This window comes from Scyliorhinus canicula, chromosome 28 (genome assembly GCF_902713615.1).
Source record: "Scyliorhinus canicula chromosome 28, sScyCan1.1, whole genome shotgun sequence".
NCBI lineage: Eukaryota > Metazoa > Chordata > Chondrichthyes > Carcharhiniformes > Scyliorhinidae > Scyliorhinus > Scyliorhinus canicula.
Window position 1 is genome coordinate 11,783,590 of NC_052173.1, and position 497,043 is coordinate 12,280,632.

General features: G+C 46.9%; 3 protein-coding genes across 5 annotated transcripts; 1 reads left to right on the forward strand and 2 right to left on the reverse strand.

Annotated features, from left to right (window-relative positions):
* The first annotated feature begins 17,422 nt into the window (after nucleotides 1-17,422).
* LOC119958117 (electroneutral sodium bicarbonate exchanger 1-like) lies at nucleotides 17,423-277,053 on the forward strand. 3 transcript variants are annotated; one of them, XM_038786362.1, is made up of 26 exons: nucleotides 17,423-17,565; nucleotides 112,636-112,720; nucleotides 160,728-160,871; nucleotides 171,047-171,182; nucleotides 175,090-175,250; nucleotides 184,430-184,618; nucleotides 187,350-187,438; nucleotides 197,620-197,777; nucleotides 202,587-202,674; nucleotides 208,913-209,059; nucleotides 209,416-209,516; nucleotides 212,519-212,693; nucleotides 216,193-216,326; nucleotides 217,032-217,277; nucleotides 223,255-223,360; nucleotides 227,412-227,573; nucleotides 228,388-228,501; nucleotides 241,354-241,515; nucleotides 241,828-242,079; nucleotides 246,910-246,978; nucleotides 247,714-247,887; nucleotides 259,592-259,726; nucleotides 264,747-264,844; nucleotides 267,745-267,858; nucleotides 269,911-269,954; nucleotides 273,484-277,053. In XM_038786362.1, the coding sequence occupies exons 1-25, from the start codon at nucleotides 17,521-17,523 to the stop codon at nucleotides 269,933-269,935; spliced, it is 3,309 nt and encodes a 1,102-aa protein (XP_038642290.1). In that variant the 5' UTR covers nucleotides 17,423-17,520; the 3' UTR covers nucleotides 269,936-269,954; nucleotides 273,484-277,053. The 3 variants fall into 3 exon arrangements, 2 of the variants coding, with proteins under 2 accessions (XP_038642290.1, XP_038642291.1); XM_038786363.1 differs by having other exon boundaries at nucleotides 17,426-17,565; nucleotides 112,639-112,720; XR_005458961.1 differs by lacking the exons at nucleotides 259,592-259,726; nucleotides 264,747-264,844; nucleotides 273,484-277,053 and having other exon boundaries at nucleotides 269,911-269,931.
* Nucleotides 277,054-292,937: 15,884 nt separating this feature from the next.
* LOC119958202 (protein S100-B-like) lies at nucleotides 292,938-308,082 on the reverse strand. Its single transcript, XM_038786585.1, has 3 exons — nucleotides 308,053-308,082; nucleotides 303,059-303,208; nucleotides 292,938-293,384 (listed from the first exon to the last, which is right to left on the reverse strand). The coding sequence occupies exons 2-3, from the start codon at nucleotides 303,188-303,190 to the stop codon at nucleotides 293,241-293,243; spliced, it is 276 nt and encodes a 91-aa protein (XP_038642513.1). The 5' UTR covers nucleotides 303,191-303,208; nucleotides 308,053-308,082; the 3' UTR covers nucleotides 292,938-293,240.
* A 22,092-nt stretch (nucleotides 308,083-330,174) lies between these two features.
* On the reverse strand, nucleotides 330,175-495,436 carry LOC119958180 (extended synaptotagmin-1-like). Its single transcript, XM_038786528.1, is given in 32 exon segments — nucleotides 330,175-330,509; nucleotides 331,134-331,183; nucleotides 331,523-331,619; nucleotides 332,356-332,487; nucleotides 334,933-335,022; nucleotides 335,410-335,660; nucleotides 336,075-336,218; nucleotides 336,715-336,801; nucleotides 337,873-337,944; nucleotides 338,365-338,460; nucleotides 339,566-339,655; nucleotides 340,856-340,904; nucleotides 343,312-343,394; nucleotides 343,690-343,709; nucleotides 343,712-343,865; nucleotides 360,384-360,581; nucleotides 368,373-368,522; nucleotides 368,833-368,919; nucleotides 369,200-369,271; nucleotides 371,550-371,645; nucleotides 373,490-373,579; nucleotides 374,930-374,978; nucleotides 377,006-377,088; nucleotides 378,830-379,006; nucleotides 380,068-380,188; nucleotides 380,722-380,777; nucleotides 386,149-386,238; nucleotides 390,529-390,601; nucleotides 402,691-402,764; nucleotides 410,850-410,984; nucleotides 425,379-425,420; nucleotides 495,023-495,436. Coding segments are annotated over 32 exon segments (3,348 nt in total). The 5' UTR covers nucleotides 495,341-495,436; the 3' UTR covers nucleotides 330,175-330,487.
* Nucleotides 495,437-497,043: the final 1,607 nt, after the last annotated feature.

Here is a 497,043-nt window from a genome sequence, read left to right on the forward strand (position 1 = left end):
TCTCTCTCACCCCCTCTACCCTCACACCCTCCAACCCCCCTCTACCCTCCAACCCCCCTCTACCCTCACACCCTCCAACCCCCCTCTACCCTCACACCCTCCAACCCCCCGTACTCTGTCTACCCCTCAAACCTTCTGCACCATACTCACTCTCTCACCCCCTCCCCCTTACATGCTTTCTCCCCCTCGCTCCACCTCACACCCTCTCGCTCCACCTCACAGTCCCCTTTGCAAACTCTCTCCCTCCACATGCTCTCTCTCTCACCATCATACTGTTGCCCCCATCTCACCCCCCACTCACACAGAGCCTCCAGTCACTCACCTACTTAGATGCCAGTAGACCCCCCTCCTGCAGCCACATGCTCCGCTCTGGACACCTGAGCCCCACTTCCTGGTTTCCCTGACCGTGGTCTGCCCGCTCCTGGGTTCCCTGCCTTGGGCTCCACATCTCTCAGCTCCCAGCTCCTTGGTTTTCGGGCCCTGAACTCACTGCGGATGGTGTTTGCTGCTCCTCCTCTCACAAATTGTTCCTCTCCCATATTTGTTGTTGACAGACTCATTAGAGCCTATCAGCAGTAAATGCAGGAGAACAATCGCCTGTGATTGGAGGAGCAACTTCATGCAGAATCTCCCATTCAAATTTAAGTGTTAACCCAGATTTTGAAAACTCACCAAGGTCCCAGGTGTAGTGATCTCTGTATGTGCATGTACATAAAGGGTTAATCTGTAATCAGTAGCACCACATGATCACTAAAGGGCTGGACCAACAGGGGTATAAAAGCAACCACATTGTGCCTCTCTCTCGCTCTTTCGGGTGCACTGTGACCAGGGCAGGAGTATTAGCTCAGATGGTTAGTGTAGTTAAGCATAGTTACTGTTGCCATGATGTGGAGATGCCAGCGTTGGACTGGGGTGAGCACAGTAAGAAGTCTTACAACACCAAGTTAAAGTCCAACAGGTTTATTTGGAATCACTAGCTTTCGGAGCACAGCTCCATTCACCTGAGGAAGGAGCTGCGCTCCGAAAGCTCGTGTTTGAAACAAACCTGTTGGACTTTAACCTGGTGTTGTAAGACTTCTTACTATAGTTACTGCAGTTAAGTAAAGAACTCATGCAATTATTGTTATAGTTACTCAATAAACCTTTTGTTACTACTGGACGAGTTTGAGTCTTCTTCATCGAGATTCAGAAAACTTCATCAGGAACCAAGGTTTGAGTAACACATATTACACTCCGTAGTATATCAAAACACACAGAGAAGTGTAATAAAAGATAATACAGGAGTGTAATAAAAAACCAGGTTCGATCCAGGCTCTGGGTCACTGTCCGTGTGGAGTTTGCACATTCTCCCCGTGCCTGCATGGGTTTCGCCCCCACAACCCAAAGATGTTGAGGGGAGGTAGACTGGCCATGCTAAATTGCCCCTTAACTGGAACAAAAGAATTGGGTACTCAATTAATAAAGTACAAGGGGTAGAGAATTAAATGCAAGATTTGGATCAAAAGGCTTCTCGCATAGATTGTGAGGTGGCATTTACTTTCAGGGTTAGTGCTTGCGGCAGACATTACATCAACATTCAAGATTAGATTGGATACACAGTTGAAGGAAAAGTAACAGTGACTGAGAGGAAAGTGCAGCTGTAAATCAGGTATTCTAACCTTGTCTGTTGTAGCAAATAGAAACGGGTGTGACTTACCAACTGTCAAGTGACAAGACAAATCATGACATCAGAAATATGTATGAGAACAGGAAGTGGATTCAATTGGAAGAATTTTTAAATTGTAGATTGTACAATCCGAGCTTGCATTTTCGTGAAAGCTGCATTTCAGATTGAGATTTAAATCCTTGATGCTGTATTCCAGACGTGATACTGGGTGATTTATTGTTTTTTTGGGACTAAATTGCCTTGAAGTTGGGCTGTATAAATTTTGACCCCACTCCACCCTTTTTATATATATTTTTCATCAGAGTTTTTCCGTTTTTACAAATAATGCAACAAACCCTCAAAACTGGTACACTGCAGCATAAATGCTTCTGCGTACGTGAAAAAGACAGGATTAAACCTGGAGCCGCTGTTTATACCGGGGAGAACGGTGAATAGATTAACCGGAGAATGAGAGAGAAGCGGTCAAGCCATGAAAACATGGTAAAAATGGTGCCCACCTTCACGTGTAGCGAAAGCTCATACAGCCAAAGAAAATATAGCGTGAGATTTTCACGCCCCGTTTGGGCGAGCGCCAAAACATACCACCCACAATTCCAATTATACCAGAGATGCAAGCGACACTTTATAACGTCTTTTTCACGGATCAGAGACCTGCCTGTACTTTTGCAGGATCCAATCAACAATTCTTTAACCCCGAAATAAAGAAAAGGAAATGCCGAAAGAATTTGTGAAGACTTGGTTCGAAGGGGATATCTTACATGCAGCCATCAGATGCAACAAATCACAAAATCTAATACAGGACAGACTGATCATTATTCCACATATATATACAGAGACCAGTAAATATTCATACGGAAAATGAAAGAATAAAAGGATCCCAAAAAGAGTAAGGATCTCAGGATACCAGGATAAAGCCATGAACACATGGCCCTATGGTCTACGCCCTCCTCCATAAAGCAACCAATAATTCTTACACCATGCCAAGACTCGTAACACAACAGACCTCCTCCATCCAAATCAGAGGCATACCATTTAGGCCCCGCCATTGGTGGCAAAACGTAACCCTTTTCCACCAAGGAAACCCCACCGACAAGGAGAAGAAGAAGCATCAAGGCACCCATCAACAAGCTATCTCTGGGAAAAATACAATTCTCCTCCTCCTGACAGGATAAGGGACACCCCCCAGGACCAAATATAACAAATCCGAACCTTTATCAGCATCTCATCCACCCAAATAAAGAGAGAAAACCCCAGAGACTGAGGGACAGGATTAACTAGTAGACATCCAATATGGTCTAGCAATTTACGCTTTCACAGAAAGGATACCAGGGCAGAACAGCACAGCCTCGTATGAACCATGATACTTCCCCACACTCAACAGAGCCCAAGCCTCAAGAAGGAGGACAGTCTGGAAGTCCCTGTATAAGACCACTTGAAGGAGGACGACCTACTCCTCCATCCAGCCTAATCTCCAACCAAAGAAAGATTCTAACAACGCTGAACCGGAGCTCTCGAGATTCACACTCAGGCGCCACAGCCAACAGGATTCTACACCCCCAGGGGAACCAAATATCAAGAAGGAGAGTCCAGAAACCCCCAAAAGGGGACACCTTGGGGGGCCCATTCCTCTTGGGGCCCAATGTGCCCTCCACCTGACCCGGATACATTTAGTTACTACTACGCTGACTTAATCAATCGATCTAAACTGGGATCAACAACATGCTAGAATAGGGGTCGACAGGCCTAGGATACTCACGTCACTCTTATAACTGACCATGTCCGGGTGTTTCCCCCATTCCTACAGCACCAGAGGGGCTAGCGACAGAAACAGAAAAAGGATACAGTCTTCACCAAGATACATTATGTGTCTGTACCTTCATAGGGGATAAGCAAGGATTTCCTGGTCCTAAAATAACAGAAGTACAAAAGAAAAACATGACACCAATAGATCTAATGGAGGTTTTCTTCACCCACAATGAGCACTTATAAAACCATACCAATCACCTCAATAGCAACCCGTCACCCTGCCGTGCCGCCACTCATCTTAACTATAAATAAAATGAAGGGTATCATAACAAATGTACTCCCTCAGAGTAAAACCATAGATTACAGCACATTTAAAAAAAAGGTAAATACTGCACAACCATCTCAGCATAATTTTCACAGTATAACAGGATAATAGGTGACAGATGCCTCTTTGCTCATATATCATACACCCTTATCAGGATAAATGATAATAACATGAAAACAGGAGGAACATCACAAAGGAACAAAGTTCAGGATTAATGATGAACTGCAGGATAACATAACCATCCACAGAGTTTGAGAAGGCCAAAGCCATGCCAGGATTGTTGAGCAACATCCAGAGTTTCAACGAAGCCCCTGCACCTCTGCTATATCGTCATCCTGGAGCCCTGGTAAAGGGACACCAATCCCCGGCGGGTGGCAAAAACCCATTTTGTCCGGCCGCCTCCATTCCTTCTCGCTGATCACCGAGGACAAGACAAAGGAAGACCAGTGGTCGGGGTCTCTGACCGACACCAGGCCTCAAAGACTGGATACCATGTGCTCGGTTGAACTTGAAACAGCCAACCTTCAAATCTAGACTGTGAAAGCAGGGCAGCCATTTCAAATTCAGCCAGGAGTTCATCCCCAGCTCCCCTCGGGAGACCAGACACATGAACACTCCTTCTCTGGCCCAAACCCTCTAATCAACCAGGATGTTCAAAATACCATGCAGCAGGATTTCTAAGGACTGACGGTGAGCCCCCACTGAGGAAAATCGACTGACAGGATTCTCTTCTCCGCTTTATCCATTCGCAGTAGGATATCTTGCAACTCATCAATGTGAGCACCAATAATTTGTGCCGGAGAACCGGGACCGTCATTCACAACTTCATTTACAACAGTGGCCATAACCTTGACGCCATTGGCATCGCTGAAGTGTAGGCCCATCCACCTGCGAAACCACCACTGCGAACTGGGCCCCACCCCAGCCATCTCCGACTGCCTCAATCAACCAAGGATTTTCTTGACTTAACTCGACTCCCCATCACCAAAATATAACCAGGAACCTCGAGGAACATAACACAGTTCACACACATCAGGATCAAATAGTTATGGGTTGTGCATCCGGGTCAAAAAAAGGATGAAAAGATGAGTGGTAGCAGATCTCATGCAAATGCAGCTGCTCCTGCGCTCACATCACGTGATGGCCCCTGCCCTTTTTAATAGAGGTGTTCACCAGTCATATTTGTACAGTGTAGGGCAGCACAGTGGTGCATTGGTTAGCACTGCTGCCTCATGGCGCTGAGGTCCCAGGTTCGATCCCGGCTCTGGGTCACTGTCCGTGTGGAGTTTGCACATTCTCCCCGTGTTTGTGTGGGTTTCGCCCCCACAACCCAAAGATATGCAGGGTAGGTGGATTGGCCATGCTAAATTGTCCCTTAATTGGAAAAAAAATGACTGAGTACTCTAAATTTAAAATGAAAAAAAAAAAAGAAAATATTTGTCCAGTGTAATTTCAAAGGCACAAAGATCGTGAAATCTTAAAATTTAGATTTCTTTGGGGGGGAAGGTCATTAACTTCATAGAGTCATTATTATGGTGCAAAAGAAGGCCATTCAGCCCATTAAATGCATTCTGGCTCTCTGTTAAGCAGTCCACTGAGTTGTATTTCCCCACCTTGTAAGTTTATTTCTCTCATGTGCCCATCCAATTTCCTTTGGAAACTGTTTGGCAAATTTGTACTTCCGGGAAGGGAAGGTGGGGAAGAAACAAAAGAGTCAGGAAAAGTCACATGTCGTTTCTTGTACCAAAATGTTGCACACAAGGAATGTAAAGTGATTGGATCTCGTCTATGCTGTTTGTGGTAGTCACCACTGATGTATTATATTGTATATATGGGTTTTACGGTAAGGCCCCTGTACTACAGCTGCTGTCGGAGGCCACACATCTCTGTGTAATAAAGCCTCGATTACATTCTACTCTTGTCTCGTCGTAATTGATCGTGCATCACCGTTGTTTGATCTTCCAAACCCTTTTAATGAAAACCGGGTCTGTTCAGGATCCATCCAAACACAAAAATGGTTATGTTATTGATTAAATCTTGACGTGATTCGTATTATCAAGTGAAATGTATAAACCTCCATTAGGAATTAAAAAGCAGATGTTGAAAAGGCCTTTGACAGAGAGACAGAGTTGAATGGAGCTACCTCCTCGAGGTACTGGAACGGTTTGGACTAGGAGCGGGATTCATTGCCTGGGTGAGGCTCCTGTACAACGCTCCCGAAGCGAGCGTCCGAACTAACACCACCAGCTCTGAATACTTCCAGCTACAGAGAGGAACAAGGCAGGGCTGCCCCCTGTCCCCACTCTTGTTCGCGCTAGCCATCGAACCCCTGGCGATAGCCCCGTGGGACGGGAAAAGCTGGAAGGGAATCCGGAGAGGAGACAGAGAGTACAGAGTCACACTCAATGCAGATGACCTGCTCCTCTATGTCTCAAAGCCACAGGAGGGACTGAAGGCAATACTGCAAATACTGAAAGTGTTTGGAACCTTCTCGGGCTACAAACTTAACCTGGGCAAAAGCGAGACATTCCCAGTGAACCCAAAAGGGGGAGGGACAGAGCTGAAGGGACTCCCGTTCAAAACAACCCAGAACAGATTCCGTTACCTGGGGATCCAGATAGCCAGAGACTGGACACAGATCCACAAGTGGAACCTGACCAGCCTGGTAGAGTAAGTAAGAAGAGACCTTCAACGGTGGGGCTCACTCCCACTCTCCCTGGCGGGAAGAGTGCAGACGATCAAGATGAACGTACTGCCAAGATTCCTCTTCCTGTTTAGATCCATCCCGATCTTCATCCCCAAGGCTTTTTTCCAAAACATAGACAGTCTAATCATGGGGTTTGTGGGGCAAGAACCTGAGAATTCCCAAATTTTTTGCCGAACCTACAATACTACCACTGGGCAGCAACGGCAGAAAAAGTGAGGGGATGGGTACAAGAACCCGACACAGATTGGGTACAAATGGAGGAGGCCTCCTGTAAAGGAACAACCCTCTGGGCCCTGACCACAGCAGCACTCCCATCCTCTTCAACAAGGTACACAACGAGCCCAGTGGTAGCGGCCACGCTGAGAACGTGGACCCAGTTGAGACAGCATTTCGGGATAAACAAAATGTCCCCCATGGCCCCCATCTGCAGCAATCACAGATTCCCCCCCAGCTATGCTAGATACCACCTTCAAATGATGGAGGCGGGGCGGGGGCACACTGACGGTCGGGGACTTCTACGTTGGGCACAGACTGGCGACACTGGACGAACTGACGAGGAAGTGGAAACTAGCAAGAGGACAGGAATTGAAACACCTCCAAATAAAGCACTTCCTCCACAAAGAGACAGTAGGGTCCCCCGGGGCCCCAGAAAGCACACTACTAGAGGACCTGATAGGCACAGGCAGTGAGAAGGGGGGGCTATGTGGGAAAATATACGGACAGCTACTGGACAGAGCCCGAACACCACTGGACAGGACCAGCCAAAAATGGGAGGACGAACTGGGGACAGAGGTGGGATGGGGATTCTGGAGTGAAGCACTGAGCAGGGTGAACTCCACCTCCTCCTGCGCAAAGCTAAGCCTAATGCAGCTCAAAGTGGTGCACAGAGCGCACCTGACCAGAACCCGAATGAGCAGGTTCTTCCTGGAGGGGGAGGATAAATGTGAACGGTGCCAGAGGGGCCCGGCCAACCACACCCACATGTTTTGGGCTTGCCCCAAGCTTGCTGGGTTCTGGACAGCCTTCTCCGAGGCAATGTCCAAGGTTGTGGGGGTGAGGGTGAAGCCATGCCCAATAGTGGCAATCTTCGGGGTATCGGAGCAGCCAGAGTTACACATGGGGAAGGGGGCCGACGCCCTCGCTTTCGCTTCCCTAATCGCACGCCGGAGAATCCTGCTCGGCTGGCGATCGGCAGCACCACCCAAAGCTGCAGAAGGGCGATATCATAGACCGATCCAGAGGGCAGAAAAATGTACGTACAGTCAGTCACATGAAGGACAAAACAAACCTCTCTGTAAAATAACGCAAATTAGCGCGGGCAAGAAAAATGTAATGTATATAAGTAGCAACTGTTTATAAATATGAGAAAAGCCAATAAAAAGATTTAAAAAAAAAAACAGATGTTAATTTAATTTAATCTGGCTCGGCATTTAAAGTAATGAATTTACCTCTGAACTTATGTTGAAATATATCGGATTTGTCTGTTAATTTAATAAATTTACATGTCCAGCTGCTGTTTCTGGTTTAATGGTGTAACAGTTGATACCTTTGTTCCTCACTGTCTCCTCCTGCTAGAAAATAGAATAAGGGCTTCTGGGCACATTGTGGACTCAGATTGGTGTGCAGAAAGACGGGGAGGTTAATAAAACGTAATTACTACTTCTGTGAGGCTGCAAGAATGCTTTTTCATCACAGGGACTTGCTGCTTCCAACTGTCCCACCTAGTGGCCCCGGTTCCATTATTTTTAGAATTAATGAACAAAAATGTGCAAAGAAAATTTAACATTTTAATTTTTTAATTCTCCACTGGACTTTTCCCTCCCTGTTTGCAGACAACAGTATCCAGAAGATTAATAATAATATTTTTTTGTCACAAGTATGAAGAGGGGCTGGTTTAGCTCACTTGGCTAAATTGCTGGATTTTAAAGCAGATCAAGCAGGCCGGTTCAATTCCTGTACCAGCCTCCCCGAACAGGCACCGGAATGTGGCGACTAGGGGCTTTTCACAGTAACTTCATTGAAGCCTACTTGTGACAATAAGCGATTTTCACTTCATTTTTTCATTTCAATTTACTGTGGAATGCCCCTACAGGAATTGAACCCACGCTGCAGACCGTAGTTTTTTAATCACAAGCCAGCTGCCTAGCCCACTGAGCTAAACTTGCCCACTTTACATGCTAAGAGATTCCGGGGCTATCTTGGTGGATTGGCAACCTTTGTTGTCTTTCAAGCTGATGGGAAGCCGGAGGGAGTGGGCTTCAGGTTATTTTATCTTCTAATTTAGCAGAAACGCCAGTAGCCCCAGCTGTGATGGACAGAACAGTGGCAGGGATTTGTTTCCTGCTAAATGTCTTTGGCACTAAGCATTAAGGCCATTAATACATTCTGACAACACAAGTGTTCACTGCAAAATGTAAATTATGTATAAACTAAAAACACCGTGTCAAAGAATGTATTAATTTGTACTGTATCTATTTGCTCGACTTTTACTGCATCCCTCAAGATAGTACAGGACAAGGACTCGTTGTAAACATGCGTTGAGATTCTGTCTGAACAGGTCTTTTGAACAGTAATTACAATACCGTCTCTGTAAATTTAGCTGATGTTCGAGAGGGTTGATCGGTGGAAAAGCTGTAATCTCTTGAATAAACCTGAGAGGTCGACTCGCGTATAATTATAGGTATTGTCCGCCCCCTGCTGGTTGATTCTTTTGAACAGCGTAGGCCGAGGAGGTGTTTGCAGTTATCATCATTCTGCTCGCTCTCACAGCTGGAGTTGACATGTTGGCAGGTGAAAAAGGCTGAGGTTCGAGGGAAAGGTAAAAATGATGGTTCAGGGGATGAAAGAAACAGCGAAAGTAGAATGTACCCAAATCCTTTTGGAAATTATCCTGTTTATTTGATTTGCTTTAATACACCCAACACTTGACCAATCCCCCTTCCCCATTATGTTACAGGACAGATATTGAAGCAATTGAAATGGTACAGTGCAAGTTCAATAGCATGTTACTAGGGGTTACAGTTACAAAAGAAAGCTAAAGAATTGGGCTTTTTTCATTGGAGCAGAGAAGATTGGGCTATGTCTGTAGTGATACTCAGTGGCCAGTTGCAAAGGTCAATATGGATAGAATAGGCTGTTTTTTTTCCAATTGGCTTATTCTTTCATAAACTCCCACTATAAAAGCCCAGGAGATCCGAGACGTAGATTCAAACGGAGATTTATTTATAACAAAAGTAAAGGCTGCAATTAGACGTACAGCACATAGGTCCCTACCGGGACTACCAATCATACCGGTCCCAATCCGGGTCGGCTTTTAAGGATTGATTCTATGAGACCCAGCCATCAGCGGGGGAGCTCGTCTTCCATGAGCCCCATGGGGAGATCAATCGGGTCATCCCAATGGGTCTCATTAGGGTTATTGCACCCACCGACACGAACATGGTATCTAATTGTTCCTTTGCTGTACTTTTTGCCCCACTACCTTATCAGGAAACTAATCTAGGTATTGATTACTCTGACTGAAGCAGATCTTCCAAATATTCTAGAGCCTGCATTTTACCAATTTACACCCACCTCCCCTTGTACTGCAATTAGAATAATGGGAATCAAAAGATGACTGTAGTCTGTCTTCCTTGCCCTGCTTCACATTTTCCTGTGGTTGTGAAAGCTTTCTAGACTTCCAATAAAATCGCTGCATTTCTCCAATGGTCAAATTCCAAACTTCAACAGTTAGGTTATTGTCTGCAGGAGAGGTCTGTTAATGCTCAAGCATATCGGGCGGGATACACCGTTCCCCAGCATAGAATCCCATCTGACGCCGAAATCGGGAGCGGTGCCTGTTTGACGTAGGTTTTGTATCCTCCACCCTGTCCGAAATGGCATCACTGAGTCGCATGCCGCATGCCGTTGGAACGGCATTGGCGCGTCACTTGAAGGCCCTCCCCCGATGCTCCGCCCCATGGGCCGAGTTCCCGACTGCGTGGGGGACGTGTGGTCTCAGCGGTCGGGAACCCGGCATGGCGGCAGTGGACTGTGTCCAGCGCCGCCACAGTCTGGCGGGAGCCATGCTGCTGGCTGGGGGGGGGGGGGTTTCCGCGAGGGCCGGGGGAACTGGTGGTGGGGGTGGCCAAGGGGTGGCCAGGGAGCACTATCTGGTAGGTCGAGTCCGCGCACGGCTGCATCATGTTTTACGGCAAAACCGCTGCAGATCGTCACCGTGCACGTGCAGGGCTATGGACCCGGCTATTCTCTGGCCATTTATATCGTGGGAGCCGGGAGTTTTACTCGCCGCAGCTGCTAGCCCCTCACTGGTTGCATGAAAACCCGTGAGGGGTCGGAGCCAATTTTACTGTCCTAAAACAGCACAGTTCCTCTGCACTTAGTCTCATAAAAGATGAACCCAGCCCATCATCTTTCCACATGTAATCAGCCCATGTCAAAACACCTCTCTGCCATTTTAAATAGTTACAAATTGAAGATTTGCTGTGTGATGTACTTGCTTTCCTAAAATCTTGTATTTTCTTACTTTTCTAAAGTACCTTGGAAAGTATTTTCCTCACTTCCTAATTTTAGCAAACAAATGTAAGACTTTGGTTAAAAGGTCAGGCACATTGCTTGATTTTTGTGTCATCACCTTTGTTAAAATTAGTGGAGAATATGAATGCGAAGCAGAGATGCATAGCTGAACTCTGCGCACATTGAAGATGGCTGTTGGGACGATAGCAGCAGTGAAATTAATACCTGCATTAATATATTGCCTTATTCCCTCGGAAATGGCTCAAGCCGCTTTACCCAATGAAAACATATTTTTCTTTAAGAGTGACTGTTTTTTGACAAATACATAAGCCATTCTTCAGCAACATCCCAAAAACTCAATCGAATAAATGACCAGTGGAACACCAGGTGGTGTTAGTTTTAGGAGAGATGTTGACAAAGCCATTAAGCCCTTGCTTTCAGATGTCGGAATGTGAAGGTGTCAAAATTATAACCTCTTTCTCAAAATAGTCTAAACAAATTGTCATAGTTCTGGCTGTGACTGGAAGGTTCTCTTTTAATTGATTATTTTATGTCTCTTCTTTAGTACAATGTGGTTGCTAAGGCCAGATGTATTATGGGACTTTTGTGACCCATAGAGATGGTTGCTAGAGTTTAAATGTCTAAAGTGATTTCTTGTATACACACAAGGAATCAACTCTGTGAAAATGGGATCTCAGAAGCAGGTAAATATAGGCATGGGGCACGATTCTCCCAAAAAAATGACAAATGGTGGGATTTTTTGGCTGCGCATGCTGCAAGATTGCCACGGACGGGACGGGGACTGCGTAAAGGTCCGTTGACCTTGAGTGGGAATTTCCTGCCCCCCCCCCCCCCCACGGGTCCCCCCCCCCCCCCCCCCCCCCCCCCCCCCCCACCGCCGCCGCCGCCGCCGCCAACCCGGCATGCCTGCCCACACACTCCTGGCCGCAGTGGGGGAGGGGGGGGGCCCTGCTCACCAGACCCCACACCCTGCACCCCAGACAACCCAATAGAACGTTGCCTTACCCCTGCCGCAGACATGTGCCCGGGGCTGGGGCCCATCTCCGGGGTGTTCTGAGGTTGGCTGCCGTGTCTGCATTGTTGCCTCCCGCAGTGTTCAGACACAATGTCCAGCCAGCACAGTCTGATTGGGATGCTAGACAATAAGCCCCATTTGCTACATGGCCCGCCCACCTATGGGAATCCACTTGGGATGTGTAAAGTGCTTACTTAACAACAATTGCCAATTCCCAGTTAGCAATCGCCTTCAGCCACACAAACTCAGGCCTCTGTGATCAGTGGGAGTTATGGGTGTTCAGTGGTGCAGACAGGTAGGGACTAGGGTGCACCCAAAACGAGTACTCGCGATCCAGGGTTGGCATGGAGGACCTGCGTATGGTTCCCCCCCCCCCACAGCGAAGCCCTCCCCCCAGCTTTGATACTCCCCCAGCCCTGATACCCCCAACACCCCCCCCCCATGGAGGCCCATCCCAACTGAGGGTGGACCCCCCCCCCACACTCTCCGCTATTTGGCAGTTCCAACCTGGCACCCTGGTACCCCTGCAGTGCCAAGTTGGCACTCGTTCGGTGGCAGGGGCATAGCCTGACCACTGCCCTGCCCTGTCCCCAACCACCGAGAGCTCCACTGGCCTCCGAGAGCACCCCCGCCCCCTTCGTGGCCATCACGAATGGTCTCAGTTTTTGGAAACCAGTACTAATTCAGGCCAACATGAGGCCTGGCCGGTATGATTACGATTAGATATGATTATCTGGACCCTCGCGCCGGGCATAGCAGGCCGGGTGTATCGCGCTCGGCTCAGCGCCAGGCGCAAAACCCATTTTTGGCCATTCACACATGCACCCGGCGAAACGGGAATGGCGCGGGGCGTGACGCGGTGAGAAAATCGTGCCCATGGTGTAATAGACTGGCAATGATTATATGGCAGTGCGCTTAATGAAGGTTTGACATCACGTAAAAATAAAACTGAAGACCTCGGTGATAAGATTGCTTTCTGATAAATTGCATGTAGCAATTTAATTTCTAGAAAAACATAGAATGTTACAGCACAGAAATAGGCCATCGAGCCCATCAAATGTGTGTTTGTGCTTTCTCCACATTTGCCACCAGGTTTAATGCTCATATCCTACCCCACTCTCTCACCATAACCTTTCTATTTAATTCCCTTTTAAATGACTCTGTGGACTCGCCTTCAACAAAAGTTTGTGGTAGAGAATTCCACGTGCTAAATGTCTTCTGTGTAAAGATTCTTTTTTTTTGTAATTACCTTCAAATTGTGCCCTGTTTACCATCTGACTGACAGTGGATACGATCAAGCTTTTCATAGCCTTGGACAGAGAGGAGTTTGTGGGGCTGGGATTACTCTTGAATTGAATTTTCTTTTCCAGCCCGGGGGGGGGGGGGGGGGGGGGGGGTCTGAATGCTGATGGTGAGGGGTCTGCATATGGTGTTTACACAACAACATCCACACTTTGAAGGGTTTAAGACTGCTATGTGCTCAAACGTTGGGAACCAAAAGTCTACCTGTAGTGCCATGTGTAATAGCCCACAGATGTTTTTACTGGCTGGATCCCAATATTAGCGATTACGTTGTCAACAATGCCAATTAAGGAATGTGGGGCCTGAAATTATGCTGTCTGATATTAAGGAATGAGTGCTGAATGAGTTTAACTGAAATTCTGATCTTGGTTATTTTTATGAAGTGAATTTGTTTTTACGGAAACCTTAACCATTTTAGTTTTAAACCAGCCAAAGTCTCTGTTAAAATGGGAAAAAATAATTTTAGACAAATTATGTTAAACATTTACATGATAATATGCTACACTGGCATTTTGGGCTTAACTTCCTTTTAAAATGTGAAAATTGAACCAAGTTTGAGAACCAACTAGCTAAGAGCTCAGTGTGTGTTTTAACAGTTGAGGAATCACATTGAATGTCAGCAAAATTCTGTTTCTGAAATCATTTGAGGTGGGCAAAACCAAATAATTTGATCCAAATCCGATTGTACCGTGAGGGACTTAATCTCACTGACCACTTCAGACAATAAATTATAAACTGTTAAAAGTCCTGATCACTGGAATTCCTTTTTAAAAATAAATTTAGAGTACCCAATTCTTTTTGTCCCTATTAAGGGGCAATTTAGCAAGGCCAATCCACCTACCCTGCACATCTTTGGGCTGTGTGGGTAAGACCCACGCAGACACGGGGAGAATGTGCAAACTCCACACGGACAGTGAGCCGGGGCCGGGATTCGAACCCAGGTCCTCAGCGCCGTGAGGCAGCAGTGCTAACCACTGCTCCACCGTGTCGCCCTGTCACTGGAACTCCTGATCTTTTTGAACTTTCCTATCTTTCTACACTGTACAGAATTTTAAAATTCAAGTTTGGTTCCACTTCATTGCTTATTTACCCCATCTTTCCTATTTCAAACTTTATGATCTCCTGCGCCATAGATGTTGGCCCTTTTTCAATTTGAAGTATGGAAAATCTAATGCTCTGTGCTCTGCTCCAGAATCTGGAGCTGCACTTTGTTCTAATGGATGCTGTCATCCATCTCTGCTTCCACTGTTGTATCCCTCCTCATTCCCACGAAAGTGTGTTTCACTCACTTTTACATCCACTTGGGGAATACATTGGAGGTAATAGACTGCTGAAGCTTCTGATCTTGAATTGATCCATTTAAAAGCAACAGATTGTTCCTTCTTTGCGAACAGTTTATACCAAGACAATGATGCAGGATGTAAAGAATCCAAACTTCAAAACAGTGTGATGGGATTTTGGAATAAAGGGTAATTTTAAAAATGGAATGTGTTCTGTGGTGAATCACAATCTAGTAATTCACACTGTGTTATATTGTATGTGTTGTGTTCTTGTAAGCTCGGTATACGAGCAGTTGCGTGGCTCTGCCCATAGGGGGGAGATGAGGAGTTTGTACTGGGCTCCACCCTTGGCTCTGCCCATGGTTCCGCCCATGGCTCCTCCCGCTGACCGGAAGTATAAAGCTTTGCAGTCGTGAGCCTGCCTGCCAGTTCATCTCATCGCAGGCAGGCTCTGTTGTAAGACTATTAAAACCACCGTTCACTTCCAACCACGTGTCTTGTGAATTGATGGTCACATCATATTCCATTTTTAAATCGGTGTTTGACAAACTATCTCTATTTTGAGGGAAGAATTGTTAGTTGAACATTGTCTTTGCAGCATTACATACAACTGTGTAACATGTATTTTTAATGATGTGGAGATGCCGGCGTTGGACTGGGGTGAGCACAGTAAGAAGTCTTACAACACCAGGTTAAAGTCCAACAGGTTTGTTTCGAATCACTAGCTTTCGGAGCAGAGCTCCTTCCTCGGAGCATTCCTCCTTCCTCTTCATTCACCTGAGGAAGGAGCTGCGCTCCGAAAGCTAGTGATTGGAAACAAACCTGTTGGACTTTAACCTGGTGTTGTAAGACTTCTTAAAGTATTTGTAAGTAAAGAGAATGGGTTGCTAGATACAGTTCATGGAGGTGGTTTCACCTTTAATTTGGAAATTATCATATTTGCATGTCTTGCACATTGTGCATTGCCCTATGTAATGTATTTCCTTTGCATTGACACATTTTGCATTGTGTGAAATTTTTTCAGTCTGTAATTTACCAACACATCACACAGTTGCATTTACCTACATATGTAAGAGGGAGAAACTGTTCCCATTGGCAAAAGGATTGAGAACCAGAGGACACCGATTTAACTGAATGGCAAAAGAATCAATAGTGAAATCAGAAGAATTTATTTTATGCAGTGAGTGGATCTGGAATCATAGAATTTACAGTGCAGAAGGAGGCCATTCAGCCCATCAAGCCTACACAGACACTTGGAAAGAGCACCCTACTTAAACCCACACCTCCACCCTATCCCCACAACCCAGTAACCCCACCTAACCTTTGGACATGAGGACAAGGGGCAATTTATCATGGCCAATCCACCTAACCTGCACATCTTTGGACTGTGGGAGGAAACCGGAGCACCCGGAGGAAATCCACGTAGACACAGGGAGAACGTGCAAACTCCACACAGTCAACTGAGGCTGGAATTGAACCCAGAGCTGTGAGGCAGCCTTGATAATCACTGTGCCACTGTGCCATTCTGAGAGTGAAATGGCGGCAGATTCAATTGTGGCTTTCAAAAGCGAATTGGATAATTATCTGAAGAGAAAAAATATTTGGTAATGGGAATGAGAGGTGAGTTGCCCTTGCAGCGAGTTGGCACAGACGATGGTCTAAATGGCCTTCTGTGCTATTGTATGATTCTATGGCCTGATTCTATTTGTGAAGGGATATTAAAAATACAAATGCTCAGGGTGAAATGTCTCAAATCAATAGGTTATCAAAATAATGTATCTGATGTCGCTGAAGGTAAGCATGCAGGTGCAGCAGGCGGTAAAGAAGGCTAATGGTATGTTGGCCTTCATTGCAAGAGGTTTCGAGTATAGAAGCAGGGATGTGTTGCTGCAATTGTACAGGGCCTTGGTGAGGCCACACTTGGAGTGTTGTGTGCAGTTTTGGTCTCCTTCTCTGAGGAAGGATGTTCTTACTTTCGAGAGAGTGCAGCGAAGGTTTACCAGACTGATTCCAGGGATGGCGGGACTGTCATATGAGGAGAGATTGACTAGGTTGGGATTGTTCTCACTGGAGTTCAGGAGAATGAGTGGGTATCTCATAGAGACTTATAAAATTCTAACAGGATTAGACAGGGTAGATGCAGGGAAGATGTTACCAATGATGGGTGTGTCCAGAACCAGGGGTCACAGTCTGAGAATTCAGGGTAAACCATTTCGGACAAATATAAGGAGACATTTCTTCACCAAAAGAGTGGTGAACCTGTGGAATTCATTGCCACAGGAAATAGTTGATGCTAAAACATTGAATATATACAAGAGGCGGCTGGATAGAGCACTTGGGGAGAATGGGATCAAAGGCTATGGGGAGAAAGCAGGATTAGGCTATTGAGTTGGATGATCAGCCTTGATCGTGAGGAATGGCGGAGCAGCTGGAAGGGCCAAAAGGCCTCCTCCTGCTCCTATCTTCTATGTATCTATATGTATCTATGATACTGAGATCTCATTTGGATATCTTAAAAAATCTAATACAATTGCTGCATTTTGTAAAAGAGATCTCCATTCATGCTGGGTCAATCATTGAGATCGTTCCTGTTCCAGGCAGCATCCCTCCCCTGTGCATATATTACAGGATCAACGATGCTGAGTGGTGGGCTCCACTGGCAGGTTAGCCACTCAGGGAAGACATAAGGATGGTGCTGATGCCACTCGCACGGCTGGTGCAGCTGGTGGAGCGCGGACCGCGCGCGCTGTGTGGGGCCGGACTGAGCACGCGCAATGTGGAGCGCGGACCGCGCGCGCACGGTGTGGGGCCGGATTGAGCACGCGCAGTGTGGAGCGCGGACCGCGCGCGCGCTTCCACTCACCCGGGCGCTCAATTGTCGAGCGGACGGTTCGCGGCTTCAGTCAGCGGCGAAGATCAGGAGCGTTCCTGTCAGCTTCAACCATGCCGGCTGGGAGCCAGGAATCTGAATGTGCCCTCAGTTACCAGGTACTGTGTCTGACCTCTGGAGTACGTCGTGTTTGTGTTTGAATCTCTTCATCGAACGCTCAGTATTTTGCTCCTTTGAAAAAATATATATGTACATATGGTAGAATTGGTGCTCGGATCGGAGGTGGTTAATTCATTTTATCCGAGGTATGATGAATGCTGTTTAATATTTGATCCGATGTCTTCACTCGTCTGTGCGATGTATGAAGGTATGTTTCATTCCTCAATGCGAAGGTAAAACTATTCCAGTCAATGCGGCAGTGACATTTAATATTTCTGTCATGTGTGCCGTGTGCATGTTCTGCCTTCCCGAGCATCGGCTGCTGCTGCTCAATGTGCTCCGGATAAACCGCTCACAACATTAAATCGAGCGAGGGAATGGGGGGATGAGGGAAAGACGATCACTGGAGCCTCTGCACATTAAAAGATTAACCTTGAAGGCGGTGAGGATGAATCCTGGGCCAAGAACATGTCAAAGATGTCAGTCCGCCTGAAGAATGTTGATGGCTTTATGAGTTTTATGATTTCGTTTTGCTGCAACATGAATATTTGAATAAAGTTTTATCAAACAGTGCCATTCAATATTGCAATCGTGTTTTCAGATACTTCTGTTTCACCGTTTTATTTCTATCTCGATTCAATTTAATTGGATACAAAGCTCTTCCTATCCGTCTGTCTGGGAACATTCTACATTGTCCTTTCAATTGTTATTGTGTGTGATGTGTATCTACATCTGAGTATATATCCTAATGTTTTGAGTGGTTGGTGTAGGTGACTGTAAAGTGTGCAAAGCATTGTGCAGGAGGGCTGTGTGGGCTGAGCATGACAGTGTGCTCTTAAAGATGCTGCTTCATCTGGGGGTTTGGGGTTTCGCCACACTACAATGCTGTAAATGCAAACTCCTGACAGCTGGAAAAGAGAGGTGGTGCTCTTTTAAAGGGAACGTGGTTTGCAAGCCTCTATCCCTGACCTGATGGATGACTCAATTCACATTGGAATATTGCAATGGAAATATTCTCTGTATAAAATGGTGTCTCTCAAGGCTGCAGTTCTCTTTTGCTACTGGTATCTAGTCAACATGCAGCCAGCGATATGCAGTTTGCTCTATTTTTGAGTTCAAGCAGACCAGAACAGTCCAGGATCCTTTCCTAATTGTCTTATTGGGTTCTGATCACGCTTGTTCTTTATTTTCACATGAGATTTTCAAGATTGTCTCTCCACCCCTCCCCCCCCCCCCCAAACCACTAGATTTTGTGAGTTTATAAACACTTTCAAACCTGATTCTTCAGACTTACTCGTGTACTCTTCCAGACCAGCCTGAAATTTGCACCAGTAGGTTTATCCAAATCTGATGTGAGAATGGTTCTTCCCATACTGTTATGTGGTATCTTGTGTGGATTCACAAATTAAATTTTTGTTTAGCCGAAAGCTTGTGATATCAACAATGACAATAAGTGAAAATAATCACGATGCAAAAACATCAAAATTTCCCAGTTCTACGAAAATTCACCATTGTTTACCTTCCACAGTTCATTTTATTCTTGGAATCCATCTTTTACTTTTAATTGGTGCCACCAAATAAGCAATGGTGCTAAATGCTGACTGCCTCCCTGTACCCTGCAAAGCTTCTCATTTTAAGCTTCCTCATGTATGGAGTAAAATGCCTTTGTCTCCTGGAGGCAAATATGTGGTTGTGCAACACACAATTATTTGGTTTTCAGCTTTCCAGTTATGTTTAGTTCTGACATCCATTTTTGAATTCTTGATTTCTTTCTTTCCCCTCAATCATGCTGTATTCATTAGCAGCAAAAATAGTTTGTTCATCTCCTAGCCTGGAATTTAATTATTCTAATTTATGGATTATTGGGATATTTTATTATGTCAAAGGCACTGTAGAGTTGTGTTTGTATCTGTATTTCTGTATATAGGTCAGCACGGTAGCACAGTGGTTAGCACTGTTGCTTTGTAGTGCCAGGGACCCGGGTTCGATTCCCGGCTTGGATCACTGTGCGTGCGGAGTCTGCACGTTCTCCCCGTGCCTGTGTAGGTTTCCTCCGGGTGCTCCGGTTTCGTCCACAGTCTAAAGATGTGCAGGTTAAGTCGATTGGTCATTCTAAATTGCCCTGTCGTGTCCAAAGGTTAGTTGGGGTGACTGGGTTATGGGGACAGGATGGAGGTGTGGGCTTAAATAGGGTGCTCTTTCAAAAGCCAATGTAGACTTGATAGGCTGAAGGGGCTCTTTCTGCTTTGTGAATTCTATGATTCTATAAAAAAAATACCTGAAAGACATCTTTGGAGACTTATAGCTTCCAATCCGTTTAGTTTATTTGACGCACCATCTGATTTACAGATGCCTCTTTCCCCATTTTCCAATAGGTGACCCAAACAAGATTCATTTAGAATCTTTTAACTCTCTTAAAAAAATTATTATTATTTATAAATAAATATCAAACACAACCACAACCAAGATCAAAAAGATTACAAACAGGAAATCACATCGTAACTCAATCAGTAACCAACAATTGCAGCCCGCCCTCCCTACCATACCCCACACCCCTCTCTGCAGCCACTTTTTCTTGTTAACCCTAAAACCACCCCCCTCCCTATCCCTGCTGACTTAACTGTCCTGGAAGAAGCCAATGAACAGTTTCCATCTCCGGGCGAACCCTTTCATCGACCCCCTTAAGGCAAATTTAATTTTCTCCAACCTGAGGAAATCTGCGAGGTCGCTCACCCATACCCCTGGTTTCGGAGACTCCGAGTCCCTCCACCCCAACAGGCTCCGTCTCCGGGATGCCAGAGAGGCAAAGGACAGAGCGTTGGCCTCTCTCAACCCCTGGACTCCTGGGTCTTCCGACACTCCAAACACTGCCATGAATCTTTGAACTCTAACCACGTTAATGACTGACTTTCTTCTTCTTACTTGGCCATTAATATAAGGAAATTTATCTTGTTCCATAAAGATAATTTTAAAGGAATAATCTTTTATCTTTTTTATTTTTGCACTGATGCCACATATGAGCCAAGGAAAAAGGGTTAATAATGTCAGAACTTAAGAAATCTTACTTAAATGCATTAAAATAGTAGATGCCTGAAATTAGCTGTAAGACAGAACTCAAGTGAAAGGGTTCAATTAAATTAGTCAATTTTGAACATTTAGAACTATCCCCTGAGATTAGATTACAAATCTTCTCTCTACCTCCCCATTGATTTTTTTTTAATGTGACCCTGCCCCTACACACCCATCACCAAAGGCATGAATTTATGAACTTAGAGTTGGGGTACAGTTTTACAGTGCTCCAGTGGTTTACTCAAATGACACCGTTCAAGCTCATGCACCAAGAATAATGAGTGCTGGCAGGCTATTTCACAAAACCACAAGACAAGGAAAGTCAATCAGCCTATCTTTCTTTGGCTATGCAAAAATACCCTGAAGTTTTTCTCATTGCAGTAGCTAGTTGGTTCTTAAATTATGCCAGGATTTGTGACTCCCCTTCTTTAGCCATTCCATGTATTGATATGGTCTGTGTGTCTGCTTTCTGATGCCAGTCCTAATTTGTCCTTGCACTAAATTGCTCTTGGATGTCTCCATTCTGGACTGAAGTTTACAATCTCAATCAGTTTTTACACCTCTGATGCTCGGGATCAATGGCATCAAAAATGTATTGATCTTGGTCTTGAAAGATCCAATTGTCCTAGCATTCATAGGGTGCGAATTTCAGATTTTTAGCCCCCCTTTTGTTACTCGCCATCTTTGAGGTTGCTTGAGAGTTGCTGACACCAACACACAGCTGATTGTACAGTACAAGCGTCTTTTATAATGAATCAGGTCACCACACGGTTTGTTTCAAGAAAGTGGCCAAGCAACTTGCTCCCAAATCTCTGCTCTCTCATCATTATGAATAGGAAAAAATTATTAATAACCACCTAAAGATAACTAATGCGAATATTTAAAAAGTCTTATTTTTGACTTTTGACTTTTTTTCATCGGCGTGTTAAATAACTTCAAATGTAAAATATTTAGTCATAATTTATAACTAGATCCGTGAGTGGGCTTGGACAGAATACTGATTATTGACTCTGACTTCTAGAAGGTAGAACATGCATCATAGACATCTGATTCTAAATACAGTTCAATCCGATCCAACAAAATTACATATCCAACAGTGCCTTGCTGCATCACTCTCGAGATCCCACACCATTTGACATTGAATGATGTACACTGTCAACTGTCATTATGCAGGCAAAGGTGGCAGCCATTTTACATCCAATTTCTCAAATAGCAGTGAAATGAATGACAAGTTCAGCTTTTTGGTAGGAGTTGGCAGAATTCTCTGTTCATCACTGAATAGTACCATGGTGTATTTCACTCCTAATCATGCAGACATTTTTGCTTTCAAAGAATAGCAGTTCTGACAGTACAAAAATCCATCAAAAGCTGAATTTCAAATGTCCAGACAAATTAACATTTCTGTCCACTAAAATCACTTAATTTTAGCACATGTTCCACTCTACTGTCAGCTCTGTGCTTTAGGTAGAACATGCTCATTTGAATCCAGAATGTCTGGAAGCTAGATACTTCCTTACAGGACAGGAGGGGAATTCGGCATGAGCTAACACTGATACACTTGCTCGTGACTAGGTGCAGATGGACACTACTCAAAGTATACAAGTGGGTTACATTCCATTAGTGAAATGATTAATGATGTGAGGAGGATAAAGCACTCTCAATTTTTAAAATAATAATTAAAGGATAGTATGTCACCTATGGAAGGAGGCAAACGTCTTTACTAAGTTCAGCAAGTCAACCTCGAGCGATGATGGCCGCCTGCTCGCACCACTCGTCAAGTGTGATTCAGATCAGATTAGATCCTGGTGTGCTCATCCTGGACCCCAGTGTGTTGATTGAGGCCCTGATCATTTTCTTATGATCACTTATTCTCGTATAAACAAAAGGATCTTGTGTGGTCTTCAGATACTTAATTTTATAAATTATATATGGCTGAATCATTGATGAAATGGGTGCCTCTACTGCCCTGAAATGAATGGTAGGAAATTCTGTCGGGTTCTGTTCAACCCTCCTCTTCCTTCTCCACCTCCCCATCAAACGTTCCCATTTACTTTGTCCAGATGATGCATGCTTAATGTGCAGGAGGAAAAGACAAAAAATGTAAGGTTTTTCTCTTGGTGCTAGGGTGTACCAAAACATTTCTGTATTTATTTTTGTCTTGAATCCATATAATTTCAGTTCCTGATTCAGAACTTTAAAGAGTCAGAAAAGTAAAATGTCTTAAAGATTGCAGGATTCCTGTGGTGAGATGACATTAAGCTGCTGCAGTATTTCTGCCACTTGTAATGGATATCAGTTGAACAGAGTACCACAGTGGCAGCCTGTTAATGGGCACCCCCATGGAGATCAATGCAATGCAAACAATGGTTAGCAATGTGTTTACAAAAAAGGAAACATGTAGGCTGAAGCAGGCAGCACGGTGGCACAGTGGTTAGCATTGCTGCCTACGGCGCTGAGGACCTGGGTTCGAATCCCGGTTCTGGGTCACTGTCCATGTGGAGTTTGCACATTCTCCCCGTGTCTGCGTGGGTTTCACCCCCACAACCCAAAAGATGTGCAGGGTAGGGGGGATTGGCCACACTAAATTGCCCCTTGAATTGGAAAAAATAATTGGGTACTCTAAATTTATTTAACAAAAAAAAATGTAGGCTGAAGCATATTTATAAGGCAGCAACATATTGAGGGGTTCAGATAATGCTTTAAAGCACAAGAGCTGAGCTCGAGCAGCATAACTATATTTCCTGACATGTTCTTTCCAAACCTCAGTCTATATTCTCCATGAGGTGCAGAGTTGGGGGAAAATTCTTTTCTGTTTGCTATTTGCAGCAACATTTTATATCTGTTCTTTATAATTCATGACAAATAGTAAACACAAGAAACACCCCCCTCCGAGTTAATGAGTTGTTTCCATTCTTGAAGAGTAGATCTGTGCTTTACTCCCGTCCTTCTATTTAGCCTTGTGTTGCCCTGTTGGGGATAGATGAACATCAAGGGAGGGTATTAACAGATCTAGCTTTATCTATTGAAAACATTCCAAAACAACAAAGTTGAGTGTCATATAGCACATATTTATATTGCTCCACTATTTTTGATTCTGTGAAGAATTCATGCACACCTGCTGTGCTCCTGATTTGTGTACAATACATCTGCATCTCTATCCAGATGTACTAAGAATCCAACTCCATATCTGCTCCATCAAAAAGACCACCTTCTTCCACCTCCGTAACATCATGTGCCTCTGCCTCAGTCCATTTGCTGAAACCTTTAAAAGTAAATTATAAATCCATGAGGAAGGAAAATTGTTCAGGTGAGGGATAGGACAGGGAAGTTGGTGGTGGCTCCGAATCTGATTAACAAGGTCTTTGAGTAATTTTATGACAGGTTGTACAGGTCAGAGCCACCTGGGGGAGACCGGGAGATGCAGGAATTTCTAGATGGGTTGGAGTAACCGAGATTAGGGTGACAGGGCTACATTAGAAGGAGCGATAGTGGAGCAGGAGATAAAAGATGCGATTGGGAGAATGCAGTCGGGGAAGGTGGCAGGGCCGGATGGGTTTCCGAAGGAATATTATAAAAAATTCAAGAATAAGCTGGCACCCCTGATGGTGGGGATGTTTGAAGAGGTGATAGGGAAGGGGGTGTTGCCACAAACGTTGGGGCAGGCATCGATTTCCTGTCGCTAAACAAAGATAAGGATCCGACGGAGTGTGGGTCGTATAGGCCCATATCACTTTTGAATGTGGACGCAAAAATATTGGCGAAGGTACTGGCGGGTAGGCTGGAGAAAGGCCTCCCGAAGGTGATAGGTGAAGATCAGATGGAGTTCGTGAGAGGAAAGCAGCTCTTTTCAAACGTTAGAAGGGTATTGAACGTCATTATGGCACCGGCAGAGGGGAAGGAAACAGGTGGTTGTGGCATTGGAAGCGGAGACAGCGCTTGACCGGGTATAATGGGGGTACTTGATGGCAGTTCTGGAGCGGTTTGGGATTGGACCAAGATTTGCGAACTGGGTAAAGCTACTATACAAGGAGCCAAGGGCGAGTGTCCGCACAAACAACATCAGATCGAGATACTTTTCTCTCCACCGTGGGACTAGGAAGGGCTATGTCCCCCCTGCTGTTTGCACTCACGATTGAGCTGTTGGCCATCGCATTAAGAAGTTCAGGGGTATGGAAAGGAATAGTGCGGGGGGGGGGGGGGGGGGGGGGGGGGGATAGAGCATAGGGTATCCTTATATGCCTGTTACATGTGTCGGAACCGAGTGTGTCGACAGGGGGCATATTGGAGCTGCTTCGAGTGTTTGGGTCTTTCTCGGGGTACAAACTAAATCTAGACGAGTGATTATTTTGTGGTGTCTCGGGCAGGGGTGGGGGGGCTGCCATTCCGTAGGGCAGAGACTCACTTTAGGTACCTGGGCTGCAGGTTTCCCCAGGGCGGGGCGGGGCGGGGGGGGGGGGGGGGGGGGGGGCTCCGCAGGTACAACATTTCTAGTTCGGTGGGGAGAGTGAAAGCTGATCTGGCAAGGTGGGGTGGTTTCCCTCTGTCACTGGCGGGTCGAGTACAGGCGGTTAAAATGAACGCGTTGCCGTGATTTCTGTTAATTTTTCAATGCCTGACGATTTTCCTGCCAAAGGCTTTTTTCAGAGAGATTGAGGGAAGGATTACTTTGTTCATATGGGGAGGGAAGGTGGCCAGAGTTAGAAAGGTGCTGCTACAGAGGGGAAGGCAGGCAGGGGGTTTGGGTCTTCCGAACTCCTGGGCAGCGAATGTGGAGAAGGTGCGGAGCTGGGTCAGAGGGGTTGATTCCCAGTGGGTCAGAGTTTGTGCAGGGGTTCGAGATTAAAAGCACCAGCAACAGTGCCGCTCCCGATGGCCCCGGAGAAATACTCAGGGAGTCTGGGAATAATAGCTTAATTGAGAATTTGGAGACAGTTTCGCCAACACTTTGGGTTGGGGGCAGGGTCAAGGGAAATGCCGATTCGAGGGAACCACAGATTTGAGCCAGGAAAGTGGGATGGAAGTTTTCGGAAATGGGAGGAGAAGGGAGAGTAGGCTATTCAATACTGTTTTACCATTTTATTAGATTATGGCTGAGCTGTATCTTAACTCCATATGCCTGCCTCTGATACATCTTGATCTATCAATCTCGGTCTTCAAAACTCCAATTGACCCCCCAGCCTTCAAAGCCGTTTGTGGGAGAGAGAGTTCCAGATTTCTGCTATCATTTGTGTATAAAATTGTTTCCTGATTTCACTCCTGAATGGTCTCACTTTAATTTTAAGATTGTGTTCTCCATTCTGGACTCAGAGGACTGGACTCCATTCTGGACTCCAGATAATAGGTTTTCTCTCTCTCCATCCTATCAGCTCCTTCTAATATCTTAAACACCTCTATTACACCACCCCTCAATCTTCTATACACCACAACACAAGTTTATACAACCTTTTCTCATGATTTAACACTTTAATCCTTGGTATCATTCTGATGAATCTGTGCTGCACCTCCACCAAGTCCGGTATATCTTTGCTGAGACGCAATGCCCAAAACTGAACCCAGCACTTAGGATGGAGTCTGACCTTGGCTATGATGGTTGAATATCCTGCCAACATTCATGATTTAAGTTGAAACATATGAAGAGTGGCTAGTTGAGTAAAGTACTGGAGGGCTGCTTGTGCCTATGAATCTATAACCCCCCCCCCCCCCTGTCAGGGGAGAAGGGGAAAAAAACTTTTTTTTTGCAATTAAAAATAAATGTCTTTGTACCTGATTCCAATACCTCCCCACCACAATTCCTTGAGACTGAAAAATAACATCTTAATAAATTGACTTGCCCACTGAATTGTTGTCCTGCTATTAAAATATATCTATTTTTATCATCTTTGCTTTGCCTCAACTCTTCTTTATAAATGTTTTTTATTGAGTTTTCATATTTCATATATGACAAATTACAAGTTATTAGAGAGAGAGAAAAAAAAAAGGAAAACACAAAATTTTTTTACATGAATATTTACAGGTAAGCATCTTCATAACAATAATTGTGGCTGCCCCCTTTAGCCAGCATACATATTTTACTGCCTCAACTCTTAATGTTATTTACGCAAAGGCCATCAGAAATGACTGAATGCATTTTGAAAATTCAAGCTTGTTCCCTTTCTTTCTATGGCAGTGAGTGTAAGTGTCATGGTACAGTTTATCTCCCTTTAAAACTTCACAGCTATGCTACCCTGATGATAATATCTTCCGAATAAAATTCCAGTTCCCAGGTGTTAAGTTTCTGTGTTGGACTAACAAATATGGCAGTTGGAAGATTTGGAGCATACCAGTGTTATTCTCACGTGAGTTGATGATTGCAATGTCATCTATGGAGTGGCAGAAACATGCTCTTTTATAGGGAGATAAAATTGAAAGTTGATGACTCCTGGGGCACCTAGAGAAAGCACAGTTGCCCCTCCCTCAGGATTTAGCAAGACTGCAGAACCTGGATTGGATTGGATTTGTTTATTGTCACGTGTACCGAGGTACAGTGAAAAGTATTTTTCTGCGAGCAGCTCAACAGATCATTAAGTACATGGGAAGAAAAGGGAATAAAAGAAAATACATAATAGGGCAACACAAAGTACACAATGTCACTACATAAGCACCGGCATCGGGTGAAGCATACAGGGTTTTGTGTTAATGAGGTCAGTCCATAAGAGGGCTGTTTAGGAGTCTAGTAACAGCGGGAAAGAAGCTGTTTTTGAGTCTGTTCGTGTGTGTTCTCAGACTTCTGTCTCTCCTGCCCGATGGAAGAAGTTGGAAGAGTGAGTAAGCCGGGTGGGAGGGGTCTTTGATTATGCTGCCCACTTTCCCCAGGCAGCGGGAGGTGTAAATGGAGTCAATGAATGGGACGCAAGTTTGTGTGATGGACTGGGCTGTGTTCATGACTCTCTGAAGTTTCTTGCGGTCCTGGGCTGAGCAGTTGCCATACCAGGCTGTGATGCAGCCCGATAGGATGCTTTGTATGGTGCACCTGTAAAAGTTGATAAGGGTTAATGTGGACATGCCGAATTTCCTTAGTTTCCTGAGGAAGTATAGGTGATGTTGTGCTTTCTTGGTGGTAGCGTCGACGTGGATGGACCAGGACAGAGTTTTGGAGATGTGCACCCCTAGGAATTTGAAACTGCTAACCATCTCCACCTTGGCCCCGTTGATGCTGACAGGGCTGTGTACAGTACTTTGCTTCCTGAAGTCAATGACCAGCTCTTTAGTTTTGCTGGCATTGAGGGAGAGATTGTTGTCGCTGCAGCACTCCACTAGGTTCTCTATCTCCCTCCTGTATTCTGACTCGTCGTTATTCGAGATCCGGCCCACTATGGTCGTATCGTCAGCAAACCTGTAGATGGAGTTGGAAACAAATTTTGCCACGCAGTCGTGTGTGTACAGGGAGTAGAGTAGGGGGCTAAGTATGTAGCCTTGTGGGGCTCCGGTATTGAGGACTATTGTGGAGGAGGTGTTGTTGTTCATTCTTACTGATTGTGGTCTGTGGGTCAGAAAGTCGAGGATCCAGTTGCAGAGTGGGGAGCCAAGTCCTAGGTTTTGGAGCTTTGATATGGGCTTGGCTGGGATTATGGTGTTGAAGGCGGAGCTGTAGTCAATAAATGGGAGTCTGATGTAGGAGTCCTTGTTGTCAAGATGCTCTAGGGATGAGATGCTCTAGGGATAAGTGTAAGGCCAGGGAAATGGCGTCTGCTGTGGACCGCTTGCGGCGGTATGCGAATTGCAGTGGATCAAGCCTTTTTGGGAGTATGGAGGTGATGCGCTTCATGATCAACCTCTCAAAGCACTTCATTACGACTGAAGTCAGGGCCACCGGGCGGTAGTCATTGAGGCATGTTGCCTGGTTCTTCTTTGGCACCGGTATGATGGTGGTCTTCTTGAAGCAGGTGGGGACCTCAGAGTGGAGTAAGGACAGGTTAAAGATGTCTGCGAATACCTCTGCCAGCTGGCCCGTGCAGGCTCTGAGTGCACGACCAAGGATCATGTCTGGGCCCGCCGCCTTCCGAGGGTTCACTTTCAGGAAGGCCGATCTGACTTCGGACGCTGTGATGGTGGGTATGGATGAGTTATGGGCTGCTGGGGCACTCGACAGCGGATTGTTGGTTACCTGCTCGAACCGAGCATAGAATGCATTGAGTTCATCGGGGAGGGGCGGGCTGCTGCCAGAGATACTGCTCGGCTTGGCTTTGCAGCCCGTTATGTTGTTTAGTCCTTGTCACAATCGCCAAGAGTCTGTCTCTGACTCTAGCTTGGTTTGATATTCTCTCTTGGCATCTCGGATGGCTTTACGGAGTTCATACCTGGATTTCTTGCATAGGTCAGGGTCATCTGAATTGAATGCCTCAGATCTGTCCTTCAGTAGGGAGTCAATCTCGTGATTGAGCCATGGTTTCCGGTTGGGGAACGTATGTACTACTTTCTTTGGCACGCAGTCATCCACACATTTGCTGATGAAGTCTTTGATGGTGGTGGCATACTCATTTAAGTTGGTCGCTGAATTCTTAAATATGGATCAGTCCACAGTCTCTAGGCAGTCAAGTAAGAGCTCTTCTGTTTCCTCGGACCAGCACTGCACAACCTTCTTAGCTGGATTCTCCCGCTTGAGTTTCTGCTTGTAAGCCGGGAGAAGGAGCACTGTCTTATGATCTGATTTCCCAAAGTGCGGTCGGGGGATGGAACAGTAGGCGCCCTTGATTTTTGAGTAACAGTGGTCAAGAGTGTTGTTGCCCCTGATGGGACAGGAGATGTGCTGGTGGAATTTTGGCAGCACACTCTTGAGTTGGCCTTGGTGAAGTCTCCGGCCACGATGAACAAGGCCTCCGGATGTTCTGTTTCGTAGTTGTTTATAACTGTGTACAGTTTGTCCAGGGTCCTGGGGTGGGATGCAGACCGCTGTTATAATGGCTGAAGTAAACTCACGTGGAATATAGTATGGGCGGCACTTCACAGTCAGATATTCCAGGTCCGGGGAGCAGTAGGTTGCCAGGGTCGCCACATCCAAGCACCAGGAGGAGTTGATGAGGAGGCAAACCCCTCCACCCTTCGCTTTGCCCGATGACACGGTGCGGTCCGCCCGGTGAATTGAGAAGCCTTCAGGTTGTATGGCACAGTCCGGTGAGGCGGGAGTGAGCCATGTCTCTGTGAAACATAGCACACAGCAGTCTCTTACTTCCCTCTGAGAGGTAAGTCTGCCGTTAAGTTCATCCAGCTTGTTTTCGATCGCTTGGACGTTTGCCAGGAGTATGCTGGGGAGAGGGGTCTTGAAACCGCATTGCTTCAGTGTAACCTGCAGACCACCACGTTTCCCTCGCTTCCTCGGTCGGCGGCTGTGGCTGGATGATCCTGGGATCCGATGGGAGAAGTCTGACCTTGTGGAAGGTAGGTGGTTGTGTCTGGTGGGGACCAGGGCGCTGGCAGGGACCAGGGCGCTGGTTACGATTCCGGGGTCGCGTCTGGCAGGGTCCAGGGCGCAGGTTGAGGTAGAGGGGTTGCTAGGGAGGAATGTTTGCGATCCGGATGGGTCCGGTATTCTGCGGGTACGTGAATATCTTGCAGTGCGTTCGGGTCCTTGTGCGGGGTCTCTGCCATTTCGGGGGTCCTGGGTCGTGGGCAGGGGCTTCCTGAGGCAGGTTGGGCTGAGTCCTGTGGTCTGTTCCCTACCTGAATTTTATATTCTGAGGTCGGGTGCCTACTCAAACTAAACAAATATAAAATAGCATTAAATGACGTTGGACGTGCATCCCGATGCTATTGCGCACCTGTGCAATTTTGAGGTTGGCTGGCGTGCATGAGTCAGATTCATGCCCTCCGACAATTAAAAGTCCAACTAAGGCCATTGACAATCCTATTTTACATGATTATATGTTGTCCAAGCGATTTTGCTTTGCTCACCGCACAAGCAAAATGAGTGGGTGTTTTTATTATAAAGTCCAGAAAGGAGCCCACACCGAGCCAAACAGCTTGAGTCAAAGGGAAAAGGTTTAATGCAACAGAACAAGAGTACGGAGCAGTTACTCTGCTACAGGGGCCAGCTCACAGTTTTATGCAGGATGCAGAAGGGACCCTCAGTGCTGGAGTATGTATTCCCCATAGGGGAATATCAATCCCCCAGTCTCATAGGTGTTCCATAACCCACTTAACCCCAGGTTATGACAGTTTTCATCAACCTCTCATTCAGGGGCAGGTTAAAAGACCCCTGGAGGACAAGCACATTCAGTCTCCTGGCAAGTTTGTTTCTGTCTCAGTTCAGAGTTGTGCCAGATGCCCTTTTCATTTCTGTAGCATATTAAGTCTACCTCGCTGTATTTGACGACCTCATCTTCCCTGGAAGGTTTGCTTGAGAAATGAAGCACAGTACACCCTTATTTGCAAGGTACAGGTCCATGTGCATATCATTTAATGGGGATAGTATACTCAATTAGTGGGACCTCCTCCTCTGAAGAAGAAAGGGGCAGCAGGAGAGAGAGGAGGCCAGGTGAGTCTGGGCAGCATCCCGGGGAGACCTTTTGAGAAGATTGGCACGGGCTCAGTTGGTGCAGGGCCAGCAGGCGGTAGGGTCTGCAGAAGGTGCCATTACCCTACAGGTAGCACTCCAACCACCTCCAAATGTCCACGGTTCAGTGCTGGAGGAGGCTCCACCTATCGAGGGACACAGTGACAGCAATATGGCAGATAATCGGACCAGAAATAGTCTCTAACTGCGTGGGTGGACACCCCATGCCAGTGGCTTTGAAGGCCACTGTGGTCCTCAACTTCTACTCTACTGCTTCTTTCTAGGAGTCAGTGGGGCATTTGTGTGGTGTGTCCCAGTCAGCTGCAGACAGTGTGTCAAGCTCGTCACTGATGCCAACTTCAGGCACATTATCCATTACGGGACAGACAAGGCCATCCAGGTGGAGAGAGTCAGAGACTTTGCTGCAATTTCTCAGTTTTCCTGCATCCAAGGTGTAATAGATTGCACTAATGTAGCCATCAAGGCGGCAGCAGGTGAGCCAGGAGCCTTCATGAACTGAATGTGCTGCCACTCAATGAACATGCAGATCATTGCGACCACACGACACAGATTCACGGTCTGTGCCTGCTACCCTGGCAGCTCACACAATGCTTAGATCTTGTGGCACTCCCAGGGACCAAAGTTGTTCATGGCTCCTGCACGATTGGATGGATGGCTCCTGGGTGACTAGACCTATCCCTTGAAAAGGTGGCTCATGACCCTGCTCCAGCATCCAAGAACGGAGGTGGAGGAGGGATACAACACAAGAGTGGTGGTGGAGAGGACAATTGGGCTACTCAAGATGTGCTTCAGATGCCTGGACCAATCAGAGGCAACATTTCAGTATCCTCGAGAGTGTGCCTCCCTTATTGTCGTAGCATTCTGCACCCTGCACAACCTGGCTCTGGCAAGGGGGATCTAGTAGAGACTAAGGAAAGCGAGGCAGCTCCTCAGGCCATGGAGGATGACTCCAGTTATGGATCCGATGAAGAGCCTGCGAAGGCATAAGATGAGGACGTGGAGGTAGACAGCAGGAACCTTCAGGGAAACAGGGACACCAGTCATCCAAGGCATTGATGCTTCCTCATGCCAATGGCACTGTCTCCTTTACAAACAATCGCGATGTACTGAGCAACCCAAAATTTGAGCAGCATACAATGCAATACAGTTACAAGTCTGTCCGAGCATGACCCTGTGACCTCTCTGCATCTGCTAACTCCTCACGTGAGTGTGATGTGCCTTCACCACTGTACAGTACCTGCGGAGCCAACAACCTAATACCCACCAATGTGTTAGTATCTATGCTGGTACTTAGTTCCGAGAGAGAGTGTGACGCTGGTACGGGTGTAATAGTATCGACCTTCAACCTTGCGGGGGGGGGGGGGGGGGTCCTCAGGATCATCCACGGCTCTTGTGGATGGCGCATCTGCAGAAGGAAGACAACATAGCAGTACATTCAATCATCAAATAGTCACTGTGCATGCTAGGTGGGTCATGAGACAACAGAGACCTGTAGCATGGTGCCACCTGCAGTGTAGCTTCAATGGGCACTCTTGGTTCGACAGTTCCACTTCAGATGAGAGGACCCCATAAGGTTTGAACTCCCCACCGCACAAGCATCTGCACTGCACTCTTACCTTCATCCAAGACCTCTGCCCAGCTATGGCCGGTGGAATGAGCTGTGCGGTGGCGCTCCAGCTCCAGTGCATCACCCTTGTTTCTGCTGACGACATGTAGATTGGGCACCTACCCCACCGCCCTTCTTTGGCAATTAAATACATGAATAGGATGGGAATAGAGGGATACGGACCCCGGAAGTGTAGAAGATTTTAGTTGAGACAGGCAGCATGGTTGGCGCAGGCTTGGAGGGCCGAAGGGCCTGTTCCTGTGCTGTACTTTTCTTTGTTCTTTGTTCTCTGCCGCATTTGACTTCCCTTCTGCTGAAAATAGAATTCATCATTAATGATCCCTCTCTCTGAAGGTGCACTCCAATTTGTCCCCCCACCACTCACAGCCATGTAGCACGGCATGCCACAGTGGTACACTTCACCCTTCAATTCACTGAGGCCAAGTGTGCTGACATCCAGCCTTGGCAGCGCAGGCTTCAGTGCCAGATGACACACACACTCTTCCACCACTGAGTGTCCCAAGGAATGGGCACCCAATTACACTTCTCCACACAGTTCCATGCCATCTCTACACTTAGCCTTGCTGACTACAGAAGATCATTGAACCGTTTGCAGCACTGAAGCCACATGTGGCACACCACGTTATGCCCACTAGCCTGGGCGGCAACGTTTGCTGCTTGATCAAATGAGAGGGGGCGGGGGGGCCCTTCTCTTTCTGCCCCTGGACATATGTATGTCCCACCTCGCACTAACCTCCTCCACCAATATTGCCTCCACCAATATTGCCCCCCCCCCCGGTCGGATGTCGGCTTTACATCCGACTCCGGCCCCTGACTGTGTGCACCCCAAACCCAAAAGTCAGGCCCAGGCCTCCAGAATGTGCTCAAACTGAGACTTTAACAGTATAATCTCAGTGAGAGAATGTGTGATTTTTAAATAATTTTTCTATTGAAGGAAAAATTAGAGAAAAATAATTATCAGCTACATGCCATTAAATTATTGACGACATTACATTGAGCAACCTTGCCATGGACAATGTTAGAAAATTGGGACATACGGTTAAAGGGTTGAAATTATGGGAACTATGAGCAAAACCTCAGTGGCTTCTCAAGCTAGCTGAACCTTGGGACTATTGGATGGATAGGAGTGATTGTGCCACGGATGTTGGATAACCTTGTTAAGTACCATTTAGGCTCTTGTGGATTTTAGCTGGATTATTAAAATAAAGTCACTCCAAGGCACCTTTTTTCCCCCTGTGCCGGGAGTTTTTACTCAGTTTGTGTTTTGAGTCCCTCTTCAACACACTGCTTGCTCTTTTTTCCCCCCTCCTCCTTTTGTCTGTTTCTCCTGCCCTATCCAAATGTTTTCTCTGTTCCACAACTTAAGGCAATGGGGTAGAAATTTATCTTGGGCACCAGCATAAATTAGGTAATAGCAAATTGGAAACCTGTTAGATATTTGAAGTCAATGGAGAACACAGTCAGATGGAGTGTCAAACAAACTGTCAGCTATTGATCCCCTCCTGGTGAAATTTCCATACTTCATGTTTGCATTAAGCCAAAATCACTCCAAGCGAGTGATGGCAGGCAATTCAAAAATGGGAGACCTGCACCTGACCCTGTCCTCTAGTAACATCCATATGCATGGGCTATCCAGCAAAGTGCTATTGAATAGCAACCTGGAACAGGCTTCCTGCTTGAGATTTTCCTTCCTTTTCTGCTTCTTCCCCAACAAAGCAGACACCAACCCCTGGATACTGAGGACAATTCCAACAAATAGTCATTTGGTAGTATAGAACTTGTATTGTCAAGCATTGTTCGAAATTTAAACCAGGCTGCTTGAGTTTCATTGGTTAAGGAATTGCCCTGTGGAATGAGCCAACGAATGGCTATCACTTATTTTGTTTAGCTGAAAAGGGTGAAATGTGTGTACATGTTCTTACTGTCTGCAAAGAATAGGAGCCTGTGTATTAATATATGTAGCTTCCAGTGCATGGAAATGTGCCACATTGCGAGCCTGACTGACGATCTTAAATTGGTTTTCAGCACAATTCTCAACACATTGAGGATTATTTAGCAAACGTTGTTCAATTGCAGAATCGCATCTAATGTTAGACACTGTTTTGACTTTTGCAAGCATAGACTGGTTGAGTAGGGTCTGTACCTTGCCCATTGTGAACAGCTGAAGGAACACACTGCTTTATACGATCCGCCAATCTTGGGACGTACGACCTACATACCGAGCATCACAGTGGAACTGAAATTCAGCACTGACATTCTTATACTACACTACTCATTTGTATGAGAGGCAGAATGTCATTTTGGCTTGATGGCAGCATCCTGTTAGTGGTGAATGCCAGTCATGTTTCTACTGCATTGTAGCAGTGTGAAACAACTGGCTTCACCTGTTGCTCAGCTCATAGAATCATAGAATTTACAGTGCAGAAGGAGGCCATTCGGCCCATCGAGTCTGCACCAGCCCTTAGAAAGAGCACCCTACCTAAGCCCACACCTCCACCCTATCCCCGCAACCCAGTAACCCCACCTAACCTTTTTTGTGGACATTGAGGGCAATTTAGCATCGCCAATCCACCTAACCTGCACATCTTTGGACTGTGGGAGGAAACCGGAGCGCCTGGAGGAATCCCACGCAGACACGGGGAGAAAGTGCAAACTCCGCACAGACAGTGACCAAAGCCAGGAATCGGACCTGGGACCCTGGAACTGTAAAGCAACTGTGCTAACCACTGTGCTACGATGCCCCCCCCCCCCAAATATTGAGATACCTTGTTCTTCCACAGTAATCTGAGATAAACGGGGCACTTTTCAGGTCCTAAAATGACAGTTTTAGGTCAGTTCATGAGTTTGTGTGATATACAGCATGAAATGATCTGATCGGTGCAGCTATGTTCTGCCCAAGTTGCCTTTGATGCCCTATTTCAGCATCAGGTCTGCATGGTGAGCAATTAGCTTATGCCCTAATTACAAGGTTGGTGGTAAGGTCAATCTTATAGGGTGTAGAACTGTAAGAATAACATGTGTATTGATTAGTGAAGGTAGGTTTATGGTTGACCATGGTAGAAAACTCCCTGCCTGGTTTAAATTTCAAACAGTGCTTGGCAGTTAACTGTCAGTCACCATCAACTGGTGCATTACTCATGGCAACGCCAATACCAATCAGAGTTCTCTTGCCAACCAATCAACACTCTCTTCTTATACAGTGTAAAGGTGTTGTTTCCCCTTACATTAGTATTCTTGTGACTGTCCTGATGAGTGCAAGACGACAAGCTTCGATAAAATGTGTTTTTTCAACAATACACAATTCTAACACACTGGGTTTCGTAATAAAAGTAAGAACCCCAGAAACACTCGTTGTGACCCGAGGACAGCACGTGCATCCATATGCAGATGTAAAAGATTCCATGGCACCATGTCATGTGAGAGTACCTTTAAGAAATGGGTGTTTAAGAAATGTACCTTCAAGAAATGGGTGTTTATCAGTGATGTCAGAGTGTTGGTGGAGCTGGGTTGTCTGTCAGCTTTTTACTTTTGTTTTAGGCTGTTTGCTGCAGGGTATGTTTTAGTTATGTTTTCAGAGCTGGATAGCTGCAGTTACAGCCAGAAGGGGTATCAGAGTCTCTGTAACCGAAAGACTGTAAATCGATCCTGGTGATTTAAAACTAATAACTGCTCTCAGTAGTGACTTTAACCAGATGTGCTTCTGTTGAAAGGTTTTGTTTTAAGTTTTATGGATGTTAAAAGGAAAGTAAGAATTACTTAGTGCTCTATTCTTTGGGGTTGTATTTGAATTAATGATTGCTAAGATGTTCACTGTATGTTTTAAAAAGGTTAACTTGAGTTCTTAGAATAAACATTGTTTTGCTTTAAAAAATACTTTTCTATTTCTGCTGTACCACATCTGTACAATGGGCCTTGTGCTCCCCATACCACAATCTAGTAAAAGTTGTGGGTCAGGTGAACTCCATGATACACTTTGTGGTTCTCTAAACCCTGGCCCATAACAAATTGGGGGCTCGTCCGGGATAAAAGTCTTATCTATTGAATTGACTTAGTGAACTTAAAGACAGTGAGGGGTGAGCATATTGTGGTTGCTTATCAGGTGTGGTATTCTGATGTTTTTGGGGGTGGAGACGGTCACACGCAGTACCTTACGGACAGAGACTAAAAGCAGACTGTTAGATTTGGCAAAAACATTGCAGTTAACATTACCTGACAAAATGTGAAAAGATGAGGTAATTATGGTCGTGGCTAAGTATTTAAAGTTGCCTGAGATACAGTTTGACACATTGGAAATGGCAAAAATTCAGTTACAAATTAAACAAATGGAACATGAGAAAGAATTAAAGCAGCTTCAATGCGAAAGAGAGGAAAAAGAAAGAGAGAGAGAGGAAAAAGAAAAGGAGAAGAAAGGAGAAAAGAAAGAATAGCCCGAGCAAAACAAAAAGAAAGAGAAAGGGAGATAATGAAATGAAATGAAAATCGCTTATTGTCACGAGTAGGCTTCAATGAAGTTACTGTGAAAAACCCCTAGTTGCCACATTCCGGGAGGCTGGTACGGGAATTGAACCGTGCTGCTGGCCTGCCTTGGTCTGTTTTAAAAGCCAGTGATTTAGCCCAGTGTGCTAAACCAGCCCCTGCAGCTTATATTACAGATACAGATCACGGAAAAAGATAAAGAGAGAGAGTTTGAACTTCAGAAAACGGCCATGAAACATGGCAGTCAGTTAAAATTGGCAGACGTAAAGGGAAACACACAGTTGGATGATAGTGATGAGGATAGTGAGAAAGAGCGTCAAAGTCGAAGGCTTGGTGGGAATCTATTTAAATATGTCCAAGCATTGCCAAGGTTTGACGAGAAGGAGGTGGAAGCCATTTTAATTTCATTTGAGAAGGTGGCTAAACAAATGAAATGGCCACAGGACATGTGGGTATTAATGATTCAAACAAAGCTGATAGGTAGGGCTAGTGAAGTGTTTGCATCACTACCGGAGGAGTTATCTGGAACGTATGAGGAGGTGAAAAAATCCATCTTAGGTGCATATGAACTAGTGCCTGAAGCCTACAGACAAAGGTTTAGAAATTTAAGGAAAGAATTTGGTCAAGCATACATGGAGTTTGAAAGGCTCAAACAGAGTAATTTTGATAGGTGGATAAGGGCTTTGAAAATAGACCAAACGTATGAAGCTCTCAGAGAAATTATGCTTTTGGAGGAGTTTAAAAGTTCAATTCCTGATGTAGTGAGAACTCGTGTGGAAGAGCAGAGGGTTAAAACTGCGAGGTTAGCAGCAGAAATGGCAGATGATTATGAATTAGTTCATAAACTAAAGCTTGGTTTCCGACATCAGTTTCAGCCTGTGAGGGACAGAAACTGGGGACATGAGAAATACTCAAGTGGTAAAGGGGTGATCTTATGGGAGATAATAAGGAGAGTGTACCTCAGATTAAAAAAGAAATCCAGGAGGGTGGGAGAGACATGAAAAGTTTCAAATGTTTTCACTGTAATAAACTAGGCCATGTAAAGTCACAGTGTTGGTGGTTGAAGAAAAGCACTGGGAAGGCTGATGTGGTAAAACAGGATAAGACAGCGAGGATTGTTAAATTGGTAAAGGAAAGCTCAAGTGAAGCGAAGGAGGTGCAAAAGATTGTACAGCCTGATCAAGAGGTGATTGATAGGAAGGTGCCAGATCTCTTTAAAGAATTTACTTGTATGGGTAAAGTTTACTCGTGTATCAGGAGGAGCAGGTAAATAAGTCACAGTTTTAAGAGATACGGGAGTTAGTCAATCTTTAATGGTAAGAGATGAGGAGTTATGTAGTTTGGGAAGAATGTTGCCAGGAAAGGTGGTAATATGTGGAATTCAGGGTGAGAGGAGTAGTGTTCCATTATATAATGTAAGGTTGGAAAGTCCAGTGACGAGTGGTGAAGTGGTAGTAGGAGTAATAGAGAAACTATCTTGTCCAGGAATACAGTTTATCTTGGGTAATGATATAGCTGGATCGCAGGTGGGAGTGATTCCTACCGTGGTGGAGAAAATGGGTGTTTATCAGTGATGTCAGAGTGTTGTCAGAGTGTTGGTGGAGCTGGGTTGTCTGTCAGCTGTTTACTTTTTTTTAAGGCTGTTTGTTGCAGGGTGTGTTTTAGTTTCGTTTTCAGAGCTGGATAGCTGCTGTCACAGCCAGAAGGTGTATTAGAGTCTCTGTAATCTAAAGACTGTAAATCGATCCTGGTGATTTAAAACTAATAACAGTAGTGACTTTAACCTGATGTGCTTCTGTTGAAAGGTTTTGTTTTAAGTCTTATGGATGTTAAAAGGAAAGTAAGAATTACTTAGTGTTGTCTTCTTTGGGGCTTGTATTTGAATTAATGGTTGCTAAGATGTTCACTATATGTTTTAAAAAGGTTAACTTGAGTTCTTAGAATAAACATTGTTTTGCTTTAAAAAATACTTTTCCATTTCTGCTGTACCATCCCTGTATAGTGGGCTGTGTGCTCCCCATACCACAATCTAGTAAAAAGTTGTGGGTCAGGTGAACTCCATGATACACTTTGGGGTTCTCTAAACCCTGGCCCATGACAACTATTTCAAAAAGGGACTTGGGATTCTTTCTAAGTTCTGACCAATATTTATCCCTCAACCAATGCCGCTAAAACAGATTACCTGATTATTATCATGTCGCTGTTTGTGGAACTTTATGCAGCAGCATAAATTAGCTGCTGCATTTCCTACATTATACCAGTGATTTTGTAAAGTACCTCATTGGCTGTAAAGCGTTTTGGACAACCTTTAAATTGTGAAAGGCAGTAAATAAACAAGTTTTCTCAAGGGTGAGCCTTGGGTTTGGTTTTAGTGCTTCCTGTGGCAGTGTTGGCTCAAATTGCCAATTAAACACTGTAGGGATGCTTCATGATTTGAAGATTAATGGTCATGTCGGCATCAATGCAGGCTGATCAAGGAATAACGTGACGTGGGGTGCTTGAGAATTTCTATGACCACTGCCTATTGCAAGTTTATTATCTCCGCGCTCAGCCAATGTTTATTGGTTTTCCATCATTTGAACATCTGTGATTTCTCCCCCATCTTCTGTTGATGAGACTGAAACCAGAGGCAAATTTGATAAATACAGTTTTTCATTGCGCATAGCAACAATATTTATTGCACAATAGACATTATACCAGAGGGTTAAAATCTTGAGTGGTCCGATGCTAAAATAAAGGTTGTTTGCTATACTCAAAACAATTCAAAGTCTAAAAATCCCACTTTGCTGGAAGAACTTCTTCAGATTAAAATGTACAATCTTCCAGTTGTTTTCGTAAAGATTGCTGTAGGATTTATGTTTCTCCATTGGTGTTAGAAAGGAAAGGAAAAGTTGAGATTTGTCTAGGAATATTTTTATTTAAAAATTTTTTTTCGAGTACCCAATTCATTTTTTCCAATTTAAGGGGCAATTTAGCATGTTCAATCCACCTACACTGCATATCTTTGTGCTGTGGGGGTGAAACCCATGCAAACATGGTGAGAATGTGCAAAATCCACACGGACAGTGACCCAGAGCCGGGATCGAACCTGGGACCTCAGTGCCGTGAGACTGCAGGGCTAACCAACTGCGCTACCGTGCTGCCCTCGTGTAGGAATATTGAATACAAGAGCATGGACAGTTTTGTATAAAGTATGGATGTCCCAATGCCACTGGAAGCAGGGCTGCACGGTTGTTTTTAGAAGGGAATATATAGAATTAGTTAATTTTTGAGAAGATATGCCAAAATAAGTGTTATTTTTTGATAATTACTTAGTTTTAAAATGAAACGTTTGTAGTTTATGTGGGTATGGACGATGTAGTTCACAATATGAGGAAGAAAGTCATTGCTGGAAGGGATCAAATTGTGACTTCAGCGTGGTTTTTCTTCAAAATCACTTGACTGCTATGTGCTATTATTTATCTTTTTAGAAAGGATTGCCCAGTCGGTCCTGTGCTCGAACAATAATATTAAATGTAAACTAGACACTTAAAAAATACAGGGCACGGCACGATTCAGCGGACTTGAATTGTGCCGGGCGCAACTGGTGAATCTGCAAGAGCCGCAAATCGAACTCTGTGCTGGGCGGCGGGCTGATCGTGAATCACCCGACTCACTCCGCCCACATGATCTGGATCTCGCCCTGCAACCACCAAGAAACACTGCGCCAAACATGTCCAAAAATGGACTTAGTTTCAAGTCTGCTGAATCACGCTCTACGTCCGCTTTTAGGCATGTTTCTTGGCGGCTGCAGCACCACGATTCACCCCCTATTCACCAGCCCTTTGCTGGTTATTTGGGCCTCAGGGCGTTTCTCCCTGCCGAGGCCACACTTTAGTTAATTTCATGCAGGAACGGCTCCTCACAGATAGGGGTACCATTTTAACCTGCTGCCCCAATCTCTACACACCCCCTTTCAGGCCCACCCTGCTTTCTGGCCCACCCCATAACCCTCCCAACCTTCTATTGGCCCTGGAAACACCCCCCCCCCCACCCCCTTTTAATGGGTAAGCCCCCGTCCAGGCCTGACCCCTGGCAGTGCCAACCTGATAACTGACACCTCAAATGTGAGGTAATGCATTTTGGAAGGTCTAATTCAGGTAGGGAATATACAGTGAATGGTAGAACCCTCAAGAGTATTGAAAGTCAGAGAGATCTAGGTGTACAGGTCCACAGGTCACTGAAAGGGGCAACACAGGTGGAGAAGGTAGTCAAGAAGGCATATGGCATGCTTGCCTTCATTGGCCGGGGCATTGAGTATAAAAATTGGCAAGTCATGTTGCAGTTGTATAGAACCTGAGTGAGGCCACACTTGGAGTATAGTGTTCAATTCTGGTCACTACACTACCAGAAGGACATGGAGGCTTTAGAGAGGGTGCAGAAGAGATTTACCAGGATGTTGCCTGGTATGGAGGGCATTAACTATGAGGGGCGGTTGAATAAACTCGGTTTGTTCTCACTGGAACGATGGAGGTTGAGGAGCGACCTGATAGAGGTTTACAAAATTATGAGGGGCATAGACAGAGTGGATACTCAGAAGCTTTTCCCCAGGGTAGAGGGGTCAATTACTCGGGGGCATAGGTTTAAGGTGCGAGGGGCAAGGTTTGGAGGAGATGTACGAGGCAAGTTTTTTTACACAGGGGGTAGTGTGTGCCTGGAACTCTCTGCCGGAGGAGGTGGTGGAAGCAGGGACGATAGTGACGTTTAAGGGGCATCTTGACAAATACATGAATAGGATGGGAATAGAGGGATGCGTACCCCGAAAGTGCAGAAGATTGTAGTTTAGTCGGGCAGGATGGTCGGCACGGGCTTGGAGGGCCGAAGGGCCTGTTCCTGTGCTGTACTTTTCTTTGTTCTTTGTTGTTCTTGGACACCTTGGCACTGCCAGCCTGGCACCCTGGCAATGCCAAGGTGCCTGAGTGCCAGGGGAAGTGCCAGGATACCACTCTGCCCTGTCCCCGACCACCCGGGGGACCCTAATGGCCTGTGAGATCTCCGACGTGCGGTCACACCTAGTCCACATTTGTGGAAATCAGTGCTTTCGCCGCCCGGTTGAGGTCTCGCAGCCACGGCCACAAACTCTCGGGCGCTTGGTGAATCCAGCGTCCGGGTATTTAAATAAACCTAATAGCTCATTTAAATACGCGGATCTGGATCACGCCCAGCAACGGCGAGATCCAGATCGCGGCGGTATTTATTCATCTATGGAATGAACTGTCTGGACTGTACATAGAACCAGACTTTTCACTGTACCTCGGTACACATGACAATAAATCAAATCAAATACAATCCAAAGCGAGTTGGGTGACTCTCGATCAGCCCGGTGCAGAGCCCGATTTGGGGCTCTCGCACGACTCATCTGCATTGTACCTGGCGCAGAGCCGAGCGCAACGCAGTGGCTGAATTTCACCCACAATAGTTTGCCAGAGCAAGTAATGAATGTGATTGTGTGATCCATTTTGGTGAATGAAATTGTTCTAGGTTCTAATTGAGAATTTCCGAGCTCAGCCCTGTTGACCTCCTCTCTTTCTCCCTTGTCCCCATCCCCTACCCGAGCCTCCCGCAAGATTATTTCCCTGTCAACAATCATTAAATCTCTCTATAAATCCAAACTCTGTTCTGCACTATACTGTCAGACTGTTTCAGTTGATAGTATTTCCATCTGAGTTAGAAGGTTGTGTAGTTCCAGCCCCATTCCAAAGCATAAGAACATTGGGCGGGATTCTCCAATAATGGGGCAGTGTCCCCTCTCAAGCGTCAAAATGCAGACGTTTCACTCTGGACTTTCCAGAAGAATGTCCAGAGTGATTCTCCTACCTGAAGGGGGCTAGCAGTGCCCTGGAGTGCTCTTTGCAGCTCAGGCTGCGGATACGGGGCCCTGCACTTCCAGTCGGGAGTCCGCACATGCGCATGGCAGCGGCCGCCCAGCGCGACATGGTGGACTCACACCGCGGAGCGGGCCCGAAAATACAGGCCCCCCTGAAATCGTGTGCGCCCGCGGATCGGTGGTCAGTGATCGATAGCCTGCCGTCCTTGAGGCCCCACCCCCGGTGAAGGATCCCCCCGCCCCCCACCAGGGCGGCCACGGACTGAGTCTGCAGCCGCTGCCGACCGTTACCGACAGGCAAAACATGGTCAGAACCATGCCGTCAGGAACTCGGCCAGATTTTGTTGGAGAATCGCGGGGGGAGGACCTCTGTCAATGGCCCCCCACCTGCGCCGCATAGACCGCATGCATGCGATTCGCGGCGATTCTCTGCAGACCGGAGAATCGCGGGAGCGGCGTCATGCCGGATTTGGGCATCAATGCTCATTCTCCGCCCCCGCGCCGATCGCGATTTCAGCGCGGAGGCTCGGAGAATCCCGCCCATTATCTCGGTTGACACATTGGTGCAATACAAGGAGAATGTTGTACTGGTGGTGGTGGAGGTGCTGTCTTTAGAATAGGATTTTAAACAACGTTCTCTGACCTGCTTGAATAGAGATTCTCCTTCTTGCAGGGATTTCTAAAATTCACCAATATTTGGGTATATTTTTTGTCCGTTATTTCCAATTGAGTGAAGAAAAATGGCAGACAAAAGCTGTGTGAACATTTAAGCTGTTTGGTTTTGTGGTATTTGCTGACATTTGAAGGTTGGCTTTTAAAACAATTAATGGATTTAGTTGCTTACTTTTCTGCTGATTACTTGCTCCTCCGAGGTACTTTTGCCACTTGATTGATTTCAGTCAGCCACATTCTTTTTGCCCTAAAGGATGGGTGCTGAGGGAAGTGATGTTATGAAATATGATGGACTTGCATTCATTGCAAGACTCATGTAGATGACGATTAAGGGCAAAATATGAAGTGCCTCTCAAAATTTAGTATCTAAACTCTCCTGTTGCAAAGTAAGAAATGTCCGAATGAGTCATCATTTCATAAAGTTATTTGTTGCTCATGCCAGGCATTGATTCTGTTTATTGGAGTATGAGGCTGAGGTTGTTCAATTTTGGCACGTAGAGGAATGTGTTGCCCCAAGTACCAGATAAATATAGATGCAAAGCAAACAATGAGCTCTCAAAAGGCTAGACGAGAAGATTATTGAGCCTGATTAGAAATGGCATGACAGAGATCATCTACCATGTGCACATGGATTTATAATGTGCCCGTTATTCTGGGCGTAGTGATTTTGCATCTCCGCTGTTATAATTATTAGAGGAATGTACTTGTATGCCTTTACTTGTGTATACGTAACACTTTCACAATTAAATTTTAAGAAATGGAATCCTTACATGCCATCCAGTTAACATTTTATGTAAAAGCTGACCTATTTCAATATGGTTTGAATGAGGCTAATGACAATGGACTTGTAGCAGGTCAGAGATATATACCCAAAGTGGACTGCTTATTGTTTGAATAAGGTCCTTCCAATAACACTAATGTTGGAATACTATATGCGGTTTAAGGGAACAAATAATTGTTGATAACTTCATGATTTTGTGGTATTATGGAAGACCAGAACTTGATGTTAAAAGGGACAGGGAGGACCAGATTATAACTTAAAGGTCCTCTGAAGTTCATCTTCCAGTATGTTTTGCTTATCAGTTCATTGTCCCACTGACATCCCACTTGTACTTTTTTATGAGTCACATTTCGCCAGTTTATGACTACTACCCTGTCCGATTGCTACAGGCTCTTTACGAGCAATACCCTTTTATAAACAATAATTATTATCCATAATTTATGTATATATATAAAATTACGATTCGTAACCACCTTAAAAAAGTAACTAGTTGTCGGTGCCTGCTTGGAAGTGGTGACTCTCACCTGGGTTGGATTTTTGTTGAGCCCAATATTCAGGAGTGCCCTTTAAGGGTGTGGGCTGGTTTGGGTCTCAAGTCTGCACTCAGCTGGCTCGGGCCACACTGCCACCTACACTAGCACAGGCCTCTATCTCGCTGATACCTAAGAAGGATAAAGACCCAACAGAATGTGGGTCATACAGACGCATCTCACTGCTCAACGCAGATGTCAAAATACTGGCCAAAATCCTAGCCAAAAGGCTAGAAGACTGCGTACCAGAGGTGGTCGCAGAGGACCAGACAGGCTTTGTCAAAGGTAGACAGCTAACCTCGAACATAAAGCGCCTGCTGAACTTGATAATGACCCCATCCGGGGAGAGAATACCAGAGGTGATCATCTCCCTTGACGCAGAAAAGGCCTTCGACAGGGTTGAATGGAAGTACCTCGTAGAGGTACAGGAACGGTTCAGGCTTGGAACAGGGTTCACCTCCTGGGTAAAGCTCCTCTACAACGTTCCCCTGGCGAGCGTTCAGACAGACAACACCAACTCCTGATACTTCCAGCTGCAGAGGGGCACCAGACAAGGATGCCCACTGTCCCCGCTGCTGTTCGCTCTAGAACATAGAACATTACGGCGCAGTACAGGCCCTTCGGCCCTCGATGTTGCGCCGACCTGTGAAACCACTCTAAAGCCCATCTACACTATTCCCTTATCATCCATATGTTTATCCAATGACCATTTAAATGCCCTTAATGTTGATGGGTCCACTACCGTTGCAGCAGGGCATTCCATGCCCTTACTACTCTCTGAGTAAAGAGCCTACCTCTGACATCTGTCCTATATCTATCTCCCTTCAATTTAAATGTCCCCTCGTGCTAGCCATCACCATCTGAGGAAAAAGGCTCTCACTGTCCACCCTATCTGATCATCCTGTATGCCTCAATTAAGTCACCTCTTAACCCTCTTCTCTATAACGAAAACAGCCTCAAGTCCCTCAGCCTTTCCTCATAAGATCTCCCCTCCATACCAGGCAACATCCTGGTAAATCTCCTCTGCACTCTTTCTAATGCTTCCACATCCTTCCTATAATGCGGCGACCAGAACTGCACGCAATACTCCAAATGCGGCCGCACCAGAGTTTTGTACAGCTGCAACGTGACCTCATGGCTCCAAAACTCAATCCCTCTACCAGTAAAAGCTAACATACCGTACGCCTTCTTAACAACCCTATCAACGTGGGTGGCAACTTTCAGGGATCTATGTACATGGACACCGAGATCTCTCTGCTCATCCACACTACCAAGAATCTTACCATTAGCCCAGTACTCTGTCTTCCTGTCACTCCTTCCAAAATGAATCACCTCACACTTTTCTGCATTAAACTCCATTTGCCACCTCTCAGCCCAGCGCTGCAGTTCATCTATGTCCCTCTGTAACCCGCAACATCCTTCCGCACTGTCCACAACTCCACCGACTTTAGTGTCATCTGCAAATTTACTCACCCATCCTTCTACGCCCTCCTCCAGGTCATTTATAAAAATGACAAACAACAGTGGCCCCAAAACAGATCCTTGTGGTACACCACTAGTAACTGAACTCCAGGCTGAACATTTCCCATCAACTACCACCCTCTGTCTTCTTACAGCGAGCCAATTTCTGATCCAAACTGCTAAATCACCCTGAATCCCCAGCCTCCTTAATTTCTGCAATAGCCTACCGTGGGGAACCTTATCAAACGCTTTACTGAAATCCATATACACCACATCAACTGCTTTACCCTCGTCCACCTGTTTGGTCACCTTCTCAAAGAACTCAGCGATCGAACCATGAACAATCGCTCTCAGTGCAGCAAAAAGCTGGAGGGGGATCCGAAGGGGAGGCAGAGAGCACAGAGTCTCTCTCGATGCAGATGACCTGCTCCTCTACATTTCGGACCCACAAAGCAGCATGGATGGAATCATCGCACTCCTGAAAGTTTGGTGCCTTTTCGGGCTACAAACTCAACATGAGCAAAAGTGAGATCTTCCCGGTACACCCACAAGTAGGGGGGTGGGCAGCACTCAGCAAACAAGCCCGACACAAATTGCACTGCCTGGGGATCCAAATACACCATGGCTGGAAAAGGATCCACAAATGGACCCTCATAACGAGGCCGGAGAATCACGCCTAGGCTATCGTGATAGTCTTCTCTTTATGAACAATGAATTGAAAATAAATTAATTCCAAATCAATGCACAGGCTTTGAATTAAATAGGCAGTTTTATTTATGTAGGATAAATGAATGAAAGAAACAGGGTTTAACACTGAGCATACATTTCTCGACACCATTTAATATATAAAACAACGACTTCCGGTGGCGGCAATGCAGAGGGTGGAGGATGTTGAATACTCCGCCATTGCCATTTCAGATCATGCCCCGCACTGGGTGGACCTCGGGCTGGGGGAGGAGAGGGACCAACGTCCGCTCTGGCGCTTGGAGGTGGGGCTGCTGGCAGATGAGGAGGTGGCCGAGAGGGTTTGGGGGTGTATTGAGAGGTACCTTGAGGCCAACGACAACGGGGAGGTCCGAGTGGGGACGGTCTGGGAGGCATTGAAGGCGGTGACTAGAGGGGAGTTGATTTCCATCTGAACCCATAGGGAGAGGGGGGAGCAGAGGGAGAGACTGATAGGGGAGATGGTGAGGGTGGATAGGAGATATGCAGAGGCTCCGGAGGAGGGATTGCTGGGGAGGTGTAGCCTTCAGGCCAGGTTCGATCTATTGACTACCAGAAAGGCGGAAGCTCAGTGGAGGAAAGCACAGGGGGCAGTGTATGAATATGGGGAGAAGGCGAGCAGGATGCTGGCACACCAGCTCCGAAAGCGGGACGCGGTCAGGGAGATTGGGGGAGTGACAGATAGAGCTGGGAAGGTGGTGCGGAGTGGGGTAGATGTTAATGGGGTCTTCAGGGACTTCTATGGGGAACTGTACCGGTCTGAACCCCCGGTGGAGGGGGGTGGAATGGGGCGCTTCTTGGACAAGCTACGATTTCCGAGGGTGGAGGAGGGGCAGGTGGAGGGACTGGGGGTGGCGATCGAGCTGGAGGAGTTGGTTAAAGGGATAGGGAGCATGCAGTCGGGGAAGGCGCCGGGGCCGGATGGGTTTCCGGCGGAATTTTATAAAAGGTATGCGGACCTGTTGGGCCCCCTGTTGGTCCGGACCTTTAACGAGGCAAGGGAGGGGGGGGGCTTTGCCCCCAACTATGTCACGGGCGCTGATTTCCTTGATCCTTAAGCGGGACAAGGACCTTCTGCAGTGTGGGTCATATAGGCCGATCTTGCTGCTAAATGTAGACGCCAAGCTGCTGGCAAAGATCCTAGCCACAAGAATAGAGGATTGTGTGCCGGGGGTCATTCATGAGGACCAGACGGGGTTGGTGAAGGGAAGGCAGTTGAATACAAACGTACGAAGGCTCCTCAACGTTATTATGATGCCGGCGGTGGAAGGGGAGGCGGAGATAGTGGTGGCATTAGATGCGGATAAGGCCTTTGATAGGGTTGAGTGGGAGTATCTGTGGGAGGTGTTGGAGAGGTTTGGGCTTGGGGAGGGGTTTGTCCGTTGGGTGAGGTTGCTCTATGAGGCCCCGATGGCGAATGTAGCCACGAATAGGAGGAGGTCAGAGTACTTTCGGCTGTACCGGGGGACGAGACAGGGGTGTCCCCTGCCCCCCTTGCTCTTTGCGTTGGCAATTGAGCCCCTGGCCATGGCGTTGAGGGAGTCAGGGAACTGGAGGGGCCTGGTGCGGGGTGGGGAGGAGCATCGAGTGTCGCTTTATGCGGACGACCTGTTGCTGTATGTGGCGGACCCGGTGGGGGGAATGCCGGAGGTGATGAGGATTCTCAGCGAATTTGGGGGCTTTTCTGGGTATAAGCTCAACCTGGGTAAGAGCGAGCTGTTCATTGTGCACCCGGGGGATCAGCAGGAGGGGATTGGTAGGCTCCCACTGAAGCAGGCAGGGAAGAGCTTCAGGTACCTAGGAGTCTAGGTGGCTGGGAGCTGGGGGGCCCTGCACAAGCTCAACCTCACAAGGTTGGTCGAGCAGATGGAGGAGGAGTTCAAAAGGTGGGATATGTTACCGCTGTCACTGGCGGGGAGGGTGCAGTCCGTTAAGATGACGGTGCTCCCGAGGTTTTTGTTCCTGTTCCAGTGCCTCCCCATCCTTCTCCCGAAGGCCTTTTTTAGGAGGGTCAACAGGAGTATTACGGGATTTGTGTGGGCGCATGGGACTCCGAGGGTGAGAAGAGTGTTCCTGGAACGGGGCAGGGATGGGGGGGGCTGGCATTGCCCAACCTCTGTGGGTACTATTGGGCTGCCAACGCAGCGATGGTGCGTAAGTGGGTAATGGACGGGGAAGGGGCAGCATGGAAGAGGATGGAGGTGGCGTCTTGTGTGGGCACGAGCCTGGAGGCGCTGGTAACGGCGCCGTTGCCGCTCCCTCCAACGAGGCATACCACGAGCCCGGTGGTGGCGGCTACCCTCAAAATTAGGGGGCGATGGAGACGGCATAGGGGAGAAGTGGGGGGCTCGTTGGAGGCCCCGATAGGGGGGAACCATCGGTTTGTCCCAGGGAGCATTGATGGTGGATTTCTGGGCTGGCACAGGGTAGGGGTTAGGAGGTTGAGGGACCTGTTTGTGGAGGGGAGGTTCGCAAGCTTGGGGGAGTTAGAGGGGAAGTTTGGGCTCCCCCGGGGAACATGTTTAGGTAAATGCAGGTTAGGGCGTTTGCCAGGCGGCAGGTGGAGGGCTTCCCCTTGCCACGTGGGGTACGGGACAGGGTGCTCTCGGGGGTGTGGGTTGGAGGAGGGAGGATTTCGGACACATACCATGGTAATGCAGGAGGTAGACGAGGCCTCGGTGGAGGAACTGAAGGGGAAATGGGAAGATGAGCTGGGTGAGGAGATTGAGGAGGGGACGTGGGCGGATGCCCTGGAGAGAGTGAATTCCTCCTCTTCCTGTGCGAGGCTTAGCCTCATACAGTTCAAGGTGCTGCATTGGGCCCACATGACTGGGACGAGGAAGAGTAGGTTTTTCGGGGGCGAAGACAGGTGTGCTAGGTGCTTGGGGAGCCCAGCGAATCACGCCCATATGTTTTGGGCGTGCCCACGCTGGGGGAGTTTTGGACGGGGGTAGCAAGGACGGTGTCAAGGGTGGTGGGATCCAGGGTCAAACCAGGCTGGGGACTCGCAATTTTTGGGGTTGCAGTGGAGCCGGGAGTGCAGGAGGCGAAAGAGGCCGGTGTTCTGGCCTTTGCGTCCCTAGTAGCCCGGCGGAGGATCTTGCTTCAATGGAAGGATGCGAGGCCCCCAAGCGTGGAGGCCTGGATCAATGATATGGCGGGGTTCATTAAATTGGAGAAGGTGAAATTTGCCCTGAGGGGATCAGTACAAGGGTTCTTTAGGCGGTGGCAGCCTTTCCTGGACTTCCTGGCGGAACGGTAGGGAAATAGGCCGGCAGCAGCAGCAACCCGGGGGAGGGGGTGGTTTGGTTCGGTGGGAGGGAGAACTATGTACATGGGTTTGTGGGATGTGGCGGGTGTTATCTCTTTCCCCTTGGTTTGTTTTTTCTTCTTCTTTTGTTTGCAGTTGCTTTTGAAGTTGGGTGGGTGTTCTTGGGTTTTTACCGTGGTTGTTTTGTTAATATTGTTGTGTTTATATTTTGTGAAAATCTTAATAAAAATTATTTTTTAAAAAACATATAAAACAACAAAGATGCCACGCATGTGTTCTCTCAACGTAATCCTTGAAAAGGAAAAGTTTACTTACTACAGTCTCTCTCACGGCTTAGCTGGCTCTAGCTGAAAGCACTCAACCTTACAGCCGGCAGTTGTGAATTTGAAAACACTGACTGCACTCTCACTCTAGACTTGATGTGGGCTCCAAACATAGGGCTGGATTCTCTGCCCCGCTGAGCCACATTTCTGCCCCGACCGGCCGGCGGGATTCTCCGTTATGCTGGCCAGTCAATGGGGTTTCCCATTGTGGAGCAGCCCCACGCCGTCGGGAAACCCCCGGGTGCCGGCATAACGGAGAATCCCACTGGCAGACAATCCTGGCCATAGTTTTGTAGATTAAGGGTGGGATTTTCTGGTCCCCCAGCTGTGTGTTTGTCAGCGGCACACCATTCGCTGGCGGCAGGATTCTATCTTCCCGCTGCTTGTCAATGGGATTTCCCATTGTAGCCACCCCCACTGGCGGGAAACGTGAATCACAATGATCAGGGAATTTCGGCCTCAGTCTCTCTTCATTGAGGTGTCTGTCACAAAGGGCTGCAGCCAATCAAGGGCCTTACTTTCTTTGGAATTATATCAAATACCATGAATTGAAGTCATTACCCCCAGGCAGCCATTTAAGAGTTTCTTATAGTCTCGCTGGCTTTATGCCAGATGTGGGAAATGAAATAAAACAACACCGGCATGGTGTTCAAAGCATTTCCAAAGAGCAATGGAGGCCATGGTTCCCACTGTATAAATTATTTTAGATTATGAATAAATGATTCAAGATTAGTAATTGAATACACTATCCTTCTGTGGACCAAAGCAAAACTACAGCTTGAGGAAAGTCTAGGGCAGCAAGCTGGTGACATTCCAATGAAAATAATGCTTTATGTTACCATGTGAGCTGATAGTATATATGCAGCAGTTTGCTCTATAAATTTACAAGCTTAAAAAAACTGAACACAGGCAGGATCCATTTTATTGCCTTTTTAAGGGGAAGTGAAAGAATGAGATATCGGCAACATTGTGAAATAGATGATTTACCATTTGCATGTTTTTCCATGACCGTTCTTTTATTGGAGAATGACCAATCTAATGAGGCTCATGCATATCCTAACTACTGGTTCAGGACAAGTGTTTTTATCATGTTATGAATTTCTATACTTAATTGTAGTACAGCTTTTATATATTTTTAAAAATAAATTTAGAGTACCCGATTCATTTTTGTCCAATTAAGGGGCAATTTAGTGCTGCCAATCCACCTACCCTGCACATTTGATTTGATTTATTGTCATGTGTACCGAAGTACAGTAAAAAGTATTTTTCTGCGGCCTAGGGAACGTACACAGTACGTACATAGTAGACAAAAGAAAAATCAACAGAGAACATTGACAAATGGTACATCGACAAACAGTGATTGGTTACAGTGAGGAACAAGGTGCCAAACAAAGCAAATACATGAGCAAGAGCAGCATAGGGCGTTGTGAATAATGTTCTTACAGGGAACAGATCAGTCCGAGGAGGAGTCGTTGAGGAGTCTTGTAGCTGTGGGGAAGAAGCTGTTCCTATGTCTGAATCTCCAGGTCCTCAGACGTCTGTACCTTCTGCCTGATGGAACGGTCTTGAAGAAGGCAAAGCCTGAGTGGGAGGGGTCTCTGATAATGCTGTCTGCCTTCCTGAGGCAGCGGGAGGTGTATACAGAATCAATGTGGGGGTGGCAAGCTTGTGTGATGCATTGGGCTGAGTTAACCACACCCTGCAGTTTCTTGCAATCTTGGACCGAGCATTTGCCATACCAGGCTGTGATGCAGCCGGATAGGATGCTTTCTATCGCACATCTGTAGAAGTTTGTTAGAATTGATGCAACAAGCACGGTGGCCTAGTGGTTAGCACAACCGCCTCACGGCGCTGAGGTCCCAGGTTCGATCCCGGCTCTGGGTCACTGTCCGTGTGGAGTTTGCACATCTCCCCGTGTCTGCGTGGGTTTCGCCCCCACAACCCAAAAAAAAATGTGCAGAGTAGGTGGATTGGCCACGCTAAATTGCCCCTTAATTGGAAAAAATTATTGGGTAATCTAAATTTATAAAAAAAAAAAGAATTGATGCAACATGCCAAATTTCTTTAGCTTCCGTAGGAAGTAGAGACGTTGTTGGGCTTTCTTGACTGTTGCATCAACGTGAGTGGACTAGGACAGACTGTTGGTGATGGTGACCCCAGGAACTTAAAGCTATTGACCATCTCCACTTCGGCGTCATTGATGCAGACGGGAGTGTGTGTCGTGCTAGGCTTCCCGAAGTCGATGGTCAGTTCCTTGGTCTTTCTAACATTTAGAGAGATGTCGTTTTCGGTACACCATGGAACCAAGTGATTCAGCTCTCTCCTGTAGTCTGATTCGTCGTTGTTTGAGATACGGAAAACCACAGTCGTATCATCCGCCAACTTATAGATTGAGTTGGAGTTAAATCTTGCCACACAGTCATGTGTGTATCGGGAGTACAGTAGAGAAAACTACAATAAACATCTTTGTGTTGTGGGGGCGAAACCCACGCAAACACGGGGAGAATGTGCAAACTCCACACGGACGGTGACCCAGAGCCGGGATCGAACCTGAGACCTCGGTGCCATGAGGCAGAAATGCTAACCACTGCGCCACCATGCTGCCCTCGCTTTTATATTTTTTATAGAAATAAGGAGGATCACAGATCCTGAGTGATACCAGGACTTAATTGAATTCAATTCTGATGATTGGTTGCATAAACTGGCTTGCATTTCCTTGAATTTAGATGATTGAGGGATAATTCAATTGGGATGTTGAAAATGATAAACGGATTCAATTGGGTAGATACAGAAAAACAGTTTCTTCTCGGGGACTCCTAAACAAGGGGCATAATCTTAAAATTAGAACTCGTCCCAGAGTGAAAGTCATGGAGCACTTTATCACACAGTAGTGCAAGTCTGGAACACCTTTCCTCAAAAAGCTGTGAATGTTTGGTCAATTGAAATTCCTCAGGAGGGAGATTTTTGTTAGGTAAGGGTACCAAGGTCGAATAGGTCAAAGTCAGATAAGGAGCTTGAATGATCTTATGCTGTTCCTAATAAGTGGTCATATACACTGCTAGAGCACAAGAGGAAACAACATTTAAAAAAACAAGAGGCAACAACTGAAAATGTGGTTATTGGGGAGAAAGGCTGTCATGAAGGGTATAGGATATGTGATTAATTATAGAAATTAATGTTTCTTGGTTAGAACTTTCTGGTCGTTGTGATTCACATTTACTGCTGGCAGTGTACCACTGCCTGTGGGTTCCCCGTATAGTGGTTACAGTGGGAAACCCCATTGACTAGCGACGGCAAGATAGAATCCCGCCGACAGCGAACGGCACGTGGCTGGGGGACCGTAGATTCTAGCCTATTATATTTCATATTTGTGGCAGTAATGTTATTAAAAAACCCTGGTTTAAAATACATACAGGCAGAATGTCTGCTGAAGGTGTATTTAAGGAGTCCTAAAAGGTGAAGTCATGATTGATTCCAACGACTTACTTGGTGACAGTTAAAGGGCAAGTGGAATTGTGTTTTGATTGCTGGAGATTTCCTGGAGTGTAGATGATTTATTGCGGGGGGAGGTAGTCCTATCTAAGCAGGTGAGGGAACTTGGTGGGATACACATGATGTAATAGGAGTAGCCAGGTCTGTCTATAGTTTTGCACTTTGATGTAGGATTTTAAGTTGAACATCAGTTTTTCCAAATGCTCTTAGATCGAGTACTGGATCTGCTTTTGAAAGGCACTCTCTCCAAAGGTCTCTGCACAGCTACGCAAGTAAACCTGTTTTGTTAATTTTATTTATAAGTGGCATTTGAACTGTATTGGTTGCTTAATTGGAGTTAGTAGCAGGTATAGATAGTAAATTTCAGTTTTTCCTTGTGTTTAAGAACTCTTTAACTGATAATTGTAAATCTATTTCTCTGATGTTAATATGGTTAATTCAGTTTAAATTAAAGTTTGTTTTAAGATAAAAGATTGGTCAGAGTCATCACTCCTGAGGTAAAGTATCCTTTCTACACAGTTTAAAATTTAAAAAAAATATTTGGGGTTCTCTTCTGGTATCCGAACAAATGTTGGAGTTTGGTCTGAGATCTTTTTTTTGTAAATATTTTTACTGAACATTTAAAAATGAGGGCAGCATGGTAGCATAGTGGTTAGCACAATTGCTTCACAGCTTCAGGGTCCCAGGTTCGATTCCGGCTTGGGTCACTGTCTGTGCAGAGTCTGCACATCCTCCCCGTGTGTGCGTGGGTTTCCTCCGGGTACTCCGGTTACCCCCCACAGCCAAAGATGTGCAGGTTAGGTGTATTGGTCATGTTAAATTGCCCTTAGTGTCTGAAATTGTCCTTAGTATTGGGTGGGGTTACTGGGTTACGGGGATAGGGTGGAGGTGTGGGTTTGGGTAGGGTGCTCTTTCCAAGATCCAGTGCAGACTTGATGGGCTGAATGGCCTCGTTCTGCACTGTAAATTCTATATTCTATGAAAAATGTACATACAAAAACATGACACAAAAACAAGAACAGCTCCCCTAACCCCCTATCCCCTCACCCTCCCCAATGGCTGACATTGACCTCCTCCACCTTTCTCCAAACACAAAAATTCCAAGGGGCTCCCTAGCCGCACCGAGGCACTGGGTGGCGAAGCTGACCTCCATTCCAGCAGAACCCGCCGACAAGCAATCAGCAAGGCGAAGGCTAAAAAGCCTGCCCCCACTCCTGCCTGCAATTCCGGCAGTTCTGAGACTCCAAATATGTGGCCTCTCGGAGACCCGGCTCCAGCTCCCTGCCTGAGATCATGCTACTGAAGAAAGAGCCCCAAAGCATGTCCAGAACATATGTACGTGATTCACTGGGCCCCTTCCACACCGCTCGTAATTATCTTATACTCTTCGAACAGGTCATCGGCATACAGAGACATCCTAGGCTTTTTGGCTAGGCTTCGGCTCTATCCCGAATCGATCCAGCACTGCGGACAGCGACCTCCACTCCACCCGATCAAAGGTATTCAGCACCACAATCACTTCCTGCTCATCCCCCTATGCCTGAGACAACACCACATTCAACAGGCGCCGCACATTGGAAGATAATCGCCTACCCTTCAAAAATCCCATCTGATTTTCCACAATGACCTGCAGGAGACACCCCTCCAACCTTAGCGCCAACATCTTTGCTAAAATCTTTGCATCCACATTCAACAACGAGATTGGTCAGTATGACCCACATTCTGCCGGGTCCCTATCCTTCCTCAAGAGAAGTGAAATGGAGGCCTAACTTATCGTTTCTGGGAACACTCCCCGAGTCACCACATCCTCAAACGCATCCACCAGCAGCGGGACCAACCTGTCTGTGAACATTTTATAAAACTCTACTGGGAACCCATCCAGCCCTGGTGCCTTCCCCGACTGCATATTCCCAATTGCCTTCCTGACTTCCTCTGTCCCCAGCAGCTCCTCCAATCCTTCCCGGTCCTCCTCCTCCACCCTTGGACACTCCACCCCTCCAAAAATTCAACCATGTCCAAATCGCTCTCTCGAGGTCCCGAGCTGTACAAGGTTTTGTAAAACTCCTCAAGCACTCTATTCACCTTCTCCGGGGCCGAAACCAGCTCTTCTGTATCCAAATGATTTCCCGGGATGCCGCCTACCACCTCAACTGGCACGCCAGCAGCCTGCTGGCCTTCTCCCCATACTCATAGACTGCCCCCTTCACCCATTTCAACTGCTGCACCGCCTTATCCATGGACATCAGGTCAAACTGTGCTTGCAACAACTTCCTGCTCGCCAAAAGCTCTGGGATAGGGTCCTCCAAATACTTTCATCCACCTCCAATATCTCATCCACCAACCGCCGGCGTTCCTCCCTCGTTTCCCTATATGCAATCGCCTCCCCTTTCACCACCGCCTTCAGCGCTTCTTACAACACCAAGGCAGCACAGTGGTTAGCACTGTTGTCTCACAGCGCCAGGGACCCAGGTTCAATTCCAGCCTTGGGTAACTGTCTGTGCGGAGTCTGCACGTTCTCACCGTGTCTGCGTGGGTTTCCTCCGGGTGCTCCGGTTTCCTCCCACAGTCCAAAGATGTGCAGTCAGGTGGATTCGCCATGCTAAATTGTCCCTTTGTGTCCAAAACGTTAGGTGGGGTTACTGGGTTATGTGGATAGGGTGGGGGCATATGCCTAGGTTGGGTGCTATTTCAGAGGGTTGGTGCAGACTTCATGGGCCAAATGGCCTCCTTCTGCACCGTAGGGACTCTATGATTCTAACGGCTAAACGTCCCCATTCCTGTTGAACTCTACATAATCATCCAACAGTTTACCATCTTTACACAAAACCCCAGGTCCGCTAACAGCTCCATATCCAATCTCCACGCTGGCTGTTGAGCCGGCGCCCCCTCAAAACCACATCCACCAGGTGCGGAACATGATCAGAAATTACAATCGCAGAGTAACCCCCCCCAGCCTCCCCAGCCTCGTTAAAGCCTGGCCAGAAAGACATCATCGCTGCAACAATTTATTTGGTGGGAAGGAGAGAGCAGGACGACCTTCCCGCACGTGATAGGTAGCTGATATGGCTCATTAAGAGCCTATTTAGGCTAATTTAAAGAAGCTGACTGGGATTTACAGTCAGCAGACCAGCCCGCTGGTGATCCTGGCATGTCTTAGAGGCCTCCTTGCCTGCTTGGGTGCAGGACCAACCACAGGTTGCCCTGTAGATGGGTTGCATTCACTTCCTTCGCTCATCTTCCCCACAGTGGTGGTCCGGCTGCAAGTTCCATTTTTAAATCTAAGATTTGGAGAGCGCACCTACATTTTGAAGCACTCTCTCACTTAGTTGTCCTCAATAACAGCCAGCTGCTCTTTTCAAACTGGGCGGCCTCTGGCCCTCCAGCTTCGAGACCTGACTCATGGTCCTTAATTGGACTGTGAGCTTGTCTCCAGGCCATTTAAGAAGGTGCTTTGTGAAAATCCCAATGGGTGACTGTTCCTCTCCCTTGACAGCTTGGTGACCTGGAAATGGTCTCAACCTCTGTTTCCCACCCCCTGAGGTAAAGTCCTGCAGCACGTGTGTGTGTAAGTGTTTGTGATGCTGAGCAGAGGTGGGCAAAGGAAATGAGAGAAAAAGATCTCTTGCCCTTTGTGAGGGATGTAGTTACTGGGTGTTCTTGGTTCAAAAAGGTCACTATTGAGGGCTGTAGTGTTCACTACACAGGAGCTTTTCACACAATATAATGCCATCAAATGTTAGACTCCATTTCTCCTTCAGCCTCATGTTATAGTTTGCAGCATTTTGCATGTTGGTTATCAACAAGCAGTCAGGGTTTGCTGTGTCCTATAATTTGTATGAGAGCCAAATACACACTTGCAAGGTCTTTGAAATCTGAACATTAAAAAAAATCTATTGTGTGATGGTGTGGGAAGGCAATGAATGTGTTTTTACTTTACAAAATCATGTATTTTCCAAACAGGTTTACATGTGCAATTGTAGTTTTATGAAGAAACAAAACAATGTGAAATTAACATTCTTTGTTTATGGTTGAACTTCAGAAAAATCTATTGATATTGCAAAATAAAAATAATGCAGAACACTGGATACTTGAGCAATAAGTTTCCTTGGGGTGCAAATTCCTTATCACTGAGAAGACTACAAACCATTCTCCAGTTCTCTGGTGTTCAAAGGGAGAAGGTTTGACAGTCCTATGGCAGGGCTGTGATGACCTTGCCAGTCAAGAAGCAAGGAATCGTTCATATCTTTCATTTGCTCTAGTTTGGCTTTGTCATGTTTGCAGAGCTCCATCTGGTGTAGATTGGCAGAAGTATGCAGCTGAACTGAGCCTGTTGCCTCTTGTTGATTTATACTATGTCAAATCCAAGCTATCTGTTCAGTTAGTTCTTTTGCTGTTATCATTATAATATCCCAAACGTCCTTCAGGCAAGGCTATGGGGAAGAGGAAGAGACATCCCATTATTCCAAAGATTTTTGTAGTTGCCTGTCCTATCAATCTGAGTGCAACCAGCTCATCTGTAAATCAATGTGGAATACCACTACTGGAAATGAGTGGAGAGCTAAATGAATCTTTTCTGAAGAATGAATTGCCTTTGAGTAGTTCATATGCTTCTGGATCATGAACTGCTTTGCTTCTTATTGGTCCTCCCTTTTTTCAATAGTAAAAAGATTATGCTGAGCATTCAGCATTACTTGATGTAGCAGTGTACCAGAAACCCTGTGAGATGAGTCAAAATGATAAAATTCAAAAATTAGTTGGGGGAAAAAAAAGGTACAAAATCTTTCACTGGCTCTGTGGTGCAGACGAATTAAAACCAAATCTGAATTTTTGGTCAGAATTGAATAGAAGGTGGACAAACTGAACAAGTTAACAAAACGTTGGGCAGGATCCTCCGTGAATCGACGCGATGGCTCGAACCCGGCGGCAAAAACGGCGCGAATGACTCCGGCGTCGGACCCCCCGGAACGTCGCGAATTCTCCGTCTGGGAATGGGCTAGCAGCGGCATGACGCCATTCGCGATGGCGTCACCCGTCACGGAGACGCGCCCACAGCAACCGGGAGCGTGTGAGGACCGGAGGGGGTCCACATGAACTGCGACCACTCACCATCCATGATGAGAGGGCCCTGGAACTTGCAGGCGGGCCCGAGGACCTGGAGGTTGCGGATGCAGAGGTCGGGGGGTGGACAACCAAGTGAGACCCCCCACTTCCTGCCCCCCTTTCCTCCTTCCCCCATATCCCCATTATCCCCCTCCCTCATATCCCCTTCCCCTCCATATCCCCCTTCCCCTCCATATCCCCCTTCCCCTCCATATCCCCCTTCCCCTCCATATTCCCCTTCCCCTCCATAATCCCCCTTCCCCTCCATATCCCCCCTGCCCCCTATCCCCGACTGCGTGTCTAACCATGCTGCTGTATTGTGTATTGCAGGACCAAACGTCGACCCACCCATCCCCGCAGATGGCGACCGCCCCAGGACGATCCAGTGCGGCCACGAGCCAGGGACAGACCCGGCCCATCAGGCATACGACGCCCCCAGGACGATCCAGGGTGGCCACGAGCCAGGGATAGACCAGGGAGATGACACCTCCATCGAGTGCGAGTGCGGCGACGCTGGCGGGCCAGACCCAGCGACGAGGGGGGCAGCCACAGGAACAGGCCCCCGTCGCAGCCAACCCAGGACACACCTACCCAGGACACACCTACCCAGGACACACCTACCCAGGACACACCTACCCAGGACACACCTACCCAGGACACTGACGCCCAGGACACCGACGCCCAGGACACCGACGCCCAGGACACTGACGCCCAGGACACTGACGCCCAGGACACTGACGCCCAGGACACCGACGCCCAGGACACTGACACCCAGGACACACTGACACCCAGGACACTGACGCCCAGGACACTGACACACAGGACACTGACGCCCAGGACACTGACACCCAGGACACCGACGCCCAGGACACTGACACACAGGACCCTGACACCCAGGACACTGACGCCCAGGACACTGACGCCCAGGACACTGACGCCCAGGACACTGACGCCCAGGACACTGACACCCAGGACACTGACACCCAGGACACTGACGCCCAGGACACTGACGCCCAGGGCACTGACACCCAGGACACTGACACCCAGGACACTGACGCCCAGGACACTGACGCCCAGGACACTGACACCCAGGACACTGACGCCCAGGGCACTGACACCCAGGACACTGACACCCAGGACACTGACACCCAGGACACTGACGCCCAGGATACTGACACACAGGACACTGACACCCAGGACACTGACGCCCAGGACACCGACACCCAGGACACCGACACCCAGGACACTGACGCCCAGGACACCGACGCCCAGGACACTGACGCCCAGGACACTGACGCCCAGGACACTGACGCCCAGGACACTGACGCCCAGGACACTGACGCCCAGGACACCGACGCCCAGGACACCGACGCCCAGGACACTGACGCCCAGGACACTGACGCCCAGGACACTGACGCCCAGGACACTGACGCCCAGGACACCGACGCCCAGGACACCGACGCCCAGGACACTGACGCCCAGGACACTGATGCACAGGGCACTGACGCCCAGGACACTGACGCCCAGGACACTGACGCCCAGGACACTGACACCCAGGACACTGACACCCAGGACACTGACACCCAGGACACTGACACCCAGGACACTGACACCCAGGACACTGACGCCCAGGGCACCGACGCCCAGGGCACCGACGCCCAGGACACCGACGCCCAGGACACCGACGCCCAGGACACTGACGCCTAGGACACTGACGCCTAGGACACTGACGCCCAGGACACTGACGCCCAGGACACTGACACCCAGGACACACCCACCCAGGACACTGACGCCCAGGGCACCGACGCCCAGGGCACCGACGCCCAGGACACCGACGCCCAGGACACTGACGCCTAGGACACTGACACCCAGGACACATCCACCCAGGACACTGACGCCCAGGACACTGACGCCCAGGACACTGACACCCAGGACACTGACGCCCAGGATACTGACGCCCAGGACACTGACGCCCAGGACACCGACACCCAGGGCACCGACGCCCAGGACACCGACACCCAGGACACTGACACCCAGGACACTGACGCCCAGGGCACTGACGCCCAGGGCACTGACGCCCAGGACACTGACGCCCAGGACACTGACGCCCAGGTCACTGACGCCCAGGACACTGACGCCCAGGACACCGACGCCCAGGGCACTGACGCCCAGGACACTGACACACAGGACACCGACGCCCAGGACACTGATGCACAGGGCACTGACGCCCAGGACACTGACGCCCAGGACACTGACGCCCAGGACACTGACGCCCAGGACACTGACACCCAGGACACTGACACCCAGGACACTGACACCCAGGACACTGACACCCAGGACACTGACACCCAGGACACTGACGCCCAGGGCACCGACGCCCAGGGCACCGACGCCCAGGACACCGACGCCCAGGACACCGACGCCTAGGACACTGACACCCAGGACACACCCACCCAGGACACTGACGCCTAGGACACTGACACCCAGGACACACCCACCCAGGACACTGACGCCCAGGACACCGACACCCAGGACACCGACACCCAGGACACTGACACCCAGGACACTGACACCCAGGACACTGACGCCCAGGACACTGACGCCCAGGACACTGACACCCAGGGCACCGACGCCCAGGACACCGACGCCCAGGACACCGACGCCCAGGACACCGACGCCCAGGACACCGACGCCCAGGACACCGACACCCAGGACACTGACACCCAGGACACTGACGCCCAGGACACTGACGCCCAGGACACTGACGCCCAGGACACCGACGCCCAGGACACTGACGCCCAGGACACTGACGCCCAGGACACTGACGCCCAGGACACTGACGCCCAGGACACTGACGCCCAGGACACTGACGCCCAGGATACTGACACCCAGGACACTGACGCCCAGGACACTGACACCCAGGACACCGACGCCCAGGACACCGACGCCCAGGACACCGACACCCAGGACACTGACACCCAGGATACTGACGCCCAGGACACTGACGCCCAGGACACTGACGCCCAGGACACTGACGCCCAGGACACTGACGCCCAGGGCACTGACACCCAGGACACTGACACCCAGGACACTGACGCCCAGGACACTGACGCCCAGGACACTGACGCCCAGGACACTGACGCCCAGGACACTGACGCCCAGGATACTGACGCCCAGGACACTGACGCCCAGGACACTGACGCCCAGGGCACTGACACCCAGGACACTGACACCCAGGACACTGACACCCAGGACACTGACGCCCAGGATACTGACACACAGGACACTGACACCCAGGACACTGACGCCCAGGACACCGACACCCAGGACACCGACACCCAGGACACTGACGCCCAGGACACCGACGCCCAGGACACTGACGCCCAGGACACTGACGCCCAGGACACTGACGCCCAGGACACTGACGCCCAGGACACTGACGCCCAGGACACCGACGCCCAGGACACCGACGCCCAGGACACCGACGCCCAGGACACTGACGCCCAGGACACTGACGCCCAGGACACTGACGCCCAGGACATTGACGCCCAGGACACTGACGCCCAGGACACTGACGCCCAGGCCATTGACGTCCAGGACACTGACACCCAGGACACTGACATCCAGGAAACTGACGCCCAGGACACTGACGCCCAGGACACTGACGCCCAGGACACCGACGCCCAGGACACTGACACCCAGGACACACTGACACCCAGGACACTGACGCCCAGGACACTGACACACAGGACACTGACGCCCAGGACACTGACACCCAGGGCACCGACGCCCAGGACACCGACGCCCAGGACACTGACGCACACAACACTGATGCAGGTGCAGCCAAGGGTCCGGGCGGTCGGAGGGCCGCCCCGGCGCAAGCAACCATCTGCTGCCCAGATGGGTCCCGGGTTCCTGGAGTTACCACACCCACCCATAGACCCGATGCAGTCACCGACCAAGGGACGATCGAAGGGGGTGACGGCTGGTTTGCGGCAGCTGCAGATGCAGGTGGAGGAGTCCACCTGCGTGCAGGAACAGGGAGTGGTGCCGGTTATGCGTGCCACCCAGGCCGAAACCGCACGGGTGGCGTCCGCGGTGGAGGCAATGGGTGCGACGGTGTCAGGCATGGGGTGCAATATGCAAGGCCTGGGGCTTTCCGTGCAGGCGGGGACCGTGGCCCAGGACATGGCTGCCCTCTCACAGGAAGCCATGAGCCAGAGCCAGCAGCAGATCGCAGAGGCGCCCAACGCCGTGGCCCAGTCTCAGCAGGCCATGGCCAAGTCTCAGCAGGCTCAGTCTCAGCAGGCCATGGCCCAGTCTCAGCAGGCCATGGCCCAGTCTCTGCAGGCCATGGCCCAGTCTCTGCAGGCCATGGCCCAGTCTCAGCAGGCCCAGTCTCAGCAGGCCATGGCCCAGTCTCAGCAGGCTCAGTCTCAGCAGGCCATGGCCCAGTCTCTGCAGGCCATGGCCCAGTCTCAGCAGGCCATGGCCCAGTCTCTGCAGGCCATGGCCCAGTCTCTGCAGGCCATGGCCCAGTCTCAGCAGGCCCAGTCTCAGCAGGCCATGGCCCAGTCTCAGCAGGCCATGGCCCAGTCTCTGCAGGCCGTGGCCCAGTCTCAGCAGGCCATGGCCCAGTCTCAGCAGGCCATGGCCCAGTCTCTGCAGGCCGTGGCCCAGTCTCAGCAGGCCGTGACCCAGTCTCTGCAGGCCGTGGCCCAGTCTCAGCAGGCCGTGGCCCAGTCTCTGCAGGCCGTGACCCAGTCTCAGCAGGCCATGGCCCAGTCTCAGCAGGCCGTGGCCCAGTCTCTGCAGGCCGTGACCCAGTCTCAGCAGGCAGTGGCCCAGTCTCAGCAGGCCATGGCCCAGTCTCAGCAGACCGTGGCCCAGTCTCAGCAGGCCGTGGCCCAGTCTCTGCAGGCCGTGGCCCAGTCTCTGCAGGCCGTGGCCCAGTCTCTGCAGGCCGTGGCCCAGTCTCTGCAGGCCGTGGCCCAGTCTCAGCAGGCCGTGACCCAGTCTCTGCAGGCCGTGGCCCAGTCTCTGCAGGCCGTGGCCCAGTCTCAGCAGGCCGTGGCCCAGTCTCTGCAGGCCGTGGCCCAGTCTCTGCAGGCCGTGACCCAGTCTCAGCAGGCAGTGGCCCAGTCTCAGCAGGCAGTGGCCCAGTCTCAGCAGGCAGTGGCCCAGTCTCTGCAGGCCGTGGCCCAGTCCCAGCAGGCCATGGACCAGTCCCAGCAGGCCATTGCCCAGTCTCAGCAGGCCGTGGCCCAGTCTCTGCAGGCCGTGGCCCGGTCTCAGCAGGCCGTGGCCCGGTCTCAGCAGGCCGTGGCCCGGTCTCAGCAGGCCGTGGCCCGGTCTCTGCAGGCCGTGGCCCGGTCTCTGCAGGCCGTGGCCCGGTCTCTGCAGGCCGTGGCCCGGTCTCTGCAGGCCGTGGCCCGGTCTCTGCAGGCCGTGGCCCGGTCTCTGCAGGCCGTGGCCCGGTCTCTGCAGGCCGTGGCCCGGTCTCAGCAGGCCGTGGCCCGGTCTCTGCAGGCCGTGGCCCGGTCTCAGCAGTCCGTGGCCCGGTCTCAGCAGTCCGTGGCCCGGTCTCTGCAGGCCGTGGCCCGGTCTCAGCAGGTCGTGGCCCGGTCTCAGCAGGTCGTGGCCCGGTCTCAGCAGGCCGTGGCTCAGTCTCAGCAGGCCATCGCTGAGGGCATCGGCGCTATTGCCCAGGTGCTGGCCGGCGTCGCCCAGACACAGACACGGATGGCCAACTCCCTGAGCTCCGTGGCTGCAAAGTTGCAGATCCTTGTTGATACCAGGGCGAGACTCCAGGACTGGCAGCGCCAGGTGTCAGGGGGGCGCCAGACGCTCGGTCTGTTCGCATCCCCGACCCATGGAGGGGCCTGGGGACCATCGGACGCCCTGAGGGAGGAGGAGGTGCTGGGGCCCGTTCCGGGTCTCCCTGTAGGGGAAGTCCCGGAACACCGTGACACCTTGGACTCTTTCTCCCCCCCCCCACCCCCCCTCCGTACCAGGTGCATCTGGTCGGCAACGGGCAGGACAGGCTGGCAGCTTGCCATCCCAGTCGCCCGGGCTGCAGCCTGGCCCAACTCCGCCCCATGAAAGGGCCGCCAAAGGTGTCCCTAGTCACAGGGCAGGAATCACAGGAGTCCACCTCCAGTTCTGCTGTACTGTCTGGGGAACTATCTAGAGGTAGTCAAAGGAGCCGTAAGGCCAAAAAATTAGACACTGAGTAAATTGGCACGGGTGCAGGGCACAGATTAGTAATGGGGCTAGGGCACGTCTATGAACTGTTAGTTATTAAAATCACTTTCACACCTGCAGAGGCTGCCTTTGTGCTCTGTCCAATGCATGCAGGGGTGTGGTGTGAGGTGAGCGCCAGTGTGTGTGTGAGGGATGATAGAATGTCGGCCTCAGGTGAGTGTGCCCCCCCTCCCCCCCGGTCGTCTTGAGATGGATAGAAAACTGGTTGGCAGACAGGAAACAAAGAGTAGGAATTAACGGTCCTTTTTCAAACTGGCAGGCAGTGCCTAGTGCCACAGGGATCGGTGCTAGGATCCCAGCTATTCACAATACATATTAATGATTAAGATGAGGGAACAAAATGTAATATCTCCAAATTTGCAGATGACACCAGGTTGGGTGGGAGGGTGAGCTGTGAGGAGGATGCAGAGATCCTTCAGTGTGATTTGGACAAGTTGAGTGAGTGGGAAAATGAATGGAAGATGAAGTGTAATTGGAGAAATGTGAGATTATCCACTTTGGTAGCAAAAAATTAGAAGGCAGACTATTATCTGAATGGCCATAAATTAGGAGAGGGGAATGTGCAACGAGACCTGGGTGTCCTTGTACACCAGTCAATGAAGGTAAGCATGCAGGTACAGCAGGTAGCAAAGAAACCAAATGGTATAGAAAGACAGAAGATAGGAGTAGAAGGAGGACATTCTTCCCTTCGAGCCTGCTCCGCCATTCATCACGATCATGGCTGATCGTCTAACTCGATAGCCTAATCCTGCTTTCTTCCCATAAACCTTGATCCCATTCGCTTCAAGTGCCATATCTAGCTGCCTCTTGAATGTATTCAATGTCTTTTTTTTAACAAACAATTTTATTGAGGTATTTTAGGCATATAGAAAAAGTGGCATCGTACAGTACAAAAAAAAGAAGTCAAGACACAAATTAAAAATTAAACATAGTGCAAACCACGGCTCTGTTCACGAACGGACCTGCCTCAATATCCCCCTTCTCTACTCTACTCTAACCTAGCCCCCCATCCCCCCTGCCGACGCCTACTCCTCTGTGAAGAAGTCAATAAATGGCTGCCACCTTCGGGCGAACCCTAGTAGCGAACCTCCCAAGGCGAACTTGACTTTCTCTAGGCCAAGAAAGCTCGCCATGTCCGATAGCCATACCTCAGCCTTCGGGGGCTTTGAGTCCCTCCATGCTAACAGTATTCGTCGCCGGGCTACCAGGGCAGCAAAGGCCAGAACGTCGGCCTCCCTCTCTTCCTGGACTCCCGGGTCCTCCGAAACCCCAAAGGGGCAGCACGGTAGCATGGTGGTTAGCATAAATGCTTCACAGCTCCAGGGTCCCAGGTTCGATTCCCGGCTGTGAAAGCAGACCAAGGCAGGCCAGCAGCACGGTTCAAGGGTGGAGTTTCAGACGTCTACAAGGAACTAATGGGAGCTGAGGATACGCAGACCGAGGACCTGAAGCTTAAGTGGGAGGAGGAGCTCGGGGGGAGCTGGAGGACGGTATATGGGCAGAAGCCCTGAGCAGAGTAAACACGACCGCAACATGCGCCAGGCTCAGTCTGATCCAGTTTAAGGTCATGCACCGGGCGCACATGACGGTGGCCCGGATGAGCAGATTCTTCGGGCTGGAGGACAAGTGCACTAGATGCGCTGGAGGGCCAGCTAACCATGTACACATGTTCTGGGCGTGCCCTAAACTCAGGGGATATTGGCAGGGATTCGCAAATGTCATGCGCCGGGTATTGAAAACTGGGGTGGTAATGAGCCAGAGGTGGCACTAGAACATAGAACAGTACAGCACAGAACAGGCCCTTCGGCCCTCGATGTTGTGCCGAGCAATGATCACCCTACTCAAACCCACGTATCCACCCTATACCCGTAACCCAACAACCACCCCCTTAACCTTACTTTTTTTAGGACACTACGGGCAATGTAGCATGGCCAATCCACCTAATCCGCACATCTTTGGACTGTGGGAGGAAACCGGAGCACCCGGAGGAAACCCACACACACACGGGGAGGACGTGCAGACTCCGCACAGACAGTGACCCAGCCGAGAATCGAACCTGGGACCCTGGAGCTGTGAAGCATTGATGCTAACCATCATGCTACCATGCTGCTCTCTTGTGGAGCCCCTCTGTTGTCCCCTTCAAGGTGAACTTTGACATCTCAAGATACAGAAACTCCATCAGGTCCCCCAGCCACACCGATGCACAGGGCGGAGAAGCTGGTCTGCACCCCAACAGAATCCACCTGCGAGCAATCAGCGAGATGAAGGCTAAAACATCCACCCCCTGCTCCTGTCTGCAGCTCCGGCAGGTCCGATACCCCAAATATGGTCCCCAGGGGACTGGGCTCCCAAGTCCAACTGCAAGATCGTCGACATGGTATTGAAGAAAGACCTCCAAAATGTCTCCAACTTCAGAACATATGTATATGGTTGGCTGGACCCTTCCCACACCGCTCGCAAATCATCCCTCACATTATGCCAGAAAAAAACAGAAACACCACTAAGAACTGCTGTTCCAAGTTACACTCTGCGTTTTGGCATACCCTCACATTTACCATCAGCGTGGTTTGTAACAATCGCCTAAACCCTACAAGTAATCAATTTTGTCAAAAGTAAAGCATTACCGGAGCGGCATGGTGGCGCAGTGGTTAGCACTGCTGCCTCACAGTGCCGAGGACCCGGGTTCGATCCCGGCCCTGGGTCACTGTCCGTGTGGAGCTTACACATTCTCCCCGTGTCTGCGTGGGTCTCACCCTCACAAACCAAAATTATGTGCAGGGTAGGTGGATTGGCCACGCTAAATTGCCCATTAATTGGAAAAAAGAATTGGGTACTCTAAATTTATAAAAAGTAAAATATTACCAATGCTCAAGATCTAAAATCATAACAGAAAATGTTGGAAATTATTAGCAGGTTGGGCAGCATCTGTGGAAAAAAAGCATTAACATGTTGGGATGATTGTCTTTCATCAGAATTTGAAGCTGTTCAGGGATTGGAAGACATTACAGCTTTAATGGTTTATAAAGAAGGAGAGCCAAAGGAAAAACATGGGGAAAGGGTCTGTGATGGAGGGTGGGAGTGATTAAGTGAGGAGGGATAATGATCAATAGCTCATTGTTTGTAGGTCCATGCTGTGTGTAAATTGGCTGCTGCTTTGTGTCTACAAAATATGGAAATTTCTGTGTAGCACTTTGAGATGTCCTGAAGTTGTGAAAGGTGTTATGTAAGTGCTGTTTCTTTTTTTTTAATCTCCTTTGGTTATTTCAAACTCATAAGTTTTTAATGTTTGTCACCTTAGTAAATTTTTTACATTTTCACTATAGAGGCCAGCCACGTGAGGAAAGACCCTCCCCCATCAAACAAACTGATAAACAGAACTGCAGCTTTTGTTTCTTTCAGCCTCTCTCCCCTCCCGCCTGCCAAATGTGATGCGACTTGCAATACAAAGCTTATGTAGTGGTATAGTTCAACCATCCACTATTCTTCATAAGCTGTGATTTGTAATAAACTTTAATGACATTCAATTCCATTCTCAGTGGTGTCCTGCAGTACAATCTTCTGCAGGGCTCTACTTGTCTGTCGAAAATGAAATATAAATAGTGGTAATCCATTCATAGTAATTACTTGGGCAAACTCTCTGCTCTTCACAAAGTAGTGAAGAACTTTTTACGTCCATCTGAACAGGCAGATGGAGCTACGGTTAATGAAAGATGGCACCTCTGACAATGCAGCAGATGGCATCTCTGACTGAATTGTCAGCTGACATTATGAGCTCAAATCCTGAAGTGGGACAATAAATATTACCTTATGGCCTGAATATTTTGTCCATTGGGTGCACACACTTGGCGGGCCTGGAAACAGGCGCAAAACACACTTCTGGCCGCGGTGGGCCCCAGAATGGGATTTTACACTAGCTGCCAATTATTGGACAGCCAGTGTGAAACGTGCACTGGGAAAGGCTAGGCGCTGCCGGAGAGGATAGGAAGAGGGAAGGTGCTGAGAACAGGGAAGGAGCAGGCTGGCACTGCTAATGGGCACCCTCAGGGGGGCAGCCGCTGTGGAGCTGTCTCAGGGATCTGCAGACTTGTAAAAAAAAATTGTGATGGAAAAATCATGCAAAAAGTGCCTAGGCAGCACATTCAAACATGAACCTCAGTCCCCAGACACCTTTTCAAAATGTTATTTCAGCCCAGAAAGTTCATCCTGCCCTGGATCAAGGTTGAAGCTCAAATGTAAAGACCAGTCAGCCCGCCTGCCAACTGTAAAAGCAGACAGACCACGTAAAATTGTGTTCAATTAACCCCTTAATGGGCTAAATTGCCTGCTTGATTGTTGGTAGACACGCTTCCGACTCTTGCGCACACCCACCGACTGAAATATTGGAAAAGTACACAATGACATCAGGATGCGTGCCTGACATCTTCTCCTACGATTTCACGTGATTCCAGGTTGGGCGTGCGCTCGGCCGAGCAACGTAAAAATTTGGCCTATGACTCGTGAGAGTGCTACCAACTGTGCCAAGTAGACACTTCTGATATCGGAATGCTGGCAGGGAAGAGCTCCAATGAAAAGTTACTTAATGATGTGTTATATATTGACTCCAGTGCAATTGTTGATCTATTAATTGAGAGAACCATAGAAGTTTATGTGTCTTGGCTTGCAGATTTCTAAACTTTCTTGGGCCCAGATGTTTCAATTTCCTCCACATTTAACGACAAGTTGAATTTTTTTTTTAATTTAGAGAAACCCAATTCATTTTTTCGAATTAAGGGGCAATTTAGTGTGGCCAATCCACCTCGCCTGCACATCTTTGGGTTGTGGGGGCGAAACCCACGCAAACATGGGGAGAATGTGCAAACTCCACAATGATAGTGACCCAGAGCCGGGATCGAACCTGGAACCTCGGCGCCGTGAAGCAACAGGGCTAACCCAAATGACAAGTTGAAATGAGCCACAGATTTATAACTCATAGGCAAAATACTGTGAATGCTGGAAATCTGAACTGAAAATATTGGAACTACTTAGCAGGTCTGGCACCATCTGTGGAGAGAAACAGTTCACATTTCAGGTTGATAACCTTCCATCAGAACTGGACAAAGTTAGAGATGTAACAGGTTTTAAAAATGTTGTTCATTGGATGTGCATATAACTGACAAGACCAGCATTTATTGTCCAACCCTAATTGTCTTTAAGAAGGTGGTAGTCTTCTTCATGAACCGATGAGTCCTTGCGCACTTTCTGTTAAGAATGGAGTTTCAGGATTTTGACCCAGAACTGCAAAGGAATGACAGTTCCAAGTCAGGATGTATGTGGCTTGGAGGGCAACATCTAGGTGGTGGTGTCCCCATGCATTTGTTGCCCTTGTTCTTCTAGGTGGTAGAGGTTGCAGGTTTTGAAATTGCTATCTAAGGAGCCTTGGTGAGTTTCTGCAGTGCATCATGTAGATGGTACATACTGCTGCTACCATGTGTCAGTGATGGAGGTAGAGAATGTTTGTGGAAGGTGTCAATCAGGCGGCTACTTTCTCATCTATGGTATCGAGCTTCCTGCACGTTATTAGAGCTGCACTCATCCAGGCAAGTGGAGAGTATTCCATTGCACACCTGCCTTGTACCTTGTGGGTGGTGGACGGGCTTTGATGAGTCAGGAGGTGAGTTACTCTCCACAGGTTTCCTAGCCTCTGACCAGCTCTTGTAGCCGCAGTATTTATATGACTCGTCCAATTCAGTTTCTGGTCAATGGTAAGCCCTAGAATATTGATGGTGGGGGATTCAGTGATGGTGATGGATGGATTCTTCCTTTGCTTCGACGGATGACTAATCAGCAAAAAAAGACCAGTTTATAGCCTAGTTTGATGTCATCTCATGTGTGATACTAAGCTAAGTACTTGCATAAAATGATTGCAAACGTTGCAAATAAAGTCAGTGTTGGAGGGAAGGATGGAGGCATTGGATTTGTGCCACACTCACTTGTTCTGAAGATACTTGATTTGGTCTCTTCAAATGTTGAAATCACCTGATAACAAAGACTTCTCCATTTGGACCTGTCCAAGGTTGTTTTCTTCCCATGTATTGGGATCCAGCTTGCAATCTCTGAAGTTGGCTTTCAGATTGTCTTTATATCTTAGGTTTGAGATGGTCTATGGTGCAGGTTCCCTTGGTCAGCTGGCTGTAGGGTGCTGCCTTTGGCATGCAGGAATCCACCATGTGAATCACATGACCCAACCAGCAAAGCTGAGCTCTCATGAGCATACTCTCCGTGCCAGGTATGCAGCATTTCGCAAAAACCTTGGTGTTGGGGATTTTGTCTTCCCACCTGGGTTGTAAATAAATCTCAGACAGTGTTAATAGAATGCTTCCAACTGTTTTATGTGATGTTGGTAGGTCATCTAAATCTCGCAGCCATAGGGAGTGATGTAAGAACCACTGCCTGGTAAACTTTGACCTTTGTTCTGAGACAAACTCCATGCCTTTTCCACAGTCTTTGAGTGAGCCTGCCAAACACTGAACTTGCTTTTGCAAGGTGATGATTGGTTCAGCATCCAGCATAGTGTTATTGGAGAGGATACTCCCAAATTGAAAAACTTCTGGACTGAACGGAGGGGTGTGTTGTTGATAGTGACTGTTGGGAGTACATGGCCAGGGGTGGGGTCTTCTTCAGACTTATTTTCAGGACAATGTGTTCTGAGGCTGGGGCAAAGTGATCAACAAGCAGCTGAATGTCCTCCAGAGTATGTGCAATGAGAACGCAGTTGTGCATGAACAAGAATTTACTCAGTAGCTGATCAGTATGCTCTGTGCAAGAATAGAATCCTGCATCACAGAGTTGCTCGGGATGGAGCTCGACAAAGTCTACTGCATCGCAGCTTCCCCTTGTTAGTGGCGAGCAGCTGAGACGCGAGTCGGTTAATCAGACAGTGAGGGAGCCAGGCATGTCGAGATTCAAATGGGGGCTGGACTAAGTGCAGTTGAATACGAGCCACAATCTCACCAATGTGGCCATTGCAAAACACCCCACCAAACGCGCTCAAAATGACACTTAGAAATGTTTCCGCTGAATCGTGCCCATGATGTTTTCATTTCATCACTTTTTTTCCCATTCTCTGCTTGGTGCCTATTGCCCTCCTGGTAAAGCACCTTGGGATGGAGTGGAGCTATATAGATATACGTTGTTGCCTAATTTTCAAAGTGTTGAAACCCCTTTAACAGAAATACTGTTGTACCAATAGTAATTGTCATGTAATACTTCAGATTATTTATGTTAAAGGAGGTGATGGAACTTGAGCTGTCTCGGGAGTAGCTGATTGAATTTTGCTTGATCCTTCGACATAAATGGTACCATTTTATGGATTTGTTGACTCATCCTCAATCATGTTGTCACTTTGGACAACAATTTCAAACATGAAGTGCTATATCATCCTGTTGGAAATTCACCCATGATAGCAGATGTAAACAGACACAGCAGCAGCATGTCAAATATATGCTAAAAATGTTACTGTGTGTAAAATCCATTCTTTTCATACAGTGAAATCTTCCACTAAGGTTCTTTTCTTTTTGTAAATTCTGGACTACACTATCTATTCCTCTGCAAAGCTGATGCAGTGGAATCTGTCATAATGGAGGCCACACCCCAGTGGATAATGAATCTAGTGGATATCTGAGAGTTGTTACGATCCCATTATGATTTTAATACCAAGAGTGAAACCTGGCTTGATAGACCTTAACTTCTATTATTTTTTTTTAAACTGTGAGGAACAATATTGAACAAATTCACAGGAATCTGCTGATAAACCTTTAATACAAAGAACAAAATATTTATTAAATAAGAAAAGTGAACTTTATTACACCAGACAAAAAAGTTGGAATGATCTCAATACGAACACAAGAATATGATTCAAATATTCACTATTCCTTCATCCCAGCAACATCTCTACAGACACTTACAAATACCTCATCTACTTATACTCTAATATTCAGGGTAAGTATGCGGTACATGTGAATTAATAGGTGAACTGTGGCCAGCTACATCACACTTCAAAATAAATGTTCAAGACCAACAAGACTGTGATTGCTACTGGCAGGGCATGGCGACCACTGCTGCGAGGTCTTTGGCGACAATGTCTATGGCAATCTGCATGGAGAGACACTGTTTCCTGCAACACTGGGTCTCAGTCATCTTCAGGTACCTCTGTCTTCAGTGGTAGATTCTTGCTAAGGGTACGATCTCTGAATCCTTCCTGCCCCTGACTTCTCACCCTTGCCCTCCTGATGCCTAGGGCTCTGTCCTTGCTGCGGATGGTGTTGTTGTTCATTGCCACTTGACTCAAGATCTGAGAGTCGTGCCCCCACTGCTACTGTAGTCACCCAGTTGTCCTTGACTGCTCTTCTGCCCCTAAATCCTGGAACGTTTAGCTGCCAATCCTGTCCTTCCCTCAACCAGGTCTCTGTAATGGCAACAACATCATAGTTCCAAGTACTAATCCAAACTCTAAGTTCATCTGCCTTACCCGTAATACTTCTTGCATTAAAACATATGCACTTCAGGCCACCAGACCCGCTGTTTTCAGCAACATCTCCCTGTCTGCTCTTCCTCAGAGCCATACTGGTCCTATTCCCTAGTTCTCCCTCAATGCTTTCACCTTCTGACCTATTGCTCCGGTACCCACCCCCCTGCCATACTAGTTTAAACCCTCCCGTGTGATACTAGCAAACCTCGCGGCCAGGATATTTATGCCTCTCCAGTTTAGATGCAACCCGCCCTTCTTATACAGGTCGCACCTGCCCCGGAAGAGCTCCCAGTGGTCCAGATAACAGAAACCCGCCCTCCTACACCGGCTGTTTAGCCACGTGTTTAGCTGCTCTATCTTCCTATTTATAGCCTCACTGGCACGTGGCACAGGGAGTAATTCTGAGATTACAACCCTAGAGGTCCTGTCTTTTAACTTTCTGCCTAGCTCCCTGAACTCCTGCTGCAAGACCTCATGCCCCTTCCTGCCTCTATCGTTAGTACCAATATGTACAATGACCTCTGCCTGTTAGCCCTCCCCCTTCAGGATGCCCGCTACCCGTTCTGAGACATCCTGGACCCTGGCACCAGGGAGGCAACATACCATCCTGGAGTCTCTTTCACATCCACACAAGCGCCTATCTGTGCCCCTGACTATAGAGTCCCCTATGACTATTGCTCTTCTGCGCTTTGACCCTCCCAGCTGAACATCAGAGCCAGCCGTGGTGCCACTGCTCTGGCTGCTGCTGTTTTCCCTGATAGGCTATCCCCCCTCCCCCTTCCCCCCCCCCCCTCCCCCCCCCGACAGTATCCAAAGGGGTATACCTGTTCGAGAGGGGGACAACTACAGGGGATTCCTGCACTGACTGCCTGCCCCTTCTGGTGGTCACCCATTTCTCTGCCTGCACCTTGGGTGTGACCACATTTATATAACTGCACTAAGTGCATCCAACTGCTGCTCCAACCGAACCATGCGGTCTGTGAGGAGCTCCAGTTGGGGGCACTTTCTGCAGATGAAGCCACCCGGGACGCTGGAAGCCACCCAGACCTGCCACATCTCACAGTAAGAGAACTGCACCCCTCTAATTGACATTGCGTTAATTAATTAGTAAATTAAATTTTAAAAAGGTGATGCTCGAAAGGAACAGAGGGGAAGGGGGGCTGGCGTTGCCGAACTTCAGCAACTATTACTGGGCGGCCAACATAGTGATGATAAGGAAATGGATGGTGGGTACGGGGTTGGTTTGGGAGCGGATTGAGGCTGCTTCGTGCAGGGGCACCAGTTTGGCAGCCCTGGTTATGGTGCCTCTGCCGCTACCGCCGGCGCGGTACTCCACCAGCCCGATAGTGATAGCGGCTCTTCGGATCTGGGGCCAGTGGAGGAGGCACATAGGGGAACTCAGAGCATCGGTGTGGACCCCAGTCTGCGGCAATCACCGAATTGCCCCGGGGAACATGGACGGCGGATATTGACTGTGGCAGAGGGCGGGGATTGCGAGGGTGGGTGATCTGTTCTTGGAAGGGAGCTTCCCGAGCATGAGGGCGTTGGAGGAGAAGTTTGGGTCTGGCAGGAGGGAATGACTTTAGATACTTACAGGTGAGGGATTTTGTAAGCAGACTGGTGCCGTCCTTCCCACGTCTCCTGCCAAAGGGGAGGCAGGACAGGGTAGTATCGAGGGGAGAGGTAGGTGAGGGTAGAGTCTCTACAAAGAACTAATGGGAGCAAAGGACACATAGACTGAGGACCTGAAGCTTAAGTGGGAGGAGGAGTTCGCGGGGGAGATGGAGGACGGTATTTGGGCAGAAGCTCTGAGCAAAGTAAACACGACCACAACATGCGCCAGGCTCAGCCTGATACAGTTTAAGGTTGTGCACCGGGCCCACATGACAGGGGCTGGTTTAGCACACTGGGCTAAACCGCTGGCTTTTAAAGCAGACCAAGGCAGGCAGGCAGCACGGTTCAATTCCCGTACCAGCCTCCCCGGACAGGCGCCGGAATGTGGCGACTAGGGGCTTTTCACAGTAACTTCATTGAAGCCTACTCGTGACAATAAGCGATTTTAATTTCATTTCATTTCAGTGGCCCGGATGAGCAGATTCTTCGGGCTGTAGGACAAGATGCGCCAGTGGGCCGGCTAACCATGTACACATGTTCTGGTCGTGCCCTAAACTCAGGGGGTACTGGCAGGGATTCGCGGACATCATGTCCCGGGTTTTGAAAACTGGGGTGGTAATGAGTCCTGAGGTGGCAATCTTTGGGGTTTCGGAGGACCCGGGAGTTCAGGAAGAGAGGGAGGCCGACGTCTTGGCCTTTGCTTCCCTGGTAGCCCAGTGACGAATACTGTTGGCATGGAGGGACTCCAGGCCCCCAAAGACCGAAGTATGACTATCGGACATGGAGAGGGTAGAGTAGAGTGGGGGTTGGTTTAGACAGGTCCTTGCGCGAATGGAGTCGTGGTTTGTACTATGCGTTATTTGCTTTTCTTTTTGTACAGTACTATACAATGTCATTGTTTTATATGCCAAAAATACCTCAATACAATTATTTATAAAAAAAAGTGTACAACGAACAATAAACATAGTGCAAACACCGACACCCATCCCTCCAAGACCCGCCTATTTAACCCTCTGTCCTACACTACCCTAGCCCCCCCTTCTCCCCCTTGCTGACGATTAATTCTCCGCAAAGAAGTCGATGAATGGTTGCCACTTCCGGGCGAACCCTAATACTGACCGTCTCAAGGTGAACTTAATCTTCTCCAGGCCGAGAAAGCTCGCCATGTCGTTTAACCAGGCCTCTGACTTTGGGGGCTTTGAGTCCCTACAAGCTAGCAGTATCCATCTCCGGGCTACCAGGGAGGCAAAGGCCAGAACATCTGCCTCTTACTCCTCCTGGACTCCCGGCTCTTTTGACACCCCAAAAATCGCCACCTCTGGACTCATTGCCACCCTTGTTTTCAATACGCTGGACATGATGTCCGCAAACCCCTGCCAATATCCCCTAAGTTTTGGACATGCCCAGAACATGTGGGCAAGGTTCGCTGGTCCGCCCGCACATTTTACACACCTGTCTTCCACCCCAAAGAATCTACTCATCCGGGCCACTGTCATCTGGGCCCGGTGTACCACCTTGAATTGGATCAAGCTGAGCCATGCGCATATAACGGTCACGTTGACTCTTTCTCAACGCGTCCGCCCATAAGCCGTCCTCCATCCCTCCCCCAATCTCCTCCTCCCACTTACGCTTCAGCTCCTCAGTCTGCGTCTCCTCCGCCCCCATTAGTTCTTAGTAGATGTCCGAGACACTCCCCTCCCCCACCCACCCCCTAGACACTACCCTATCCTGGATCTCCCTTAGTGGCAGGAGTGGGAAGGATGAAACCTGCCTGCGCAGAAAGTCCCGCACCTGTAAATATCTGAAGTCGTTCCTTCTTGCCAACCCAAACATCTCCTCCAGCGCCCTCAAGCTACGGAAGCTCCCTTCCAAGAACAGGTCCCCCATACTCTCAATTACCGCCCTTCCCCACGCTCAAAACCCCTCAGTCCCACGCTGGTGGCGTTATCGAAGTTTGCGTCCCGCGCCGGTGGGTCCATACAAAACCATAATTTGCATGGATTTCAATATAATTAATGGGTTGTACACTTCATGCTCCCTCCGTAATGCTCCTCCCCTCTTAGGCAGAGGTCTCGCAGGCGTGAATTGGTGCAAGTATTTACAAGCAGGATCTAGGCGCCATGGCTGTTGAGTGGCGGGGGGTGGGGGGAGGCTAAAACCTCTCAAAGATTATTGGACTTGCTAGCAGGTGGCTGCCCGGGCCAGGGGGAGTAGCAGGGAGCAACTTGGTGCTAAGTCCATTGACTCGGGGAGTCCCCCTCGGGATAGGGCTGACCTGGCTTAGACTGCCATTGCTGCAGTGTGTGGATTCAGATACACCCCTTTGGTGAAGTTTTTCTGAAGTTGTTCCTTCTTGCTAACCCAAACGTCTCCTCCAGCGCCCTCAAGCTACGGAAGTTCCCTTCCAAGAACAGGTCCCCCATACTCTCAATTACCGCCCTTCCCCACGCTCAAAACCCCCCATCCAAGCTCCTCGGGGCAAACCGGTGTTGGAGGCCAACCAGCGTTCTTTTTTGATTTGAATGTATCTCTGCTCTGTTGATGTCATGGATCGTGATGCATACACGACTGGTTTCTAATCGTCATGCTCGAATTGCAGAAGAACTGCTCCCAGACCATTTTTGGACACGTTGTTGACACTTTAATCTGCTTAGATGGGTCAAAAAATGTGAGCACTGGCATGGTGGTTAGTGAAGTCTTGAGCTTCTTCCACTATTGCTCATGTTGCTTAGTCCAAGTGAAATCCGTTGTCTTGTGCAGGAGATCACGTAGATGTGTTGTTTTTGCTGACAGGTTTGGAATTAATTTCCCTATAAAATTGATCATACCCATCACTCTTAAGATGGCTTTCTTGTCATGTGGTTTTGGCATGTTGAAAATTGCTTGGATTTTGTCCTGGAATTGCTTGGATTTAGTGTGGATTGGCCACACTAAATTGCCCCTTAATTGGAAAAAATGAAGTGGGTACTCTAAATTTATTTTTTTTAAATTGGGATGTGTGCCATGTCGGGTGTTTTGTACATGCGCATTTAGTGATGGTGACATTTTAAAAGGAGGCTTTTTTGTGTCAGTTAGCTTTTATGAATGCAGATTGTTCTTTGTATTTTCCATCAATGCCAGGATTTCTGTAATTACACTTCAGTATGTTGGAACATTATTCTTTGAAATCCAGTAATGCAAGTAATTGTGAAATGGATTAAATATGTGTAACCACAAATTCCTTTTATAACCCAGTGTTCTTTGAATAAATTTAGCAAAGTAACTTATGTGTAGTTTGATACAGAATGCACATTTCAATCATTGTCACATTGGTTATACACTGCCATGGTTGTTCATTCTTTTCTATAGCTTCATTTTTGTGCTGCCTGGTTTTCGTCCCCCACTCTTGTTATGTCCTTGGTTTAAATGCTTGTATGATTCCACAGGTGCTAACAATCCTGAATTTGAGCACATAGGGCTTCATCAGATCACCCTTTTAATGTAAGACCGTTGAAATAGGAAATAGAATATCAGAAGTGGCTTTTGAAATAGTAGCACTCTTTGCTTCTGAGCCAGTGTTAAGATTTCACGCCTCACATAATCGTACATAATCTAGACTCACACTTCAGTGAAATATTGCTCCATTGCCAGAGGTGCCAACCTTTGGGCGAGCCCTTAAACCAAACTCCACCCACCTATTCACTATTGGATGAAGAGCAGGGCATTTTCTCCTGTCTCCTGGTCACCATTTAACCCTCAGCCAACACCACCAAAAGTAGTTTAACCATCCATTCATTTGTAGGACCTTACTTTTTGCAAATTAGCTGTAATTTCAATAGTAATTCTCTCACTCTGATGCACTTTGGGACATCCTGGAGATATGAAAGGCACTTTATTAAAGCACATTGTTTCTTAATTGGGATACTGAGAAATTTGGGTAATGGGGGAAAGAGCAGAGAAATAGGATTAAGGAAGATAATTCCACACTGGAACTAACATTTGTACGGACACGATGGGCTGAAATGTTCATATGGGTATAAAATATATATGGTCTGGAGAGTTGGGTTGGGAGTATGAACGAATAAGGGGGAGAACGTGATGTCTACTTTTACTGGAGTGTAATAGAACCCAGATCCATAAAGGAAGTAGTAACAATAATTAAAAGACTACTGTAACTCCTACACTAGATGCCAATTTTACAACACATGCTACACTGCCTTTCTCTCTACGCAAATGCATTACCACCTCTAGCCGGTAATAAGAAAAGTTGATCACTATTTGTACTACAGTTGATAAATGTAATCAAGGAAGATGGAGTTATGCAATTGAGGATGACATCATATCTGTCATGAATAAATTATGTGGATCAATACCAGACAGCTGTATTGCAAACCAGATACTGTAATATTTATATGACTAGTGTAGATTGTTATCACCTTGCATTAAGCAACACAACGAAATTGTGATTAAGTGCAAAAAAGTTTTGTAAAGCATTGTTATATTGTTCCAATAGGTGAGAACAGCCAGATAGGTTTATTTGCATCTCTGGATTAATGTAGTTCATTGTACAATCTTGGCAAACAATACAAAGTGTAACTTAAAATCATAACTGGAAGATGACCAAACTCGACTTGTGGTGGATTCTCCATAACATTTAGATGTTCATAATATCTGGGGCTGAATTCTGTGCGACACCGACAGTGAGAATTGTTGTCGGGCGGAGAATAGCGTTCAAAGAAAAATTCGCGATTTGCACCCAGAGCCGATTCAGGCGGCATGCTCCAGTCCCACGCTGGTGGCGTTATCGAAGTTTGCGTCCCGCGCCGGTGGGTCCATACAAAACCATAATTTGCATGGATTTCAATATAATTAACGGGTTGTACACTTCATGCTCCCTCCGTAATGCTCCTCCCCTCTTAGGCAGAGGTCTCGCGGGCGTGAATTGGTGCAAGTATTTACAAGCAGGATCTAGGCGCCATGGCTGTTGAGTGGCGGGGGGTGGGGGGAGGCTAAAACCTCTCAAAGATTATTGGACTTGCTAGCAGGTGGCTGCCCGGGCCAGGGGAGTAGCAGGGAGCAACTTGGTGCTAAGTCCATTGACTCGGGGAGTCCCCCTCGGGATAGGGCTGGCCTGGCTTAGACTGCCATTGCTGCAGTGTGTGGATTCAGATACACCCCTTTGGTGCTACTCACCATGTCCTGTAATGTTCAGAGAACCTATGGTGATGTGGGAGCCCACTCAGGCTTCCCCTCTGGAAACCAGCGATATCAGGAAGGGGATGGGCATGGCCAAGCTCAATCAGGGGCTCACCAGGTGTTGGTACTTAGAAACGCTTCCCCATTGCAGAGGAAGCAGGGGATTAACAGAGTTCACCCCAAACGAAGGACACTTGCACCCTGGTCCTCTGTCCCTCTCAAAGCAGAGGCCTCACCAGTGACCCCCACCTCTCAGGATCACAAGATATCTCCTCCTGATGAGGCTGCCAGCCCTGACTGCCTCAGCCACCTCTCTCAGCTGCTGTTCAGGAGGGCGGGCTTGAGTCTGTAGCCCACCCTGGAGAAAGGGGTGTCCCTCCTCTCCTCACTGACATCGAGCAGTGGGTCCACCTCGGACTCCTGAAATTGGGGAGGTGGGGGGAGGGGGGTGGGGGGGGGGGGTGGGGGCGCAGGTCTTCTCTGAGCCATCTTCACAGCTGCAATGAGTGCGTGGTGAGTGGAGCGCTTAACATAGTTGCAGCTATAAGGCTCTTTAGCGCTAATTCCCTCCCCAGCGGTTAACTGCCTGCTGCACTGGGAATTGCTTTCAATTCACTCTGGACCTTCCATCCTTTCATCTTGGACCTTTCTTGGTTGGTCCGGCTGTTGCACTAGTCGCTGGTTGCTACTCTAACTAGTTTCTTGTGTAGTTGTCGAAAATTGTATTCATCTCTTTGTCATTTATTTTGCTTCTACTGACACCATGTGAGTCATGGCGATGCATATGGAAACTCACATTTCAATAATGGAACCTTCATTTCCACTTGTTTCACAATTTGGCCCAAGTTTTTGAGCGCTTTCTTCTTTTCCAGTTGTTCTTCAAGCTTATCAGTTTTTCATTCAGTTCACCAACTACTGTGGTAAGTTGAGTTGTTCAAGAGTTATCAGTGAAACTCTTCTACAAGTTTGACAACTTCACCTGGGCATTCAGTTCTGTTTAGAGCCTTTCTTCCATGATTATTGACTGATTGTTCCTTGGATTCTCACTTGTTAGGTAGTCAATCTGTTTTGTAGAATTTCTCTCATCTGCTTTTAAAATCTATTTTTAATCTTCCATATTGCATATCTCAACTTCCATGTTATTCAGATTGGACCAAAGTTCATCAGTTTTATTTGTTAATTCTGCTTTCAAACAAGTGTTTTGTTGCAGCAGCAATTCTTTCTCCTGTTCCAACCATTTTGCATGATGCCTACTATAGACTGATCTTTGAAGTTCATCAAGTTTTAATTAAAAATCTATCTTTGTTGAATTTGCTTCTACAAGTTTGTCATTTAAGCGTTTCAAGTCCTCTTCCAAGTGTCCTACTTCCTATGAGCAACATTCTAGTGTTCTCAGCAGTTCTCATTTTCCTTTACAAACTCATAGTTTTTATGTGAAAGTTGGTTCTCTATGCTGATCAGTTTTTCTTTGGCAGAGCGTAATTCCTCTGTGCTATCCTTCAGGGTCACATTCTGTAATTGGACTTCTGCCAATTGTTCTTGAGATTCTTCACACTCCTTTGTGATAAGTTCTACTTTCTCTGACCATTCCAGAGACAGGATTTTCCAGCCTTTCCCATCAGTGGGATCTTGTGGTCCTGCCGAAGGCGATCCCCCGCTACTCCCACCCTCCGGCCGGATTACCCAGTAGCATAGCTGGCGAACAACACAAATGGCCATTGGCTTTGGTGGAACCAGAATATCCCGCCAGCAGCCAATGGCGAGTTGCCTCCACGCTCCTTGTAGCGTGAGAAGGTCCTTTAGCAGATTTCCCTTTTCTTTGCAAAGCACAATCACTTTGTCTTGACATTTCCTGTAACTTAAGAATCTCATCAAATTTGCTCTTCTGCTCGTCCAATTTTCTGCTCAAGGTAGTCTTTGGCCGCGATTCAGCGGCTACATTGCACCCAGCGTGGATTGGAAGCGTCGGGTGAATAGCGGGAGAGGGCAAAATCGAGATTCGCGCCAGGCGCAATCCATTTTACGATTCACCCAGCCCGCTCCTGATGGCGAGTTCCGGATAGCGCCCCAAAATGGCGAGAGTATCATGCACCCTCATTTGCATTAATTTCCATCTCATTAACAAGACTGAAGTTGAATGCAGCGCCCTCCTGCGAATTACCCAACTCCCCAGCATGAAGTTGCGTGGGCATCGTTTAGAACTCCTTTTCAAAAATGGAAACCTGTCGCAATGGCTACTGAGGGGAACTGAGGTGTTGAGTAGCCATTTCCACATTTCCATTTACTGGCATGCAGCTCAAAACCACCAGAGCTGCTACCCTAGTGCTCCGGGGGGGGGGGAGTGCATTGGTCTGAGAGCTGAAGCATTCCATCTCGGGGTGACTCCTGGGCCAGGAGGGTGAGGGACTTTGCGTCCAAGAGGTCTTCAAGCTATCTTTAAATGTTGTGGAGACCCATAACAGGGGTAACCACAGCTGCAGCCTGCCTGTCCTACCAAACACTCCCAAGACAGAGCCCTGCTGCGGCTTCTATCCTGAAATTCAGTTTCACTCCCTTTCACTGTGAACAACCTCTAGCTTCACAGCTGAAGGCTGTTTCAAATGAGCCTTGTTAGTTGTGAGAGCACTTTACCCTCCTCAACTCTCAAGTGCCTCCTTGAGGGCACATGTGCCATGCCACAGAGGATGATTAGTGCACTGCATGTCCAGCAAACTTTGATGCCTGAACAATGCCCTTTAACTCTAGGAGCATCGGCACCATACAGGCAGCTGCCAACAATCAAACACTAAAGAGTACGGCTTCACCACTGAGGATCTACTCGTGACAAAAGGGCAAGTTTGTGGATGAGTGGAGGGCAGCTGAGCAGTCTCCCTAATGTTCCCGGCAGAGGCCTGGGTCCTGGGGTCCAGGGGCTCCTGATGTGGTCAGGGGTGAGTGTGCAGAGCAAGGTTTGCCAGGAGAAGTGGCTCGCTGCATGGCACACTGAGAGAAGGCGGGATAGTCATGCTAAGGGTCGGGGAGACATGGGCGATTTTAGGCTCCCGGGATGGATGCCCTAACTGATTGTCAGGCTCTCTCCATCTCCAATTCCTTCCAGATGTTTGCTATATTTCAGTGATCCCCACCAAATCATACCCTTTTGTCTCTATTTATGCCGTCAGTTCATTGACCTTTTTCCAAATACTGTGTGCATTTAGGTCCAAGATTTCTAAAATATGTCTGACTGATTTGTCTTTCCCTTGCGGGATTTTCTTGTGCACTACGCTTTTCACACATTCTGACCTTCTTCATTAATCTCTGATAACACTCATCCTCCTTCCCAACTTCCACTCCCCCAGTTACCTTACATTTTAATTTGTTACGTTTTCTTACCCCTCCGTCGTCAAGACTGGTCCTGTCTGTTCATTCCATTAACCTCTACCTTTTCCTCCCATGCTGACCTGCTGCTCTGGTTTCCAGTAACCATTATACTTCCTGTAGTTTTGCCCTTCCCTCCCCATTCCACTTTTAATTTTGTTCCTAGTTCCTGATAATCCCCAAACAGGTCCTCTTTCCTAGTCTTGCCCATGTTGTTCGTCCCAACATGGAGCACAACAACTGGATCCTCCCTCTCCAACTCCAATATCCTTTCAAGCTGATTAGAGATGTTCCTCACCCTGGCACCTGGCAGGCTAAATACCATGCGAGACTCCCGGTCCTGCTTACAAAGGATGCTATCTGTCCCCCTAATTATAGAATCCCCTAAAACTACCACTCGTCTTTTTGCTCACCCCGCTTGAATGGCCTCCCAGTCAAATAGCTCATCCTTCCTACAGTCCTTTTCCTTATCCACATAGGGAGCATGTACCTCGTACCTGTTGGACAAGGTCAAGAGCTGAGGCTCCTCATTTGCCTGAACTTAGGATCCCTCTCCCTGCCTCACTCACAGCCACACCCTCCTGCCCCTGACCACTGGCCGAATTCAAGGTAGTTAGCCTAAGGGGTGTGACTGCCTCCTGGAACCTAGGGTGGGATTCTGTGATCCTGAGGTTAAGTGTTGACGTCGAAAACGGCATCACATTTCTCGACAACGTCAACACGACCTCGGGATCAGCAATTCTGGCCCCTATAGGGGACCAGCACGACACTAGAGCGATCCACGCCACTCCAACTGCTGATCCTAGCATGAACTGGGCGCCACGGGATCTGCACATGCTCAGTGGCACCGCCCCCAATGCGCAAATGCGCAGTGGCACCGGTGCCAATGTGCACATGCGCAGTGGCTCCCTTCTCCGCTCCGGCCCCGACGCAACATGGCGCAGGGCTACAGGGGCCGGCGCGAAAGAAAGGAGGCCCCCAGCCAGAGAGGCCGGCCCGCTGATTGGTGGGCCCCGATCGCAGGCCAGGCCACATCGGAGGCCCCCACCGGGATCGGACCCCCCTCCGTCCCAGAGGCCGCCCCCGGACCCTTCCACGCCGAGGTCCCACCGGCTGAGAGCAGGTATGAACGGCGCCAGCAGGACACGTGTTTTTTTACGATGGCTGTTCGGCCCATCCCAGGCCAGGAATCAGTGGGGGAGGGCGGGTAGAGCGGCCCCCAACCGGTGGCGCGCCAATGGCGCCGATTCTCCAATTGCTTCCCGGCGTCGGGATTCGCGCCAGTCGTGGGGATTCTCCAGCCCGGCCCCGGGCTTAGAGAATCCCGCCCACCGTGTCCAGGTACCTCTTTCCCTCCCTGATGCGTTGTAGCGTCTGAAGCTCAGACTCCAACTCATCAATTCTGAGGCGGAGTTCCTCGGGCAACCAACATTTACTACAGATGTGGTCACTAGGAACTACAATGGGGCCCATCAGCTCCCACATCATGCAGGAGCAACACATTACATGACCTTCCATCTCTATTTTATTTAATTAGCTTTTTAATTTTTTTTCGCTTTTTAAAACATTTTTCTATATCCCTCCCTATTACCTCAGTCTGAACACTATTTCTAACCAGTAATTTGAAATGGATTTTAAAATTTGCACAGATTCCTTATTAGCCAATCAAATCATAGCCCTCCTGTGATGCCACTTTTAAGTTTCTTTCCCCCCAGTCGGAACACTCAGTCAGTGAATCAGTGATATATACTTTGGATAATTGAGATATCCCACCCGAGCGGGATGCTCGTACTCCTCAAGGAGCACGAGAAGGCAAGCATTCCCACCCTGTAGGTCCCATGTGGGATAGTACACGGCCCACAACAAGACCCGCAGCGGAGGGACCATAAATGTTACCCCTATATCTTTAAAAAATATCAGCTTTAAGGACCGTTACCCTCATTTCAGTAGGGTACAAAAGTCATGGTATATCATTCTGTAAAGAATGACTGAATAGAGGTCAAGGAGCTCTGTTTGAACAGCCGAGAAGAAGACCACTGAAGAGGAACTTCACTGAAGTATATTATATATTTTGGGTAGGTTAAATCCAGGATATTATTTTAAAGATGAATTAATAGGGCTAGAGATCATGAATGCAAATAATGGTGTCTGGAATGCCTGGAGGGGTAAAAGAAAAAGTGTTTAGGATTTCTTACAACAAAATTGAACATTTGGGCTGGAAGAGATGTTCACCGAAGAAATGAGCTTCAGTGAGCTTTTCTGATCTTTGACTTTATGTTGTACTCCTTCGACAAGCAAAAATTAGCCTCGATTTATCCCTGTTATAACCTGCCTGCTTACCACTGGCTGGGGACTAATGGCAATCTCACAATCCTCTGGGAGTATGAGCTTCCCCAATGAGGGGGCGGAGAAATCATTAGCAGATTCTCTGCATAAATAAAGCTGGCCAGTTCGGAACTAGCTAGAGAGGAGTGAGCAGCAAGGGAGTTGCTCCTGCTGTGTGTATATATGTTATTGTAAATAAATGTTATTTCTTTCTATCCTTCAACTCATGCTGGATTCTTCGTGGCCCTCACAAAACTGGCAACGAGGGTTAAAGTGGATCACTGAAGCCACCTCCCTGGATTTTTGTTGGATACAGGTTGGAAGGTTGGAGGTTCTCTGATATGCGGAGGTCTTTGCTATGGGGAAATCACTGTTCTGGGGGGGTCTCTGATATGGGAGGTTCCTTGTTGTGGGGGGGGGGTTCCCTGTTATGGGGGGTTCTCTGCCATGGGGCGTCTCTGCTATGGGTGGTTCCCTGTTATGGGGGGGTCTCTGGTTGCTTATCTATTACGATCCCGGACCAGAGCCTAACAGTTGCTAGCATACTGGACAGAAATCCCAATATTTCAATTTTGTTTTGTAAGACTGTGAGGAAAGGATACCCCACTCCAGGACAGGGTAGTTTCTAGGGGAGAGGTGGGAGAGGGTAGAGTTTCAGACGTCTACAAGGAGCTAATGAGAGCTGAGGATACGCTGACCGAGGACCTGAAGCTTAAGTGGGAGGAGGAGCTCGGGGGGGGGGGGGGGGGGGGGGGGGGGGGGGGGGGGGGGGGGGGGGGTAGATGGAGGACGGTATTTGGGCAGAAGTCCTGAGCAGAGGAAACATGACTGCAACATGCGCCAGGCTCAGCCTGATCCAGTTTAAGGTCATGCGCCAGGCTCACATGACGGTGGCCCAGATGAGTAAATTCTTCGGGCTGGAGGACAAGTGTGCTAGACGGGGGGCCGGCTAACCATTTACACATGTTCTGGTCATGCCCTAAACTCGGGGTACTGGCAGGGATTCGCAGATGTCGTGTCCCGAGTGTTGAAAACTGGGGTGGTAATGAGCCTGGGGTTGGCAATCTTTGAGGTTTCGGAGGACCCGGGAGTCCATGAAGAGATGAAGACGTTCTGGCCTTTGCTTCCTTGGTAGCCCGGCGACGAATACTGTTAGCATGGAGGGACTCCGAGCCCCCGAGGGCTGAGGTATGGGTATCGGACATGGCGAGCTTTCTTGGCCTAGAGAAAGCCAAGTTCGCCTTGAGAGGTTCGCCCGACGGTGGCAGCCATTTATTGACTTCTTCGCAGAGGAGTAAGCGTCAGCAGCGGGGGGGGGGGGAAGGGCTAGAGTAGAGTAGGGGGATATTGAGGCAGGTCCGTGCGTGAACAGAGCTGTGGTTTGCATTATGTTATTATGTTTAATGTGGAATTTGTGCCTTTTTTTGTTTGTACCGTACAATGTCACCTTTTCTATATGCCTAAAATACCTCAATAAAATTGTTTGTGAAAAAAAAAGAGTATTTGTTGGCTGCTAACACTAATGTCCAACATTGAATCTGAGCCGAGGTGATGGGGGAATCACTTTATCTTCATTGCAAAGGGCCACCAGGGGTTTATGGTCTGTTAACGATTGTGAAATGTCAGCCGTAGACATAAGGGTTGAATTTCTTCACCCCAAAATAGTAATTTACCAAGGAACAGCACAGTGTCACAGTGGTTAGCACTGCTGCCTCACAGCGCCAGGGACCCGGGTTCAATTCCAGCCTTGGGTGACTGTCTGTCTGGAGTTTGCACGTTCTCCTCGTGTCTGCGTGGGTTTCCTCCGGGTGCTCCGGTTTCCTGCCACATTCCAAAGATGTGCAAGTTAGGTGGATTGGCCATGCTAAATTGCCCCTTAGTGTCCAAAACGTTAGTTGGGGTTACGGAGATGGGGTGGGGGCATGGGCCTAGGTCGAGTGCTCTTCCCAAGGGTTGATGCAGATCAATGGATCGAATTGCCTCCTTCTGCACTATAGGGATTATGTGGAATACTGGTGCAGCCCACTCTGCGAATTGCACTGGGCGTATTATCCCAAGGCTCGCTAACCGCTTGAGTTCGGTCTCTACTTTGGTAAGTAAAGCCTATGGGATTGGTCGTGCCCTGAAATATTTGCGTGGGGTGTCAGTGCCCATATAAATCTTAACCCTTGAGCCTTTTATTCAACAAGACCGTTTTGGAATACCTTGGTATTTGTCAAATCACCTCGTACAGTCCACTGGTTCCTAGTTTAAAGATTTGTAGCAAGTCCAGACAGATTCCCTGGAACCAGTCTCTGCCCAAGCAGCTGGTTCCTGGTTCTCGTACAACTATGAGCAAGAGTCAGGCCGTCTGGGGTCACAGTGGTCCCCATAATCTTCAAAGATTCCCCTATATACTTGGCCCTGGTGTCTCGCTGGCCTAGGGCCAAAATCTCCATCCAGAAGGACTGTTCCCCGATGATGGAGATGGCAGCTCCCATATCCACCTCTATTTCTAGGGAATGGCCGTTGACCAAGAGTGTTATTTTTATCGGGCAACCACAGGGGTGATGATGCAGTTTAGTTGCATTGTTTCGTCCTCTATGGGCTGATAGAATTTGTTATGGGCCAGGGTTTAGAGAACCCCAAAGTGTATCATGGAGTTCACCTGACCCACAACTTTTACTAGATTGTGGTATGGGGAGCACACGGCCCACTCTACAGGTGTGGTACAGCAGAAATGGAAAAGTATTTTTTAAAGCAAAACAATGTTTATTCTATGAACTCAAGTTAACCTTTTCAAAACATACATTGAACATCTTAGCATCCATTAATTCGAATGCAACACTAAGTAATCCTTTAAGCTTTCCTTTTAACATCCAGAAGACTTAAAAACACCTTTTACCAGAAGCACATTAGGTTTACATTCACTACTGAGAACATTTATAATTCTGAATTCACCAAATGATCAAGAGATAGTCTTTTGATGGCAGAGAGAACAGCAGTATACCTGCTTGGTCTGGCTTCAACTCCAACACTGAAAACAAAACTAAAACACACCCTGCAGCCTGCTCAAAAACGAAAGTATAAAGCTGACAGACAGCCCAGCTCCACCCACACTCTGATATCACTGATAATACTCATTTCTTAAAGGTACATTTCTTAAACACCCATTTCTTAAAGGTACTCTCACTGCAGATATTTATATACATACCCATTTTAAAACACCCATTTCTTGAAGGTATTCCTACATGACAAATTACAAGGCCCGGGCCTGAGGTGGCTTTGACTTCTGGCCTGTGCGGCATGTGTACTTTAATCCTGCCAGCCTTGTCTGGGTCATGTCCTTTGGCCACACTTAAAGCAGCCTTGCAGCTGACACTTGTAATCCGCCGGGGAGGCTTCCCTGATACTTCTAGCGTTATCCTGTCGTCTTTTGGGATGCCAGAATGTCCTGGCTGGATGTTGAGTTGGTGGTGGGTGAGGCACAGGGGAGCCTTCACTGGGAATGCTGGCTTTTCTGTATGAGGATACCCCACACCTCCAGCCTGAGAATGCTGATGTTCATCCCTCGGAGTTCTTGGGACCCTTTCTTGGTGTATTCCAAGGATAGTGAGAATTCTAGAGCCCTTTTGAGGTCTAGAGTGGGTTGTGCCAAAATTCTTTTTGTATCACAACATTATTGATCCTACAAACTAGATGGTCACGTGGTATCTCGGTCAGGAACTCTGGCCAGGAATTCTGTCATGGGTTCCCCAGGGGTCCTCCGAGCCATGTTGAATTGGTGACGCTGGAGGCTTTGAGTTGTAATGGTTCTTCATTAGATCAACAAGCTCGTTGAATGTTTTTGGGGCTTCAGGATAAGTTAAACTCTTAATAATGCTGAACGTAGGTGCCCGCATGCTGTCAAAAGTGTTACTTTATGTCAGACATCCCCTTCTATGCTGTTGGCGTGGAAGAAGTAACGCATGCGTTTGGCATACTGTGGCCAGTCTTCCCCGTCCGCATCATAAGACTCGAGCTTCCTAAACAAGAGCATTTCTGGGTTTTTCTTTTTGCTTTGTTTCTTACCGGAGTTGTCATCAGGGAGTTTCGTAAAGGCTGCTCAGAATCCCGGGTTTGATTCTCATCGCCAGTGTAGTAATTCCAGGAGGTCCGGAGTGAAAGGCCAAACTGGTTTATTTTAAACAAAAATAAAGCTGCTACAGTAACTCACAAAACAAACACCCTAGCCCAGGACTTTCGGGAACTGCCGGTCCGGATCTGAGAGCTATATTTAAAGGTCCCGCTACTGAGCCTCAGCTGGGTGGGCCTCCGTCCACTCACCCTCGGGAACTTGTATTCTACAAAGCCCATGAGGAAGTCAATCAGCCATCCCCCCCCCCCCCCTCCAAACCAGGGTCCTCTTACCCCCATGGTCCTCATGAGGGTTATCACAGGTACTCACTCTTTGCTCCTCCATCGGAGTCTAGGGTGACTGGTCCCTGCTTTTAAGGACCAGTAGTGATTTGCGCCCATGTGACTTCTCGCTAAGGGGCGGGAGAATGCCGTGAGGCCGCTGCATTCAACTTTAATCTTGCTAATGAGATTAAAATGAATGCAAATTAACTGTGATCAGTTTCTCGCCCTTTCTGTGCCATCCAAAGACATAGGGCGGTATTCTCCGCTCCCGGGACTAAGTGCCCACGCCATCGTGAATGGCGTCGCGTTAAATGACGGCCCGAACAGGTCCCGGGTACGACCTTTTCTGGCCCCCACAGGGGGCCAGCACGGCGCTGTTGGGGCAGCTCAATCCTGCGCATGTGCAGTTGGGCCGCGCCATCCTGCGCATGCGCGGGGAACTTCTTACACGCGCCGGCCACTCACTAACGTGGCGCCGGTGTTCTGGGGCCGGCCGCAGAAGGAGGTAGGCCCGGGGGGGGGGGGGGGGGGGGGGGGAGGCCGGCCCGCCGATCGGTGGGCCCCGATCGCGAGCCAGACCCCATCGGAGGCCCCCCCAGTGTTCCCGCACAGTTCCCGCCGGCAGCGACCAGGGGTGGATGGCGCCGGCGGGAACCTGTCATGTCGGAGCAGCCGGCCGCTCGGCCCATTGGGGCCGGAGAATCGGCACTCGCCGTTTGCGGCGAATCTCCAAGCGGCCCGGCGCGATTCGTGCGCCGCTGGTTTCTGGGGATTGGGAGAATCGCGTGCATGGGTCGAGGCGGCGTGACGCGATTCGCACAGCACCCCGGCGATTCTCCCACCCGGCTTGGGGGGGGGGGGGGGGGGGGCGGGGAGGAGAATACCGACCGTACAGTGTGTATTCGAGTGTCAGCCTGACAGTCCTTGAAGGTGTCACAAATGCATCTTGCATACAGTCACTCAGAAGTGACAGTGCAGAAGTGTACTGTGCACATGGATCCCAGTGTAGATGAAGGTAAAGCAGTGGATGTAGTTTACATGGATTTTAGTGAGGCATTTGATAAGGTTCCCCATTGTAGGCTTGTGCAGAAAGTAAGGAGGCATGGGATAGTGGGAAATTTGGCCAGTTGGATAACAAACTGGCTAACCGATAGAAGACAGAGAGTGGTGGTGGATGGCAAATATTCAGCCTGGAGCCCAGTTACCAGTGGTGTACCGCAGGGATCAGTTCTGGGTCCTCTGCTGTTTGTGATTTTCATTAACGACTTGGATGAGGGAGTTGAAGGGTGGGTCAGTAAATTTGCAGATGATACGAAGATTGGTGGAGTTGTGGATAGTGAGGAGGGCTGTTGTCGGCTTCAAAGAGACATAGATAGGATGCAGAGCTGGGCTGAGAAGTGGCAGATGGAGTTTAACCCTGACAAGTGTGAGGTTGTCCATTTTTGAAGGACAAATAGGAATGCGGACTACAGGGTTAACGGTAGGGTTCTTGGCAATGTGGAGGAGCAGAGAGAGCTTGGGGTCTATGTTCATAGATCTTTGAAAGTTGCCACTCAGGTAGATAGAGCTGTGAAGAAGGCCTATGGTGGGCTAGCGTTCATTAGCAGAGGGATTGAATTTAAGAGCCGGGAGGTGATGATGCAGCTGTACAAAACCTTGGTAAGGCCACATTTGGAGTACTGTGTGCAGTTCTGGTCGGTCTTATGAGGAAAGGTTGAGGGTACTAGGCCTTTTCTCATTCGAACGGAGAAGGATGAGGGGCGACTTGATAGAGGTTTATAAGATGATCAGGGGAATAGATAGAGTAGACAGTCAGAGACCTTTTCCCCGGGTGGAACAAACCATTACAAGGGGACATAAATTTAAGGTAAATGGTGGAAGATATAGAGGGGACGTCAGAGGTAGGTTCTTTACCCAGAGAGTAGTGGGGGCATGGAATACACTGCCTGTGGAAGTAGTTGAGTCGGAAACGTTAGGGACCTTCAAGCGGCTATTGGATAGGTACATGGATTAGGGTAGAATAATGGAGTGTAGATTAATTTGTTCTTAAGGGCAGCATGGTAGCATTGTGGATAGCACAATTGCTTCACAGCTCCAGGGTCCCAGGTTCGATTTCGACTTGGGTCACTGTCTGTGTGGAGTCTGCACATCCTCCCCATGTGTGCATGGGTTTGCTCCGGGTACTCAATTTAACCAATGTCACATTCATGCCTAGTCACGAGTACAGAATCCTAGAATCACTTCAGTGCAGGAGGCCACCATTTGGCCCATCAAATCTGCATCAACCCTCTGAAAGAGTACCCCACCTAGGCCCACTTCCCCATCCTATCCCTGTAACTCAATAACCCCACCTAATCTTTTGGACACTAAGGGAACAATTTAGCATGGCCAATCCACCTAACCTGCACATCTTTGTATGGCTGTAACAATGTGTGCTGCACTCACCTTGGCAGACTACATTTCATTTGGGAGCTTGCAGCATTATAGTTAAGTTCAAGGGACAACCCCATTGCTAGTGACCTCCTTTGTGATCTCTGTCCAGGCTTCCTTGAACTGGCAGGCTGGTATCTTCCTCCCGAGATTGGAGAAGAAGAAGGATGAGGATCTCCCTCTTTATCTGAGCAATATAGGAGAACTTGCAAAAATGCATCAGTTAACAGCGGTCACCCTGGATCATCCTTCAAGAGATAGGAGCCGGGATTCTTCAAAACGGCAGCTAAGTGTTGACGCCGGCGTAAGCACCGGAGCGTTTCATGCCGGCGTCAACAGGCCTCTTGGCCCAGCGATTCCGTGGCCCACAGGGGGCTAGTACGGCACCGGAGTGCTCCACGCAGCTCCAGCTGCTGATACATGGACCTGCACTTCCGGCTGCGGGTCCACGCATGCGTGCAGCGGCCGCTTGTGCGCCGGCCCCACGCGCCATTGCAGACTCTCACAGTGGGCCAGTGCAGCAGAAGGTAGGCCCACCAGATGACGCGCGCACGCCGATCGGTGGCCCCCGATCGTGGGCCTTGCCGTCGAGGAGGCCCCCCCCCCCCCCCCCGGTAACTGATCCCCCGACCCCCACCAGGACAGCCAGCGCAGCCACGATGCCGAGCTCCCGCCGAGTGGAACCATATGTGAAACACGCCAGCGGAAACTCGGCCAGTCGACCGTGGCGAGTCGGCGTGGGGGCCTCTTTCAATGGCCCCCGACAGGCGCCGTTTAACCGCGCGTGTGACAGGCGCCGATTCTCTGGTCGGCGGAGGTTCGTGTCCCGCGCTGGACCCGATCGCGGGTCTGACGCCCCATTCTCTGCCCACACGCCGAGCACGATTGCGGTGCAGAAGCTCGGAGAATCCCGGCCAGGATAGGAGCAGATCATATAGTCCATTGGCCTGACTCCATCATTCAATACAATCATGTTTGATATCGGGCTTCAACTCCACCTTCCCACCTGCACCCCATAACCCCAAATTCCCTGAGAGGCCAAATATTTGTCTATCTCAGCCTTAAATAGAGTCACTGAAGGAGAATCCACAATCCTCCGCCGTAGAAAATTTCAAAGATTTGCTACCCTTCCGGTGAAGACATTTTTCCTCATCTCAGTCCAAATGATCAGCCCCTTATCCTGAGACTGTGCCTGCATGTTCTAGATTCCCCAGCCAGGGGAAAACGTCCTCTCAGGATCTTCCCTGTCCAACCTCTTCAGAATCTTGTATGTTTCAATTAGATCACCTCCCATTCTTCTAAACTCCAGAGAATATTGATTCAAGTTACTCAGCTTCTCATCATGGGACAACCCTCTCATCCCAGGGACCAATTTAGTGAGTCTTCGCTGTACTGCCTCCAATGCAACCACATATATATATTTAAATATAGAGCCCAAAACTGCACACAGTACTCCAGGTGTAGTCTCAGCAAAACTCTGGACAATTATGGCAAGACTTCTTTCTTCTTCACCCATTCAATGTATTACCTCATCCATCAGGGTTTCAATTAATGCTGCCTGTGTGGGTGGATTGTTTTGACAGATTACTGACAGCCCTTTAAATAAGGTGCCAGCACTTCAAGTGGCGCATTGTTACATCGCCTGTGTGGACTGTTCCTCTGTTTCCTGGCAGTTAATTGGCAGACTGCAATGGCGTTGCAGACTTTAGCACACCTCCCTCCTGTGCAGCAACAGCTCTCCCTTATGGCCCAATAGTGGGAACGTAGGCCTTTCCAGAAATTTCAGCCGAGTAAGAGATCAGCATGACCTGCAAATAGCAGCATCCAATGATCTTGAATACCACTGTTATTTGAGCAGGTAGCTTGATATTTGATATAATTCTATCAATTAGATGATCTGTATTTTGAGTTGCTTCATTGAAATAGATATGTGCAACAGGAGCATAGCTCGAAAGCAAAGGTATCAACTCACCCTGACAATGTAATGGCTAAACTATTAACCATGAAGATCTCATATTGGAGGGTTTCAATCTGCTGACCTGCTTTTGAATATTCTTCCACTTATTTAGTAGTGTGTAATGCTACGTGACCAAGGTTTATGAATTCCATTTATCAATTCACAATGAACTGACTGACTGGGCAGCTTTAGAAAGCTGCAAATACAAGTTAACTTGCCAGCTTTCAGGTAATATCGATATAATTCTTCACTATAGCTTCCTCTAGTTTTCTGTTGCTGACATTCTGCAACTATTTACTCTGCTCTTTTTTAAATATATGCGCTCATGGGATGTGAGCGTCGCTGACAAGGCCAGCATTTGTTGTCCATCCCTAATTGCCCTTGGGAAGATGGTGGTCAGCCACCTTCTTGAAGCGCTGCAGTCTGTGTGGTGTAGGTGCATCCACAGTACTGTTAGGGAAGAGAGTTCCAGGATTTTGATCCAGCGACAGTGAAGGAATAAATTTCCAAGTCAGGATGGTGTGTGACTTGGAGGAGAACTTCAGGTGGTGGCGTTGCCATATATCTACTGCCCTTATCCAACTAGGCGGTAGAGGTTGCGGGTTTGCAAGATGCTGTTGAAGAAACCTTGGTGAGTTGTTGCATTGCATCTTGTTGATGGTACTTAATGCTGCCACTGTGTGTCAGTGGTGGAGGGAGTGAATGTTGAAAGTGGATGGGGTGCAGATCAAACTGGCTGCTTTGACTTGTATGGTGTCAAACTTCTTGAGTGTTGTTAGAGCTGCACTCCAACAAGTGGAGAGTATTCCATCATATTCTTGACTTGTACCTTGTAGATAATTGACAGGCTTGGGGAGTTACTCACTGCAGAACTCCCAGCCTCTGACCTACTCTTGTAGCCACAATATTTATGCGGCTGCTCAAATTACATTTATGGTCAATGTAACACTCAGGATATTGCTCAGACCATAAGACATAGGAGCAGAATTAGGCCACTAGGCCCATTGAGTCTGCTCCACCATTCAATCATCGCTGATATTTTTCTCATCCCCATTCTCCTGCCTTCTCCCCATAACCCCTGATCCCGTTATTAATCAAGAAACTACCTATCTCTGCCTTAAAGACACTCAGTGATTTGGCCTCCACAGCCTTCTGCGGCAAAACGTTCCACAGATTCACCACCCTCTGGCTGAAGAAATCCCTCCTCATCTCTGTTTTAAAGGATCGTCCCTTTAGTCTGAAATTGTGTCCTTTGTTTCTAGTTTTTCCTGCAAGTGGAAACATCCTCTCCACATCCACTCTATTCAAGCCTCGCAGTATCCTGTACGTTTCAATAAGATCCTCCATCATCCTTCTGAACTCCAACGAGTACAGACCCAGAGTCCTCAACCGCTCCTCATATGACAAGCTCTTCATTCCAGGGATCAATCTTGTGAACGTTCTCCGGACCCTTTCCAAGGCCAACACATCCTTTCTTAGATACGGGGCCCAAAACTGCTCACGATACTCCAAATGGGGTCTGACCAGAGCCTTATACAGCCTCAGAAGTACATCCCTGGCCTTGTATTCTAGTCCTCTTGACATGAATGCTAACATTGCATTTGCCTTCTTAACTGCCGACTGAACCTGCACGTTAACCTTAAGAGAATAGTGAACCTTACGAGAATCGAGATTTCCTAAGCATTTTCCCATTTCGAAAATAGTCTGTGCCTCCACTCCTCCTTCCAAAATGCATAATCTCAAACTTTTCCACATTGTATTTCATCTGCCACTTCTTTGCCCACTCTCCTAGCCTGTCCAAGTCCTTCTGCAGGCCCCCTGCAACGCCCCTCAGTACTACCTGTCCCTCTACAGATCTTTGTATCATCTGCAAACCTAGCAACAGTGCTTTCAGTTCCTTCTTCCAGATCATTAATGTATGTTGTGACACAGGCAGTGATTGCGTTAATCCAGAAAAGGGGGAAGGACCCGGTGGACCCGAAAAAGGTGACGGCCCAAATCACTGTTGAACACTGATGTAAAGGTATTGGATAAGTTGTTGGTGGGAAGGATGGAGGATTCTTTCCCAGGGGTGGTTGCAGAGGATTAAACCGGTTTCGTGAAAGGCAGGCAGCTCTCGAGCAATATAAGAAGGTTGTTGAATGTAGTCATGAATCCGTCGGGAGCCCTGTTACCGGAGGAAGTGGTCTCCATGGACGCGGAGCAGGCATTCGACCAGTTGGAGTGGTGGTACTTAATAATAATAATAATAATAATAATCGCTTATTGTCACAAAGTAGGCTTCAATGAAGTTACTGTGAAAAGCCCCTAGTCACCACATTCCGGTGCATGTTCGGGGAGGCCGGTATGGGAATTGAACCCATGCTGCTGCCTTGTTCTGCATTACAAGCCAGCTATTTAGCCCAGTGTGCTAAACCAGCCGCTGGGAATGTTTGGGTTTGGGCTGAGGTTTGTGGCATGGGTGCGCTTGCTGTATGTGGCACCAAGGGCGAGTGTGCGGATGAATGATATGAGCTCACGGAGCTTCGAACAACACAGGGGAACAAGGCAGGAGTGCTCGCTGTCGCCATTGTTGTTTGCACTGGCCATAGAGCCTTTAGGGATGGCTCTCAGGGGTTGGCGGAGTGGCGGGGGATTATGAGGGGACAGAGGGAGCATCGGGTGTTGCTCTATGCCGATGACCTCTTGCTGTATGTTTCTGATCCATTGGAGAGTTTGGGAAGGATTATGGGCCTGCTCAGGAGGTTTGGAGGGTTCTTGGGGTACAAACTGAATGTAAGGAAAGCAAGGTATTCCCAGTGAATGAGCTGAGACAGCGGACGAATTTAGGGGGGTGCCATTTACAGTCGCGAGGGATAGGTTTAGGTATTTGGGGATTCAGATAAAAGAGAAATTGAAAGCACTTAACTCCTAAATGTTTATAAACATTGCAGTTAGTTTCACAACAGGCTGCTGGAGATCTATTCAAGCATGAAGGGAAATTAAATTAAACAATCCAGTCATCTGGCTGTCAAGCTATCAATTACAGACTACTAAAAGCTATTTCTTTGAAGTGAACAGAAGTCTTGCAGATCAAAGGATCTGAGGGGGTTTAAAGCTTTGTGTTTTGGATTTGGCTTTCTATTAAGTTACAGCTGCTGCTTTCTCGACATCTGTCTGACACAGCAGGTGTGAGACACATGTGAATGAAAAAGCAGTGATCCCCCCCCCCCCCCCCCCCCACTGTTTCTGCCTGGACTGCTCTTTAACTTCCAGGCACAGGTGACTGATGGGCGGTGGGGGGGGGGCAGGGGGGTGGGTCTCTGTAATGGCAGGGGTTCCCTGTTATGGAGGTTCTCTGATATGCGGAGGTCTTTGCTATGGGGAAATCACTGTTCTGGGGGGGCCTCTGATATGGGAGGTTCCTTGTTGTGGGGGGGGTTCTCTGTTACGGGGGGGAGTTCCCTGTTATGGGGGGTTCTCTGCTATGGGGCGTCTCTGCTATGGGTGGTTCCCTGTTATGGGGGGGTCTCTGGTTGCTTATCTATTACGATCCCGGACCAGAGCCTAACAGTTGCTAGCATACTGGACAGAAATCCCAATATTTCACTTTAGTTTTGTAAGACTGTGAGGAAAGGATACCCCACTCCAGGAGTGATTCCATGCACAACCAAGAATATGATATATTAAAACAAACTTTATTACCACCACAGAATTAAAATATCTTTAACATCACACAAGAAAATAGCTTACAATTACCCATTACACAATGCTAATCAATGACAATAAAATATAAATTCCTAACTGCTATCTTTAATACCACTTTGAGAAAGAGATCCTCCAGGAAACAGCTTGCAGAGTCTTGCCTTTTCAGAAACCTCTTCTGTTCGCAGCCAAAACTCCTTTTTTTTTAACTAAACTGCTGGTAGAGAAGAAGCAGTCTGTTCACACAGATCCAAAACTGAACTGAATCTCCAGAAACTGCTTCAGCCCTGGCTCCTCCCATTAGCGACACCATCTTACTAAGCTGAACACAATGGGCGGGATTCTCAGATTCCTGACGCTGATTTCGTAATCGGCGATCGGGCGGAGAATTCCTTTTTACGATGAAATTGGGAGCACCGCTGTTTGACGGAGGTTTTGCATGCTCCGTTCCCTGTGAAACAATGTCATCCCGACTCACGCTGCACGCCGTTGGAACGGCTTCAGGATGTCACCATTTCAGTCTTCACACATCTCAGTCGTGATAAAGCATAGGCTGTAGCAATAAACTCCATCTAAACAGTCTTGCATTTCGATCCTTAAACTTCTCCAAAAACTTTAATGGATTATGGTCTGTACATACAATTGCCTCTGATGAATTGTTCACAACATAAATATCAAAATGTTGTAACGCCAATACTAAACTCACCGTCACCTTCTCTGAAATTTCCTGTGCTTTTTCAGAAGTTCAGTCAGTGGAGCAACCACACAGCTAAAATTCGACACGAATTTCTGGTGGAAACCACTCATGCCCAGAAATCTTCTCCCCTCATTGATGGTATTGGAAGCTCTCCAATGGCTTTCATTTTCACATTCTGTGAGGCCATCCGACCATGCCCAATTGTATGGCCTAAGAATATGACCTGAGCTTTTGCAAATTCAGCCAGGTTTACCACCAATCCGTCCTCCTGTAGTCGATAAAATAATTCCTTTAAATGTTCCAAATGCTCATTCCATGTTTGACTGATCATCACCAAATCGTCAACGTATACTGCAAAATTGTTTAGTTCAGAAATGACCTTGTTGGTTAACCTTTGGAATGTTCTGGTGTATTCTTCATTCCGAATTGCATGGTTTTAAACTGAAATAGACCATTTGGCATCACAAAAGCTGAAAATTCCTTTGCCCTGTCTGATAAACGTACTTACCAATATCCTTTAAGTAAGACAAGTTTGGTAATAAAATTTGCTCGACCCACCTTTTTGACACAGTCTTCCAAATGAGGAATAGGATACAAATCTCACTTCATAACTGCATTGGCGTTTATATAGTCCACACACAATTGTTGTGTTCCATTTGGTTTTGGGATCACAATAGGTGAGCTCCAATCACTGCATCTCCCTTCAATTATATCATTTTTAAGCATGCTTTCAGAACATAGAACATACCGTGCAGAAGGAGGCCATTCGGCCCATCGAGTCTGCACCGATCCACTTAAGCCCTCACTTTCACCCTATTCCCATAACCCAATAACCCCTCCTCACCTTTTTGGTTACTAAGGGCAATTTATCATAGCCAATCCACCTACTCTGCAAGTCTTTGGACTGTATAGAGGAAACCGAAGCACCCGGAGGAAACGCATGCAGACACGGAGAGAACGTGCAGACTCCACACAGACAGTGACCCAGTGGGGAATCGAACCTGGGACCCTGGCGCTGTGAAGCCATAGTGCTAGCCACTTGTGCTACCGTGGGGGAAGGGAAGGTCTCGGAAATTTATAAAGAGCTTATGGAGGTGAAGCACAAGTGGGAAGAGGAGCTAGGAAAGGAGCTAGAGGCGGGTCTGTGGGAGGATGCTCTGAGCAGAGTCAACACGTCCTCATCATGTGCCAGGCTCAGCCTGATACAATTCAAGGTGGTTCACCAGGCACACATGACGGTGGCAAGGATGAGCAGGTTTTTTGGGGTAGAGGACAGGTGTGTGAGGTGTGTGGGAGGGCCCACAAATCATGCTCACGTGTTCTGGGCATGTCCGAAGCTTAGGGGGTTCTGGCAGGGATTTGCTGATGTCATGTCCACGGTTGGTTGGGGGGAGTTTATGTACTGAATTATGTTTACATTTGTATTTTTATCTTGTTGTTATAAACCCATAAATGCCTTAATAACATGTTTGTTAAAAAACAATGTTTGTTCTAATATATTAAAGAAGTGAAGCTGGGCTTAGCCAGGAGGCCTCCAAGTATTCATGTCTGTGCCATCCTAAAAGCTGGAGTTCTGGTAATTAAACTGCTTTATATTTGGATCAAAGTGGGAATTTAACTTTGAAATCTTTTTTAAGTTGAGTAGCCCAGTTAAGCAGGTAGCTGTCTGAGTGACAGTTAGCTGTCAATCACTTGAAAGTCCTTTCCTGAATCGGACCTCAATAATTGTTATTTGCTGTGGAAGGAAACACAGCTGGAGAATGATTCATCTCAGCTCTCCATTAGAAAGGGACTGTTTCAAGCGCACAATTAGTAAAAGCCGCACAAGCAGTGGGAGAGACCTCATCCTGACTGAGGCACAGTCCAAGTGAGTATATTTGTGTATTTGGCTCAACGTGGAAATTTGGTGCAGAGGGGAAAGAGGTGCAGCAGAATTCTCCGTCGACGGGATCCTCCGAACCACCGGCAGCGCACCCATGCCTGCAGGTTTCCCAACTGTGGGGACACTGTGGAGCATCCGTGAGTCTGAGAGCATCGTGGATAGCATGTTTCGAGAAGTGGTCACACCGCAGCTGAAGGGATTGAGGAAGGAAAGGAGTGGATGACCACCAGGCCGTCCATGTGAAACAGGAAGATAGTTCAGGAGTCCCGCTCACAAGTCGGTAGTCTTTTTTGGAGGCTGAAGAAGGTGCTGGTTCCCCCCAGGGAGTGCAGAGCCAAGCTTCTGGCACCAGAAACTGTGTGTGGGGAACCGGGGTGGGGGGTGGGGTGGCGGAGGCTGGAGAGCAATAGTAATAGGGGATTCTATACTTCTATAGTCATGGGAACAAATATATGCTACAGTGGCCATCAACGTGACTCCAGGATGTGTTGCCTCGCTGGTGCCGGGGTCCGGGATGTCACTGAACAGCTGCAAGGCATCCTGAGGGGGGAGGGTGATAAGGCAGAATTCATGGTACATGTTCGTACCAATGACATACGTAAAAAGAGGGATGAGTTTTTGAATCAAGAATTCAAGGAGCTAGGCAATAGACTAAAGAGCAGGACCTCTCAGGTTGTAATCTCTCGATTACTCCCAGTGCCACATGCGAGTGAGTACAGAAATAGGATAATAGCGCAGATGAATGCATGGCTTAAGAGTTGGCGCAGGAGGGAGGGTTTTGGATTCTTGGATCACTGCGACCGTTTCTGGGGAAGGTGGGACCTGTGCAAGTGAGACGGTCTACATCTGAACCAGAGCGGGACTAACGTCCTTGCCAGTGGGTTTTCTAGTGCTGTTGGGAGGAGTTTAAGCTAATTTGGGGAAGGATACACAGACTGTTAGCAGAATAGGGACACAGTATAATACAGTAAAGCTATCAAGTCAGAGGGAATACAGCTGTATTAAGTTTTAAGGGAGTTAGGCAAGCACTTTAGAGCCAGGAGTATTACAGGTAAAACAGATGAGTTAAGGGCGAGGATAGGATTGTGATACAGTAGCCATCACGGAGACCTGATTGAGGGAGGAGCAGGATTAGTAGCTCAACATCTTGAGATATAAAATCTTCAGGCGAGACAGAAGAGGGGGTGAAAGAGGAGGCGGCATTGCAATTTTAGTTGAGTCAGTTACTGCAGTAAGGAGAGATGATATCCTGGAGGGGGCATCAAATGAAGTTTTGCGGGTGGAGTTTAGGAATAAAAAAGGGACAGCCACATTGCTAGGTGTGTTAGAACATAGAACATAGAACAGTACAGCACAGAACAGGCCCTTCGGCCCTCGATGTTGTGCCGAGCAATGATCACCCTACTCAACCCCACGTATCCACCCTACACCCGTAACCCAACAACCCCTTAACCTTACTTTTAAGGACACTATGGGCAATTTAGCATGGCCAATCCACCTAACCCGCACATCTTTGGACTGTGGGAGGAAACCGGAGCACCCGGAGGAAACCCACGCACACACTGGGAGGACGTGCAGACTCCGCACAGACAGTGACCCAGCCGGGAACCGAACCTGGGACCCTGGAGCTGTGAAGCATTTATGCTAACCACCATGCTACCGTGTTGTTGAAAATACAGAAAAATGTGTAATTTGAAGCATGGAAGTCTGGCAATACCTGGTCTGAGAGAAACATGAGAGGATACAGGGAAAGATCCCATGAACGGTTAATAGCAGCTGCAAAGGACAGGATTATAAAATGCAGATTATTTCTCTCAAGCAGGTTTATCAAACACACAGGATTCTTGTATTAAGCTAAAAACAATGGTTCACACCTTCATTGAAAGTAGCTATCTTAGGAAGCATCTGGAAAAGCATGGATGAGAGTTTCAATTGAATTAAGTGACGAATGTTTAAAACAGGCAGGTCTTTCAAGTTATAACCAAGTGAAATTTTAGCATACAGCTAAAAGCAATGTTTCACACCTTCATTGAAATTAACTCTTAGTAAACAACTGGAAAGGATTAGGTTCAGTTGAATTTGGTGTCAATTTTAAGTGTGAAATTCTACTAACATCAAGTAAATTAAAGAAAATTGGAGACAACCTGTCTACGAGAAACATAATTTAAAGTCAAAATCAAAGGCAAAGTTATGAACTGGGGACAATTGAAAAATTAAGCTATTGAAATACAGGAATTAAAAGTAACACCTAAAACCAAAGCATTTTTTGAACATCACAAAGGACAATGTAATGAGATCTGAGAGGTGAGGCCATGCCCAAAATGAATACTTAGTTGTATTAGAATGTTTATATCAAAGATACTTTTTACAATCAAAGTGAAATAAGTTAATTTACAATAAGGTAATAAAAACTTGATAACTGTTAGAAAGAGAATATAAACCCAGAGACCAGAAGCAGATCCGGAACTCTGAGAACTCGGAGAGAGGAGAGAAGCAATTTGTTGTCAAAGGTGAAGACCTAGATCTAGATCACAACGTCTTCACCTTTGACAACAAATTCTTCATCCAGACGCATGGAACAGCCAGAGACGCAGAGAAACAATACGTGCAGATCGAGAAGGAGGGTTGGCTGTTGTGTTTGGAGTCAATAAATTTAATCAATATATCTACAGGCATCGCTTCACCGTTCTCACAGGTCACACTGCCCTCTCAGGCTCTTCAAGGAAGATTGGGCATTCCCCCATTGCTTCTGCCCACATCCAGCACTGGGCACTGTTGCTAGCGGCATATGGTTATGTTCCGGAACACCACTCCAACGTGTTAATCCATCTGCCCCTGCCAACCAGGCCAACAACACCAGCAGCAGCCAGCGAAGTCATTGCTGCCCTCCATTTTATGGACCTGTTAGCAATCACGGCATACCGCATTCGCGGGTGGATCCAAACTGACCCTCAGCTATCACGTACCTGCCACATGGTGCAGTATGGGGCTCAGCACCGGGCTTTACCACAGGACCTGAAGGCCTACACCACGGAGATGCCAGAGCTGAGCATGGAGGAAGGGGTACTCCTTTGGGGACCCGCGTGGTGGTCCCCGAATGTGGTGGCCCACTCCTGGTGCACCTCCACAATGGACACCCAGGGGTGTCCAAGATGAAAACGTTAGCTCGTAGCTATGTTTGGTGGCCCGGCATTGACGTGGACCTTGAGTGGATGGCCCAGCGCTGCACAATGTGGAGTGAAAGAGTTTTGTCACTGCCATTTTGGGTGTAACCTGAGGGAAACTAATGGTTTAATGGCCCAACTGTCTGCAGCCTGGTTCACATTTTCTGACTGGCTCGATGCAGTAGACCAAGCGTTGTTTGTTTTCTTTTAAAACTATATGCTTCTGACCCTGGGTTCTGTCATAATATCCACTCGTGTATATAATGAGATGCAGACAGGCAGTGATTGACACACAGGATAACCAATGGACACAGAACAACCAATCACCAGACAGGACACCACCACTATAAAGCCCACAGGGCGTTAAGACTCTCCCTCTCTCAGGACCCAGCTACTGAGACAGTCAGAGTGCACAAGTTAGTCAGCACCATGCGGTAGCTAGTAAGTCTGGTCAAGCCAGTAAGAGGTCATCAGTTGGATTAGTAGAGTGTCAACCCACAGCTGAACATGTACAGCAGTCCACTAGTTAAATAAAACCGTGTTGGATCATCTCCTGTGTCAGACGTTTGCTTCTAGCTTCACCGCATCCAGTTGCAGTCAACGTCGAACCAACCTGCCTAACACATCAGGTTCCTTTTTTGATCTTTCTACAAATCCCCTTTCCCTGTTCACTCTGTGATGGCACTGAACGAGTGACTCTGGTAGTTTGCCAGCTCTGCGAGTTGGATACAGTAGTCCCCCGTTATACCGCGCTCCGCAATACCGCGGTTCGCGATATACGGCGGGGGGGGGGGGGGGGGGGGGGGGGGCTTATGGACCCCAACTGTCAGCTTCCCTCTCCAGATCAAAGTGAGCCGGCCGCTGAAGTTGACACTGCCGGCTGATTGGAGGGAGATTCAGTGAGAGAGGAGCAGCTCACACAGCGTCCGGAAGTGGATAGTGCAGAGCTACAGCTGCCTCAACCCTGCACAGCAGACAGGTTCTTTAAACCGGTGGTGGTCAGAACATATTTTTGAAAGGCAATCCTTTCCTCCAGTTTGGTGAAACCCACCAGAGTTCCTGGTAAGTTTCTGTGGGTTTCCCTCTGGAATAACTCCTCATTCTGTGGCAATCAGAGAGCTTGTTTTAATTAGATCCACGATGGGGGTTTTAAATTTATTTAAAAATCTATGCATGCGCTTCCCATTGTGAGTCTACGGGGGTCTGACCTCTCCCCCCGCCCCCCGTAGACTCACAATGGGAAGCGCATGCATAGATTTTTAAATAAATTTAAAACCCCCATCGTGGATATCCGCGGCTCGGATGCAACGCGGGTGGCTGTCTTGGACCCCAACACCCGCGTTATAACGGGGGACTACTGTAGTGTAGTAATCCACGGGAGGCAGGAGTTCCGTCACCACACCAATATTTATTTATAATAACGATATTACAGGAGCAGCTACAAACAGTGCTGCTAGCAGTCCAGTCAACTTAAGACTGGCTTACACAGCCTACACAGGTGATTATATGGGCCCCCTCAGTGAGCTATTATTGAGGGATCTCATACTCCAATTGGCCAACCAATAAAGCCAATTGGAGTTCATTACAGATAGGTAGGGAAGTATTTCACGTGCCTGTGTTAGGCCATGGTGGGAATCAGAAAGTGGGGAAATTGGAGAAATGGCAAATACAATACATATTTAACAAGTGTCTGAAATTTGACTTTAAATTCAATGGGTTGTAGGTTACTTTAACCTTGGAATATTCCTAATTTGAAGTGAACATTCAACAGTTTAATGTCGATGCTGTACTTATGCATGTGGGCGAACACATTGTAATTTGCTCAGCAAGGTCAGAGTGATTCACCAGCACAGGCTGTATTGTTTGATTTGAGCCCTTTGGAGATGGGTGGACACATGGATTCTGCACTGAGCAGACGTGACTCTGCTGCTGCTAAGCTGATTAAATCATATAACTGATGCATTCCGCTTTGTTCTGAATGGTGCCTCTCACTAATGGACTGGTGAAATCATCCTTTTTATAGATGTTACACTGAGCATCAAAGTAATTGTATCTCACTTGTGTGTTGCATATGACGACAAAGACTTTTCATGATTAGTAAGCCAGAAATGGTCCACACATAGCAGTGATGTGTTGTGTGTATATATGCACTTTATTTACAATGTGCCTCTAATTTATCAAATATTTATATGGATCTAACTGTGCATTGTGCATTGAACAGGATGCAAGACATCTATTAAGCAGGAAGCCTTCTGCTTTGCTATATTTAAAAATAAACCTTTGTCATCACTTGGCAGTGGGTTCGACACAAATAAACTTCAGTGATTATGGAGGTTACATGGTTGTGAAGAAATCAAAATGCAGACTTTTCAGTTCAGAATCGGTTGTTACTAAAGGAGTTAATAGGTCTGAGGCAGCAGTCGGGCTGATAACTCTCCTGGAATTAACTATTAATCTCGAGGACAATGTCACATACAACCCAGGAGAAAAATCATAGGGCCATTAAAAATTGTGTTTTGCACCATGCCATACCCTGGATCCCAACCCTATTCCAGGGGTAACCCTTGTCCCTGCCCGTCTTCCCCACTGATCACCCATAACCCCCACCGACTGCTGAGGAATCTGGCTGCGTGGCTGAAGGCTATTGCTAATAGAGAAATGGCAATTGTGGGTAAGTGAGCACTTCACACAAGTAGATTTCCATGGGTGGGTGGGCCATGTAGCATGTGTGAGTCATTGCCTAGCATCCCAATCACACCTTGATGCCTGGACACTGTCAGCCAGCATTGCGGAAGAAAGTGACAGAGGCATCGTAATGTTTGTGCAAAAAGTTGTTTAATGCGCTGTATAATACCCCATTCCCAATGGTGCTGACCCCCTCCCCACCCCCCACCTACCTACATCCCACCCCCCTTACCCCGGTGCCCTCAGTGCTCCTCGGCGTGCCTGGCCCTCCTAGCTCTACCACTATGTCTTGGTGTTTCCTCAGGATGCACATCAGATGTGGAGGCAGCCAGCTGCTTACCTTATCCTGTGGCCTTCGATGCCCCGGCGGGCGTCTCTGCCGCTCTGTCCAGTGTGCTGACTCCGAGACGCGGTCTCAGCTGAGAGGTAGAACTCTGGAGCGCTGATGACCAATGTCACCACTCCGTGGGACAGGCCAGGGTTGGCACTCAGCAAACCCTCTTCCCAATCGGTGCCCATAAGGCCCTGGAGTTCACCTTGGGATGAAGGGTGTGGCAGTCGGTATTAGGGTTATTAAGGTACCTAGGTTGGAGGTACCTGATGCTGTAAGATCATTAGTGTTGGAGGTACCTGATACTGTAAGATCATTGGTGAAGCCTGCCTGCTGGTTCCGCCCAGTAAGGCGGAGTATAAGAGTCTGTGTTTCCCGAGGTGCTGCATTCTGTACCTGCACTGCTGGGGGAAACATCTAGTTCAATAAAGCCTTCAATTGTCCTACAATCTCGCTTCGGGAGTTATTAATCGTGCATCAGAGGGGCAGCTGGTTCGATCCCCGGTTGCCCCTGTATCATCTGGCTCTGCCAACCCTGGCGGCTTCCCGTGCTCTGCAAGATCATGTTGACACCCTCGGCAAATGCTCCTCAGTGACTGGGCAATGCTCTGCGGTGCCCCGCAATGCACACCTGCGACTGGGACAAGCTCTGCAGTGCCTCGGCCATGCCCATCTGAGAGCGGGACGTCCCACGTAACCTCATCAAGGTCAACCTGGTAATGGGTGACATCCCCCAGCGAGTTGGACATTCTGCCGAGAACCTCAGCCATGACCGTCACCGACTATGCGACGCCTTGGTCACCTTCACTCATGGTGTCGACATCGTGCAGTAGGCTCTCCACTGCGGTCGCAACCCCAGCAGTGTTGGCCTCGGTGCCACTCATTGCTGGCACCATCTCCTGCTCTCGTAGTCTTTGGGACTCCTCCAAGCGGCTATGGACCTGCTGGAGTGACGCTGACATCTTCCTCTGAATGTCCCGGCCTCTGCTTATCGTCTCCATCAGCTCCGGATAATTCTGTTCCAGAGGTTCAGCATCAGGCTGGGACCCAGATGGGTTATTGGGTCCAGCAGCCCTCCTATTGCTGTCTTACCTGGGGGTTCCTGCCTCCATCTGATGTACATCAGCAGCAGTGTGGTGCTCACCAGATTGTGCCGCAGAAGCCTGACCACTAACATGTCCCACCGAGGTGCGTGTCTCTGCGCTGGTGGAGGGTGGGGATGGCAGCTGTGCCGCGACTATAACAGTTTCATCCTTGGAGCTCTCCTCCGAGGTGTTCTCTTCGGGGTCAGGACAGGGTGCCACCCGGGATGGGCTGGCACAATTGGCTGCTGGACCTGAGGGAGAATGGACATGTGGGTCAGTTGGAGGGATGGGTCAGTCAGTAAGGCAATCTTTACTCACGTTTGACAGGTCACCCAGGTGGAGCTCGGTGGTCCCTCACCTCTGCGACGTCCGTCAGCCTCCGTATTGATGAACGCCCTTTTCTCGGCCACACCAGTCACCTCCAGGGCCTCCTACTTGAAGGAGGTGAGGATTCTCAAGTCCGGCACCCTACCGCCAGTCTGGGCCCTCACCCACCGATTAATGGAGAGCTTTTTCTGAGGAGACACTGTGAGGGCATTGTTACCCTCACGCGTGGTTCACAGTCGGGTGGGGGGGTGAAGGGAGGGTTGGGGTGGAGGGAGTGCTGAAGGGGGATGGAGGGAAGGTTGGGGGTCGCCGGGGGGGGGGCTGTTCCCTTGGGGGGTGGGGGGGGGGGGGGGGGGGGGCTGGCGGGGATGTTGGTGTCTACTCACTCATGCTGCCCGGTGTAGGTCTTGACCTTGTTGCAACACTGGAGTCCAATCCTCCTGGTCACGCTGCCCGAGCTGACTGTTGCAGCACCTCGCCCAGGCAGCACTGGCTGCCCTGTGGCTCACCCTCCGGGTCCCTCGGGAGAACAGGACACACCTCCTGGCCTCCACCGTGTGCAGGAGCCTCACCAGGCCAGGCCAGCATCCCCGAATTATGGGGCTGGTCTCCTCGGCGCCATCATTGCGAATGAGCTGTGTTGATGCCGAGGTAACGAAAGCTATCACCAGATATACGGAATGGCAGAGCATCTGGGTTTGGGGTTGACTGAGTAAGTGCAGCTGGCAAGCTGGCATTCAGGACAAGAAGCCTGTGAGGCCTCGTTAAGGGACCAATTACCGGTGAATTGAATTGCCGGTTTCGCTGGGCCGAGCGCCGGGAAACTCGTAGCAATTCCCGCTCACTAAAACATTTGGAAATGTTTCCGGAAGATCGCGCCTGTCTGTCCTTGTATACTGATGACCTTTTACAGATTACAAACCCCTTTCCCTGTGTCAGTGACGTACTGACTATTCTCAGTACCTTCGGCTCCTTTTCTGGCTATAAACTGAACATTAATAAAAGCAAGTGTTTCCCAGTTAACTTCAGTGCCTATCAAATATATCTGGTGATAGCTTTTGTTACCTCGGCATCAACACAGCTCATTCGCTCATGATCCTTCATAGAATAAATTACTCGAGCCTGGTTGTCAAAATATTTTTTAGAAATTTGGAGTACCCAATTCATTTTTTCCAATTAAGGGGCAATTTAGCGTGGCCAATCCACCTACCCTGCACATCTTTGGGTTGTGGGGGCGAAACCCACGCAGACAGGGGGAGAATGTGCAAACTCCACACGGACAGTGACCCAGGGTCGGGATTGAACTGGGACCTCGGCGCCGTGAGGCAGCAGTGCTAACCACTGCGCCACCGTGCTGCGCTGGTTGTCAAAGTTAAGTCAGATTTGCACCTGCTGGAATTGTCTACCTCTCTCTTTAGCTGGTAGAATTCATCCCATAAACATAAATATTCTCCCCAAATTCCTGTTTGTTTTCCAATGTCTCCACATCTTCCGACCAAAATCATTTTTTGCCATGATTAATAAGCTGAAATCCTTGTTCATCTGGCTGGGCAGATCCCCTAGTGCCTGCAGAGCGATACTTCAGAGGGAGACGAGTTGGTGGCCTATCTCTCCCTAACTTATTGTATTATTATTGGGCGACTAATATCCGAAGAATTCTGATGTGGTGTCATGACCCAAGCCCCAACTGGTGCCTTATGGAGGCATATTCCTGTTGCTCATCCTCTCTTCCTGCCTTGGTCTGTGCTTCACCCCCTTTCGAAATTCATGTCAAACCCCGTTATGATGTCAACTTTAAGAACATGGAAACAATTTCGCCAACACTTTAAGCTTTCCGCTCCCTCCCTATTGGACCCTATTTGCTATAACCACTCCTTTTGCCCTCCATGGTTGACTCAGCATTTGCCTTGTGGAAGAGGAAAGGATTCAAGTGTTTCGCTGACCTGTTTGTAGATGGAAACTCGCCAGTTTCAGCGAGCTCACAGACAAATTTGATTTACCTAAGTCTAGTCCCAATCACTATTTTCAAGTCTGTGGTTTCGTCCCTCGCGCTTTCCATCCTTCCCTCAACCGCCCCCAAGTACATTATTGGAGAGGGTTCTGTCTGTGCCCGAAACCAGTAGTGGGTCTATCTCAAGGCTGTAAGATCTCATGAAATCCTCCAGGCCCTTCCCTTTCCAGAAGCTGAGAGGGGACTGGGAGGATGAGCTTGGGCTCTGTCTCACTGATGACAGGTGGGAGGAGGTCCTATGTAGAGTCATCTCCACAGCCTCCTGCGCTTGGTTAAGCTTGATTCAATTTAAAGTTCTGCATAGAATTCACTTAACCAAAGCCAGAATTAGTAGGTTTTCCCCCAATACAGACAACAAATGCGACAGATGCTCGCTTGCTCCCGCTAACCACACCAACATGTTCTGGTCCTGTCCAAAGCTTTTTGGCTACTGGTCATCTTTATTCAACACTCTCTCCAATATTCTGGACATTGACCTGCAGCCCTGCCCTTGAACAGCCATATTCTGAATCTCATCTGCACCAACCAGTTTCAGTAATGAAGCAGACGTTATTGCATTTACTTCATTAATAGCTCGCAGGTGAATTTTATTAACCTGGAAACCTCCAAGCCACCCAGTGCTCCATCCTGGTTAGAATATTTGATGTCCTTTTTATATCTGGAGAAGAGTAAATATGTCATGAGGTGTTTATAAGAGAATTTGTTAATGTTCAGATGACAACCCATTTGTCTCTTTCTTCAAGGAATTGAGTGCTGTTGACTGTTCATTTCACTGTTTCCTTTTTGTATAATTTTGTGTTATATATTTGGGGAGGGGGGGGCGTGCAGGGCAGGGGAGATAAATGTATGACTCTGTATTGCTCTCTTCTGCTCAGCTTCCTTCAATGTTCAAAAATCAATAAAAATATATATTTTTAAAATCTGCACATCTTTGAACTTCCAGAATAGTTATTGCCCCATTAAACATACATTATTTTTTGTAAATTTTATGCATACTATTCCATGTTAAACCAGACCTATTGATGTTGTTTTCCTGACATCTGACATATTTTCTGATCTTAAGCTGCTTTTGCTCAACAATGCTCGCCACTCCATCTGAACTTGGCTGGGAAAAGAGAGAGTTTGGGTGCGTTTGAGTGATCCAGTCAGGGCCATATTGGAAAGCATGTTGGAGGTGGCTGTTATATGAAATAATACACATTGACATTTATTATAAGAAATGTTGTGATTTTAATACATCGTTTTCTGTATCCAGCAGAGGCATGATGAGGAGGCTGTGGTAGACCAAGGGGGAACCAGTTCAATACTCAACATACACTATGAAAAAGAGGAGCTGGAAGGTATGTGTGTGCATTTGTATTTTACAAATCACTGACACTCCTTTTTAAAAATTTTTTTTATAAATTTAGAGTACCCAATTCATTTTTCCAATTAAGGGGCAATTTAGCGTGGCCAATCCACCTAGCCTGCACATCTTTGGGTTGGCGAAACCCACGCAAACACGGGGAGAATGTGCAAACTCCACACAGACAGTGACCCAGAGCCGGGATCGAACCTGGGACCTCGGCGCCGTGAGGCTGCAGTGCTAACCCACTGCGCCACCGTGCTGCCCAATCACTGACACTCCTAACCACGTGGAAATGTTTTCTAACCCCACACATCACCTGCCAATGAGCAATGGACTATATGCTGTTGATCAAAGAGCATTCCATTCCCACAGTATTTCAGTGTAAACTGTTATTTCAGAAATGTTTGATGATGCACTTTGTCAATTACTTCTGTGCTTCATTGGCTGGGAAGCAGTTTGAGTCATTCTTGGGTTGTGAAAGACACTCTGTAAATGTTAAGTTCTTTGCCTACTACAGAGATATGGGGTGGGATTCTCCATCGGTTGACGCTGGAATCGGGAAATACGATTGAGCGAAGAATCGGTTCTGACTCCGAAATCGTGGCAGGCGATGGTTTCACACCAAATTGTAATTCTCTAGTGCCTAGACAGAGCCGTCAATGCGTTCCACTCCATACATACAGTAAACGCCGTTGGCATATCGTTAGCGGGCCTAACCCGGTATTCTCCATGACCTCTGCGATTCTCTGCATCCACTGGGGAGATTCCCAACGGTGAGGTTCACTCGGGAGACGGGCTCTATGGCTGCTGAGGGAGAAAGAGGAGGCAGGACCCGGAGAGGAGCAACCGTGGGCTGCCAGTCCTGACACTAGCAGGGCTGGTGGGGGTGGACCTGCCAGCACCGGGTTGGGGAGGGGGGGGGGGGGTGACCTCCCACGGGACTGGGGTGGTGTCCAGGCACGGACCGCCATTGCCACGGCCTGCAAGGCAGCCATCTTCCTGCGCACACCACTGACCACCCACCTTGGCACCTAGTTCTACAGAGTGACACCGGCTGTATGGGTGCACTCACCCCACCCCACCACCACAACACCCCAGCCCCCACCCTCCACCATTCCATACACCTCCAAACTGGCCATTGGGGCAATACGTGGCCCACCCAAGGGCAATGAACATAGACCATAGAACATACAGTGCAGAAAGAGGCCATTCGGCTCATCGAGTCTGCACCGACCCACTTAAGCCCTCACTTTCACCCTATCCCCGTAACCCAATAACCCCTCCTAACCTAACCTTTTTGGTCACTAAGGGCAATTTATCATGGCCAATCCACCTAACCTGCACGTCTTTGTACTGTGGGAGGAAACCGGAGCACCCGGAGGAAACCCACGCAGACACGGGGAGAACGTGCAGACTCTGCACAGACAGTGACCCAGCAGGGAATCAAACCTGGGACCCTGGCGCTGTGAAGCCACAGTGCTATCCACTTGTGCTACCGTGCTGCCCACAGTAGCTCTTACACGGGGCGTCAGACGGTGCCTTGGAGAGCACCACTGGCGTGGGCAGTGCTAGCCAACATACCCCTGGCAGCAGGGAAGGGTGCCAGGGCCGGAAACCCCCATGGTACCGGCTACCGATGGGGCTGGGGGGGGAAGGACATGCGGGGCCAGGGTCTACAGTGCCAACCGGGACCATTGTACAGCCTGGTGGACCTGGTTGGGTATGGGGGTAAGCACCATGCTAACATGTCAGCCTTTGCTGGTTTCGCACAGGGCTAAATCGCTGGCTTTGAAAGCAGACCAAGGCAGGCCAGTAGTACGGTTCAATTCCCATACCAGCCTCCCTGAACAGGTGCCAGAATGTGGCGACTAGGGGCTTTTCACAGTAACTTCATTTGAATCCTACTTGTGACAATAAGCGATTTTCATTCATTTTTTCATTTCATTTCACCCCCGGCAGACAATGGATATTGGAATTCAACCAGCAATGGTGGCCTTCCTGCTGGTCGCTGCAGCCCTGGGGGATGCGCCCAACAGGCCGAGAAGGAGCAGGAGGAGGAGGTGCAAAGGAGGCGACGCATGAGGTCTCGCGTGCACCGGCTCTGTATGTCATTCCAGGATCTGCCAGACCGGAAATGCTGTTGAAGACTCCGGCATATCTGCCAGATCCTGGCGCACCTTGCACCGAGGGGGAATGGGGGAGGACACCCGTCCCAGGTGATCGTCAACGTGACGTTCGCTCTGAGCTTTTATGCCACAGGCTCCTTCCAGGAGCCGAGTGGGGACCGGCCCGGGATCTCACAGAGCTCGGTGCACAGGTGCATCCACGCTGTCATGGAGGTCTTGTGCGCCCAGTCATCACAATATATTCATTTCAATGTGGACCGAGCCCACCAGGTTGCCCGGGCATCGCCGAGATGCCCTGGGTCCAGCGGGTGTTTGACGGGATGCATGTCGCCCTATGAGCACCTGCAGATGACAGGCCGCTCTTCACAAACCGAAAGGGGTTCCACTCGATGAACGTGCAGCTGGTGTGTGACCATCAGATGCGCATAATGCATGTCTGCGCCCGATACCCAGGCAGTGTGAACGATGACACCCCATTGGACAACGTTTGACGCCTGCCCACGAGAACATTTTCCACCCTCTTTCCATCCGCTTTCAGAACCTGGGGGAAGGGAGTATTCCTTCTTTTCACACGGCTATGAGGTGTATTCGAGGATTGATTACTTTGTAGTGAGTCAGGGGATTTTGGTTGGGGTGGAGGGGATAGCCTCGTCCTCCAGCCCCTGCTGTTCTGGCACCTCTGCATCATCCTTTATCGTTTTTTTTTATTTTGCTATTTTTAATTAACACATTACAAAGTACAAAATATACTGTCTTTTGTTTGAAACATGAATTAATTTTACTTACAGTACATAAAGTTTCAGCTTAAGACTAGCGAACAAAAGTGTGCGCACATTCTCTAACACACAGAAAGAAAACACTAGTTCCAATTGAGCTTTTCTGTTCCATCTTACCTTTGAAGGTTTTTGCTTATCATTTTTCGATGTTCATTATAATTAAGGAGACAAAATTCTAGTTTTAAATTATACTCTTGGACTAGATTGATGGCCATTTCAAAGCAAACCCTCATTAAAAAAAAACCTGACTATAGCTGTTGCCCGGCAGAAAATGTGGCATGTATTTTTGAACAGTAGTTTTCCTGCCAATTTTTGGTACAAGTTTACATTCCAGGCTGGCTTGTTAATGCTGCAAGTTAAGATGTTTTACTGTGCAACCCTGTGGTTGTGGTTTCAGGCCTTGTCAATGTTATGGCCTGTCCTGCTGTGACATGTTTAAGCGAGTACTTTGCTGGGCTGAATTCTGCCTTTCTGTCCATTCAGTAGGTGCTGGTGGCAAAGTGGTGAACATAGAACATAGAACAGTACAGCACAGAACAGGCCCTTCGGCCCTCAATGTTGTGCCGAGCCATGATCACCCTACTTAAACCCACGTAACCCGTATACCCGTAACCCAACAATCCCCCCATTAACCTTACACTACGGGCAATTTAGCATGGCCAATCCACCTAACCCGCACATCTTTGGACTGTGGGAGGAAACCGGAGCACCCGGAGGAAACCCACGCACACACGGGGAGGACGTGCAGACTCCACACAGACAGTGACCCAGCCGGGAATCGAACCTGGGACCCTGGAGCTGTGAAGCATTGATGCTAACCACCATGCTACCGTGAGGCCCTTCTCTGCATCATCCTTGTCCTCCTCGTCCTCATTCCCCCTCCTCCTCGGAGGTGGCCACACGTTCCTTGTCAGCAACCTCCAGCACGTCGCCCCGCTGCTGTTCCAGGTTGTGGAAGACACAGCAGACCACAACAAAGTGGGCGACCCTCTGGGAGGTGCACTGCAGGGCACCACTGGAGCTGTTGAGGCATTGGAACCGCATCTTTTTTTTTTTTTTTTTTATAAATTTAGAGTAGCCAATTATTTTTTTCCAATTAAGTGGCAATTTAGCGTGGCCAATCCACCTAACCTGCACATCTTTGGGTTGTGGGGGTGAAACCCACGCAGACATGGGGAGAATGTGCAAACTCCACACGGACAGTGACCCAGGGCCGGGATTCGAACCTGGGTCCTCAGCGCCGCAGTCCCAGTGCTAACTACTGCGCCACATGCTGCCCTCGGAACCGCATCTTGAGGAGTCTGATGCACCGCTCAATGGCAGCCCGGGTGGCTGCATGGGCTTCACCGTACCGGGTCTCCGCTGTGGTCTCTGGCCTCCGTACTGGCATCATTGGCCAGGTCCTCAGCGGATACCCCTTATCCTCCAACAGCCAGCCGCCCATACTGGAGGTGCTCCTCGAAGAAGGATGAACGACTGCCCCAGGATGTAGCTGTTGTGCACACTCCCCGGGAAGCGTGCCCACACGTTCATGATCTTCATCTGGTGGTCGCACACGATCTGTATGTTCAGGGAGTGTAACCCCTTTCTGTTAACACAGGGCACCCCCAGATGGCCCGGTGAGCGCAGGGCAACATGTGTGGCATCTATGACACCCTGGACCTGGGGCACCTGGTGATGGCGGAGAAACCTGCTACCCGGACATCATGCTGGGCTTGCTCCATGTCAAAGACGATGCAGCTTTCTGCCCGAGCATACAGGGCATCTGTGACCTGTCGGATGCACCTGTGGGCTGCGGCTTCTGAGATACTCCGCAGGTCCCCGCTTGAGCCCTGGAATGATCCTGTGGCGTAAAAGTTCAGGGCTGCAGTGACCTTGACGGCCACCGGGAGTGGGTATCCTCCACCTCCATGTGGTGCCAAGTCCGCGATCTGTGATTACATTGTTGAAGACCTCGTACTTCTCAGCACTGGTCACCATGTCCTTCAGTAACCATCAAATTCACTGTGCCCTTGAATATCTTGTCTTCTGGTTCCTTCCAAGGATCAGCTGTAGAATTTAATAGCATCTTGCAAATGGCAGAAACCACTTTGTAATGTTAGTAATTCTTATTTTTCCTTTTTGAGTCAGTGCCCTCTTTGGCTGAAAATTTTCAGTAAGGAATTATGGTTTTATGGTTCCACAGATAGGCATCTTGTAGGGATACAGATCTTCTTTAAAGACGTTTGGTTATAAGATGACATCCAAAAAACAGATTGTGATCAGTCCTGAGTTCCAGCTTTTAGTTGGTAGCCGTCAGTCTATACATAAATTATATATGGTGACAACTGAAGAATAATGGGCTGGATTCTTCGCTATTGGGACCAAGTCCCTACACCGGTGACAAAACTGGAGTTTCATGCCAGAAAAACTGCCATGAAAGGGCCACATATTCCTAGCCCTGCAGTTGTAGGGAGGGACCTGCGCAGATCTAGCAGCTTTTGCTGCAGATACGGACCCCCGCACTTCCGGGTCTGGGGCAGCGCATGCGCACGGCAGCGGCCTCAAGCATCCGCCATGCTTTGGAGAATGACGATTCTATCTAGTTTAAGAAGGATCCCCTCAACAACCGTCAGCTCGTCCTTAACGTTGAAGAACTGGGGGCACTGCCCCTTTTTCCAGCCATGGGCGAGGTGCTTCATCACGCGCTGAAGTAGGGGATCATTGGCAGTTTCTTCCCGTATTTGTATAACTTGTTCTTCAGTGGCTGGGAGGTTGCTGGCACACAGCTGCACCTGTGCTTCAGTGTAGCGAATGAAGTCGCCCTGTTCACACGGCGTGGTGACGGATCGGGATAGGGCATCCGCGACGATCAGCTCCTCACCTGGTGTGTAGACGAGTCGAAGTCATATCGGCGGAGACGAAGAAGAATTCGCTGCAGCCGAGGTGTCATGTCATTTAAATCCTTTTGGATTATGTGGACTAAAGGCCTGTGGTCTGTTTCCACCATGAACTTTGGCAGGCCGTATACATAGTCATGAAACTTGACTATTCCTGTCAGGAGACTCGAGCACTCCTTTTCGATCTGGACATACCGTTGTTCGGTTGGAGACATGGCCCTGGAGGCGTATGCCACTGGAGCCCAGGACGAGGGGTCGTCTCGCTGGAGTAGCACCGCCCCAAATACTGTCCTGGCTTGCCTCTGTGGATGTCTTGGTATCCTTGGTTGGGTCAAAGAATGCCAGTACTGGGGCTGTGGTGAGCTGCGCCTTCAGCTCAAGCCACTCCGCTTGATGTGCGGGAAGCCATTGGAACCCTGTCGACTTTTTCACGAGATGTCGGAGGGCTGTGGTGTGGGATGCCATGTTGGGAATGAATTTCCCGAGAAAATTCACCATCCCGAGGAAACGGAGCACCGTCTTTTTGTCCTCTGGGGTTTTCATGGCATTGATTGCCAGCACCTTGTCAGCGTCAGGTTACACACCCTGCTGTGAAATGTGGTCACCCAGAAACTTGATAGCGGACCCACCAAATGAGCATTTGGCCCTGTTGAGCTGGAGGCCGTTTTCATGTATCCTCCTGAAAACTTGTTTGAGGCGAGCGATGTGATCCTCTGGCGTCGTGGACCAGATGATCACGTCGTCCACATAGACTCTCACCCCCTCGATGCCCTCCATCATTTGCTCCATTATGTGATGAAATACTTTGGAAGCTGATATGATACCAAAAGGCATGCGGTTGTAGCAATACCTGCCAAACGGAGTGTTAAACGTACACAGCTTCCGACTGGACTCGTCCAGCTGTATCTACCAGAACCCACGGCCAGCTTGGTAAAGAATTTGGCATGAGCCATCTCACAGGTTAACTCTTCACGCTTTGGGATCGGGTAGTGCTCGCGCATGATGTTGCGATTCAGGTCTTTGGGATCAATGCAAATGCGGAGTTCACCAGAGGGCTTCTTGACGCAGACCATGGAGCTGACCCAGTCTGTTGGCTCCGTGACCTTTGAGATGATGCCCTGCTCTTGGAGCTCTCGTAGCTGCGATTTCAGACGATCCTTGAGAGGGGCCGGCCCCCGGCGCGGTGCAAGGATGTCTGGGATGGCATTCGGTTTGAGCAATATCTTGTAACGATATGGGAGCGCACCCATTCCATCAAACACGTTGTGGTATTGCGTGAGAATGCGGTCTATCTCAGCCTGGAGATTTACATTGGGCGAGGCAGTCGCTGGTGTCGAGGACATGGCATGGACGCGCTGACCAGATTTAGGAGTTTGCATGCGCGAGCACCGAGCAGGGATGCCTTGTCAGGCCGGACGATCTTGAATCGTAACGTCACGTTGATTGCCTTGAGAGGTACACCTAGCTGACACGATCCACTGGCAGCTATGGCATTGCCATTGTAGTCAAGGAGCTGGCAGGCTGGTGGAAGAATGCTAGGTTGGTCTCGGATGCTGTCGAGGTCGACTGTGATATGTGGTTTGCAGATGCGCCAGTGTCCAATTTAAATTGGATGCGAGACTGGTTAACCGTGACGACAGCATACCGCTCATCGTCAGGATCCACAGTGAGGATTGAAAGGCGGTTTGCAGGCATGGTGGAGGCCAGCTCGCGCGTGGTGATGATGCCTACCCAGTATGGAGACTCGAGGCAGTCAGCATCGGGGTCCTTTGGGCTGTCTGGATCCGAATCCTGCATGCCTTGTTGTACGCAGCTGACACGTCTGCGCTACAGCTGGGATCGCTGGGTGTTGGTCGGTGGAGCGGACCTGTATAAGGCCGCATAATGCCCAGGCTTTCCACACTGTAGACATCGCCTTCCTTTGGCTGGACATTGCCATTTTAAATGGGCGGAGCCACAATTTGGACACGTCATGACGCTGACGTCAGCGTGTTCCGTGCGCCATCGCGCATCGGGGTCTTCGGCCTCGTCGTCCACCCGGTTGTGGCGCGCATGCGGAGGGACCCAGGAAAAGCGCGCAAAACGGCCACTCTCCTCGATGCTCAGGCCTTGCATTTTTGCGATGACCTGCACCCTTTCTGCCTCGTGGGAGACTAGTTTTCCGCCGCCGTGATGCAAGAGTAACGATTCCTGGCATGCTCATGGACAACGCACGTTTCGATGGCGATGAAGAGGGTCAACTGTTTAATTTTGAGGAGCTGCTCCCGCAGGGAGTCAGACTGGACCCCGAAAATGATCTGATCCCGGATCATGGAATCAGCCGTCGAGTCATAATTACATGACTGCGCTAGGATGCGGAGATGGGTCAAGAAGGAGTGAAAAGGTTCATCCTTACCCTGAAGCCTCTGTTGGAAGATGTACCGTTCAAAGCTCTCATTCACATCAATGTCGCAGTGGTTGTCGAATTTCAGCAGAACCGTCTTGAACTTCGTCTTGTCTTCGCCATCGGCAAATGTGAACGAGTTATAGATGTGGACGGCGTGGTTCCCCGCAGTCGACAGGAACAGCGCGATCTTTCGGGCATCCGATGCTGCCTCGAGGTCGGAGGCCTCGATATACAGGAGGAACTTCTGTTTGAAGACTTTCCAGTTGGCGTCGAGGTTGCCGGAGATCCGGAGTTGCGGAGGAGGTTGGATCTTTTCCATGCCGCTGGATGGCTGCGTGCTGATCGTTGCAGATTCACTCGAGGTAGGTTTGTTAGAGTTAATAGCTCTCTGGTATCATGATGTGTTATCTGTGTTGGTCTAACATCGACTGCAACTGGATGCAGTAAAACGAGAAACAGGCTTCCGACACAGGAGATGGTCCAACACTGTTTTATTGAACCTGTTGATTGTTGTACATAATCTGCTGTGGGTTGACACTCTATTAACCTAACTGATAACCTCCTACTGGCTTGACCAGACTAGCTCTCTATCACATGGGGATGATGTTCATTGGCCTGTGCACTGCGACTATCTCCCTGGCCGTGTCCTGTGAGAGAGGGAGAGCCTTAATGCCCTGTGGGCTTTATAGTGGTGGTGTCCTGTCTGGTGATTGGTTGTTCTGTGTCGTATGTGTTCGTTGGTTATCCTGTGTGTCAATCACTGTCTGTCTGCATCTCATGATATAAATGAGTGGGTATTATGACACCTGGAATTAGCTTTAAAATGATGGCTACGTGCACATGCAAAGCATTTCCCTTCTCTGAATATTTTCAGAGCTTAGCTGCCAATTGAAAGCCACACTGGGCTGAAGTGTGATTTGTTTCTGGGAACGCGCCATAGTTTCACAGCTTGAGGATCGTATTCCGTTGCCAAAGTCAGTGGAGGACTGAAATTAGTAAACATAATTCTAACAGCAGAAAAGGACAAACCAACGAGTTTAATGTTAATAGTGGAAAAACTGCTAGAATCCCTTATCAAGGAAAGAATAAGTGAGCACTTGGGAAATTGTAATGTACTTCCCAGTAAGGCATAGATGCAGATGAGTTTTAATATTCACCAGCTCAAGGTGGTTAAGTCATTTGGCGTGTTTTACTTGCTTCACCATTTTGATAGCCATGACAAATCTTTAATCCCAATACCGTCTCCCTTCTTCATACTCAAACATATTCCTCATATTTGTATTTGTCTGACTTTTAAATGCCTCAAGTGTTGGCAAAGCTCAGCATTTGGAGGAGGCTGTAGATAGAGCTATGCAGTGCTCCAGAGGTGATGGTACTGAGGTGGGAAGAGATGGTCCAGCTACATTTTGGGAAGGTAGGTTTTGGGACCAAGTGAGTGAGTCCCATAGAGCTGGACAACGAAGAAGAAATGTTTTGAGTAGGATGTCGTAGTTGATCGGCCACAGAGAGATCAAAGTGAGATCTGTAACCTTGGTTACAGTCACAACGGGTGAACTTTGAGACTTTAGTTAAGGCTGAGAGAAAGAAAAGGGGTTCAAACAGAGAGTTGCAGTAAAGGTGGGTGTAGAGATAGGGTCGCACAGTGGTTAGCATTGCTGCCTCACAGCACCGAGGTCCCAGGTTCGATCCCGGCCCTGGGTCACTGTCCGTGTGGAGTTTGCACATTCTCCCCATGTTTGCGTGGGTTTCACCCCCACAACCCAAAGATGTGCAGAGTAGGTGGATTGGGCACATTAAATTGCCGCTTAATTGGAAAAAAATAATTGGGTACTCTAAATTTATTAAAAAAAACAAGGTTGGTGTAGAGATGGGAGATAATGTTATGTTCAAGGATTCTGGAGAAGAAAAGGAGGCCGGAGGTTGTGCTGATAGTTGGGAGCGCATAAGAATTAATGTGGGTTTTTGATGAAAGGATGACAATGGCGGTATTGATGGGGAGAGGAAAACATTGCTGGTAAACATGGAGGCTAGGAAGGAAAATTATAAGGTAATAGCAACCCATTGGAGCCTGGACCATTTCTCTACTCTTGAGATTTATGATTAAGTCTGAATTGCATGGACCTAGTTCTCTAGTATTCTGATAGCAATTTTTAAATAATTTGATGAAAACCGATGCAGAATCTTTTGATTTTGTTGTCATGTTAGGGGTAACTCCTCCCCAATCTTGCAGTATGAGTCAATGCCCTATCACCTCTGGCAGTATGGCTGGTTTGTGTTTGTCAAGCAACATTTCAATGCATGAGAGAAAGAGGGGGAGGTGATGGGAAAAGTGGGACTTACTAAATTGTGTAGTGGTGTGTGAAGATTACAAAGTGCACTGTATGTTACTTTTGCTCTATGTAATTACAGCTATTAGCAGACAAAACATAAGAGATGTACATGTTGTATAAGAACAGTTGATGCCCACATGTAAAATTGCCACTCTTTAATTAAGTAAGGCTTTCATGCATTACAGCCCAACCTGCATGTAGATCAATTCAATGAAGTGGATTTGTGACTCCCACTGCCAAAATTGCCCTTTAAATGTACTGAGAAGTCCTTCCTGACATATACGGTGACCCATCATGTACACAAGTTCGCTGTTCCCAAAATATATTGGGAACTGTCTCCCCATGGCTAGTAATAAAAATAATGTATTGCTTAGAATGGAAAGGAGAACTCATCCCTTCTTTCAAACTTCCTGTTCAGCCTGTTTCCACCTCTAATAATCTAACCAAATAATCTGGTGCTCAGCAAACAGTACACTGTGGTGATTGTATATCTGTGTAGATGCAATACAACTGAGCAAGCACTAGAGGGAGCACGGGAGAGATATAAATACAGACAAACAGGAAGTCAGGACACACTTCACAGAACGGGAACTGGTAGCAAGACATAGACAAGCAGCATCGATGTAACATTAAGTTAAGCACTGAAGAGAGAACGAATTTACAATAAAACATCTACTTCAACTTTAAGACTAAGAGCTTTGTTAAGACACAAGGAACAACACATACACTAAAAACTGTTCATTTCAATTATCATAGTGGTGGGAGCTTATTTTGCAGGCTGCTCCTCAAGTAACAGAACTAAGGTAGGGGCAATGGCTGGAGAACAAAGAGCAAAATCAGTGAAATTGATCAATGTGGAACAGTTTCTATGCAAGCACCTGATTGCATTTCTTGACCCTAACTTGATGAACCACTTCCTTGTCAAGACACTGTCCTGTTAAAAGGATGATCAAGATGTTACTCATTTTCCAATCACCATCCTGATTATCCATCTGAGTTTTTAAAACCATATGCAAAACATATGTTTTACTTGCCTTTATTCCCATTTATTACGTCCTGCGTCCCATATATGTAAGGTAAAAGTCCGTTTTTTGATTATCAAGGTTACCAAGAGTCTGAGGGATATGGGGATTAACTGCTTGTAATTCTGATCCTTGCAAGCATTTTATTTCAAATGACAGATGAGACAATGGATGATGTTGCAGTGAAGCCCAGAAGGGCTGTCATATACATTGAGCTGATGTTCCTGAAGGGAGAGGTCAGGAAGATTTGTGCAATGGTGCATGATAGAAAACAGATTGGGTGAAATAACCAAGAAGAGTTGCCCAGGGGAGGGACATGGCTGTAAAAAGGGTTTTGGTGAATATACAATTACAAAAAAAGGAACAAATACCAGTGAACAGGATAAAAGAAATGCACAGAAGTCATGACTTCATGAGGAATAGAACTTATTGAGGCAGAGAGGTGGCAGAGGATGAAACAGTGAAAAGAAAGAATAAATGTCCAAATGCGACGTAGGAGCAGAAGATGCTGGAAAAGCACAGCCACATCTGAAAGGAGAAGTTATAGGCAAAAAAATTGGATGGAGACCCTTTGTCAGAACTGCATGCCTGGAAAATAAGGGAGCCCCTTAGCAGGACTGAACAAACTAAAGGGTGGGGGCATGCAACAGGAGAAAGTGGACAGAGAATCAAGTAAAAAATAGCTGGATTGCTGAGCAGTGAATGAGTGAAATGGTAGAAAGGAGGCTTTTAGAAAAGTGGTACGAATTTTCTAACCCTGTTTTCAACGCCCATCATGGTGGGCGTGAGCGGAAAATCTCACAAGGTGGGTGATGCACGATCAATTGCACAAAGACTTGAGTTTGATACAACGGAGGCTTTATTGCTCTAAGATGTGTGCCCTCCCACAGCAGCTGGCGAAATGGCTGCAGCATGGAGGACACACATATTTATACTCTGGGACTACCAACGTACCTGTAGTACAGGTCCTACCATATATCCTCTAATAGAGGTGCAACAGTGGTTTACCACATTCACCCCCTGTTAAAATTGAGTCCGGCAGGGGTGGTGGAGAACTATATCCAACAAATGGTTTTTACATTTACAATATTCGATAGAGAGAAAAATGAAGTGTCTTTTGAAGTACAGTGGACCCGTTAGAGGTTTAACCAGCCCGGGGCCTTGATGTGCCGCTGGGAGCGACGTAGTGGTGGCAGCGATGCCGATGCTGGTCTGATGTTCAGTGACTCCGGGAGCGTGCCGGAATCCTCTTCATCTTCGGGCGTGGGCAGGGGGAGGACGGATGGTCCTGGGAGGGCTGCTGCTGGGAGCGCCGGGGGAGGGAAGGGTGGCACCGGGGGGGGGGGGTGTGTGTGTGTGTGTGGGACCTGCTGGTGCCAGGCCCCTGAAGGAGACGGTATCCTGGCGGCCATCAGGGTATGCCACGTCGGCATACTGGGGGTTTACATGGAGCAATTGCACCCTCTCCACCAACGGGTCCGCCTTGTGGAGTCGGACGTGCCTATGGAGAAGGAGCTGCGAGCCAAGTCGGGAGCGACACGCCGGATGTGGACTTCCTGTGAAAGGCAAAAAGACATTCATGGGGTTTATTGTTAGTGGCGGTGCACAGTAGTGACCGAATGGAGTGCAATACATCTGGGAGGACCTCCTGCCAGCGGGAGGCCGGGAGGTTCCTGGACCGTAGGGCCAGTTGGACGGCCCTCCATACCGTCCCGTTCTCCCTCTCTACCTGTCCGTTTCCCCGGGGGTTGTAGATTGTCGTTCTGCTGGAGGCGATACCCCTGCTGAGCAGGAACTGACGCAGCTCATCACTCCTGAAGGAGGATGCCCTGTCACTGTGGATGTAGGCGGGGAAACCGAACAGAGCGAAGATCGTGTTTAGGGCTTTGATGATGGTGGCAGACGTCATATCGGGGCATGGGATGGCGAAGGGGAACCTGGAGTACTCATCGACGACACTGAGAAAATACGTGTTACGGTCGGTGGAGGGGAGGGGAGGGGATTCCTTTGAAATCCATGCTGAGGTGCTCCAAGGGGCGGGAGGCCTTCACCAGGTGCGCACGGTCCAGCCGGTAGAAGTGCGGCTTGCACTCCGCACAGACCTGGCAGTCCCTGGTGATTGACCGTACTTCCTTGACGGAGGAGGGCAGATTGCGGGCCTTTATAAAATGGTACAATCGTATGACTCCCAGGTGACAAAGGCTGTCGTGCAGGGTCCGGAATCGGTCTACTTGTGCGCTGGCACATGTACCTCGGGATAGGGCTTCTGGGGGCTTGTTGAGCTTACCGGGGCGATACAAAATCCCGTAATTGTAGGTGGAGAGCTCGATCCTCCACCTCAAGATCTTATCATTCTTGATCTTGCCCCACTGTGTGTTATTGAACATGAAGACTACTGACCGTTGGTCAGTGAGGAGACTGAATCTCCTGCCGGCCAGGTAATGCCTCCAATGCCTCACAGATTCAACTATAGCTTGGGCCTCTTTTTCGATGGATGAGGGCCGAATTTCTGAAGCATGAAGGGTGCGGGAAAAGAATGCCACGGGTCTGCCTGCCTGATTGAACGTGGCAGCTAGGGCGACGTCTGATGCGTCACTCTCTACTTGAAAGGGCAGTGTCTCCTCTACGGCGTGCATCCCAGCCTTGGCGATATTGGCTCTGATATGGGCGAAGGCCTGTTGTGCCTCGGCTGTCAGGGGAAAATGGGTGGACTGTATGAGTGGGCGGGCTTTGTCCGCATAGTTTGGGACCCACTGAGCGTAGTACGAAAAGAACCCCAGACCAGGGGCGGGATTCTCCCCTACCCAGCGTGACGGGGGGTCCCGGCGTAGGGGAGTGGCGCCAACCACTCCGGGGTCGGGCCTCCCCAAAGGTGGGGAATTCTCCGCACCTTTGGGGGCTAGCCCCGCGCCGGAGCGGTTGGCACCAGAAGACTGGCGCAAAAAAACGGCGCCCCCGGGAGCGGGGCTGGCCGAAAGGCTTTCGCCGGTCGGCGCATGCGCCGGCGGTGACGTCAGCGGCCAGCTGCTGCTGACATCACCACTGGCGCATGCGCGATGTGGGTTTCTCTTCCATTTCCGCCATGGCGGAGGCCGTGGCAGCCGCGGAAGAGAAAGAGTGCACCCAGGGCACTGGCCCGGAGTCTGAGCGGGGGGGCCCCGATCGCGGGCCTGGCCACCGTGGGGGCACCCCCTGGGGTCTGATCGCCCCGCACCCCCCCCGGACTCCGGGGGCCCGCTCGCGCCGCTGATCCCGCCGCCACCAGAGGTGGTTCAAACCTCGGCGGCGGGAGAGGCCATCAGCGGCGGGACTTCGGCCCATTGCGGGCCGGAGAATCTCCGCAGGGGCCTCGCCGATCGGAGTGGTGTGATTCCCACCGGATTTGAGGTCTACCGTTTAGAAGACCCGGTACTATGCAATCTGATTGACCATATCAGATATGCGTGGGAGGAGGTACGCGTCGAGCTGCGTGTACCAATTGATGGTCTGGCTGTAGTCTATGACCATTCTGTGTTTCTCGCCAGTTTTAACTACTACTGTACCACTTGGGCTCTCCAGGGGCTGTTGCTGGCCTCGATGATGCCTTCCCGAAGCAGCCGCTGGACCTCGGACCTGATGAAGGTCCTGTCCTGGGTGCTGCACTGTCTGCTCCTGGTGGCGACGGGTTTGCAATCCGAGATTAGATTTGCGAAGAGGGAAGGCGGATCGACCTTTAGGGTTGTGAGGCCGCACACAGTGAGGGGTAGTAGGGGCCCGCCGAATTTCAGGGTTAGGCTCTGGAGGTTACACTGGAAGTCCAGGCAGAGTAGTAGGGCAGCGCAGAGGTTAAGGAGGACGTAGAGGCGGAAGCCGCTGAATTCTATGCCTTGGACCGTGAGTGTGACCGTACAGTACCCCTGATTGCCACGGAATGGGATCCGGAGGCCAGGGAGATTCTTTGGTTTGCGGGGTGTACCGCGAGGGAGCAGCCCCTTACCGTATCCGGGTGGATAAAGCTTTCGGTGCTCCCTGAGTCCAGCAGGCAAGAGGTCACGTGTCTGTTGATTTTAACGCTGGTCGATGCGGTGGCCAGGTTGAGCGGGCGAGACTGGTCGATAGTCACTGAGGCGAGTCATGGTCGGTCGTCGCTGGTGTCGGATGATGGGGAGCCCAGGGGGGCACAGGTCCTGGAACGCTGCCGGTGCCCATGTGCTGTGGGGAAGACAAGATGGCGGCGCCTGAAGGTCTTGGGGAGGACAAAATGGCGGTGCCCATGGGCCGCACGTGGCGGGGGTTGAACAAGATGGCGGCGCCCATGGGCCACACATGTTGCTCGGAGGGGAAGATGGCGGCGCCCACTGCCACGCTTGGTCTGAGGGGGAGAAGATGGTGGCGCCCACTTGCCGAGTGTGGTCTGAGGGGGAGAAGATGGCAACGCCCACTGGCCACGCGTGGTCCGGGGAGGTGAAATTGGCGGCGCCCATTGTCCGTAAATGAGGGGGGTGGGGGCGATAGCGACGATTGCACGGGCTTGGCACACCGCGGTGAAGTGCCCCTTCTCACCACAAGCCTTACAAAGGGCAGCGCGGGCCGGGCAGCGTTGGCAGGAGTGTTTCTGCTGGCCACAAAAGTAACATGGGGACCCCCGGGGTTCTCTGGCTGGCGCGTGGCGCAGGTGTATTGGCTGGGTAAAGACCCCGCTGGGGCGGCTGTCTGTGAGGTCCACGATGCGTAGGAGGGGTGGGCCGCGCGGCTGGGGGTGTCGGCCTGAATGTTGCGCGAGGCGACCGTCATAGAGAGCGCTAGCTTCTTCGTCTCTGCTAGGTCGAGTGTGGCCCCTTCTAATAGTCGCTGGTGTATGAGGTCCGACCCAATCACGTAACAAACACGTCCCGCAACGGAGGTTAGAATGTTCAGTGGCCATAACGGTCTGACAGTCACAGTCCCGGACGAGTAGGATTAGGGCCCACCAGAAGTCTTCTATGGACTCACCAGGGAGTTGAGAGCGAGTGGCGGGCACGTGCCTGGCGAAGAGCTTGTTCGTCTTCTGAGCATAATTCTCTTTGAGAAGGGTCATGGCTTCGGCATAGTTTGGCGCGTCCTGGATTAGCGGAAAGACGCTGGAGCTCAACCTTTGAGTACAGGATCTGTATTTTCTGAGCCTCCAGAACAGGGCTGGGCGCCGAGTTGATGTACTCCTCGAAACAAGCTAGCCAGTGCTGAAAGTACTTTTTGGCGTCGCTTGAATGCGGATCCAGCTGCAGGCAATCCGGTTTGATACGGAGGTCTATCTTTTGAAAATCTTAGAGCAATAAATTGATGCACGATCAATTGCACAAAGACTTGAGTTGGATACAACTGAGGCTTTATTGCTCTAAGATGTGTGGCCTCCCACAGCAGCTGGCGAAATGGCTGCAGCATGGAGGACACACATATTTATACTCAGGGACTACCAACGTACCTGTAGTACAGGTCCTACCATACATCCTCTAATAGAGGTGCAACAGTGGTTTACCACAGTGGAGAATGTCAAAGTCCCAGAAGTCCCAGAAGAAAGGTAGTGGAAAGAATGGGGTGAGCGAAAGTCCACTCTCGAGTGCTGCTGTGAGTCCTGCAGAGCGAAAGATGGTGGGAGCTGGATCATGGGTGGGTGAGGTGATTTCGGGGGTGTTTGGGAGTCTGTTTGCCAAGCATTTGGAGGTGCTTCGAAGGGAGATGACGGCCTCTCCTAAAGAGTGGGTGGAGGAGGCGATTGAGACAATGGATGATGTTGCAGTGAAGCCCAGAAGGGCTGTCATATACATTGAGCTGATGTTCCTGAAGGGAGAGGTCAGGAAGATTTGTGCAATGGTGCATGATAGAAAACAGATTGGGTGAAATAACCAAGAAGAGTTGCCCAGGGGAGGGACATAGCTGTAAAAAGGTGAAGGCGGCAATGATGAAGAAGTCAGTCGAGGTACGGGAGCAAGGAGAGAAGCTGAAGGAGGTGGAGGAAGCAATGTGGCAACATAGTGACCAGTTCACCTCGATGTTTGAGGAGCTGCAGAGGGTTGCGGAGGTCAACAAAGGGCTTAGAGCCAAGGTGGAGGAACTGGAGAACACGTTGAGGAGGCAGAATTTGAGAATCGTGGGCCTGCCCAAGGGGGTGGAGGGCCCGAGGCCAACTGAGTACTTTGCAAAGATGTTTGCTGAGTTGCTGGGGGAGGGGGAAGAGCAACCCCAGCTACGAGTTGGGCAGGGCACAGTGGTCGCTCAGGCCAAAGCCTAATGCGAATGAGCCATGAAGGACAGTCATAGTCTGCTTTCAGAACTACCATGTGAAGGAGAAGGTAATGAGTTGGGCGAAGCAGAGACGAGATGCGAAGTGGGAAGGCGTTGGTATACGTATATACCAAGATCTGACAGTGGAGTTGGCGAGAATGTGGGCGGTCTTTGGATGGGTGAAGATGGCAATGTATGGCAGCGGAGTGGAGGCGGCGGAGGCGTTGGTTAAGGCTCAAGGACTGGGACTGAGGTGAAAGTTGGTTGGTGGGGACGGTGATTGTTTTTCTTATTGAGGGTTTTCTATTTGGATTGGGGTTTTGTTTCTGTCTCTTAAATTGGATTTGATTTATTGTCACGTGTACGAAGGTACAGTGAAAAGTATTGTTCTGCGTACAGTCCAGACAGATCGTTCCATACATGAGAAACACACAGAACATAAGATAAATACACAATCTAAACATAGACACAGGCGTCGGCGGGGGGGGGGGTTATTTACACGTGTTTTGTTTTTTTCCTTATGGGTGCGGTTCTTTTGTTTGCTTCTTGGTTCTAGGGAAGTAGATTTTGGGCACGTGGAGATGGGTAACTGAGGAAGGAGTGGAGAAGAGGGGGCTCTGGCAGGGGTCACCGGAATAGCAAACGAAGGTTGGCTAGTGAATAGGAGTGTGATGGAAGGAGGAACCACGGTCGTTGGAGCTTGGTTGAGCAGGTTTCGGTGGATCTGGGAGGTGTGAATAGTGGGGGGAGGAGATCTATACTGGACGAGGTGTGATGGGGGGTTTCTAGGAGAGGGGGAGGGGGATGGGGCGGGTTCTGCTGGATGGGCGATGCCTGGGGTAATGGTGGATAGGAGGGTGGGGTGTGTGAGAGAACCCCTATCAGAAGGGTGACATGGAACGTGAGGGGGTCAGGGGGACCAGTGAAGAGAGCGAGAGGTTTTGCGCATTTGAAGAGTTCAAAAGCCGATGTGGTGGTGCTGCAGGAGACCCATCTGAAGGGTGAAGGATCAGGTGAGGCTGAGGAACGGTTGGGTGAGCCAGGTGTTTCATTCGGGGTTTGATAGTAGGGCTTGGGTGGTGCCGATCTTGGTGGGTAAGCGGGTGAGGTTGCAGGTGGAGAAGGTGGTGGCGGATCAGAGGGGCAGGTATGTGATAGTGACAGGTGTATTGGAAGGGAGGCTGGTGGCGCTGGTAAGCGTATATGCCCCCAATTGGGATGGTGCGGGGTTTGCAGAGAATGTTGGGTGCCATTCAGGATCTGGATACCCATGAATTGAGAGTGGGGGAGGGTATTGGAACACAGTACTGGAGTTGAGGGTGGACAGGTCCCATCCGCGCTCACTGACCCCGTCTGGGGTGGGGGGGTCGGATCACGCTCCATATTAGATGGATGTGGCATTGGAGAAGGGGGTGGCTCTGAAGCCAGGGTGGAGGATGGATGTGGGGGTATTAGTGGATCGGAGCTTCTGTGACAAAATAGGGAAGGTGGTTGAGGAGTATGTGGGATTCAATTTTGCACAGGGAAGGTTTCGCCATCTGTGGTTTGGGAGGCTCTGAAGGTGGTGGTAAGGAGGCAGGTGGAGGTAATGGTTGTTTAAGGCCAAGGTGGATAGGGAGGAACGGCAACGACTGATAGAAGAGATTTTGGAGGTCGATGGGAGGTACACGGCAGAACCCAGGGCTCCTAGCAAAGAGGAAGGAGTTGCAGGTGGGGTTTAACCTATTTTCCATGGGGAAAGTGGTGCGTCAGCTGATGAGAAGGGTGAGGGGGGCTGTCTATGAGTATGGGGAGAAGGCAGGGCTATGCTGGCAGGTCAGCTTTGTGGGGAGGGAGATAGTTCAAGTGCAGGACAAGATGGGGGAGTTGTGGTGGCGGCATTGAGGATCTAGGGGCAATGGAGGAGGTATAAGAAGGTGGAGGGTGCGTCAGTCTGGACCCCGATTTGCAATAACTACAGGTTTGCGCCGGGTAGGATAGATGGCAGGTTCCAAAGTTGGCAGAGAGCAGGAATTAGACGGATGGAAGATCTATTCATAGACGGGAGTTTTCCCAGTCTGAAGGCGCTGGGGGACAAGTTCAAGCTGCCGCCAGGGAATGGTTTCAGATATTTACAAGTCTTTCTGAGGAAACAGGTGTTGGTTTTCCCGCTGATCCCGCCACGGGGGACACAGGACAGAGTAGTGTCCGGTACCTGGGTGGGGGAGGGGAAAGTGTTGGATATCTATCAGGAGTTGTTGGAGGTGGAGGAGACCCCGGTGGAGGAACTGAAGGGCAAGTGGAAGGAGGAGCTAGGTGGGGAGTTAGAGGTGGGTCTGTGGGCGGACACCCTAAGCAGGGTTAATTCCTCATCATCATGTGCCAGGCTCAGTCTAATATAGTTTAAGGTGGTACACCGGGCACACATGATGGCGGCGAGGATGAGCAAATTTTTCGGGGTAGAAGATAGATGTGCGAGATGTGCGGGAAGCCCAGCAAACCATGTCCATATGTTTTGGGCATGCCCGAAGCTTGGAGGATTCTGGCAGGGGTTTTCCAAGGCAGTGTCCAAGGTGCTAGGTACGCGGGTGGTGCTGAGTCCAGAGATGGCGATCTTCGGAGTGTCGGAAGTCCCGGGAGTTCAGGGAGTGAAAGAGGCCTTTGCCTCCCTGGTAGCCCGGAGACGGATCCTGTTAATATGGAGAGACTCGAAGCCCCCGAGTGTGGAAACTTGGGTCAGTGACATGGCTGGGTTTCTCAAGCTGGAGAAAATAAAGTTTGCCTTGAGGGGATCAATGCTAGGGTTCTCCCGGAGGTGGCAGCCTTTCGTCGACTTTCTCGGGGAAAATTTAAATGTCAGCAGAAGCAGCATTCTGAAGGGTAGGGGAGGGGGCGGGTAGGTGCAATATGGTTAAGGGATGTACAGAAGGGGTTGGGTTGGAAATGTCTAGTTTACCATGTTGATGTTTATGTTATTGTTTTGTTTGTTATTGTTATAAAAATTTTGCAAAAGCTTCAATAAAAATATTTTTAAAAAAAGACAGAGGAGTTGGTGGTGGCTCCGGCACAGATTAAGAAGGTGTTTGAGGAGTTCTATAGGAACTTGTATAAGTCGGAGCCACCAGAGATGGGGCAGGAGATGAGGGAATTTCTGGGTGGGTTCGAGTGCCTGGGGTTAGGTGAAGTGAAGAGGGCAGGGCTGGAGGAACTGGTGGGGGTGGAGGAGGTGAAAGTGGCAATCGGGACGATGCAGGCAGGGAAGACGGCGGGGCCAGATGGGTTTTCGGTCAAATTTTATAAAATATTTAAGGATAGGCTGGCACCGTTGATGGTGGGAATGTTTGAGGATGCGATGGATAAGGGTGTCTTGCCACAAACGATGGGACAGGCTTCCATCTCGTCGTTGCTTAAGAAGGACAAGGATTCGGTGGAGTGTGGGTGGTACAGGCCCATATCTCTGCTGAATGTCAATGCCAAGATATTGGCAAAGGTGTTGGCATTAAGGTTGGAGGGGTACTTCCAAAGGTGATGGGGTGGACCAGACGGGGTTCATAAAGGGAAGATAATTGTCCTTGAATGTGAGGAGGCTGTTCAATGTGGTGCTTTCTTAGGCAGAGGGAAGGGAGACGGAGGCGGTGGTGGCGTTAGATGCTGAGAAGGCATTTGATCGGGTGGAGTGGAGTTATTTGATGGAGGTGTTGGAGAAATTTGGGATTGGGCCGCAGTTTGAATAATATGAATTCAGGGTACTTTGCATTACACCGGGGTAAGAGGCAGGGATGCCCCATGTCTCCCCTTCTGTTTGCATTTTCTATAGAGCCCTTGGCCATTGCGCTGAGGAGCTCAGGTTTGTGGAAGGAGATAGTGGGGGGGGGGGGGGGGGGGGCAGGTGGAGCATAGGGTGTCCTCACATGCTGATGTTGTTGTATATTTCGCAGCCAAGCTCTTTGGTGGGAAGCATAATGTGGTTGCTTCAGAGATTTGGGACGTTTTCAGAGTACAAATTGAATTTAGGGAAAAGTGAGTATTTTATGGTCTCCTCCCTAGTTGGGGGGTGGGGGGGGGGCCTGGGTTCGATTCCCGGCTTGGGTCACTGTCTGTGCGGAGTCTGCATGTTCTCCCTGTGTCTGCGTGGGTTTCCTCCGGGTGCTCCGGTTTCCTCCCACAGTCCAAAGATGTGCAGGTTAGGTGGATTGGCAATGATCAATTGCCCAAAGGTTAGGTGGGGCTATGGGGATAGGGGCAGGGATTGGGCCTAGGTAGGGTGCTCTATTGGAGCAAGGGCCGGTGCAGACTCTATGGGTCGAATGTCCTCCTGTTCTGTAGTTATTCTATGGAGGTGGGGCAATCTTCCTCGGTCATTGGCGGGCCGGGAACAGTCAGTAAAGATGAATATTTTGCCGCGATTCTTGGGCGGGATTCTCTGATCCCGCGGCAGAGTGTCCACGCCGTCGTAAATGCCATCGCGTTTTACGACAGCGTGAACGGGCCGCTCCCACGACTAATTCTGGCCCCTACAGGGGACCAACACAGCGCTGGAGCGGTTCGCGCCCCTCCAGCTGCAGATCCCGGAGAGAACTGTGCGCCGTGGGATCCGCGCATGCACTGTGGTGCCAGCGCCAACACGCGCATGCGCAGTGGCCTTCTTCAACACGCTGGCCCCGATGCAACATAGCGCAGGGTTACAGCGGCCAGCGCGTAGGAAAGGAGGCCCCCAGCCAGAGATGCTGGCCCGCCAATGGGTGGGCCCCGATCGCGGGCAGGCGACATCAGAGCCACCCCCACCCCCCCCCCCCTCCCTACAGGCCGCCACCCGACCCTTACACGCCGTGGTCCCGCAGGCCCAGAGAAGGTTAGAACGGCGCCGGCGGGACTCGGCTCTTTTCTTATGGCCGCTCGGCCCATCCGGGCCGGAGAATCGGCAGGCCGGCCGCGTAGAGCGGCCCGTGACCGGCGCCGCGCCAACCACGCCAGCGCCAATGGCGCTTCCGTGCCGGCGTCGGGGTAGCGTGGCCTGTTTGCGGGGATTCTCCGGGCCGGCCCAGGGCTGGGAGAATCCCGCGCCTTATTTCTGTTTCAGTGCCTGCCAGTCATTTTGCCCAAGGTCTTTTTTAGGGGAGTGGACAGGCTGATCTCCTCATTTGTTTGGGCGGGGAAGGTGGCTAGGATTAGGAAGGTGATATTGCAGAGGGGACAGCAGGTGGGGGTGAGTGGGGGACTAGGCCTCCCAAATTTAATGTATTACTATTGAGCGGCGAATGCAGAGAACATTCAGGGATGGAATAGGGAGAGGCGGGCTTTGTGGGTGAGGATGGAGGGAGGCTCTTGTCGGAGGTTGGAGTTGTGGGCATTGGCAACGGCGCCGCTCCCGATGGCTCCAGGGAAGTATTTAGTGAGTCCAGTGGTGGGGGCCACGTTGAAGGTCTGGAGGCAGTTTAGGCAGCATTCTAAGTTGGGAGATGTGTCGGGGGAATACCAATTAGGAGGAATCATGGCATTGAGCCAGGAAGGATGGATGCAAGGTTCCAGGGATGGGAAGAGAGGGAGATTTGTTCCTGGGAGGGCGATTCACGAGTTTGGAGGAGCTGATCGAGAGGTTTGGGCTGGCGCAGGGCGAACGTTTTTGGTGTATGCAGGCGCGGGACTTTGCGAGGAAGGTCTTCCCGACCTTCCCGACAGCTCCTGCCTCATCGTTGCTAGAGGTTGTGGGGTTGGAGAGGGATGTCGTCTCGGCGATCTATGGGAGGATTTTGGAGGAAGATTGGGTGTCCTTGGAGGGGGTTAAGGTGAAGTGGGAGGAAGAGTTGGGGGCGGCAGTGGAGGAGAGGCTGTGGTGTGAGATGCTGCGGAGGGTAAACGCCTCGACCTTGTGTGTGAGGCTGGGGCTGATACAGCTGAAGGTAGTGTACAGGGCGCACCTCACAAAGTCTAGGATGAGCCGGCTGTTAAAGGGGGTGTAAGATGTCTGTGAACGATGTGGGAGGGGCCCTGTGAACCGTGTGCATGTGTTTTGGGCCTGCCCGAAGCTGGTATGTTTTGGAGGATGGTGTTCAACCCCATTTCGAATGTTCTACAAGTGGAGGTGGAGCCCGGTCCCCGAGAAGCCATATTTGGGGTATCGGACTGGACAGAACTGCAGGTGGGTGTGGGGGCAGATGTTTTAGCCTTCGCCTCGTTGATTGCTTGCAGACGGGTCTTGTTTGGTGGCAGCCAGCGTTTCCACCCTGTGCTTTGGCGTGGTGGGGTGACCTGCTGGAATTTTTGGCCCTGGTAAAAGTGAATTTTGCTCTAAGTGATGGGTTCTACAATAGTTGGGGTTTGTTTGTTTTGCATTTTGGGGAGTTGGTTATCTTTGACTGTTGAGGGAGGGGAAGAGGGAGGTTGGGGGTTGAGGGGGGGGGGGGGCTTATAGATTGGGGGGGGGGTTGTGGGTCTGTTGTAAATTGTAAACATTTTGAAAATTTGTGGAATAAAAATACTTTAAAAACAACAACGGGGACAGCGGGCAACCCTGCCTTGTTGTATATAACCTTGTTGTATATACCCTCGCCGTGGGGGTTGCATATAGCAACCGCACCCATGAAACAAACGTAGGTCCAAACCCAAACCCCCTCAGGACCTCGAACTGGCACCACCATTCCACCTGGTCAAAGGCCTTCTTCGCATCCATTGATGTGATAACCTCCGGCACTCTACCCTATGACGGGGTCATTACCACATTCAATAGCCTCCTGATATTACTTGATAACTGGCGCCCCTTAACAAACCCTGGTTGGTCCTCTGAGGCCACCTCCGATACACACCCTTCCAATCGCCTCACTAACACCATAGCCAATACCTTCATTTTCGTATTCAGTAACGAGATGGGCCTATAAGACCCACATTCTGTCGGGTCTTTATCCTTTTTTGGGAGGAGCTTGCGCAAGTGTAGCCAGAAGCTTCCCCATCCCCAACGATTCCCCTCCAAGCTACAGTCTCGAGTTGCCTTTGCCCACCTCAGAAGCTTTTCCTTATCCGGGGCTTGTGCATATGCACAATCACTGCCTGCGGCAGATCCCCAACTCTCGGCCTCTGTCTTAGTGACCGATAGGCATGACCTCTGGGGCCTTCCCGAAGACCCCCCCCCCCCCGCCTCGACCAACTTCTAAAACATCGTCGAAACGTAGCCTGTGGCACTGGTTCCCTCCACAGCCTCCAGCAGAGGTACGATTTCCTAATTCTGCTGCCTGTACCAATTCTCCTGATCACCACCCTCGCCAGGAGCACCTTGCAGGCCTCCTCCAGCATCACCAATCTCTGCTTCCAATGACACGATCCTGTTACTATGATCCGACACCGCCCTTTCTACCTCTTGGATCGTCGCACCTTGCGACTCCAGATGCTTCCTCTGGATCCAAAGCTCCGTGAAGAGGGGCTACTGCTCCCTCAATCGCACTCCATCACCTTTCGCTGTTGACGAAACTTCCCCTTGATAAAGTCTATCAACTGCTCCAGAAGCAGTGTGGCAGACGACAACGTCTCTTCCTCCTCCGCCATTTTCTCCATTGGTGCTGTGTCACACGTATCCTCTAACTCCAGACCCGGAGCTCTCACCGACTTTTGCCAGGTGTGACACCCTGCCGACATTCCACTCTGGAATTTCACCACCCTCCACTCACTTTGCACTTTTCCCACAAAAATCACGCATTAATTGAGTAGAAGGTGCCAAAATAAACACCTTCAAGCAGGAGCCACCTTGTGTGCGACCAATCAGCTCATGGCCACCACCGGAAGCTGGTTGGATTCAATCATGACCTTTTTTTTCCAATTAAGGGGCAATTTAGCATGGCCAATCCACCTAACCTGCACATCTTTGGGTTGTGGGGGTGAGACCCACGCTCACACGGGGAGAATGTACAAACTCCACTCATGACCTCTCTTTTCACAACTCCTTATTACAGCTTTAGTAGACACACAATCTGGATACCTTAACCTCGGTTCTTTAATAATATTACTGCAACAAATATATACCTTAGCCCAGGCTTTTAAAAGCATTACTGCAATATCTGTAAAATATAGTATAACAATTTCTACATTCATCACAAAGACTCACAATCCTCTGAGTGAAAAGATTTCACCTCATTTTGGTCTTAAATGAGTGACCCCTTATTTTTAAACAGTGACCCCCTGGTTCTAGACTCTCCCACAAGAGGAAACATCCTCCACATCCACCCTGTCAATACCCTTCAGCATCTTACACGTTTCAATTAAGTCATCAATCAATCTCTGCCGTTGCTCCCCTGATCTGGGCTCTCTCACGCTTGTGTGCCAGTCTGCCCTTTATGAAGATGTGTGCTCAAAGGGGATGGAGCAGAGGTGGGGTGAAAGGCAGCTGTCCCAGAATAATGAGGACCAGAGGATGCAGTGTGAGCGAGATGATAGATGGGCTGGTGGTGATATGAAAGTGGCCGTGAGAGAATGAGTGTTGATGTCCCCTCTGCTCATGGATGTGTGAGATCCATGAAGAAAGTAGTGATTTGAGGACACAATGCCATGTTGAAAGTTTGATACTCCAGGGAGTTGAAGGATGACTTTCCCTGATGGAGCAGATAAAATCATTCATCTACGGCCTGCACTTTGGGTGCAGTTGCCAGCCGCGCTGACCTCCAGGGTGATGGCTTCCCAGGCTATCATGTCGCTCACACTGCATCCTCTGGTCCTCCTTATTATTCTGGGAGAGCTCACCACACACAGGGGACATGCATTTCACCCCACCTCTGCTCCATCCCCTTGAGCCATCCATTGGGCAGAGCACACTTCTATGTGCCCGGACTCCTCTGATCAAGATCTAAAGAGCCTGGTGGTATAATTGGGACGCAGCTTTCTCCTTGATGCTGCTAGCCTTTTGCTTCTACATACCTGTGACATTCTTCTGAAGACAGGTGTGCTGGAGAGAGTGAGATGTATGTGTTGGACTGTGGTTTAAATATGGCACCAGGACCTTACAATCCACCAGCAGCTGGTGGGCGGACAAATCAGGTGATTCAGCCCAATACTTGTCTGTGCATAATTACTGAGCTTCCAAGCGCGGAATCGAGTGTGGGTTCCTGTCATTCCAGTCAGCCTGAAGGAGCCGCCAGAACCACCCCCCACTGCACTTCACCTCCAAAATGGAAAATTTTGCCAAACAGTCTGGGTAAAACTAACAAGCACTTTGACAAATGTAGATTCAGGAAAGCCAACACAGTATTAAGGGCAAATAATGTTTAACTAACTTGATCAAGGTTTTTGTTGAGGTGTTGCTGGGGGGGTTAAAGGGTGGAGGATGCTCAGAGAGCATAGAGGGCCCCCACAGGAGGTTCCCAACCGCACCTTGCCCCACACCACTTCCCACATGATGTGGGCCTCTCACTGCCATGGGTAAAATAGGGGTGGGGTGGGAGGCCTATAAGGGCCATTGAAGGGCCCCAGCTGGCCCAAGGACAGACAGGTTGGGGGCAGGCTGATAAGGTGGCAGGCAAGAGACTTCCAGTGACATGATGTGAGGGGAAGACTTGCATGCGGTGGCTCCCTCTGGAAAACAGGGACTGGATTCTCAAATTTGGAGACTATGTCCCCACGCCGGCGTGGGAACGGCAGGAAAACTGGCGCAAAATGGCCACCGATTCCCCGTTTTGCTGGCCGCTAGCAGGGAGGCAGCGTAGAGCACCCGGCTATAGCTGCCTAGATGGCCTGGAAAATTGCCGGGTCCGTGGCTGCGCATGCACCCGGCAGCGGCCGCGCTGTGCTTCATGGCGGATGCTGCACGCGGACCCGGCCCACGAGATAGTGCCCCCCTTCGGCCATGTCGCATGCCCCAGACTGCCCCACCACAGTGCTCCCAGCCCCGAATAATGTCCCACCTACCCGCGGATCGGCCCTACCCCGACTGTGGCGGCGCTGGACTCAGTCCGCAGCCGCCACGCTGAGTGCCCGACGGATGAGACAATGAGAGACCTATGCGATCAGGAACTCGGCCGGTCGGGGGCAGAGCATCGGGGGACGGGCCTCGGGCAATGGCCTGAGGCTGTGGATACGTGGTGCAGTACCCCGCTTTGGAGAGGCCGGAGCATCGTGAAAACGGTGCCACTCCCGAATGTTGCTTGGTTGGAGGTCTCTCATTCCGTCCAGTGCCTCTGCCTGGTTGGGCGACTTAATGTCATTCCTACACCTCAAGAAAATCAAATTCACCATTAGGAGATCAGTGGAGAGTTTTTACCTGAGATGGCAACCATTTATTTCCTTTTTTAAGCATCTAGTCACTTGTCAGTTGTTCGGTTGGGGGGGGGGGGGGGGGGGGGGGGGGGGTTAATTATGGTGTTTTAGTTAACTTTGTGTTTTTGTTTTATATTTGCTTGGCAATTCTTGTTGGTAGTTTGTTATTTTGTTATTATGTAAAACTTCAAGAAACATAATTTTTATAAAAGGTGGCAGGCAGGTCACGCACTGGGTTCAAACTTGCTGGTGGGAGTGTAAAATTCAGCCCTTGTTCTCTGTGGTGTTATTGGTACTTCAGTCAAGACCTTGCAGTGACAGTCAATCTGTTCCCATGTAGCTCAGTCTGTTCTTCTTTTACTCCCTGTATTGTCAGTTTTCAATCATCGGTCTTCAGGACTTCCCCTATCAACATTTATAAGTTAAAAGGTGCAATTTAACAGAAAAAATAGGGAGTCCTGTTTTGGGCGGGTTACAGTGCAGAAGGAGGCCATTCGGCCCAGCGAGTCTGCACTGGCCCTTGGAAAGAGCACCCCACCCAAGCCCACGCCTCTACCCTATCCCCGCAATCCAGTAACCCCATCTAACCTTTTTGGACACTGAGGGCAATTTATCGCCAGTGCAGGAAGAGATCGGAACGCCATTTAAAAATGGCGCCCCCATCTCTCAAACCCCTGACGCAATTCCTGGACCCTTCCAGGTCCTCAAGTCCTCCCGGGTCCTCATATGGACAGTGCACCCCTGGGCCAACTCTCCAGCATGAGACAAATGCCACCTGATCATTCAGGTAGTGCCAGATGGCACTGCCAGGGTGCCAGTTTGGCAATGCCACTGTGCCTGGGTGTCATCAGCAGTGCCAGGGTGCCAACTTGCCCAGAGGCCAACCATCCAATGGCTTTTGATCACCTGGGAGTACCGTAAGTGCCGTTCCGCCTGATCCCTGTTTGTGGCGACCAGTGCTAAACGGCACCTGGATAGATCCTGGGGGCTGGTTAGTTCTGGGGTTGGCATAGTTAAGTGAGCAGTTAAGCTCATTTAACTATTCAAGTCAGGATCCCGGCCATTGTGTGCGGGATCCAGATCGCACCCTCCTGCAAGAACTCGCGGGGCATAATGACCGCCGGGAATCCTGGAAGGGGCCTCTCGTGCACTTACTGGCCACGTCCGTCCCAATTGCAGCTGATAAATCTTTTTTTAATAATAAATTTAGAGTACCCAATTAATTTTTTCCAATTAAGGGGCAATTTAGCGTGCCCAATCCAATTAACCTGTACAGCTTTGGGTTGTGGGGGTGAAACCCACGCAGACATGGGGAGAATGTGCAAACTCCACACGAACAGTAACCCAGAGCCGGGATCGAACCTGGGACCTCAGCGCAGTGAGGCAGCAGTGCTAACCACTGGGCCACCGTGCCTCCCACATGGCTGGTAAATCGCACCTGCTGTGTATCTGTGTGAATCATACGTTTCTTTGCAATTTCTGAAATATATTACAACCTTCAACAATAAACTGCTTAAGCTTTACTTCCACAATTTGACAACATCTAAATCCCATGCTTACTTTACATTCCTCTGATAATTACCTTTGTATCTGATAGACCTCTTCTATGTCATTGCTCACAGAAAATCATGGACAAGGCAAATTTCCTTCGGAACACATTAGTGATACTGAACGAATAGTTTTGGGGATCTGGAGTATATGAATCTGCATCTAGTAGTAAGTGTATGGAACAGCAGGTCGGACAAGATAGCTTTATAATGGGGAAAATCTCATTAAGCCTCCATTTAGAGGTAACAGAATTATGATACAATAACAACTTGCATTTATATATTACACTTAATGTAATATGACATCCCAAGGCACCCAAATAAGGATTGCACAACATACATAGATAATTTCAGATTCTAAAACCTGAGAATTCTTTGTACTGTTGAATAGCTCGCTGACTCACATATTTACATAGAACTAGTGTACTTAGATGCAGTGAAGGCATTGTCCTCCAGTTCTGGGGCTGTCATTGTTAATGAGAATCAATACTGTCTCAGGGGACCTTGTGTGCCTGTAGGCCAGCCTCAGACTTGTCCCTTTGATAATGGCTGCTGATTTGTATTTCATTTTGAGCTGAATAAAAGAACAAATGTGATGGGATATTTTTGTGAGGGTGCTGAAGGATTATTGCAAGATATTAAGGTGTTGTCATTGTTCAGAACATTTCAAAAGACATAACATTTCTAAAAGCACAGAGTGAAAAGAGCACAGCTTTCATTTCAAAATATGTACTAGTTGAAGCTTTTCATTTGTCGATAAACAGGACGTACACCATCAAAATACATCATTATGCAACATGCAAGGTGAAATTATTGGAGAGGAGGGCATGATGCACTTGCATCCCCCTGCCCCATCAAAAAATATAATTTACTAACCACTTTTTCATAAGGCTAGTGCATCCTAAAGGAGCTTTCCACAATGAATGGCCTTTTCAACATATTAGAAGTGCAACAACAACAATATGACCATTCATTCAATACGATTGTTCCTTTTGGTGGAGTTCTGTAAATGCTAATGAACTATAATGCTTTTGTTTTCGTAATCAGAAATTATGCAAAGTGTATTGGGCCATCTTGAAACTCCAGTCAACTTTATTTTGAACAAACCAGATTGCTTCCATAAAAGGAACAATCAGTTCTCCGCAAAGGAATCAATGGAACTGTCAAAACAAATTGAAGATGGTACCACTATAGCACTATAGCATTATTTCTGTTGGAGCATAAAATAACAATTATAGCATTTACTGGATACCTGCTAGAATAATAATAATAATAATCTTTATCACTGTCACACGTAGGCTTACATTAACGCTGCAATGAAGTTACTGTGAATGCGCGCGGAGGAGGCCTCCTGCGTGGGGACCTCCCTCCGGGCCCTCGTCACGGCAGCACTCCCATCCCCACCCAAAAAACACTCCAGCAGCCCGGTGGTGATAGCCACCCTCCAATCCTGGAACCAACTGCGGCAGCAATTTGGCCTGACCAAAATGTCGGACAAAGCTCCCATCTGCAACAACCATAGGTTCACACCAGCACTGACTGACGCCACCTTCTTCTCTTTGGTATGTTTGGGTGTGCCCTTCTCTTCTATATATGTGTGTATATATATAAATATGTTTCTTATCCTGTGTACATAACGGTAATTATACCTTGTTCAAAAACCCAATAAAAAAACAATTATAAATAATGAAGTTACTGTGAAAAGCCCCTCGTCGCCACATTCCGGCGCCTGTTCGGGTCACAGAGGGAGAATTCAGAATGTCCAATTCACCTAACAGCACGTCTTTCGGGGCTTGTGGGAGGAAACCGGAGCAGCCGGAGGAAACCCACGCAGACACGGGGAGAACGTGCAGACTCCGCACAGACGGTGACCCAAGCCGGGAATCGAACCTGGGACCCTGACGCTGTGGAGCAACAGTGCTAACGTGTCGCCCTAAAGTGTAAATGATAATCAACATTGTATCTGACCATAAATAGTCTAAACTGATTTTGTCTTTTGCCTTCTTGGAATGATTTGTTTTTTTCCATTGATGGATCTGGATAGGTTGCAGTGGAAATTCTTTTGTGATTCCTGTCAGTTCTCAGTGATTAAATGAGTAATGAGTTTAAAGAGGAGTGAACAAGTTGCCAGTTTTGACTTCCCTCCAATTTCTCACACTTTCCAGGTAGTGACCAGGGGCGGTATTCTCCCCTACCTGGCGGGGCGGGGGGTCCCGGCGTAGGAGAGTGGCGCCAACCAGTCAGGCGTCGGGCCTCCCCAAAGGTGCGGAATTCTCCACACCTTTAGGGGCTAGGCTCCCGCTCCGCCGAACGGCGCCAACGGCCTTTGGCGCCATGCCGACTGGCGTCGGGGCTGGCCGAAAGGCCTTAGCCGGTCGGCGTGAGTCCGCGCATGCGCCGGAGCGTCAGCGGCCGCTGACGTCACCACCGGTGCATGCGCGGTGGAGGGGTCTCTTCCGCCTCTGCCATGGTGGAGGCCGTGGCGGCGGAGGAAGAAAAAGAGTGCCCCCACGGCATAGGCCCGCCCGCTGATTGGTGGGCCCCGATCGCGGGCCAGGCCACCGTGGCGGCACCCCCCGCCTTGCATTTTTATCTTCCCTTACTAATGGACATTGTTCATACATGAGTTTCTGCAGTGAGTGTCATCATGTTTTTTGACCACAGCAGACATTGGCCAGAATTCTCTGACCATTGCAATTCACATTTGCCGCCGGCAGCAGACTCCCGCCCGCGGGTTTCCCAGCGGAGTGGGATGGCTACAATGGGAGATCCCATTGACAAGCAGCGGGAGTATAGAATCCCACCACCAGCGAATGGTGCGCCGCTAAGAAACGCGCAGATCGGGAACCTGAGAAATAGCCCATTTTTGCTGAACCTGATCTTGTCGTCACCGCATTATTAACATGCACAAGCTTAAATTCAGTGGGGTAGCTAGATTCTTGTTAGCAGCTAGATATCCGGCTGACAACTCCCTCCCAAATCCAGCATGCTCGTCAATCCAGTTAAATTAGCTAATTCAGCAGAGATCAGTGATTGCTCTGTATTGTACAGCTACAGCTGTGCTTCTGCTGAGGAACAATTCATGCTTCATAGCAACAGGTGAGAATAAATGGTTAATGGATCAGGACAGTTTTACGACACTGAATCAGGTAAGATTTAACCTAATTGGATGTGTGTGTGTTTAGTGTTAGAGATTAACATCTGGGATGTGATTTAACCACCGCATTGCGCCTGACGTGGATCTGGGCACACTGGTTACATAGCAGGAAATGCCAAAATTGAGATTCACGCCAGGCTTGAATCAGTTTGCTATCTAACCGATCCACTCCCAAGTGGCAAGTTCCAGATCATGTGGGTACCCATAACAGGAGCAACTAAAGTTGTTGCCCGTCTGTCCTACCAAACACTTGCAGGACTGAACCCTGTTCTTAGTTATAGGCTGACGGTCACTTTAACTCCCTTTGACTGTGAGCAGTCTCTAGCTTCACAGCTGAAGGTGATTGCTAATAAGGAATTGGCCTTGTTGGTTGTGAGTGCACTTCATATCTCTCAAGTGGATTCTCTTGGGTACATGTGCCATGTCTCAGACGATGATTATTGCATCGCATTTCACTCAAACCTTGAAGCCTGAACAGTTTGCCTGACCTCTAGAAGCATCAGCACCACAGAGGCAGCAGCCAACAATCAAACACTCAAGAGCTGGGCTTCAGCACTGGGGATATCCTCGCGACCAAAGGGTGAGTGTGTGGATCAGGGGAGGGCACCTGAGCACAGTCTCCCTAATGTCCCCGGCTAGGGTCTAGGGCTCCTGCTGTGGCCAGGGGTGAACAGCCGGCTCGGTGGATGGCACTGTGAGAAAAGGGCAGGACACGTAAGGGTGGGGGAAGTTTGGGGGATTTGAGGGTTTCATGGTGGAGATTTTCAGTCTCTATCTTTCTCCAATTCCTTACAGAGAGCAGAATGGCAGGTATTGTCAATCCTGCAGAGGATGCCCTCGCAGTGCTGGTGGCATCAATGCAGCCTGGCAAGGGTCCCTTCAGGCAGCAAAGGTCCAGCATGCCCGGAGGACCAGGAGACTCTCATCCTCGCCTCCTTCTCATACGACGAGGCTTTGTCTGTCATCCCCCCCACTTCCCCTCCTTTTCCCCTCCTTCCCCGACTACCCTGTTCGACCCTCCCAGGGTCTGTGTAACATCATCCCAGGGTTGGCCCTGTCAGCGGGTCACTATACAAGGCAGGAGAATACAGATAGTGTCCCGGTGCCCCCCCCACACTCAATGTTCCTCAATCTTCTAGATCCTACATGGTCTATTGCTAAGTGTGTCCCCAGGATGCACATCAGAGATGGAGGCAGCCTGCTGCTTCCCGTGCCCTGTGGCCTTTGATGCCCTTGGTGGATGTCCTCTGGAGGGCTTGGGGTTGGAGGGCCCCGGCCAATTTACTGGTGTCACTGGCATCGCCATGCCACCCTGTTCTGCCTGCTGCACTTGAGATGTGCCAGTGTCAGGGGGGGGGTTTCGGAAGAACTGGAGACTGCCGTTGTCTCCTTGGTGGCAGGCCCGGGTTGGCCTCCAGCGCTTCCTCCTTCCTGACAGTGCCCGTTGGGCCATGGGGGTTTCCACAGACAGAGGGGTGGCTGGTGTGAGCTACAGAGGCCTCTGTGTTATCCGGCTCCGCTGGTCCTGGTGCCTCCCCAGTGTCCCCACCATGGTGCCGATGCCCTCAGCATTACTCCTCTGTGACTCAGCCACATTCTATAGAATCATAGAATTTACTGTACAGAAGGAGGCCATTCAGCCCATCGAGTCTGCATCAGCCCTTGGAAAGAGCACCCTACTTAAGCCCAGGCTTCCACCCTATCCCCGTAACCCAGTAACCTGGCCGAACATTCTGGACACTACGGGACAATTTTGCATGGCCAATCCAATTGCACATCTTTGGACTGTGGGAGGAAATCAAGAGCACCCAGAGGAAACCCATGCAGACACGGGGAGAACGTGTCCAGAGACTTGGTGTCTGTCTCTGACCCAGCTGAGTCCTGAGATCCAGCAGACCTCTGACTGCTGACTCCCTTGGATATTCCTGCCTGTACCTAATGTGCATCAGTAACTGTGTGGTGCCCACCAGATTGTGCCACAGAAGCCTGGCCACTAATGTCGCCCATCGAAGTGTGTGTCTCTGTACTGGTGGAAGGTGGGGGTGATAACTGTGACACCTCACTGATGGTCTCGTCGGAGTTCTCCTCCGAGGTGGTTCTCTGGGTGTCGGGGTAGGGACGGCACTGAATGGCTAATGTGGAGAAAATAGCAGAAAATTGTCAGTCCGGCTCCTAAACAGAGCACTTCCTATTGGGGCACATTTCATACATTCGTGTTTTACAGAGGCAGCTGCCCATTTAAATCAGCTGCCTCCATTCATATACCTCTGCTTATCGCACAGAGCATGTTCAGCCAAAGTAAGCACAGCAAATGATCAGTATTACCTGCATGATGCATGACCTCTTGAGCCAATGTTTAGCGCCGCAATGCAGATGAATGTCTTGCTCCCAGCACTCATGCTTGAGATGCTGCCCAGAATCTGTTCATGGAGTCTGATCGTTAAGCCTCTCTTAAAGTCAAGCTTGGATGAATAATGAAAGATTTATTCAGCATCTCGGTGCTTGAACTTTGGAACACTGAATACAATGCAGCAGGGAAGGAAGAACTCCTCCAAAGCATTACAAATCATCCGACAACCTCTCGAGTGTACAAATACACACATAGAAACATAGAAATTAGGAGCAGGAGTAGGTTATTCGGCCCCTCGAGCCTGCTCCACCATTCAATATATCATGACTGATTCTCTATCTCTATCCATACTCCTGCACTCTCTCCCCATTCCCCTTGATGCCTTTAGAGCCTAGAAATCTATCTATTCACTTCTTAACTATATTCAGTGATTTGGCCTCCATGGCCTTCTGTGGTAGAGAATTCCACAGGTTCCCATCCTGTAAGTGAAGACATTGCTCTTTATCTCAGTCCTAAATGGCCTACCGCGTATCCTGAGACTGTGACCCCTTGTTCTAGACACCCCCAGCCAGAGGAAATATTCCTGCATCCAGTCTATCCAGCCCTGTCAGAATTATATACGTTGCAATGATATTGCCTCTCATTCTCCTAAACTCAGGTGAATACAGGCCTTGTTCACTCAATCTCTCCTTGTACGATAATCCTGTCATTCCAGGAATCGGTCTGATGAACCTTTTGCTGCACAGCACTCCTTTTATGACAAGTATATCCTTTCTTGGATAAGGAGACCAGATCTGCACAAACTACTCCAGGTGTCAGGGCCGGCTCAAGGTACCGGCAACTCGGGCAGTCGCCCGGGGCGCCATGTGCTAGGGGGCGCCATCAAGGAGTGCGGGTCCCGCGCATGCGCAGTTGGGCTGGTGCCAACCAGCGCATGCGCGGTGGCCGCCCTCCCTCAGGCCGCCCCGCACAAACATGGCGGATGGATCCAGGCTCGCCGGTGGTCACTCTGCCCCCCCCTCCGCCCCCCCCCCCTTCTACCAAAGTGGATAACTTCACACTTATCCACGTTATACTGCATATTTCATGTATTTGTCCACTCACTCAACATGTGTGAATCACCGTGAAACCGTTTAACATCCTCCTTTCAACTCACATTCCCACATTTCTCTTTCATAAATCCATGTTGACTTTGTCAAATCCCGTTGATATTTTCTAAATGCATTCTTTATAATAGACTCTAGCATTTTCCCTACTACTCACGTTAAGCTAAGCAGTCTGCAATTCCCTGACGTCCCTCTCCCTCCAATCTGCCGGAACTGTTCCAGAATCTACAGAATTTTGGAAAATGACAACCAATGCATCCACTATTTCCATGGCCACCCCCTTTAGTATCCTGGGATGTAGATTATCAGGCCCTGGGAATATATCGGCTTTCAGCCCCATCAATTTCTCCAGCACAATGTTTTTTTGTAATACTAATTTCCTTCAATTCCTCCTTCTCACCAGACCCTTGATTCCTTAGCGTTAATGGGAAGTTATTTATGCCCTCCTCCATGAAAACAGAACTAAAGTAGTTCTTTAATTGTTCTGACATTTCCTTGTTCCCTATTATAAATTCTCCTGTTTCAGACTGTAATTTGTCTTCACTAATCTTTTTCTTCACTAATATTTGTGCTCCTGTACAACAAGATTATTAATTAACCCCTTCTCATTGCATAATACCAAATCTAGGCTAACTGTTCCTGGGGTGGTTTCTCGACGTACTGGTCTAAAAACATTTCTCACACACTCAAGGAATTCAACCGCCACAATATTATTGCTAATTTGGTTTGCCCAGATTAAAGTTACCCATGATTACTGTAGCACCCTTGTTACATGCATCTGTGATTTCCTGTTTAATGCCTTACCACTAGAAAAAGCCAATTGACAACTCCCACTAATGTTTTCACTTCTTGTTGTTTCTGAGCTTCACCCAGACTGATTCTATATATTGATTTTCGGAGCCAATATCCTCTTTCACTATTGCACTGACTTAATCTGTAACTTACACCACCTCACCTCCTTTTCCTTTTTGCCTACCCTTCCTAGTCACACCAAATCAGGTGCAAGTGTAAGTAAATATGTTAAAGAATTACTCGAATGTGCTATATACAATGTGAAAAGTGTAACCATGAAGAGCTCATTCGTGCTCTCGGCATGGTGGCACCCTTTGCTCTCGCAAACTCCTACCAAGTGTCCCCTGTGTTGCCTAGGAGGAGGTGTAGGCAGGCTGCTCACTTATCTGTCCAAACAACAATGAGGAGCATGGTGGCCTGCCACGTCATAAAGGCACCAGCTGGGCGATCTCCTTCAGACTGAAGCTTCTGCATCTCTGCATGGGCACTAGCACCTGCGGCAGACAAGGCTCTGGCGGGAGTGGTTAGGAGGTGGAGGAAGATAAAGGTGCTGAGGAGCTCAGTGACCTGCACAGTCCTGAGTTGGCCTTCAAGCGGAGTTGCTGGGGTTGGCTGCTGGAGCATAGCAGTCGTCCATTCTAGCAACCACTGTGCCAACAGTGCGGCTGTCCTGTAAAGGGTATGCACCTCCTCATGTGTTGCATGGATGTCAATACTCTGAGAAAACTGATCCAGGCTACTGAAGGGGGCTTGAACTCTTTCCTGACCAAAGTGCTGCTTTTGCATCCACTCCAAATGTTGCTGCATGTATCTCTCCATGAGATTGGCCAATCTCTTATTGTCCAATTTCATGCAGTTGAGCCCCTGGAGCAATGTGAAGCTCATGGCGGAGATTGACACCTCCATTGGTTGGAGTTATATCTGGCACAAAGGAAGATGATTATGGTTATTGGAGGTCAATCATCTCAGCTCCAGGACATCACTGCCGGAGTTCCTCAGGGTAGTGTCCTCGGCCCAACCATCTTCAGCTGCTTCATCAATGACCTCTCTTCCATCATAAGGTCAGAAATGGGGATGTTTGCTGATGACTGCACAATGTTCAGCACCATCCTCAGATAATGAAGCAGTCCGTGTCCAAATGCAGCAAGACCTGGACAATATCCAGGCTTGGGCTGACAGGTGGCAAGTTACATTTGTGCCACACATGTGCCAGGCAATGACCATCTCCTATAGGAGAGGATCTAACCATCGCCCCTTGACATTCAATGGCATTACCACTGCTGAATCCCCAACATTCCGCATCCTGGGAGTTACCATTGATCAGAAACTGAACTGGACTAGCCATATTAATACTGTAGCTACCAGGGCAGGTCAAAGGCTAGGAGTCCTACGGCGAGTAACTCACCTCCTGACCCCCAAAGCCTGTCCACCATCTACAAGGCACAAGTCAGGAGTGTCATAAGACCATAAGACATAGGAGTGGAAGTAAGGCCATTTGGCCCATCGAGTCCACTCCGCCATTCAATCATGGCTGATGGAGTAATGGAATACTCTACACTTGCCTGGATGGGTGCAGCTCCAACAACACTGAAGAAGCTCAACACCATCCAGGACAAAGCAGCCCGCTTGATTGCTCCCCCTTCCACAAACATTCAAACCCTCCACCACGGATGAACGGTGGCAGCCATGTGTATCATCTACAAGATGCACTGTAGTAACTCACCAAAGTTCTTCAGACCTTCCAAACCCAAACCCACTACCACCGTGAAGGACAAGAGCAGCAGATACCTGGGAACCCCACCACCTGGAGGTTCCCCTCTGAGTCACACACCATCCTGACTGGGAAATATATCGGCCGTTCCTTCACTGTCCCTGGGTCAAAATCCTAGAACTCCCTCCCTAACAGCACAGTGGGTGTACCTACACCTCAAGGACTGCAGCAGTTCAAGAAGGCAACTCACCATCACCTTCTGAAGGGCAACTAGGGATGGGAAATAAATGCTGGCCTAACCAGTGATGCCCACATCCCGTAAATGAATTTTTAAAAACTTTGCAGTCCAAGAGTTTACACTGCCTCGGGGAACTCCATCATATGTCAACACATCTTTTGATGATTATCTAACTACTGTGCTGGAAAAGAATGACTGCTGAGGCTGCATGTTCGTGCCCACCAGTGCATCATCTTGACTTTCCTCTCTCTTCTGAAGGGGAATGTACACAGATGTCTCTGACTCTTAACACTTCCTCCTGCGGTGATTGCCACTGACTGTACACGTGGGATACATCCCTCCAAAGTGCTTGGGCGCGATTCTCCCAACGGGAGACAGTGCCGACGCCGGAGTGAAACCCGGAGTGTTTCACTCCGGTGTTGGAGGCCGCTCCTCGTTCCCGATTCCCCCCCCCCCCCGGGGGGCTAGGAGCGGCGGCATGTGAATCCCAAGCGCCAGGCCTTATTGCTTGCGTCAAAGCGGCGCGCCGGGAATGACGCGGCCGGCGGCGCCAAAATGACGTCAGCCGCACATGCGCAGGTTGGCCGGCTCCAACCCGCGCATGCGCGGTTGCCGTCTTCCCCTCCGCTGCCCTGCAAGACATGGCGGGGACTTGTGTGAGACACAAAATAAGTTATTTACGTATATAGCTCTTCTCATTGTCAGTGCAATTTCTGATGCGAGCTATTACCTTAACCATACTTGCGCTGCCTTTAAGATGCCTTTAGGATGCAATTCAATCCTTGTACTTCTTCTCATGCCAATGTCCTCTTGTGCCCAGCGACATTACAGCATGACCTGCACCATTAACAACTTGTGCCAAGGCGATTGCAACACTGCCTTTATCACCTGCGATTCACAATCGGCAACAGATAATTGTTCTAGTACCCTGGTAATTTCCATGGCCATCTATTCCATGGAACTGTGACATTCTTCACCCTTTAAAACATCAACAACAACATGAATTTAGGTTAGCCCGATGTATAGTGCATGGAATAATATTGCTCTTCACTGCGACTGTGCATTACAGACATTTACATGTGTTCTGTGTGTATCTACATGAACTGTGTACCCATGAGACTTGCATGTGTCATGTCTTGCACCTTAGGTGCAACACGCAGATGTGACCCTTCCCTCAGAGCTCTGTGTGGATGAGCCAAGCTACTTATCTTGTCAGCACACAGCAGGTCATTGAACCTTTTCCTGCACTAAATCCATGAGCGCTGATTGTCTCCTGCTGTGCTTACCGCAGCTGCAATTTAACTCCAGACCTCCTTGGTTGTGGCAGGGCATTCTGGCAGCCAGCTGGGCTCGTTTTCTGGACGTCTTCCAGCAAAACACAAAGGTCCTGGTCAGAACATCGTGTGGCAGCTGGACCTATCCCCTCCCCCACATCTCTTCTGTGTGACATTCTATCAATAAAAATGTATAACAAAAAGGGTTAAAGCCATTCAGATTACAATGCTCTCATTCATTGTGTCCTTACATGCACTAATCATTTTCATAATATCAATGATTACTGGTAACGTTTTGTCGAGAAAATGTTTCTGCACAGCTGCTTGATGCCATGTGTGCTACAGCTGTGACTGCAAGGTAGCATGCTGTGCTCCATGACCACTGGTTTCCTCCCTGTTACTCACACTGTTATGCTGTGACAGTGTGCAGCTGTTAAGGACCTGGTCACGGGTAAACAGCACATCCTGAGAGATGGGTGGACGGGATAATGAGCATGGCATTATTCATCATTCATCCACCCACTGTGTTTTAGCAGCTATCTGCATGACTGCATAATATCTGTACCAGGTAGCGATGGCAAAACAATGCCATATCCATGATTGTGGCTTGTGAATCCACTCCCATGTTTTCAGTAGTTCAGTAGAGCACATTTTGATTAGGCAGCAACAATTCTCCAAGTGACAATTCTCCAACATGAAAACCACATGAGGGACCATCCGCTCCAAAGTCAGCCAGCAATTGGACAACTTTTATAGCTTGGACAATCACCTAGTAAGGCAATTACATCGCCTGCAAGGCATAGGGACTTCAGCATTGATGGCTTACCTCTCAAATGGGGCTTTTTGAAGGCCTGCTTTTTGTCTGAGTCGCTCAAACCACGTTGGGCCCACTTCTGACCCTTACTAGTTCCAGGGTCACCCCCAGAAGTCCTATTCCAGTTGCCCCCTGTAGAAAATTGGAAGTTTGGGCTGTTGGAGGCCAGGTTTGCAAAGACGGGGGGCGGGATTCTCCATCTCTTTTGGTGAGGCGCGCCCCCGCCGACAGCAGGATTCTCTGTCCCGCCAGCCAGCCAGTGAAGTTTCCCATTGTGGGCACCCCCACGCCTTCGGGAAATCCCCGGGTGTGTGTTCGCTGCTTGCGTAACAGAGAATCCCGACAGTGGAGAATCCAGCCCAGGAATTCTCACGACCCAGGAATGAAAATCTGAGCTTCAGTGCTTAATATAGATTTATACATTTGTAAAAAATTGAGTACCATGTATAGGATGTAGGAGGATAGGTAGCTGATTGAAGTGGCACAGATGTAAAGATTTGTTCATTGTTTTTCAGTTTCATTTTCGTTTCTTATTATTATCATCTTGGAGATTTGCAAAGGGTGAAATAGACTAAGAACCTATTCCTAACTCTTACTTGAATCATCAAAATGGGCGGCACAGTGGTTAGCACTGTTGCTTCACAGTGCCAGGGACCCGAGTTCGATTCCCGGCTTGGGTCACTGTCTGTGCAAAGTCTGCACGTTCTCACTGTGTCTCTGTGGGTTTCCTCCGGGCGCTCCGGTTTCCTCCCACAAGTCCAAAAAGACGTGCTTGTGAGGTGAATTGGACATTCTGAATTCTCCCTCAGTGTACATGAACAGGCGCCGGAATGTGGCGACTAGGGGATTTTCACAGTAACTTCATTGCAGTGTTAATGTAAGCCTACTTGTGACACTAAAGATCATTATTAGTAAATGAATATACGTTTTTCGAATCTGTGAATATCTTTAGTGTTTCTACTTCATTTGTTTAGCTAGTAGTCCAGCACAGACACTTTGGCTGGGATTTTCCCGCCCACCTGCTGCAGATTTTGAGTGCGGACTCGAAATGTTCACTCTGTTTCTCTCTTCACAGATGCTTCCAGACCTCCTGAGTTTTCGAGCATTTTCTGTTTTTATTATGGCAATACGCTTGATACAGTGGTTTCTAAGGGGTCTCGGAACATAGGAGCAGGAGTAAGCCATTTGGCCCCTTGAGCCTTCTCTGCCATTTATGGCTGAGCTCCATGCCACCTTCCTGCACTATCTGCTTGTCTCTTAAAGTAATTGGACATTGGAGGTTTAGGAGAAAAATTTAAACATATGGTTTAAGAGGAAATGTAGCAGTACATATAGAAAGTTGGTTTATGGTTAGAAGAAACAGAATAAATGGATGTTGTTGAGCTTGGTGAAAGGTTTAGGTGGGTGCACCCCAGTGACTGAGCTGCAGCCACTTTTGTTCTGCGTATGAATGTGATTTGAACTTGTATCTCTTTCCTGCCAATGTAACAGCAGGTTTATCAAGCAGTGGCGGAGGCTGGGGAAGGATGGTGACTTCAGGGCACATAAACAGGTTAGTGCAATGGCTAAACAGGTATAGACATAATCATGAGGTATTGCACTTTGGAAGAAAGGAATACTGAAAAGCACTGAAGAGTGGACAAACAGAAAGACCTCGGAGTTCAAATATATATTCCCATGAAAGTTTGAATGCAGGTAGACAAGAAGGGAAAAACGGTCAAGCCACAAAGCATCAACAGTGTAAATTCACCAGGATGATGGCAAAAATGGAAAATTATCGGTCTGAGGACAGACTTGAGACTCTGGAACAGAGCAGTTGAAAAGGAGATTTAAGAGATGTTTGTACAGTTACGGATTTTGAATCGGCATAACTAGTTCCTCTGGTTGTGAAGTCAGGGCGAAAGGATCATTAATTTGAAATCCTCAAAGTAATGAGAACACACCGCTGCTCAAGTAGTTAAAGCTGAGGCGATTGTACTTCTTGAATGAACATTGGATAAATATTTGAAGCAGAATAATTAGTTTGGATTGCTTTAGCAAGTAGTCTTCTTATTTATTGTAAACTTGCATTGCTTTACAATTTCAGAAACATTAATACTAAAGCCAGTCATATAGAATTTACAGTGCTGAAGGAGGCCGTTCGGCCAATCGGGTCTGCACCGGCACTTGGAAAGAGCACCCTACTTAAGCCCACACTTCCACCCTATCCCCGTAACCCCACCTAACCTTTTTGGACACTAAGGGCAATTTATCATGGCCAATCCACCTAACCTGCACATCTTTCGACCGTGGGAGGAAACCGGAGCACCCGGAGGAAACCCACACAGACACGGGGAGAATGTGCAGACTCCGCACAGACAGTGACCCAGCGGGGAATCGAACCTGGGACCTGGAGCTGTGAAGCAACAGTGCTAACCAATATGCTACCGTGCCATGGGCAAGATTCTCCGAGCCTCCGCAGTCCCTGGAGAATCGCCTCAAATCGCGCGCGTGTTGTCTACGTGGCGCCGATCGGGGGCCATTAAAATAGGCCCCTGCGGCGATTCTCTGCCGACAACTGGCCGAGTTCCCACCGGCGTGGTTCTCTCATGGTCCCACCAGGCGCAAACATCGGCTGGCGGCTACGGACACAGTCCTCTCGGGGGAATCCTTCGCCGGGGGGGCCTCCAGGACAGCCAGGGTTCCGATCGGGGGCCACTGATCCGCGGGCACGCATGATCTGAGGGGGGTCTATGTTGTCGGTCCGCGGTGTGGGTCGGCCATGTCGTGCGCGTGGGCGACCGAGGCCACCGCCGTGCGCATGTGCAGACCTCCGACCGGAAGTGCAGGGCCCTCTATCGGCAGGCGGAGCTTCGAGGAGCACTGGGTTTCCTCCGGGTGCTCCGGTTTCCTCCCACGGTCGAAAGATGTGCAGGTTAGGTGGATTGGCCATGATAAATTGCCCTTAGTGTCCAAAAAGGTTAGGTGGGGTTACGGGGATAGGGTGGAAGTGTGGGCTTAAGTAGGGTGCTCTTTCCAAGTGCCGGTGCAGACCCGATTGGCCCTGCTAGCCCCCTGCAAATCGGAGGATCACCCTGGACTTTCTCCAGGTAAGTCCAGAGTGATTCGTGTGCATTTTCTCACGGGTGTGGGGACATAGCCCCATTATTATGGAAGAACATAGAACAGTACAGCACAGTACAGGCCCTTCGGCCCACGATGTTGTGCCGACCGTTCATCCTAATCTAAGATCAACCTAACCTACACCAGAGAATCCCGCCCCATATGTTAGTGTGTGGAAAGTTGTGAATGTGTAAACCCACATCTTAACATTCCAGGGCCTGCCGAGTCCAGAGGTAGCGATCTTTGAAGTGTCGGAAGATCCGGGAGTTCAGGCCGACGTCCTGGCCTTTGCCTCCCTGGTAGCCCGGAGACGGATCTTATTACTGTGGAGGGACTCGAAGCCCCCGATTGTAGAGACCTGGATTAGTGACATGGCTGGGTTTCTCAGTCTCGAGAAAATAAAGTTTGCCTTAAAAGGGTCAATGTTAGGGTGGCAGCCGTTCGTCGACTTTCTTGGGGAAAATTATAAATGTCAGCAGAAGCAGTATATTCCAAGGGATGGGGGGGGGGGGGGGGGGGCAGATTGTTGTTGTATGGTTGAGGGGTGTGAAGATTGGGCTGGGGTGGGGAATGTTTATTTTACCATGTTGATCATTGTTTTTGTTACTGTTATAAAAAATTTCAAATACCGTAATAAAATATTATATTAAAAAAACATTCCAGGGCCTAGTGCAACAGAACACCAACAAGATCTGTCATTCCTCCAGCACAGATTCTGTATTTCTATATAAAGCTCTTCCATGATGGAATAAGTTTACCTCCAATCATTCCCCACAATTGTACTAATTGTATTCCATTGTGTAATCTTCTTTAAGAGTGTAAAAACAAAAGCAGCTAATAGTGTGGACTTGTTTTAGCTGAGTCTTAATGATATGTTTTGCAGTCTGTGTTTAGTACTGAGTGATTTGATAGAAAGTCCTGCCTTGTGTAATGTTTTAAGAGCCTTCAGAGCGCATCAGCCTCATAAAAATAGCAGAGAATCTTTTGACTGTGGAACAAATCACAGGGTTTGTATGTTGAATAGGCAAATTAAGTTGACTGGGAATAAATATATGTTACCTTCATGTGTTTGTTCCCAAGTAGATTGCTACTGCACTTTCTTTCAGAGTCATGCATAAAAACTACAGGAAATATTTACCTTTTGTGCTATGTACCACTCAGTATCACATTTACATGGATGTGCTGATGTAATACTACATGTTTCCTTTAATTTAAGGAGTATCTTGATCCACAGCAGAATGCAGTTAACTGTTAATTTAACAAGAAATTTGGCAGACTCCCACCTTTATTGGATGAACTTGTTCACAACATAATTATGATGAGGAAGACAGTTTGGCCCATCTGATTCACCAATCCATAGAGAGCTTAAATCTGGTTCAACCCATTGGAACAACCAATTGTTTCTTAAAAGGTTCCAAGATCTTTTTGCCTCCGATACTATCTGGAAGATGTTTCGACGCTTTGATCACACTTTGAATGAAGAACTTTAGTCCGAAAGTTATATTTTACCAGTTTGAACTCTTGTTGTCTGGTTCTACTCACACGTCTGAATTTAAAACATTAATTTTGGGTTGCCATTTTAATTATTCCTTATCTTATACACCTCTGAAATGACCACTCAGTCACCTTCGTTATAGTCTGTAAAGCCCAAGTTTCTCCAATGTTTCCTTATAACTCAGATGCCTAACACTGGGGTACGTGTTGTGGCTCTTCGGAATATAAGAACAGGATTAAGCCATTCGGCCTGTTGAGCCTGCTCGGCAATTCAATGAGATCATGGCTGATCATCGAGCTCAACGTCACATTCCCACGCTACCTCCTTATCCCTTGATGTCGTTAGTATCCAAAAATCTCTTGATTTCTGTATTGAATGTACTCAATGATTGGGTTTACAGAATTATTCTGTAGGGTGTCTCTAATGTTTGAATGTTTCCCCTGTTTCTTGGTGATCAGAACTGGATGCAAACTCTGTACTAAAGCTTAATCATTAATCATTACCTCCTACATAAGAACATAAGAACTAGGAGCAGGAGTAGGCAAGTCAGCCCCTCGAGCACGCTCCGCCATTCAATACGATTATGATTAACCTCCTCTTGCCCTCAACTCCACTTTATTGCCTGTTCTCCATAACCCTTCAACTCATTACAAATTAAAAATTTGTCTATCTCCTTCTTAAATTTACTCAATGTCCCAGCATCCACTGCACTCTGGGGTAGCAAATTCCACAGATTCACGACCCTTTGAGAGAAGTAATTTCTCCTCCTCTCTGTTTTAATTCTGCTCCCCCTTATCCGAAAACTGTGACCTCTCATTCTAGATTGTCCCACAAGAGGGAGCATCTGCTCTACATCTACTTTGCCAATACCTTTTATCATCTTACATACCTCAATTAGATCTACTCTCATTCTTCTAAACTCAAGAGAGTACAGGCCTAAACTTCTCCATTTCTCTTCATAAGACAAACCCCTTGTCTCTGGAATCAATCTAATGAACCTCCTCGGAACTGCCTCAAATGCCACTACATCCCTCCTCAAATAAGGGGACTAAAACTCTGCACAATACTCCAGATGTGGTCTCACCAATGCCTTGTGCAGTTGCAGCAACACTTCTCTGCTTTTATACTCTATTCCTTTAGCTATAAAGGCCAAAATTCCATTTGTCTTGCTTATTAGTTACTATACCTGCATGCTAGTTTTCTGAGATTCATGCATGAGGACACCCAGATCCCTCCGCAACGAAGCACCTCTTACATGTATGCTATTGCTTTGGCTATAAATCAAATCTTTATTATTGTCACAAGTAGGCTTACATTAACATTGTAATGAAGTTACTGTGAAAAGCCCCTAGTCGCCATACTCCGGCACCTGTTCGGGTACACTGAGGGAGAATTCAGAATGCCCAATTCACCTAACAGCACGTCTTTCGGGACTTGTGGGAGGAAACCGGAGACCCCGGAGGAAACCCACACAGACACGGGGAGAACGTGCAGACTCCACACAGACAGTGACCCAAGCCGGGAATTGAACCTGGGACCCTGGCGCTGTGAAGCAAAAGTGCTAACCATTGTGCTTCCGTGCTGCCCTAGATAGTTTAGCTGCTCTATTTTGGTTGGACACTGAGACTGCTAAAACGTCAAAATCAATTTGAGCTTAATCATTTGTTATTTCAGCATAATTGATGCAGCACCTAGTTTTCTCCTTTCAAGTGTTCGATGAACGTTGCTTCTCTGTCTGCTGCTGTTGATTGGGTCCATTTTGTTGCTGAGCCCAATTGGGTCATTATGATGATTCTGGAAGGACTGCAGGAGGTTTCTGTGTGTATTTTTTCATCATGGCAATTGTCCTAAAACATCCTACAGATACTGGAAACTAAAAAATGGATAGCAGTTGCCATCGTTAGTTTTTTTTTGTTTTTTTTAAATAAATTTACAGCACCCAATTATTATTTTTTCCAATTAAATGGCATTCTTTGACTTGTGGGTTGGGAGACCCGTGCAGACACAGGGAGAATGTGCAAACTCTACGTGGACAGAGATCTGGGGTCGGGATTGAACCCGGGTCCTCGGCGCCATAAGGCAGTAATGCTAATCGCTGCGCCAACTGTGCCGCCCCCATTGCCATCATTAGCTGATGGTCATTTGTTAATACACATTAATGGATGGAAATGGGGTCAAACCTGTGCAGGAGTAGGAGAAATGTTGTTGGAGATAATCAAAAGTGCTGTCAAAGAGAAAGGTTTTGAGGAAATGGGGAGAGATGTGGTGAGATGAAGAGATTTGGGAAGAGAATTGCAGTTTGCAATGCAGTGTGAATGTGTGGAACACACATCAGAACCAATCAACAAAATTCAGTTGGAGCCTCATTCACATTGTGATGATTGTACTTGGAATTGAGAGTGCTTAATGTATAATGTTTATATTTTTCACCTCTTCCTGTAGGACATAGGACCTTGTATGTTGGTGTGCGTATGCCTCTGGGTAGACAAAGCCACCGACACCACAGGACCCATGGATCGAAGCATAAGAAGCGAGATAGAGTGAAGGATGCCGTCCAGGAAGAAGGAAAGGACAATCTCACTTACGGTGAGATACATTGCAGCTTTTCTTTCACTGTAAAAATTTGAGTAGAATACCTATGAACTTACATCAGAATTTCAAAGCTGCGAATCAATATTGTACACAAATACAAAAATACATCTAAAATGCCACTATTTTTCATAAAATTTGAACCACAATGTGGGAAAAGGAGGGTGCATTGTACATGGAGAGGAAGTATTTTTGAAGATTTGTTGATGATTTAGAAGTTACAGAAGAATCCAACATTTTCTCATTGGTTTCTACTTTCGTACAGTGAACCCTTTCTGAGCTGTTGTTTGATAATGTCTTGGCATTAAGTAGAAACTTGAAATGTAGGATATGTTTTGGCTAAGACTGCAGGCTGTTGTTTTACATTGCATGTCTGCAGCAACGCTGTACTTTTGACTATTCCTGTACTTTTGACTATTCCTGTTTGACACAGCTGACCTCCTTGAGCCCTACCTTGCTTGGACTGAACAGAGCTCCCAACTAATGGGCACGGTGCAGTGAAATAAAGTGAATTTGCTGGAGCATTGGTAATACAACAAACAGAGTTTGTTGTATAAGAGCAATAGCTCTCCTGTGCCAATGACATTAATTACATTAATTACATTAAGTGAAATATGCAGTCCACAAACACCAGGTTAGATAGGTACCCTCATTGGCAAAGATGTCTCCTCTAAGTGTTGAGCAAGTTTTACCGAAAACAAATGAAGTTGGCCATGTTTTGTGTTTCACAGGCAGCACTATTTCCCAAATAATTAACTATTAAATTAGTTACAACTGTTCCACTTTTACTATTGATACTGTGTGTCTCCGTCCTTTCCCAATCACACTGATTTTTGAAATCTTTAGCTGACATTTCGGTCGAACGTTTCTTCTTCTAGATTCAAATGCAGATGATATTCAGGTTCCAAGGAATTCCACATTATACATGATGTGGAGATGCCGGCGTTGGACTGGGATGGGCACAGTAAGAAGTCTTACAACACCAGGTTAAAGTTCTACATGTTTGTTTTGAATCAATAGCTTTCGGAGCGCAGCTCCTTCACCCGAGGGCTAGTGATTTGAAACAAATCTGTTGGACTTTAACCTGGTGTAGTAAGACTTCTTACTACTGTTATAGTCAGAGGCATAAGGGGTACCCCAATTTTCAATCATGTAAATTTGATGCATTGTCTATTATTTTAATAAACATTTTATTGAGGTATGTTTGGTATAGTAACAACAACAAAATAAACAATATACATGAAACCATAAGAATAGTGCAAAAGCCATTTACCTCTCGTACAGGTCCCTCCCTTATTGACCCCCTACTCTAATCTAAACTACTCCCCCCCCGGTCCCCGGTAGACCATCCTCTATCTCACCTCCCAGCTCCTCCTCCCACTTGCGCTTCAGCTCCTCAGTCTGCGTCTCCTCCGACCCCATAAGCGCCTTATAAATGTCCGAGACACTCCCTTCTCCTACCCACCCTCTGGAAACTACCCTGTTCTGAATCCCCCTCAGCAGTAGGAGCGGGAAGGTTGACACCTGTTTACGAAGGAAATCCCGCACCTGCAGATACCTGAATTTGTTTCCCCTCGCCAACCAAAACTTCTCCTCCAGCGCCCTTATACTCGGAAAGCCCACCTCTATCAACACATTCCCCATCCTCTCAATCTGCGCTCTCTGCCATAACCGAAACCCCCCCCTCCCCCCGTCCATACACCCCGGGGAAAACTAGTGATTATTAAAGATTGGGGCCCATACCGATGCTCCCACGGCTTCCACATGCCGCCTCCACTGGCCCCAAAATCTCAGGGCCACTACCATTACTACACTGGTGGAGTACCGTGCCGGCAGGAACGGCAGAGGTGCAGTTATCAACGCCCCCAGACTGGTGCCCTTACATGAAGCCGCCTCCATACACACCCATGCCGACCCCTCCCTCACCACCCACTTCCTGATCATGGCTATATTAGCCGCCCAGTAATAGTTGCTAAAATTTGGCAGCGCCAGCCCGCCCTCTCCCCGACTCTGCTCAAGCAATACCTTCCTTACTCGCGGGGTCTTGCCTGCCCAGGCGAAGCCCGTGATCACTCTGTTGACCCGCTTAAAAAAGGACCGCAGAATAAAGATGGGGAGACACTGAAATACAAATAGGAATCTCGGGAGGACCGTCATCTTCACCGTTTGCACCCTCCCAGCCAGACACAACGGAAGCGCGCCCCATCTCCAAAAATCGTCCTTCATTTGGTCCACCAGCTGGGCCAGATTCAATTTATGCAGCCGGTCCCATTCCCGCGCCACTTGGATGCCTTCGTAATGCTTCCATTGTCTTAACTTGCTGGCTGCCTCTGTGCTCACAACAAGGTTATGAGATTGAAATGCACGGTGATTGAAGCAAAGCCATGTCAACATCTCAGATAAGGCTGGATAGGTGGCTGGAGGAAAAGGGAATAAAGGAATGTGGCACCATGGGTTTAGGACTAAACAAAGACACATTCAATAATAAATAAAAACAGAAAATGCTGGATAAACTCAGCTGGTCTGGCAGTATCTGTGAAGAGAGAAACAGTTAGCGTTTTGAGTCTGTATGACCCTTCTACATGTTGTTTGTGGGGATTGGTGGCTTGATACTGGGCCGCAGATGGTACTGTCACAGTCATGGGAGGCACCTATATCCTGTAAATGGGAAACAGGTAATGTAGGGGGAGCACTCAAGATGGGAGCTGTTAGGTCTACATCGGGCACCATGACATCAACATCAAATGATTCAGGGGGAGGACAGGGATATCAATTACAATAATGATGGGATCAAGGATTAGAGGGAGAAGAAGGAGAGTGATTGGGGGGAAGGAACCCTAAACATGATGCTCCTCCAGCATGATGGGAGGGATTTAGGTCTCTGGTGGGGGGGGGGCTCGAGGTTAGTCTGGTAGCAGTACCACAGCGCCATCATTTTTCAAGCTGATCCAATGACGCGGTTGAAAAACAAGCTCTGAAAATAACTGCCACCTGGTAGTCCCAGGGTGGCACTGCCAAAGTGACAAGTTGGCAGTGCCAAGGTGCCAGGTGGCATGCCAGGGTGCTACCCTGCCCGGTCCCTGCCACCCGAGGATCTGCAATAGCCTGGGAAACTCCTAGATGCTGTTACGCCTGTTCCACGTTTATGTGGACCAGGACTAAACGCCATCCTGGCGAAGTCTCCCAGGTGCTGCTGTTGAGTCCGAGGTGCTGGTGAAACTGGCGATCGGATATTTAAATGAGTCCAATGGCTCATTTAAATATGCAGATCTAGATTTTAGCCAGAGAGAACAAAATCCAGATCATGATGTCTCACGAGATTCCGTTGAATCTCGAGACATTTCAAGCATCGCGAATCTCGCAAGAGGCCTCTCGCGAGATTCAACAGCCTCGTTCCGACACATGGTCGGGCACGTCGAGGCCACTGAATCGCGCCCATTAATTCATTGTATTTAATTTCTGATCTGAAGCATCTGAATTAATAAAACTGGTCAATAGCAGATTAGGCAAAAGATGAAACATTGATGTATGTAAGCCATTGACAGACTAGAAATAGATAGAGGCGGCAGAGGGCCCTTTAAGGATTTCCTTTAAAGTGCTGCAAACTAATTGATACTTGATAGAAATGGTTGACTCAAGGATAATACAATTTAAAATCTAGATTGCATATATAGAGGATAATGAAAGAGATGCAGTTCTGATCTTCATGGACCTTCTACTTCTTACTAAATTATTATGAGTGCTTCGAAAGAAAACTAAATAATTAGAACAAGATATTCACACATCTTGCTGATGAAGCACCAGAGGCTATTTGATAAAGGAAGGAACATTTTGAACTATAAATATCACTGTTCATTCTGTAATATACTGAAATGTGTCTTGCCTGTAGGCATTTCCAACTCGACAGTCAGAATCAAAGCCGTTCATAAAACTGAACAGTAACTTCTTGCTGTGTGTTAGTCGGAACATACCTGTTTGAATTTTTAGGATGGCAAGGGCTCAAAGAGTTGGTGGGGGAACACATCCCTGCAGGCTCCGATTGCCCTGCTGCCAATTTACAATTTAACAGGCATTGATTGGCATTAGGCAGGACTTCTGCCCATATCACGGGAGTAGATCCCACCTTGGAACGTTGCAGTGGTCGGAAGCGGAATGCACAGCGCTACCTGAGGCTATGTCCCGGGAACCAAATAGCCAGGTAAGTGTAACAGGTCTGCAGTCCTGTCACATTTAGCCATGAATGGTGGTGGACAATTAAACAACTCACTGAAGGAGGAGGTTCAACAAATACCCCCATCCTCAATAATGGAAGAGCCCAGCACATCAATGCAAAAGATTAGGCTGAAGCATTTGCTACAGTCTTCAGCGAGAAGTAACAAGTTGATGACCCATCTCGGCCTCCTCCAGACGTCCCCAGCATCATAGATACCAGTCTTCAGCCAATTCAATTCACTCCATCTGATATCAACAAATCAAAACAGCTGAAGACATCATAATAATAATCTTTATTGGACACAGCACTATACCACATGGACTGCAGCAGTTCAAGAAGGCAGATCACCACCACCTCCTCAAGGGCAATTAGGGATAGGCAACAAATGCTGACTTATCCAGCGAAGCCTGCATCCTTTGAATTAATTTTTTAAAAATCAACTGAAAATGCTGACAATATTCTGGCAATGGTACTGAAGACTTGTGTCCCAGACCTTGCCATGCCACTACCCAAGCTGTTCTAGTACAGCTACAACACAGGCATCTACCCAGCCATGTGGTACCGGTCCACAAAAAACAGAACAAATCCAACCAGTCTCATTACCAGCCCATCAGTCTATTTTTGATCATCAGTAAAGTGGTGGAAGAGGTCATCAATGGTGCTGTCAAGCAGTACTAAAATAGGGGCAGGAGGAGGCTATTCGGCCTTCCAAGCTTGCTCCGCCATTCATTATGATCATAGCTGATCATCCAATTCAATAGCCTAATCCCGCTTTGCCCCCATAACCTGCTCACGGACACTCAATTTAGGTTCCACCAGGACCATTTGACTCCTGACCTCATTACAACCTTGTTCAAACCTGAAGCTGAATGCAAGAAGTAACATCAAGGCCGCGTTTGACCGAGTAAGGCATCAAAGAGCCCTAGCAAAACTGGAGTCAATGAGAGTCAGTGGAAAAACTTGACTCTGGTTGGAGTCATAGCTAGCACAAAGGAAGATGGTTGTGGTTGTTGGTGGTCAGACATCTGAGGGTAGTGTCCTATGCCCAACCATCTTCAGCTGCTTCATCGATTACCTTTATTCCATCAGAAGGTCAGAAGTGGGCATGATCACTGATGATTCCACAATGTTCAGCAATATTCGCGACTCCTCAGATACTAAAGCAGTCAATGTCCAAATGTAGCATGACCTGGACAAGTGGCTAGTAACATCCATGCCACACAAGTGCCAGGCGATGACCACCTCCAACAAGAGAGAATCTAAAGCATCACCCCTTGGCATTCAATGGCATTACCATCACTGAATCCTCCACTATGGGGTTACCATTGATCAGAAACTGAACTGGACCAGCCATATAAATACTTTGGCTACAAGAGCAGGTCAGAGGTTAGGAATCGTGTTGCAGATAGCTCACCTCCTGACCCCCCAAAGCCTGTCCACAATCTGCAAGGCACAAGTCAGGAGTGTGATGGAATGCTCTCCACTTGCCTGGATGAGTGCAGCTCCAACAACACTCAAGATGCTCGACACTGTCCGGAACCCCGCTTGATTGCTCCCCCTTCCACAAACATTCACTCCCTCCACCACCGACGCATAATAGAAGTCATGTGTACCATCTACAAGATGCATTACAGGAACTCACCAAGGATCCTTCGACAGCACCTTCTAAACACATGACCACTGCTACCGAGAAGGACAAGGGCAGCAGATACATGGGAACATCACCAACTGTAAATTCACCGCCAAGCCACTCACCATTCTGACTCGGAACTATGTTGGCCATTCCTTCACTGTCACTGGGTTAAAATCCTGGAACTGCCTCCCTCACAGCACTATGGGTGTACCTATACCTCAGGGACTGCAGCGGTTCAAGAAGGCAGATCACCACCACCATTACGGATGGGTAAAAATGCTGGCCGAGACTGCGAAGCCTACATCATTTGAATGAATAAAAAAAATTCAACATGCACCTTCCCTGCTTCCTTTCACTCTCCGACAATCAATGCACCATACTTCACTCTATCGCCTTCCTCTCCTATTCGCATTCTACACTTCCCACTCAAACCACTTTTGCAACCCTCAATTTCCCACACCTTACATCTTACATACTACGTATAAACTACTTAATTATGACATTACTTACCTGTGGTCTGGTTGCTCCACGATCCTGGCAGTCCAGCTTTTGTCATTGTGGCAGCAGCCAGAGCCTCCCGAGTGGTAGTGCTGAGCACAAGAGCTCTGCCACTGATTGGCCAGCAGCTCTTGGTATGTGAGACTTCCACCTCCGGGGTCTTGATTCCAGGGAAGGCTTGTCACTGGCCTTCCCACTGCTTAGCCTGCAAGCGGTTTGATGGGCCTTCCCGAAAAATGGCAGTTGGGATCTCTTGCTGCAGTTGACAGGCAAGACTCCTAACACCTCACCAGGATTCCACCCATAGTGTTACTTGGTCTGACTTTCTCAAGTACCAGCTCAAAGGCTGGCACCATGTATACTTGGTACCTACCATGGTGAAGTCTATGCTGACAGCTCGGACAGACACCATAGACAGACATCTCATTGTTGGAATGTAAGTTCAGATGGCTTTCATATTGGCTCTGGACCTTTGAAAATGTAGCATCATTCTTTGACTTTGTCCTTGAGCAGAGCTGTTTGAGTGCCGGGGTGCAATCCCAGGAGAGTGGCCTGAGAGGGGTACCTGCAGTTTTTTTTTATTCGTTCATGGGACATGGGAGTCACAGGCTGTGCCAGTATTTACTGTCCGTCCCTAATTGCCCTTGGGGAGCAGTTAAGAGTCACCCACATTGCTGTGGGTCTGGAGTCACATATCGGGCAGACGAGGTAAGGATGGCAAATTTCCTTCTCTAAAGGACATTAGTGAACAAGATGGATTTTTACAACAATCGACATTGGTTTTGTGGTCACCATAGGAAGGATGTGGAAGCTTTGGAAGCTAAGGAGATTTACCAGGATGTTGTCTGGAATGGAGAGTAGGTCTTACGAGGAAAGGTTGAGGGTGCTAGGCCTTTTCTCATTAGAACGGAGAAGGATGAGGGGCGACTTCATAGAGCTTTACGAGATGATCAGGGGAATAGAGTAGACAGTCAGAGACTTTTTACCCGGGTGGAACAAACCATTACAAGGGGACATAAATTTAAGGTGAATGGTGGAAGATATAGTCAGAGGTAGGTTCTTTACCCAGAGAGTAGTGGGGGCATGCAATGCACTGCCTGTGGAAGTAGTTGAGTTGAAAACATTAGGGACCTTCAAGCGGCTATTGGATAGGTACATGGATTACAGTAGAATGCTGGGGTGTAGATTAATTTGTTCTTTTTTTTAAAATTTAGAGTACCCAATTATTTTTTCAAATTAAGGGGCAATTTTAGTGCGGTCAATCCACCTAAACACATCTTTTGGGTTGTGGGGGTGAAACCCACGCAGACACAGGGAGAATGTGCAAACTCCACACGGGATTAATTTGTTCTTAATCTAGGACAAAGGTTTGGCACAACATAATGGGCCGAAGGGCCTGTTCTGTGCTGTATTTTTCTATGTTCTATGTATATAGTAAACTTTAACTCATCTAGAACTAGACGTTCTTCAGTGCATTTATTCTGACCGGCCAAGCACCAGAATGTAATACCTATCATGCACAAAAACTGTGCTCGCAGATGTTCAGCAACAGAAGCATTGTTTGATCACATAGACTGTCTGCTCTAACATTTCTGACAGACGCATGGCTCTCATTGCAGGCCACTTGTGGCTGAGTTCCTGACAGGAGTTTTGAACCTTGTCTTAAGGGGATGTACATGCAGCTCAGTAGTCAACCTATGAATGTCTGGTTGGAATAAAGATGGCATAGTAGACTGCACAGTATAAACGAGTCACACCTGCTCCTGGGAAATGGCCACAGACCAGCATGATGGGCTGCCTTTGCTTGCAACCCAGCTGGAGATGGAGGAAGTAGAATGCTTTTCTATTCAGAAAGATGTGGAGATGCCGGCATTGGACTGGGGTGAGCACAGTAAGAAGTCTTACAACACCAGGTTAAAGTCCAACATGTTTGTTTCAAGCACTAGCTTTCGGAGCACTGCTCCTTCCTCAGGTGAATCACCTGAGGAAGGAGCAGTGCTCCGAAAGCTCGTGTTTGAAACAAACATGTTGGACTTTAGCCTGGTGTTGTAAGACTTCTTACTGTATTCAGAAAGATGCCAGGATGGTGATGGGGAAAAGCACAAGACAATATGTGTACAGCCTATGCCACCATCCACCTTGGGGTAGCCTGTTACGTGAACTTTCTTCTTGCTTTGCTCTGTCCATTGAGAAAGAGATGCAGCTGTTCCTCTGGGTGTAGAGAGTCGTTGTGACCTTCCTGATAAAACAGTGAATAGAAAGCTTTGAAATGTCACTTGTCACCTCCTGCAGCCTGGAAGGACCCTGTTGCATAAAACTTGAGGGCTCACTGATCTTGACAACCACAGGCAGTGCTGTCGATTCCACAGTTTGAGGCCCGAGTTGTGGCTGCAGCAGGTGACATAGCTCTTTGACAGCCTTCTTTTTTGGAACAGAGCTACCTGACACTTTGCTCCTTCCAAGAAGTTCATGAAGGAGAAATGGGTCCCGAAAATCTACTTTGGGTATAACTTCCTCTGCAGTGCCCTCCTTCTCCTCTTCTTGCAGTTGCTCCTGCTATCTCCTTTCTTCATGGCTGTTCCTCGTCATCTTCCAACTCCAAAAGCAGACCTACCAGAACACTGATACAGCAATGAAAGTTTATTGAGGTCATCCAACAGCAGCAGCAAAATCTACTTAAAAGTCAGAAATTCCTTATAGAAGTGAGAAAATGGGGCAAAAATGCCTATAAGCGCAAACCAGTAGTGAATGAGACCTTTAAATAGTGTTTCTGCAGGATTCTATTGCCTGTTCATGCCACAAGTTGCTGAGTGTTTCTCGCGTACGAAGCAGGTACTGGACAAACCACTTTCACAAAGTGGTCCTAAAAGCATAGGGCCTTTATTTAAATATTTTTATCAATGTTTAGATACTTCCAGCTCAAGTCTTAGATACCGATGATGGAACCTGCTCCAATATGGTAGGTAAAGCAATTTTGCGGTTGAATTTGCATGTGGCATAATGGACACTTGTGCACCTGTTTTATACCAACAAATTTCTGCACTGCTATTTCTGATTTTATTTTCGAGTGAGAAACTGATACAATGAGACAGGCCATCTGTTTTGCATGACGCCCAATATTGTTTTCTGTTCTCTTAAATGGAAAGTTAAATTGAGTTGGGTGTACAACAGGCAGCGATCGATCATGTCAGTTTCCCACCCAGTGTGTTACATTAAAGCTAACCCCTGTATTTTGAAACCAATGGAGAAATAATAACAGCCTAATACTATTGATGGTAGAAATTTGTCCCAGCAAAATGGTTATGGGGCTTACCTATACTCTGGCCCATGATGAGCTTTATCTATTCTCCATTGAATACCAAGGGAAGCACCTCATGGGCAGCAGTTTCCTCCCTGTAGGGCACTCATCTGCAATATTTCTTGGTGGAAAATTGAGGAAGGCAGTGCTGGCAGCTCGCATGAATCCACAGCCTGGACTTTTGTGGTGCCTCTGCTGCTGGAGCTTGTACAGCTAAATCATCTCAATCGGGAGGAAGAGAGGAATATCGGGAGACAAAAAATAACATTTGACAAAAAACTTAAATTTTGCATAAATTTTGTACAGGCTCAATATTAGACAAATTGTGCATTTCTGCAGAGCTGATAATGTAGAATACATAAAGGTTTGCATCCTCACCTGAAAACCCTCCATAAGAGCTTCAGAATGATTATGTATATGTGCATTTATATATCTCGGAGGTATAATATGTGTGTTTGTGTGTATATGTACAAATAACAAAGCAAGACCTGACCCCATTAATGACCTCCTGCTGTGTGTCTGCTTTTTAGACACCCCTTCCCAGCGAGTGCAGTTCATTCTGGGAACTGAGGATGATGAAGAGCATGTTCCACATGAACTTTTCACTGAGCTTGATGAAATCTGCGTGCGTGGGGGTGAAGATGCTGAGTGGAAGGAGACTGCCAGGTGTGTGAAACGTCTATAATATTTGTCAACCTGAGGAAATGCTGGAAATGTCAGTGAAGTTTCAGTGGCTTCTATTCCAGAAGCACTAACAAGCTTAACAAGAAGAAACTTCATTCACCTCTTTCATATCAGCAGCACAGAAAAAGTTTTACAAATTTCTGCAGTTCATTATTTAGTCAATTTCATTGTGCATATCCTCAAAATGAACTGTGGTTTTACATCACTTAATAAACATGCGATCACTTCAATGTAATCCTTCAATGTAAATCTGATCATTCATTGACCACATGGGGTGCACCAACTATGTCTTCTGCAAATCTAAGTACAGTACATCCACTGGTTACCCTTTATCCACAGCACATAATAGGTCCTCAAAGAACTCCAATAAGTTAGCTGAACATGATTTCCCTTTCACAAAACGATGTTGACTCTGCTCGATTACCTTCAACTTATTTGAGTGCTCTGCTATAACCTTTTTAATGTATATTTTTTGTCCTGCCTATGATGTTGATACCTACATTGTCCAGGACGACTGGATCCACTCCCTCCTCCAGCAAGTTCTTCTCCAGTCCTGAGCAGATGTGCCAAACCCTGGCACTGGCCAGCAACACAGCCATATGAACTCATACTCTTTGCTGCAGAGAACAAACCCTCTGACTATACTGTCTACTGCTACTACATTCCTTGTTACTCCTTCCACTTGAAAGGCTTCCTGTACCATGTTGCCATTTCCAGTCAGCCCATCCACCCTGCAGCCTCCACTCTCTTCCAAACAAGCTGAAAGAACCTCATACCTGTTGGACAATTGCAAGTACTGGGGCTCCTGCACTCCTGCTCTCTGGGTCCCCTTATCTGCCTCACTTGCAGTCACATCCTCCTGTCCCTGACCACTGACAACATCAGAAGGCTCTGCCTTAAGGGGTGTGACTGCCTCCTGGAATAAAGTGTCCAGGGAATGTTCCCCCTCTCTGATACGCCACAGTGTCTGCAGCTTGATCTCTAGCTCAAAAATGCGAAGCTGAAGTTCCTGAAACTGCAGGCACTTACTGCAGATGTGTTTGCCCTGGATCACTCTGGTATCCAGAAGCTCCCACATCCTGCAATCGCAGCACACACCCTGCCCTGCCATCTCCAATATGTGTTCATTAATAATTGCTAATTAATTTATTTATATTTAATAAACTGACATCTTCCAACAGGTTTTGGCACTGCCAGTAAACTTTACAGTAAGAAGTCTTACAACACCAGGTTAAAGTCCAACAGGTTTGTTTCAAACACTAGCTTTTGGAGCATTGCTCCTTCCTCAGGTGAATGAAAAGGTATGTTCCAGAAACATATATATGGACAAATTCAAAGATGCCAGACAATGCTTAGAATGCGAGCATTTATAGGTAATTAAATCTTTACAGATCCAGAGATAGGGGTAACCCCAGGTTAAAGAGGTGTGAATTGTCTCCAGCCAGGACAGTTGGTAGGATTTCGCACACCCCGGCCAGATGGTGGGGGATGAATGTAATGCGACATGAATCCCAGGTCCCTGTTGAGGCCGCACTCATTTGTGCAGAACTTGGCTATAAGTTTCTGCTCAGCGATTCTGCGTTGTTGCGCATCCTGAAGGCCGCCTTGGAGAACGCTTACCCGGAGATCAGAGGCTGAATGCCCTTGACTGCTGAAGTGTTCCCGACTGGAAGGGAACATTCCTGCCTGGTGATTGTCGCGCGATGTCCGTTCATTCGTTGTCGCAGCGTATGCATGGTCTCGCCAATGTACCACGCTTCGGGACATCCTTTCCTGCAGCGTATGAGGTAGACAACGTTGGCCGAGTCGCACAAGTATGTACCGCGTACCTGGTGGGTGGTGTTACCACGTGTAACGGTGGTATCCGAGTCGATGATCTGGCATGTCTTGCAGAGATTGCCCTGGCAGGGTTGTGTGGTGTCGTGGTCTCTGTTCTGAAGGCTGGGTAGTTTGCTGCAAACAATGGTTTGTTTGAGGTTGCGCGGTTGTTTGAAGGCAAGTAGTGGCGGTGACCTTGGCAAGATGTTCATCTTCATCGATGATGTGTTGAAGGTTGCGAAGAAGATGTCGTAGTTTCTCCGCCCCAGGAAAGTACTGGACGACGAAGGGTAATCTGTCAGTTGTGTCCCGTGTTTGTCTTCTGAGGAGGTCGGTGCAGTTTTTTGCTGTGGCGCGTTGGAGCTGTTGATCGATGAGTCGAGCGCCATATCCTGTTCATACGAGGGCATCTTTCAGCATCTGTAGATGTCTGTTACGCTCCTTCTCGTCTGAGCAGATCCTGTGTATATGGAGGGCTTGTCCATAGGGGATAGCTTCATTAATGTATGTTTAGGGTGGAAGCTGGAGCAGTGGAGCATCGTGAGGTTATCCGTGGGCTTGCGGTAAAGCGAAGTGCTGAGGTGACCGTCCTTGATGGAGATGAGTGTGTCCAAGAATGCAACTGATATTGGAGAGTAGTCCATGGTGAGTCTGATGGTGGGATAGAACTTATTGATGTCATCGTGCAGTCGTTTCAGTGATTCTTCGCTGTGGGTCCAAAGGAAAAAAATGTCATCGATGTATCTGGTGGATAACGGCGGTTGAAATCCTGTGCACTGAGGACGTCTTGTTCAGACTTGTGCATGAAGATGTTGGCATATTGAGGTGCGAATTTGGTCCCCATGGCTGTTCCGTGCGTTTGGATGAAGAACTTGAAGGTGAAGAGGTTGTGATCCAGAATGAAGCGGATGAGTTGCAGAATTGCGTCTGGAGATTGGCAGTTGTCGGTGTTGAGTACTGAGGCTGTTGCAGCAATGCCGTCGCCATGGGGGATGCTGGTGTAGAGTGCCGAGATGTCCATTGTGACGAGGAATGTTCCTGGTTCAACTGGTCCATGGGTGCTGAGTTTCTGTAGGAAGTCCATCGTGTCGTGACGAAGCTGGCGTACCTTGTGCGATGGGTTTCAAGATGCCCTCGATGTAGCCAGAGAGGTTCCCACACAGGGTCCCATTGCCTGAAACGATAGGATGGCCTGGTGTGTTGGCCTTGTGTATTTTTGGGAGGCAGTAGAGATCTCCAATGCGGGGACTACGTGAGATGAGAGCACGTAGGGTGTTCTGAAGGTCTGGATCCAAGGTCTTGATCAGTCTGTTGAGTTGGCGGATGTGTTCCTTGGTCAGATCTGCGGGTAACTGCCTGTAGTGTTCCTGGTTGTTGAGTTGTCGGTATACTTCTTTGCAGTAGTCTGTTCTGTTCAGTATGACAAAGGAGGGGCCACCCTCACTCCAGTCACTCTGTCTGGACCTGTAAAGACTTAATTAGCTGCAAAGATTCGCATTCTAAGCATTGTCTTGCATCTTTGAATTTGTCTATATATATGTTTCTGGAACATACCTCTTCATTCACCTGAGGAAGGAGCAGTGCTCCAAAAGCTAGTGTTTGAAACAAACCTGTTGGACTTTAATAACCTGGTGTTGTAAGACTTCTTACTGTGCTCACCCCAGTCCAACGCCGGCATCTCCACATCAGTAAACTTTACAATATTGATAAAACAATACAGTACTTACAATACTCATTTAAAAAAACTAACAGTTTCTAATAATGCGAGTTACTGATTTACCTGCTCCTCCTGCTGCACAAAAGTGGAAATCAAATACTGGAGACTGAAAAAGAGTAGAAGAAAAAAGCACCTCCTCCCCACCCTTCACCGAATGCCCCACTCAGCACACTTTACTTCTTGCAGTAACTTTACGCAAAGCACACCTTTAGCAAAGTATCCCTTTCCCCAATGCAACAAATTCATACTTTGAACCAAATTCCCAAATATACTCACTTGGTCTCTGTCTCACTCAGGCTGAAGTCCCCCTCACTGACCGTGTGCCCTTTTTGAATTGAAACAAATGTTTGGCAGGTGGTTGAAGTTTGAGGAAGACGTTGAGGATGGTGGAGACCGTTGGAGTAAACCATATGTTGCCACACTATCGTTACACAGCCTGTTTGAGCTACGGAGCTGTATCATTAACGGTACAGTTTTATTGGACATGAGAGCAAACAGCATTCAGGAGATCGCAGGTATGAATTATACATGGACATTGCCTTCACAAAACACATTTTGTTAAAATACTTTGCTATCTAGAAGTACACTGTAATAATGTAAATCATCAAAGTGCATTGCGTAATGCCATTATGATTTGACCTTCCTCTTCAAACAAAAAACAAGTTGCCAGTTGTTCGTGAAGACGCTACCGCTTTAATTTACCTTGTCTAAACTTTCTTATAGTCTGTTGTATTCTGTTTCCTGCCTTGAGTAACATTGGGGATGGCGATTTTCAGCCCCATGATCGCCATCAAAGAGAACGGTCACGCGGACGGAAAATCCGGAGAGAATCGGGAAATGCAATTCTCTCTGGAGAGAGCACGTTGCCCGATTTTCCCTGCCCCTCGCCGCCGATGTCACAAGATTCACACCCACGAAGGGTGGGAACCTCATTTAAATGGTTTGTAATAAATTATAATATTAACGGGCGCTCCGCCACATGATTCTCCCCTCATTAAATATTCAAACCTCGCTGATGTTTACGACAGCTTTTTAAAAACGAGCAATGGTTGTGGGGATCCTTCCGGGGGCGCAAAGTTACATATAGCCCCTGGGGGAAGAGGGTCATGCCCGAGCAGTGCCCTGGAACTGCCTCCTGGCACAAGTTGGCACTGCCAGGTTGGCACTGCCATGATTGCCGGGGGTGGGGGGAGCTCCCGATGATTATGGTGTGGGGAGGAGCCCCCAATATCTTCGTGGTGGGGTCTCGGAGCCGTTCAATTTCAGTTCTGATCAAGACACCATTTAAAGATGGCCTCCCGATCTCTGTGGGGCCAGCTCTATCAGACCCCGCCAGAGTGACGGCGTAAACTATGCCCACTCGTTTCTTTTCTTTAAAGAGGCTCAAGATCTGGAGAGAAAATTGGTCTGTGCAATGGGGGAGCCACATGGCAATTTTCAGTCTGAGCCTGACACGTTGAAAAAATACGGTAAGATTCCGCCCGGGATTTGTATGCATTATATAGCTCTCATTATATCACATGTTATTGAGTACTTTAGGCAATAGGGATTTATTCTTTCATCTCTGACTCACCTACTGTGCATCTGATGATCTGATTGACTGTGGGAACAGTAAAGGTGTATCACTGAACAGTTGACATGGTTAATAAATGCCAGGAATCATTTAGAGAAGTGAAATATGATGAGCCAGTGAAAGATCAATTTATGGGCAGGTTGTAGTCTGAATTCCTATCTTCTTGTGTAACTTTTCCTTTTGTTGCTATGGAAACTTTTCCAATAAGCTTCTCTTTGCAACACGAGTCACACGTTTCTGTAATTGGAATACAAAGACAAAGATGAGTCAGAAACCTAAACTGTGTTTATTTAATTTTGAAAATGTAATAAAATGAAAATATAGTAAAATTCACTTCTACAACTGCTTGAGGGGAAAAAAACAGCTTTATTTTTGTTCAATACTTAAGGTGAAGAAATTACCAAGGTTAGAAACAGTAGAAGAAACAAGACAAATCAGCAAGTAGTGATTAGATGACACCAAACTTAGAGTTTTAAAAACCTCAAAATTATGGGAAGAATGGAAAATCGTGAAGATGAGAAAGGGATAATTTAAAGTAGCAAACTGGTGAGGCTTGATCTTGAAGGGAGAGATGAAGAAGTTTTTCCAAATATCTATCTTTCAAATAAAATGTAATTGGATTAATTGTGGATAAGAAAAAAATCTTTGTGTAACATGACTTGTGAATGACAAAGTAGGAAATAACCAATTAGAAAGGAGAAAGATTGACTTAAACAGTTAAGGAGAAGAAAATTGATTAATTCAAATTTGACTCGATGCTGCTCACATCCCAAGAACAAATAGACAAATCTCAAATTTAGTCTTCGATGAGCAATCATACAAATTTCCTTCTTCTAATTGGTTAAATATTCAGGTATCTCTCTTTTCCTGTTTTCTAATTATTTGGCTATTTTCTAAAGTTTGTTATTGACAAATCATCAGCGGAATTCTCTGCTGGCGGGATCGGCCGGATTGCCGACAGCGCATCCACGCCTGCGGGTTTCCGAACGCCATGAGGTGGCCACAATGGGAAACCCCATTGGCCGCTGCGGGAACGGTGAATCATGCTGCCGGTGGGGACACGCTGCGCTGGAAAATGCGGCTGGTGGACCGGAGAATCCCGCCCCATATTTCACAAAACATTTTTCCCAAATTTCAATTTCTCTGACTATATTGTAAATGATCACATTCCAGCAAAACAATTTTTTTCTTTCATGGGATGCAGACGTCACTGGTGAAGTGTTGGCTAGTGTAGACTTGAGAGATGAACAGACACTTCCAACACTGATGAAGGTTCAACTCAATTTTATTAACTATTTCTAACTAACTAACACACGATGACTGTGGGTCTAAATGATGCTAACTTAAACTAGAGACCTAAGCCTTGTCCGAACCAGTTGATTCTCTCAGCACGTGTTGTGAGTCTGTGCTGGGCTGGATGAGTTCTTGTTACACTGAGAGGCAGCACCCAGAATGAGTAGGAACCGTGATGCCCTCTACCTTTATAGTGTGTGTATTCTAACTGGTGATTGGCTGCGGTGTTTGTACATGTTGATTGGTCCCTGTGTGTGTCTGCACCATGATATACTGGTGTATATTATGACAACTGGCATGACAGCATTTATTGCCCATCTATTATAACCCCAATGGAGATCCCAAGATCAGGACTGTATGATATCCCATGGCTTCCCCTTTAAGACAGGCAGGCCTTCCCCTTAAGGGGGTGGCATTTTCCCTTTACAAGGAGAGCTTCAGGTGTATAAAAACCTCGGTCTAGTTGCAGGTCGGGAAGGAGGCCCTGAGGTGAGTGGAGGAGTATTGGAATCATATCAAAATAAACCTTGTTCTGTAATTTCTACTTTCATCTATGCATTCTGCCTACCGCGAATTCAACACCATCCCGAATTGCCCTTGAACTGAGTGGCTTGCTCAGCTATTCCAGAGTGTAGTTAAGAAAGAGTCAGCCGAGACTTCCGGTTGCGGCGATGAGTGACTGAACCGCACATTCGGGGGCTCTCACTCCGGCGGGGCTTTAGGACCTGATTCCCCGCGATAGCAGGACTGTGGAGCGGCAAAAGGACGGCCACGGAGGTGCGGAGGAGCGGGCAGCGCTGAATGGAACCGCGGGACAGCAGGAAGCAACGAAAATGGGAGAGGAAGGGACAAAGGCAAGGTGCAGGGGAAGCTGACCCGGGACCCAAGATGGCGGACCTGCGGACTTCGGACCCAGCAATCCAGCAAGCGCTGGAAAATACGCTGCAGGTCATTAAAAGCAGCTTTGAGTTGTTGAAGCGGGATAACTTGGACCCACTTCAGAAGGCACTGGATCAGCTGAACCAGAGGCTGGATGCCCAGGACGAAAAAGGTAAGGAGCTGGGAGAGGCGGTGGAGGAGCAGGCGGATGAGCAGACGATTGCGGTGCTAGAAGTCGACGGGTTGAAGGAGACGCAGAGAAGACTGCTGGACAGAGTAGAGGAGTTGGAAAATAGAGCCCCCAGACAAAATTTGAGGATCATTGGCCTCCCGGAGGAGCGGCTGCCACAGCGTTTGTGGTGGACCTGTTGAAGCAGCTGATGGGGGCTGAAGCCTTTCCGCGACCGCCGGAGTTGGAGGGGGCATACAGAGTGCAGGCGAGACAGGTGCGTCCGGGGGTCCCCCCCCCCCCCCCCCCCGTCCGATGGTGATTAGGTTCCACAGGTTTGTGGAAAAGGAGCGGGTTCTACGGTGGGCAAAGAGCGCCAAGAGCAGCACGTGGAATAACAGTGTTCTTCGCATCTTCCAGGACCTAAGCCAGGAGGTGGCTAGGCGGCGAGCAGCCTTTAAACAAGTTAAGGAGGTGTTGTTCAAGAAGCATGTGAAGTTTGGTCTGCTGTTCCCGGCCCGTCTTTGGGTTACGCATCAGGGTCAACACCACTACTTCTCCGAGCCCGAAGAAGCGATGGACTTTGCGAGGGATCAGGGGCTGGTCCTGAAAAGAGGTCCCACGGACGCAAACTAGGGTCCGAGAACTACCGTTTGAAGGGACGCCGATTGTGCCTAGACTGTTGGTCAACTGTTTACTGTTTTAAACGTGCCATGTGGGGTATTTGGGTTTTTCTTCTTCTGTTTTTTGTGTGGGCAATTTTTGCCTGGGGGGGGGTGTGGGGGGAGGGGAGTTCTCCTCCTCCCCTCCCCACCCCCCCATCTCATCAGGTCTTTTTCCTGTTTTTGTTGCTTTTATTTTATTTTCCTGGGTCTTTCTGCACCAATGGGTACCTTTTGTTGGGCTCGCTGAGTGCACTGGAGCCGGTATTGCAACAAAGGGGTGGCCAGTCAGCAATGGGGATTAAAGACGTGGGTTGGGGGCTTTCGTTTTATTTATGTTTATGGTTTGTTAGGTTTGTTTCGGGTGGGGGTTGTAGGGGTAATGGGGTATTGCGGGGTTATCTTATTAATGCTCGGAAAGGACGTGGGTTAACATTTTTCTGTGTACACGGCGGGAACTGTATTGTACCTGGAGCAGCCTCGCGGGGCGATTTGATGTTTACATTTTGTTTGACCTTCCTGTGTTAGTGAGATTGCTCCAGTGGGTTGGAGGGGGGGATGGAATGCTGGGGAGTGGGGATGACTGAGACTGGGGCAGGTTGCACAAGTTGAATTTGACCAGGGTGGAACAAATGAAGAGGGAGTTTCGGAGATGGGATGCACTCCCGCTGTCACTGGCGGGGAGGGTGCAGACTGTAAATATGACAATCCTCCCTAGATTCCTGTTCATCTTCCAGTGCCTCCCGATTTTTATCCCACAGTCCTTCTTCAAAAGGACTGGCAAAATAATCATGAGCTTTGTCTGGGCGGGAAAATCCCCGCGGGTGAAGAAGGCGATGCTTGAGAGGAGCCGCAGCGAGGGAGGGCTGGCATTGCCGAGTCTGATCAACTACTACTGGGCGGCTAACATAGCCATGATAAGGAAGTGGATGGTGGGTACGGGGTCTATTTGGGAGCGGGTGCGGGCGGCTTCGTGCAGGGGCACCAGTTTGGCAGCCCTGGTCACGGCTCCCCTACCGCTATCACCGGCCAGGTACTCCACCAGCCCGGTAGTGGGGGCGGCCCTGCGGATATGGGGCCAGTGGAGGAGGCATGTAGGGGAGGTGGGTGCGTCTGTCTGGGCACCAATATGTGATAACCATCGATTTGCCCCTGGGAGCATGGATGGGGGTTTCGAACATGGCGGCGGGCGGGGGTGAGGAGGGTGGGCGATATGTTCCTGGAGGGGAGCTTTGCAAGTTTGAGGGGCTTGGAGGAGAAATTTGGTCTGGTAAGGGGAAATGATTTCGGGTACTTACAGATGCGGGACTTTGTCCGTAGACAGGTCCCATCCTTCCCACGCCTCCCGCCAATAGGGATCCAAGACAGAATAGTCTCCAGAGGAGAGGGTAGAGTCTCAGACATTTATAAGGTGCTCATGAAGGGGGAAGAGTCCCAGACGGAGGAACTGAAACTCAAATGGGAGGAGGGGCTTGGTGGGGAGATGGAGGACGGGCTGTGGGCAGACGCCCTGAGTAGGGTAAATTCAACCGCAACATGTGCCAGGCTCGGCCTGATTCAATTTAAGGTCGTTCACCGGGCCCACATGACGGTAGCTTGTATGAGCAAATTCTTTGGGGTAGAGGATAAGTGCGCTAGTTGCGGGGGAGGACCAGCAAACCACGTTGTGGGGAGAGTAGTGTAGAGTAGAAGGGATAAATAGGAGGGTAGTGTCGATGGGAGAGGGGCGGGCTTGTGCAGTATGGTTGATTGAAGTATTGATTTTACTTTGATGTTTGCACATTTTTGCCGCCTTTGCTTTTTTTTTGTGTTGTTATCTGTAACTGTTTACAATGCTGAAAAATACCTCAATAAAATTGTTTGATTAAAAAAAAAGAAAGAGTCAGCCACATGACTGTGGGCCTGGCATCGCATCTAGGCCAGACCAAGTAATGGTGGCAGATTTCCTTCCCTAAAGTGCACCAATGAACCTGATGGGTTTTGACAACAATTGGTGATCGTTTTTTGAGACCAGCTTTCAGTTACTGATTTAGTAATAAATTTAAATTCCACCAGCTACCATGGTGGGATTTAAACCCATGTCCCCAGAGCATTAGCTGGGGCCTCTGGATTACTAGTCCAGTAACATTGCCATTGCACCACTGTTGTGGACGGAGGCAGAGGCTCCACAAGAGGCCAGGCTGACAGGATACAACTCTCTTTATTCTCACACTAGATACAACTATCACTCCTCTCCACTCCCAGCAAGGTCACCTTCCCCGACCTGTTTCCAGATTGGGGTTCATATCCTGTGGGGAGTTCCTCCAATTGGGAGGAAGCTGTCCCCCTAGTCACCTGAGTAGCTCATACTCTGAGGTATAGGAGGGGAATCGGATGTTTTATAAGTTCTGTCCTATAGGAGGTCGTAACAACCCCCCCCCAAAAAAAAAACAAATGTCCGGTGAAATGTCCATGTCCTCAGGTGGAAGGTCCCGTGGCCACTTGGATTGTGGGCGGAGGTCCTGGGGTGGTACAGCCAGCCCGGGAGGTGTGTAGCATACCGGTGACCAGGGCATCCATAAGGATCATCTTAGCTGGCATGGCACAGCCAGCCAGGCTGTCAGTACAATCAGTGCCGGCGTATAGTGACCGGGCAGGCCAATATCCATATCGGACTCTGCATCGCTGTCTACGCCGTCGCTGGTTGAATCCATGGGAACCTCGGGTTCCCTGACGCCCTAATGTTCAACAGGAGGTTGAATGGACAAATAGGGTCATGGTTCCTCTCTGGCCTCGGGATCTTCCTTTGCCGTATTTGGGATGTAGTCTGGGCCTCACGCCGGTGGTTCTTGGTCATGTTGTTGTATGTAGTCCAGATGCTGGTGTGTCTCAGTGCCCTGTACCTGGATCGGGTAAGAGAACGGCCCCATCACGTGGATGACTACCCCAGGGATCCATGTGGCTCCAGTCCCGGATTTTCTCACGTAAACGTCATCACTGTCGTGAAGGTGCACACATGTGGGCGGCGGTGAGAATCCATCTCTGAGCAGTCCTGCTGCTGATGGAACCGCATCCCGATGTCAGGGAGGATGAGGCTGAGACGTGTCCAGAGTCGTCACCCCATGAGCAATTCAGCCAGCACAATGCCTGTTGTGGCGTGGGGCGTAGTACGGTAACTAAAGGGAAATTGTGACAACCGCATCTCCTAAGACTCCCGGGTTGCATCGGGGCTTCCCGTGGGGCCTTCTGGTGTTCCTGGCATAGGGCACAATTGTGGGCCACCCACTTGATCTCGCTATCCATTCCGGGCCACCAAACGTAGCTGCACGCCAACATTTTTATTTTGGACATCCTGGGTACCCATTATGGAGGTCTTTCAATAAGGATCGCGTTGCCGTTCGGGTACGACCATGTACATTTCCCACAGGAGGACGCCGTCTTCAACACTCCTTTTGGGTAGCTTGGAGACGGTAGGCCCTCTGCCCATCTGTTGTTTCCCTATGTCAGGCTTTGTATTGGAACATACGTCGGACCCTCGATAACTCAGGATCGATCTGGGTCCATTCTCGAATATGTGTTGCTGTTACTGGCAAAGTGTCCATGAAATGGAGGGCAGCTATCACCTCTGCGACTGCAATGGAAGCTGGTGGCTTGGTGGATAGGGTCAGTCGATTCAACACGATTGCATGCGGGATTCTTGTGCCCAAGAAATGCTCTGAGGTATACTCGTTAGTGGACAGAAGCAGCGCCCACTGCTGAACCCGAGCAGATGCTATCGGTGTAATCATCCGATCTTCCTTGACTAACCCCAACAGAGGATTGTGGTTGGTCTACACTGTGAACAGCCGCCCATAAACATACTGGTGGAATGGTTCACTATGAACACAACGGCCAAGTCTTCCATTTCTATCTGTGCATAGTTATGCTCGGCATCTCTGGCACATCTTTGACCCTAGCCAGCGAGGGAACATACCATCCTGGGGTGGCCTCAGAACTGTCTATCTGTTCCCCTTCTGATAAGAATCCTGTATCACTATTGCTCTCCCACTCTTTGTTTTCTCTCCCAAATGAGCCACTTGCGGTGCCACGGACTTCTCTCACTCTCATACTCTTCCACATTCTCTCTCACATGCTCTCTCACAGTCTTTCTCACTTTCTGTTTCCTGTTTTTCTGTCTCAATCATACTCACATTTTCTATCTTACGCACATTCTCTCAGTCTTGTCCACTCTCACATACACTCAGTCTCTCTTTCTCTCATTCTCTCAGTCTATCTCTATCACACCCTCACTCTCACACTCGCTCTCACACACATACTCTCTCTATCACTCTCTCTGTCTCTCTCACTCTCTCTCTGTCTTACTCACACTCTTTCTCTCTCTCTTTCATCCCCTCCTTCTCCAAGCTAAATACAGTACTGACTGCCTCCTGTGAGCAAACTCATACAAATGAATTAAGACATAAGGAACCTCCTTAAACCACACAGCCCATCTCCATGCAACGTGACATACTTGGGATACTCCAAACAAATGTAAACCAATTATCTTTTACTTTCAAAATAATTCCTTTGATTCTGGAACTCACATCAATAATTTGTATCTCAAATGGAGTCAATAGCCCTCTCTCCAGAATTTGTTTCCACTGAAGAAATCCCTTGTTTACAAAGGTTCTTTTATCTTCTTTGATCTGGGAACTACATAAATAATCTAATCACTTTCACTCAAAGATGGGTCATCCGTTGTTTAAGTTTTCCCACTTCTAATTCTGACTTTATTAAATAAACGCAGCTTGCCACAGGCCTGCTTGAATTGCATTTCTTTTTTAAAATCAGTTTCTCAACCAATTTATTTACTTTTAAATTCAATTCCTGAAACTAAAGTTAATATTTCTAAAACACATAAATTTACAATATATATATATATAAAGGAAAACATATGTATTACAACCACAATACTGTTTCACACTTTTACCAACAATGATTTAGAATTTTATTTTCTCCTATTGACTCAAGTACAATATCGTTCCTGGAGGGCTTAAAGGAACAGACAAGGTTAATGAGTGATTTCAACAGCCATGACTGGCAAAGGCTTTTCTCCTGTGATGACAGTTGATGTGATTTTCTTTCATTGCTGTGTTTTAGATATGATTCTTGACCATCAGGAGTCATCCATGGAACTGGATGAAAATATTCGCGTGAAAGTGCGTGAAGCTCTTCTGAAAAGACATCACCATCAGATTGAAAGAAAAAGGAACAATCTCATTCCAATTGTCAGGTCTTTTGCTGAGGTTGGGAAAAAGCAATCCGAACCTCATTCCATGGACAAGACTGGTAAGGATATGGACTGGAATCTAAATCAAAAACGAAAACACATTTTTGAGCTCTGCAATATCTTGGTATTATTTTGTTTGGAAATGACTAGATGGTTAAAAACGAAGGGTGTAGTTGTGTGCAAAGAATAAAGAAAATGGGACAACGTGTAGCAAAATGTAACTTATTTACCATCTTGGACCTCATCTTTGAAATAGAATATATTTTCTGATATAGCAACCTGCTTGATAGTTTATAGCCTGGTGCCTGATTTAGTCAGCTTATCCTCTGACCAATATCCCAATAAATACACCCTGATGTGCATCTTCTCTGCTTTTCCTTGTCCAGCATGATGGCCAAAATTCTCTGGCCATTGAGATCCTCTGTTCCCGCCGCCAGTGCTTCCCTGCCCGTGGGTTTCCCAGCAGCATGGGATGGCTTCAACGGGAAATCCCATTGACAAGTGGTGAAAGTCGAGAATCCCACTCCCAGCTAACTTTGCGCCACCGAGAAACATGCGGCTGGGGGACCGGTGAATCGAGCCCTTTATGTCCATTAACAAATATACCCTATTGATCACTTCCTTTGATACAAACCGTTCTTTGTCACTGTTTCTCCTACTTTTTTTCCATATTTGTCATCTGTATTAAACAAGAATAATAATAAGCACTGACATCTATTTCTATTCCACTTACAAGAAGTCCCTTCAGTAGATGTTTGTCTTTTTTGGTGTAAACTGAGCAATTGACTTGATCGACCTCATAGGTACCTAAACTTCCTGGCAACAATGAAAGTGCTTCAGTTCAGTTTAAAGTGCAGCATTGCTTTAGAACCCCTATGTGTGGTGTTTTATAAAGGGCCAGCATTTTCAAATGTATTTGCAGAGGTTGCAAAGGATGCTTGAAAATATTTATTGGTTCTGTATAGCAAACACTTAGCCTGCCTGGGCCAATATATTTATGGTGAGTTAAATTCTGCTGAGAATTGGGTTTGTGTGAAGGGAGGTGGGTGATTGAGAAAAGCATCCTGTTTATTGAGGATTACTTTTTGTATAGATGTCCTCTTCTGGGGATTAGTTGATAGCATGCTAATTTAAGGCATGGTCACCTATACTGATGGGGAATCTTTTTCAAAGTTGAAACTCTTTTAAGAGTGGATAAGAAGCACAAATATGTGGGTGATAAGTGCAAATCGCGTTCCCACTTTTAATCTGGGGCGGTTTCGCTAGTTTTGTCTTTTTCATATTTTACTGAAGTGTGAAGCTGTGGTTCAGACAACAAAATAAGCGTGGATTTCGCAGTTCCAGTAGCAGTGAATGTTAAGAAGCTTACTGCTATTGAGGGCTGCAGCAGAACTACAACACTCAGAGAGCCCACTTATGCTTGAATGCAGAAATTGCAGTGTGCCTGAATGGGATCTGGAGAGCCCACGCTGGGGGCTGTCAGCTTGAAAACTTGAGATGATTGCCCTGCATTTACTCCCCAGAATTCTGTTGATTTATTTAAGGCTGCTCTTCGCAGGGTTACAGTCTACTCAGGAGCATAGCCCATTAAATCAACAGGAGTGTGAAAACATTCCTGTACTCCTGGCTCCTCTCCACCCTGGCTTCTCAGTCCTGCTGATATCAGAAAAGAACTGGGTGCCGATGGGGCTGGGGGGGTGAGGGGAAACTCCATCAAAGATAGAAAATGTTTAAAAACTACTTAACAAAGGTCTGCAGATGGGCTACTAATTCTCAGACTGTCATTGAGCTAAAGCCAGACCTCAAAGGGCATGACTTCAGCTATTGATGTCAGAGGGGACATGACTTTGCTGGGAATGCATCATGACACTTGGCTTTCCCAGCTACCTCACCAATGGATCCAGAAGAGCAAGTTCCCATTGCAGCCTATAATCAAGGCAGATTGTAGTCAGACGTACACCTCCACACCTCCATTTTGCCACTGACTGCATGACCTGGGCTTGCTTACTGTGCTCATTGAATTCCAAATCACAGATAATGTTAGTCAAAATTAAAGCAAATGAAATTGTGTTATTAAAATAAACTGAGTACCTTAATGAAATCATTTCTGTCCGTGCTCATTCTAAATACTGAATGTTGAGAGCTGGGACTCGTGCTCTGAAATCTATTGGAAATTTGAATTCTGACTATATTAACTCCATTTCAAATCCCTCTGGATCAAATGAAGTATCAGATAAAAAAAATAACAGCTGTATTTTATTATGGGGTTGAAGAGTTTAAAGATTGATTTTGATCAGTGTCACTCTAATCTTAGATAACATTGCTTAGTTAGCAGCTTCTGACACTGCCTCCCCTACTGAAACTGCAGTGCCCAGTATGGGAATGTAGAAGAAATGTTACAGGAGATACTGATGGTAGGTCAGCAGCACACCGTATCAATATAACACATTATGCCAAAGGAATGCTAATATGTAAATTTTTTCTCATGATTCCCGAGGTAGGAACTTTATTCCGAACATGCTTCTTGAAGAATTGGCAAATGGGCCTGAAGAACTGTTATTTGTGATGATTTGTTATTTGCCTGGTTTGGCAAACCTGCTTGGGTAGGTTACGGAGAAGCTCTGGCAGAACCTGAGAGACCCCATAGGCCCTGGTACACACAATGAACCAACTTTGAAAAAAGAGAATAGATTTAATTTGGGTTTTTTGAAAAATAAAAATCCCATCCAATTCCAGATCTCCAAATATTATTTTCTCTTCAAGTTGCTTATTTCTGCTTTCCCTCCTCAGGTCAAATGTTGTCCCCACAGTCTCTTCCAACTCAACTTGAAGCTAAAAATGGAGTCAACCAAGACAATGTAAACATTGAGGCAGGGAAGGTAAGGCCATTGCTTTGGCTTATCAGGTTGTGATGCCTGTAGTTTGGATGTACCCCACTGGACGTCTGTGCATAACATTCAAGCTGCACAATGTTCTAACTGTAAAGCTATGAACTTTTCTTAAGGTAGTCCAGTGGTGTGCAAATGTGTGATGTGCAGAGTGGTCAAGTATGTGGTCCATACAGCAACAGCGGCGTGATGGCACAGTGGTTAGCACTGTTGCTTTACAGTGCCAGGGACCCAGGTTCGATTCCCGGCTTGGGTCTCTGTCTGTGCAGAGTCTGCACGTTCTCCCCGTGTCTGCATGGGTTTCCTCCGGGTGCTCCGGTTTCCTCCCACAAGTCCCGCAAGATGTACTTGTTAGGCGAATTGGGCTTTCTGAATTCTCCCTCTGTGACCCGAACAGGCGCCGGCATGGGGCGACTAGGGGCTTTTCACAGTAACGTCATTGCAGTGTTAATGTAAACCTACTTGTGACAATAATAAAGATTATTATTATTATAACTTTGTGATATTCGCTAGACTGTTGGCGAAGGCATTGAATTCCCTAGAATTTAGAATAGACTTTGCAGAGTGGAAGGTGGCAAACATAACCCCACTATTCAAGAAAGGGGAGGGAGAGAACGAGAAACCGACCAGTCAGACTGACATTGGAAGTAGGGACAATGCCAGAATATATTATTAGTGACATGGTATCAGGGCACCTAAATGAGTGTTGACTCTGTCCAATCATATTATGATTTATGATGGGAAATCATGGGCAAGATTCTCCGGTCCCTGACGCCGAAATTGCCTTCGGCGATCAGCCAGAGAATCCCCGTTGGCGGTGAAATCGGGGGTGGTGCCGCTTTTGTGATGCTCCGCCCCCTCCAAAACAGCGTACTATATGGACGGCCTCAGGATGCCACCTGAGGCTCTCCCCCGATGCTCCGCATCCGATGGGCCGAGTTCCCGACGGCGTGGGTCACTCATGCTATTTTTTTTTCGGGAACTCGGCATTGGCGGCTGCAGACTGAGTCCAGCGCTGCCACAGTGGGGGAGGAGTCGATCCGCGGGCAGGAGGGGCTTTGGCAGGGGCTGGGGGCACTGATGGGGGGTGGTCGGGGGTGGCGAGCCTGGCCAAAGGGGGGCACTATTTGGCAGGCTGGGTCCGCGCGCGGTTGGTGCCATGTTGGATTTGGATTTTGTTTATTGTCACGTGTTCCAAGGTACAGTGAAAAGTATTTTTCTGCGAGCAGCTCAACAGATCATTAAGTACATGGGAAGAAAAGGAAATAAAAGAAAATACATAATAGAGCAACACAAGGTACACAATATACACAAAAGGAAATGAAAGAAAAGACATAGTAGGGCAACACAAAGTATACAGTGTAACTACATAAGCACCGGCATCGGATGAAGCGTACAGGGTGTAGTTTTAATGAGGTCAGTACATAAGAGGGTCGTTTAGGAGTCTGGTAACAGTGGGTAAGAAGCTATTTTTTGAGTCTGATCGTGCGTGTTCTCAGACTTCTGTATCTCCTGCCCGATGGAAGAAGTTGGAAGAGTGAGTACGCCGGGTGGGAGGGGTCTTTGATTATGCTGCCCGCTTTCCCCAGGCAGCAGGAGGTGTAGATGGAGTCAATGGATGGGAGGCAGGTTCGTGTGATGGACTGGGCGGTATTCACGACTCTCTGTAGTTTCTTGCAGTCTTGGGCCGAGCAGTTGCCATACCAGGCTGTGATTCAGCCCGATAGGATGCTTTCTATGCTGCATCTGTAAAAGTTGGTAAGAGTTAATGTGGACATTCTGAATTTCCTCAGTTTCCTGAGGAAGTATAGGCGCTGTTGTGCTTTCTTGGTGGGTCACTCATGTTGCGCCGCTGAAGGCCTCTGCTGTGCACATGCACAACCACGGACCCGGCAATTCTCCGGCCGTATCCGCAGCTGGAGCCGGGGGCTTTATGTTGTGTGCCTGCTAGCCTTCCACCAGACGGAGTATCAGTGGAGGTTTTGCGCCATTTATTCGGGCGTAAAATGCCACTATTACCATGCCTGCGTCAGCACTTAGTCTCACAATCGGTGAATCCAGTCCAAGTTTCACAAATCTGTTAGAGTTTATTGATGTTAATGGTACGGTAGATGAGCGGCACCCAGTGAATGTAGTGCATTTGAATTTTCAAAAAGTGTTCAATAAGGTGCCGCACAAGAGGTTATTGCACAAAATTAGGACTGATGAGATTAGGGGTAATACATTTGCAGGGATTGATTAACAAACAGATGTGTCATTTTCTGACTGAAAAGCTCTAACTAATGGGGTGCAAGGTTCAGTGCTAAGGCTTCAGCTCTTTACAATCTATATCAATAATTTAGATGATAGTCTGAATGTAATATAAAGTTAAATAGGAAAGTAAACTCTGAGGAGGAGGCAACAAAGCTACAAAAGAGTATAGACAGGTTAAGTAAGTGAGCAACAGCACAGCAGATGGAATATAACTTGGAGAAAAGGTAAGAAAAATAAGAAAGCAAATTATTTTGTAAAAAATATGAGACTGGAAAATCTTGGGGCGGGATTCTCCATCCTGGGATACCCGGATCGCATTCACCAATAGGACGGAGAATTGAGCGTTGGAGAGAAATCGGGATCGGCGCTGTCCGATCCCCCGCTGGCGGCGTGAACTAGGTACACGATGCGCGCTAGCGGGGCAATGTAAATAAATGCAAAAGGTTCTTAATGATCCATTGGCGTCTATTTGGCGGGCTGGCACACTATGCTCCGGCCGTCTGTGATTCTTTGGTCCCTGCGGCCAGGAATCACATGGGCACAGATCACTTGTGGTCTCTACCGACGTGGCTCTGGCATGGTGGATATCGCTGTACCCCCTGGCCCATCGCGAGGTCCACCACACGAGGGCCACGTTGGTAGATACCATCTGAGACCATCCAAGCCCATCTGAGGGCCACCCCCCCCCCCCCAAAACACTGCACTGCCTGCCCTCACCTCCTCTACCAGACTCCCCCCCCCCCCCCAATGCCACCTTCCAGGGACCCCTGTAATAGGGGGATCCCCCAGGGGAAATTACGTGCTTGAGTGGTTGGAATGCACTTACCTGTTTCTGACGTGGTCTGGGGTTTTGCCACGTAGGCCATTGAACGTGAAGGGAGATGAATGAATCAAAGCTGCTGATGGGTTTGTAGAAGCTGTCAATCACAGACCACTACTAGTAAGCTATGAATGGCTTGCGGCTAATGGATCTGTGGGAACTAGACACAGGTCACAGCTGTTCTCCTTCCAGGAATGGACATATGGAGCTTAAAGGTAAAGTGTTACAACTGTAATTCATCTCACTGCCCCTGACTGGGCTGCTCTCTAGCTTCCAGATAGCGGTCTCTTTTCTGAGGGGGGGGGGGGGTCTGTGTGGGTGGATGGGGTGGGGGTGCATGTAGGGTGGTCCCTTTAGACAGGGGGTCCCTATGTAAGGTCCCCCTATTACAGGAACCCCTGTGGGGGGGTTTCCCTATTGCAGGGGTCCCTGTGGAGGGTCTCCATACTACTGCGGTCCTAGGGGAGGGGGGATGTGGGTCGGTTCACCCCTGTACTTGGTGGTAGGGAGGGCAGCATCCAGGTGGACTGCTGTGCGGGGGGGGGGGGGGGGGGGGGAGACTTTGGGGCTAATTTGCAGCACGGAGTGGGGGGGGGGGGGGTGGCCGGTCGCAGGGCTTCGCTATCGCGCTGCCTGCTCAAGATGGCGGCCCGATAGCGGAATTACCTTGGGAGTCCCTTGTATTCCAAAAATTTGCATGGCGTGGAACACTGAATTGCTTACCAGTTTGGGCTCCCAGGGCGATCGTAAGCTGCTTGCAATTCAGCTCTGGCAGGAGAACATTGGGCTGGATTCTCCGTTTCAGCGGGTAAGTGCCAACTGAAACGGAGAATTCACGGGTGTTTTACGACACCAAAATCAGCGCCGAACCCTCACCGACTCTGGAGAATTGGGCTGAATTCCCAGTTTGAAGACTAAGTGCTGACGCCGACTTGAAAACAATGGCGTTTTACGCTTGAAGAAACGGCGCAAAAGCTGCACCAATCCTCCGTCCGGTGGGGGGCTAGCAGGCATGCAGCCTAAAGCCCCCGGCTTTACCTGCGGATATGGCAGGAGAATTGCCGGGTCTGTGGCCTCGCATGCGCACAGTGAGTACGCTGCTTTTGAGGGGGCGGAGCATTGCAAAAGCGGCGCTGCCCCCCGATTTAGGAGGAAATGGGAATTCTCCGGCCGATCGCCGAACGCTATTTCGGCGTCAAAGGTCAGAGTATCCCACCCACAGTCTCCCAAACAGAGAATCCAGCCCTTGATATTAAGATGGATTGGGGCTGTTCTTGCACATGAATTACACAAAGTTAACATGCAGCTACAGCTAGCAGTTAGGAAGGCAAATGGAATGTCAGCCTTTATGACAAAGGAGAGTAGTCCTCCTGCAATTGCAGTGAAATCATGATGAGTCAAGCTTGGATGACACAAAATTCAGTCTATTGTTATGAGCCAGGATTTAGAGAACCCCAAAGTGTATCATGGAGTTCATCCGACCCACAACTTTTACTAGATTGTGGTATGGGGAGCACACGGCCCACTCTACAGGTGTGGTACAGCAGAAATGGAAAAGTATTTTTTTAAAGCAAAACAATGTTTATTATATGAACTCAAGTTCACCTTTTTAAAACAGTGTACATCTTAGCAACCATCAATTCAAATACAACCCCCAAAGAATACAACACTAAGTAATGCTTAAGCTGTCCTTTTAACATCCATAAGACTTTAAAAAAACCTTTAAAACAGAAAGTCATCAGGTTTAAACTCGCTACTGTGAACAGTTATTAGTTTTAAATCACCAAAGGATCGATTTACGGTCTTTAGATTACAAAGAGACTCATACACCTTCTGGCTGTGACTGCAGAGATCCAGCTCTGAAAACGAAACTAAAACACACGCTGCAGCAAACAGCCTAAAACAAAAGTAAAAAGCTGACAGACAACCCAGCTCCACCCACTCTCTGACTCACTGCAGTAGTAAACACCCATTTCTTAAAGGTACTCTCACTACCGATATTTATATACACACCCATTTATAAATACCCATTTCTTAAAGGTACTCTCACATAACACTATGTTGAAATTGTCAACCATATCGACCGGCAGAATAGCGAATCTCATGAATGATGCTTTTGATACGCTGACCTTCTGCCCTAGTAACTTTGAATTAGCCAAATGTGTTTTGGCTTGTCATGTGACTGCACCAATCAATCAGCGGAGTGAGACAACATAGGAGCATTAAATCACAGAGAGCTGGGCAAGCCATCATTTGACATTGAGATCTTCCTGTGAAAGGACGTTCAAAGTGGAGTATGGCTAAATCTGTGAGAAAGTTAAAAGCGTTGTTGATCGGAGGTCGCCTGCCTGTCTCCCTAGTCGATGTCAAAAAGGCAGTAGAGATGCTCTACTGTCGAAAAGGCAGTAGATTTTGCACTCCAGCACAAAAACACTGAAAACATGTTTGACTGCATTGACATTGTGAACTGTATCGTGCATGTCTGGAGGCAGTTTACTGAGCAGGAAAGGATTGCAGAGCTTTTCCAGAGCTAGCTCCTAACAATTTTCAATGCAGAGCTCTGCAGCCAGACTGTCCGTTCCTGAAACAAAAGTGTTGACGCCAGGGCAGGAGTAGTGGTGTTCTATGGCAGCAAAACTGGCACTGCACCTGAACCGATTCAGCAACCGTTCAGGGGCTAGCACCTGCGCCATGTGGAACACAATCGATTCCAATAAGAAATGGTGCTGGACTCCGGATTCGGGCTTGACACTCAGAAGGCTGACAAGCTGCAGCCACACTTCAATCCCCACACACACCATGCCAGCCAACGAGATGGCAGCAAGATGTGTGGCCCAACATTCACTGATGAGCAACTGGAGACCCTGCTGGATGCCATGGAGGAGAAGCAGGCGATCCTGTACCCGGGGTGGGAAGGAGACTCCCAGCTGCCTCCGTTCGCCGGGCCTGGGCGCAGATGACAGAGGTCGTCAGCGACGTGGGAAACACCGTCCGGACTGTCCAGTGGTGCTGGGAAAAACTGCACTCCCTCCTCAAGGACAGCAAGGTGAGTAGGCAGCACTGTGCCCCCAGCACACACACCCGTAACCCCACCCACTACTGCACCCAGAGGGTAGCCGTACCCCCACTTTGTACCACAGGCTGGCATCCATACCGGACGCCGTGGCCAGGTGACCTGGCCACTGAGGCCACCAGCCACCCACGCCCGGGCTGCATGCATTGGACTGTCTAATACTGTGCATTTTCTGTTCCCCTCCGTCTCAGGAGAAGGCCGCGCACACCGCTGTGAGCGGGAGAAGATTGGAGGGGGACCGCCGGACCGTGGAGTTCGGCATCGAGCTAGGTAGTGAGACCCCACTGAGTTGCGGTTCCCCATGGCACATGTGTCACCCGTCCAGCACTACCCCACCCTCATACCACCCTCTCCACCACCACCCCACCCCCTCTCTACCACCACCCTCACACCACCCCCACACCCCCTCTCCACACCCACACCACTCCCACTCTCTCCCCACCCCCAGATGCCCCCCTGTGCCAGGCACCAATGGGGCCAGGGGTGCGGTGCGGAGGGAAAAGTGTCAGGGGAATGTCTGGGGTGGGGGTAGGAATGGGAGGGGGGAGAACATGTGGGGGCAGCAGCTACAGTGCAGGCCAGGACCACCATGTAGCCCTTTGGACCTGTTTGGACACAGGAATAGTCACCATACTAGCATGTCTGCCCTTTACAAAATGGATTTCAGTATCGAACCAGGACTGGTTGACATCTGCCTAGCCGCCGCAGCCCTAGCGGACACAATGAGGCTGCACGAGCAGGAGCTGCTTGGGGAGGAACCTGCAGAACTGGAGCCTGCCCCAGAGGAGCGGGGGCCAGCCAGTGACGTTGGAGACACAGCCGCCCAACAGGCCGAGGAGGTGAAAGGTGACGACGCATCAGGCCTCGTGTACGCCGGCAATGCCTGTCGTATGATGACCTGCTGGCTTGAGCAGGTCGCTGAAGACTCTTGCTAACCAGGGAGACCATACGGCATATCTACTGCATCATGGCATATCTGGAGCCAGAGGGGTATGGGGGAGGACACCCGCTCTCAGTGGCCGTAAAGGCGATGGTCGCCCTGAACTTTTTTGCCACGGGTCCTTCCAGGTTACTCATCCTGGCCGCCCTAGGTGGTTGTGCAACTTGTTCCTGGACTGCTGCCCAGTCTTGGTGGTGGGCCCATGGCGCTCATGGCCTCTGCCACCCATTCCAAGGCCCGGTTGGCATCACACTCTGGGGAAGGGGATATCCTGCCTCTTCTCCACAACATCCAGCAGTGTCACCAACTTTGTATTGGTGAACCTCAATGCCGCACCTCGGAGTGGCATCTTCATGGTTGGAATAAGAGCGTGTGGGGAGTGGAGTGCTTATATGTGGCTGCAGCTTGTCAGGCTCTCGGGTGCCAATCCGAACCCCAGCAAATCACACGCCGGCTTGCGTTGGAATCGCACTAGTTCCATGTGGCACCGGTGCTGGCCCATTAGCATGTGGAGAATCCTGTACTAAGTATTTGCTTTTTTTGGTGCTTTTTTATTCCGTTTATTCATAGATTGATTGGATAAGACCTATATAGTGCAACATGTTTGAATGTCCCTGTAGGGGAGGGGGGTAGGCCGTGCTGCTAGATTGTGTTAAGATCACTGTCAAAAATGTAGATCTTGGGCTGGATTCTGCAGCCCCCCAGCCGTGTGTTTCTCAACCACATGCCAGTCGCTGGTGGTAGGATTCTATCCTCCCACAGATTGTCAATGGGATTTCCCATTGAAGACACCTCATGCAGCTGGGAAACCCGGCAGTGGGATAAGTGAATCACAACGATTGGAGAATTTTGGCACTTAAGTCACTAAAGTCTGGGCCCCATGGTTTAAAAGAATGGGAGATGATCTAATTGAAACATAAAAAATTCTAAAGAGGATGTTTCACTTGGCTGGAGGAGTGTACAACTAAGGTTGACAGCCGCACACAACCAACTCGGGTTCCACAGGCATAAACCTCACCACAAATAGAACATGTATGCAGATCTTGCTCAACTTGGTCTGAATGAGGTGGACCTTTCAGTGTTATGTATCAGTATTAAACAGCTGCAGCAACCTATTCTCAGCTTCTGGGTCTTGACTGTCTTTAGTCTTCTTCAGCTTGCCTATACTGCATTTGTGCACTCAACTATTAAGGCATGCTTAATAGCTACTGCAGCTTGGATTGACCTGTACCCTTTTATATTTTTCAACCAGGATCAGTTTCAATTTCCCAACCTCTGTTTGATTTTGGTTTCCTTAGAAATAGTTTACCTTTGTTTCCATTTCAGTTTCATTTTCAATTCAGTTTCTACTTTGAGGTAAAGTCTGCCTCAAAAACATATAAATTAAATGTTGAAATACAGATTCCCTCACAGTAACCTCGATGTGGAATACTTGCATTGAAGTTCTGTAATTTTGGAAATCTGGCTGATGTCCCCAGGATTTGGCACATGACATTCTGAGTCTGATATCATACAAGCTTGAGACAGAGTAAAGCTCCATCAGAATGTCTCTTGATACCAGAACAACACCCCTTATAACATGTTGCAGCGTTTAATGTCTCCTCAACAGTACTCTATAGAGTTTTGAGTAACATTTCTAATTTATACTAATTTGTGGCAATTTCTAGGCATTTCATTCTGCAAATCTACAAATAAGAACTAGATTAAGGCTCTTCAAAGTCAATACACAAGACTGTTTCTGCTGGTGAAAGGATAGAATGCTAACTAGTGATAACCCACTTTATGAATACAGAAAAACTTCTTATCATTCTTTGTGTTAGACCATGACAAAGGTGGGAAGACAAATGACCTGTTCTCAGGTCAGCATGTACAGGTCAGTTGACACAAATCGATGCACAAAGTTCTGCTTTATTGTCCAGTTTTCCGTTGCATTGTGAAAGGAAGTACCTCAATACTAATTGGCATCCTTAATAGCTCGGCGATGATCATCTCCAAGAAGAGAAAATTTAATCATCTCCCCTTGACATTCAATAGCATTACAATCACCAAATCCCCACAATCAGCATCCATTGTCCAGAAACTGAACTAGACCAACCATATAAATACTGTGATTCCAAGAGCAGGTCGGAGGCTGGGAATCCTGCGATGAGGGACTCATCTCCCAACTCTCCAAAGCCAGTCCACCATCTACAAGGCACAAATCAGGAGAGATGGAATACTCTTCGCTTACCTGGGTGAGTGCAGCTCCAACAACATTCAGGAAGCTCAACATCATTTCGGGCAAAGCAGCCCACTTGATTCGCACTCCAGCCACAAACATTCACTCCCTTCACCACCGACACATAGTGGGAGCAGTAGAAGTACCCACCAAACCACTCATCACCCTGATTTTGAAATATATTGCTTTTCCTTCATTGTCGCAGGGTCAAAATACTGGAACTCCCTAGTAGCACAGTAGGTGTACCTACACCACACAGACTGCAGTGGTTCAAGAAGGCAGCTCACCATCACATTCTCAAGGGCAATTGGGGATGGGCAATGACTGTTTGCCCAGCCAGAACAGCCACATTCCACAATTGATTTTAAGAAATCACTTTTTTCTTTGGTAATCAGGTTGGGAGTCCAACCTCTTTTTAAAAAATCCTTCTATTGAAGACAGAAAAATCCAGGCTGGTATTGACTTGTATACGAGCATACTTGTACCGCCTTGGCGGATTTGGTGGTGGGCGGGAGCGGTGAATCGAGTAGGAGCCAAAGTGTCGGAAGCCACTGGCTTAAAATCACTTTTCAATTCTTCCAATGGCGGATCGGTCTTCCCGCTGGTTGGTCGCGTGAATGCCATTGCATTCATTTGCATTTTCTCTCTGAAGCTGAAGGGCACTGAGGCCAATTGAAGCATGCCTCAGATACTCACTAAGCACTGAGTACATTTAGGGACGAGGTAAATCGAGCCACCCAACCCTGCAAAATGGTTTAGTTCAGGTTGGGACACTAACCTTTTACTTCTGCAGGTTAGGCTCAAATCTAGATGGTTTCTTTTCCAGTTGTTGGGAAATATTTCTGAATAACCAAATTGTTTTTGGCAGGTCGACCTCCACTTCATGAAGAAGATCCCTACTGGTGCGGAAGCCTCTAATGTTCTGGTTGGTGAGCTAGACTTCCTGAAAAGGCCAATTGTGGCATTTGTGCGTCTTTCTCCAGCTATTCTTCTCACAGGACTTACCGAGGTTCCAATTCCTACCAGGTCAGTTAATAATGCATGGTATGCAGTCATGGATGGCTTCTATTAAAATAGTACATATACATTTATATTACACCTTTCACATCTCAATTGTTTATATAATTAATAACTTTATGAAATCTAGGCTTGGAAATTGCGTTCCAGTTTGCATTGGGCATGAATGGCGAGACCCAAATCACATTATATATACATAGAATTTACAGTGCAGAAGGAGGCCATTCGGCCCATCGAGTCTGCACCGGCTCCCGGAAAGAGCACCCTACCCAAGGTTAACACCTCCACCTTATCCCCATAACCCAGCAACCCCACCCAACACTAAGGGTAATTTTGGACACTATAGGGAATTTATCATGGCCAATCCACCTAATCTGCACATCTTTGGACTATGTTGGCGGGAAGTCCCTTTGCATTTGTCCCTGCCCCCCCCCCCTGATAAATTATCTGGATTCCCAACATTCAACAGGAAGGTACAGTGGTTAGCACTGCTGCCTCACAACGCCAAGGAACCCGGGGTCAATTCCAACCTCGAGTCACTGTCTGTGTGGAGTTTGCTTATTCTCCCCATGTCTGTGTGGGTTTCCTCTGGGTGCTCTGGTTTCCTCTCACAGTCCAACGATATGCAGGTTAGATGAATTGACCATGATTAATTGCTCCATATCGTCCAAAGATGTATAGGTTAAGTGGGGTTAAGGCGGCAAACTAATGGGGCTAAAGGTAGACAAGTCTCCTAGCCCTAATGGGATGCATCCCAGGGTACTAAAAGAGAAGGCGGGGAAATTGCAGATGCATTTGTGATAATTTACCAAAATTCGCAGGACTCTGGGGTGGTTCCAGCAGATTGGAAAACAGCAAATGTGACGCCACTATTCAAAAAAGGAGGTGGACAAAAGGCGGGTAACTCTAGGCCGGTTAGCTTAACTTCTGCAGTAGGGAAAATGCTTAAATCTATCATCAAGGAAGAAATAGTGAGACATCTGGATGAAATTGCCTATTGGGCAGACATAGCATGAGTTCATGAAAGGCAAGTCATGCTTGACTAATTTAGGGCGGCATGTGGCGCAGTGGTTAGCACTGGGACTGCGGCGCTGAGGTCCCAAGTTCAATCCCGGCCCTGGGTCACTGTCCGTGTGGAGTTTGCACATTCTCCCCGTGTCTGCGTGGGTTTCACCCCCATAACCCAAAAATGTGCTGGTTAGGTGGATTGGCCACGCTAAATTGCCCCTTAATTGGAAAAGAAAAATAATTGACTACTCTAAATGTTTTTTAAAATGTTTAACTAATTTACTGGAATTCTTTGAGGACATAACGAGCACGATGGACAATGGGGAACCAGTGGATGTGGTGTATCTGGATTTCCAGAAGGCATTTGAAAAGGTGCTGCACAAAAGGCTGCTGCATAAGATAAAGGTGCACGGTGTTATGGGTCATGTATTAGCATGGATAGAGAATTGGTTAACTACCAGAAAGCAAAGAGTGGGGATAAATGAGTGTTTTTCTGGTTGGCGATCAGTGGCTAGTGGCGTATCTCAGGGATCAGTGTTGTTACCGCAATTGTTTACAATTTACATGGGTGATTTGAATTTGGGGACCAACTGTAATGTGTCAAGGTCAACAGACGACACTAAGATTAATGATAGAGCAAAGTATGCAGAGAACACTGAAAGTCTTCAGAGGGATATAGATAGTTTAAGTGAGTGGGCAACGGTCTGGCAGATGGAGTACAACGTTGATAAATGTGAGGTCATCTGTTTTGGCAGGAATAACAGCAAAATGGACTATTATTTAAATGGTCAACAAATTGCAGCATGCTGCTGTGCAGAGGGACCTGGATGTCCTTGTGCATGAATCGCAAAAAGTTGGTTTGCAGATGCAGCAGGTAATTAGGAAGGCAAATAGAATGTTGTCCTTCATTGCTAGAGGGATGGAGTCAAAAACAGGGAGGTTATGTTGCAGCTGTATAGGGTAGCACAGTGGTTAGCACTGTTGCTTCACAGCTCCAGGGTCCCAGGTTCAATTCCCGGCTTGATCACACTGTCTATGCGGAGTCTGCACATTCTTCCTGTGTCTGCGTGGGTTTCCTCCGGGTGCTCCGGTTTCCACCCACAGTCCAAAGATGTGTGGGTTAGGTGGATTGGCCATGCTAAATTGCCCTTAGTGTCCTAAAAGGTTAAGTGGGGTTAAAGGCATAGGGTGGAGGCATGGGCTTGAGTAGGTTTCTCGTTCCAAGGGCCGGTGCAGACTCAATGGGCTGAATGGCCTCCTTCAGCACTGTAAATTCTATAATTCTATGTATAGGGTGCTGGTGAGGCCACACTTGGAGTACTGTGTACAGTTTTGGTCTCCTTATCTGAAAAAGGATGTAGGCTCGAGGGGCCAGATGCCCTACTCCTGCTCCTAGTTCTCATGTTCTTGTGTTCTTATTCGGCAAGGTACAGACCATAATGGAAATTATTGCTGAAAAGCAAGACATGCTATTGAAGCTTTTCATCTTGCACTCATCAGGACAAATGCAAGAATGTCAAATTGCAAACAATCGCAATTTATACTGCAGGAGAAAAACGTGGAAGTCAGCACTGAATGACCAAGGCATTGCCATGGAGAAAGCAGGCAGAAGTTTCTGCTGTTCGTGGCATGTGCTGCACTGTTGGACCAGTCGTTCAATTGCTCGATCCAGATCTACCCACGCATAGCATCTTCACTTTTGACACCCACAGGTGTCTATTATGCAGATCCTGAAGGATGGCATCTCTTCCCTGGCGTGGGACCACAATGCGAGCCCCCCACTGAAGGATGCCGTCTTCAACACTGAGCTCCAGCATTTTGGTTTCAAAGGCCCGTAGTTGTTTGGGCAGCTTCCCATGCTGGCCTCCATCAAAGACAATGTGACGTACTTTCGCCAATACGGAGTCTTTTTACGTCCAGTCGCGTATCTGGGCAGCAACGACTGGCAGGATATCCATAAAGTTTAAACTACTTTGTCGGCTTTTGGTGGAGACAGGAGTGGCGGGGGGGTGCGGGGGGGGGGGGGGGGGGGGGGGGGTGCATCGCCTTGTCCTCTTTAAAGAGTCCCAGCAATGGCTTGTGGTCTGTCACAATAGTGAATTGATGCCCATACACGTACTGGTGGAATTTCAATTTCTTCATCGTGAATACGACGGCCAACCCTTCTTTTTCAATCTGAGCGTAATTTCGCTCTGCTACAGCCAATGTCCCTGATGCGAATGCTATTGGCCTTTTTCTTCCATCAGCCATGCGGTGGGATAATGCAGCTCCGATTCCATATGGCATCGCTCATTACTGAAAGAGGCTTGGAGGGGCCATAAAGCGTCAATAATTTGGACGGCGTTAGCTGCTGTTTCACCCTGGCAAAAGATTCCTCCTGAGGTGACAGCCACACCCATTCTTGGTGCTTTGTCAACAGTGCATGTAGAGGGACAAGGATGGTCGTTAGGCCAGGAACAAATTTTCCGTAATAGTTTATGAGACCGAAGAATGATCGTAATTCTGTTGCGTTTTCCAGAGTGGTGGCTTGCCTAATCACCGCACCTTCTCCTCTACCGGCTGTAGTATGTCCCAATCCACACGATACCCCAAGTAAGTAATGAGCGGCTGTTGGTTTTTGGCCAGTCCCGCCGGCGTGGATTGGACATGGTCCCACATGGCGGGACCTGGCAGGTAAGTCGGCTGGGGCGGTCCTCCGGGGGGGAGCGGTGGATCCGACCCCGGGAGGGCCCCCACGGTGGCCTGGCCCGCGATCGGGGCCCACCGATTTGTGGCGGGCCTGTGCCGTGAGGGCACTTCTTCCTTCCGCGCCGGCCCCTGTAGGGCTCCGCCATGGCTGGTGTGGAGAAGACACCTCCCTGCGCATGCGCAAGAATACGCTGCCGGTTCCACACATTCGCAGGATCACGCCGGCCCTTTGGCACGTGCAGACTCACACAGACCCTTCGGCGCCGGCTGGCGCAGCATGAACCCCTCCGGCGTCCACCTAGCCCCCGGAAGTGTGGAGGATTTCAATACTACGGTCGGCCGAACGTCGGAGTGGTTCGCGCCGTTTTTGACGCCGACGTCGGGCCATCGCGCCGATTCCGCTGATCGAGTCTGCCAAAGAGCGGCATTTTCAAAATGGTGCAAATCTTATTCCTTCATGAAGAAAAGTGGCCGTGCTCCAATGGTTAGCAGAGCTGAATTAGGTCCACTTTACCCTCATTGCCAATTTCGTAGTCACAGAGGAGTCTGCAAAGGAGAGGTTCATTACCAAAGTAAAGTATCTGCAAGTAACAGTCCCAGTCCCAACTGGGACAACTCTGCAGCTGGGCTCCTACCTGGGCCGGCTTTTAATGCTAGAGTTAACTATTACACTGACGGACCTCCACCCCTCAGCAGGGAAGCTCGCACTCTACAAGGCTCACGGGAGATTAATCGGGTCGATCCCATGGGTCTCATAGGGGTTATGACAATTTTAAAATGATGTTCTGTCTTTAATTCTCTTGCTATCACATATCAAGCACAATAGAGATAACGTAAGAAATAGGAGCAGGAATAGACCACATGGCTCCTTGAGCCCGCTGCCATTCAATATGATCAAAGCTAACCTCCTGCCTGAACTCCAATTTCTTACTTGTTCCCCATATCCCTTGATTCTCTGAGAGACCAAAAACATAACATAGGTGAACCAATGATGACATGAATCCTAATCCTGTGATCCTGTGTAATACTGATAGCAGTTTGTGATGACTTTATTTTCGTGGACAGCAGGTTACTAGAAAATGCTAAATAACACTAGTAATACTGAAATTTCTCATTTTGCAGATTCCTTTTCATTTTGTTGGGACCGGTTGGAAAGGCACAACAATACCATGAGATTGGCAGGTCTATGGCCACCATAATGACTGATGAAGTAAGTTTGTACTCAGATCGAAGGTGTCAATATCAATTGATGTGGAGATGCCGGCGTTGAACTGGGGTGGGCACAGTAAGAAGTCTTACTAACACCAGATTAAAGTCTGTTATGTGCCAGGGTTTAGAGAACCCCAAAGTGTATCATGGAGTTCACCTGACCCACAGCTTTTAATAGATTGTTGTATGGGGAGCACACGGCCCACTCTACAGGTGTGGTACAGCAGAAATGGAAAAGTATTTTTTAAGCAAAACAATGTTTATTCTATGAACTCAAGTTAACCTTTTTAAAACATACAGTGAACATCTGAGCAACCATTAATTCAAATACAACCCCCAAAGAATACACTAAGCAATCCTTAATAACTTCCCAAACAACATCCAGAAGACAAAAGAAACACCTTATAACAGAAGCGTATCAGGTTTACATTCACTACTGAGAACATTTATAATTCTGAATTCACCAAATGATCAAGAAATAGTCTTTTCATGGCAGAGAGAACAGCAGTATACCTACTTTGTCTGGCTTCAGCTTCAACACTGAAACAAAACCAAATAGAACACAAACACACCCAAGCTTTTCTCAAAGTGAAACTAAAATGCAGAGCCAGAGCTCAGCTCCACCCACACTCTGACATCACTGCAGTAACATGAGCAGCCAAACATTTCTTAAAGTGACATTCTCATGACAAGTTCAACAGGTTAGTTTGGAATCCCCCCCCCCTCCCCGGCTAAACCAGTTGTAAACCTCGCTGATGTGACATCATGTCGGCGAGGTATGAATATTTAGTGAGGGGGGATTATTTGGCTACTAGCATTTAAAAGTATAAAAATGCGGTTCAGGCCCTTTGTGGGGTGGGGGTGGCGGCGTGAATCCCGCCCCGACACTGGCTACTGGATTCTCCGGCGCCGGTTTTTCAGTGGAGGTGGGAATCGTGTTGCGCCGCACGGTGGCCTGGCCTGCGATCGGGGCCCACCGATCAGCAGGTGTGCCTGTGCCGTGGGGACACTCTTTCCCTCCACACCGGCCGGTGTAACAGTCCGCCATGGCCCGCGCGGAGTAGAGCCCCCCTGCACATGCACTGGGATGACGCCTGCGAATGCGCCAACTTGCGGCAGCCGGCGGAGGCCCTTCGGTGCCGGTTGGCGCGGCACCAACCCCGCCGGCGCCGGCCTAGCCCCTGAAGGTGCGGAGGATTCCGCACCCTCCGGGCTGTCTGACGCCGGAGTGGTTTACGCCACTCCTCGCCGCCGGTATGGCCTGCCCCTGTCGGATAGAGGAGAATCCCGCCCATTATCTCTCCGGTGAGAATCATGTTTCCTGATTCTTGCGAGATTTTACGCCCTTGCCGCCAATCCCGCGGGTGGACCTCAAGATTTAATCCACTCTCTTACTCTCTCCCTCACACTTTCTCTGTCTCATTTTCTGTCTCGCACTCTCTTGCTTGTACTATCTCTTACACTATCTCTTGCACTTTCTCTCGCACTCTCTCTTCCGCACTTTCTCTCTCTCTTGCATTCGCTCTCTTTCGACTACTCCCTCTCTCATTCTCTCTTTCGCATTCTCTCTCGCACACTTTTGAACACTGTCTTGCACTCTGTCTCTCGTACTCTCTTGCACATTCTGTCTCTCACACTTTCACGCTCTTGTGCTCTATCTCCCTTGCTCTCTCTTTCACTTTTTCTCCCATGCACTCATTAAATCTCTAATGCACTCACGCACTCTCTTGCACACTCCCTTGTGCACACTCTCTCAACAAATACATGTGCACACACTCACTCTCCCTAACACATACATGCACACACTCTCACACACAGGCACATACATTCACATACGTTTTCTCTCACATGCACACATACTTTGTCACACACGCTCTCTCACATACACTCACGCGCACACATACTCTCGCACAGACACACTCTCTCATGTACATTCTCTCTTATGCACACACACTCATGCGCACACACACACACTCACACACAGAGGGTGCGATTCTTCGGCTGTTTTACGCTCTCCCGTGAGCGTGGTGCGGCCGGTGAATGCCAGGAGAGCCCTTTCGTGGGCTTCCTGAGAGATTTAGCGCCTCGCAGGATTCACCCAAGTCCTGCGAAGTGTCCGAATCTGAAATAAGGCCACAAGGGGTGTGACCAAACGACGAACGCCGAAGCCGGTTTTAAACCGGCTTAGGCAAACTTACCCGTTATCCATTGGTAATGCGGGATCCACCAGCCTCCCCAGCGAGGCAACAGCCAGGTGCCATTCAGCTCTGGTTCACACAAACGTGGACCAGGCAGAACGGCACCCGGGGAGTTCTCCTGGGCCATTGGGAAGTGAGTGGGAATTGCCACAAGGTTCCCGGCGCTCGCCCCAGCAAAACCGGCAACGCAATTCAACGTTAATTGGTCCACTTAACAAAGCCTCATGGGCTTCTTGCCGCAAATAACGCCTCACCAGCTGATTCACCGGGACCGCGCTCACCAGCCCCCTGATAACAAGGTCGAGCAGCCAACTGCACTTGCACAGCCAACCTCAGCCAGTTCGCAATAATGGCGCCAAGGAGACCAGCCCCATGATTTGGAGATGCTGACCTGGGGAGGCTCCTGGATGCGGTGGAGGCCAGGAAGGATGTCCTGTTCCCCCGAGTGTGCCGGACGGTGAGCCACAAGGCAGCCAGTGCTGCCTGGGAAGAGGTGGCAGCAGCTGTCAGCTCGGGGAGTGTGACCAAGAGGACTGGCCAGCAGTGCTGGCAGTAGTGTCCTAAAAAAGTAAGGTTAGGAGGGGGGTTGTTGGGTTACGGGTATAGGGTGGATACGTGGGTTTGAGTAGGGTGATCATGGCTCGGCACAACATCGAGGGCTGAAGGGCCTGTTCTGTGCTGTACTGTTCTATGTTCTATGTTCGAAGGTCAATGACCTACACTGGGCAGAATGAGTGAGTAGATATCAACGTGCGCCCCACCCCCAGCTCTCCAAGTGACCCACAGTCCCCCCTCCCCCCTAATCCCCAACCCCACCTTCACACCCCCTCTCCCACCACTGTGAACCACGCGTGTGGCTAATAATGCCCTCTCGGTGTCTCCTGAGGAAAAGCTCTCCCACAATCGGCGGGAGAGGGCCTAGACTGGCGGCGGCGTGCCAGATATAAGAATCCTCACCTCCTTCGAGGAGTGGGCCCTGGAGGTGACTGGGGTGGCCGAGGACAGATCAGTCAGCCACGCGGAAGCTGGCGGATGTCACAGAGGTGAGGGACCACCAGGTTCCACCTGGGTGACCTGTCAAACGTGAGTAAAGATTGCCTTACTGACTGACCCATCCCTCCAACTGACCCACATGTCCATTCTCCCGCAGGTCCAGCAGCCAATTGTGCCAGCCCATCCCGGGTGGCACCCTGTCCTGACCCCGAAGAGAACACCTCGGAGGAGAGCTCCAAGGATGCAACTGTTATAGTCGCGACATAGCTGCAATCCCCACCCTCCACCAGCGCAGAGACACGCACCTCGGTGGGAAATGTTAGTGGTCAGGCTTCTGCGGCACAATCTGGTGAGCACCACACTGCTGCTGATGTACATCAGATGGAGACACAAACCCCCAAGTGAAACAGCAGTTGGAGGGCGGGTGGATCCCAGGACCCAGCTGGATCCCAGTCTGATGCTGAACCTCTGGAAGTGAGTGAGTTACCCAGAGCTGATGGATACAATAGGGAGTGGCTGGGACATTCGGAGGGATATATCAGCGTCACTCCAGCAGATCCGTAGCCACTTGGAGGAGTCCCAGAGACTAGGTGCGCAGGGGTGGCACCGGCAATGAGTGCCACCGAGGCCAACACTGCTGGAGTGTCGACCGCAGTGGAGAGCCTGGTGCACGATGTCGGCACCATGAGTAAAGGTGATGCACAGACAGCCAGGCTGAGGGTCTCGGCAGAATGTCCGACTGGGGGATGTCACCCAGTACCAGGCTGACCTTGATGAGGTTCTGCAGGACATGTCCCGCTCTCAGATGGGATGGGCGAGGCGCTGCGGGGCTTGTCGCAGGTGGGCATTGCCGAGGCATTGCACAGCACGGCCCAGTTACTGAGGAGCATTGACAAGGGCGTCGACACCATGGTGTGAACCATGGGGAACCGCAAGGGCTGGCAGAGCCAGGTGATGCAGGGGCAGCCAGGGCTCAAACCAGCTGCCTCTCCATCCCAACGTGAACCCCAGGGCCTTATGGGCACTGATTGGGAAGAGGGGGTACTGAGTGCCAAGCCAGACCCGTCCCATGGAGTGGCGACATTGGCCACTAGCTCTCCCGAGTTCCACCCCTCTGATGAGGCCGCGTCGCGCAGACAGCACATGGGACAGAGTGGCATGGCTGAGAAAGTGCTGCCTGGTGAGCCGGGGCCCTCTGGCCCTCTGGCCCCAGAGCCCCCAGGGGACGCCCGCCAGGGGCTTCGTGGGCCACAGGACGCGGTAAGCAGCAGGCTGCCTCCACCTCAGATGTGCATCCTCCGGAAACACCAAGACCTAGTGTTAAAGCTAGGAGAGCCAAGCATGTTGAGGATCACTGAGGTATGGGGAGGGGGGTGGGGTAGATGGGGGGGGGGGGGGGGGGGCAGCAGCATGGGAGTGGGGTATTATACAGCACATTAAACAACTGTTTGTACAACCATTATGATGCCTCTGTCACTTTCTTCCACAATGCTGGCTGACCCCCGGACCCTTTGCCCATCCTCTCTCTGTGGCACTCACTCACCCTCCAGCCGTGGACATGCCCCCGGTGCTGTGTGCCATCCCCTGAGTGTTCGGATGTTGGCTGTTGCATGTGCGGTGTTGCCTCCCACAGTGTTCCAGCACAGTATCCAGGCATCAAGGTGTGATTGGGATGCTAGGCAATGACTCCCACATGCTACATGGCCCGCTCACTCTTGGGAATCCACTTGGGTTTTGTGAAGTGCTCACTGAAACACGATTGCCTATTCCCTATTAGCGATAGCCTTCAGCCGCACAGCCAGAGGCCTCAGCAGTCGGTGGGGGTTATGGGTGGTCAGTGGGGCAGACGGGCAGGGACAAGGGTTGCCCCCGGAATGGGGTTGGGATCTCGGGGTTGATACGGCGCCGCGAGCGATAGCCCCCCTGGTTGGCCCCCCAGCACCTTCCTCCCAAACCCCCATGGCAGCTCACCCCTGTGGAGGGTCCCCCACCCACCAGCTGAGTACTGGGGTGGCAAGCCCAGAACCCCCGGGCTCTTAGCCTGTGAGCAAAGAAGGCTACTCACCTCCTCAGCTCCCCACAGAAGCCCTTCTGCCGGGTTCACGTTTTTCAAATGGAGTACTAATTGGCACCAGCGTGATCACTTGTTGGGGAGGCCGCTGAATCATGGGAGATCATTGGCTTTGGGGTCGCTCTCATTGATTATATGGAAATGGGGCTTAAGTGATGATAATTGGTTTCTCGCCACGGTCCAGCGAGATCCCAATTTTGCCTACGGGAGCGGGGCCGGTTGCATCGCAAACTGTTTGGCGCCTGGCACGGATCTCGCTTTTCACCTTTCCCACTATTCACCTGCCTCGTTATGCTTGAGCGAGAGCACAACGATGCTAGAGAGTCGCGCCCTTCAAAATTTTTGGGGAGAATCGTGCAGACTATCTAACTATCACACACACTCTCGCACACACACCCCCTCTCCCTCACACACACCCCCCTCTCCCTCACACACCCTCTCCCTCACACACTCTCTCACACACACACACACTCTCTCATATACTTTCCGTTTCACATGCCCATACTGTCTCACACAAATGCGCACTCTCTCACACACATTCTTACTCTCACACACTCTCTCTCACACGCACACACACACTCTCCCACACACATTCTCTTTCACGTGCACATACTCTCACACACACATACACACTCTCCCTCACACACACACTCACTCATACGCACACATACTCTCTCTCTCACACACATTCCCTGTCACCTGCACACACTCTATCACACACACACACTCTCTCACAGATTTAAGATAATTGAGAAAAGGAGCAATGGAGACATGAGGAAAAGTTTCAGCAGCGAGTAGTTAGCATTTGGAATGCACTGCCTGAGAGTGTGGTGGACGCACATTCAAACATTGCTTTCAAAAGAGAATTGGATCAAAAAGTGCAGGCTGCAGGGAAAAGGCAGGGGATTTTCACTCCATGTATTTCTCACTCAGAGAGCCAAACTAATTGGAAAATCATTGCTCTGCCTCCATTTCAGATCTTTCATGATGTTGCCTACAAAGCCAAGGATCGGAGTGACTTGCTTGCTGGGATTGATGAATTTCTTGATCAGGTGACTGTTCTGCCCCCTGGTGAATGGGACCCCTCCATCCGAATTGAGCCACCAAAGAACGTTCCATCTCAGGTATGCCTTTCCCCTTGTCCTCACTGAAATCTTTCAAGAGGATACTCATGCACTATACTGGTTCTGTTGGCAACGTATGGCACTGACACATTTTACTGCTAATCACATTGCTACAACACTGGGTGGGATATAGTGAGCAGTGTTGAACCATCAATGGGTGAGTTAGAAGACATTTACTCTTCAACTTATTTTAAAAATTGAAGAGTGCTATTCAGAGCTAGTGGCTCACTTTCAACCAATCACTTTGAAGCTGTGCAAGCTCTTACACAGATCATCTGCCGACATGCAATCACCAGTCACCAAGTAGAAATGTTCCATTGTACTATCAGTTTCATTCATACCCTTTTGTTCAATAGGAGAAACGGAAGCAGCCTGGAATCCCAAACGGTAATGCTTGCCATATTGATCCAGAGCCGCAAGTGGGCCACAGTGGTCCTGAACTGCAGCGCACGGGACGGTTTGTGTAGTTTATTGAACACTCTTAAATGGTCATATATTTTTGTAATGTAACCTGTCACGTCGTACTCGTACTCAACACTCACAAACTGTAACTCTTACTGTCTCCTCTCCCTGTTTTGCAAACACTAGACTTCAGCTCAATGATCATAGCTATAGTGAATGGTATAAGTGTGATATTTGCTGGAACCTGAATAGGTTTTCAGTTTTTGTACCCTTTCACGGGATGTATGTCGCTGGCTAGGCCAGCATTTATTGCCCATCCATAATTTCCCTTTGTGACGGAAGTAGGTTGATCTATTTTGGATCCAGAACTCTCATGTATACTAACACTAAGAATTCAGAAACCTTTTATTTCCCCTCCAAAAGAACATACATAAAACATACAGTATAGAAGGAGGCCATTCGGCCCATCGAGTCTGTACCATCCCACTTAAGCCCTCACTTCCATCCTATCCCCATAACCCAACAACCCCATCTAACTTTTTTTTGGACACTAAGGGCAATTTAGTATGGCCAGTCCACCTAACCTGCACATCTTTGGACTGTGGGAGGAAACCGGAGCACCTGGAGGAAACCCACGCAGACACGGGGAGAACGCGCAGACTCCGCACAGACAGTGAGCCAGCGGGGAATCGAACCTGGGACCTTGGCGCTATGAAGCCACAGTGCTAGCCACTTGTGCTACTGTGCTGCCCACAGAAGATGGCGTTGACAGGAAATTATAATAAGACTGCAGGACCTACATTTCTGGAACAGTTCCGACACCTGACAATGAGAAGTTCCATTGAAATATTTTTAACGGGCAATAATAATAAATTAGAAAATCTTCCATTTCATGCAATACCAGCATTTTGTGGCCACGCCGTCTGTGGCCACCTACTTTGATCCAGCTTTATAACACCCACAGCTTCAGTTATTACATTACATTGGACCTGTTAATTTGACATTTTAGTGTGGATTGCAATATTATAGAACATGCTAAATTGTTCCTCACTCTGTCTGGATCCATTGCAATTACTTATTTGTGTCATTTGTTTAAATCATAAGATAAATGATTGAGGACATTTTCTAGTTGTTTTTTACTTTGACATTGAAAGTCTGTTGTATTCTCCTAGTTTGGAGACTCAGCACAGATTTTTAAAGCTCTCCATTTCTTAACCCTAACCATAATCACAAGATTTCTAAAAACTATCTGAATCAAACCCTGAACACTTTAATGTTGAAATGAAAGGGTTTCCCTTCAGCGCCACCATCATATGCAACCTGCTGCCTGTATCTTATTCTGTACCAAATCCACTCTCCCGCTGACCTGCATTCCCTCCAATGTAACCCATTTAAGATACATAGAAGATAGGAGCAGGAGGAGGCCTTTTGGCCCTTCGAGTCTGCTCCGTCATTTGTCATGATCATGGCTGATCATCTAACTCAATAGCCTAATTCTGCTTTCTCTCCATAGCCTTTGATCCCATTCGCCCCAAGTGCTTTATCTAGCCACCTCGTAAATAGTCAATGTTTTAGCATCAACTATTTCCTGTGGTAATGAATTCCACAGGCTCACCACTTTTTGGGTGAAGAAATGTCTCCTCATTTCAGTCCGAAATGGCTTACGCTGAATCCTCAAACTGTGACCCCTGGTTCTGGACACCCCAACCGTCGAGAACATCTTCCCTGCATCTACCCTGTCTAGTCCCGTTAGAATTTTATAAGTCTCTATGAGATCCCCCCTCATTCTTCTGAACTCCAGCGAGAACAATCCCAACCTAGTCAATCTCTTCTCATATGACAGTCCCACTATCCCTGGAATCAGTCTGGTAAACCTTCGCTGCACTCCCTCGAGAGCAAGAACATCCTTCCTCAGATATGGAGGCCAAAACTGCACATAATATTCTAGGTGTGGCCTCACCAAGGCCCTGTATAATTGCAGCAACACATCCCTGCTTCTATACTCGAAACCTCTCGCAATGAAGGCCAACATACCATTAGCCTTCTTTACCGCCTGCTGCACCTGCATACTTACCTTCAGCGAATGGTACACAAGGACACCCAGGTCCCGCTGCACAGTCCCCTCTCCCAATTTACAACCATTCAGGTAGTAATCTGTCTTCCTGTTTTTGCTTCCAAAGTGAATAACCTCACACTTATCCAAATTATACTGCAGCTGCCATTGATTTGCCCACTCGCCCAACCTGTCATCCATGCCTTCAAATCTCTTGATGGCCTCGCTTTTCCCTAACCTCCTCCAGTCCTGCAACTACCCCACCCCACCCCCAAACTCTCAATTCTGCTGAATCGGGCCTGCACACCACTAGTTGCAGCCATGTTTTCAGCAATATAAGTGCACCACTTAGGAATTTCCTCCCTCAGACCCATCTGCCTCTCCACCTTCCTGTCCTCCTTAAAATAACCCCTTGACCAAACTTTTCATTGCCCCTCCTTTGGCTCAATGTTTATGTTTGACTTATTTTGCCTCTGTGAAGCACCTTGGTTTGATTTAGTGTGTTAAAGGTTGTACAACATGCAAGTTGTTGTTATGGTTGTTGAGTCCTTCAAATGTCTAAATAGACCAAGCACTCTACTTAAAAGCTACCATTAGAAAATTGAAAAAGAGATTTGGTTGGGGCTGTTCCATTATAACTCTGCTGACTGACTTGCTGTGGATTTTCAACATTATTTTTATCTTTACCATTCACATTAGCATCCTAATCCAATTTCAGATTTCTACAGATGTCTAATGCTTTGAGCTTTGTAGCCTTGAGAATCAGCAAAATTGGTAATACCAAGTTCTAATGTTGAGTATTATAAAGCTGAACATGTTAAACTGTATTTGGAATAAAAATTTTGTAAAACAATGAAGCCTTTTATCAAATCTGCTTAAGTTGTTATATACAACTTATTATAGTGCTAAATGGGCAATTGGTGACATTTTAAGAACCATGGTTGCGTACATGCATTACAATGGTGGAAAATTTAATTTAAAGTGATTCATTTCCATTCCTCCAGGCTGTTTGGGGGTTTGATCGTTGACATCAAACGGAAGATGCCCTGTTTCTGGAGTGACTTCAGGGATGCCTTCAGCTTACAGTGTGTGGCATCCTTCCTGTTCCTGTACTGCGCCTGCATGTCTCCTGTTATTACATTTGGTGGCCTCTTGGGTGAAGCAACAGAAGGACGCATAGTAAGAAAGTTGAGGATGTTGGTTCATTTAAGTTGCTGATGCCTGATATTTTGCATAAAAATAATAATGATTCTGGTAACACAAACAGAAAGGAGGATTTGTTTTCATAAAAAATCAATATGCAGCACCGTGGGATGGAAATTTCAACTTTTGAAAATTTGAGACATGTAAATAAGTGGAGAACTTACCACAATGATTACTTAAGAATGATTAGTATAAATGTTATAAGTGTGATTTTAAAAAAACACCCTGTTTATATGCACATCTTGAAGTTTAGTATTTCCATTAAATCATTAAATGTGTTATTTGTGGTAAGGTAGACTGTATCTTTTCTGCTCCCTGTTCCCAGTTGCCCCTGACACACTGCTCACGTTTGTTTGCCATTAACCTATTCTAATCTCTTTATGTGCCACTGACAATATTGAGTTCCTTACCCGTCAGTCTGGCCTCAATAAAACTCGAGAGGGATTTGTAGGTATAGTATTATTTATTTTAAACAATTGCAAAGCTGACCCGCTCTATAGAGATTCAGAACACGGGCAGTCTTCTGAAGCTCCAGACCGAGTGAAATTGGAGACAAAGAGAACTCTACACATATCATTCAAATGGCATCAAGTTTCACATACAAGATTCCCATAGGTCATCCTATACACCTCCTGACCTGGCCATATATCCTGATTGGCTCACTTCGTATTCCTCAGCCCTGGGCCTCTTGTTACCCAGCATCTTTTTCACCACCCTGCACGAGGCTCCCCTCCCCCCTTCCTGGCCATGCTTTCTGAATCCCTTTGTCCTTTGTCTGTGAGCTCACTACTATCAGACTGGCTCACATCTACATTATTCTAACTAATAATCCTATTTTATATCACATTTGTTTGTTCAATTCCTCACCACCATCAGAACCCTTCTTAGCCTTAATCACCTTCATTAATCACCCTGAAGGCCCACACATCCAGACATAGGAACAGCTTCTTCCCCACAGCTACAAGACTCCTCAACGACTCTCCCTCGGACTGATCTGTTCCCTGTAAGAACACTACTCACAACGCCCTATACTGCTCTTGAAATGAAATGAAATGAAAATCGCTTATTGTCACGAGTAGGCTTCAATGAAGTTACTGTGAAAAGCCCCTAGTCATCACATTCCGGCGCCTGTTCAGGGAGGCTGGTACGGGGATTGAACCGTGCTGCTGGCCTGCCTTGGTCTGCTTTAAAAGCCAGCCATTTAGCCCAGTGTGCTAAACCAGCCCCTCTTGCTCATGTATTTGCTTTGTTTGGTCCGTTGTTCCGCACTGTAACCAATCACTGTTTGTCGATGTACCATTTGTCAATGTACTCTGTCGATTATTCTTGTTTTGTCTACTATGTACATACTGTGTACGTTCCCTCAGCCGCAGAAAAATAAGTTTCACTGTACTTCGGTACATGTGACAATAAATCAAATCAAATTTACATTCCCTTTGTCTTTCTGTCCACGACATCTTTGTCAATCTCCACCTATCGCAGGGCCTCTATCCAACCCCACCGCTCCACGCCCCCCCCCCCCCCCCCCCCCCCCCCCCCCCCACAACAGGATAAATCTGACCCTGTTTCCAGTTCTCTCCCTTTGACAAAGAGTCATACAGACTGGAAACATTAGCTCCCTTCTCTCTCCACAGATGCTGTCAGACCTGCTGAGATTGTCCAGTGTTGTCTGTTTTTGTTTCAGATTCCAGCATCCGCAGTAATTTGCTTTTATGTTATATATATTATATCTATTGTCTGGGCAGAATGAATTGTCTGGACAGAATACAGAGAGGAAAATCATGCCGGGAGGATTGTACACTGACAATTTAGCCAGTTTGACTTTCTTTCTAGTCATTTAAATAGATAGAAAAAGGGCAGCACGGTGGCACAGTGGTTAGCACGACTGCCTTGAGGTCCAAGGTTCGATCCCAGCTCTGGGTCACTGTCCGTGTGGAGTTTGCACATTCTCCCCGTGTCTGCATGGGTTTCACCCCCACAACCCAAAGATGTGCTGGTTAGGTGGATTGGCCACGCTAAATTGCCCTTTAATTGGAAAAAAATAATTGGGTACTCTTAATTTTTTTTTTAAATAACAATTAAATAGATAGAAAAGTTGGCAGGGTCTGAGATGGAGATGCAATCCTTCTAGCCAGTAAAGATTAAAAACCTGCCGCGTGTATTTGTATGCTATACTGGGAGAGATGTAGCTGAATTGGTTTCTATTTTTAATCCCTGTCTTCGGTTCTATGCAGTATTTATAGATGTTCTTTATAAAACACTTCCTTGGCCTTAACTAGCACATTGTGTCCAGACCTGAATGTTGACAAGAATGTTGTTACGGGCCAGAGTTTAGAGAACTCCAAAGTGTATCATGGAGTTCACCTGACCCATAACTTTGAATAGATTTTGGCTATGGGTTGCACAAGGGCCCACTTTACAGGTGTGGTGCAACAGAGAGCTAAAAGTATTTTTAAACAAAAAAACAATGTTCATTCTATGAATCCCATTAATATTTTTAAACACACCATGTAAACATCTTAGTAACCATCAACTAAAATACTCCCCCCAAAGAATACAGTACTCTATAAGTAACCCTTATTCTTTCCTTACAACATCCATAAGACAAATACCCTCTTTAACACAGAGATCAGGGGCGGGATTCTCTCAGCCCAGGGCTGGGTCGGAGAATCCCAGCGACCGGGCCGCGCCTCCCCGATGCCGGCTCTGCGGAGAATCGGTGCCATTGGCGTGGGCCGCTCTACGCGGCTGGTCCGCCGATTCTAGGCCTGGGATGGGCCGAGCGGCCGCAGTTAAAACGCTGAGTCCCGCCGGCGTCGTCCACACCTGCTCGCAGCTGGCGGGAACTCTGCGTGCAAAGGTCGGGTGGCGGCCTGTAGGGGGGGGCCTCCAATCGGCGGGCTGGCCTCCCCGGCCTCTTTTCCTACACGCCAGCCCCTGTACTCCTCCGCCATGTTGCGTCGGGGCCGGCACGTTGAAGGAGGCTTGGCGCTGGCGCCACTGCGCATGTGCGGATCCCGCGGCACCCAGTTCGCGCCGGGATCGGCAACTGGAGCCGCGTGAGTTACTCCTGGCAGCGACCCGTTCATGCCGTCGTAAAACACGACGGTGTTTTCCCTTATTTGTTCTATCAAATCCCCTCAATTTTCTATATTCTCAGGAGAACAATCCCAGTTTCTTTAGTCTTTCCAAATAACTGACGTATCAAATATCTGGTACCATCTCCTTTGCACCCACTCCAAGCTTTTTCTTAAAGTGCTCAGAATTGTACACAATACTCCAACTGGGGCCTAATCAGTGGTGTATAAAGGTTTATAGCTTCCTTGCCTGTGTACTCTTTGCAACTATTTATAAAGCCAAGGATGCCAGTTTTTTCTTAAACAACTTTATTGACTTTTCCTACCTCTTTCAATAGAATAACTGGATTTATGTGAATTGCTTCAGTCACATTACAATTATTTTTGGTCTCTTTCAGAGCGCGATTGAGTCTCTGTTTGGGGCCTCCATGACAGGAATAGCATATTCCCTCTTTGCTGGACAACCTCTCACTATTCTGGGCAGTACAGGTCCAGTGCTGGTGTTCGAAAAGATTTTATTCAAATTCTGCAAGTAAGTTACCGTCGGGCCGAATGGCCTCCTTTCGCACTGTAGGGATTCTAAGAGAGGCTGCAAAGCACTGTAAGATGCCTGCTACTTCAAGCAGCAAGGGAAAGGAAAATAAGCTATTATTTTGAAGGTGGAAAAGAGACAAATTGAGTTGATAGAAGTTGAATTTTGGTAGAGCAACACTGGGAACAAGTGTTTACCTTGGGCAAGTTTGGTACCAATGGAGATGGGGGTGGATTTTACATTTACATTCTGAAAGGTGATCTCATTTGATAATAGATAATGAAGGGGAAATTCTGAGAAGTTTGGTCGAGATGAGGGAAGATCGAAAAAGAAAGACAGTGGGCTGAATTTTCCAGCCCTTCCCGCCGGCGGGATCTCTGGTCCCGTCAAAGGCAACCTCCTACTGCAGGCTCCCCAGTGGCTCTCCTCTTCTGCCAGAAAATGGCACAATTTTTTAAAACTACAGATCCAAACTTTGTAACTGCTCATACTATGTTGCACACCCAATTTTAATGAACCTTCTCTCATTCCTCTATTCTGGAAAGGCTACTGTCTGCTTTAAATGCACTCCCGTAGCAGGAAAGATTAGCACTGCTCAAGTTAGTCAGCCACTGTTGATCTCTAGATTAACATTAGAATTTAGGTGTGTTTCTCATACTCAACCTAATTTTAAATTTATTTAACTGGATTTTCTCCTTTTTATAGGGACTACAACTTATCCTACCTTTCCTTGAGAGCGAATATTGGACTTTGGACATCTTTCCTATGTATTTTGCTTGTTGCCACTGATGCAAGCTCTCTTGTTTGTTACATAACTCGTTTCACCGAGGAAGCATTCGCCTCTCTCATCTGCATAATTTTCATCTATGAAGCTCTGGAAAAGCTGATCCATTTGGGAGAAGTCTATTCTTTCAACATGCACACAAATCTGGACCAGCTCACTCAGTACTTGTAAGCATTTAACTTGTATTTCTTGACAACTTTCTTCCCTCCTACAGCATTAGCATTCTATGGGAATCAGTTAATATTCAATCCCTTAGTCATATGTTTCTTTTGAAGTGTGAGCCTATACAGTCAGTATTCGGAGATTATTTCACCGTGTGGTTGAGGCATCACGTCAAGCACAATCTTGGTGGCATGTTCCATTTCCCAGAAACGGGTCATTGGATGTTTACGAAAGAGAAAATGCTGGAAAATCTCAGCAGGTCTAGGGAGAGAAAAGAGCTAATGCTTTGACAAAGAGTCATCGGACTCGTAACGTTAGCTCTTTTCTCTCCCTACAGATGCTGCCAGACCTGCTGAGATTTTCCAGCATTTTCTCTTTCGTTTCAGATTCCAGCATCCGCAGTAATTTGCTTTTATTCATTGGATGTTTATGCCATTTGACTCCTCAAGCTTGCTCTGCCATTCAACTAGATAATGGCTGATCTTTTACCTCAGCACCGTTTTTCTGTAGGAACCTCATATCCCTTAATATCTTTAATGTCTAGAAATCTCTCAGTCTCTGTCTTGAAAATACTCAGTGACTGAGATTCCACAGCCCTTTGGGGTAGAGAATTCCAAAGCGTCACCACCCTCTAAGTTAAGATATTCCTTCCCATTTCAATCTTAAATGGCCTGTCTCTGATTCTGACACTGTGGGCGCGATTCTCCGACCCCACGCCTGGCGGGAGAATCGCGGGAGTGCCGGGCGAATCACGCCACGCCGCCCTTGCACCCGCACGCGATTCCCCTCCCCCCACCCCCAAAAACGGCGTGTCGCGTTATGCGACAGGTCGCTCGGAGAATCGCCGCTCAGATTCTCCGGCCCGGATGGGCCAAGCGGCCTGCCGAATCCGACCAGTTCACGCTGGCGCCAACCACACCTGGTCGCTGCTGGCGTGAACAGCACGCGACCGCTGCGTGTGGGGCCTGTGGGGGCGGAGGGAGAATCGAGCACCAGGGCGGTGCTCAGGCGGGGTCTGGCCCACGATCGGTGCCCACCGATCGTCGGGCCTTCATCTCTGAAAGACGCACTCTTTTCCCTCCGCCGCCCCGCAAGATCAATCCTCCATGTCTTGTGGGGCAGCGGAGGAGAAGACGGCAACCGCGCATGCGCGGGTTGGCGCCGGCCAACCTGCGCATGCGCGGGTGATGTCATTTAGGCGCCGCCGGCCACGTCATTCAGGCAGCGCCGCTTTGACGCAAGCGTCAAAGCGCACGAGATTGACGCGCCGCCGCTCCTAGCCCCCTGGGGGTGGGAGAATACGGGGCGAGGAGCAGCCTCCGACGCCGGAGTGAAACACTCCGGGTTTCACTCCGGCGTCGGCACTTTGTCTCCCTTTGGGAGAATCGCGGCCTGTGTCTCCCGTTCTGGACACTGCCACCCTCCTCCTCTCCCCGTCCACCACCACCACCATCGCCACCAAGCAGGAGAAACATCCTTCCTGCATCTACCTTTTGAACCCTGTAAGAACTTTGTACACCTCATGTAATAACCTGCATGGAGCACACAGGGCTGGCTTGATTGTTTTCCCCTGTGGTTCAAGGAGTAAGAGCTCGTCTGCTAACTAGGGGGTTATTACCATGTCTATATAAGGTCGACGAAATAGAAACCGGCCGACAGAGCGAGAGGACCCGGTAAAATCTGACCAGGCCCCTTCTACATATTATAAATAACCATCTTCTTAATCTTGCTCATCTGACTCCTTTTCGCCTTTATTGCGCTCTCTCTGTGGCACGTATATCTTTCCTCAGGTAAGGAGACAAAAACTGTACACAATACTCCAGTGTGGCCTCATCAAATCTGCACAATTGCAGCAAGACTTCTTTACTCCTGAACTTAATTCCTCTCGCTATTAAGTTTTGCCTTCCTAATTTCTTGCTACACCTGTGTGATAGCTTTCAGTAACATATGAATAAGGACTCCCAGGTCCCTTTGTAACACCAACACTTCCCAATCTCTCCCCATTTAAGAAATATTCTACATTTCTGTTTTTCCGACCAACAAGGATAACTTCACATATTGCCACATGATCTTCCATGTGCCATTTTCTTGCCCACCCACTTAGTCTGTCTAAATCTCCTCAAAACCCCTTTGCATCCTCCTCACATCTCACAGGCAGTGGTGTTGTGGTATTATCGCTGAACTAGTAATCCAGAGACCCAGGGGCATGCTCTTGGGGCCCGGGTTCAAATCCTGCCATGGCAGATGGTGAAAATTGAATTCAATAAAAAAGTCTGGAATTAAAAGTGACCATGAAACCAATGTCGATTGTCGTAAAAACCCATCTGGTTCACTAATGTCTTCAGGGAAGGAAATCTGCCGTCCTTACCTGGTCTGGCCTACATGTGACTCCGGATCCACAGCAATGTGGTTGACTCTTAAATACCCTCAGGGATAGGAAAAAAATGTTGACCCAGCCAACGGTGCCCACGTCCCATGAACAAAAATAAAACAGAGTTAACAATTCAAGCCAAATATGACTCTTCTTCATTTGGTACAAGTGTTGATGAAGGAAATGCTGTCTCAAAAGACCAATCTGTTAAATGTCAAAGGACAACCTGGTTGTATAATGGTGAACATGCTTACTTCACGTAGCTCTGATAGGGGTTCAGGTTTTATGGAATATTTAACTTGAACCTGACAGATAGACCTTTGCAGAATGGCATCAGTTGTCAGCTCACATTTTGTATTAGATGAACTGGACTAGTGCTGTTGGGAAGGGTTTAAACTAACTTGGCAGGGGGCTGAGATCTTGAGAGAAGGTTCAGCAAGGATAGATGCACAGTAAAAATTAGAAGAGACACCAAGTGGATCCAGAAGGCATAGAATGTCTAGACCAGTTAAGTCACAAGGGAGTTTGGCAAAATTGAATGGTATTTGTTTTAATGCAGGGAGTCTGACGAACAAGGCAGATGAAATTAAAACATGGGGGTATGATGTCATTGCTGTCACTGAGACATGGATGAGAGCTCAATATTCTAAGATATAGGATCTTCAGGTCTTCAGGTGAGATAGGGAAGGAGGTAAAAGAGGAGGGTGTGTTGCAATTTTAATCAGGGAATCAATTACAGCAGTAAGGAAGGACGACATCTTAGAAGGCTCTTCAAATGAAGCCATATGGGTATAACTTGAAAACCAAAAAGGAGCAATCACATTGCTGGGAGTGTTCTATAGGCCCCTGAAGGGTCCAAGAGGAATAGAAGAGCAGGTATGCAGGCAAATTTCAGAGACGTATAACAGTAACAGGGTACTGCTAGTTGGGAATTTCAACCTCCCCAACATTAACTGGGGTAGTCAGAGTGTGAAAGGTTTAGAGCGCACTGAATTCTTAAAATGCATCCAGGAGAACCTATTAAGCCAGTACGTAGTAAGAGAGGGAGCTGCCCTGGATTTAATTTTAGGTAATGAAGCTGGGCAGGTGGTGGAAGTATCAGTGGGGGAGCATTTTGCAGACAGTGATTATAACTCCATTAGATTCAAAATTTTTATGGAAAAGGACAAGGATGGGCCTGAGATCAAAGTTCTAAAATGGGGGAAGGCCGATTTTAATAAGATCAGATATGATTTGGCCAGAGTGGACTGGGAGTAGACACTTGTCGGTAAGTCTGTGACAGAACAGTGGGACGCATTCAAGAAGGGAATAGGGAGAGTACAGGGCCAACATCTTCCAATCAAGAAAAAGGGTGGGACTAACAAATCCAGTGAACCCTGGATATTGAGAGATACACAGCATCGGATAAGGGAAAAAAGGGAGGCTTATGGCAGATATTGAGGGCCCAAAACAAAAGAAGCTTATAGAATGTGCAAAAAAGGAACTTCAAAAGGAAATTAGGAGAGCAAAAAGGGGACGTGAAAGGATACTGGCAGGAAGGAAAATCCTAAACTGTTTGACAAGTACATTGAGGGTAAAAGGATAACTAGGGAAAGAGTCGGGCCCATTAAGGACCACAGGGTAATTTGTGTGTGGAGCCGGAGGATGTCGGTAGAGTTCTAAATGAATACTTTGTGTCAGTGTTCACTCGTGAGAGGGACGGTGTGGGTATAGAAATCAGTGAGACAGACTGTGATAAAATTAAAGAGATTAACATAGGCAGAGAGGAGGTTCTGAGTGGGCTGGCAAGCTCAAAAGTACACAACCTCCAGGGCCAGATGTAATGTATTGCAGGCTGTTGAGTGAGGCAAGGGAGGAAATAGCAGGGGTGCTGGCAATAATTTTCAATTCCTCTCTGGTCGCAGGAGAGGTGTTGGAGGAGTGGAGGATAGCCAATGTGGTACCATTATTCAAGGGAGGAAGGGATAAACAAGGAAACTACAGTCAATCAGTCTAACCTCAGTGGTGGGGAAACTATTGGAAGTAATTCTGACAGAATTAATCTGAATTTGGAGAGGCAGGGATTAATCAAGAACAGTCAGCATGGTTTTGTTGAGGGGAGGTCATGTCTGACCAACATGATTGAATTTTTCAAAGAGGTGACCAGGTGTGCAGATGAGGGAAATGCTTTTGATGTAGTCGACTTGGACTTCAGCAAGGATTTTGATAGGTTGCCACATGGGAGACTGATCACAAAGGTAAGAGAGCATGGGATCCAAGGAAATTTGGCAAATTGGATTCAGAATTGGCTGAGTGACAGGAAGCAGAGGGTGATGGTCGAAGGGTGTTTTCTGACTGGAAGCCTGTGTCCAGTGTGGTCCCCCAGGGATCAGTGTTGGGGCCCTTGCTGTTTGTGGTTTATACAAATGATTTAGACATGAATGTAGGAAGGTTGATCAGTAAGTTTGCGGATGATATGGAAATTGCTGGGTGGTAAATAGCCTTAGATTACAGGGGGGTATAGATGAGCTGGTCAGATAGGCTGATCAGTAGCAAATAGAATTCAATCCTGATAAGTGTGAGGTGATGCATTTGGGCAGCACAAGCAAGGCAAGGGAATACATGATAAATGGCAGGACCCTGGGAAGCACCGAGGATGTGCATGTACACCGGTCCCTTAAGGTAGCAGAGCAGGTGAACACAGTGCTTAAGAAGACATGGCATACTTGCATATGGCATCAGGCATAGAGTTTAAGAGCAGGAAGGTTATGCTGGAACTGTATAAAACATTGGTTAGGCCTCAGCTAGAGCATTATGTGCAGGTCTAGAATCCACATGATAGGAGGGATGCGATAGCACTGGAAAGGGTGCAGAGGAGATTTACCAGGATGTTGCCTGCACTGGAGAGTTTTAGTCATGCAGAGATATTGGATAAACTGGGATTGTTTTCCTTGGAGCAGAGGAGACTGAGGGGGGAAATTATTGAGATGTATAAAATTATGAGGGGCACAGATAGAGTAGACAGGAAGAAACATTTCCCCTTGGTGGAGGGGTCACTGACCAGGAGACATAGATTTAAGGTGAGGGGCAGGAGGTTTTGAGGGGATTTGAGGAAAAACGTTTTCACCCAGAGGGTGGTGGGAGTTTGGAACTCGCTGCCTGAGGAGGCAGAGACCCTCATAACATTTAAGAAGTATTTAGATGTACACTTGTGATGCCAGGGCAGACACGGCTATGGGCCAAGTGCTGAAAAATGGATTTAGAATAGTGAGATGGTTGTTTTTGACCGGCGCAGATGCGATGGGCCAAGGGGACTTTTCTGTGCCGTAGACTTCTATGACCATGACCCCGACGTAACATGGGATATTCTTGCTTTTTACCATTCTGACTGAGCAGTTTGCGCAAAATGAGGAGAGAAGCCACGGTGGAAAGGGATGCAAATACGTAACAATGATTTTAAATAAGTAGACCAGCTGTATTTCTTTAAGCTAACAAACCGCTTTCACCAAGTGAAGTGCATTTTAGTTTATTCCCTGTTAATACTTTAATAGAATTGGTTCAAACTGAAATTGCACATGCTCATCCAGTTACAACACATATTGAGCTTAATCTTCTGTTTCTGTTCACTTTAGCTGTATATGTACAGAACCTCACAATCCTAACAACAGTACTCTAGAGCACTGGGAGAAGCACAATATTACAAGATCGTCGGTTCCTTGGGCAAATCTGACTGTCAGTGTAAGTTACAAAACACAAATTTTTCAATTTGTTACTTGTTTTGGGAATGAGCCTGGCTCAAGATTATGGATAAGGATAAAGGAAGTTTGTGAACGGTCTCTTAATTTGGCCTACTGCTGCTGTGAAGAAAGCAATAAACAGCACCAAACAAAATCAAGGGTCTAGTGTCACATTCTAAATGTTCATGCTCTGTCTTATTGTAATATAGTTAGTAAGCTGCTAATTATAGAGAAGAATTGTATATCCTTGCTTTTCGTAAAAGATCATTTTCAGGTCCTTTAAGCTACTAAAAGGACAGTTAATTGTATTGGTATTAATGACTACAGAGGAGTTCAGTTAAATGCTGCATATTCTGATACCTGTGCAAAAAATATTAAGAAGGAAGAGAGTATATATTTTATATATTTATATTCTTTCAAACAAATTTGTGATATTCCTGTAGTAGCTATTTTGGATAATATTTGTATGAACTAAATGACAAAATAAAATAAGTAAACTGTAAGGGATACTACTATGAATAAATGTGCAAAAGGTTTTGTTGAGTTGATTTTGTAAATAAAGTCAGAAAATGTTACAGTAATTCTTAATTCAGCATCCTCCACACATTGCTGTAATAGTTTGGGGGAAATTGAGCTGAGGAAGCCCCAGGATCTGTCATTCAACCAGTTTGTTTTTCCTCAGCTGAAGATTCTTTTCCCTGTGCATAGGACCTGTTGTCGACTAAGTTTGGAACAACATCTATAGGAGAGGTTAGATTGGAAAGAAGGGTATTAAATGTTCTGTTAATTTGTCCAGCTTGACCAGGTTATTGTGCTTTCTTATCAGGTTTCCCAGGGGACTAAGGTGTTGATACACTGGATAAAAGCCTTCTGGCAAGCAACCTTCCCGTTGTGTGCCATTTTAACACAAGACCCTGCTCCCATGCCCACATGTCTGTCCTTGGCCTGCTGCAATGTTCCAGTGAAGCTCAACACAAACTGGAGGAACAACATCTCATCTTCCGGTTAGGCACGCTACAGCCTTCCGGCCTGAACATCGAATTCAACAACTTCAGATGATTAGCTCTACCCCACCTCAACCCATTTGTTTTCATCCCATTTCATTTAACTGTCTTTTACCATTCCTTTCTTTATTGTCTTTCTTTATATATATTTAAACCCCCCCCCCCCATCTTATCCACCTTCCCTTACCCTTTCTCCCCTTTGCATCCCTCCCCCCACATCTCCATCTGTCACAGTTTATCCCGTTGTTAGTTTCTCTGCTGTTTGGCCTTTCACATCTTTTGTTCTCTCTGGGGGCTGCCATTAGCACTCTTTCCCCGCGGCTTCTGTGTCTATTAGCACCCCGTTTCCCTGGGTTTCTGTGGCTATGAATCATCTTTCATTCTCACTCCACGGTATAAATATTTCCCACTTTCTTTGTCTTTAGCTTTGACAAAGGGTCATCTGGACTCGAAACGTTAGCTCTTTTCTCTCCCTACAGATGCTGCCAGACCTGCTGAGATTTTCCAGCATTTTCTCCAAGGTGTTGATACAGATTGGCACTGGAAAAGAATCCATCAGAAAATATACCAAACTGTCCTTTTCAGAGCAAGCGTACAAAAGAAAGGAAAATTAAAAGCTTTGTACTTTAGATTGTATGGTAATAAGCTGGGTTCCCTTGGACTTCCCTTTTTAAATGGGCATTAGGTTGGCCATCCTCAAATCTTCTGGCTCTCAACAGTATCCCCAATTAGATACTTTCAGGCCTCTGCAATTTCTTCCCTCTTTCCTACAGGATCCCATTAGGTCCTGGCACTGTTGTCCTTAGCTTAATTAATTAAACTTTTGGGGCGGGATTCTGCAGGAATCGACGGGGCGGGCAACTCCGGCGCCGAGGAGTAGCGTGAACCACTCCGGCGATGGGCCGCCCCAGAGGTGCGTAATCCTCTGCACCTTCAGGGGCTAGGCCGGTGCCGGTGTTATTTGCGGCGCGCCGGCCGGCGGAGAAGGGGCTTGGCGGCAGGCCAACCGGCACCAAAGGGCCTCCGCCGGCCGGCGCGAGTTGGCGCATGCGCTGGAGCACCAGCGTGTGCTGGCATCATCCCAGCGCATGCACAGGGGGCGTTCATCTCCACGTCTGCCATGGTGGAGGACCACCGACGCGGAAGAATAGAGTGCCCCCATGGCACAGGCCCGCCCGCGGATTGGTGGGCCCCCGATCGCGGGCCAGGCCACAGTGGGGGCACCTCCCAGGGCCAGATCCCCCCGCGTCCCCCCCAAGGACCCCGGAGGCCGCCCGCGCCGCCAGGTCCCGCCGGTAAGTATCTACTCTAATTTACGCCGGTGGGACCAGCTGAAAACGGGCGGCCACTCGGCCCAACGCGGGCCAGGGAATCGCCGGGGCGGCGTGATTCCCGCCCCCGCCAAATCACCGGCGCCGGAGAATTCAGCAGCCGGCGGGGGAAGGATTCATGCCGCCCCTTGTCGATTCTCCGACCAGGCGGGGGGTCGGAGAATCCTGCCCTTGATTTCCTTTTATATATTATCTCATCTCACTTTTAATCAATTCAGGATTTACCTCTTTTAAATATTGATACTTTTGTTAATATGAAAGCAAAATACGTTTGGTGTATCCCCCACCAATTCCAGCTTTTGCTCTACTAACCCTCAATATTCTCTTCACTTGGGGATTCCACCTGCCAGTGTCTCATTTCATATAAGCTATATGGAAATTGTACCCACTAGTAACTGGTTCCTAATGCAGTTTTTTTAATACTTAAGTTCACTTCCTGAATGAAAAACATTCCTGTTTAATGATTGTTTTGACTTATAGTTAGTAAATTAATATGTAAGTTAGTCATTTTTGATTTGCCATTCTGACAGGATTGCATGGAAATTTTACTTGAAATTGCTTCCCAGTTTAGTTTAAGATATTTCTATCCCAACATTTTACCTCCCAGCGCGCAAGTCAAACTGACAGCTATACAGCACAGATGCTCACCCAGCTCTGATGTCTCTTCAGCAGAACAATTTAGGCAGGCTCAACAATAATTTTGTTCCTCTGGTGCAAGAATCCAAAGCAAACTAGTGAATAAGTAGTAGACCAGACAAATGAATGGTTGAGAGTATCCTACTCTACTATCAGCTTATGGATCAAAAATGCAGGATAAAGATCATGGGCGGGATTTTCCGTCCCACCAGCCCCGTTTTCTGGCACACGCGAGCTCCAGCTGGCAGCAGGATCCTCCATTCCGGCAACCGGCCTGTGGGGTTTCCCATTATGGCCATCGGGAAACCCACGGGTGTGAGTGTGCTGCTGGCGGACTGGAGGATCCCGCTACGGAGAATTCCGCAGCATTTCCTTCATTATATGGCTGTCTCCAATGCATCACTGAATAATTGAAAACCTTTGTGAAGTTGCTTTATGAAGTAATCCAAATACATTTCTGAAATACCACTATTTGTATTTTTTTTATGAGTTGGATTCTCTATAGAGGCAAAATATAAACTAAGCATATTTTGAAAAATGAAATGAAATGAAAATTACTTATTGTCATAAGTAGGCTTCAAATGAAGTTACTGTGAAAAGCCCCTAGTCGCCACATTCCAGCGCCTGTTCGGGGAGGCTGGTACAGGAATCAAACCATGCTGCTGGCCTGCCTTGGTCTGCTTTCAAAGCCAGCAATTTAGCTGTGTGCTAAACAGCCCCTTGGGGTTTTTTTTATAGATGGCAAGAAAAAGTATACCTAAATGTGACAGCATGCAAGGCTGAATGGTTTAAATCCTAGTGTTAGGAGAAACAAATTGCTGGTCAAGGTCAGGTTAGGCCTTTTAATGTTTGAGATTATTAAGGATGCCTCTGACAGTGATGTCATCATGTGACAAAATGTCTTAAAGAACAATGGTTCCAATATAAACCTTTTTCCCATAGAGTGGTAACCTGGTACAGATTGCTCCAATGGTGTGTGGAGGATACTATCCACTGAAGAAACCTATTACCATAGCTTTCCAGGAAGTTAGTACAATGCAATATTTTTAATATGATCTGTTTGCTGCCTTTCTTCATCCAGGATTGTCGGACATTTCATGGTGAATTTTTTGGTCCTTCGTGTGGACACCATGGACCATACACCCCAGATGTCCTCTTCTGGTCTGTTATACTATTCTTTTCTACATTTGCCCTGTCAGGGTTCCTGAAACAGTTTAAAACAAGTCACTATTTTCCAACTAAGGTACATGCAATCTGTTTCTCCAGCTTAGTTTTAAAAACATTATGTTTCTAGAGTTTTGCGGGTTGTGCTTTTGTCGGACAACACTTTTAAAAAAATCTTTGTACTAGTTTTCCAGGTATAATGTTCAGCTACTCTTGAGTATGCGAGCAAGTAGCATTCTGCTCCCAGATCCTGCTAACATGCCATGTCAAGGTTTGGCTCACTATGGGTAACCACTGGATAGGGAGTTTTAATGAAAAATGTCTACAACTATTGTTATAAAAGATTTGATATAAAAACAGAAAATGTTGGAAAAAATCAGCAGTCTGGCAGCATCTCTGGAGAGCGAAACAGAGTTAACATTTTGAGTCCAATTTAACTTCTAAAGAAGGGTCCTATTGGACTCGGAACCCGCGGTGGAGCAGGTGAGCCATTGAAATCTCCGTTCACTTCGATGGGACCAAAAGGTCTCGCTGGTGAGAATAGGTGGAAATTCAGGCTGTTCACTCTGTTTCTTTCTCCACAGATGCTGCCAGACCTGCTGAATTGTTCCTGCACTTTCTGTTTTTATTTCAAATCACCAGCATCCACAGTATTTTGTTTTTTATTTTATTGTTATAAAAGATTTGTTCTTTGGACCTAATTTCATTTTGGTGAAACTATTTTGTGACCTAGATTTTTTTTCCCTCTGACTTTGTACACTATTTCACACAAAGCTGATTGTTGCCATTCTTGGTGAATGAATACAATGCATTTGTATGATACTTTCATGTTCATTGTTCTAACTAATCCTGTTATTAATCCTGTTTTGTTAATTTACAATATTTATTGGCAGGTGCGATCAATGATAAGTGACTTTGCTGTTTTCCTGACCATCTTATCTATGGTTCTTATTGACTATGCCCTGGGAATTCCATCACCAAAGCTTCAAGTTCCTAGTGTTTTTAAGGTAATAAAATAGACATAATTTGGAGGATACTTCAAAATACTCAGAGGAGCAAATAAATACTTTGCTTCCATCAAGATGAACAGAAAAACCTGAAGATTTCAGTAAAATTTTATATTTTGTTTTATTATATATAATACAAAAGTAATAGAGGAATCTTAATGAGATGTTCCAGATTTTTTACGATGTATGGATAAAAACTTTGAAACTAGCCAGGTGAACTAGAATGCTATCTTGAAGTCTGGAATATACCTCCCACTAGATCCTGCCCAATTGATTGTCATAAATATTTTGAATCCCTCCCACATCCTAAGATTGTCTGTTATTTGGTCTGATGTCCTTCACAAGCGAAACAAAGGTGAGAAACTGTCAGGCTTAGGGATAATGTCAAAAAGACAAAGTTGAGGGCACTCTACCTGAATACATGCTGCATTTGCAACAAGGTAGATGTTTTCAAGGCACAAATAGAGGTAAATGGTTATGATCTAATTGCCATTACAAAAACTGGCTACAGAGTAACCAAGATTGGGAATTGAATATTCAAGGATATTCAATATTAAGGAAGGACAGGCAAAAAGGAAAAGTAGATGGTGTTACACTGATAATAAGGGATGGGATCAGTACATTAGTAAGGGAGGAACTCAGATTGGAAGAGCAAAATGTGGAATTTGTTTGGGTGGAGTTAAGAAGCAGCAAGGGACAGCAAACATTGGTAGGAGCTGTTTATAGACCAGTGTGGGGTATGGTATTAATCAGGAGATTAGAGAAGCATGCACCATGGGTAATACAGTGACTTCAATCTGCATATAGACTGCTTAAACCTATTGAGTACTAAAGCTGTGGAGGATGTGTTTCTGGAGTGCTTTTGAGACTTTTTTAGAGCAGTATGTTGAGGAACCAACTAGAGAACAGGCTATTTTAAATATAGGGCGAGATTCTCTGGCCTCCTCGCGGCGTGTTTCTTGGTTAGCGGGATCTTCTGGTCCTCCTGCTGTCAATGGGATTTGCCATTGAATCCATTGCACGCCACCAGGAAATCCGCAGTGGGGGCGCGCCGTCGGCAGGACCAGAAGATCTTCCCCACATTAGAGAGAGGCTCTGTGACAAAATGTCCGCATACAGGGGCACCCTATGCTCCTACCTCCCCTCTCTGTAGGCTTCCACCCGGCCGACGAACTAAGTGCGATGGCTAACGGCTCATCACCAAAGCAAACAGTAACGGGAAAAGTAGATATCCCTGCCTTGTACCCCTATATAACCGAAAGTACCCCGAGTTCAGTGCATTGGTACGGACACGCGCAGTGGGGGCCCTGTACAAAAACCTAACCCATGAAATGAATTTAGGTCCACAGCCAAACTGCCCCAATACCTTAAGGTACCCCCACTCCACCCAGTTGAACACTTTTTCCGCATCCATGGAGATGATTACCTCTGGATCAGCATTAAGCAGAGAGATGGGCCTATATGACCCACACTCCATGGGATCTTTATCCTTTTTCAGCATTAAGGAGATTGAGCCTGTGTCAGTGTGGCCTGTAACAACCCTTGGGACAGAGAATCATTAAACATGTCCAACAGGTGTGGCCCCAATACCGTCACAAAGTGTTTATAAAATTCCAGACGGACTCCGTCCGGGCCCGGTACCTTCCCTAACTGCATGTGAATGAATACAGTTCATAATTTCCTCCAGTCCGAGCGGTGCCTCCAGTTCCTGCCCTCTTTCCCTTTCCACCACCGGGAAGACCAACCCATCCAGAAACTGTACCATAGTCGAGTCCTCCTCTGGAGGCTCAGACTTGTATAGCCCCCTGTAGTACTGGTCCAGAGTGCTTTCCTGCAAAAACTCTCCTGCAAAAGCAGGCAGAAAGACTTAAAAATCCCAGATCCTGGTCGGAGCTACCTAAGCAGCGACCTCTCCCTCACATGTCGCCACCTGAGGTGCTCATTGACTATCTTCAATATGGTATATGTCCAGATGCTGCGTTTCCTTAATGTTGTGACTCGTCTTCCCTTCTCACATTCCTGTGACCACTTACTGGGGAGAGTGCAGCCCTGCCTGTGCCCCTGTGGTGAATGTAACTCCGTAATTCACACTATTGTATATACATGAGACCATGCATTTGTAAGCGCAGTTGCGTTGCCCGACCACTAGGGGGGAGTAGCGCTGGGAATGCTTAGGAGTTTGTACAGGGCTCCATCCTTGGCTCCGCCCATGACTCCTCCCCCTGGACTGCTGTATAAATACCAATGCTCAGAGCCAGTCATTCAGTTCATCGAGAGTTCCAACGCGGAACAGGCTGGCTCTGTTGTAAGTAGATTAAAACCACTGTTCATATCTTAAAGCACGTGTCTAGTGAATTGATGGTTCCATCAATTTAATCTACTTAAGAAACAGTCAGGATCAATCATGGAATCAGCCCTCAAGCCTGAGCGACTGGAACTCGACCCGCAGGATGCAGAGGCAAATGACATTTTTTCTCATTGGCTGCGGTGTTTTAAAGCCTACCTGGCGGAAGCAAGCACAGCCGAAACAATGGAGGAGCAGAAAATGAGCCTACTGCACGCGAGGGTGAGCCACAGAATCTCAACTCAACTAAACTGTGCCGGTTTGTATACTGAAGCACTAGCGCTACCCGACAAAATGTATGTGAGGCCTATGCACGACATGTGTTTACTACTCGCTGCCAGCGGCCTACGGAATCACTCGCAGAATTCCTGAGAGAGCTTAAAACTTTATCTAGTGACTGTAATTACCAGGCGGTAACCGCGGCAGAACATAGAGAACTTGCTGTACGCGATGCCTTTGTTGCGGGCCTTAGGTCAAATTACGTGCGCCAGCGACTGCTGGAAAAGGGGGCCCTAAATCTTGAAGCGACTGTTGAACTTGCTACCACTATGGAGGTCTTCTTCCGCAGCCTCACCTCGTTCTCCGCGGACCCCGTCATGGGCCCCCGACCAGTGACTCCCCCAGGCCTGCGCCGTGCGGCCGTCCAGCCACAATGCTGCCCCAGCCTGCCACTTTTGCGGCCAGAATCAGCACTCGCGGCAGCACTGCCCGGCCCGCAATGCGACCTGCAGCAGCTGCGGGCGAAAAGGACACTATGCCAGAGTGTGTCTGGCGAAGAAAGCCCCAGCCTCTAACCCTCCCACGGCTCAAAGCACTCGTTCCCTGAATTCACAGGCCCGCAGGCCCCGAAATTCTGCAGCCTGTATGCCGACTCCGCCCCCACCCGACATGTGCGACTCATGGGGGCGGCCATCTTGGCAATCCTCCTCCATGCGGCCGGCCATGTGTGACTCATGGGGGCAGCCATCTTGGCAATCCTCCTCCATGCGGCCGGCCATGTGCGACTCATGGGGACGGCCATCTTGGGATCCATCCCCTTCAAACTCTGAAACTCACCACGACGACTACAAACTCAGAGGGCAGTCATCACGGGGCCACTGCAGCACAGCTGATCGAGCCGCCGACGACCCACAACTCAGCGCAGTCACTCTGGACCAATCACGCCCGAAGCATCTGCAAAACTCGATGACAGAGGTCCAAATCAACGGGTACAGCACGCCATGCCTTTTCGACTCCGGGAGTACTGAGAGCTTCATACACCCAGATCTGGTAAGACGCTGTTCGCTCCACGTTTTCCCCGTGCAGCAAACTATCTCTCTTGCTTCAGGCTCCCACTCTGTCCAGATCCAGGGGCGCACCGCCGCGACACTCACAATCCGAGGCACTAGCTATGCAAAATTTCAACTCTACGTCTTGCCCGAACTCTGCGCGCCACTCTTATTAGGCCTAGATTTTCAATGTAACCTTAAGAGCCTCACCCTCAGCTTCGGCGGGCCCCTGCCCCCACTCACTATCTGCAGCCTCGCTACGCTGCGAATCTCCCCCCCCCCCCCCCCCCCTCCCCTCTTTGCCAATCTCACACAGCACTGTAGACCCGTAGCCATTCGCAGCAGGCGGTACAGCCTGCAGGATAGGGTGTTCATCAGATCGGAGGTCCGAAGGCTTCTCAGTGAGGGGATCATAGAGGCCAGCAACAGTCCCTGGAGAGCTCAGGTGGTGGTCGTGAAGACCGGGGAAAAATTCCGTATGGTTGTCGACTATAGTCAGACCATAAATAGATTTACGCTCTGTGGTGAATGAGATTCACACGGTATTATAAGTTACCAATGCCACTCTGTTCCCTGTATATATTTATATATACCGATATTGTAAGTGCTGTTGCACTACCTGACCACCAGGGTGAGTAGCTCGGGGAGTACTCGAGAGTTTGTACTTGGCTCCGCCCAGAACTCCTCCCCCTGGAGCTGCTGTATAAAGATCCGTGCCACAGAGTCAGCCAGCCAGTTCACCGAAAGTTCAACGGCTAACAGGCTGGCTCTGTTGTAAGTATATTAAAACCGCTATTCTAATCCTACAAGCACGTGTCCGAAGAATTGATGGTTCCATCACGCTCCTTGACGCGTATCCCCTCCCCAGGATTGCAGACATGGTAAACCAGATCGCCCAGTATCGGCTCTTTTCCACGGTGGATCTGAAGTCTGCATACCACCAGCTCCCAATCCGCCCGGAGGACCGCCCCTACACGGCATTCGAGGCCGATGGCCGCCTCTTCCATTTCCTCCGGGTCCCCTTCGGCGTCACTAACGGGGTTTCGGTGTTCCAACGAGCAATGGACCGAATGGTGGACCAGTACGGGCTGCGGGCCACGTTTCCGTACTTGGACAATGTCACCATCTGCGGCTTTGACCAGCAGGACCACAACGCCAACCTCTACAGTTTTCTCCAGACGGCTCAGAAATTAAACCTCACTTATAACAAGGAGAAATGCGTTTTCCGCACAACCAGACTAGCCATCCTCGGCTATGTCGTGGAAACGGAGTCCTGGGCCCAGACCCGGACCGTATGCGCCCCCTCTTAGAACTCCCCCTCCCTCATTGTCCCAAAGCCCTCAAACGGTGCTTGGGTTTCTTTTCCTACTACGCCCAGTGGGTCCCTCAATATGCGGACAAAGCCCGCCCACTCTTTAGGGCCACACTATTTCCCCTGTCAGCTGAGTCGTGCCAGGCCCTCAACTGCATCAAGGAGGACATCGCCAAAGCAGCCATGCGGGCGGTGGATGAATCCACTCCATTTCAGGTTGAGAGCGACGCCTCAGAGGTAGCCACCTTAAATCAGGCAGGAAGGCCAGTTGCATTTTTCTCCCGTACCCTCTCCGCTTCGGAACTCCGACACTCGGCAGTCGAAAAAGAAGCACAAGCCATTGTGGAGGCTATTCGTCACTGGAGGCACTACCTCATAGGTAGGAGGTTCACCCTCATCACCGACCAACGATCGGTTGCCTTTATGTTTGACAACTCGCAAAGGGGCAAAATTAAAAACGATGAAATCCTGCAGTAGAGGATCGAACTCTCCACCTATAGCTACGATATTAAGTATCGACCGGGGAAGCTCAACGAGCCCCCAGATGCCCTATCCCACGGGACGTGCGCCAGCGCGCAGATCGACCGCTTGAAAGTCATCCACAATGACCTCTGCCACCCGGGGGTCACCCGGCTCGCCCACTACATCAAAGCCCGAAATCTGCCTTTCTCCACTGAGGAGGTAAAAGCCATCACCAGGGATTGCCCGATCTGTGCGGAGTGCAAACCGCACTTCTATAGACCAGACAGGACCCACCTGGTCAAGGCTTCTAGGCCCTTTGAACGCCTCGCGATCGATTTCAAAGGGCCACTCCCCTCAAATAACAGGAACGTTTACTTCCTAAACGTTATAGACGAGTTCTCCCGCTTCCCATTTGCTATCCCGTGCCCCGATATGACCTCCCACACAGTCATTAGAGCCCTGCACAGTATCTTCATCCTGTTTGGTTTCCCCAGCTACGTGCACAGCGACCGGGGTTCGTCCTTCATGAGCGACAAGCTGCATCAGTACCTGCTCGACAAGGGCATCGCCTCGAGCAGGACTACCAGCTACAACCCCAGGGGGAACGGGCAGGTGGAGAGGGAGAATGCGACGGTCTGGAAGACCGTCCTACTGACGCTCCGATCCAGGAATCTCCAAGTCTCCCATTGGCAGGAAGTCCTCCCAGACGCGCTCCATGCTATTAGGTCCCTCTTATGCACAGCGACCAATCAGACCCCTCACGAGAGGCTCTTCATTTTTTCCAGGGGCACTACCATGGGGGTCTCAGTGAGACCCCCATGGTAGTGCCCCTGGAAAAAAGACACCGGGCCCTGTACTCCTGAGGAAGCACATCAGGGCGCACAAAACCGACCCCCTTGTAGAGAAGGTGCGCCTGCTTCACTCCAACCCCCAGTACGCCTTTGTCGAGTTCCCCGACGGCCGTCAGGGCACCGTATCCCTCCGGGACCTTGCACCCACCGGGTCCAGCATCCCCTCTATCACTACAGATGCACCCCTCACCCTACACCCCATCCTGCCGCCCCCTCGGGCTCCCAAGCCCACTAGCTCGCTGCATCGGTTCCGCGCAACCCAGCCGCTCCCGAGCCCACTGAGCCCACTAGCTCGCTCTACCCGCACCGGCTAACCCCCAACGCCCTCAGTCCCCAGTCGAACCAGACGGGTATGGAGCTCGGACGAGATCTTCCCTGGAGTCCGCCATCGTACCCCAACCCACAACACCCGTCTAGCCACCGCAAGAGGCTGCAACCCCGGTGCTCCGCAGATCGCAGCGGACAGTCCGAACACCGGACAGACTCATTTTTATGAACCACCACCCCCGCCGGACTTGATTTTTTTTGTAGGGGGTGAATGTGGTGAATGTAACTCCGTAATTCACACTGTATTGTATATACATGAGACCATGCATTTGTAAGCGCAGTTGCGTTGCCCGACCACTAGGGGGAGTAGCGCTGGGAATGCTTAGGAGTTTGTACAGGGCTCCACCCTTGGCTCTACCCACGACTCCTCCCCCTGGACTGCTGTATAAATACCAATGCTCAGAGCCAGTCGTTCAGTTCATCGAGAGTTCAACGCGGAACAGGCTGGCTCTGTTGTAAGTAGATTAAAACCACTGTTCATATCTTAAAGCACGTGTCTAGTGAATTGATGGTTCCATCAGCCCCACAACAGTCTCTCCAGTTAGAGTGCAGCCCTGCCTGTGCCCCACAACAGTCTGTCCAGTTAGAATACACCCCTGCCTGTGCCCCACAACAGTCTGTCCAGTTAGAACACGCCCCTGCCTGTGCCCCACAACAGGCTGTCCAGTTAGAATACACCCCTGCCTGTGCCCCGCAACAGTCACTCCAGCCCTGCCTGTGCCCCACAACAGTCTCTCTGGTTAGAGTACAGCCCTGCCTGTGCCCCACAACAGTCTGTCCAGTTAGAATACGCCCCTGCCTGTGCCCCACAACAGGCTGTCCAGTTAGAATACGCCCCTGCCTGTGCCCCACAACAGGCTGTCCAGTTAGAATACGCCCCTGCCTGTGCCCCACAACAGGCTGTCCAGTTAGAATACACCCCTGCCTGTGCCCCACAACAGTCTGTCCAGTTAGAATACGCCCCTGCCTGTGCCCCACAACAGGCTGTCCAGTTAGAATACACCCCTGCCTGTGCCCCGCAACAGGCTGTCCAGTTAGAATACACCCCTGCCTGTGCCCCGCAACAGGCTGTCCAGTTAGAATACACCCCTGCCTGTGCCCCACAACAGTCTCTCTGGGTACAGTGCAGCCCTGCCTGTGCCCCACAACAGTCTGTCCAGTTAGAATACACCCCTGCCTGTGCCCCACAACAGTCTGTCCAGTTAGAATACACCCCTGCCTGTGCCCCACAACAGTCTGTCCAGTTAGAATACACCCCTGCCTGTGCCCCACAACAGTCTGTCCAGTTAGAACACGCCCCTGCCTGTGCCCCACAACAGGCTGTCCAGTTAGAATACACCCCTGCCTGTGCCCCGCAACAGTCACTCCAGCCCTGCCTGTGCCCCGCAACAGTCTCTCTGGTTAGAGTACAGCCCTGCCTGTGCCCCACAACAGTCACTCCAGCCCTGCCTGTGCCCCGCAACAGTCTCTCTGGTTAGAGTACAGCCCTGCCTGTGCCCCACAACAGTCACTCCAGCCCTGCCTGTGCCCCGCAACAGTCTGTCCAGCTAAAGTGTAGCTCTGCCTGTGCCCCCATAACAATCTCTCTCAGTACAGTACAGCTTTGCCTGTGCCCCACAACAGTATGTCCGGGTACAATGTCACCCTGCCTGTGCCCCACAACAGTCTCTCTGGGTACAGTGCAGCTCTGCCTGTGCCCCACAACAGTCTCTCTGGGTACAGTGCAGCCCTGCCTGTGCCCCACAATAGTTGCTGGGTACAGTACAGCCCTGCCTGTGCCCCACAACAGTCACTCTGGGTACAGTACAGCCCTGCCTGTGCCCCACAACATTCACTCTGGGTACAGTACAGCCCTGCCTGTGCCCCACAACAGTCACTCTGGGTACAGTACAGCCCTGCCTGTGCCCCACAACAGTCTCTCTGGGTACAGTGCAGCCCTGCCTGTGCCCCACAATAGTTGCTGGGTACAGTACAGCCCTGCCTGTGCCCCACAACATTCACTCTGGGTACAGTACAGCCCTGCCTGTGCCCCACAACATTCACTCTGGGTACAGTGCAGCCCTGCCTGTGCCCCACAACAGTCACTCTGGGTACAGTACAGCCCTGCCTGTGCCCCACAACATTCACTCTGGGTACAGTACAGCCCTGCCTGTGCCCCACAACATTCACTCTGGGTACAGTACAGCCCTGCCTGTGCCCCACAACAGTCACTCTGGGTACAGTGCAGCCCTGCCTGTGCCCCCACAATAGTTGCTGGGTACAGTACAGCCCTGCCTGTGCCCCACAACAGTCACTCTGGGTACAGTGCAGCCCTGCCTGTGCCCCCACAATAGTTGCTGGGTACAGTACAGCCCTGCCTGTGCCCCACAACAGTCTCTCTGGGTACAGTACAGCCCTGCCTGTGCCCCACAACATTCACTCTGGGTACAGTACAGCCCTGCCTGTGCCCCACAACATTCACTCTGGGTACAGTACAGCCCTGCCTGTGCCCCACAACAGTCACTCTGGGTACAGTGCAGCCCTGCCTGTGCCCCCACAATAGTTGCTGGGTACAGTACAGCCCTGCCTGTGCCCCACAACAGTCACTCTGGGTACAGTGCAGCCCTGCCTGTGCCCCCACAATAGTTGCTGGGTACAGTACAGCCCTGCCTGTGCCCCACAACAGTCTCTCTGGGTACAGTACAGCCCTGCCTGTGCCCCACAACATTCACTCTGGGTACAGTACAGCCCTGCCTGTGCCCCACAACATTCACTCTGGGTACAGTACAGCCCTGCCTGTGCCCCACAACAGTCTCTCTGGGTACAGTGCAGCCCTGCCTGTGCCCCACAACAGTCTGTCCAGTTAGAATACACCCCTGCCTGTGCCCCACAACAGTCTGTCCAGTTAGAATACACCCCTGCCTGTGCCCCACAACAGTCTGTCCAGTTAGAATACACCCCTGCCTGTGCCCCGCAACAGTCACTCCAGCCCTGCCTGTGCCCCGCAACAGTCTCTCTGGTTAGAGTACAGCCCTGCCTGTGCCCCACAACAGTCTGTCCAGTTAGAATACACCCCTGCCTGTGCCCCACAACAGTCTGTCCAGTTAGAATACACCCCTGCCTGTGCCCCACAACAGGCTGTCCAGTTAGAATACGCCCCTGCCTGTGCCCCACAACAGGCTGTCCAGTTAGAACACGCCCCTGCCTGTGCCCCGCAACAGTCTCTCTGGTTAGAGTACACCCCTGCCTGTGCCCCACAACAGTCTCTCTGGGTACAGTGCAGCCCTGCCTGTGCCCCACAACAGGCTGTCCAGTTAGAACACACCCCTGCCTGTGCCCCGCAACAGTCTCTCTGGTTAGAGTACAGCCCTGCCTGTGCCCCACAACAGTCTCTCTGGGTACAGTGCAGCCCTGCCTGTGCCCCACAATAGTTGCTGGGTACAGTACAGCCCTGCCTGTGCCCCACAACATTCACTCTGAGTACAGTACAGCCCTGCCTGTGCCCCACAACAGTCTCTCTGGGTACAGTGCAGCCCTGCCTGTGCCCCCACAATAGTTGCTGGGTACAGTACAGCCCTGCCTGTGCCCCACAACAGTCTCTCTGGGTACAGTGCAGCCCTGCCTGTGCCCCCACAATAGTTGCTGGGTACAGTACAGCCCTGCCTGTGCCCCACAACAGTCTCTCTGGGTACAGTACAGCCCTGCCTGTGCCCCACAACATTCACTCTGGGTACAGTGCAGCCCTACCTGTGCCCCACAACAGTCACTCTGGGTACAGTACAGCCCTGCCTGTGCCCCACAACAGTCACTCTGGGTACAGTGCAGCCCTGCCTGTGCCCCACAACATTCACTCTGGGTACAGTACAGCCCTGCCTGTGCCCCACAACATTCACTCTGGGTACAGTACAGCCCTGCCTGTGCCCCACAACATTCACTCTGGGTACAGTACAGCCCTGCCTGTGCCCCACAACATTCACTCTGGGTACAGTACAGCCCTGCCTGTGCCCCACAACAGTCACTCTGGGTACAGTACAGCCCTGCCTGTGCCCCACAACATTCACTCTGGGTACAGTGCAGCCCTACCTGTGCCCCACAACAGTCACTCTGGGTACAGTACAGCCCTGCCTGTGCCCCACAACATTCACTCTGGGTACAGTACAGCCCTGCCTGTGCCCCACAACATTCACTCTGGGTACAGTACAGCCCTGCCTGTGCCCCACAACATTCACTCTGGGTACAGTACAGCCCTGCCTGTGCTCCACAACAGTCACTCTGGGTACAGTACAGCCCTGCCTGTGCCCCACAACATTCACTCTGGGTACAGTGCAGCCCTACCTGTGCCCCACAATAGTCTCTCTGGGTACAGTACAGCCCTGCCTGTGCCCCACAACAGTCTGTCCGGGTACAGTGCCACACTGCCTGTGCCGCGCAACGTCTGGGTACAGTGGAGCCCTGCCTGTCCCCGCAATATTCAGCCTTGGTACAGTACAGCCCTGCCTGTGCCCCCACAACAGTCACTCTGGGTACAGTGCAGCCCTGCCTGTGCCCCCACAACAGTCACTCTGGGTACAGTGCAGCCCTGCCTGTGCCCCCACAACAGTCACTCTGGGTACAGTGCAGCCCTGCCTGTGCCCCCACAACAGTCACTCTGGGTACAGTGCAGCCCTGCCTGTGCCCCCACAACAGTCACTCTGGGTACAGTGCAGCCCTGTCTGTGTCCCACAACAGTCACTCTGGGTACAGTGCAGCCCTGCCTGTGCCCCCACAACAGTCACTCTGGGTACAGTGCAGCCCTGTCTGTGTCCCGCAATAGTCTCTCTGGGTACAGTGCAGCCCTGTCTGTGTCCCACAACAGTCACTCTGGGTACAGTGCAGCCCTACCTGTGTCCCACAACAGTCTCTCTGGGTACAGTGCAGGCCTGCCTGTGCCCCACAACAGTCTCTCTGGGTACAGTGCAGGCCTGCCTGTCCCCCACCACAGTCTCTCTGGGTACAGTGCAGCCCTGTCTGTGTCCCACAACAGTCTCTCTGGGTACAGTACAGCCCTGCCTGTGTCCCACAACAGTCTCTCTGGGTACAGTGCAGCCCTTCCTGTGCCCCACAACAGTCTCCCCGGTTAGAGTGCAGCCCTACCTGTGCCACACCACAGTCTCCCCAGATACAGTGCAGCCCTGCCTGTGCCCCCACAACAGTCTCCCCGGTTAGAGTGCAGCCCTACCTGTGCCACACCACAGTCTCCCCAGATACAGTGCAGCCCTGCCTGTGCCCCCAGAACAGTCTGCCCGGGTACAGAAAGAAGTTGATGGCAGCAGCGCAGTGGATGGTATGCATAGCTCGAAGTCGCCGGTGACTGAAGGTGGGCAAGTGCATGCTATTTATATCTGGTCGTAAATCAGACCAGTCTAATTATCCACTGACGTGGCACGAAAGTAGGAGGAAGAACGTGATTTTAATGTGTATGCATGGCATGCTAATGCTTGCAAATGGAGTTTCCGAAATGGATTAGCAGGAATGTTGATCCGCCATTCAGCAGCCCTGAAAATCCTGAGGGGAAATTCCAACTTATTTTCCTGCGAGTGGATATCCTACTTTTGGCCTTGCCCAATTTAATGCTCACGCCTGCCATGATTCTCACCACTACCTGGATAGGAAAATACCCTCCTTAGTCTTAACATTTACACTCTTTTATAATAATAATCTTTATTAGTGTCACAAGTAGGCTTACATTAACACTGCAATGAAGTTACTGTGAAAAGTCCCCTAGTTGCCACATTCCGGCACCTGTACAGGTCACAGAGGGAGAATTCAGAATGTCCAAATTTCGGGACTTGTGGGAGGAAACCGGAGTGACATTTAGTTGAGCAAGATAAGACAGAAATGGGATGTTATTTTTCTGGAAAATACATGTTTATGAAAAACAAGAGAATGACTATTACAGAAGTTCTGTTTCACTGCTTCTAAGAAAAGTATATTCCACCACTGAAGATATGTTTTAATTTTGAACATAATATTGTACAATAAGGTAAAAGCAAAGAATTAATTGAAGAATACATTCAGAACCATTCTAACTCCAGCAAAACAATAATTGCAATCCAGTTACACTTTAAAAGACTGTAAATAATTCGGATTTGGGTATCTATTATGTGAGGATCAACTGCACCATTCAATTGAATGAGATGTGCAAAAGTAACCACATCATTAATGTATCATGTCCTAGGGATGCATTACTATGAGAGGGTACATTATTGCAATGATAATTGGTTGTGGAATTGGTTTTAAATTGCTTGTACGATATATGCTTATTTGTAGCCAACAAGAGATGATCGTGGGTGGCTAATTAGCCCAATAGGTACAAATCCCTGGTGGACAGTCATTGCTGCCATTATCCCAGCTCTGCTCTGCACCATTCTGATCTTCATGGACCAACAGATCACTGCTGTTATTATAAACAGGAAAGAACACAAGCTGAAGGTATGATTTCCTTTTGATCATTAATAATTGTCCCAAAATGTTTTGTCGAAAATGGATGATGTAAATGACATTATGTTGAACACAGTTACATCTTTGATTATTTTACCCTTTTATCAGTTAGTACTTTGCATCATATATACAGACTTAAAATGAATTCACTGCAAAACCAGTGTAGTGTGCATATAAAAAACACATCATGGTCTATGTATGGTTGAGATAACTGTTTCGGTTTGTAACATGGTACTAAAATTTCAGAGTAGCTAACCAGTTAGAACTCAGAGATTTCAAGTAATCAGTTCTTTCTCCCCACAGAAAGGATGTGGCTATCACCTTGACCTCATGATGGTAGCTATAATGTTGGGTGTGTGTTCAATCATGGGACTGCCCTGGTTTGTAGCTGCAACTGTTCTTTCCATCTCTCATGTGAACAGTTTGAAGCTGGAGTCAGAATGTTCAGCTCCTGGTGAACAGCCAAAGTTCCTTGGCATTCGTGAACAGCGGGTCACTGGTCTCATGATCTTTGTTCTTATGGGCTGCTCTGTCTTTATGACTGCTTTCTTAAAGGTAAGATAACAGTGGAAGCATTAGGCAACTTCTTGTAATGGTAAATTCCAGTGGAGAATGCTAATTTGAAAGATTATGGAATGCAAAATAGACTTTGAATTGAATTATAAGAAAAATTCTGATAATCTTGATGTTTACAAAATATAATCAATTAAAAAAGTTCATGAGATAATATAACTCAAATTTAGGATTTTTGTTGCAGTGCATTGTTTCTGAAGATAACTCAATGTTCACAAGCACTTTTCATATCGTAACATAGCAGCCTGTAGTGTGATATTGATTATATTCTCTTCATACAAATAATCAATGTGGAGGCAGTGTTCCATAACATCCCAGTGTACCAGAGGTGGGTGCAGTTTGCATCTACCACTTGAGTAAATTCCCAGTCATAGCTGAGGATAGGTGATGAGCAAAGGCACTGAGTGGAAAGAAAGAGCAAGACAATCTGAGGAAGATTCACCTGCAGGTCACCCTCCCAGTAGGCATCTCTAAACAGTAGCGGCAGTGGCTATGGAACAGGCCAGAAACCCTTGCTGTAGCTGCAGGTAGTGCAAGACTTGAAAATAAAGAAATCAATATACTTGCAAAAAGAGTCTTGCAATTCCAGCTGATAATACTAGACAAGTTAGATCCCAAGTGAAATCTGGCTTGATAGAGGATGGGTGTGATCTACCCAAATGGGGACAGAGTCCCGTAGTGCGTGATTAGCCGGGTGTTTCCTGGTGCTCGGAGACTAACTGTCTCACTCTAATATGCAGATTTTCCAGAAAGTGATCCCGTCCACAATGGGTGGGATGCACATCGCGACGTTACGTGAGATGCCGTTAGATCTCACAAGGCGTGGCGAGTCGGATAGATCCCGGAAGTGGGATCTCCCAGTTGCGTTGAGCCATGTCGCACTGCTTTTCGGGCACAGTGCAAAACTAAGCAAATTCACAGAAATCTGCTGATGAACTTTTAGTACCGGACAAAACATTTATCAAACCAAAAAAGTGAACTATATTATACCAGACAGAAGTTTGGTAGGATCTCCATTTAAACATAAGAAAATGGTTCAAATATTCACTATTCCTTCACCCCAGCTATTTTTTTACAGACACATAGAAATTCAGGAAGATAAAACAATTTATCACATCTATCTTATACTTTAATATTCAGGATAAATATTCACTACATATGAACTAACTGGTGAACTGTAGACAGGCACACCACACTCCAAAGTAAATGACAGATATGACCAAAGCAGATTTCTTAACAACCACCCAGATGCTTGTCACACCACGTGCCAACCGGTTTGACTGAAACTCTGGGTGAGATTTACCGGCTTCGTCACGCCCGACTTGGTGACGCAACAAGGCCGATGAATCTCACGAGATTTTCGATGCTTGAGAAGTCTCGTGAGATTCATCTGAACCTTGCAAGATGTTGCAATCTGGATCTCGCCCACGCTTTGACAGAGTCATTCAGACTCGAATCAATAGCTCCCTTTTCTTTCCACTGAGGCTGTCAGACCTGCTGAGATTGTCCAGCATTTTCTGTTTTTGTTTCAGATTCCAGCATCCGCAGTAATTTGCTTTTATATTAAGCTGTTAAATATATCATTCTTCCAGAGTGTTGCCTCTTGCCTTAATGAGTTTTCTATTGATTTATTCATTGAACTATTCAGAATCAATTATCTGTTATCTGTATACTCCTGGTGGAACAATTGAATAACATTTATAAATGCTGGGGTCTGTCCTCCCAGTAGAGAGCAGGTGCTTAGCTGATGTAATGTCGAGCTTCTGTCAGTCAAACTCAGAACTGGTCAGAAGCAGAAACAGCACATTAGCTTAAGATGGTGTTCCATTTTGTGACTCATATCCTGGTTGAAATGTATCCAGGCTCTGATCAGTGCCTTCTGACACCAGTGCAACTGAGATTGGGAACTCTGAACTCTGTGTGGCGAGGTCAGTTAATCAGTCAATATAATTTTCAAAATTAAAACCAGTTCAACGATAAGATGGCCTCAATATTAGCTTGGGGCAAGGTGGGGGCATGCTGTTCTGTAGTTGGAAAACTGAGGTGAAAGTATTTCACTCAGGTCTTACCAACATTGATGCAGGAGCTGATTAGAATTTCTTGTGCCTGTTTCTCGGCTGCAGCCAACCAGATCGAGACTGCAGGCCAGATTTTGGGGCTGGGGGAGCAGTGGATGGGAGATTGGAAGAGTCAAGAGTGACATTTAAGACTAAGTTCAGTGTGGTGAATGTACATCATGTGATTCACACTGTATAGTATTGTGTCCTTGTGGGCTCTGTCTGTGAGCCGTTGCGCGGCTCTGCCCACAGGGGGAGATGAGGAGCTTGTACAGGGCTCAATCTGACCCCGGGGGGTGTCCCCAAGGTGGCCTGGCCCGCGATCGGGGCCCACCGATCGGCGGGCGGGCCTGTGCCGTAGGGGCACTCTTTTTCTTCCGTCCCCGCCATGGTGAAGAGGCGGAAGAGACCCCCTCCCCTGTGCATGCGCCGGTATGACGTCAGCAGCCACTGACGCAAGCGCGGACTTACGCCAGCCGGCGAAGTCCTTTCGACCCTGGCTGGCATGGCGCCAAAGGCCGTTCATGCCAGCCGGCAGAATGGGAACCACTCCGGCGCGGACCTAGCCCTAAAGGTGCGGTGAATTTCCCCCACCCCGCCGGGTAGGGGAGAATCCCGGCCCAGATCTCTGACCATTGAACTATCACATAAAAACGTTCACGTTGGGTTTGTATGCAAATCTAGATAACCTGTTTATTGTTGTATTCATAAAAAAATCAATCTAAGGGCTTATTAGTTGACAGCATGGAAATCATTATTTTATGGTTTTTTTCTTATGCAATCTGTTTAATTCAGCATGGTGCCAACTGCTGTAAAGTTTGCAAGTCATTAATGTATATTAGTCATCCACTGCTGTGATCTACAGGAATTAATCAATCTGCTAAAAGCATTAGTTAGTTTATGTGTCATTGAATACAACAATAGTTTTTTTCCTGCAAGCCAAACCAAGTCTGTTTAAAGAAAACCAGGGGCGAAATTCTCCGACCCCCAGCAGGGTCGGAGAATCGCCTGGGGCCACCGAAAATCCCGCCCCCGCCGTGGCAGAGAATCGCCTGGGGCCACCGAAAATCCCGCCCCCACCCGGGAAGTGGCGGCGGCAGGAATCTCGCCACTCCGATCGGAGAGGCCCCTGTGGTGATTCTCCGGCCCGGATGGGCCGAAGTCCCGCTGCTGGGAGGCCTCTCCCGCCGCCAAGGTTTAAACCACCTCTGGAACGGGGGCATCAGTGGCGCGAGCGGGCCCCTGGGTCCTGGGGGGAGGCGGGGGGCGATCGAACTCCGGGGGATGCCCCCACGGTGGCCTGGCCCGCGATCGGTGCCCCCCGCTCAGACTCCGGGCCAGTGCCCTGGGTGCACTATTTTCTTCCTCGTCCGCCACGGCCTCCGCCATGGCGGAAGCGGAAGAGAACCCCACATCGCGCATGCGCCGGCAGTGACGTTAGCGGCCAGCTGCCGCTGACGTCACTGTCGGCGCATGCGTCTTCTGGTGCAAACCGCTCCGGCGCTGGGCTGGCCCCCAAAGGTGGGGAGGCCCGACCCCTGAGTGGTTGGCGCTACTCCCCTACGCCGGCACCCTCCGTCACGCCGGGTAGGGGAGAATGCCGCCCCAGATCTTTTGACACTTGTAAAAAAAAAACAGGGGGAGAAGATGTGTGTTTTCCACATCACTGTGACGGGGTAGGGCCTCATTGAACTGGCAAGCCTGACTCTACAGAGATTAGGATGTCAAAATGAAAGTAAAGGCACCCCTTCCCCTTTGCCGGCATCGTAGCTTCAGTTCCCGCCCCCCCACCACCCCTCCGCCATGGGCTTCCCCCCCCCCAAATCGCCCCCCCCCCCCCCCCAAATCGGTCCAAAGTCAACTGCCCAGCCATGTCCCTCACCATCTGGGCTATACTCACCTCCAAGCCCCCAGCGTGGCCGGGGGGGGGGGGGGGGGGGGGGGGGGTTACATCTGACATCTGACGAGCCCGCATTAAGCCATTTAAGCATATTTAAATCGATTTAAATTCACAATTACGTCGGTGGGAAGGCCCAGAAACATTGCGTTCGGCATTCTCATACGAGAGCTCGGTTCATCTTACAGTTTTCAGCACCACTTGTCCAAACTGACAATCAAAATTTATGGTCTTACAAAGGTGAAGCTAATAATGAACTGCTGGGATTTGTTCCCCGTTTTTAATTTAAAAAAACGTATTTTAAAAATTGTATGTACCAAATTAATTGTACATGGATTTGCATGAATAACTCCCCAAATGACTCCTAATCTTGAAGCTGCTAAGTGAAGGGGAAGAAGTTTTGTCTGGATTTATCAGGCAGCAACAGCTGTCACAGATACAATGAGAACTCTTATAACACGAGGTTAAAGTCCAACAGGTTTATTTGGAATCACTAGCTTTCGGAGCGCGGCTCCATTCACCTGAGGAAGAAGCTGCGCTCCGAAAGCTAGTGTTTGAAACAAACCTGTTGGACTTTAACCTGGTGTTGTAAGGCTTCTTACTGTGCTCACCCCAGTCCAACGCCGGAATCTCCACATCACACATACAATGAACTGAGTAGGTTGCTTATATGCTGTAAACTACTACATAGTTACAAATTAGTCTTGGCAAGGGATTACCAATAACCCAGCCTCTTTGTCAGATCATTTTAAACAATGGGGGGAGTGGGAGCACGATGGGAGGGAAACAAAAATTATTTGGAATAGTAGTAATGTGTAAGTTTCCTTTGTGACGCTTCCAATCACTTTAAATTTGCAGTTCATTCCAATGCCAGTGCTTTATGGAGTCTTTCTTTACATGGGGGCCTCGTCGCTGAAAGGAATTCAGGTGAGCAGTACATTCACAAAACAGGCTTTCCACGACAACATGTATAGGAATTATATCTGCCACGTGTGAAATTTGTAATAGAACTTAATAATATGAAGAAAATATAATGTAGATTGGTTAGTAAAACATTTTAACAGCTTTGTTGAACAAGTAAACAACTTTGGATATATTTTTCTGTATTAATGCAGAGTTGCATAATTGTAGATTTTCAATGTTCATATGCTTTACATAATTTAACAAGTTACAGACATTACTTCAAAGGGAAACGGGAACAAAATCTCACTTTCTTGATACACTATATTCAGTATTGTTAGACCTGTCATAGTGAATTTACTTCTGTCTTGTGCAAGAATAATTCCCAGTTGGTTTAATATTGAAGAAAATAACAAACACACAAGCTGGTAATGTTTTGCAAGTATTATGTCTAAGTACTCTGCAACTTGAGCAGCAAATATTTTAGGCATCCATTTATATTAACTCTTTCACTCCCCCATCCTTACACAGTATTTAGGAAAAATGAAACATTTATTATAACTGAAGATTTACAGTAGTTTATTTTACTTACCTGTATGTTAATTATTTTAAAATCTTATCTCCAGCTGATTTTTAAGATTGTTAGTAAATATTTTACAAATCTAACATGTAATATATATTTTAATGAATACTGTTGATGAACCTGATCTTTTGAAAATGACCAACCTTCTTAAAATAAGTATTAAATCTTATTTTTTCCAGTTCTTTGATCGTCTGCAACTGTTTGCGATGCCAGCTAAGCACCAACCAGATTTTATCTACCTGCGTCACGTGCCTCTGCGCAAAGTTCACCTTTTTACACTTATACAGCTTACCTGTCTGGTTCTGCTATGGGTCATCAAAGCCTCACCTGCGGCTATTGTCTTTCCTATGATGGTAAACGTTATGGCTTTTTAAATGTATTTACTTGATTTTAAAGTTATTTTCCTCTTCCCACCTTCCTATAGGTGTCTTTCGGATTCATATCACCCTCTGCTTAAGTGTGGGGAGCTGACCTGATCTAAAGCCCCTGCCAAAGTTGCCCTTCCTCACTATGACTCATAATGTGCATTTAGGTTGATATTTTCTATTTGTAAAGCTTTTTATTTGAATAAAACAAGCATAAATCCAGAGTAATTTTGATATATTTTTAATGAATTTTCAGAAATTCATTCCTCATGAAAACCTTTACTACAAATTGTTATGAATGTTGCCAACATAACAGGTGCAATCCAACAGCCAGCTGCGCCAGAAAAGCAGCTCGCTGTGGTGCAGCACGGCCGATAATAGCTGGGAGACCCCGTTTCCGGATCTACCCGGCTCACAACGCCTCGCGAAATTCAACACAATCTCTCAAGACGTTGTGATGTGAATCCCGCTCACTATGGGTGGGATCACTTTTTAGCAAATCTGCATATTAGAGCGAGGCATTAAGCCTCACTCCCTAATGTGCAGATTCCTGAAGTACCTGACGTTTTGAGATTCAACCCCTTTGCCTCAGAGACCTTGGGTGAGTGCCGTTCAGCACTGGTCTCCACAAACGGGGACCAGATGGAATGGCACTCATGAAGGTCTTCAAGAGGATCGGAGCCCCCAAGCTGCATGTCTTTTGGGTAGGATGGTGCCTTGGCACTGCTAGTGGCACCTGGGTACTCTGGCAGTGCTAGCCTGACACCCTACCCCTGGGTGCCAGTCTGGCCCTGCCAAGGTGCACAGGTGGCACTGCCAAGCTGGCATTTTGTGCATGCGCATGATCAGGCTGGGAGTGTCTGGTGTGGGTGTTGAGGGGTGTGCGCGGGGGGGCACTCCCATATTATGTTTGCGCTGAGGGGGAGGTCAGGGATCGTTTTGGGGGTCTCGGAGATCGGTACGCCATTTAAAAATGGTGTCCCAATCTCTCGCTACAACTGGGAGTTCCAGCGAGCGGAGCTCCCCCATGTACAAAATGGGGCTATGTACAGCCTCAGATGCGTTCCCCATTCAGGCCCATTACTTGTCACGTGTCGCGTTGAATGGCCATGTGTTGCTTGGCACTGCAAGTGCTGGGAAACACGCGGCTAAACGCGCTCACTACGGGACTTTGTTCCCATTTGGGAGAAGCACACCCAACATCTTCAGCTTTTCTATAGGTGAATTGCACTCAAGTTAAAGCCCTCACTTTTGCCTTCCGACACATCTTGTGCAATGTAAAGCTCATGCGCACAAACATCTCGGCTGATGGTCCAGTGCTGTCCTAGCCAATATTAATCCTTCAATCAACATCAACTTTGTTCAAAAAACATTGTCACATTGCTGTTTGTTGGGCCTTGCTGTGCGCTAATTTGCTACTGTATTTTCTACATTATAACTGTGACTATGCTTCAGTTGTTATTAGTTGTAAAAGGCTTTGGGAGATTCTGATGTCATGAAAGGCGCAATATAAATGTAAGTGCTAGGGCAGCACGGTGGCGCAGTGGTAGCACTGCAGTCTCACGGCACCGAGGGCCCAGGTTCGATCCCGGCCCCGGGTCACTGTCCGTGTGGAGTTTGCACATTCTCCCTGTGTTTGTGTGGGTTTCGCCCCCCACAACCCAAAGATGTGCAAGGTGGGTGAATTGAACATGCAAAATTGCCCCTCAATTGGAAAAAATGAATTGGGTACTCTAAGAGCGGGATTCTCCCAATGGGAGTCTAAGTGCCGACGCCGGAGTAAAAACCGGAGTGTTTTACTTTGGCGCGGCGCACGTTCCCAGACCGCATTCTGGGGCCTCCGTGGGGCTGGCAGGGGCGTGGTGCGATTTGCAGGGGCGGGGCCTCGGTGCGGCGTTGGAGACCTGGCACCGCGTAAAAGACGCGGTGGCTTGGGTCCCGTGCATGCGCAGTTGGCCAGGTGCCAACTAGCGCATGCGCAGTGGCCGTCCTCCCCCAGGTCGCCCTGCACACAAATGGCGCAGGGATATAACATTGCCGGCGGAGGAAAGGAGGCCCGCCGACAGAGAGGCCGGCCGACCGATCGGTGGGCCCCGATCGCAGGCCAGACACCATCGGAGCCCCCCCCCCCCCCCCCAGGCTGCCCCCCGAACATTCCCACAGAGTTCCCACCAGCAGCGACCACGAGTGAACGCCATCGGCGGGACTCTGTCGTGTCTGAGCGGCCGCTTGGCCCATGCGGGCTGGAGCATCGGCGACCCCGCCGATTCCAACGGCCCACAGCCGGCGGCGCCTCAAACGCGCCAGCGCAAATGGCGCTGATTCTCCGCACCTCGGAGAATCACACGCCGGCGTCGGGCCGTCGTGGCACAGGTGCTCCAATTCTCCGGCCCGGGGCTGGGAGAATCGCCCCCTAAATTATTTTATAAATAAATAAATGTAAGTGCTTTCCTTCCTTTGAGAACAGTATGTTTCGGATCCGTTGGAGAGTATGGGAAGGATTATGGGCCTGTTGGGGAGGTTTGAAGGGTTCTTGGGATACAAGCTGAATGTAGGAAAAAGCGAGGTATTCCCAGTGAATGAGCTGGCACAGAAGGCTAATTTAGGGGGGATGCCATTTACGGTAGCGAGGGATAGGTTTTGGTACTTGGGGATTCAGGTAGTGAGGGAATGGACGGGGCTCCATAAGTGGAACTTAACGAAGCTGGTGCAGGAGGCCAGGGAGGATCTTAAAAGTTGGGATACACTGCACTTAACATTGGCGGGGAGGATCCAAGTGGTGAAAATGAATATTCTGCCGAGGTTCTTGTTTATCTTTCATGCTCTCCAGATCTTTATACCAAAGGCCTTTTTTCGGAAAGTGGACACAATCATCTCTGACTTTGTATGGGCGGGGAAGGTGCTGAGGGTGGAGAAGACCCTGCTACAGAGGCAGCAGGGGGGGTTGGCGTTGCCAAACTTGCTTCATTATTAATGGGCGGCCAATGTGGACAAGGTGCGGCGGTGGTGGGAAGGAGAAGGGGTAGAGTGGGTTAGGAGTGGGGTGGGTGGGGGGGGGGGGGGGGGTGGGGGGGGGGGTGTGGATAGTGTATACAGGAGGTGGAGGGAAGTGGGGCTGGTCAAGGTGAGGGATTTGTATTTGGAGGAAGAGTTTGCCAGTCTGGAGGAGCTAAGGGAGAGGGTAGAGCTGCCGAGGGGTAGTGAGTTCAGGTATCTACAGGTTAGGGACTTTGCACGAAAGGTCTGGAAGGGGTTCCCTAGATTTCCGGGATACACCCTGCTGGAGCGACTGCTGCTTCCGGATGTGGAAGGGGAGGGAAGAATTGGGGATATATATAAGTGGCTGGGGGAGCAGGGAGGCAAGCGGGTGGTGAAGATCAAGGAGAAATTGGAAGCAGAGTTGGGAATGGAGATCAATTGGGGAGTATGGAGTGAGGCACTGCGAAGGGTAAACGGGACCTCCTCTTGTGCAAGGATGAGCCTGATACAGTTTAAGGTGGTGCATAGGGTGCATATGACTCGGGCGAGAATGAGTGGGTTCATTCAGGGGGTAGCAGATGAGTGTGAGAGGTGTGGGCGGGGGCCAGCGAATCATGCGCACATGTTTTGGGGTTGTGAAAAATTGGGAAGATTCTGGGCGGGAGTGTTTGCGGTCTTAGCCAGGATAGTGGAGGAGGGACTGACCCGGACCCTTTGGTGGCGATATTTGGGGTTTCAGAGAAGCTGGAGCTCATGGAGAGGACGAAGGCCGATGTCTTGGCCTTCGTCTCTCTGATTGCACGGCGATGAAGTTTGCTGGAGTGGCGGTCGGCATCGCCACCGGGGGTAGCAGCATGGTTGGGTGACCTGTACGACATCCTGCGGTTAGAGAAGATAAAGTATGAGTTAAGGAGCTCAGCAGGGGAGTTTGAGAAAAGGTGGGGGATGTTTGTGACCGTGTTTGAGGAGCTGTTTGTTGCGGGGGGGGGGGGGGGGGGGGGGGGGGGGGGGTGATTCGGGGGGGGGGAGGTGAAAAAGGAGAAAAACCTGTACAAACTGTATAGTTGATTGTTGGGAAGAATATTTCCCGGGGTGTTTATTTGCTGTAACCTACTTTGATACAAGTTTAAATAAAGTGCGTTTAAGTTTAAAAAAAAAAGATTATGTAAAGGGAGATAGTAATCACAGTCGTGAAGGACATTTTTAATTGATATGTTTAACCGTGTGGGTGGAAAATAGATTACCATGTGGGTAAACAAATAGAGGCAGCAATGGGCACAGGAGGCAGACCACTGAGTGAATGTGAGACCAAGGGCAACATTTTCCAGGATATCGACAAAGCCCGATCGCGGGTGGGAAAAGTAGCATTGAGGTGGCTTTCTCCACCATATCGTTCGGGACATAGGCTCAAAAACTTCAAGCGGGGGGTTACACGACGTAACACTGGCAAGAGTCCACCCCGCCAGCAATATAATTTCTCGAAGATTAGGGCACATTTTTAAAGGCAGTCCCAGCGCACAATAGTACATCAGGAAATCCCCACTACCACACATGGATCCGTGCCTGGGCATTACCACCATCCCCCTGAGCGATGCACTCACCTGAGCTACTCTGGGAGGTGTGCTCGCCTTGAGAGACCAGTCAGGTTTCATGTTAGTCTGCCCTCACGCCGACGTGAATGGATTTAGGGATAAAAGTTGGAAAATCAGAGTCTTTGTTGGCAGTTTCATCATGGCTTCTATGGTATGATTCTTCTGAGGCACAGTAACGTCACTTCAGAGACAGAAGAAAGGCATTGCCTGTGACATGGATGGACAAGAATCTTTTCTGTTGTCTCCACTTTTTTGTTAAATATATGTAAAATTGCTTAATAAATTCATATACACCAGTTATTCGTATCTTGTTAGGTCAGGTACAACTGACTACTCCATCGCCATGTGAATACCTGAAAAATGTTGACAATGAGCAGCAACAGGTAAATGCATTTTGATTTTGCTGAAAGACATGGGCGGGATTTTCTAATCCTTCCCACTGGCGAGATCTTCTCGTGCCAACAAAGGCTGCCCACCACGGCAGGTTCCCCGACAGCATGGCTGGCGAGCAACGCAAATGGCCACTTTGTTGGAACTGGGAAAACCTGCCAGTGACCTGCCTCCACAAGAGGTGGGAGGCAGAAAATCAATTTTGTACTTTTGACTGAAAATCATTCAGGTAATCTTTTCCAGAGAGCACTCATGACTTGTACATCTGCCACTCATGCTGCAACCATGGCTTGTCAAACCTATACCCCACCCTCAGCACAGGACAACTGCAATGAGGTACAATTCAAGGGAGGGAACTTTCATATCAGCCATTGGACCATTTTGTGCTCTTTATAACATGCATCAACGATGTTTTGCAGATGTTATCATTCTGTGTGACATGTAGCAGCAACAATAAGTGAAAGGATACAAGATGCAAGAATAATGATTGCAAAAGCCGCCCATGCAGGCAGAGAGACTGCTTTGTCATAAACAATTATGATTTATTCTGCAAATGAAGCTGCACTCAACATAGCAGAACAAATTTGTTAACTATAATTTCCTGCTTTTTGCACCTTTCCTCTTTAGTCCTGACATCCTTGTATTGCCTTTGCATTCCTCATCTTATTTGGATTTCTACTATACATATTAAAAGACTGATTTCAAGGTTTGTGATAGTTTTTTTTCATTTGCCTAATAGTACTTCCACTAAGTCCGATCTATGTGCTCTGCTTTCCCCTCATGATCGTGACCTAGTGTATTTGAACTCGCTCATATACTGTTCATATGCAAATCTGTAATTTAAGGATTCGCTGGTAGTTGATAACTCTTGCAAGCTTCTTATGATTTCAGTCGCCTCTCCATGCACCAGTGATCCAGAAGGATTTTTATCTGTACCAGGAATATCCTGTTCTGTACTTATGGGTTACATAATTTTAAAGAAATCATCTGTCACTGTGATGCATTCAGTGGCATTGGCAGTGGTAGGCTTGCCAAGTGTATGTTTTTGTGCAATTGCATGCATGTCTTGAGTAAAGACTATGACCTCTGTTAGGCCAATGATTTGGTCAAGAACAGAACACTGGACTGCAGTGAATTGTCTGGTCTTTCACTGATACTTGTCTCAATTTGATTTCCAAGTGTGTTGAAGTCAACACCATAAGTGACAGCATTAAGGAGATGCTGTGATTGTGATTTTTCTGCACCACTGATATCTCCTTTGCAGTTGTCACAGTTACCGGTTGTGTGTACTGTAAATAACCTCTTCAGTCATAACATCCAGAAGGATATCAGCGGAAATCTAATTAAGATTTTCTGAGTCAAACAAAACCACATAACCAGCATATGGTGCAAAGATTACAGTTCTTAGTTACACATTCATGCTAACACACCATCCTTAATTTGAAAACTGATGCCCTCAGTTTTTGAATCATGATTGAAACAGCAGGCCCAGTCAACATCCTGGACCGTCGCCTTGCATCATGCTGCCGTTCTCTGGTGATCAGCATTGCCCTTTAGTCACCTATGCACTATGACCAATCCCTGATAACTTTCTCTACAATTTGTGTCTTTGGATCACCTATTTTAGGGATTCAATTTAAGCAGGGTGGACTGAAACCATTATGGTGAATATGTTGAGTTTCATCAGAGGATAAGACTGGATATATAACACACTAGTAATACAGCAATAACATATGATCATGATAGGTACCAAGTACTGGACCCAATCAGATGGCTGGAATATGCAAACAAGTCTTCTTTCTCTCTTCATGGCTTGGTACTTCTTCTCAAGGTCTCACCAAAGTGAGCATGGATCCACCCTTGGAAATTTCTCTCCACTGCTTGTTGCAACAAGAGTCCTTTCTGGATCTGGAGTTCATTGTTGGCCTATAACGGTTCCTCTATAAATCAAGGTGCCCAGTATTATGTCAAGGTCTTCATTCAGACCATCATGAGAAGCCCATCCTTTATGTGTCCTTATGGCATGCTAAGGATTGTTTCCCCATGATCAATTTCACAAAATTCCCTTGAGGCATACCAACCTTCAAACCTCCGTGGTCAGTATTCCATTGTTTGTTTCTACCTGTTATCAGTTGTTTATGCTTAGCGCAAGTCATCCAGTCTGCCTGTTCTACTCCCTTACCAAATTATTGTACCATAGAATGAGTCACTGTTTACAAAGGAAATTCCTACTCTATTCTCAGATATAAGTTAACTTGCTTTGTTAAACAAAATTAAAATACACTCGTGTACACTTTGTGGTAGGGCTACTTATTCATGCAACCACTCAATTATAGTCCCTCATCTGGGCTTCTTGCAACTGGGGCAATTGTCAAATTAAAATGCTCATTCTAGTGAAATGGAATTTAAGCTATTTCTAGTAAAACCAAACCTGCAGCATCAACCTAATCCTCTACCTTATTCAAACCTGAATATATATGTATATCAGGCACATTTATAACATTATTGAATGCCTTTCTGATCTCAAGCTCAACTTTCTCTGTGTGGAGCCAGACTAGATCACCCTTGGGTTGTTACACTGCTGTCAGATGTGATGTTGGAACATTGTCATGTAATTTCTGTTGATATTACGACAGTACTATCTTGTGTCATGCTGCTCAATCATTATCTGTCACCACATGATTGCAGGAATTCTTGACAATGCAAATCTATGTAATCATGCTAGCAGCCAGCCAGTATCTTGGTCCTATCCACCAGCTTTGTTGTCTTCTATTCCTTCCCTGCTGATTTGTAACTCACTTCCTTTAAGGGCTCTTATTTTTTTTTAGAACAGCACCAGTCCTTGCTGAGTCCCTCCTGTTGAATGCTTTTTTTTCCACAAGGATGATGGCTGTCAACATTAATTGAGTGCGCTGCACGACAACCATGTTTGTCCACTATGAATCTGTGTGTTTATACATTTTGCATTTCTTTACGATGTTGAGAGTAGTCCACCCTTGCTACTACTCAGAGTTCAAAGTTAACTTACTCAATTAGCCAGTAATATTATTGTTAGGTTTGGTGCCTTCAGCAATTCAGCCTCCATTATGTCACATGCAATTTTCTATTTTGCACATACCTACTTTTCATTATTTTCTTGTTAATATTCATTGCTTTCACAGTTCACTAGTTCATTTACTTTTAAGTATAAAGAAACAGTGGACTGCCAAGAGATTTGGAGGCCCATTCACATAGATAATTAAAATGCAATGAGCAGTCACAGAAAATAATCAAAAAGACTAAGGCCTTTTAAGTCTAGAGGACGAGAATACATTGGGGGTAGAAAGAATATTATAGCTATGCAAAGCCCTGGTTAGACCACACTTGGAGTCACTGTGAGCAGTTCTACACACCTTAGGAATCATATATTGGCCTTGGGGGGAGAGCAGTGTGGATTTACCAGAATGATACCTGAACTCCAAGGATTTGATTTGATTTATTATTGTCACATGTATTAGTATACAGTGAAAAGTATTGTTTCTTGCATGCTATATAGACAACGCGTACCGTACATAGGGAAGGAAGGAGAGACTACAGAATGGGTTAAATTATGAGAGGTTACGTAAACTAGAGTTGTATTTCTGGGAATTTAGAAGATTAAATGGTGATTTGATCAAAGTTTTCAAGATATTAAGGGGAACAGATCTGGTAGAGAAAGAAAACCTATTTCTACTGGTTGGAGTGTCTAGGACTGGGGGTCATGGTCTAAAAATCAGAATCAGACTTTTCAGGAGTGAAATTGGGAAACACCTCAACAAACAAAACATGATAGAAGTTTGGAACTCTCTTCTGCAAATGGAAAGTGATGTTAGATCAGTTGTAAATTTTATATCTGAGATTGCTAGATTTTTGTTATCCGAAGGTTATTAAGGGATATGGGTCAAAGGTGGGTATATAGGTTGCTGATGAGCCGTGATGGCCAACTTCTGTTCCAATAATAAGTGTTTTTTGAATGTTGCTGCTTGGGTATATACCTCTTAATAATTGCAACTGTGTTGAGGATTTCATTTTAATATTAATTGTTTCCCTTTCATTTAAGGTTATACAGCTTTTCAGTTCCAACCAAATATAGTGGGCGTACAAGACTGCATTTATCTGTGATCTCTTCTTGCACCTGGTGTACGTTTTCTTAGAACATTGCTCCTTTACACTGAAGAGGCTAATGTGGCTCTCCTTCACACAGTTTAAGTGCCTAGAGGGCAGGCTTGGCATTTTATCTTTCCATCATACACTCTGAACAAGTTTCATGCTTCACCTCTAGATTTGTGAAAAATGCATTTTTCCCCACAAGTTAAATGCCTCTTGCTGATTAATTCATGCCTTCCTGGCAGGATGGATCATTTTATTTACTACGGTAAACAACAGTGTCCTATCAATAATTTCAGAATTACATTCTTCTATATTTTGTTTTTATTAATTCAGGGATGTGAGCATCACTGGCTAGGCCAGCGTTTATTGTCCATCCCTATTTGCCCTTGAGAAGATGGTGGTGACCTCCCTTTTTGAACCGTTGCAATCCCTGCATTGTAGGTACACCCACAGTGCTGTTAGGGAGGGAGTTCCAGGATTTTGACCCAGTGACAGTGAAGGAATGGCGATATATTTCCAAGTCAGGAAGGTGGGTGGCTTGGATGGAAACTTCCAGGGGGTGGAGTTCCCAGGTATCTGCTGCCCTTCTAGATGGCAGCGGTCATGGGTTTGAAAAGTGCTTATTAAGGAACCTTGATGAATTCCTGCAGTGCATCTTTTTGATGGTACACACGGCTGCCACTGTGCTTCAGTGGTGGAGGGAGTGAATGTTTGTGGATGAGGGGTACCCTGCACAACTTAGCGCTGCAAAGGAGGGATGTGTTGGCACAGGAGGACATGAAGAACCAACACATCTCCTCAGACGAGGGGGTCATTGAAGGGGATGAAGCTGAAGAGGTCAAGGGCTCAAACGAGCCACATGGGCATGATGTGGAAGATGTGCCTGTGACAACCTCATAGCTACATGATCCCAGGAGGAAAAAGTTGAAGAAAAGTTGTTACAAGTGCAGTTCCCTCCATTCTTTGATGCAGAGGAGACATCATCTTCAACGTATCACGAAAGATCATCGATCTCACATTGACCATGGAGGAAGCATAAATACTATTAACTCTTAATGATGAGGTCATCCTTGGACAGTGCAGTATCCTCGAGACAATGTGGTAAGCAGTCCACTACCACACATCCTTAAGCAGCTAAACATAAGTGCAGTTCTTTCAGCCAGGTCCTGGATGGCCCTGGCCTGCTAAGGGTCTCTTGCTCTGGGGGCAGGTGCACCCATCCCGGCCTGACCTGCTGGAATTGATAGGGTCACAGGTAGAAGGAATGTGGAGCGGCAGGAAATCTTTAGAGAGCCCTGGGTATCTCGTGGTGTCTGGCTGGTGTTCCTCCTCATTTTGGGTGCCTGAGGGGTCCCACCCTGACTCCTTGAGAAGGGGTACCTGGAGAGAGGTTGAGGTACCCCATCTCTTCCTCATCTAGCCACTATTGGAACGCACCCATAGCCAGAGTAGTGATGTTCAGATCCGAGTGCAAATCCAGCAGAAACTACTGGACCTAGGTCCCCAAGGCAGCAGCCACCCTTCGATGCACTCGCATACCAGAACCATGACATCAGACAGAATGTGGAAGGACTCCTCCAGCCATCTTTCTAATCTGGTTATGGCCTCTGACAACTCTGCATGATGTTCCCCTGCCTGTCTCTGCATCTAACATTTCTCTCAGGGCTGATTCCAGAGGCCTGCCATTGGATTCCCTGGCAACCTCCTCCCATACCAACATGCTCAGTTGGATGGACCTCCTGCTCCTGTCTGTCAGAGAGAGGACCTTGCATCTTTCCTTGGCCAGCCTGAAGGAGAATCTCCAGGAAGGCCTTGCTGAAGCATGGAGCAGAGGGATTGATCCGTTTGGCTGGTATTGTAATGTAGAACACACCTGGCCTGCAGTGAGTAAATGTGTGTGTGGGTGCCATTTAGATATGGTGCCAGGACCTTCCATCCCATGAGGTAACAGTGCGGTGGACAAATCTCTGCTCAAGCTTTGATGAGCTCCTTGCTGATGCATAATTAATTAGCTCAAAAGCGCAAGATCGGCCGCAAAATTCCACTTTGTTACACAGCGCGAAACAAGCAGACTTTCTAGCCTGCCACTGTACTTAATATCCAGAATGGAAAATTCTGCCAATGTGTTTTTAGTTCAAAATGAAGAATTTCGAGGCTCTATAATATTGGGTCACTTTCTAACTTTTGATATTGAGTTATAAACTCATGTTGAATCTCAATACTATTTAGTCACTGACATTTATGAAATTTATTGATGCAAAATGCATATAGCTAACATTGAACTGTTCATATTAATATTTACATTGGTCGTCTGGTAACTATATTCTGTGCATGTTATAATACCCAATCTAGTTGAGCGACAGATAATGTAACAAGAAGTGTAATGTCCATTTATATATATCTCCTATATTTACCAATTTGTAGCAAAGCAATAAAAGGCATTCCCCTTTAAACAACTGAGGGAGATGACGACTGAAGTCTGTGGTGTAAGGAAAAGCTGTGTAAATCTCCAAGTGTTTTAGTATAGGTATTTAATTGTTAACAATAAAGTTGTGTATATCTCTTCAATATTCCTTAATTTGATCTCTGATGATATATTGCAGGTGTTAGCTCTAGTTTTTGTTAGAAAATTGATGGACCTTTGCTTCCTGAAGCGCGAGCTCAGCTGGCTTGATGATTTAATGCCTGAAAGTAAGAAGAAAAAACTAGATGATGCCAAAAAGGTCAAAGAGGATGGGGTAAGATTTAATTCTCACAATAAGCTACAATATATGAAATGAATGTGCAGATCTAAAATGCACATAAATGGCGGGTTTGATTTGGCAGGTTTTAGCCATGGGTTAAAGGAGAGGCAAAGTTTTGAGTATGCGTTTCCTTCAATGCATTTCTTTTTTCAGAAAATAATATACATGCACAAAATATTTATTTTGATGTTTTAGTAAAAGTTGTTCACTGGAGATTTGCTTAGGCCCAAATATCTCCACGCCAGCAAGAATACTTCTGGTATGTTTACTTCTACATATGATGGGTCAGTAAATTACATTTAAAAAAAGTACTCACCCAGACCATCTTTCCCTTCAATTAGTTGGCTGTCGATATTTGATTAATGAAAACAAGTTCTATTTTTTGATAACATTCTAAACACTGTACAGTAGTTACCCCTTGCACATTCGGAAATTTGTGCCTTTGCACAATTCTGTGCTAAACTAGTAATTTACCAAGGAACGGTATGGTGGCACAGTGGTTAACACCGCTTGCTCTTAATGCCAGGGACCTGGGTTCGATTCTGATCTGGTCTGTGTGGAGTTTGCATGTTCTCCCCATGAATGCGTGGATTTCCTCCGGGTGCTCCGGTTTCCTCCCACAGTCCAAAGATGTGCAGTTAGGTGGATTGGTCATGCTAAGTTACCCATCAGTGTCCAAAGATGTACAGGTTATGGGGTAATGGGGAGCGGGCGGGGGAGTGGGCTAAGGTAGGATGCACTTGGTAGGGTCAGTGCTGACTTGATGGGCCGAATAGCCTCCTTCTGCAAATAGTCATTATGCTATTTTTCTCCCTTTATAAAATGTATTTTTCTTTCCTTCATTGAACTACCTTGCCTTACCCACCCAATGGAAACAATTTATCAATCTTCCCTAAGCTTTACAAACAACAACTTGAAATCAGTCATAAGAGCAGTTAACTTGTTATTTTGCAGCCTTTTCCCTTCTTCCCTGCCTCCGTCAAGGGGAGTTCAGCTGAATTCAGTGTGAGGAATAATAATTAGAACTGCATTTCCTAACACAATATTAAGGATGAGAAAGATTTTTAATTGGTAATGGGTTGAAGGGTTATGGAGAACAGGCAGGCTGGTGGAGTTAAGGCCAGGATGAGATCAGCCATGATCAAATGGTGGAGCAAACTTGATGGGCCAAACAGCCTAATTCTGCTCCTATATATCTTATGAATATGACAGTGTAATGATATGAAAAATGGCTGTGCCATCACACCACCTACTAAGTACTACATGGAATAATTGATTGGATTCACTAGATCATTTAAATCTTATTTTAGATTACAAGAGATTTATCTTGCGAATAAGGTTGTGTTGGTTATATATCTCTTTATCCTGCTTTTATCTTTGACCGTCAGCTGGAGATTGTGGGTGTACAACTGTACATGAAGGTACAAAATGATTGATATGGGTATTGAGTATAACTGCTGCACATTGCATTAATGAAACACATTGATATCATAAAGCTTTTTTGATCTGCAAATGCTGTTAAAATTTTACATTTTCTATGCGAGCGACTTGATAAGGTTTCATACAGATGTCTTGTCAATACTACAGTTTTGTATTGATACCCATTACTGCTCACTCACTCCAACAATCTGAATATCTTAACATCCATATGTAATTATATATTGGGCGGAATCTTACCCTTTTTTTTCAAAGTATCGGGCTGAGACTGAAGCCCGCTGTGTAGCTCTCCAGCTGCACAACCAGTTTTCACTCCAGATCTTAAGCCTCTGAGTAAAAAAAATGAGTGGCCCTGGTTTATGCCATCATTCTGGTAGGGCGGGGCCTGATAGAGCCGGCCAGAGATTGAGGCTTTATCTTAAAAGGGTGCCCCGATCAGAACTGAAGATCAACTCCCCCCAACACAGAGGTATCGCCGGGATTCTCCACCCCCCCAGCAGAAAATTATCGGGGACTCTCTTCCCCCTCCCCCACACCCATCACAGAAGTATCGCCTGCATTCCCACCTACCCCCGCCAAATGTTTGCTCCGCCCCCGTGCCCGCATCCCTCCCCCGCCATGACTGCAAGCTTCACTCTCAATGGCCTCAGCACTCTTTCTCTCTTTTCTCCCCCCATAAAGGGCCTGCCCCTGGAACTGCCCCCTCTCCCGCACAGGATGGCATTGATTGGGCATGTCTCCCCCCCCCCCCCCCCCCCCAGGGTGCTTAACTTTGCACCCCCCGGGGTGGGGGTGGGGTGGGGGGGGGGGGGGGGGAATCCTCTCAATTGAATCTCTTTTTTCAAAACTTGTAAACCTTGCCGTGTGAGGTTCTCACCCTTTGCGGGCATGAACCTCGTGACATCACCGGCAGTACAATCTCTCCAGAGAGAATTGTGTATCCTGATACACACGGTAGCACATTGTTGGACTGTGGCTTCACAGCGCCAGGGTCCCAGGTTCGATTCCCGGCTTGGGTCACTGTCTGTATGGAGTCTGCACATTCTCCCCGTGTCTGCGTGGGTTTCCTCCGGGTACTCCGGTTTCCTCCCACAAGATGTGCTTTTAGGTAATTTGGACATTCTGAATTCTCCCTCTGTACCCGAACAGGTGCCGGAATGTGGCGACTAGGGGCTTTTCACAGTAACTTCATTGCAGTGTTAATGTGAGCCTACTTGTGACAAAAAAGATTATTATTATTATCTCTGGTTTTCCGGCTGCCTTGGCGATCCCATGCACTGCGAACGTGGGCTCAAAATTGCCCACTGTAATCCAAGGTGCAGGAATAGGACCTCTTGTGATCTGAATGAGATAGTTGTATCTTTCAGACACTTCAGATCATATTTCCCCAAGTTACATAGTATTGAAATGAACCCAAGTCTTTCTCAATAAGCAACTGATAAACGCTTTAGTAAGACAAATCTTGACTCAAATCATTGAACTGCCTTATTGCATAACTGCCTTATTAACAATCAGCAAGAAAGAATATAGAGTAATAGTTGTAAATAAACCTCATGATCTCTACAATTTCATGTCCCTCTTTGAAAAACAATAAAATATAAGCCTTGAGCTATGCCTTTTGTTGGCCAATTTACTTTTTTGGCATTTATATCCTTTTTAAATAATTTCTAACTGCAAAGACAGACCTTCTGTATATTAACCTCCGTATCCATTAATCCGCTTCTTGTTCAGTGGCTTTTTAAATGTGAGCAAATTCACTTCTAAAGGACATTACTTAAATATAATTCATTCACAAACACTTTCCATTAAATAAATTCTGAAATGTGAAGGAATTCGTAGATCATCCTAGTCCATGGTTACAAAAATGAAATACATAGGGCAGGATTCACCTACCACCCGCCGGGTCGGAGAATCGCCGAGTGGGGCGGCGTAAATCCCACCCCCGCCGGCTGCCGAATTCTCCGGCGCCAGGGTTTTGGCGGGGGCGGGAATCACGGCACGCCGGTCGGCGGCTGCTGGCAGCGGCCCCACCACCGATTCTCCAGCCTGCGATGGGCCGAGTGGCCGCCCGTTTTCGGCAGGTCCCGCAGGCGTAAATCACAACAGGTCCTTACCGGCGGGACCTGGCTCCACGGTCTGCCTGCAGAGTCCCCTGTGGGGCGCGGGGGGATCTGGCCCCAGGGGGTGCCCCCACAGTGGCCTGGCCCGCGATTGGGGCCCACCGATCCGCGGGTGGGCCTGTGCCGTGGAGGCACACTTTCCCTCCGCACCAGCCACTGTCAACCTCCGCTATGGCCGGTGCGGAGAAGAACCCTCCTGCGCATGCGCTGGGATGACGCCAGCACACGCTGACGATCCCGTGCATGCGCCAACTCACACTGGCCAGCGGAGGCCCTTCGGCGCCGGTTGGCATGGCGCCAAGCCCTTCCATGCCGGCTGGCGCAGCGCCAAACATCTGGCCTAGCCCCTGAAGGTGCGGAGGATTCCGCACCTGCGGGGTGGCCCGACGCCGGAGTGATTCACGCCACTCCTCGGCGCAGGAATGGCCCGCACCGCCAGTTCGCGGAGAATCCCGCCCATAGTTAATTTTTTGTATAATTTGGAAAATTCTAAATAAAGCTGGCAAGTAAGATAGTAGGTGGGATTCTCCGACCACCCACCGGGCCGGAGAATTGCCGGGGGGCGGCGTGAATCCTGCCCCCGCCGGCTGCTGAATTCTCCGGCGCCGGGGTTTCGGCGGGGCGGGAATCGCACCGGGCTGGTCGGCGGCCGCTCTCAGTGGCCCCACCCCGGCGATTTGCCGGCCCGCGATGGGCTGAGCTCCCGCCCATTTTAGGCCAGTCCTGCCAGCGTAAATTAGATCTGGTACTTAACGGCGGGACCTGGCTCTGTGGGCATCCTCCTGGGTCCTTGGGGGTCGCAGGGGGATCTGGCCCCACAGGGTGCCACCACGGTGGCCTGGCCCGCGAACGGGGCCCAACGATCTGTGGGCGGGCCTGTGCCATGGGGGCACTTTTTCCCTCCGCACCGGCTGCTGTGGAACTCCGCCATGGCCGGTGCGGAGAAGAACCCCTCTGCGCATGCACTGGGATGACGCCAGCACACGCTGTTGCTCCCGTGCATACGCCAACTCGCGCCGGCTGGCGGAGGCCCTTCGGCACCGGTTGGCGCCGAGCCAAGCCCTTCCGCACCGATTGGCCCAGCGCCAACCCCACCTGCGCAAGCCTAGCCCCTGACGGTGCGGCCTGTACGGCCCGCCCTGCGGGTCAGGGAGAATCTGGTATTTTTATAAATTAGAACAATTTGGTGTGTTCGAACATTTGGGTGTTACATATGATAATATAATATGTGGAAATAAACTGTGAAACTCTGCCATAATGAGGTTTTTATTTCTCAAAACTATCTACCTCATATTACAGAAAAAAACCTCTCCCCTAGTTGCGTATCTGTGCAATAATATCCCTGGATTTCTACAGATAATCATTTCTACCACAGGAAAAACATTTTTAGCAGATCAGTAAGTCATTATGGGAAGATGTTTTAAATCTAGTACAGTGTTTGTATCTCTCTCATCTAGGAATCGGAGAAAATGCTGGAACCAGGGGACAGTGGTGTGCAGCTACCAATGGAAAGTAGAAAACTGCTTCAAAGCCCAGTAAAGAGTAATATTTATAGGTAATCTCGTCAATAGTGCTTCTAATACTTCACAATTAAGTTCATACAGTTTCAGTGGTTGCGTATAGATGTTTTACATGCTGTTTATATTGAGCATTTTAAGTAATTTCTCACCTGAATGATATCAGATACCAAACTAGAATACATAACTTGGTGTTTAGTCAATACATTATTTTTTTACATCCAAATAATATCAGTATTTGTAAATAGATCAGGGGCGGGATTCTCGGCCCCATCACGCCACATTTCTGCCCCGACCGGCCGGCGGGATTCTCTGTTACACCGGCCGGTCAATGGGGTTTCCCATTGTGGGGCAGCCCCACGCTGTCGGGAAACCCCCAGGCACCGGTATAACGGAGAACCCGGCGGCGGAAAATCCCAGCCCAGATTGGGTTGTCTCTAAATATACAGGGAATACCAGTAAAACATACTCTGCAGAAGAGTCATACATACTTGAAACGTTAACTCTATATCTCTCCACAGATGCTGCCAGACCTGCTGAGTTTTCCAGCATTTTCTGTTTTTGTTTCTGATTTCCAGCATCCATGGTATTTTGCTTTTATTTCAGCAGAACTAATGATCTGTCATCCAAAAGTTTCTCTGAGCAGTGAGATTACACTTCACAATGGTGCATTATTATTTTGGGGCATGATTCCAACCGATATATTCAAAAAACATTCCATATCTTGCAGATTCATACCCTGGCGACAAATAACATGTCTATGGTAAAACAGTGCAAGAATGTACTGGATGCTCTGTCAATATTTTAATCTGCTGGAAACCAGCAGAATTTTTAAAAGCGCAACGCAGGCCGTCAACAATATCTTATTACTGCGCAAATAGAGTACTATCCGGGCCGGTTTGATCTCAATTTTCTGTCCTTTCGTGGAGGCCTACCTCCTCACCTTGCCCCACACTTGCAGAGAGGTACCCCCCCCTGTTATACATAACCAATTGTCTCTTTCAAATGAAGAGATCGTCCTTTGTGGAATGGGCTAATTACCTGTTACAATTATGTTCCAGATCTGTATGTTGAAGTATAAAAACTGGACTACTTTTGATTTCGACGACTTCTAACTCACTTGCGGATTTGCGCTATTTTCTTGAATGGAATATTTGCAGAATAAAATGCATTGCAATGGGCGCACAATTCAAGAGTCAATCATATCATACTGCAATAAAGCTGCGGCACCGGTTGTTAACCATGTGTTTAATGAGCTGAAATCTGCAAAGCTTTGCTAATGCTGCTATACAATGCGCATGGATGCATTTTTCATTCTTCTGGCTGACGAGCTGAAAGTGTGGGAAATCCTAAAAGGCCCTTCATTTGCTCAGCTCCTTCTGCTTTTTTGTAAATAAGACATTGCTGTCTAAGTTTAAACTTGTTTGCAACAGTGCTTCTTGTTGCTTATTTGATAAAATGTATTACCAGATCCAGACTGCATATCCACCAAGTCCTGGAGCAAGTCAATAAACCTTTAAAAAAGTGAGCAGCAAATAAGATTGCATCCCTCATGGAGAGTTTGGTGTTAGAAGTGGAAGATTTTACACTGTCATACAAAGAATGTATGTATTGTCCTTCTGAAACTAGGAACTTGGTAAATGTTTGGGTGCAGTATTCATTACATTTTTAAAATATTTTTGGCTTAGTTATTTAAATAAGCATGGAAGTATTACTGTACTTAAATAGAACATTCATTGTCATGGAATAATTAAACTTTTACTTTTCTTATTTTTCAAAATCTTGTGTAACAGAAGCACAATACAGGGCATGACAGAACAAAATAAATTTCAATTTGTTACCCGACTGTGTATTCTACATGGTCAATCATTGTGCTATGTTTCAGCTTTTTTGGGGGGTGATTTGGTCACAATGGCAAGGGCTTGCTTATTGCTATGAGACAGTGGTGATTGGCCTCCTTCTTGAACTGCTGCTGCTCTGGTGAAGTTAAAGAATTTCATGAACTTCTCCCAGTAATGATAAAACAATGGCCATAATGTCAAGATTATGTGTGCCTTGAATGGGAAATTGGAGGTGATGCTGCTCTTGCCCTTCTTAGTGTTAAAGGACATGGGGCTGAAAGATGCTATTGCAGTAAACTTAGTGAATGGCTGCAGTATATGTGGCGGATAGTACCTACCATCAGCACATTGTGGCTGCAGTAAGTCCAATGGCAGGAACATTGATCATACAGACTGCACCTGGTCACAGAACTTCCCTTACTACTACAGATGTGCAAAGCAATTTTGAAGTAAGCGCAAAAAGCTGGCAAATGCGGAGCGAGTGCACGCAGTACAGGTTCCTCCACATTACCACTTATTTTGCCTGTGGAATAAATAAAACCAATGGAGGGAATGATGGATGTGAATTATTAACAATGTTTGAGAATCTTCTCCCTGCTGACATATAAAGGGACTGGTGTCCTTCGATTTATTGTTGTAGCTTTATCATGTGAAAAGGTATAATTTAGCCATGCAGACATGCTGACTCCTGTCTCATAACAACTTATAAATGTAACTGAAAACCAAGTTTATATTTGTTTTGCAAAAACTCAGCAATTTAGTATGGGCAGTGGTGTCCGTGTTTGGATGCATGCTCCATGACCCAATAAGTGTCTGCAAACTGAAGTTGAGGGGAAATTTTCCCCAACAGTGAAAATAAAACCATGCACATGGTAAACAGCACCCCTCAGGAGGTGCAGCAAAAGTGGCATTAAACGGAAATTTACAGTTCACTTGCCCATCCTTTGAGTTGAAGAGGATTCTCTGTGGATTACCTTTATTATGTGGCTGAATTGGGAAAAAAAACAAATTTGAGGTGAACATGTAATCTGTTAATTTTTTTGCTTAAAATCTTGATCATCTTTTTCTTGATTATGACACCCAAACTTTGTTTATAGGTGTGATCCATCTGAAATTAATATCTCTGATGAAATGTCCAAATCTACAGTTTGGAAGGCACTCAGTATGAACACAGAGAGCAACAAGACCAAGGATAACACAACTTCAAAAAGGTAAAACTAGTGTTCATTCAATGTTAACATTTCTATAATTTTAACCATACAGCCATCCTATCCCATTGGATCAAACATTGAATAGCTTCTCTGAATTTCAATACCTGATCGATTTATTAGGAAACATTCTTGAACAAGGAAAGGGTCTCTATCAAGTTAATTTTCTTTTTATTCTTCTGATAACCCAGTTATATGAACAAGCTTGACCCTAGTGCAAATGTTTGAGACAGGATCTACCGGGCGCATTGCAGCGTGGCGTGGTGGAACACGGCTGGTAGATGCCTGGTGACCCCACTTCCGGGATTTACCTGGCTCCCCATGCCTCATGAGTTCTAATGCGATCTCGCGAGACGTTGCGATGTGAATCCCGCCCATTGTGGGCGGGAACACTTTCTGGTAAATCTGCACATTAGAGTGAGACAGCTAGTCTCACTCTAATATGTGTTCCCGAGATCCACCCGAGGCAGACAGAACAGCACTCATGGGAGTCTCCCAGGGGATTGGAGGTCCCAGGTGCATACTGTCTGGGCAGGGTGATACCCTGGCACTACCAACTGGGAGCCAGCCTAACATTGCTGAGGTGCCCATTAGGCATTGCCAAGCTGGCATTTTTTTGCATGAAGGTGATTAGGTCCCCCTTGTAGTGAGTCGGACGTCATGTTGGGGGCTTGAGAGATTGGGATGTCATTTAAAAATGACGTCCTGATCTCTTGCTGCACTGAGGTGTTCCGGCGAGCAGAGCACCTCAGTGCAGAAAGTGGGCAAAGTGTGGCCTCATCAAGGAGATTCCCACTGAGGTCCCCGATTTACCCAGATGGGCGTTCGATAGCTAGATGGGCATTAGAGCACTCGGCTCTAATCTCGCATGCTACGGGATTCTGTCCCCATTCGGGTAGATTGCGTCCAGGGATTCTAGCTTTCCTTCAGTCATTAAAGGTATATATATCATTGAACTGTACAGGTTGGGAGGTGCAGTCCAATCCTAGTCTGTGCTGAGTTGGTTGATCTCAGGGTAACAGAAGTGGTATGAGGGTGAACCTTCAATTGACCTCTGCCCCGATCACAAAAGCAATGATCATCCAAGGCTTTCATTCAGCATGTGAATGAAAAGTTTCCATAGGTAATTCAGGGCAATGGGCATCTTCACAACTGTGTATCCCAATAAAAGTCAGCATCCTCAGGGAGAAGAAACTTAATAATTGGTGTTAGGTTTGTCAGGTGTAGATTCTTGTTAGTTATCTCCATTTGTATTCTGTTATTAAATTACTTAATGCACTAAAACAACTAGCAGTTTTCTTGTTAATTCAATGTATAACAATACAGGTAGCATACTTCACTCCTGAGAGAATCTTCTGATTTTTTTTTCATAATTGGTATTATGATTGGCCCAAAATCAGGCACTTAACAGGGCAGCGGCAGGCCTTTCCCAGGATTAAGGCTCTCAGGGCACCAGTCCTGCCTGCTGAGAGCTGTCAGCTAGTTGATCAGCTTAATTTTCAAATGGACCTCCTGCCCAAATCAGGTGGCACCTTTAATAAAACATTTGAATCGGGTCCTACACTGGTTGTAGGACACCAACTAAATTTCCAGACACTGATGGGCTGCATATATGCCTGGTATGCTACGCCCATTGGTACAGGGCTAAGAGCCGTCTAACCTGTTGTCCTCTGATTGCTGGAGGCAGCTCCAAATACCTATGGCACTGATTTTTGTGGGGATTGGAAGAATGTTTTTTCAGGTCCCATAAAATCATCCCTCCTATTGATGGTAAGTAGGGTGTCCTCTTATTCTCAAACATTTGGCTCTGTAGCGGAGTGACTGGATCCCACCTTTCCTCACTCTGATTAGCAAGTTATGTACCAATGCTTGTTTAGTACTGGCAGCCCAGGTGAGGCCTGAGCATGAAAATGGTTCAGACTTTTGCTATTGCCATTGGGTGAACTGTGTGATTGCTCTGCCCAATGGTCCTTGTATGAAAACTGCCCCCTAAATATTGAAAAGAACAACTTTGTTATCTTCTTTTTACTTAGTAATACTAATTTCTTTTTACAGCAGCTCCATTCAAAAATCAATGTAAATTGATATTCCTGGATCAGGTGAGTTATGTGTTCTCTTATTTGGAAAAAACGCAAAGTTTAGTGCTTATTGAGATGAATCATGTCAGTCTGGTACACCATGGACCATTTGCAGCTAAAGGCCACTCTACTCTGCTTCAATGGAGCAGGGTCGAAGGGCCAAAAGGCCTCCTCCTGCTCCTATCTTCAATGCAACAAGGAATTTTAACTCTAATCTCAGAAGAGCAGCCTTTTTGATTTTGCCCTTTCACACACCAACGTCTTTAAGTTGATTTTGCTGGAAAAAATTAACACTGTGCTGTAGACCCAAATGCACATGAATTGGGTTCAAAATATCTAAACTGATTTCACCTTCAGCCCTTACATTTAGCTAAGAGCATCAGTCCAGCCCATCAGTTTAATTCTCATTCCTGATTTTAAAAAAGAGTGATGTTATTAATCCAATGGGAGTGATTTTCAACTGCTATTTGTTGTCAAAAAAAACTGGTTTAGTGCTGATCCACTCTATATTGTATCCCACACTAAATCCTGCTCACCCATCACCTCTGTATCCAGTGACTTACATTGTCATTTAAAATTGTAATCCTAATGTTTAAATCTCCATATGGGCTTGCCCTTCCTTACATCTTTAACTTTCTCTTACCCTATAATCCACTCTGAACTCTGAATTCTCTTCCTGCACCAGTCTCCACCTCTTTGAAAATCTACCTGTAAGCACCCTCATGACCAAGCTTTTGATCTCAATCACCTCTGCACCCACCCACCCCCTCCCCCCACCACCACCACCACCCCCAAACCACCTTCTCTGGCTGCGTCATATTTTGATTACAATTTATGAAGTGCCGTAGATGTAAACACAAGTGTTTGTTGACACCTTCATGCTCTCGATCAATTGGGTTTACTCCCTTTCTTCAATGCCTTTAATTGTTGCTTTGGTTTTTAACTTAAACCCTTAATTTTTGATAAGTGCATTGAGCTTCAAAAGCAGATCACAGGTTTAAGTTAAAATCCAAAAAGTCCCTCATTAATCAGGAGACCCGAGATAGGATTATTTGACCATGTGATATCAACCGAAGCTGGTTCATTTTCAGGTGTCAGCCTTGGCTCTGTGGGACATACCCTTGCCTGAGGTTTTATTTTCTTAAATATTTTTATTCTCCTACTTTATCACATTTTGTCCCAAATTTACGCCAACAAATAATAGACAATAATCAGTAACGAATGTAATGTCAATCCCCATATCAATAACAACAATCCCATGTTAACAAAACAAATAACAAAAGGGAATCAGGAATCACCCAAAGTCACCATTGACACACACAGCCCCCCCCCCCCCCCCCAACCCCCCCCCCCCCCCCTCCAATTCTTGAAAGTGCATAATGAATAACGCCCATGAATTGTAGAACCCCTCCATCCTTCCCCTCAGTTCAAATTTGATCTTCTCAAGAGTCAAGAATTCCAGCGGGTCGGCCCGCCATGCCAGGGCACAGGGTGGAGAGGTTGATCTCCATCCCAACAGGATCCGCCTTTGGGCAATCAACGAGGCGAAGGTTACAACATCTGCCTCCACACCCATTTCCAACCCCAGCTTGTCTGACACGCCGAACATGGCCTCCCGAGGGCCCCGGTCCTGTTTCACATGCACCACTTTAGAGATTACCCTAAAAACTTCCTTCCAGTAATTCTTCAGCTTTGGACAGGACCAAAACATATGAACGTGATTTGCCCCCCCCCCCGGCAACTTTCACACACATCTTCTACCCCCTCAAAGCGCCGGCTCATCCTCGCCCTTAAGAGGTAATCTCTATATACCACCTTCAGCTGTATCAGCCCCAACCTTGTGCAGGAGGTGGAGGTGTTCACCCTCTGGAGCACCTCACACCAGAACCCCTCCTTCATACCCTCTCCCAACTCTTCCACTTTGGCTTGATCCCTTCCAGCGGCACCTTCTCCTCCTCCAAAATAGCCCTGTAAACCGCCAACACTGCCCACTTCTCCAGTCCCCCTGTCGTCAGCACCTCCTCCAGCAATGTGGAGGCTGGCTCTACCGGGAAGCTCTGTATCTTCTTTCTGGCAAAGTCTCGAACCTGCATGTAGTGATGCCTAAATTCCTCCTTCCAAAGTGCATAACCTCACACTTTTCCATATTGTATTTAATTTTCCACTTCACTGCTGGGACCACAACTTTTCACAATATGCATTAATCATCTGGAAGAAGGAACTGAAGGCACTGTTGCTAAGTTTGCAGATGATACAAAGATATGTAGAGGGACAGGTAGTATTGAGGAAGCAAGGGGGCTGCAGAAGGATTTGGGCAAGCTAGAAGAGTGGGCAAAGAAGTGGCAAATGAAATACAGTGTGGAAAAGTGTGAAGTTATTCACTTTGGAAGGAGGAATCTAGGCATAGACTATTTTCTAAATGGGGAAATTCTGAGGAAATCAGAAGCTCAAAGGGACTTTGGGAGTCCTTGTTCACAATTCTCTTAAGGTTAATGTGCAGGTTCAGTTAGCAGTTAAGAAGGCAAATGCAACGTTGGCATTCATGTCAAGAGGACTAGAATACCAGACCAGGGATGTACTTCTGAGGCTGTATAAGGCTCTAGTCAGACCCCATTTGGAGTATTGTGAGCAATTTTGGACCCTGTATCTGAGGAAGGATGTGCTGGCCTTGGAAAGGGTCCAGAGGAGGTTTACAAGAATGATCCCTGGAATGAAAAACTTCTTGTTTGAGCAACTGTTGAGGACTCTGGGTCTGCACTCGTTGGAGTTTAGAAAGATGAGGGTGGATCTGATTGAAACTTACAGGATACTGCGAGGCCTGGATAGAGTGGACGTGGAGAGGCTGTTTCCACTTGTAGGAAAAATTAGAACCAGAGGACACCATCTCAGACTAAAGGGACGATCCTTTAAAACAGCGATGAGTAGGAATGTCTTCAGCCAGAGGGTGTTGAATCTGTGGAACTCTTTGCCGCAGAAGATTGTGGAGGCCAAATCACTGAGTGTCTTTAACACAGAAATAGATAGGTTCTTGATTAATAAGGGGATCAGGGGTTATGGGGAGAAGGCAGGAGAATGGGAATGAGAAAATATCAGTCATAATTGAATGGCGGCGCAGACTTGATGGGCCGAGTGGCCTAATTCTGCTTCTATGTCTTATGGTCTTAAGTTCTTTTGGGAAGATTTTGCATGATTGTTTTAACTATGTAACTTTAAGATTGTGTGATTAAAGTTTCTTTTCTCCTTGTTAATAAATCTTTTATTTCTTTCTTAAATCCTGAAGGTCTTACTGGCATTCTATGCGTCTGGGGTCAGTAGGTTCCTCCTTGTTTTCAGAATACAAAAAAGGTTATGATCAGTAAGACAAGTTTCCCTCTGGGAGTTGGCTTGCGCAGCAAATAACATCTGTTGTGGTTGCAACAAACCACACTTCTTTTCCCTTCTCCCAAATTCCTTTTCTTCCTCCTCAACCTCTTCCGCCTCAAAGAAAGGTCTGAGACATTCTTCTGTAACAGTAGCATGATATCAATACATTTTTCTTGTTTGTTCTTAGGTTTAAATCCCAACATTGACAGAGAAGGATGAAGTTGTAATTGACTCAGGGAAGAGCCAAAACAGAGAGGTTTTCAATCAAACATCCACACTGCGTCCTGGAATGTCCTTGGAAAATTAAATATATTGAAGGCAGCACATTTTCTGTTTAAGTACCCATTAAGACCTTTCAAAGAGAAGTCTAAACTTTTAAGTCCAATATTATTTTGTTTGCAAATGTTTAGATTGACTAGAATAGAAGTTTGAACTCCTGAAAGAAAATCAGTGTTGTTTTATGTATTTTTTTTAAAATTCAGTTTTGCAATACAAAGCCTGACAGACAAAAATAGACCTTTTGAAAGGCCTTATAATTTGAGATGCTTGATATGTAGAAAGTAACAATACTTAGATGTGCTATATGTACTGTATCACAATTATCGTGATGATCAGTGCTGTTTCATATGATTTCTACATTTCAATGTATGTTTTCATATCTGCATACTTGTCCATCAACCATGTTTACCTTGATCACTAAATGTTATCCTCCTAAGTAATAAAGCAACTTGCAGTGCAATATACAGTACAAATTAAAATCACTAATATGGCTAGTAAATAATAATGTTGAAAATGCTCTCTAAGAATTCCTAACCAATAGAAATTGAGAGGCTTCTGTCACCTGAAACCCTCACCAGCCTGCTGGCAGTAATATCCCTCTTGTGAGCCTTGGGGCGGGGTAGGGGGCGGGAGCAATTGTATGGCATTGATATGAAGAACAAAATTTGATAATTTGGTTTTTACGTGGGGCAGCATGGTGGCGCTGTGGTTAGCACTGCTGCCTCATGGCGCTGAGGACCCGGGTTCGATCCCAACCTCGGGTCACTGTCCATGTGGAGTTTGCACATTCTCCCCGTGTCTGCGTGGGTCTCATCCCCACAACCCAAAAGATGTGCAGGGTAGATTGATTGGCCACGCTAAATTGCCCCTTAATTGGATTTTTGTTTTTAAGTTGGTTTTTACACTGAAGTGAAATATACTTTGCGGAAGGGAAGAATTCTTTTAGAATGTTGTACAGTAACAATATGAAAATTTGTAACTAGTTTAAAAAGTACAATTTAGAAAAAGACCTGCAAAAACATACCCCATGTAATGAAGTACTAAGATCATAAACTTAACTTGTACGTTGATTTAAGTTGCTCCCACTAAAAGCATCCACTGCCAAATTCTCCAAAGGACTTTCTGTAGTCATATTTTAAATTATCGAGCTATTATCAGATAATTTCACTTCTATATCATAAAGTACAGTTTCTTAACTGTTAGCTGTTTCTTAAATTAGTATTTTTGAGAGGATGAGAAGGTTCCAGTGCAATAATATAGCAATACACAATGCTTATTGTTTATTTTTTAGTGTTAGGGAAGAAATATCAGAAAATCATTAGATGGGAGAGAACCAAAAATGCAAATTCTACTCTGCACCATTTTTGGAAACGGTACTAGTATAAGTGCCATGAAAGTAATCTTGGTCCAAACACAATCAAATTAAGCTATTGAGGGCAAGTGGTGATAGTCTAGGTCTACTGCTGAATGGGAACATCCACAGTTAGCAGAGATTGTCCAATATACTTGCAAGCACCATATACCCCTGAATCGAAGTCAAGAAAGTTTCAGCTGAAAGGTGAAAAACTAATGTCTGGTTGGAAAAAAAATGGTGTTTTGGGGGAGAACATGGTAAACTTTCCTCCGCTCTGCAAAACATCATTGGAATAGACAGACCTAAATTATGGACTGAAGTGCCACCACAGTCCCTCAAAGGGTTATTCATAGAGACTACACAGAAACTGTACTGGTTGCAGGCTGTTGAGGGCAACTGGCAATAAAAACAAATCTCTCCATTCTGATGGTAAAAATCATTACTTCAAATACTTTGATTTATAACTTTAGAATCCAGTATCGTTCTGTCACACTTGTAGGACATTGTTTTTGTCTGATTTCCTGGAGAAACACAGCTATCAAAACAAGCAATTTCCATGATTTTATGATTTTGAATGTAATACATACCAAAAGAAAATAAAAATATGAAAATATATCCTTAGTGAATTTTAAAAAGTGCAGGCACAGATTTTTAATATAGCTTCTTTCTAGTGGACTACATGTAGAAATAGAGACGCGTTATTTTATTTTAGAAGAGACTTAAAGAAATATATTAATAGATTATTTTGTTGCAGAAAACCTATAGTCTTACGACACTTATAATGTAAATAAAATTGCAAGCAGAAATCAAATCCACCTGGTCCACAAATAGAAGCTTGTTGGCTTAAATCTGAAGGATGGGCTAATAGCTAACATACACAAGATGACCACAGACCCCTTGAACTAAGAAATAGAAACATATCATCAAGGCCAATATGGCTTCTATTTTAGTGATGCTATTTTTGTTTCAGTTTATTAGTCCTGGACATTTCGATGTGAAGACCCAGGTCTTTAATTGTTTGTTTACAGTATTGTTTAAGTGGAGTAATGTGATTGCAGTTTTAGTTCAAGGTGGGTGTAAAAGTTATTTACGATATACCGGCGGAATTGTTATGTAAAAGTGCTGTACAGTCAGGTAATACTGTTGTTTAATCTTGTATTTTGTTTTGTTGCCCACTTGCTGTAGTGAAAATAGAGATGCAGATAAAATAAGTGTACACCTAAACTGTAACAGATGACGAAATGTATCTTTTTAAAGAGACAACATTCCTCTTATTTAAATAGGCCTGCATTTTGCAAAACTTTAGAATGAACTTTCCTTCCTCTTTCTCAGCCTGTTGTGAACATCAGTAAATGTTATAGAAACATGTTTTATTTCGGTTCAAAATGTTAATATGAAGTCTTATTAACAATGTTCATTAGGTCCTAAAATGCAGCCTCTTTAGATCAAAAGGGGGGGAATTCTGTCAACTTAAATCATGTAAATGTGAATGGAACAATTGTAATTTATTTCTATAAGGAAATAAAAGTGATTAAAATACAATGATTTGATTATTGCTTAGATAAAATAAAGTTTCAATTAAAAGTACTGTAGTGCAGGTGATGTTTAGAATGTAATGGTCCTTTTAATGTGCAATGTTAGAGTGGTAGGACTTGTGATTCCCATTATTCTGTGTTTCTAATCTGACATGTATCATCATATTTCCTCACAAGAAATGAGGAAAATTGAGGTGAATCGCTGAATCCTCACTGCTACCTGGCTTTAGAGCAGCACTGGAAAAGCTTTTGGATCAGGTCCCATTTGTTGCTTGATACAACAGAATTTAAAAAGGAGTGAAAATAACTTAACAATGAGGACCAAAAGAATCTTTAATTTGTGTTACTTTATTTGCATAAAACCTAAATCTTTGTACATCTTATAAGTCAGAATGTTTTCAACTGATGTGCACAATGAAAGATGTATGTGAACCAGTTGATGAACTGGTGAGTCAAAGAAATGCTTAATAACAACCATATTGTCTGAAATATTTCAAGTCCTACATTAGAAACTGAGTATTTAGAATGAATAACAAGTATTTTTTTGCTTATAAGAAATAAAGTATCATTCGACATATGATCACTACGAGAATTTTGCAATACGTTTCAAATCACTCAATTATTTGTTTGGAATTATCGTTCTTAACATTGAAAGACGAAAAATGTCTGGCATTTGCAGGGAAAGGTTTATTTAAAATGACAATAAAAATAACTCCTTTGAAAATCCTAATAGACAATTATTAAATCGTCAGAAAAATAGAAAGACAACTTATTAACTAAACGGAGAGAAACTTCAGCGTGCTTCGGTGCAGAGGGATCTAGGTGTCCTCGTGCATGAATCTCAGAAAACTAGTATGCAGTTACAGTAGGTAATAGAACAAAGAACAATGCAGCAATATAGCACAGGAACAGGCTCCTTCGGCCCTCCAAGCCTGTACCGGTCATGATACCAACCTTGGCCAAAACCCTCAGCACTTCCTTGTGCCATATCCCTCTAGAACATAGAACATACAGTGCAGAAGGAGGCCATTCGGCCCATCGAGTCTGCACCGACCCACTTAAGCCCTCACTTCCACCCTATCCCCGTAACCCAATAACCCCTCCTAACCTTTTTGGTCACTAAGGGCAATTTATCATGGCCAATCCACCTAACCTGCACGTCTTTGGACTGTGGGAGGAAACCGGAGCACCCAGAGGAAACCCACGCAGATACGGGGAGAATGTGCAGACTCCCCACAGCATATACCCATCCTATCCATGTGTTTGTCAAGATGCTTTTTGAATGCCGTTAATGATCTGCTTCCACAACCTCCCCTGGCAACGCGTTCCAGGCACTCATCACCCTCTGTGAAAAAAAACTGCCTCACACATCTCCTCAAACCTTGCCCCATGGGCCTTAAACCTATGCCCCCTGGTGACTGACCCCTCCACCCTGGGAAAGAGTGCCTTCCCATCCACTCTATCCATGCCCCTCATAATTTTGTAGACCTCTATCAGGTCACCCCTTAACCTCCGTCTTTCTGATGAAAACAACCCAAGTCTATTCAGCCTCTCCACATAGCTAACACCCTCCAGACCAGGCAACATCCTGGTAAATCTCCTCTGCATCCTCTCCAAAGCCTCCAGATCCTTCTGGTAGTGTGGCGACCAGAATTGTTCGCAATATTCCAAGTGCGGCCTTAACGAGGTTCTATACAACTGTAGCATGATTTGCCAGTTTTTATACTCTATGCCCCATCCAATGAAGACAAACATTCGTATGCTTTCTTGACTACCTTGTCCACTTGTGTTGCTACCTTCAAAGATCTGTGGACCTGCAGGCCCAGATCTCTCTGACTTTCTATATTCCGAAGAGTTTTACCATTTACGGTATATTTCCCCTCTATGTTAGACCTACCAAAATGCATTACCTCACATTTGTCCGGATTAAACTCCATTTGCAATTTCTCTGCCCAAGTCTCCAACCTATCTATGTCCTGCTGTCTCTTCTGACAATCCTCAACACTATCTGCCATTCCACCAACCTTGGTGTCATCCGCGAACTTACTAATCAGACCGGCTACATTTTCCTCCAAATCGTTTATGTATACTACAAACAACAGAGGCCCAAGCACAGATCCCTGTGGAACACCGCCTTCCATTCAGAAAAACACCCTTCTATTGCTACCCTTTGCCTTCTGTGACTGAGCCAGTTCTGTACCCATCTGAACACCTCACCTCTGATCCTGTGTGACTTCACCTTTTGTACCAGTCTGCCATGAGGCATCTTGTCAAAGGCTTTACTGAAGTTCATGTAAACAACACCCCCCCCCCTCATTAATCATCTTTGTTACCTCCTCAAAAAACTCGATCAAATTAGAGACACAACCTCCCCTTCACAAAACCATACTGTCTATCGCTTATGAGTCCTTTTGTTTCTAAATGGGTATAAATCCTGTCCCTGAGAATTCTCTCCAATAATTTACATACTACCGACGTGAGGCTCACCAGCCTATAGTTTCCAGGATTATCCCTGCTACCTTTCTTAAACAGCGGTACCACATTAGCTATTCTCCAGTCCTCTGTGAATAAGGAAGGCAAATGGAATTTTGGCCTTCATAGCTAAAGGAATAGAGAATAAAAGCAGAGAAATGTTGCTGCAACTGTACAAGGCATTGGTGAGATCCCAACTGGAGGACCGTGTACAGTTTTGGTCTCCTTACTTAAGGAAGGATGTAGTTGCATTGTAGGGAGTTCAGAGAAGGTTCATTAGATTGATTCCAGAAATTAGGAGCATGTCTTATGAAGAGAGATTGATCAGTTTAGGCCTGTACTCTCTCGAGTTCAGAAGGATCAGAAGGATGAGAGGAGATCTAATTGAGATATATATGATAAAAGGTATTGACAAGGTAGATATAGAACAGATGCTTCCTCTTGTGGGACAATCTAGAATGAGAGGGCATAGTTTTAGGATAAGGGGTAGCAGATTTAAAACTGAGATGAGGAGAAATTACTTCTCTCAAAGGGTCGTGAATCTGTAGAATTCACTACCCCAGAATGGAGGGGGGGGGGGGGGGGGGGGGGTTGCCAGGATACTGAGTAATTCTAAGGATGAGATAGATTTTTAATTCGTAATGGGTTGAAGGGTTATGGAGAACAGGCAGGAAAGTGGAGTTGAGGCCGATATTAGATCAGCCATGATTGTATTGAATGGTGAGCAGGCTCGAGGGGCTGAATTGCTGACTCCTGATCCTAGTTCTTATGTTCTTAAACATTTGGGAGGTAATTTTTCATCCCAGCATTCTAATCATAGATCATAGAATTTACAGTGCAGAAGGAAGCCATTCGGCCCATCGAGTGCACCGGCCTTTGGAAAGAGTACCGTAAAACCCACACCTCTACCCTATCCCCATAACCCAGTAACCCCACCTAACCTTTTTGGACACTAAGGGCAATTTAGCATGACCAATCCACCTAACCTGCATGTCTTTGGACAGTGGGAGGAAACCAGAGCACCCGGAGGAAACCCACACAGACAAGGGGAGAATGTGCAGACTCTGCACAGTCACCCAAGCCACGAATTGAACGTGGGAACCTGGAGCTGTGAAGCAACAGTGCCAACCACAGTGCTAACATGCCGTCTCAGGGCAGTTGGAAATTGGGGGGAATCCAACAGAAATCGGTTAGACCACAACCCTGCTGGTTTTGGGACTCACTATATTTCCCTGTTGGTCTTGGGATGGGCTTCTGAATCTCTCATGCAAAATTCATCTTTTGGCCTGGGGTGCCACTATTGGAGCCTGTTTGCTACCAGGAACCCTCTAAGTTGTTGCTAGAGGAAAAGAGGGACCTGAGACTGGCTACATGTCCACCTGCCAGAGAGTGGTGGTGGATGGCAAATATTCAGCCTGGAGCCCAGTTATCAGTGGCGTACCGCAGGGATCAGTTCTGGGTCCTCTGCTGTTTGTGATTTTCATTAATGACTTGGATGAGGGAGTTGAAGGGTGGGTCAGTAAATTTGCAGATGATACGAAGATTGGTGGAGTTGTGGATAGTGAGGAGGGCTGTTGTCGGCTTCAAAGAGACATAGATAGAATGCAGAGCTGGGCTGAGAAGTGGCAGATGGAGTTTAACCCTGACAAGTGTGAGGTTGTCCATTTTGGAAGGACAAATCTGAATGCGGAATACAGGGTTAATGGTAGGGTTCTTGGCAATGTGGAGGAGCAGAGAGATCTTGGGGTCTATGTTCATAGTTCTTTGAAAGTTGCCACTCAAGTGGATAGAGCTGTGAAGAAGGCCTATGGTGTGCTAGCGTTCATTAGCAGAGGGATTGAATTTAAGAGCCGTGAGGTGATGATGCAGCTGTACAAAACCTTGGTCAGGCCACATTTGGAGTACTGTGTGCAGTTCTGGTCACCTCATTTTAGGAAGGATGTGGAAGCTTTGGAAAAGGTGCAAAGGAGATTTACCAGGATGTTGCCTGGAATGGAGAGTAGGTCATACGAGGAAAGGTTGAGGGTGCTAGGCCTTTTCTCATTAGAACGGAGAAGGATGAGGGGCGACTTGATAGAGGTTTATAAGATGATCAGGGGAATAGATAGAGTAGACAGTCAGAGACTTTTTCCCCGGGTGGAACACACCATTACAAGGGGACATAAATTTAAGATAAATGGTGGACGATATAGAGGGGATGTCAGAGGTAGGTTCTTTACCCAGAGAGTAGTGGGGGCATGGAATGCACTGCCTGTGGTAGTAGTTGAGTCGGAAAAGTTAGGGACCTTCAAGCGGCTATTGGATAGGTACTTGGATTAGTGTAGAATAATGGAGTATAGGTTAACTTCTTAAGGGCAGCACGGTAGCATTGTGGATAGCACAATTGCTTCACAGCTCCAGGGTCCCAAGTTCGATTTCGACTTGGGTCACTGTCTGTGTGGAGTCTGCACATCCTCCCCGTGACTGCGTGGGTTTCCTCCGGGTACTCCGGTTTCCTCCCACAGTCCAAAGATGTGCAGGTTGGGTGGATTGGCCATGAAAAATTGTCCAAAATTCTATGATTAACCTAGGACAAAAGTTCAGCGCAACATCGTGGGCCGAAGGGCCTGTTCTGTGCTGTATTTCTCTATATCTGCCCGTGCCTCTGTTGCCACATCTGCAGAGATTACATTCTTTGCTTTGGCAGATGTTGTTGAAGGCTCCTTTCCCCAAAATGGCTATGCCAGCAAATCTCCAGCGGCATCACAATGAAATGTGAATGCTGAAAGATTTTCCAGAAGCTTCCCAATCACTGGTACCGCATCAAACAAGTCATGCCAGGGCAATCAAGAAACAGTGGCCAGAATTCTTCCAACCTGCAGAGGGTTTGGTGGCAGGCGGACATGGCAAATCTGGCAGGAGCCAAAATGTCAGAAATCAGCCGGTGTAAAATATGTTGCGATTCTCACAATGGAGGGTTAATCGTGGATCCATCATCCTGCTGCCAGGCAGTGCAAATGCAATTTGATTCATTTGCTTCCATTGACTGTTCATTAAAACAGCTGCCCACCGGTGTCCCGTCAGGGCTTCCAATCTTGCATCACTCCAGCAGGTAATCATGTCGGCATCAACCCCGATTCCTGAAGGGTGGTTTGTACAAGGTGGCCCTCAGTTGGCACGAGACTTCAAGGTGAGTGCAACAAAGCTTTCTACCATAGTGCTGTGCTGCTCCTGATCTGCTCTCCAACACTTCTGGGCAGACTGGTTCCTGTCCTCCATCTCCATGCTGAGCTGTTCTTCATGGATAGCGCCATGCTGCTCAACCCATGGACCCCCCTGTGTCACCGTCTCAGTTTAGTACTGCACCTGGGGTTGGGGTGTACAGGGGGCTACCCCCCTCAACCTCCCCCATTACTCACACCAGTGTATATCTGGAAAGCACTGTGGAACTTATGAAACCACTTCAATAAATGTCTGAAGTTCAACCGGGGTGGGGGGGGGGCAGTGGAGGTTGGAGTGGTGGCCTGATGAAACCAATGGGGGAAATGCAGAAGGACGGGGGTATCGGGTGAGAACATGCAATGGCAGGCAGAGGAGGCTGAAGAAGACGAACAATGGAAGGCAGACGGAAGACCGAAGGAAGGGAAGCTGGATCCCAACAAGGCTACATAAAGAGCTCACAAACAATGGGGTCAAAGGGATAGCACATTGCTCACTGAAAGGGTATAGATGAAGACTCCAGAGGCATTGGGTAGAGGTCCAAAGAGGGCTTGGGGAGGAGCTGGTTGAATCGAGAACAGACTTCCTCTTGAGGCTGTTAGCCTACTCCCTCTGGATTGCTGACATCCTGCACGGTCTGGTAACAACAGCTGGGCTGAAGAGCGATAGGAGGGTGCTGGACTGGTATTTAAATATGGCATTAGGACCTTTGAACCTGTCAGCTGAGGGTGGGTGGACAACTCAGCTGCCTGACTGCCAGGAGACTCGAAGGGGAACTCGCCTGTGCATAATTAATGAGGTTCCAAATACAAAACTGGCATGGGATCCTGCCATTCTGGTCAGCGGGTCAGGTGCCACCAGAGCCGCCCATCACCGCACAGTTTCAAAATGTTTCTTAGTGCACAGGAATGGAAAAAAATGTGACTGAATTTTATGGCCAGTCATGGAGGAGCTGGGGCTGGAAACTGCCGTGTGATCCATTCGGACTTCAGTGAGAGTAGAAAATCCCACCAATGACATTGTTTTTATTAAATGCCACCAATTTTAGGTAGTAGTTATTAAGTAGGTATAGGTAAATCTCATCACTTCCCGAATCTAGGGGCCGGTACTTCCAAACGTTATATTGTCTGGTTTTGACTCATTGCAGGATGCTTACTCCAATCGTTATTAAATATTTTAATTTTGTTTGGAGATCGATGTACTTGATATTGCTAGATGGTTTAAAAGTGTTTCTAGCTGCATACAAACAAGGCAAGTCACAGTAAAGAAATAGCTCCTTCCTCCTGTGTGATCTGTCTCGCCCCGGCCCCGCCAGTGACGTTTGCTTTGGGTTTGGAGATGGTGCGCATGCGCCAGAATATCATGTCGCCCGCGCAAATTGCTTCAGTTTGAAGCTGGAGCGCGCGCCTTATTCGGCGCCGCCATGTTTTCGCGCTGCTGCCACAGGTACTTCACTCTTTAACATGTTCATAAATGCGACAACCAGTTTTTCTTCCTTATGTACTTTTTTTCGTCTGTTTAAAGTCTCATTCTGTCCGCGCCAATAATCCTGCCAAGAAAAAGTCATCTATTTGTTGCCCAAAGCTGGCAACGCTACGTGATCTTCATTATATTCTAGTGGTTTATGGATTGACAACGTTTGGGCTTGGCTTCCAAGGAACTGTATTCAGGATTGAATTTTCTGCAATTCTTTTTTTAAAAATGCGAACTTTTTTAAAATTTAGAGTATCCAATTATTTTTTCCAATTAAGGAGCAATTTAGTGTGGCCAATCCACCTACCCTGCACATCTTTGGGTTGTGGGGGTGAAACCCACGCAGACACGGGGAGAATGTGCAAACTCCACACGGGCAGTGACCCAGAGCCAGGATCGAACCTGGGACCTCAGCGCCGTGAGACTGCAGTGCTAACCACTGTGCCGCCCTGACTTTGTCAGCCATTCGTGTGGAGCCAAAGTGTGCGAGTTATTTACGGAAGTGGAAATACTTGCCAAAAATATTTTTGATGAAGAACGACAATAGATTATCAAATGGTGTCTGGGATGAGGAAGTACATGGTGAAACTGGCGTTTCTCTCCAAGCGGCGAAGCTTAAGCAATTTGATGGAGGTGTTTAAAATGATGAAGCGTTTCGCTAGAGTAATGGGGAGAAACTGTTTTACTGGCAATGAGAGTCAGTAACCAGCGAATACCGATTTTAGATAGTTGCAAAATAACAAGAAGGGTGATGAGATTTTTTTTTACACAGCAAGTTATGATCATAAAGGGTGGTGGAAGCAGATTAGGTAGTAAAATTCAAAATAGAATTGGGTAAGCACTTGAAAGGGAAACTTTTCCAGGGTTCTTGGGGACAAGACAGAGAAATTGAGTTAATTGGAAAATTTCTAATAATATGAGAGAAAGGAACAAGCTCTTCAGCCCCCAGGCTCTGCCGTACAATAACATCATGGCTCATCTTCACCTTTTTCATGCACTATCCATGTATTCCTCATGCAGACATAATGGGCTGAATGGTCGCCTTTAAGATCTATGATAAAAGTATGAATATCACATCATCTGGCCTGATATTCAAATCATTATACACAGCAAACAGAAGTGGTTTCGGAAACAATACTTTGCCATACTGCGATCCAGTTCCAACCATGCTTAAACTGTGCTTAATTCATCCTCTGCTTTTTTTTTAAAAATAATTTTTATTGGAATTTTTTTACAGAAAATATAAAATATTACGACAAACAATGAAATGCAACAAAAAACCCATAATAACTAACACCCCTCAGATCGTATCAACGCATGTATCACATCCCCCCCACCCCCCCAACCCCAATAAACAAGAGAACTTAAGAATAAATTTAAATTAAATAAACAAAAGTCATCGTTCCCCCCCTTCTTTTCCCTCCCGCTTCCCCTATCCTCTGCTTCTTTAACCAGTTATTAACATGATTTGTTGCCCCTCACTTAATTCCATAAACACAATGTGAACGTGGAGGAGGGGAGAAAAGATTCACGAGAATGGTCCAGGACTGTTTAGGATATATTGGAGATATTGGGACTGTTTTCCTTGCAGAAATGAAGGCCGAGAGGGAATTTGATAGATATTCAAAATCATGCGGAGTCTAGACCTTGGACAGATGCTCCCTGAGAGTGTAGTGGAGGCAGGTTCCATCAAAGCTTTCTAATTCTCTTTTGAATGCTATCTGAAAAGGAAGAATGTGCAGGGTTACAAGGAGAATTACACTAAGTGAATTACTCAATCAGTGAGCCAGTGCAGACACGATGGAGTGAATGTCCACCTCATGTGCTGTTACGATTCTGTGAATTTCTCCCAATGATAGTCATAGAGTTTACAGCAGAGAAAAATGACCTTCGGCCCATCATGTCTGCACCAGCCATCAAGCATCTATCTATTCTATTCCCATTTTCCAACACTTGGTCCATAGTCTTGTATGCTATGGCATTTCAAATGCTCATCTAAATACTTAATAAATGTTATGAGGATTCCCGTCTCTACCTTCCTTTCAGACAGTGATTTCCACCACCCTCTGGGTGAAAAAGCTTTTCCTCAAATCCCTGCTAAATCCTGCCCCTGACTTAATCTGTGCCCACTGGTTATTTACCCCTCGACTCGGGAAAGTTTTTTCCTATCTTATGTCCCTCATAACTTTGTACACCCCAATCGGATCCCCCCTTAGCCTTTGCTCTAAGGAAAACAACCTCAGCCTAACCAGCCTCTCTTCATAGTTGAAATGCACCAGCCCAGGCAACATCCTAGTCATCTCCGATATGATACAAAAGGACTATGGGCTCCTTTGACAACATTCCGGCGACAGTACCGAAGACTTATACTCCAGAATTAGCTGTGCCCCTCGCCAAGCTGTTCCAGTATAGGTACAGCACTGGCATCTAGTGTGCCTGACAATGTGGAAAATCGCCCAGGTATGTCCTGTCTACAAAAACAGGATAAATCCAAACTGATCAATTACTGCCCTATGAATCTACGCTTGATATTACCGTTCTTTCACTTGCTGGGTCAAAATCATGGAAAACACTTCCTAAGGCTGCAGTGGTCCAAGAAAACAGCTCACCAATTAGGGATGGGTAACGAATGCTGGTCTTGTCAGCGACAGTCATAATCACAGGAAAGGATAAAAGAAAACTACCAAAGACCATATCTACCGGAACCAACACATTTCTATCACATCTGTCAGCTCAAAGAGCAAACTGTTTAAAAATGAACAATTAGAAATTCCACATTCTTAGGACATGGACTAATAGTTCTGTCTTTTTACTATTCCAGCGTTTGGGATGGAGCATAGATCACCTCATCAAACAGCTTCTAGTTATTACTCTCCATCCAATCATCGGTTTGCCCTTCTGTTACCAGAGTCGCCCTTCCATCTGGTGCCGGATGTTGAAAGATCTGGCCTTGAATGGTTTGATGTCCGAGTCTTTGAAATGTTCGAAGCAGGTAATTTTACATAAAGCTACAAAACATTACAAATGCAAAAACTGATCTATGAAACTGATTTTTCTTCCATTCTTCAGTTGGTAACAGGGATCGAAATGTGCCATCATCTCCTTTCAATGACACTGCTGAGAAAATGTTGAATACCCAGGATACAGGTAAGTTTTCACTTTTTCCCCCTCTCCAAATGAATGCATTTGTTAGTGACATAGAATTTACAGTGCAGAAGGAGGCCATTCAGCCCATCAAGTCTGCACCGGCTCTTGGAAAGAGCACCCTACCCAAGCCCATACCTCCACCCTATCACCATAACCCAGTAACCCCACCTAACACTAAGGGCAATTTGGACACTAAGGGCAATTTATCATGGCCAATCCACCTAACCTGCACATCTTTGGATTGTGGGAGGAAACCGGAGCAGCCGGAGGAAACCCACGCACAGTGACCCAAGCCGGGAATCGAACCTGGGACCCTGGAGCTGTGAAGCATTTGTGCTGCCCAACGTTACTAACGTGCTCTCCTACGGTTTCTAGCCAAGAGGGCTGGCAGACAACTGCTACAAATGATAACTTGTCCCACAATTTACTTTTCCTGTAGTTTAGTGCCCGTCCTCCACTCTGGTTTTATCAAATTCTTAGTGGAGCGTCATACTGTATCAAATGTTAACAATGCTGTTACAAAGGCAAAATATTGCAAATGCTGGAAATCTGAAATAGGAACAGAAATTGCTGGAAATACTCGTGTCAGGCAACATCTGTGGAGAGAAAAACAGAGATAACCTTTCAGGTCAATGATCTTTCTGAAATAACCGATGAGTTCTGATAAAAGATCGTTGACCTGAAACATTAACTTTGCTTCTCTCTCTTCGCTACCTGGCATGAGTATTTCCAGCATTTTCTGTTTTTATTTTAAAATGTTAATTTGCCTGCATGATTGCAGTTACTTCATTCAAAAATAGGCATGAATTATGAAATGTTTTAATGTCAGACTCTATGGAGTAGAATTTCCATTGTAATTTGAACTTTGGGCATTCAGTGGAAACCCTGCAAAAATGGTTAAAATGATCATTCATGCTGTTTCTCAGGTTTTTCCATCAACGTTGGTGAAATTTTTGCAGGAGATTGGAAGACCCCTTGCAAAAGTTCCTAGTCTGTAAATACAGTTAGTAGATACTTCACTCGGATTTTGATCACGTATTATACATGGAGTTTTGTGTGTTGAATACATTAATTCGATCCATCCGGAAGCTTCACTTAAGGTACACTAGCATATCGGTTAGCATTTACTTCAAGCTATGATCTGTTAATTTTCAGATTTTATAGTACCTTCAACCCCAACTGATCGTAAACTGCAAGGGATAGTTTCTGCTAGTGATCAAACTTGTGTTCAAAAGCTGTCCCCTCAGGGTAAGAGACAAACATTTCTACACAGCTTGTTACTTTCTTGGCATTTTTAGTTTTCCAGGCAGCAAAGTGTTGACAAGAAAAATAAAAAGGCCAGGTTTCGGCTACATTTGTTTCACTTTTCCTCAAAGGAACATTTATGTTGAAACATTTTGGGATATAGTTCTATGTAATATTTCTAACCCATATGTTGATGTTAAAATTAGGAAAATGACACAAGATGGGATTCTGTAAGGAATAGTGAGAGTTTCTATAGGTATTTAAATATGAAGAGTTACCAAAGTGAGCATTGGTCCTATGGAAAGTGAGTCTGGGGAATTAATAATGGAAAGTAGGAGATGGCAGGTGAATTGAACAGGTATTTTGCACCAGTCTTCACTATAGAGGATACTAGTAACATCCCAGAAATAGCTGTAAATCAGAAAATGGAAAGGAGGGAGGAACTTGTGAGGGGAAAATTACAGCAGCAAAGTGGTATTGAGCAAATTGTTGGAGCTGCAGGCCAGGTCCTGATGTACTCCATCGTAGGGTCTTAAAAGAAGTGCCTAGTAAGATAGTTGATGCATTTTAATTTTCCAAAATTCCCTAGATTCCATTAGATTGAAAAATAGTAAAAAAGGAGGGAGATAGAAAGCGGGAAACTACGGACCAGTTAGCGTAACATCTGTCATAGGGAAAATCTTAGAAGCCATTACTAAAGACGTTATAGCAGGGCACTGAATTAATTCAAGGCATTTAGGCAAAGTCAACATGGCTTTGTGAAAGGGAAACCATGTTTAATTAGAGTTCTTTGAAGGAGCCACGGGCTGAGGATAAAGGGATCTGGTGGATGTACTGAGTCACAGAGTCAGAGAATCTTTACAATTTACAAGGAGGCCATTTGGCCCATCGAATCTTAAAGAGAGGAATTGAATAGAAGTAAGGAGGTTGTGCTTCAGTTGTACAGAGCACATCTGGAGTCTTGTGTACAGTATTGGCCTCATTTAAGGATGGATGTAAATGTGTTGGAAGCAGTTCAGAGAATTTTTACTGGACTAATGCCAGGTATAGGTGCGTTGTCTTATGCGACAGGTTTGGACAGGCCTGATTTGTATCTGCTGGAGTTTCCTGAGTAGTCTTGACAGTGTGGAGAAGGTGTTTCCTCTTGTGGGACCACCTAGAGCTACGTGTTACTGTTTGAAAATAAGGGGTCCTCATTTAAGACAAGAGGTGAGGAGATTTTTTTCCTGAGGCTTGAGACTTTGGAACTCTCCTCAGATGGCAGTGGAAGCAGAGTCTTTGAACATTTTTAAGGCAGAGCTGGATAGATTCTTGATGAGCAAGGAGGGTGGAAGGTTCTCTGGTTGAGTTGAAATTACAATCAAATTAGACATGATTTTGGGCAGCACGGTGGTGCAGTGGTTAGCATTGCTGCCTAAAGCGCTGAGGACCCGGGATCTTGGCCATGGGCCACTGTCCTTGTGGAGTTTGCACATTCTTCCCGTGTTTGCCTGGGTCTCACCCCCCACAACCCAAAGATGTGCAGGGTAGGTGGATTGGCCATGCTAAATTGCCCCTTAATTGTAAAAAGAAAATTGGGTACTCTAAATTTAAAAAGAAAAAAAAAATGAAACATGATTTTATTGAATAGTGGAGCAGGCTTGAGGGGCCGAGTGGCCTGCTCCTCCTATTTCCTATGTTCATAATTGCAAGCACTGAGAAGGACATAAACAGCAGTATATTGGGAACAACATCACCTCCAAATCAGACTTTCCTTTATTTCCTATCCAACTTTATTGTGCAAGCAGTGGGTGAAGAAAGAGGCTTGCGGATACCTTGCCAGAGGAACTAGAAACGCACAATAAATGCAGCCTTGCCAGAATTGCCCAGATAAGACTAGTATACAACTTTGAATGACCTCGATATAAAGGCTGATTTTTCCAGGCAATCAAAAGTGTAAAACTTGGCATGTTTTTATCAAGTCTGGAAGAGCTATCACAGGATGAGTAAACTTGGCATCAGCCCCCTTAATCTTTCCCATTCCTCTCTGCTCTTTTTCTTTATCTCCCCTCTGACATGTCTCTTATCCTCCCATTCTCCCATCACTTTTCAACATTTCCTCTCAACACCTCGCATTGTTCTGTTTCCATTAGCACTCCCATCCTCCCATCTTTACTTCCTTTCTTACACTTTTCCTCATCTGCCTCCACCTTGTTCCTTCCCCCATCATTGCTGCTGCCATTCCTCCTTCCCCTCAGGCATACCCCCTACAGTGTCACTCTGCTTGATATTAAAAGTGTACTTGACAGTCACTCCCTTTGTACAATACCAGAGGCGATCAGTTGATATTCTTTGAAAGGCATTAAATTCAGCACCGAGTGAGCTGCCTGTGTTCCATTATTGGCATAGACTTCAGTGCAGCTGATCACTTGTGCCACTCCTTACGTTGGGCTGGATTCTCCGGCTCCCAAGCTGCATATTTTGTGACGGCACATGGTTTGCAGGTGATGGGATTTCCCATTGAAGCCACTCCACGCCGCTGGAAAACCTGTGAGCGGGGATGCGCTGCCAGCGGGAAAAGTGAATCGCAACGGCCGGAGAATTCCAGTCCTGGTCTACGATTTACTTTTCATTGATATGTAAACCTGTAATCTGTCTCCATTATTTGCAGTGCTAAGCTGCAATTCCAGTGCCAAGTATCTAAGGACTATCTCAAAACAGATATTACGGCAGCAAGATTTCCTGCTTCTTTATGCATTCTAAGATATGGTATTAATCCAAATGTAACTTTGACGTTTTGTTAGTGCCTTTAATTCCCAATGTGCACATCCCAAATAGCCAGCCCTAACCCCAACTACGTGCCAGATTTGTTAAGGCTAGAAGCTGGATAGTTTTGCCTCCTGGTGCAAGCAAAGCTGACAGGTTTACTTTGGTGTTGGTGCTGGCTGTGCGATAGTTATTTGTTGAGCAGGTGGTGTTTGTGCAATATAAAAATGCTCTAGAAAGGCTAGAATTCTACTCTGATTCAAACTCCAGACCTCTGGTCCCTCACTTAACCAATTAATTTGCGTGATGCTCATTGTTTTAAATGGTATTGTTGTAACAATAATGTCTATATTTCTTTAAGTTATGTGATGTGTCAGGGTAGCTATTCTGTTTGTAATTTTTGTAATATCTTTGTGCTTTTTGTTCAGTGATACAAATTGTGCCCTTGGTAGACAAGAGGTCTTCGAAGATTAGTACAGGCAAGCGACAGAAAGTAATACACAAACAGCATGTTGGGAAGGAGCAGAGTTACTGAAATGGTTTATACTTAAGTCTAGACTGGAGCTCAAATATTTCCTGTGGCATTGTTAGCTGCTTGATATAATTCTGTAAGGTAATCTATGGGAAGATACTATTAGTTGCAAAATAGTATTTTAAACTTGTGTTTAATGCCTATATTTTAAGATTGTGTTTATTCTAAAATCTGATGCATGAGTTATGCATGTATTATTATATTGATGCCTTTTAGAAATGGGAACACTGTTGTATCACACAGTGTTCCATTTTCTGATAATGAGTTTATACTTCCTTGTTACTAGCCCACCAACCTTTTATTTTTTACACTCTCAAAACCTTTCACAATTTTGGAAACCTGTTAGTGTTTTAATGAAAAACGCCCCTACTTTTTGTTATAATTATAACCCCATCTTTTCTGGTTTAATCTAATGAGTCTTCACTAAATCTTTTTCATGAATCTAATATCCTTCCTGAACTACACAATACACCAATTGTGGTCTGACTGGCATAATGTACACAATTGAAATTACTTTTGCTTTTGTGTTTGATGTCCCGATGTATAAAATCCTATTTTATTTGCTCTGAATGGACTTTCCTACATGCACTCCACAGTTAAAAGTTGTAATTAGGGGGTTCATCTTCGAGACAGATAATTGGGTGTCTACCTGTCATCAGAGTTTTGGACATGATAACATTGGGGCATTGTCAATTTTGGTAAGTACCAGCAATAATAACATAGACTTTCAGGAATTTAATAAAAAAATGGTGCAATTGTTTGGATAATAGATTTGTAGAGCCAATTTTTTTAATAATCACTAAATTTGAGCATTTTTGAGAATTTTTCTGCCTAGTGAATTATATCTCTGTAGAGTTTTGATTTGGTCAAACTCAAAACTCAAAATCCTTCTAACTTTGTCTCCAAGGTTTTCTGGGTTTAAATCTGATGTATAAAGATGATGTGCGAAATTGTAATGATATTGGAGGTGATATGTTATAGGAATTGTTGCTGAACCGGTGTATCTTTTTAATTGGTCAGTGGGTGAATATTTTAAAATAAAACATCACTAGCTCTTGAGTTTTTAATTTATTTAATTTAAATTTGCTGTGGGCGTCAAGTGCTCAGAATCCAAAATCTGAGAAACCATTTTAAAATGTATTGTTTAAAATGTTGTCCAGTATAATATTTTGGAATGACTTGCAATACAAATCCATGTAGAACTCTATGCCGAGTGGGTGTAACTGTTTCCCTTGTGTTTTGATAAACTGTCTTTGTTTTATCTTTAATGTCTACATTTTATTCAAACTGTAATATAGCAAGAAAGAACTATCTTGAGCACAACGGTGGACCATGTGATTGAAGTTACCATAGCATGGAGGCAAGAAAATTGGGTACCTAGTGCTGAGCCATAGGTTGTCCACAAATATTTAGAGAATGAAGCACTTTGTTATCATTAGACAGATGTTTGTAGAATATTATGTTAGTCTATTAGAACACTACCTGCTGCCTGGGGAGTTCTGAGGTACCACAGTAAGGGTCCTGCCAGTTATTTCACTATCTTTATTCATTTAATCAATAAAACATTCAATTTGAGTAACACCCATTTAGTGAGTTCAAATTTTCCAAAAGATCAATAACTGACACAATTTAGTTATTTTAAATCAGAAAGCAGCATTTGAAGGCAGCTATAATGTGTACATTCTTTGAAGTGCTACATTAAAAACTGAAGTCCAGTTTAGAATACTCAAATTTTAAAAACATATTTGTATGTATTGTTGGATTTGTCAGGGTTGTCGAGAGTGCAGGAAGCTAGTTTTAAGAAACAGAATATGCTTGGCCCTCCTAGGCATCTTCAAAGTACTTTTTCTTCTGATCAGATAGTTATGTTCCTGTCTGCTTGAAAAGTTGTCGTCTTTATCGAGTTGAGGTTCTTCAACTCATTTCTGTACGCAAAGTACACTTTCTGCTCTTAGTTCCAAAGTTCACTGCTGAGGAGCAAAGAAGCTGTGACATGCCGAGGTAATCATAGCAACAAATGTGACAAATTCTTGAAAATCAATTTCCATATCACCATTTTCATCCAAGTCCAGCATGAGTGTATCCAGAGTCTCTTGATCTTTTATGTTCTTTGTGGGATTGATAAACACAAAAAGATGCATTTTATTCAAACAAATAAACATTAACAAACTATTGGAATGGTGGACTGCGATGCCTGGTCTCCAATTCAAATCTAATCCTAAACTCGTCCATTTTTAGTCAAACACAATAGGAGTGTTTTGCCTGTTCTTGGTTGGGCTGCTAAATAGACTCTGGGTTCCCTTTTGGTCTGGGCCTGTTATTGAATGCATAACGCCCGTGTAGTATTTTGGAATAACTAATAATGCCAATCCATATCGGAGTTTATACCAAGTGCGGTGTAGATGTTTCCCTTGTGTTTTGATAAACTGTTTTTTTTTTACCTTTCATACCTACACTCCATTCAAACTGTTATGCAATAAGGAAGAACTGTAGTAAACATAAAGGTACGTTCGGCTATCTCTGACCAGTGTGCCCCGCACCAAGAAGCCCAAGGTTTGGTGGAAATTAGTAGCATACCCACCAGAGGTTGCTGCTAATGGTCACAGCTCCACAGGAAGCTAACCTGAGCAAAGACATGATTTGGCCACTGTCCTGACTGGCTGTGGTCTTTGGATACGTCCTGGGAGGGGTGATTGCGACTCCTGTTTAATTGTAGTACTCCCACTCCTCCTGGCTCCACATAGTTTTTATTCCCCAAATCTTTCATTACTTCCCTTATGTCTTACGCCTCATCCTCAATGAAATTGGAAAAACACTAGCCCCTAATTTACTTGAACACAGCGCCTATTTCAATCATCTGCCAAGGGGCTGGTTTAGCACAGTGGGCTAAACAGCTGGCTTGTAATGCAGCACAATGCCAGCAGCGCGGGTTCAATTCCCGTACCGGCTTCCCCGAACAGGTGCCGGAATGTGGCGACTAGGGGCTTTTCACAGTAACTTCATTGAAGCCGACTTGTGACAAGAAGCGATTGTTATTATTATTAAGCACACCTGTTTTTTAAAAAAAAGAATCCCATGAGTTTAGCAGGACCCAATTGAGCACAGACCATCCCATTGCTAACTTGGTATGCCTTGCGCCCATTTTATGCTGAAAAAGCAGGTGCAATGTCTGCCAGTTTCTAACCCTCCAAATGGATCTATTATGTGCATTGCCAAATCAATAACACCGGAGGAGTGCACAGCCTAGATTATTCAGCCTCTGAGCAGTGGAAAAAGCAGGAAATCTGAAGCCTGTTGTGATAATATGTGCCTGCAATTATAATGTAAGATGCTCACCAGATCAAAGGTTAACATGGGACAAGAGAGTGACTCTGCCCACAGTGTGATGTGTGGTTAGAGAATAGGCTAGAAAGAATTCCAAGCAGCTAACCTGTATGGTGAAAGTACCATGCAAGACCATACTTGGAACTATAAATAGTTAAAGCCTACCATAAAGGTGTTTATGTTCAGACACACAAGCCTCAAGATTGCATCAATAAACCACCACCAGTGCAACATAATATGGCACCTATCCAGCAGAGGGCAGCAGAGCAGAGCTTCTGATTGGCTGTTCCGGGGAGATTTGCATACGTGCAGTGCGGTCAGCGTAAGTTGAAGGTGTACCTGCGCAAGTGACCCGAGGGAAGCCAAGCATCCAGCAGAGGGCAGAAGAGCAAAGCTACTGATTGGCTGTTCCGGGGAGATTTGCATACGTGCAGTACCGTCAGCGTAAGTTGAAGTTGGTTTTTGAAGGGGCTGTTCTCGAGTGACAGCTTTACCCGAAACACTACTTACATAGTGTCTCCCACCCATTCTCCTCCTCTAACCAAAAAAAAAGTTCTGTCCGTCGGATTGCTAAACTAACAAGTTTTTTTTTTAGTTTTCAGTAGTTGGGAAGTTAGTTCAGTGGGAATGGAGGCTAGGGCAGTTGAATGTTCCTCCTGCAGAATGTGGGAGGAAAGGGTCACCTCGAGTGTCCCTGCTGACTACATCTGCGGCAAGTGCACCCAACTCCAGCTCCTCGAGAACCGCGTTAGGGAGCTGGATGAACTTCGGATCATTCGGGAGGCAGAGGGGGTTATTGAGAGGAGTTATAGGGAGGTAATCACACCTCAGGTAAAAGAAGAAGGTAGATGGGTTACCGTCAGGGGAGGGAGAGGGAACCGGCAGGCAGTGCAGGGATCCCCTGTGGCCGTTCCCCTCTATAACAAGTATACCGTTTTGGATACTGTTGCGGGGTGCGACTTACCAGGGGTAAGCAATGGGGCACAGGTCTGTGGCTCAGAAGGGAAGGGAGAAGAGGAACAGAGCACTTGTCATTGGGGACTCCATAGTTAGAGGAACAGACAGGAGGTTCTGTGGGAACGAAAGAGACTCACGTTTGGTGTGTTGCCTCCCAGGTGCCAGGGTTCGTGATGTCTCTGATCGTGTTTTTGGGATCCTTGAGGGGGAGCAGCCCCAAGTCATGGTCCACATAGGTACCAACGACATAGGTAGGAAGAGAGATGGGGATTTGAGACAGAAATTCAGGGAGCTAGGGTGGAAGCTGAGAGCTAGAACAAACAGAGTTGTTATCTCTGGGTTGTTACCCGTACCACGTGCTAGCGAAGTGAGAAATAAGGAGAGAGAGGAGTTGAACACGTGGCTACAGGGATGGTGCAGGAGGGAGGGTTTTGGTTTCCTGGATAATTGGGGCTCATTCTGGGGTAGGTGGGACCTCTACAAACAGGATGGTCTTCACCTGAACCAGAGGGGTACCAATATCCTGGGGGGGGGGGGGAGATTTGCTAGTGCTCTTCGGGGGGGGTTTAAACTAATTCAGCAGGGGGATTGGAACCTAAATTGTAGTCCCAGTGTACAGGATGTTGAGAGTAGTGAGGTCAGGGATAGGGTTAAAAGTTCAAAAGAGGGCACCGGCAAGCAAGACGCTGATTTGAAGTGTGTCTACTTCAACGCCAGGAGCATCCGGAATAAGGTGGGTGAGCTTGCAGCATGGGTTGGTACCTGGGATCTCGATGTTGCAGCGATTTCGGAGACATGGGTAGAGCAGGGACAGGAATGGTTGTTGCAGGTTCCAGGATTTAGATGTTTCTGTAAGAACAGAGAAGATGGTAAAAGAGGGAGGGGTGTGGCATTGTTAATCAAGGAAAGTATTACGGCGGTAGAAAGGATGTTTGAGGACTCGTCTACTGAGGTAGTATGGGCCGAGGTTAGGGAGAGGAGAGGTCACCCTGTTGGGAGTTGTCTATAGACCTCCGAATAGTTCCAGAGATGTAGAGGAAAGGATTGCAGACAATGTTGTCGAGGAGAATACTCAGGTACAGTCGACCAGGCTAGATGGAATTGAGGTTCACAAGGAGGAGGTGTTAGCAATTTTGGAAAGTGTAGAAATAGATAAGTCCCCTTTGCCAGATGGGATTTATCCTAGGATTCTCTGGGAAGCCAGGGAGGAGATTGCAGAGCCTTTGTCCTTGATCTTTATGTCGTCTTTGTCGATAGGAATAGTGCCGGAAGACTGGAGGATAGCAAATGTTGTCCCCTTGTTCAAGAAGGGGAGTAGAGACAACCCTGGTAATTATAGACCTGTGAGCCTTACTTTGGTTGTGGGTAAAATGTTGTAAAAGGTTATAAGAGATAGGGTTTATAATCATCTTGAAAAGAACAAGTTGATTAGCGATAGTCAACACGGTTTTGTGAAGGGTAGGTCATGCCTCACAAACCTTATTGAGTTTTTTGAGAAGGTGACCAATCAGGTGGATATGGGTAAAGCGGTTGATGTGGTGTATATGGATTTCAGTAAGGCGTTTGATAAGGTTCCCCACGGTAGGCTATTGCAGAAAATAAGGAAGTATGGGATTGAAGGTGATTTAGCGGTTTGGATCAGTAATTGGCTAGCTGAAAGAAGACAGAGGGTGGTGGTTGATGGCAAATGTTCATCCTGGAGTTCAGTTACTAGTGGTGTACCGCAAGGATCTGTTTTGGGGCCACTGCTGTTTGTCATTTTTATAAATGACCTGGAAGAGGGTGTAGAAGGATGGGTTAGTAAATTTGCAGATGACACGAAGGTCGGTGGAGTTGTGGATAGTGCTGAAGGATGTTATAGGATACAGAGGGACATAGATAAGCTGCAGAGCTGGGCTGAGAGGTGGCAGATGGAGTTTAATGCGGAAAAGTGTGAGGTGGTTCACTTTGGAAGGAGTAACAGGAATGCAGAGTACTGGGCTAATGGCAAGATTCTTGGTAGTGTAGATGAACCGAGAGATCTCAGCATCCAGGTACATAAATCCCTGAAAGTTGCCACCCAGGTTAATAGGGATGTTAAGAAGGCATATGGTGTGCTAGCCTTTATCAGTAGGGGGATTGAGTTTCGGAGCCACAAGGTCATGCTGCAGCTGTACATAACTCTGGTGCGGCCGCACCTGGAGTACTGCGTGCAGTTCTGGTCACCACATTATAGGAAGGATGTGGAAGCTTTGGAAAGGGTTCAGAGGAGATTTACTAGGATGTTGCCTGGTATGGAGGGAAGGTCTTACGAGGAAAGACTCAGGGACTTGAGGTTGTTTTCGTTAGAGAGGAGAAGGCTGAGAGGTGACTTAATAGAGACATATAAGATAGTCAGAGGGTTAGATAGGGTGGACAGTGAGAGTCTTTTTCCTCGGATGGTGATGACCAACACGAGGGATCATAGCTTTAAATTGAGGGGTGGTAGAGATAGGACAGATGTCAGAGGCAGTTTCTTTACTCAGAGAGTAGTAGGGGTGTGGAACGCCCTGCCTGCAACAGTAGTAGACTCGCCAACTTTAAGGGCATTTAAGTGGTCACTGGATAGACATATGGATGAAAATGGAATAGTGTAGGTCAGATAGGCTTCAGATGGTTTCACAGGTCAGCACAACATCGAGGGCCGAAGGGCCCGTACTGCACTGTAATGTTCTATGTTCTATTAAGACAACAGCCATGGGTTGTGCATAGAAGGGAACATTACCTTCTAATCAAGAATTTGGTTAGAAATAAGCGAGGCATTTATTCTAGCAACTAAGCCATGCCATCATGAGACGTAGCTACGTTAAATAATTTGGAAGGCATCATTTATAATGACAAGTAATACTTAGATCTTGGTAAATTTTTGTATAGAATTGGCCACTATTTTCTACTATTAATCTCGTCAATGTCGAAACTCAAAGGAAAATTAAAAATATAGGAAATTGTTCTTTGTTTCTGCTTTTTTAAAATAGTCTGAGAACTGTGAACTGTTCTCTGTTGTTTCATAATGATGTATCAACTCTGCAACACAACTCTGCTAATATTTAGGGAGAGTGGTCTTCAGTGTTCCCTCTAATTTCTCTTCGCTGTGCGCAGCCTGCTTGTTGCATTGTGCAATTTCTTCTTGACGTGTTGTTGTGCTTGTGCACATCTTAAAGGGAATGTTGGTTATGCACAAAATTACTTTTTGGCTACAATGCTTAGAGCAGGGGTGGGCAAAGTGCGGCCCGCCAAAGGTCTTTATGCGGCCCACCAAGATCAAGTCATAAAAAAAAACATTCTTTTTAAATTTTAAGGTTAATGGGTTACTGGTATAGGGTGGATACGTTGACTTGAGTAGGGTGATCATTGCTCGGCACAACATGTGTTTCATGTGAAGTTTCTACTTTAAAATATTAATTAATAAAAATTAATTGCTTTTTTTTCTTTAAACTGAGTTACTTTGTTTTTCAAATAAATGTGTTTCATGTAAAGTTTCTACTTTAAAATATTAATTAATAAAAATTAATTGCTTTTTTTTCTTTAAAAACTTTTTATTTTGGCTATTTTAAATATTAATTATTTTACTTAATATACTATGCGGCCCTTTAAAATTGTGAATTTCTGAATGTGGCCCTTGCACGGAAAAGTTTGCCCACCCCTGGCTTAGAGGGACCATTGGTGAAATTTATCTTTAACAAAACATGGCTTTTCTCTGTAATTGATAACTCACTAACAAAATCGAACTCTCAGAAATCACAATTTCAAAGCCTTGCATTTCTGCAATTTCTGTGATTTATTAGTTACAGAAGAAAAAAGTATTCATCTATTTTTCATTGGGGTTTTATTTCTATCTGCGTACCCATAAGAACCTGCTATTTGGGGGTAGTGGTGGCATAGTGGTACTGTCACTGGACTAGTAATCCTGAGACCCAGGGGATCCAGGTTCATATCCCACCACAGCAGATGGTGGAATTTGAATTCAATAAAATCTGGACTTAAAAGTCTGATGGTGACCACAAAACCATGGTCAATTGTCGTAAAAACCCATCTGGTTCATTAATGTCCTTCAGGAAAGGAAATCTGCCGTCCTTACCCTGTCTGCTCGACATCTGACTCCAGATCCACACCAATATGGTTGACTCTTAAATGCCCTCTGAAAATGGCCTCGCAAGCCAATTAGTTTAAGGGCAATTACAGATGTGCAATAAATGCTGAACTTGACTACATCGCATGAAAGAGTTAACAAATAAATCACATAGTGTCCTACTCGCCTCTGATTTTAAAAGAAGTTTCATTCTTGCGATTTGGGTATTGTCCGTGCCTAATGAATACATCTGTACTATAACATTCTGTATGTTTTGAGTCAATGAATTGGTTGTCTTGAAATTTTTTTTGTTCATGCAAAACATCGAGATTAATGACTTAGACAAAAAGTCTTGAGTAATATACAAAGCTAGGAGGGAATGTAAGCAGTGAGGCAGTGAAGCTCACTGGGCTAAATCGTTGGCTTTTAAAGCAGACTAAGGCAGGCCAGCAGCACGGTTCGATTCCTGTACCAGCCTCCCCGGACAGGCGCCGGAATGTGGCGACTAGGGGCTTTTCACAGTAACTTCATTGAAGCCTACTCGTGACAATAAACGATTTTCATTTCATTTCATTTCAAAGAGGCTGTAAAGTGATATAGACAGGTTAAGTGAGTGGGCAACAAGGTGGCAGGCAAGTATAATGTGGGGAGGAGTGAAGTCGTTGACTTTGATGTTAAGAATAAAAAAGCAAAACATTTCTAACAGGTGTGAAACTTCTATAGGCTGATCTTCAGATAGAGTTGGGTGCAGACATACAGTGAACAAATAAAGTGATCATGCAACAACAACCAGCAATTAGGAAGGCATGTTCTTGCATGTTTTCCTTTATTGGAAGGGGATTGGAGTACAGGAATAAGGAAGTCTTAATACAAATGTATAGGGCGCAATTCTCCGGCTACGTTGCGCTCAAGCGAGAGCACAACGCGGCTGGAGAATCCCGAGAGAGACCTGCAGCGAGCCTAGCAACAGCCTCCGCACCTTGTGAGATTCTCCGAAGTCCCACGAGACGTCTGTTGGAACTCCGCCCCAAATGCGCGGGATCCACCGGCCTCCCTCTATTCTCCGACCTCACCAGGGAGGCTGCAGCCGGGCGCAGATCAGTGCTGGTCCACACAAACGTGGAGCAGGCGGAATGGCACCCGAGAGGGGGGGGGGGGGCTCTCCCGGGACATTGGAGACCCCTGGGTGGTCGTAAGTGCAGGGTGACTCCATGGCCCCCTCCTTGGAATGTGGACATGCTAGCACCTTGGCACTGCCACCCTGGCACTGCCAAGCTGGCAGGAGCATTGCCTGGTTTTTGGGGGGAGGGGTTGAAGGTTGGGGGAGTGCAGGGCAGGTAAGTAGCGGCCTCCGGGAGGTTGAGGGGTGGGTGAAGGTCCTAGAAGGGAGGGGGTTTTGGGGGGACCCCATATTGGGGTGTCCTCACTTGGGGGGTGTGGGGTAGTGTCCATCTGTGTGGGGGGGGGTGACATTGCCCATGGAGAGGGTATGGGCGACCCACTGCCCATGGGTGGGGGTGTAGGGACCCACAAGCTCACTTAGAGATCGGGGCACCCTTTCAAAATGGCGGCCCGATCGCTGAGTTCTGCTCCCTAGTGCTAAAAAAAATTCTAAGTGTGGGCTAAACCAGTGAGAAACTCCCCAGGGCCCCAAAAAGTGACTTAAATGTCATTGAATAGTGGTGGAGATCTCACCGGCAGGGCTGGCGGGAAGCTCCCTGAAAAACCCACCACAAATTAACTCAGAAATCTGTTGGGAGAATCACGCCCATAGGCTTTGATGAGGCCACACTTGGTGCACTCTGTAGCTTTGCCCTCCATATCTAAGGAAGCATATACTTGGAGGCAGTGCAGTGGACGTTCACTAGATTGGTTCCTAGAATGAGAGGGATTTCCTGTGAGGAGCGATTGCATATATTGGGCCCAAAATCTGATGTTTGGAGGAATGAGAGCCACTCACATAGCAACATATAAGATGGGGCGGCACAGTGGTTAGCACTACTGCCTCACAGCACCAGGGACCTGGGTTCAATTCCAGCCTTGGGTGACTGTGTGGAGTTTGCTACCGTGTCTGCGTGGGTTTCCTCTGGGTAGTCCGGTTTCCTCCTACAGTCCAAAGATGTGCAGGTTAGGTGGATTGACCATGATAAAATTGTCCCTTAGTGTCCAGGGATGTACAGGTTAGGCGGGGGAATGAGCCTAGTTAGGTCTTTCAGAGGGTCGGTGCAGACATGATGGGCCGAATGGCCTCCTTCTGCACTGTGAGTCTATGATTCTGAGCAGGCTTGGCAAGGATAATACTGAGAGGCTGTTTCCTCTGTTTGGAGAATCTAGAACTGTGGGGCCCAGTTTCAGGATAAGAAGTTGATCATTTAGGAGATGAGAAATTTCTTCTTTGAGAGTTGTAAATCCTTGAAATCCTCCACCCCAGAGAATTGTGTATATTCAAGGCTGACATAGATTTTTTGGTCTTTCAGGGAATCAAGGGAAATAGAGAGTGGGTGGAAAGTGGAATTAGATCAGACATGATCGTATTGGCGGAACAGGCTAGAAGGGACTGTATATCGTCTACTACTGCTATTTCTTATGTAATGTAAAATCTTTGGTCACAAGGTTCTGGTCAGACCCCATTTGGAGTATTGTGAGCAGTTTTCGGACCCGTGCCTAAGGAAGGATGTGCTGGCCTTGGAAAGGGTCCAGAGGAGGTTCACAAGAATGATCCCTGGAATGAAGCGCTTGTCATATGAGGAATGGTTGAGGACTTTGGGTCTGTACTCGTTGGAGTTTAGAAGGATGAGGGGGGACCTTATTGAAAATTACAGGATACTGTGAGGCCTGGATAGAGTGGACTCGGGGAACATATTTCCACTATTAGGAGAGACTAGAACTCGAAGGCACTGTCTCAGACTGAAGGAATGATCCTTTAAAACTGAGAATCCTTTAAAAGGAGGAATTTCTTCAGCCAGAGGGTGGTGAATCTGTGGAACTCTTTGCTGCAGAAGGCTGTGAAGGCCAAGTCACTGAGTGTCTTTAAGACAGAGATAGATAGCGGATTAATAAGGATATCAGGGGTTATGGGGAGAAGGCAGGAGAATGAGAAACATAGCCATGATCAAATGATGAGCAGGTGTGATGGGCTGAATGGCTTAATTCTGCTTCTATATCTTATGGTCTTTGTGTTACCCAGTGCCAATGAAGGGACTATTTGGGCTACTTTTCCTGTATGCCCAGTTCTGGGTCTTAATTAATGTACAAAATCCAATTATTGTGAAAGTTTGCAAACCAATTTGCAGTGCACTGGAAAATGTATATTTGGAGCAGCATATCTGATGTGTATTATGTAAACAATATTCCCAGGTAAATCTCACACGATAACGTAAGTATACTTGGTAACTGTAACTAATTTTTTTCTACCTCAATAAACTGGCTTAACTCATGGTTGACGAGAGCCTTCAGTTGTGCTTTCTTGAGTTTATCTCTCTTGCATTTTGTATACTTGTGAAAGACTTTTATGATTGCAATCAATGCATTCTCCAGGTCAGACATTCCACTCAATCAATTTTTCTGTTAAGAAAGAGAGTATATGTGGAGTTAAAGAGTATATGCTTTTTTAAAAAATAATTTTTATTCAAATTTTCACAAAATATCAATAACAAAATACAAAGAGAAAAGAGGAAACAACCCCCCCCCCCCACCATATATACAAAAAAGAAATAAATTAACACCCGTCATCAACAATGAACAAATATACACAATGACGAGACGAGAAAAATAACCTGTGTTCTTGCTCTTTGCGTCTAGTGTTCGAATCAAAAACTCAAAAGCTATGTAAAACATAGGATGGGGTTCGGTTAGCTCAGCTAGCTGGACAACTGGTTTGTGATGCGGAGAGATGGCAACAGTGCGGGTTCAATTCCCGTACTGACTGAGGTTATTCATGAAGGCCCCGCCTTCTCAACCGTGCCCCTTGCCTGAGGTGTGGTGATCCTCGGGTTAAATTACCACCAGTCAGCTCCCCCTCAAAGGGGAAAGCAGCTTATGGTCATCTGGGACTTTGGCGACATTTTAATAACAGGTTGAAATCATGATTAAAGTTCCTATTACTGGGCCCCAACGTTTTAAGCAAACTTCCCTATTCTATGTCCATTTCCCACATCAACCTTTTCTTGGTCTCTGAGCGAAATATGGAATTAGAGGACAAATTATGGGCTATTTTATGTTTTTATTTCTGACGCACCAATATTTGTTTAACATCTATCATTTCCTTATTCCCCATTACAATTTCTCCTGTCTCAACTTCTTAAGGGACTCACATTTACCTTTGCTTCTCCTTTGTACATGCTTGTAGAAGTTCCTGCAATCTGTTCTTTACGTCTCTTGGCTACTCTTATTCTTTTTACTCCCTCTGTCAACTTTTGGACATCCCTTGCTGCTTTCTAAAACTCTCCCAATCCTCGTGCTTCTTGATAATGTTATAACTCTCTAACACTATCCTTTAACCTCTTAGTTAGCCATTTTCCAATGGAGGTTTAGTTTTCAAAAAAATGTATATTTATTGAAAATTATGAAACATTTCTTACTATCATAAATTTCTCCATCTATGCTGGTGAACCCACTCCTCATTCCTATGTAATCGACCTTCTTTAAGTGTAATACTCTAGCTTTCGACTTGGATCAAACTCGAACTCAACTTTATCATATTAGAGCATCTCTAACTACGATATTACTAATTAATCTTACCTCAATACATAATCGGGATAGACAATAAACGCTGGCCTAGCCAGCTAGCTCACATCCCTTGAATGAATAAAAATAAAATATGGAAGAATGCAATTCTGAAATTATTTATGGGACTTGTTCTAATTCAACTTCCTGCTCCTCCGAGCCAAGATCCTTCTCACTGCCCTTATGTCATCGTTTATGATCAGCGCCAAATCCCCAACTAGCTTTTCCATTTCATAGACTTGTTGAAATGTCAAGTACCATATAATATTTAGTTCCCCACCTTGGCCATCATGAGCCCAGTCTCTGAAAGGCTATTGAATTAAACCCATTTATCTCTCTCTCTTTGAATGGACCTACCTCGTATTAAATTGATATTTTCTCTACACCTTGCTATAACTGTAACATTATATTCTGTAGTCTCTCCTTCCTTATGTATGGTATGCATTGTTTGTACAGCATGCAAGAAACAATACTTTTCACTGTATACTAATACATGTGACAATAATAAATCAAATCAAACTATCTTGTTCCAAATGCTTTGTGCATTCAGATAAAGTGTCTTTAGTTTTAACTTTTTACCATTTTCTCTTACCTTGATTTCATTCACTGATGCATTACCATAATAATAATCTTTATTAGTGTCACAAGTGGGCCCAAGGGCAATGAAGTTACTGTGAAAATTCCCTCGTCACCACACTCTGGCTCCATGGTTAACTCCTTCCTTTCTGTCACGTTTTCACATTTTCATCCAAATTTAAATCCACCAACAATCAACAATAACAAATACAATGTCAAACCCCTCGTCAACAGTCCCCTCCTCCCACCAACCCCCAAACAGCCCCAACATATTGATGTGCTATCAATTGTACTAAAGACTCGAATGGGTACAAGAGAGGCTTTATTGCAGTTAGATGTTTATCCTCCGACTGCAGCTGGTAGAATGGCTGCTCAGGAGAACTCATACATATTTATATGGCTCCTTGTGGGCGGAGCTAGCCGGCAGGGGCTACCGGCGAACCTGTAGGACAGGTACTGCTGTACATCCCCTAATACAGGCACACGCACAATTACACAGTGGATCACCACACATTTTAAATACAAACATCAAAGAAAAGGAATCAGGAATCCACCATCCACCCATACATAGTCACCAACAACATCCACAGTCCACCCCGTCCACCCCCACACTAATGTTTGATGTCATTCAATTCTTGAAAGTGCATAATGGGGGCAGCACGGTGGTGCAGTGGTTAGCACTGCTGCCTCACGGCACCAAGGTCCCAGGTTCAATTCCAGCTCTAGGTCACTGTCCGTGTGGAGTTTGCACATTCTCCCCGTGTCTGCGTGGGTCTCACCTCCACAACCCAAAGGTATGCAGGGTAGGTGGATTGGCCATGCTAAATTGCCCCTTAATTGGAAAAACAAATTGGGTACTCTAAATTTATAAAAAAAAAAGAAAGTGCTTAATGAACAAAGCCCATGTTTTGTAGAACCCTTCCATCCTTCCCCCTCAACTTAAACTTCACCTTCTCGAATGTTAAAGGCTCCCTCAGATTCCCCGCCACTCCAGGGCACAGGGTGGAGCGACTGACCTCCACCCCAAAAGGACCTGCCTTTGGGAAATGAGCAAGGTGAAGGCTAAAACATCTGCCTCCGCACCCGCTTGCAACCCCGGCCCATCCGATACCCCGAATACGGCCTCCAGAGGACCCGGCTCAAGTCTCACATGTACCACCTTCGAAATTACCCTGAAAACTTTCCTCCAGTACAATTCGAGCTTCAGACAGGACCAAAACATATGAGCGTGGTTTGCAGGGAGGCCCCCACAACGCTCACAAACATCCTCTACCCCCTCAAAGAGTCGGCTCATTCTCGCCTTTGTGAGGTGCGCCCTATAACCATTAACTAGATATGTATCACTTCCTAAGCTAAAGGCTGTGACTACTTCGTAGATGAAAGTATCAATGTAATTCTCTGTCCCTGATATCCTTGATACCCTACAGTGTTTGTCACATTGGACACCAGTTCAACAATTCTGAGCTCAAGTTCCTCAAGATGCAAGCACTTATTGCAGATATGGTTGTCTGGGTTTGCAATTCTCTCCAGAAACTTCCACCTCCTACAGTTGCATTGCCATCCCTTAACTAACCTTAAGTAGATTAAGTTAAATATTTACCTGTAACACAAACTACTCCAATATTAGAGGTGAAAAACAGCACCTCCTCCTTCTGCACTGAATGGAAAGAATGGGGAGGGCAGATCTATGGGGCAATTTGAAACAGTAAAAGTACAATATTGTGGATGCTGGAGGTCTGAAATAAAAACAAACTGCTAGCAGGAGTAAAAACAAAGGTCCAGCAGCATTAAAATGGAGGTGTTGCTGGACCAGGAGCCAATTTAGGTCTGCAAACACAGATGATGGATAAATGGCTTATTGGTGCAAAGAAAAGTCAATTCACGCTGTAACTATTAGTTGTAGTGTGAGCGTATCCTTAATTACATGCAACATTATTTAAATTTAAAAAACTAGCCAAGCTGATTGTATTTCTGGTTGTGTCTAAAGTGCACAGGGAATTAATAAAAACTCCCAAATTTAATTAATATGCTACACAGTTTCATTTGATGAAAATATCCAATCCTATCCCTCTGGTATACTTACAAATCACTCAGTCAGGACTAACATTGATCATGTAATCTTACTCCTCCAGCTGTACTAATGCAGTAACATTTCTACACACGTTTAAATCATATCTCCCCTTTGGAAACACAGCCTCTGCCATATTTGTACCTGGGAACTGAACTGACATTCATCTTTTGTTACAAAATAACATATCAACATACAAACAACCAGTCAAAGACCTCGTGCTCCTCCCAGACCCACATTCAGGTAAACATATTTTAAACGCATCTTTTTGGTTGTGACTTGCAGCAGTTGCTTTAAGCACCTGCTAGGCTACATGTAAGCATGGTTTTTCCGAGTGCTAGCGCCAATGACTTCAGGGTTAACCAATCTTGGACAGGTCTCAAACAAATGTCAGTTTGGCCCCTTCCTTGCATTTGCAAAGGCATTAATCTGTTACAGGTGTGGTAACTTTGGATGGTACAGTAGCACAGTGGTTAGCACTGTTGCTTCACAGCGCCAGGGTCCCAGGTTCGATTCCTGGCTTGGGTCACTGTCTGTGTGGAGTCTGCACGTTCTCCCTGTGACTGTGTGGGTTTCCTCCGGGTGCTCCGGTTTCCTCCCACAGTCCAAAGACATGCTGTTAGGTGAATTGGACATTCTGAATTCTCCCTCTGTGACCCGAACAGGCGCCGGAATGTGGCGACTAGGGGCTTTTCACAGTAACTTCATTGCAGTGTTAATGTAAGCCTAATTGTGACACTAATGAAGATTATTATAACTGCACATCCTTTTTGCCATTTACCAATATGGCAGGTGACACACTTCTGGTTTGTAATCCTGCCTGCAAAATTGCAGGTCTTTTAGCTCCTTAAATGCAACTTAAATTTTAAGTGGCCAGATTTCTAGCCATTATTTCTGTGACACTATTAATATGATTAATTTATTTTTAACAAAGATAAACTAAACAAGATGCCGATAGATTAATTATGAAATTCAATATTTCCTAATCTGCAGTATTACAATTTAGAAGAAATACATTTGTGCGAAGTGCCGTACTCACCTTGTATTTTACTTCTGGGTCTGTCTTTCCTTATTGCTTGAATGTGATGAATTGGATTCAGTAGCTTTGACTCCTTTCAGTTATCTTTGTTCTGAGCATGCTTAGTCTGAAATATAGCACCCCTCATTATTCGTTGGTGCATTGAAAGAACAGTTTTACTGTCGCCATTTCTCGTAAGTGCAGAGCACCAATGGACTTTGCTGCTAATTGCCTTTGATTTGATTTAAATACTGTATTTTTAATGTTTTAATGGATCACTTATTGTAAAAGCACATTCGGTGCATTTTCTGCTAAGTCACTCGATTTTCAAGACAAATTTAAAAGCCTATACATTTTGTTAATGCATTAGATAAGTACAAGAGGGAAAAAAGAACAGCAGAATATATTAATAGGATCAGATGAAGTAAGATGGGAGGAGGCACATGTGAAGCATAAACACTGGCATAGACCATCGTGTTATTCAAAGTGAGGTTTTGAAACTATCCATTGAGTATTGAGAGTGAGAACTGGGCACAACACTGGGTGTGCATATAATCATATCTGTCATTCGATAAAATCGTGCCTGATCTATTTGTGTTTCAAGTTCTACGTTCTTCCTAATAACCGTTGATTCTTGTTAAGCAAGAGAATCAGTCTACCTCTACCATGAAAATATTCAGTGACGCCGCCCCAGCCCATCCTGAGGCAGAGTTCCAAAGTTGCAAAATCCTCTGAGTGAAAATCTTCCTCCGCTGTCCTCCAAAGGGCAACCGCTAATTTTAAAATAGTGCCCCCTAGTTCTGGACTCCTCCACAAGAGGAAAACCCGTTCCACGTCCACCTTGTCACCACTATTCAGGATCTTGTATCCTTCAATTAAGTCACCCTGATGCACAATCAATTACGACGAGACGAGAGTAGAATGTAATCGAGGCTTTATTACACAGAGATGTGTGGCCTTCTGCAGCAGCTGGCGAAATGGCTGCTGTTCAGAGAGCACACACATTTATACTCCGCCTACTGGGCGGAGCCAGCAGGCAGGGATCTACCCCGTCCCTGTGGTACAGGGGCCTTACCGTAATACCAATATATACAATATAATACAACATGTGGTGACTACCACATTCACCCCCTGTTAAAATGAGTCCAGCTGGGGTGGTGGAAAAACTATTTACATACAGATTGGCGTTAAAATTACAGAGAAGGTTACAAATTTAGATGATCGGGCACCTTGATCTGTCGTTGAGAGCGCCGCAGTGCTGGTGGCGACTCTGGCATCGGCTTGGTCTTCGGTGACTCCGGGAGCGTGATGACATCCTCTTCATCCCCGGGTGGGTCCAAGGGGAGGACGGATTGTCCTGGAGCGGGGGCTGTGGTGGGGTGCGCTGGGGGGAGGGAGGGTGGCGCCGGGGCAGGGGGTGTGGGGACCCACAGCTGGTGCCAGGTCCCTGAGGGAGACTGTGTCTTGGCGGCCGTCGGGGTACGCTACGTAGGCGTACTGTGAGGTTTGCATCGAGTAGCTGTAACCTCTAAACCAACGGGTCCGCCTTGTGGAGCCGCACGTGCTTGCTGAGGAGAACGGGTCCTGGAGTTGCCAGCCACGTTGGGAGCGAAACCCCGGAGGTGGACTTCCTGGGGAAGGCAAAGAGACGTTCATGGGGCATTTCGTTAGTCGCGATGCACAGGAGCGGCCGAATGGAGTGAAGTGCGTCGGGGAGGACTTCCTGCCAGCTGGAGGCCGGGAGATTTCTGGACCGTAGGGCCAGCAGGACGGCCCTCCAGACCGTCCCATTCTCCGCTCCACCTGCCCGTTTCCCCTGGGGTTGTAGCTTGCCGTTCTGCTCGAGGCAATGCCCCTGTTGAGCAGGTACTGGTGCAGCTCCTCGCTCATAAATGGGCAGCACGGTAGCATTGTGGATAGCACAATTGCTTCACAGCTCCAGGGTCCCAGGTTCGATTCCGGCTTGGGTTACTGTCTGTGCGGAGTCTGCACATCCTCCCCATGTGTGCGTGGGTTTCCTCCGGGTACTCTGGTTTCCTCCCGCAGTCCAAAGGTGTGCAGGTTAGATAGATTAGCCATGATAAATTGCCCTTAGTGTCCAAAATTGCCCTTAGTGTTGGGTGGGGTTACTGGGTTATGGGGATAGGTTGGAGGTGTTGACCTTGGGTAGAGTGCTCTTTCCAAGAGCCGGTGCAGACTCGATGGGCCGAGCGGCCTCCTTCTGCACTGTAAATTCTATGATAATCTATGATAAATGAGGATCCCCGATCGCTGCGGATGTAGGCGGCGAAACCAAACAGAGCGAAGATGGTGTTGAGGTCTTTGATGATGGTGGCAGACGTCATATTGGGGCATTGGACGGCAAAGGGGAGTCGGCAATACTCGTCGACCAGATTGAGAAAATACGTGTTGCGGTCGGTGGAGGGGAGGGGCCCTTTGAAGTCCACGCTAAGGCGTTCAAGAAGGCGGGAGGCCTTCACCAGGCGCGCACGGTCTGGCCGGTAGAAGTGCTGTTTGCACTCCACGCAGACCTGGCAGTCTCTGGTAATAGCCCTGACTTCCTCGATGGAGTAGGGCAGTTTGCGGGCCTTAATGAAGTGGTAAAAGCGGGTGACTCCTGGGTGACAGAGATCGTCGTGCAGGGTCCGGAGTCGAGTCGGTCTACTTGTGCGCTGGCACATGTACCTCGGGACAGGTCATCGCGGGGCTTGTTGAGCTTACCGGGGCGATACAAAATCTCGTAATTAAAGGTGGAGAGCTCGATCCTCCACCGCAAGATCTTATCATTTTTTATCTTACCCCGCTATGTGTTAAACATGAAGGCAACCAACCGTTGGTCAGTGACGAGAGTGAATCTCCTGCCGGCCAGGTAATGCCTCCAGTGCCGCACAGCTTCAACGATCGCTTGGGCCTCCTTTACGATGGAGGAGTGCCGAATTTCGGAGACATGGAGGGTGGGAGAAAAGAATGCCACGGGCCTGCCTGCCTGGTTGAGGGTGGCGGCCAGAGCGACGTCTGATGCATCGCTCTCGACTTGGAAGGGGAGCGTCTCGTCGACCGGGTGCATCGCGGCCGTGGCGATGTCTGCCTTGATCCGGTTGAAGGCCTGGTGAGCCTCGGCCGTCAGGGGGAAAGCGGTGGAGTGGATGAGTGGGCGGGCCTTGTCCGCATAGTTAGGGACCCACTGGGCGTAGTACAAAATGAACCCCAGGCATCGTTTGAGGGCCTTGGGGCAGTGGGGGAGGGGAGTTCCATGAGGGGACGCATGCGATCGGGGTCGGCCCCTAGAGCTCCGTTCTGAACCACATAGCCGAGGATGGCTAATCGGTTCGTGCTGAACACACACTTCGCCTTGTTGTAGGTTAGGTCGAGGAATTTGGCGGTGTGGAGAAATGTGGAAAGGTTAACGTGGTGTTCCTGCTGGTCGTGGCCGTAGATGGTGACGTTGTCCAGTTATGGGAAGGTGGCCCGCAGTCCGTACCGGTCAACCATTCGGTCCATCTCCAGTTGGAAGACCGAGACCCCGTTGGTGATGCTGAAGGGAACCCTAAGGAAATGATAACGGCAGCCGTCTGCTTCAAACGCAGTGTATTGGTGGTCCGCCTTGTGAATGGGGAGCTGGTGGTAGGCAGATTTCAGGTCCACTGTCGAGAAGACCCGGTACTGTGCAATCTGATTGACCATATCAGATATGCGTGGGAGGGGGTACACGTCGAGCTGTGTGTACCGATTGATGGTCTGACTGTAGTCAACGACCATCCTGTTTTCTCCCCAGTTTTCACCACTACCACTTGGGCTCTCCAGGGGCTGTTGCTGGCCTCGATGATGCCTTCCCGTAGCAGCCGCTGGACCTCAGACCTGATGAAGGTCCTGTCCTGGGCGCTGTACCGTCTGCTCCTGGTGGAGACGGGTTTGCAATCCGGGGTGAGGTTTGCAAACAGGGAAGGCGGGTCGACCTTAAGGGTCGTGAGGCCGCAAACAGTAAGGGGTGGTAGGGGCTAGCCAAATTTCAGGGCTAGGCTCTGGAGGTTGCACTGGAAGTCCAGGCCGAGTAGCAAGGCAGCGCAGAGGTTGGGGAGGGCATAGAGCCGGAAGCTGCTGAACTCTACGCCCTGGATGGTGAAGGTGGCGATGCAGTACCCCCGGATCGCCACGTTGTGGGATCCGGAGGACAGCGAGATTCTTTGGTTAACGGGGTGTACCGCGAGGGAGCAGCGCCTTGCCGTATCAGGGTGGATGAGGCTCTCAGTGCTCCCGGAGTCCAGAAGGCAGGATATCTCGTGCCCGTCGACCTTCACCTTTGTCGACGCAGTCGCGAGGTTGTGCAGTCGAGACTGGTCGATCGTGACGGAGGCGGTTGCAGGCAATGAGCGGCCCGATGAGGTGCCCGACGGGCAGGGGTCCTGAGGCGGGTAAGATGGCGGTGCCCATGGGCCGCATGTGTCCTGGGGCAGGCAAGATGGCGGCGCCCATTGGTTCTGAGGCAAGCAAGATGGCGGCGCCCATGGGCCGCACGTGTTATGGGTGGCGCAAGATGGCGGCGCCCACGGGCCGCACGTGGTCTGAAGAGAAGAAGATGGCGCCGTCCACTGAGGTGATTGAGCGGGCCTGGCACACTTCAGCGAAATGTCCTTTCTTGACACAGGCCTTGCAGAGCGCACTCCGTGCCGGGCAGCACTGCTGGGGGTGTTTTGTCTGTCCGCAGAAGTAGCACTTGGGTCCCCCGGGGTTGGTTGGCTGGGGGAGGTCGCTGATTGGGTCCACGATGGGGTGGCCGCTGGCGGGGTCCACGATGCACACGAGGGGTGGGCCGTGCGTTCGGGGGCATAAGCCTGTACGTTGCGTGAGGCGACTGTGAGCGAGAGCGCTAGTTTCTTGGTCGCTGCGAGGTCAAGCTTGGCCCCTTCTGCGAGGTGCTGGCGGATGTAGTTAGACCCTTTGCCCGTAACGAACGGGTCTCTCATTAGCAGGTTCGAATGTTCAGTGGCCGAAACGGCCTGGCAATCACAGTCTCTCACCAGGACGAGCAGGGCACACCAGAAATCTTCGACAGACTCACCAGGAAGTTGGTGCCGCGTGGTGCCTGGCGTAGATCTTGTTGGTCTGCTGAGCGTAGTTCTCCTTCAGTAGCGCCATGGCCTCTGCGTAGGTAGTCGTGTCCCGGACGTGGGGAAAGGCGCTGGAGCTCAGCCGCGTGTACAGAATCTGGAGCTTCTATGCCTCTGAGATTTGGTCTGTCGCAGACCCGGTGTATGCTTCCAAAGCAAGCTAGCCAATGTTCTAAGTCCTTTTTGGCGTTGTCTGCTTGAGGATGCAGCAGCAGGCGATCCTGCTTGATGCGGAGGTCCATCTTTGAAAAGTCTCTGTGTGATAAATTGATGCACTATCAATTATGACGAGACAAGAGTAGGATGTAATCGAGGCTTTATTACACAGAGATGTGTTGCCTCCTACAGCAGCTGACGAAATGGCTGCTGTTCGGAGAGCACACACATTTATACTCCGCCTACTGGGCGGAGCCAGCAGGCAGGGATCTACCCCTGTACCTGTAGTACAGGGGCCTTACCGTAATACCAGTATATACAATATAATACAGTAGTGGTGACTACCACACACCCCTCACTCTTCTAAACTCCAATGGAAATAAGCCCAGTCTGTGTAGCCTTTCCTCATATAACAGGTTATGATCTGGCAGGTGCTGTGCAAACCAAATCCCAAACGGAAACTTGGCAAACTATCAGAATGCTTATCTTTTTGTATTTTTACCACAAGAAGGTACTGCACCAAATCCAGTAGCTCTTTTGGAGATTATAACTGTTAATGTAAAACATTTATTAAGAAAAGAAAATTTTAATACAAGATTACATTCACACAGATTGTTAGTCTGACAGAACCCCCTCCCCCCGGCCCAAAATCCTACTTGGATACACTCACAAGGAAACACCCCTTTAGGCAACAATCCTTTTGGATACTTAATCTATAAACAATTCCTGTAATATTACCACAAAGCAAACCTGTTGTTGCTGCAGGGGAGGTACGGCACATAAACATACACTTTTCTGGGTTACTGGAGGCGTCTTCACTCGCAGTTCTGTCTCAGCACTGAGCACGCTCCACACTATATGGTCACTCCTCAAGATGGATGGATGGATTTGTTTATTGTCACGTGTACCAAGGTACAGTGAAAAGTATTTTTCTGCGAGCAGCTCAACAGATCATTAAGTACATGAATAGAAAAGGAAATAAAAGAAAATACATAATAGGGCAACACAAGGTACACAATGTCACTACATAAACACCGTCATCGGGTGAAGCATACAGGGTTTTGTGTTAATGAGGTCAGTCCATAAGAGGGTCATTTAGGAGTCTGGTAACAGTGGGGAGGAAGCTGTTTTTGAGTCTGTTCGTGCATGTTCTCAGACTTGTGCATCTCCTGCCCGATTGAAGAAGTTGCAAGAGTGGGAGGGGTCTTTTTTTTAAAAAATAATTTTTATTGAAATTTTTACAAAATATAAACATCTCAACTCTATTAACAAAACAACCGCGGTAACACCCCAAGAACAATACCCACCCAGCTTCAAAAGCAACTACAAACAAAAGAAAAAAACAAAAGAACACCCAACAACAAAAGGGAAAGAGATAACACCCGCCACATCCCACAAACCCATGTACACAGTTCTCCCTCCCACCGATCGAACCCCCCCCCCCCCCCCCCCCCGGGTTGCTGCTGCTATCGGCCTATTTCCCTACCGTTCCGCCAGGAAGTCCAGGAAAGTCTGCCACCGCCTAAAGAGCCCTTGTACTGATCCCCTCGGGGCAAATTTCACCTTCTCCAATTTAATGAACCCCGCCATATCATTGATCCAGGCCTCCACGCTTGGGGGCCTCGCATCCTTCCATTGGAGCAAGATCCTCCGCCGGGCTACTAGGGACGCAAAGGCCAGAACACCGGCCTCTTTTGCCTCCTGCACTCCCGGCTCCACTGCAACCCCAAAAATTGAGAGTCCCCAGCCTGGCTTGACCCTGGATCCCACCACCCTCGACACTGTCCTTGCTACCCCCTTCCAAAACTCCCCCAGCGCTGGGCACTCCCAAAACATATGGGCGTGATTCGCTGGGCTCCCCAAGCACCTAGCACACCTGTCTTCGCCCCCGAAAAACCTACTCATCCTCGTCCCAGTCATGTGGGCCCAATGCAGCACCTTGAACTGTATGAAGCTAAGCCTCGCACAGGAAGAGGAGGAATTCACTCTCTCCAGGGCATCCGCCCACGTCCCCTCCTCAATCTCCTCACCCAGCTCATCTTCCCATTTCCCCTTCAGTTCCTCCACCGAGGCCTCGTCTACCTCCTGCATCACCCGGTATATGTCCGAAATCCTCCCTCCTCCAACCCACACCCCCGAGAGCAACCGATCCCGCACCCCTCGTGGGGGCAGCAAGGCGAACCCCTCCACCTGCTGCCTGGCAAACGCCCTCACCTGCATGTACCTAAACATGTTCCCCGGGGGGAGCCCAAACTTCCCCTCTTACTCCCCCAAGCTCGCGAACCTCCCCTCCACAAACAGGTCCCTCAACCTCCTAACCCCTGCCCTGTGCCAGCCCAGAAATCCACCATCAATGCTCCCTGGGGCAAACCGATGGTTCCCCCGTATCGGGGCCTCCATCGAGCCCCCCACTTCTCCCCTGTGCCGTCTCCATTGCCCCCAAATTTTGAGGGTAGCCGCCACCATCGGGCTCGTGGTATACCTCGTTGGAGGGAGCGGCAATGGCGCCGTTACCAGCGCCTCCAGGCTCGTGCCCACACATGACGCCGCCTCCATCCTCTTCCATGCTGCCCCTTGTGGCAGCACGGTAGCATTGTGGATAGCACAATCGCTTCACAGCTCCAGGGTCCCAGGTTCGATTCCAGCTTGGGTCACTGTCTGTGCGGAGTCTGCACATCCTCCCCGTGTGTGCGTGGGTTTACTCCGGGTGCTCCGGTTTCCTCCCACAGTCCAAAGATGTGCAGGTTAGGTGGATTGGCCATGATAAATTGCCCTTAGTGTCCAAAATTGCCCTTAGTGTTGGGTGGGGTTACTTGGTTATGGGGATAGGATGGCGCTGTTGACCTTGGGTAGGGTGCTCTTTCCAAGAGCCGGTGCAGACTCGATGGGCTGAATGGCCTCCTTCTGCACTGTAAATTCTATGATTCCTCGTCCATTACCCACTTACGCACCATCGCTGCGTTGGCAGCCCAATAGTACCCACAGAGGTTGGGCAACGCCAGCCCCCCCCTATCCCTGCCCCGTTCCAGGAACACTCTTCTCGCCCTCGGAGTCCCATGCGCCCACACAAATCCCGTAATACTCCTGTTGACCCTCCTAAAAAAGGCCTTCGGGATAAGGATGGGGAGGCACTGGAACAGGAACAAAAACCTCGGGAGCACCGTCATCTTAACGGACTGCACCCTCCCCGCCAGTGACAGCGGTAACATATCCCACCTCTTAAACTCCTCCTCCATCTGCTCCACCAACCTTGTGAGGTTGAGCTTGTGCAGGGCCCCCCAGCTCCCAGCCACCTGGACCCCTAGGTACCTGAAGCTTTTCCCTGCCTGCTTCAGTGAGAGCCTACCAATCCCCTCCTCTTGATTGCCCGGATGCACCACAAACAACTCACTCTTTCCCAGGTTCAACTTATGCCCAGAGAACCCCCCGAATTCACTAAGAATCCTCATCACCTCCGGCACCCCCCCCCCCCCCCCCCCCCCCCCCCCCCCCCCCCACCGGGTCCGCCACATACAGCAACAGGTCCTCCGCATACAGCGACACTCGATGCTCCTCCCCACCCCGCACCAGGCCTCTCCAGTTCCCTAACTCCCTCAATGCCATGGCCAGGGGCTCAATCGCCAACGCGAAGAGCAAGGGGGACAGGGGGCACCACTGTCTCGTCCCCCGGTACAGCCGAAAGTACTCCGACCTCCTCCTATTTGTGGCTACACTCGCCATCGGGGCCTCGTAGAGCAGCCTTACCCACCGGATAAACCCCTCCCCAAACCCAAACCTCTCCAACACCTCCCACAGATACTCCCACTCAACCCTATCAAAGGCCTTCTCCGCATCCAATGCCACCACTATCTCCGCCTCCCCTTCCATGGCCGGCATCATAATGACATTGAGGAGCCTTTGCACGTTCGTATTCAACTGCCTTCCCTTCACAAATCCCGTCTGGTCCTCATGAATGACCCCGGGCACGCAATCCTCTATTCTAGTGGCCAAGATCTTTGCCAGCAGCTTAGCGTCGGCGTTTAGCAGCAAAATCGGCCTATATGACCCACACTGCAGAGGGTCCTTGTCCCGCTTCAGGATCAAGGAAATCAGCGCCCGTGACATAGTTGGGGGCAAAGCCCCCCCCTCCCTTGCCTCGTTAAAGGTCCGGACCAACAGGGGGCCCAACAGGTCCAAATACCTTTTATAAAATTCCGCCGGAAACCCGTCCGTTCCCGGCGCCTTCCCCGACTGCATGCTCCCTATCCCTTTGACCACCTCCTCCAGCTCGATCGACGCCCCCAGTCCCTCCACGTGCTCCTCCACCACCTCGGGAATCGCAGCTTGTCCAAGAAGCGCCCCATTCCACCCCCCTCCACCGGGGCTTCCGACCGGTACAGTTCCCCATAGAAGTCTCTGAAGACCCCATTAACATCTACTCCCCTCCGCACCACCTTCCCAGCCTTATCCGTCACTCCCCAATCTCCCTGGCCGCGTCCCGCTTTCGGAGCTGGTGTGCCAGCATCCTGCTCGCCTTCTCCCCATATTCATACACCGCCCCCTGTGCTTTCCTCCACTGAGCTTCCGCCTTTCTGGTAGTCAATAGGTCAAATCTGGCCTGAAGGTTGCGCCTCTCCCCCAGCAATCCCTCCTCTGGAGCCTCCGCATATCTCCTATCCACCCGCACCATCTCCCCTATCAGTCTCTCCCTCTCCCTCTGCTCCCCCCTCTCCCTATGGGTTCGGATGGAGATCAATTCCCCCCTCATCACCGCCTTCAATGCCTCCCAGACCATCCCCACTCGGACCTCCCTGTTGTCATTGGCCTCAAGGTACCTCTCGATACACCCCCGAACCCTCTCGGCCACCTCCTCATCTGCCAGCAGCCCCACCTCCAAGCACCAGAGCGGACGTTGGTCCCTCTCTTCCCCCAGCCCGAGGTCCACCCAGTGCGGGGCATGATTTGAAATGGCAATGGCTGAGTATTCCACATCCTCCACCCTCGAAACCAACCCCCTGCTCAGGACAAAATAAATCAATCCTCGAGTAGGCCTTATGTACGTGGGAGAAAAACGAGTATTCCCTGGCCCTTGGCCTCGCAAACCTCCAGGGATCCACCCCCCCCCAAAATCTGGTCCATAAATCCCCTCAACTCCTTAGCCACCGCCGGCCTCCTACCCGTCCAGGACTTGGATCGATCCAGTGGGGGATCCAGTACCGTGTTGAAGTCCCCCCCCCATGATCAGGCCCCCCACCTCCAAGTCCAGAATGCGGCCCAACATACGGCGCATAAACCCCGCATCGTCCCAATTTGGGGCGTAAACATTCACCAACACTACCCGCTCCCCCTGCAACTTACCACTCACCATCACATACCTCCCGTCACTGTCAGCCACCACATTTAACGCCTCGAACGACACCCTCTTTCCCACCAGGATCGCCACCCCCCAACTCATCTCATCCAGCCCTGAGTGAAATACTTGGCCCACCCATCCCTTTCTCAGCCGGACCTGGTCCGCCACTCTCAGGTGTGTCTCCTGGAGCATGGCCACATCCACCTTCAGCCCCTTCAGGTGCGCAAATACCCGAGCCCGTTTGACTGGCCCATTCAGCCCCCTCACATTCCAGGTTATCAGCCGGATCAGAGGGCTCCCTGCCCCCCCTCCCCTGCTGATTAACCATACCCCAACCCTTGCCCACCCCCGGCCAGCGTCCCCCGCTCTGCCAGTTTCCCACAGCGGCAACCCCCCCCCCCCCCCCCCCCTCCAGCACCCCCTGCGTCCTCCAGCTCCTTCCTGACCATTTCAGCAGCAACCCGGTACCCCCCCCCCCCAAAAGGCTAGGACCCCTCCTAGCCGCGCCCCTCCCTCCACAGCACTCCCGTGAGCCAGCTAACTTCTGCTGACCCCGGCGACTCCCGCCCTACCTCCGACTCCTCCCCACGTGGGACTACCCCTCCTCCATCGTGCCCGTCAACGGGTCCTCTCCTCCCCCCCCCCCCCCCCCCCGCTCTTGCGCGGGAAAAGAAAACAGCCAGCCACGACCCGCGCTTCTCAGCCCCGACCCCAACCCCACCATCTCCCAGCGCGGGAAACCCGCAGAAAGCCCGCGCTTTCCCCCTGCCCGGCCCCGCCTCCTCCAGGGCAACTCCCGTTGTCAGTCCCCCCCACCAGCTCCCCGAACTCCCCGTTTACCCCCCTGCCCGAACCCGTCCACCAGACCCCTACAGAAAAACCCATATAGAAAAGACAAATCGACATCACCCCACCCACCCTAAGGCCAACCCACATCTTACATTAACCAGGCAAATACAAATACAGTATTATACAGCATCCCCCATCTTAGACCCTCAGTTTGAGTCCAATTTCTCGGCCTGCACAAAGGCCCACGCCTCCTCCGGGGACTCAAAATAATGGTGCCGATCCTTATAGGTGACCCACAGACACTCCGTCTATGGAGCACCGCCTTCGTCCGGTTAAACCCGGCCCTCCACCTCGCCACCTCCGCACTCCAGTCCTGGAAGATCCGCACCTCCGTGTTCTCCCACTTGCTGCTCCGCTCCTTCTTGGCCCACCGGAGCACACACTCACGATCCACGAACCGATGAAACCGCACCAACACCGCCCGCGGCGGCTCGTTCGGCTTGGGCCTCCTAGCCAGAATTCTGTGGGCCCCCTCTAACTCCAGGGGCCCCTGGAAGGACCCAGCCCCCATCAGCGAGTTTAACATAGCCACCACATAGGCCTCTAGGTCCGACCCCTCCAGCCCCTCCGTGAGGCCCAGGATCCGTAAATTCTTCCTCCTCGACCGGTTGTCCAGCTCCTCGAACCGCTCCTGCCATCTTTTATGGAGCGCCTCGTGCATCTCCACCTTCCCCGCCACGGCCACGACCTCATCCTCCCTTTCGGAGGCCTGCTGCTGCAGCTCCCGGATCACAGCCCCCTGGGCTGTCTGGGTCTCCATCAGCTCCCTGTTGGTTACCTTCAACGACTCCAGCAGCTCCAACTTCAGCTCCTGGAAGCAGCGCAGCAGGGTTGCCTGCTGCTCCTGAGCCCACTGCCTCAGCTCCTCGAGGGCTCCGCCGGCCGCCATTTTGTCTTCCTTCCCCTGCTTTTTCAGGGGTGCTTTCTCCGGTTTTCTCCTTACCCCACTCCTGGTCCGGACCATAGGACCGTTGGGGTCGACTCCTGTCCTCTTCCCACGTCGGGATTTGCCGACACAGCTCTGTTGGGGGCCCTGAAAAGAGCCCAAAAGTCCGTTTTCAGCGGGAGCTGCCGAATGTGCGGCCTAGCTCCTCATTGCCGCCACTGGAAGTCCGAGTGGGAGGGGTCTTTGATTATGCTGCCCGCTTTCCCCAGGCAGCGGGAGGTGTAGATGGAGTCAATGGATGGGAGGCAGGTTCGTGTGATGGACTGGGCTATGTTCGCAACTCTCTGAAGATCCTTGCGGTCCGGGGCCGAGCAGTTGCCATACCAGGCTGTGATGCAGCCCGATAGGATGCTTTCTATGGTGCATCTGTAAAAGTTGGTAAGAGTTAATGTGGACAGGCCGAGTTTCTCAAGTTTGCTGAAGAAGTGCTGTTGTGATTTCTTGGTGGTAGCATCAATGTGGGTGGATCAGGACAGATTTTTGGAGATGTGTACCGCAAGGAATTTGAAACTGCTAACCAGCTCCACCTTGGCCCCGTTGATGCTGACAGGGGTGTGTAGAGTACTTTGCTTTAGAACATAGAACATAGAACAGTACAGCACAGAACAGGCCCTTCGGCCCTCAATGTTGTGCCGAGCCATGATCACCCTACTCAAACCCACGTATCCACCCTATACCCGTAACCCAACAACCCCCCCTTAACCTTACTTTTATTAGGACACTACGGGCAATTTAGCATGGCCAATCCACCTAACCCGCACATCTTTGGACTGTGGGAGGAAACCGGAGCACCCGGAGGAAACCCACGCACACAAGGGGAGGACGTGCAGACTCCACACAGACAGTGACCCAGCCGGGAATCGAACCTGGGACCCTGGAGCTGTGAAGCATTTATGCTAACCACCATGCCACCCTGCTGCCCCTGGCAGGGTTTCTTAAGTCACTGATCAGCTCATTAGTTTTGCTGGCATTGAGGGAGAGATTGTTGTCGTTACACCACTCCACTAGGTTCTCTATCTCCCTCCTGTATTCTGGCTCGTCGTTATTCGAGATCCGGCCCACTATGGTCGTATCGTCAGCAAACTTGTAGATGGAGTTGGAACCAAATTTTTCCCACACAGTCGTGTGTGTACAGGGAGTAGAGTAGGGGGCTAAGTACACAGCCTTGCGGAGCCCCGGTATTGAGTACTATTGGGGAGAAGTTGTTGTTGTTTATTCTTACTGTTTGTGGTCTGTGGGTTAGAAAGTCGAGAATCTAGTTGCAGAGTGAGGAGCCAAGTCCTAGGTTTTGGAGCTTTGATATGAGCTTGGCTGGGATTATGGTGTTGAAGGCGGAGCTGTAGTCAATAAATAGTCTGATGTGGAGTCCCTGTTGTCGAGATGCTCTCGGGATGAGTTTAGGGGCAGGGAGATGGCGTCTGCTGTGGACCGGTTGCGGCGGTATGCGAATTGCAGTGGATCAAGGCATTCTGGGAGAATAGAGGTGATGCGCTTCATGACCAACGTCTTGAAGCACTTCATGACAACTGAAGTCAAAACCACCGGATGGTAGTCACTGAGACACGTGGGGGAGGGTTGGTTATGGTGGCAGGGTGTCTGCGAGCCTGGAGCGGGAGGGAGGGGGTGGGAGAAAACTAACAATAACCAGGGGATTCTCTTTGTCTCGCCCTCGAGGTACCCAGGAATTGTGAAGGAATATTGCATCATGGTGTGGATGGCTGACTTGCGGACTCTGTGTGTGTGTGTGTGTGTGTGTGTGTGTGTGCGCGCGTGCGGTGTGTGTGGCCTGTGACGAGGGCAAGAATTTCTCCCCATTTAGAAGGTTTGTGAACCGATGTATCCAACAAGTGGGTGTGAGACCAGACCACATTACGATGGCCTGGGTGAGCCAGGTTTGACAATAGGGCCTGGGGGTGGCGATTCTGTTGAGCAAAAGGGTTCGCTTTCAGGCGGGGAGGGTTCTGGACGATCAGGGGAGCGTTACATGATGATTACAGGTACACTGGAGAGGAAGGCCGTGGTGTTAATGAACATGTATGACCTGAATACGGACGATGTCAAGTTTATGGGATGACTGCTGGCTGTTAAGACACACATCAATTGATTTTAGGGGGGTGGATTTTAACTGTGTATTGGATCCAAGTTTGGACCACGCCCGGCTGAGATCCCTTTGTGGATGGCAGAGGTGTTAGCTGCATTCATGGAGGAGACAGGAGGGGCGGACCTGTGCCGGTTTACGCACTCGGGTTTTCCAGTTACAGCAGCAGGAGGCTGCTAGGGAGATTGCACAGGTGAGGGAGTAGGTTGGTCTCTCCCCAGAAAAGGTGAATGGTGCGTTTTGGACCGTTTATGATGTGCTTTGTAGGCCGGAGCCGCCAGAGGATGAACATGGGTTGGCAGAGTTTTTAGAGGATTTGGAGTTCCCCCAAGTGGGGGAGGAATTGCGGGAGGAATTGGAAGAACCATTGGGATTGGGGGATAAGGACCTCCACATAGTGCGGGTCGTACTGCCCGATTTCACTGCTCAATGTGGATGCAAAACTTTTGGTTAAGGTCTTAGCATCGAGGTTGGAGCGCCGTCTCCCGGAGGTAGTGGGGGAAGATCAGATGGGCTTTTTGAAGGGTGGAAAACTGATGGCCAACGTGAGGCAGCTACTCAACATAGCTCTTACCCGAGCGGTGGAGCTGGAACCGCAGATAATTGTGTCTCTGGGTGCAGGAAAAGTGTTTGACAGGGTTGAGTGGAGCTATCTTTTTGCGGTTCTGGAAAGGTTTGGGTTGGGTCCTGGATTTGTGTCGTGGGTGCAGCTGTGATACAAAGCTCCGTCTGCGAGTGGGTGCATTAACACCACAAGTTCGTGGTTGTTTCAGCTGCACAGGGGGACGAGGCAAGGGTGTCCTATGTCTCTTACGTTTGTGTTGGAAATCGAGCCATCAGCATTTGCTCTCGGGGCTCTGACAAGTGGCAAGGAATTGTGAGGGGTGGAGCAGAACACAGGGTGTCCCTGTATGCGGATTTGGGGCCAGTTATGCGGGGTCTCATGGGTATATTGAAGGGTTTCAGCCCCTTCTCGGGATACAAGTTAACCGTTGGAAATAACGAGTATTTTGTGGTTTCTTTGAACCCTGTGGTCGTCTCCACTTTGAAACTCTGTCAGCATTTCAAGTTGGACAGTGTTAAGATGAGCGTCTATCGGTAGGAATAATTTGTCTGAGTCGGTGAAATTTGATGCCACGTTTGGGGGGGGGGGGGGGGGTTGGAAAGGTAAGGGGTTGGAGAGATTTGTTACTGAAGAGGTGGTTTGCCAGCTTGGAGGAGTTGAAGGAGAAGGCAGGACTTGTGGGTTTGGATACGTTCAGGTACTTCTAGGTATGGGATTTTATTTGGTGGATATTTCCGACATTCCTGGTAGTGCCACCATCCACTTTATTGGAGAGAATACTCTCCTGTGCAGGGTCGGAAGAGGGCAGCATGCCTGGGACATATGGACGGATCTTTGGGGGGGGGGGGGGGGCAGGTCTCGGTCGAAGGAGGTGATGGCCAGGTGGAAGGAGGAGCTGGGACCCATTTTGGAGAAGGTGGTGGGGAGTGAGTCGCTCCACCGAGTGAATGCTACGCCATCCTGTGCGAGGTTGAGCTTGATCCAGCTCAAGGTGGTTCAGGCACCAAGGCCAGAATGAGTCCATTTTTTTTGCAGGGGTTGAAGCTAGGTGTGGGGGGGTGATTGAGAGGGCCTGTGAACCGTATTCGTGTTCTGGTCCAGTCCCAAAGTGGTGCATTTTTGGGGGTGGGTTTCCTAAATATTGATTTAGAGCCCTGTCCGTTAGTAGCTATATTTGGAGTGTCGGGGGCAGCACGGTGGCATAGTGGTTAGCCCTGCAGCCTCGCGGCACCGAGGTCTCGGGTTCGATCCCGGCTCTGGGTCACTGTCCGTGTGGAGTTTGCACATTCTCCCCGTGTTTGCGTGGGTTTCGCACCCACAACCCAAAGATGTGCAGGGTAGGTGGATTGGCCACGCTAAATTGACCTTAATTGGAAAAAATGAATTGGGTACTCTAAATTTATATTTTTAAAAAAAAATATTTGGCGTGTCAGACCAGCCAGAGCAGAGGACGGGTGCGAGGCCGGAAGCCCTGGCATTCGCCTCATTGATTACTAGGAGGAGAATTCTGCCGAGTTTGAGACAGGCAACACCTAGTGCCTCAGCGTGTCCAGGTGACTTGGAGTTTCTGTACCTTGAGACATTTACAGTGAGGGAGTCAAGCGATGGGTTGTACCGTAAGATGGTAGCCTTTTATATTGTATTTTAAGGAATTGGTCACCGTTTGCTGTAGGTGGAGGGGGTTGTATTTCTGTTCCTGGGGTTATTGTTACTCCTGTCGTTTGGAATTTTTTGATACATGTGTTGGTTTTGTTGTGTTTTGTAAATGTTTGATATAAAATGTTAAAAGTTCAATTTTTAAAATTTCAAAGAACGATGAGGTTTCAGTTTAACATCTGGAAAAAATAGCACTCAACAATGCTGTAGGAGCGTTTTCAGAGACTAAGTAATGAACTGTCTTTTACGTGAGGGACTTCCCTTCTTAATTACAGCTCAACTAACACAAAGACTCGTTGAGACAGTAACTGGTTAAGACAGCTTTATTTTCCAAGCTTGATCAATGTACGAGGTAGTGATTTGGGTCAGTGCCAAAACCAACTCTGCTTTATATTGCTTTTGGCTAATGGCTTGATGGCCAGAGCAAACAGTAACAGGGAGAGGGGGCACCCTTGCCTCGTCCCTCGGTGTAGCCCGACCTCAGCTGGTTCATACGCACACTCGCTACTGGTGCCTGATAGAGCAACCCCACCCAGTCAATCAAACCCTCACCAGTTAATTGCATTCCACCCGCTCAAAAGCCTTCTCCGCATCCATTGCTACCACCACCTCCTCTCCTTCGGAGGGCATCATAATAACATAAAAGCCTTCGAACAGTGGCCTCAAGTTGCCTGCCTTTTACAAATCCCATCTGGTCTGCCCCCATCAACCCCGGGACACAGTCCTCTATCCTTGTGGCCAGTATCTTAGCCAGCAGTTTGACGTCCACATTCAGTAGAGAAATCGGCCTGTATGACCCGCATTGCTCCGGATCCTTCTCCCGTTTCAAGATCAATGAAATCGAGGCTTGCGACATTGTTGGGGGAGGACACCCTTCTCTCTTCCACCTTTTCTCTGTGGGCCCGTATCCCTCTCAGCCCATTCCACCTTTTCTGTGTGGGCCCGTATCAAGATTAATTCCCCTCTGACCACCATCTTCATAGTTTCCCAAACCGTTGCTGTGGAGACCATCCCCATATCATTTGTTTCCAGGTAGTTCTGGGTGGACTTGTTAACCCGCTCACAGATCGCTTTGTCCACTAGCAACCCCACATCCGGTGTCCACAGTGGGCGTTGCCCTCTCTCCACACTAACCCGTAGATCCACCCAATGCGGGGCATGACCCGACACTGTGATTGCCAAGTACTTAGAATCCAGTATTAGCGCCCTGCTCAGAACAAAAAAGTTGATGCAAGACCTTGTGGATATTTGAGAAAAAGGAAAACTCCTTCGCCCTTGGCCGTGCAAACCTCCATGGGTCTCCATCCCCCCATCTGTTCCATAAACCCCTTCAATTCCTTTGCCGCGGCCAGCCTCCTCCCTGTCCTGGATTTTGACCGGTCCAATTCCAGTTCAATGACTGTATTAAAGTGTCCTCCCATGACTAGGTTATGTGACTCTAAGTCTGGGATCTTACCTAAAACCCGCCTCATAAATTCCACATCGTCCCAATTCAGAGCATATATGTTCACGAGTACCACCCACACCCCCTCCAGCTTCTCACTCACCATTATGTACCTGTCCCCCTTGTCTGTCACAGTTCTCCCTGTCTCGAATGCCACTCGTTGGCTGATCAAGATCGCTACCCCCCTGGTCTTTGAGTCCAGTCCTGAGTGGAACACTTGGCTGACCCATCCCTTTCTCAATCTCGTCTGATCTGTAACCTTTTAGGTGTGTCTCTTGTAGCATTGCCAAGTCCGCCTTCAGCCCCCTCAGATGCACAAACACACGAGCTCCACTGTGCATTGCAGGCTCCTGCTATTAGCAAGGGTTTAAATGCTTGTTATTGTTACGTTTTAAGAATACATGCTTCATAATTAATAATGCTTACTGGATATATTTTCTATAGTTAGTTTCAGTCCTCAATAAACTAATTTATGTCAAGCTATTCTAGTGCTATCGTTGCTATCGTAGCTATCTAGTTCTCAGGGGTCTCATCTTAAGCACCCCCCCCCCCCCTTCAAATATACCGCACTGAAATGGCAACCTAAATTATGTATAATAATCTTTATTGTCACAAGTAGGCTTACATTAACACTACAATGAAGTTACTGTGAAAAGCCCCACAGTGCCAGGGTCCCAGGTTCCATTCCCACTTAGGTCACTGTCTATGCGGAGTCTGCACGTTCTCCCTGTGTCTGCGTGGGTTTCTTCCGGGTGCTCCGGTTTCCTCCCACAAGTCCCAAAAGACGTGCTGTTAGGTGAATTGGACATTCTGAATTTTCCCTCTGTGACCCGAACAGGTGCCGGAGTGTGGCAATTAGGGGCTTTTCACAGTTACTTCATTGCACTAATAACGATTATTATTATTCTCCACTCCGGCACCTGTTCGGGTACACAGAGTGAGAATTCAGAATGTCCAATTCACCTAACAGCACGTCTTTCGGGACTTGTGGGAGGAAACTGGAGCACCCGGAGGAAACCCACGCAGTCACAGGGAGAATCGGGAATCAAACCTGGGGCCTTGGAGCTGCGAAGCAACAGTGCTAACCACTGCTACCGTGCCATCCACTTTAGTCCTTGGCTTAAATCCGTAACATTCTGATTCCAAAGCAAGAGTGCTACCGCTGAGCCAAGCTACCCCACTTAATGCAAGGGAAAGTAAATGATCAAACTATGAAAAGATAATTGTAGCTGCATCTTTTTATTCAGTGATCTGTGTATATGTAACAATACAATAAATGTACGTGCAGAAATATCCACCTAATTCATGAACAGTGACCTACATAATCAAGTGCCCAAATCATACAGCACTGTTATAGAACCATAATATATCATTTGGCAACATTTAACCATAAAAGTAGCAGTTTATTTTATGCTAGTTAGGGTTAAGAACTTAAGATATTTCCAACTAAAATTACAATCTCAATCTTATAGTTTTATTTATCATGTAACAAACAAAATAATGGTTACATAATTCATCCGGGGGGGGGGTCTAAATGTTGAGGGCAAGAATTTAAATTATAAATCGTTATTTTTCACAATGTAAAAGCACTCCTGACATTTCCTGTCTGATACACAAGGCAGAAGAGCAGTAATCAGGAGCCAGAATGGGACCATTGAATTGCACCAACTCCGAATCAGGGAGAAATGTGGACTTGCGAGATTGTTTCCAGAAACCCATGAAAATCCGATCTGGAACTAAATTTATCTCCAGTTGGTCCACCTAAAAAAAAGTCTTGGGGAGCTGTGAATACTAAAATAGAAATAAAAATAAAAATGTATTATCAATACATTTGTCTAATCATACCTGTAGATGTATATTGATCATTTAACTGTTTTATCACATCTTTCAAATCTTGCTTCATATACAATGTTCAACAGGAAGAAAAATTCAAATATTATATCATTTTACAGACGTTATGCATTATATGTTTATGGTGGATCCGTTTTTCAGGCTAGCAAATAAAAATATCCAAATGCAGACAGCAAGATCCAGCTTGAATGTCAGAGAAAAACAAAATCTTTCACAGCCACAGGACATCCCAGAGTGCGTCACTGTTATAATGCAGAGAAGCGTAGCAGCCAATTTGCACACAGCAAGCTCTCACAAAACATATTCAATCTTTAAACAATCTTAACATACATCCAATATTTTCATGTCAGGTTTTATTAGAATGAAATCTAAACATATCAAGATTCGCAGTGGATCATGATTCATGAACAGGCCTAGATCTATATATGTCCCATTGGAAGCTTGCTGAATTTTAACAGGACAGTACAGACTTTATCATAAAGCTAATCACAAAGATACAAAAGAAAAACCTGGTATGTAGCAGAAAATGTTTGTGCATTTATGCAAATTTCCAAACCATTATAAAAGCATCTTCATACTGTACACTGGCTCCAAGCAACCCATGTGAATTTTATTCACCATGGAGTCAGGCGACAAACAGGCACTGCTCATAGCCCCCACACATGGCCTATTCTTCTTGTTGCTATGCCCCTCAACATGTTATTTGCATGCTTAATGCACTTCTGCTAAAACTGAGCCAGATCTTGCACACCAAACACTCCAGTGGAAAAAGTTTTCCCATTTCTGACACATCTCAACTTAGTTTTTGATAATATGTGAATTCCAGAAGTGGGTTGCTTTTAAAGGGCATTGTGAACACAGCAAAAATGTATTAATAGCTACTTATATATGCCATGCAAACAATTCATAATATTTCTATATATATATTCCCATTTGCTCCCTTTGCAATCAGACATTGAAAGTTGGGAACCATAGACCCAGAACAATTCTACTATTTGAGCTTTTCACCCAATTAGCCTCTGCCCAAAGCATCAGAAAGCCACATTTTTTACATTAATTCAGGTAAGGCAAGAAATAGAAGTAAAAGTAATAAATACCCGAGGCCACTCCTGACAATGCAGGTGGCCTGATATCATCACTGTCTGTGAAGTAGTGGTGCACTGGCACATAAAATGTTTGAGGCTCAATGTTTGATTTAGGCTTCAACATGTCCCAAGACAGAGACAATTTCTACCCCATTATTGTAACCAGATTTGTTCACTGCTTATTTATGGCAAACATGATTCTGATAGAGTGCATAATAACTCATTCCTAATTAAAATTGGTCTATGTCATCTCATGCACTCTGAAGTATGTGCAAATTTTCCAAGTTCCGTGATCTAGAGCTTACTATTTTGGATTAATTTCTTGATTAAATAAATGGAGGGTCATCAATGTTGGGAAATTAAACTGCTTTCCATCCTTCAATCCGCCACACTTGGGTATTACCTTCGATCTATAGTAACAAGGACCATAAATGTCATCATGGATCAGTTCCAATTTCTGTATTCCCATCTGCACCAGTGAGATATTTCCATTTTTATGTTAAATGCAGACAGTATTGCACTGAGATGTCCCAAACCTCTCTCACGTAGGTTTAGCTCAGATCTAATGAGAAGTTAATTGTAAGGAACTTAAGTTCCAGAAGTGACAAAGCAGCACAATCCCTGAGAACCACAGGTATTGTACAGATATTTAGGGAAGGGACTAATATTGTGAACAGTGAATAAAAACAGGAAGCGCTGGACAAACTCAACAGGTCTGGCAGCATCTGTGGAGGCCATAAGGCATAAGAGCAGAATTAGGCCATTCGGCCTATTGAGTCTGCTTCACCATTCAATCATGGCTGATGTGTTTCTGATTCCTATATCCCCTGATCCATCTCTGTCTTAAAGACACTCAGTGATTTGGCCTCCACAGCCTTCTGCGGCAAAGAGTTCCACAGATTCACCACCCTCTGGCTGAAGAAATTCCTCCTCATCTTTGTTTTAAAGGATTGCCCCTTCAGTCTGAGATGGTGTCCTCTGGTTCTAGTTTTGCCTCCTAGTGGAAACATCCTCTCCACATTCACAGAGAAACAGTTAACATTTCGGATCTAAATGATCCTTCTACAGAACTGTTCTGTAGAAGGATCATTTAGATCTGAAACATTAACTTTGGTTCTCTCCAGACATGCTGAATTTTCCAGTAGCCGCAGTATTTTGCTTTTAAATGAACAATGTGGCTTTCTGAATGCAGTCTCTGGAACTATTTGTGAATTAAAACAAAAACATAGTAATTGAATACAAAATACCATTAAAAATTAAGGCATAATACTTTAAGTGGTAAAAAATACTTCAATGGAAATAAAACTATTCAAACATAGTTGATCATGAATCAAAACAAACTGAATTAATAGTCCACAGAACCACTCTATTCTTCCTTCAAATCGAACCTGCAACACAAAGAAAAGTTTTATTTTAATACATTGTAATTTTGTATACCGTATCTTTTTTTTAAATGTTTTTTTCACAGACACTAGCCACTCTCCAGTGCTTCACAAAAGTGGCTGTACATTACGGTCGGAATTCTCCAGCCGTTCGCTGGCAGCGAGATTCTCTAGTCCTGCCGGCAGCAGAGAATCCTACCCTACATGTCAGCTTAAACAATGAATGTTGTATTTCAACTGTTAAGGACATCACAGCTCAGCGTGATACAATGGTCCACAGCTTGTAGGGAGGAGGCTTGTAGTGGTTGATAATACCAGAGCTCCTACCAGATTCTGATAATCAAATAGCATATCACTGCTTCAGAGATGTTTAGGCAAGAAATTCTACTGATCTACCAATCAGTCTGGGCCTCATTCTCTACAAACATGAATCCAAAACTCCTGCATTTACCATGAGGAGATGGACCATATCCTCTAACCATCAGCCAAATGGAAGAAAAAAAATCAGAAATGGGTGTTATTAGTGATAGCACAGGAAAGATCAATTACTGTAAATAGTTAACTGACAATGATCCGCAACTGCTTGGCCCATGATGTCATATTCTCCCATAATATGGCTTGCTCACTTACCACTGTGTTATATCCTGAGTCGGGCTAAGCTGTGAGAGATCAAAGTAGAGCTGGAAGAGAAGCAGAGAGGCAAGGGGCCTGGTTAGAACCTAGATTCACTAACATTAAGACAACAGGGCTTAAGATATAGTTAAAAGTAGTTACAAGAGGAGTTTAGGATGCTCATAACCGTGCCATCATTCTTAAATACTAAATGTTCATGTTCTTGATTCGCCTGAAGGTTTTATTTAAAGTCTTCAATTGATTTGTAGATATCCAAATTTTCCAGATCTATCATCATTTGAAATAATTGAGAATTAAACTGCATTTGTTATACTTTAGAATATTTTTCTTTGCATTATTAGGACTTCTTGAATGTTGTACAGTAGTGTAGATACACATCACAATACCTTTCCAATCTCTCTGGACATGAAGGAAACATTGTTCTTTACAGTGAGGTCTAGCTTTTTCTTCTGTGCTTCCTCGAATGGCATTTCAAACTCAAATCTGGGGGGGCAGAGAAAGCACAAGAACATGAATTCCGGAATGAGAAAAGGTCATTCAGCCTCATCGCCCAGCTCCTGGATGTTGATTCTACTATGGACTCCCTCCCATATCAACTGTTGATCTCTTATTTTAAGGATGCCAGCTTCCTGCCCCAACCTGTCCAAAAAAAGAAAATTATGCAATGTTAACATTTCTCTAACCTATTATCCCTTTTCTCAACAGATTTTGATTCACTTGCTTTGACCCCAGACCAACTTGTTCTCTGGGAGGTTCTGCACATTGGGGAAAAATGGACAGATTTCTTCTGCTTAGAGTATGGGTAAGGGACAGAACATTTTCACAACAAACAAGGGGGAAAAATTATTATTTTTATGGGTGTGACTGGAAGCAACTGGATTATTGTTTATAAAACAGCAATGTACAAGTTATATGCTTGTCATTTCACTAAAATTCCCTCTCAACACACTTCTGTATTGGAAGTCATAAACATCTGCAAAGCAAGGGTTTTGTGCTTATGATTTTACTGTTGAAATAAAGTTCAAAATAGGATGTTCAAAGAACTGCTATCATGTTACCCCTAATATTTAAGAGTATCTCGATGATGGCACTGTCAGTATGGGTCCTTTCCGCTCTCGTTTCCATGCCTGTCAATATATTTTCCAATCACTTTCTAATTTTGCCTTGGGTCTCTTTTCCCTTAGTTTTTCTTAGTCTCCACCTATTCAGCACTCCTTACCTATCATTGTACTCTGGATTGATTGTTTTCTTCTTTACACTTGTTTTTCTCTTTGTCACTCGATTTTTGTCGGGTAGCAGAATTAGAGAGACATATGGGTCAGGGATCTCCTTGGAATGGAGTTTCAGATTCCTGTAACAAACAACCAGTCAACATTCAGCAAAGCTTTCGTACATATTGCATGGTTTGATTGCAGTCCTTCATACAAACTGTCTTCTCCAACATTAGATTGTTACCATAATTCTTTCCCATCCCAGTGGATGCAGAATTCTTGTTTTATTAATGCAATGCCCTTGTTTTATTAATTTCCTGTGAGCCGGAATATTCTGCAATTGTGAAGCACTCTCTATTAGCCCCAGCTGACAGGTGGTAACTTGTATCCACAATTATTGGAATGGGAATCCAGCGTTGGAAGCAAATTAAATCTCAAGGGATGGATAATTTTCTTTTGTTACAGTAACACTATTCTCTACTCTTAATTATTGTAAATGTTTGAGGACAGCACAGTGGTGCAGTGGTTAGCACTGCTACCTCACGGTGACTAGGACACGGGTTTGATGCAGGCCCCGGGTCACTGTCCATGTGGAGTTTACACATTCTGCGTGGGTCTCACTCCCACAACCCAAAGATGTGCAGGGTAGGTGGATTGGTCACGCTAAATTGCCCCTTAATTGGGGGGGAAAAAAAGAATTGGGTACTCAACAGTTTAATCCTTTTTGAAAATATATAAATATATGCTAATTTTTTAAAAACCCATTGTAGTCTCCTGGGCCACATACCCTGGACTTTGTAAACATAAATTATTCCGTTGTATGCTCATTCACATGGATGGGAGGGAATCACTGAGGAGGGTAGCTCGTTTTGCCTCAGAGCTGCACCTGATAAACAAGTTTGTCTTTTATGTTGCGTTCTGCAAGCTCAGAAGAATCTAGTGAAGTCAACCTAAAACACTATATAATTATTCCTGACTTTACCACCCTCATGCAAAATGCCTCCTGTAGAAAAACAGCTCCTTGAACAAACCAACCATGACCAATAACTGGTTGGGATCAAAATTCAGGGCTCTAGTCCTGCACACCAATGTGTTGCATTTTCCACTTAATTATTTCTTATTCTCCGAGCACACTTACTTAGATCAAGCAGTTACCACAACACCTTTTTCTTTGGTCTGCTATGATCACTGCTCCATGGTCTTCACCATAATTCAGAGTGTGGAATTCACTACCACATAAAATAGTTGAAGTTAATAATAATCTTTATTGTTACAAGTAGGCTTACGTTAACACTGCAATTAAGTTACTGAGAAAAGCGCCTAGTCTCCATATTCCGGCGCCTGTTCGGGTACACTGAGGGAGAATTCAAAATATCCAAATGACCTAACAGCACGTCTTTCGGGACTTGTGAGAGGAAACCCACGCAGAAACGGGAGAACGTACAGACTCCGCACAGACTGACCCAAGCCGGGAATCGAACCTGGGACCCTGGAGCTGTGAAGCAACTGTGCTAACCATTGTGCTACCATGCTGCCTGCATTTAGAGAAATCTAGCTAAACGCTTGATTTTGGGGGGGGGGGGGGGGGGGGGGAGGAGAGAGGCACAAAGGAAAAGGTTATACAGATAGGGCTTGATATATGCAAGAGAAGGCGCAGCTGGAATAGAAAACACCAGCACAGACCAGTTGAGCCAAATGGTCTGTTTCTGCACTGTAAATTTTAAGTAAAGACTATCACTAATGCTTGCCAATGCTATATTAATGATTTCCCCTTTAAACGATGAAAGACGTTTTTCTGGGAAAGTAAAGAGAATTTTGCACAAAACAAGGAATCCTGGATGAAGTGTTTTTAAATGATTGAAGGTAAAGTCGTCATAGTCCCAGAGAACGATCGGCTGCTTTCTCCTTTGAGGGGGAGACCTGACTGGTGGTGATTTAGCCTGAGAATCGTCACACCTCAGGCGAGGGGCAAGGTTGCGAAGGTGGGGCCTAAGTGATAACCTCAGCTGGTATGGGAATTGAACCCACACTGTTGGTGTCGCTCTGCATCACGAACCAGCTGTCCAGCTAACTGACTAACCAACCTCCCAAAATGATTGAAGTATATGTTAGTGAAGAAGGATCACCAGAGAATTCCATATTTGCACCTTGGATGGGATGACAATAATGATATGCCAGAACTTACATAATTTTCAATTTAAGGATTCAGTACCATCTGTACATTCTTCATAGATTATTTAATAATTTACTACAATTAACTAAAAAGATGTTCAAATATCTTGAGCATTCTTATGTTGGAAATTGATATATGGTTAATTGTTGCTGCCAAAGCAAGGTGTTGCAGCTAAGGCAAATCTAGTACTGCTGCATAAATGTACCAAAAACAGGAAAGGGGAGAGGGAGCATACAAAGTGCATATCCTGGTATCCCAGTCATTGAGTGCTAAAAGGTGGGCGATTATAAAACAAAAACAAAAGTCAATACAGGATGCATGAAACTGTCCACAGAAGGTTTTAACTATGACCTGTGCAGTACAATGATTTATTAGCAATAGGATGCAATGATTGCCTCCCCCAAACCCTTACCTGCAGGAATGTACTACAAGCAGCAGTCTCCCTTGCTCCGTGTTGTACTGCAGTGTCAACTTGATCTGTGGTGACTCTACATCCATTTTACTGAAACAGGAAGAGGACAGTGACTGGTTATATGAAAAGACAAGCAACAATTGCACAGCATGGTTTCTGAGAAATTAGTCAACAAGTTAGCCATCAACTCAGCCTTCTGTGGGCCCTCACTAACTCAATGTTAAGAGGCCTCCAGCTGCAGTTCAATTTTCTTCCTGACTTTCCGGTGCAAAGTGCAGTGATGGGAGGTGTGGGCCTGGCTGGGGGTTGACAAAGGCCATCCTCTGACAGACACAGTGCACCTTAAGGATCATGGTATGATTCAACCTTTACACTAAGTTTGTGTGGCATGACAAAGGCCAAAGGTTAGCCAACACAGCGATAATACTCTGCAAAAGATAATTTATGCAACTGGTATGAAAATAAGTTGCTGCCTACCGATTCATTCTCTGTCGTAGATCCAGTTCAGATGATGCTGACTCACTGGTTGAAATGTTGACGTTGTGCTCGGAAGCAAAGGAGGACACTGAATGATTGCTGGGATCATTCACTAATGATGAAATGGGTTTGGGTTCACTCTCATCACTAACTGAAGGTGAGAAGGACACATTCTCCACCTCGCAATTAGCTGGTTCACGTGCCACGGTCTGAATTGAGAAAAGCTCTCTGGAATGCTCAGAAACTAGGATCTGTGGCATGATAAAAACAAAGACAGAATTTCAACGTCACATAAAAGGACACTCAGAGCAAACCTATAAAACGGTACCCACGTGAATATACAGACATCAGAGATGCCCCACATATAAAAGAACAGAACACTTGGAGGCACCGCACGATAAAAAGAGAACAGTCAGAGCAACTGCACAATGAAACAGAGCAGTCAAAGTAGTCTCGTGTATAAAACAGCAGTCAAGCTACTTTGGCACAGGCTTCATTATGTGGTAAGGGCACAAAAGAAAGCATTTTCACATGTTGGATATACACATACACTTAAATGAATATGTACAGGTATACATATGTACATGGAACATATACGCGCACAAGTGCACACAGAAACTCACATTTTTACACATACAGTCAATATTTGTTTCATGTGCTCTTACCCCCAGCATGACTTTTAACATGATTTTGCTATTAGGTCCTGAATTGTCCAACTGAAACCATTTGTCTAAGGTCAGATTCTTGCTGGCCAGCATGTGGGAGAGTGGAAGTGTCAGTGTGCCCAGGACATGACTGTCATCCTTAACCTAGGGAACAATTTTGAAAATACGTTTTAAATTGAAAATATCAAGTGTTAGAACCATTGTAATCAAGTAATGAGAGTCTAGCTGTAGTGGTTTAAAATGAGACAAAAATAAAATCTTTTACAGTGGTGTGGTGAATTCTAATCCTAGTAATTCACACTGTGTTGTATTATATGTATTGTGTCTTTGTGAGCTCTGTATACGTTCAGTTGCGCGGCTCTGCCCATAGGGGGAGATGAGGAATTTGTACTGGGCTCCGCCCATGGCTCCTCCCACTAACCAGAAGTATAAAGATCAGCAGTTGTGAAACTGCTGCCAGTTCATCTTGTCGCAGGCAGGCTCTGTTGTAAGACTATTAAAACCACTGTTCACTTCCAATCTCGTGTCTTGTGAATTGATGGTCACATCAAGTGGTATGGTGTTCCTGCCCCACACAGGGGCGCGTTTGCTGATGTGCTGAGGTGACTTAACCAAGATGTACAATAGCTTGGAAGTTTACCTGAACCTCCATACGTTCCATTTTTGGATTCCCGACAAGGAATGAAAATGATTCCTCCCAAATGGGTAGTTCTGTGCTATTAACAACCTGTAAAAGAGGACACAACAGTTTGTACTTTTGCACAAATAACAAGAAATGTTATTGAAGCGTGGGTTTCAGCAAAGTGACCTCCAGTCTGAAAACTCTCAATGTAGAGCGTAACTCCACTGCACCATCCACTTCCTTTTGATATATCAAGTTCCATTTTACTTTAAAGATATCCTTTCTGCTCTCTTTAAAATAGGTTCTGGAGAAGGTTCATTTTCTGGTCATAAAGGAGAGTCTCATTGAAAGGAATAGAACATAAGAATACTATCAAACATTCAGGGCAGATAGATCATGGATTAGATATAGAGTAAAACCTTCACTGTCCATCGAACACTCCCACGCCAGATACAATAAGGGTTAAATACAGAGTAGAGTTCCCTTACTCAGTTCTGTCGTGTTCCTTAACCCTAATCTCAAAATGCACCTATTACTGTACGAGTGTGACATTTGATTATTTCCATTTCACTTAACAGCCATTCTTATGATCTTTCTGACCAAACTGCAAATAATTGGTGCAGAATTAATATCACCCGGATGATTGAGATCATGGTTTTATACATCATCAGATTGTTGCTGAAACTTTTATTGCAGTTCTCACTTCAATTTATATGTAGATATTGGTTTTTGAAATGGAACTGAGAATTGATATTAAATCGTGTTGCAGGCTTTGTGTGAGCTGGTAAGGTTGTCCAGCAATACCCATCTGAGGAAATGTTTTTTGCTGTTCGAGTGGTTGTTTGCTCTTACAGCGGAGGTGGCTTGCAGAACGTGATACAGCAGAGTTTGAATAGATGACTGACTCACTTGCTCCTTGAGGTCTGCTTCTTTGAAGTATGTGATTTTCTTGATTTTGCCAGTAATGACATTTGGCATGTTTTGCAGTTACATATCACCAACCTTGACCTCAATGTCAAGGATTACACATTGACATGGAGACGGGGGAATCTTCCCTTCTATGCCTTTGACTTCTACTCGGGAATAGGCTCAGCTTTTCAACAAAGAGCAACATTTTCACCAGTTGCCAGAAATTTGTGGATGTTGGAAGTTCCAACGCTGAGGTCAGTCTCTTACCTGGCTTTTAAACGAGGTGCGATTGACAGTGATTTGAACCATTGGACTGGGGAGCTTCTTCCCTTTCTTCATCTGCATGAACATGCAAGATCCATAATTAGAATCATAGCAATAAACAAGAGCTAGCAACTTAACTCTTATTAATGAATAATGGTCTTATTCTATATTGTGGATTAAGATTGACCATAGCCATTGGGAAAACTTGTATTGAATGGCCAAGATTAGAATATAGTTTAGTACCATGCATTCCAACACAAACCCTAGTTGGATCATGCTTTTGGGAGTCAGGGCATTGGACAAGATGCCCCATATAAATTGAATACGAGCCTTGCTGGGTTTCTGGGAAATACAGGTTTCTCCCTCTACAATCACATCTCTAACAAGCCTAGATGCAGATTTGCTTATACAGCAGCAGAGCCAAACAGCTTCAGCAATTACAGCTGGATCAGAAATTGCCATTTTTTTGGGGAATTGAACAAGACTGAGGCTTACAGGAAGTTCATGTGCCCTGTCCAGGTAGACGGTCAAGATAGCAGCAGATGGTTCCAACTCATTCTGTGTGAAGATGGTCCTGTTAGCCTGAAGCACCTGAAAAGAGATGGACAGGGGAGTATAATCATTTAAACCAAAATACCAACATTTGGAGATGACTGAGCAATCAGGATGAACAGCTTCTTTACAACTTCCCGTTAACAGAATAAAACACAGTAATCCAAAATCCTTCATCTAGACCAAGTCTATTTGGTTACAGCGTCCCTATTTTGACACTAGGTGGAGGAATGTGTAGGAATTTAACAATTCCAGTTTCATTCTACAGCATTTGCTAAAATTACTTTTGTTTTTTTTTTTAAAAAGGAGTTCCAAGTTCTGTTTTTTTTTTAAAAAGTCATTCATGGTTGTGGGTGTGAACTGACTTGGCCAGCATTCATGCTGATCCCTGATTTCCTTTGAACTGAGTGGTTTGCTAGGCCATTTCAAATTTCACCATCTGCCATGGTGGGATTTGAACCCAGAGGGGTAGCACAATGGCACAGTGGTTAGCACTGCTGCATCACGGCGCCAAGGACCTGGGTTAGATTGCGGCCCTGGGTCACTGTCTGTGTGGAGTTTGCACAGTCTCCCAGTGTCTGCTTGGGTTTCACCCACATAACCCAAAGATGTGTAGGCAAGTGGATTGGCCACGCTAAATTGCCCCTTAATTGGAAAAAAAAGAATTGGATACTCTAAATTTATTTTTTAAAAAGGATTTGAACCCTGATCCACAGAGCAGTACCCAAGGTCTCTGGATTACAAGTCTAGTCAAAATAATACACTTGATGCTAATTGTTAATCTAAGTGGGTGTGACAGATCAATGGCCATGATCAGAACGAGACACAGCATCCTGATCAGATCTGCCCAGCTGCTTTAAACATAATAACTAAGGTGTATGCTTGCGACTTTGAAACATGAAAGCACGATGTTCAGCTTCTAAAGGTGAAAATTATTTGTTCTGTCCATAACCAGCTATGTATGATAAAATACAGACTCAACCTGAAGAAGCAGATTTTCATCCCAAATTATTTAGAATTCAGAGCCTGTAGCTGGCATCACCACCACTTGCACTATGCCATTTTCACTGTATTCTGAGACAAAGAGATGCACCTGAGAAATTAAAGAGCTGGACCACAGGAGGAAAATTTGTACCAATCTCACCTGGTCGAGGATGACTGAATCCATGCCCGGTGGCAACCATTCTAACTTGAGATGAAGTTTTCCTGATTTGACATCATTCAACATGAACCACTACAGATGGACAAGGAAAAGAAATAGGCAATTGGATAGCATAGCGATTATGATGTTTACTTAATTCTCTAACTTGAATGGGGAACTAGCCTGTATAATGTCATGCATTCGATGATCAACAGGTCGTAGAAAAGTTCACCTGGCGTCCCGCAACAATCCACTCCATTTTTTAAGCTGGCTGTGAAATTTCATTAATAAAAACCTGGCAGGAAAAGTCTAGTTTTCTGGGTGTTTGTGTTTTTTTAATATTGTGGAGCTTGCAGTAAAATATCAAAACTCAACAAACAGCTGCAAAATTCTGAGGATCTCAAAGTTCGCCACCATCAGAAGGGAGGAGATCAGCTAACGTGAGATTAGACGAGGTGACTTCATGTGGAAAGAAACACTAGTGAAGACTGAACACGTTGAATAGCCTGTCTTGGCATTTTGGCAAGCTGGGAGACTAATTTCACCTGCCTTACAGTCTAAAACATGCACCAGGTATTCTTCCCACTCTGCCAGAAAACTCTGCAAACCAATACTCTAGTGGATAGGAAGCATTGGCTAGACAAGCACTCATTGCTGGTAGGCTATTTGCTTTTAATTGCTTAAATTCCTCAACTTATGATATTTTCGAACCCGTGTTAAAAGTTTAGTCAAGTATTGGGAGGGTTTGAAGGGGACAGTGTAGAGGGAGCTTTACTCTGTATCTAGTAAGCCTATCAGCAGCAAAACAGGGGCTGTTTAGCACAACGCTAAATCACTGGCTTTGAAAGCAGACCAAGCAGGCCAGCAGCACGGTTCGATTCCCGTAACAGCCTCCCCGAACAGGCGCCGGAATGTGGTGACTAGGGGCTTTTCACAGTAACTTCATTTGAAGCCTACTCGTGACAATAAGCGATTTTCATTTTTTCATTTCAAGTATGGTGTATTGTATCAGTTAAACGGAAATTCTAGTTGATGTAGAGGTTTATCGGAGCTGCACAATTTCTATCCATTAATTTAAAGAGATCAAAAATCCAAAAGGCTTCCTTCATCTTTATTAGTGTCACAAGTAGGCTTACATTAACACTGCAATTAAGTTACTGTCAACCTAATGAATACTCCACTTCCTTGCCTGATTTCCCTTTAGCTCCTACACCCAAGCGATCCAATACTCTCAGCTGCAGTAAAAGAAAAATCTGTCCTATTACATGATTTGAATTAACAAGATTTTCATACCTCATCCATAACTTTACTGTTCATGATGTCCTTGTAGCTTATCTTCAATCTACATATGAGAGATTGTAATTTAATTCAAACACATTAAGAAAATGATTTTACATTACAAGCAAATATAGCCAACCATGTACCTTCCTAAAAAGCAGTTCATTTAAGAGTAGAAATGTAGTGGAATTCCCATGACCACCCACAGAACTTTAAAACTACCTTTTTAACAGGTTTATGATGTATATTTTACATGTTGATAGAGTATTGTAGAGCTTTTACTCTGTATCTAACCCCGTGCTGTACCTGTCCTGGGAGGGTTTGATGGGGACAGTGTAGAGGGAGCTTTACTCTGTATCTAACCCCGTGCTGTACCTGTCCTGGGAGTGTTTGATGGGGACAGTGAAGAGGGAGCTTTACTCTGTATCTAACCCCGTGCTATACCTGTCCTGGGAGTGTTTGATGGGGACAGTGTAGAGGGAGCTTTACTCTGTATCTAACCCCATGCTGTACCTGTCCTGGGAGTGTTTGATGGGGACAGTGTAGAGGGAGCTTTACTCTGTATCTAACCCCGTGCTGTACCTGTCCTGGGAGTGTTTGATGAGGACAGTGTGGAAGGAGCTTTACTCTGTATCTAACCCAGTGCTGTCCCTGTCCTGGGAGTGTTTCATGGGGACAGTGTAGAGGGAGCTTTACTCTGTATCTAACCCCGTGCTGTACCTGTCCTGGGAGTGTTTGATGGGGACAGTGTAGAGGGAGCTTTACTCTGTATCTAACCCTGTGCTGTACCTGCCCTGGGAGTGTTTGATGGGGACAGTGTAGAGGGAGCTTTACTCTGTATCTAACCCCGTGCTGTACCTGCCCTGGGAGTGTTTGATGGGGACAGTGTACAGGGAGCTTTACTCTGTTTCTAACCCCGTGCTGTACCTGTCCTGGGAGTGTTTGATGGGGACAGTGTAGAGGGAGCTTTACTCTGTATCTAACCCCGTGCTGTACCTGTCCTGGGAGGGTTTGATGGGGACAGTGTAGAGGGAGCTTTACTCTGTATCTAACCCCGTGCTGTACCTGTCCTGGGAGTGTTTGATGGGGACAGTGAAGAGGGAGCTTTACTCTGTATCTAACCCCGTGCTATACCTGTCCTGGGAGTGTTTGATGGGGACAGTGTAGAGGGAGCTTTACTCTGTATCTAACCCCATGCTGTACCTGTCCTGGGAGTGTTTGATGGGGACAGTGTAGAGGGAGCTTTACTCTGTATCTAACCCCGTGCTGTACCTGTCCTGGGAGTGTTTGATGAGGACAGTGTGGAAGGAGCTTTACTCTGTATCTAACCCAGTGCTGTCCCTGTCCTGGGAGTGTTTCATGGGGACAGTGTAGAGGGAGCTTTACTCTGTATCTAACCCCGTGCTGTACCTGTCCTGGGAGTGTTTGATGGGGACAGTGTAGAGGGAGCTTTACTCTGTATCTAACCCTGTGCTGTACCTGCCCTGGGAGTGTTTGATGGGGACAGTGTAGAGGGAGCTTTACTCTGTATCTAACCCCGTGCTGTACCTGCCCTGGGAGTGTTTGATGGGGACAGTGTACAGGGAGCTTTACTCTGTTTCTAACCCCGTGCTGTACCTGTCCTGGGAGTGTTTGATGGGGACAGTGTAGAGGGAGCTTTACTCTGTATCTAACCCCGTGCTGTACCTGTCCTGGGAGTGTTTGATGGGGACAGTGTAGAGGGAGCTTTTACTCTGTATCTAACCCCGTGCTGTACCTGTCCTGGGAGGGTTTGAAGGGGACAGTGTAGAGGGAGCTTTACTCTGTATCTAGTAAGCCTATCAGCAGCAAAACAGGCTGTGATTGGTGGAACAGTCCCCTGAAGAAATCTTGAAACTCACCGAGCCTTCTTCCCAGCTCTGGGAACCACATGAACGGTCTTCTTGCAGGCCTTGGGTTAGAGAAACCTGGTATCTAACCCTGTTCTGTACCTGTCCTGGGAGTGTTTGATGGGGACAGTGTAGAGGGAGCTTTACTCAGTATCTAACCCTGTTCTGTACCTGTCCTGGGAGTGTTTGATGGGGACAGTGTAGAGGGAGCTTTACTCTGTATCTAACCCCGTGCTGTACCTGTCCTGGGAGGGTTTGAAGGGGACAGTGTAGAGGGAGCTTTACTCTGTATCTAGTAAGCCTATCAGCAGCAAAACAGGCTGTGATTGGTGGAACAGTCCCCTGAAGAAATCTTGAAACTCAGAGCCTTCTTCCCAGCTCTGGGAACCACATGAACGGTCTTCTTGCAGGCCATGGGTTGGAGAAACCTGGTATCTAACCCTGTTCTGTACCTGTCCTGGCAGAGCTCAGCAAAACATTTGAGGAACCAATTCCTGGTCCTTGAGGAGGTCAAACCTCTAACAAATGGTGCTTTCTTTGTTCTAATGCTGTCTTAACATTGTCTGCAACATTTTCTCTGAATTTTGCGATGGAGCAACATACCTTCCAAGGAAATCATCCTTGTCTATGTCCTTATCGAAGAGCTCAAACTCCAGCTCCTGACCTGGAATGTGATTTACGATGAACTAAGAGGAGAGAAGTTACCACAAGTCAGAACCTTGCTTGGGAAGAGAGTAGCAACTGATTTTAAAAACAGGGATTAACAGGGCCAGATATTTGCACCCACCTGTGAAATAAACTGAAACTTTATACTATACCAGGATCGAGTGAAAAAGGTGTCATAGTGACTGCCTCACACACAGGACCTGCCCATTTGTTACCCAAACCCATCTATCTTGTACCCTTCATAGTCCTGCAGGATAAAAGAGTTTTTATTTTATTGCCCATGGATTTCAAAGCGCACCATCCAAAGACACTGACCTCATACAGCTCATGCCACTTGGATTAAGGTTTTCTTTAATTGTTCTGCTCCGGAAGCTTTGGGCTCCTGCTCGCACTTTGACGTAGGGATCTGACTTCCCTTTCACTATCCCTTTCATGAAGTTGTCCTTTGCGATTAGATTCTCAGCTTCTAACAGATGAATCCGTATCACCCCCTGAAAGAACAAAAATTAATGACCGCAACTTTTTAGCAAAGCAACATACTTAGGGATAGCCTGCTCCACATTCAGCTGGATGATGACTGATCTGGACCTCAACTCGATTGCTTTTTGTATCTATGCACTAGGTTTAAATTATTTTTGAACTAAATTATTTTTGAACTCGGGACTCTCAAATCTTAGTTCCTGCAGTATTTAGTTTGTCAGCATTTAGAAAGTAGCGACCAGAAAAATGTTTGATTGGTCCTCTTATATACATACACTTAACCTTTGTTTCTCACCAATAATTATTTGTTTAAAAGTGCATTTTTTCATCAGTTTTACATAAACATATCTCTTGACAATATCACAAAATTTCAGTGGATGTTAGCAAAAACAAGTTGTTGGAAGTAAATCTCCAAATTGCAATCAGATTCTTCAGTTTTGACAGACTGACAGTTTTGCTTCCTAGTTTAAACTAGGTTGGCAGGGGGATGGGAACCAGAGCTATGGATCGGAGGATAGGGTAGCTGTTGAACAGGCAGAAATAGTATGCAGCAAGTCAGTGAGGAAGGATAGACAGTTGATAGGACAAAGTTGCACTCTGTGGAATGGGTTAAAGTGTGTCTGTTTCAATGCAAGGAGTGTCAGGAATAAGGGGCACAATTCTCCCATCGGGAGACTAAGTCCCGACGCCAGAGTGAAAACCGGAGTGTTTCACTCCGGCGTCGGAGGTCGCTCCCAGCCCCCTATTCTCCCACCCCCGGGGGGCTAGGAGCGGCGCCGCGTCATTTACGCGCGCCGGACCGCAGCGCAAATTACGCGGCCGGCGGCGCGTAAATTACGTCACCCGCGGTTGCCGGCCGCCCCACAAGAAGATGTCGGATGGATCTTGCTGGGCGGCGGAGTAAAGGAGGTCCTCTTTCAGAGAGGCCGACCCGACGATCGGTGGGCACCAAGGTGGCCAGACCCCTTTTGAGGCCCCCCACTGTGCAGGATACCACCTCCCACACACACACAGCCCCCCCCCCCCCCCCCCCCCAGCGTTCCTGTGCTGTCGTGTTGGGCAGGCCGCTCGGCCCATCCGGCGGTTGCGAGCGGTGATTCTCCCAGCGGCCAGCCGTGATTCTCGCCGCGCCGGTTTGGGGGGGGGGGGTAGAGAGTGAGAGAGAATCGCGTGCGGGTGCCAGGGCGGCGTGGCGGGACTTGCTCGGCGACCTGGTGATTCTCCCACCCGGGGGGACAATTCCGCCCGAGGGAGATGAACTTGGAGCATGGATTTACACTTGGAACTACGATGTTGTGGCCATTACGGAGACATGGATTTCACAGGGGCAGGAATGGTTGTCAGATGTTCTGGGGTTTAGATGTTTTCAGTGGAATGGGGAGGGAGGTAAAAGGCGGAGGGGGAGTGGCACTGTTAATTAGGGAGTGCACCACAGCTGCAGAAAAGGAGGTAGTTGAGGAGGGTTTGTCCACTGAGTCAGTATGGGTGGAAGTCAGAAACAAGAAAGGAGCAGTCACTTTATTGGGAGTTTTCTATAGACTCCCCAATAACAGTAGAGAGAAAGAGGAACAGATTGGGCGGCACATCTTGGAAAAGTGCAGAAGTAACAGAGTTGTTGTCATGGGTGACTTCAACTTCCCTAATATTGACTGGAACCTCCTTACTGCAAATGGTTTGTATGGAGTAGATTTTGTCAGGTGTGTACAGAAAGGATTCCTGACTGAATATGTAGATAGGTCAACTAGAGTGGGGGGAGGCCATATTGGACTTGGTGCTCGGCAACGAACCAGGCCAGGTGTCAGATGGGTCGGTGGGAGAGCATTTTGGTGACAGTGACCACATCTCCTTGACCTTTACCACAGTCATGGAGAGGGATAGGAACAGACAGTATGGGAAGGTATTTAATTGGGGGAGGGGGAATTATACTGCTATTAGACAGGAGCTGAGGAGTATAAAGTGGGAACAATTGTTCTTGGGGAAATGCACAACAGTAATGTGGGGGTTGTTTAAGGAGCACTTGCTGCGAGTGCTGAATTGTTTTGTCCCACTGAGACGAGGAAGGAATGGTAAGGTGAAGGAGCCTTGGATGATCAGAGAAGTGGAGCTTCTAGTCAAGAGGAAGAAGGAAGCTTACATAAGGTTGAGGAAGCAAGGATCTGACTTGGCTCTAGAGGGTTACAAGGTAGCCAGGAAGGAACTCAAAAATGGACTGAGGAGAGCTAGAAGGGGGCATGAAAAAGCCCTGGCAGGAAGGATTAGGGAAAACCCCAAGGCGTTCTACACTTATGTGAGAAATAAAAGGATGATCAGAGTGAGAGTAGGGCTGATCAGGGATAGTGGAGGGAACTTGTGCCCAGAGTCTGAGGAGATAGGGGAGACCCTAAATGAATACTTTGCTTCAGTATTCACCGAAGAGAGGGACCTTGTTGCTCATGAGAAGAGTGTGAACCAGGTTAATAGACTCAAACAGGTTAAGGAGGAGGATGTGCTGGAAATTTTGAAAAGCATAAGGATAGATAAGTCCCCTGGGCCTGACGGGATATACCAAAGGTTACTACGGGAAGCGAGGGAGGAGATTGCTGCGCCGTTGGCAATGATCGTTCCGTCCTCACTCTCCACTGGAGTAGTACCGGATGATTAGAGGGAGGCGAATGTTGTTCCCCTGCTCAAGAAAGGGAATAGGGAAATCCCTGGTAATTACAGACCCATCAGTCATGTCTGTGGTGAGCAAAATACTGGAAAGGATTCTGAGAGATAGGATTTATGATTATTTAGGAATACATAGTTTAATTAAAGATAGTCAGCATGGCTTTGAGAGGGGCAGGTTATGCCTCACGAGCCTCATTGAATTCTTTGAGGATGTGACGAGACACATTGAAGGTCGGGCAGTGGATTTCAGTAAGTTATTTGATAAGGTTCCCCATGGTAGGCTCATTCAGAAAGTTAGAGGACATGGGATACAGGGAAATTTGGCTGTCTGGATACAGAATTGGCTGGTCAAAAGAAGACAACGGGTGATGGAAAGTATTCCGCCTGGAGGTCGGTGACCAGTGATGTCCCGCAAGGATCTGTTCTGGGACCTCTGCTCTTTGTGGTTTTTATAAATGACTTGGATGAGGAAGTGGAAGGGTGGCACGATGACACGAAGGTTGGGGGAGTTGTAGATAGTGTTGAGGGTTGTTGCAGGTTACAACAGGACATTGACAGGATGCAGAGCTCGGCTGAGAAGTGGCAGATGGAGTTCAACCTTGATAAATGTGAAGTGATTCATTTTGGAAGGTCGAATTTGAATGCTGAATACAGGGTTAAAGGCAGGATTCTTGGAAGTGTGGAGGAACAGAGGGATATTGGGGTCCACGTACATAGATCCCTCAAAGTTGCCACCCAGGTTGATAGGGTTGTTAAGAAGGCATATGGTGTAAACATAGAACAGTACAGCACAGAACAGGCCCTTCGGTCCTCGATGTTGTGCCGAGCTTTGTCCGAAACCAAAATCAAGCGATCCCGTTCCCTGTCATTCTGGTGTGCTCCATGTGCCTATCCAATAACCGCTTGAAAGTTCCTAAAGTGTCCGACTCCACTATCACAGCAGGCAGTCCATTCCACACTCTAACCACTCTCTGAGTAAAGAACCTACCTCGGATATCACTCCTATATCTCCCACCCTGAACCTTATAGTTATGCCCCCTTGTAACAGCTACATCCACCCGAGGAAATAATCTCTGAACGTCCACTCCATCTATCCCCCTCATCATTTTATAAACCTCTATTAAGTCGGCTCTCATCCTCCTTTGCTCCAATGAGAAAAGCCCTCGCTCCCTCAACCTTTCCTCATAAGACCTATCCTCCAATCCAGGCAACATCCTGGTAAATCTCCTTTGCACCCTTTCCAATGCTTCCACATCCTTCCTATAATGAGGTGACCAGAACTGCACACAATACTCCAAATGTGGTCTCACCCAAGGTCCTGTACAGTTGCAGCATAGCCCCATGGCTCGTAAACTCAAGCCCGCTGTTAATAAACGCTAACAAACTATAGGCCTTTTCCAGGAGACTCATCCGGAGTGAGACTCATACAGAGTGGGAGATTGAAACTTGGTAATTTGGTGCAGTGAGGTAAATCAGCAAAGGTAAGTGGAAAATCTAATTCTGCTGTTTTTCAGTTAAAAGTGCAGTGTGGAGCTTAGTGTCTGATTGGTTGAAGCTGCCCCCACCCTAATTGCTGAGAGGCAGTTATCTGTCAATCACCTGAGGCCTGTTTAGGGGCACATTGTATTCTTCTCTTTGAAGTTAAGGTATTTTTTGAGTCATCGGTTAGCTGAGGTCTGTATAAAAGACAGACAGACAGCGCAAACAGTAAGCTACCACTTTTCCAGGAGACACATCCGGAGTGAGACTCATACAGAGTGGGAGATTGAAACTTGGTAATTTGGTGCAGTGAGGTAAATCGGTGCAGAGTTGAGGAGGTGCTTTTTAACCCTGGTAAGTGACTGGTAAGTAGTCTCTCTTCTTTTTTTTCTCTCTCTTTTTCTTTTCATTGTCTAATTTATTTATTTTTATTTTGAAATTCTAGTTGTTTAAGTTTACCAAGGGTTTAAGACATGGCAGGAGATCCCAGACCCGTGTCATGTTCCTCGTGTGCGATGTGGGAGCTCAGGGACACGTCCACTGTCCCTGGCTCCTTCACGTGCAAGAAGTGTGTTCAGTTGCAGCTCTTGTTAGACCGCTTGACGGCTCTGGAGCTGCGGATGGACTCACTTTGGAGCATCCGCGATGCTGAGGAGGTCGTGGATAGCACGTTTAGCGAGTTGGTCACACCGCAGGTGAAGGTTACTGAGGGAGATAGAAAATGGGTGACCAAAAGAAAGAGCAAGAGTAGGAAGGCAGTGCAGGTGTCCCCTGCGGTCATCTCCCTGCAAAACAGATATACCGCATTGGATACTGTTGAGGGAGATGGCTCACCAGGGGAAGGCAGCAGCAGCCAGGTTCATGGCACCGTGGCTGGCTCTGCTGCACAGCAGGGCAGGAAGAAAAATGGCAGGACTATAGTGATAGGGGACTCAATCGTAAGGGGAATAGACAGGCGGTTCTGTGGACGCAATCGAGACTCCAGGATGGTATGTTGCCTCCCTGGTGCAAGGGTCAAGGATGTCTCGGAGCGGCTGCAGGACATTCTTTGGGGGGGGGGGGGGGGGGGGGGGGGGGGGGGGGGGGGGGAGGGTGAACAGCCAGCTGTCGTGGTGCACATAGGCACCAACGATATAGGTAAAAAACGGGATGAGGTCCTACAAGCGGAATTCAGGGAGTTAGGAGTTAAACTAAAAAGTAGGACCTCAAAAGGTAGTAATCTCAGGATTGCTACCAGTGCCACGAGCTAGTCAGAGTAGGAATGTCAGGATAGATAGGATGAATGCGTGGCTCGAGAGATGGTGCAAGAGGGAGGGATTCAAATTCCTGGGGCATTGGGACCGGTTCTGGGGGAGGTGGGACCAGTACAAACCGGACGGTCTGCACTTGGGCAGGACTGGAACCGATGTCCTAGGGGGGGGTGTTTTCTAGAGCTGTTGGGGAGGGTTTAAACTAATGTGGCAGGGGGATGGGAACCGATGCAGGAAGTTGGAAGGTAGCAAAACAGGGACAGAAACAAAAGGAAGTAAGGGGAAAAGTGCAAGGCAGAGAAGACATAGTCAGAAATCCATAAGAGCGACAGTACAAGGTACAGTGACTGAGGGGAGCACAGTGAATAGGCCCAGTAATAACAAAAGGAATAAAACTGGAGATGTTAAGATTCAAAACAGAGGTAAAAAAAACCAACATAAGTGTACTTTACCTGAATGCTCGTAGTATTCGGAATAAAGTAAATGAGTTGGTGGCACAAATCATCGTAAATGACTATGATTTAGTGGCCATTACTGAAACATGGTTAAAGGATGGTCACGACTGGGAGTTAAATATCCGAGGGTATCAAACTATTCGGAAGGACAGAGTGGATGGTAAGGGAGGTGGTGTTGCTCTGTTATTTAAGGATGACATCCGGGCAATAGTAAGGGATGACATCGGTGCTATGGAGGATAAGGTTGAATCCATTTGGGTGGAAATAAGGAATAGTAAGGCAAAAAAGTCACTGATAGGAGTAGTCTATCGGCCACCAAATAGTAACGAGATGGTGGGGCAGGCAATAAACAAAGAAATAACTGATGCATGTAGAAATGGTACAGCAGTTATCATGGTGGATTTTAATCTACATGTCGATTGGTTTAACCAGGTCGGTCAAGGCAACCGTGAGGAGGAGTTTATAGAATGTATCCGCGATAGTTTCCTAGAACAGTATGTAATGGAACCTACGAGGGAACAAGCGGTCCTAGATCTTGTCCTGTGTAATGAGACAGGATTGATTCATGATCTCATAGTTAGGGATCCTCTCGGAAGGAGCGATCACAGTATGGTGGAATTTAAAATACAGATGGAGGGTGAGAAAGTAAAATCAAATACTAGTGTTTGGTGTTTAAACAAAGGAGATTACAAGGGGATGAGAGAAGAACTAGCTAAGGTAGACTGGGAGCTAAGACTTTATGGTGGAACAGTTGAGGAACAGTGGAGAACCTTCCAAGCGATTTTTCACAGTGCTCAGCAAAGGTTTATACCAACAAAAAGGAAGGACGGAAGAAACAGGGAAAATCGACCGTGGATATCTAAGGAAATAAGGGAGAGTATCAAATTGAAGGAAAAAGCATATAAAGTGGCAAAGATTGGTGGAAGACTAGAGGACTGGGAAATCTTTAGGGCGCAACAGAAATCTACTAAAAAAGCTATAAAGAAGAGTAAGATAGAGTATGAGAGTAAACTTGCTCAGAATATAAAAACAGACAGTAAAAGTTTTTACAAATATATAAGACAAAAAAGAGTGGCTAAGGTAAATATTGGTCCTTTAGATTGGAAATTAGCAAACGTGACGCCACTGTTTAAAAAAGGAGGTAGGCAGAAAGCAGGAAATTATAGGCCAGTGAGCTTAACTTCGGTAATAGGGAAGATGCTGGAATCTATCATCAAGGAAGAAATTGCGAGGCATCTGGATAGAAATTGTCCCATTGGGCAGACGCAGCATGGGTTCGTAAAAGGCAGGTCATGCCTAACTAATTTAGTGGAATTTTTTGAGGACATTACCAGTGCAGTAGATAACGGGGAGCCGATGGATGTGGTATATCTGGATTTCCAGAAAGCCTTTGACAAGGTGCCACACAAAAGGTTGCTGCATAAGATAAAGATGCATGGCATTAAGGGTAAAGTAGTAGCATGGATAGAGGATTGGTTAATTAATAGAAAGCAAAGAGTTGGGATAAATGGGTGTTTCTCTGGTTGGCAATCAGTAGCTAGTGGTGTCCCTCAGGGATCCGTGTTGGGCCCACAATTGTTCACAATTTACATTGATGATTTGGAGTTGGGGACCAAGGGCAATGTGTCCAAGTTTGCAGATGACACTCAGATGAGTGGTAAAGCGAAAAGTGCAGAGGATACTGGAAGTCTGCAGAGGGATTTGGATAGGTTAAGTGAATGGGCTCGGGTCTGGCAGATGGAATACAATGTTGACAAATGTGAGGTTATCCATTTTGGTAGGAATAACAGCAAACGGGATTATTATTTAAACAATAAAATATTAAAGCATGCCGCTGTTCAGAGAGACTTGGGTGTGCTAGTGCATGAGTCACAGAAGGTTGGTTTACAAGTGCAACAGGTGATTAAGAAGGCAAATGGAATTTTGTCCTTCATTGCTAGAGGGATGGAGTTTAAGACTAGGGAGGTTATGTTGCAATTGTATAAGGTGTTAGTGCGGCCACACCTGGAGTATTGTGTTCAGTTTTGGTCTCCGTACTTGAGAAAGGACGTACTGGCGCTGGAGGGTGTGCAGAGGAGATTCACTAGGTTAATCCCAGACCTGAAGGGGCTGGATTATGAGGAGAGGTTGAGTAGACTGGGACTGTACTCGTTGGAATTTAGAAGGATGAGGGGGGATCTTATAGAAACATTTAAAATTATGAAGGGAATAGATAGGATAGATGCGGGCAGGTTGTTTCCACTGGCGGGTGACAGCAGAACTAGGGGACATAGCCTCAAAATAAGGGGAAGTAGATTTAGGACTGAGTTTAGGAGGAACTTCTTCACCCAAAGGGTTGTGAATCTATGGAATTCCTTGCCCAGTGAAGCAGTTGAGGCTCCTTCATTACATGTTTTTAAGGTAAAGATAGATAGTTTTTTGAAGAATAAAGGGATTAAGGGTTATGGTGTTCGGGCCGGAAAGTGGAGCTGAGTCCACAAAAGATCAGCCATGATCTAATTGAATGGCGGAGCAGGCTCGAGGGGCCAGATGGCCTACTCCTGCTCCTTGTTCTTATGGTGCCATGGCTCGTATCTTGCTGTCCACGAGGGATGGGTGTGTCCCTCTCTGGGAGGGCCTGCGGGGTGGGGGTGTCCAGAGAGGCTCGGTTTAGCCCTTGGGTGCGTGGGGACCTGGGAATCAGATGAGTTCTGTGCTTGGTATAGATATCCTGTTTTTATTTTCCGGGGGGGGGGGGGGGGGGGGGGAGAATGCCCACTTGTTGATTAAGAGGCTGCTTCTCTTCATTGGTATGTGTTGGGTGGCTGCCTAGGGTTTGGGTTGGATTCTGATCCCTAGGTATCCAAATGGTTGGTTCTTGTTCGTTCTTCCTTCTTTCTCTCTCTTGGGAGGCCCTCAAGATTGAATCCTCCACCTGGTCTCTCTCTTTGCTTCTCCCTTGAGCTACTAGAACATGAAGTTTAGTGTTGGCACATGGTGAAGTTGGATTGGTAATTGTGATCTGGCAACTAGGGAGTGGGACTGCTTTGGGTACTCCATATGCAATGGTGGTCGCCTTGTGTTTGGGCATTCCTGTCCTGGTGGATTTTTCTTTTTTTTTTTAAATAATTTTTATTAAAATTTTCACAAAAAAGAAAACAGTAACAGAAAATTCTAAGAACCCCCCCCCCCCCCCCCCCCCCCCCCGGTGTATACAAAAGAGAAAAAATAAATAAACGCCCGTCGTTGGCAAAGATTTAACCCAGACAAAGAGACAACCCCCGCCCCCCGGGTTGCTGCTGCTGCTGACCTTTTGATTTTACCGTTCTGCCAGGAGATCTAGGAAATGAAATGAAAATCGCTTATTGTCACGAGTAGGCTTCAATGAAGTTACTGTGAAAAGCCCCTAGTCGCCACATGGTTGCCATCTCCTGAAAAACCCCTGCACTGACCCCCTTAGGGCAAATTTCACCCTCTCCAATTTAATAAACCCCACCATATTATTGACCCAGGCCTCCACGCTTGGGGGCCTCGCATCCTTCCACTGAAGAAGAATCCTCTGCCGGGCTACTAACACTGGCCTCTTTCGCCTCCTGCACTCCCGGCTCCACTGCAACCCCAAATATTGCGAGTCTCCAGCCTGGCTTGACCCTGGATCCTACCACCCTCAATACGGTCCTTGCTACACCCTTCCAAAATTCCCCCAGCGCTGGGCATGCCCAGAACATATGGACATGGTTTGCTGGGCCCCCAAAGCACCTAATACACCTGTCCTCGGCCCCAAAAAACCGGCTCATCCTTGTCCCGGTCATATGAGCCCTATGCAGCACCTTAAACTGTATGAGGCTAAGCTTCGCACAAGAAGAGGAAGGAGTTCACCCTTTCCAGGGCATCAGCCCACGTCCCCGCCTCAATCTCCTCACCCAGCTCCTCCTCCCATTTACCTTTCAGCTCCTCCACCGAGGCCTCGTCTACCTCCTGCATCACCTGGTATGCCTCCGAGATCCTCCCTCTCCAACCCACACCCCCGAGAGCACCCTGTCCTCAACCCCACGCAGCGGCAGCAGAGGGAACCCCGCCACCTGCCAAACGCCCTTACTTGCATGTACCTAAAGGTGTTCCCTGGGGGGACCCCGAACTTCCCTTCCAGCTCACCCAGGCTCGCAAACTTCCCGTCTATGAACTGGTCCCCCAGCCTCCTGACACCTGCCCTGTGCCAACTCAGGAACCCGCCATCAATTCTCCCTGGAACAAACCGGTGGTTCCCCCGTATCAGGGACCCCATCGAGGCCCCCAACTCCCCCCTGTGCCGCCTCCATTGCCCCCAAATCTTGAGGGTAGTTGCCACCACCGGGCTCGTGGTATACCTCGTTGGAGGGAGCGGCAGTGGCGCCGTTACCAGCGCTTCCAGGCTCGTGCCCACACAGGATGCCATCTCCATCCTCTTCCATGCTGCCCCCTCCCCGTCCATCACCCACTTGCGCACCATCGCTGCGTTGGCAGTCCAATAATACCCACAGAGGTTGGGCAGCGCCAGCCCCCCCCTATCCCTGCCCCGCTCCAGAAACACCCTTCTCACCCTCGGGGTCCCGTGCGCCCTCACAAATCCCGTAATGCTCCTGTTAACCCGCCTGAAAAAGGCCTTCGGGATAAGGATGGGGAGGCACTGGAACAGGAACAGAAACTTCGGGAGCACCGTCATCTTAACTGACTGCACCCTACCCGCCAGAGACAGCGGCAGCATGTCCCACCTCTTAAACTCCTCCTCCATTTGCTCCACCAACCTCGTGAGGTTAAGCTTATGCAAGGCCCCCCAGCTCCTGGCCACCTGAACCCCCAAGTACCTGAAGCTCCTCTCCGCCCTTTTCAGCGGGAACCTCCCAATCCCCCCCTCCTGGTCCCCCGGGTGTACCACAAACAGCTCGCTTTTCCCAAAGTTTTTTTTATTTTTTTTTAATTTAGAGTACCCAATTATTTTTTCCAATTAAGGGGCAATTTAGTGTGGCCAATCTACCTATCCTGCACATCTTTGGGTTGTGGGGGTGAAACCCACGCAGACACGGGGAGAATGTGCAAACTCCACACGGACAGTGACCCAGGGCCGGGATTCGAACCCTGGTCCTCAGCGCCGTAGGCAGCAATGCTAACCACTGTCCCACCGTGCTGCCCTTCTTTTCCCAAAGTTAAACTTTTACTCTGAGAAATCCCCAAATTCCCGGAGAATCCCAATCACCACCAGCATTCCCTCCACCTGGTCCGCCACATACAACAAAAGGTCGTCCGCGTAGAGCGACCCTCGGTGCTCCTCCCCACCCCGGACCAGCCCCCTCCAATCCCCCAACTCCCTCAGCACCATAGCCAGGGGTTCAATTGCCACCGCAAAAAGTAGGGGGGACAGGGGACTCCCCTGCCTCATCCCTCGATATAATAGAAAATACTCCGACCTCCTCTTATTCGTGGCCACACTCATCATCGGGGCCTCATACAACAGCCTCGCCCAACGGACAAACCCCTCCCCAAACCCGAACCTTTCCAGCACCTCCCACAAGTACCCCCACTCGACCCTATCAAAGGCCTTCTCCGCATCTAGCGCCACCACTATCTCCGCCTCCCCTTCTACCGCCGGCATCATTATAACGTTCAAGAGCCTCCGTATATTAGTGTTCAGCTGCCTCCCCTTCACGAACCCCGTTTGATCCTCGTGGATAACCTGCGGCACACAGTCCTCAATCCTCGTGGCTAAGATCTTTGCCAACAACTTGGCGTGCACATTCAAGAGTGAGATCGGCCTGTATGACCCACACTGTAGGGGATCCTTGTCTCGCTTAAGAATCAAGGAGATCAGCACCCGCGACATCGTCGGGGGCAAAGCCCCCGCGACATCGTCGGGGGCAAAGCCCCCCCCCTCCCCTTGCCTCGTTAAAGGTCCTAACCAACAGGGGGCCCAGCAGGTCTGCATACGTCTTGTAAAATTCAACCGGGAACCCATCCGGCCCCGGCGCCTTCCCCGACTGCATGTTCCCTATCCCTTTGACCAGCTCCTCAAGCTCAACTGGTGCCCCCAGACCCTCCACCCGTCCCTCCTCCACCCTCGGAAATCTCAGCCGGTCTAAAAAGCGCCCCATCCCTCCTCCTCCGCCGGAGGTTCGGACCGATATAGTCTCTCATAAAAGTCCCTGAAGACCCCATTAATGTCTACCCCCCTCCGCACCACATTTCCTCCCCGATCCTTAACACCACCAATCTCCCTGGCCGCATCCCGCTTACGGAGCTGGTGTGCCAGCATCCTGCTCGCCTTCTCCCCATACTCGTACACCGCACCCTGTGCCTTTCTCCATTGAGCCTCCGCCTTTCTGGTGGTCAACAAGTCGAACTCAGCCCAAAGGCTGCGCCGCTCCCTCAGCAATCCCTCCTCCGGGGCCTCCGCGTACCTCCTATCCACCCTCACCATCTCCCCCACCAATCTCTCTGCTCCCCTCTCTCCCTGTGGGCCCGAATGGAGATCAACTCTCCCCGAACCACCGCCTTCAGCGCCTCCCAGACCGTCCCCACTCGGAACTCCCCATTATCGTTGGCCTCTAGATACCTCTCGATACATCCTCGAACCCGCCCCCTCACCGCCTCATCCGCCAGCAGCCCCATCTCCAAGCGCCACAACGGGCGCTGGTCCCTCTCCTCCCCCAGCTCGAGGTCCACCCAATGCGGGGCATGGTCCGAAATGGGTATCGCCGAGTACTCAGCGTCTACCATCCTCGCAATCAGCACCCTACTCAAAATGAAAAAAATCGATCCGGGAGTAGGCCTTATGCACATGGGAGAAGTATGAAAATTCCCTGGCCCTCGCGAATCTGGGCTAGATTGTGTTGTGGGGTACGGATGTAACTCTCCTTTGAATTGGAGTTTTTGTTTGTTTTTGTGGAGTTGGGTATGATGAATCTGCTCTTGACTTCTACATGGGTGCAGGTGGGTCTGATATCCGAAGGACTGTGATGGGTCGTTGATGCCTGTGGCGCTGCTAAGGTAGAGTATGATGTACGCGCCTATCTTGCTGCGGGTAACTTATCCTGACTTCTTGTGATGGCTGTGGATCTGTGCAAAACTGAGTATCCAGTTTTGTCTAATGATTGAACTGAGCCAATTATGATGTTCTCCTGTACTAATAATGTATGTTGGGTCGTTTTTCTTTTCCCTTAATCCTATGGTATTATTTTGTATTATTTTGTAACATTGTTGGGTCATTTTCTAAAGTATAAAATCCTAATAAATATACTTATAAAAATGTCCAATTTTAAAAATATATATATATTTATTCTCCTTTTTCACATTTTCTCCCAAATTTACACCCACCAACAATAATCACGATCCCATCCTCCCACCAACCCCCAAACATCAGCCCGCATGTTTACATAAACAAATGACAAAAAGGAATCAGGGATTACCCATAGTCATCCTTAATATACACAGCCCCCCCCACTAATGTTCGATGTTACCCAGTTCTTGAAAGTGCATAATGAATAATGCCCACGAATTGTAGAACCTCTCCATCCTTCCCCTCAGTTCAAACTTAACCTTCTCAAGAGTCAAGAATTCCAACAGGTCCCCCGCCACGCCAGGGCACAGGGTGGAGAAGTTGCTCTCCAACCCATCAGGATCTGCCTTCGGGCGATCAACAAGGCGAAGGCTACGATATCTGTCTCCGCACCCGTTTCCAATCCTGGCTGGTCCGACACCCCGAATATGGCCTCCCGGGGACCCGGGTCCAGCTTCACATGCACCACCTTGGAAATTACCCTAAACACCTCCTTCCAGTACTCCTCTAGCTTTGGACAGGACCAAAACATATGAACGTGATTAGCGGGGCACCCCCCCGCAACGCTCACACACATCTTCTACTCCTTCAAAGAATCGGCTCATCCTCGCCCTCGTGAGGTGCGCTCCATATACCATTTTCAGCTGTATCAGCCCCAACCTCGCACATGAGGTGGAGGTATTTACTCTCCGGAGCACCACACACCAGACCCCCTCCTCCATATCCTCTCCCAACTCTTCCTCCCACTTTGCTTTGATCCCTTCCAGTGGTGCCTTATCCTCTTCCAAAGTAGCTCTGTACACCGCTGACACTACCCCCTTCTCCAGTCCCCTCGTCGTCAGCACCTCCTCCAGCAATGTGGAGGCCGGTCCCTCCGGGAACTCCTTCCTGGCAAAATCCCGAACCTGCATGTATCTAAACATTTTTCCCGATCCAGCCCATACTTCGCTTCCAGCTCCCTCAATCCTGCAAACCGACCAATAAGAAACATATCTTTTAGCGTCTTAATCCCCTTCTCTTCCCATTTCCGAAAACTTCCATCCCACTTCCCTGGCTCAAATCTGTGGTTCCCCCGAATCGGCATTTCCCTTGATCCTGCCCCCAACCCGAAGTGTTGGCGAATCTGCATCCAGATTTTCAATGAAGCTACTATTGCTGGACTCCCTGAGTATTTCCCCGAAGCTATCGGGAGCGGCGCTGTTGCTAGTGCTTTCACTCCCGACCCTCTGCACAAACTCTCCTCCATTCTGACCCAGCTCCGCACCTTCTCCACATTCACCGCCCAGTAGTAGGACATCAGGTTCGGAAGACCCAAACCCCCTGCCTGACTTCCCCATATGAACGAGGTAATCCTTTCCTCAATTTCCCTGAAAAAAGCCTTTGGCAGGAAAATCGGTAGGCATTGAAAAATAAACAGAAATCGCGGCAACACATTCATTTTAACCGCCTGTACCCGATCCGCCAGTGACATAGGGAGACCATCCCACCTTGCCAGATCAGCTTTCACTCTCCCCACTAAACTAGTGATGTTGTACCTGTGACGCTTTCCCCACTCCCAGGCCATCTGCACCCCCAGATACCTAAAGTGAGTCCCTGCCCTACGGAATGGCAGCCCCCCCACTCCTGCCCCCACCTGAGACACCACAAAATACTCACTCTTGTCCAGGTTCAGCTTGTACCCCGAGAAAGACCCAAATACTTGCAGCAGCTCCAATATTCCTCCTAGCAACGCACTCGGTTCCGACACACGCAGCAGCAAGTCATCGGCATATAAGGACACCCTATGGCTCTATCGACCTCCCCCCGCACTATTCCTTTCCATGCTCCCGAACTTCTTAATGCGATAGCCAACGGCTCAATCGCAAGTGCAAACAGCAGAGGGGACATAGAACATCCCTGCCTCGTCCCACGGTGGAGAGAAAAGTATCTCGAGCTGATATTGTTTGTGCGGACACTCTCCTTCGGCTCCTTACATAATAGCTTTATCCAGTTCAATCCAATCCCAATCCCAAACCGCTCCAGAACTGCCATCAGGTACCCCCATTCTACCCAGTCAAACGCCTTCTCGCCGTCCAATGCCACAACCACCGGTTTCCTTCCCTTCCGCTGGTGCCATAACGACGTTCAAAACCCTCCTTATGTTCGAAAACAGCTGCCTCCCTTTCACGAACCCTGTCTGATCCTCATCTATCACCTTCGGGAGGCACTCCTCCAGCCTACCTGCCAGTATCTTCGCCAGTGTCCATATTTGTTCCTGAGAAGCTATTTATTTAGTGAATGCAAATCCCCAGAGCAAAGTGATAGACTCCTCATTTGCTGAGTTTAAAGTGATTACTCCGCCACTTAGTCTATAGAGGGGACACTCTGTAATGCTCAATACTGTATGTTTCACTTTTGAAAATACAGATGGGGTTTGTATTGAGGCCCCAGCAGTGGAGATTGGTTGTAGAGCGGCCCTGTCCCGTCCTGTTTAGCAAGGACCATTCGCACCATGGTAGTTCAACACCTGCTGTTTGACCAATACGATTTGTCACAAGGAACTTGTTGTAGACTTCCCATGTTTCCCATTCCCTAATCCAAGGATGTTTGTGAGTAGATCATGCTTGGGAACCTTGCTCCATATTGAACACAAGATGGTAGTTGTCTGAACAGGTCACCATGGAATTGGTAAGTGAAGTACAGCATGGATGGGCAGATGTATGGGAAGAGTTGTTTCGGAAGACAGGAATCCAGTAGAGGGGTGCTGAGCAGAGGGCTCCAGTTGTGGAGCATTGTTGCATTCAGTGGAGTGTCAACAAGATGTGCGTGTGATGACCTTTGCCAGACAGGTCCACAGTACCATAGCGTGGATTATGATTGGATCCAACACCGCTCTTCAATTTTTTCATTTTACCTTTACTTTATGTTCCCACTCTCTTGTTTCAGCCAAGCCTGCTCTTAAGGCCTCGCTGAATATGTCATGCACATCTCCAGAACCAATACCAGCTCTGTGCTATCTTTGATTCAGAAAGGATTTATATGCATGTCCCTTCCAAATTACCCACCGATAATGCTATCCAATCCTACCAATGGCTGTGAAGCACTGAATCTATCATGAAGAGGACAAGGCTTGAACAGAATGCTCATTTAGTTTAACTCTTTCAAATGGGAGTCAGAATTAATACTTCCCCAAATGTGACCCAACTTTGGTCTTCCAAATGTTCTTGTTAACAAGAGCTGCTGCTCAGGGCACTGCAATGGCCTGTCAAATCGGATGATCTTGATCCTAGTGTTGTCCTATAATTCAAAATCAATCACTGACCAGCCAAATTGCCACAGATGACGCATATCAGCGTGATTCATGTAAACTGGAAAGATGAATTTTTACACACGTGGAAATATAAAGCAGCCCTATAAATGACCAAGTACCTCCGTCCCCACACTGCTGGGGGCACTGCTTTCAGTTGGTAAGGGAGCTTGGATCAGACTTCCCACCCCTGCAGCCTCCACCAACTTAGCTGCAGTCTTATTCATCTTGTCAGACTTGCTTGGTCCCTGTTTTTGTTCCAATGTGGATTTCCGAGTTCGGGCCAGCTTCTCCAGATCAACCATTTCAGAAACCAGGACCTGCCAAAGAAACAAACACACAGCAGTGGTAAAAGAAAGAAGGGAAATAGCACGACATCCAATTTATTCTGCTGTATTTTAAAATCTCTGAAAGAACAAGTGATTTGTGTCCAAAATTTAAGGGACTCCTATTTCAGATCTAATACATCTGAAGAAATAGGAGCAGAGCAAACCCTGTGAGCCTGCTCCACCAAGCATGTTTTTAAAAATCCTAATAATGGCTTTATTTATTTTGAGATACTATTCACTTACAACAGAACATGTTAAGGTTCGGATATTGTATCCAATTGGGTTTCTTTGGCCAATGTCAAACCACATCATAATTTCCGTGGCCACAAGTATCCTTTCCAGGTATTTCTTTGTAAATGCGCAGCCTTAAATGATGCCATAAGACCCTTGAAGCTTTCAACAACCGAAGCTTTCAACAACCACTGATTTCTCCAAGAGTTGGAAGAGTCCGCTCCAGCTGAGCACTTTTCCAGAAGGAAGCCAGACGCGGCTTAAAGTAATTAGCAGCAGTCAGGGTGAGCTTGGGGCCCCCAGTCACCATTTCCTGCCTCCACCATCTGGCTGATCCTCTAGGTCAATTTCACTTTCTTGCCCTACCACATTTTCCTTACTCTGTGTCCAAAAATCTATCTGAATGGCCAAGCATGAGAAACCCTCTCGGGTATAGAATCATAGAATTTAGAGTGCAGGAGGAGGCCATTCAGCCCATCGAGTCTGCACCGGCCCTTGGAAAGAGCACCCTACCTGTGGTGAATGTGTAAGTGCTATTAATTCACCAGTATACGGTGTTGCATTATACCATGCTATTAACCCTGTGGGCTCCATCTATGGGCCAGTGTGGCTTCACCCACAGGGGGAGATGTGGAGCATGTACGGGCTCTGCCCATGGCCCCACCCCTTTCAGGAAGTATAAGAGCAGCTGACCTGCGGGACCGCCTTCAGTAATGTACCGGTCGCAGGCAGGCAAAGTTGTAAGCTGATTAAAACCACTGTTTATTTGACTTGAGTCTCCGAGTGAATTGATGGTCGCATCACTACCTAAGCCCACACCTCTACCCTACCCACCTAACCCTTTTGGACACTAAGGGCAATTTAGCATGGCCAATCCACCTAACCTGCACATCTTTGGCTTGTGGGAGGAAACCCTCGCAGACAGGGGAGAACATGCAGACTCCACACAAACAGTGCCCAAGCCGAGAATCGAACCTGGGATCGTTGTGCTAACCACCGTGTTACCGTTCCCCCAAAGATTAAAATGCACAACCATCTGAAATAAGAAATTTCTCCTCATCCAAGTCCAAAATGTCTGATACCTTATCATGAGACTGTGAACCCCTAGTTCTGGACTCTTCAATCAGAAGGACCCCCCCCCCCCCCCCCCTCTCAGTGGTGAGGTTGGGAGTGGCATTAAACAAGAAATTAGTGATGCATGTAATAAGGGAATATCAGTGATCATGGGTGATTTTAATCTTCACAGAGATTGGGCAAATCAAATTAGCCACAATGCCGTAGAGGAGGAATTCCTGGAGTGTATACGGGATGATTTTCTTGATCAATATGTGGAGGAACCAGCTGGCGAGCAGGCCAAAATAAAAGCAAATTACTGCGGATGCTGGAATCTGAAACAAAAGGGAAAATGCTGGAAAATCTCAGCAGGTCTGGCAGCATCTGTAGGGAGAGAAAAGAGCTAACGTTTCGAGTCCGATGACTCTTTGTCAAAGCCCATCTTAGACTGGGTACTGTGTAATGTGAAGGGAATTATTGCCAATCTGACTGTACGAGGCCCCTTGGGGATGAGCAACCATAACATAATAGAATTTATTATCAAGATGGAGAGTGAAGTAGTTGATTTGGAGACTAGGGTGCTGAATCTTAATAAAGGGAACTATGAGGATATGAGGTGTGAGTTGGCCTTGATAGATTGGGGAGAGTTACTTAAAGGGATGACAGTGGATAGACAATGGCAAACATTCAAGGAATGCATGGGGGAACTACAGCAACTGTTCATTCCTGTCTGGCACAAAAGCAAAGGGGGTAAGAGGGCCAATCCATGGCTTACAAAGGAAATTAGAAATAGTATCCGATACAAGGAAGAAGCATACAGATTGGCCAAGAAAAATAATAGGTCTGAGGATTGGGAGCAGTTTAGAATTCAGCAAAGAAGGATGAAGGGATTGATTAAGAAGGGGAAAGTACAGGACGAAAGGAAGCTTGCAGGGAACATAAAGACTGACACTAAGTGTTTCTATAGATATGTGAAGAGAAAGAGATCGATAAAGAGAAATGTAGGCCCCCTACAGACAGAAACAGGGGAATGCATAATGAGGGACAAAGAAATGGCTGAGCAATTGAATACATACTTTGGTTCTGTCTTCACAAATGAGGACACAAATCAGATCCCAGAAATGTTGGAGAATGAAAGGTTTTGTGAGAGGGAAGAACTGAGATTAACATTAGTAGAGACATGGTGCTGGGAAAATTGATGGGATTGAAGGCGGATAAATCCCCAGGGCCTGAGAATCTGCATCCCAGAGTGTTTAAGGAGGTGGCTCTGCAAATAGTGGATGCATTGGTGGTCATCTTCCGGGATTCTATAGACTCTGGAACTGTCCCTGCAGATTGGAGGGTAGCTCGTGTCACTCCAATATTCAAAGAGGAAGGTAGAGAGAAAGCAGGGAATTATAGACCAGTCAGCCTAACATCGGTAGTGGAGAAAATGCTTGAATCCATTATAGAAAATAGAACGATACAGCGCAGTACAGGCCCTTCGGCCCACGATGTTGCACCGACATGGGAAGTCAAAAACTAAAGGCCATCTAACCTACACTATGCCATTATCATCCATATGCTTATCAAATAAACTTTTAAATGCCCTCAATGTTGGCGAGTTCACTACTGTTGCAGGTAGGGCATTCCACGGCCTCACCACTCTTTGCGTAAAAAACCTACCTCTGACGTCTGTCCTATATCTATTACCCCTCAATTTAAGACTTTGTCCCCTCGTGCTAGCCACCTCCATCCGTGGGAGAAGGCTCTCACTGTCCACCCTATCTAACCCTCTGATCATTTTGTATCAAGGACTTCATAGCAGAACATTTAGAAAGCAGTGGCAGGATCAGTCAGAGTCAGCATGTATTTATGAAGGGAAAATCATGCTTGACAAATCTGTTGGAATTCTTTGAAGAGGTAATGATGTGACCATCAATTCACAAGACACACGATTGGAAGTAAACTGCGGTTTTAATAGTCTTACAACTAAGCCAGCCTGCGACCAGAGGAACTGAGAGCAAGCTTACGGCTGCAGTACTTTATACTTCCGGTTAGTGGGAGGAGCCAAGGGTGGAGCCCAGTACAAACTCATCTCCCCCTGTGGGCAGAGCTGCGCAACGGCTCACATACAGAGCCCACAAGGACACAATACAAGGCAATACAGTGTGAATTACGATGCATATAATTCACCACAGGTAACCAGTACAGTCGACAAGGGGGAGCCAGTCGATGTGGTATATTTGGACTTTCAGAAGGCGTTTGACAAAGTCCCGCATAAGAGATTATTGTGCAAAATTATAGCGCATGGGATTGGGGGAAATGTATTGAGGTGGATAGAAAACTGGTTGGCGGAGAGGAAACAAAGAGTAGGGATTAATGGGTCCTTTTCAAATTGGCAGGCAGTAACTAGTGGGGTACCACAGGGATCGGTGCTGGGACCCCAGCTATTCACAATATATATTAATGATTTGGATGAGGGAACAAAATGTAACATCTCAAAGTTTGCAGATGATACCAAATTAGGTGGGAGGGTGAATTGTGACGAGGATGCAGGGATCCTACAGCAAGATCTGAACAGGTTGGGCGAGTGGGAAAACCAATGGCAGATGCCGTATAATTTGGATAAGTGTGAGGTTATTCATTTTGGAAGCAAAAACAGGAAGACAGATTACTACCTGAATGGTTGTAAGTGTGCAGTGGGACATGGGTGCCTTGTGCACCAGTCGCTGAAGGTAAACATGCAGGTGCAGCAGGCGGTAAAGAAGGCTAATGGTATGTTGGCCTTCATTGCAAGAGGTTTCGAGTATAGAAGCAGGGATGTGTTGCTGTAATTATACAGGACCTTGGTGAGACCACACCTGGAGTATTGTGGGCAGTTTTTGTCTCCTTCTCCGAGGAAGAATGTTCTTGCTCTCGAGGGAGTACAGCGAAGGTTTACCAGACTGATTCCAGGGATGGCGGGACTGTCATGAGGAGAGATTGACTAGGTTGGGATTGTTCTTGCTGGAGTTCAGAAGAATGAAGGGGATCTCAGACTTATAAAATTCTAACCGGACTAGACAGGGTAGATGCAGGGAAGATGTTACCAATGATGGGTGTGGCCAGTACCAGGGGTCACAGCCTGAGGATTCAGGGTAAACCATTTCGGACAGAGATAAGGAGACATTTCTTCACACAAAGAGTGGTCAGCCTGTGGAATTCATTACCACAGGAAGTAGCTGATGCTAAAACTTTGAATATATTCAAGAGGCGGCTGGATAGAAAGGGATCGAAGACTATGGGGAGAAAACAGGATTAGGCTATGGAGTTGGATGATCAGCCACGATTGTGACGAATGGAGGAGCAGGCTCGAAGGGCCTATGTATCTATGTATGTATCTAAGGCAAGAATATCATCCCCAGAGGTAGAATTTTAAGGATGCCAAGCAATCAGTGGTTGCCACCCCGAGAGTTGGTACCTGACACACAGCCATCGACTCTTGAACTCCCACTGCCATTTAACGCTCACGATTGACAGTGAGCAGTGCTTTCAGCCACCCTTGGAAGGAAGTCCCGCCTGTGGGAGCTGTCATCCAATCAGATTGGCCGACAGTATTTCAACCTCGCCTGGCACAGTGCTGCAGCGTTCTGCCAGAGACTAAGTCCCGCCCAAGCATGAAATTGACCTGGGTTTGGGTAGGCAGGATGCCAGGGGGAGTCCGGTCCATTCAATTTTATGCCCTCGCCCCTCCCACACCTCAGGTAGAACATAAAACTGTGCCTTTGAGAAAGGAGACCAAAACTGCACTTCGAACCTCGGGCGGAATACTCCACTTTTCAGACTAAGTGCGATTGAGACTAAGCGAGACTAAGGGACTGGTTTAGCACAGTGGGCTAAATTGCTGGCTTGTAATGCAGAACACAGCCAGCAGTACGGGTTCAATTCCTGTACCAGCCTCCCCGAACAGGTGCCGGAATGTGGTGACTAGGGGCTTTTCAAAGTAACTTAATTGAAGCCTACTTGTGACAATAAGTGATAATTTTTTTTTTTTTGAGAGAGAGCAGTTCTGGCAGCACCTTTCCTGCTGACCTGAATGGCAGGATCCTAACCCAGATCCGGAGTTTGGAACCTTATTAGTTATGCACAGGTGAGTTCCCCTCAGAATCTCCTGGCAGGCCGACAGCTGATTCATTCGCCCGCCCTCAGCTGGCAGGCTGAAAGGTCCCGATGCCATGTTTAAACACCAATTCAGCATACTCATCTCCAGCTCATCTGTCTTCACTAGATCGTGCAGGATGTCAGCAACCCAGTGGAAAAGGTTAGCAAGACTTTGGGCCCATGGGTCCAGCAGCACGGTGCTGTCCATGAAGACCAGCTTGGCATCGAGATGGAGGGCAGGAACCTGTCTGTCCTGGCAGAGTAATGTACAGCACATCAGGAGCAGCGCTGGCCTATGGCAGGTAGGCTTTGTTGCATCCACCTCAAAGTCTCTTACGAATTGAGAATGGATGTATGCACATCATTCTTTAGCAATCGTGTTTAGACTGACGTAATTTCCTGCAAGATTGTACAAGGACACGGAAATCCCTCAATACCGACATAAGCTCGACTCACCTTTGAAAATAATTCTGCTTTTGCATTCTACCTATCAAAGTGGATAATTAACCCCCCCCCCTCCTGTCACCTCATTGCCCAATTTTTTTTCTCCCAATGGAAATGCTACATCGAATCCTGGCCTGAATTCTCCGGTCGTTGTGATTCACTTTTCCACCGGTTTCTAGGCGGTGTGGGATGATTACAATGGGAAGATAGAATCCCACCACCAGCGAACGGCGTGCAGCAGAGAATCCCATGGCTAGGGGACTGGAGAATCCCGCCTCCTGCCTCGTCTTCCTTGCATTTTTCACTTGCACACACCACCTAGTTGGCATGTGAGGCAGAGGTGTACAAGAGGTCAATGGTACAGATAGAAAGAGCATAAGCAAGACAGTTTGAAAGAAGGGGAAGTGATACACAGAGGGCTGCATTTCATTTGCGAGTATGCTTGGTGTATTTGCATAAAATGCTTGTGCTCAATTTTAACATTAATCAAGTTATAGAGTTAATGATTACATAAAAATCATTTTAAGAGAACAGATAAAATACCGCTTTGTCAGAAGAAATTAAGTGGGTAGCACAGTGGTTAGCAGTGTTGCCTCAGCGCCAGGGACCATGGTTCAATTCCGGCCTTGTCAGTATGGAGTTTGCACGTTCTCCCCATGTCTGCGTGCTTTTCCTCCGGGTGCTCAGATTTCCTCCCACAGTCCCAAGATGTGCAGGTTAGATGGGGTTGCTGAGATGGAGCAGGGGAGTGGGGTGCTCTTTCGGAGGGTTGTTGCAGACTCAGTGGGCTGAATGGCCTCCTTCTGCACTGTAGGGATTGTATAGATACAATGGAGCCAAGAGAGAAACGGCATGTAGAGAATAGAATACTTGGTAAATCACAGAGAGCAAAGCAAGAAGACATTATTGGATTTACAATGGCAGTCTTTTTGTTGTGGTTGTCGGGTGGATTAGAATATGTAATTATAGCAGTGACTAAAAAAACAATGCCAATTACTTTAAGTCTAAAATGTGCCAACATACCAAAAATAATCTGTTACTGAAACAGCTGCAGAACATACTGAATAATGACCTGAAGTCGAAGGGAGCAGACAGAAACAAAGGGAAAGTGAAAGACTGAAAAAGAAACTGAAAATTTCAAGAAAATACTGAGCAGTGCTGAAGCCACAGCTTCATGTCTTTTCCCTCCTCAGGCAACAATGTTTCTATTCATGGTCACGTCATTAGAGGGAACTAGCGAGCTAAAAGAAGGCAACAATGCCAGTTGCATTCCAATATAAAGGGATAGACTTTCATCTTTAGCACCTGGCCAGTAATCTAGCGGAATGGTTCTTCCGCCTTTTAAAGAATCCACCCAATTTTCATTCTATTGAAATCAGTGGGATGAAAGTTAAGTGGGTTCTATAACAGGTTAGCACGAGTCCAGACAGTGAAGACAAAAATGTACTTTGATATTCTATCTCCCGGTTCTTCTCCTTGTACTGTCCTCAGGGCAACGTGTTAGCACTGTTGCTTCACAGCTCCAGGGTCCCAGGTTCGATTCCCAGCTTGGGTCACTGTCTGTGCGGAGTCTGCACGTTCTCCCCGTGTCTGCGTGGGTTTCCTCCGGGTGCTCCGGTTTCCTCCCACAGTCCAAAGATGTGCAGGTTAGGTAGACTGGCCATGCTAAATTGCCCTTAATATCCAAAAGGTGGGGTGGGGTTACTGGGTTACAGGAATAGGGTGGGCTTGGGTAGGGTGCTCTTTCCAAGGGCTGATGCAGACTCAAATGGGCCCAATGGCCTCCTGCACTGTAAATTCTATGATTCTAAATCTGTGGTCAGGCCATCTAATTGTTCCTGGTGTTAGTCCCAACACTATTCTTTTCAGTTCCAGGCCACAGGCGATCTTTTTATGAAGGTCCAACATCTTTGACCTGTTGGTCTCACTCACCCGCATTATGATTTTCAGATAAATCTGGCTATTGCGTCCAGAATGTTCTAGTGGGAACCACTGGTCAAAGCTCATATCTGGGCTCATCAACAACTGTGACAGAGATATGGATAGCGACCCCAGACTCAACTGACGGTCATCATCCTTAACCTAGAAGAAAAAGTAATATGAACAGATTTAACTGAAACAGTTAAGACTATGGGCTTGTAATTAATGCTTATGTAATTTCTAACCCTTCACTTCCCATCTCATTTTATCTTTAGCTCATTTTCAGTTATTGCTCTCCCCTCTTGCACTGGTTGCAGGTCACCATGAAACTCACAGAAAATACAAACCCCAAACCAATTGTTAGATACTTTTTAAATTTCCTACAAAGATAACAACATTTGGACAAAATTCAGTTCATTATTAAGTTACAGTCAACAAATAAAAAGCCTTCTGCAAAGGATAAGAAATCTACCTGTATATCGAGGTCTTGTTGATTTGGATTCTGAACAAAGAAAGTAAAGGCGTCCTCCCAAGCTGGAGAGTTTGTGTTATACACGGTCTATGGGAAGAGATAATAATGAGACATTTTGGAGAGGCATAAACCTGTCAACTTGCTTTGTCAGATTAAACACTAAAATATCTGAGGAGATGATGTTCACTTCATTCTTATAGTAAAATACTTATGTATTTAGATATCAGAGTAAGTGTGCACGTGGACTGTAAGGCATACTGGGGAGTATCTGTTAGGAACTGTATAATGAGTGAGTGTGCAAGGGTCTGTTCTTTAAATTACATTACACTGTGTTGACTTTAAGTAATGGATTTTACAGTGTCCGTACCCTGCTTTCGAACGTTTTATCCAATAATGAGATCTGTACCAGTGCATTCGGTTCCCTGGTCCCTTGCTTCAGCTGTGCACAAAGAGAAAAATAAGAGTTAATGAAACAGAAACACCTGGAGATGGATACAGGAACTGAGAGAAAGAAGAGAGAAACATTCTCTCTATATTTCTTTCTGTTCATCTCTGGGAGAATGGAAACCAGACAAGAGGGCAATTACAATTTCCCCCATGTCGCTTAGCCTCTCTATAAATGCCCCTCTCTATAGCTGCCAAGAGCCTACGACCGTGAATTTCACCAACTCAAGGATAACAGCCCAAAGCTGGCAGGGTGTTTTAACATTTTTATTTTAGATATGATGATAGCCCAGCGAGAATAGCAGATTGGGGTTTGTAGATGCCATACAAGATAGATTATACATTTATTTTTTACATTCCTTGTGTGGCCTAGAGGAAAGGATTGTGCCTTTGGGTCTCACAAGGATAGCTTATGCCTCCTCCGTGTGATCTCGCCCCTCCCGATAACATGGACTGGATGAAATGACCCGATAGTCAGACCCACCAATTAATTGATCTCGGTGGACAGGAGGTGGCATTTAATCATAGAATGGTTACAGCACAGAAGGAGGCCGTTCAAGCTATTGTATCTGTCCAAGCTTTCTGCAAGAGCAAGAGCAAATCAGTTGGACCCACTTCTGCACCTTTTAGCCGTCAGCTTGCACATTTACTCTCTTCAGGTGTTTATCCAATTCTTTTTTGAAAATTCCAATTGAATCTGCCCCCATCACACATTCCAGATCCTAAGTACTCATTGCATATGAAAGATTTTGTTCATGTCATTTTGGTTGTTTTGCCCATCACCTGAAATTGGTGGCCTCCAGTTCTTAACCATTCAATCAACAGTCTCTCCCTATCCATTCTGTGCAGACCTCTCATGATTTTAAACACCTCAATCAAATCTCCTTTCTGCCTTGATTCGAACTTTTCCAATCTATCTATATAACCAAAGTCCCTCAAACTGGAACCATTCTCCTGAATCTTTTATGCACCCTCTCTCGTGCCTTCAAATCCTTCCAGAAGTGCGGTGCCCAGAATTGGACACAATATTCCAGTTGAGGCTAAACCACTATTTTCGAAAGGCTCACCATAACTTTCTTGTTTTTGTACTCTGTGCCTCTATTTAGAAACCCTAAAATCCTTTGTCATATTGACCACTTTCTCAATCTGTCCAGCCACCTTCAATGATTTCTGCACACCATGTCCCCCCAGATCCCTCTGCTCCTGCACCCCCAATCGTCTTGTACCCTTCATTTTATATTGCATCTTTCGTTCTACCAAAGCACATCATTTCATCTGCCACTTGTCTGCCCCTTCTACCAACCTCTCTGCCCTCTTGAAGTTCATCACCACCCTCCTCAATACTTCCAGTTTGCATCATCTGCAAATGTACTCTGCACATCCAGACCCAAGTCATTAATACATATCAAGGAAAGCAATGGCTCTAATATCAACCCTTGAGGAACTCCATTATATGCCATCCTACAGTCTGAAAAGCCACAGTTAATCACTCCACTCTGTTTCCCATCATTCGTGAACTTTATATCTATGCTGCTGCTGTTGCTTTTATTCCATGGGATTGAATTTTGCTGACAAACTTGTTATATGGCACTTTATCAAATGCCTTTTGGAAGTTCACATACACCATGTTAACTGTATCACCTTCATCAACTATCTCTGTTATCATATCGAAAAACTCAAACCAATCTGCGAGTTAAAATATTCCAGCCTCATTTCGGTTTAAAAGGCTGCCAAAATTCCCCACCAAAAACTGATTCCCAGTTACAATAAGGACCAGAGAAACAAGAGAGATGAACAGGCATAATAGCAATGCACACTTGCAGAACTAGATACAGACAGTGAGGGAAAGCAAAACAGAAAATTATCTAATTCAGGTTGAACTTTGGAAATCAATCTATCATTTTATGATGAGACTGATTGATTTCCTTGTGTAGATGGTAAGGGTTAGGTTAGCTGAGGACTTGACTCCAGCTGTGTAGGCAAAACAGATGTATTTAACAACATCAACTGCTGAATCACACCTAAAACAGAAGTTGCATACAGAATGGGAATTTATTCACTCTGCCCCCACAATCGCTACATTACACTCACACTATTGGTGAACCATGCAGCAAAGTGGGCCCCAACTCCAAGAAGGCTTGCCTGGCAGATACTGTTCCCGTCAGGGTGATTGCAGTATAATGCCAGGATTAAAGTTTGAAGACGCTGTTGGTGTCTCGTTCTCAGTTTATATTGCTGATTGGAGCTCTGCATCCTCTGAGCATTATACATACCGGGAGGTCCTGTGCTTGGTCCACGTAGACAACCATGATGGCAGAAGAGGGTTCCTCACTGTTCTGTGCGGTGATGGAGTTATTAACTATCAGTGCCTAAAGATTACAAACACAATTAATATTGTTCTTAAATCACAGTTTTCGGGGGATGTGGCCCCTTTACTCCTCTTCTTGCACGCATCATAGACCATACACTGACTAGGGATTGGGGTCATGTCATAACAAGGGATAGGTACCAAGTAACACATGTTATGATCAACGTGGTCTGGGCTTGTTTCAATCATCCAAGGATACTCAGAAATTTTCCTGATTTTTTTTCCCCCTGACTGGCTGTGGGAGTTTCTTTGCTTTTCCCAAGAGATCCCATGGACCCAATGGGTTAAATATGAACCATAAAGCATTGCAACTCTGACAGCTAGGTTGACCCAGCTGGTCTTTTCCTGTGCAGTATTTTTCATCAGTTAAGACCATGGAAAGGGTGTCTGCCTCCCCAGCCCTGTGCCAGTCTTAAGCTTGAGCATAAAGCAATAGTGGCCTCACAATGTCTTGCCCTCTAATTTTATTCCCTCCACTTTCTTCAGTAATCTGTTAAATGGAATTTGGGGCATTCATTGTGCTGTAATTCAACTGTCACTGCTGTATATATTTAAAGAACAGAAACAATTGAGAGCTAAATAAGTTGTATTCATCTTAGGACTCTAGGCATTTAGAACTATTCCATTTGGTGCTTTCTAATGGGTTCGCTCAGGCGTGTCCAATCTTTTCTCGTCGATTATCAATTTTTCTCACGCGATGAGCAAATTTTGGGAAGAGGTGGTTTGGCGGAACATTGAACATGAATCTTTTTAAAAAGCTGACACGAAAAGGAAACCACTTGCTGAGCAAAACAAATCACCAAAAAATAGATTTAAAAAAAAAAGTGTAATAAAGACAAGCATTCAAGTGTGAAGAGTTGAGTGTGTTTGTTCAGCTCTCTCCCAATCTCAGGGTGCTAACTTATTCCTCCACCCACTGTGAGAGTGCCTGTTGGTGTGTGAGGGTGAATGAGAATACAGACTGGAGGTGAGCCAGACACACACACTGCATGCCCCCCCCCCTTCCCTTTATCTCTCACACCCACCTATCCCCCCCTCATTCAACCTTAATTACTCACCCTCATTTGTCCACCCACCCTCAAACTCACCCACTCAATCACTTGTCTACCTTCAACCATTCACCTATCCTCACTCACTAACGTTCAGCTTATCTGCAGCAAATGTAGAGAAAAACTGTAATTGGAGGAGCAGTCCCTGAAAAATCTTCAAACTCACTGAGCTGTCTTCATGGTCATTTCACAATCGCTCCGGGGCCACATCGGGGGTCTTCACAGGCTGCACTGGGGCGCCTGCACCGCAGATTAGAGAAGCCTGGGTTGGATTATAAAAGGCAGTGTGGAACACGGCCCACATTCAATCCCTGGCCCAAGCTAAGATAGCTAATCTCAGTGTGGGTAGCGATATGGGTGCTATAAATTGGCCTATGCCTTCCAGGACTAGGAAGCAGAAAATCAGCCAGGGTTCCTGTTCTTAATCACTCCAGTGACTCCTGCTGGAAAGTGTTTGTGTGAGGTGAAGCGAGGATAGATTGTATTTAGGTTTCATGGAATAGTCTGATGACATTCAAGTGAAGAATGCATACTTGGGTAAGGTACTAATGCTTTCAGGAAAGGAGGGGATAGCAGTCTAATAGGGTTGCACAATATTTTAAAAACACCTTATTTCATCTATGTTCTCTTTGGAAATCATTGAAGCTTATGATAAATTCAAAGTTATTTTTGAGCTAAAAAATCAATTATCCAGTAATTCTAATTACAAGTAGACTAGATTTTGAATATGATACTGATCATGTATCATCTCATGAGTGATGGTCAGTCAAACTGTGATTTTAACCTTTGGGATTACCTGCTCCAGTTTTGCTGGGTCAGAGTACAGAGACAGCCACTCCAGTTTCAGACGGACCTTTCCTCTTGCAACGTCCTTCAGAGTGAACCACTACGCAAGAGAACAGAGAGAGGAGGGGTTTAGAGTCAGGCACAGAGAAAACACATGTAACAGGGTTGAGCATTATAAAGTGAGGTGCAACAAAAAATAGTTCATGCATATCTGTAACTACACCAAGAATAAAGGAACTTCAGTAAATGAATATGAATTTTCTGAGAGCTGTTACTGTTCTGCTACCATAACATTGTTGAAAATCTGACGTAATTAACAAAGATGACGCCTGGTCATTAACGTACAGCCATCAACAACAGCCAATGGTTTTGGGAATTAAAAGGTGACTTGTCTTCAAGAAGCAAACTTTCCAAACGGTTATTTTTAGTTGTTTGCAAGCCCAAAACGCAATACTGAAATTACTCATGTGTGACAATCATGCCACAAATGATGCAAAGCACCTCCTCAAACAGGGTGAGGATAGAAATGACAATGATGTTAATGTTCAGTGCGTTCAGATAAAATTTCTTCTTTTTAATAGAGCTGTTGGGCGAGATCTATCGGTCGCGTTACACTCGAAGAGTGGCGCTGCTGGGAGATCCCTCGACCAGGATCTATCTGGCTCGCCACGCCTTGCGAGATCTAACGTGATCTCGCAAGATGTCGCCCGTCATGGGCGGGATCACTTTCTGGAAAATCTGCACATTAGAGTGAGCAGTTAGTTTCACTAATATGCATTCCCACAATCTATCCAAGGCGTGGGATCTAACCCCTTCGCCTTGGAGATCTCGGGCAAGAGATATTCAGTGCTGGTCTCCGTAAGTGGGGACCAGACAGAAGGCTCTCCTGGGGGTTGCCCAGGGGATCAGTGGCCCCAGGTGACTGCCCTCTTGTCAGGGTGGCACCCTGGCATAGCACTGTCAAGCTGACATGTTTCATGCGATGGGGATCTGGCCCAGGGGTGCCCTCCATGGGGGAGAGGGGTGGTGGCTCTAAGGACTCCCTTTTGATGAGTTGGGGGGGGGGGGGGGGGGGGGGGGGAGGAGGAGGTTCGGGGGAGCTCCTCAGTGCAAAATAACATGACTAAGTACGGCCTTCCCCGCTGAGGCACCGATTTACCCAAACGGCTGTTTGATAGCGTGGTGTTGCTCGGCTTTCCAAGTGCCAGGAAACACCCAGCTAATCACACGCGCGATGAGACACTGTTCCCATTCGGGTAGATCGTGCCATTAGCTTATTCAAAATAGAATATGGCCCCAAGGTGCTGCAATCTTGTCGAACATTCAGATGACATCACCAGAAGCAACTCTACTCTTCAGTTTTGTCTGATAGTTTTCCATTAAGAGTACCACTTTAATGGCACTTTAGTGCCTGTTCAGTAGTTATATCAGCATCTCTGCTAGTCCTTACTTCTTCCACTATTTGATTTTTCATCACTTCTCCAAGGTCCAGCTGCATTCTGAAATAAAATAAAGTCTGATATTATCTTCTCACTCCGATTCCAAGCACATTTCTCTCAGTGCAAGAAACAATCCATCAAGGCCACATGAGACACTAAGAAAAAGCAAGAATAAAATACAGGGAGACAGTGGGCGTGTTTTAAAAATTCATTTACAGGTTTTATTGTCCATCCCTAATTGTCCTCCATTTGAGAGAGCAGTTGAGTTCTGGAGTCACATGTAGGCTAGACCAGGACGGCAAATTTACATCCCTAAATGATATTGGTGAACCAGATAGGTTTGACAATCTTTTTTTAAAATTTTGAATACCCAATTCATTTTCTCCAATTAAGGGACAATTTAGCGTGGTCAATCCACCTACCCTGCACATCTTTGGGTTGTGGGGATGAAACCCACGCAAACACAGGGAGAATGTGCAAACTCCACATGGACAGTGACCCAGAGCCGGGATCGAACCTGGGACCTCGACGCCGTGAGGCAGGGTTTGACAATCATTAGATTTTTAATGAATTCAAATTTCACTATCTGCTGGGGTGGGATTTGAACCCGGGTCCCAAGATCGTGCCCTGGATTGGCCATGCTAAATTGCCCCTTAATTAGGGGAAAGAAAGAATTGGGTACTCTTAAATTAATTTTTGTTTTTTTTTAAAAAGTTGTTGCAGTTAATGCGCAAATCAGATCTTATCATTTTGAGAGAGCTCAATCTAACTCTCTTTGATATACCACAACCCATGAAAACCCAAGGAGCTGTTTTTGTTTTGTTCATTGGATGTGGGCGTTGCTGACTGGGCCAGCATTTCTCGCCTATCCCTAATTGCCCCTGAACTGAGGGGCCATTTCAGAGGGCATTTAAGAGTCAACCATATTGCTATGGGACTGGAATCACATGTAGGTCGGACCAGGTAAGGGTGGCAGATTTCCTTCCCAAAAGGACATTAGTGAACTGGATGGGTTTTTACAACCTCGACAATGGTTTCATGGTCATCATTGACTTTTTAATTCCAGACTTTATTGGATTTATATTTCACCATCTGCCACGGTGGGATTTGAACTTGGGTCCCCAGCGCAATATCTTGGGTCTCTGAATTACTAGTCTTGTGCCAATGCTATCAGGCCATCGCCTCCCCAATTTTCCCAAATAGAGCGCACAACCTCAGAGATGAGACTTGTTGAATTTGCCTCTTGTTATATTGAGTATTGCAGCAACATTTTTAGTTCGAGTATCAGAGGACACAAACATTGCCTCAGGTGTCTGCATCTGGAAATATTGCATCCAATATTGCATCCTCCAAACATAATATTAAAATTATCATTCGTGTTTCTTCTGGGGTGGCGCAGTGGTTAGCACTGCTGCCTCACAGCGCAGAGGACCTGGGTTCGATCCCGGCCCTCGGCCATTGTCTGTGTGGAGTTTGCATATTCTCTCCACGTTTGCGAGGGTCTCACCCCCACAACCCAAAAAGACGTGCAGAGTAGGTTGATTGGCCACGCCAAATTGGCCCTCAATTGGAATTTTTTTTTTCCAAATAAAATAAATTAGTGTTTATTCTCTGGCGCAGGCGCCTTATAAGATGAATTACGCCACTCAACACACAAGGGGGTACATTTTGTTTTGGTTTGGGAATCCCCTGGGAGAACCCCACAAGTGCCGTTCTGTCTGATCCCTGCTTGTAGGGACCAAGCTGAACATCACTCGTCTGAGGTCTCCGAGGTGAAGGGGTTAGATCCCAACGCCGCTGGTAGATCAGGGGAGTGCATATTAGAATGAGACTATTGTCTTGCTTTTTGATCCTGTCCTCAATGGGCAGGTTTCAGATCGCGACGTCTCGTGAGATCACATTAGATCTTGCGAGGCGTGGCGAGCTGGGTAGATCCCGAAAGAGGGATCTCCTGGCATCTACTGGCCGCACTGCCTTTCAGGCACAACACAGAAAGCCAAGTGGCCATACATACACTCACATAGTCCTATACACAGGCATGCGGACACAAGCTACTACATACATGCACACAAACACAGTGCTCTCACCTGCCCAGGAAATCATCCTGATCTGGGTCTTTATCAAACATCTCTATTTCCAACAGCTGACCAGGAACTTCGTGGACAATCACCTGTGGAGTGTATACGGCCACAGGTCAGAAAGAGAGCACGCGATACACTGCTATTCAAAACTATCCTTTTCTGTAAATTCCAACAACTTATATGGATTCTCCATCAGTTGAAGTTGCATTTTATGTTCCAGGATTGTAGTCCAGTTCAGCGATACACTGATCCAACTTGACAAATATTTTCAAATTCTAAATTCCAGCTGTTTGAAGGCCACATGGTGGCCCAGTGGTTAGCACTGCAGCCTCATGGCACCGAGGTCCCAGGTTCGATCCCAGCCCTGGGTCACTGTCCGTGTGGAGTTTGCACATTCTCCCCGTGTCTGTGTGGGTTTCACCCCCACAACCCAAAAATGTGCAGGGTAGGTGGATTGGCCATGATAAAATTGCTCCTTAATTGGAAAAAATGAATTGGTACTCTAAATTTATAAAAATAAATAAATTCCAGCTGTTTGAAACAGCTTGAGAATATATGGGTGCATCAGCATAATAATTAATAAAATTAGTTAATGGAGAAAAATACATCCATCCGATTTTAAAGCTGAACATATTTCTTCCATATTGCTTTCCAGCACTAGATGTCAGCAATGTGCTCAATGAAGCAGAACGTGGTGCCAGTAACAAAGGACATTTAGATTTTGGCTTAGTAGATGATTGTGGATATTTCTGATATAAAGGTGAGCACTGCAAGAAGGAAGGAAATACTATCCGGGAAGGGATTTTGTGCATATATTATTGATCAGCAAAGCAGTATTCATAATGTCTATGGGGAATCCATATGCTCTCTATACACTCTCCACCGACAGGGGTTGGGGCGAGAGCAATGTCATGGGGTTGGGGCTGTAGTGTTATTTGATGATACATGCAAGGGAGATGAGAAACATGTTTCACATCACCACTCACCTAAATGTTAAACAAAACACATTGAATTGTTTTATTACCTCTTTGGTGAGTAAATACAGGCCTAAATGTGTGCGCAATTATCAACTAGCATGATTGATGGAAAAGCCTTTCAGTGGTATTAGGGATAATGCAGTGAATTTCAATGTCACATTGATGGACCCAGTGCACTGCAGAAGCAGTTCTGTACTTTGATGAAATGCTGGTACTGGAGTTCTGCTCCATTTCGAATATGGGGCTGAGGAAGATACTGAGAGAAGGTGGAACTTCCACCCGGGCAGAATGTTGCCCCCTCTCCCCAGAGCGTCAGCGGTGGAGAACACACGCAACAACAAACACCCTCTCAAGTACCACGTGTGGTGCATGGCTCTGAGATACAAGGGAAAAGACGAAGAGACTTGTACAGTACTTATAAGGAAAGGCCATCGATGTCTTTAAAATTAAATAGGCCAGACAATGTTTCAAGTAATGTTTGATGAGCCCTACCTGCCAGGCCTATTGGAATACCTGCGCCACAAACTCATATGTGACAGTTCCATTTCTGATACATCTAAAGTTTCCAAGCTAACTGTGATGGGGGCAAGTGGGAAGGAGGGGGAGGCAGATTTTTGCTGTAATTTCATCCTAGAATCTTCCTCAAGAACAGGATCACGAGGTATGGGTGAAGATGCCAGCATTCTCCAATGGGCACAGATTTGAGCACTGCGCCAGATCCCAGTCTCCCTCAGCCATTACACTACAAAGCTGTGCTTCCAGGAATTGCAGAGCCAGGATTTCAACCAGCAGAAATGTCAGGACGTTTAAAGGTTCTAAAGACTGGATGAAACATACAATCATATTCACCCACCTCATACATTTCATTCCACTTAGGATTCAAGCTCTCACTGATGGTCTTGCTCATGAATGCCTGTGTGCCTACTCGTACAATTGCATACGGATCAGACTTTCCTTTGATGAATCCCTTGACATAGGTGTCCTTCGACTCCAGGCTCGCTGCTTCAATTAGGTGGATCCGAACTATTCCCTAAAAATAAACAGACCAGTTTCAAATTCCCCCTTTCTGAAGGACTGGATTATTGCATATGGAATAATTAAATGCTGTAGAGTATGTGACATGGAGATTAACTGAGTGCTGACAAGTTCGTACCTAGGCAGCATGAGAGTTTGTACATATCTGGTGTCAGCAGCAAAACAGCACTGCGCCATACAACATGGTAGCAGTGCTGGATGTTTCCCTTTTCTAATATTGTTATCACCAGATTGGGGTTTACTTCCCAGAAAAACTATTGCCATCCAGTTTTCTGGTGGGGTAGCACAGTGGTTAGCACTGTTGCTTCACAGCATCAGGGTCCCAGGTTTGATTCCTGGCTTGGATAACTGTCTGTGCGGAGTCTGCAAGTTCTCCCCGTGTCTGAATGGGTTTCCTCCCACAAGTCCCAAAAGACGTACTTGTTAGGTGAATTGGACATTCTGAATTCTCCCTCTGTGTACCCAAAGAGGCGCTGGAATGTGGCAACTAGGGGATTTTCACAGTAACTTCATTGCAGTGTTAATGTAAGCCTACTTGTGACAATAAAGATTATTATTTATTTGGTATTCATGGACATTGGAACGTGTGCTGTTCGGAGGAACATTAATGACAAAGTAGACTGGTGAGGGAGTGGTAATTTCCATCTCCATCTGGGCTGGCTGGAAACTGGCAGAGCAAATCACCCATCTTTTGTAGAACTTGCCTGGATTTCATCCCATTCAGATCAATGCAACACGGAACTGCCAGGTTCTACAAAGTGAGAAATTTTTTCCACCTGGTTAGTGCTCAGGTGATGAAGTTAAAAATGAAGCTCTCCCTTCCCATGTTTTATTGGTACAAACAAAGCAAACCACAACCACAGCGCTATGATTGGCCAGACAGGTGCTATTTATTACTAAATGCATTAGTACCTCCCACTCTCAAAAGAATATCAAGGTTTCAACATTGGGCTACAAATAGGTGGACTTAATGCTGACACACCACCAAAATTGCACCATCCTAGAGAACTGCACCCCAAAAACAATTTTGTTGTCAATGATTTGGTGAAAACATACCCGAGGCAGGGGAGAACGGAGCTCAGCAACGTGGAGTTCTCCAACAAGAGGGCACGTGATCCGGTTTGGCAAAACCAGGAAAGAGGCAATGGTGTCCATAAGTACGGTATCAGACTTTGAGCTGAACAAGGAAAAAGAGGTAGAGCAATGCAAGAGATGGAGGGAAATAGTGTAATAGAGCAAAAAAAAACATTTATCAGAGGCTTCAATTGCAAAGGAATATAATATATCGGAGATAAACTTAGAGACACAAGGGTAACCAGAGGTTAGAACTCTGAAGAATAATTACTTTTTACTGAAACGATTAAGGTGTAGTCTCTGGAATTTTTGGCAGTTTGCAGTGTTTTCAGATGTGCTGCCTTTGAATCAATTACAGGATGCCAGTGGGGCCCTGTGCTCATCTTTTTTTAACCAAACATTAGAATTCTAATTAAATCATATGCAAAGTACTGTATATTTATGAAATTATATTATTGATTACATTTTTCAATATGCTTTGGTTTTGTTTGTACATTGTACATTTTTGGAAGAAAGGCGAGAGACACCCAGAATTCGAGAATGTAATTCATGTTCTTGGAATAATCTTTTGAATGCTTGATTTTATTTTTGATCCTCAGAGGATTAATTCTTTTTGCTCGTATCTACGATCAATACCTCAGCCCTGGAATATCCAACAAGTTGGTGAGTCCTGTCCAGTTAATGTCCAGTACCTGAAAAGACAAAAGTGTCTAAATCAATGTCAGAATCTCAAACTGTACTTCAATTTAGTGTGCATCAGGTTTGGCTATTCAATACAGACACCTTTCATTGTCACACATGGGAACTCGGAAAATAGGTCTCCATTCAAATCCAGTGCAGATCTGCCAAGTTTCATTCACTTTGGTTTAAATTAGACTATTTTGTCAAAGCCATTCATATAAACAAACCTAGCTCCATTGGATAAATGTAACCCTTGCTCTGTGCCTTGTACACAACAAGAGCATAAGTCAAAGATGGATCACTACACAACCAGCACCCCTGTGAACCAAGACCTTCTATGACAATCTTGCAAAATGTTTTATTTATTCCCAGGATGTGAATGACTAGGCCAGTTCAGAAGGTCAGAAGGCAGCTAAGAGTCAATCATGTTGGTGTGGAACTGGAATCACACACAGTCCATGCAAGAGTGGCAGCTTTCCTTCCCTGAAGGACATTGGTAAATCAATTAAGATTTTACGACAATCCAACAGCTACATGGTGACTTTTATTGATGATAGCTTTTTATTTTCAGATTTAATTCTTAAACTGCCACCGTGGAATTTAAACTCTCAATCTCTGGATTAATAGTCCAGGCCTCTGGATTACTAACCTAGTAATAAGTAGGAAGAATAGGAAGATCATTTGCTACTTGAAAGTCTAGGGGGGTAGAAGATCAACAAGATCTCGGAGTACAAATGTATTAATTGCTAAAAGCCACACCACAGATTATCAAAACCATAGTATTGGGTCCCTCTGACATGAAAAGAAATCCAAAGCTTTTTTTTGCCATGTTTAAAAAATTGACTTTCTGCTGAATTAAACAAGAGGACCGGTACAAGTCACCTGTCCACAGGACTGGCCCTTTGTTCCAGGAGCTACCACCAAGAGTTACAAGAAAAATTATTCCCCTCTCTGCCTGTGGAATATCACACTATATTGTATAGAACCCTTGTAATCAATAAAAGCTGAGAACATGCAGACTTACTGGCTCCCCAACCTGAATTATCACAAAAGATATTCCTACAGAGTTATTAACAGACTCATCTTGCAGCTGGGACTGTCTAGGTCCATTTCAAAAGGGGACCGTTGAGGGAACAATACAGAATTCTGGCTAAAAGCACAGAAACCAATTGTTAAGCTGCAATTAACCATTAATCGACCATGTCTCTGGCCTTTTAGACAATTTTAACATGACATCTTTGGTCTCACAGACAGGCTGCTATTTTAACGGCAGCTAGAAAGGACTCCAGCACCCACCTAAGAAAGCAGTCTCTCAACTCCATGAAACCTGCTTAATTTTTTAAAAGTCTCTGATCAACACCTGTCAAGCAATGTAAGCACCAGAAGCCCATCGTGCTGCAGTGCCATTCATTTCAAGGATTTTCCTATTGTCGCCTCCAACCAGAAACCTATCAGTCATGAAGGAAAACTCTCTGGGCTTTGACTTCTCTGACTCTGGACATCACATTAGCTAATATTAATTTCTGGGGTTCTTTTACTGTTCCTATCCACAATCATAAACTCCTTCTATCGCCACCACTGTGAATATGAGGTCTTGAACACTCCTCTCCTGCATTTTGAATGTGGAAGAAGCTGAGTTTTTCATCTCACAAACTAATTTTGGGAAAACGTGCCACAGCATATTTATTTATTTTTTTTAATTTGGAGTATCCACGTGACTATTCTGACCAGGGGCCTTTCGCCCTTTGTTGTCGTTGAACCCCTCCCAGAATCCATCATGCAGTTCCTTTTGAAAACACCTCTCCCTGTATCAATCCCATTCTCCTACCTTTCCCACCTCCCAGGCCCATTGAAACCCGTGCGACCAGGTTCCAACGACCGCGGCCCGTCCCCCCACCACACTGCCGTCCACTAGTTAACTTTCGCTTGCTAGTGTGCAGGCCCCTGCCCAGGCCTCCTCCTCCCAATCTCCTCCCCCATAACCCAATCCCTGAAAACTAAAACACTCGCGCATAACCAGTGCAAAGAAACACGCCCCAAAAAACTGCCATAACACCCAAGCCCAATATTCACGTAATCTCTGTAGCCAATAGCAAAGGTGAACTACCCTTTCCCATCAATTAACCCAAAAACCCCACTGTTCCCCCCACAAATGAACCTGAAACAAGAAATAGGATTGTACACATTTAACCCCCCCCCCCCCCCCCCCCCCTCAGTCCAAAGCCAAATCTCAGTCGCATCTCTCATTTCAACCCTCGTCCTTTAGCCTTCACAAACGCCTCCGCTGCCTCTACCATCTCAAAGTCTCTCAAGTTATATGTCACCCTCAGCTTCACCGGATAGGCCACATCAAACCTCACCCCATTGCTGAAGAGTGCCGCCTTCACCCGACCGAAGGCCGCCTGCCTTCTCGCCAGCTCTATTGTTAAATCCTGGTATATTTGAATACAAGCTCCTTCCCACTTGACCTCATGCCTTTGCTTTGCCCACCTCAGGACCTTCTCCTTAACATGGAACTTGTGCAAGCAAAATATAAATTTGGGGCCTCACGGTAGCATAGTGGTTAGCATCAATGCTTCACAGCTCCAGGGTCCCAGGTTCGATTCCCGGCTGGGTCACTGTCTGTGTGGAGTCTGCACGTCCTCCCCGTGTGTGCGTGGGTTTCCTCCGGGTGCTCCGGTTTCCTCCCACAGTCCAAAGATGTGCGGGTTAGGTGGATTGGCCATACTAAATTGCCCATAGTGTAAGGTTAATGGGGGGATTGTTGGGTTACGGGTATACGGGTTACGTGGGTTTAAGTGGGGTGATCATTGCTCGGCACAACATCGAGGGCCGAAGGGCCTGTTCTGTGCTGTACTGTTCTGTTCTATGTTCTATGTTCTATAACTAACCGTGGCAACTCGTTTGCCTTCAGCTTGGGCCTGATGTGCCCTGTCTAGCTCGTATCGGGAGGGTTCTTCCCCACCCGCCCCCCCCCCCCCCCAACAAATCCGCCAGCATCTTCGTAGTACGCAGTTGGCCTCCACATTTCCAAGAATCCTGCCTTTAACCCTGTATTCAGCATTCAAATTTGACCTTCCAAAATGAATCACGTCACATTTTCTTGTGGGGAGAAGCGTCACTAGAGACCATCAAAATATGATATTCATAAAGAAATCCAATCGGGAATACAGAAACTACTGCACCCAGAGAGTGGGGAGAATGTGGAACTCGCTACCACAGGACGTGGTTGAGTGATATAGTACAGATGGATTAAGGGGAAGCTAGACAGGTATATATGAAGGAGAAGGGAATAGAGAATTACCATGATAAATTGGGGCAGGCTCAAGTGGAACATAAATGCAAACATGAATAGCTTGTTTCTGTGCCATATATCCTATGTAATCTTATGCAATCACACGTAACCATTACACAACCGTGCCCTTGTTTGGTTTAAAAGTTTTTTAAAAAATTAACATTTGTCACTTTTCAAGATGATATGCCAAAGATTTTTCCAATGTTGATAGCTTCATGATGTTGACTTCAATTTCAAGTCTTTTTTTTTTCTAAAGGTAACACACCCAACCTCCCAACTCCGAACTCTTCAACCTTTCCTTATAACTTCAATTCCTGATTCCAGTATTTATCTGCATTACTCATCTCCCATCTCTCTAACACAAATAATACATTTAATACATTCCTTATGATTAGTTAGTGAGAAGTGCACTTCCAAATGGGGTCGGATAACTGTGTATTTAACAGCAACCCTCTCCCGATTCATAATCCATCCCTTGATTGCCAACCAAACTATTGTCCATATTGGTTACACGTTTGCTTCTTTTGTCAATTTTCCCTCGACTACTCATTTGCACTAATGATGCTGACTCCTGCTGGGGTAGTCCTCCAGTACCTCACCAAATGGCCACCGCTTGTATGTGTGAGGTCAGGCAACAAGTGTCCACAGACTATTCAGTATGGGAGTTATTTAAAAGCAAATAATATAGGGCATTGGTAACAGCGCCTCTGCCATTCCCGCCACTCCACCAGTCCAGTGGTGGTGGCGGCCCTGAGAGTTTGGGGCCAGTGGAGGCGGCATGTGGGAGCATCGGTCTGGGCCCCAATCACCGGTTTGCCCCGGGGAGTATGGACGGGGGGGGGGGGGGGGGTTCCGGTTATGGTGGAGAGCGGGGATTGAGAGGATGGGGTATGTGTTCATAATGGGGATTTCCGAGTATGAGGGCGTTGGAGAAAAAGTTTGGGTTGGCGAGGGAAACAAATTCAGGTATCTGCAGGTGCGGGACTTCCTACGTAAACAGGTGTCAACCTTCCCGCTCCTACTGCTAAGAAGGATTCAGGACAGGGTAGTTTCTAGAGGGTGGGTAGGAGAAGGGAGCATCTCGGACATTTATAAAGGAGCTTATGGGGTCGGAGGAGACGCAGACCGAGGAGCTGAAGCGCAAGTGGGAGGAGGAGCTGGGAGGTGAGATCGAGGCTGGTCTCTCGGCAGACGCGTTGAGTAGAGTCAACTCGTCCGCAACATGTGCCAGGCTCAGCCTGATACAGTTCAAGGTAATTCACCGGGCTCACAGACAGTGGCCCGGATGAGCAGATTCTTTGGAGCGGAGGACAGGTGCGCAAAATGTGCGGGAGGACCAGCGAACCATGTCCACATGTTTTGGACATGTCCGAAGCTTAGGGAATTTTGGCAGGGGTTTGCAGACATCATGTCCACGGTGTTAAAAACAAGGATGTCACCGAGTCCAAAGGTGCCGATTTTCAGGGTGTCAGAAGACCCGGGAATCCAGGAGGAGAAAGAGGCAGACGTTCTGGCCTTTGCTTCCCTGGTAACCCGGAGACGGATACTATTAGCTTGGAGGGACTCAAAGCCCCCGAAGTCGGAGACCTAGCTATCAGACATGGCTAGCTTTCTCTGTTTGGAGAAAATCAAGTTTGCCTCGAGAGGGTGACTGTTAGGGATCACCCGGAGGTGGCAACCGCTCGTTGACTTCTTTGCAGGAAATTAATCGTCAGCAGACGGGGGGGGGGGGGGGGGGGGGGCGTAGTTTAGATTAGAGTAGGGGGTCAATAAGGGAGGGACCTGTCCGAGAGGTAAATGGCTTTTGCACTATGTTTATGGTTTCATGTATATTGTTTATTTTGTTGTTATTATACCAAAAATACCCCAATAAAATGTTTATTTAAAAAGCAAATATGTAATCAACTAATTCAACATGACTCGGCTCCTTATAAATCACGTCTCCAGATGACACGGAGATCATTTACAGTAGAACTATAATAATCTCGAGTTAAGATCTCACTGATCCCGAGTGAAGCAGTCCTGCATTCATCCTTCATCTTCTATTCCATTGGTGGGTTTTCTTTTTGCTTCCACAACACACTTACCGGACGGCGGATGAAGAACAGGGTCACTGCTCCCACCAATGGCATATTTCCAATCAAGGGCTCGAGGATCACGCGAAGCATCCCATGGAGCTATAGGAGAGATGGGGAAAGGAATAATCGAGTGAAGGAACAGACACTTGAATAATAGATACTAGGACACTTCAGGAGAAATGTGTTGCACACAATATAGGTTAGGTTCATGGCCAAAATTACCAATAAGTTTCTGGGTTTCTCCCAAAGCATGTTTCACACGGAGTAGTCATGTTAGCCCAGCAACTTTTGCAATAATAATTTGATTAATATACAGGTATTTCACTTTCTCCTACTGCTCCCACATTTCAGTATTTATAGTTGTTGGTAGTATGGAACTTGAGCATTGCTGAAAAGAAACATGATGAAGTTTTTCACTTTTCACATATTGGTATTCTTGTGAAGCATGCCAATAAAGGAAAAAACCAATTTGTACTGCATGAGAAGAGAGTGCTGATTGGTTGGAAAGCGGACTTTTGGAGAGGCCTACTATTAAGAATGCATCAGTTGATGGTGGCTGACAAATAAATGCCAAACATTATTTCCAATTTAAACCAGGCTGCTCGACTCGGATTGGGCAAGGCATTGCCCTGTGTAATGGGCCAGCGAATGGCTGTCACTTATTTTATTTAGTGGAAATAGGTGCAATGTACATGCTCTTTCGTCTGTGAAGAACAGGGCCCTGTGTATTAATACGTGCATCTTTCAGGACACAAACAGTGCAGACACAGTAAAGTGGCCATAGTCCCAGATGACCATGGGCTACTTTCCCCTTTGAGAGGGAGAGCCGACTGGTGGTGATTTAACCCAAGGATCACCACACCTCAGGCAAAGGGCAACATTGAGAAGGCGGGGACCTTCAGGAATAACCTCAGCCGGTACGGGAATTGAACCCACACTGCTGCCCTCGCTCTGCATCATGAACCAGCTGTCCAGCCAACTGAGCTAAACCAGCCGGAGCTAAACCATGCAGACACAATGGGCTAAATGGCCTCCTGCGCCATGGCACCACTGTGATTCTGCAAAGCGCACTAAACTGCAAGCCCGACTGAATATGTTAAATTGGTTGTCAGCGTAATTCTTAAACCAATTTTATATCCTTTTCCAATATGTGAATGATAAGTTTGGTCTATTTAAATCCGTAGCAGCATGTAATAATTTCCTTGCATGTCTTAATAGGCTCCACCCTGCGCTCAAATTCACCTCTGAAATATAGCAGTCAAATGAACTAACTCCCTTTCCTTGACGTACTTGGTAAAGAATCTGCCAGAGTTTTTGTTTTAAACCACAGTCAACCGCAAGCCTACCGTCAATGGTCAATACACACGCTGGGATTCTTACGGTTCCACATCTTAGGAGATTGGCCTTATCAGCAACCATGTATATAGGGCCCAAGCCATTTGCGCACCGCGCAAGCTTGATGTGGAAAATAGCTACCCTGATCAGATAATTTTGCACTGTGTACCACGCAAACTCATGAACGGGCCTAAGGCTGTCATTCAGTCCTGAAAAGTGCCCAGTCTACCTCGGATTACCCTGGAAGAATAAGGTATCAAAAATTTGAGCAACAGGTGAAGCTAGCTGTTCACACTGCTGCTATGCAGTAGCACCACGAGTGGTATTTCCACTAACAGGATGTTGCCATCAAGCGAAAAAGACTTTCTCACAATCACACAAATGAGTAATGTGGTATTTGAGGTTCAGTGCCAGTGTGATGCTAGGTATGTAGCCCATACGTCCCAAAGACTGGTGGATCGTATAAATAGCAAGTCCCTTCCGTTATTCACAACGGGCAAGGTACAGACCGTACTTGACCAAACTGTGCTCGCAAAGCTCAAAACATAGGTTTGGATTTTTTGTTCCTGTTTGGGTTGGGCAGGTTCAGTGACAGGAGCAGATGATGCCATGACCAATCAGGGTCAAACTGCTCGGTTTAAATTGCAAACAATGTTTGGCAGTTAACTGTCAGTCCCCATCAACTGGTGCATTCTCCATGGAAACACCTCTACCAATCAAGTCCACGTCATCCAATCAGCTCTCTCTTCTCATACAGTATAAATTGTTGCTTTTCCCTTTAATATTGATATTCTTGTAAAGTGTCCTGATGAGTGCAAGACAAAAAGCTTTGACTTGTCCCTTTTTTTTTCAGCAATACTCATTATTTATCTAGAAAGTTACTGTCAAAGTCAATGTTAACTGTACCAGTGCTCCTGCCTTTCCAATCATAATTCTATTAGCTCTGTTCCCTCACCCACTCCCATTTCTGGTAATTTATTCTTTCACCCCATCACTTCTCTTGTTTTCACCCCAATTATCTTGTAACCTCAGCCATCTGAAACCAGCCCATCCTGCTGCAGGTAGCTGGCAGCAGACCAATTGCTGAAAATTTGCTGATGATAGCTGAGTGACCGATGGGGAAACGCAGGCTGCAGATTGGCTAGCTGCGGATTAGCTGCTGTGGATTGGCTGCTTGCGGCGGCTGCAGTTTGGCTGCTTGCACAAGAGAAAAATACTGTGGATGCTGCTGCAAATCTGAAATAAAAGACAAAATGCTAGAAATACTCAGCAAGTCGGACAGTATCTACAGTGCAAAACAGAATTAACGTGACAAATGGTCATCAGCAGAAAAGTTAATTCTGTTTTTCTCTCCATGGATGCTGTCAGATTGGCTGCTAATGACATTATTAGATGCTACTGTGGTTTATTACCTGGGCGCTGTATGGTTATCAAGAGTTTAAAGAACACAAGAGTGGGTTCATATTCACTGCCATCTGCCTCTGTGTGCTTTTCATATTGCCCCTGTGCATTTGTATTCCACAGAATTGCTTCAATTTATTTTTGTAGCAGAATAGTATTTAATTTTATTTCTTAAATCAGTTTTCCTTATTTCATAACTTCATGACAATCACTTTACTACTTTGTGCCTGGGAGGACAAAGTGGCCAGAGTTTGTCACTTAATACTGCAACTAGGGGCTGCATTGTCAGGGTATTATGGGATATATTGCAATCTCCTCATGGTTATGATAACTCTATGCTCAGAAAATGAAATGAAATGAAAATCGCTTATTGTCACAAGTAGGCTTCAATGAAGTTACTGTGAAAAGCCCCTAGTCGTCACATTCCGGCACCTGTCCGGGGAGGCTGGTACGGGAATTGAAACGTGCTGCTGGCCTGCTTTAAAAGCCAGCAATTTAGCCGAGTGAGCTAAACCAGCCCCTCAGAAGTACTGATGTTTAGGAAAGGTTTTATCCAGAAGAAAGCACCAGAAGCTGCTGCTCAACTAAAAGTGATATGGAAGTGAAAATATCATAACGAGGGCCTTAGTTCAGTGTCAGCTCATTCACTGTTCAATAATGGCTCACAAATGCCGATAATTATTCATTCAACCTGAAGTCTTACAGGAAATGCTAACAGTGACTTCCTCCAGTTCAATCATATATTGCATGTTCCTTTATTGCAATGCAAGGTCTTAACAACAACTTTACTGCTTCTTACTGTTCTCTATAATTAATGGCTCTGAAGGAATTGAGTGTTGAATAGCTATTCAGGTTTTGTTTAAAACTTTTATTCATTAGCGTTGCTCAAAAAACCAGCAGTTATTGCCGATCCCCAATTGCCCTCAAGAAGGTGCTGGTGAGCTACTCACTCTCTAGAACCACTGCAGTCCGTAGGGTGTAGTACACGCACAGGGCTGTTAAGGAGAGAATTCTGAGATTTTGACCCAGCGACCGTGAAGGAACAGCGATACATTTCCAAGTCAGCATGGTGTGTGACTTGGAGCAGAAGTTGCAGAAAATGCTAACAGATGTGTTCCCATGCATCTGCTGCCCTTGTTCTTCTCGGTGGTGGGGGGGGGGGGGGGGGGGGGGTTTGCAAAATGCTGTCAAAGGAAAAAGGAACCATGGTGAGTTCAGAGTTCTGATCTGACCTCCACACCCACATATTTTCCCCTTGACTGGGAACCTTGGACCTGATTTTCTCCTTCCCTAGCCTGTGCATACTGATGTGGAGATGCCGGCGTTGGACTGGGGTGAGCACAGTAAGAAGTCTTACAACACCAAACACTAGCTTTCGGAGCGCTGCTCCTTCCTCAGGTGAATTCCAGGGATCAAACATGGAACCTTCCAGGCCTGTGTGGTTCAAAATCACAGCTGATAATGCATGTGCCCAGTGTGCCACTGAGGGTGACATTTAAAAAAATTGGGATTTCCTTTCATTTGTCATTTGAAATAACGGTGCTAGAAAATGGGCGCAAATTTACATGGTGCACTGAGCTTTACTATTTCCCATTGAAATGACCTACCTACATGGTGCACTGAGCTTTACTATTTCCCATTGAAATGACCTACCTGAATGCCATTCACTCCCGCTTTGCAGAAATACTTCTTCACTTCAACATTGATTTCACAGTCACCAATGTAACTACAGAGGGAAAGACAACAGAGGAAACCCCTTTTTAGAGAATATGAAAGTGCACACTATACTGGCTTCAAAAGCATGGGGCAGACTGTGTCCTTTTTGGGGTTCAATTGTGATCCAGGGCTCGTCAGTTAGTGAGTTGAAGGCAGTGTTTGATCAGGAATCTCTAGGTTCATAGACCTGATGTCAAATAGAATAGCTAGTTACCCAAGGTCAAAGGAGCTAGCAGATTTTCTTTCTCAGACTGTTGGAAGGAAGCTCTGAGGGGAGTCACACCTGCCACGGTCCAATTACAGAGCATTGGTAGAGGCCAGGGGTGTGACCCTAACTGCCTTCTCATGTAGCAATGGTGTTCGGTGGAGGTAGGGGAAAGGTGCCAAGAGAGATGAGAAACTAAATTCATTGTAGCTTTCCCTCAAATTTTGCTAATTTAAAGGAAGTCCAAACCCAGTTGTAAAAAAACATTTATTCAGTTTTTTTCACCTCGAGATATATTACATAAAATGTAGAAATATACACATCAAACCAGAGAGATATTATGGAGAGGGAAAAAAAGAATGAACTTACATTTAGGAAGTCCCAAAGTACTGCCCAGCCAGTGGTGAATTTTTGAAGTGCAGTCAATCTTGTAGAGTAGGAAATGTGGCAAAAGCACTTCATTGTCAAGTGAAACATTTTGCAATATTCCAAGGTTGCAAAATAAGCAAATGCAAGTTTTTCATTGGGCTTCATGTCGAGGTGCAAAATCTGGACAAAATGATGCTAATACAAGCCAAGTTTGTTGCTTTGCCTGGATTTTCAATTTCACTTTGAGAGACTTTGAAGGAAGTGCATTGAACACGTTCTAACTTTTTTTCCTGATGCTGCATTCTTGCATAATCATCCCTCTTTCCATGCAGTATTGCAAGTGGCAAACATAGGTGCTGTGATATAAATGGCACTTAGAGGTTGGCAGGTTTGGATTCAGTGTCTACTGCCAGACTACTAAATGATCTGCATGAGAAGTGCCAATTATGAGACAACATCATTTGCCGATCCAAAAGTACCTCAAGGGCACCTGCCACTCCTATCTGGATGTGTTAAATGAGCCATAGCACAGCTTTACTGCGGCCTGATTTACAAGCAAGGTCTGCACATGACACTGCAGCAAATCACAGAAGTCAGGATATTCTTCCTGTTGCAGAAATCCCTCTGCAGACTTCCAGTATCCTCTGCACTTTTTGCTTTACCACTCATCTTAGTGTCATCTGCAAACTTGGGCACATTGCACTTGGTCCCCAATTCCAAATCATCTATGTAAATTCTGAACAATTGTGGGCCCAACACGGATCCCTGAGGGACACCACTAGCCAACCAGAGAAACACCCATTAATCCCCACTCTTTGCTTTCTAGTAATTAACCAACCCTCTCTCCATGCTACTACTTTACCCTTAATGCCATGCATCTTTATCTTCTGCAGCAACCTTTTGTGTGGCACCTTGTCAAAGGCTTTCTGGAAATCCAGATATACCACATCCATTGGCTCCCCGTTATCTACCGCTCTGGTAATGTCCTCAAAAAATTCCACTAAATTAGTTAGGCACGACCTGCCCTTTATGAACCCGTGCTGCATCTGACCAATGGGACAATTTCCATCCAGATGCCTCGCTATTTCTTCCTTGATGATAGATTCCAGCATCTTCCCTACTACTGAAGTTAAGCTAACTGGCCTATAATTACCCGCTTTCTGCCTACCTCCTTTTTTAAACAGTGGTGTCAAGTCGGAACTCTTTCCACCAACAACTCCAGCCCAGCAAACTTACTCGCCACAAAAAAATCTCTAAACTTCTCCGCCTCCTCCTCTCCCAGATCTTATACAATGAATCCATCCCAGCCGGTACAAACCAATGCTTCACACAGATTGGCGCCAGTAGCAACATAGACCCTAATTTGAAGTGCTGTCTGAATTGATTTCATATTCTGAGAGAGGCTATTACCATTAGACTCGAAGAGAACCTAGTTGAAGAGAACCAAAGAAGAGCAGTAACAAGTGTCCTCAAACTCGAACCTATACAAGAAGCCTCCCTCCTCCATCTGCCCCCATAATCCTGAATCCTTAAATCATCTCTGCACTTTCTCAATGTTTGCTGCCCAGTAATAATATATCAAATTCGGTAATGCCAACCACCACACTGTCCATCCCTCTGCAAGAACGCCCTTCGAACCGAGTTGGGTGGGGAGGAACCTCCCAAGCAAAAGTTGAAATTGACTGGTTGACCCTACTAGAGAAAGATTCGGGAAGAATGTTGGGAGACATCGAAACACAAACAAGACCCTCGGGAGAATGTTTATCTGAACCCTTCCTGACAACAGGAGGGCATCCCACCTCGTCCAAGTCCGTCTTCACCCCCTCTACCAGACTGGCCAGGTTCAATTTACGTAACAAGTCCCTGTCATGAGCCACCCGTATCCCTGATACCTAAAACTACCCCTGGCTAGCCGAAACAGTAGCCTCTCCAGATCAGATCCCTTCCCTGGAGGGTTCACTGGAAAAACTACAATTCTGCAGCCTCCCTGCTTCCTAAACACTATCTGTCCCTCGACATATCTTTGTTGCTAAGTTTGCAGATGATACAATGCCCTCAGCCCCTCCTTCCAGATGATTAATTTACATTTCAGTTGTGGTTCCAGTACAGACCCCTGAGGCACACCACTAGTCACCAGCTGCCATCCTGAAAATGACCCCTTTATCCCCACTCTCTGCCTTCTGCCAGTCAGCCAATCCTCTATCCATGCCAGGATCTTGCCCTTAACACCATGGGCTCTTAACTTATTTAACAGTCCCCTATGCAGCACCTTGTCAAAGGCCTTCTGGAAATCCAAATAGATCACGTCCACTGGCTCTTCTTTGTCTAACTTAGTCATTACCTCCTGAAAGAATTCTAACAGATTTGTCAGGCATGACCTCCCCTTGATTCAGCCCTATTTTAACATGCACTTAAGTACTCGCAATTTCATTCTTTTTTTAAAATTTAGAGTACCCAATTCATTTTCCAATTACGGGGCAATTTTAGCGTGGCCAATCCACCTAACCTGCACATCTTTTGGGTTGAAACCCACGCAGACACGGGGAGAATGTGCAAACTCCACACAGTGACCCAGAGCCGGGATCGAACCTGGGACCTCGGCGCCATGAGGCTGCAGGGCTAACCCACTGCGCCACCGTGCTGCCCTTCGCAATTTCATTCTTAATAATGGACTCCAAAATCTTACCAAAGTCAGGCTAACTGGCCTATAATTTCCTGTCTTCTCTCTCCCTTCTTAAACAGTGGTGTTACATTAGCCATTTTCCAGTCCTCCGGCACCCTTCCTGCCTCCAGTGATTCCTGAAAGATCACCACCAATGCCATAATTTCCTCAGCTATCTCCTTCAAAGCCCTGGGGTGTAGTCCATCCGGTCCAGGAGATTTATCCACCTTCAGACCTTTCAGTTTCCCCAGAACCTTCTCCTTAGGTCACTGCACTCACCTCTGCCCACCGCCCCCGCGATTCTGCTGGAGCTTTGGCATCCCACTGGTGTCTTCTACCACGAAGACTGATGTAAATAACTACTCAGTTGTCATAGAATTTACAGTGCAGAAGGAGGCCATTCAGCCCATCGGGTCTGCACTAGCCCTTGGAAAGAGCACTTCACTTATGCCCATACCTCCACCCCATCCCGCAACCAAGTAATCCCACCTAACCTTTTGGACACGAAGGGGCAATTTATCATGGCGAATCTACCCAACAGAGTTCCTCTGCCATTTTTGTTCCCCATTACTACTTCTCCAGACTAATTTTCCAGTGGTCCAATGTCTATTCTCATCTCTCTCTTACCTTTTATATATTGAAAAAAAAAACTCTTCCTATCTTCCTTTACATTACTCGCTAGCTTGCACTCAAATTTCATCATCTCTCTCTCTCTCCCTCCCTCCCCCTATTGCTTTTTAAGTTGTCCTCTGCTTACTTCTAAAGGCTTCTCAATCCTCTGGCATCCCACTAATCCTTGCCACTTTGTATCCCTCATCAGCCATGGATGCCTCATCCTCCCCTTAGCATGTTTCTTCCTCCTTGTGATGAATTTCTGTTTTGCCTCCCGAATAACCCCCAAAAACTTCTGCCATTGCTGTTCCACTGTCTTCCCTGTTAGGCTCCCCTCCCAATCAATAATGAAGAGTTACTTCTCCTCAGAACATCTCAAGAAATGCTGTTGAACCACCCACGACAAGAAAATGCCAGAAAGCTGGTTAAAGACAGTGGAAAGTTCTCAGAAAAAGGAAGTGCTCTCAGATTAGTGCGTCTGATACACACTTTGTTCAAACCGCTGAAGTGATAACTAGAGGGTCTCGCTCTGTTCACAGTATTGGCTGCAGGTCTCGAGTTTTTCATTATTTTTTTAAAAGTAACAAAGTCACGAGTTATATTTGGTCACATCTGGCTGTAGGATAGATTTTGCGCTCAGCTGTATGCGGTGCAGCAAACATTTGGACATTGCATGCTTCACATCCAATTCCTTCCGTCCATGATTTTGCGCCAGCTTAGTGTGCTTGTACAGTTCTTGTGCCAGAGCCTCCTGAAAGCCCCATAAAGCATGTCAAAATATTTAAATGAAAAGCTGGTGCACTTCCATGTCTTTTTGCATGGGACTGTAATTTTATTTCTTCTTTGAAACCTCTCGTCTATTTCTCACCAGTTAATCTGCGTCGCTCTCCCCAAAACAACCCCTGTAGCCACCTGCTGCCTCCCAAACAATTCCCTCAAATGACTTCTACATCTCCCCCAAAATCACTATTCACACCAGTGGCACCTCGATCATTTGGGCGGCACAGTAGCACACTGGTTTACTCTGTAGCTTCACAGCACCAGGGTCCCAGGTTTATTCCTGGCTTGGGTCACTGTCTGTGCAGAGTCTGCACGTTCTCCCGGTGTCTGTGTGGGTTTCCTCTGGGTGCTCCGGTTTCCTCTCCCAAGTCCCGAAAGACATGCTTGTTAGGTGATTCTGAATTCTCCCTCGTGTACCTGAACAGGCGCCGGAATGTGGCAACTAGGGGATTTTCACAGCAACTTCATTGCAGTGTTAATGCAAGCCTACTTGTGACAATAAAAGATTATTTCAACCATCACATACTGTACACGCATCACTTTTGATGGGAGGGATCAACCTGTTGGTGAGTGGGAGCACAGAGAAGCAAACAAGAAGGAAACCCTCAGTTTTCTGCATGCAATAAGTCAGAGACTTAGAGAATAGGAGCAGGCCCTTCAAGCCTGCTCTGCCATTCATTATGATCAAGGCTGATCATCACTCAATAGCCTAATCCTGCTTTCCACCCATATTCTTTGATCCCCTTCGCCCCGTGCTATATCTAACAGCGTCTTGAAACAATGTTTTGGCCTCAACTACTTCCTGTGGTAATGAATTCTACAGGCCGACCACACTTTGGGTGAAGAAACGTCTCCTCATCTCTGTCCTAAATAGTCTACCCCGTGTCATCAGACTGTGACCCCTGGTTCTGGACACCCCCACCATCTGGAACATTCTGCCTGCATCAACCCTGTCTAGATCTGTTGGAATTTTATAAGTTTCTATGAGATCCCCCCCTCCTTCTTCTGAACTCCAGAAAATACAATCCTGACCGACTCAATCTTTCCTCATACGTCAGTCCTGCCATCCCAGGAATCAGTCTGGCCAACCTTCGCTGCATTCCCTCTATAGCAAGAACATCCTTCCTCAAGGAGCCCAAAACTGCACATAATATTCCAGGTGTGGCCTCAACAAGGACCTGTAACACCTGTACTCCAATCCTCTCGCTATGAAGGCCAACATATCATTTGCCTTCTTTACTGCCTGCTGCACCTGCATGCTCGCTTTCAGTGACTGGGGTATGAGGACACCCAGGTCTCTTTGCACATTCCCCTCTCCTAATTTGTGGCCGTTCAGGTAATCGTCTGCCTTCCTGTTTTTGCTATCAAAGTAGATAACCTCACATTTATCCAAATTATACTACATCTGCATTCATTTGCCCACTCACTTATGTCCAAATCTCACTGAAGGATCTCTGCATCCTCCTCAAAGCTCAACCTACCCTCCCAGCTTTGTGTTGTCTGCAAATTTGGAGGTATTACATTTAGTACCCTTATCTAAATCATTTATATAGTGAATAGCTTATATTGTGAATATCTGGGGTCCCAGCACCAATCCCTGCAGTATCCCACTAGTCTCTGCCTACCATTTGGAAAAAGATCCTGGTTTCGAAACTTTATGTGCAGCCCAAAAACAACTTTTGAATTTCTTTCTTCTGTAGAGATAAATTTGGAAATCCTATTAAAATGCCCTATTCCCACTTAGATTGTCGAAGTTCAACAACTTGGAGCACCCCACTGCTTCTTGGCTATGCAAATAAATACTCAAGGAGATCACCTGGTGACCAGTTGTTAGAATCATAGAATTCTGACAATGCAGAAGGAGGCTATTCGGCCTATGAAGTCTGCACCAGCTCTCTGAAAGAGCACTCAACTCAAGCCCAATCCCTTATCCTATCCCTGTAACCCCACATAACCTTTTGGACACTAAGGGCAATTTATCATGGCCAATCCACCTAACCTGCACGTCTTTGGACTGTGGGAGGAAACCGGAGCACCCGGAGGAAACCCACGCAGACACGGGGAGAACGTGCAGATTTCTCACAGACACTCCAAGGCAGGAATTGAACAGAACATTACTGTACATGTGGGGGAAGGAAGAATTTCTAAATCAAGTGCTCCTTTGTTTTGGGGCCCAACATATTTAACATTTCAGTTGGTGTGTAGCAAATGAACATTTTAGGCCAGAATTAAACTCGTATAACAACAGACAAGCTCAGTCTGTGACCACACTAATTACTTTAATGATAAGCTACCTCTTTTTCTTTCCAGAAAGATCTCTGGATAACCACATGGCAGTTTCATAATATATTCACCAGGAATAAAAAAACCCAGCTAGACGTTCCAAGTAGGAATGGCTGACCTGTTGCTTTAACAAGGTCTTTGCACCTCTTCGATCCATTATCCACTTTTCTTTACCATATTGAGTTCATTGTCAATCGCCTCACCAGTCAGGACTATTTCACTGATATTTAATGGTTATATTCAGTCAATAGTGATATAGCTAGTAGGTTATAACATTGTTAAGCATTATTCAATGATTAATCAGACAAAGTAATTGGAGCATTAATATACTAATGACTTTGGGAGCTGAAAGTAACCAAAATTCATGCACATTAGGGCACATATTAAAGGCTCCCAGATAAATTCAAATCTCAAAGTGCTCATAGGTGAGCAGTTTTCCACACAATTTTAAATATCAGTTATAGTGTTGCACACATTTTCTACACTCTTCAAGATTGTAAAACTGCTAACAGTATACCCTTTAATTTACTGCCCACAGCAGAGCTGAGGGGCAGCTTTTGACAACATAGAACATAGAACGATACAGCGCAGTACAGGCCCTTCGGCCCTCGATGTTGCACCGACATGGAAAAAAAACTAAAGGCCATCTAACCTACACTATGCCCTTATCATCCATATGCTTATCCAATAAATTTTTTAATGCCCTCAATGTTGGCGAGTTCACTACTGTTGCAGGTAGGGCATTCCACGGCCTCACCACGCTTTGTGTAAAAAAACCCACCTCTGACCTCTGTCCTATATCTATTACCCCTCAATTTAAGGCTATGTCCCCTCGTGCTAGCCACCTCCATCCGCGGGAGAAGGCTCTCGCTGTCCACCCTATCTAACCCTCTGATCATTTTGTATGCCTCTATTAAGTCACCTCTTAACCTTCTTCTCTCTAACGAAAACAACCTCAAGTCCATCAGCCTTTCCTCATAAGATTTTCCCTCCATACCAGGCAACATCCTGGTAAATCTCCTCTGCACCCGTTCCAAAGCTTCCACGTCCTTCCTATAATGAGGCGACCAGAACTGTACGCAATACTCCAAATGCGGCCGTACTAGAGTTTTGTACAACTGCAACATGACCTCATGGCTCCGGAACTCAATCCCTCTACCAATAAAGGCCAACACACCATAGGCCTTCTTCACAACCCTATCAACCTGGGTGGCAACTTTCAGGGATCTATGTACATGGACACCGAGATCCCTCTGCTCATCCACACTACCAAGAATTTTACCATTAGCCAAATATTCCGCATTCCTGTTATTCTTTCCAAAGTGAATCACCTCACACTTCTCCACATTAAACTCCATTTGCCACCTCTCAGCCCAGGTCTGCAGCTTATCTATGTCCCTCTGTAACCTGCAACATCCTTCCGCACTGTCTACAACTCCACCGACTTTAGTGTCGTCTGCAAATTTACTCACCCATCCTTCTGCGCCCTCCTCTAGGTCATTTATAAAAATGACAAACAGCAACGGCCCCAGAACAGATCCTTGTGGTACGCCACTCGTAACTGAACTCCATTCTGAACATTTCCCATCAACTACCTCTCTCTGTCTTCTTTCAACTAGCCAATTTCTGATCCACATCTCTAAATCACCCTCAATCCCCAGCCTCTGTATTTTCTGCAATAGCCGACCGTGGGGAACCTTATCAAACGCTTTACTGAAATCCATATACACCACATCAACTGCACTACCCTCGTCTACCTGTTCAGTCACCTTCTCAAAGAACTCGATAAGGTTTGTGAGGCATGACCTACCCTTCACAAAACCATGCTGACTATCCCTAATCATATTATTCCTATCTAGATGATTATAAATCGTATCTTTTATAATCCTCTCCAAGACCTTACCCACCACAGACGTTAGGCTCACCGGCCTATAGTTACCGGGGTTATCTCTACTCCCCTTCTTGAACAAAGGGACCACATTTGCTATCCTCCAGTCCTCTGGCACTATTCCTGTAGCCAATGATGACCTAAAAATCAAAGCCAAAGGCTCAGCAATCTCTTCCCTGGCTTCCCAGAGAATCCTAGGATAAATCCCATCCGGCCCCGGGGACTTATCTATTTTCACCTTGTCCAGAATTGCCAACACTTCTTCCCTACGCACCTCAATGCCATCTATTCTAATAGCCTGGGTCTCAGCATTCTCCTCCACAATATTATCTTTTTCTTGAGTGAATACTGACGAAAAGTATTCATTTAGTATCTCGCTTATCTCCTCAGCCTCCACACACAACTTCCCACCACTGTCCTTGACTGGCCCTACTCTTACCCTAGTCATTCTTTTATTCCTGACATACCTATAGAAAGCTTTTGGGTTTTCCTTGATCCTACCTGCCAAAGACTTCTCATGTCCCCTCCTTGCTCGTCTCAGCTCTCTCTTTAGATCCTTCCTCGCTTCCTTGTAACTATCAAGCGCCCCAACTGAAACTTCATGCCTCATCTTCACATAGGCCTCCTTCTTCCACTTAACAAGAGATTCCACTTCTTTGGTAAACCACGGTTCCCTCGCTCGACCCCTTCCTCCCTGCCTGACTGGTACGTACTTATCAAGAACATGCAATAGCTGTTCCTTGAACAAGCTCCACATATCCAGTGTGCCCAACCCTTGCAGCCTACTTCTCCAACCAACACATCCTAAGTCATGTCTAATGGCATCATAATTGCCCTTCCCCCAGCTATAACTCTTGCCCTGCGGGGTATACTTATCCCTTTCCATCACTAACGTAAAGGTCACCGAATTGTGGTCACTGTTTCCAAAGTGCTCACCTACCTCCAGATCTAACACCTGGCCTGGTTCATTACCCAAAACCAAATCCAATGTGGCCTCGCCTCTTGTTGGCCTGTCAACATATTGTGTCAGGAAACCCTCCTGCACACATTGTACAAAGAACGACCCATCTAATGTACTCGAACTATATCTTTTCCAGTCAATATTTGGAAAGTTAAAGTCTCCCATAACAACTACCCTGTTACATTCGCTCTTTTCCAGAATCATCTTCGCCATCCTTTCCTCTACATCCCTAGAACTATTAGGTGGCCTATAGAAAACTCCCAACAGGGTGACCTCTCCTTTCCTGTTTCTAACCTCAGCCCATACTACCTCAGAAGAAGAGTCCCCCATCTAGCATCCTTTCCGCCACCGTAATACTGTCCTTGACTAGCAGCGCCACACCTCCCCCTCTTTTGCCCCCTTCTCTGAGCTTACTAAAACACCTAAACCCCGGAACCTGCAACAACCATTCCTGTCCCTGCTCTATCCATGTCTCTGAAATGGCCACAACGTCGAAGTCCCAGGTACCAACCCATGCTGCCAGTTCCCCTACCTTATTTCGTATACTCCTGGCATTGAAGTAGACACACTTCAAACCACCTACCTGAACACTGGCACCCTCCTGCGAAGTCAAATCTGTGCTCCTGACCTCTATACTCTCAATCTCCCGTACCCCAAAACTACAATCCAAGTTCCCATGCCCCTGCTGAATTAGTTTAAACCCCCCCAAAGAGCACTAACAAATCTCCCCCCCAGGATATTGGTGCCCCTCAGGTTCAGATGTAGGCCATCCTGTCTATAGAGGTCCCACCTTCCCCAGAAAGAGCCCCAGTTATCCAGAAATCTGAATCCCTCCCGCCTGCACCATCCCTGTAGCCACGTGTTTAATTGCTCTCTCTCCCTATTCCTCATCTCACTATCACGTGGCACGGGCAACAACCCAGAGATAACAACTCTGTTTGTTCTCGCTCTGAGCTTCCATCCTAGCTCCCTAAAGGCCTGCCTGACATCCTTGTCCCCTTTCCTACCTATGTCGTTAGTGCCAATGTGGACTACGACTTGGGGCTGCTCCCCCTCCCCCTTAAGGACCCGGAAAACACGATCCGAGACATCACTTACCCTTGCACCTGGGAGGCAACATACCAAACGTGAGTCTCTCTCGCTCCCACAAAATCTCCTATCTGTGCCCCTGACTATTGAGTCCCCAATTACTAATGTTCTACTCCTTTCCCCCCTTCCCTTCTGAGCAACAGGGACAGACTCCGTGCCAGAGGCCAGTACCCCATGGCTTACCCCTGGTAAGTCGTCCCCCCCACAAGTATCCAAAACGGTATACTTGTTACTCAGGGGAACGACCGCAGGGGGTCCCTGCACTGACTGCTTCTTCCCAGTCCCTCTTACAGTTACCCATCTATCTCCAGTCTTTGGTGTAACTACTTCTCTGAAGCTCCTATCTATGACCCCCTCTGCCTCCCGAATGATCCGAAGTTCATCCAGCTCAAGCTCCAGGTCCCTAACACGGTTTTTGAGGAGCTGGAGTTGGGTGTACTTCCCACAGATGAAATCAGCAGGGACACTGACGGCGTCCCTCACCTCAAACATTCTGCAGGAGGAGCATTGTACTGCCTTCCCTGACATCACCTCTAGATTTAAAAAAAAAACAAAAAGAAGAAAAAGAAGAGCTTACCTGATATTACCTCAAACCCTGCTCCCGCTGAAAGTTAAGCAAATTTAAAGGCACTCACTCACCTTCACGACAGGCCCCTGCTCCCGCTTCCCAACCACCGTGGGGTGGGGGGGTTGGTTAGAGGAGGAGGTAGGGTGGGAAACACTCACAAAGTGTTTTGGGTTTAACTGTCACTTGCCAACAGCCCCTCCACAAACCACCTTCAACTTAGGCTGACCGCACTGCACGTATGCAAATTCCCCCAGAACAGCTGATCAGTAATCTGCTCTGCTGCCCTCTGCTGGATGAAATCAGCAGGGATTTCATAGCCCTCACTTCCCCAGGCAGCGAATCCCTGGTCTAAAAACAGGTTGGGAGAGAGGTTGGACAGGCAAGTCTCTCCTGACTATCCTTCTACCTCCCCTAGCAACATTGGCAGAGGCCTAGAAGTTTTTAAAATAGGGATAACCTCATTTCACCAATACGCCTGTTTTTCAGAAGGCAGTCGGGAAGGACTAGGAAAACAAAGTATCAACATTAGAAGGACAGAGAAATGCACTAGATCAATATTTCAAGCAGGAACAGGCAAATAAATTATAAATATGACAGCCAGCATAGCATGTGCTTCTACATGAAAGGAGCTCTGATCTTGGGAGTTTAAGCAGAAAGTGGAGATGAACAGTGAGTCAGTTACCTGATATGCAGGTCAAGCGTGACCTGCCGTTTGTCTGTACCTGTATGCACCTGTACTCCATGAACCTTCAGAGGCTGAAAGACATTTCAGAGGCATGATCAGTTCTCCAGCAACACAGACCTGAACATCTAGCATTTCTTTGATATATTTGGAACCTAGTTCAGCTACTTTGGTCCATAGTACTCCTGCTACTTAGCAAAAGCTCTCTTGTTGGCACCTCAAATTTAAAGGAACAGCTGAAAGTCCCAGATTCATTCCATGGTCACTGCTGAGTTAGCTGCTTCCACTGGGACAAGGATTGGTCACAATGCCCTACATTAGGGCAGCACAGCACAGTGGTTAGCACGGTTGTTTCACAGTGCCAGGGTCCCAGGTTCGATTCCCGGCTTGGGTCACTGTCTGTGTGGAGTCTGCACGTTCTCCCAGTGTCTGCGTGGGTTTCCTCCCACCATCCAAAAATGTGCAGATTAGGTGGATTGGCCATGCTAAATTGCCCTTAGTGTCCAGTGGGGTTACTGGGAGAGGGTGGAGCTTAAGTGGGGCACTCTTTACAAGGGCTGGTGCAGACTTGTTGGGCCGAATGGCCTCCTTCTGCACTGTAAAGTCTATGTTCTCGGTTGACCAGGATTATGCTATCCAGTGATTCCTGCTGAAAAAAGTGTTTGCGTGTAAACATCAAGTGAAGACTGGGTCGGCTTCAGCTGTCATGGTCCTGATAATCAAAATAAAATCATCAACACTCATTGCCTAGATGCACACCCATTGATCATGCCCAACTACCTAATCTGCACATCTTTGGGCCGCGGGAGGAAATCTGAGCACCCGGAGGAAACTCACACGGACACAGGGCGAATGTGCAAACTCCACACAGTCACCCAAGGTCGGAATTGAATCCGCGTCCCTGGCGCTATGAGGAAATCGACCAAGAGAGGTTATGAAAGTTACAGATGGGAAGACTTTGGAAATCGACCAAGAGAGGTTATGAAAGTTGCCCCCGAGGCAGGCTTTTAAAAAGGGTTTAGAACGAATGTCCCCAACAGAAGAAAAATTGCTTCCTAAATGCAAGTATTGCCTTTGCTCTCTGTGTAAGCGGAACAAGAGTTGCATGTTTATTTAAAGTGGGGGGCAGCACGGTGGCACAGTGGGTTAGCCCTGCTGCCTCAGTGCGCCGAGATCCCAGGTTAGATCCTGGCTCTGGGTCACTGTCCGTCTGGAGTTTGCACATTCTCCCCGTGTTTGTGTGGGTTTCGCCCCCACAACCCAAGTAGGTGGATTGGCGACGCTAAATTGCCCCTTGTAAAAAATTAATTAAGTGTGTTAAGGGTAATAAACTGCATGCAATCTGTTATTGTTAAGGTCGCAAAAGATGTCCTGGGGGTGGAGGAAATCACTCGGGAAGATTTAAAAGGGGAATCGAAAGGAAAGCTGTTGAGTTTGGCAGAGAAAAAGTAGTTAGCCCTGCCAAAAGGGGCAAAGAAGGCAGAGATAATACAAACCATAGCTCTATATTTAAACTTACCAGTAACACAGTCTAACCCTTTAGAATGAGCTTGAATCCAATTAAAAATGAAAGAATTGGAAATGCAGCAAAAACTGAGAAATGGAGTTGGGAAATGAAGCCAAAGAAAAAGAGAAATGGAAAAGAATAAGATTGAAATAGGGAAAGTTTAGCAAAGGAAGAGAGAGAGATTGGCCATGGCGGAAGCGAAGGAGAGAGAATTTGAACTTCAAAAACTGACACTGCAAGGAGAGCAACAACTTAAAGTTGGAGGCAAAGGCAGGAGGTTTTTAGGGGAAGAAGAAATACCCACTAGTCAAAGATTTAGTAGGGAGGATGTTTAAATATATGCAAGCCGTGCCAAGATTCAATGAGAACAATGTTGAGTGTACTTCATTATCCTTTGAGAAAGTAGGTTAACAATTGAATTGACCAAAGATCATGTGGGTGATGTTGGTTCAAACCAAGTTGGTAGGTAGTGCTAGTGATTTGTTTGCCTCACTATCAGAGGAGATATCTGGGGATTATGATGTGGTGAAGGAAGCCATATTAAGTCCCTACGAACTAGTGCCAGAAGCCTACAGACAAGTTTAGAAATCTAAGAAAAGAACTGGGTCAGACCTATATAGAATTCGAAAGAAACAAGCTAACTTTAATAGGTGGACAAGGGCACGAAAAGTGAACCAATGATATATGAGGCACTTCGGGAAATAATTATTTTGAAGGAATTTAAGATTCATTTCCCGCATTAGTGAGTAAAGAGATAAAACAGCTAGACAGGCTGCAGACATGGCTGACAATTTTAATTGGTTCATGTTTAGTGTCAGACATTAATTTCAATCTGCGAAGATAGGGACACGAGACTTGGAAATATGTGAGGAGGTATAGGTGGTGATGTTAAGGAGAGTGTGCCTCAGAGTAAAACATAAACTAATTGTAGTGATAGCGAGACAAAAAATGGAAGTGTTTTCATTGTAATAAAGCTGGACATGTGAAGTCAGTGTTGGTGGTTTAAGCATAGATAGTACTGTGAAGGACTTGGTAAAAAAGGATTAGTCAGTGGGCCGATGGCCTCCCCGATAGCCCGGAGACAGCATTTGTTGTGTTGCCGGGATCCGGTGCTGCCGAAGGTGGGGATTTGTGGCTGTTTGTTCAGGTTGATGTTCTGGTGTTCTGATATTTAAATCTTTAATAAAAATATGTTTTAAAAACTACCTGATCAAACATAGTTCCTGACAATTCATCTGTTTGTGATTTTCATTAATGACTTGGATGAGGGAGTTGAAGGGTGGGTCAGTAAATTTGCAGATGATACGAAGATTGGTGGAGTTGTGGATAGTGAGGAGGGCTATTGTCAGCTGCAAAGAGACATAGATAGAATGCAGAGCTGGGCTGAGAAGTGGCAGATGGAGTTTAACCCTGAAAAGTGTGAGGGTGTCCATTTTGGAAGGACAAATATGAATGCGGAATACAGGGTTAATGGTAGGGTTCTTGGCAATGTGGAGGAGCAGAGAGATCTTGGGGTCTATGTTCATAGATCTTTGAAAGTTGCCACTCAAGTGGATAGAGCTGTGAAGAAGGCCTATGGTGTGCTAGCGTTCATTAGCAGAGGGATTGAATTTAAGAGCCGTGAGGTGATGATGCAGTTGTACAAAACCTTGGTAAGGCCACATTTGGAGTACTGTGTGCTGTTCTGGTCGCTTTGGAAAAGGTGCAAAGGAGATTTACCAGGATGTTGCCTGAAATGGAGAGTAGGTCTTACGAGGAAAGGTTGAGGGTGCTAGGCCTTTTCTCATTACAACGGAGAAGGATGAGGGGAGACTTGATAGAGGTTTATAATATGATCAGGGGAATAGATAGAGTAGACAGTCAGAGACTTTTCCCCCCGAGTGGAACAAACCATTACAAGGGGACATAAATTTAAGATGAATGGTGGAAGATATTGGGGGGGGGGGGAGGAGAATGTCAGAGGTAGGTTATTTACCCAGAGAGTAGTGGGGGCATGGAATGCACTGCCTGTGGAAGTAGTTGAGTCGGAAACATTAGGGACTTTCAAGCAGCTATTGGATAGGTACATGGATTACAGTAGAATGATGGGGTGTAGATTACTTAGGATAAAAGTTCGACACAACATTGTGGGCCGAAGGGCCTGTTCTGTGCTGTATTTTTCTATGTTCTATCACCTGCTCTTTGTCTTGACTAGCTATCTGATCAAACATAGTTTCTGACAATTCAATCTCATCCTCCCTAAATTCTCTTCCTCCTGTCTCAGCCTGTGGCTTTGTGATCGGGTTACCACAATCAGGAAACACTCCCGGATATACTTGCCACATCTCTTGCTTGATTTTCCATTGGCTTTTCAACCACATTTGGCTGCACTCCCACCAATGATTCAGCTATATCATTACCCTGGATAAATCTGGCAATGGTATTTAGTCTATTATTCCTACTACCACTTCACCACTTATCAGCAGACTCTCTAACCTTAAATAGTGGCACACTACTGCTCTCACCACTAATTCCACATATTACCACCTTTCCGACAACCAGCCTTCCAAACCGCGCATCTCCTTATCTCTCACCATTAAAGATCGACTTGCTCTTGTATCCTTCAAGATCTTAATCTCCTTACCTACTCCACCTTGTACACACGAGTAAACCTTACTCTCACAAATAAAATCCGTTAAAAGTTCTGGTAGTTGTTTATCGACCAGCTTCCGAACAGGCTGAACACTCTGTATCACCTCTTCCACTGGGATAATGGTTTTTCTTCTCACTATAATTCCCTCAAAATCCCCATAATCCTTCCAATGCTATCTGTGATATAATAAGTTGTTCCCATATAGCGAAACTCTATGCTCGGCAGCAGCACCCCCCCCCCCCCCCCCCCCGACTCAATCCCTCAACTCCTTAAGTGCTACTGCCAAGGCAAACAGCAATGGGGAGCGCGGGAACCCCCATCTCATCCCACGATGTAAACCAAACTCATCCGGTTCATTCGAACACTTGTCCCGGCACCCTGGACAACAGCAGAACCCAATCCACAAACGCCTGCCCAAACCAGTACCACCCCACCATCTCCAGCCCACTCCACCTGATCAAGGCCTTCTCTGTGTCCAATGCCACCATTACTTCTACCTCCTGCCCCTCTGAGGGCATCGTAATAACATTAAGCAGCCTGCGCACATTCGCCGACGACTGCCTTCCCTTCACAAATTCCATCTGGTCCTCCCCTATCACGTCCGGCACACAGTCCCTCAATTCACGTTGCTCGCCCCTTCACCAACAACTTAGCGTCAATATTCAGCAGCGATATCAGGCAGTACGATCCACACTGCTCTGGGTCCTTAACTTTCTATAAGATCAGGGAGATGGACATGGACGCTTGGAACAGTGTGTGTGGTTCTACTTCCTAAATGCAAGTATTGCCATTGCTCTCGGTGCAAATGGAATGAGAGCAGCATGTTTATTTAAAGTGGTGTTTAATGGGAACTAGTGTGTCAAGGTTAAGAAACTGCATGTAATGTGTTATTGTTAGGGTTGAAGTTTATTTTGTTTTGTTTTTTTAAGAAAGTTTTTTTTTTAAAATAACCAAGCCCTATTTCTTATATCATCACTCCCAGAACGAATCAATCTTTCCGCACCGTCTTAACCTTTGAGACTTACGGGGTAAGCCATGTAGTGAGTGGTCACACATTTGGTGGCTCGTGCTCGAGGCGGAATGGTTTGGTCCTTGTTACACGGGGGGGGGGGTGATTGCTGTTACAAAGTACAGGAACAGATAGAGCTAAAGATTCTCCTTCGGGTGTGCAAACAAGGAGTGCAACTGTAAAGGGGCAACAGTCAGACCAGGAGTGTGACAGGAAGAAAGATGGCAGAGAGTTCTGTGGCGATGTTGACCGCTCAGTGGACCACCAAACAGTTGTGGAGTTTTTAACGGTCAAGTTCCGGCAGCAAAGGCAGGAGGCTTCAGAAGTCCAAAGATGTGCAAGTTAGGTGGATTGGCCATGATAAATTGCCCTTAGTGCCCAAAATTGCCCTTAGTGTTGGGTGGGGTTGCTGGATTATGGGGATAGGGTGGAGGTGTTAACCTTGGGTAGGGTGCTCTTTCCAGGAGCCGGTGCAGACTCGATGGGCCGAATGGCCTCCTTCTGCACTGTAAATTCTATGTAAAGACCTGGCTATGGTGGCTGATCCAATTCAGGCAGCCATTGAGAGCGCTGAGCAGAGGCTGGAGTCAAACATATGTCGCTCCAAAAAGTGGAAGAGTTGGTGACGGACCCTGATGACCGGTTGGCCTTGTTGGAGGCAAGGATTACACTGGTGGCAGAGTGCCAAAGGAAGCGGAGTATAAATGGAAAGGTGGAGGAGCAGATGCGAGGAATTGGGGGAGGTGGGCCACCATGCTAGTGGATAGGCTAGTTAACGGGATGAAGTGGGGGAGGGGTTCTTGCTCGTTCTCTGGTGGGGTGGGGCAGTTTGCTGTCGTGGACCGGGTTGGTGTGGCGCAGTTGCTTAAAGGGTGCTGGCGGACATCTTGGGGAGGCCCTAGGAGGGCACGGGGCGTGGACCTGGGAGATTAAATGGGCTGGTTAAGAGGTTTTGCGTGTTCGCGCATTTGAGGAGTCTGAAGGCGGATGTTGTGTTTTTCAAAGAGACTCGTTTGAAGGTGGTGGAACATACGAGGCTAAATATGAGGCGGGTCCTGGCAAAGATCCCAGGTCTGGACACGCACTGGCTGATCACGGTGGGGGTGGGATTTTAATACGGTGTTGGATCAGAGGCTGGACAGATTTGTCCTTGGTCGATGAGGAGGGTGCCGGCAATGGCAAAGGAGTTACTGGGATTTATGGAGCGAATGGAGGTTTGAGAGGCCGAGGTCGAAGGAATTTTCATTTTTTCCCCACATGTTCACAGGGGGGTATTCCCGGATTTATTTTTTTTCATCCTGGAAAGGCACTGTTGGTGGGGGTGGTTGGGAGCGAGTATCCCGCGATCGTGCCTGCCTCCTCAACTGATACGCAAGCATCCTGCTTGCAATCTCCCCATACTCATACACGTCCCCTCTCGCCCTGTGCAATGTCCCACCGCCTCACTCGTTGGCCGTAGCCTAAACTCTATTTGGCGAGGATGAAAGAGGACTTTAAGGGGTGGAATGTGTTGCTATTGCCTCGAAGGGTCCAGACAGTAATGGATAACCTTTTGTTCATGTTTCCGAATCTCCGATTTTCATAGAATTTACAATGCAGAAGGAGGCCATTCGGCCCATCGAGTCTGCACCGACCCTTGGAAAGAGCACCCTACTTACTTTTGGAGGAGCTTGAGGAGATGTACTTGCTGCCGAAGGGGAATGGGCTCAGGTACCTGCAGGTGATTGACTTTTTGAGGAAGGAGTTTGGTTCATTCCCGCAGCTGCTGCCTACAGCGCTACAGGACGAGCTGCTGTCCGAGGATGAGATAGGCGGGGCAAGCTGTCAGATATATATGGGGAGGGAGGTCTCCACAGTGGAGAAGGTATGCAGCAAGTGGGAGGTAGAGTTGGGAGGGGCGATGCAAGGCAGGATGTGGAATGTGGTGTTGCGGAGGATAAACTCGTCCTCGCCGTGTGCAAGACCGAGTCTCATACAGTTTAAGGTGGTGCATAGGTGACAGTGAGATTTTTTTGCCAGGGGTGGAAGATAGGTGTGGGCAGTGTGCCAGGTGTCCAGCAAACCATGTCCATATGTTTTGGGCATGTCCAAAGTTGGAGGGGTTCTGGAAAGAGTTCGTGAACATAATGTCAATGATCTTGGGACTGGAAGTGGCATTGAGCCTGTGGGTAGCAATTTTTGGGGTGTCAGAGGATTCAGGAGTGCAGGCAGGGAAAGAGGCTGATATGGTAGCCTTTGCCTCCCTGACAGGCTGGAGGCGGACCTTGTTGGGCTGGTGGGACCCGGAGCTGCCGAAAGCAGGAGACATGGGTGGGCGACTTGCCAGAGTTCCTCCACCCAGAAAAAATGAAGTTTGCCAGAAGAGGGATTCTCCAAAGGTGGAGGCTGTTCATCATTGACTTCTTTAAGGGACACTAACATGTCAAAAGGGGGGCGGGGCGGTTTGGTCTGTTCTGTTTGGGGGGCTGGTGTAAAAGGAGGGGGTGGGAAGGGGGAACAGTGGCAATTGTGCATGACTAACTTGTTTGTTCATTTCTGTTCTGTATATATTTGAAAATATCTCCAATAAAAAATTTCCAAAAAACCCCATAAGTTATTACTCTGGTTCAGTCCCTTAGCCACTGTTGAGAGCTGACCAGGCGTTTTAACAGTTACACAGTTCAGAATGTTCTCTTCATACACAATGCACATTTGGAAGGGTAAACATGTTGTTAAATGAGGACAAGTTTGGATTCTGCAGTCAAGTAGCCTGCCAGCACTCATGGCAAAGAAGAACTGCTGTTTGAGCAAGGTACACAAGGCTGTGAATGGAACTGTACTTAGCGACCGAGAGCCTTCTGGGAGATAAAATCAGGGGAAGATGAAGCAAAAAGGCTGGCACTCAGTTGTTCTTTTGATGTACCTGTGGGATTCACTATATTAAACACGGAGGAAAAAAAAAATCACAGACTTAAACAACGTGCAAATTAACTCTCATTAGTGAAACACCACTTGCATAGATACGGAATTACCTTTACTCCAAAGCTGACTTTTGTGAAGGCGAAGGTCTGCAGATGGTTGTTTGAACTTCGAATTATGGGAGCAATCGAGTTCACCAACAGCTTCTCCAGGTACTGACCAACAAATGGCCATGCTTGCTGCAAAACCTACCGATAAAGAGACTTTCTATTAGATAGCGCATTTGTGAATTGACTCTTGGACCTAAAAATCGCACCTAGCTCCAGGCAACATGATGTTTTTGTTAAACATTGTTTGCTTTCTTTAAACTTATTCTGTGCATCCTCCCAGTTGTTTTAGAACTCCATATTGCTCAGTAACTGGTTGCTCAGCAACATGCAAGACCAATCCCATGAAAATGTGCCCTCCAAATTTACTCCCCTCTCTGATTTGTGTTGGGGGGGGGGGGGGAGGCGGCAGACACCTGGTCAGCCCTTTCCTAAGCAGACATTAGCCACTTGCTGTATGAGTAATTTCAGATACAATTCAATCATCTTAACTAGAGTAGAGTAGCCAAGAATTGAAGCCCCAATGTTAACCCAATTTTCCTGTCAGAAATGGAGCATGCTTGGGTCAGTCTTATACAGGTGTACTGCATTTTAATACAGGCTGAGCACCTTTAAGTTTGATGGTATGTGGCAAATAGTCAAGTTTGCAACTATTGTAGTATTCAGTACTGTTCATTTACCCATTTATTGTTCAATAATGTGTCTGCTATCTTATAGCCTGAGCCTGGTAAACTGTTCATTCTCCTGCATACTGAAGAAGTGAAGGAAGCAATATGACCACATATGGACACTCGGAACATAGTAGCAATGCAACATGGAGTGGGTAAAAACTTATAGGAATGGACTGCAGCACTAAGCCCAAAGAAAATATCTAGTGGAAAACAACAAGAATCAAGAGCTGCGACTTCCCTACTGTGGAGGTGGTTGTCAGGTTTACACAGGGTAACCATGACACAGGAATTTAACAGGCGTGTGTGTCCTGGGCAGCCTTGGCCTCCCAAGTTGAAGAGAGTGCTCAGAGTAGTGTTTAAAACATAATAAGCATACTAAATATATGTTTTTGTACAAATAGACCGTTTCCCCTGCACCACACCCAAACCAAATCACACTGCAAACTGGAGTATTTGCTTAATGCAATTAATTAACAGGAAAAAAATATAAACAGTGTTTTGTCATGCTCTTGACGTAGCATAAGCTGCTTCCTTCTTTTCTTTTTTAAAAAAAAATTAGAGTACCCAATTATTTTTTTCCAATTAAGGGGCAATTTAGCGCGGCCAATCCACCTACCCTGCACATCTTTGGGTTGTGGGGGTGAAACCCACGCAGACACAGGGAGAATGTGCAAACTCCACACGGACAGTGACCCAGGGCCAGGATTCGAACCTGGGTCCTCAGTGCCATAGGCAGCAATGCTAACCACTGCGCCACCATGCTGCCCTATAAGCTGCTTCCTTGATGTGCACTCTGACAAAGGAAGGTTCAGACTTGGAGATAGCTTTAACACGTTTATTTAAACTGTTAACAATTCTCCTACTTGGATTCAACTCTCCTGTTAATCCTACTATAGCTACTCAGACTGACGAACCAGTCTGCTACAATCCAGGTGGTGGGTGTGATGTATTTCAAATCAACCCTGTGTACACACAGAGTGTCTCCACTGGAAAAAGGAAGATCATGTGTGCTGTGTCCTTATATATGGGTTGGTACAATGCCCTCCTGTGGTAGTGTCACCTATGTGTGTATCATGAATGCCCATTGGTTGTGTCCCATCTTACTGACCTATTGGTTGAATGTGTGTGTGTCATGTCTCTAGTGTTCCCTCTAGTGTCTAGCTAGTCTACGTGTATTTATATTAACCCCTTGTATATTTACAGTGATGCATATCACCACAAACAGAACCTCCTAATTTTGGTGTTGTTCAATTGTTTTAAAGACTTGTACCTTTTAGTTTCTCATTACTTCATTGGTCTGTGTAAAAACCTCTAATCCTTTTGCAAGACTCTTATCATTCTTTATTCTGATCATTTATTTGAAGGACATATCAAGAGTTGTATCTTCCATTCTGGAGTAGAAGTTGGATAGGTGGTTTGGAAATAAGTTATTTCTGCTTGGAGGGGACTCCGCTGCAACCTCTGTTCAGCTTATTACATATGCATGCATGAGTTGCACAACAAATCATGCTGCACAGGCAGCCCTTACCTCATGGGCTTGAAGGTCCTAGCATCATATTTAATAGGCACCCAGTCAGCCATTCATTCACTGCAAGCCAGGAGCATCTGTTGTTCAAGATTCAACACTTAACCAGAATGCCTCAGAGCAGACAACACAAGGCTGCACAGTTAAGTAAAGACTCTCTGCAGGTGCAGATCCAGACATCCCAGGAAGGGTGGGAGGTGATGTTTCTCACACTTGGTAGCAGGAAGTCCTTCCCTGAAAAAGGCAGCCTAGGTGGAGGTTGCAGCGGAGGTTTTTGTTTTATTCATTAACATGATGTGAGCGCCATTGGCTCTGCGAGCATCTATTGACCATCCCTAATTGCCTCTCGAGAAGGTGGTAGTGAGCCACCACCTTGAACCGCTGTAGTCCATGTGGTCCATCAACAGTGAAGGAATGGGCAATCAATTTGCAAGTCAGGATGGAGCGGATCTTCCATTGGTGACATTCCCATGTATCTACTGCTCTCCTTCTAGATGGTAGCAGTCATGGGTTTGGAGCCTTAGTTAAACCGACCTGCAGTACATCCTGAAGATGGTACACATGGCTGGTAGAGGGAGGGCATATTTGTGAATGGGGTGCCAATCAAGGTTGCTTTGTCCTGAATGGTGTCAAGCTTCTTGAGTGTAGTTGGAGGGGATTTAGAAGGGCTGAGGTGCTCCAGCATTGCCCCTGCGGAAGGCACCAGCATAGGCTCATCAGTTCCTCCTCTGGGTGCTCGCTGGCCCCCGGGTTACTCCATGGGACAAAGGGGAAGCTAGAATGAGCTTGGGAGGCTCCACCATCTCCTGGCACTGCCAATCCTGGGGACCACCCTCGTCTGAGCCACGGCCGCGATGCCCTCAGCCATGGAGGACGGAGACTGGGACACTTCCTTCAGCAAGTGAGACATGTCCCTCACTGTCTCAGTCATGTCCTTCTATGACTGGGCTAAACTCTAGAGCGCTGCAGCAATGTCCATGTGGGACCGGGACATGTCTGCCTGTGACTGGGCTCCCCTGTCCTGAGCCTCAGCCATTGACCGCACAGTGTACCCCAAGCTTTGCACGTCCTGACCCACGGCTCTGACTTCTTGTCCCAGGCACATTTATGTATGGCAAGGAATACAAGGGATTCCCGCTACTGGGCTGCCATTTTGACTCAGTCCGCAGCCGCCACGCCAGGTTCCTGAAGAGACATAGCACACGCCCAATGCCGTCGGGAACGGTATGTTTATGCAGTTAACTGCAGCCTTTGTGAGACCGCACATGGAGAATTGTTAACCCTCCTTATCACACATAATGAAGCAAAGTGCACTGGACTTCATGGAATAATGCCATGATCCTGAAGTGAGAGACAGTAGAATGGGGCTACGTGCTGGACCATGCGCAGGACGAAGGCTATCCATGTGAAGCGTGAAGAACTCTCACAGGGCAGACTTCCGCTTGTGACCATGAAGTGATTGGTCACAAAGGGCTGTTCCTGTTCAAAGTCACAGAAAAGGGCTCTTTTTACCCAGATCCGGGTGGAATTCTGATGAAAAGGCATAGGTGAATGTTAGAGGAGTAGTTTACCCCTGGAATGGTATGTCTTCTGATCACCGGACCCAACAGAAAACAGAGGTTTAGCTGGAAAGTTGAAACAGTCTTGTGCTTCACAGACAGTCTCTTCCAGCATGCAGGCAGGGGAGGGGCAAGCTGTAAGGCCCCAGATACAGGAACTGATGACTTTTATCAAGGAGGAATTCCATAAACAGGGGAAAGAAATGCATGAGGATCATGCAAAGGCCATTGCAGAAGCTGTGGCACCCCTGGAGTACTTTGGAGCGGATGGAGAGGTGTTTGGAGGTGCAGGGGTCACAGATTCGGGAGATTGAAGGAATGATTTCGGACCACAGCGATCATGTGGTGGCTCTGGAGGCGGAGGTGGGGCTCCTAGGAGACCTCTGTAAAACAGAGGGCAAAGGTGGAGGAGCAGGAGAATACCTCGAGAAGACAGAACCTGTGAATAGTGGGCCTGCCCAAAGGAGTGGAAGGTGTGAGTGCCACGAGGTACGTCTCGAGGATGCTGGAGGGACTGGTGGCAGAAGGGGTGCTGGATAAGGCATCTGAAGTGGACCGAGCTCATAGGTCTCTGAGGCAAAAGCCTAGAGCTGGGAAGCCGCCGCGGGCGGTGATCGTGAGACTCCATAAATTTGTGGAGAAAGAGAAAATTCTACGGTGGCCCAGGGCAAAGCGTAGCTGCGACTGGGAGGGAAATAACATCTGGATTTATCAGGACATCGGAGCCGAGTTGGCAAAACGGCGGGCAGGTTTCAACAAGGCCAAGGTGGTGCTGTTCCGGCGGCAGATCAGGTTTGGGGTGCTCTACCCGGCGAAATTATGGGTGACGTTCGGAGGCCGGGAGTATTATTTCGAGACCCCAGAAGCGGCCGAAGACTTCATGAAGGAGCATAAACTGGGGGAGAACTGAGTGTACAATGCTTGGGAACCGGGGTGCTGGCACTATGTAATGGTCGGGAGCATGTCTGAAGTGGGTGCAGGGATTGTGGGATTTTTGCCTTTTTTTGTGGCGGGGGGAGGGGGTTTCTGTTCAATGTTGAGATTGTAAGGAGTTGTAGGGGTGAAAGGTTTGTGGGGATGGATGTTCCCATTCCCCCCTCCTGTTTTATGGGACTGTTTGTGTTTAACATCTATTTGTTTGCTTTAGAGAAGGCTACCTGGAGTTCAGGAGAAGTCCTTGTTTGGGTGGGGGAGGGTAAGACCCGCAGGAGGCTGTCATGATATACCGACACACACGATGATATACAGACAAGCAGCTAATGGACACAGAGAACAGGACATGACCAATAAGCAGGCAGGACACTCAGGGGTGGGATCTGACTATAAAAGACACAAGGCGCTCACACTCCGCCTCTTTCCACTGATGAACATCTGGAGAGTCAGTCAAGGGTGTTGTTACAATCTCACACCCCCACCACGTGGAAAAGAGCTAGTCTGGTTCAGTCAGATAGAGTAACCACAGTTAAGTTAGCAGAGAGTCAAACTCTCAGCGAACTGTGCTATTAGTTCAATAAACCTGATTGAACTAACTTCAAGGTCTGGAGTATCTTTCTGATCTAAGTTGCAGCCAGTGTTAGACCAGTGTACCTAACATGACAGAGGCCTTCTTCTTTGAGCTGACCTGAGGGGGGGGCGGTGAGGGAGGGAGAGGTCATTAGCATGTGACTTTGGGCAGGGGCAGCTGTGCCAGCAGGTTATGCTGGTGAACAGAAGTAGTGGGGGAGAAGGCCAAGAGGGGTGGCCGGGGGGGGTGGTTTCTGCGACGCGGCAGGGGGTGAGAGATGACATGGTCAAGGGCGAAGAAAGGGGCCATCTTGGATGGGCGAGGTACAGAGTGGAATTAAAGGGACAGGAGTTCAGTGGGGAAGATGACGGACGGTAGAGGGGATTGGAGGTGCAAGGCTCCGGTAAGGTTGGTAACGTGGAACATCCGGGGACTGAATGGGCCGGTTAAAAGGTCGCGGGTGTTCATGCACCTCAGAAGCTTGAAAGCGGGGGTTGTCTTTTTGCAGGAGACACACCTCCGTGTGAAGGACCAGGTTAGGTTAAGGAAGGGGTGGGTCGGGCAGGTTTTTCACTCGGGGTTTGATTTGAAATGGAGGGGAGTGGCGATTTTAAGGGTAGGGTATGGTGGATCCATGGAGCTTTCAGAACCCAGGAGGAAGGGAGTATTCCTTCTTTTCACACGTCTATAAGGTGTATTCGAGGACTGATTACTTTGTAGTGAGGGGGGATTTTGGGTGGGGTGGAGGGGGCAGAGTATACGGGGATAGTTATCTCAGACCATGCACCCCACTGGCTGGATATTCGGTTCAGTACGGGACGAGAGCAGAGGCCGGGGTGGAGGTTTGACTCGGGGTTGTTGGCATTTAGGGATTATGTGGAGTTCAATCAGAATGGGGAGGTGTGGCCGGGCATTTTTTGGGAAGCACTGAAGGCAGTGGTCCGGGGAGAAATTCTCATTTACTCATCTAATTTGGGGCCTCACGGTAGCATGGTGGTTAGCATCAATGCTTCACAGCTCCAGGGTCCCAGGTTTGATTCCCGGCTGGGTCACTGTCTGTGTGGAGTCTGCACGTCCTCCCTGTGTGTGCGTGGGTTTCCTCCGGGTGCTCCGGTTTCCTCCCACAGTCCAAAGATGTGCGGGTTAGGTGGATTGGCCATGATAAATTGCCCGTAGTGTAAGGTTAATGGGGGGATTGTTGGGTTACGGGTATACGGGTTACGTGGGTTTAAAGGAGGGTGATCATTGTTCGGCACAACATCGAGGGCCGAAGGGCCTGTTCTGTGCTGTACTGTTCTATGTTCTATGTTTACGGTTCGTGCGAATAAGGAAAGAAGGGCGGAACATGACCGTCTAGTTAGCGAGATAGTGGAGGTGGACAGGGAATATTCGAGGGTGCCCACCGTGGAGGGATTGGCGAGGAGGAAAAACTTGCAGGGGCAATTTGACAGGCTGACAATGGGGAGGGCAGTAGGGCAACTGGGTAGGGCAAGAGGGGTGCAATACGAGTATGGGGAGAAGGCGAGCCGCATGCTGGTGCACCAGCTGTGGAGACAGCCTGCGTCCAGGGTAATATTGAAGATCCGGACTGGGGCTGGGGATGTGGTGTCAGAGCCAGGGAAGATAAATGAGGCATTTAGAGAGAGTATTACCAGGGACTTTGTGAGGCAGACCCAGGAGGAGAGAAGGGGGGACATGGGGTGGTTTCTGGACGGGCTGGAATTTCCCCAGGTGGAGGAAGCAAAGAGGCAGGCGTTGGAGGAGCCCCTGGAGCTGAGGGAGGTGCTGGATAGTATCAGGGGTATGAAGTCGGGGAAGGCCCCTGGGCCAGTGGGTACCCGGCAGAATTTTACAAGGAATTTGCAGCGGACCTGGCACCACATCTATTGGGGGTGTTTAATGAAGCACTGGAGAAGGGGGAGTTGCCAGAGACGATGAAGCAGGCAGCAATCATACTAATCCCAAAAAAAGGGAAGGATCCGGTGGAATGAGGGTCGTATACACCCATATCACTATTGCACACGGATGTGAAAGTATTGGCTAAGTTGTTGGCGGGGAGGATGGAGGACTGTGTCCCGGGGGTGGCTGCAGAAGATCAAACTGGCTTCCTGAAGGGCAGACAGCTCGTGAGTAATATAAGGCGGCTGTTGAATGTGGTGATGAATCCGTCGAGAGCTCTGGTACTGGAGATGGTGGTGTCCATGGATGCGGAGAAAGCATTTGATCGGGTGGAGTGGCGGGACTTGTTCGAAGTTTTGGGCCGAAATTTGTGGCATGGGTGCGGTTGCTGTATGTGGCGCCAAGAGCGAGGGTGAGGACGAATGATATGAGCTCACGAAGCTTTGACTTACACAGAGGTACGAGGCAGGGGTGCCCACTGTTGCTGCTGCTGTTTGCGCTGGCCATAGAGCCATTGGCGATGGCTCTCAGGGGGTCGGCAGAGTGGCAGGGGATAATGAGGGGACAGAGGGAGTTTCGGGTGTCACTCTATGCCGATGATCTCTTGCTGTATGTTTCGGATCCATTGGAGAGTATGGGAAGGATTATGGGTCTGTTGGGGAGGTTTGGAGGGTTCTCGGGATACAAGCCGAATGTCGGGAAAAGCGAGGTATTCCCGGTGAATGAGCTGGCACAGCGGGCTAATTTAGGGGGGGATGCCATTTACGGTAGCGAGGGATAGGTTTAGGTACTTGGGGATTCAGGACGGGGCTCCATAAGTGGAACTTAAAGCTGGTGGAGGAGGCCAGGGAGGATCTTAAGAGGTGGGATACACGGCACTTAACGTTGGCGGGGAGGGTCCAAGTGGTGAAAATGAATATTCTGCCGAGGTTCTCGTTTATCTTTCAGGCTCTCCCGATCTTTATACCAAAGGCCTTTTTTCGGAAAGTGGACACAATCATCTCTGACTTTGTATGGGCGGGGAAGGTGCCGAGGGTGGGGAGGACCCTGCTACAGAGGCAGAGGCAGCAGGGGGGGTTGGGGGTTGGCGTTGCCGAACGTGCTTCATTATTATTGGGCGACGAATATGGACAAGGTGAGGCGGTGGTGGGAAGGAGAAGGGGTAGAGTGGGTTAGGATGGAGGAGGAATCTTGTAAGGGGTCTAGTTTGAGGGCTATGGTGACGGCAGCATTGCCAATGGCTCCGAGTAGGTATTCAGGGAGCCCAGTGGTTCAGTCCACGGTGAAGATATGGAATCAGCTGAGGAGGCATTTTAGGGTGGAAGGGATGTCGATGCTAACGCTGCTGTGAGAGAATCATGGATTTGAGCCGGGAGGGGATGGATAGTGTATACAGGAGGTGGAGGGAAGTGGGGCTGGTCAAGGTGAGGGATTTGTATTTGGAGGAAGGGTTCGCCAGTCTGGAGGAGCTAAGGGAGAGGGTAGAGCTGCCGAGGGGTAGTGAGTTCAGGTATCTACAGGTTAGGGACTTTGCACAAAAGGTCTGGAAGGGGTTCCCTAGATTTCCGGGATACACCCTGCTGGAGCGACTGCTGCTTCCGGATGTGGAAGGGGAGGGAAGAATTGGGGATATATATAAGTGGCTGGGGGAGCAGGGAGGCAAGCGGCTGGTGAAGATCAAGGAGAAATGGGAAGCGGAGTTGGGAATGGAGATCAATTGGGGAGTATGGAGTGAGGCACTGCGAAGGGTAAACGGGACCTCCTCTTGTGCAAGGAAATGAAAAAATGAAAATGAAAATCGCTTATTGTCACGAGTAGGCTTCAATGAAGTTACTGTGAAAAGCCCCTAGTCGCCACATTCCGGCGCCTGTCCGGGGAGGCTGGTACGGGAACCGAACCGTGCTGCTGGCCTGCTTTAAAAGCCAGCGATTTAGCCTGGTGAGCTAAACCAGCCCCTAACCAGGATGAGCCTGATACAGTTTAAGGTGGTGCACAGGGTGCATATGACTCGGGCGAGAATGAGTGGGTTCATTCAGGGGGTAGCAGATGAGTGTGAGAGGCGTGGGCGGGGGCCAGCAAATCATGTGCACATGTTTTGGGGTTGTGAAAAATTGGGAAGATTCTGGGCGGGAGTGTTCGCAGTCTTAGCCAGGATAGTGGAGGAGGGAGTGGACCCGGACCCTTTGGTGGCGATATTTGGGGTTTCAGAGAAGCTGGAGCTCATGGAGAGGAGGAAGGCCGATGTCTTGGCCTTCGCCTCTCTGATTGCATGGCAGCGAATTTTGCTGGAGTGGCGGTCGGCATCGCCACCGGGGGTAGCAGCATGGTTGGGTGACCTGTATGACTTCCTGCGGTTAGAGAAGATAAAGTATGAGTTAAGGGGCTCAGCAGGGGAGTTTGAGAAAAGGTGGGGGATGTTTGTGACCGTGTTTGAGGAGCTGTTCGTCATACAAGGTGGGGGGGGGGGGGGGGGGGGGGGGGGGGTGTGAAAAAGGAGGAAACTGCACAAACTGCATAGTTTATTTTTGGGAAGAATGTTTCCTGGGGTGTTTACTTGCTGTAACCTACTTTGATACAAGTTTGAATAAAATGCGTTTTTTTAAAAAAAGTACTCTTACAGGGCTCTGCAGGAAACACTCTTAACCTGACTGGGTGCCCAGAATGATGGAACACAGTCACAGACTAAGGCCAGCTAGGAATGAGCTGTGCAAGACTCTTTGCAAATGGAGGGCAGTGCAAGACTCTATGCAATTGGAGGGTGGTAAGTAGTTGAGGCAATGTCATTGTGTGGACTCCAAAGTAACATTTCAGGTCAATAAAGATGTCAAGGGATACTGTGTGGGTGATTAACGATCAGATCAGTTACAAGGAGCAATTTAGAGTGGCCAATCCACCTACCCTGCACATCTTTGGGTTGTGGGGCGAAACACACACAGACATAGGGAGAATGCGCAAACTCCACACGGACAGTGACCCGGGGCCGGGATTGAACCTGGGACCTCGGTGCCGCGAGACAACAGTGCTAACCACTGTGCCACCCCATCAACAGGTTTGGTGCATGCAAAGGATCACAACACCAGCTGGACTGTCATCAAGTAGTGCAATTTAATTGAAGCAGTTATAAATAAAGTTTAAAGGTACATGAGAGTAAACTATCACGTATGTTACAAAAAAGGAGTCACGGCCTGCCAGCCAGCAAAGAATTGAAAACAAAATAATCAAGGATAATTATCAGCACCTTACTCTGCCTGGAATCTATCAACCATTAGATTGCCACAGGCCTGTCAGCCAAGTAATACTCTTTGCAATGGCCTCTGTATGTGCTTCATGGCCCTCATCATCACTATCCCCTTCCAGATCCTGATCATTCAAGGAGACATCTCAGTCCTCCATGTCTCCCTCAACCAAGATATTTCCCCCGCCCCCACTTTGTTGCGTGAGTTTGTGCAGGGCACAGCTGGCAATGACACACACACGGGTGAGAATTAGAGAACTCCACCCGAGTGGTCCAAACATTTAAACCTAATCTTTGGAGACCTATCATCTACTAAAACATGTGCCTGGTGGAGGGATGTGTGGCATTATACCCCTCCTCAGTTGCATTCTACAGACGGCAAACTGGCATCAGCCAGGTTGGCTGGATGTATTTTCCAAACCCCTGCTCCCATATCATCCAACACAATCACTCCCTTCCGAGTCTCTAATGATATCTACATGGGACATTCCTCCGCACCTTCCACACCCTGACTTACCATGAGCCCAACCTCCCCCCCCCCCCCAATGAGGCCATCCACTACCCACCCATGACCCTAGAAACGCTACCCTACCTGATCCCTTACTGAAATGAAATGAAAATCGCTTATTGTCACAAGTCAGCTTCAAATGAATTAACTGTGAAAAGCCCCTAGTCGCCACATTCCGGCACCTGTTCAGGGAGGCTGGTACGGGAATTGAACCATGCTGCTGGTTCAATTCCTGCCTTGGCCTGCTTTCAAAGCAAGCCCCTAGTCGCCACATTCCGGCACCTGTTCAGGGAGGCTGGTACGGGAATTGAACCGTGCTGCTGGCCTGCCTTGGTCTGCTTTCAAAGCCAGCTATTTAGCCCAGTGCTAAACCAGTCACTGTACCACCTGCCTCCCTGTACTCTTATTTAACTCTTAGGACCCAGCTCTGGACATCACCGACCCCTTCCTTTAGACCCATCTATCTACCACACTCAATGCCCAAAAGGCCAACCCTGACCCTGCCACCCTTGGTCATCCTCTGCAAAGCTTCAACTATCAGCATCCAATCAATTAATAGACTGACACTTCGGGAACTGTGAGCGGGGGAGAAATTCAGAGTGCAATCTGGGAAGGTAAGTGATTCACTGATTCTCTGAAACTGACAGAGGTCCGACTGGGGAAAGTAAACGGAAAAGTGACATTACAGGAAGGCTGTGATTTGATTGGCTAATAGGGAAGCTGTGCTAAATTTGAAAATCCATTGGGAGGATGAGGCATCCATGGCTGACGAGGGAAGTCAAGGACAGCATAAAAGCAAAAGAAAAAGCTTACAAAGTGGCAAGAATTAGTGGGAAGCCAGAAGATTGAGACACCTTTAAAAGTGAGCAGAGGACAACTAAAAAAACAATGGGGGTGGGGGAAAGATGAAATACAAGTATCAGCTGGTTAGTACAGTAAGAAGTCTTACAACACCAGGTTAAAGTCCAACAGGTTTGTTTCAAACACGAGCTTTTGGAGCACTGCTCCTTCCTCATAGCTAGTTAGTACTACACGCTATGAAAGACAGAGGCAAGAATAGACATTGGACCACTGAAAATGTGGCTGGAGAAGTAGTAATAGGAAAGGAATGGCAGAGGAACGGAATAGTTATTTTGCATCAGCCTTCACAGTGGAAGACACCAGTAGGATGCCAGAGCTCCAGGAGAATCAGGGGGCAGAGAGGTGAGTGCAGTAGCCATCACTAAGGAGAAAGTTCTGGAGAAACCAAAAGTTCTGAAGGTAGACAAGTCACCTGGACCGGATGGACTACACCCCAGCGTTCTAAAAGAGATAGCCGAGGAGATTGTGGAGGCATTGGTGGTGATCTTTCAAGAATCATTGGAGGCAGAGAGGGTCCCAGAGGACTGGAAAATGGCTAATGTAACATCACTGTTAAGAAGGGTGGGAGGCAGAAGATGAGAAATGATAGGCTAATTAGCCGGACTTTGGTCATTGTTAAGATTTTAGAGCTCATTATTAAAGATGAGATTGTGGAGTACTTGGAAGTGCATGGTAAAATTGGACCGAGTCAGCACGGCTTCGTCAAGGGGAGGTCATGTCTGACAAATCTGTTAGAATTCTTTGAGGAGGTAACAAGGAAGCTAGACAAAGGAGAACCAGTGAATGTTATTTATTTAATTTTCAGAAGGCCTTTGACAAGGTGCCGCATAGGAGGCTGTTAAATAAGCTAAGAGCCCATGGTGTTAAGGGTAGGATCCTGGCATGGATAGAGGATTGGTTGACTGGCAGAAGACAGAGTGGGGATAAAGGGGTCTATTTCAGGATGGCAGCCGGTGACTAGCGGTGTGCCTCAGGGGTCAGTGCTGGGACCACAAATTTTCACAATATACATTAATGATCTCAATGTACATTAAGGAACGGAGGACATGGTTGCTAAGTGTGTAGATGATACAAAGATATGCAGGTGGGCTGCAGAAGGACTTGGACAGGCGAGGAGAGTGAGCAAAGTGGCAGATGGAATACAATGTGGAAAAGTGTAAGGTTATGCACTTTGGAAGGAGAAATGGAGGCATAGACTATTTTCTAAATGGGGAAATGCTTCGGAAAGCAGAAGCACAAAGGGACTTGGGAGTCCTTGTTCACGATTCTCTTAAGGTTAACGTGCAGGTTCAGTTGGCAGTTACGAAGACAAATGCAATGTTAACATTCACGTGAGGGCTAGAATACAAGAACAGGGATGTACTTCTGAGGCTTTACAAAGCTCTGGTCAGACCCCATTTGGAATATTGTGAGCAGTTTTGGGCCCCGTATCAAAGGAAGGATGTGCTGGCCTTGGAAAAGGTCCAGAGAAGGTTCACAAGAATGGCACCTGGAATGAAGAGCTTGTCATATGAGGAGCGGTTGAGGATTCTGGGTCTATACTCGTTGGGGTTTAGAAGGATGACGGTGGTGAATCTGTGGAGGCCAAATCACTGGGGATTTGAATGGGGATGAAAAAAATATCAGCCATAATTGAATGACGGAGCAGACCCGATGGGCGAGTGGGTTATGGACATTTATGAGCGCTCTCCAAGAAGGAAAAAACAGCCATGACTCACTTCACAAGTCTACCTCACCAGGTGCGTCACTTACATGCAGTCATGAATTTGAATACACAAATTTTTCACTCACTGAGCATTTGATTTGGAGGGGGCACTCTTATTTCAATGAGCATGTATGACATAGCATACAACGCTATATGGGCCAAGTACTGGAAAATAGGATTAGAATATATAGGTGCTTGATGACCGGCGCAGACACTTAAGAGGCCCTATGACTCTACGATACGCAAATGCATGTAAATGTGCTTCCTGACACTGGTCGTCAGGGAGCTTGATCTGCCTTCAAAGTTCCACGGCCTTAATTGGAAAAATTCATTACGCCGTTGGGAAACAGATTTCCTGCCTCCCATCAAATTACTTTCCCCTGCCCGGCACTCAAGGTGGGCCTCAACGTTGTTGTGGGGGGAGGGAGTGGAAAAATCTGCATGATTCTGTAATTTACTTTTTAAAGGAGTTCCAAAAATCATAGTGGTAGGACATGGGTCCGTGCCGGTAAATTGTCCACATGGCAAGATTTACAATCTCAGTCAAGTCACTCTGGAGGCAACAAAGGCACAAGAACAAGAGAATGAGCTATCCTAGGCTGCTCACTAGCATCTCAGGGGGTTTGTGACTTGACCCTCAACCCAATGCCTTGTTGGGGAAAAGGATACTCATGAATCGCCACCATCCATAGTTCACAAGAGTTTTGTTCAACATACCTGATTCACACTACAAAGCTGACAGCTCCATTTAAAACTTCACTTTGAATTGTGAGCATTCAAAATATTTGTAAGTGAGTTGTAAGCGTTAACTGGATGTGATGTTGGGCAATATCAAGGGAGAAAACGAAACATTAATTACTGAAACAAAGTAAATCTATGAAATGGAAGTTTAAATCTGGTTAAATGCATGTCTTCCTCATCTGCACTCATCATATTCACCCATATCTACTGCAGATTAGGTTGGAGTCAGTGACAACACTGGATCGGATTGTGGGACCAACCTTCCACTGAAAAGGCAGGGGAAAAAAACTCTTCACACTCAAAAGTCATTAAAGAATCAGTTCCTACCTTGTTTAGCCAGTCTGCACGCTCAAGATCCTGGAAGTTAACCTGTGAAGAGAGACAACATCATCAGTTTGTCAATCTTTTAATGAACTCTTTCAAATGCAGCTGTCATCACCATATCGGGTGTTAAAACAATATGGATTTTGTGACTAAACACAGAAATATCAGAGATGCCATTTTAGGTCTCCTCAATTGGTAGGAAAGGAACAGGAGAACAGTTAAAATGGAGCAACCAAGTTCCAGCTGGTTTCGCGATTTTAATAGAACTGATTTTTTTTTTGATTGATGAGACTTCTCAGGCCTCCAGGTCAAGAGACGGAGCATCTGTTGCCCCCAGGCTCCGCCACAAAATTCTCACATCACACCAGCGTACATTTTACAAACTAGTGCTCCCAGCAAAGAGCATTGCATATGTAGAGCACATAACATGACAAGTCAGTGCATCTCACACAATCTGCTGTCCAATAATTTGAATTCCCAGTCAACAAACCTCGGATTGCATAAAAACTACCATACTCATTCATATATGCTGGGAAGCTTTTATCTCCAATATTTCTTATTGTAGACACATTTTCAAGGTAGAAATCTTCACAAATGCTCTTCTAATGTTGCTACAAGTTACTAGATCCTTGGTATTGAATATAACAGCAATCACGGATAGTCAAAATAAGTAAATCACCATTTAATTTTTGAAAAATGCCATGTCACCTCATACAATATCATCTACCTGCCACATAAGACAGGCACTGAGCTCTCTTGGACACGTTGATGGCACTGGAACAGGCTCCCTTCTTTGTTCCATCTATTTGGCCACAAAGGGATTCAAACACTAAATTCTAGAATGATAAAAGTTATTCAGCTTAAGCCAATTCATTCCAAAGATCTCCCAAGGAGAGAGTCTACAAAGTTTTGCCCTACCTCATGCTCCCAAAAGAGAAATAAAGAAGAATTTCATTCAGAATACTGAGCTAACTTTAACGTTCCACATAGCCTGGGTGTAGCACAAAACTGACAATGGAAATTTTCTTAAGAAAATTGGGCAGCGTGAAAAAGCAGGCAGCTGATTTGCCATCACCCATTCTGTGCTACCACTTCAGATGAATTTCACACCCAAAATATGCATGAAATATTCAGGCTTTACTCACAGAACAAATGCAATTTGGAAATAATTGACAATACAGTACTGATTTGTGCTTTAACCATAACTAGAACCATAAAAAACCATAACTATAAATAATTCTAAAAGAACAGTTGGCGAGGGTGGCATGTGGGGCACTGGGACTGCGGCACCGAGGTCCCAGGTTCGATCCTGGCCCTGGGTCACTGTCCGTGTGGAGTTTGCATGTTCTCCCCATGTCTGCGTGGGTTTCACCCCCACAACCCAAAGATGTGCAGGTTAGGTGGATTGGCCATGCTAAATTGCTCTTAATTGGAAAAAAATGGGTACACAATTTTATTTTATTTTTTTTTTAAATGGGTACACAAAATTTTTTTTAAAAAAGAACAGTTGGAAACTGTTCTGATTCCAAAGCAAAGCCCAGAACCTGCTAGAAAAAACATGGTCACAATTATTGCATCCTTCCCAGGATACACTGCACAAAGCAAAAGCTTTCCTCTTCCCTTCCCCAGTCAATACAAAAGAAAATGCAAATTTAATGCAATTTTTTGACAGTAATCTTTCACAGCAGTACTGTTCACAATACTTGGCAGAAGTGTCTGGGGAGTTTATGTATTGGTGATTAAAAAACAAAGCCCACTGCTCTCCCCATCATTTAAAGCCTGAAACAAACAGTTAAGATAAAACCAAGCTGGCTGTTTGAGCCAAAATTGTGGGAAGAAACAAATGAAATAAAGATGCAATTCCAACTGAGCAGCGATCTAAACAATGGTCACGTCTGTGTTTGAAATTGTGGGGCAGGCATGAGGGAAGTGATCCTTAAACAGCTGCAAACTCCAGTTATGCAAATGAAAATCGCTTATTGTCACAAGTAGGCTTCAAATGAAGTTACTGTGAAAAGCCCCTAGTCGCCACATTCCGGCGCCTGTTCGGGGAGGCTGGTACGGGATGTGACCTCTTTGGTCTTGCCTAATTTTTGTGTGGGATTGTTAAATGGTTTTAAAATTAAAACCCAGAAATCAAATATTACATTTTTATTTTTACAAACACAAGTATGTTCAAGGAGCTAAATGGCATCCCCCTGTTCTGATGCAGCTTTCCTTTTGGATTGGACCGAGTTTGAGTCTGCAATCCAGAATATGTCTGGAATGCAAAGCTGACTCCCAAGAGATTGTGACTTTACAGCATGGTGTGATGTGTGTGCTTTAAAAAAAATATATATAGTGCTCCGCATTGCTGTAGATATTCTGAATATCCAGCAATCCTGTTAGCATGGATAGCTCGATGGAAAATGATTACAGCTTCCGTTGGGCTACTTTTGTCTATTTGAGGAAATGTAGCCTTTTTGCTGTTGAGTCACTGCTGCTGCCTGGTACTGTTGATAAGATAGCATGCAAGCAAGCAGTCATGAAAAAAAAAAATCTTGCAGCAAAAAAAAAACCCTGCCACTGTGGCAGTACCATCAGATTCAGACTCAAAAGGAAACCACTTTGGCTATTTGTTCAATGCTTTTTTATTAAGGTGTTAAACACTTCTCAAAGAGAGTGTAAGTCGGCGTGTGCATCGGAGATGGAGTGGGATGTTTCTATTTCAGTCTCATGCACATTTGACTGGAAGATGTGAGTCAGTGACCATACGAGTTCCCAATTTCACTCCCGACATCGACACAGGGTGGAAACTAGATGCTCAAATTAAATGGATGGAGAACAAGGCATCCCAGGCCACCATCTGCACTTACACACATCTCAACATGTTATGCGACAGAGTAGTAGGATCTCCAGCCCCTCTACCTGGAGGAGCTACAACAATGGGGATGGAACAAAAATTTAAATTGAGTATGCAACACCACCACCCATCACAAACTCAGCACTGGCAACATTTTACATCATTCTTTTATTCTGCAGTCACATGATTCAACCACAAGGTTTTAACATGCAGAAAGCTACAATTTCATTTGCCACAGGAATGATGATCATTCAAAAACACTCCCCAAAATCTCAGTGCACTCAAGCAATGGCTATACTGTAGCTATACTTGTACACACATCAATTACAGTGTTTCCAAGACATCTCAGGGTCAAAGCTACTGATAAACTATTTGCTTTTCACTTGATCCTCTCAATGTTTCAGTGTTAAATCAGCATCCACTGTACTCAATACACAACACATTCCAGCTTACCCTGCTCCAAATGAAAAACACTGACCACACTCAAGAATGCATAAATTTATATTTTAATTAAAGAAATACTTTTTAATCCAACGTAGTTTTGTTCAAGGTATTTAAATTGCTGATGGCTGTGTAGCAGGGGGTTCTTTATCACCCAATTATGTGCCAGTTGTGATTGTCTGCTGACAGTTTGTCTGGGAACTTCATAATGGTTTTTGCAGACAGAAATGCCTTTTCTTATCGACTGACTCATTCATGAAGAATGGCCAAATGGATGCCAATAGAATAGTCTCCCACCAGGAGTCTGGAGCAGAGGAGAGAACTTTGAACTAACAGCAAAGAAAATATTGTCCCTCAACATTAGACCAGTGTCCCTGTTCAAGTGCCCAATGATAGCCGACAGTTAATTGGACACAGCAGAAGCAGAGAGGTGTCGAATGTATAGTACTCAAATGTTCTGTCATCACAACAGACAATATTAAACACATTCAAAAAAAATCCAGGGCAGATCTCATTCTGGTATCAATCTCTTCTTCCTTTTTAGACACTCCTTAAAACTCAACTTGATTTGTTCCAATATCTCCTGATATGGTTCAGTATCAAATTATGTCTCTAACATTCTTTCGAAGCACCCTGGAACACTTTGCTACAGGAATATATAGATATTAAGACATATAGATTCAAGTTTTTGCATTGCTATAGTGAGTTACTAGTGGTAATCCAGTAATTGGTATAAATCATGCTTCCACAAAGGACACATATGAATGAGGAGCTTTCAAACTTATCCTTCCAGGATTCAATGCTCTTATACCAACATATAAGCAAAATTAATTGGCATTTATATCACACTCTGACCTGGAGTAGTGGCATATTTTTAAAAAATGTATAAAAAGGAAGTTGACCCCTGTTCACAAGGGGCTGGAAGGGACATCACCCAGAACCAAAAAAAAAAGGCTGGGGGGGGGGCAGGATAACAGACACCCTGCCTCGTGAAATTCTACAAATTGTTTAATGTAAACCTAAAACAGACAAAGTTGGAATTTAAGCAATGTACTGCCTATGTGACTCATGTATAAATATCTCATGGTTTTTCAGTTGGATAGGGTCCTGCTTCAGAAACACTCTGAAGTCATGCTCTCCCCAATGTGTTGGTAAGATAAACAAACGTTCTGTACCCGAGTCTCCTGGTATTATTTTGTATAATAATCTGTTCCACAGCAGTGTAGAGAGGGAATTCCAGAGCTTGGGGCTGAGGCAACTGAAAGCATGGCCACTTATGGTGGAGGAATTAAAATTGGGATTTACAAAGCACCAGAATTTGAGGAGCACAGGTGTCTCGGAGGGTTGTGGGGTTGGAGGAGATTGCAGAGATACAAAGGAGGTCATGGAGGGAGTGGAAACCAAGGATGATAATTTTAAAGTCAAGACATTGCTTGATTGGGAGCCAGTGTAGGTTAGTGAGCACAGGCAGTGATAAGGGAACGGGACTTGGTGTTAAGTTAAGACACAGGGCAGCAGAGTTTTGGATGAACTCAAGTTTACAGAGGGTGGAATGTAGAAGACTAGCCTAGAGTCTGTTGGAATAGTTGAGCCTAGGTATGAGTGATGGTTTCAGCAGCAGATGAGCTTTCAACCCACTATTGTCTGTTGAATTCTTAACGTCCACAGAAATAAAATTACACAAGTCATGCTGCACATTATCCCCCATGGGACCGAAGGAACTACATCACTTATTTTTTGTGGTAGCAAAGTTTGTGCTGGATCTCAAAATGACAGGGTTGAAGTCAGACGGGGCACGGTCGTCTCACATCAAAATAAATTCACTTTATTTTGGGAGCATGAAAATGGTTTCATTTTTGCAGCATAAAGAGAGTTGATCGATAACTACCCATCCAAATGATTGAATTACCTCCTGCCTTTCACATCCCCACTGGGAGCTGATGCAGATGAAATGTCTCTCTCAATCTTTACAATTGATCTTTTTTTGTGCCAAAATGTGCATTAGCGCACTTGGTTCAGCTCTGGGCACAGGAAAAGTCAGCAAAGGCAGCCAACGTCTTGTCAATCACCAAAATGGCTGGAAAAGAGCATTTGCCCCCAACATGCAACAGTCAGACTGCAAATTCAAACACCAATGAGAAATGATTCAAAATCAAGTCAGCCAATGCTAGCTTAACTGGTTCCCTCGCCTCAGCTACTATCTCCTTCACTTCTCACACCAGTTGTCATCAACCCCCCACTTACAGAAAATTCCACTTACAACCTCTATATCCTTGCAAACTACCGTCCAACTCCACCGCAGCCCTAACCAAACTCACAAGTAACATTAACAATGACTGGCGATGGCACGTTACCCCTCCCTCGACCTCTCAGCATCGTTAACATGGTCAGCCACACCATCTTCTTGCAACATTTTTCCTCTGTTGGCCAGCTGTGGGGGACTGCCATTGCCTAATTTCATTCTTACTGAGCTAGTCATAGCCACAAACCTATCTGCAATAGCTTCTGTTTCTGCCTTACAGTTTTCTCCCAATGGATCTATCGAGTCTGCCTTCTTCAGATCCACATACTGCTTGAACACTGATGACATGTTCAGTGGTAGGCAAAGTAATGGAAAGGGTACTGAGGGATAAGAGTTCTGAGCATCTGGAAAGACACTGCTTGATTAGGGATAGTCAGCACGGATTTGCGAGAGGTAGGTCTTGCCTCACAAGTCTTACTGAATTCTTTAAGGAGGTGACCAAGCACGTGGATGAAGGTAAAGCAGTGGATGTGGTGTACATGGATTTTAGCAAGGCATTTGATAAGGTTCCCCATGGTAGGCTTATGCAGAAAGTAAGGAGGCATGGGATAGTGGGAAATTTGGCCAGTTGGATAACGAACTGGCTGACCGATAGAAGTCAGAGTGGTGGTGGATGACAAATATTCAGCCTGGAGCCCAGTTACCAGTGGCGTACCGCAGGGATCAGTTCTAGGGACTCTGCGGTTTGTGATTTTCATTAATGACTTGGATGAGGAAGTTGAAGGGTGGGTGAGTAAATTTACAGACGATACAAAGATTGGTGGAGTTCTGGATAGTGAGGAGGGCTATTGTTGGCTGCAAAGAGACATAGGATGCAGAGCTGGGCTGAGAAATGGCAGATGGAGTTTAACCCTGAAAAGTGTGAGGTTGTCCATTTTGGAAGGACAAATATGAATGCGGAATACAGGGTTAATGGTAGGGTTCTTGGCAATGTGGAGGAGCAGAGAGATCTTGGTGGTCTATGTTCCTAGATCTTTCAAAGTCGCCACTCAAGTGGATAGAGCTGTGCAGAAGGCCTATGGTGGGCTAGCGTTCATTAGCAGAGGGATTGAATTTAAGAGCCGTGAGGTGATGATGCAGCTGTACAAAACCTTGGTAAGGCCACATTTGGAGTAGTGTGTGCAGTTCTGGTCGCCTCATTTTAGGAAGGATGTGGAAGCTTTGGAAAAGGTGCAAAGGAGATTTACCAGGATGTTGCCTGAAATGCCTTTTCTCATTAGAACGGAGAAGGATGAGGGGCGATTTGATAGAGGTTTATAAGATGATCAGGGGAATAGATAGAGACTTTTTCCCCAGGTGGAACAAACCATTACAAGGGGACATAAATTTAAGGTGAATGGTGGAAGATATAGGGGGGGGATATCAGAGGTAGGTTCTTTACCCAGAGATTAGTGGGGGCAGGAATGCACTGCCTGTGGAAGTCGTTGAGTTGGAAACATTAGGGACCTTCAAGCGGCTATTGGATAGGTACATGGATTACGGTAGAATGATGGGGTGTAGATTAATTTGTTCTTAATCTAGGACAAAAGTTCGGCACAACATCGTGGGCCGAAGGGCCTGTTCTGTGCTGTATTTTGCTATGTTCTATATCCAGCTTTACCAACTTACTAGACCGCTCCACTTTTATGATGCATTGGATGCTAGAATTTCCTCCAATTAAACATGGGAAGACCAAAGACATTGGGGCTTCTGTCTCTGAAAACCCATACCCTTTCCACCAATTTCATTCCTCCGCTCCCACTTTTACCTGGCCCACCGTCTCAGATGGGTTACAATCTCAGGATTCTACTCAACCCAAGCTGAGCTTTTTTAAAAAATTATTTAGGAGATGTAGGTATTGCTGGTTGAGCCAAGGACATTAGTGAAGCAGAATTTTTTTTACAACAATGGTTTCACGGTCATCATTAGACTTTAATTGCCGATTTTTATCAAATTCAAATTTCACCATCAGCCATAGTGGGATTCAAACCCAGGTCCCCAGATCTGGCCCTGGGGCCTCTGGATTACTAGTCCAGTGACAATACCACATCACTGCCTTCCACTTCTGACTCCATATCTCCTCCATCTACTTCCACCCCTGTGACACTGTCCATCTCCACCCCTACTCATTCCAATGGCTGCTGAAATTCGCAACCATGCCTTTGTCACCTCCCAACTTGACTATTCCAATGCTCTTCTGACCAGTTTTATATGATTTATATTCTGTAAACTTCAACTTATTCAACACTCCGCTGTCCTCATCCTTTCCCACAATTGGCCCGGACGCATTACTCCTGTCCGTAAGAGTCTATATTAGCTCTTGATTCTCCACTGCCTCCAATTTAAAATTGTCTTCCAATCCTTCATATCCTTGGCCTTCCTCATCTCTGTAACTTCTTCTAACACCCCGCCCCCCCCATTTCCTTTTTTTAGGGTAATGTAGCGTGACCAATCTACCTACTCTGCACATCTTTGGGTTGTGGGGGCAAGACCCACGCAGACATGGGGAGAATGTATAAACTCCACACGGGCAGTGACCCAGGGCCGGGAATCAGCGAACCACACACCATCCCAACTTTGAATTAGATCATCGTTTCTTCACTGCCGCTGGGTAAAATTCTGAAACTCCCTCCCTAACAGCACTGTGGGTGTACCTACACTACATGGACTGCTGCGATTCAAGAAGGTAGCTCACCATCACAAGGACCATTAGGGATGGGAAAGAAAGGCGCCCACATCCCAAGAATGAGTAAGAAAATAAAAACTCTTTATAGAGTACTTGACAGTGCGAAGGAAAGACTCACAATTCAATCTTTTTTTTAAAAAAAGTTTTCCATTACTTTCCCTGCTTATTACATTCTTGGTGTAATGCCAAGTTGGTCTCTGCAGCACAGCTCATAATTCCTGGACAATTAGTCACTCGGGGCAGCACAGTAGCATAGTGTTTAGCACAATTGCTTCACAGCTCCAGGGTCCCAGGTTCGATTCCCGGCTTGGGTCACTGTCTGTGCGGAGTCTGCACGTCCTCCCGGTGTCTGCGTAGGTTTCCTCCGGGTGCTCCGGTTTCCTCCCACACTCCAAAGATGTGCGGGTTAGGTGGATTGGCCATGATAAATTGCCCTTAGTCCTAAAAGGTTAAGTGGGGGTTGCTGGGTTATGGGGATAGGGTAGATACGTGGGCTTGAGTAGGGTGATGTTTGTACGTGCCGGTGCAGACTCAATGGGCCAAATGGCCTTCTGCACTGTAGATTCTGTGATTAAGCAGCCACACCTCAAGCACATTTTCCACCTTCCTCTTTATAATCCTTGAGTTTTGTGCTTTTGGATCTATATTTTTGGCCCCCTTGATCCTCTCCTGAAAGCACCAACCCTTGCCAGGATGGTGTTTCCACATAACCACAGACAACTTCATCTGGAGTCCAAACATCAAGTGTCACCAAGGCATTGCCATAAAATGAGTAATCCAGAGACCCGGAATAATACTCTGGGACCTGGGTTAGAATCCCACCACAGCAGATGATGAAATTTGAATTCAATCAATAAAAATCTGAAACTGACCATGAAACTGATCACATGTTGTAAAAACCCATCTGGTTCACTATTCACTAAAATCCTTTAGGAAAGGAAGTCTGACATTCTTGCTTGGTCTAGTCTACATGTGACTCCAAACCCACAGCAGTGTGCTTAACTATTAAATGCCCTCTGAAATGGCCCAGCAAGCCACTAAGTTGTATCAAACTTCCAGAAAATCAATAAGGAATGAAACCAAACCAACAACCCAGAGTTGACCTAGGCACCAAAATGACAATGGCAAACCCAGTCCTGTCAAGCCTGAAAAGTCCTCCTTACTAACATCTGGGGGCTTGTGCCGAAATTGAGAGAGCAGTCTCACAGACTAGTCAATCAATAGTCTGACATTGTCCTACACACAGAAACACACATAACAATGTACCGGGCATCATCATTCCTAGGTATGTCCTGTCCCACTGGTATGACAGGCCCAGCAGAAGTGGCAGAACAATGGCAAGAGTCAGGAGTGAGTTTCCCTGGAACTCCTCAACATCACCTCTGGACCCCATGAAGTCTCATGGCATCAGGTTAAACAAAATTATCACATATATCAGTATTCCTCCCATGTTGAACACCACTTGCAGAAAGCAGGCAAGGGCACGGAATGCATTCTGGGTGGGGGACTTTGAAATCCATCACAAAGAATGGTTCGGTAACACCAATACAGACAGAGCTTGCCAAGTCCTAAAGGACAGAGCTGCTAGACTGAGTCTGCAGAAGGGGGGGGGCGAGTAAACCAACAAAAGGGAAAAACATACTTGACCTCATCCTCACCAATCTACCTGCCGCAGATGCATTTGTCCATGACAGTATCAGTAGGAATGACCATCATACAGTCCTTGTGGAGGAAGTGGCATTGTGGTATGACTGCTAGTCCAGTAACACAGGCAAGGCTCTGGGGACCTGGGATTGAAATGCACCACGACAAATGGCAAAATCTGAATTTGATAAAAATCTGGCATTAAACAATTGTCAATTGTTGTAAAAACCCATCTGGTTCACCATGCCCTTTGAGGAGGGAAATCTGTCGCTCTTACCTAGTCTGGCCTACATGTGACTCCAGATCCATAGCAACGTGGTTGACTCTTAAAAATGCCCTCTGGGGCAGCACGGTGGCCTAGTGGTTAGCACAACCGCCTCACGGCGCTGAGGTCCCAGGTTCGATCCCGGCTCTGGGTCACTGTCCGTGTGGAGTTTGCACGTTCTCCCCGTGTCTGCGTGGGTTTCGCCCCCACAACCCAAAAATGTGCAGAGTAGGTGGATTGGCCACGCTAAATTGCCCCTTAATTGGAAAAAATAATTGGCTAATCTAAATTTTAAAAAAAAAAAAAAAAAATGCCCTCTGAAGGGGCAGGCATGGCGACGCAGTGGTTAGCACTGCTACCTCACAGCGTTGAGGACTCAGCCATGATCATAATGAATGGGGGAGCAGGCTTGAAGGGCCAAACAGCCTACTCCTGTTTCTATTTTCTATGAATGTCCTCAGGGTAGTGTACTGGGCCCAACCATCTTCAGCTGTATCATCAATAACCTTCTTTTCATCATAATGTCAGAAGTGGAGATGTTTGCTGATGATTGCACAATGGGCAGGATTTTCCAGTCCGGCGTCTGCGTGTTTCTCAGCTTGACACCATCCAGGACAAAGCAGCCCCGCTTGATTGGCACTCCATCCACAAACATTCACTCCCTCCACCCCCAACGCAAAGTGGCAGCCGTGTGTACCATCTACAAGATGCACTGCAGGAACTCACCAAGATTCATTAGGCCACGCTTCCAAATACAAGACTACTAATGTCTAGAAGAACAAAGGCAGTAGACAAATGGAAACATCACAACCTGGAAGTTCCCCTCCAAGCCACTCGCCATCTGGACTTGGAGGAAATATGTCGCCATTCCTTCACGGCTGCTGGGTCAAAATCCTGGAACTCCCTTCCCAACAGCACTGTGGGTGTACCTACACCACATGGACTGCAGCAGTTTCAAAAAAACATCAAAACATCTCACTACCACCTTTCCTAGGGTCACTAGATATGGACAATAAATGCTTTATAAATTTAGAGTGCCCAATTATTGTTTTTCCAATTAAGGGGCAATTTAGGTTGGCCAATCCACCTAACCTGCACATCTTTGGGTTGTGGGGGTAAAACCCACGCAGACATGGGGAGAATCTGCAAACCCCACATGGACAGTGACCCAGGGCCAGGATTCGAACCTGGGTCCTCCTGGACAGTAAATGCTGACCTAACGTGTGACGCTCACATCTTGTAAATTAATAAAAAGGTGAGCGGAGCTCAGTTGTGACAGCCCAATACAGACTGTGGGTTTAAACCTGGCCCTTACCTGTACCAGTGACTATGCAGTGCTAAATATACAGTCTTGGGCCTATAAAATAAAAAGTTGAAAGCAGGAGTCCTTTTACTGGGTTAATGTTTCAATAAATCTGTCAAGTAGTTTGTAACATTTGGCATAATCTGATTTTTATTCTTCAGGTAGCCTAGATTAGTTTCCTTAAATTCAGAAGCAGAAGAACAAACAACGCTCTAGCACTGGATGCTTTTTTCTCTGCAGAATCCCTGCAGTGCAGAAGGCCCATCGAGTCTGCACTGACCCTCTGAAAGAGCACCCTACCTAGCCCACTCTCCCCCGTGCCCTCCACCCCCCAAATAAAAATATCCCTGTAACCCCACCGAACCTACACATTCCTGGACACTAAGGGACATCTTATCATGGCCAATCTGCCTAACCTGCTCATCTTTGGATTGTGGGAGGAAACCAGAGCACCTGGAGGAAATATACATAAAAAATAAATAATTTACATGCCTACTCGGTGAAATGTAGGCATTATCTTTTGTGATATTTCTACACTAGCTGTCTGAAGTTGAACTAAAGCACCTCAAGCGGGATCTTGTGAGTGAGAGGGTCTCTTGAGAAAGTGCAGAACAGTGTTGACTTGTGTATATTATGAACACTTGCTCTGATCAGTTCGGCCAAATGGCCGGTTTCTGTGCCGTCTGTATGTTCTATTCATATTGATTTTAATGGGTGATTTTAACCTAATCTGATCAAAGTCTAGGTCGGATGCCCGTTTTACATCTTGTCCAACTTTATATGCAATTGACTCTGGGTTAAGCCATGGAGAATGGTTGCATGGGAGGCATCAGAGGTTATTGGTGCGCTTGAAAAGATAATAGGAGACACAGCTCAAGAAAGAAGCAAAGAAGGAGAATGTGAAGAATAGAAAAAAAACACCCAGTAGAAACAATGGTCTTCCTATTGCTTCAATTGCCCTTCATTTCGTTGCTTCTACTCTGACGTCAGTAGAAATTCTCAGAGTTTATGATAATGCAGAGTTCTCTCGATCCAAGTTGCAGGCAGAAGATGGATCAATTCTGCAATAATAATGCAGTATCCTATCCAAGCTCAATCAATGTTCTGCTGAGATCAGCAGCAGTTCCAACATCTATTGCCTGGATTTCCTTAGTAAATCATCTTAATGATTCAACTCCTCTCAGAGCTGTTGTCCTTGAGGCGTGTGCTAATTAATCAATGATTTGATATGCCCTTGATTTAGTTTGAGCTAGTTTGGGCCACATTTCCTGGTGAACAGAACTGCACATTATTTTCAGCAGATTTTAAACAGACTTGAAAATACCACACTACCTGCAAAATCATTTTTTATCAATGTTTCTAAAATTGAAGATTCTCATTCAAAAGCCGGATTGTCAAAATGTTCCGAGTGGGACCTAACAGCTGTACGATGGGTTTCAATCAACTGTGGGACCACAGTACTGCAAAATAGACCTGCTATATCTCACACACCGCACGCTGTTGGTTAGCCAGGGAGGGATATACAGGAAATGGCATGTTCCATTTTGCCTTTTATGCAAAGTTAAAAAGATACAATAATTTGAATCGCGCTCGAGGTGCATAGCACGATATGCAGCTGCTGGCTGATGCGACCATTCGGAGAACAAATGGTCGGTCCCCAGAGCACACTACAAACACCCCATTTGCTCTAGAGATGTTTATTCTGACTTAAATTTGGAGACAGATTTAATAACAGCTGTGAGGTTCAGAAAATAAAAATGTAATTTCCCTCTCCATGCAATGTCATGGCACAAATCACCGTACACCGGTAAGGTGAATTGGATAATCTAAATTATCCCTCTGTGTACCCGAACAGGCGTCGGAATGTGGCGACTAGGGGATTTTCACAGTAACCTCAGTATTAGGGGATTTTCACAGTAACTTCATTGTAGTGTTAATGTAAACCTGTGACAATAAAGATTTTTTTTTTAAAGAATAAAATCAATCAACTGAGACAGTAGTCAGGGGCATTTAAATCATCATTTCTGACTCTGGTCCTTATCTAGTGTAACCAAAGCATTTCATACATAACTATGAGATTGCCTGTCCTCTCTCTTTCAAGGAGCAATCCAGTTACTTCACTCTCCCACTCTTTCCCCATGTTCTTGCAATTTTTTTCTCTTTCAATAATGTATTTCCTTTAAGGCTACTATTGAAGGGGTATCCACTACCCTATATTTTTTTTCTAAAAATTAAGTATCCAATTCTTTTCCCAATTAAGGGGCAATTTAGCGTGGCCCTACTAAATCTTTGGGTTGTGGGGGTGAAACCCACGCAGACACGGGGAGAATGTGAAAACTCCACACGGACAGTGACCCGGGGCTGGCATTGAACCGGGTCCTCAGCACAGTGAGGTAGCAGTGCTAACCACTGTGCCGCCCTCCACTACCTTATATGACATTGCATTTCAAATCCCTCAGCAATTCTCTGGCCGTGATTTTCTTGCCGCATTGTGCTCACTTGCAGGAGGAGGTGCAGGTTGGGTGGATTGGCCATGGAAAATTGTCCAAAATTCTATGATTAACCTAGGACAAATGTTCGGCGCAACATCGTGGGCCGAAGGGCCTGTTCTGTGCTGTATTTCTCTATCTCTATCTATCTAAACCTACGTACGGCAGGCCTGCATGGGATCCACCATCCTCCTTCGACTTAATTTGGCCAATCCACCCAACAGCACATCTTTGGACTGTGGAAGGAATCCGGAGCACCCGGAGGAAACCCACGCAGACACGGGGAGAACGTGCAGACTCTGCCCAGAAAGTCACCCAAGCCGGGAATCAAACCTGGGACCCTGGCGCTGTGAATCAGTGCCAACCACTGTGCTACCATGCCACCATTTTTGTTTTTATTCCAGTGCCTGCCAGCCTTTATACCAAAATCCTTCTTCGAAGGGGGGGGATTGACAAATTGATCTCCTCACTTATTTTGGGGGGGGGGGGCAGGATTAGGAGAGTTGTCTTGCAGAGAGAGCGACAGGCATGGGGGGGGGGGGGGCGGAGGCTAGGCCTCCAAAACTTACTGTACTATTGGGCGGCGAAGTGGTGGCAGTGGTTAGCACTGCTGCCTCACAGCACCGAGGACCCGGGTTCTCCCAGTGTCTGCGTGGGTCACACCCCCACAGCCCAAAAATATGCAGGCTAGGTGGCTTGACCATGCTAAATTGCCTTAATTGGAAAAAAAGAAGAATCGGGTCTCTAAATTTATTTCTTTTTAAATAAAAGTGACTGTAAATATTGGCTCATAACCCAAGATGGCGCTCAACCTCTGGGGGAAAAAAAAGGGGGAAAGTGTTGTTGTAACTGCACAAAATGTTTGTTATTGGAATGTTGTAACAACAATAACACAGTAGTGCAAATATGGAAATTAGTCGATGGAATGTGAATTACAGAATTCTCAAGGCACTCTGGTCACACTGGACGCCATCTGGCTCCAGGCAGACAGAAATTTGATGCTTAGTCCCTTGCCAACTCCGCCCACTGCCGAGTAAATAGGGTCCAACGAACTGTGCGTGATCAGGAATGTGCAGCTGCACTTTCCTGAAACATTTACAGGGCTGAAGTGTTACCCCAACAATTTTTTTAAAATGAGCCATTATGTTTCTTGTGTTGTAGGAACAAACATCTGAGTGGCATGTGCCAGACAAGCATCAATGCTCATCACAGATTAGGAGGCATAACAGTGAAAGATACAGAAGGGCAGGAGTGCAGCTGGAAATTCAGAGGAAGAAGATTAGTTATAGGCATTGTATGTGCATGTACATAAGGGGTTAATGTGTAATCAGTAGCACCACATGATCACTAGAGGACCGGACCAACAGGGGTAGAAAAGAAACCACATTGGGTCTCTCTCTCTCTTGGGTGTACTGTGACCAGGGCAGTATCAGATTAGTTCAGATGGTTAGTGGAGTTACTTATAGTTACTGTAGTTACATCTTGTTAATCTTATCACTGGTGTCAATGTTAAAGTAAAGAACTCATGCAATTATTGTTATAGTTACTCAATAGGTCACTGATAGGAGTAGTCTATCGGCCACCAAATAGTAACGTTATGGTGGGGCAGGCAATAAACAAAGAAATAACTGATGCATGTAGAAATGGTACAGCAGCTATCATGGGGGATTTTAATCTACGTCGATTGGTTTAACCAGGTCGGTCAAGGCAACCTTGGAGGAGTTTATAGAATGTATCCGCGATAGTTTCCTAGAAAAGTATGTAATGGAAACTACGAGGGAACAAGCGGTCCTAGATCTTGTCCTGTGTAATGAGACAGGATTGATTCATGATCTCATAGTTAGGGATCCTCTCGGAAGGAGCGATCACAATATGGTGGAATTTAAAATACAGATGGAGGGTGAGAAAGTAAAATCAAATACTAGTGTTTTGTGTTTAAACAAAGGAGATTACAAGGGGATGAGAGAAGAACTAGCTAAGGTAGACTGGGAGCTAAGACTTTATGGTGGAACAGTTGAGGAACAGTGGAGAACCTTCCAAGCGATTTTTCACAGTGCTCAGCAAAGGTTTATACCAACAAAAAGGAAGGACGGTAGAAAGAGGGAAAATCGACCGTGGATATCTAAGGAAATAAGGGAGAGTATTAAATTGAAGGAAAAAGCATATAAAGTGGCAAAGATTGGTGGGAGACTAGAGGACTGGGAAATCTTTAGGGGGCAACAGAAAGCTACTAAAAAAGCTATAAAGAAGAGTAAGATAGAGTATGAGAGTAAACTTGCTCAGAATATAAAAACAGACAGTAAAAGTTTTTACAAATATATAAAACAAAAAAGAGTGGCTAAGGTAAATATTGGTCCTTTAGAGCAGTGCTTCTCAAAGTGTGGTACGCGTACCGGTGCCGGTACGCGAGCCATCGTCTGCCGGTACTTGGAGTGTTTCCAGAAAAGAAAGAAACAGTAACCCTGGATTGGCTTGTTTCGCTCACCGGTCCCTGGCACATTGAAAAAAAAACTGCCGGTACGCCACATCAGATAGTTTGAGATGCACTGCTTTAGAGGATGAGAAGGGAGTTTTAATAATGGGAGATGAGGAAATGGCTGAGGAACTGAACAGGTTTTTTGGGTCGGTCTTCACAGTGGAAGACACAAATAACATGCCAGCGACTGATAGAAATGAGGCTATGACAGGTGAGGACCTTGAGAGGATTGTTATCACTAAGGAGGGAGTGATGGGCAAGCTAATGGGGCTAAAGGTAGACAAGTCTCCTGGCCCTGATGGAATGCATCCCAGAGTGCTAAAAGAAATGGCTAGGGAAATTGCAGATGCACTAATGATGATTTACCAAAATTCACTAGACTCTGGGGTGGTCCCGGTGGATTGGAAATTAGCAAACGTGACACCACTGTTTAAAAAAGGAGGTAGGCAGAGAGCAGGAAATTATAGGCCAGTGAGCTTAACTTCGGTAGTAGGGAAGATGCTGAAATCTATCATCAAGGAAGAAATAGCGAGGCATCTGGATAGAAATTGTCCCATTGGGCAGACGCAGCATGGGTTCATAAAGGGCAGGTCGTGCCTAACTAATTTAGTGGAATTTTTTGAGGACATTACCAGTGCAGTAGATAATGGTGAGCCAATGGATGTGGTATATCTGGGTTTCCAGAAAGCCTTTGACAAGGTGCCACATAAGGTTGCTGCATAAGATAAAGATGCATGGCATTAAGGGTAAAGTAGTAGCATGGATAGAGGATTGGTTAATTAATAGAAAGCAAAGAGTGGGGATTAATGGGTGTTTCTCTGGTTGGCAATCAGTAGCTAGTGGTGTCCCTCAGGGATCCGTGTTGGGCCCACAATTGTTCACAATTTACATAGATGATTTGGAGTTGGGGACCAAGGGCAATGTGTCAAAGTTTGCAGATGACACTAAGATGAGTGGTAAAGCAAAAAGTGCAGAGGATACTGGAAGTCTGCAGAGGGATTTGGATAGGTTAAGTGAATGGGTTAGGGTCTGGCAGATGGAATACAATGTTGAAAAATGTGAGGTTATCCATTTTGGTAGGAATAACAGCAAACGGGATTATTATTTAAACAATAAAATATTAAAGCATGCTGCTGTGCAGAGAGACCGGGGTGTGCTAGTGCATGAGTCACAGAAAGTTGGTTTACAGGTGCAACAGGTGATTAAGAAGGCAAATGGAATTTTGTCCTTCATTGCTAGAGGGATGGAGTTTAAGACTAGGGAGGTTATGTTGCAATTGTATACGGTGTTAGTGAGGCCACACCTGGAATAGTGTGTTCAGTTTTGGTCTCCTTACTTGAGAAAGGACATACTTGCACTGGAGGGTGTGCAGAGGAGATTCACTAGGTCAATCCCAGAGCTGAAGGGGTTGGATTATGAGGAGAGGTTGAGTAGACTGGGACTGGACTCGTTGGAATTTAGAAGGATGAGGGGGGATCTTATAGAAACATTTAAAATTATGAAGGGGATAGATGCGGGCAGGTTGTTTCCACTGGCGGGTGAAAGCAGAACTAGGGGACATAGCCTCAAAATAAGGGGAAGTAGATTTATGACTGAGTTTAGGAGGAACTTCTTCACCCAAAGGGTTGTGAATCTATGGAATTCCTTGCCCAGTGAAGCAGTTGAGGCTCCTTCATTACATGTTTTTAAGGTAAAGATAGATAGTTTTTTGAAGAATAAAGGGATTAAGGGTTATGGTGTTCGGGCCGGAAAGTGGAGCTGAGTCCACAAAAGATCAGCCATGATCTCATTGAATGGCGGAGCAGGCTCGAGGGGCCAGATGGCCTACTCCTGCGCCTAGTTCTTATGTTCTTATAAAGCTTTTGTTACTACAGGACAAGTTTGAGTCTTCTTCATCGAGATTCAGAAAACTTCATCAGTAACCAAGGTTTGAGTAACACATATTACACTCCGTAGTATATCAAAACACACAGAGAAGTGTAATAAAAGATAATACAGGAGAGTAATAAAAGATGGTACCAGACGTGTTGGCTTTAAAAGAACTAGTTAGATTAGGTTAGACAAAAAGAGAAGAAAATTCAAACCGGATATTCGACTGTGGAAGACTTTGCAGCAAATGGACCCTCGACAACTAACTGATTCGATGGAACTCGTTGGAGCTCCATGGCAGCTGGAAAGAAAACCGGTAATTTAAGGTATAACTGGAAAATGTTTGAACAGATGTTCCAAATATTTATCGTAGCTAATGATTTGAGCACTGCCTCTGACACCACAAAAATAGCCCTACTACTCTCAATAGGCATGAAGCTAGAGAAAACTACAATTTCTTTAATTACTTAGAAGGTGGATACTCAAAAAATTTGAAGAACACTGTAAAAGTCAGTCTCGTGAGATGCTGGAAAGATTTAACTTTCGTCATAGATGCCAGAGATATGGAGAGCCCATCACTGATTTCAGAGACACTATGATAATGGATCAATTAATTTCTTGACTGTGTGATAAAAATTTGAGTGAAGAACTTTCACAAACTAAGTATCTAACTCTAGAAACTGCGATACAAAAATGCCTTGCTTATGAATAAAAACAAAATCAGTACTTTGAGTCTCTACAAACAAAAGAATCAGTATCTAGAAAACGAAATGCGTAAAAATGGCGTGAATACTCACCACGAGGCAGAAGCAGTGTTGAAATGGAAGACGACGGAGGTTCTGAGCGGCAGAAATCTTGCGCGTGTGCAGTCTGACCAGTCCACACATGCGCACTACCCTAAAAGACGCGAACCGGCAAAACAGTGTTTTGCGCATGCGAGAGAAGCCACGCATGTGCAGTTGCGAAAAGAGTGGACAGTAAAGGAAACTTGGATTGCGCATGCGCAATCGAGTCCTACGCATGATGTCACGAGCGTCATGACGTCAGAGGACCCGGACCACACCCACTTAAAAGGGAAATGCCCGAAAATTGAAAAAAGAGAGTTTTAAAGCTACAGAATGCATTTTTTTTTCATTCGAAAGACAGAACAATGGCTGAACTTTACCAGCAGTTGAAAATAACCTCCGCAGCACCCTGGAACAAGCAGTTTGCACCACCCAAAGTGAAGAGCACGGTGACAAATCGAAACCAAAGATGATGATTTGTTCATTGAACATGAAGAGCAAAGTAACGAATGCGAAACTAAGAGAGATGATTTGTATATTAAAGAATACTGCTCAGGCATGGCTGAGTTCTTCGGATATGATGACCATAGCACCAGCAACATGGTTGAAAAGCTCAATACGAATCTACTCATGGGAGATGAATCCAATACCACGATGCAATGGCAGATCATTGAAACATTGGACGACAGCAACCAGTCAGTCAGCCAAGAAGAAAACGACGCCACACAGAGAGCACAGAACGACTCCGTTGAGAGAGCACAGATCAACTCCAAAGAGAGAACACTGCACGACTCCACCTGAGAGCGATGAAAGACTCCACACAGAGAGCAACGCAAGCCTCCACAGAGAGCTCGTTGACAGACTCCAGAATGGAAGTAATAAAAGACTCCAGAGCGACAACCAGGCACGAAGAAGACTATGAAGGTCTATCCACCTTATTTTTGAACAACCAGCAGCAGATTATGAAAGTCTACAAAGCTCATGTGAACAACTAAAAGAATATGAAAGTCTACCCAGCTTATTTGAGCCACCAGAAGAAGACCATGAAGTCTACCGAGCTCATTTAACCAACAAAAAGACACACGTCTACCCACTGTATGTGGGAATAGTGACAATGCGATCACGATCGACATACAAGATGTGCAAGATCACAGCGAGACTGACAGATCTCAGCTCGTATGTACAGAAGCACTCAACAATCAAAGTGAAACTACTAGAGTCCAGTGAGACGTCAATTAAAACCTCATCGACTACCCACAAGAAAATGAAATCTTGAAGATTTTGACTCCAAAAGAGGAGCACCAAGAAATCAATGATGATTCAAGTGAACCAGAAATGACTCCAGAAAAGGAGCACCAAGGAATCAAAGAGGAATCACATCAACCACAAAAGGAGTGAGGTCACCAAGATCAATGCAACATCAGATCATTCTCACAATCCTCAAGAAGAAACGCTCAATGAAACATCAGATACCACAAAGGACACGGACACAAATAACTTTGAGAATGGCTTCAATTATTCACACGGAACAGTCATTGAGCCCAACAAGAGCAACAAAAACCACAGGAAGTACAACAGAAACAAGAACAGCAGCAACAACAAAAACTACAAGCACAACAACAACAACAACAAGAAGCATAACAAAGACAACAACAGCAACAACAAGCACAACAAAAACAGAAAGAACAAGCACGACAAAAACAACAAGAACAGCAACGGAAACAACAAAGACAGAAACGACAAAAACAACAATGAAACACAACTTGTACGACATGGTACAACTCTGCACATGAAGGACAAACTAACAGCACACTCCAAAACAATGACAAGAGTACAAACATAACATGGCATGACAACGAATCTCACAAATGCTCCACTACAAACAAGCAAACCAGCTTTCAAGGCAGATGACATACAGAATCAATACCGCAAGCACAGGAAAAAGTCCAGGACAGACAACAAAGATGACATACAGAATCAATACCGCAAACACAGGAAAAAGTCCGCGTGTCACACAGAATCGCAACCACAAACATAGAACAAAAAAGGCAAAATCAGACGACAAAAGTGATTCAACCATTCATGATGACTTGCTGGTTACTTAAACACAAGAACACTGATGACGCTCACAAAGAAATGATAACATCAACATCACTACTTCAACAACAGAAGAGGGAAAGCAACTCAACCGAATAAATTCATAAAGATTGGACTCAAATATTAATTGGCTTTGTATAATCATCAATACCATCACAACTTGTACATAACATAATTTATCTACCTGTTTCAAACAAACGATAAAAAACCTCAGAGACTAAATGTATTAACATTTGACTGATTAACCCATTGATTATATGCAATGCATTTGCAAACTGCATCCATTATGTTTGTTCAATTTTCTTTACTACAGAAAATGTGTAACACAAGAAAAAAAAGGGGGAAATGTAGTGATCTCTGTATGTGCATGTACATAAGGGGTTAATGTGTAATCAGTAGCACCACATGATCACTAGAGGGCCGGACCAACAGGGGTATAAAAGCAACCATATTGGATCTCTCTCTTTTGGGTGTACTGTGTCCAGGGCGGTATCAGATTAGTTCAGATGGTTAGTGGAGTTACGTATAGTTACTGTAGTTAGATCTTGCTAATCTTATCACTAGTATCAATGTTAAAGTAAAGAACTCATGCAATTATTGTTATAGTTACTCAATAAACCTTTTGTTACTACTGGACGAGTTCGAGTCTTCTTCATCGAGATTCAGAAAACTTCATCAGGAATCAAGGTTTGAGTAACACATATTACACTCCGTAGTATATCAAAACACACAGAAGTGTAATAAAAGATAATACAGGAGAGTAAAAAAAAAGGCATGATTTGGGACTGTGACTCCCCTTTTGTCAAGCTGTAAGCAGGGAATAGATATAGGATCGAAAAGGAGCTGAACTTTGTTCCTTGTATCCGATTAGTGGTTTAAGGAAAATAGTCACCATTCCTGTCTGAGATACATTGCAGGCTCATGCAACCAATCAGAAAAATATAGAACTGGAAGGTGAGACCTACACATATTATAATAAATAATTCAGACTTTTTACCTTGTTTAATTTTAGATAGTACTGTAACATGAATTGATGTAATAGATTATGCAGATAATAATGTGAACATTTTTTTTTTTAAATTTAGAGTATCCAATTATTTTTTCCAATTAAGGGGCAATTTAGCATGGCCAATTCACCTAACCTGCACATCTTTTGGGTTGTGGGGGCGAAACCCACGCAGACACGGGGAGAATGTGCAAACTCCACACGGACAGTGACCCAGGGCCGGGATTCGAACCCGGGTCCTCAGCGCCGTAGGCAGCAATGCTAACCACTGTGCCACCGTGCTGCCCTAATGTGAACATTTATAATAGATAGACCATTTAGGATATAAAACGCTATTCTATTTATACCTATAATCTATTATTCAATATTCAAACGTATTCACACAGATATCACACACAAGACAGTACCCTACATTATTGATGCAAAGTCCCAGACTATACAATTATACTCCAATTGATCTTGGGAGAGGCTTTGACAACTAGTCATCTCTCAACTCCCTCCAGCACCAAACTCTCATTGTGACATCATGTCCTCAATTGGCTATTTTCTTCACAAATTTCTCACATCCATTTTCAGGGGACACATCAACACTCATACTCTCACATCACTACTATCCCATCGATCATGTCACTCATACTCTGTCCCTTCTATGAGGGCACCCCACATACATAAGGCATGCATCTCACCTGGCTTCTGCTCCATCCCGTTTGATCACATGCCTTTCTTTCATCTTTATACAGGGTTAGGAAATTTAAAACATTTTGATGCCTCTGGGGTACACCATGCTCCAAAATATTGCTCCTGCTGCACTGTCTCAGACTTCTGACTGAGGTCAATATAGTCCCTGGACTGTCGGTCATCTGTGACTCCTTTCCATTTCACACTAGTATTACACTCCCAGACCAAACCCCAACAACTAGATACTGCATAGAAACCCCAAAATTTTATTTTTGTAAGACTGCGCAGAAAGAATACTTCGCTCCAGGAGTGATTGCACAAAGAAATAGGGATTTGGTATTTTAGAACAAAACTTTATTATTAACACAATATGAAACTCTTTAACATCACACCTGAAAATAGCCTACAATTACCCATTAAACAACACTACTCTTTTTTTAATATAAATTTAGAGTACCCAATTTTTTTTTTCTTAACAAGGGGCAATTTAGCGTGGCCAATCCTGCACATCTTTGGGTTGTGGGGGCGAGACCCACGCAGACAAGGGGTGAATGTGCAGACTCCACACGGACAGTGACCCAAAACCAAGATCGAACCTAGGTCCTCAGTGCCATAGGCAACAGTGATAACCACTGCGCTACTATGCCACACCTAAGCAATACTATTCAATACAGTAAATACAGTACCCTTAATTACTATCTCTATTCCCAATTAAATAAAACAAAAGAAAAAATTAAAGTCTCAAATCCATCCTCAATGGCAGAGTAATACTTGCTTCCCAGAACAGATTTCGCTCCTGTTAGAACCCCTGCAGACTCTGGCTGAATATCTTCAAAAGGGTTGTTTCAACTGTTTTGTTTCAGCTTCCCCGTGTCCTCTGACAAGTCTGCACTGCTTTAAATAGCACTTTTTAAAAAATTTATAAACGATCCTACTGTGAGAGCAAAAGACTTTACTTGTAGTCTAAAGGGTAGCTAGATCAGAACTCAACTCCAAAGCTTTCTCAAAATGTCTGAATACCTTGGCTCCCAGCAATGACATCGGCTCCCAGCAATGACATCAGCTCCCCAAGCTGAAAGCAAATCAACTCCCCAGGGACTCCGACTCCCCCTAATCAAACAACAGTGCAATAGTCCCGGCTGAAAACATTACTCTGATCAATCTCACATCTGGCTCTCAAAAGCTTTCTGGTCCTGCAAAACAAGATTTTTTTTTTAAAAAAGCATGACTCCTGCAGTCAACTCCTGCTTTTAACCCTCAAATTACCAAATGTTTACAATCCACAATGTCTAAAATCCTGCATTCAACACAACAGGACTCTCAGCAGGGTCTCTATCTGTGAGCCCCTGTACAAAAACCACAAGCTTCACATAGTTTACCACTGAAACAAATATAGAATCCCTACAGTGACGAAGGAGGCCATTTGGCCCATTGAGTCTGCACCAACCCTCTAAAAGAGCACTCCTCCACCCTATCCCCCTAATCCAGTCATTTTCAAACTCAGATCGGGTCGCTGGTAGGTGTCGGGAGAGTCGCGGAGTGATCAGTTGCAGTATTCCCAATCGCGGGAAGAAGTACCCTACGGCCATGACCGGCTTTCAAGAATGCTGGTCGTCCCGCTCATACGTGCCCCCCTGCCGGATGTGGCAGTAAGTAGGCCAGTGGGGCAGACCAGCTCCTTTGTAGGTCAGCGGGCTGTCCCAGTACCCCCTTCCTCCTGATGTCAGCTGTCCCAGGAGCAGATTTTTTTTAAAAAAATAAATCGATTAAGTCTTCCTGCTAGAAATGGCATAGAGGTCGCATGCCCAGTACACTGGCATCACGTGCTCTTGGAGCAAAATTACTGGAGAGCTTCCTCCGTTTTGTAGCTGCCACCAAGCATAACTGACCCACCATTAGTCGCTATTGGGAGAATTGCAAACAGCTTTTGCACCTGCAGGTTTCTGTCTTTTTGGCTCCCGCTAGATTCACAGCAGAAGAAATGACCAAGGTAATGGCCGTGGAACTTGACAAACAGTTCACAAAGCCCATGGAAGCGATGAAGGAGGAGATGGGGACGGTATTCAAAGTGCTGGTGGAGGAGGTGATTGCCCCGGTGAGGGCGGTGGTATCAAGCGCAGCGGTGGAGGTGCGGGAGCAAGGGGAGACACTGAAGGACGTGGATGAGGCATTATCGCAGCACAGTGATCAACTCCCCTCGATGGGGAAGGAGTTGCGGAGGGTGATAGAGACCAACAAGACCTGGAAAACAGATCCAGGCCGCAGAATCTGAGGATCGTGGGTCTGCCCGAAGGGGTGGAAGGCCCGAGGCCGACGGAGTATTTTGCCACGATGTTGGCGGAGCGATTGACGGAGGGGGACGATCCCTCTTGATACGAACTGGATTGAGCTCATCAGTCGTGGAGGCCGGTACCAAAGGCGAGTGAGCCGCCAAGAGTAGTAACTGTTTGTTTCCGTAGGTACAGCGTGAAGGAGACGGTCCTGTGCTGGGCAAAGCAGAAGCGGCTGGTGCAGTGGGCTGGATCTGGTATACGTGTATACCAGGACTTTACGTTGGAGCTGGCGAGGAGGCGGGCTGCCTTCAGCCAGGTGAAGAAGGCACTATACATCAGCAAGGTGCAGTGTAGCATAGTACATCCAGCGAAGCTGAGGGTGACTTACAAATCCAAGGACCTTTATTTTGGGACGGCGGAAGCGGCGGAGGAGTTTGCAAAGGCAGAAGGACTGTGGCAGAATTGAGAAATGGGACTGAGAGCGGGTTGCGTACCGATGTAGCCTCATGTAACTTTATTTTTTCACTGCATGTTGGTGTATGTACTGAATGAGTCGACGTTGTATATATTTGGACAAGGGAAGAGATGGGACTTTCATTGGCGATGATGGTTCTTTGGGGCTTGGGTGTGTATGCGGGGGTTGTGTGCTGAAGGGGATTTCTTGGTTTTCCTGGGACCGGGCAAGGGGGAAGGAGACCCGGGCGGGGGGGGGCCTCCACGCTGGCCGGTTTAAGCTGGCCAGTGAACGGGAGTGAGGTGGAGGGAGGGGCTGCGGCTATTGGAGCCTGGTAGAACAGGTTTTGGTGAGTCTAGCCGGGGTGAAAAGTTGGGGGAAGGAACCAAAGTTGGGGGGAGGAGTTTACAACAGGAAGTGGAGGGGAGGACTCTGGGAGGGCGGGGTGTCTACAATTCATTGGTGTCATTCACAGTACTCTTTCAGGGATTGGATGGCATTGAATAATGTGGGGGGGGGGGGGGGGGGCCGGAACTATATGTGTCAACGGTGACTGGGGGAGATTCCTGATTCCTTTTTCCTCCTTGGGAGGGTTTGTTTTATTTGATGCTTATATATTGTCAGGTGGGTCGTTGTTTGGGGGATGGTGGGAGGATGGGATCGTTGTTGTTGATTAGGGGATTGACATTGTATTCGTTACCGTTTACTGTTTGTTGGTGGGGTGTAAATCTTGAAGAAAATGTAGAATAAAAATATTTTAAATTAGCATCACTCAAACTCGCAATTATGAATTGTTGGAAGAACACACCCTTGTACATAGGTAACAAGCAATGCACTCGTCATCGTCAATGCAGAGACCCTGCATAGCACTGTTGCTTCACAGCTTCAGGGTCCCAGGTTCGATTCTCGGCTTGGGTCACTATCTGTGTGGAGTCTGCATGTCCTCCCCGTGTGTGCGTGGGTTTCCTCCGGGTGCTCCGGTTTCCTCCCACAAGTCCCGAAAGACGTGCTTGTTAGGTGAATTGGACATTCTGAATTCTCCCTCTGTGACCCGAACAGGTGCCGGAATGTGGTGACTAGGGGCTTTTCACAGTAACTTCATTGCAGTGTTAATGTAAGCCTACTTGTGACACTAATAAAGATTATTATTATAATAAGAGGAAACCATGGAACCATCGAACTTTCAGTCTGCCCACAGGCTGATGCCTTTGCCATCTGTTCTTGTAGTTATTAACGCTGACCTCATTCACTAGCATAGTGACTCAAAACTAAGTAACGAAAAGCTGATGTGTCGATCCAAAATTTTAATCACATTCTGGAGCTCAGAATGAAGAACTCGAGCTTAACTATTGACGTCAATACTGTCATGCAATTCAGTTTTGGTCCTAGAACAATGATGGGCAAGCTGGGCTAGTGAGAGGGCCGCATGAGTGGCTCTCCTTCATCTCAGTGGGCTGTAAGATTGAAACCGGGCTTGTGGACCAACATAACCCCATGTACATGGCATAGACGCTGAATATTTCAGAATGAGTTATAGAAAATACTTAATCATTTATATTTTAAATAGTAGTGTAATCAACTTTAAATGGTAAAAACAAAATAAATATTTACACTTTACACAAATATTTACACAGGAAGGAAATCTGCGGAATGTGCCGACCCTGTGCATTGGCAATGGCCAACAAAATGTCTTGTGGGGCCCACTCAGAACCCAGATTGGCCGTATGTGGCCCCCTGCCCATAGGTTGCCCGCCGCTGTCCTAGAATCCCTCCCACATTTTTTTTTTTGTTTAAAGCGTAATTATTACTCAACATAATTCTTCCTCTATCAGGAGTTTGTGAAAGTAAAAGCGACGCGATAGAGTAGAGTAGAGTAATGCACAGTGCCAGTAGTTAAGAGTCATTCTAGGAGAGAGAACAGTTCCACAATACAGTACATCAGCAGAGCAACAGCTTTAAAAAAAAAAGCCAAATTAACTGACAATGCTGCCAGAAAAACAAGTCCTAAGAAACCAGCTCCACTGTACAAACATTCCCTTAGTGTGGGGTAAGGCGAGTTAAAGTATTCACCAGGTACTATACTTAACAGCAGCACTGGTTAAAGGTTCAATTTCATCTTTCTTTTCTTCAAAAGTTTACAGGAAGTCAGTACAGTTCCAAAAACAAGTAGCAGGGCAGAAAGTAAAGAAATAGTCAGGAGCCCAACTTCAAGAAAGGCAAACCTACAAGCAGTATCCTGGTTAAACCAAAAGCGAAAAAATAAACAAGTGAATAAAGCATCAGTGCTGAGGGACAGGTTTGGGGGTATAGCTATATACTAATGACAGAAATTTTCCAGGCCTCTGAACACAGGTTTAGTCCCGGGGAACTGGAGGATTGCAAATGTGACACTGTTTTTTAAGAAAGGGGCAAAGGACAACCCAGAAAACTACAGACCTGTCAGCTTGACATCAATAATGGGAAAACTGATGGAGGCCATAATACAGGTTGAGATAAATATACACTTAAAAAATAAGTTAATACTAGGCAGTCAACATAGCTTTGTCATGGGCAGGTCATGTCCGACAAATTTAATTGAGTTCTTTGACGAGGTAACACAAGTAGTGGCTGAAGGCAGTGCCGTGAATGTTGCATATTTGGACTTTCAGAAAGCATTTGATACAGTGCCACGTGGCAGGTTGATTAGCAAATTAAAAATGTCTGGGATTGATGGTTCATTAGCAGCATGGATTAGAATAGATAGGAAACAGAGGGTCGGTATAGATGGGCATTTCTCAGACTGGAGACAAGTTGAAAGTGGTGTTCCCAGGGCTCAGTGTTGGCAACCCTTGCTTTTTCTGATTTATATGAACAATTTACAGAAGTATTAAGGGCAGAAATCTCTAAATTTGCAGATGATACTAAGCTTGGGAGAATAGTGAATTGTGAGGATGGTGCTGAGTGACTTCAGAGGGACATTAACAAGTTGGCCAAATGGGCAGACACCTGGCAGATTAATTTCAATGCAGCGAAATGTGAGGCAATGCATTTGGGAGAAGAAACATGGGAGACAATATAGGCTCAATGGTACGTAGGGGAGTACAGGAGCAGAGGATCTTCAGGGTTTAAATAATTCTCTGATGGTGACCAGGCAAGTTGAAAGAGTTGTTACGAATACTTATAGCAGTGTTTGTCAAACCTTTTTGCCCAGGACCCATTTTTACCAACCCACGCAGGCTGACCTTCGCGAAATACCATTTGCACTTACTTTTAAATGTGACAGGTGAGCCTGCTTGGTCCTCACGATCTCACTTACTTTGTCATTCAATGTTATATTTCTGATCATGACTTCAGCTGACAATTTATGTTCTCGTTGTATCCGTTGAAGAAAATCAAGAGGTTTGTCCTCAAACACGCCATACTTAGTCTTCAAATGCCTTTGAAGTTTTGAGTATTTTAAACTTGCCATTTGCCAGTACTTCCCTGCATATAACACACATGGATTTCACATCCTGATTTGCATTGGCACAATTAATAAAGCCATACCTCATGAAATCAACTTTATACTGCTTTGTTCCTGTTTTCAGCTTCTTGTTACTGAGTTGTTCACCAGAGGCCCTGGAGCTCACACCACCACTGCTTTGTCTTGTTGTGGATCCTCCTGAGCCACCCTCTCTCCAGCAGGTTTAGTTGTGAGATCCTGGCCTGTTTGTGCCTCTGGCCCTCTCTTCCTTATTACAAAATGATCCATCTTAAATTCTTCAGTCCTGTTGCTTGCTTGCTGCTAACAAAATGGAGGAGTCTCGCTTCAGCCCAGGGCATGTGTCATGTGTGTTTGGGGCACATGACCTGCTCTCTACCGCCACCCTAGGCAGGAAGACTGCACTGATTTTTTAATTTTTTTTTTTATAAACTGCTCCTGGGTCAGCGCGCTGACGTCAGGAAGAGTCTATGCTTGGCTCCAGGCCTGCACACTGCTGAGGGGGCATGCAAGCGCAGGACCACTGGCATTCTGAAAGCTGGTCGCAGCCGGCATTTTTAAAAGCTGGCTGCGACCATTGGCCACTACTTCCCACGATCAGGAATACCGCAACGCATGGCCCCATGACCTTCCCAACACCCGTCTGCGACCCACCTGCAAGACACGACCCAGAGTTTGAAAATGACTGACTTATAGAATCCTTGGGTTTATAAATAGATGAATAGAATATAAAATCAAGGAAGTGATGCTACATCTCTACAAATCATTGGTCAGACCACATTTGGAGTATTGCATTTGGTTCTGTGCACCTTATTTAAGGAAGGATGTTAAAGCCCTGGAGAGAGAGTGCAGGTGAGATTTACTAGAATGATTCCAGGAATGAGGAATTTTAGATACATGGAAAGATTGGAGAAATTGGGCTGGCTGTTGTCTGGTGACACTGGCAGACAATGCAGCCCCTGGACTGGATTAGGAAAGACAAGCGGAGCAGGAGAGGAAGGAAAAAAGCAAATTACTGCAGATGCTGGAATCGGAAAGAAAATGCTGGACAATCTCAGCAGGTCTGGCAGCATCTGTGGAGAGAGGAAGGTGATGACTCCCTGTTCTCCTTGGAGCAGAGAAGATCAAGAGGTGACCTTATTGAGGTGTTCAAAATTCTGAACTACTTTGACAGGGATGTTCTGTTTTCGCTAGTTGGTAAATCAGTGACTGAGGGGGGCGTCACCATTTCAAGATGGTCAGCAAGAGAGCTGGGAGTGAGATGAGGAGAGACTTCTTTACTCAGAGTTGTTAGAGTTTGGAATGTGCTGCCTGGGAGAGTGGTGGAGGCGGATTCCATAGGAGGTTTTGAAGGAGAGCTGGATGTATATTTTAGAGTGATGAATTTAGAGGGCTACAGAGATAGGGCTGGGGAATGGGACAAGCTGGGTTGGTCTTTTAGGAGGAGGTGCAGACACGATGGGCCGAATGACAACCTCCTGTGCTGTAAATAACAAATAATGCTCGAGTGCAAGAAAACTAGATGTGCTGCAGGCGCAAATGCAAATTGAAAGTGATGATGTAGTTGCTATTACAGTGACATGGCTGCAGGATGGTCGGGACTGGAAACAAAATATAATAATAATATTTACTGTCTCAAGTAGGCTTACATTAACACTGCAATGAAGTTACTGTGAAAAGCCCCTAGTCGCCACATTCCGGCGCCTGTTCGGGTACACAGAGGGAGAATTCAGAATGTCCAATTCACCTAACAAGCACGTCTTTCTGGACTTGTGGGAGGAAACCGGAGCACCCGGAGGAAACCCACGCAGACACGGGGAGAACGTGCAGACTCCACACAGACAGTGACCCAAGCGGGAATCGAACCTGGGACCCTGGAGCTGTGAAGCAACAGTGCTATCCACCGTGCTACCATGCTGCCCCATATACCTGGTGATAAAGTATACAGGAGTGTGGGTCTCACCCTCACAATTCAAAGATGTACAGGGTAGGTGGATTGGCCATGCTAAATTGCCCCATTAGAAAAATAATTAATTGGGTACTTTAAAATTTTAAAAATTAAATTTACAAGAGGAACGGAGAAGATGGCAGAGGGAGTGGAGTAGCTTTACTGATTAGAAATACTATCACCTCAATCGTGAGTGAGGATATAATGAGGGGAAAACATCCAGTGGAAACTGTATGGGTGGAACAGAGGAACAAAAAAGGATCTAAATCTGTAATGAATGTGTATATTGATCCCGACCCCCTGAGGTGTTAGATTGTATAAATACAGAAATTAGGCACGTGTGTAGCAAAGGCAGAGTCGTAATAATGGGGGATTTCAACGTACACATAGATTGGGGGAGGCAGACTCCCTGTCAGAAACGTAGTGAATTTCTGCAGTGTGTCCAGGTTGGTTTCCTGTAGCAATATGTTCTCGATGCAACAAGCGAACAGGCAATATTAGATTTAGTTATGAGTAATGAGCCCAACTTAATTAGGAGCCTAACTGTGCGTGAACATTTATCAAATCGTGATCACAACATGATTGAATTCAGTGTAGCAAAAAAGCACGATTCTGATACTAGAATTGTAGACTTGGGTAAGGATGACTTTAACGGGATGAGACAGAGACTGTCCACAGTAAACTGGGAAAATGTTCATGGGTCAAACGGCTGAAGATCAGTGGAGAATATTAAGATACAGAGCCAGTACATACCCGAGGGAAAAGGCTCCACTTCACAAACAAAAACCACCATGGACAACTAAAGAGGTTAGGGACAGCATAAAACTAAAAGAAAGGGCTTCCAAATGCAAAACATCACACAGATGCGGACAAATGGGATAGATACAAAGACCAGCAAAATGTCACAAAGCAGCTTATCAGAGCTACCAAAAGGGATTAGGAAAAGAAAGTTGCAATGGACATCAAAATCAATAAGACAAGGGCAGCACGTTGGCACAGTGGTTAGCATTGTTGCCTACGGCGCTGAGGACCCGGGTTCGAATCCCGGCTCTGGGTCACTGTCCGTGTGGAGTTTGCACATACTCTCCGTGTCTGCGTGGGTTTCGCCCCCACAACCCAAAAGATGCGCAGGGTAGGTGGATTGGCCACACTAAAATTGCCCCTTAATTGGAATAAAGAATTGGGTACGCTAAATTTATAATTTAAAAAAAAATCAATAAGACAACATTTTATTGTTATTTTAAGGGAAAACGGGTGGTGAAGAGCAATTGTACGCCCAGTAAAAGCTGAAAATGGGGATATTGTCAGTGATAATGGGGCAAACATGTTGAACAACTACTTAGTCTCAGTATTTACGGTTGAAAAGAAGGATAACGAGCCGAGGACCTGGGTTTGATCCTGGCTCCGTGTCACTGGTGTGAAGTTTGCACATTCTCCCCGTGTCTGCATGGGTCTCACCCCCACAACCCAAAGATGTGCAGGGTAGGTGGATTGCCGACGCTAAAATTGCCCCTTAAAATTAAAAAAAAAAGAATTGGGTACTCTAAATTTATTTTGTTTTAAATTTGCCTATGTCCCGAAAAAAGTAACAGTCAATATGTATTTCAAGGGGAGGCAATGACATAGTGGCAACATCGCTGGACTAGAGACCCAGGGTAACGCTCTGGGGTCCAGGTTCAAATCCCATCATGGTGAAATTTGAATTCAGTAAAAATCTGGAATTAAAAGTTTAATGATGACCACAAAACCATTATCAGCTGTCATAAAACCCCATCTAGTTCACTAATGTCCTTTAGGGAAGGAAATCTGCCGTCCTTACCTGGTCTGGCCTACATGTGACTCCAGACCCACAGCAATGTGGTTGACTCTTAACTACCCTCAGGGATGGGCAATAAATGCTACCACACATCCATTGAACAAATAAAAAAGAACAAGGGGTCCTTTCAGAAAGGACAAGGACATTCCAGCCCCCAGGACTTCCTGGGGGGACCCTGGGCATGACTGTATCGACACTGCAGGCAGTACTTGTGTTGGCGTGGTATTTTGCAATAGCAGGCTTCAAGATCAAACCAGATCTTCATACCTCCAGCCCAAGTTACTAGAGAGCGATCAAGAGCAAGAAGCCTGGTCATTTCCCTGCCCTCACTCAGGCTGCTGAGGATAATTGCAGCAACCCAACTACTGAGATTAGCAAACAACACAGATCCAGGCCTGGAACCTTTGTTAAGGCTCAACCAGCCGCTGAATAAACCCAGCCACTGGGAGAGCCTGGTCCCTAAATGCTTGTCATTTATCCAATTACTCTGTGGAAGAGACCTTCCGCCCATTGCCTATGAACAAACATTTGAGGCGATGGTGATAGCATATGGTATTGTCACTGAACTAGTAATCCACAAACCGAGGGCAATGTTCTGGGGTTCCAGGCTTGAATCCCACCACAGTACATGGCAAATCGTCCTGTGGCAGGCATATGCAAGCTGAAAAATTACCTCGAATCATATTTTGTCCCTCAGTTCGTTTGATTTAGTTTAATTGGTTTTACCCCAAAATAAGGTATTGTCACTGAACTAATAATCCAGAGACCCAGGGTAATGCTCTGGGGACCCAGGTTCATCTGGAATTAAAAAGTCTAATGATGACTACGAAACCACCATTATAAAAACCTAAATGGTTCACTAATGTCTGGATCCAGATCCACAGCAATGTGGTTCACTCTTAAAATACCCTAGGTCTAGCGAGTCTCAGTTCAAGGGCAATTAGGGATGGGCCCAGCCAGCAACACCCACATCCAATGACTAAAATAAAACTTCTGTTTTATACTTGGGTACTTAAGAAATCATTCTGTTAGCCGTGGTTCAATGGGCAGCTCACTAATTAATCTCGCTAAATCCAAGCTGGCACCCTATTTTAGTTCCAAGGGAGTCCTGCACTCTCAAAAGGTATAGTCTCTCAGCGAAGATGCTGATGCCCTGTCTGCTCGTCCAGAGGGACGGACTATTTTAAGTGGAGGCAGTGGCATAGTGGTATTGTCCCTAGGCTAGTAATCCAGAGACCCAGGTTAGAATCCAGTGGCAGATGGTGAAATTTAAATCCAATAAAAAATATGGCATGCTAATGGTAACGATCAAACATACATAGAAAATAGAAGCAGGGGTAGATCAGTCGGCCATTCAAACCTGCTCCTCCATTCATTGTGATCATCAAGTTCAATACCCTGATCCTGCCTTCCCCCATAGCCTTTAATCCCTTTAGCTCCAAGAATTTATTCCAATTCCTTCTTGAAATCACACAACAAAGTTGTAAAAATCTATTTGCTTCACTAATGTCCAGATCAAGATTCACAGCAATGTGGTTGCTTCTTAATGCGCTATGCATAGCAAGAACATCAACCATTGTCGATCATGATGAAAACCCATTTGGTTCACTAACCTACCTTATGTTATGGAAGGAAATCTACACCCTTACCTGGTCTGGCCTACATGTGACTAGTAAATTTGAATTAGAGATGGGCAATAAATGCTGGCCCTACCAGGGATGCCCACATCCCATGAACAAAAAGAAACTAGCTAATGGAATTGTGCAAGAGGCCATAATTGGAGGAGGACAGACATCTTGGAAGGAAGTAGGACTGGACGATGTTAGAGATTGGGTTGGAAGACACAAGGGAATTTTAAAACCATTCTTAATTAGGAGCTAATGTAGTTCAGCAAGAATGTGGGTATTGAGTGAATAGGACTCGGACAGAAGAGCAGAGTTTGGATGACCTCAGAGACTAAGGAGGGTGGAATGTGGGAGATCAGCCAGGAATGTGTTGGAATAGTTGAGTGTAGAAGTAACAACACTATGGATGAGGTTTTCAGTAGTAGCGAGTTGAGACAGGGGCAGAATCGGGCAATGTTATGCAGGTAGAAGTAGGTGGTCTTTGTTATGGTGCGGTTATGTGGTCGGAAGCTCATCTAGGGATCAAATATGACACCAAGGCTATGAACAGTTTGCCTTAGTCTCAGATAGTGTCAGAGGGAGGGATGGTGATTTTGGTCTTTCCAATACTTAGTTATGATAATTTTCTGCTCATCCAGCACTTGGCGTCAAACAAGCAGTCTGACAATTTATAGACAGCAGCGACGTCAAAAGGTGGTGACCAAGTGCATCATCAACGTATGTGCAAAAACTAACACTATTTTAGGATTAGTTTTTTTTTTGTTTTAATCGTTCATGGGTGCAGGCATTGCTGGCTAGGCCAGCATTTGATGCCCATCACTAACTGTCCTTGAGAAGGTACTGGTGAGCCATCTTCTTGAACCCCGTTGCAGTCCTTGCAATGTAGGTACACCCACAATGCTGTTAGGAGGAAGTTCCATGATTTTGACCCAACGACAGTGAAGGAACCTTGATATTGTTCCAAGTCAGGATGGTGAGAAACTCGGAGGGGGAACACCACCACATTGGAGGTTCCATGTGTCTGCTGCCCTTGTCCTTCTAGGTGGTAGAGGTTCTGCATTTGGAAGGTGCTGCCAAAAGGAGCTGTGGTGAGTTACTGCACTGCATCTTGTAGATGGTATACACTGCTGCTACTGTGCGTCGGTGGTAGGGGGAGTGAATCTTTAAGGTGGCGAATGGGCTGCTTTGTCCTGGATGGTGTCGAGCTGCCCTCATCCAGACAAGTGGAGTATTCAAACATATTCCAAATTTATGCCTTGCAGATGGTGAAGTGGCTTTGGGAATCAAGAGGCGAGTTACTCACTGCAGAATTCCCAGCCTCTGGCCTGCTGTTGTAGCCACAGTATTTATATGGCTAGTCCAGTTCAGTTTGTGGTCAATGGTAACCCCCAGGATGTTGATAGTGGGGAATTTAGCGATGGTAATGCTATTGATTGCCAAGGGACGAGCATTAAATCCTCGAGACAGCATTGCCCAGCACTTATGTGACACAAACGTTACTTGCCACATATCAGCCCACGCCTAAATGCTGTCCAGGTCTTGCGACACAAGGGCACGGACTGCTCCAGTATCAGAGGAGTCATGAATGGTACTGAACAGCACAATCAGCAGCGAACATCCCCACTTCTGGCCTTGTGATGGAGAGAAGGTCATTGATGAAGCAGCTGGTTAGGTATAGGACACCACCCTGAGGAACTCCTGAAGCGATGTCATGGGACTGAGATGATGAACCTCCAACCACCAAAACCATCACCCTTTTGTGTCAGGTACAACTCCAACCTTTGGAGAGTCATTTATTTCAGTTTTGCTAGAGCTCTTGATGCCATACTTGGTCAAATGCTGCCTTGTTGTCAAGGCCAGTCACACTTACCTCCAGGGTTCAGCTTTTCTCCATGTTTGGGCAAAGGCTGTAATGAGATGAGGAGCTGAGTAGCCCTCGCAGAACCCAAACTCAGCATCAGTAAGTAGCTTATTGTCGAGTAAGTGCCTCTTGAGATCATTGTTGATACTTTATCACTTTGTTGATGATCATCAAGAACAGACTGATGGGACAGCAATTGGCAGGGTTGGATTTGTCCTGTTTTTTGTGGATATCTGGGAAATTTTCCACATTGCTGGGTAAATGCCAAGTGTTTTAACTATATTGGAACAGCTTGGCTAGGGACACGGTTCTTTCAGGAGCCCGGGTCTTCAGTACTATTGCTGGACTATTGTCAGGGCCCATAGCCTTCGCAGTATCTAGTGCCTTCAGCTGTTTCTTGATATCACATGGTAATGGAGGAGTGGGGATATGCCAGTCCATGAGGTAAGATTGCCGTGAAATACACAATGCCACATAACACTATGGGAGGGCAGCCTCAATGTGAAAACAGGACTTTTGTCTCCACAAGGACTGAGTGATGGTCACTCTTACCGATACCATCATGGACAGATGCATCTGCAACAGGAAGATTGGTGAGGGCAAGGTCAAGTAGATATATCCAACCACACGGTCAAACCAGCGAGGGTGGATGCTAATCTGGGGGGGGGGGGGGGGGGGGGGGGTGCTGTGATGAAGCAGGGCCGATTTGCGAGCTTTGACGCGTTGGTTGAGAGATGTTAACTCTCACAGGCAGACATATTTAGATATTTACAGGTGCGTGACTTCACAAAGAAGATCTTTCCAATGTTCCTGATGGCACCCCCTTCCTCGTTGTTGGAAAGGGTTTTGTCACTGGTGGGGATGGAAGAGGGGAGTACCTCAGGGGTTATGGGAAGCTTATAGCGGAGGAGGCAGTATCCTTGGAAGGGGTGAAGGCTGAGGAGGAGGAGGAGGTGTGGTGTGAGATTCTGCGTAGGCTGAATGTAGCGTCATCTTGTGCAAGGCTAGGGCTGATACAGTTGAAGATAGTACATAGGTGCCATTTGACCAAGCCCAGGATGAGCAGGCCATTTGCAGGAGTGGAGGATGAGTGTGAGCATTGTGGGAAGGGCCTGACTAACCATGTACACATGTTCTGTTTGTGTCCTAAGCTCGTGGGTTTTTGGGTCTCCTTCTTTGGCACCATGTCGGCAATTCTACAAATGGAACTGAAGCCTTGTCCCTTCAGGGCCATATTTAGGGTATCAGACTTGCCGGAGCTGCAGACTGGGGTGGGGATGGTTGATTTTCTGGCTTTCGCCTTGCTGATTGCAGGTGCTGATGGGTTGGAGGTCAGCTTCTCCATCCAGTGCCTCGGCATGGCTTGGGGATCTTATGGAGTTTTTGTATCTCAAGAAAGTAAAGTACACTGTGAGGGGCGCAATTGAAGGGTTGTACCAAAGATGGCCATTTAATTTGTCACAGTCAGTTGTTAGGGAGAGAACTTTGTCATTACCGTTTTTTGTTGTTTATAAAATTTGAAAAAGCTGAATGAAAATATATATTTAAAGTACATTTATCTTTCTAGCTGGTTCCCTCGCCACCTGCCACAGGCCTAATCGAACAGCTATGTCCTTTAGAAGTCTGCCAGCTCGGTCAGTAGTGGTGCTATATTGAGCCGCTCTTGGTAATGGGCCCCAACCAGAGTACATTCTGTGCCCTTGCCATCCTCAGTGTTTCTGCCAATTGGTGTTCAACATGAAGGAGTACGGATTTGTCAGCTGGGGAAGTAGCTGTGAGTCGGTAGTACTCAGCAGGTTTCCTTGTCCAGGTTTGAGTTGATGCCATGAGATTCCCTGGGGTCTGGGGTCAATGTTGAGGACACCCAGGTCAACTCCCTCCTGACTGTATACCACTGTACCAAAACCTCTGCTGGGTCTGTCCTGTCAGTGGGACAGGATGGGTGATGGTGGTGGTATCTGGGACAATTATCTATATAAGGCATGATTCTGAGAGTGTGACTCGTCAAACAACTGCCTGACATAGTCTGAGAGACAGCTCCTTGGCTCAGGCTCCCAGGTGTTAGTAAGGAGGACTTTGCAGGGTTGACAGGGCTGGTTTTGACATTGTAGTTTCTGGTATCTCGGTCGATGCCAGGTGGTCTGTCCTGTTTCATTCATTTTTGACACAACTGAGTGGCTTGCTGGTCATGTCAGAGGACATTTAATAATCACATTTCTGTGAGCCTGGAGTCACATGTAGGCCAGACCAATAAGGATGGCAGATTTTCCCCAAAGAAAGAACATTAATGAACCAGATGGGTATTTCATGACAAATGGTTTCATGGTCACCATTAGGACTAGCACTGAATTCAGTTCATTGTGTCAAAGGCTGCAGACAGGTCCAGAAGGACTAGGAAGGATGGTTTACCTTTACTGCAGCCACAGTGCTTGCATGACAAAAAAAAGGAGTCCATTATTAAATCCAGGCTAAAAAGATTACATTCTCAACTCCTGCTACTTGGAACATATCCACTGGCTTACTCAGCTCTGCATGACTGTGCAAACCAAATTCATGTTCTAGCAAGCAATTCCCAATGTCAGGACTTGAACAAGATGTACTGAGCATTAACATGGAAGAATTCATTCCAAGGAACTTAGCATTCATTCAGTATCATTTGGCAGCACAGTATGGTTTCCCCAAATGCTCAGAACCATTGTGATTGGGATGGTGCAGCAGAGTTTTTGATAACCTGTTGAAGGATTGTTAACTTTCCTCCAACCCAGAATTTTAAAAAAAAATCCCCTATGATTTATTTTCTCTCGTGTTGCCTGCAGGAAAAATCCAGGATGATTGTCAAAGCTATGAGTGACCAAAAGAATATTAACAGCTGGACTACAATTTGCTGTAGATGGTCCCTTTACTTCAGTACTCAGAACAGATGGGTATTCACAGACATGAGGGGATCCAAACCCCACCGCAGAAGGAACGGAAAAATAACTCAAAATGGAAAGGAGATGATTTTTTTTTTAAAAATATATAATTTGGGGGGGCGGAGGGTACTGTTCCGAATGGCAGTAGTGTCATCATCAGGATATTCAGATAATTGTAGACGGGCGATGAGGAGAATTATTTTCCATGCAGTGGGTTATAATGATCCTGGAGTACGCTGCCATGAAGCACATTCAAGAATAACTTTGAAAAGGAAAGGAAATTTAATACAGGCTTGAAAAGTTAAATAAAAGTGCAAGACTGTGGAACTAACTGCATGAGAGTGATTCTCCAAGCCCCTCACCGGGCTGGAGAATCGTCGCAACTGCGCCACGCCGCCTCGACACTGGCACGCGATTCGAGATGCGGAGAATTGGCACCATTTGCACCGCCGTGTTTAGCGCGGCGCCAGCCGCGGGCCGCTGTACGTGGCGGGGTCGCCGATTCTCCGGCCCAAATGGGCCGAGCGGAAAAAGCAGAGTCCCGCCAGCACTGTCCACACTGGGTCGCTGCCGGCGGGAACTCTGCGCGAAGGGTCGGGGGGCGGCCTGCAATCAGGTCCCACCTATCAGTGGGCTGGCCTTTTTCTCTTCCCCCCCCCCACCCCGGGCCTACTTTATTGCACGTCTGACCCCTGAATCCCCGTGCTATTTTGCGTCGGGGCCAGCGTGTTGACTCGTCACTACTGCGCCCCCAGTGTGTGCCAGGAAGTGAGGCTGGAGCAGCGTGAACCACTCCAGCGCCGTGCTGGCCTCCTGTGGGGGACAGAATCGCGAGTGCCCGTGCCCGTTTCGCGCCGTCGTGAAACGCGACGGCGTTCACGACAGCGTGGACACTCTGTCCCGCAATCAGAGAACCGTGCCCTTTGTTCAAGGACAGAAGAGGCACAATGGGCCTAATGGCCTCTATGAAAAATAGAAAATTAAAAACACCTTTTGGTTTGGACGAACAGGGTTCGTTAACATTGCAAGCATGAGTCATCCCAATGTACAGTCTTTAGCAGCCAGTTTCCTGGAACCACAACAGATGCCAAGTTTCATATTTCATTGGCAAACATCTAGAGCTACTCACAAGCAGTTCTGTGCAAGCAGACGGTTTTGTTTATATGTGGAGATGCAACACATCAAAAGAATAACTGAACAGTACTTTGCTTCTGCTTTTTCATCTCAATCTTGGAAGCAGTATTTATTTCCTAGGAACCAAACCTTAAATTTGAGACTGTACAGGAACAACCCCACTGCTTAACATCTGTTTGTTTCAGGTCAGATCAAATTCCTGATTTTATGTATTGATACTCTTTTTGAAACTCTCTTCAGGTTTCCATAGGATTCCCAGAAGATGGGATGAGTGAGCAGCACCCAGCCTCTATCACCGAAGAGCAGCTTGGCCAGTCCTGGAATGTTGTTCCTGGAGAAATCCCATTAATCTGCTAAGCAACATTCTGGTAACCTGGGCAAGAACAATATGAGGAATCCTAGACAAAAGGACTACACCCCCATAGAGCATGGACCACTTTATGAGTGCGCCTGTGAAATGTTATCATATTCAAAGAGATCTCCAGCGCCAATCATTTTACTGAAAGTTGTACTCATTTTCCCAGGGTTGCACCACATAGCTGTGATGATATCCAACCAGGAGCGCCGATAGATAATCGTAGAACTCTGCTTCTGTTCGGTGAACAGGATCAGCTGGACATTGGGCTGCACGCTCCAATATGTCACAGAGAGCTTTTCAAATATCTTTCTTAAGAACACCTGTAAGCAGCAATTTATCATGGAAAGGGAAATCGTGCAGTACACTCACAGCCAGTACCATGGTTCCCTGGAACTGGGCATTTCGCAGCAAGTCAGTCACAAGATTTAAAAACAGTGCCTAAAGATTTAGAGGAGAAATTAGGAGACTTGTCGGGATCTGCAACGCTCCACTTGAATGAGTAGTGGAAATTGATTCCATAAATAATTTTAAATTGAGTGAAAGATGCTTAAGGAAGGAGCCAACAGGGTTATGGACAAAAAGCAGGCGAGTAGGACAAAACATGACTGCTCTTTCAAAAAGCTAGCACACGCACAACTCACCAAATGGAAGTGCTTTATGTTTCCATGATTCTATGAGTGATGCAAAGCTATGACTTGCAATAAAACAAATTAAGTCAACGTGGATGCAAATGCTGTTTCTTTCTGTGATGTCAACAAAGCAACCAAGAGACAAAACCATTGCAGCACAGCTTTGAGAATGTAGGGAAATGAAAGCTTCTTTTGCAAAATAATAAAGGAGATGGATCTCTCCAACTCTACCTCATTCTCTCAGTATGGCAAGTTTCCTTACCTTTCGGAGTCTGCATGGTTTTGAAGCCCAGATTGGATGCTACCTAACTTGATTTATCCCATCTTCTGACTATTTCAAATTTGGTGATGTGCTGTCCTTAAATTCAATCTTATTTTTTAGCTTCCTTTTTAAAAGTGAGGGCTGAATGATGGAGTGAAAGAGACAAACATACAGGAGCCCTTCTCTAGTGGCACATATTTCTAAAATGTTAAGTGAATAAAGTTTTACCAAGGAAATGTCTGGGAATGATTTACTGCCCCAGGCTTACTAACCAAACTGGAAAGAAAAATATCTAAAACATAACTGATCACAGGACTCATTTCAAAACACATTTCAATCGCCACCCTGAAACAGAATCATGCACAATTGATGTGTTTGTGTCTTCCACAAAAACAACTATTATAGGTCACCCATACCCTCGCAGATCTCATTTATCACATGGCTTCCAGATATCCAGACATTGACACTGTTCAATATATTGTTTTTGGTATGGGATCAATATTACTGAAAATCATTCTTGTCTGATGGTTTATACTGTATCCAATTACATATTATATTACATACAAGATGCTCTACTGAAGTATGAACTTAAAAAAGGAATATTTCCTTAAAGGGAGTCCATCACCTGGCTGGGAAACTTTACACCAGGAATGTAAATCGCACAACAGATACTTCAGTGACATAAGTGCACCTCCAATTTCATCTGTGGCCAAAAGTTAAAACTTACAAATTCATCAGATCTCATCTGGAGCCATCTTTCTTGTAGCTAATGTGTTGACATTTGAAAGCTGATGGTTCTGAAAACTGACCATTTATTTATTTTGTGAATGCAAATACCCAAAGCCAAATGATAAACTGAGTTTTAGGTTGGAGATAATCAGCAGACTGCTGGTTTCTCAGTTTTCAACGGAATATAGAGATTTCGAAATGGTCATTCAAGTCATGTGATCTTCCTCTGCAATTATTTCAAAAGGTTTGTTCATCTGGTATCTAGATCTGGCTTTTGTTTTATGGCTTACACTGGGGCTGGTTTAGCACAGTGGGCTAAACAGCTGGCTTGTAATACGGAACAAGGCCAGCAGCGCGGGTTCAATTCCCGTACCAGCCTCCCCGAACAGGCACCGGAATGTGGTGACTAGGGGCTTTTCACAGGAACTTCATTGAAGCCTACTTGTGACAATAAGCGATTATTATTATTATATAACATCTCAATCATTTGGTTCGGTCATCATCCGTGTTGAGCATCTTGTTTCAGGGAGCAATGATGTCCATTGTCCCCTTATTAAATGGATCTGGACAGTGCCAGGCGTGTGATGGGTATGTTAACATCGCTGCAGGAATAATGAGTTTCAATCCCTCCGAACCCTTCGTCTTGTAATTATAATACCCTTACAATGGGGTGTGAAATTCCACAAGGCTGAGAGGGGCACTCTTTATTCTTGTAAATCCTGTTGGAAGCCTCCAGTACAAATGGCCAATCCTATGAATCATGTGACCTGTAGCAGCTACCTTTTGGTGCAGCAAAAGTGTATTTTAAAATAGCAACCAAAAAAATGAAGTTTAATGTATAGTTTCGGTTTCTTTCATGTCCTATTGATTTCCTTCATGTCTTTATTGATGTCAAAAGGCGGGCAGCACGGTGGCTTAGTAGTTAGCACTGCTGCCTCACGGCGCCGAGGACCCGGGTTCGATCCCGGCCCTGGGTGTTCACGTGGAGTTTGCACATTCTCCCCGTGTCTGCGTGGGTTTCACCCCCACAACCCAAAGATGTGCAGGATCGGCCACGCTAAATTGCCCCTTAATTGGAAACAAAAGAATTGGGTACTCTAAATTTATTTTTTTTAAAGATGTCAAAAGTCTACTATTCAACAAACAAAATTTGTCATGAGAACTGGCAAGTGACCTCTCGTGTTTCCCATTCTTTGATCCAAAGTATATTTGTTGGTAGATCTTGCTCAGGAAGGGTTCTCCATATGGGGTGCTGAGATGGAAGGTGGGCAGTAGGTGGGTTGGACAGGTCATCGTGGAGTGGGTAAGCGAGGTGCAGTGAGGATGGGATTTTTGTCAGTTGGCAGATGTGTGGGGAAGTGATATTGGTGAGGACAGGAAGCCAGGAGAGAATGTTGAATACAGAGTTCCAGTTATGATGAACATCGCTGTATTCAATGGAGTATTAACAATATGTGACTGTGATGACCCTTGCCAAACATGGGCACAACACTCTGCTGTGGCGTATGATAGGACCGACAAGTGCAGAGGTGTAGAGTGTTGTGGCAGCAGCAGCGCCCCACGTAGGTCCAGAAAGTTTGGGCAGTGGATTATTTCTGGTTTTGACCTTTGTTGCTGTTTTCTTAACATGTTCCTGGAAGGATAGAGTCGCTGCCCATTTCTTGTGTTCCTGGAAAAACAGTGTCCTATTGAGAGTCGCTCCCTAGTATATTGGGTTCAGGTCATGCTATGGCTGTTGAGTTGTATTTAACAGAGCCCGTTAGTCTTATGTGCAATATTTCTGTACTAATTTGAAAGCCTTTGCTTTGGCTCTTCCTTATACTAGACTGATCCAGTGAACACTCAAAGATGGCACAATTACCGCAGGGTCTCTTTAGGAATACTTGTTTCTTATGTTACTTGCAGGATGGACTGCATGAGCATGGCTTTTGATGAGCTTTACTTCATTGACAATTAGTCTAAACGGTACTTTCAAATACAGGCCACCATAATGGGACAGGGGCAGCATAATGTTGATTTTCCTTCCAGTCAATCACTCTGTGGTACTCGGGTATATAGGCCGAAAAAGAAAACAAATTTTGCACTTATATGGCAGCTTTACACTCCAGTGCAATGTCAAGGGACTGGAGCACTGTTCAAGGCACGTATTTCAGATGAGACATTAAACCAAGGACCTGTCTGCCTGCTTGGGTGGGTATAAAAGATCCTATGACACTATTTAGAAGAGCAGGGGAGTTATCTCTGGTGTCCTCGCCAATATTTATCCCTCAAACAACATCATTAAAACAGATTATCTGGTCATTGTCACATTGCTGTGTGAGAGCTTGCTGTGCGCAGATCACCTGCTACTTTTCCTACATTACAATACTTCTTCATTAACAGCAAAGCGTTTTGGAATATCTTGAGGTTGTGAAAGACATCATATAAAAGCAAGCTATTTTTCTTTATTCACATCCTCGAATTACTACAATAAACCTCAACATCCTTGGATTAGGGGAAGCTCCTGCTGTCCAATGACCCCCAACTAGAAAGCATCCATGTGTGAACATTGCATGAGAAGAGGACTTGATTCAGCCCCCCAGGGCTTTGCTTCATTAATATTCATTGTCCAGGGCCATAGGAGAGAATTGGCCATTGGGTGGAGTACTTGACTGGCACTGGGGCAGACGGAAATAAACAGGCAAACAGCCAGTTCACCTCCAGCTTCTTTTCTGAATACTTGTCAATTGTAATGATTTTACTTACTGGTTGTTACAGTTCAGAAAGGAGCAGAACTATTTATCCATGGCACCTCACTTAGGTTTGTCAATTAGAAAAAAGGAGATTGAATGAGATGAAATAGTTGGATCCTTCTCCTAATGACGTAAAGGTGCCATAGTCCAGATGTCCATCAATCTTCTTGTCAGAAAAATGGTGCATTTCGGAGGGGATGGGACGTTTCGGCGTGGCCAGTTCGGCGTGGCTGATTCGGCGGGGCCAGTTCGGCGTAGCCGATTGGAATGGGACGTTTCGGCGTGGCCAATTCGGCGGAGGAGTTTTTCGGCGGAGGGACGTCAAATTAGTTATACAGTAGCGTTTTTCATTGAGAGTCTACGGGGGGCGGGGGGAGAGGTCAGACCCCCGTAGACTCTCAATGGGAAGCGCTAGCATAGCTTTTTAAATAAATTTAAAACCCCCATCGTGGATCTAATTAAAACAGTGTCAATTTCAGCGGCCGGAGAGGGAAGCTGCTCTCTCACTGAAACAATCAGCAGCCGCTGAAATTGACACTGCCGGCTGCTCTCTCTCTCCAATCCAACTTTTAAGTTTTAATGTTTCTGATTGGAGGGAGAGAGCAGCCGGCAGTGTCAATTTCAGCGGCTGCTGATTGTTTCAGTGAGAGCAGCTTCCCTCTCCGGATCAAAGTGAGCCGGCCGCTGAAATTGACACAACTGACAGTTGGGGTCCATAAGCTCCCCCGCGGAGCACCAAACCGGGCCTGACTTTATACAGCCGGTGTTACTGAAGATATTGTGACTTTACACAATGTGTTAAGTCAGACAGCAGTGTAGATCACTGGGCAGCTGCTTCAATACTTTCAGTAACACCAGCTTTCTTTAAGAGTTTAATGTTGGTGCCTTTCTTTAAGAGACCCGGTTTGGTGCACAAACACGATATCTGAGGCGGCTGGAAGGAAAAGATACAAGAAATGGGCTGCACAAACATTTTGCGACTATAACTAATTTGACGCTGAAACGTCCCTCCGCCGAAAAATTCCTCCGTCGAATCGGCTACGCCGAACTGGCCACACCGAATCGGCCACGCCGAAACGTACCAAACCCCATTTCGGAAGGGGGGCTGGGCACCTCCTCCCAGCCTGAAGGGGTACTCACCTTTGTCTCAAATGCTTCCTTAAATTTTCCATTGTTTTCATCTTCAAACAGCACAAGAAGTCTGCAGCAACATGACCACAAAGATGCATTGTGTGCAAATTTTCAATGCAATTTTCAATGTAATTATCAGCGTGAGGCTCTGTCCAATTTGGTGCAGGAGCTCATAATTTCAAAGTTCAAGGAGCTCATATCAATGCTACCCTTTCAATGTCCCACGGTGCTTCGCAGGAATGTTATTAAAATTTGACAGTGAGCCACAGGTAGGACAGGTGGTCAAAAGCTTGATCAGAGATAGATTTTAAAGATAGTCTTAAAAAGAGTGTGGAGAGGTTTAGGGAGGGAGTTCCAGAGCTTAGGGCCCATGTAGCTGAAAGCATGGTACCGAAGGTGAAATGGTGGAAATTGGGAATGCACACGAGACCGGAATTGGGAGGGAGGCACGGTGGTGCAGTGGTTAGCACTGCTGCCTCACAATGCCGAGGACCTGGGTTTGATCCTGGTCCCGGGCCACTGTCCCCAAGGACTTTTCACATTCTCCCAGTGTTGGAGCAGCACAGAGATCCAAGAGAGTTGTACAGTTGGAGTTCTTCCACAGAGCATCAGTATTAAAAACACCAAGATTTAAACCAGCTGACTTCCTAAACCTGCTGTAAATCAGTGCTTAAGGATTAAGCATCAAGTTTGATATAATCCTGTACACGTACACACTTATTTGACCACATTGCCTTCTTGGCTCAAATGCATACAGCCAAGAAAGATTATTAGGTGCTGTAAATATCAGCTAGTTCAGAATCAGATTGCCACTTCCTTGTTGAAAAGTATGTGTACATGGTGTATACCTTGGGTAAATGGCCAATCAACATTTCCTGCCTAAATTCACAAATGAGAAATGGTCATATAGGTTGAGTACCAGAGAATAGTAGCCACCCGTGTAACTGTATTCCAGCAAGTCAGCACCTTCAGAGGACAAGGAGGGAAAAATACTTTCCTTCAGCCTTCCACCTCACTTCTGTTAACAGTATTGTTTGGACATTATTCCAGGAAGTTTGTTCATGTCTCCAGTTTTCCTAAGCCTCTAATTGCTTTCATTAACAGCTCCCTACCTTTTCCTAAACCTCTAATTGCTTTCATTAACAGCTCCCTACCAGTTACTGAAGATATGAATGCCTTTGCTGACAGTTACTGACATTTAAATGGTGAGACGTCCACAATTTGAATGGAATTTATCACCCAATTTTAATCCGGGTTTACCATGGGACGAGCTGCGAATGCACTATTGAGCAAGAGGATCCTATCCTGTGTGTCTGCTTTGTAAAGTTTATTGAAGTTTCCCACATTTGCTCAGGGAGTTGTGCCAGGTGATGGTTAATAACTGGGGGAAGTAATACATGAAGATTGTTATAACACTGCTCTCCCTGGTATCCTGAGCTGAAGAAGATACAAAACTGTTGGGTTCAGATCTCCATTGAAACTGCAAATAGATAGGGAACTGGTGGAACTGGCTAATCTGGATCAGCTGCTCCTCATTAGTTTCAGTAATTTGTATTTTTATTTGCACGAGGTTGTGTTTATTTATGCTGTAGAGAGTTACAAAGAAGTGTATGGACTCTACACACTGGACAGGGCTCAGCTTGGTTCATGGATTAGTGAGAATTTAGATAAGAATAAGATAAACTCAGTATAACAAGCACTAGCTTCTAACAACCAGATTAGCTGGTTTTTGCAACACAAGGGATTTTTAGGACAATGCTACTCAGAGCTACTGCGAGGTCTACATGCCCAAAGCCCATGTCTTCACAATTAGACAAATGTGCACGGAACTAGTTTATGATTGAATCGTTCAGCAATATTGTATGTGGTCCATCATGCTAGTGGCTATTTTAGAAATGGGATATGATGCCAAATACTATAACAGTGGCAGAGGTAGAAAATTCAGCAGTTACTTCACTACTGTGTCTTGCTGATCTGCACCTCAACTCCATCGACTCATCTGGGGTCCATATTTGTTAATACCCCTCATCCAACAGAAATCAATTATTCTCATTTTTTGACAGTCACAATTGATCCCCCACCCCACCCACAATACCTTTAGTCTTGGGGGAGGGGGGTCAGTATTGTTCTTTTCTCTTTTGTGATGAACATCACCCCAATTATAAAGTAACACCCCTTCTTCTGGTGCTCAGTAATATAGATTCAAGCTTCTGTCCTTCAAACTGGAGTGGTGCTAAGGGAGAGGATTTTAAGCTGATAACATCACAAGGCACTCCTGGTGGATGGAATCATTTTAGTGTATGAATTCTGAAGTGTCACACGAGGGATGGATAATTCAATAAAACATATTGCATTAAGTACCTTTCTCCCACCCTTCCCCACAGTTCACTACTACCAATTTATTGAATGCATTCTCCTTCGGGCTCAATCTGTGGACATGTAAAGCAGGAGGAATGGTATCAGTAGGCCAGCTTAGTTGCTGCTCTCCCAAACGTGCACTGAAATATGCAAAAATGCCATAAAAGGAGATGATTTTTCAGATACAACAATAGGAACGAGAGCGGAGTTCTGATCCCTCATTTCCCATAGGCTTCAGGTTATAGCAACAGTCAATCCCCCAGCATGGATGTGGCTCACCAAGGCCAATCTCACAGAACAAACCAGAAGACAGCTTGATGGTATCCTGCATCGTGCCTGGGACAGTGTCCTTTTTACTATGGTGTGCCTCGTTTCTGGTCAGCACCCACATGATGCCATGACCAAAGAATGAAATGTGCTGTTCCACGGGCACAATTGGAAGATATTGTCTAATTCTTATGATTGCCCATTTTTCCCTGAGCAACCTGGATTTGCTAGTGGTCAGCATGGGACCAAGTCTTACACATTAGCCAAGTCCCATGATCAATCTCTGGAGTCAGAGGATCTCAGCCGGAGCAGTAGTAGTTGTACAACAAGCCTCAATGTCCCTGGGGGTAGGGAGGAAATAATATCCAAGTTTCTATTTTTCTTAAACACTCAAGTGGCACTCCCTTCCCCAACCCTGGAAAAGGAGTACGCTATTGCGATGTCATATCTCACCTTTTCCCCCATTTTCAAATATTGCAAGACAACTGCCAGAAATAGTGGTGTTCCATCTGAGGGATGCAATGAAGAAAGTGTGAACGAGAGTTTCTCATTATAAATTTTAGGTGAAGTGGTTTACAAAACAAATGTTCCCTTGTCCATTTACATAGTACACACCCACACTATAGAACAATTTCCAAGCTTGGAGCCTAAAGCAAAACCTCATTGTTGTCTGAGTAACAACTTAATGGAACCGGTTTGGTTTTTTTCATGTCCGGACACATATCTATTGCGGTGAGGCTGTCAGAACGGTTGTGAGAACATGGATCTCCTCCTGCAAACAAATTCTTCCATTCTGGCCAAGTAGTGCATGGGTGAAGCAAAAAAAAAAGTCTGAATTCACGTTCCAAGTTGCATACAAGGAGACCGTCAGTATTGTCAACTGTCACGATACTGCAAGGGCCCTTGGTGTTGATTTATTTTATTTTGACGCTCAGTTTGCGTTCTGCCAGGGTCACTCAGCTCCTGACCTCATTACAGCCTTGGATAAAAGAGCTGAATGCCAGAAGCGAGAGTGACTGCTCTTGACATCAAGGTAGCGTTTGACCGAGTGTGGTATCAAGGACCTCGAGCTAAACTGGACTCAATGAGAATCGGGGAAAACTCTCCGCTGGGAGTCATACCTGGCACAAATGATGATTGCGGTGGTTGGAGGTCAATGCTCTCAGCTCCAGGACATCACTGCAGTAGTTCCTCAGGGTAGTGTCCCAGGTCCAACCATCTTCAGCTGCGTTATCAATGACCTTTCTTCATCATAAGCTCAGAAGTGGGGATGTTTGCGGTTGACTGCACAATGTTCAGCACCATTCACGACTCCTCAGATAATGAAGCAGTCCATGTCCAAATGCACCAAGATCTGGACAATATCCAGGCTTGGGGCTGACAAGTGGCAACTGACATTCACGCCACACCAGTGCCAGGCAATGACCATCTTCAACAAGAGAGGATCTAACCATCGCCCCTGGACATTCAATGATATTACCATCGCTGAATCCCCCACAATCAACATCCTGGGGGTTAGCATTGATCAGAAACTGAACTGGACTAGCCATATTATTACTGTGGCTACCAAGACAGGTCAAAGGCTAGGAATCCTACGGCGAGTAACTCACCTCCTGACTCCCCAAAGCCTGTCCACCATCAACAAGGTACAAGTCAGGAGTGTGATGGAATACTCTCCACTTGCCTGGATAAGTGCAGCTCCAACAACACTGAAGAAGCTCAACACCATCCAGGACAAAACAGCCCCGCTTGATTGCTCCCCATCCACAAACATTCAAACCTTCAACCACCGATGAACAGTGGCAGCCGTATGTACCATCTACAAGATGCACTGCAGTGATTTGCCAAGGTTCCTTAGACAGCACCTTCCAAACCCATGACCACTACCATCTTGAACAGGCTTTTTCAAAGTGAGGTCACGACCCACGGGTGGGTAGTGGGCAGGTGTAAAAAAGGGTCGCGGCACACCCTGAAATTAACATATCCCAACTACTGGGTAAGATCAGGATGGCAAGATCAGAATGACAAACAGAAAAGCTCCACAAAAATGGATTTTCAGAGTGGAGATACAGGAGAATGCATGGCCCAGGAGTGAGAAGCAGAGGGGACTGGCCGGCTGACAAACATCCCAACAGTAAGCCAAACGGTTAGTTGTAATTTGGAACCATCACATGGGCAAGATTGAAGCCGAGTAACGGGCCATCACGTCGTCACCAATCAACCCTACTCTTCACGGAACTGAAATTTGCAATCCACATTTAGATTCACCCACCAAGACACTCGGTTCCATTCCTGTAGAGATGCTAGCACAGACTCCCACCCTGCAAGCCTTCCGCTTACACTCTCTCTCTCGGTCATCTCGTTGGAAGGAGCTTTTAGGAAGCCAAACATCAGGTTGGAGATTTTACGCATCCATTCAAAATGTGAGGGATAATAGGGTATGGAGAAAACTGTCTTCTTTCTTTCTTGGTGTTGATCCTCACCTGCAGAAAAACTTACTGAATTTGAATTAAGTATTGAAAGATTTAAATTGTACAATAGGGACCAGATTAAACCTGTCACAGAACATTCATAATTGCACTCTTCCACAACAACTATGAAGGAAAATCCTCAGAATTTTATGGAAACTCGCTGTCTTTGTCTGCACCCGCTCCAAAAAAAAAATCTTTCCTTGCAAATGAAAAAATAATGATATCAATCCCAAAAGCAGCTTTTCCGAGTTTATACCTGCAAGCCTTTGTCACACTCAGTTTCATTTACAGTGATGTACTGGATTCATCTTCCCCAACTGTTTATTTAGCATACTGCATCTTCTCCTGCAAGATTATCTTTTAGATTAAGAGCCATTAAACCCTAAATTTCTGCGGTCTTTCCTCTGCGTTAGTCATGACTCAGTGGGTAATGCTCTAATCTCTACATCAGAAGAAGTGGGTTCACCTCCACATCTAGGCTCAGTGTAGTAATGCATGGATGCTGCCCTGCTAGAAATGCCATTTTCCAGTTGCCATGTTACATGGAGGCTCTGCGTCTCTCAGAATTTAGAGTGCAGGAGGCCATTCGGCCCATAGAGTCTGCACCTGCCCCTAGAAAGAGCACCCAACTTAAGCCCACACCTCCCACCCCATCCCCGCAACCCAGTAACCCCACCTAACCTTTTTGGACACTAAGGGGCAATTTAGCACGGCCAATCCACCTAACCTGCACATCTTTGGACTGTGGGAGGAAACCGGAGCACCTGGAGGAAACCCACGCAGACACAGGGAGAACGTGCAGACTCCACACAGACAGACAGTCACCAGAGGCTGGAATTGAATCCGGGTCCCTGGAGCAGTGATGCAGCTGTGCTAACCACTGAGCCACCCTCTCATGTGGATGTAAAAATTCCATGGAACTACATTAAATAAGAGCAGAGAATTATCGCTGATGTCCTAACATTTATCCCTCAATCAACGTCACAAAATCAGATTATCTGGTCTTTTTCACATTGCTGTTCGTGGGATCTTATGGTGCATAAATTGGCATAACAGCAGTGGCTGTACTTCATACTCATGTAGTTCTGAAGGGGCTAGAAAAATGTTTCATTTAAAAAAATAATAAATTTAGTGTACCAAATTAATTTTTTCCAATTAAGGGGCAATTTAGCGTGTTCAATCCACCTACCCTGCACATCTTTCTGCGAAACCCATGCAGACACGGGGAGAATGTGCAAACTCCACACGGACAGCAACCCAGAGCCGGGTTCGAACCTGGGACCTCGACACGGAGAGGCAGCTGTGCTAACCACTGCGCCACCGTGCTGCCCCTCGTTTTGTTTCCTAATTCAAACATTGACATCAACCTCGTGGCTCTCCTGTGCACTTTGAATATATCTCTACTTTCATAGAGGCATATGGTTTTACAACGCAGAAAGAGTCCCTTCGGCCCATCAGGTATGTGCCGGCCATCAAGTGGGTCCCAAAGATTAGCCAATTGGCAAAAGTGGGTCCTGGGAAATAAAGTTTGAAGAACATGGATCTAGAAGGACAAGAGCAACAGATACCTGGGAACCCCATCACCTGGTGGTTCCCCTCCAAGTCACTCACCACCCTGGCTTGGAAATATAATCGTCATTCCTTCACTGTCGCTGGGTCAAAATCCTGGAACTCCCTCCCTCATAACACAGTGGGTATACCTACAACTCAGGAACCACAGCGGCTCAAAAACGCAACTCATCAACATCTTCTGAAGGGCAACAAAGAACGGGCAAATGCTGGCCTAACCAGCGATGCCCACATCCCGGAAATGATTTAAAAAAAAAACTATTTTCCCCTGTTTGTCTTGCATGTGTGAGATTAATTATTAATATATACATATTTATTTAAAGAGGGGGGTTAGGAATTAGATAAAAGTTAACCAGTTGTATTAGCAGTATATTGCATTATAGTTATTAATCAAAATTAATGTTTAAATTTACAAACCTGGTAACTGTAATTATTGGGCATTCAAGGGCTTTTCTAAGAATTATTGGTTAATTCAATTGTGTTGTGACTCCAGGTCAAGTGGGGCTGAAATTGACAGCGCACTAGCCCAGGGAGTCGTAACAATATCAAACAAGTTTAACATACATATCACGCAGAGGAAACGTCGCAGAGTCACAATAAAAGAAACAAACTTGTTATCGGTGGTTTGGTGAATGAATACTCTATGTGCTGTGGCCCATGGAGACAAGGAAGGTCCAGGGTCCAATCCCAAGTCTTTATAATAATAATAATAATCTTTATTGTCACAAGTAGGCTTACATTAACACTGCAATGAAGTTACTGTGAAAAGCCCCTAGTCGCCACATTCCAGCACCTGTTCGGGTCACAAAGGGAGAATTCAGAATGTCCAATTCACCTAACAGCACGTCTTTCAGGACTTGTGGGAGGAAACCAGAGCGCCCGGAGGAAACCCACGCAGACACGGGGAGAACTTGCAGACTCCGCACAGACAGTGACCCAAGCCGGGAATCGAACCCGGGACCCTGTAGCTGTGAGGCAGCAGTGCTAACCACTGTGCTACCATGCCACCCATAGAGGTCATCAACATGTAAGGCTTTTAACAAGGTCCCATGTGGCAGACAGGTCAGGAGAGCAAAAGCTCATGGGATACAGGGGAATGAGGAGAGTTGGATCCAAAATTAGCTCAGTGACAGGAAACAGGGTCAGTGGATATTTTTACAAGTGAAGTGGTTTCCAGTGGTGTTCCATAGTGCTGAAGTCCTTACATCTTGTTGTACAAATTAATGATTTGGAATTAAAAGGTGGGTGACATGATTGGGAAATTTGCAGATGACACAAAAATTGGTTGTGTAGTTGATAGTGAAAAGAATAACTTGTTTGTAGAATATCAATGGTTTGGTTTAGTGGGCAGAGGGGTGGTAAATGGAATCCAATACGGAAACATATGAAGCAATGTACTTGGGGAGAAAACAAAGCAAGGAAATACTCAATAAACTTGGAAGGGCAAGGAAGTGAGAGAACTTGGAGTGCATGCTCACAAGTTCTTATAAGATGGCAGGACAGGTGGATATGGTGGTAAAGAAAGCATGTGGAATGATCTCCTTTATTGGATGAGATATAGAATATACAAACAGGGATATAATGATGGAACTGTATAAAGCGCTGGTTGGGTCATAGCTGGAGTTGCTTGTACAGTTCTGGTCACCACATTACAGGAAGGACATAATTGTTCTGGAGAGTGCTGAGGAGATTCACAAGAATGTTGCCAGGACTTGAGAATTGCAGCTATGAGATAAAATTGGATAGGCTAGGGTTGTTTTCCTTAGAATGGAGGAGGCCAAGGATGGTCTAATTGAGATGTACAAAATTATGAGGGGCCTAGATACAGTAGACAGGGATGCCCAGTTTCCCCTAGCGGAGAGGCCAATTAAAAGTACCTGGATGTGCTGTAACCTGCAATGCTACAGACAGGGTGCTGGAAGGTGGGATTAAAATTGGCAGATTGTTTATATTTTTGAGTGGCATAGACATGGTGTGAATGGCATCTTTCTGTGCTGTAATCTTTTGATGGTATGACACAAGAAAAAGGATTGGGGCAGAGAGCTGGTGGAACGATTGTTGATGTTACCACCACAATGAATAACAGCAGTAAATAAAGCAAACAGCATCTTGGATTATAGAGCAGGCGAATTAGCAGACAAGTTATAGCTGCGATACTGAACCTGTACAGGGTCATATCCATCTGGAGTAAGGTTGATGGAATGACATTATAACACTGGGAAAGGGGTAGCTCCTGCATGATAATGCTATCTGCCACCTGAGCTTGAAGGAGAGGTTGTTGCAGATGCCGGGGTTTAGATAAGCTCAGGGAATGTGGTAAAAGAGGGGAAGGGGTGGCATTGTTAGTTAAGGACAGTATTACGGTGGCAGAAAGAACGTTTGAGGACTCATCTACTGAGGTAGTATGGGCTGAGATTAGAAACAGGAACGGTGAGGTCACCCTGTTAGGGGTTTTCTATAGGCTTCCGAAAAGTTCCAGAGATGTAGAGAAAAGGATTGCAAAGATGATTCTGGACAGGAGCGAAAGTAACAGGGTAGTTGTTATGGGGGACTTTAACTTTCCAAATATTGACTGGAAACGCTATAGTTCGAGTACTTTAGATGGGTCCAATTTTGTCCAATGTGTGCAGGAGGGTTTCCTGATGCAGTATGTAGATAGGCCAACGAGAGACGAGGCCATATTGGATTTGGTACTGGGTAATGAACCAGGACAGGTGTTAGATTTGGAGGTAGGTGAGCACTTTGGTGATAGTGACCACAATTCGATTACGATTACTTTAGTGATGGAAAGGGATAGGTATATACCGCAGGGCAAGAGTTATATCTGGGGGAAAGGCAATTATGATGCGATGAGTCAAGATTTAGGACGCATTGGATGGAGAGGAAAACTGCAGGGGATGGGCACAATGCAAATGTGGAGCTTGTTCAAGGAACAGCTACTGCGTGTCCTTGATAAGTATGTACCTGTCAGGCAGGGAGGATGTGGTCGAGCGAGGGAACCGTGGTTTACTAAAGTAGTTGAAACACTTGTCAAGAGGAAGAAGGAGGCTTATGTAAAAATGAGACGTGAAGGTTCAGTTAGGGCGCTCGAGAGTTGCAAGTTAGCTAGGAAGGACCTAAAGAGAAAGCTAAGAAGGGCCAGGAGGGGACATGAGAAGTCTTTGGCAGGTAGGATCAAGGATAACCCTAAAGCTTTCTATAGATATGTCAGGAAAGACTCGGGTAAGAGTAGGGCCAGTCAAGGACAGTAGTGGGAAGTTGTGGGTGGAGTCCGAGGAGATAGGAGAGGTGCTAAATGAATATTTTTTGTCCGTATTCACACAGGAAAAGGACAATGTTGTCGAGGAGAATACTGAGATACAAGCTACTAGATTAGAAGGGCTGGAGGTTCATAAGGAGGAGGTGTTAGCAATTCTGGAAAGTGTGAAAATAGATAAGTCCCCTGGGCCGGATGGGATTTATCCTAGGATTCTCTGGGAAGCTAGGGAGGAGATTGCTGAGCCTTTGGCTTTGATCTTTGTCTACAGGAATAGTGCCAAAAGACTGGAGGATAGCAAATGTTGTCCCCTTGTTCAAGAAGGGGAGTAGAGACAACCCCGGTAACTATAGACCAGTGAGCCTTACTTCTGTTGTGGGCAAAGTCTTGGAAAGGTTTATAAGAGATAGGATGTATAATCATCTGGAAAGGAATAATTTGATTAGAGATAGTCAACACAGTTTTGTGAAGGGTAGGTCATGCCTCACAAACCTTATCGAGTTCTTTGAGAAGGTGACTGAACAGGTAGACGAGGGTAGAGCAGTTGAAATGGTGTATATGGATTTCAGTAAAGTGTTTGATAAGGTTCCCCACGGTAGGCTATTGCAGAAAATACGGAGGCATGGGATTCAGGATGATTTAGCAGTTTGGATCAGAAATTGGCTAGCTGGAAGAAGACAAAGGGTGGTGGTTGATGGGAAATGTTCAGACTGGAGTCCAGTTACTAGTGGTGTACCACAAGGATCTGTTTTGGGGCCACTGCCGTGTCATTTTTATAAATGACCTGGAGGAGGGCCTAGAAGGATGGGTGAGTAAATTTGCAGATGACACTAAAGTCAGTGGAGTTATGGACAGTGCAGAAGGATGTTACAAGTTACAGAGGGACATAGATAAGCTGCAGAGCTGGGCTGAGAGGTGGCAAATGGAGTTTAATGCAGAAAAGTGAGAGGGGATTCATTTTGGAAGGAATAACAGGAAGACAGAGTACTGGACTAATGGTAAGATTCTTGGCAGTGCGGATGAGCAGAGATATCTCGGTGTCTATGTACATAGATCCCTGAAAGTTGCCACCCAGGTTGAGAGGGTTGTTAAGAAGGCATACGGTGCGTTAGCTTTTATTGGTAGAGGGATTGAGTTTCAGAGCCGAGAGGTCATGTTGCAGCTGTACAAAACTCTGGTGCGGCCGCATTTGGAGTATTGTGTGCAGTTCTGGTCGCCGCATTATAGGAAGGATGTGGAAGCATTGGAAAGGGTGCAGAGGAGATTTACCAGAATGTTGCCTGGTATGGAGGGAAGATGTTACGAGGAAAGGCTGAAGGACTTGAGGCCGTTTTCGTTAGAGAGAAGGCCAAGAGATGACAATTGAGGCATACAAGATGATCAGATGATTAGATAGGGTGGACAGTGAGAGCCTTTTTCCTCAGATGGTGATGTCTAGCACGAGGGGACATCGCTTTAAATTGAGGAGAGATAGATATAGGACAGATGTCAGAGGTAGGTTCTTTACTCAGTAGTAAGGGCGTGGAATGCCCTGCCTGCAACAGTAGTGGACTCGCCAACATTAAGGGCATTCAAATGGTCATTGGATAGACATATGGACGATAAGGGAATAGTGTAGATGGGCGTTTGAATGGTTTCACAGGTCGGCGCAACATCGAGGGCCGAAGGGCCTGTACTGCGCTGTAACGTTCTATGTTCTATGTTCCAGGAAGGACACAATGTAGTAAAGACGGAGGGAAACTTGAGAGATTCAGGTTCCACTCCATTACATAAACTCCAGGAAACTCTGATGAAGAGATGTGGGATGGAGCTTAAGGGGGAAGGCATGGGCAGCACGGTGGACTAGTGGTTAGCACAGCTGCCTCACGGCACCGAGGTCCCAGGTTCGATCCCAGCTCTGGGTCACTGTCCGTGTGGAGTTTGCACATTCTCCCAGTGTTTGCGTGGGTTTCACCCCCACAACCCAAAAATGTGCAGAGTAGATGGATTGGCCTAAATTGCTCCTTAATTGGAAAAAAGTAATTGGGTAATCTAAATGTATTTATTTATTTATTTTTAAAGAGAGGGGTGGGGGGGGGAAAAGAGAGAAGGAGACTCGAAAATCAGATAGAACTATTCCCATAAAAGGTTGGTGAATGATTGGAAAGGTCAGGCCGGGGAGACAGCTGAAGTTGAAAACATCAGTAATTGTAAGAGGGAATTGTACAGGCCTTGGGCAAGAAAATCTATTGTAGGATACAGGGAGTGACTTGTGTATTCTGCGTTTGAATTCTGGGACCATCCAAATAGACAGAAATAGCCTTCTCCAGTCTTGTATATTCCTGTGTTCTGACATTAAACTGCATTGGGAGCAAGAACAGGTTACCTTGCAGATTCCCCTCCTGACACAATCCAGAGGCAGTGTGTAACTATAGTGCCACCACTGACATCACCTAATGCGGCACAAGAGATTGAAGCCGGAACTTTCATGGTCTACACGAGTCATTTACTCTCAGTGCAACACTGGGGAAAATATACCTCCTGACTTAACCAGTTAGGAAGCTTAATATTTACTCCCAAATAAACTGTGCTTATCATCACACTTTGCAGGAAGACTTTCAAAGAAGCTGATCTGAACAGCACTGAACTCATATGTTCAGGGGGATTTCCCGCAAATTCACTCATATCTCACGTTAACATTCCCCTCACAGTACGACCCAAACTCTTTTTTTGCTCCCCGACGAACAGAACTCTGTACATACAAATCACCAGTTTCTATAGTCAGGAGTTCCCACGACAACTGCCAGATCGAATTCCAACGTAGAGACATTTCTGACTAGAATACATACGGTGGCAAGCTCAGTGCATTCTCTGGCTAGTGGTGTGACAGATCACAAGAATTTGGCTAAACAATTGCATAAAGGCAAATTACAATGACTACATTTGTTATTTTAGTGAGGGGAGCTGTATGTGCAAATTGTGAAACAACAGCAGCTCCAGACAGCTGTCAACTGTCTACCTTTACACCAACAGTGTAAGATTTCAACACACAAACTGGTCACCTAAAGCCTTTAAGAAATATAAAAAGTTTAGTGTTCTACTAATGAAGTAGGGTCTTTAATTCCTAAAATTATTAACATTCTCAATTAATTAATGTTTCCCATCCCATGCCTTTTAAGACCATTGGCAGGAGGAGCTCCTTGGCGACTCGAATTGTTTTACCGGCAGTATTGCCTTGACTTGGAACAAAATGTACTTTCTTTCATCATGGAACGAAAGCACTCAAGACATCCGTGCCTATTAAAATAAGTAAGTGTTCGCATCTCTTATTTACAAAATTTTGTAGGGCCAGTGCCAGCCTATAAGAGCCAAGGACATGACCTCATGTGGAAGAAGAAGTTTAGAACAAAGCCCCATATCTCTCTGGATTGCCTCTATCTCAAGCCTGAAAATGAAGGTTGCCATACCTCCAGACAGGAGCACCAATACTGGCAGCCTGACATTGGAGGAGTTAAAAGAAACCAATTTAAGTTAAAAAACAGACAAATAGCAAAATAAATTGCACTGCTGCCTCACTGTGCCGAGGACCCAGGTTTGGTCCCGGCTCTGGGTCACTGACCGTGTGGAGTTTGCACATTGTGTCTGTGTGGGTCTCACTCCCACAACCCAAAGATGTGCAGGGTAGGTGGATTGGCCACACTAAATTGCCCCTTAATAGGAAAAAAAAAAACTGGGTACTCTACTTGGGATTTATTTTTATTTTTTTTTTAAAGAATTTGATGCAAAATTCAGAGCCAGTTTCCACGTCCCTCTTCCCCTGCACCTGGGCAGCAGCAGCACACCCAAGTTGTTTTAAAAAAAAATTAAATTAGAGTACCCAATTACTTTTTTTTCCCCCCAATTAGGGACAATTTAGCATGGCCAATCCACCAACCCTGCATATCTTTGGGTTGTGGGTGTGAAACCCACGCAAACACGGGGAGAATGTGCAATCTCCACACGGACAGAGACCCAGAGCCGGGATTCAAACCCGGGTCCTCAGTGCCGCAGTCCCAGTGCTAACCACTGCGCCACGTGCCACCCTGCACACCCAAAAGTTGCTCGGAATTCCAGGTTCAGGTTATTTAGAAATATTCTAGCCTATCCTGGCACTGTCTAGCACTGGGGAAGCATGCTGGCATTCAAGCCTTCTGACCACTGATCAGAAATTGCAGGCAGTCAGAGCCCTCCATCGAATCTGTATTCCTGGAATGACTTTGTTTGGGTCTTCTCTTCTTCATCATCTGACTGGAAGGGATTGGAGATACAAGTCCAAGGTCCACGAGTGCCTATTCTGGTCTTGGCTGAGGTGAAGGAGACAGAAGGTGGCTCTCCCTTCCCCAACCAATTTCATTATTGAGAGTTAACCTGCGCCCCCAGTCTCCCTCACCATACCAAACACTGAACAAGTGCTGCAAACCACAGGTCAACATAATGGAGGCAGAGACTTGGCATCACGCGTCTCCATCCCTCTGCTACATCACTAGGGAAATTCAGTCCCAATTCTTTTTCTGGTTTTGCTCCTGACTTGTCATTTTACATTTTTCTTCCTAGTATTGTCTCCGTTCTTTTTTATCCATTTCCCTGCTCGCCACTAATTCTCTCCTTCATCCCCCACTTTCTGGTTTGATGTTTGAGGTATAGTTATATCCAATTTGCACAGAAACATCCCTGCAGGTTTTGAAAATTCAACACCGCATCAGTCCTTGAAGTATTGATTCCAATGGATACAAATGTACCAAAAATGATTCTGTATAATCCCGAGACACTGAAGTAGAGCAGACTGCAACATTCCAGTCACATGCTTAGTCTAATGTATCATTTTAAAATTCTTTCACAGGGTGTGGGTGTCACTGGCTAGACCAGCATTTATTGCCCATTTCTTACTGCCCACTTCTAATTGCCCTCGAGAAGTTGGTGGTGAGCTGCCTTCTGCCACAGTCCACATGATGTAGGTACACCCACAGTGCTGTGAGGGAAGGAGTTCTGCAGCTTAATATTAGCGGAATCTGAACAACTATCTCAGACTACTGCATCCTAATATTTCAGAAACACTGGGCAGCACGGTGGCACAGTGGTTAGCACTGCAGTCTCACGGTACTGAGGTCCCAGGTTCGATCCCGGCTCTGGGTCACTGTCCGTGTGGAGTTTGCATATTCTCCCAGTGTCTGCGTGGGTTTCGCCCCCACAACCCAAAGATGCGCGGGGTAGGTGGATTGGCCACACTAAATTGCCCCTTAATTGGAAAAAATGAATTGGTACTCTAAATTTTAAAAAAATATTTATTTCAGAAACACAATCAACCATTCTATATAGAACATCACAAGGTGTGACTTTCTAAAGTGTTCACATTCTGCTCTAAACAGTCTATTTATGTCAATAACTAAAAGTGGTCTTGTGGAAAATAAATGTTGCCTTGCAAGACAAAAACTCCACAGTACTGTTGCAGTGGTTACCCAAGTTCACCAGATTCCCCATGAGAGCAATGTTTCTTAATCTCACTAAAAACAGCCTGAGCCAGTTTTTGATCCAGGCTTATAAATTGTTCCATGCAATGTTAAATGTGTTTGATGACTGTTCAATTGACTGTGATCAATGTTGATACTGTTCCTATGAAACCTCAAAATAGAGTGACACTGTAACAATATTAGAATGCTGACATCTGCTACAATATATCTTGAAAGACAGAAAATCACCAATGTTCCATGCCAGGTCCTGCAACTGCTCTTTTCATGTAATTCCAATCATCTTGAATTCAGCTAGGTGGGGCAGCAGTGATGCAGTGAGTGGCGTGCTGCCTAGTGCTGAGGACCCAGGTTCGATCCCAGCCCGAGGTCACTGTCCATGTGGAGTTTGCATATTCTCCCTGTGTCTGCGTGGGTCTCACTCCCACAACCCAAAAAGATGTGCAGAGTAGATGAATTGGCCATTATTAGAAAAAAACAATTGGTCACTCTAAATTTATTTTAAAAAACGGTAGGGTGCTCTATCGGACGGTTGGTGCAGACTTGATGGGCCAAATGGCCTCCTTCTGCACTGTGGTGATTCTATGATTTGGCATGTTCCTATTTCCATCAACGGTTTCATGTAACACTTTTCAAACACTCAATCCTGCTGCCTTCAAATGCAACATATGTCTCTTATATACAGTTTGTTATAATATTGTTATGATGCCTGCTACAACAATGCTCCAAAAGCAGGTGAACTGATCGGTTTTCAGCTGTTGGCCTTCAACTTGATGCTAAGATTCCTTTTATAACATCAGGAGCAGGGTGAAAAATCATTCCCATTTTGTCAAGACTGATGATAAAGCCCAGGGGCAGAAGGTACATTTCTAACTACTAATAAGAAAATCCCTCCATACTTGGGATCAACTGAGTGAACCTTCTCTGGACTGCCTCACATGCCAGAATATCTTTCCTGAGGTAAAGGGACCAAATTGGAGGAGGGGGCTGAAGGGTGGGTCAGTAAATTTGCTGACGACACCAAGATTAGTGGAGCAGTGGATGAGGTGGAGGGTTGTTGTCGGCTGCAAAGAGACATGAAATGAAATGAAAATCGCTTATTGTCACGAGTAGGCTTCAACGAAGTTACTGTGAAAAGCCCCTAGTCGCCACATTCCGGCGCCTGTCCGGGGAGGCTGGTACAGGAATCGAACCGTGCTGCTGGCCTGCTTTAAAAGCCAGCGATTTAGCCGAGTGAGCTAAACCAGCCCCTGGATAGGAAGCAGAGCTGGGCCGGAAAATGGCAGATGGAGTTTAACCCTGATAAGTACGAGGTGATTCAATTTGGTAGGACAAATTTGAATGCGGATTACAGGGTCAATGGCAAGGTTCTGAGGAATGTGGAGGAACATAGCAATCTTGGGGTTCATGTCCACAGATCTCTGAAGGTTGCCACTTAAGTGGATAGAGCTGTGAAGAAGGCCTATAGTGTGTTAGCGTTTATTAACAGGGGGCTTGAGTTTAAGAGCCGTGGGGTTATGCTGCAACTGTACAGGACCCCGGTGGGACCACATCTGGAGTATTGTGTGCAGTTCTGGTCACCTCATTATAGGAAGGATGTGGAAGCATTAGGATGTGGAAGCATTGGAAAGGGTGCAAAGGAGATTTACCAGGATGCTGCCTGGTTTGGAGGGTAGGTCTTCTGAGGAAAGGTTAAGGGAGCTAGGGCTTTTCTTATTGGAGTGAAGGAGGATGAGTGGCGACTTAGTAGAGGTTTCTAAAGATGATGAGGGGGATAGATAGAGAGGACATTCAGAGACTATTTCCTTGGGTGGATGTAGCTGTTACAAGGGCAAATAACTGCAAGGTTCGGGGTGGGAGATATAGGAGGGATGTCCGAGGTAGGTTCTTTACTCAGAGAGTGGTTAGGGTGTGGAGTGGACTGCCTGCTGTGATAGTGGAGTCGGACACTTTAGGAACTTTCAAGCGGTTATTGGATAGGCACATGGAGCACACCAGAATGACAGGGAGTGGGATAGCTTGATCTTGGTTTTGGACAATGCTCGGCACAACATCGAGGGCCGAAGGGCCTGTTCTGTGCTCTAATAGAGGTTTGCCACAAGGAATAGGAAGTCATGCTCTGACTAAGTCAGCAAGAAGTGGCCATCAGCAGGCACGTTCTCATCACAGGTCTTTACTCTTGTCTGCAGATTCAGTTTGAAAGAATAGCTACTTGTTCTGAATCTAATGCAGATGCCAGAATTATCAAGATGCATTCCACAAAATGGCAGTTTAAAACTTCTAAAATCACCTTGTTTTACTCCAGTGCTAACTTGGAAAGAAAGCAATTTCAGATCATGGTGATTGTTGGCTATGCTGACAAACATTGCACACCATCTGAACATAGAACAGTGCAACGCAGAACAGGCCCTTCGGCCTTCGATGTTGTGCCGAGCATTGTCCGAAACCAAGATCAAGCTATGGGTTGATCAAGATGGGTAATTTTGTAATAAGGAAGAGAGGGCGAAGGGCAGCACGGTGGCACAGTGGTTAGCAACCACTTTCCTACGTATCTTGTCATTTTAGCTACCATTGCTTTCATTCCCCTGATCCGAATCATCAATATAAATTATAAATGGTTCTGGCGGCATGGTGGAGCAGGGGTTAGCACTGCTGCCTCACGGCACTGAGGTCCCGGGTCACTGTGGAGTTTGCATATTCTCCCCTTGTCTGCGTGGGTCTCACCCCAACAACAAAGATGTGCAGGGTAGGTGGATTGGCCACGCTAAATTGCCTCTTACTGGAAAAAAAAAATTGGATACTTTAAATTTTTAAAAAAGAACGTTTACACACGGCATTAACAGGAAAGCAAATCTCGGCACACCATACTATGCTGAAATTAAACTGCTTCATTTCCAGAGGGCACATACTATAGACGTCTGCATTAATCTACCCCTGCAAGATCTTTCAATGCACCAGTAAATTACGCAGTCCGTGACTAAGGATTTTTAGTATTCACGAACATATGTACATCTATCAAGGCTTCAATGATAGCCTTGCCATAGTTGGGTACATCACTATCTGTTAATGTCACGTAAATAATGAAACACTGCTTCAGACTGCAGTAATCAGGTGAAAATTAATTTAAAAGCTGCTCTCGGAGCTGGTTTTCAATTATGCATATATTGCTCCTGCATAGAGTAAACCAAATCTTTACCTCCTAGCAGTTTACCCCACCCAGTTTCTCCCAAACCAGCTGAACATTATATTAATGCATCAAATCACCGTGTATAGTCTTGGTGGTGGACAGGAGAGGTACTGAAGTGTGGGGAGCAGAAGAGATCCGGTGGATGCAGTGCTGCACAGAAATACATTCAAAATGAACATTGATCTAATCTTGTCCAATATGCTGCGATAGATCGGATTGTGTAGGATACACTAGAGTAGTTTTGACCTCCATTTTTAAAAAAAGGTCTTAAAAGGGAATTCTTAAATAACTTTTAATTGAAACTTTTCAATATTGGAGTTTTTCTCCAATATTATGCTTCTAGCACTAATTTGGAAAAAGTACAATTTCCACTTTCCTGTAGCAATCATTTACTACGCTAGCCTGTGTCACTGAATGGTAATGTCACTGCTTATTGCTGATGATGAGATACATGAGGAAATCAGAAAGCTCAACAAACAATAAACGGAGCAGGTATCAGATTTCTTAAACTGGTGAAGCCGTTTGAAAATGTAGGTGAAAGAACCGATGAATTATTTTGGAAATACAGCAATCATGTCCACAAGGAGCTCAGAAGGTGGGGGAGGGGTGGATATACTACACAAGGCTGACCTGGATTGTAGGCCACTTTTGTTTTACTCTGGACACCAAGTAAAAAGATCACAAAATATACCTGTTAAAAACATTGTAGAAATGCATGTTGAAGAAAAAAATTTTGGGCATGTGTGTTGGGGAAGAATGCGAGTAAGTGTATTAATTAGAACCAGAATATTAAGGATCTTGGGGGGGAAAGAAAAAGGCAGGATAAAAATCAAAGTTAGTTAGTAAAATAAAGTTGGAATGCTATTAAAGAAAGGAATGCAAGTAGTTTTTTTTTTAAATGTTGATGCTCAACAGCAAGGTGAGGGATGTCCTCTGCTTAAAATGGGGGAGCAACAATCATGCCAATGCACTTGATACCTCTGATCCGTTAAGGGAAAAACATCTTGAAGACAGGTTAGATGGCAGAGATTAAATAAAGTGAATGGAAAAAGTATTGCCATGGTGGTGGAACACAAGTGGATTCCTCATTTTACTAGATTCCTGATCTGCAAGAGTATTCCAGGAGTAGCTGTGGTTATCTCCCAACCCATTCTTTGGCACCTTCTAGCAGCTGGTTCACAACAGCATAAGCAAATGTTTGAGAATTTTTAAAAAAGAATTACTGATGACAAAGCCATAAATACTTTATATTTCCATTTGCTCTGAATTAACAAGATCTGTTACAGGGGAGAGTGTATGTTACAAAATATAATAGGATGAAATTCCTCGATGTAAAATGGGGGAATCTTTTTTTCTAAATCAAAATTACTCCTGTTATATAATCGTAACAATATAGGCATTATTGTTGAAAGAGAAATTTCACACCCACAGTGATTGGGGCTAGTTTAGCTCACTGGGCTAAATCGCTGGCTTTTAAAGCAGACCAAGCAGGCCAGCAGCACGGTTCGATTCCCGTACCAGCCTCCCCGAACAGGCGCCGGAATGTGGTGACTAGGGGCTTTTCACAGTAACTTCATTGAAGTCTACTCGTGACAATAAGCGATTTTCATTTCATTGATATATCAGAGACTGCTATACTTTGGGTACAAATCAATTGCACAGAACTGTCCTTAACAGTAGTAATTCAATAAATTAGCATTACTCAGAAAGGCCACAAGGTAATTAAATGAAAATGTGTCACTAATGTATCAAGGAGGTGCTCCTCCGGGGTTCAGATTGAGGGACATGGTTGAGGAAAAGTAAAGGAAGCTTCACTCTACAGTATCTGACCCGACAGAGTCCAATGCGGAAACTGGATGCTGCAATGAAATGTTTTATTCTCTAGCAATAAATAGCATGTCTCAGCTTGATGAGCATTATATTCCCAACATCCTTCACGTGAAATTTACAAAAAAAAAGCTTTAAAAATCAGGCAACAACTCCAATTTGAAGTACATTAACATCACTCACTGTTTCGATCATGGAGTGTTGCAGTGAGAGAACATTGATCAGCATTTATTTAATCCTAGACACTAAAAGCTGGTATTTGTTCCCTAACAATTTACCAGCAGATTCTCCATACCCAAATATTAGTGTTTCAGAATGCCACTAAATTGTTCCCTTATAGTCATTAAGAGCAACTGACTTTATCTTTCATGGCATGAGGGGCGGCACAGTGGCGCAGTAGTTAGCACAGCTGCCTCACAGCATCGAGACCAGGATTTGATCCCAGCCTTGGGTCACTGTCCGTGTGGAGTTTGCACATTCTCCCCGTGTTTGCGTGGGTTTTGTAGTGAATGTGATTCACACTATATATAGTTGTCAATATCACTCCATGTATATATGTTCGTTATCTACCCGTTGTAAGATCAATGTTGTATATAGTTGCCAATATAACCCATAGAATTTACAGTGCAGAAGGAGGCCATTCAGCCCATCGAGTCTGCACCGGCTCTTGGAAAAAGCACCCTACTCAAGGTCAACAACTCCACCCTATCCCCATAACCCAGTAACCCCACCCAACACGAAGGGCAATTTTGGACACTAAGGGCAATTTATCATGGCCAATCCACCTAACCTGCACATCTTTGGACTGTGGGAGGAAACCGGAGCACCCGGAGGAAACCCACGCACACACGGGGAGGATGTGCAGACTCCGCACAGACAGTGACCCAAGCCGGAATCGAACCTGGGACCCTGGAGCTGTGAAGCGATTGTGCTATCCACAATGCTACCATGCTGCCCTAACTCCGTGTATACATGTTCACTATCCACCATTGTAAGTGCAGTTGCACTATCCGACCACCAGGGGGATTCGCTCTGGGAGTACACGGGAGTTTGTACTGGGCTCCTCCCTTGGCTCCGCCCAGGACTCCTCCCCCTGGGACCGATGTATAAAGATCAGTGCCTTAGAGTCAGCCTGCCAGTTCATCTGAAGTTCAACAACGAATAGGCTGGCTCTGTTGTAAGTGTATTAAAGCCTCTTTTCAGATCCAACTACACGTGTTCGCTGAATTGATGGTTCCATCAGGTTTCACCCCCACAACCTAAAGGTGTTTAGGGTAGGCGGATTGGCCACACTAAATTGCCCCTCAGTAAAAAATGAATTGGGTACTCCCAAATTTATATTTTAAAAAAATCTTTCTTGGCATGAATTTAATTTGGTAACCAAGTTCTTTCAGTACTTCATTTTTGTTTCAACATTTTGTTCAATTTGCCCCAACGTACTGTGCCATAGTGCGTACAATGTAGGTTCATACCTGGGGTCTGTCGCGCCGTGAGATACACTGCAGCCTGTGAAGAATGGACCGAATGTCTACTGCTTAGAGATCAGAAACTTGGGTGCCAGGAGAATCAAGAGGCGAGATAAACTCCTACTTTGCTCCAAGTTATTTTATTGCCCCTGCAGCTAGATTGCACTATGCCACACGAGCAGAAAAGTCAGACAGGTAAGCTCCTTCTCAGACTCTGGGAAATGCACAGGGGGCACATTTTGAAGCCAGGCATCGGGGGGGGGCATCTGTTAATATGCCCTCTCTCCTTGCAACAAAGTGCCTTGACTTCTCTCTTCCCTGAGCAATCATGATGGGAGCACATCCCATCAGTTTATGACGCAATAAATTAGAGCTTCAATGCACCAACGCCATCCAGTGAGATGTAGGATCTGTACCTGCATTTTATTATTCTCAACAGTATCATATACAAGATGTTTAGAATTGGGGGATTGGGGAAAGAGACCAGGCATTGTACCTGCTATTGCTTCCCCTCTCACAGATTAACTACTTCAGCATCTGTACGAGTTACTGATACAGTTAGAATCATAGAATTTACAGTGCAGGAGGCCATTCGGCCCATCGAGCCTGAACCAGCTCTTGGAAAGAGCACCCTACCCAAGGCCACACCTCCACCCTATCCCCATAACCCAGTAACCCCACCCAACACTAAGGGCAATTTAACATGGCCAATCCACCTAACCTGCACATCTTTGGACTGTGGGAGGAAACCAGAGCACCCGGAGGAAACCCACACAGACACGGGGAGTGTGTGCAGACTCCGCACAGACAGTGACCCAAGCCGGGAATCGAACCTGGGACCCTAGAGCTGTGAAGCAATCCTACTTCGACAGTTCTACTTCAATGGATGCAATCTCTGAGATCGAGTTTTCATGCTCCACTGAGCTGTAAGCTTGTAACTACATTAACAATGTCTTTCCTTCAGAGCTCTTCACTGCAAATGTAAGGAAAAGTACAATCTACACTCGGTGCCTCGTGCACAGCAACCTTTCAATAATAATTTGTTTACCAGATGTAATCAAAAAGGGCAAAACAACGCAAAATCTGCGACAATTAAAATACATAGCATCAAAAAAGGCATGCAATGTGAAACAAGTATATGACTTCATGTTATTGGAATTCCTATCCCAGCACTTGGCGACGTCTATGCGCAGAAATACAATGCCAAATCATCCGTCAAAAACAGGGATAGGTCTTATGTATGTGAGGGGGGAAAACAAATTAAACATGGATAAAAAGTAAACAATTTGCATGAACACCACAATTTAATCTTATTTGTGATGCATTTCTCTATAACGTGCGCATGTTATATCCGTGATATTTCTAAATTGTATTTTATTGCTGCGGATTTTTTTGTACGAATGACACGAATGCAGAACTGGAAAAAAAAACAGACAGCACTAGCACATCTCTCACGCTGCAATTATATTTCCCCACTGGCGTTATGATTCCCCAAAGGTACGGACAGAAACTTTGTAAGTAAAAGATGTTTGTACTTTGTGCACAGTGAGACTTCCTGTTGGCTGATTGTCCCTTACCCAAGCTGGAAGGCTCTTGTTTACTCTCTTTCTCGTGATGGTCTCTTCGTTTTCCAGGAGGTAGCAGGCGTCCCTCAGCTTGTTCTGCTTGTGCTCCCTCCGCATTTTCCAGCCCATCCACAACATCAGTCCGAAAACCAGAAAGCTCACACTCAGCCCGAAGTAACCGGTCAGATAAATCACCATGAGCCACAGCAGCGTCTTGCCGAACCGGGTTAACATAGCCATGATGTCGGTGATGGCCAGACTCGGAACCCCGGCTTCCTCAGGGGTCCCGCCAACTGAGGCGGGCGCCCCTTCCTCGGGCTTTCGATCCATGAGGTAATTTCTCTCCTCAAAAATTGGACCCAAAAGGTATTTTTGAAATAAAATACGATAACAAGACTAACAGAAAATAAAATGGGGGGGGGGGGGGGGGGGGGGGGGGAGAGACAATAAAGTGGACCAGTTTCAGTGAACAACAGGGTAAGACATCTGGGCGCGAGCGGCGGGGTTCCTCCCTGGCTGCAGCGAACCCGATTCCGGAAAATAGCCAAACCTTCGGTCGTAACGCAATTTACTAAATGTCAGAGTGGCACTTGTGCGAAAAGGAATCGCTGCTGAATATTACCCTGTTGCCTATCAGCTGCAAGAAGCGAAAGCGAGCTCCCCTCCCTCTCTTATAGCCGGTTGCTAGAGGGCGTTGCTGCTGTCTGCATTCTGAAGAAAACCTCCTCACTCACCGCTTCTTTTCCCCGGGATTTTGTAAGTCGCTTCAAATCTCAACTTTCATTTGCAACCATGATTTTCCTCCCCAACCTCTCAAAAGTCGCCGAGAAAATATACTTCATTCATACAATATCCACGTAGTTTGTTACGAACGATGACTTTATCTATGGTGCTTTTTTTTTCGTGTCTGAAAGTTTGGTCCCAAACTGTACACTTCACCCAACTGCGGAAAAAAAACCTGCCGTCACATCCGCTCACTCTCTAGCATTTTTTTTCAAACTTAAAAATACCAGCTGGTTCTTATTAAACTTGTTTGTTAAAGCGGCCAATGGTTTCTCAGACACAGCCCCCTCTGACAAGGCACACCACACATTTCAAAAGACCACCTTTTGTAGCCATTACAAAAATTTGTATAATACTGCGGTTTTCTCTTTTGATTACAAAAATACATATGTTTTGCACATGCAGTTACGGTGCTTTCCTCGTGTATTAACTATGAAATATTACCGATGTTTTTCCACACCTGGAGAGACTGTGCTATCGGGGAGGGTGGGGGATTAGGGTTAGGGTGGGGGAAAGAGGGTGGAGGGAGGAGGTGGGGGGAAGGGGGGGGGTGGGGCGAGGGGGGCTGGGGGAAGGGGGGGGGTGGGGCGAGGGGGGCTGGGGGAAGGGGAGGGTGGGGAGGTGAGGGGAGGGGGGCTGGGGGGAAGGGGAGGGTGGGGCGAAGAGGTGGGGGGAGGGTGGGGCGAAGAGGTGGGGGGAGGGGGGGGCGAAGAGGTGGGGGGAGGGTGGGGCGAAGAGGTGGGGGGAGGGTGGGGCGAAGAGGTGGGGGGAGGGTGGGGCGAAGAGGTGGGGGGAGGGTGGGGCGAAGAGGTGGGGGGAGGGTGGGGCGAAGAGGTGGGGGGAGGGTGGGGCGAAGAGGTGGGGGGAGGGTGGGGCGAAGAGGTGGGGGGAGGGTGGGGCGAAGAGGTGGGGGAGGGTGGGGCGAAGAGGTGGGGGAGGGTGGGGCGAAGAGGTGGGGGGAGGGTGGGGCGAAGAGGTGGGGGGAGGGTGGGGCGAAGAGGTGGGGGAGGGTGGGGCGAAGAGGTGGGGGGAGGGTGGGGCGAAGAGGTGGGGGGAGGGTGGGGCGAAGAGGTGGGGGGAGGGTGGGGCGAAGAGGTGGGGGGAGGGTGGGGCGAAGAGGGGGGGGAGGGGTGGGGCGAAGAGGTGGGGGGGGGGGGGGGCGAAGAGGTGGGGGGAGGGGTGGGGCGAAGAGGTGGGGGGAGGGGTGGGGCGAAGAGGTGGGGGGAGGGGTGGGGCGAAGAGGTGGGGGG

Coding starts and splice junctions, on each gene's coding strand:
- LOC119958117 (XM_038786362.1), top strand. CDS start 17,521: ATGCCGGCTGGGAGCCAGGAATCTGAATGTGCCCTCAGTTACCAG. Junction 228,502..241,353: donor AAGTTCCTAGTGTTTTTAAG/GTAATAAAATAG, acceptor GCTTATTTGTAG/CCAACAAGAGATGATCGTGG. Junction 267,859..269,910: donor GATAACACAACTTCAAAAAG/GTAAAACTAGTG, acceptor TTCTTTTTACAG/CAGCTCCATTCAAAAATCAA.
- LOC119958202 (XM_038786585.1), bottom strand. CDS start 303,190: ATGTCTGACCTGGAGAATGCATTGATTGCAATCATAAAAGTCTTTCAC. Junction 293,385..303,058: donor AGTTAAGCCAGTTTATTGAG/GTAGAAAAAAAT, acceptor AATCCCACAAAG/AACATAAAAGATCAAGAGAC.